The sequence below is a fragment of the Squalius cephalus genome, assembly GCF_949319135.1.
Source record: "Squalius cephalus genome assembly, chromosome: 10".
In the NCBI taxonomy this organism is placed as follows: domain Eukaryota; kingdom Metazoa; phylum Chordata; class Actinopteri; order Cypriniformes; family Leuciscidae; genus Squalius; species Squalius cephalus.
The window spans coordinates 22,802,542-23,379,257 of NC_137131.1; the positions used below are offsets into that span (position 1 = coordinate 22,802,542).

The 576,716-nt window shown below is 38.7% G+C and overlaps 1 protein-coding gene and 2 long non-coding RNA genes across 5 annotated transcripts; 2 read left to right on the top strand and 1 right to left on the bottom strand.

Moving 5' to 3' along the window:
- The first annotated feature begins 68,636 nt into the window (after positions 1 to 68,636).
- On the top strand, positions 68,637 to 70,699 carry LOC307165943. The gene is made up of 5 exons (XR_013822563.1): positions 68,637 to 68,688; positions 69,101 to 69,207; positions 69,940 to 69,983; positions 70,077 to 70,127; positions 70,382 to 70,699. It is a non-coding gene; the product is annotated as an uncharacterized lncRNA (long non-coding RNA).
- Positions 70,700 to 113,055: 42,356 nt separating this feature from the next.
- Positions 113,056 to 114,702, bottom strand: LOC307166258. The gene is made up of 3 exons (XR_013822610.1): positions 114,651 to 114,702; positions 114,490 to 114,575; positions 113,056 to 113,452 (listed from the first exon to the last, which is right to left on the bottom strand). It is a non-coding gene; the product is annotated as an uncharacterized lncRNA (long non-coding RNA).
- Positions 114,703 to 170,371: 55,669 nt separating this feature from the next.
- LOC307165543 (SEC14-like protein 1) lies at positions 170,372 to 462,098 on the top strand. Of its 3 annotated transcripts, XM_079883248.1 has the most exons (17): positions 170,372 to 170,709; positions 171,853 to 171,942; positions 273,138 to 273,287; positions 273,419 to 273,550; positions 303,917 to 304,045; positions 304,324 to 304,570; positions 304,822 to 304,931; positions 316,111 to 316,300; positions 392,964 to 393,052; positions 393,987 to 394,057; positions 394,481 to 394,652; positions 394,933 to 395,067; positions 396,404 to 396,538; positions 396,750 to 397,001; positions 397,295 to 397,473; positions 407,358 to 407,384; positions 459,777 to 462,098. In XM_079883248.1, exons 2-17 carry the CDS (start codon positions 171,880 to 171,882, stop codon positions 459,880 to 459,882), a joined length of 2,187 nt encoding a protein of 728 aa, XP_079739374.1. In that variant the 5' UTR covers positions 170,372 to 170,709; positions 171,853 to 171,879; the 3' UTR covers positions 459,883 to 462,098. The 3 variants fall into 3 exon arrangements, with proteins under 3 accessions (XP_079739374.1, XP_079739375.1, XP_079739376.1); XM_079883249.1 differs by lacking the exon at positions 407,358 to 407,384 and having other exon boundaries at positions 170,396 to 170,709; XM_079883250.1 differs by lacking the exons at positions 397,295 to 397,473; positions 407,358 to 407,384 and having other exon boundaries at positions 170,396 to 170,709.
- The last annotated feature ends 114,618 nt before the right edge of the window (positions 462,099 to 576,716 follow it).

Genomic DNA, 576,716 nt, shown 5'->3' on the forward strand with positions numbered 1-576,716 from the left:
CAAAATGTTATCTCTTTAATAAGTATTTGAAGGTGTTAGTTCTGGTGTGCAATGCAATGCAATGCAAAAAGTGCATAAATGTTATTCAGTGCACAGCGTTAAATCGTTTGTGCAAAGCAATGCAATGTTGCATAACATATGTTATCTTTTTAATGAACATGGGAAGGAGTTAGTTCGGCTGTACATGCAACACAATCCATGCATTTAGCTATGTCAACTATGTCATTCTTCAATGCACAACGTTAGATCTTTGGTGCAATGCAATGCAACATGTGATCTCTTTAATAAACATTTGAAGGAGTTAGTTCTTGTGTGCAATGCAATGCAAAGCAATGCAAAAAATGCATGGCCTATGTTACTCTTCAATGCACAACGTTAGATCGTTTGTGCAATGCAATGCAAAATGTTATCTCTTTAATAAACATGGGAAGTAGTTAGTTCTGGAGTGCAATGCAATGCAATGCAAAAAGTGCATAGCCTATATTTTATTCTTCAGTGCACAGCGTTAGATTGTTTGTGCAATGCAATGCAACATGTTATCCCTTTAATGAACATGGGAAGGAGTTAGTTCTGGTGTGCAATGCAATGCAAAGCAAAAAGTGAATAGCCTATGTTACTCTTCAATGCACAACGTTAGATCGTTTGTGAAAAACAATGAAATGTTGCATAACATATGTTATCTCTTCAATGAACATGGGAACGAGTTAGTTCAGGTGTGCAATGCAATACAATGCATGCATTTAGCCTATATGTTATTCTTCAATGCACAACGTTAGATCGTTTGTGCAATGCAATGCAAAATGTTATCTCTTTAATAAACATTTGAAGGAGTTAGTTCTGGTGTGCAATGCAATGCAAAAAATGCATAAATGTTATTCTTTAGTGCACAGTGTTAGATCCTTTGTGCAAAGCAATATAATGTTGCATAACATATGTTATCGTTTGTGCAATGCAATGCAACATCATTGCACCTTATTTCTTTAAAGAAAATGGGAATGATTTAGTTCTGGTGTGCAATGCAATGCAAGAATTGCATAGCCTATATTTTATTCTTCAGTGCACAACGTTAGATCGTTTGTGCAATGCAATGCAAAATGTTATCTCTTTAATAAACATTTGAAGGAGTTAGTTCTGGTGTGCAATGCAATACAATGCAAAAAGTGCATAAATATTATTCAGTGCACAACGTTAGATTGTTTCTGCAAAACAATGAAATGTTGCATAACATATGTTATCTCTTTTATGAACATGGGAAGGAGTTAGTTCGGGTGTGCAATGCAATGCAATGCAAAAAGTGCATAGCCTATATGTTATTCTTCAGTGCACAGCGTTAGATCGTTTGTGCAGTACAATGCAATGCAACATGTTATCCCTTTAATGAACATGGGAAGGAGTTAGTTCTGGTGTGCAATGCATAAAGTGCATAGCCTGCATAGCCTGTATGTTATTCTTCAATGCACAACGTAAGATCGTTTGTGCAATGCAATGCAACAACACTTGTTATCTCTTTAATGAACATGGGAATGAATTAGATCTACTGTGCAATGCAATGCAATCCAAGAAGTGCATAGCCTATATGTTATTGTTCAGTGGACAACGTTAGATCCTTTGTGCAATGCATAAATGTTATATCTTTAATGAACATGGGAAGGAGTTAGTTCTGGTGTGCAATGCAATGCGAAAAGTGCTTGATCTATTATGTTTATTCTTCAGTGCATTCTAACGTTGCCCAACGATAAAGCACTTTTCGCATTGCATTGCACACCAGAACTAACTCCTATAATTGTGTCCATTGTAAAGCAACAGCTAGTGCAATGATTTTCCTTCACTGCACATTAACCTACTTATACATTCAGTCAACTGATGTTAACTTTCTATAAATACTCTTCGACTCCTGATGTACGTAAGTACATGTTTGACCAAAGTAACTTATTTCTGGCCAAACAGTCCTCGATTTCTATACATACTCGTTGACTCCTGATGCTTCATAAGCCAATATAGATATCCATACAGATATGGCTTATGGCTTACCTTTTGAAATTATTTCTGCTCAAAGGGTCCTCAAAATGTTTCAAACTATATAAAGTTATAGAATTCTTTTGATGATAAATCAGCTATTCAGAGGTCCCCTTTTGACCTCCTGAACATATTTCTGGCCAAAGAGTCCTCGATCTAGGGCTTTCTATATATACTCATAGACTCCCTCTGATGCTTCAAAAGCCATATAGATGTCCATATCTGACCTCCTGAACTTATTTGTGGTCAAAGTGTCCTCAAAATTTTTCAAACTATATAAAGTTATAGAATTCTTTTGATGATAAATCAGCTATTCAGAGGTACCCTTTTGACCTCCAGAACATATTTCTCGCCAAAGAGTCCTCGATCTTGGGCTTTCTATATATACTCATAGACTCCCTCTGATGCTTCAAAAGCCATATAGATGTCTTGGGCTTTCTATACATACTCATAGACTCCTTCTGATGCTTCATAAGCCATATAGATGTCCATATCTGACCTTTTGAACTTATTTGTGGTCAAAGTGTCCTCAAAATTTTTCAAACTATATAAAGTTATAGACTCCTTTTGCTATTCAGAGGTCCCCTTTTGACTTCCTGAACATATTTCTGGCCAAAGAGTCCTCGATATTGGGCTTTCTATACATACTCATAGACTCCTTCTGATGCTTCATAAGCCATATAGATTTCCATATCTGACCTTTTGAACTTATTTGTGGTCAAAGTGTCCTCAAAATTTTTCAAACTATATAAAGTTATAGAATTCTTTTGATGATAAATCAGCTATTCAGAGGTCCCCTTTTGACCTACTGAACATATTTCTCGCCAAAGAGTCCTCGATCTTGGGCTTCCTATATATACTCATAGACTCCCTATGATGCTTCAAAAGCCATATAGATGTCTTGGGCTTTCTATACATACTCATAGACTCCCTCTGATGCATCATATGCCATATAGATGTCCATATCTGATCTTTTGAACTTATTTGTGGTCAAAGTCTGCTCAAAATTTTTCAAACTATATAAAGTTATAGAATCCTTTTGATGATAAATCAGCTATTCAGAGGTCCACTTTTGACCTCCTGAACATATTTCTGGCCAAAGAGTCCTCGATCTTGGGCTTTCTATACATACTCATAGACTCCTTCTGATGCTTCATAAGCCATATAGATGTCCATATCTGACCTTTTGAACTTATTTGTGGTCAAAGTGTCCTCAAAATTTTTCAAACTATGTAAAGTTATAGACTCCTTTTGCTATTCAGAGGTCCTCTTTTGACCTCCTCGATTTAGAGTCCTCGATCTTGGGCTTTCTATACATACTCATAGTCTCCTTCTGATGTTTCATAAGCCATATATAGATGTCCATATCTGACCTTTTGAACTTATTTGTGGTCAAAGTGTCCTCAACATTTTTCAAACTATATAAAGTTATAGACTCCTTTTGCTATTCAGAAGTCCCCTTTTGACCTCCTGAACATATTTCTGGCCAAAGAGTCGTCGATCTTGGGCTTTCTATACATACTCATAGACTCCTTCTGATGCTTCATAAGCCATATAGATGTCCATATCTGACCTTTTGAACTTATTTGTGGTCAAAATGTCCTCAAAATTTTTCAAACTATATAAAGTTATAGACTCCTTTCGCTATTCAGAGGTCCCCTTTTGACCTCCTCGATTTAGAGTCCTCGATCTTGGGCTTTCTTTACATACTCATAGACTCCTTCTGATGTTTCATAAGCCATATAGATGTCCATATCTGACCTTTTGAACTTATTTGTGGTCAAAGTGTCCTCAAAATTTTTCAAACTATATAAAGTTATAGACTCCTTTTGCTATTCAGAGGTCCCCTTTTGACCTCCTCGATGTAGAGTCCTCGATCTTGGGCTTTCTATACATACTCATAGACTCCTTCTGATGTTTCATAAGCCATATAGATGTCCATATCTGACCTTTTGAACTTATTTGTGCTCAAAGTGTCCTCAAAATTTTTCAAACTATATAAAGTTATAGAATTCTTTTGATGATAAATCAGCTATTCAGAGGTCCCCTTTTGACCTCCTGAACATATTTCTTGCCAAAGAGTCCTCGATCTTGGGCTTTCTATATATACTCATATACTCCCTCTGATGCTTCAAAAGCCATATAGATGTCTTGGGCTTTCTATACATACTCAGAGACTCCTTCTGATGCTTCATAAGCCATATATATATGTCCATATCTGACCTTTTGAACTTATTTGTGGTCAAAGTCTGCTCAAAATTTTTCAAACTATATAAAGTTATAGAATCCTTTTGATGATAAATCAGCTATTCAGAGGTCCCCTTTTGACCTCCTGAACATATTTCTGGCCAAAGAGTCCTCGATCTTGGGCTTTCTATACATACTCATAGACTCGTTCTGATGCTTCATAAGCCATATAGATGTCCATATCTGACCTTTTGAACTTATTTGTGGTCAAAGTGTCCTCAAAATTTTTCAAACTATATAAAGTTATAGACTCCTTTTGCTATTCAGAGGTCCTCTTTTGACCTCCTCGATTTAGAGTCCTCGATCTTGGGCTTTCTATACATACTCATAGTCTCCTTCTGATGTTTCATAAGCCATATAGATGTCCATATCTGACCTTTTGAACTTATTTGTGGTCAAAGTGTCCTCAAAATTTTTCAAACTATATAAAGTTATAGAATTCTTTTGATGATAAATCAGCTATTCAGAGGTCCCCTTTTGACCTCCTGAACATATTTCTCGCCAAAGAGTCCTCGATCTTGGGCTTCCTATATATACTCATAGACTCCCTCTGATGCTTCAAAAGCCATATAGATGTCTTGGGCTTTCTATACATACTCATAGACTCCTTCTGATGCTTCATAAGCCATATATATATATATGTCCATATCTGACCTTTTGAACTTATTTGTGGTCAAAGTGTCCTCAAAATTTTTCAAACTATATAAAGTTATAAAATTCTTTTGATGATAAATCAGCTATTCAGAGGTCCCCTTTTGACCTCCTGAACATATTTCTTGCCAAAGAGTCCTCGATCTTGGGCTTTCTATACATACTCATAGACTCCTTCTGATGCTTCATAAGCCATATAGATGTCCATATCTGACCTTTTGAACTTATTTGTGGTCAAAGTGTCCTCAAAATTTTTCAAACTATATAAGTTATAGACTCCTTTTGCTCTTCAGAGGTCCCCTTTTGACCTCCTCGATTTAGAGTCCTCGATCTTGGGCTTTCTATACATACTCATAGTCTCCTTCTGATGTTTCATAAGCCATATAGATGTCCATATCTGACCTTTTGAACTTATTTGTGGTCAAAGTGTCCTCAACATTTTTCAAACTATATAAAGTTATAGACTTCTTTTGCTATTCAGAGGTCCCCTTTTGACCTCCTGAACATATTTCTGGCCAAAGAGTCGTCGATCTTGGGCTTTCTATACATACTCATAGACTCCTTCTGATGTTTCATAAGCCATATAGATGTCCATATCTGACCTTTTGAACTTATTTGTGGTCAAAGTGTCCTCAAAATTTTTCAAACTATATAAAGTTATAGACTCCTTTTGCTATTCAGAGGTCCCCTTTTGACCTCCTGAACATATTTCTGGCCAAAGAGTCCTCGATATTGGGCTTTCTATACATACTCATAGACTCCTTCTGTTGCTTCATAAGCCATATAGATTTCCATATCTGACCTTTTGAACTTATTTGTGGTCAAAGTGTCCTCAAAATTTTTCAAACTATATAAAGTTATAGAATTCTTTTGATGATAAATCAGCTATTCAGAGGTCCCCTTTTGACCTCCTGAACATATTTCTCGCCATAGAGTCCTCGATCTTGGGCTTCCTATATATACTCATAGACTCCCTCTGATGCTTCAAAAGCCATATAGATGTCTTGGGCTTTCTATACATACTCATAGACTCCTTCTGATGCTTCATAAGCCATATAGATTTCCATATCTGACCTTTTGAACTTATTTGAGGTCAAAGTGTACTCAAAATTTTTCAATCTATGTAAAGTTCTGGAATTCTTTTCATGATAAAGCAGCTATTCAGAGGTCCCCTTTTGACCTCCTGAACATATTTCTGGCCAAAGAGTCCTCGATCTTGGGCTTTCTATACATACTCATAGACTCCTTCTGATGCTTCATAAGCCATATAAGATGTCCATATCTGACCATTTGAACTTATTTGTGGTCAAAGTGTCCTCAAAATTTTTCAAACTATATAAAGTTATATACTCCTTTTGCTATTCAGAGGTCCCCTTTCGACCTCCTGAACACATTTCTGGCGAAAGAGTCCTCGATCTTGGGCTTTCTAGACACACTCATAGACTCCCTGTGATGCTTCAAAAGCCATATAGATGTCTTGGGCTTTCTATACATACTCATAGACTCCTTCTGATGCTTCATAAGCCATATATATATGTCCATATCTGACCTTTTGAACTTATTTGAGGTCAAAGTGTCCTCAAAATTTTTCAAACTATATAAAGTTATAGAATTCTTTTGATAATAAATCAGCTATTCAGAGGTCCCCTTTTGACCTCCTGAACATATTTCTGGCCAAAGAGTCCTCGATCTTGGGCTTTCTATACATACTCATAGACTCCTTCTGATGCTTCATAAGCCATATAGATCTCCATATCTGACCTTTTGAACTTATTTGTGGTCAAAGTGTCCTCAAAAGTTTTCAAACTATATAAAGTTATTGAATTCTTTTGATGATAAATCAGCTAATCAGAGGTCCCCTTTTGACCTCCTGAACATATGTCTCGCCAAAGAGTCGAGAAATATATAGATGTCCATATCTGACCTTTTGAACTTATTTGTGGTCAAAGTGTCCTCAAAAATTTTCAAACTATATAAAGTCATAGACTCCTTTTGATGATAAATCAGTATTTCATGGGGCCCCTTTTGACCTCCTGAACATATTTCTGGCCAAAGAGTCCTCGATCTAGGGCTTTCTATACATACTCATAGACTCCGTCTGATGCTTCATAAGCCATATAGATGTCCATATCTGATCTTTTGAACTTATTTGTGGTCAAAGTGTCCTCAAAATTTTTCAAACTGTATAACGTTGTAGAATTCTTTTGATGATAAATCAGCTATTCAGAGGTCCCCTTTTGACCTCCTGAACATATTTCTCGCCAAAGAGTCCTCGATCTTGGGCTTCCTATATATAGACTCCCTCTGATGCTTCAAAAGCCATATAGATGTCTTGGGCTTTCTATACATACTCATAGACTCCTTCTGATGCTTCATAAGCCATATAGATGTCCATATCTGACCTTTTGAACTTATTTGTGGTCAAAATGTCCTCAAAATTTTTCAAACTATATAAAGTTATAGACTCCTTTCGCTATTTAGAGGTCCCCTTTTGACCTCCTCGATTTAGAGTCCTCGATCTTGGGCTTTCTTTACATACTCATAGACTCCTTCTGATGTTTCATAAGCCATATAGATGTCCATATCTGACCTTTTGAACTTATTTGTGGTCAAAGTGTCCTCAAAATTTTTCAAACTATATAAAGTTATAGACTCCTTTTGCTATTCAGAGGTCCCCTTTTGACCTCCTGAACATATTTCTGGCCAAAGAGTCCTCGATATTGGGCTTTCTATACATACTCATAGACTCCTTCTGATGCTTCATAAGCCATATAGATTTCCATATCTGACCTTTTGAACTTATTTGTGGTCAAAGTGTCCTCAAAATTTTTCTAACTATATAAAGTTATAGAATTCTTTTGATGATAAATCAGCTATTCAGAGGTCCCCTTTTGACCTCCTGAACATATTTCTCGCCATAGAGTCCTCGATCTTGGGCTTCCTATATATACTCATAGACTCCCTCTGATGCTTCAAAAGCCATATAGATGTCTTGGGCTTTCTATACATACTCATAGACTCCTTCTGATGCTTCATAAGCCATATAGATTTCCATATCTGACCTTTTGAACTTATTTGAGGTCAAAGTGTACTCAAAATTTTTCAATCTATGTAAAGTTCTGGAATTCTTTTCATGATAAAGCAGCTATTCAGAGGTCCCCTTTTGACCTCCTGAACATATTTCTGGCCAAAGAGTCCTCGATCTTGGGCTTTCTATACATACTCATAGACTCCTTCTGATGCTTCATAAGCCATATAAGATGTCCATATCTGACCATTTGAACTTATTTGTGGTCAAAGTGTCCTCAAAATTTTTCAAACTATATAAAGTTATATACTCCTTTTGCTATTCAGAGGTCCCCTTTCGACCTCCTGAACACATTTCTGGCGAAAGAGTCCTCGATCTTGGGCTTTCTAGACACACTCATAGACTCCCTGTGATGCTTCAAAAGCCATATAGATGTCTTGGGCTTTCTATACATACTCATAGACTCCTTCTGATGCTTCATAAGCCATATATATATGTCCATATCTGACCTTTTGAACTTATTTGAGGTCAAAGTGTCCTCAAAATTTTTCAAACTATATAAAGTTATAGAATTCTTTTGATAATAAATCAGCTATTCAGAGGTCCCCTTTTGACCTCCTGAACATATTTCTGGCCAAAGAGTCCTCGATCTTGGGCTTTCTATACATACTCATAGACTCCTTCTGATGCTTCATAAGCCATATAGATCTCCATATCTGACCTTTTGAACTTATTTGTGGTCAAAGTGTCCTCAAAAGTTTTCAAACTATATAAAGTTATTGAATTCTTTTGATGATAAATCAGCTAATCAGAGGTCCCCTTTTGACCTCCTGAACATATGTCTCGCCAAAGAGTAGAGAAATATATAGATGTCCATATCTGACCTTTTGAACTTATTTGTGGTCAAAGTGTCCTCAAAAATTTTCAAACTATATAAAGTCATAGACTCCTTTTGATGATAAATCAGTATTTCATGGGGCCCCTTTTGACCTCCTGAACATATTTCTGGCCAAAGAGTCCTCGATCTAGGGCTTTCTATACATACTCATAGACTCCGTCTGATGCTTCATAAGCCATATAGATGTCCATATCTGATCTTTTGAACTTATTTGTGGTCAAAGTGTCCTCAAAATTTTTCAAACTATATAACGTTGTAGAATTCTTTTGATGATAAATCAGCTATTCAGAGGTCCCCTTTTGACCTCCTGAACATATTTCTCGCCAAAGAGTCCTCGATCTTGGGCTTCCTATATATAGACTCCCTCTGATGCTTCAAAAGCCATATAGATGTCTTGGGCTTTCTATACATACTTCTGATGCTTCATAAGCCATATATATATATATATGTCCATATCTGACCTTTTGAACTTATTTGATGATAAATCAGCTATTCAGAGGTCCCCTTTTGACCTTCTGAACATATTTCTGGCCAAAGAGTCCTCGATCTTGGGCTAATCTATACATACTCATAGACTCCTTCTGATGCTTCATAAGCCATATAGATGTCCATATCTGACCTTTTGAACTTATTTGTGGTCAAAGTGTCCTCAAAATTTTTCAAACTATATAAAGTTATAGACTCCTTTTGCTATTCAGAGGTCCCGTTTTGACCTCCTCGATTTAGAGTCCTCGATTTTGGGCTTTCTATACATACTCATAGACTCCTTCTGATGTTTCATAAGCCATATAGATGTCCATATCTGACCTTTTGAACTTATTTGTGGTCAAAGTGTCCTCAAAATTTTTCAAACTATATAAAGTTATAGACTCCTTTTGCTATTCAGAGGTCCCCTTTTGACCTCCTGAACATATTTCTGGCCAAAGAGTCCTCGATCTTGGGCTTTCTATACATACTCATAGACTCCTTCTGGTGCTTCATAAGCCATATAGATGTCCATATCTGACATTTTGAACTTATTTGTGGTCAAAGTGTCCTCAAAATTGTTCAAACTATATAAAGTTATTGAATTCTTTTGATGATAAATCAGCTATTCAGAGTTCCCCTTTTGACCTCCTGAACATATTTCTCGCCAAAGTGTCGAGAAATATATAGATGTCCATATCTGACCTTTTGAACTTATTTGTGGTCAAAGTGTCCTCAAAAATTTTCAACCTATTTAAAGTTATAGACTCCTTTTTATGATATTTCAGTATTTCATGGGGCCCCTTTTGACCTCCTGAACATATTTCTGGCCAAAGAGTCCTCGATCTTGGGCTTTCTATATATACTCATAGACTCCCTCTGATGCTTCAAAATCCATATAGATGTCCATATCTGACCTTTTGAACTTATTTCTGGTCAAAGGGTCCTCAAAATTTTTCAAACTATATAAAGTTATAGAATTCTTTTTGTGATAAATCAGCTATTCAGAGGTCCCCTTTTGACCTCCTGAACATATTTCTGGCCAAAGAGTCCTCGATCTTGGGCTTTCTATACATACTCATAGACTCCTTCTGATGCTTCATAAGCCATATAGATGTCCATATCTGACCTTTTGAACTTATTTGTGGTCAAAGTGTCCTCAAAATTTTTCAAACTATATAAAGTTATAGAATTCTTTTGATGATAAATCAGCTATTCAGAGGTCCCCTTTTGACATCCTGAACATATTTCTCGCCAAAGAGTCCTCGATCTTGGGCTTTCTATATATACTCATATACTCCCTCTGATGCTTCAAAAGCCATTTAGATGTCTTGGGCTTTCTATACATACTCATAGACTCCTTCTGATGCTTCATAAGCCATATAGATGTCCATATCTGACCTTTTGAACTTATTTGTGGTCAAAGTGTCCTCAAAATTTTTCAAACTATATAAAGTTATAGAATTCTTTTGATGATAAATCAGCTATTCAGAGGTCCCCTTTTGACATCCTGAACATATTTCTCGCCAAAGAGTCCTCGATCTTGGGCTTTCTATATATACTCATATATTCCCTCTGATGCTTCAAAAGCCATTTAGATGTCTTGGGCTTTCTATACATACTCATAGACTCCTTCTGATGCTTCATAAGCCATATATATATATGTCCACATCTGACCTTTTGAACTTATTTGTGGTCAAAGTGTCCTCAAAATTTTTCAAACTATATAAAGTTATAGAATTCTTTTGATGATAAATCAGCTATTTAGAGGTCCCCTTTTGACCTCCTGAACATATTTCTGGCCAAAGAGTCCTCGATCTTGGGCTTTCTATACATACTCATATACTCCTTCTGATGCTTCATAAGCCATATAGATGTCCATATCTGACCTTTTGAACTTATTTGTGGTCAAAGTGTCCTCAAAGTTTTTCAAACTATATAAAGTTATAGACTCCTTTTGCTATTCAGAGGTCCCCTTTTGACCTCCTCGATTTAGAGTCCTCGATCTTGGGCTTTCTATACATACTCATAGACTCCTTCTGATGCTTCATAAGCCATATAGATGTCCATATCTGACCTTTTGAACTTATTTGTGGTCAAAGTGTCCTCAAAATTTTTCAAACTATATAAAGTTATATACTCCTTTTGCTATTCAGAGGTCCCCTTTTGACCTCCTGAACATATTTCTGGCGAAAGAGTCCTCGATCTTGCGCTTTCTATACACACTCATAGACTCCTTCTGATGCTTCATAAGCCATATAGATGTCCATATCTGACCTTTTGAACTTATTTGTGGTCAAAGTGTCCTCAAAATTTTTCAAACTATATAAAGTTATTGAATTCTTTTGATGATAAATCAGCTATTCAGAGGTCCCCTTTTGACCTCCTGAACATATTTCTCGCCAAAGTGTCGAGAAATATATAGATGTCCATATTTGACCTTTTGAACTTATTTGTGGTCAAAGTGTCCTCAAAAATTTTCAAACTATATAAAGTTATAGACTCCTTTTGATGATAAATCAGTATTTCATGGGGCCCCTTTTGACCTCCTGAACATATTTCTGGCCAAAGATTCCTCGATCTTGGGCTTTCTATACATACTCATAGACTCCCTCTGATGCTTCAAAATCCATATAGATGTCCATATCTGACCTTTTGAACTTATTTCTGGTCAAAGGGTTCTCAAAATTTTTCAAACGATATAAAGTTATAGAATTCTTTTTATGATAAATCAGCTATTCAGAGGTCCCCTTTTGACATCCTGAACATATTTCTGGCCAAAGAGTCCTCGATCTTGGGCTTTCTATGCATACTCATAGACTCCTTCTGATGCTTAATAAGCCATATAGATGTCCATATCTGACCTTTTGCACTTATTTGTGGTCAAAGTGTCCTCAAAATTTTTCAAACTATAAAAAGTTATAGACTCCTTTTGCTATTCAGAGGTCCCCTTTTGACCTCCTCGATTTAGAGTCCTCGATCTTGGGCTTTCTATACATACTCATAGACTCCCTCTGATGCTTCAAAATCCATATAGATGTCCATATCTGACCTTTTGCACTTATTTGTGGTCAAAGTGTCCTCAAAATTTTTCAAACTATATAAAGTTATAGACTCATTTTGCTATTCAGAGGTCCCCTTTTGACCTCCTGAACATATTTCTGGCCAAAGAGTCCTCGATCTTGGGCTTTCTATACATACTCATAGACTTCTTCTGATGCTTCATAAGCCATATAGATTTCCATATCTGACCTTTTGAACTTATTTGTGGTCAAAGTGTCCTCAAAATTTTTCAAACTATATAAAGTTATAGAATTCTTTTGATGATAAATCAGCTATTTAGAGGTCCCCTTTTGACCTCCTGAACATATTTCTGGCCAAAGAGTCCTCGATCTTGGGCTTTCTATACATACTCATAGACTCCTTCTGATGCTTCATAAGCCATATAGATGTCCATATCTGACCTTTTGAACTTATTTGTGGTCAAAGTGTCCTCAAAATTTTTCAAACTATATAAAGTTATAGACTCTTTCTGATGATAAATCAGCTATTCAGAGGTCCACTTTTGACCTACTGAACATATTTCTGGCCAAAGAGTCCTAAAAGATTAATACAATACATTCAGACTGATATCTTCGGATGTTATATCCTCCTGACAAAAGTCCATATTTGACAAACTGAATTTTTTTCTGGCCAAGCAGTATTCGAAACTAGGGCTTTCTATACATACTCCTTCTGATGCTTCATAAGCCATATATATGTCCATATCTGACCTTTTGAACTTATTTGTGGTCAAAGGGTCCTCAAAATGTTTTAAACTATATAAAGTTATAGAATTCTTATTGAAAAATTTTGACGACACTTTGACCACAAATAAGTTCAAAAGGTCAGATATGGACATCTATATGGCTTATGAAGCATCAGAAGGAGTCTATGAGTATGTATAGAAAGACCAAGTTTCGAATACTCCTTGGGGACCTCTGAATAGCTGATTTATCATCAGAAAGAGTCTATAACTTTATATAGTTTGAAAAATTTTGAGGACACTTTGACCACAAATAAGTTCAAAAGGTCAGATATGGACATCTATATGGCTTGTGATGCATCAGAAGGAGTCTATGAGTATGTATAGAAAGCCCAAGATCGAGGACTCTTTGGCCAGAAATATGTTCAGGACGTCAAAAGGGGACGTCTGAATAGCTGATTTATCATCAAAAGGATTCTATAACTTTATATAGTGTGAAAAATTTTGAGGACACTTTGACCACAAATAAGTTCAAAAGGTCAGATATGGACATCTATATGGCTTGTGATGCATCAGAAGGAGTCTATGAGTATGTATAGAAAGCCCAATATCGAGGACTCTTTGGCCAGAAATATGTTCAGGGGGTCAAAAAGGGACCTCTGAATAGCTGATTTATCATCGAAAGAATCTATAACTTTATATAGTTTGAAAAATTTTGAGGACACTTTGACCACAAATAAGTTCAAAAGGTCAGATATGGACATCTATATGGCTTGATGCATCAGAAGGAGTATATGAGTATGTATAGAAAGCCCAAGATCGAGGACTCTTTGGCCAGAAATATGTTCAGGAGATCAAAACCTCTGAATAGCTGATTTATCATCAAAAGAATTCTATAACTTTATATAGTTTGAAAAATTTTGAGGATACATTGACCACAAATAAGTTCAAAAGGTCAGATATGGACATCTATATGGCTTATGATGCATCAGAAGGAGTCTATGAGTATGTATAGAAAGCCCAAGATCGAGGACTCTTTTGCCAGAAATATGTTCAGGAGGTCAAAACCTCTGAATAGCTGATTTATCATCAAAAGGATTCTATAACTTTATATAGTTTGAAAAATTTTGAGGACATTTTGACCACAAATAAGTTCAAAAGGTCAGATATGGACATATATATGGCTTATGAAGCATCAGAAGGAGTATGTATAGAAAGCCCAAGTTTCGAATACTCCTTAGCCAGAAAAAAATTCAGTATATCAAATATGGACTTTTGTCAGGAGGATATAACATCCGAAGATATGAGTCTGAATGTATTGTATTAATCTTTTAGGACTGTTTGGCCAGAAATATGTTCAGTAGGTCAAAAGGGGACCTCTGAATAGCTGGTTTATCATCAGAAAGAGTCTCTAACTTTATATAGTTTGAAAAATTTTGAGGACCTTTGACCAGAAATAAGTTCAAATGATCAGATATGGACATCTACATGGGTTTTGAAGCATCAGAGGGAGTCTATGAGTATATATAGAAAGCCCAAGATCGAGGACTCTTTGGCCAGAAATATGTTTAGGAGGTCAAACGGGGACGTCTGAATAGCTGATTTATCATAAAAAGAATTCTATAACTTTACATAGTTTGAACATTTTTGAGGACACTTTGACCACAAATAATTTCAAAAGGTCAGATATGGACATCTATATGGCTTATGATGCATCAGAAGTAGTCTATGAGTGTGTATAGAAAGCCAAAGATAGAGGACTCTTTGGCCAGAAATATGTTCAGGAGGTCACAACCTCTGAATAGCTGATTTATCATCAAAATAATTCTATAACTTTATATAGTTTGAAAAATTTTGAGCAGACTTTGACCACAAATAAGTTCAAAAGGTTAGATATGGACATCTATATGGCTTATGAAGCATCAGAACTATAACTTTATATAGTTTGAAAAATTTTGCGGACACTTTGACCACAAATAAGTTCAAAAGGTCAGATATGGACATCTATATGGCTTATGAAGCATCAGAAGGAGTCTATGAGTATGTATAGAAAGCCCAAGATCGAGGACTCTTTGGCCAGAAATATGTTCAGGAGGTCAAAAGGGGACCTCTGAATAGCTGATTTATCATAAAAAGCATTCTATAACTTTATATAGTTTGAAAAATTTTGAGGACACTTTGACCACAAATAAGTTCAAAAGGTCAGATATGGACATCTATATGGCTTATGAAGCATCAGAAGGAGTCTATGAGTATGTGTAGAAAGCCCAAGATCGAGGACTCTTTGTCCAGAAATATGTTCAGGAGGTCAAAACCTCTGAATTTGCTGATCATCAAAAGGATTCTATAACTTTATATAGTTTGAAAAATTTTGAGGACACTTTGACCACAAATAAGTTCGAAAGGTCAGATATGGACATCTATATGGCTTATGATGCATCAGAAGGAGTCTATGAGTATGTATAGAAAGCCTAAGATCGAGGACTATTTGGCCAGAAATATGTTCAGGAGGTCAAAACCTCTGAATAGCTGATTTATCATCAAAAGGATTCTATAACTTTATATAGTTTGAAAAATGTTGAGGACACTTTGACCACAAATAAGTTCAAAAGGTCAGATATGGACATCTATATGGCTTGTGATGCATCAGAAGGAGTCTATTAGTATGTATAGAAAGCCCAAGATCGAGGACTCTTTGGCCAGAAATATGTTCAGGAGGTCAAAAGGGGACCTCTGAATAGCTGATTTATCATAAAAAGCATTCTATAACTTTATATAGTTTGAAAAATTTTGAGGACACTTTGACCACAAATAAGTTCAAAAGGTCAGATATGGACATCTATATGGCTTATGAAGCATCAGAAGGCCATATGATGCTTATGAAAGCCATATAGATGTCTTTTGAAGCATCAGAGGGAGTCTATGAGTATATATAGAAAGCCCAAGATCGAGGACTCTTTGGCCAAAAATATGTTCAGGAGGTCAAAACCTCTGAATAGCTGATTTATCATCAAAAGAATTCTATAACTTTATATAGTTTGAAAAATTTTGAGGAGACATTGACCACAAATAAGTTCAAAAGGTCAGATATGGACGTCTATATGGCTTATGATGCATCAGAAGGAGTCTATGAGTATGTATAGAAAGCCCAAGATCGAGGACTCTTTGGCCAGAAATATGTTCAGGAGGTCAAAACCTCTGAATAGCTGATTTATCATCAAAAGGATTCGATAACTTTATATAGTTTGAAAAATTTTGAAGACACTTTGACCTCAAATAAGTTCAAAAGGTCAGATATGGACATATATATATGGCTTATGAAGCATCAGAAGGAGTCTATGAGTATGTATAGAAAGACCAAGACATCTATATGGCTTTTGAAGCATCAGAGGGAGTCTATGAGTATATATAGGCAGCCCAAGATCGAAGACTCTTTGGCGAGAAATATGTTCAGGAGGTCAAAAGGGGACCTCTGAATAGCTGATTTATCATCAAAAGGATTCTATAACTTTATATAGTTTGAAAAATTTTGAGGACACTTTGACCACAAATAAGTTCAAAAGATCAGATATGGACATCTATATGGCATTTGATGCATCAGAGGGAGTCTATGAGCATGTATAGAAAGCCCAAGATCGAGGACTCTTTGGCCAGAAATATGTTCAAGAGGTCAAAACCTCTAAAAAGCTGATTTATCATCAAAAGGATTCTATAACTTTATATAGTTTGAAAAATTTTGAGGACACTTTGAGCACAAATAAGTTCAAAAGGTCAGATATGGACATCTATATGGCTTATGAAGCATCAGAAGGAGTCTATGAGTATGTATAGAAAGCCCAAGATCGAGGACTCTTTGGCCAGAAATATATTCAGGAGGTCAAAAGGGGACCTCTGAATAGCTGATTTATCATAAAAAGAATTCTATAACTTTATATAGTTTGAAAAATGTTGAGGACACTTTGACTACAAATAAGTTCAAAAGGTCAGATATGGACATATATATGGCTTATGAAGCAACAGAAGGAGTCTATGAGTATATATAGAAAGCCCAAGACATCTATATGGCTTTTGAAGCATCAGAGGGAGTCTATGAGTATATATAGAAAGCCCAAGATTGAGGACTCTTTGGCCAGAAATATGTTCAGGAGGTCAAAACCTCTGAATAGCTGATTTGTCATCAAAAGGATTCTATAACTTTATATAGTTTGAAAAATTTTGAGGACACTTTGACCAGAAATAAGTTCAAAAGGTCAGATATGGACATATATAATGCTTATGAAGCATCAGAAGGAGTATGTATAGAAAGACCAAGTTTCGAATACTCCTTGGGGACCTCTGAATAGCTGATTTATCATCAGAAAGAGTCTATAACTTTATACATTTTGAAAAATTTTGAGGACCCTTGACCAGAAATAAGTTCAAATGGACATCTATATGGCTTATGAAGCATCAGAAGGAGTCTATGAGTATGTATAGAAAGCCCAAGATCGAGGACTCTTTGGCCAGAAATATGTTCAGGAGGTCAAAACCTCTGAATAGCTGATTTATCATCAAAAGGATTCTATAACTTCATATAGTTTGAAAAATTTTGAGGACACTTTGACTACAAATAAGTTCAAAAGGTCAGATATGGACATCTATATGGCTTATGAAGCATCAGAAGGAGTCTATGAGTATGTATAGAAAGCCCAAGATCGAGGACTCTTTGGCCAGAAATATGTTTAGGAGGTCAAACGGGGACGTCTGAATAGCTGATTTATCATAAAAAGAATTCTATAACTTTACATAGTTTGAACATTTTTGAGGACACTTTGACCACAAATAATTTCAAAAGGTCAGATATGGACATCTATATGGCTTATGATGCATCAGAAGTAGTCTATGAGTGTGTATAGAAAGCCAAAGATAGAGGACTCTTTGGCCAGAAATATGTTCAGGAGGTCACAACCTCTGAATAGCTGATTTATCATCAAAATAATTCTATAACTTTATATAGTTTGAAAAATTTTGAGCAGACTTTGACCACAAATAAGTTCAAAAGGTTAGATATGGACATCTATATGGCTTATGAAGCATCAGAACTATAACTTTATATAGTTTGAAAAATTTTGCGGACACTTTGACCACAAATAAGTTCAAAAGGTCAGATATGGACATCTATATGGCTTATGAAGCATCAGAAGGAGTCTATGAGTATGTATAGAAAGCCCAAGATCGAGGACTCTTTGGCCTGAAATATGTTCAGGAGGTCAAAAGGGGACCTCTGAATAGCTGATTTATCATCAAAAGGATTCTATAACTTTATATAGTTTGAAAAATTTTGAGGACACTTTGACCACAAATAAGTTCGAAAGGTCAGATATGGACATCTATATGGCTTATGATGCATCAGAAGGAGTCTATGAGTATGTATAGAAAGCCTAAGATCGAGGACTATTTGGCCAGAAATATGTTCAGGAGGTCAAAACCTCTGAATAGCTGATTTATCATCAAAAGGATTCTATAACTTTATATAGTTTGAAAAATGTTGAGGACACTTTGACCACAAATAAGTTCAAAAGGTCAGATATGGACATCTATATGGCTTGTGATGCATCAGAAGGAGTCTATTAGTATGTATAGAAAGCCCAAGATCGAGGACTCTTTGGCCAGAAATATGTTCAGGAGGTCAAAAGGGGACCTCTGAATAGCTGATTTATCATAAAAAGCATTCTATAACTTTATATAGTTTGAAAAATTTTGAGGACACTTTGACCACAAATAAGTTCAAAAGGTCAGATATGGACATCTATATGGCTTATGAAGCATCAGAAGGCCATATGATGCTTATGAAAGCCATATAGATGTCTTTTGAAGCATCAGAGGGAGTCTATGAGTATATATAGAAAGCCCAAGATCGAGGACTCTTTGGCCAAAAATATGTTCAGGAGGTCAAAACCTCTGAATAGCTGATTTATCATCAAAAGAATTCTATAACTTTATATAGTTTGAAAAATTTTGAGGAGACATTGACCACAAATAAGTTCAAAAGGTCAGATATGGACATCTATATGGCTTATGATGCATCAGAAGGAGTCTATGAGTATGTATAGAAAGCCCAAGATCGAGGACTCTTTGGCCAGAAATATGTTCAGGAGGTCAAAACCTCTGAATAGCTGATTTATCATCAAAAGGATTCGATAACTTTATATAGTTTGAAAAATTTTGAAGACACTTTGACCTCAAATAAGTTCAAATGGTCAGATATGGACATATATATATGGCTTATGAAGCATCAGAAGGAGTCTATGAGTATGTATAGAAAGACCAAGACATCTATATGGCTTTTGAAGCATCAGAGGGAGTCTATGAGTATATATAGGCAGCCCAAGATCGAAGACTCTTTGGCGAGAAATATGTTCAGGAGGTCAAAAGGGGACCTCTGAATAGCTGATTTATCATCAAAAGGATTCTATAACTTTATATAGTTTGAAAAATTTTGAGGACACTTTGACCACAAATAAGTTCAAAAGATCAGATATGGACATCTATATGGCATTTGATGCATCAGAGGGAGTCTATGAGCATGTATAGAAAGCCCAAGATCGAGGACTCTTTGGCCAGAAATATGTTCAAGAGGTCAAAACCTCTAAAAAGCTGATTTATCATCAAAAGGATTCTATAACTTTATATAGTTTGAAAAATTTTGAGGACACTTTGAGCACAAATAAGTTCAAAAGGTCAGATATGGACATCTATATGGCTTATGAAGCATCAGAAGTCTATGAGTATGTATAGAAAGCCCAAGATCGAGGACTCTTTGTCCAGAAATATGTTCAGGAGGTCAAAAGGGGACCTCTGAATAGCTGATTTATCATCAAAAGGATTCAATAACTTTATATAGTTTGAAAAATTTTGAGGACACTTTGACCACAAATAAGTTCAAAAGGTCAGATATGGATATCTATATGGCTTATGAAGCATCAGAAGGAGTCTATGAGTATGTATAGAAAGCCCAAGATCGAGGACTCTTTGGCCAGAAATATATTCAGGAGGTCAAAAGGGGACCTCTGAATAGCTGATTTATCATAAAAAGAATTCTATAACTTTATATAGTTTGAAAAATGTTGAGGACACTTTGACTACAAATAAGTTCAAAAGGTCAGATATGGACATATATATGGCTTATGAAGCAACAGAAGGAGTCTATGAGTATATATAGAAAGCCCAAGACATCTATATGGCTTTTGAAGCATCAGAGGGAGTCTATGAGTATATATAGAAAGCCCAAGATCGAGGACTCTTTGGCCAGAAATATGTTCAGGAGGTCAAAACCTCTGAATAGCTGATTTGTCATCAAAAGGATTCTATAACTTTATATAGTTTGAAAAATTTTGAGGACACTTTGACCAGAAATAAGTTCAAAAGGTCAGATATGGACATATATAATGCTTATGAAGCATCAGAAGGAGTATGTATAGAATGACCAAGTTTCGAATACTCCTTGGGGACCTCTGAATAGCTGATTTATCATCAGAAAGAGTCTATAACTTTATATAGTTTGAAAAATTTTGAGGACCCTTGACCAGAAATAAGTTCAAATGGACATCTATATGGCTTATGAAGCATCAGAAGGAGTCTATGAGTATGTATAGAAAGCCCAAGATCGAGGACTCTTTGGCCAGAAATATGTTCAGGAGGTCAAAACCTCTGAATAGCTGATTTATCATCAAAAGGATTCTATAACTTCATATAGTTTGAAAAATTTTGAGGACACTTTGACTACAAATAAGTTCAAAAGGTCAGATATGGACATCTATATGGCTTATGAAGCATCAGAAGGAGTCTATGAGTATGTATAGAAAGCCCAAGATCGAGGACTCTTTGTCCAGAAATATATTCCTTGGGTCAACAATGGACTTCTGTATGGTTGATGTAACATCAGAAAGAGTCAACGAGTATATATGGAAAGGTCAAGTTTCGTGTACTCCTTGACCAGAAAAATATTCAGTATGTCAAATATGGACTTTTGTCAGGATGATATAACATCCGAAGATATCAGTCTGAATGTATTGTATTAATCTTTTAGGACTCTTTGGAAAAAAATATGTTCAGGAGGTCAAAAGGGGACCTCTGAATAGCTGATTTATCATCAAAAGGATTCTATAACTTTATATAGTTTGAAAAATTTTGAGGACACTTTGACCACAAATAAGTTCAAAAGGTCAGATATGGACATCTATATGGCTTATGAAGTATCAAAAGTATTCTATGAGTAGAAAGCCCAAGATCGACTCTTTGTCCAGAAATATTTTCAGGTGGTCAATTATGGACTTCTGTAAGGCTGATTTAACATCAGAAGTTTATAATAGTAAAAAACATTTTGAGGATTCTTTGGCCAAAAATATGTTCAATTGGTCTTATATTGACTACAGTCTGGCTGATATAACATCATGAGAAGTCTGTATAGTAGGAGAAATATGTATAGTAAGGTAAATGTTCAAGGTCTCTGGAGAGAAATATGTTCAGAATGTTAAATATGGACTTCTGTATGGCTGATTTAACATCAGAAGGAGTCTGTATTCGTTTATTGTAGACAACATCCTTTTGAGAACTCTTTTGTCAATGATTTATTATCAGAAGGAGACTATAACTTTATATAGTTTGAAAAATGTTGAGAACACTTTGACCAGAAATAAGTTCAAAAGGTAAGCCATACGCCATATAGATATCCATATCTGTATGGATATCTAGATGGCTTTTGAAGCATCAGGAGTCAATGATGTATGTATAGAAATCGAGGACTCTTTGGCCAGAAATATGTTACTTTGGTCAAATATGGATTTCTGTATGGCTGGATCAGGAGTCGAAGAGTATGTATAGAAAGATAACATCAGCTGACTGAATGTATAAGTAGATTAATTAATGTGCAGTAAAGGAAAATCATTGCACTGGCTTTTGCTTTACAATGGACACAATTAACTAATTCCGTTGGACAACGATAGAATGCACTGAAGAATAAACATATAGATAATGCACTTTTCGCATTGCATTGCACACCAGAACTAACTCCTTCCCATGTTCATTAAAGAGATAACATTTATGTTGTTGCATGTTCATTAAAGAGATAACATCTGTTGTTGCACAAACGATCTAACGTTGTGCAATGAAGAGTAACATAGGCCATGCATTTTTTGCATTGCATTGCATTGCACACCAGATCAAACTCCTTCCCATGTTCAGTAAAGAGATAATATGTTGCATTGCATTGCACAAACGATCTAACGTTGTGCATTGAGGAATAACATACAGGCTAAATGCATGCATTGTATTGCATTGCACACCCGAACTAACTCCTTCACATGTTCATTAAAGAGATAACATATGTTATGCAACATTGCATTGCTTTGCACAAACGATCTAACGATGTGCACTGAAGAATAACATTTATGCACTTTTTGCATTGCATTGCACACCAGAACTAACTCCTTCCCATGTTCATTAAAGAGATAATATTTTGCATTGCATTGCACAAAACGATCGTTTGTCTCAACGATCAATGTTGTGCATTAAAGAATAACATATAGGCTAAATGCATGCATTGTATTGCATTGCACACCAGAACTAACTCCTTCCCATGTTCATTAAAGAGATAACACATGTTGCATTGCATTGCATTGCATGATCTAACGTTGTGCACTGAAGAATAACATTTAGGGTATGCACTATTGGCATTGCATTGCATTGCACACCAGATCTTACTCCTTCAAATGTTTTATTAAAGAGATAACATAGGCCATGCACTTTTTGAATTGCATTGCACATTAGAACTAACTCCTTCAAATGTTCATTGAAGAGATAACATTTTGCATTGCATTGCATTGCATGATCTAACGTTGTGCATTGAAGAGAAACATAGACGATGCACTTTTTGCATTGCATTGAATTACACACCAGAACTAACTCTTTCCCATGTTCACTAAAGAGATAACATGTTGCATTGCACTGCATTGCATTGCAGAAACGATCTAATGTTGTGCACTGAATAATAACATTTATGCACTTTTTGCATTGCATTGCATTTGCACACCAGAACTCACTCCTTCAAATGTTAGTTATGGTGTGCAATGCAATGCAAAAAGTGAATAGCCAATGTTACTCTTCAATGCAAAATCGTACTGAATACATACTGAATCGTTTGTGCATAACATATGTTATCTCTTTAATGAACATGGGAAGGAGTTAGTTCGGGTGTGCAATGCAATACAATGCATGCATTTAGCCTATATGTTATTCTTTAATGCACAACGTTATGCAATGCACAATGCAATGCAAAATGTTATCTCTTTAATAAGCATTTGAAGGTGTTAGTTCTGGTGTGCAATGCAATGCAATGCAAAAAGTGCATAAATGTTATTCAGTGCACAGCGTTAAATCGTTTGTGCAAAGCAATGCAATGTTGCATAACATATGTTATCTTTTTAATGAACATGGGAAGGAGTTAGTTCGGGTGTGCAATGCAATACAATGCATGCATTTAGCCTATATGTTATTCTTCAATGCACAACGTTATGCAATGCACAATGCAATGCAAAATGTTATCTCTTTAATAAGCATTTGACGGTGTTAGTTCTGGTGTGCAATGCAATGCAATGCAAAAAGTGCATAAATGTTATTCAGTGCACAGCGTTAAATCGTTTGTGCAAAGCAATGCAATGTTGCATAACATATGTTATCTTTTTAATGAACATGGGAAGGAGTTAGTTCGGCTGTACATGCAACACAATCCATGCATTTAGCTAAGTCAACTATGTCATTCTTCAATGCACAACGTTAGATCGTTTGTGCAATGCAATACAACATGTTATCTCTTTAATAAACATTTGAAGGAGTTAGTTCTTGTGTGCAATGCAATGCAAAGCAATGCAAAAAATGCATGGCCTATGTTACTCTTCAATGCCCAACGTTAGATCGTTTGTGCAATGCAATGCAAAATATTATCTCTTTAATAAACATGGGAAGTAGTTAGTTCTGGAGTGCAATGCAATGCAATGCAAAAAGTGCATAGCCTATATTTTATTCTTCAGTGCACAGCGTTAGATCGTTTGTGCAATGCAATGCAACATGTTATCCCTTTAATGAACATGGGAAGGAGTTAGTTCTGGTGTGCAATGCAATGCAAAGCAAAAAGTGAATAGCCTATGTTACTCTTCACTGCACAACGTTAGATCGTTTGTGCAAAACAATGAAATGTTGCATAACATATGTTATCTCTTCAATGAACATGGGAACGAGTTAGTTCAGGTGTGCAATGCAATACAATGCATGCATTTAGCCTATATGTTATTCTTCAATGCACAACGTTAGATCGTTTGTGCAATGCAATGCAAAAAATGCATAAATGTTATTCTTTAGTGCACAGTGTTAGATCCTTTGTGCAAAGCAATATAATGTTGCATAACATATGTTATCGTTTGTGCAATGCAATACAACATCATTGCACCTTATTTCTTTAAAGAAAATGGGAATGATTTAGTTCTGGTGTGCAATGCAATGCAAGAATTGCATAGCCTATATTATTCTTCAATGCACAACGTTAGATCGTTTGTGCAATGCAATGCAAAATGTTATCTCTTTAATAAACATTTAAAGGAGTTAGTTCTGGTGTGCAATGCAATACAATGCAAAAACTGCATAAATATTCTTCAGTGCACAACGTTAGATCGTTTCTGCAAAACAATGAAATGTTGCATAACATATGTTATCTCTTTTATGAACATGGGAAGGAGTTAGTTCGGGTGTGCAATGCAATGCAATGCAAAAAGTGCATGGCCTATATGTTATTCTTCAGTGCACAACGTTAGATCGTTTGTGCAATGCAATGCAAAATGTTATCTCTTTAGTAAACATTTGAAGGAGTTAGTTCTGGTGTGCAATTCAATGCAATGCAAAAAGTGCATGGCCTATATGTTATTCTTCAGTGCACAACGTTAGATCGTTTGTGCAATGCAATGCAAAATGTTATCTCTTTAGTAAACATTTGAAGGAGTTAGTTCTGGTGTGCAATTCAATGCAATGCAAAAAGTGCATAGCCTATATGTTATTCTTCAGTGCACAGCGTTAGATCGTTTGTGCAGTACAATGCAATGCAACATGTTATCCCTTTAATGAACATGGGAAGGAGTTATGCAAAAAGTGCATGGCCTATGTTACTCTTCATTGCACAACGTTAGATCGTTTGTGCAACAACAGATGTTATCTCTTTAATGAACATGGGATAACATATGTTATGCAACATTGCATTGCTTTGCACAAACGATCTAACGATGTGCACTGAAGAATAACATTTATGCAGTTTTTGCATTGCATTGCACACCAGAACTAACTCCTTCCCATGTTCATTAAAGAGATAATATTTTGCATTGCATTGCACAAAACGATCGTTTGTCTCAACGATCAATGTTGTGCATTAAAGAATAACATATAGGCTAAATGCATGCATTGTATTGCATTGCACACCAGAACTAACTCCTTCCCATGTTCATTAAAGAGATAACACATGTTGCATTGCATTGCCATTGCAGAAATGATCTAATATTTAAGCACTTTTTGCATTGCATTGCACACTGAAACTAACTCCTTCCCATGTTCAGTAAAGATATAACATGTTGCATTGCATTGAATTGCATTGCATTGCAGAAACGATCTAACTGAAGCACTGAAGAATAACATTTAGGTTATGCACTTTTGGCATTGCATTGCATTGCACACCAGATCTTACTCCTTCAAATGTTTATTAAAGAGATAACATAGGCCATGCACTTTTTGAATTGCATTGCACATTAGAACTAACTCCTTCAAATGTTCATTGAAGAGATAACATTTTGCATTGCATTGCGCAAACGATCTAACGTTGTGCATTGAAGAGAAACATAGACCATGCACTTTTTGCATTGCATTGAATTACACACCAGAACTAACTCTTTCCCATGTTCACTAAGGAGATAACATGTTGCATTGCACTGCATTGCATTGCAGAAACGATCTAATGTTGTGCACTGAATAATAACATTTATGCACTTTTTGCATTGCATTGCATTTGCACACAAGAACTCACTCCTTCAAATGTTAGTTATGGTGTGCAATGCAATGCAAAAAGTGAATAGCCAATGTTACTCTTCAATGCAAAATCGTACTGAATACATACTGAATCGTTTGTGCATAACATATGTTATCTCTTTAATGAACATGGGAAGGAGTTAGTTCGGGTGTGCAATGCAATACAATGCATGCATTTAGCCTATATGTTATTCTTCAATGCACAACGTTATGCAATGCACAATGCAATGCAAAATGTTATCTCTTTAATAAGCATTTGAAGGTGTTAGTTCTGGTGTGCAATGCAATGCAATGCAAAAAGTGCATAAATGTTATTCAGTGCACAGCGTTAAATTGTTTGTGCAAAGCAATGCAATGTTGCATAACATATGTTATCTTTTTAATGAACATGGGAAGGAGTTAGTTCGGCTGTACATGCAACACAATCCATGCATTTAGCTATGTCAACTATGTCATTCTTCAATGCACAACGTTAGATCGTTTGTGCAATGCAACATGTTATCTCTTTAATAAACATTTGAAGGAGTTATTTCTTGTGTGCAATGCAATGCAAAGCAATGCAAAAAATGCATGGCCTATGTTACTCTTCAATGCCCAACGTTAGATCGTTTGTGCAATGCAATGCAAAATGTTATCTCTTTAATAAACATGGGAAGTAGTTAGTTCTGGAGTGCAATGCAATGCAATGCAAAAAGTGCATAGCCTATATTTTATTCTTCAGTGCACAGCGTTAGATCGTTTGTGCAATGCAATGCAACATGTTATCCCTTTAATGAACATGGGAAGGAGTTAGTTCTGGTGTGCAATGCAATGCAAAGCAAAAAGTGAATAGCCTATGTTACTCTTCAATGCACAACGTTAGATCGTTTGTGCAAAACAATGAAATGTTGCATAACATATGTTATCTCTTCAATGAACATGGGAACGAGTTAGTTCAGGTGTGCAATGCAATACAATGCATGCATTTAGCCTATATGTTATTCTTCAATGCACAACGTTAGATCGTTTGTGCAATGCAATGCAAAATGTTATCTCTTTAATAAACATTTGAAGGAGTTAGTTCTGGTGTGCAATGCAATGCAAAAAATGCATAAATGTTATTCTTTAGTGCACAGTGTTATATCCTTTGTGCAAAGCAATATAATGTTGCGTAACATATGTTATCGTTTGTGCAATGCAATACAACATCATTGCACCTTATTTCTTTAAAGAAAATGGGAATGATTTAGTTCTGTTGTGCAATGCAATGCAAGAATTGCATAGCCTATATTATTCTTCAATGCACAACGTTAGATCGTTTGTGCAATGCAATGCAAAATGTTATCTCTTTAATAAACATTTGAAGGAGTTAGTTCTGGTGTGCAATGCAATACAATGCAAAAAGTGCATAAATATTCTTCAGTGCACAACGTTAGATCGTTTCTGCAAAACAATGAAATGTTGCATAACATATGTTATATCTTTTATGAACATGGGAAGGAGTTAGTTCGGGTGTGCAATGCAATGTAATGCAAAAAGTGCATGGCCTATATGTTATTCTTCAGTTGCACAACGTTAGATCGTTTGTGCAATGCAATGCAAAATGTTATCTCTTTAGTAAACATTTGAAGGAGTTAGTTCTGGTGTGCAATTCAATGCAATGCAAAAAGTGCATAGCCTATATGTTATTCTTCAGTGCACAGCGTTAGATCGTTTGTGCAGTACAATGCAATGCAAAATGTTATCCCTTTAATGAACATGGGAAGGAGTTAGTTCTGGTGTGCAATGCATAAAGTGCATAGCCTGCACAGCCTGTATGTTATTCTTCAATGCACAACGTAAGATCGTTTGTGCAATGCAATGCAACAACACTTGTTATCTCTTTAATGAACATGGGAATGAATTAGATCTACTGTGCAATGCAATGCAATCCAAGAAGTGCATAGCCTATATGTTATTGTTCAGTGGACAACGTTAGATCCTTTGTGCAATGCATAAATGTTATATCTTTAATGAACATGGGAAGGAGTTAGTTCTGGTGTGCAATGCAATGCGAAAAGTGCTTGATCTATTATGTTTATTCTTCAGTGCATTATAACGTTGCCCAACGATAAAGCACTTTTCGCATTGCATTGCACACCAGAACTAACTCCTATAATTGTGTCCATTGTAAAGCAACAGCTAGTGCAATGATTTTCCTTCACTGCACATTAACCTACTTATACATTCAGTCAACTGATGTTAACTTTCTATAAATACTCTTCGACTCCTGATGTACGTAAGTACATGTTTGACCAAAGTAACTTATTTCTGGCCAAACAGTCCTCGATTTCTATACATACTCGTTGACTCCTGATGCTTCATAAGCCAATATAGATATCCATATAGATATGGCTTATGGCTTACCTTTTGAAATTATTTCTGCTCAAAGGGTCCTCAAAATGTTTCTATATATACTCATAGACTCCCTCTGATGCTTCAAAAGCCATATAGATGTCCAAATCTGACCTCCTGAACTTATTTGTGGTCAAAGTGTCCTCAAAACTTTTCAAACTATATAAAGTTATAGAATTCTTTTGATGATAAATCAGCTATTCAGAGGTACCCTTTTGACCTCCTGAACATATTTCTCGCCAAAGAGTCCTCGTTCTTGGGCTTTATATATACTCATAGACTCACTCTGATGCTTCAAAAGCCATATAGATGTCTTGGGCTTTCTATACATACTCATAGACTCCTTCTGATGCATCTTAAGCCATATAGATGTCCATATCTGACCTTTTGAACTTATTTGTGGTCAGTGTCCTCAAAAATTTTCAAACTATATAAAGTTATAGACTCCTTTTGCTATTCAGAGGTCCCCTTTTGACCTCCTCGATTTAGAGTCCTCGATCTTGGGCTTTCTATACATACTCATAGACTCCTTCTGATGTTTCATAAGCCATATAGATGTCCATATCTGACCTTTTGAACTTATTTGTGCTCAAAGTGTCCTCAAAATTTTTCAAACTATATAAAGTTATAGACTCCTTTTGCTATTCAGAGGTCCCCTTTTGACCTCCTCGATTTAGAGTCCTCGATCTTGGGCTTTCTTTACATACTCATAGACTCCTTCTGATGTTTCATAAGCCATATAGATGTCCATATCTGACCTTTTGAACTTATTTGTGGTCAAAGTGTCCTCAAAATTTTTCAAACTATATAAAGTTATAGACTCCTTTTGCTATTCAGAGGTCCCCTTTTGACCTCCTCGATGTAGAGTCCTCGATTTTGGGCTTTCTATACATACTCATAGACTCCTTCTGATGCTTCATAAGCCATATAGATGTCCATATCTGACCTTTTGAACTTATTTGTGATCAAAGTGTCCTCAAAATTTTTCAAACTATATAAAGTTGTAGAATTCTTTTGATGATAAATCAGCTATTCAGAGGTCCCCTTTTGACCTCCTGAACATATTTCTCGCCAAAGAGTCCTCGATCTTGGGCTTTCTATATATACATATATACTCATAGACTCCCTCTGATGCTTCAAAAGCCATATAGATGTCTTGGGCTTTCTATACATACTCATAGACTCCTTCTGATGCTTCATAAGCCATATTATATATATGTCCATATCTGACCTTTTGAACTTATTTGTGGTCAAAGTGTCCTCAAAATTTTTCAAACTATATAAAGTTATAAAATTCTTTTGATGATAAATCAGCTATTCAGAGGTCCCCTTTTGACCTCCTGAACATATTTCTGGCCAAAGAGTCCTCGATCTTGGGCTTTCTATACATACTCATAGACTCCTTCTGATGCTTCATAAGCCATATAGATGTCCATATCTGACCTTTTGAACTTATTTGTGGTCAAAGTGTCCTCAAAATTTTTCAAACTATATAAAGTTATTGAATTCTTTTGATGATAAATCAGCTAATCAGAGGTCCCCTTTTGACCTCCTGAACATATGTCTCGCCAAAGAGTCGAGAAATATATAGATGTCCATATCTGACCTTTTGAACTTATTTGTGGTCAAAGTGTTCTCAAAAATTTTCAAACTATATAAAGTCATAGACTCCTTTTGATGATAAATCAGTATTTCATGGGGCCCCTTTTGACCTCCTGAACATTTTTCTGGCCAAAGAGTCCTCGATCTTGGGCTTTCTATACATACTCATAGACTACGTCTGATGCTTCATAAGCCATATAGATGTCCATATCTGACCTTTTGAACTTATTTGTGGTCAAAGTGTCCTCAAAATTTTTCAAACTATATAAAGTTGTAGAATTCTTTTGATGATAAATCAGCTATTCAGAGGTCCCCTTTTGACCTCCTGAACATATTTCTCGCCAAAGAGTCCTCGATCTTGGGCTTTCTATACATACTCATAGACTCCTTCTGATGCATCATAAGCCATATAGATGTCCATATCTGACCTTTTGAACTTATTTGTGGTCAATGTCTCCTCAAAATTTTTCAAACTATATAAAGTTATAGAATTCTTTTGATGATAAATCAGCTATTCAGAGGTCCTCTTTTGACCTCCTCGATTTAGAGTCCTCGATCTTGGGCTTTCTATACATACTCATAGTCTCCTTCTGATGTTTCATAAGCCATATAGATGTCCATATCTGACCTTTTGAACTTATTTGTGGTCAAAGTGTCCTCAAAATTTTTCAAACTATATAAAGTTATAGAATTCTTTTGATAATAAATCAGCTATTCAGATGTCCCCTTTTGACCTCCTGAACATATTTCTGGCCAAAGAGTCCTCGATCTTGGGCTTTCTATACATACTCATAGACTCCTTCTGATGCTTCATAAGCCATATAGATCTCCATATCTGACCTTTTGAACTTATTTGTGGTCAAAGTGTCCTCAAAAGTTTTCAAACTATATAAAGTTATTGAATTCTTTTGATGATAAATCAGCTAATCAGAGGTCCCCTTTTGACCTCCTGAACATATGTCTCGCCAAAGAGTCGAGAAATATATAGATGTCCATATCTGACCTTTTGAACTTATTTGTGGTCAAAGTGTCCTCAAAAATTTTCAAACTATATAAAGTCATAGACTCCTTTTGATGATAAATCAGTATTTCATGGGGCCCCTTTTGACCTCCTGAACATATTTCTGGCCAAAGAGTCCTCGATCTAGGGCTTTCTATACATACTCATAGACTCCGTCTGATGCTTCATAAGCCATATAGATGTCCATATCTGACCTTTTGAACTTATTTGTGGTCAAAGTGTCCTCAAAATTTTTCAAACTATATAAAGTTGTAGAATTCTTTTGATGATAAATCAGCTATTCAGAGGTCCCCTTTTGACCTCCTGAACATATTTCTCGCCAAAGAGTCCTCGATCTTGGGCTTTCTATATATACTCATAGACTCCCTCTGATGCTTCAAAAGCCATATAGATGTCTTGAGCTTTCTATACATACTCATAGACTCCTTCTGATGCTTCATAAGCCATATTATATATATGTCCATATCTGACCTTTTGAACTTATTTGTGGTCAAAGTGTCCTCAAAATTTTTCAAACTATATAAAGTTATAAAATTCTTTTGATGATAAATCAGCTATTCAGAGGTCCCCTTTTGACCTCCTGAACATATTTCTGGCCAAAGAGTCCTCGATCTTGGGCTTTCTATACATACTCATAGACTCCTTCTGATGCTTCATAAGCCATATAGATGTCCATATCTGACCTTTTGAACTTATTTGTGGTCAAAGTGTCCTCAAAATTTTTCAAACTATATAAAGTTATAGACTCCTTTTGCTATTCAGAGGTCCCCTTTTGACCTCCTCGATGTAGAGTCCTCGATCTTGGGCTTTCTATACATACTCATAGACTCCTTCTGATGTTTCATAAGCCATATAGATGTCCATATCTGACCTTTTGAACTTATTTGTGCTCAAAGTGTCCTCAAAATTTTTCAAACTATATAAAGTTATAGAATTCTTTTGATGATAAATCAGCTATTCAGAGGTCCCCTTTTGACCTCCTGAACATATTTCTGGCCAAAGAGTCCTCGATCTTGGGCTTTCTATACATACTCATAGATTCCTTCTGATGCTTCATAAGCCATATAGATGTCCATATCTGACCTTTTGAACTTATTTGTGGTCAAAGTGTACTCAAAATTTTTCAAACTATATAAAGTTATAGAATTCTTTTGATGATAAATCAGCTATTCAGAGGTCCCCTTTTGACCTCCTGAACATATTTCTTGCCAAAGAGTCCTCGATCTTGGGCTTTCTATATATACTCATATACTCCCTCTGATGCTTCAAAAGCCATATAGATGTCTTGGGCTTTCTATACATACTCATAGACTCCTTCTGATGCTTCATAAGCCATATAGATGTCCATATCTGACCTTTTGAACTTATTTGTGGTCAAAGTGTCCTCAAAATTTTTCAAACTATATAAAGTTATAAAATTCTTTTGATGATAAATCAGCTATTCAGAGGTCCCCTTTTGACCTCCTGAACATATTTCTGGCCAAAGAGTCCTCGATCTTGGGCTTTCTATACATACTCATAGACTCCTTCTGATGCTTCATAAGCCATATAGATGTCCATATCTGACCTTTTGAACTTATTTGTGGTCAAAGTGTCCTCAAAATTTTTCAAACTATATAAGTTATAGACTCCTTTTGCTCTTCAGAGGTCCCCTTTTGACCTCCTCGATTTAGAGTCCTCGATCTTGGGCTTTCTATACATACTCATAGTCTCCTTCTGATGTTTCATAAGCCATATAGATGTCCATATCTGACCTTTTGAACTTATTTGTGGTCAAAGTGTCCTCAACATTTTTCAAACTATATAAAGTTATAGACTTCTTTTGCTATTCAGAGGTCCCCTTTTGACCTCCTGAACATATTTCTGGCCAAAGAGTCGTCGATCTTGGGCTTTCTATACATACTCATAGACTCCTTCTGATGCTTCATAAGCCATATAGATGTCCATATCTGACCTTTTGAACTTATTTGTGGTCAAAGTGTCCTCAAAATTTTTCAAACTATATAAAGTTATAGACTCCTTTCGCTATTCAGAGGTCCCCTTTTGACCTCCTCGATTTAGAGTCCGCGATCTTGGGCTTTCTACACATACTCATAGTCTCCTTCTGATGTTTCATAAGCCATATAGATGTCCATATCTGACCTTTTGAACTTATTTGTGGTCAAAGTCTCCTCAAAATTTTTCAAACTATATAAAGTTATAGACTCCTTTTGCTATTCAGAGGTCCCCTTTTGACCTCCTGAACATATTTCTTTCCAAAGAGTCCTCGATATTGGGCTTTCTATACATACTCATAGACTCCTTCTGATGCTTCATAAGCCATATATATATATGTCCATATCTGACCTTTTGAACTTATTTGAGGTCAAAGTGTACTCAAAATTTTTCAATCTATATAAAGTTCTGGAATTCTTTTCATGATAAAGCAGCTATTCAGAGGTCCCCTTTTGACCTCCTGAACATATTTCTGGCCAAAGAGTCCTCGATCTTGGGCTTTCTATACATACTCATAGACTCCTTCTGATGCTTCATAAGCCATATAAGATGTCCATATCTGACCATTTGAACTTATTTGTGGTCAAAGTGTCCTCAAAATTTTTCAAACTATATAAAGTTATATACTCCTTTTGCTATTCAGAGGTCCCCTTTCGACCTCCTGAACACATTTCTGGCGAAAGAGTCCTCGATCTTGGGCTTTCTATACACACTCATAGACTCCCTGTGATGCTTCAAAAGCCATATAGATGTCTTGGGCTTTCTATACATACTCATAGACTCCTTCTGATGCTTCATAAGCCATATATATATGTCCATATCTGACCTTTTGAACTTATTTGAGGTCAAAGTGTCCTCAAAATTTTTCAAACTATATAAAGTTATAGAATTCTTTTGATAATAAATCAGCTATTCAGAGGTCCCCTTTTGACCTCCTGAACATATTTCTGGCCAAAGAGTCCTCGATCTTGGGCTTTCTATACATACTCATAGACTCCTTCTGATGCTTCATAAGCCATATAGATCTCCATATCTGACCTTTTGAACTTATTTGTGGTCAAAGTGTCCTCAAAAGTTTTCAAACTATATAAAGTTATTGAATTCTTTTGATGATAAATCAGCTAATCAGAGGTCCCCTTTTGACTTCCTGAACATATGTCTCGCCAAAGAGTCGAGAAATATATAGATGTCCATATCTGACCTTTTGAACTTATTTGTGGTCAAAGTGTCCTCAAAAATTTTCAAACTATATTAAGTCATAGACTCCTTTTGATGATAAATCAGTATTTCATGGGGCCCCTTTTGACCTCCTGAACATATTTCTGGCCAAAGAGTCCTCGATCTAGGGCTTTCTATACATACTCATAGACTCCGTCTGATGCTTCATAAGCCATATAGATGTCCATATCTGACCTTTTGAACTTATTTGTGGTCAAAGTGTCCTCAAAATTTTTCAAACTATATAAAGTTGTAGAATTCTTTTGATGATAAATCAGCTATTCAGAGGTCCCCTTTTGACCTCCTGAACATATTTCTCGCCAAAGAGTCCTCGATCTTGGGCTTCCTATATATAGACTCCCTCTGATGCTTCAAAAGCCATATAGATGTCTTGGGCTTTCTATACATACTCATAGACTCCTTCTGATGCTTCATAAGCCATATATATATATATATATGTCCATATCTGACCTTTTGAACTTATTTGATGATAAATCAGCTATTCAGAGGTCCCCTTTTGACCTTCTGAACATATTTCTGGCCAAAGAGTCCTCGATCTTGGGCTAATCTATACATACTCATAGACTCCTTCTGATGCTTCATAAGCCATATAGATGTCCATATCTGACCTTTTGAACTTATTTGTGGTCAAAGTGTCCTCAAAATTTTTCAAACTATATAAAGTTATAGACTCCTTTTGCTATTCAGAGGTCCCGTTTTGACCTCCTCGATTTAGAGTCCTCGATCTTGGGCTTTCTATACATACTCATAGACTCCTTCTGATGTTTCATAAGCCATATAGATGTCCATATCTGACCTTTTGAACTTATTTGTGGTCAAAGTGTCCTCAAAATTTTTCAAACTATATAAAGTTATAGACTCCTTTTGCTATTCAGAGGTCCCCTTTTGACCTCCTGAACATATTTCTGGCCAAAGAGTCCTCGATCTTGGGCTTTCTATACATACTCATAGACTCCTTCTGGTGCTTCATAAGCCATATAGATGTCCATATCTGACATTTTGAACTTATTTGTGGTCAAAGTGTCCTCAAAATTGTTCAAACTATATAAAGTTATTGAATTCTTTTGATGATAAATCAGCTATTCAGAGTTCCCCTTTTGACCTCCTGAACATATTTCTCGCCAAAGTGTCGAGAAATATATAGATGTCCATATCTGACCTTTTGAACTTATTTGTGGTCAAAGTGTCCTCAAAAATTTTCAACCTATATAAAGTTATAGACTCCTTTTGATGATATTTCAGTATTTCATGGGGCCCCTTTTGACCTCCTGAACATATTTCTGGCCAAAGAGTCCTCGATCTTGGGCTTTCTATATATACTCATAGACTCCCTCTGATGCTTCAAAATCCATATAGATGTCCATATCTGACCTTTTGAACTTATTTCTGTTCAAAGGGTCCTCAAAATTTTTCAAACTATATAAAGTTATAGAATTCTTTTTGTGATAAATCAGCTATTCAGAGGTCCCCTTTTGACCTCCTGAATATATTTCTGGCCAAAGAGTCCTCGATCTTGGGCTTTCTATACATACTCATAGACTCCTTCTGATGCTTCATAAGCCATATAGATGTCCATATCTGACCTTTTGAACTTATTTGTGGTCAAAGTGTCCTCAAAATTTTTCAAACTATATAAAGTTATAGAATTCTTTTGATGATAAATCAGCTATTCAGAGGTCCCCTTTTGACATCCTGAATATATTTCTCGCCAAAGAGTCCTCGATCTTGGGCTTTCTATATATACTCATATACTCCCTCTGATGCTTCAAAAGCCATTTAGATGTCTTGGGCTTTCTATACATACTCATAGACTCCTTCTGATGCTTCATAAGCCATATATATATATGTCCACATCTGACCTTTTGAACTTATTTGTGGTCAAAGTGTCCTCAAAATTTTTCAAACTATATAAAGTTATAGAATTCCTTTGATGATAAATCAGCTATTTAGAGGTCCCCTTTTGACCTCCTGAACATATTTCTGGCCAAAGAGTCCTCGATCTTGGGCTTTCTATACATACTCATAGACTCCTTCTGATGCTTCATAAGCCATATAGATGTCCATATCTGACCTTTTGAACTTATTTGTGGTCAAAGTGTCCTCAAAATTTTTCAAACTATATTAAGGTATTGAATTCTTTTGATGATAAATCAGCTATTCAGAGGTCCCCTTTTGACCTCCTGAACATATTTCTCGCCAAAGTGTCGAGAAATATATAGATGTCCATATTTGACCCTTTGAACTTATTTTTGGTCAAAGTGTCCTCAAAAATTTTCAAACTATATAAAGTTATAGACTCCTTTTTATGATAAATCAGTATTTCATGGGGCCCCTTTTGACCTCCTGAACATATTTCTGGCCAAAGAGTCCTCGATCTTGGGCTTTCTATACATACTCATAGACTCCCTCTGATGCTTCAAAATCCATATAGATGTCCATATCTGACCTTTTGAACTTATTTGAGGTCAAAGTGTCCTCAAAATTTTTCAAACTATGTAAAGTTATAGAATTCTTTTGATGATAAATCAGCTATTTAGAGGTCCCCTTTTGACCTCCTGAACATATTTCTGGCCAAAGAGTCCTCGATCTTGGGCTTTCTATACATACTCATAGACTACTTCTGATGCTTCATAAGCCATATAGATGTCCATATCTGACCTTTTGAACTTATTTGTGGTCAAAGTGTCCTCAAAATTTTTCAAACTATAAAAAGTTATAGACTCCTTTTGCTATTCAGAGGTCCCCTTTTGACCTCCTCGATTTAGAGTCCTCGATCTTGGGCTTTCTATACATACTCATAGACTCCTTCTGATGCTTCATAAGCCATATAGATGTCCATATCTGACCTTTTGAACTTATTTGTGGTCAAAGTGTCCTCAAAATTTTTCAAACTATATAAAGTTATAGAATTCTTTTGATGATAAATCAGCTATTCAGAGGTCCCCTTTTGACCTCCTGAACACATTTCTCGCCAAAGAGTCCTCGATCTTGGGCTTTCTATATATACTCATAGACTCCCTCTGATGCTTCAAAAGCCATATAGATGTCTTGGGCTTTCTATACATACTCATAGACTCCTTCTGATGCTTCATAAGCCATATAGATGTCCATATCTGACCTTTTGAACTTATTTGTGGTCAAAGTGTCCTCAAAATTTTTCAAACTATTTAAAGTTATAGACTCTTTCTGATGATAAATCAGCTATTCAGAGGTCCACTTTTGACCTACTGAACATATTTCTGGCCAAAGAGTCCTAAAAGATTAATACAATACATTCAGACTGATATCTTCGGATGTTATATCCTCCTGACAAAAGTCCATATTTGACACACTGAATTTTTTTCTGGCCAAGCAGTATTCGAAACTAGGGCTTTCTATACATACTCCTTCTGATGCTTCATAAGCCATATATATGTCCATATCTGACCTTTTGAACTTATTTGTGGTCAAAGGGTCCTCAAAATGTTTTAAACTATATAAAGTTATAGAATTCTTTTTGAAAAATTTTGACGACAATTTGACCACAAATAAGTTCAAAAGGTCAGATATGGACATCTATATGGCTTATGAAGCATCAGAAGGAGTCTATGAGTATGTATAGAAAGACCAAGATCGAGGACTCTTTGGCCAGAAATATGTTCAGGACGTCAAAAGGGGACGTCTGAATAGCTGATTTATCATCAAAAGGATTCTATAACTTTATATAGTGTGAAAAATTTTGAGGACACTTTGACCACAAATAAGTTCAAAAGGTCAGATATGGACATCTATATGGCTTGTGATGCATCAGAAGGAGTCTATGAGTATGTATAGAAAGCCCAATATCGATGACTCTTTGGCCAGAAATATGTTCAGGGGGTCAAAAAGGGACCTCTGAATAGCTGATTTATCATCGAAAGAATCTATAACTTTATATAGTTTGAAAAATTTTGAGGACACTTTGACCACAAATAAGTTCAAAAGGTCAGATATGGACATCTATATGGCTTATGATGCATCAGGAGTCTATGAGTATGTATAGAAAGCCCAAGATCGAGGACTCTTTTGCCAGAAATATGTTCAGGAGGTCAAAACCTCTGAATAGCTGATTTATCATCAAAAGGATTCTATAACTTTATATAGTTTGAAAAATTTTGAGGACATTTTGACCACAAATAAGTTCAAAGGTCAGATATGGACATATATATGGCTTATGAAGCATCAGAAGGAGTATGTATAGAAAGCCCAAGTTTCGAATACTCCTTAGCCAGAAAAAAATTCAGTATATCAAATATGGACTTTTGTCAGGAGGATATAACATCCGAAGATATGAGTCTGAATGTATTGTATTAATCTTTTAGGACTGTTTGGCCAGAAATATGTTCAGTAGGTCAAAAGGGGACCTCTGAATAGCTGATTTATCATCAGAAAGAGTCTCTAACTTTATATAGTTTGAAAAATTTTTTGGACCCTTGACCAGAAATAAGTTCAAATGATCAGATATGGACATCTACATGGGTTTTGAAGCATCAGAGGGAGTCTATGAGTATATATAGAAAGCCCAAGATCGAGGACTCTTTGGCCAGAAATATGTTCAGAAGTTCAAAAGGGGACCCATGTATATCTGATTTATCATCAAAAGGAGTCTAGAACTTTATATAGTTTGAAAAATTTTGAGGACCCTTGACCAGATATAAGTTCAAATGGTCAGATATGGACAGCTATTTGGCTAGTGATGCATCAGAAGGAGTCTATGAGTTTGTATAGAAAGCCCAAGATCGAGGACTCTTTGGCCAGAAATATGTTTAGGAGGTCAAACGGGGACGTCTGAATAGCTGATTTATCATCAAAAGAATTCTATAACTTTACATAGTTTGAACATTTTTGAGGACACTTTGACCACAAATAATTTCAAAAGGTCAGATATGGACATCTATATGGCTTATGATGCATCAGAAGTAGTCTATGAGTGTGTATAGAAAGCCAAAGATAGAGGACTCTTTGGCCAGAAATATGTTCAGGAGGTCACAACCTCTGAATAGCTGATTTATCATCAAAATAATTCTATAACTTTATATAGTTTGAAAAATTTTGAGCAGACTTTGACCACAAATTAGTTCAAAAGGTCAGATATGGACATCTATGTGGCTTATGATGCATCAAAAGGAGTCTATGAGTATGTATAGAAAGCCCAAGATCGAGGACTCTTTGGCCAGAAATATGTTCAGGAGGTCAAAACCTCTGAATAGCTGATTTATCATCAAAAGGAATCTATAACTTTATATAGTTTGAAAAATTTTGAGGACACTTTGACCACAAATAAGTTCAAAAGGTCAGATATGGACATCTATATGGCTTATGAAGCATCAGAAGGAGTCTATGAGTATGTATAGAAAGCCCAAGATTGAGGACTCTTTGGCCAGAAATATGTTCAGGAGGTCAAAAGGGGACCTCTGAATAGCTGATTTATCATAAAAAGCATTCTATAACTTTATATAGTTTGAAAAATTTTGAGGACACTTTGACCACAAATAAGTTCAAAAGGTCAGATATGGACATCTATATGGCTTATGAAGCATCAGAACTATAACTTTATATAGTTTGAAAAAGTTTGAGGACACTTTCACCACAAATAAGTTCAAAAGGTCAGATATGGACATCTATATGGCTTATGAAGCATCAGAAGGAGTCTATGAGTATGTATAGAAAGCCCAAGATCGAGGACTCTTTGGCCAGAAATATGTTCAGGAGGTCAAAAGGGGACCTCTGAATAGCTGATTTATCATAAAAAGCATTCTATAACTTTATATAGTTTGAAAAATTTTGAGGACACTTTGACCACAAATAAGTTCAAAAGGTCAGATATGGACATCTATATGGCTTATGAAGCATCAGAAGGAGTCTATGAGTATGTGTAGAAAGCCCAAGATCGAGGACTCTTTGTCCAGAAATATGTTCAGGAGGTCAAAACCTCTGAATTTGCTGATCATCAAAAGGATTCTATAACTTTATATAGTTTGAAAAATTTTGAGGACACTTTGACCACAAATAAGTTCGAAAGGTCAGATATGGACATCTATATGGCTTATGATGCATCAGAAGGAGTCTATGAGTATGTATATAAAGCCCAAGATCGAGGACTCTTTGGCCAGAAATATGTTCAGGAGGTCAAAACCTCTGAATAGCTGATTTATCATCAAAAGGATTCTATAACTTTATATAGTTTGAAAAATTTTGAGGACACTTTGACCACAAATTAGTTCAAAAGGTCAGATATGGACATCTATATGGCTTGTGATGCATCAGAAGGAGTCTATGAGTATGTATAGAAAGCCCAAGATCGAGGACTCTTTGGCCAGAAATATGTTCAGGAGGTCAAAAGGGGACCTCTGAATAGCTGATTCATCATAAAAAGCATTCTATAACTTTATATAGTTTGAAAAATTTTGAGGACACTTTGACCACAAATAAGTTCAAAAGGTCAGATATGGACATCTATATGGCTTATGAAGCATCAGAACTATAACTTTATATAGTTTTAAAAATTTTGAGGACACTTTGACCACAAATAAGTTCAAAAGGTCAGATATGGACATCTATATGGCTTATGAAGCATCAGAAGGAGTCTATGAGTATGTATAGAAAGCCCAAGACATCTATATGGCTTATGATGCATCAGAAGGAGTCTATGAGTATGTATAGAAAGCCCAAGATCGAGGACTCTTTGGCCAGAAATATGTTCAGGAGGTCAAAACCTCTGAATAGCTGATTTATCATCAAAAGGATTCTATAACTTTATATAGTTTGAAAAAATTTGAGGACACTTTGACCACAAATAAGTTCAAAAGGTCAGATATGGACATATATAATGCTTATGAAGCATCAGAAGGAGTATGTATAGAAAGACCAAGTTTCGAATACTCCTTGGGGACCTCTGAATAGCTGATTTATCATCAGAAAGAGTCTATAACTTTATATAGTTTGAAAAATTTTGAGGAGACATTGACCACAAATAAGTTCAAAAGGTCAGATATGGACATCTATATGGCTTATGAAGCATCAGAAGGAGTCTATGAGTATGTATAGAAAGCCCAAGACATCTATATGGCTTTTGAAGCATCAGAGGGAGTCTATGAGTATATATAGGAAGCCCAAGATCGAGGACTCTTTGGCGAGAAATATGTTCAGGAGGTCAAAAGGGGACCTCTGAATAGCTGATTTATCATCAAAAGGATTCTATAACTTTATATAGTTTGAAAAATTTTGAGGACACTTTGACCACAAATAAGTTCAAAAGATCAGATATGGACATCTATATGGCATTTGATGCTTCAGAGTGAGTCTATGAGCATGTATAGAAAGCCCAAGATCGAGGACTCTTTGGCCAGAAATATGTTCAAGAGGTCAAAACCTTTAAAAAGCTGATTTATCATCAAAAGGATTCTATAACTTTATATAGTTTGAAAAATTTTGAGGACACTTTGAGCACAAATAAGTTCAAAAGGTCAGATATGGACATCTATATGGCTTATGAAGCATCAGAAGAAGTCTATGAGTATGTGTAGAAAGCCCAAGATCGAGGACTCTTTGTCCAGAAATATGTTCAGGAGGTCAAAAGGGGACCTCTGAATAGCTGATTTATCATCAAAAGGATTCTATAACTTTATATAGTTTGAAAAATTTTGAGGACACTTTGACCACAAATAAGTTCAAAAGGTCAGATATGGATATCTATATGGCTTATGAAGCATCAGAAGGAGTCTATGAGTATGTATAGAAAGCCCAAGACATCTATATGGCTTTTGAAGCATCAGAGGGAGTCTATGAGTATATATAGGAAGCCCAAGATCGAGGACTCTTTGGCGAGAAATATGTTCAGGAGGTCAAAAGGGGACCTCTGAATAGCTGATTTATCATCAAAAGGATTCTATAACTTTATATAGTTTGAAAAATTTTGAGGACACTTTGACCACAAATAAGTTCAAAAGATCAGATATGGACATCTATATGGCATTTGATGCTTCAGAGTGAGTCTATGAGCATGTATAGAAAGCCCAAGATCGAGGACTCTTTGGCCAGAAATATGTTCAAGAGGTCAAAACCTTTAAAAAGCTGATTTATCATCAAAAGGATTCTATAACTTTATATAGTTTGAAAAATTTTGAGGACACTTTGAGCACAAATAAGTTCAAAAGGTCAGATATGGACATCTATATGGCTTATGAAGCATCAGAAGAAGTCTATGAGTATGTATAGAAAGCCCAAGATCGAGGACTCTTTGTCCAGAAATATGTTCAGGAGGTCAAAAGGGGACCTCTGAATAGCTGATTTATCATCAAAAGGATTCTATAACTTTATATAGTTTGAAAAATTTTGAGGACACTTTGACCACAAATAAGTTCAAAAGGTCAGATTTGGATATCTATATGGCTTATGAAGCATCAGAAGGAGTCTATGAGTATGTATAGAAAACCCAAGATCGAGGACTCTTTGGCCAGAAATATATTCAGGAGGTCAAAAGGGGACCTCTGAATAGCTGATTTATCATAAAAAGAATTCTATAACTTTATATAGTTTGAAAAATGTTGAGGACACTTTGACTACAAATAAGTTCAAAAGGTCAGATATGGACATATATATGGCTTATGAAGCAACAGAAGGAGTCTATGAGTATGTATAGAAAGCCCAAGACATCTATATGGCTTTTGAAGCATCAGAGGGAGTCTATGAGTATATATAAAAAGCCCAAGATCGAGGACTCTTTGGCCAGAAATATGTTCAGGAGGTCAAAACCTCTGAATAGCTGATTTGTCATCAAAAGGATTCTATAACTTTATATAGTTTGAAAAATTTTGAGGACACTTTGACCACAAATAATTTCAAAAGGTCAGATATGGACATATATAATGCTTATGAAGCATCAGAAGGAGTATGTATAGAAAGACCAAGTTTCGAATACTCCTTGGGGACCTCTGAATAGCTGATTTATCATCAGAAAGAGTCTATAACTTTATATAGTTTGAAAAATTTTGAGGAGACATTGACCACAAATAAGTTCAAAAGGTCAGATATGGACATCTATATGGCTTATGAAGTATCAAAAGTATTCTATGAGTAGAAAGCCCAAGATCGACTCTTTGTCCAGAAATATTTTCAGGTGGTCAATTATGGACTTCTGTAAGGCTGATTTAACATCAGAAGTTTATAATAGTAAAAAACATTTTGAGGATTCTTTGGCCAAAAATATGTTCAATTGGTCTTATATTGACTACAGTCTGGCTGATATAACATCATGAGAAGTCTGTATAGTAGGAGAAATATGTATAGTAAGGTAAATGTTCAAGGTCTCTGGAGAGAAATATGTTCAGAATGTTAAATATGGACTTCTGTATGGCTGATTTAACATCAGAAGGAGTCTGTATTCGTTTATTGTAGACAACATCCTTTTGAGAACTCTTTTGTCAATGATTTATTATCAGAAGGAGACTATAACTTTATATAGTTTGAAAAATTTTGAGAACACTTTGACCAGAAATAAGTTCAAAAGGTAAGCCATACGCCATATAGATATCCATATCTGTATGGATATCTAGATGGCTTTTGAAGCATCAGAAGTCAATGATGTATGTATAGAAATCGAGGACTCTTTGGCCAGAAATATGTTACTTTGGTCAAATATGGATTTCTGTATGGCTGGATCAGGAGTCGAAGAGTATGTATAGAAAGATAACATCAGCTGACTGAATGTATAAGTAGATTAATTAATGTGCAGTAAAGGAAAATCATTGCACTGGCTTTTGCTTTACAATGGACACAATTAACTCATTCCGTTGGACAACGATAGAATGCACTGAAGAATAAACATATAGATAATGCACTTTTCGCATTGCATTGCACACCAGAACTAACTCCTTCCCATGTTCATTAAAGAGATAACATTTATGTTGTTGCATTGCATTGCACAAACGATCTAACGTTGTCCACTGAACAATAACATATAGGCTATGCACTTCTTGGCTTGCATTGCATTGCACACTACAACTAATTCATTCCCATGTTCATTAAAGAGATAACATCTGTTGTTGCATTAACGATCTAACGTTGTGCAATGAAGAGTAACATAGGCCATGCACTTTTTGCATTGCTTTGCATTGCACACCAGATCAAACTCCTTCCCATGTTCAGTAAAGAGATAATATGTTGCATTGCATTGCACAAACGATCTAACGTTGTGCATTGAGGAATAACATACAGGCTAAATGCATGCATTGTATTGCATTGCACACCCGAACTAACTCCTTCACATGTTCATTAAAGAGATAACATATGTTATGCAACATTGCATTGCTTTGCACAAACGATCTAACGATGTGCACTGAAGAATAACATTTATGCACTTTTTGCATTGCATTGCACACCAGAACTAACTCCTTCCCATGTTCATTAAAGAGATAATATTTTGCATTGCATTGCACAAAACGATCGTTTGTCTCAACGATCAATGTTGTGCATTAAAGAATAACATATAGGCTAAATGCATGCATTGTATTGCATTGCACACTGAAACTAACTCCTTCCCATGTTCATTAAAGAGATAACACATGTTGCATTGCATTGCATTGCATGATCTAACGTTGTGCACTGAAGAATAACATTTAGGGTATGCACTTTTGGCATTGCATTGCATTGCTCACCAGATCTTACTCCTTCAAATGTTTATTAAAGAGATAACATAGGCCATGCACTTTTTGAATTGCATTGCACATTAGAACTAACTCCTTCAAATGTTCATTGAAGAGATAACATTTTGCATTGCATTGCGCAAACGATCTAACGTTGTGCATTGAAGAGAAACATAGACCATGCACTTTTTGCATTGCATTGAATTACACACCAGAACTAACTCTTTCCCATGTTCACTAAAGAGATAACATGTTGCACTGCACTGCATTGCATTGCAGAAACGATCTAATGTTGTGCACTGAATAATAACATTTATGCACTTTTTGCATTGCATTGCATTTGCACACCAGAACTCACTCCTTCAAATGTTAGTTATGGTGTGCAATGCAATGCAAAAAGTGAATAGCCAATGTTACTCTTCAATGCAAAATCGTACTGAATACATACTGAATCGTTTGTGCATAACATATGTTATCTTTTTAATGAACATGGGAAGGAGTTAGTTCGGGTGTGCAATGCAATACAATGCATGCATTTAGCCTATATGTTATTCTTCAATGCACAACGTTATGCAATGCACAATGCAATGCAAAATGTTATCTCTTTAATAAGCATTTGAAGGTGTTAGTTCTGGTGTGCAATGCAATGCAATGCAAAAAGTGCATAAATGTTATTCAGTGCACAGCGTTAAATCGTTTGTGCAAAGCAATGCAATGTTGCATAACATATGTTATCTTTTTAATGAACATGGGAAGGAGTTAGTTCGGCTGTACATGCAACACAATCCATGCATTTAGCTATGTCAACTATGTCATTCTTCAATGCACAACGTTAGATCGTTTGTGCAATGCAATGCAAAATGTTATCTCTTTAATAAACATGGGAAGTAGTTAGTTCTGGAGTGCAATGCAATGCAATGCAAAAAGTGCATAGCCTATATTTTATTCTTCAGTGCACAGCGTTAGATCGTTTGTGCAATGCAATGCAACATGTTATCCCTTTAATGAACATGGGAAGGAGTTAGTTCTGGTGTGCAATGCAATGCAAAGCAAAAAGTGAATAGCCTATGTTACTCTTCAATGCACAACGTTAGATCGTTTGTGAAAAACAATGAAATGTTGCATAACATATGTTATCTCTTCAATGAACATGGGAACGAGTTAGTTCAGGTGTGCAATGCAATACAATGCATGCATTTAGCCTATATGTTATTCTTCAATGCACAACGTTAGATCGTTTGTGCAATGCAATGCAAAATGTTATCTCTTTAATAAACATTTGAAGGAGTTAGTTCTGGTGTGCAATGCAATGCAAAAAATGCATAAATGTTATTCTTTAGTGCACAGTGTTAGATCCTTTGTGCAAAGCAATATAATGTTGCATAACATATGTTATCGTTTGTGCAATGCAATGCAACATCATTGCACCTTATTTCTTTAAAGAAAATGGGAATGATTTAGTTCTGGTGTGCAATGCAATGCAAGAATTGCATAGCCTATATTTTATTCTTCAGTGCACAACGTTAGATCGTTTGTGCAATGCAATGCAAAATGTTATCTCTTTAATAAACATTTGAAGGAGTTAGTTCTGGTGTGCAATGCAATACAATGCAAAAAGTGCATAAATATTCTTCAGTGCACAACGTTAGATTGTTTCTGCAAAACAATGAAATGTTGCATAACATATGTTATCTCTTTTATGAACATGGGAAGGAGTTAGTTCGGGTGTGCAATGCAATGCAATGCAAAAAGTGCATAGCCTATATGTTATTCTTCAGTGCACAGCGTTAGATCGTTTGTGCAGTACAATGCAATGCAACATGTTATCCCTTTAATGAACATGGGAAGGAGTTAGTTCTGGTGTGCAATGCATAAAGTGCATAGCCTGCATAGCCTGTATGTTATTCTTCAATGCACAACGTAAGATCGTTTGTGCAATGCAATGCAACAACACTTGTTATCTCTTTAATGAACATGGGAATGAATTAGATCTACTGTGCAATGCAATGCAATCCAAGAAGTGCATAGCCTATATGTTATTGTTCAGTGGACAACGTTAGATCCTTTGTGCAATGCATAAATGTTATATCTTTAATGAACATGGGAAGGAGTTAGTTCTGGTGTGCAATGCAATGCGAAAAGTGCTTGATCTATTATGTTTATTCTTCAGTGCATTCTAACGTTGCCCAACGATAAAGCACTTTTCGCATTGCATTGCACACCAGAACTAACTCCTATAATTGTGTCCATTGTAAAGCAACAGCTAGTGCAATGATTTTCCTTCACTGCACATTAACCTACTTATACATTCAGTCAACTGATGTTAACTTTCTATAAATACTCTTCGACTCCTGATGTACGTAAGTACATGTTTGACCAAAGTAACTTATTTCTGGCCAAACAGTCCTCGATTTCTATACATACTCGTTGACTCCTGATGCTTCATAAGCCAATATAGATATCCATACAGATATGGCTTATGGCTTACCATTTGAAATTATTTCTGCTCAAAGGGTCCTCAAAATGTTTCAAACTATATAAAGTTATAGAATTCTTTTGATGATAAATCAGCTATTCAGAGGTCCCCTTTTGACCTCCTGAACATATTTCTGGCCAAAGAGTCCTCGATCTAGGGCTTTCTATACATACTCATAGACTCCTTCTGATGCTTCATAAACCATATAGATGTCCATATCTGACCTTTTGAACTTATTTGTGGTCAAAGTGTCCTCAAAATTTTTCAAACTATATAAAGTTATAGACTCCTTTCGCTATTCAGAGGTCCCCTTTTGACCTCCTCGATTTAGAGTCCTCGATCTTGGGCTTTCTATACATACTCATAGTCTCCTTCTGATGTTTCATAAGCCATATAGATGTCCATATCTGACCTTTTGAACTTATTTGTGGTCAAAGTGTCCTCAAAATTTTTCAAACTATATAAAGTTATAGACTCCTTTTGCTATTCAGAGGTCCCCTTTTGACCTCCTGAACATATTTCTGGCCAAAGAGTCCTCGATCTTGGGCTTTCTATACATACTCATAGACTCCTTCTGATGCTTCATAAGCCATATAGATGTCCATATCTGACCTTTTGAACTTATTTGTGGTCAAAGTGTCCTCAAAGTTTTTCAAACTATATAAAGTTATAGACTCCTTTTGCTATTCAGAGGTCCCCTTTTGACCTCCTCGATTTAGAGTCCTCGATCTTGGGCTTTCTATACATACTCATAGACTCCTTCTGATGTTTCATAAGCCATATAGATGTCCATATCTGACCTTTTGAACTTATTTGTGGTCAAAGTATCCTCAAAATTTTTCAAACTATATAAAGTTATAGACTCCTTTTGCTATTCAGAGGTCCCCTTTTGACCTCCTGAACATATATATATATATACTCATATACTCCCTCTGATGCTTCAAAAGCCATATAGATGTCTTGGGCTTTCTATACATAGTCATAGACTCCTTCTGATGCTTCATAAGCCATATATATATGTCCATATCTGACCTTTTGAACTTATTTGTGGTCAAAGTGTCCTCAAAATTTTTCAAACTATATAAAGTTATAGAATTCTTTTGATGATAAATCAGCTATTCAGAGGTCCCCTTTTGACCTCCTGAACATATTTCTCGCCAAAGAGTCCTCGATCTTGGGCTTTCTATATATACTCATAGACTCCCTCTGATGCTTCAAAAGCCATATAGATGTCTTGGGCTTTCTATACATAATCATAGACTCCTTCTGATGCTTCATAAGCCATATAGATGTCCATATCTGACCTTTTGAACTTATTTGTGGTCAAAGTGTCCTCAAAATTTTTCAAACTATGTAAAGTTATAGACTCCTTTTGCTATTCAGAGGTCCCCTTTTGACTTCCTGAACATATTTCTGGCCAAAGAGTCCTCGATATTGGGCTTTCTATACATACTCATAGACTCCTTCTGATGCTTCATAAGCGATATAGATTTCCATATCTGACCTTTTGAACGTATTTGTGGTCAAAGTGTACTCAAAATTTTTCAAACTATATAAAGTTATAGAATTCTTTTGATGATAAATCAGCTATTCAGAGGTCCCCTTTTGACCTCCTGAACATATTTCTCGCCAAAGAGTCCTCGATCTTGGGCTTCCTATATATACTCATAGACTCCCTCTGATGCTTCAAAAGCCATATAGATGTCTTGGGCTTTCTATACATACTCATAGACTCCCTCTGATGCATCATATGCCATATAGATGTCCATATCTGATCTTTTGAACTTATTTGTGGTCAAAGTCTGCTCAAAATTTTTCAAACTATATAAAGTTATAGAATTCTTTTGATGATAAATCAGCTATTCAGAGGTCCCCTTTTGACCTCCTGAACATATTTCTCGCCAAAGAGTCCTCGATCTTGGGCTTCCTATATATACTCATAGACTCCCTCTGATGCTTCAAAAGCCATATAGATGTCTTGGGCTTTCTATACATACTCATAGACTCCTGATGCTTCATAAACCATATATATATATGTCCATATCTGACCTTTTGAACTTATTTGTGGTCAAAGTGTCCTCAAAATTTTTCAAACTATATAAAGTTATAAAATTCTTTTGATGATAAATCAGCTATTCAGAGGTCCCCTTTTGACCTCCTGAACATATTTCTGGCCAAAGAGTCCTCGATCTTGGGCTTTCTATACATACTCATAGACTCCTTCTGATGCTTCATAAGCCATATAGATGTCCATATCTGACCTTTTGAACTTATTTGTGGTCAAAGTGTCCTCAAAATTTTTCAAACTATATAAGTTATAGACTCCTTTTGCTCTTCAGAGGTCCCCTTTTGACCTCCTCGATTTAGAGTCCTCGATCTTGGGCTTTCTATACATACTCATAGTCTCCTTCTGATGTTTCATAAGCCATATAGATGTCCATATCTGACCTTTTGAACTTATTTGTGGTCAAAGTGTCCTCAAAATTTTTCAAACTATATTAAGGTATTGAATTCTTTTGATGATAAATCAGCTATTCAGAGGTCCCCTTTTGACCTCCTGAACATATTTCTCGCCAAAGTGTCGAGAAATATATAGATGTCCATATTTGACCCTTTGAACTTATTTTTGGTCAAAGTGTCCTCAAAAATTTTCAAACTATATAAAGTTATAGACTCCTTTTTATGATAAATCAGTATTTAATGGGGCCCCTTTTGACCTCCTGAACATATTTCTGGCCAAAGAGTCCTCGATCTTGGGCTTTCTATACATACTCATAGACTCCCTCTGATGCTTCAAAATCCATATAGATGTCCATATCTGACCTTTTGAACTTATTTCTGGTCAAAGGGTCCTCAAAATTTTTCAAACGATATAAAGTTATAGAATTCTTTTTATGATAAATCAGCTATTCAGAGGTCCCCTTTTGACCTCCTGAACATATTTCTGGCCAAAGAGTCCTCGATCTAGGGCTTTCTATACATACTCATAGACTTCTTCTGATGCTTCATAAGCCATATAGATGTCCATATCTGACCTTTTGAACTTATTTGTGGTCAAAGTGTCCTCAAAATTTTTCAAACTATATAAAGTTATAGAATTCTTTTGATGATAAATCAGCTATTTAGAGGTCCCCTTTTGACCTCCTAAACATATTTCTGGCCAAAGAGTCCTCGATCTTGGGCTTTCTATACATACTCATAGACTACTTCTGATGCTTCATAAGCCATATAGATGTCCATATCTGACCTTTTGAACTTATTTGTGGTCAAAGTGTCCTCAAAATTTTTCAAACTATAAAAAGTTATAGACTACTTTTGCTATTCAGAGGTCCCCTTTTGACCTCCTCGATTTAGAGTCCTCGATCTTGGGCTTTCTATACATACTCATAGACTCCTTCTGATGTTTCATAAGCCATATAGATGTCCATATCTGACCTTTTGAACTTATTTGTGGTCAAAGTGTCCTCAAAATTTTTCAAACTATATAAAGTTATAGACTCCTTTTGCTATTCAGAGGTCCCCTTTTGACCTCCTGAACATATTTCTGGCCAAAGAGTCCTCGATATTGGGCTTTCTATACATACTCATAGACTCCTTCTGATGCTTCATAAGCCATATAGATTTCCATATCTGACCTTTTGAACTTATTTGTGGTCAAAGTGTCCTCAAAATTTTTCAAACTATACAAAGTTATAGACTCCTTTTGCTATTCAGAGGTCCCCTTTTGACCTCCTGAACATATTTCTGGCCAAAGAGTCCTCGATATTGGGCTTTCTATACATACTCACAGACTCCTTCTGATGCTTCATAAGCCATATAGATTTCCATATCTGACCTTTTGAACTTATTTGTGGTCAAAGTGTCCTCAAAATATTTCAAACTATATAAAGTTATAGAATTCTTTTGATGATAAATCAGCTATTCAGAGGTCCCCTTTTGACCTCCTGAACATATTTCTGGCCAAAGAGTCCTCGATCTTGGGCTTTCTATACATACTCATAGACTCCTTGTGATGCTTCATAAGCCATATAAGATGTCCATATCTGACTATTTTAACTTATTTGTGGTCAAAGTGTCCTCAAAATTTTTCAAACTATATAAAGTTATATACTCCTTTTGCTATTCAGAGGTCCCCTTTCGACCTCCTGAACATATTTCTGGCGAAAGAGTCCTCGATCTTGGGCTTTCTATACACACTCATAGACTCCCTCTGATGCTTCAAAAGCCATATAGATGTCTTGGGCTTTCTATACATACTCATAGACTCCTTTTGATGCTTCATAAGCCATATATATATGTCCATATCTGACCTTTTGAACTTATTTGAGGTCAAAGTGTCCTCAAAATTTTTCAAACTATATAAAGTTATAGACTCCTTTTGCTATTCAAAAGTCCCCTTTTGACCTCCTGAACATATTTCTGGCCAAAGAGTCGTCGATCTTGGGCTTTCTATACATACTCATAGACTCCTTCTGATGCTTCATAAGCCATATAGATGTCCATATCTGACCTTTTGAACTTATTTGTGGTCAAAGTGTCCTCAAAATTTTTCAAACTATATAAAGTTATAGACTCCTTTCGCTATTCAGAGGTCCCCTTTTGACCTCCTCGATTTAGAGTCCTCGATCTTGGGCTTTCTATACATACTCATAGTCCTTACATTTCTATACATACTCATAGTCCATACTCCTTCTGATGTTTCATAAGCCATATAGATGTCCATATCTGACCTTTTGAACTTATTTGTGGTCAAAGTGTCCTCAAAATTTTTCAAACTATATAAAGTTATAGACTCCTTTTGCTATTCAGAGGTCCCCTTTTGACCTCCTGAACATATTTCTGGCCAAAGAGTCCTCGATCTTGGGCTTTCTATACATACTCATAGACTCCTTCTGATGCTTCATAAGCCATATAGATGTCCATATCTGACCTTTTGAACTTATTTGTGGTCAAAGTGTCCTCAAAGTTTTTCAAACTATATAAAGTTATAGACTCCTTTTGCTATTCAGAGGTCCCCTTTTGACCTCCTCGATTTAGAGTCCTCGATCTTGGGCTTTCTATACATACTCATAGACTCCTTCTGATGTTTCATAAGCCATATAGATGTCCATATCTGACCTTTTGAACTTATTTGTGGTCAAAGTGTCCTCAACATTTTTCAAACTATATAAAGTTATAGAATCCTTTTGATGATAAATCAGCTATTCAGAGGTTTTCACCTCCTGAACATATTTCTGGCCAAAGAGTCCTCGATCTTGGGCTTTCTATACATACTCATAGACTCCTTCTGATGCATCATAAGCCATATAGATGTCCATATCTGACCTTTCGAACTTATTTGTGGTCAAAGTGTCCTCAAAATTTTTCAAACTATATAAAGTTATAGAATCCTTTTGATGATCAGCAAATTCAGAGGTTTTGACCTCCTGAACATATTTCTGGACAAAGAGGCCTCGATCTTGGTCTTTCTACACATACTCATTGACTCCTTCTGATGCTTCATAAGCCATATAGATGTCCATATCTGACCTTTTGAACTTATTTGTGGTCAAAGTGTCCTCAAAATTTTTCAAACTATATAAAGTTATAGTTCTGATGCTTCATAAGCCATATAGATGTCCATATCTGACCTTTTGAACTTATTTGTGGTCAAAGTGTCCTCAAAAATTTTCAAACTATATAAAGTTATAGATTCCTTTTGATGATAAATCAGCTATTCAGAGGTTTTGACCTCCTGAACATATTTCTGGCCAAAGAGTCCTCGATCTTGGGCTGTCTATACATACTCATAGACTCCTTCTGATGCTTCATAAGCCATATAGATGTCCATATCTGACGTTTTGAACTTATTTGTGGTCAAAGTCTGCTCCAAATTTTTCAAACTATATAAAGTTATAGAATTATTTTGATGATAAATCAGCTATTCAGAGGTTGTGACCTCCTGAACATATTTCTGGCCAAAGAGTCCTCTATCTTTGGCTTTCTATACACACTCATAGACTACTTCTGATGCATTATAAGCCATATAGATGTCCATATCTGACCTTTTGAAATTATTTGTGGTCAAAGTGTCCTCAAAAATGTTCAAACTATGTAAAGTTATAGAATTCTTTTGATGATAAATCAGCTATTCAGACGTCCCCTTTTGACCTCCTAAACATATTTCTGGTCAAAGAGTCCTCGATCTTGGGCTTTCTATACAAACTCATAGACTCCTTCTGATGCATCACAAGCCATATAGATGTCCATATCTGACCTTTTGAACTTATTTGTGGTCAAAGTGTCCTCAAAATTTTTCAAACTATATAAAGTTATAGACTCCTTTTGATGATAAATCAGATATACATGGGTCCCCTTTTGAACTTCTGAACATATTTCTGGCCAAAGAGTCCTCGATCTTGGGCTTTCTATATATACTCATAGACTCCCTCTGATGCTTCAAAACCCATGTAGATGTCCATATCTGATCATTTGAACTTATTTCTGGTCAAGGGTCCTCAAAATTTTTCAAACTATATAAAGTTAGAGACTCTTTCTGATGATAAATCAGCTATTCAGAGGTCCCCTTTTGACCTACTGAACATATTTCTGGCCAAACAGTCCTAAAAGATTAATACAATACATTCAGACTCATATCTTCGGATGTTATATCCTCCTGACAAAAGTCTATATTTGATATACTGAATTTTTTTCTGGCTAAGGAGTATTCGAAACTTGGGCTTTCTATACATACTCCTTCTGTTGCTTCATAAGCCATATATATGTCCATATCTGACCTTTTGAACTTATTTGTGGTCAAAATGTCCTCAAAATTTTTCAAACTATATAAAGTTATAGAATCCTTTTGATGATAAATCAGCTATTCAGAGGTTTTGACCTCCTGAACATATTTCTGGCGAAAGAGTCCTCGATCTTGGGCTTTCTATTCATACTCATAGACTCCTTCTGATGCATCATAAGCCATATAGATGTCCATATATGACCTTTTGAACTTATTTGTGGTCAATGTATCCTCAAAATTTTTCAAACTATATAAAGTTATAGAATTCTTTTGATGATAAATCAGCTATTCAGAGGTCCCCAAGGAGTATTCGAAACTTGGTCTTTCTATACATACTCCTTCTGATGCTTCATAAGCCATATAGATGTCCATATCTGACCTTTTGAACTTATTTGTGCTCAAAGTGTCGTCAAAATTTTTCAAAAAGAATTCTATAACTTTATATAGTTTGAAACATTTTGAGGACCCTTTGACCACAAATAAGTTCAAAAGGTCAGATATGGACATATATATGGCTTATGAAGCATCAGAAGGAGTAGGTATAGAAAGCCCTAGTTTCGAATACTGCTTGGCCAGAAAAAAATTCAGTGTGTCAAATATGGACTTTTGTCAGGAGGATATAACATCCGAAGATATCAATCTGAATGTATTGTATTAATCTTTTAGGACTCTTTGGCCAGAAATATGTTCAGTAGGTCAAAAGTGGACCTCTGAATAGCTGATTTATCATCAGAAAGAGTCTATAACTTTATATAGTTTGAAAAATTTTGAGGACACTTTGACCACAAATAAGGTCAAAAGGTCAGATATGGACATCTATATGGCTTATGAAGCATCAGAAGTAGTCTAAGAGTATGTATAGAAAGCCCAAGATCGAGGACTCTTTGGCCAGAAATATGTTCAGGAGGTCAAAAGGGGACCTCTAAATAGCTGATTTATCATCAAAAGAATTCTATAACTTTATATAGTTTGAAAAATTTTGAGGACACTTTGACCACAAATAAGTTCAAAAGGTCAGATATGGACATCTATATGGCTTATGAAGCATCAGAAGAAGTCTATGAGTATGTATAGAAAGCCCAAGATCGAGGACTCTTTGGCCAGAAATATGTTCAGGAGGTCAAAAGGGGACCTCTGAATAGCAAAAGGATAACTTTATATAGTTTGAAAAATTTTGAGGACACTTTGACCACAAATAAGTGCAAAAGGTCAGATATGGACATCTATATGGCTTATGAAGCATCAGAAGGAGTCTATGAGTATGTATAGAAAGCCCAAGATCGAGGACTCTAAATCGAGGAGGTCAAAAGGGGACCTCTGAATAGCAAAAGGAGTCTATAACTTTTTATAGTTTGAAAAATTTTGAGGACACTTTGACCACAAATAAGTTCAAAAGGTCAGATATGGACATCTATATGGCTTATGAAGCATCAGAAGGAGTCTATGAGTATGTATAGAAAGCCCAAGACATCTATATGGCTTTTGAAGCATCAGAGGGAGTCTATGAGTATGTATAGAAAGCCCAAGATCGAGGACTCTTTGGCCAGAAATATGTTCAGGAGGTCAAAAGGGGCCCCATGAAATACTGATTTATCATCAAAAGGAGTCTATAACTTTATATAGTTTGAAAATTTTTGAGGACACTTTGACCACAAATAAGTTCAAAAGGTCAAATATGGACATCTATATATTTCTCGACACTTTGGCGAGAAATATGTTCAGGAGGTCAAAAGGGGACCTCTGAATAGCTGATTTATCATCAAAAGAATTCAATAACTTTATATAGTTTGAAAAATTTTGAGGACACTTTGACCACAAATAAGTTCAAAAGGTCAGATATGGACATCTATATGGCTTATGAAGCATCAGAAGGAGTCTATGAGTGTGTATAGAAAGCCCAAGATCGAGGACTCTTTCGCCAGAAATATGTTCAGGAGGTCAAAAGGGGACCTCTGAATATCAAAAGAATTCAATAACTTTATATAGTTTGAAAAATTTTGAGGACACTTTGACCACAAATAAGTTCAAAAGGTCAGATATGGACATCTATATGGCTTATGAAGCATCAGAAGGAGTCTATGAGTATGTATAGAAAGCCCAAGACATCTATATGGCTTTTGAAGCATCAGAGGGAGTCTATGAGTATATATAAAAAGCCCAAGATCGAGGACTCTTTGGCCAGAAATATGTTCAGGAGGTCAAAACCTCTGAATAGCTGATTTGTCATCAAAAGGATTCTATAACTTTATATAGTTTGAAAAATTTTGAGGACACTTTGACCACAAATAAGTTCAAAAGGTCAGATATGGACATATATAATGCTTATGAAGCATCAGAAGGAGTATGTATAGAAAGACCAAGTTTCGAATACTCCTTGGGGACCTCTGAATAGCTGATTTATCATCAGAAAGAGTCTATAACTTTATATAGTTTGAAAAATTTTGAGGACCCTTGACCAGAAATAAGTTCAAATGATCAGATATGGAAATCTATATGGGTTTTTGAAGCATCAGAGGGAGTCTATGAGTATATATAGAAAGCCCAAGATCGAGGACTCTTTGGCCAGAAATATGTTCAGGAGTTCAAAAGGGGAACCATGTATAGCTGATTTATCATCAAAAGGAGTCTATAACTTTATATAGTTTGAAACATTTTGAGGACACTTTGACCACAAATAAGTTTAAAAGGTCAGATATGGACATCTATATGGCTTATGAAGCATCAGAAGGCCATATGATGCTTATGGAAGCCATATAGATGTCTTTTGAAGCATCAGAGGGAGTCTATGAGTATATATAGAAAGCCCAAGATCGAGGACTCTTTGGCCAAAAATATGTTCAGGAGGTCAAAAGGGGACCTCTGAATAGCAAAAGGAGTCTATAACTTTATATAGTTTGAAAAATTTTGACGACACTTTGACCACAAATAAGTTCAAAAGGTCAGATATGGACACATATATATGGCTTATGAAGCATCAGAAGGAGTCTATGAGTATGTATAGAAAGCCCAAGACATCCATATGGCTTTTGAAGCATCAGAGGGAGTCTATGAGTATATATAGGAAGCCCAAGATCGAGGACTCTTTGGCCATAAATATGTTCAGGAGGTCAAAAGGGGACCTCTGAATAGCTAATTATCATCAAAAGAATTCTATAACTTTATATAGTTTGAACAATTTTGAGGACAATTTTACCACAATTAAGTTCAAAAGGTCAGATAGGGACATCTCTATGGCTTATGATGCATCAGAAGGAGTCTATGAGTATGTATAGAAAGCCCAATATCGAGGACTCTTTGGCTAGAAATATGTTCAGGAGGTCAAAAGGGGACCTCTGAATAGCAAAAGGAGTCTATAACTTTATATAGTATGAAAGATTTTTAGGACACTTTGACCACAAATAAGTTCAAAAGGTCAGATATGGACATCTATATGGCTTATGAAGCATCAGAAGGAGTCTATGAGTATGTATAGAAAGCCCAAGATCGAGGACTCTTTGGCCAGAAATATATTCCTTGGGTCAAAAATGGACTTCTGTCTGGTTGACCTAACATCAGAAAGAGTCAACGAGTATGTATAGAAAGCCCAAGTTTCGAATACTCCTTGGCCAGAAAAAAATTCAGTATGTCAAATGGACTTTTGTCAGGAGGATATAACATCCGAAGATATCAGTCTGAATGTATTGTATTAATCTTTTAGGACTCTTTGGCCAGAAATATGTCCAGTAGGTCAAAAGGGGACCTCTGAATAGCTGATTTATCATCAGAAAGAGTCTATAACTTTATATAGTTTGAAAAATTTTGAGGACCCTTGAACCAGAAATAAGTTCAAATGATCAGATATGGACATCTATATGGGTTTTGAAGCATCAGAGGGTGTCTATGAATATGTATAGAAAGCCCAAGATCGAGGACTCTTTGGCCAGAAATATGTTCAGCAGTTCAATAGGGGACCCATGTATAGCTGATTTATCATCAAAAGGAGTCTATAACTTTATATAGTTTGAAAAATTTTGAGGACACTTTGACCACAAATAAGTTCAAAAGGTCATATGGACATATATATGGCTTATGAAGCATCAGAAGGATTATGTATAGAAAGCCCAAGTTTCGAATACTCCTTGGCCAGAAAAAAAATCAGTATGTCAAATATGGACTTATGTCAGGAGGATATAGAATCCGAAGATATCAGTCTGAAGATATCAGTATTAATCTTTTAGGACTCTCTGGCCAGAAATATGTTCAGTAGGTCACAAGGGGACCTCTGAATAGCTGATTTATCATCAGAAAGAATCAATAACTTTATATAGTTTGAAAACTTTTGAGGACCCTTTGACCAGAAATAAGTTCAAAAGGTCAGATATGGACATCTATATGGCTTTTGAAGCATCAGAGGGAGTCTACGAGTATATATAGAAAGCCCAAGATCGAGGACTCTTTGGCCAGAAATATGTTCAGGAGGTCAAAAGGGGACCTCTGAATAGCAAAAGGAGTCTGTAACTTTATATAGTTTGAAAAATTTTGAGGACACTTTGAGCACAAATAAGTTCAAAAAGTCAGATATGGACATCTATATGGCTTATGAAACATCAGAAGGAGTCTATGAGTATGTATAGAAAGCCCAAGATCGAGGACTCTTTGGCCAGAAATATGTTCAGGAGGTCAAAAGGGGACCTCTGAATAGCTGATTTATCATCAAAAGAATTTTATAACTTTATATAGTTTGAAAAATTTTCAGGACACTTTGACCACAAATAAGTTCAAAAGGTCAGATATGGACATATATATATGGCTTATGAAGCATCAGAAGGAGTCTATGAGTATGTATAGAAAGCCCAAGACATCTATATGGCTTTTGAAGCATCAGAGGGAGTATATGAGTATATATAGAAAGCCCAAGATCGAGGACTCTTTGGCGAGAAATATGTTCAGGAGGTCAAAAGGGGACCTCTGAATAGCTGATTTATCATCAAAAGAATTCTATAACTTTATATAGTTTGAAAAATTTTGAGGACACTTTGACCACAAATAAGTTCAAAAGGTCAGTTATGGACATATATATATATGGCTTATGAAGCATCAGAAGGAGTCTATGAGTATGTATAGAAAGCCCAAGACATCTATATGGCTTATGAAGCATCAGAAGGAGTCTATGAGTATGTATAGAAAGCCCAATATCGAGGACTCTTTGGCCAGAAATATGTTCAGGAGGTCAAAAGGGGACCTCTGAATAGCTGATTTATCATCAAAAGAATTCTATAACTTTATATAGTTTGAAACATTTTGAGGACCCTTTGAGCAGAAATAATTTCAAAAGGTAAGCCATAAGCCATATCTGTATGGATATCTATATTGGCTTATGAAGCATCAGGAGTCAACGAGTATGTATAGAAATCGAGGACTGTTTGGCCAGAAATATGTTACTTTGGTCAAACATGTACTTACGTACATCAGGAGTCGAAGAGTATTTATAGAAAGTTAACATCAGTTGACTGAATGTATAAGTAGGTTAATGTGCAGTGAAGGAAAATCATTGCACTAGCTGTTGCTTTACAATGGACACAATTATAGGAGTTAGTTCTGGTGTGCAATGCAATGCGAAAAGTGCTTTATCTATATGTTTATTCTTCAGTGCATTCTATCGTTGGGCAACGTTAGAATGCACTGAAGAATAAACATAATAGATCAAGCACTTTTCGCATTGCATTGCACACCAGAACTAACTCATTCCCATGTTCATTAAAGATATAACATTTATGCATTGCACAAAGGATCTAACGTTGTCCACTGAACAATAACATATAGGCTATGCACTTCTTGGATTGCATTGCATTGCACAGTAGATCTAATTCATTCCCATGTTCATTAAAGAGATAACAAGTGTTGTTGCATTGCATTGCACAAACGATCTTACGTTGTGCATTGAAGAATAACATACAGGCTATGCACTTTATGCATTGCACACCAGAACTAACTCCTTCCCATGTTCATTAAAGGGATAACATTGTTGCATTGCATTGTACTGCACAAACGATCTAACGCTGTGCACTGAAGAATAACATATAGGCTATGCACTTTTTGCATTGCATTGAATTGCACACCAGAACTAACTCCTTCAAATGTTTACTAAAGAGATGACATTTTGCATTGCAATGCACAAACAATCTAACGTTGTGCACTGAAGAATAACATATAGGCCATGCACTTTTTGCATTGCATTGCATTGCACACCAGAACTAACTCCTTCAAATGTTTATTAAAGCGATAACATTTTGCATTGCATTGCAACAAACGATCTAAAGTTGTGCATTGAAGAATAATATAGGCTATGCAATTCTTGCATTGCATTGCACACAAGAACTAACTCATTCCCATTTTCTTTAAAGAGATAAGTTGCAATGTTGTTGCATTGCATTGCACAAACGATCTAACGTTGTGCATTGAATAGTAACATAGCCATGCACTTTTTGCATTGCATTGCACACCAGATCTAACTCCTTCCCATGTTCAGTAAAGAGATAACATGTTATGCAACATTGCATAGTTTTGAACAAACGACCTAACACTGCACTTTTTGCATTGCATTTTCCTTACGATAACATATATTATGCACAACAGATAACATATGTTATGCACAAACGATTCAGTATGTATTCAGTACGATTTTGCATTGAAGAGTAACATTGGCTATTCACTTTTTGCATTGCATTGCACACCATAACTAACATTTGAAGGAGTGAGTTCTGGTGTGCAAATGCAATGCAATGCAAAAAGTGCATAAATGTTATTATTCAGTGCACAACATTAGATCGTTTCTGCAATGCAATGCAGTGCAATGCAACATGTTATCTCTTTAGTGAACATGGGAAAGAGTTAGTTCTGGTGTGTAATTCAATGCAATGCAAAAAGTGCATGGTCTATGTTTCTCTTCAATGCACAACGTTAGATCGTTTGCGCAATGCAATGCAAAATGTTATCTCTTCAATGAACATTTGAAGGAGTAAGATCTGGTGTGCAATGCAATTCAAAAAGTGCATGGCCTATGTTATCTCTTTAATAAACATTTGAAGGAGTAAGATCTGGTGTGCAATGCAATACAATGCCAAAAGTGCATACCCTAAATGTTATTCTTCATTGCACAACGTTAGATCATTTCTGCAATGCAATGCAATTCAATGCAATGCAACATGTTATATCTTTACTGAACATGGGAAGGAGTTAGTTTCAGTGTGCAATGCAATGCAAAAAGTGCATAAATGTTAGATCGTTTCTGCAATGGCAATGCAATGCAATGCAACATGTGTTATCTCTTTAATGAACATGGGAAGGAGTTAGTTCTGGTGTGCAATGCAATACAATGCATGCATTTAGCCTATATGTTATTCTTTAATGCACAACATTGATCGTTGAGACAAACGATCGTTTGTGCAATGCAATGCAAAATATTATCTCTTTAATGAACATGGGAAGGAGTTAGTTCTGGTGTGCAATGCAATGCAAAAAGTGCATAAATGTTATTCTTCAGTGCACATCGTTAGATCGTTTGTGCAAAGCAATGCAATGTTGCATAACATATGTTATCCCATGTTCATTAAAGAGATAACATCTGTTGTTGCACAAACGATCTAACGTTGTGCAATGAAGAGTAACATAGGCCATGCACTTTTTGCATAACTCCTTCCCATGTTTATTAAAGGGATAACATGTTGCATTGCATTGTACTGCACAAACGATCTAACGCTGTGCACTGAAGAATAACATATAGGCTATGCACTTTTTGCATTGCATTGAATTGCACACCAGAACTAACTCCTTCAAATGTTTACTAAAGAGATAACATTTTGCATATGTTATGCAACATTTCATTGTTTTGCAGAAACGATCTAACGTTGTGCACTGAAGAATATTTATGCACTTTTTGCATTGTATTGCATTGCACACCAGAACTAACTCCTTCAAATGTTTATTAAAGAGATAACATTTTGCATTGCATTGCACAAACGATCTAACGTTGTGCATTGAAGAATAATATAGGCTATGCAATTATTGCATTGCATTGCACACCAGAACTAAATCATTCCCATTTTCTTTAAAGAAATAAGGTGCAATGATGTTGTATTGCATTGCACAAACGATAACATATGTTATGCAACATTATATTGCTTTGCACAAAGGATCTAACACTGTGCACTAAAGAATAACATTTATGCATTTTTTGCATTGCATTGCACACCAGAACTAACTCCTTCAAATGTTTATTAAAGAGATAACATTTTGCATTACATTGCACAAACGATCTAACGTTGTGCATTGAAGAATAACATATAGGCTAAATGCATGCATTGTATTGCATTGCACACCTGAACTAACTCGTTTCCGTGTTCATTGAAGAGATAACATATGTTATGCAACATTTCATTGTTTTGCACAAACGATCTAACGTTGTGCATTGAAGATTAACATAGGCTATTCACTTTTTGCTTTGCATTGTATTGCACACCAGAACTAACTCCTTCCCATGTTCATTAAAGGGATAACATGTTGCATTGCATTGCATTGCACAAACGATCTAACGCTGTGCACTGAAGAATAAAATATAGGCTATGCACTTTTTGCATTGCATTGCATTGCACTCCAGAACTAACTACTTCCCATGTTTATTAAAGAGATAACATGTTGCATTGCATTGCACAAACGATCTAACGTTGTGCATTGAAGAATGACATAGTTGACATAGCTAAATGCATGGATTGTGTTGCATGTACAGCCGAACTAACTCCTTCCCATGTTCATTAAAAAGATAACATATGTTATGCAACATTGCATTGCTTTGCACAAACGATTTAACGCTGTGCACTGAATAACATTTATGCACTTTTTGCATTGCATTGCATTACACACCAGAACTAACCTTCAAATCCTTATTAAAGAGATAACATTTTGCATTGCATTGTGCATTGCATAACGTTGTGCATTGAAGAATAACATATAGGCTAAATGCATGCATTGTATTGCATTGCACACCCGAACTAACTCCTTCCCATGTTCATTAAAGAGATAACATATGTTATGCACAAACGATTCAGTATGTATTCAGTACGATTTTGCATTGAAGAGTAACATTGGCTATTCACTTTTTGCATTGCATTGCACACCATAACTAACATTTGAAGGAGTGAGTTCTGGTGTGCAAATGCAATGCAATGCAAAAAGTGCATAAATGTTATTATTCAGTGCACAACATTAGATCGTTTCTGCAATGCAATGCAGTGCAGTGCAACATGTTATCTCTTTAGTGAACATGGGAAAGAGTTAGTTCTGGTGTGTAATTCAATGCAATGCAAAAAGTGCATGGTCTATGTTTCTCTTCAATGCACAACGTTAGATCGTTTGCGCAATGCAATGCAAAATGTTATCTCTTCAATTAACATTTGAAGGAGTTAGTTCTAATGTGCAATGCAATTCAAAAAGTGCATGGCCTATGTTATCTCTTTAATAAACATTTGAAGGAGTAAGATCTGGTGTGCAATGCAATGCAATGCCAAAAGCGCATACCCTAAATGTTATTCTTCAGTGCACAACGTTAGATCATGCAATGCAATGCAATGCAACATGTGTTATCTCTTTAATGAACATGGGAAGGAGTTAGTTCTGGTGTGCAATGCAATACAATGCATGCATTTAGCCTATATGCTATTCTTTAATGCACAACATTGATCGTTGAGACAAACGATCGTTTTGTGCAATGCAATGCAAAATATTATCTCTTTAATGAACATGGGAAGGAGTTAGTTCTGGTGTGCAATGCAATGCAAAAAGTGCATAAATGTTATTCTTCAGTGCACATCGTTAGATCGTTTGTGCAAAGCAATGCAATGTTGCATAACATATGTTATCTCTTTAATGAACATGTGAAGGAGTTAGTTCGGGTGTGCAATGCAATACAATGCATGCATTTAGCCTGTATGTTATTCCTCAATGCACAACGTTAGATCGTTTGTGCAACAACAGATGTTATCTCTTTAATGAACATGGGAAGGAGTTAGTTCTGGTGTGCAATGCAGGGATAAAAGTTCATATGTTTTTCTTCAATGATGCACAACGATAGATCGTTTGTGCAATGCAACAACATATGTTATCTCTTTAATGAACATGGGAATGAATTAGTTGTAGTGTGCAATGCAATGCAAGCCAAGAAGTGCATAGCCTATATGTTATTGTTCAGTGGACAACGTTAGATCGTTTGTGTAATGCAATGCAACAACATAAATGTTATCTCTTTAATGAACATGGGAAGGAGTTAGTTCTGGTGTGCAATGCAATGCGAAAAGTGCATTATCTATATGTTTATTCTTCAGTGCATTCTATCGTTGTCCAACGGAATTAGTTAATTGTGTCCATTGTAAAGCAAAAGCCAGTGCAATGATTTTCCTTTACTGCACATTAATTAATCTACTTATACATTCAGTCAGCTGATGTTATCTTTCTATACATACTCTTCGACTCCTGATCCAGCCATACAGAAATCCATATTTGACCAAAGTAACATATTTCTGGCCAAAGAGTCCTCGATTTCTATACATACATCATTGACTCCTGATGCTTCATAAGCCATCTAGATATCCATACAGATATGGATATCTATATGGCGTATGGCTTACCTTTTGAACTTATTTCTGGTCAGTGTTCTCAAAATTTTTCAAACTATATAAAGTTATAGTCTCCTTCTGATAATAAATCATTGACAAAAGAGTTCTCAAAAGGATGTTGTCTACAATAAACGAATACAGACTCCTTCTGATGTTAAATCAGCCATACAGAAGTCCATATTTAACATTTTGAACATATTTCTGGCCAGAGACCTTGAACATTTACCTTACTATACATATTTCTCCTACTATACAGACTTCTCATGATGTTATATCAGCCAGACTGTAGTCCATATAAGACCAATTGAACATATTTTTGGCCAAAGAATCCTCAAAATGTTTTTTACTATTATAAACTTCTGATGTTAAATCAGCCTTACAGAAGTCCATAATTGACCACCTGAAAATATTTCTGGACAAAGAGTCGATCTTGGGCTTTCTATAAATACTCAAAGAATACTTTTGATACTTCATAAGCCATATAGATGTCCATATCTGACCTTTTGAACTTATTTGTGGTCAAAGTGTCCTGAAAATTTTTCAAACTATATAAAGTTATAGACTGCTTTTGATGATAATCAGCTATACAGAGGTCCCCTATTGACTTCCTAAACATATTTCTGGCCAAAGAGTCCTCGATCTTGGGCTGTCTATACATACTCATAGACTCCTTCTGATGCTTTATAAGCCATATAGATGTCCATATCTGACCTTTTGAACTTATTTTTTAGTCAAAGTGTCCTCAAAAATTTTCAAACTATATAAAGTTATAGAATCCTTTTGATGATAAATCAGCTATTCAGAGGTCCCCTTTTGACCTTCTGAACATATTGACATACTCCTAGACTCCTTCTGATGCTTCATAAGCCATATAGATGTCCATATCTGACCTTTTGAACTTATTTGTGGTCAAAGTGTCCTCAAAATTTTTCAAACTATATAAAGTTATAGACTCCTTTTGCTATTCAGAGGTCCCCTTTTGAACTCCTGAACATATTTCTGGCCAAAGAGTCCTCGATATTGGGCTTTCTATACATACTCATAGACTCCTTCTGATGCTTCATAAGCCATATAGATGTCCATATCTGACCTTTTGAACTTATTTGTGGTCAAAGTGTCCTCAAAATGTTTCAAACTATATAAAGTTATAGAATTCTTTTGATGATAAATCAGCTATTCAGAGGTCCCCTTTTGACCTCCTGAACATATTTCTGGCCAAAGAGTCCTCGATCTTGGGCTTTCTATATATACTCGTAGACTCCCTCTGATGCTTCAAAAGCCATATAGATGTCCATATCTTACCTTTTGAACTTATTTGTGGTCAAAGTGTCCTCAAAAGTTTTCAAACTATATAAAGTTATTGATTCTTTCTGATGATAAATCAGCTATTCAGAGGTCCCCTTGTGACGTACTGAACATATTTCTGGCCAAAGAGTCCTAAAAGATTAATACTGATATCTTCAGACTGATATCTTCGGATTCTATATCCTCCTGACAAAAGTCCATATTTGACATACTGATTTTTTTTCTGGCCAAGGAGTATTCGAAACTTGGGCTTTCTATACATAATCCTTCTGATGCTTCATAAGCCATATAGATGTCCATATCTGACCTTTTGAACTTGTTTGTGGTCAAAGTGTCCTCAATAATTTTTAAACTATATAAAGTTATAGAATCCTTTTGATGATAAATCAGCTAATCAGAGGTCCCCTTTTGACCTTCTGAACATATTGACATACTCCTAGACTCCTTCTGATGCTTCATAAGCCATATAGATCTCCATATCTGACCTTTTCAACTTATTTGTGGTCAAAGTGTCCTCAAAATTTTTCAAACTATATAAAGTTATAGACTCCTTTTGCTATTCAGAGGTCCCCTTTTGACCTCCTGAACATATTTCTGGCAGAAGAGTCCTCGATATTGGGCTTTCTATACATACTCATAGACTCCTTCTGATGCTTCATAAGCCATATAGATGTCCATACCTCACCTTTTGAACTTATTTGTGGTCAAAGTGTCCTCAAAATTTTTCAAACTATATAAAGTTATAGAATTCTTTTGATGATAAATCAGCTATTCAGAGGTCCCCTTTTGACCTCCTGAACATATTTCTGGCCAAAGAGTCCTCGATCTTGGGCTTTCTATACTCGTAGACTCCCTCTGATGCTTCAAAAGCCATATAGATGTCCTTATCTGACCTTTTGAACTTATTTCTGGTCAAAGGGTCCTCAAAAGTTTTCAAACTATATAAAGTTATTGATTCTTTCTGATGATAAATCAGCTATTCAGAGGTCCCCTTGTGACCTACTGAACATATTTCTGGCCAAAGAGTCCTAAAAAATTAATACTGATATCTTCAGACTGATATCTTCGGATTCTATATCCTCCTGACAAATGTCCATATTTGACATACTGATTTTTTTTTTGGCCAAGGAGTATTCGAAACTTGGGCTTTCTATACATAATCCTTCTGATGCTTCATAAGCCATATATATGTCCATATCTGACCTTTTGAACTTATTTGTGGTCAAAGTGTTCTCAAAATTTTTCAAACTATATAAAGTTATAGACTCCTTTTGATGATAAATCAGCTATACATGGGTCCCCTATTGAACTGCTGAACATGTTTCTGGCCAAAGAGTCCTCGATCTTGGGCTTTCTATATATACTCATAGACACCCTCTGATGTATCAAAACCCATATAGATGTCCATATCTGATCATTTTAACTTATTTCTGGTCAAGGGTCCTCAAAATTTTTCAAACTATATAAAGTTATAGACTCTTTCTGATGATAAATCAGCTATTCAGAGGTCCCCTTTTGACCTACTGGACATATTTCTGGCCAAAGAGTCCTAAAAGATTAATACAATACATTCAGACTGATATCTTCGGATGTTATATCCTCCTGACAAAAGTCCATTTGACATACTGAATTTTTTTCTGGCCAAGGAGTATTCGAAACTTGGGCTTTCTATACATACTCGTTGACTCTTTCTGATGTTGGGTCAACCAGACAGAAGTCCATTTTTGACCCAAGGAATATATTTCTGGCCAAAGAGTCCTCGATATTGGGCTTTCTATACATACTCATAGACTCCTTCTGATGCTTCATAAGCCATATAGATGTCCATATCTGACCTTTTGAACTTATTTGTGGTCAAAGTGTCCTCAACAGAAATATCTTCAGGAGGTCAAAAGGGGACCTCTGTATAGCTGATTTATCATCAAAAGGAGTCTATGACTTTATATAGTTTGAAAAATTTGAGGACACTTTGACCACAAATAAGTTCAAAAGGTAAGATATGGACATCTATATGGCTTATGAAGCATCAGAAGGAGTCTACGAGTATGTATAGAAAGCCCAAGATCGAGGACTCTTTGGCCAGAAATACATTCTGGGTCAAAAATGGACTTCTGTATGGTTGACGTAACATCAGAAAGAGTCAACGAGTCAAGTCATGGAAAGGTCAAGTTTCGAGTACTCCTTGGCCTGAAAAAAATCAGGAGAGGGGGTTCAGCGAAAAATCGGCAGCTGGCAGCAGGAAGTAGCTGCCACTGGCAGCAGGAAGTAGCTGCCGTTGACAGCCGGAAGCCCTGCCATATTAGGAGGGACCTGCCATTTCGTGGCAGCCAATCAGTATCGTCCAACGTAGTAGCAACCAATCACATTTACCTGGAAGTCAAGCGACAGCAGCCAATGGTGGCGCCGGTGAATCTTCAGTAATGGCGGTGGTATTTGGCTCGGTAAGTTCGTATATTATCAGATTAATAAATAATTGTTGCTCTGTACGTTGGAGTTTAACTTTTATGTTAGAGACAGTGTATCTGTGACTACTTTAGTTGAATTGGTTAATTTAATCATTTGTAGAAACGCAGCTTGTGCACCGTGTGCTCCTGGTTTGTGAGGGGCTATCATTAATTTCAAATACTAACTTACGTTACCAATATCATTAAATATTAGCGTTTGTTAACATGTTAACTTAATCTATTGATTAGAATAAAGCTCATGCTGATTTATTGGAATTGACAAGCTCAGCCTTTATGATACACGTGCAACGCTAACAAAACATATCCCAAATGATCTAACTTATGTTTTAATACAAAACACCATTTTAATCAACATTACTTCACCATATTCTAAACTTCTGTTTTTTAGTTTCACCAAGTTCACCACAGCCTGTCACAGATTGCTGGGGATGGACAAACATATGTGCCATGAAGGAAACCCCAGATTTCCAGTTGCAAAACCAACCAAACGCACTGGTATGTTTTCACACATTTCACGTATTATATCCTGTCTTGATCAAAGCAGGCAAAAGGCATTCTGTTTTTTATCTTTTTATTTTTTTTATACAAATTCTAGATTGTATCGAAAATTTGACATTTCAGTGTCTGTTTATTTTCTTAGTTTGATCATGTTTTGGATGGGACCCAATCACCAGATGAGACCAGTGTATATATATATATATATATATATATAAATATAAAATATAATAATTATTTTATATATATCTATTCAAAATATACTGGAACTGTTCACTTTTTCCATATAACTTTCACCCCCAGTTTCACAGACAAGGCTCAAACTAGTCCCAGACTAAAATGCATGTTTAACTGAAAGCAAATTACACTTGTGTATCTTAAAATATCAGTGCCATTGTTTCTTTTAAGATTCACAACAGTAATGTTTTTTCTAAGGCATATTTATAAAAGTCCTAATTGCACTAAGGCCTAATCCTGGCATAATCTAAACCCTATCTGTGAAACCGGGCTTCAAAGTTTTACATATTAGTCCAGTGGTTCAGTTCAACACTTTGTTCTCTGGCTTTAGATAGGCATAGACAGTGGCATTTAAAAAATAAATTACACCTGCTCCCTAGTTCAGGTATGCTACTGTCTACTGCTGCAACATGGCTAAGTGGTTCAACACGGAGTTCATCTCTCTCTTTCTCTCGTGTGTGTAAAATAACTAACTTTTTCCCCCTTCTTTTTAAGCTCAGTTGCAATAAAGATGGATCCGGAAGCTTGTTAAAAATAAGGTATTGATTTCATGTTACAACAATTTTGATTTCTTTGCTATCTTTAGTGTATAAATAAAATGTTAGTTTTTCCATTTAGATTTTTTTTCCCAGGATGTTCCAGCTCAGTTGGGATCTGTGGACTGCAGTGAATTCATGCTAATGGTAAGTTATTACGGTGATTTTGTTTCCCCATAACATATCTATCTTATCTACTTATACCTAACTTATCTATCTTTTTCTAACATCTGTCTTTCTTACTAATCTTAAGGTTACAGGGGTTAAACACTATGTGATCTGATTCACAGAATTGTACTTTTATGTGTATTTCTTTAAAGTGAACATTATCTGTACTACTTTTGGAGGAACTGCGATTCCATTGTGTGTGTGTGTGTGTGTGTGTTGAATGTTCTGTGCAGGTCTTGTGATATGCAGCAGCTGACCCCAAGACGCCTTTCTACGACCTCCGAGGTCATCACCGGACCATCTTGGACTCGGATGACAATGTCGACTTACCCTCCTATCTATCCATAAGTGTAGAATTGTTTTAACTTTGTTCTTTTGCCAATGAGAAGTAGCCAACCTGTATTTACTGATGTCAATCATGCCCTTGGAAATGGTATAACTGGTGTGAGATTTTGTGTACAGTAGAGTCTCTGGCTTGCGACCCCGTGAGACTTTAACGCCTGGCTCTACCGATGAAACTATTCTTCATTAAATTTTTACTTATTTGATTGAACCTCACGACTCCTGGTCTTCTTTCATCATATCTGGTCCTGGGTCTTTAAGCTGTTATTCCCTAACACTAGAAACATTGTAAATCATGTTAAACCATGCTAGAACATTGTAAAACGTTTTCAAACTTTCTTTTTCAAGCCAACTTAGTTTTTTATGAACTTTAACATCTAGTTCAGAATTGTTGTTCATTCCGATTTCAGAACAACAAATATCAAGCCTGTTTTCAAAGATACAGCTGTTTTATAAAACAAAGACAAGAATGTATTGAAATACTACAAATGTAAAACTGAACTTAAATGATAGCAAAATATGATTTTTAAATAAAGGTCATTGAGAAAATGTTTTTTTTTTCTTCTTTTAGACATGACATTCATTATTTGTTTAATGAATGTTTATGTACGTTTAATAAATATACAATATTATTATATAGGCATTAATTTATGTATATATTTCATTTTTTGACAAACATGTACACAAATTATATTTATACACGTACAAATTCATAATTTCAAGTGTAGTTTAATGTTTGTTTTTTGTACTATGTCTATGATCTTCGTTACTTAATTTATATTTGATAAACCTTTTTAAACCAATTACAAAATAATTACAAATTTAAGTAATTTATTTAAATAAGTACTAAAATTATATATATACATTGATATAATAATTTATTTGCCTTGCTAAAAGCGGCATCCACCTCCGACTTCCAGTTATTAGCGGCAGCTGACGTCAGCTGCCAGTGGCAGCTACTTCCTGCTGCCAGCTGCCGATTTTTCGCTGAACCCCTACTGGAAATCAGTGTGTCAAATATGGACTTTTGTCAGGATGATATAACATCCGAAGATATCAGTCTGAATGTATTGTATTAATCTTTTAGGACTCTTTGGCCAGAAATATGTTCAGGAGGTCAAAAGGGGACTATGCACTTCTTGCATTGCACACCAGAATTAACTCATTCCCATGTTCAGTAAAGAGATAATATGTTGCATTGCATTGCATTGCATTGCAGAAACGATCTAACGTTGTGCACTGACGAATAACATTTAGGGTATGCACTTTTTGCACTGCATTACATTGCACACCATAAACTAACTCCTACGTTTATTAAAGAAATAGCATTTTACGATAGAAATAGCACAAACGATCTAATGTTTTGCTCTGAAGAATAACATAGGCCATGCACTTTTGCATTGCATTGCACACCAGGACTAACTCCTTCAAATGTTTATTATAGAGATAGCATTTTGCATTGAATTGCATTGCATTGCAGAAACGATCTAACGTTGTGCACTGAAGAATAACATTTAGGCTATGCACTTTTTGCTTTGCATTGCATTGCACAACAGAACTAACTCCTTCCCATGTTCATTAAAGAGATAACATGTTGCATTGCATTGCATTGCATTGCAGAAAAGATCTAACGTTGTGCACTGAAGAATAACATTTAGGGTATGCACTTTTTGCATTGCATTACATTGCACACCAGAACTAATTCCTTTACATTTTTATTAAAGAGATAATATATGTTATGCAATATTGTTTTGCATTGCACACCCGAACTAACTCCTTCCCATGTGTAGAAAGCCAAGAGATAACATTCTGGTGTGCAATGCAATGCAATGCAAAAAAGTGCATAAATGTTCAATTCTTCACAACGTTAGATCGTTTCTACAATGCAATGCAATTCAATGCAATGCAACATGTTATCTCTTTACTGAACATGGGAAGGAGTTAGTTCTGGTGTGCAATGCAATGCAATGCAAAACGTGCATAGCCTATGTTACTCTTCAATGCACAACGTTAGATCGTTTGTGCAATGCAATGCAAAATGTTATCTCTTTAATGAACATTTGAAGGAGTTAGTTTCAGAGTGCAATGCAATGCAATGCAAAACGTGCATAGCCTATGTTACTCTTCAATGCACAACGTTAGATCGTTTGTGCAATGCAATGTAAAATGTTGTCTCTTTTATAAACATTTGGAGTTAGTCCTGGTGTGCAATGCAATGCAAAGCAAAAAGTGCATAGCCTTTATGTTATTCTTCAATGCACAACGTTAGACTGTTTGTGCAATGCAATGCAACATATTATCTCTTTACTGAACATTGGAAGGAGTTAGTTCTGGTGTGCAATGCAATGCAAAAAGTGCATAGCCTAAATGTTATTCTTCAGTGCACAACGTTAGATCGTTTCTACAATGCAATGCAATTCAATGCAATGCAACATGTTATATCTTTACTGAACATGGGAAGGAGTTAGTTTCAGTGTGCAATGCAATGCAATACAAAACGTGCAATAGCCTATGTTACTCTGCACAACGTTAGATCATTTCTGCAAGGCAATGCAAAAAGGTCATAGCCTATATGTTTTTCTTCAATGCACAACTTTAGATCGTTTCTGCAAGGCAATGCAAAATGCTATCTCTTTAATGAACATTTGAAGGAGTTAGTTCTGGTGTGCAATGTAATGCAGTGCTAAAAGTGCATACCCCTAAATGTTATTTCTTCAATGCACAACATTAGGTCGTTTGTGCAATGCAATGCAAAAAGTGCATACCCTAAATGTTATTCTTGCACAATGTTATATATGTTATAAATGCACAACGTTAGATCGTTTCTGCAATGCAATGCAACATGTTATCTCTTTAATGAACATGGGAAGGAGTTAGATCTAGTGTGCAATGCAATGCAATGCAAAAAGTGCATAGCCTATGTTACTCTTCAATGCACAACGTTAGATCGTTTGTGCAATGCAATGCAAAATGTTCTCTCTTTATAAACATTTCAAGGAGCTAGATCTGGTGTGCAATGCAATGCAAAAAGTGCATGGTCTATGTTATTCTTCAGAGCACAACGTTAGATCGTTTCTGCAATGCAATGCAATGCAACGTTATCTCTTTAATGAACATGGGAAGGAGTTAGATCTGGTGTGCAATGCAATGCAAAAAGTGCATAAATCTTATTCTTCAGTGCACAACGTTAGATCGTTTGTGCAATGCAATGCAAAATGTTCTCTTTTTAATAAACATTTGAAGGAGCTAGATCTGGTGTGCAATGCAAAAAGTGCATAAATGTTATTCTTCAGTGCACAACGTTAAATCGTTTGTGCAATGCAATGCAATGCAACTTCTTATCCCTTTAATGAAAATGGGAAGGAGTTAGTTCTGGTGTTTGCAATGCATAGCTTATATTATTCTTCAATGCACAGCGTTAGATCGTTTGTGCAAAGCAATGCAATGTTGCATAACATATGTTATCTCTTTAATGAACATGTGAAGGAGTTCTGGTGTGCAATGCAATGCAATGCAAAAAGTGCATAGCCTATATGTTATTCTTCAATGCACAACGTTAGATCGTTTGTGCAATGCAATGCAAAATGTTCTCTCTTTAATAAACATTTGAAGAAGCTAGATCTGGTGTGCAATGCAATGCAAAAAGTGCATGGTCTATGTTATTCAGAGCACAACGTTAGATCGTTTCTGCAATGCAATGCAATGCAATGCAATGCAATATGTTATCTCTTTAATGAACATGGGAAGGAGTTAGATCTGGTGTGCAATGCAATGCAATGCAATGCAAAAAGTGCATAAATGTTATTCTTCAGTGCACAACGTTAGATCGTTTGTGCAATGCAATATAACTTCTTATCCCTTTAATGAACATGGGAAGGAGTTAGTTCTGGTGTTGCAATTGCATAGCCTATATTATTCTTCAATGCACAGCGTTAGATCGTTTGTGCAAAGCAATGCAATGTTGCATAACATATGTTATCTCTTTAATGAACATTGGAAGTAGTTAGATCTGGTGTGCAATGCAATGCAATGCAAAAAGTGCATTGCCTATGTTACTCTTCAATGCACAACGTTAGATCGTTTGTGCAATGCAATGCAAAATGCTATCACACCAGAACTAATTCTGCACGAAGCATTGCATTGCACAAACGATCTAACGTTGTGCAGTGGAGAATAACATATAGGCTATGCACTTGCATTGCATTGCATTGCACACCCAAAGTAACTCATTCCCATGTTCTTTAAAGAGATAATGTGTGTTGTTGCATTGCATTGCACAAACAATCTAACATTGTGCATTGAAGAATAACATATAGGCTATGCACGCATTGCATTGCACACCAGAACTAACTCATTCCCATGTTCAATAAAGAGATGACATATGTGTTGTTGCATTGCATTGCATTGCACAAACGATCTAACGTTGTGCAGTGAAGAATAATCAACACTCACATTTCGCATTGCATTGCATTGAAAACCAGAACTAAGTCATTCCCATGTTCATTAAAGAGATGACATATGTGTTGTTGGCATTGCATTGCATTGCACAAACGATCTAACGTTGTGCACTGAAGAATAACATAGGCTATGCACTTCTTGTATTGCATTGCAATAAGGAATAACTCTGTAATGATCAATCCGCATTTTTAAGCCAGCTAACAGTAGGCTCATATTCAGAATGTCATTCTCGTAAAACGCCAACGACCTCACAAATGGGCTTCCTTTGTGAAATATAGGAGATTTTTAAATAACAAGTTTAAAAAAGGTGGTGTGTTATAGTCAGACAGACAGACAGACAGACAGACAGACAGACAGACAGATCTAAATTAAGGAACATAACAAGCATTACAAACTACAATAGCCTAAACAAAACTGGAAGCTTTGTAAGATATGCGCTCGTCTTCACAAAAACTACATGCAGGGTTTTTAAACATCTCGTGTCGAGAAAATATAGTTTATTCTGGGCAGTGTGGCAAGCCTGCAAAAAGCAAGATAACTTGTAGTCTATAGCCTACTTGAAAGGAAAACAAATTTGCCGAGTAAAAACAGAGTTTGTGTTGTTGAATCATATTTTTTTCTAGTACATCTTAAATATAGAGCTCATGCCAAATAAAAGTTCCAGATGGACAAACATTAAATGCAAAAACCAGTGGAATAACAATATCTTAAAAGAAACGACAGAGTGGCAAACTTTGAAGTAGGGTTAAAGTCATTAGTTGTAAAGCTTGAAGTGTAAATCTTGTTCTCATACACAGATATGGCCTATTTATGAATGAAATTCATGCATTTATTTGTCATTTAAACTGATGCAAACAGGGAAAGAGAGTAGAAAACACTAATTATCCTGTCGCCCCCTCTAGTGGACAGCATTAAGTATTACGGCCTTCATTGCTCAGAGAACGCAAATCAATGGATTTTTTGGGAAAGTAAGTCTGACCAGTTAGAAAAGATATAAGCGAGTCAGACCAGTCTGAAGGTCTGAGCTGAGTTTGGTGAAGCATTAAAGTTCTAGGCGGAGTCGATTTCTCATAATAATAATAAATAATAATAATGTTTAAATATATGCTGGCTTTCTCAAGCCAACATAATAAAGAAAACTCAGAGGAACATCGACCAATTCAGTATGTAGTACAACTGTATTAGTTTGATAATAAATAGTTATAATTAGTTTTTTAATAACAAATTTATGCCGTGCTCTTCAACCGACATGATTTTAATTAATCCCAAACCTGGTAATTTTGTCAGTATTAATGTACGTTCACTGATTCTAGCTTCTCTCTTTTCTGTCTCTTTATTTTCATGTGAACTGAGTAGGCTACACATTCATTAATATAAACTTTATTTCTGTTCAATTTTCAAAATGATTTATACGTCTCACACGTCTACCTGCCTTTTGGTGTAAATAAAAGACGAGAGTGGAAAATGTTACGAACATATTATCATGGTACAGTTCAGCCAATTATTTATTTTTATTTCCACTTCCCTTTTATCCAAAGAAACGGAACTATTTGCACTGTATTTATCAATGGGAAATCATGCTAAAATAATCTGTCATATACTGTGGCTCACATTATTGGGGTCGCTTGCAAGTCTCAGCAGCACGAATTACGTGACCAGAGATACATATGTGACCAGATTAAGTGTTTTAGTTGGGAAGTAGACACCTATGTAGGCTATCTACACTTACTCCAGTCCTACAGAGGGAGTCGGTTGCAGGCTAACTTCCGGTATTTAGTTTTCCACTAGGAAGTAGATAAAAGCAGTGTGCAGGGTGGATGAATTGTTTCGTGGTTGGCCCGGTCAGCGTGCGTTAAGTGCGAGCGAAAAGTGATTTATAGCAGAAGTTTATTTTCGCGTCAGGCGCAGCTTGTTAAAAGTGGGATGAGTAACTGGTCGCTGCATCGCCTTTGTTCTCAATCAAAAGCAGGGACGCGGCGAGCTGGAGCAACGAGAGCTTTTCATGCATACGGGCGAATTGCTGTTGTAGTTGTAAACAGGAACGGTAAGCAGCTGTTTCTTGATTGTCGCGTGCAACTCAGAGAGCTCGGTAAACGAGATCGTCCTTTAATAGAGCTGTCTTCCTTACTCTTAGCTTTTAGGGATTAAGCCGGATGCCGAGGAGTCGAGTGGAGCACCAGTAATTAATACAACTAGGAGCGGGATCCTAAGTGCAAGGTAGTGATTCACTGATGTAATTTGGTAATGATTTAATCTATTAATGTGGGATGTACTATGCCAATTGTTTGTCCCTTCCTTGCTTAAATGTGTTGCACTATTGCTGTGAGTAGAAATAGATTTTATATTTATTTTGTGTGGTATGTTGTAAGTGAGATCTTATACTGTGTGAAACACTATTGTGTAAACCAGGGAAGGAGAATACAGTTAGGAGGAAATTGTTGCAGTTGGTTTTATGCTATGTGTGCTTATGGTATATTTGTGATTTATTGCAGAAACTGAGTGTTTCGGGGTGCAATTGCCGCTTTCCCCTATTATAAATGTGAGAATTGTATTGTACCTCCAAGGTGTATTGTACATTTTGTTTGTTTTGTTTGTTGTTTTCTTTGCTTTCTTGAAGGGGTGGGTTTTGATGAATGGTCTGGTAAACCGTATTCTAACATTGTGCAGCACTTATCCAAAGCTAACCTCTAGCGTAGAATTGAGGTGGTTTCTCATGTATTATTCAGTTTGAGCTTGTCGTGTACTGGGTGTCCATATTGCAGGTGTTGTGTTAACTAAGATTGCGGTATTTGATACACTGTGTGATAGTGAGGTTTTGCTGTTGGCCATTTGTGTGCCTATGGACAGTATTATTTGCCAACCTTCAATATTTTAATGATACCATTTGTGATAATAAAGCAAGATATTATTTTTTGTGTATACCAGCCTTTGTCTTCCTTTGAATCCTTTAAGATACCTGTTAAAGGGAACTAGGTAACACTGATAAAGAAAAGTTCCATAATGTTACACATATTTTACATATTTATTTACATATTTCTGCTTCAAATATTGTGCGTAGTTAACAGTGAGTGGTGGTTTCAGACATTATTTTATTACAGTGCATTTGTCAGTGCCGCACTCGTACTGACTCTTATTCTGCCTGACAGAAAGAAAAGCTCGTAGCTTACTGAAGGAGGAGCGTTTCGACCAATCAGATGAAAGGGGCGTTTCAGCGCCGCCCACGTGTGCAAATGAATCAGGGTATCTTCCGTCCATTCCAAATCCGTTTTCAGTTAAAAAAACAGAAAACGAAAAAACTAATCGTTTTTTAATTTATCAGTTTATTGCCTTTGATTAATATTTACTTAAAGTTATATTTTTTATTATTCTGCCTTTTGATAGTTTGTTTTCCAATTTGAAATGAAATAAGCAGAAATGAGAAAATGGCCCCTTTATTCGATTTTTCGTTTTTTCAAAAAAAACGACAAAACGAGATTTCGGCTTGATTTTTTGCTTTTTAGTTCACAGGCAAAAAACAAATAAATGACTTCAAAATTCGTTTTCCACATGTGGGCGGCCTGACACGCCCCCTTCCGCCGATTGGTCAAGCAAATCTGAGCATGTGACATCATAAGTTGTTGCTCAGGTCTGTTCAACAAAATAATAGTCCTCTACTATGGCTACAGATTCTTAAACTGTACAGGGCAAGGTCCTATTGGACTTTCTTCTGTGCAACTTTACATGTTTCACAGAAATCTTTACATCAGAAATATTAATTATTAGTCTGCCACCAGCCTGTTTTATTTAGCTGTGCGGAGTTAAATCTGTGTGGTGAAGCTGCGCTTGACAGCGCCGAGCGGGAGAGGCTCACTGACCAATGTTCAGGCAGCAGTCAGAACTTTTCTTTTAGACGCTCCGTTTTGACACGGGATGGTGATTGCAAATACTGTAACGCCAATCGGCTGAGGGTGGGTACCGATGATGGTGAAATACATTTTTACTGAAACTGTAATCATATCCGCGACCCGTGAGAATGAGACAGATGATTGACAGGACGATAGCGGAGGCAATTAAAGGCGCAAGATAACTTCTGTTAACAAAAAAAAAAAACATAAATAAAAAAGTGTTTAATATAAGTGACTTTGTCTTTGTTTTATTGTTTTTGTTGTTTTTAATCAAATAATTGTGAACCACAAACTGAGCCTTCGTTTTAAAGGGCAATTCCAAATATATATATATATTTTTTTTTTTTGTTATAATATGGGCATTTTATAATACAGCATAAATAAAAACAAACACACGTAATATGTATGCCTATAGGCAAAACACCACAGTTTTTTTGGTTTTGTTTGTGTGAACTTTTATCCCCAACCATATTTCTTCATGGGCTCCACGCCAGAGGTCACGCTCAGCACCCCTATTTCCCATGGTACTAACTGTAATTAACAGTATGCTGACCCAGTTTATATGTAAAATCTTTGGTATATGTAATCTATATGTAATATCTTAAAACACTTTACAGTGTGATGGAAATAAACTTTTCTTAAAGCGTGTTGTATATCACCACAGATTTATTGACACCCTTCTATCTGTGTTGTATACTGTAATAGACAATTGTCCTGCAGAATGATGAGGTTTTTTGTAAGAAAAACATTGCAAGCAAATGTCGAATTGTTGTTTGAAATATAAATCAACAACGTAAGAGGCTTTAGGCTGTCTGATTAACTCTGTATGAACAAACACCCAGCTTTGCAGTATACGTGGCACAGAAGCAGCATCTGACCGTGCATTTAGATGTACATTACACACTGTCTAATGCAGCTCAAAGGAGGCACTGTGAATTTGCATAGCAAAAAAATAAATAAATAAATAAATAATAATAATAAAAAAAAAATATATATATATACAGTACCAGTCAAAAGTTTGGAAACATTACTATTTTTAATGTTTTTGAAAGAAGTCTCTTATGCTCATCAAGCCTGCAGTTAAAAAAAAAAACAAACAAAGAAAAACAGTAATATTATGAAATATTATTACAATTTAAAATAATGGTTCTCTTTTTTAATATACTTTAAAATGTAATTTATTTTTGTGATGCAAAGCTGAATTTTCATCAGCAAGTACTCCAGTCTTTGGTGTCTTATGATCCTTCAGAAATCATTCTAATATGCTGATTTATGATCAATGTTGGAAACAGTTGTGCTGCTTAATATTTTTTTTATAACCTGAGATACTTTTTTCAGGATTATTTGATGAATAAAAAGTTAAAAAGAACTGTATTTATTTAGAATAGAAATCTTTTGTAACAATATATACCGTTCAAAAGTTTGGGAACAATAACTATTTTTTTTTAAAGAAATTAGTACTTTAATTCAACAAGGATGCATTAAATTGATAAAAGGTGATGGTAACGATTTATATTGTTAGAAATGTTTTTATTTTGAATAAATGCTGTTTTTATGAATAAATGCTGTTAACGTTTTACTCATCAATGAATCCTGAAAAAAGTATTCCAAAAAAATATATTAAACAGCACAACTGTTTCCATCATTGATAATAACTGAGTATCAAATCATCATATTAGAATGATTTCTGAAGGGTCATAAGACACCAAAGACTGGAGTACTTGCTGATGAAAATTCAGCTTTGCATCACAAAAATAAATTACATTTTAAAATATATTAAAAAAGAGAACCATTATTTTAAATTGTAATAATATTTCATAATATTACTGTTTTTTTTTGTTGTTTTTTTGTTTTTTAACTGCAGGCTTGATGAGCATAAGAGACTTCTTTCAAAAACATTAAAAATAGTAATGTTTCCAAACTTTTGACTGGTACTGTATATATATATATATATATATACACACTCACCTAAATGATTATTAGGAACACCATACTAATACTGTGTTTGACCCCCTATCGCCTTCAGAACTGCATTAATTCTACGTGGCATTGATTCAACAAGGTGCTGAAAGCATTCTTTAGGAATGTTGGCCCATATTGATAGGATAGCATCTTGCAGTTGATGGAGATTTGTGGGATGAACATCCAGGGCACGAAGCTCCCGTTCCACCACATCCCAAAGATGCTCTATTGGGTTGAGATCTGGTGACTGTGGGGGCCATTTTAGTACATTGAACTCATTGTCATGTTCAAGAAACCAATTTGAAATGATTCAAGCTTTGTGACATGGTACATTATCCTGCTGGAAGTAGCCATCAGAGGATGGGTACATGGTGGTCATAAAGGGATGGACATGGTCAGAAACAATGCTCAGGTAGGCCGTGGCATTTAAACGATGCCCAATTGGCACTAAGGGGCCTAAAGTGTGCCAAGAAAACATCCCCCACACCATTACACCACCACCACCAGCCTGCACAGTGGTAACAAGGCATGATGGATCCATGTTCTCATTCTGTTTACGCCAAATTCTGACTCTACCATCTGAATGTCTCAACAGAAATCGAGACTCATCAGACCAGGCAACATTTTTCCAGTCTTCAACTGTCCAATTTTGGTGAGCTCGTGCAAATTGTAGCCTCTTTTTCCTATTTGTAGTGGAGATGAGTGGTACCCGGTGGGGTCTTCTGCTGTTGTAGCCCATCCGCCTCAAGGTTGTGCGTGTTGTGGCTTCACAAATGCTTTGCTGCATACCTCGGTTGTAACGAGTGGTTATTTCAGTCAAAGTTGCTCTTCTATCAGCTTGAATCAGTCGGCCCATTCTCCTCTGACCTCTAGCATCAACAAGGCATTTTCACCCACAGGACTGCCGCATACTGGATGTTTTTCCCTTTTCACACCATTCTTTGTAAACCCTAGAAATGGTTGTGCGTGAAAATCCCAGTAACTGAGCAGATTGTGAAATACTCAGACCGGCCCGTCTGGCACCAACAACCATGCCACGCTCAAAATTGCTTAAATCACCTTTCTTTCCCATTCTGACATTCAGTTTGGAGTTCAGGAGATTGTCTTGACCAGGACCACACCCCTAAATGCATTGAAGCAACTGCCATGTGATTGGTTGATTAGATAATTGCATTAAGGAGAAATTGAACAGGTGTTCCTAATAATCCTTTAGGTGAGTGTATATATATATATATATATATGAAGAGTTCAGATGCAAAAGCCTCTAAGTGCCATCTGAAATTTTCTTCTAGAATGATCATTTTTATAAATCTTGTATATTTAAGTTCAGTAATTTCACTTAAATGACAATTAATAGGTAATTTTCATTGCCATTTAAGTGAAATTACTGAACATACACATACGAGCTTGATAAAAATGATCATTCTAGAAGAAAATTTCAGATGGCACTTAGAGGCTTTTGCATCTGAACTCTTCATATATATATATATATATATCTCTATCCTATATGTGTAAAGGCAGGATCACCTACTGGTGGAACCCAAACGGAAGTCCAGTCCTGGCTGTATAATCAAACAATAAAAACGAGAAACAATGCATCAAGAACATTTATTGATTCCACAGGAACTTGATCCAGTTTCCCCCATTTTTACTATTAACTACTTTGTGTTAATTCAGAGGACAGTAAGGCAAACTATTAAACATGAACTTCTTGGTGGAAATTGACAGCACGTTCAAAAAGAGATGAAATGTCAGGACACTGCATAGAAAACTGCCTCTCAGCATCCTGGTCCTCTGATGACTGAAATGGATTCTCCCCAAAAGTTGAAACTCATTGAAACACTGAATTGAAAATTAAACAATATTTTTAATTGCGTCCAGGCCAGGGCACTGGAGAGACCCGCAGCCTCAGTGATGTTGTACTTTTCGGAGTGGCATTTAGGGCACTGTGTAGATGTTGCCTCCCATTGGTTGACGCACAGCTTGCACCCCATAATGCTACTGCAGCATGATGCATCATCTCTTTTTGAACGTGCTGTCAATTTCCACCAAGAAGAGTTTCAAAATGCTTTGAATATCTTAATTGATCCTGTTCGAGTTCATGCTTAATAGTTTGCCTTACTGTCCTCTGGCATGGCATGCATTGTTTCTCGTTTTTATTGTTTGATTATACAGCCAGGACTGGACTTCCGTTTGGGTTCCAACAGTAGGTGATCCTGCCTTTACACATATAGGCTATATATATATATATATATATTGTCACGGGTGAGAAATCACACAACAAGGTCGCTCGGTGAAAAGTAGCCCCGGAGGGTGGATTTATTGAAAAATACTTCAACAGTGGGGTGAAAACGGTGAGATGAGGTGAACGCTGTCTTCGTGGCTGGTGCTCTTGTGAAGTCCTCGTGCTCGTGAAGGTGGGTGTCCAGGCGTGCTCGGTCGGGCTGTCGGTCACTCGCTGCCTTCTGTTTAGACGAGAAACAAGGGATTAGTATCAGCACGTTCAGCATGAGACGGGTTGTCTGTCGAAGTGAGAGAAGTGGCGGCTTTTACAGCCGCTTAATGACGGGCTGCAGCTGTGACCGATCAGCCCATGATGAGGACGTGCAGGTGTTGTGCGTTGGTTGCCAGGGCGACGCTGATATGCCCAGAGAGACTCGTCACAATATATATATATATATATATATATATATATATATATATATATATATATATATATATATATATATATATATATATATATATATATATATATATATATATATAAATTTTTGCTATGCAAATTCATAGTACATCTAAATGCAGGGTCAGATGCTGCTTCTGTGCCACGTATACTGCAAAGCTGGGTGTTTGTTCATACAGAGTTAATCAGACAGCCTAAAGCCTCTTACGTTGTTGATTTATATTTCAAACAACAATTCGACATTTGCTTGCAATGTTTTTCTTACAAAAAACCTCATCATTCTGCAGGACAATTGTCTATTACAGTATACAACACAGATAGAAGGGTGCCAATAAATCTGTGGTGATATACAACACGCTTTAAGAAAAGTTTATTTCCATCACACTGTAAAGTGTTTTAAGATATTACATATAGATTACATATACCAAAGATTTTACATATAAACTGGGTCAGCATACTGTTAATTACAGTTAGTACCATGGGAAATAGGGGTGCTGAGCGTGACCCCTGGCGTGGAGCCCATGAAGAAATATGGTTGGGGATAAAAGTTCACACAAACAAAACCAAAAAACTGTGGTGTTTTGACTATAGGCATACATACCCAAGTGAAAAAAAAGTATACTTTATTGTATTTGTAATATATTCCCTGTTTTAATAGTACATTGCAAATATACTAATAAAAAATGTACTATTTTTAAATATACAAAAAGTATATTAGCAGCATACTTTTGACTATTTTCACAATACAATTTTTAACACACTTTAAAATAATTGTAATTTAGTATATTTTCTAAAAAATATATTTTACAAAAATATACGTGAAGTGAAAGTTCTGTTTATTTTTTATAAGTATATTTATTTGCACTTTTCTTAAATATATTTTATGAATATTTTTTAACTATGCGCTGAAAATGATCATTGTAACAATGCATTGAATACTTTCAAAGTAGCCTACATTATTAAATAACCTGAAGTTGTAGTATACTTTGTTAAATTATGGAATTTTTTTAAGTGTATTTCTTCATGCTTGCAATTCACTTAATTGCTACTTTCAGAAAGTAATAAAACATATGATAAATGCGTTGAAAGGCCACACACAACTCCGTCGGAAGTGCGAGCGGCCATCCAGCCTGGTCTCATTGTTAGGTATTAATCATAGACTGTAAAAAATACGACAGACACGTACAATCACAATCATTTATTTATTGAGAAAATGCCAAAACCGGTACCAAAAGCCGTTCACATGACGATGTGTCGCAGTCCTCTCTGGCAGTATATAATAGTTTTGTATGAGGTAACGTTACAGAGCAGAATTTAATCCATGAAAATGTTAATCCGGTTTCGGTTCGTTGTTCGCTCTGTGAAGGCGCGCGCGCTTCTCCATTTCAAATCTAGTACACACGGCATGTCGCAATCTGTGACGAAGCATGCGAGAGCCAATGAGCGTTTGATATCACTGACGTAAAACATGTCGTAACGCATGTTCGGGCGCAATTTTTGAATTTGAATTCACCACGAGCGCGGGATTGACGTTTACGGTCTCTGCTGAGAAGTGGAGATGAAGATCACTGGATAAAGGGCTGAATTTGGATCTGTTTCTTGCAAACAACGTATGGATTCTAAAGATTTGGATTACATCAAGCTAATAAAATTGACGTATTTTGTGAATTTATGTTGTGTTTTAGTGTATTAATGGGTCTATAGGAGAAAACGTACTCGGTTACTAATGTAACCTCGGTTCTCTCTAGAAGAGGGAACGAGTATTGCGTAAGGTTAGCTTACGCATCGGGAAAGTCTTCTTTCTTCGAGATCTGAAGCCAAAAAATTATCCTTAATTTTGTATACATTGTCAACGCAGTGCAGCAGCCGACAGACCTAGGCAGGCTGTATAAGCGTGCTTATTGGCTGCTCGGCGGCAACTGCTTAAGCCTATCGGTGAGCGCTCTGAACGCGGCAACCGCTTCGCGCCCTCCACACCCTTCTAACCGTCAGAATGGGTGTGGCCAGCGTGTATATATTCAGCGCTCATAGGCTAAAATTCTGGTTTTCGCAGTCTGAAGCGCAAAAGCTCGTGGCGCGACACGGCAGGTTACGCAATACTCGTTCCCTCTTCTAGAGAGAACCGAGGTTACATTAGTAACCGAGTACGTTCTCTTACGAGAGGTCTCTCGTATTGCGTAAGGTTAGCTTACGCATCGGGAACCCTTTGTCAACGCCGTGTGCGCCGAGCATCCAGCCCATGAATCCCAGGGAAACCGGGGAAAACACTCTGCTGGGAAATGTGGCCGGTCGGAGAGACGGGCCAGCGCAGTACAGGCACTTCATGCAGCATATGAAATAGAGCGGTGCGGCCGGTCTATAAACATATAACAGTACAAATAGTAGGGCCGGCAGAGCGAGCCCATACAGTACATAAGCACTCATAAGGGTAGGAGAAAAACGACATAGTCGGTCTCACATGAAGGAAAAAATTCCCGCGCGACAGAGAATAATACGGGCGGCCAGCAGCGCGGGCCAGCACCGACAACAGCGCGTAACGGGAAATAGGAAACAGAGCGGATCAGCCGGTCTGAGTCAAACACTTCACCCTGAGTATAGTACCAGAATAGCGCCAGCATATGAACGTAGTCTGCACACGAGAAATGGGCAGAGCATACATGTCACTTATGCTGACAGTATTTTTGCCTGTAGGGCAGGAACTTCCAGGTTATAAAACCTCACGAATGTTGATGGGGAGGCCCAGCCCGCCGCCATACAAATACCGTGATTAGAAATTCCGCTGGACCAGGCCCACGACGAGGCCATGCCTCTAGTGGAGTGGGCTCTGATGCCCAGAGGGCACTGCAGGTGTCTGGAGGCATAAGCTGCTGCTATCGCGTCCACTATCCACCTGGACAAGCTCTGTTTCGAGGCGGCAAGACCCTTGGTGCGTCCGCCGAAGGAAACAAAGAGCTGCTCTGAACGCCTGAAAGCGGCGGAGCGCGTGATGTAAACTCTCAGCGCCCGGACAGGGCATAGGAGGTTATCACTGTCCCCACTGTCGGATGCTGGCAGAGCCGAGAGGGACATAACTTGTGCCCTAAACGGGGTTCCAATCGCTTTGGGGATGTAACCGTGTCTCGGTCTGAGAATGACTTTCGAGTCATTCGGCCCGAACTCAAGACATGCAGGGCTAACAGATAGCGCGTGCAAATCACCCACTCGTTTGACTGAAGACAGAGCTATCAGAAAAACGGTTTTAAGCGACAGATACTTTAGATCCGCGGATTCAAGCGGTTCAAAGGGAAAAGCCTCTAGGGCCTGCTAGGACCAAGGACAGATCCCACGAGGGAACCGAGGGGGGCCGCGGGGGATTCATCCGTCTAGCTCCTCTGAGGAAGCGGATAATGAGCTCATTCCTTCCCATTGCCCGGCCGCGCGTCGTCTCAGCGAACGCTGCAATAGCGGCCACATATACTTTGAGCGTGGAAGGGGATCTGCCCTTTTCCAACAGCTCTTGTAAGAAGGAGAGCACCCGCGGGACCCCGCATGCGCGCGGATCCAAGTTTTTAGTAGCGCACCATTTAGAAAACACCGACCATTTAGACGCGTAGAGCCGTCTCGTGGAGGGGGCTCTCGACTGTGTGATCGTGTTCACGACCCCTTCTGACAGGTCAACGGGTATCCGTTGATCACCCATGCATGCAGAGACCAGCGCTCTGGATGGGGATGCCAGATCGATCCACCGGCTTGGGAGAGGAGATCCTTTCTCACCGGGATCGGCCATGGGGGTGAGTGCGACAGCCTCACTAGCTCTGGGTACCAAGTTTGGTTTTCCCATCGCGGGGCTATAAGCAGCACTGAGTGGTGCGTTTCTCTGATCCTCGAAATGACCTGTGGCAACAGGGAGATCGGAGGAAAAGCATACAGCGGGAGGCTGGGCCATGTCTGGGACAGCGCGTCCTCGCTCTTCGAATAAAACTTCGGGCATTGAGCATCGTCTTTCGACGCAAAGAGGTCGATTTCCGCTCTGCCGAATAGGCGCCAGAGAAACTGGACTGTCTGGGGGTGCAGAGACCATTCTCCCGGGGGAATGTTGTCCCTGGACAGTCTGTCTGGACCGACATTCAGGTGGCCCGGCACGTGCGCGGCTCTCAGTGAGCGCAGCGAGCGGTAAGCCCACACGAGAAGGCGTTCTGTCAGCCTGCACAGATTCCTGGATCTGACACCGCCCTGTCGGTTCACATAGGATACCACGGACGTGTTGTCCGAGCGGACTAGCACATGGTGATCCCGTATGAATGGGAGGAAGCGCCTGAGCGCGTTCTCGACCGCTATCATCTCCAAACAGTTTATGTGGAGGCATTTTTCCCGGTCTGACCACAGGCCAAAAGCTGGTTTGCCCTCGAACAGAGCGCCCCAGCCTGAGGTGGAAGCGTCCGTCGAGATAACTTTGCGGTGTGAGATAGCTCCCATTGTCACTCCCCGCTGGTACCAGTCGGCCGCTAACCAGGGCTTCAGAGCTGAAACGCAGCTCTGAGTCACTCTGATGCGGATACCGCCGGAAGCCCATGCTCTGTGAGGCACTCGGGCATTCAGCCAGCGTTGTAGCGGGCGCATTCGTAAAAGACCCAGCCGAAGCACTGCTGCGGCTGAGGCCATACAACCTAGTAACCTCTGAAATGTTTTGAGAGGTACGGTGCTGCCCGGCCGGAGGGACGCGGCCAGGCGTCGAATGCAGCGCGCGCGCTGTGTCGACAGGCGGGCCGTGTACTGATATACCTGACCGTCGAAGGCGAATCTCAAGAATGGCCTGTGACGGGGTATTATCAGGATCTGAAAAGCACGCGTCTTTTAGATCGAGAGATATAAACCAGTCCCTCGGGCGAATTTGCGCGAGAATTTGTCTGGTTGTGAGCATTTTGAACGGTCTTCTCATAAGAGCCTCGTTCAAACGTCTCAGATCCAAAATTGGTCTGAGAGCTCCGTCCTTCTTGGGAACGAGGAAATAACGGCTGTAAAAGCCCGACTCGCTCATGGAAGGGGAAACCGGTTCTATAGCCCTTTTGCACAGAAGTGTAGCTATTTCTGCTCGAAGTAGATGTGCTACTTCCCCATTCACTCTGGTCTCGATACGCGCTTGAAAGCGCGGAGGGCGGCGAGCGAACTGCAGAGTATAGCCCTGTTTTACTGTGCTTAGCACCCGTTCTGATGCGCCTGGAATAGTTTCCCACGCTTTTGCGTGTGCAGCCAGGGGCAGAATGGCCTCCGGGCTCCGATCGCCGCGCATCGCGGGCTCGAGAGCTCGAAACGGAGGGGCGGGCGCGGCGCGCGCGCTCTTGGTGCTTAGATACGGCGGATCGCACGCAGCGATAGCTGGCCGTTTTACACACAGTGTCCCGGTGGCTTTAGACGGGGAACATAAAGTGTGAGGCGCGACGCGCGATGGCGGCGTCGGGGGCGAAAATGTTCGTTAGTATGTGTGAGCGCTCGAGGGCGGGCACAGGACTTACATTCAGGGGCGGGCGCGGGCGCGGCGCGCGCGCTCTTGGTGGTTAGATACGGCGGATCGCACGTAGCGATAGCTGGCCGTTTTACACACAGTGTCCCGGTGGCTTTGGACGGGGAACATATAGTGTGAGGCACGACGCGCGATGTCGGCGTCGGGGCGAAAATGTAGTTAGTAAGTGTGAGCGCTCGAGGGCGGGCACAGGACTTACATTTAAAACATGACCGGTCGTGCGAGGCCGTGTGACAGAGCGGGCAGTGAGTAGGTGTGGGCACGGAGAAGTGGACACGTGACCTACTTTTAACACTAAAGCGGCTTTTGCCTGCTTCATGAGAGTGGGCTCTGTGAGAGACACGGGATGTATAGTGCTTGTGTACAGGGGTGAGCACAGAACGTGGGCACATTCACTGTACTAGAAACACATACGGCGTCAGCCGTGCAACCAGACATTATGCTCTTTTGAAATTTTTCTGGGTTGCCGTGAGAACGGCGGATGCGCACAGGCGAGCAGGTAGATACCGGCTCGTTGACTGCGGGGTAAACAGCTGCAGTAGCCGTGGCAACGGGGACTGACAGAGCGTTAAGCTTCGACGGTGGTCCAGCCGCAGGGCTGCGGGATTTAACCGTCTTTTCTTCTCTCGTGTTTAGACGCTCAAAAATACTCGAGCACCCTGAGAAGGTGTGGTGCGAGAGGCGGGTTCGCTTTCTGTAAGTAAGAAAGACTGGCTGCGAGCTCGGAGAAGCAAGCAGCATAAATTTTTATTTTCCACGAGAGCTGGGATCGAACGCGGATCTCTCGCATGAAAGCGTATGATTCTGCCACTGAGCCACAGGGGAAAACAGTTCAGTTAGCGCAAGCATATAAAAAGCGACCTCATGTGTCGCGTCGGCGTTTGTTTGCAGGCGTGCGCGTGTTTAAAACAGGCTCGTTTACTGCAATAGTAATATTTCCAGTCGCCTGAACTTAAGAGGGGACTGAGAAATGTGTGAGGATTGGCGGTTGTCCAGCCGTAGCGAGACTAACACACTCTCTTCTCTTTTCGCCGGTGAGTGAGGCGCGCACGCTGAACGCTGCTCGTGACCGTCCGCTTTGTCATCTCTTGAACGGCGCAATCTGCGCGGCCCAACGAGGGAGAGAGCGGGCTTGTTTTCTGTATGTAAGAAAAACTGGCCGCGAGCTCGGAGAAGCGAACAGCATAAACTTTAACTGCCGCGAGAGCGGGGACTGAACCCCGGTCTCTAGCTTGACAGTCTAGGATTCCGCCACTGAGCCACAGGGAAGAATACATTAATATCATGTCTTGTGGCGGTGTTTGCTTGCAGGCGAGCGTGTATTTATAACAGGCTCGTATACTGCAATAGTAACAATTCCAGTCGCCTGAACTTAAGAGGGGACTGAGAAATGTGTGAGAATGGAGGTTATAGTCCAGGCCACGGCGGGACGAAAACACTCTGTTTCCCTTTCACCGGTGAGTGACGCGCGAGGACGGAGTAGCTTTCTTGTAACGTAAAGAGAGCTCCAAGACCGTCCGCTCCTGCCATCCCTTGTGAGCGGCGCAGTTTGCGCGGCTCGAACAGAGGGAGAGGAAACTCGCTCCGAGACCGTCCGCTCCTGCCATCCCTCGTGAGCGGCTCAGTTTGCGCGGCTCGAACAGAGGGAGAGGAAACTCGCTCCGAGACCGTCCGCTTCTGCCATCCCTTGTGAGCGGCGTAGTTGCACGGCTCGAACAGAGGGAGAGTACGGGTATATATCACATTCGCCTCATCTCCTGACGCGGCGGCGGCGCGGGCAGAGCCGGCGGTGGAGCGGCCGGGAGGGAGAGGGCGAGAGAGAGCTCGAGGGAGAGGTTCCGGCGAGCTCCTCAGTCACAACAGTCTCCGGTGGTCGCTGCGAGCGGCGCTTCTTATTGCGCGGCCCGGCAGGGACAGGCGGAGCGACAGCTTGGTCGAAAGCTTCAAGTCGAGCCCGCAGGGTCGACATTGAAAGCTCTTCGCACTCGGAGAGTGCGGTGGCGGCGTGCCCGCGGCCCAGGCGGAGAGCGCAGAGAGGTGGCGGTCTCCGTTGCTGAGCGGGGCGCGGCACGAGCCGCAAAAACGAGCCGTTTTTACAAAAACGCCTCGTGCTCTTTTAGAGTACACACAGAAACAGTAATAATGTAAAGGATATGTCGCCGGATAGCGTAGCAGGCACGGATGGCTGAAGGCGGCGAAGACGGCCGGCTTCCTCAGGCGCTGTCCTAAGCTTGCTGGTCGCTGGTTTCAACGGCGGCGGCTCTCAAGATCCAGCGATGCGAAGAGCGTCGCTGAAGACAAGAAAATCAGAATTTTAGCCTATGAGCGCTGAATATATACACGCTGGCCACACCCATTCTGACGGTTAGAAGGGTGTGGAGGGCGCGAAGCGCCCTCATTGGTTGCCGCGTTCAGAGCGCTCACCGATAGGCTTAAGCAGTTGCCGCCGAGCAGCCAATGAGCACGCTTATACAGCCTGCCTAGGTCTGTCGGCTGCTGCACTGCGTTGACAATGTATACAAAATTAAGGATAATTTTTTGGCTTCAGATCTCGAAGAAAGAAGACTTTCCCGATGCGTAAGCTAACCTTACGCAATACGAGAGACCTCTCGTAAGAGAACGCCTTTTGTGTCTTACGGTAAATAAACCAAGTATTACATGGTGCATTTTGTTCTGTTTTTCAATGCTAAAACTTTGTGAGGATTTAATAAACACTGTTTGAGTTCATTATGTGTATCTGTGTGGTATTGAAGTTACATGTTATTTATTGTAATGACCCTGACAAGTGCATTCAGCTTTGGGGAAGAAAGTATATTTTTACTCAAAAATAATATATGGTATATTTCTTGTTTGTTTGGAAGACACTCTTAATTAATTTGTAATGTACTTGTAATACAAAAAAGTATGCTTTAATATAATCAAGCATGAAAATACGCATGTACTAAGTATACTTGAAATTGTCTCAATTTAGCATCAAAATGTACACTAAATACACTTAAAGTTATACTTTAGTATAATTTAATTATAACTAAAATACACTTAGTACAAAAAAAATTATCCAAAATAGCACACTTCAAGTTAACTAATCATTAACACACTTGAAGTATACTGACAATTAGTCTGGCTGCAAGTATACTTAGCATATTATATTAGCTATTTTATATATAGCTGTATTATAAAATGCCCATATTATAAAAAAAAAAATATATATATATATATATATATATATATATTTGGAATTGCCCTTTAAAACGAAGGCTCAGTTTGTGGTTCACACTTATTTGATTAAAAACAACAAAAACAATAAAACAAAGACAAAGTCACTTATATTAAACACTTTTTTATTTATGTTTTTTTTGTTAACAGAAGTTATCTTGCGCCTTTAATTGCCTCCGCTATCGTCCTGTCAATCATCTGTCTCATTCTCACAGGTCGCGGATATGATTACAGTTTCAATGTATAAAATGTATTTCACCATCATGGGTACCCACCCTCAGCCGATTGGCATTACAGTATTTTCAATCACCATCCCGTGGCAAAACGGAGCGTCTAAAAGAAAAGTTCTGACTGCTGACTGAACACTGGTCAGTGAGCCTCTCCCGCTCGGCGCTCTCAAGCGCAGCTTCACCACACACAGCTAAATAAAACAGGCTGGTGGCAGACTAATAATTCATATTTCTGATGTAAAGATTTCTGTGAAACGTGTAAAGTTGCACAGAAGAAAGCCCAATAGGACCTGCCCTGTACAGTTTAAGAATCTGTAGTCATAGTAGAGGACTATTATTTTGTTGAACAGACCTGACCTGAGCGACAACTGATGACGTCACATGCTCAGATTTGCTTGACCAATCGGCGGAAGGGGGCGTGTCAGGCCGCCCACATGTGGAAAACGAATTTTGAAGTCATTTATTCGTTTTTTGCATGGGAACTAAAAAACGAAAAATCAAGCCGAAATCTCGTTTTTTCGTTTTTTTGAAAAAACGAAAAAAAGAATAAAGGGGCCGTTTTCGGTCCGTGTAACGCTTTGCAGTTCTTTGTTCAATTTGAAATTTAATAATCAGAAATGAGAAAACGGCCCCTTTATTCGTTTTTTCGTTTTTTCAAAAAAACGAAAAAACGAGATTTCGGCTTGATTTTTCGTTTTTTGGTTCACAGGCAAAAAAACTAATAAATGACTTCATAATTCGTTTTCCACATCTGGGCGGCCTGACACGCCCCCTTCCGCCGATTGGTCAAGCAAATCTGAGCATGTGACGTCATCAGTTGTCGCTCAGGTCAGGTCTGTTCAACAAAATAATAGTCCTCTACTATGGCTACAGATTCTTAAACTGTACAGGGCAGGTCCTATTGGGCTTTCTTCTGTGCAACTTTACACGTTTCACAGAAATCATTACATCAGAAATATTAATTATTAGTCTGCCACCAGCCTGTTTTATTTAGCTGTGTGTGGTGAAGCTGCGCTTCACAGCGCCGAGCGGGAGAGGCTCACTGACCAATGTCCAGTCAGCAGTCAGAACTTTTCTTTTAGACGCTCCGTTTTGCCACGGGATGGTGATTGCAAATACTGTAATGCCAATCGGCTGAGGGTGGTATACCGATGATGGTGAAATACAGTTTTACTGAAACTGTAGGCTAATCATATCCGCGACCCGTGAGAATGAGACAGATGATTGACAGGACGATAGCGGAGGCAATTAAAGGCGCAAGATAACTTGTTAACAAAAACATAAATAAAAAAAGTGTTTAATATAAGTGACTTTGTCTTTGTTTTATTGTTTTTGTTGTTTTTAATCAAATAATTGTGAACCACAAACTGAGCCTTCGTTTTAAAGGGCAATTTTCAAATATATTTTATTTATTTGTTATAATATGGGTATTTTATAATACAGCATAAATAAAAACAAACACGTAATATAGGCAAAACACCACAGTTTTTTGTTTTTGTTTGTGTGAACTTTCATCCCCAACCATATTTCTTCATGCTCCACGCTCAGCACCCCTACTTCCCATGGTAGGCCTACTAACTGTAATTAGGGCCCGAGCACCGATGGTGTGAGGACCCTCTTGGAATTGCTCTGTTTATTATTATTATTATTATTATTATTATTAGGGCCCGAGCACCGATGGTGAGAGGACCCTATTGTTTTTGCTCCGTTTATTATTATTATTATTATTCTTCTCCAAAGTGAATCGCTTTTTAGAGGGCCTAAACATGCTCGAAAACTCATGAAACTTTGCACACGCTTCAGAAGTGGTGAAAATTTACGTGTGATATGGTTTTCAAAATTGGGTGGGGCAAATTCGGTAAATTATTGCCCCCACATTTTGCCCCGGCTCCTGGTTTCACTTACAGGTATGAAATTTGGTACATACATGTAATGACCCAATACCTACAAAAAAGTCTCTTGGAGCATAGCCCTAAACACAACAGGAAGTGAGCTATTTTGAACTTCCTCCTAGATTTTGGGCATTTTTCGTAATTTCCTGATGTTGTACTTTAACGAACTCCTCCTACAGTTTTGATCTGATCCTCTTCAAATTTGGTGAGTGTAATCTGAAGGCCTTTGCGACGTTAAATTGCGAAGATCTTGAGTTTTCGTCGAAGAGTGTGCCCTCGGCGGCCTGACAAACGTTCACCCAATTTCGGCCTTTTGGTGATATATGCATGATCAGATAAGTTCAATATTAATATTGCTTGCAGTTCCGATGTTGCTAGGCAACCACAGACAGCCTGCAGTAACTCAGCCATACATTTTTCAATCTGCCCCAAACTTCACATGTTTGATAAGAGTCCTGTCCTGAACACATGACCATGCTCATTATGGTTATAGCAATACCGCCACCTGCTGGTAGCAGGAAGTGTGGCAAATACAAAACGTGCTCGAAAAATCATGAAACTTTGCACATGCTTCAGATGTGGTGAAAATTTACGTGTGATGTGGTTTTCAAAATTGGGTGGGGCAAAATGGCTTACTTATTGCCCCTATATTTTGCCCCGTCTCCTGGTTTCACGTACAGGTATGAAATTTAGTACATACATGTAAAGACCCAATACCTACAAAAAAGTCTCTTGGCGCGTAGCCCTAAACACAACAGGAAGTCAGCTATTTTGAACTTCCTCTCAGATTTTGGGCAGTTTTTGCCATTTCCTGATGTTGTACTTTAACAAACTCCTCCTACAGTTTTGATCTGATCCTCTTCAAATTTGGTGAGTGTAATCTTAAGGCATTTCCTAAAGGTGCCGGGTGGCGGTGGCAGGGGTGCGAGGGCCCTTTCATCGCTGCTTGCAGCTTTAATTAGGGCCCGAGCACCGATGGTGAGAGGACCCTATTGTTTTTGCTCCGTTTATTATTATTATTCTTCTCCAAAGTGAATCGCTTTTTAGAGGGCCTAAACATGCTCGAAAACTCATGAAACTTTGCACACGCTTCAGAAGTGGTGAAAATTTACGTGTGATATGGTTTTCAAAATTGGGTGGGGCAAATTCGGTAAATTATTGCCCCCACATTTTGCCCCGGCTCCTGGTTTCACTTACAGGTATGAAATTTGGTACATACATGTAATGACCCAATACCTACAAAAAAGTCTCTTGGAGCATAGCCCTAAACACAACAGGAAGTGAGCTATTTTGAACTTCCTCCTAGATTTTGGGCATTTTTCGTAATTTCCTGATGTTGTACTTTAACGAACTCCTCCTACAGTTTTGATCTGATCCTCTTCAAATTTGGTGAGTGTAATCTGAAGGCCTTTGCGACGTTAAATTGCGAAGATCTTGAGTTTTCGTCGAAGAGTGTGCCCTCGGCGGCCTGACAAACGTTCACCCAATTTCGGCCTTTTGGTGATATATGCATGATCAGATAAGTTCAATAATAATGTTGCTTGCAGTTCCGATGTTGCTAGGCAACCACAGACAGCCTGCAGTAACTCAGCCATACATTTTTCAATCTGCCCCAAACTTCACATGTTTGATAAGAGTCCTGTCCTGAACACATGACCATGCTCATTATGGTTATAGCAATAGCGCCACCTGCTGGTAGCAGGAAGTGTGGCAAATACAAAACGTGCTTGAAAAATCATGAAACTTTGCACATGCTTCAGATGTGGTGAAAATTTACGTGTGATGTGGTTTTCAAAATTGGGTGGGGCAAAATGGCTTACTTATTGCCCCTATATTTTGCCCCGGCTCCTGGTTTCACGTACAGGTATGAAATTTGGTACATACATGTAAAGACCCAATACCTACAAAAAAGTCTCTTGGCGCGTAGCCCTAAACACAACAGGAAGTCAGCTATTTTGAACTTCCTCTCAGATTTTGGGCAGTTTTTGCCATTTCCTGATGTTGTACTTTAACAAACTCTTCCTACAGTTTTGATCTGATCCTCTTCAAATTTGGTGAGTGTAATCTTAAGGCATTTCCTAAAGGCGCCTGGTGGCGGTGGCAGGGGTGCGAGGGCCCTTTCATCGCTGCTTGCAGCTTTAATTAGGGCCCGAGCACCGATGGTGTGAGGACCCTCTTGGAATTGCTCTGTTTATTATTATTATTATTATTCTTCTCCGCATTGAATTGCATTTTTGAGGGCGTAAACATGCGCGAAAACTCACGAAACTTTGCACACGCGTCAGAACTGGCGAAAATTTACATCTGATATAGGTTTCAGAATTGGACGGGGCAAAATGGCTCGATAGCGCCACCTATAAAAGTTCAACGGAGTGCGCCTCCTGCAACGTTCCACGTACGTGCACGAAATTCGGTACATACGTGTAATGACCTAATACCTACAAAAAAGTCTCTTGGAGCATAGCCCTAAACACAACAGGAAGTCAGCCATTTTGAACTTCCTCTCAGATTTTTGTGCAGTTTTTGCCATTTTCAGGCCTCGTACTTTAACGAACTCCTCCTACAGTTTTAATCTGATCATCTTCAAATTTGGTGAGTGTAATCTTAAGGCCTTTGCGACGTTAAATTGCGAAGATCTTGAGTTTTCGTCGAAGGGCGGGTCCTCGGCGGCCTTACAAATTTCGATGTTTCGCCATGAAACAGGAAGTTGCTGTAACTCAGGCATGGAATGTCCAATCTCCCCCAAACTTCACACGTTTGATAAGAGTTCTGTCCTGAACACATGGCCATGCTCATATTCAGTTATAGTCATAGCGCCACCTGCTGGCAACAGGAAGTGACATGTTTAACACTGTTATGGACTCCTAATAACATATAAAAAAGTGCCAGCAAGTGCGAAACATGCTAACAACATACTAGAAGCATGCTAAAACATGCTAGCAAACTCTTAGCTAAGTGCTAAAGCATGCTATTATTGCAATTAAATAGGAATTTGCTGTAACTCAGGCATGGAATGTCCAATCTGCCCCAAACTTCACACTTTTGATAAGCGTTCTGTCCTGAACACATCTACATGATAATATTCAGTTATAGTAATAGCGCCACCTACTGGCAACAGGAAGTGTCATGTTTAACACGTTGATGCCATTCTAGCAACATGTTAAAAATGCCATTGAGGTCTAAACATGCTAGAAACATGTTAAAACATGCTAGCAATACTTAGCTAAGTGCTAAAGCATGCTAATTCAATGAAACAGGATGTTGTTGTTACTCAAGAAGGCAATGTCCAATATGCGCCAAACTTCACACTTTTAATAAACGTTCTGTCCTGAACACATGACCATGCTCATATTCAGTTACAGTCATAGTGCCACCTGCTGGCAACAGGAAGTGACATGTTAAACACTGTTGTGGACATATAAAAACATATAAAAAAAGTGCCAGCAAGTGCTAAACATGCTAACAACATACTAGAAACATGCTAAAACATGCTAGCAAACACTTAGCTAAGTGCTAAAGCATGCTATTGCTGCAATTAAATAGGAATTTGCTGTAACACAGGCATGGAATGTCCAATCTGCCCCAAACTTCACACGTTTGATAAGAGTCATGGCCTGAACACATCTACATGAGAATATTCAGTTATAGTAATAGCGCCACCTGCTGTCAACAGGAAGTGACATGTTTAACACTGTTGTGGTCTCCTAATAACATATATAAAAGAGCCAGCAAGTGCTAAACAGGTTAGCAACATACTAGAAACATGCTAGCAAACACTTAGCTAAGTGATAAAGCATGCTATTACTGCAATTAAATAGGAATTTGCTGTAACTCAGGCATGGAACGTCCAATCTGCCCCAAACTTCACATGTTTGATAAGAATCATGGCCTGAACGCATGCCTATGCTCAAATTCAGTTATAGTAATAGCGCCACCTACTGGCAACAGGAAGTGACATGTTTAACACGTTGATGCCGTTCTAGCAACATGTTAAAAATGCCATTGAGTTCTAAACATGCTAGAAACATATTAAAACATGCTAGCAATACTTAGCTAAGTGCTAAAGCATGCTAATTCAATGAAACAGGACTTTGTTGTTACTCAAGAAGGCAATGTACAATCTACCCCAAACGTCACACGTTTGATAAGAGTTATCTCTTGAACACATGTCCATGCTCATATTTAGTTATAGTCATAGCGCCACCTGCTGGCAACAGGAAGTGACGTTTAACACTGTTCTTGACTCCTAATAACATATAAAAAAATGCCAGTAGGTGCTAAACATCCTACCAACATACTAGAGACATGCTAAAACATAATAGCAAACACTTAGCTAAGTGCTAAAGAATGATATTACTGCAATTAAATATGAATTTGCTGTAACTCAGGCATGGAATGTCCAATCTGCCCCAAACTTCACACTTTTGATAAGCGTTCTGTCCTGAACACATGACCATGCTTATATTCAGTTACAGTCATAGCGCCACCTGCTGGCAACAGGAAGTGACATGTTTAACACTGTTGTGGACTCCTAATAACATATAAAAAAGTGCCAGCAAGTGTTAAACATGCTAACAACATACTAGAAACATGCTAAAACATGCTAGCAAACTCTTAGCCAAGTGCTAAAGCATGCTATTATTGCAATTAAATAGGAATTTGCTGTAACTCAGGCATGGAATGTCCAATCTGCCCCAAACTTCACACTTTTGATAAGAGTCATGGCCTGAACACATCTACATGAGAATGTTCAGTTATAGTAATAGCGCCACCAACTGGCAACAGGAAGTGACATGTTTAACACGTTGATGCCGTTCTAGCAACATGTTAAAACATGCTAACAATGCTTAGCTAAGTTCTAAAGAATGCTAATTCAATGAAACATGACTTTGTTGTTACTCAAGAAGGCAATGTCCAATTTGCACCAAACTTCACATGTTTGATAAGAGTTCTGTCCTGAACACACATCCATGCTCATATTCAGTTATAGTCATAACGCCACCTACTGGCAACAGAAACTGACATGGTTAACACAGTAATGCAGTACTAACCACATAATTATTGTGTACTAAGCATGCTAGAAACAGACTGAACATGCTAGCAACACTTAGCTGAGTCATGAAGCATGCTATTATCACCATTATACAAAACATTTTGTAACTGACTTTGACATACTCTTACTATATATACCTCCTTAAATGTACATTTCCCAACCATGCTCTGCCTTCCTAAAGCCACCGAGTGTTGATGGCACGGGTGCGAGGGCCCTTTCATCGCTGCTTGCAGCTTTAATTATTATTATTATTATTATTCTCCGCGTTGAATTGCATTTTTGAGGGCCTAAACATGCGCGAAAACTCACGAAACTTTGCACACGCGTCAGAACTGGCGAAAATTTACATCTGATATAGGTTTCAGAATTGGACGGGGCAAAATGGCTCGATAGCGCCACCTATAAAAGTTCAACGGAGTGCGCCTCCCGCAACGTTCAACGTACGTGCACGAAATTCGGTACATACGTGTAATGACCTAATACCTACAAAAAAGTCTCTTGGAGCATAGCCCTAAACACAACAGGAAGTCAGCCATTTTGAACTTCCTCTCAGATTTTTGTGCAGTTTTTGCCATTTTCAGGCCTCGTACTTTAACGAACTCCTCCTACAGTTTTAATCTGATCATCTTCAAATTTGGTGAGTGTAATCTTAAGGCCTTTGCGACGTTAAATTGCGAAGATCTTGAGTTTTCGTCGAAGGGCGGGTCCTCGGCGGCCTTACAAATTTAGATGTTTCGCCATGAAACAGGAAGTTGCTGTAACTCAGGCATGGAATGTCCAATCTGCCCCAAACTTCACACGTTTGATAAGAGTTCTGTCCTGAACACATGGCCATGCTCATATTCAGTTATAGTCATAGCGCCACCTGCTGGCAACAGGAAGTGACATGTTTAACACTGTTATGGACTCCTAATAACATATAAAAAAGTGCCAGCAAGTGCTAAACATGCTAACAACATACTAGAAGCATGCTAAAACATGCTAGCAAACTCTTAGCTAAGTGCTAAAGCATGCTATTATTGCAATTAAATAGGAATTTGCTGTAACTCAGGCATGGAATGTCCAATCTGCCCCAAACTTCACACTTTTGATAAGCGTTCTGTCCTGAACACATCTACATGATAATATTCAGTTATAGTAATAGCGCCACCTACTGGCAACAGGAAGTGTCATGTTTAACACGTTGATGCCATTCTAGCAACATGTTAAAAATGCCATTGAGGTCTAAACATGCTAGAAACATGTTAAAACATGCTAGCTAATGTTAAAACATGCTAGCAATACTTAGCTAAGTGGTAAAGCATGCTAATTCAATGAAACAGGATGTTGTTGTTACTCAAGAAGGCAATGTCCAATATGCGCCAAACTTCACACTTTTAATAAACGTTCTGCCCTGAACACATGACCATGCTCATATTCAGTTACAGTCATAGTGCCACCTGCTGGCAACAGGAAGTGACATGTTAAACACTGTTGTGGACATATAAAAACATATAAAAAAAGTGCCAGCAAGTGCTAAACATGCTAACAACATACTAGAAACATGCTAAAACATGCTAGCAAACACTTAGCTAAGTGCTAAAGCATGCTATTGCTGCAATTAAATAGGAATTTGCTGTAACACAGGCATGGAATGTCCAATCTGCCCCAAATTTCACACGTTTGATAAGAGTCATGGCCTGAACACATCTACATGAGAATATTCAGTTATAGTAATAGCGCCACCTGCTGTCAACAGGAAGTGACATGTTTAACACTGTTGTGGTCTCCTAATAACATATATAAAAGAGCCAGCAAGTGCTAAACAGGTTAGCAACATACTAGAAACATGCTAGCAAACACTTAGCTAAGTGATAAAGCATGCTATTACTTCAATTAAATAGGAATTTGCTGTAACTCAGGCATGGAACGTCCAATCTGCCCCAAACTTCACATGTTTGATAAGAATCATGGCCTGAACGCATGCCTATGCTCAAATTCAGTTATAGTAATAGCGCCACCTACTGGCAACAGGAAGTGACATGTTTAACACGTTGATGCCGTTCTAGCAACATGTTAAAAATGCCATTGAGTTCTAAACATGCTAGAAACATATTAAAACATGCTAGCAATACTTAGCTAAGTGCTAAAGCATGCTAATTCAATGAAACAGGACTTTGTTGTTACTCAAGAAGGCAATGTACAATCTACCCCAAACGTCACACGTTTGATAAGAGTTATCTCTTGAACACATGTCCATGCTCATATTTAGTTATAGTCATAGCGCCACCTGCTGGCAACAGGAAGTGACGTTTAACACTGTTCTTGACTCCTAATAACATATAAAAAAATGCCAGTAGGTGCTAAACATCCTACCAACATACTAGAGACATGCTAAAACATAATAGCAAACACTTAGCTAAGTGCTAAAGAATGATATTACTGCAATTAAATATGAATTTGCTGTAACTCAGGCATGGAATGTCCAATCTGCCCCAAACTTCACACTTTTGATAAGCGTTCTGTCCTGAACACATGACCATGCTTATATTCAGTTACAGTCATAGCGCCACCTGCTGGCAACAGGAAGTGACATGTTTAACACTGTTGTGGACTCCTAATAACATATAAAAAAGTGCCAGCAAGTGTTAAACATGCTAACAACATACTAGAAACATGCTAAAACATGCTAGCAAACTCTTAGCCAAGTGCTAAAGCATGCTATTATTGCAATTAAATAGGAATTTGCTGTAACTCAGGCATGGAATGTCCAATCTGCCCCAAACTTCACACTTTTGATAAGAGTCATGGCCTGAACACATCTACATGAGAATGTTCAGTTATAGTAATAGCGCCACCAACTGGCAACAGGAAGTGACATGTTTAACACGTTGATGCCGTTCTAGCAACATGTTAAAACATGCTAACAATGCTTAGCTAAGTTCTAAAGAATGCTAATTCAATGAAACATGACTTTGTTGTTACTCAAGAAGGCAATGTCCAATTTGCACCAAACTTCACACGTTTGATAAGAGTTCTGTCCTGAACACACATCCATGCTCATATTCAGTTATAGTCATAACGCCACCTACTGGCAACAGAAACTGACATGGTTAACACAGTAATGCAGTACTAACCACATAATTATTGTGTACTAAGCATGCTAGAAACAGACTGAACATGCTAGCAACACTTAGCTGAGTCATGAAGCATGCTATTATCACCATTATACAAAACATTTTGTAACTGACTTTGACATACTCTTACTATATATACCTCCTTAAATGTACATTTCCCAACCATGCTCTGCCTTCCTAAAGCCACCGAGTGTTGATGGCACGGGTGCGAGGGCCCTTTCATCGCTGCTTGCAGCTTTAATTAACATGTAAAATCTTTGGTATATCTATATGTAATATTTAAAAACACTTTACAGTGTGATGGAAATAAACTTTTCTTAAAGCGTGTTGTATAGCCTACTGTAATAGACAATTGTCCTGCAGAATGATGAGGTTTTTTGGAAGAAAAACATTGCGAGCAAATGTCAAATTGTTGTTTAAAATATAAATCAACAACGTAAGAGGCTTTAGGCTGTCTGATGAACTCTGTATGAACAAACACACAGCTTTGCAGTATAGGTGGCACAGAAGCAGCATCTGACCCTGCATTTTTAGATGTACATTACACACTGTCTAATGCAGCTCAAAGGAGGCACTGTGAATTTGCATAGCAATTTCATTCTAAGCGGCCATTAAATGTGAAGTGACAACATGAAACACTACTTTCAATATATAAAAAAGCAAGTCAGCCTGATAATGATTGAATACCAATTTACTCATTTAGGCTCACAATAAGCAGATTACATAATTATACCATGAAAAAAATTATATAGGCTATATATGTGTGTGTGTGTGTGTGTGTGTGTGTGTGTGTGTGTGTGTGTGTGTGTGTGTGTGTGTGTGTGTGTGTAAAGGTATGTCACTTACTGGTGGAACCCAAACAGAAGTCCAGTTCTGGCTGTATAATCAAACAATAAAAACGAGAAACAATGCATGCCATCAAGAACATTTATTGATTTCACAGGAACTTGATCCAGTTTCCCCCATTTTTACTAATAACTACTTTGTGTTAATTCAGAGGACAGTAAGGCAAACTATTAAGCATGAACTCGATGAACAGGATCAATTAACATTTTCAAAGCATTTTGGAACTCTTCTTGGTGGAAATTGACAGCACGTTCAAAAAGAGATGAAATGTCAGGATACTGCATAGAAAACGTGTGGAGTTCAATTGCCTTTGCAATATTTTGCATTTATATATTTTTGTATATATTTTATAGTTTTCAGATGATTTGATATAATTTAATTGATTAGTTTGTTAAATACACATAATTTATCTGTTAGATTATTGTATTATATTTAATACAATATCTCTTCAGTTTAAACCATAAACGCATGCTCTCCATTCAAGTGGACATCTGAAAATCTCTTTGAAAAATTTGTAAAATGAAAAATAAAAAATAAAATCTTGTTTTCCATGCCCTAAGAGCAATAAAAACACATAGGAAAAAAAATCCTGACTGAGGTTATCATAATTCATGCATGAAATGTCTAAACACTTTTTTTATTTATGTTTTTGTTAACTTAAGTCATCTTGCGCCTTTAATTGCCTCCGCTATCGTCCTGTCAATCATCTGTCTCATTCTCACGGGTCGCGGATATGATTAGCCTACAGTTTCAGTAAAACTGTATTTCACCATCATCGGTATACCACCCTCAGCCGATTGGCATTACAGTATTTGCAATAACCATCCCGTGGCAAAACGGAGCGTCTAAAAGAAAAGTTCTGACTGCTGACTGGACATTGGTCAGTGAGCCTCTCCCGCTCGGCGCTGTCAAGCGCAGCTTCACCACACACAGCTAAATAAAACAGGCTGGTGGCAGACTAATAATTAATATTTCTGATGTAATGATTTCTGTGAAACGTGTAAAGTTGCACAGAAGAAAGCCCAATAGGACCTGCCCTGTACAGTTTAAGAATCTGTAGCCATAGTAGAGGACTATTATTTTGTTGAACAGACCTGACCTGAGCGACAACTGATGACGTCAAATGCTCAGATTTGCTTGACCAATCGGCGGAAGGGGGCGTGTCAGGCCGCCCAGATGTGGAAAACGAATTTTGAAGTCATTTATTCGTTTTTTGCCTGTGAACCAAAAAACGAAAAATCAAGCCGAAATCTCGTTTTTTCGTTTTTTTGAAAAAACGAAAAAACGAATAAAGGGGCCGTTTTCTCATTTCTGATTATTAAATTTCAAATTGAACAAAGAACTGCAAAGCGTTACACGGACCCAAATAGTTCCGTATCTTTGGATAAAAGGGAAGTGGAAATAAAAATCAATAATAGGCTGAACTGTACCATGATACAGTAACTGTACTGTCCGTAACATTTAGGCTACCACTCTCGCCTTTTATTTACACCAAAAGGCAGGTAGGCGTGTGTGACATATTATGTAGGCTATAAATCATTTTGAAAATTGAATAAATTTTAATACATTTTGTAAAAGAAATAGACAGAAAAGAGAGAAGCTGGAATCAGTGAACGTACATTAATACTGACAAAATTACCAGGTTTGGGATTAATTAAAATCATGTCGTTGAAGAGCACGGCATACCTTTAAAATGTTATTAGTTTTAATATAAAATGAATAAAATTTTATTACATACTGAATTGGTCGATGTTTCTCTGAGTTTCTTTATTATGTTGGCTTAAAGGAGAAGTTCACTTTTAAAATGAAAATTCTGTCATCATATACTCACCCTCATGTTGTTTCAAAGCTGTATGAATTTCTTTCTTATGCTGAACAGAAAGGAAGATATTTAGAAGATTATCAGTAACCAGACAGTTTTTGGGTCCCAATGACTTCCATAGTAGGAAAAAAATATACTATGGAAGTCATTGGGACCCAAAAACTGTCTGGTTACTGATATTCTCCTAAATATCTTCCTTTCTGTTCAGCAGAAGAAAGAAATTCATACAGCTTTGAAACAACATGAGGGTGAGTATATGATGACAGAATTTTCATTTTAAAAGTGAACTTCTCCTTTAAGAAAGCCAGCATATATTTAAACATTATTATTATTATTTATTATTATTATTATGAGAAATTGACTAGAACTTTAATGCTTAACCAAATTCAGCTCAGACCTTCAGACTGGTCTGACTCGCTTATATCTTTTCTAACTGGTCAGACTTACTTTCCCCAAAAATCCATTGATTTGCGTTATCTGAGCAATGAAGGCCGTACTATTTAATGCTGTCCACTAGAGGGGGCGACAGGATAATAAGTGTTTTCTACGCTTTCCCTGTTTGCATCAGTTTAAATGACAAATAAATAAATTCCATTCATAAATAGGCCATATCTGTGTATCCACTCTTCTAGTTTATTTTAAGATATTGTTTTTTCACACTGGTTTTTGCAGTTAATGTTTTTCCATCTGGAACTTTTATTTTTCATGAGCTCAATATTTTAAGATGTAGCCTACTAGAAAAAATATATGATTCAACAACACAAACTCTGTTTTTACTCGGCAAATTTGTTTTCCTTTCACTTCTTGCATTGCATTGCACACCAGAACTAATTAATTACCATGTTCATTAAAAAAATAACATATGTGTTGTTGCAGTGCATTGCATAAACGATCTAACGTTGTGCATTGAAGAATAACATATAGGCTATGCACTTCTGCATTGCACACCAGAACTAATTAATTACCATGTTCATTAAAAAAATAACATATGTGTTGTTGCAGTGCATTGCATAAACGATCTAACGTTGTGCATTGAAGAATAACATATAGGCTATGCACTTCTGCATTGCACACCAGAACTAAGTCATTCCCATGTTCATTAAAGAGACAACATATGTGTTTTTGCATTGCATTGCACAAACGATCTAACGTTGTGCATTGAAGAATAGCATAGGCTATGCACTTCTTGCATTGCATTGCACACGAGAACTAACTCCTTCCCATGTTCGTTAAAGAGATAACATGTATTGTTGCATTGCATTGCATTGCTCAAACGATCTAACGTTGAACATTGAAGAATAACATAGGCTATGCATTGCACACCAGATCTAATTCATTCCCATGTTCATTAAAGAATCATCTCAAATCCAACAGGCTATATGAGAAATTTCAATCTGGTTTTCGTCCCTCCCACAGCACAGAAACAGCTCTTATCAGAGTCACCAGCGATTTGCTGATGGCTTCTGATTCCGGTTCCACATCCCTCGTCATTTTTCTCGACCTCTCTGCTGCGTTTGACACTGTAGACCATCACATTCTCCTGCACCGACTTCAGCACTACACAGGTCTCTCTGGTACTGCCCTGAAATGGTTTCACTCCTACCTCACTGATAGAACCGAGTATGTAGCTCTGGGGGATGTAAAATCCAGACCCCACACTGTCACCTGTGGGGTCCCCCAGGGCTCCGTACTCGGTCCAACCCTCTTCACCATTTACATGCTCCCCTTGGGTCGTGTCATCAGCAGGCATGGAGTTAATTTCCATTGCTATGCTGACAACACACAACTCTACCTTCAAGTCACTCCCTTTAGCTCCCCCTCTGCCACGGCTGCCCGCCTTAGCTCCTGCCTGGAGGAGATAAAGGCGTGGATGAGTCAAAACTTCCTGCAGCTAAATGGCTCCAAAACAGAGGCCATTCAAACTGGAACCGTTCATCAACTCCGCTCCTCTCCAATCACCACCGTTTCACTCTTTGGACACACCACTCCCCTCTCTCCCTCTGTTACTAACCTAGGGGTAAAATTTGACCCCCACCTTTCCTTCGACAGTCATGTCACCTCCATTTGCAAAACTGCATTCTTTCGCCTCCGCAATATTTCCAAACTGCGCCCCTCCCTCTCCCTTTCTGCTGCAGAGAAGCTCGTCCATGCTTTTGTCTCCTCCAGGCTGGACAACTGTAATGCACTCCTCATCGGGATTCCGGGCAGGAGCCTTCAAAAGCTCCAGTATGTTCAGAACAGCGCTGCCAGGGTCCTGATGAGGGTGCGAAAACATGAGCACATCACCCCCATCCTCCGTTCACTGCACTGGCTCCCCATTCAGTCCCGCATAGAATATAAGGTTCTCCTTCACACCCATCACTGTCTACACGGTGCGGCCCCCACTTACCTCACTGAGTTGCTCACACCAAATTCATCAACCAGAACCCGGTCAGGCCAACAGCACCGTCTGGTCATGCCCAGGACACGGCTCAAAACAATGGGCGACAGGGCCTTTCAAGTCGCTGCTCCCTGCCTGTGGAACGCCCTCCCAGACCACCTCAGGTCCCCGCAGACAGTGGACACATTCAAAAAAGGACTAAAAACCCACCTTTTTACACAGGCTTATTTTAACAGCTAATGCTTGTTTTTAGTCCCGTCTTTTAACATGTTGTGTTTTTATTGTATACTGTATTGTTTTTAATTATGTTGTACTGTAGCACTTTGAGATTTGGTGTCAAATGTAAAGTGCTTTATAAATAAAATGTATTATTATTATTATTATTAAAGAAATAATATATATGATGTTGCATTGCTTTGCACAACGATCTAACGTTATGCATTGAAGAATAACATATCCCAGCAAACATTTGGACGTTTAATGACCGTTGAAAAGACGTCCGACAGAGACGTCCCGTCATGGTTGAAAAATAGTTCCAAAATGAAAGTTGAACCGACGTCTTTGACGTCGTCTGGCCGTGAATTCCACGTCTCTTCTGCGCGTCCCTGGACGTGTAAAAGCGTCGTCATATGTGTTTTAATGTGTTGCTGCATAATTTAAGTGTATATATAAGCCTGCATATAAAATAATCACACACCTATTGTGTAACATCGTGAAAGGCAATCAAGGTTTACACATCTTGACAAAGGTTCTAAAAAGGTCCAAAATTGGTCCAGTCAGACCTGAACGTCAATAAAACGTTTTAATCACGTGTACATCAAAAACAATAACACATTATTTGTGGACATAAGCAAAAAAGAAGCATGTTCTGATTAAGCACAACATTTTATTGATCTTGAACAGCCAAAATTACTCTTTATTTTTTTCAACGTTTAACATTTCGTGAGCTTGGAATTATAAGGTTCTATCTCCACTTTTGGTCGAAATTGAGTTTTTGACAATCTGATCCATTAGGTGTTTATTAATGCCTGTGTGGTGTTATTTTTGTAAAAAAAATATTTTGTTAGTAGTTATTAATAAAATAAAAAGGTTACATCTCACAAAACATAAACCGAGTTGAAAAACTTTGATCCTCAATAAACGGAGATAGAACCTTATAATTCTAAGCTCTCGATTTGTTAACCAAACTAAAATACCAATTGCAAAATACTGAATTATTATATAAAGATAGTTCACCCAAAAATGAAAATTATGTAATTTACTCACCAAATTCCAAACCTGTATGAGTTTCTTTCTTCTGCTGAACACAAAAGAAGATATTTTGAAGAATGTTTGTAACCAAGCAAATAGAGCATCCATTGACTACCATTATTGGAGAAAAAATGATTATGGTAGTTAATGGGAAGCGACATCTGCTTGGTTACAAACATTCTTCCAAACATCTTTGTGTTTAGCATAACATAGATAGGTATACAGGTTTGAAACATGAGGTTGAGTAAATGATGACAATTTTCATTTTTGGGTGAACTATCCCTTAAACACATTGTTTGGCTCATTTTTTGTATCCACCACCCCCAGCTCTTCCTGGAGCGTGTTTCAGGTGTTCTGCCATTGCTGCATCAATTTCAGTGTCTGTAGCATGTGGGCTCCACCTCTTCACAGCATCTAAGGGAAGAGAATATATTTCTTTTTAAAATAAATGAAAATTAAAAATTTGAGGTAAAAGACATGCACTTATTTTCAAAATATTTGTATGGTCTTCAGCTAAATTTAAAAAAAACATGGAACAAGATGAATGAATCATGAATGAAACATTAGAAAAAAGTAATCAACATGCATTACATTGTATTTTATTGTATAAAAGATGTTCTGCTTTAAATTGGTGTTAGATCAGTTGGGGGGGCGGGGGGAACAGCATTTGTCCCCTGCCTCTTCAATACCACTGTGGTGCCCTTGAGAAAGACCCTTAACTAGGTGTGTAACAGTGAGAAAGTGAACAGGACATTTCTGATAAAGACAGGTGGGCTGTGATGTCCCCTGAATAGACATGTTTAGCAATTCTAAAATAACAAAATATTTTTAAAGCAGTTACTGAAAACATACATGTTCAAATCCAGCTAAACATTTCATTCTACTTCAGATAATTTACTTTCTGAAAGAAACTCTCAAAAGGCTACATTAATAATTTACAGTAATAACTTTGACTGTATCATTAAACATACTTTATACTATGGTATACCGTTGTATAAGTTAAAATTAACTTTTAGCCTACAAGCTAATTTTAGCCAAACTCAGTTAGCCAATTTCAGTTGACAATGTGGGCATCATTTCTTTCGGTTCATTCATGTCAAACAAGTAAAACTCTAGCACGTGAATCTAATAATACAAAAATGTACGTACCCAACAGTAGATTTCTAATAATATGGGCCTCAATTCCTCCTCTCTTCGTGGTTGTTCAAACTTCAGTGTTCCGGAGTGAAGTCTATGGGGAAAACGCGTTAACATTTCGTGAGATAATCTAACCTATCGCGGGATTTGGTAATGTCGGGAGATCTTTTGTTACATCTTGGCAGCACAGTTTTGGCAATTACATCCAACTCAGACATAAATGGTGACCAGATATATTTCTGTTTTACATGTATATGCACATTCCATAAAAAAATAAAAACATCAGGTAGGCTACAGGTTGAAATAATGACTAAATGCAGAGGCTTTGCATTCACTTAACCACACTGGGAACTGTGTGATTATAATTTATTTAAACAAGATAAAGTAAATATATTTACTTTGTATACAATTCGTGTATTTCATAAAGATAATTCCTGTTTTTTTTCTGTCTTGCTTGACGTGTAAAAAGACATCAGTGGACGTCTGTTCACAGCCTTGACGTGCAAAGGACGTCAGTGGACGTCTTCACAACCTCTTAAAAACTACTTGGGCAATTAAATTAATTTTTGCAGTATTAACCATGCAAGGATTAAGCACAGCTTTTGCATATTTCACAAGGATTTCATGATGGAGGGTCATGATGGACTATAAATGCACGTGTAAAAGACGTCGCCAGGTGACGTCCTCTCACCCGATACACTATAGCCTATATTGAACTACACGTAGCTAAAAGTCAAAATAACAATTATACATGCAACCCCAGAGAACTGTAGACATGTACAAATGTATCTGAATGCATTTTTAGGAAATGTTCTGTGTTACATATTTTTACAGATTTATGCCGTCATACCGCGACTATTTTTGGCCAGGGACACGACGTTGCCGTCGGACCAATGTTTTCTGGGGAGTAACATAGGCTATTGCACGTTTTGTATTGCATTGCATTGCACACTGAAACTAACTCCTTCCCATGTTCAGTAAAGATATAACATGTTGCATTGCATTGAATTGCATTGCATTGTAGAAACGATCTAACGTTGTGCACTGAAGAATAACATTTAGGCTATGCACTTTTTCCATTGCATTGCACACCAGAACTAACTCCTTCCAATGTTCAGTAAAGAGATAATATGTTGCATTGCATTGCACAAACAGTCTAACGTTGTGCATTGAAGAATAACATAAAGGCTATGCACTTTTTGCTTTGCATTGCATTGCACACCAGGACTAACTCCAAATGTTTATTAAAGAGACAACATTTTACATTGCATTGCACAAACGATCTAACGTTGTGCATTGAAGAGTAACATAGGCTATGCACGTTTTGCATTGCATTGCATTGCACACCAGAACTAACTCCTTCCCATGTTCAGTAAAGAGATAACATGTTGCATTGCATTGAATTGCATTGCATTGTAGAAACGATCTAACGTTGTGAAGAATTGAACATTTATGCACTTTTTTGCATTGCATTGCATTGCACACCAGAATGCAGTAGCAGTTTTAACATTAAGTGACATGGCATCTGACGCACAGAAGCCAATGGCACATGTCACTATGCGCATTGGCACATCCGGTGGCACATCCGGTCTTCATTGGCATGTGCCAGTGGATCAACCCGGTATCACGACAAGACGTGAAATAATCACGTTGGTCCCCTTTGGAAAACGTGTAGATGTCACAGTTTAACGCCCTCAAACGTGAATCTTACACGTACCCTCAAACGTGAATCATACACGTACCCTCAAACGTGAATCTTACACGTACCATTATCCCGGGACGTTTGCTAATCCTACCCCAATCTAATCATAACCATTTCTTAAAACTAAGTTACGTAGGCTACAATTTTAAAGAAAAACAACAGACAGACAATCACAATAATTTATTTAATGAGAAAATGTCAAAATCGGTACCAAAAGTTGTTCAAGTGACGATGTGTGGCAGTCCTCTCTGGCAGTGGTTTTGTATGAGGTAACAGAGCAGAATTTAAGTTATTAATTCAAATCCATGAAAATGTTAATCCGTCTTCGGTTCGGTTCGCTGAGGGCTGCGCGGCACAGTGCGCGCTTCATTTCAAATTGTGAATGTGCATGACGCAATCTGTGACGAAGCAGGCGAAGGGAGAGCCAATGAGCGTTTGATATTGCCGTAACCATAGTAACCTGTCGTAACGCTTCGGGCGCAATTTTTGAATTTGAATTCATAACAAACGGGGTTTGACGTTTACGGTCAAGATGACGATTACTGGATAAAGGGCTGAGTTTGGATCTTTTTCTTGCAAATAATATATGGATTCTGAAGGTTTGGATTACGTCAAGCTAATAAAATTTATGTATTTTGTGAATCGATGTTGCGTTGTAAGGTTAGTATATTATGATTCTATTAGGAACCATAAATAAATTATTGTGATTCGTCTGTCTGTTGTTTTTATTTATAATTGTTTTCTAGGTAGTTTTAAGAAATGGTTATGGTTAGGTTTAGGGGTAGGATTCGTGGCTCAAACTATCTTTTAATGCCATATTGTTCATAAAAATGCAATTTTCATACACATATCTGTCCATACGTTTTATCATTTTAATATTGTCCATAAAATGGGTATGTTTAGGTGTCGGAGTAGAGTTAAGGGATCTTACATTTATAATCTATAAAACGGTATAGGAAATTGTACAGATATCTTCAATATATGGCAAACGTGTATGATTCACGTTTGAGGGTACGTGTAAGATTCACGTTTGAGGGCGTTAAACTGTGACATCTACACGTTTTCCAAAGGGGACCAACGTGATTATTTCACGTCTTGTCGTGATACCGGGTTGGTGTCTCTCACGGTGAATGCGTGAGTTGGCAGCTCTGTCTGGCTGTCCGCGATGTTAATGTTGCATGTCTTGCAAAGCGCTGTTCGTCTTTTGCCATCTTGTGAATAATTCTTGAAGCCGAAAGCGATGACCCTCGGAGTCAGTACCGCTCCGGCTGACATGTTGATGTGATATCTGATCTAAGTGGGCGTAGTGTGCAAGGTACGAGAGGGCGCGCGCGACTGATGATAGTGTCGTGATCCAGTCATGACAACGCTATTCTCAGCCTGCGCTCCAGCTGGGTAATCAACTTTATTTTTAAAAATAATTTATATATTTTATATTCAAACTGAAAACATGATGTGATTAACACTCAAGTCATTCAAGTCATCGTGTCTCAAGTCAAGTCAAGTCCCGAGTCTTTAACTTCCAAGTCCGAGTCAAGTCTCAAGTATTTTATTTTTTGTCAAGTCAAGTCACAAGTCATAAAAATAGCGACTCGAGTCGACTCGAGTCCAAGTCACCAAGTCACAAGTCCCCATGTCTGTATCTCTCTAATGAAAATGGGATTGAGTTAGTTCTGGTGTAGCTGCAAACAGTTACAGTACTGTTACAACTCAAACCATCTTCATCCTTCAAGTGAATTGGAGTGATTGGTCTTTGAGTTTGCCTCGTTGCATTTCCTTCGAATCAGTGCTCGCACCTCAGACGTGTTGGAAATTGTTTGATCACAGTGTCTGTGAAAGGGGAAAAAGAGGAGTTTATTTTTATATTAAAGCAAAATTAACCTCTGTTAAAAAAGTAACTGTTCCCTTTCAAAAGGGAACTTGCACTGCTTCGATGATGCTATTGGGGAACGATGTTCTCTAGGCGCCTCTTTAATACTTCTGAGTTTAATACTTCTGAGTATTATTCTGAGTCGTGTCATAGGCTGTCGCCAGTCAAATTCTATTGCCGTGATTTTACAGCTTTTCAAACACCGGTTCACATGGTGGGTGTTCCCCAGAGCGCCATCGATTCAGTGTCTCATTCCCTGTTCTCAGGGAACAGAGGTCGTAACCTAGACGTTTTTTATTACAACACAGTATGATGTTTTGACATTTCCCTCTGTTGTACATACAAGGTGAAAAAGACGTACTGTTAAATGTATTATAAATGCATTAAAGTATATTTGTTTTGTACTAAAAACATACTTAAGTACATATTTATTTAATAGTAAGTCTTTTCACCTGGTAAAAATGGAATTCTTTAACATGGCATGTAATGCTTAGTTCATATATTTTAACAGTAGACATTTAATATAAAATGTTAATGTAATTCAGAAAAGGAGTTAATAAAATATCTCTTGAACAACTGTGAAGTCTACATGGTATGTCACTGTATCACAGCAAAAAAGGGCAATTTAGGCTAACTGTTTAACTGAAAAAGTATACCCAGCCAACAAGAATAATAATTATAATGTACAACAAATGCTAATCTTGTTTTAGTCAGCCCCCTTTGACTTTGAGAGCAATAAAAAAAAGTAAAAAAAAAAGTTACGTACAGAAACACATACACTCTTCACAGAGTTAAGGAAATTAGAAGTAGTGCAAAATATTGTAAGCCAGGACAAGTGACTTGCAGCTGTCCCAAAAAAACAATTAAGTAAACAGATTTTTACATGAATGAACACAAATTAGGCTAGACTAGGAAACTAGGAAAAAATGTTAGAAAAAACTAGGACAAAAACTAAACAGTGAGCTATTTATTTATGCAAACAGCAACTAAAACTTACCAGTAACTTCTGATAGCAGTATCTTCATCTCTTCTAATTCGACTTAAAAAACTTGGCTCTGATTGGTCAAATTGAATGTAGCTGAACTGAAAAAGACGTGCTGTTACACAGAGTCAAAAATATGACTGGCAAAGTAAACGTAAATGTATTACAAATCTTACCTAGAATCACAACATAATGAGGTTCCAAATGTCACACGTCATGCAAACTTGAAGATGGAGGAAAATAAAAACAACACTAACAGTTACGTTTTCTATTAACGTTAGAAAAAAAATCTAAATACTGTCATGATCACTCATTAAGTAGTTGCAAAACATTTAAGAATTCCGTTAATCCTAGAAAGAAAAACTGAGATATCGTAGGCTAATGAAACCTGAGAGATTTAACTTATCCCTCTGATGAACGATTTACCTGTTCACGTTTGAAAAAGTGAATCGCAAAAAACGTCACCTAATCCATATTAATCACGTGGTTTCCTCCAAGTCCTCTAAAGAAACACGATCGCTCCAGTTTAAATTTAGACTTAATCTAAATTATTAGAAATATAATCACATTCAATGAACACACAGCAAGCTCTGAGTGCGTGAGGTGTGAGCTCATAAATCATAATTATCACAAGAACCAATCACAGACGTTCAACGGCTCTGGAACCAATCAGGATTAGTCAGGTGTGTTATTCTTGTTTTTCAAATTTAAACAAGTACAACATATTTTTGAACAACATTTAAACATCTTTGGAAAATGTATCTATGATGCATTTAAAATAATATGATGTTGATATCATTGTGGGAATTTCAGTAGTAAAAACATATAATGTAATGGACAACAGCCCTTTACAAGTAGCCTACAAACAAGTAAAAGCAGTAGCGCGGGAAGGGGGGTGCTGCGGGGGCTGCAGCCCCCTCGTCATAGCATCAGCACCCCCAAGTGGGGGGCTGTGAACTAACATAATATTGTACTTTAAAAACGTGAAATAAAAATAAATAAATGGACAGCGTTAACCAACTCTCTTATGCCTAATGAAGTGAGTGTTCAAGCTACGGAGAAAATGAAATAAAGTTTTAATTTGTCATGCTTTGTTACGTTCAGAGCACGTGAGCGGAGAGCGCATTTCTGAATATTCCGCTCGCTCGCTCATTCCGCTCAGGGTCGCTCGCCTCCGACTAAAGTTTTTTTTCTAGTCGACTAGTAGTTGTTCATTTAAGCCATTAGTGTACAAATCGCCCCTTTATATTAATTTTATTACTTAAATAGTCTATATACACAGGATAATGAGCGTGTAGCCTGTACATAATATAGCCGCACTCAAGCGCACGGCCACACGCATAAAGATTGCCACAAAGAACCGGCAAAATTATGAATGTGTCAAAAATAGCAAGGAGACATTTAATTGTTTATTAATAAACTGGTGTTTTCTGTGATGCTGCAAAGATGGAGTTGGCGATGCAGACTCGCCATGAACGCCAGAGAGAAATGCATGTGAAATACACATTCCATATGGATTATATAATCAGAGAATAGCCTATTTCTTTTCGTTTTGAATATTTTCGTTTAAAAGTAGACTTTTCAAGCTTTCTATAATAGATAGCCTATATTTCTAAAATCTGTGATGCACAAGCTGAGTTTCGGCGCCCTCCAGTTCACGTGCAATGCAAGTGATCGTGTCGGCGCCTTATTACATTGTCTGCTATATATTTGCGTCTTATTTATTAAATAGCCTACAGGCAATTGGTTGATAAAACATTGATCAAAATTAAGATACAATTTATACAAAACGAAAATCTTTTAAAAATAGTCTTTCTACAAAACAAAACTCAATGAAGTGGTAAAAATCATGTCTTACCCACTCCATGTCTCCAGATATATTGCACATCTCATGATGTATCTTTATCTTTCTCATGCTGCATATGCTCACTTTCATAATCAACATTGATTAAATAAAAAAATAACATTAGCCTTTTATATTTAAAGGTCCCGTTCTATGCCCCTTTTCACAAGATGTAAAATAAGTCTCTGATGTCCCCAGTGTGTGTATGTGAAGTTTGAGCTCAAAATACCCAACAGATCATTTTTTACAGCATGTTTAAAGTGACATTTTTTGGTTTCAGTGTGTCCCCTTTAAATGCAAATGAGGTGCTGCTGGACGACACAGGGGGCGGAGCTTCATGAGCTCGTGCTCAGTCTGTCAGGAAAAATTCATCTCACGGAATGATGAAAACTCTCAGTAACGGCGTTCATTTCGAGTCGGACAATAATGCCTACAGAGTCAGAGTGCTGTATAGAGATGAAACAGGAATAGTTTAGTAGTTTAATTACGGTTATTATAACGTATTTGTCATCTGCTTGTAGGCTATGTATCCATTATTTATTAATAGCCTACAAGTCTGCTGTCTTAATGATGATCAAACATGTACTGATGAGTTTAATAAAGTTTATTGTACATCACACAAAAGATGAAGCGTCAGTTTTACTTCAGAAAATCACCGTAAGAGCTGAGTAAACACAGTAGGCTAAGTTATAAGAAGTGCGCAAGTAGCCAGTAGAGTTGAGGGAGCATTCCTGTGGGCGGAGGTTAATCAAGAAACGGTTCTGGTGATGTCACTAATGCAGGATGTAGAGGTGTGTAGTCCAATCGAGCCGTTTTTTGTAGTCAACTTCTGTTAAATAAAATATCTCGCTTGGCATTGAACTTTGAGCTTTATAATTTTACAGATATTATTTATGCTCTAACAGCAACATTACACACTAACTAAAGTTTGAAACATGGAATCGCATGCAACGGGACCTTTAAACATAAATATGAAACTAAATGTTTTCTTTAATGGCTACAACACATATACAGTACAGAGAAATTTCATGTCTTGTCGTTGGCCACAACATAATGACGTCACATATTTTCCAACCCAGCCCCCAGCCCCCCCTCCATGAAACAGCTTCCAGCGCGCCTGAGTAAAAGTGAACAACATTAATTTTAAGTGCTTATTGCAATGCTTAATAATAGTTGACAAATGTTTATAATACATTAGAAGTTGGTACATTATACAAAAAATCTAAAATATTAAAATGGTAAAATCATAAATATTACAAATATATTGCAGTAGGCCTAAGTGTTTAAAGTACTTTAAACACACTAAAAGCTTAATCATTTAGCTATGTTCTTACACAAGTTACACAAATGTACTTTAATTAAGAGCAACATAAGTATGTTTTCTTTAAATACACTAAAACTTCACACAAACGGTATATTGTGTTTAGCATATTTCTTAAACTAAGCATATTTATTACCAATCTACTTGTGCACTTTTTTAGAAATATATTAAAAGTATGCTTGTGTTTAGCATATTTCTTAAAAGTATAATTAAGCATATATTTATTACCAATGTACTTGTAGTACATTTGTTAGAAATATATTAAAATGATGCTTGTGTTTATCATATTTATTTAAAGTATAATTAAGCATATATTTATTACCAGTGTATTTCTAGTATACTTTTTAGAAATATATTAAAATACAATTCAATGTATTTTTTATGCACTTCAAATTATGGCGTCATTTTTTAGTCAAATGTCATGAGCGTGTAAGACATGCTCACGAGCACATTATGTTATTTCACGCGCGCAAAAATGAACCTTCAGCTGGCATGATAAAAGTACTCGCGCAAAAATTCAACAACCGAGAGGTGTACAGGTAGCTGCGAGCGAGCGCCTGGCATACTCTCATAGGTTAACTCTGCTTGTACAGTGGAATCCTGCTCGCGCGCAGTGGATTTCTGCTCGCGGAGTGCTGTTTTGCTCGCGCAGTGGATTTCTGCTCGCTCAGCTGATTTCTGCTCGCTCGAGTCTACATGACTTTTGACAATTTGGGGGCGGAAACCAAGGAGGGCACTGACCCTCTTATGATTGGTCACTTTCATCATGGAAAATCTTGGGAAATCCTAACCCCGCCCACCTTCAGACGCAGCGCGAGTCACTCAGCTCGCTCTGCTACTCCGGCTATCTCTGTGTATTTTAGACAACGAAATATGTGATAAAACACCTTACTAACTATTTTCGTTTTCATTTAAAGAAATCTTAAACATGATAGCCACACAAATGTGGTTCATGCAACGCGTATTGATTATATTCACTGCACATAATGTTTGCCTATTAAAAACAAAACAAAATATAAAACACAAACCTGCCTCTTTTCGTTTTAAATATAATATAAAAACATTAAACATTTTAATATGGTCCAGGCAATATGTGCATTTGTACTAAACAACAGATTTTGCAGTAAACAACATTACAGTTTTTAAATTTTTAAATACAATTATTACAATTTAAAATGACAAAACTCAACCCAGTCTCTTTTTGTTAAATTTCAGTTTTATCAATATTAGCCATTATAAAAGTATAAGTAAAAGGTATAAGAAGCTATACAAATAAAGCAAACAATTCAGTCAAACACACAAAGTCAGCGCTCTAGTAAAACCATACAACGGTAATAGCTTATAAAGTTATGAAACTTCCCCTCAGCCAAAACGATTGGCCACAATGGCCAGGGAATAAATTATAGATTCACGAGACCAAAAATCGCCCGTTAGATATACACAAGACGAATTATATCTCATGTTTAACCACTACAGAGACCCCAGCGAAAGCGGCGAACGTCAGAAAGACTATAACCGAGGAAAGGCTGTTCCAGGCGGGGTACATGAGTGCCGAGCGCCCGGTCATCGTTGTATGGTTAGACAAGAGCGCTGACTTTGTATGTTTGACTGAATTGTTTGCTTTATTTGTAGCTTATAGCTTCTTATACCTTTTACTTATACTTTTATTATGGCTAATATTGATCAAACTGAAATTTAACAAAAAGAGACTGGGTTGAGTTTTGTCATTTTAAATTGTAATAATTGTATTTAAAAATTTAAAAACTGTAATGTTGTTTACTGCAAAATCTGTTGTTTAGTACAAATGCACATATTGCCTGGACCATATTAAAATGTTTAATGTTTTTATATTATATTTAAAACGAAAAGAGGCAGGTTTGTGTTTTATATTTAGTTTTTTTTTTAATAGGCAAACGTTATGTGCAGTGAATATAATCAATACGCGTTGCATGAACCACATTTGTGTGGCTATCATGTTTAAGATTTCTTTAAATGAAAACGAAAAGAGTTAGTATGGTGTTTTATCACATATTTCGTTGTCTAAAATATACAGAGATAGCCGGAGTAGCAGAGCGAGCTGAGTGACGCGCGCTGCGTCAGACGGTGGGCGGGGTTAGGATTTCCCAAGATTTTCCATAATGAAAGTGACCAATCATAAGAGGGTCAGTGCCCTCCTTGGTTTCCGCCCCCAAATTGTCAAAAGTCATGTAGACTCGAGCGAGCAGAAATCAGCTGAGCGAGCAGAAATCCACTGCGCGAGCAAAACAGCACTCCGCGAGCAGAAATCCACTGCGCGCGAGCAGGATTCCACTGTACAAGCAGAGTTAACCTATGAGAGTATGCCAGGCGCTCGCTCGCCAACCCGGTATCACGACAAGACGTGAAATAATCACGTTGGTCCCCTTTGGAAAACGTGTAGATGTCACAGTTTAACGCCCTCAAACGTGAATCTTACACGTACCCTCAAACGTGAATCATACACGTACCCTCAAACGTGAATCTTACACGTACCATTATCCCGGGACGTTTGCTAATCCTACCCCAATCTAATCATAACCATTTCTTAAAACTAAGTTACGTAGGCTACAATTTTAAAGAAAAACAACAGACAGACAATCACAATAATTTATTTAATGAGAAAATGTCAAAATCGGTACCAAAAGTTGTTCAAGTGACGATGTGTGGCAGTCCTCTCTGGCAGTGGTTTTGTATGAGGTAACAGAGCAGAATTTAAGTTATTAATTCAAATCCATGAAAATGTTAATCCGTCTTCGGTTCGGTTCGCTGAGGGCTGCGCGGCACAGTGCGCGCTTCATTTCAAATTGTGAATGTGCATGACGCAATCTGTGACGAAGCAGGCGAAGGGAGAGCCAATGAGCGTTTGATATTGCCGTAACCATAGTAACCTGTCGTAACGCTTCGGGCGCAATTTTTGAATTTGAATTCATAACAAACGGGGTTTGACGTTTACGGTCAAGATGACGATTACTGGATAAAGGGCTGAGTTTGGATCTTTTTCTTGCAAATAATATATGGATTCTGAAGGTTTGGATTACGTCAAGCTAATAAAATTTATGTATTTTGTGAATCGATGTTGCGTTGTAAGGTTAGTATATTATGATTCTATTAGGAACCATAAATAAATTATTGTGATTCGTCTGTCTGTTGTTTTTATTTATAATTGTTTTCTAGGTAGTTTTAAGAAATGGTTATGGTTAGGTTTAGGGGTAGGATTCGTGGCTCAAACTATCTTTTAATGCCATATTGTTCATAAAAATGCAATTTTCATACACATATCTGTCCATACGTTTTATCATTTTAATATTGTCCATAAAATGGGTATGTTTAGGTGTCGGAGTAGAGTTAAGGGATCTTACATTTATAATCTATAAAACGGTATAGGAAATTGTACAGATATCTTCAATATATGGCAAACGTGTATGATTCACGTTTGAGGGTACGTGTAAGATTCACGTTTGAGGGCGTTAAACTGTGACATCTACACGTTTTCCAAAGGGGACCAACGTGATTATTTCACGTCTTGTCGTGATACCGGGTTGGAGACACGCGACACTTTTCACATGCTCTCACGTCACACATTCATTTTCTCACGCACAGAAAAATCGCGACGCAAGAGCAGGTTACTTATGATATAAAAAAAAATCTCAGCTCTCAGATTCTGTCACTTTTATTACGAAATTCAAACAATAAATACCGTTTTGGCGCTTGTAAATGTGACGCGACAGATCCCTATAGCGGCAGGTGAACCGATCATCTCTAGCTAGTAAATAAACACGAATGAACAATGTTGAAAGATACAGTACAACTTACCGAAATGTATATTCCTCATACCAAATATCGACCAATCAATCAAACAAATGGGTCAATAAAACAGCTGGAGAACAATTATGTCACATAACATTTACCCCAGGAAAGCCATTTGATGACCATAATATGGCTATAGCACTATATGTGTACTATATTTATTATATTTTTACATATATCATTAAATAAAGTTGTTATTATAATAAAAAAAACGCATTATATATCTATCTGTATGTTTACAGCATTAGGTGAGTTGTTTTTTTCTTGAGAAAAATGAATGGCTATCTTGTGTAGCCTACCTAATATTTATCCAAATGAGTCAATATTAAATCAGATCACAATAATTGAATTGAATTCAAATAATAAAAAAGCATAGCTTACCAGAAATTGTACTATGTAAACATTGTAACATGTTGTCACTAAACCGAATACAATTCGGTTTAGTTACTAAAATGTTTTGACAATCACAATACACTTATTGTAAACACAGTTTACTTACAACATTAAACTTCGATACATTTTAAACACTGTTGGCAGAAGTGAAAAATAAATAATTTTATGAAGTTACAATTTTGTTTGATTCCATGATGTATTTTACTGAACATGAGTATTTACAATGCAAATCCAAATTGTTGTAATTTATTGACAGTTACTTATATCTGGTCTTTTCACTTTATTTAGATCAGATTCTGCGGGTAAAATTACAATAATAAGGTGACTTGACTTGGACTTGACTTGACCTACTACAGGACTTGACTTGACTTGACTTGACATAGCCTGTGACTTGACTTGACTTGCCCAAGAAAAAAATACTTGGGACTTACTTGAGACTTGAAGGTTAAGACTTGAGACTTACTTGAGACTTGCACATGTGTGACTTGGTCCCATCTCTGGAGAGATAACACATGTCGCATTGCATTGCACAAACGATCTAACGATTTGCATTGAAGAATAATATAGGCTATGCACTTCTTGCATTGCTTTGCACACCAGAACTAATTCATTCCCATGAAGAGATAACATATGTTTTGTTGCATTGCACAAACGATCTAACGTTGTGCATTGAAGAATAACATATAGGCTATGCACTTCTTGCAATGCATTGCACTAAACACCAGAACTATCTAATACCCGTTCATTAAAGAGATAACATATGTGTTGCTGCATTGCATTGCACAAACGATCTAACGTTGTGCATTGAAGAATAATATAGGCTATGCATTTCTGGCATTGCATTGCACATCAGAACTAATTCATTCCCATGTTCATTAAAAGAGATAACATATGTGTTGTTGCATTGCATTGCACAAACGATCTAACGTTGTGCATTGAAGAATAACATATAGACTATGCACTTCTTGCATTGCATTGCACACCAGAAATAACTCAATCCCATGTTCATTAAAGAGATAACATAGGTGTTGTTGCATTGCATTGCATAAACGATCTAACGTATTGCACTGAAGAATAACATATAGGCTATGCACTTCTTGCCATGCATTGCACACCAGAACTAACTCAATCCCATGTTCATTGCATTGCACAAACGATCTAATGTTGTGCATTGTGTGTGCAATGCAATGCAAAATCAAAAATGTTAGCAGTTGTAGTATTTAATGCAATGCAAAATGCAAGGTTATCTCTCCAATACACAAATATCTCTAATAAAAATAGTATAAAATGCAATAAAAGCACACGTTATTTGTTTTCTTTTCATTGCACAGAGGATCAATTTATAAATTTTATGCAATGCTGTGCAAATGCACAAATGTTATCTCTCCAATGCATATCGAAATGAGTTAGTAATGGTATGCATTGAATCAATATAAATGAGTTAGTTATGGTATGCATTGAATCAACAAGAGAATAGGCTTGTATGTTATTCTTCAATACACATCGTTATATCGTGTGTGTGCAATGTAATGCAAAAGCAAAAATGTTACATCTTCATAAACTACGGAATTAATTAGTTCTGGTATGCATCGCAATGCAACAAGTGCATGGTTTGCTATTCTTCAACGCTTAATGCAATGATTTCATCTTTTCATTGCACAGAGGAACAAGTTAGATATTTTAAAAATATCTAGCTCGAAATTAGTTAGTTCTGCTATGCATTGAAATGCAACAACATAATAAGTTATTGTTGTCATGCTGATAGAACAAGGAAGCAATAGCAGGTGCAATAAACTCTTTATTGGAAACACAGATGAAACATATAAGGCAACAAACACTGGCGGGTGACGCAGGGACCTCGATGGCCAAACACGGGTGAGTCTGGGCTGGTGCAGAGTGAAGTGATGGTGATGGTGATCTCCGGCGTGAACAACGAACTGAACAGCGAACAGGAATCCAGGAACAAACATCACACAACGGGAACAGGAACACAGGATCAGGACTCCAGACAGCACAAGACTTCAAACAACGATCTGACAATGGAGAGGAGAAAACTGAGTATTTAAGGAAGTGATGATGAGTCGCAGCTGGCGCCGATAATGATTGCAGATTGATGAATGAGCATGATTGCTCCGGCCACACCCAAAGATCCACGCGACACACACACATACACAAATAACAAGCGCACGAGACAAAAAGGAAGCAATGCATTCGTAAACCGTGACAATTGTATGCATTGTAATGGAACTGCTGGAACTGCAAAATGCTTCTGCTATGCATTGCAATGCAACAAGTGCATAGCCTTGTATGTTATTCTTCAATGCACAACTGTCATATCGTGTGTGTGCAATGCAAAAACAAAAATATTAGCTTTTCAATGCACATCGGAATGAGTTAGTTCGGTATTGCATTGCAATGCAACAAGTGAATAGTTTATGTTATTCTTTACTGGGTTATTATGAGTTAGGAATGAGAATGTTAGCACACGTTATATTTTCGTTGGACAACGTAATAATGACTTCTATGCAGTGTAATGCAAAAGCTCATGCAGTTTCTCCTTTCATTACAGAAATAAGTTAGTTGTGGTATGCAATGCAATGCGAAAGCACATATGTTTATATGTTATCTTTTCAATGCAAAAAGGAATGTTACATAATTTATGCAATGCAATTACCACAACGGGATAAGTTAGATATTGTATGCATTGATATACTTTTTTTTTTACAATGTTAGATCGTGTATGCAATGCAACAGCACATATTGTTATCTCTTCGATTCACAACGGAATGAGTTAGTTTTTATATGCATTGTAATGGAACTGCTAATGCAATTCCATACACAAAATAGTAGTTAGTTGAAGTATTCAATGCAATGCGAAAGCACGTATGTTATGTGTTTTCCTTTCATTGCACAGAGGAATGTTAAATATTTTATGCTTTGTAATGCAAAAGGCACGTGCATATGTAATAGGGTTAAAAAATAACATTTAATTTAAAGAGTTTTGATGTGTGAATTCCATAAAATAAGGCATTTGGTTGTATTCATTGGTGTTCGAAGGCTCCCCTCCTGTGGCTATTTATGGTACTGCAGATTTAGTATTTTGTCCCTCTTCTCTTCCCATACCGTAGCGGAGTCAATGTTGCTGCTGTGGATATCTATGTGGATATGTACAAAGACTATAGAGGAAGACGGTTCACTCCTTTATTTATTTATTTATTTATTGCAGAATGTACGCTACAAGACAGGGAACAATCAACAATGTAAGACACTTCCATTGAGACCAACACAGAGTTTGAATTTGAGATGGAAAAAAAAAGAAAAAAGTGCAGATGTGCAGACAAACAGGTGGCAGATGTAGACATCAAAGAAAATGACTACTAAACTACTAAAATAGTAAATATTTTGACGGAGAGAAACACAGAGTTTCAGACTTTCTATTATGTTTTTTTGAATCTCTGATATTTTAACAAACTAACATATAAGGAGGGCTTACATTTTTTCCATTTACAGTACAAGTATGGATATGACAACCAGCTATGTATTTCAAACCAAAATTTTAAGTAAAATTTTAAGTAAGAAATAACCTCACAGGTAAAATAATAGGTGATCAAGTGTTTCAGGAAAAGAACAAAAGCCATGAGGATCCAGCTCAAAATGTAATAGTACAGAAATATAAAATCATTAACTGGGTAAATCTTTTTTTTTTTTGTAATGAGTCTCCTTGACCTTTGGAGCAACTAGGTGCTATATAACTGTTAAAAGCTTTAACCCGTACTAAGGTTTCAAGGTTTTGAATAGAGATTTCATATAAATAACTACAGCCCTATTATTCAAAAGAGTGGAGCTGTGAGAGGAGAATTAATGGGTATATAATATAAATTTCCAAAAAAGCAGTACTTGTTTATTAAAATTAGATAACTTCAAAGGAATTTTACAAATATCAAGATCACATCTTAACATAAATTCAAGGCCGCCAATATTTGTAAAAATGAGATTGGAATATGGTATCAAATTGAGTGTGACTTTGTTAAACACTCTTTCAGCCATTTAATTCAGAGAAGAGATTCAAAAACAATGGCTCTCAAGCCTCCATGTTCATACTCTTTAACCATATGGAATTTATGTAAATAATGTTAGTTATTTTTTCATATAAATTTAAATAAAATTGAATTAACTGATTTAACTACTTTTGGGGTGGTAATAATTTTAGATAGATATTACATCAAACTATATTTGATAGTTCAGATATTACATATAGGTCTCGAGATAACCAATGATCTAAATGTTTTTTCATTCTTTCTATTTTAGAGTTAAAATTTGAATGTTCTCTATTAACAACATTTTTGGTAATCCTAACCCCAAACACTGTAAAAAATTGCTGTAAGAAAGGGCCAAATCTTGACAGTAACATGCTGTTTTCCATTAAAACGATTATAATTAAAATTATATTTGTCATTTTCGAGAAAGTAGCTTACAGCAATATACATGAATACATGAATTAACACTGCTCAAAGTTGACACTCAGAGGCTGTGTTCCAAATCACACCCTATACCCTCAGTTACTATTCCCTACATTAGTTCACCAATATAGTCCACTTGACTGAGTGAGTTGAGACAAGTGAGTTAATTCAGACACTAATGAACACCTGGTGTTAACAAGCAGAATCACTAAAGGAAAGAGGAACAAGAAGAACAGAAAAAAGATGAAATCAACTGAAGATAAAAGCGATCAACTGATGACTTTTGAACATTCGTTTTTCTTTTATTTCTGTAGCTGTGTCTTTAAAATACATTTGCTATGGCAAAAAAAAAAAAAAAGCTGAAAGAAAATGGGATCGGATGACAATGGCTGTTTGTTAATGGTCACAATCATCATCTAGTGGCCTGATTCACTGATCTCATTTATTGTCTAATGTCTAATGATATGGGTGATGTTTTTGTATTTTCAATAATGGCATCACTGTGATTTTAAAGAATGAGATCTATCTCTGTTTTGACAACCAGAAAATATGAAGGATTTTGAAAGCAGTTTATGCTTGAAAAGTTGTGAACTTCTGTATCAGCCAGACACACACAGACATCAATAATCTGCGTATGAATCTCAACAATGGTGACAATCCAAAATGTTATGCTGCAATGCTTGATGGGTATACCAGCATAGTACAAAATCGTCCATGACTCCCAGCATGCATTGCGGCATGAATACATTTTGCAACTGAATTTTCTGGTTATTTTCTTTAATTTTTACTATTTGCTTTTATTTTTCCAGTTGGTTTTGTGTTGACTTTTAGTAGCGAGTTTTGTGATGTTCAGATTTAATGTTATATCTTTTTTGTTGATTGTCACCATTCATTCACTGATTCTTGATGTCTGTGTGTCTAAATAATGCTGAAGTTCAAAGCTTTTTTGTGATTGAAGAGTTACATTTTTTTCATAAATTATTGCACAGCACTGCTTGATCATTTGCTGTAGTTTCACAGAGGTGAAATTATAATCTTTACTACTTATAGGCTACTGTTCTTAGTCTCTATTTTTTTTTAACACAGTTAAATGATGTGTTAAAAAATTCTGAAATTATTCATATATTCAAGCTAATTAACAAAAGCACAAGTACACCTGCATGTACTAAAATATTTAATCAAGAGACTATGACTGTGCTGAAAAGTGCACAACCATTACTTTTAAAATATAAAACAACGTTCTTTTAAGTAGACTCGAAAATTATGTTGGCATTAGTGGAATTGCATTAACATGGTTTAAATCATACTTATCGGACCGTTATCAGTTTGTAGCAGTAAATGAAGAGATGTCTTATCGATCACAAGTTCAGTATGGCGTACCACAAGGCTCAGTACTAGGACCATTGGTTTTCACTCTGTACATGCTACCCTTGGGAGATATCAGGAAGCATGAAATTAGTTTTCACTGTTATGCCGATGATACTCAGCTCTATATTTCTTCACGCCCTGACAAAACTTACTGATTCACTAAATTAACGAAATGTATAGGTGATATAAAAAAACTGGATGACTAGTAATTTCCTACTGCTTAATTCTGAAAAACAGAGATTCTAATTATTGGACAAAAAACTTCCTCACGTAATAATCTAGAACTAACTGACTAACACTTGATGGCTGCTCTGTTAAGTCTTCGTCGTTGGTTAGGAACCTGGGTGTGCTCTTTGATACCAATCTTTCATTTGAAAGTCACGTGTCTAGTATCTGTAAAACGCATTTTTCCATCTTAAAAATATATCTAAATTACGTCATATGCTCTCTTTGACAAATGCAGAACAATTAGTCCATGCGTTCATGACATCAAGGCTAGATTATTGTAATGCTATTATGGGTGGTTGCCCTGCACGCTTAATAAACAAATTACAGCTGGTCCAAAACGCAGCAGCTACAGTTCTTACCAGAACCAGGAAGTATGACCATATTAGCCCAGTTCTGTCAACACTGCACTGGCTCCCTATTAAACATCATATACATTTTTAAATATTGCTGATTACTTACAAAGCACTAAATGGTTTAGCTCCGCAGTACTTGAGCGAGCTCTTAACGCATTATAGTCCTTCATGTCTATTGCGATCTCAAAATTCCGGCCAGTTGATAATACCTAGAATATCAAAATCAACTGCTGGCGGTAGATCCTTTTCCTATTTAGCACCAAAACTTTGGAACAGTCTTCCTAACTATCCTGGAAGCAGACACACTCTGTCAGTTCAAAGCTAGACTAAAAACACATCAATTTGACCTAGCATACACATAACACATTATAGACTTTTATAATTCAATGTTAGGCTGCATAGATTAGGTCAGCCGGAACCAGGAACACTTCCCATAAATCCTGATGTACTCGTTACATCATAAGAAGAATGCCGTCTACGCTAATATTAGTCTCTCTGTTTATCCCGAGGTTTACCACAGTCCGCCGGATCCAGGCTGTATCCAGATCTGATGAAGGACCTGCGCTTGGAGGTGACGACAGTGCAGTCCTGAAATGTCAACTAGGCTCTTCCCTGTGAAGGCCTCCCTCCCCTCCCTTTATCTCTCTACAGATAAAGCGTTGTCGGGATAATTCCGGTTCGCGTGGCTATGTGGAAGCAATAAAATTCTGTGTTATTAATTTTAAGGCCAGACAAGTAGTATGTTGAGGGTTGATTTGTAAAACACTTTACTTTAATTTCCTATTATCAATGTAAAGCTGCTTTGGAACAATCTACATTGTTAAAAGCGCTATATAAATGAAGATGACTTGACTTGACTTAAAAATTATAGACCAATTGATCTTTGGCCAATAAGCAACAGAACCACAGGCTCTGCTCTTCAGCACAAGGGTAACCCCAAAAACTCACACATAGCCTACCAGAAAACCTTTTAAATTCCAAAATAATAGAACATTAAACTATAACAGATCTCCCCCTATATGAATATAGAGCTAAACACAAAGACACGAAATAAATCTATCATGGGTCACTACATTTACTTACTGTAAACCTTTATTTTTGCGTGATGCTGCATGGACACACGCCAGAAGGTGTGGCTTTAATATTTCAAGTCCTTCAAAAAAGTGTAAAAAAAAAAATACATTATTAAAAACAATTTGTTAGGCTATGTATCTGAAAACGATTACATACCGAGCTACTAGCAATCTTCTTTATTTATACAAGTGCAAAAAAGTGCTCAGTGCATTTTAAAAATTCAACAAACGTTTCGGTCATGCAGGACCTTCCTCAGTACCTTTAATATTTCAAAAATAATTTTAAGGAATTATTCAATACATAAAATCCATTTTTGTTGTACAAATTAACTATGTGCATATGTTACATAATCTACATTATACTCAGGCAGACAGCTGCAGGTGTCACTACTGGAGGTGCCACAACATAAAGAGACAAGTCAGTTTTAGTGTGGATATTGGCATGTGTCACTAAAACGTGTGATGTGCCAATGGATTGCGTCATGTGCCACTTGCATAACAATTTGCTTTAGGCTGTCAAACATATGATTTATTACATCGCTGAGTTAATGTGTACAATATTATTATACATAATTAGATAAAATTATTTTTTAAATATTATAGCCACAGATGAGAATCTTGCGCTGGCCAGTGTTACACTCACTTTATACTGACACAATCTATCATTGGTCACTACGAATAACGTATTAACAGTCGTGTCCATTACTGTAAACCTTTATTTTTGCGTGATGCTGCATGGACGCACACCATGCAGCATCACGCAAAAATAAAGGTTTACAGTAATGGACACGACTGTTAATACGTTATTCGTAGTGACCAATGATAGATTGTTTCCGTGTCTTTCCTAGAATGGTCAGTTTGTGACTTTGCGAGATAAACAACATAAAGTAGCACTGGTATTACAAAACATTCAGTGGCACATACCAATCAAATAAAGACGTGACATATGACACAAATAGCACATTTGAAAAAATATTACTGACTTTAATGTGTTTAATTGATATTTAAAAATTTCACAAAATTAGGCTATTTATTTAGGATTTTGTGTCACATTTAAGTCAGTATAGGTGCTCGATTAATCTGTCAGTCACTACTGGAGGTGTCACAACAAACGGTGACATGTTCGACTCGGTGTCAATCAGGTGTCATGTCAGGCCCTGTCCCAAATGGCACACTTCATATGCACTTTTGGTCTTGTGGACTTACAATGGCTGCCATGTGCGCGTGCCCGTTAAGTCCGTGAGACCGTAGGGTGTCCCATTTGTCATTTTAGGTCTCAGAAGGGTGCTCGCGAGCACCCTATGCAGTCGATTTGCGCCCTCGATGCGCACTTTTGCCGAGCCCGCACTAATGCGAGCTCCGCGGCAGACTTCTTCCCGACAGTCAAAGCTGCGTTACATCACGAAAGTGCGGAATCAGAGGAAGACCGCGAGTGCTTAGGGTGCCATTTGGGACAGGGCCTCAGTGTCAGTGTGTGGCGATAATGTCAGTGACACATGCCACTATCCACTGGCACATGCCAATGAAGACCGGATGTGCCACCAGATGTGCCAATACGCATAGTGACATTCTGTGCGTCAGATGCCATGTCACTTAATGTTAATACCGCCTCTCCATGAAATAAGCCTGCTCCCGAGCAGGGTTAAGCTTACAGACCTGTTGCTATGACAGCAAGTCCAGGGGCCTATACCATGAAGCCGGTTTAGGTGGCTAGCCAGCTATGTTTCAGTTTAGTTTCCGCCAACCCTGGGTTTTAGGTACTATGAAAGTAGCTTGGCTTTAATCGGTGTTCGTTGCCATGGTATCTTACGCTGCACGGCTAACATGCTCCGGGGCAGGTTATGTTCTGGATTCAAGATCTCAGACTGAAATTTGACCAATCAGCTGAGAGCAAAGAAACATATAGGTGAGGTAACTTATTCCCAGTGTCTGTTACAATGACTTCACCTTTTCTTCCAAATCCGGTGGACATCTCAACGCAAATTGTTTGATGAGCACTTTGTAGAGAAAGAGTTTTTAGCCAGACAAAATCCCCTTGCCTTTCCTGATAGTTACTTGTATGAAAGATACAAATTTTCCGTGGAAGGAATGTCTTATCTTTGCGAACTTCTTGAGCCGCACATAAAGAATTTAACACGTCGAATTCATGCACTTACTGTACCGCAAATGGTATTGCGTTGCGTTTTTTTGCAAGTGGTACATACTTGCACGGTGGGTGCACAGAAGCTCGGGGAAAACACGGTTTGTCGAACCATTCGCAAGGTGGTACTCGCTCTGCAGGAGTACATGAATAGTTTCATTAATAGTGTTCCCCGAACATTTATTGACCATGTCCATAAAAGAGGGCTTTGATAAAATTGCCGGTAAGATATATTGATAGGGTAACATCACATGAACACAATTTTTAATTTTTTTCAAAAAGCAAATTTCACAAATGTAATATACAATATATTACATGTTAAGAATGATTTAAAATCTTTATTATTATTCTGTTAATCTTATGATAGGATTCCCTAGAGTCATTGCAACATGTATGCAGTCTATTGCTCCAATCTCCACTGCTCTAGGGGAATATGAGGCAGATTATGTTAATAGGAAGTCCTATCACAGCCTTAATGTTCAGGTAGAGATGATGTGAATATGTGAGATGATTATTTTCTGTGAGATGAATCTTTAAATTAATAGTAACATTAACAGATATAACAATGATCTACTAAACATTTCATCTGCAGACGACTTGTGGTCATGAACGTATGATCACAAGTTTGGATGCCAAATGGCCTGGCTCCATTGCTTGTCTCACAAATTTTCCGTGAGTCTGTGTTGTGTCAGCACAAAACACTGTTAATTTGAACTGAGATAGAAAAACCTACACAATAACCCCCTATCATGACCCTCAGACAGGGCCACAGCACCACTTCAGTGTGGCCCTCAGTAAAACCAGAGTGAAGATAGAGATGACCTTTGGCATCTTAAAGGCACATTTCAACTGTTTTCGGCGCTTAAGAGTTACCAGAGTGGGCATCACAGATAGTGGCTGCATGTGCCATTCTGCACAATATAGCCACCAGTAGAAATGAGCGAGAAACACCACAAAACCAGCTTCTCCCCGATGAAACTGACCCGATCACACTTGACCTGGTGCATCAGCTGGTGCAGATGTAGATGCAATCACCATACAATATTACACTTAATAAAAGCACATTGAAACTGCAGATAGGTCTCAAACTGTTTTATTGGTTTTGTGGGATGGGAGGGAGAAAGAGAGTAAGAGAAAGTTGCATTAATAAATATTCATACTAAAGTGTTACTTGGTTAAATAAGTTCACATACTGAGATCAGTTTTATCCAGCTGTTTGATCTCCAATTTTTTTTTCTGGAACCTCCTCAGCTCACAGTCCACCAGCTCCTTTAGTGAACAGTCTAGTTCAAGTCTCCTTTAGTGTGCAGTCTAGTTCAAGTCTCCTTTAGTGTGCAGTCTAGTTCAAGTCTCCTTTAGTACAGGGCCCTGACTGAGTCTGTTTCCACCTGAAACATAATTCCACCACAAATATGATCATTACAAGTTTTCTGGAGGCTCATCAAATCACAAAAAGTTCCTTGACTTCCTACAAACACAGGACTGACTGTAATTTATGTCAAGGGTTTTAAATCCTTACCTTGTTCACATTTCTTCTGAAGCCTATTGAGGTAGAGGCCTCAGTTTCTGGGGCAGGTTGTGAAAAATCCTACAATAAAAGAGACGTGTAAGGGCCAGTCCCTTTTTTATGCCACACATTCAAATGTTTGCCATAATAAAAAGCCCAGTGCATTCACATCAGCAACTGTCTGAGAACACACAGACAGAGTGTCTTCATTTCCTCCACCCTAATAAATAAAAATAGGCCAATGTAAAGCATAACTGTTGTAAAGCAGGTTATGTTTGGTGTTCTGTCTGCTGCATACTGTGTGGGAGACTGTGTATGTGTGCTGGCTTCAACAGGGACACTGTATTTCCCTCTACTGCAGAACATACAGTCAGCCATATTTAAAACTTAAAAAAAGTAGTAATGTATTGCACACGTACCCAGTGTTACTTGCTTAGAGGAGCCAGCACCAGGGTCAGATTGTACAGCACCTGTAATCCCATCCATAATCGCCCGTCCCTTATTGCCTACTCAGAGCCAACTCCTCCGCCAGTGTATTCTGGTTTTCTGAATTTAACTCTTTATTTCTGTTTGCTGCAAACAAGTGTTTGTGATAAAATGTTCACAAAAGTAATAAAAGGTTGTGGTAAATACTCACCACTTTGAATTATATTTTTATATTTTGTCTTTATCTGCTGCCAAGAATATTTGGAGTTGGGGTTGCATCTAAAAATCAATGAATATTAATCTTTCTTAGTACATACATGCACATTTTTATATATTATAAAAATAGGCTATAGGCTATATTACACATATAGGCTACACATACATATATACATACATAATTTTACATAAATATAGAACGTATTTGTTTAACTTACACATTAACAATCAGCAATCTTTCTCCAACAGTCTTCTCTTGCTTTGGCAGCAGAGACCGTATTGTTTCGAGCTTGAAATACATATTTAAATTCATCGTAATTCTGAATGATTATAGGCTTGTTCGACTTCATGCAGCTCTGCGCAGACCGATCGGCGGCTGACTTGAAGCAGTGCATGCCAGTTAGAAATTTTGTCCGACTTGATGCAGCGCCGACGCCACGTGACTGTGACGTGTGCCATCAAAGTACCGCGAGAGCGATTTGAGAGTAGCCGGAGAACTCAGCCAGCGCAGCTTCTCAAGAGCGGCTGCACGAGGGCTGATGACGACACAGCTGTTCCATGATTGGCCGGATTCACCACATGACAACGATCACGTGTGTTTCGTGTTTATTCGAACACCTTTAGTTCCTCTAAAGCTCACAAATCAGTTTTTTATAACAGTAAACACTCTTTTCATGTAGTTGCGATGTTATATTGTGTCATGTTTATCAAATTAAAACTGATTAAAAAACGTATACTCCACTTCATTGAAAGTAGCTTATGTTGACCTTTATTCTTGTTCAAACAGACGCTGTATGAAGCAGTACATAAAGTATTGAATGAAAATGTCTCTGAAACATCTGTGCATTATTAGGCAAATATTGCATTTATTTCACTTCAGCTGTGGTAAAGTATGCAAACACCACGTGAGCGGTCACTACGGGAACCAGAAAGTGTCCGACTTTCGACATGCCGATGTTCGACATCGGCTGCGGCTGGATGTAACCGATCGGCGAGAGTAGCCGCGTGCAGGCGGGGAGGAGCTGCAAACGGAGACGTGAAGTCGGACACTTTCTGGTGACGGCTCAAGTGGTGTTTGCTTACCACAGCTGAAGTGAAATTAATGCAATATTTGCCTAATAATGCACAGATGTTTCAGAGACATTTTCATTCAATACTTTATGTAGCCTACTGCTTCATACAGCGTCTTTTTGAACAAGAATAAAGTTCAGCATAAGCTACGTTCAATGTTCTCCGGCTACTCTCAAATCGCTCTCGCGGTACTTTGATGGCACACGTCACAGTCACGTGGCGTCGGCGCTGCATCAAGTCGGACAAAATTTCTAACCGGCATTCACTGCTTCAAGTCAGCCGCCTATCGGTCTGCGCAGAGCTGCATGAAGTCGAACAAGGCTATTGGTTCACTCCTGTAGTGAACCACCTGACTGCTTTGATAGCCCAATCCAGTGTTGACAGGTTTGAAACCTAGCGGCTGTATTTCTTATAAAAGTGAAGCCAAACCATGGCAACACAGTGGGTTGTAGTAGTCGGTGTCTCTAAAGCTGGTGAAATTGTTTAAAAAAAAATAAACATAACATTTTTCAAGAACAATTTTTGAAGGGGACACCAATAATACAGGCAAAATTGTACTTGCAAAGAAATGTGTACAGAGAGAACAGCCTTACTACTATTCTTAGTGTAGCATGGAGACCATTCCATTATCCCAAAGTTTATTTCTGGTTCAATGGAAAAGCTGACTAAATTGACCAAAAAAATCTTCAAAATCATAAAAAAATTTATTGCAATGTTTTTTAAGTTGTTTGCACAGTCAACCCACCAAAATACAATGAAATTTGAACTTAACTTCAACATGTATTTATTTATATAGCACATTTAATAGCAACATTGTTGCTTTACAGTTATAATTAAAACATACAAAAACACTTACCATACCTATTGCCTAGCAAATAAAGGCATGACTACACTCTTTTAGAAATACACTCTCACACAACTGTATAGTGAGATCAGTATAGACAAAAAAGAGAGGGGAAAAATAAAATAAAAATAAGTTATTACTTCAAGTTTTCAACTTAACTTTAAAAGTAATGAAAAACGTCAATATTGTGAAAGTGTCCCTATATTAAACAAATCAAATTATTTTGTAACAAATAAAATTATTAGGTTATAGACACTGCTCTATATGTAGTAATAAAACATAGCTGTAATTTAAATCAAACTTGCATGACAGGACAGGCACTAAACAAAAGTACCAAATGTATTTTTCCTGGTATCATTGGGCCCACAAACTCTTGGCATATCTTGTTTATGTTAAGGCTGTCCAGCCTGTCTTTGTACACATTGCACACTAAAAGACTGTTGAGTCTGTCTTGGCCCATTGTAGCCCTTTGCCACGTCTTCAGTCTCCGCAATGCACTGAAGCTCCTCTCAGCTTCACATGAGGACACTGGCACCACCAACAAAATTCTGACCAGGACCTCAACTTGGTCAAACAACCCCCGAACCTCCACTGGCATTCCCCTTAGGACCTCTGCTGCCTCTCCACTGCTGCTACAGGGGTATTTCTGCCGAAAGAGGGGCAACTGTACTGAGAGAGAACCTCTATGCAACTCAGGGTACTCCACTATTGAATCAGTTAACACCCCGGTCAAAAGGACACTCTCTAACCCAGCTGGCATTCGACTGACCTTAAACGTTTAAATGTGGTTGAAATAATGTCAGTTTATGGAAAAACATTAATTCAACGTCAAAACAATGTTGAACACCAAATGGTTGAAATGGTGTTGTTAACTCACTGTGGATTCAACATAGAAATATAAATAAAATTTGAGTTGTACGTCAAATCAACATTATTTTTACAACCATGACTTTTAAACATTTTGTTGAAATATATCAGTAGAAAAATAATGTTGTTCCAACATCCAAACAATGCTGATCAATTAACTGTTGAAAAAGTGTTGATGCATGAATAATGATACAACGTTGAAAGATCAACTCTGAATTAAACGTTTGTTAAGTAACATTAATTCAACGTCAAAACAACGTTGAACACTAAATGGTTGAAGTGGTGTTGTTAACTCACTACGGATTCAACATAGAAATAAAAATACATTTTTTAGTTGTACGTCAAATCAACATTATTTTTTTACAACCATGACTTTTAAACATTTTGTTGAAATATATCAGTAGAAAAATAACGTTCCAACATCCAAACAATGCTGATCAATTAACTGTTGAAAAAGTGTTGATACATGAATAATGATACAACGTTGAAAGATCAACTCTGAATTAAACGTTTGTTAAGTAACATTAATTCAACGTCAAAACAACGTTGAACACTAAATGGTTGAAGTGGTGTTGTTAACTCACTACGGATTCAACATAGAAATAAAAATTATTTTTTTAGTTGTACGTCAAATCAACATTATTTTTTTACAACCATGACTTTTAAACATTTTGTTGAAATATAGGCTATCAGTAGAAAAATAACGTTCCAACATCCAAACAATGCTGATCAATTAACTGTTGAAAAAGTGTTGATAAAGTGTTGATACATGAATAATGATACAACGTTGAAAGATCAACTCTGAATTAAACGTTTGTTGAGTCGTGATAAAAGCGCTTTCTAACGTTACATCTTTTTTTTATTTTATTTTTTTTATTGCATAACACATTTGTTACAATTTGCCGAAAAAAGAAATTGATCTTGTAATACATCATTTAGATACAATTTATGTTTTCATAAGGAATAAAAAATAAAAATAAATACACATCAGCCAAAAGAGACGATAGACAAGACACAGGTGCTTTCTACATCTCCTGGCATACTTTGAGAGCAACTCCAGTCTGATTGATCATTTTGGAATATCGTTCAACACAAGAGCTTGATTGGAGGACGGCGGTTGTCCATCACACAACTGTGATTCTAAGCAAAGTTTTTGAAGTCACATTTTATAACTAGAAAATTCCTAAATAAATGTTGTGTGTGCCTGACTCTGTCACATATATTAATATGGGCGTCGTGACGTCATACTTGGCGTGGCGGCCATGTTGATGGCCTCGCGAATGTAAACATACAGCAAGTCGAACGAGGAGAAACAGAGTAGGGAGAAGAAAAGAAAGAAAAAAGATGCTAGAATCCCGAAAAGGATGTGGAATTTACCGGGATACGTTAAATGGGGAAACCAGGGACCAGTATGTGGACAAATTTTCCTGTAAAATATCCCGTATTTTAATACCTTACTCTCATAACATTAATGTTAGCCCTTCCATCGGACCTGTCAGTCTCTGCACTGTTGTCCTGTTTCTACCCCCCTTGCCCTTTCAGCGAAACAGATGTTTTCAAAGCATCGTTTTGCTTACTTGAAGTCAACCTTAGCGTGATATTGGCCTTTTTAAGATAACAGCGTGGTTGTTGTGAGAGCACGATTTCATGCCAATCTGTAAGCAAAGTCACGTTAGACCTAGCTTCACAACTCGCATAGTTAATGCTGCAGTTTTGTAGTACGAATTTTTGCTGTCAGCAGAGGGATAGCAACAGAAAGATGAATGTTGAAATTTTCATTTTTCGGGATATTTTATAGGAAAATACTATACGGGAAGACAGCGGGAAAAGAGCTCTGCTGGAACAAGTTATGAAGTGAAGCCGGCAAACACTGAAGAAGAGCTTGAAGCTTTAGAGAATCGCTTGGAGGACAAGAATGAGGGAGTATAACTGGTAAGTTTTAAATAATTAATCTTGTAAAGTGCTGGCAAAGTTTCATTATGACAATTGGCTTGTTCACTTTGGTGACCACTACAAACTCCTCGTCCTCATCATGTGCCTGCTTTGTGGAGGTCTGACTCTGACCACATTTTCTGGTTATAATTTTAATTTCTTGTTTCTTGTTCTTTTCCGAGTAAACATCTGAAGATGTTGGGAGGCGTTGATGCTGCAGACCATGTGAAGAAGTCAATGGCTGCGTAAGTAACTTTATGTTCCTTTTTTGCATTAGTTTACAGTGATGTTCCCTGTCATATACTGTCATGCACTCCCCCCACACACCCACTTACTCACTCTCTGCTACATTTTCATAATGAACTTGATTGCAATATAATATTCTAATATAAATCTGTTTAACCATGGCAGAACTATGACAAATAAAATGATGGCCATAATGAGCCTCAGAGGAAGAAGTGGGAAGGTTGCCTTCATGAAGACCCGTCTCTACAAGATAATCTGTGGTGAGTTTGCTTTAACATAGTAGTTTTGTAACAGTGTTTTAAATAATTGAATATAGTAAGCAGAATAATAATTCATAAGAAATGAAGAAATCATTTTAGTTGGAGGACTCTACAGAGCATGCTCAAATATTATATACAGTACTCCATTCTGGGCTCTAGACTAACTTCTCTACCGGCAGCACTGGTTACTACCAACTGCCTTTTGTTGCTTGCCCAAGCACATGATTATCAATGACCTTGCACATTGATCAATACTAATTTATATACTTGAAACATTGGCAATTCCACAAAAGTTGATATTTGCAAAATATTTTAATTTGAGAGGTTAACGTTTGCTAATACTGATCTGTTTCCCCCCCCCCTCATCAGACGCTGTCTTGAGCTCATTTGATACAACTACAACAAAAGCAGACGAATACATGGCCAAATACTTGAAATATGCACCAGAGAGGATAGGTGGCGGTGGCAGAAAGAAGTAACAAGAAGGGAAGATCTAACCAGCCGTGTTCAATGTTGCCCAATGTTTGGGCCGTTTTTCTAAAGGTTAAAGTTCGACACGTGTAAAATGATGTTGTGTGAAATGTTGGCACACTTGCAGCCATGCAATAAAGCATGTTTCTTACGTCAGTGAAATGTCTTTATTAATCTTCTTCCTGGTCTTGCTTTGACCAGTTGGCTTCTTCCTAGCTGACTGTTCAACGTTGATTAGATTGACGTTGTAATGACATTGCTATTTCAACGTTGATTAGATTTGCAAAATCTAAACTAAAATCAATATTGATTCAACGTTGGCGAATTCACCTATGTTGAGAAACGTGACGTTGTAATGACGTTGCTATTTCAACGTTGATTAGATTTGCAAAATCTAAACTAAAATCAATATTGATTCAACGTTGGCGAATTCACCTATGTTGAGAAACATGACGTTGGAATGACATTGCTATTTCAACGTTGATTAGATTGATGTTGGAATGACGTTGCTATTTCAACGTTGATTAGATTGACGTTGGAATGACGTTGCTATTTCAACGTTGATTAGATTGACGTTGGAATGACGTTTCTATTTCAACGTTGATTAGATTGACGTTGGAATGACGTTTCTATTTCAACGTTGATTAGATTGACGTTGGAATGACGTTGCTATTTCAACGTTGATTAGATTGACGTTGGAATGACGTTGCTATTTCAACGTTGATTAGATTGACGTTGGAATGACGTTGCTATTTCAACGTTGATTAGATTGACGTTGGAATGACGTTTCTATTTCAACGTTGATTAGATTGACGTTGGAATGACGTTGCTATTTCAACGTTGATTAGATTTGCAAAATCTAAACAAAATCCAACGGTTATCCAACACTGACACCTGACGTTGATTCAACGCTGACTCTACGTTAAAATGCCAGCTGGGAAGTTTTGCAGAGTCTTTAGACTGTCTTGATTGAAACGGTCACCAAACTGAACCTCCACACAATCCAATACTTTAAAGAACTCTGCCCTGTAATGATCCACTGCTTTGCCAGCAAAGCGCCTTGAATTTGCGGTCTCAATAGAGTCAACTGATTCAGTGGAGTCAACCAATGCTGTAGCTTTCTCATACAGTTCAAGATAGTTCTTGTCATTTCTCTTTCCCTGAAGAGAGGATCGGACACAATCTATTGCAGCCTGCATACCAGAGACAGTCTGGGTCTTCTTCTGCAGTGAAATGTTTAGGCACTCAAGCTCTCCAACAACAGCAGAAGCAAGTGTGAGGCCCAACACAGTCTTACCTTTGCTAAAGTGCTCAAATAAACCACTGGCAGTTGAAGCTGTCCTAGATGTACTTTTTGCCATCTCCTCTAGGCTGCCAAGTACCCGCTCATACTGCCCTAGCACAGCTAATATAGCAGAATTGCGCACAGTCCACCTGGTTGGACAAAGGGGTTTCAGTGTGGTGATGGGTACATTTTCAGAGGTAACTATGTTTTCAAACATTCTCTTAAATTTTCCTGACTGACTAAAAAGGATGCCTAACTGGTGGACCCAAGAAAGGCAGTCCCGAATCATTGGGGAGGCTGAGCAGCCAGCCTGTGTGATTAGACTGACACAGTGGGCACCGCAATGCACATAGAGGGCTAATGGCTGCTGTTCCTTCACTATTGCCTGTGCACAGCTGTACTTTCCTGCCATGTTTGAGGCGCCATCGTAACTCTGCCCACGTAAAGCAGACATGGGCAGATTGAGCCTCAACAGCACATCAGTTACCATCTTGGCAATGCCCTGGCCTGTTGTCTCTGATAAACTGTATAATCCAATAAATTCCTCATGTGGAACAAGGTCATGGTCCACATAGCGCAGACAGACACTTTCCTGCTCAACACCAGAAATATCCTGGGTACCATCAACTACTACAGAAAACTGAACAAGGGCTGGAGACCTAATCTCACTTGCAATGCCTCGGATTATTTTATTGGCCATAATTTTCAGGATTTCATTCTGTGATTTAGGGCTTGTGTATGCAATGGTGCGATCTGTTAACCATTTCAATAAAATGGGATCATCCTCTTCTGCCCTAAGTTTCAGGAGCTGATACAGATTCCCACTTTCATCAGTATGGCCTCTTAAAGATTGTCCCTGCCTTGCCACATGCCGTACAGAGCTAACAATTCTCTTCAAGCAATGTCTTGCCACCTCCTGCTGTTTACCCCATGCACTGGATAACTGGGCACTGATTGGGTTTGACTAATGTGCACTCACAGTCACATAATGTCGGTGGGCTTGGGAGGTCTGGTGTGCTGTACATTTTTCAATGGCTTTTTTCCAATTTCTAAAGCCTGTACTAATGAAAGCCGCATCAGCTCTATGACCTAAAGGGTACTGATTAGAAACACCTTTGCTGCAGTAAAAACACAAGACCCCTCTTACTGATGGACTGTAATGTAGCCATGGAAAGTCTTGGTACCATTTCTCTTGAAATGCCAATGACTTGTTCGGAAGTATTTGTTTCTCGATACACTGGGGGTGTGGTTGGTACGGCTTTGTGCAGTCACTGAGATCTGAAATAAAGACTGTGTTCCTGTCCCCTGTGCTGGTGCTGGCAATATTGTCTCCTTGTGCTGCTTTCTCTGGCTCTCTCCCTGGTTCTGACCCTTCCTCTACTCTCACTGTCTCAGGAAAGTCTGACTCCTGGAACAGAAGATGTGTTGCATACTCCTAATAACTACCTCATCCAACCCAATAGCAAGACTTCTAAATAAAGACTCTTTTTTTTTTCATAACACTTGTTAAATTGGCTGATCATACTATAAATTGTTGAGCCAGTGGTGCTCATCTGCTAAACAGACACACCTCCAAAAAACATTAACAAAAGCTCAACACACTTACCTGAGATTCTAAACCTGATTGTCCCTGGTCTCCCTGTCCCTCAGTACTTTCTGTATCCTTTGCCTGTGACACCGTGACGTTAGTATTTCCATAAGCACCCATTTTTATAATGATGTATTGCCTTAATTTTGTATTTACTTGGCGTTTTGGTGCACTGAAAAATGATCTTATGTCCGTTTTTCTTTTCTCTGTCATTTTCTCTGGCTAACAACACAAAGCAATTGTTGTTTGAATATGTGTTTAAATATGTAAGGTTCATAGGTTCACCACACGGTAATATAATAATTATTAAATTATCTTGCGTCCTTCACATTGTATTTTAGGTTTCATCTGGTACAGACCTTTTACCTTTTATACATTCATTTTTAAACCTAATTATGCATGCATCATCTTTTGTGTAAATTTCATAAATGTAATCAAATTAAATTATAATAAGACAAAAGGACTGTATCAACAAAATATTTGCAATGTAGAGGAAACACAGAAGCTGCATTTGAAGTGGCATTTAGATGCTTTTACACAAACATAAATAATATTTTGTTGTTTTAAAAATATTTTTTTAATATTTATATTTGAAATGATTTAAAACATGAAAATATACTTTTGATGTGATTTAAAACCGCCAGTAGGAGGCAGCAAGTCACTGTTAATGAGTGAGTCATTGAGATTCAACTGATTCATTCAGTAGGAAACACCTTTGTGTGTTTCTCAGAGACGCAATTACAGTGCTCTGCCTTAGTTTTCAACTATTTTCGTTGGTGAAAGAGCTAAACACAGGCAAAGAGTTCTCTAAAATGTACATGACTTAATATTAACTTCTTGTTTATTAAACTTATAAAATCAAAATCACATTTGTTATCATGCTAATATCTGGAGAAAAACTGCACTGAAGAAAGAAAAAGGAAGAAAAATGAAGAAATGAGAAATGAAGAAAATCTTCATGTGATATTATATTAGATTAACTATATTAAATTATAGTAGTCGAGTAACCGACTAAATCACAGTGAAAGTGTGAAAATCTAAATCCGCACCCGCTCTAGTCTAATCTACAAGACTAACGTTACGTTAACTGTTAACACGTAGTGTATGCGTACACTCTATGGGGGTGTGTGAGAGATATACCGGTATTAAACAAGCTAGCAGCTAGACTGTAATTCTATTGTGTTGTTCTCCACATGTCTTGTAAGATTTGACTTGTCTAGTTGTATGTTTGAGTTTGTGTTCTTTTTCCTTTGTGGTGGGTTTGTATTTTTGGTTTAGAAAATGTAATTTTTCTTCTTTATGATTCCATTGTTTGGACTGTCTACTACCCAGAGACTCGTACAAAATTTTGTGTACTACACAGTAAAATGTGAATCTTGAAGTAAAGTTTTTTCTGTTATTTTTGTAATTCAAATATTTAATTCACTTAGAAACTTTATACTCTGGAAAAATGTAAACACTCTGGACAAATGTGTCAACAGGTTTTGGTACTTATAAATCCTGTTACTTTGAAATCCAGACCTGTAGCTGTAAGAAATTAATTGCTTACATTTTATGATAATATTATATTCATATAAATATAAATAGAAACAGGGCAGCACAGCGGCTCAGTGAGTAGCACTATCACCTCGCAGCAAGAAGGTCCCCGGTTCGAGTCCCGGCTGAGCCAGGAGTTAGCAGGTTCTCTGTGATATCCTTCAGGTAAGCTACAACAGTTTCAACCACAGTTCAAACCCATGCAGCATAGGTTAATTAGCAATACTCAAGTGTCTGTGAGTAAGCCTGGTGATGGATGGGCCAACCACATCAGGGTGATGTGAACATCCCCAAAACATTCAGAAATAACGTTTTAATAACATTTTCAAAATGAGTGAATGGAATGTTACTTTAACGTTCACATTAACCAAGAAAAAACGTTCTTAATACATTAAAAAAACTGGACGTTTCCAACGTTTAAAAAACATTCAGAAATAACGTTTTAATAACATTTTCAAAATGAGTGAATGGAATGTTACTTTAACGTTCACATTAACCAAGAAAAAACGTTCTTAATACATTAAAAAAACTGGACGTTTTCAATGTTTAAAAAACATTCCGAAATAACGTTTTCCTACCCTAATGGGAATGTTAGCAAAACGTTCTGACAACTTATTTTTGTTAGCTGGGTTATAACACCGTTCATGGAACGTCCTTGTGATGTTATTTGTACTTGACTGATGTTCTCATACTATTGAGAGAAAAGATTCATAGAACAACATTCTCAGATACAAAAATATGTTCTTAGAATGTTTTTCTAACATTCCCATTAAGTTTCTGAATGTTTTCTGAACATTCCAAAACAACCGTTTTTTTTTTTTTAAGTATTAAAGTTTTCTCATTTTGGAAATGTTATGAAAACATAATTTTTTTAATGTTTTCTAAACGTTCAAAACATTCAGTTATTTTTTTTAAATGTTTTAAGAACGTTTTGTCTAAACATTTATACATAACTTTTAAAGAATGTTAGTGAATGTTATGGGAACGCTCTCTTTTGGTTATAAAAAACTATAACATGCAGGGAACGTTCTGGAAAGCTCTCTTTAAAATATACTGTAAAATAAAACCTAAAAATAACCTGCAGGGAGCGTTCTGGGAAGGTTTTCCTTGGGTTATAAAATAAAACCTAAAAATAACCTGCAGGGAACGTTCTCAATTAAAAAAAACTGGACATTTTCAATGTTTAAAAAACATTCAGAAATAACTTTTTCCTAACTTAATGGGAATGTTAGCAAAACGTTCTGACAACTTATTTTTGTTAGCTGGATTAATGGTTAATGGTTGCCTGGAGACGCTGGATGTTTGGTGTAAAGATGGCATGGAATGGAGCGCATGCACAGAGTTGTGAGTGATAGAAAGACAATGAGAGAATTTAGTTCAGAATCAGATGAAATGCTGTTACCGAATGGAAATTCAAAGTTCTGACTGATTAGTGTAATGCATAAGAACCCAACAAACACAGAACTTCCCCCCTAATGTTCCCATATGGTTTCCATTTGGTTATTGTTTTGGGAACCAAATAAGAACGTTCTAGGAACGTTCTCTGTAGGTTCTTTTTTTAAAACCTAAAGAGAACTTTCAAGATCTCTCCTAGCAGGTTATTTTTAGGTTTTATTTTACAGTATATTTTAAAGAGCTTTCCAGAACGATCCCTGCAAGTTAGTTTTTTTATAACCTTAAGAGAGCGTTCCCATAACATTCACTAACGTTCTTTAAAAGTTATGTATAAATGTTAAGACAAAACGTTCTTAAAACATTTTTAAAAAACTGGATGTTTTGATTTCCAAAATGATAAAACGTTCTTAATACTTAAAAAAAAAAGGATGTTTGGAACGTTAAGAAAAAATTCAGAAATAACGCTTTCATAAAATTTCCAAAATTATAGAATGGAATGTTCTTCTAACGTTCACATAAACAAAGAAAAAAACGTTCTTTAATACTTAAAAAAACCTGGATGTTTGGAACATTAAGAAAACATTCAGAAATAACATTTTCATAACTTAATGGGAATGTTAGAAAAACATTCTAAGAACATATTTTTGTATCTGAGAATGTTGTTCTAAGAACGTTCTCAAGAGTATGTTTTCAATAGTATCAAAAGTTCTAAGAACTCTTAATAGTATGAGAACATCAGTCAAGTACAAATAACATCACAAGGACGTTGTTATAAGAACGTTTTCACTCAACAGTATGAGAACATCAGTCAAGAACAAATAACATCACAAGGACATTCTAAAAACTTCGTTCTAAGAACGTTTTCATTTAACATTATTAGAACATCACAAGGACGTTCCATGAACGTTGTTTTAAGAACATTTTTACTTAACATTATGAGAACATCACAAGGACGTTCCATGATCGTTGTTATAAGAACGTTTTCACTCAACATTATGAGAACATCACAAGGACGTTCTAAAAACTTTGTTCTAAGAACGTTTTCTATCAACGTTATGAGAACGTTCAGCAATCACAAATAACGTCAAAAAGACGTTCCAAGAACCTTGTTCTAAGAATGTTTTCTATCAACGTTATGAGAACGTTCATCAATCACAAATAACGTCATAAAGACGTTCCAAGAAACTTGTTCTAAGAACGTTTTCTATCAACGTTATGAGAACGTTCATCCATCACAAATAACGTCAAAAAGACGTTCCAAGAACCTTGTTCTAAGAACGTTTTCTATCAACGTTATGAGAACGTTCATGAATCACAAATAACGTCAAAAAGACGTTCAAAGAACCTTGTTCTAAGAACGTTTTCTATCAATGTTATGAGAACGTTCATCAATCACAAATAACGTCATAAAGACGTTCCAAGAAACTTGTTCTAAGAACGTTTTCTATCAACGTTATGAGAACGTTCATCCATCACAAATAACGTCATAAAGACGTTCCAAGAACCTTGTTCTAAGAACGTTTTCTATCAACGTTATGATGAGAAAGTTCTTCAATCACAAATAACGTCATAAAGATGTTCCAAGAACCTTGTTCTAAGAACGTTTTCTATCAACGTTATGAGAACTTTCATCAATCACAAATAACATCATAAAGATGTTCCAAGAACCTTGTTCTAAGAACGTTTTCTATCAACGTTATGATGAGAAAATTCATCAATCACAAATAACGTCATAAAGACGTTCCAAGAAACTTGTTCTAAGAACGTTTTCTATCAACGTTATGAGAACTTTCATCAATCATTAATAACGTCATAAAGACGTTCCAAGAACGTTGTTCTAAGAACGTTTTTTTCTCAACGTTACAAGAACGTTAATAATGTTATATGAATGTTCCGAAAACATTATTTTAATAACGTTTTGTACTAACATTTACACAACTTTTAAAGAACGTTAGTGAAAGTTCTGGGAACGTTCCCTGTTAGCTGGGAAGAACGTTTTCACTCAACATTATGAGAACATCACAAGGACGTTCCATGATCGTTGTTCTAAGAACGTTTTCACTCAACATTATGAGAACATCCGTCAAGAACAAATAACATCACAAGGACATTCTAAAAACTTTGTTCTAAGAACGTTTTCTATCAACGTTATGAGAACGTTCATCAATCACAAATAACGTCATAAAGACGTTCCAAGAAACTTGTTCTAAGAACGTTTTCTATCAACGTTATAATGAGAAAGTTCATCAATCACAAATAACGTCATAAAGACGTTCCAAGAACCTTGTTCTAAGAACGTTTTCTATCAACGTTATGAGAACGTTCAGCAATCACAAATAACGTCAAAAAGACGTTCCAAGAACCTTGTTCTAAGAATGTTTTCTATCAACGTTATGAGAACGTTCATCAATCACAAATAACGTCATAAAGACGTTCCAAGAACCTTGTTCTAAGAATGTTTTCTATCAACGTTATGAGAACGTTCATCAATCACAAATAACGTCATAAAGACGTTCCAAGAAACTTGTTCTAAGAACGTTTTCTATCAACGTTATGAGAACGTTCATCCATCACAAATAACGTCAAAAAGACGTTCTAGGAACCTTGTTCTAAGAACGTTTTCTATCAACGTTATGAGAACGTTCATGAATCACAAATAACGTCAAAAAGACGTTCAAAGAACCTTGTTCTAAGAACGTTTTCTATCAATGTTATGAGAACGTTCATCAATCACAAATAACGTCATAAAGACGTTCCAAGAAACTTGTTCTAAGAACGTTTTCTATCAACGTTATGAGAACGTTCATCCATCACAAATAACGTCATAAAGACGTTCCAAGAACCTTGTTCTAAGAACGTTTTCTATCAACGTTATGATGAGAAAGTTCTTCAATCACAAATAACGACATAAAGATGTTCCAAGAACTTTGTTCTAAGAACGTTTTCTATCAACGTTATGAGAACTTTCATCAATCACAAATAACATCATAAAGATGTTCCAAGAACCTTGTTCTAAGAACGTTTTCTATCAACGTTATGATGAGAAAATTCATCAATCACAAATAACGTCATAAAGACGTTCCAAGAAACTTGTTCTAAGAACGTTTTCTATCAACGTTATGAGAACTTTCATCAATCATTAATAACGTCATAAAGACGTTCCAAGAACGTTGTTCTAAGAACGTTTTTTTCTCAACGTTACAAGAACGTTAATAATGTTATATGAACGTTCCGAAAACATTATTTTAATAACGTTTTGTACTAACATTTACACAACTTTTAAAGAACGTTAGTGAAAGTTCTGGGAACGTTCCCTGTTAGCTGGGAAGAACATTTTCACTCAACATTATGAGAACATCACAAGGACGTTCCATGATCGTTGTTCTAAGAACATTTTCACTCAACATTATGAGAACATCCGTCAAGAACAAATAACATCACAAGAACATTCTAAAAACTTTGTTCTAAGAACGTTTTCTATCAACGTTATGAGAACGTTCATCAATCACAAATAACGTCATAAAGACGTTCCAAGAAACTTGTTCTAAGAACGTTTTCTATCAACGTTATAATGAGAAAGTTCATCAATCACAAATAACGTCATAAAGACGTTCCAAGAACCTTGTTCTAAGAACGTTTTCTATCAACGTTATGAGAACGTTCATCAATCATAAATAACGTCATAAAGACGTTCCAAGAACCTTGTTCTAAGAACGTTTTCTATCAACATTATGATGAGAAAATTCATCAATCACAAATAACGTCATAAAGACGTTCCAAGAACCTTGTTCTAAGAACGTTTTCTATCAACGTTATGATGAGAAAATTCATCAATCACAAATAACGTCATAAAGATGTTCCAAGAACCTTGTTCTAAGAACGTTTTCTATCAACGTTATGATGAGAAAATTCATCAATCACAAATAACGTCATAAAGACGTTCCAAGAACCTTGTTCTAAGAACGTTTTCTATCAACGTTATGAGAACTTTCATCAATCACAAATAACGTCAAAAAGACGTTCCAAGAACCTTGTTCTAAGAACGTTTTATATCAACGTTATGAGAACTTTCATCAATCACAAATAACGTCAAAAAGACGTTCCAAGAACCTTGTTCTAAGAACGTTTTATATCAACGTTATGAGAACTTTCATCAATCACAAATAACGTCATAAAGACGTTCCAAGAACCTTGTTCTAAGAACGTTTTATATCAACGTTATGAGAACTTTCATCAATCACAAATAACGTCAAAAAGACGTTCCAAGAACCTTGTTCTAAGAACATTTTATATCAACGTTATGAGAACTTTCATCAATCACAAATAACGTCATAAAGACGTTCCAAGAACGTTGTTCTAAGAACGTTTTTTTCTCAACGTTACAAGAACGTTAATAATGTTATATGAACGTTCCGAAAACATTATTTTAATAACGTTTTGTACTAACATTTATACAACTTTTAAAGAACGTTAGTGAAAGTTCTGGGAACGTTCCCTGTTAGCTGGGAACGTTATAAAACGGGTAAACGCTATTACGTTTATCGCTAACATGGCAGACTACATCGGTGACAAAAGTACATACACAAGTACACAATCATAATTTTTGTTTAGATGATTTATTAATGACTCAGCATCATCTATATTAAATAGGGATGGCTGACGCGAAACAGTCGTTCCGAAGCTTTGCGAGATCCCGAAGCGCAGATGTTTCGAAACACTGATCCGAAGCGTGATTCAAAACACCCATGTCACGTGACTTTGGCCAAACGAAGCCTCGAAGTGTTTCACTAAGTGTTTCATCAGGTGTGGTCCGCCGAATCAGCGTTTGATTGACACGGTCGGGAACAGACCACACAATTGCACATGTGAATAAGTGAACGCATATTGACCTCATGGGTTTTTGTGAGAGGAATTTGATTTTGAGATAGCGGATTTTTGATGATATAGTGACATAGTGTGATTTGATTAGTTATAGGCTATTTAGGCTTACATTTAAATTTACACAACACATTGACTGATAGGCTAGAAAGACAGAGTATATAGTGACACATTAATAGATACATAGATTTAAATAAATAAATAAATAAATATATATATATATATAGCCTATATATATATATATATATATATATATAGACAGCTAGATTAATAGATAGATACATATATAGATAGATATAGATACATAGATAGATTATATCTAGATACATATCTAGATACATTTATAAATTATGTAGATACATAGATAGATTATATCTAGATACATATCTAGATAAATTTATAAATTATGTAGATACATAGATAGATTATATCTAGATACATATAGATACATACAGTATCTAGACACATAGATAGATTATAGATACATATCTAGATACATAGATAGATAGATTTATATAGATAGATAAAATGGAGGCTCCCCAGAAGAGATGCCGTAAATCTGTGTTGTGGGAGCATTTCCATTTAGAAACCCCAAATAAAGTGAGATGTGTGCATTGTGATCGGCAGCTAGCCTACTGCAACAATACATGGTGCTCCATTTGAGGAGCACTCATCCTGCCATTTTGCAGGGTGCAGAGGATGGCATTCCCCCTGCTAGGCCTGCTACTGACACTGCTGGGCCATCTAAGCAAGGTATGCATTGTTTGAAATATAATTATAATTGAAATATAATTACAAACTGTTGGAACACTTTTTAGAAAGTCCATAGGCCTGTGTCAACCTAAGCCCTACAACCTAACGTCCCAATCACAGCTGCCAATCATGTTAAAAACAGCTTCATTGTGAATATAATATAATATGATTTATACTTTATATATGCAGTCAGTTTAGGATTTGTTACTAACTGCTGTTTTCATTTTCATTCCAAGCCACAAATATCAACATCAGGCCCATCATCATCATCATCAACATCAATACAGGGCAGTTTATGGGAACTTTTTGATAATCGTATCCGTGAAACCCAGATGATACACAATGCTACAGCTGATGCAGTGGAAGCGAAAAAATTCCTCAACGATACGTTTTTGCCCAGAACTCATAATCCCCTAACTTACTGGAAAGAGAGAGCAGTAATCTTTCCTCATTTGTATGTCCTTGCTAAAAAATATCTTTGCATGCCAGCAACAAGTGTCCCTTGTGAGAGGATTTTTTTCAAAGGCTGGAGATATTATCTGTAAAAAAAAAAAGTAGTAGGCTAAGTCCTTCCACAGCAGAGAAATTAATATTTTTGAATAAAAATCTATAAAAAAGTGAGACATTGTGGCTTGATTTCTTTTATTAATATTCATTTTTCATGACCAAAATAACATGCACAGTGAGGAGCCTACAGGTTACAAGCTTCACATATAAAAAAAAAATACAATAATAAAAAACAACACATTTTTAATGGCTCGTTGTCAAGGTTGTTTCAGATCAACACCTGCAAGTGACCACTAAGTGTCACCGTTGAGACGGGTGTCAGATTGTTTTGAAGCCTCGACACAATATGGCACATTTGCTTCAACTGTTTCATTGTTTCATGAAGCCTCGATCTGCCCATCACTAATATTAAAGAGAAAATAATCACTTCATCCATTGTTTAAAGTGAATAAAATAACATTGACTTACTGGAGTTCCACAACTATTCAAAAACTTTGTTCTCTCCCACCGGACTGTGTGTGTGTCTGTGGTGAGGTAAAAGTGGCGCTGGCAGTGGACCAAAGCACTGTGAGGCAAGGAAGGGGGGAATCTAAATGTTTAAAACGTTTTTTGTTGTTGCTCCGTTTGCATTTGTATTGTTTTACTTCTTACACAACTATTTTAAGTATAAATCATTAAATTATTTTCAATACACATATTTTAATGATATTTTAGGGGGGGACAACCCTCAGATGGGGGGGTCCTGACCTCCCCGACCCCCCCGCGATTTCCACCTATGCCCACAGCTAAACAAGATAAAGCTTTCACACATGATACTGCCCTGCTAAAAAAAAACTATAGAAACCATTACAGAAATTATATTGGATTTAATGGTTTTCATGGGAATTTTATTGGTTGTAATGGGAATTATAGTGGTCTCTGTGGATCTCTACTGATATGTGTTGGGTTGTATTGGTGGGGGCATTAAATCCTAATGGAATATGTCCCAAACACACTACAAAAAAGAATTCTGTAGTGGTTTAAATGGTAAAAGCCAATGGTTCCTATAGGTATTTTAATAGAAATCATTAGAATTTCTGTGATGGTTTCCAACTTTTTTTAAGCTGGTCTGATCTTCTGTCCTTGTCTAAAGAAATAATTACACACACATCATGCTTAATGTTTTATTATCAAGGTGAACACATGAAATTCATCAGTAAAATTCACCTACATAAATGAGTTTCACAGCACTAACACTGTTTCAGCTTTGATCGCCTCGGTAAACACGTAATAAACGGGGCGTTAACATATAAGCCTACTTGAATTTTATGGTTGTCAGCTTTGTTGCATTACATTTATTTCACCAGGAGATGGTGCTGCAATTTCTATCTGAATGAAGCTTCGAGTAATGAACCATTTTCGACACAATTGCCCTTTCGCCGGCCCCTCCCCCAAAACGGCCATTGTCCAATCACACATCATAGCAACCGTTACTATGTGAGCAGGTCCGACAAACATTAGCAAGATGGTGAAGCGTGCGCCCATGGCGTTTGTAAATCGGACACTACATACCCCGAGAGATTGTCTGGAGGAGTTGTGTTCTTTCCATTCCCAAAGCCGAAAACACAAACAGTGTGGACGGCCCCACTCCCAGTTAAATGTGTCGAACATTACGAAGCATAAATACGTCTGCTGGCTGTGGTATCGATGGCTACTTAAAGTTTTTTTTGTTTTGTTTTTCTGATCTGAAAAACTATCCTATCTGTAACTCAAAAAACATAATATTGTCTGAACCGCGAGTTTTATGATCCGTTGCCTCACTAATAAATATTATGGTCTCAACCGCGATTCTTGTGATCCGTTGCCCCCCTAATACATATTATGGTAAGTGCATTATGAAAGACAATCAAGGAAAGTTATTTAGATGCAAATTAAGGCTATATGTCTGGTTAAACAGTTATTGTGTGATTTCGTTTATTGTGCTTTGTCAACTTGAAGCATGAATTTGAGAAAGAAAATCATTTTTGGAAGAAAATGCACCACATACTTTTGTCAATGATATAAGTTATAGCTAAAAGATTGTAAAAGCTTTCAGTTCACCCTGCAAGTCAAATTAAGCTTGATTAATGATATAGTGACTGATCAAATAAACTACAGCATCGGGAATATACGTTAACTCCCATGTGTTTTGCAGCATTTAAAATGTTAGTCATTGTGTTATGCGAAAAAAAACACACATAAGAAATTATTGCTGACAGCACTTTTATTTTCAGAGAGTTTTTTCTTTCACACAAAAACACAACAGTAAGTGTCTTACAATGCTTTTAAACACTTGATTCCTCGTTCTTTGTCATATCACAAATGCTGTGTATGAACACCGGTAAGCATTAGCCTCGATAGAGACGTAGATAGTAGTCGTGTCTCCTTCATTGCGTATTTTTATATTTTGAATATATCCCTCCACTGCATACTGTAACCCCTTTTGTCTCGATCTGGAGGATATCGCGGAGGTATTGCTCCAAAAATGGTCACTGACACGCACAGGTATACCTCTTTCCGTCATGGCAATCTGTCGCGCTGGTCGTGTTTGACCATTTGTTTGTCGGACGTAGCAACAGTAACTAAGGGGGGCGGGGCTCGGCGAAAGGTCGACCAACGCTACTTTTGCGTCATCGAAGGGTAACGCCCCTTTTTGGGGGAAAACAAACGGATTCCCCTAAGAACAGAACTCGCTCGCTCTAGACCTGCAAAGTTTCTTGATAGCAAAAATCGCACAAACATACACTCTCTTTGGACTATTCAGACATCTATCACTATCTCGTGGAATCACCAAGTAAGTAGCCTATTTTTTTTTTTTTTTTTGTCATTAACACACTCACAGTATGACAAACTAGACGATGAGGCCATGTCAAGAGGAGTCGGTGGTTTACTTGGATCATATTTCACTTGATTTAAGCTATTGACATAGTTTTGTTTCTGGTCTATTGTATCATAAAGCAATAATGCTTCGAAACCTTTCATTTGGCCATCACTACCTGTAACCCCGAGTTTGTTCAGCTACCTTCATGGTACAGGCCCCAGGATGAGCATCGAAGAACCAAACAATCAAAGATCATGCCAAATCGTCAACAATCAAATCCAGCAAACTGAGTTAGTGACGTACGAAGAACGGACCCCAATTATTACATCCGAGATCAAATGACACATCCAAGATGATATCATCGGGCTAATCATGATCTGGCTAATTAGGTTCTTCGAACACACCTGGGGTCCATTCTTCGTACGTCGCAAACTCACTTAGCTGGATTTGATTGTTGGCGATTTGGCATGATCTTGGATTGTTTGGTTCTTCGACGCTCATCCTGGACTTGCTGTCATGACTTGCTGCTCATCCTGGACAGGCTTATTTCATGTTAACAGGATTAGATCGCGGCTTGATAAGCGGAGGTGATACGGGAAGTCTTTCGCAGCCATGTCTTCTCCGCTTTTACGACAGGAACCTGTTGCTGAAGGTGCAAGAATAATTTGCAGAGCTTTTCGAATTAATCGCGTAATTTGTGAGATAGACAGGATCCTTTAGCGCAGCGCGATATTCTACTTATTGAGAGATATCGTTTTTCTTGTGAGGGTGTCATATACATCATTAATTTGTTGGAACCACGTGTTAAATGTTCGAGTCGTCGGAGTCGGGCTTTAACAACAGCACTGTTTGTATTGCATTGAGATTCTTTGCGAGTGGCTCTTTCCTTTACACTATTGGAGATGCGGCAAACTTGGGGAAAAGTGCTGTCTGTCGTGGCATTCGCAAAGTTTACCTGGCACTCAAGCGGTTTTTAGGGGGTTTTGTGGTATTCCCATGCCACTTAAGACCCCAGGTTGTGAATTTTTTTGCTTTTGCAGGTACATTATAATTGTTAATGAAGATCATGCAACCATGAACATGCCAAAAAGTAGGACTTACAGTATTTGTTCCTCAGGCTTCCCTAACGTGATTGGTGCCATAGACTGCACACATGTCCCCATCAAGGCCCCACCAGGCCCCAATGAAGGGGATTTTGTGAACCGAAAGGGATTTCACAGTGTAGACGTGCAGATAAATTACTATTACGATTCTTAATATTTTAAGAAATATTCTGACATCTTAATCAAATAATAAAAAAAAAGAATGTAATCAAAAAGTATGCAGTTGACTGACTAAAAATATCTTAGATGGTGTGTGACTCCATGTCCTATATTACAAATGTGGAAGCAAAATGGCCTGGATCTGTGCATGACTCCAGAATTTTCAGAGATTCACATTTATGCACATTATTTGAATGTGGTAAGGGGAAATTTTTAGTATCAAGCTCACTGTATTACATAAATTTATTCTGAGCCTAACAAAACTGCATTTTTCCATTATACAGGTACTTACGATGGGATCCTGCTTGGTGACAGGGGCGATGCCTGCAGGCAGTATTTCATGATGCCATTCCCTGACCCAAACCCCGGACCACAAACCCGTTTCAATGCAGCTCTAGCCAGGACAAGGGCACGCACTGAAATGACCTTTGGGCAACTAAAGGGAAGATTTCAGTGTCTGAAAAGTCTGAGGGTTGCACCTGACAGGGCCTGAGACGTTGCATGTGCCATACTCCACAACATTACCACCATCAGAAAGGAGAGGACCCCTGTGGTGGAGGTGCAGCCTGATGATGACCTCCAGCCAGTGCACTTGGACCAACCTAGTGGCAGAGCTGCACGGGACAGAATTGTGGAACACCATTTTTGAATTTTACAAAAACACAAACCAAAACCTTCATTAAATTAATAATCAAAGACAAGACAATATACTTAGTTCCTTAATTATTATTTGTCAAGAAAAGCCAGTGATAGTCATCTTTTCCCTGCAATAAGAGATATTGTTATGCAAGGTCAGCAATAGTACTCTGTGTGAAATAGTGTATTAGCAGTTACTCTGAAGTTCCTTTTGAAGCAAATCAATCTATAGTGCCAGTTTTTTTCTTCTTTAAAGTGTCAAGTTCTATTTCTCCCCTTAATTTGTTTTTTTCAGGTCAAAATACTAAATTTTCTGTTGTAGACTCAGTTTATATAGGTTGACAAAAATAATAATAATAATCCTACCGAAAACAATAGGGCCTTCGCCCTTTCAGGGCTTGGGCCTTAATAATAAAAATAATCCTAACGAAAATGTCACTGCTAGGGCCGAGGACAACCACCACTCTGGAGGAGCTACACCAAGACACACCAAAAGCCAGACAACGACGTGATATAAAAACTTGATTCTTTTTATTGAATATAAAAACACTGTCACTGTCAAGGAATGTCACTGCCCCAGAACTCTTCATAAGGGCCACTCATCGGAACGGGGCTTCAGTGGAGGAAGGCTCAGGTCAGCCGCCAGTTGATCACCTCCTTGCACGGATTGGTACAGGGGGAAGGGGAAGGGACAAGGGATGGATGCCTTCGGTTAAGCAACAGCAGGGACTGGGAAACTCTGCTCACAGGACCACAATAGAAGGGGGAAGGGGAAAAAAGGACGAGGGACAGATTGGTCCAAAGGCCAGGACCTTCAGATGGCAGACAGCAGGCCAACGTAAGTAATGAGTAGGACACCGGAGGCTACAGGTAAGGATCGACAGACGGTGGGTTTTCTCTTCTCACAGGACAGCATCAGATAACTGAGTGTCACCTCCAGGGCCTGAAATTAACACCCGACCACACGCCAAATGCGGGTGAATTCTTCAATTGGCGGGTAACACTGTCAATCTACCTGCCACATTGGCAGGCAGCCAATGAGAATCGACCCTTCGCGGGGAGTTTGATTGACAGACGATCTGACCAATCATAATCCGCCGAATCCGCCTTTTTTTTGTCCGACAAAGCAGTCAGGAGAGTTCAACGTTGGAGGATTTGAACTAAAAAAAAACGGTGTAAGTTACTGAGTAAGCCTACTGACATCTTTCCGCAGTTAAAACTACATTCCTTCTTATGTTCATTCATGTTTATTTGATGATATAAATTAACTAGAAGGAAGAGATGATCGGTTCACGAGCAGCTTTAACTTGAGGCACCACAGCGATCTGTCAAGATACATTACAGAGCCACAAAACGGTATTGTCTAAATTTCTTTAAAAATGACCAAATTTTAACGTTGAGACTTTGTTTAATATCAAAAGTAACCTGGACTGTCTTGTCTGTCAGCGTGTTGTCAGTGTCCTCTCTGCTGCGCGATGTGTTTTTCATTGCGTGAGATCATGGTTTGGCGTGAGCTCGGTGTAGCTTGTCGGACATAGCAACAGTAACTATAAAGGGGCGATTGTTTTTTTTTTTGTTTTTTTTGAAACTGTTCTTTGACATTCAAACGAAGTTGTATGTTTCGTTGGATTTTAGCAAAAAATTCACCTTTTATGAGGCAAAAAAAAAAAAAAAAAAATTGGCTGGTAAAAAGTCACTGTGGCGGGTGGATTTTTAAATCCACCTGCCACAGTGGCTGGTGGTCAAAAAAGTTAACTTCAGGCCCTGGTCACCTCTTTCACAGGACGACAGGGATTGGACGGAGGACCAGGACCTTTTTGGTGGGGAGCAACGAGCAGTATATGGTAGGCAGAAGGCAATAACCGTCCGATCAAATGCAGTAGTCAGCAGTAGGTGACGGGCAGGGTACAAGGGACTACAGGTGGGTGGCAACAGACAGTGGGCTTTCTCTTTTCACAGGACAGCGTCAGCTAACTGGGTCTCACCTTCCTTTCACAGGCCAGCGGCAGTTGGAGTGCAGCGACGGATAATAGGATCCCTCACAGGGCAGCGATGGCAGAATGCGGTGGCGGATAGCAGTTTCTCTATGTTCACAGAACAACAGTGGTGAGTACAGAATCCAGCAGTCAACAACTGAGTCTTCTTACCACAGGACAGCAATGGCAGCATGCAGTGACGGATAACAGGTTCTCTATGTTCACAGAACAACAGTGGTGAGTACAGAATCCAGCAGTTAACAACTGAGTCTTCTTACCACAGGACAGCGATGGCAGCATGCAGTGACAGATAACAGGTTCTCTATGTTCACAGAACAGCAGTGGTGAGTACAGAATCCCGCAGTTAACAACTGAGTCTTCTTACCACAGGACAGCGATGGCAGCATGCGATGGCGGATAGCAGTTTCTCTATGTTCACAGAACAGCAGTGGTGAGTACAGAATCCAGCAGTTAACAACTGAGTCTTCTTACCACAGGACAGCGATGACAGCATGCAGTGACGGATAACAGGTTCTCTATGTTCACAGAACAGCAGTGGTGAGTACAGAATCCAGCAGTTAACAACTGAGTCTTCTTACCACAGGACAGCGATGGCAGCATGTAGCGGCGGATAGCAGTTTCTCTATGTTCACAGAACAGCAGTGGTGAGTACAGAATCCAGCAGTTAACAACTGAGTCTTCTTACCACAGGACAGCGATGGCAGCATGCGATGGTGGATAGCAGTTTCTCACAGGACAGCGATGGCAGCATGCGATGGCGGATAGCAGTTTCTCTATGTTCACAGAACAGCAGTAGTGAGTACAGAATCCAGCAGTTAACAACTGAGTCTTCTTACCACAGGACAGCGATGGCAGCATGCAGTGACGGATAACAGGTTCTCTATGTTCACTGAACAACAGTGGTGAGTACAGAATCCAGTAGTTAACAACTGAGTCTTCTTACCACAGCACAGCGATGGCAGCATGCGGTGGCGGATATCAGGTCCTCTGTTCACATTAATTCTTGGTACTCCACCAGACTAGATGGTCTCCGACTAAGTTTTCAAAGTGCTGGTAACATCAAACGTTCAAACACTCGTGCATGTATCAAACCACTTTAAATATTCAACGTCAGAATATTCATATAAATACTCAATCGTCAGACACTGCAATGACACACCGCTTAACAGTGAAAAGTGTACCTTCACTTCAGCTCGTCGGGGCCGGCCGATCCACCATGAGGATACTTTCAAAAGGGAGACACTGAGTTCGACCAACAATCTGCAATTCAGACCCCACTCATTTCCCTCGCCACGCCAACTGTCTTTACTTCCGCTGCCGTCCTGCCACCTCTGCCTCTCGTCTTCTCGTAACCTCGACTTTGATCACAACCGCTCTGCTTGCCTGCGCACTCCTCCCTTCAACCTGCCGCTTCTCTCTCTTCAAACCGCCACGCACACTCACTCGTTCCCAACACACGCTCAAATAGCCACTTCATTATCCACCTCAGCTGTTGCTCATCAATATGGGCGGCCATGACAGGCCGCCAGAACCGGCCTGGTGTTACACCGGAACTGTCTCCCCAAGGGAACTCGTTCCGTTCATCGTAGTTCCTATTCGTCACCTGGTGACAAAAACAATAGGGCCTTCGCCCTTTCAGGGCTTGGGCCCTAATAAGTGATAGAACCATAACATGGTGAGCACTTACGCATTTAATTTGTCTGCTACTTTTTGCCAACCCCCTCTCCTGGCTTTTGCACACTTTGAGGTGTTCCCTGGCTTTTTAATTAAGCTTTCAAATTCAGCATAACCTTCAAGCAATAACTCTTGCTCTGCTGCAGAGAAAAACTGAGCGCGCTCTTTGGCCATGGTGAGCAGCCAATAGCAGCGTTGCTGATCAATGTTTCTACTATCGATACATATCCCCTTTTAAACCAGCGCATGAACGCGCAATTATCTCAGATAACTCAATCCAGCTATACTATATACTATATATTTTTTTATGTAATTTCATAATTACTTTGTTCATTGTAATGCCAGAGCCACCACACTAGAACATTGGAACAAGTAAAAGTGAAGTAAAATAATATTCTAGAAAATAGTAATCTTTACTAGGCTACTTACACTGTACTTAGTCTCTTTTAAAAAGGCACTGTTAAATTATGTGTAATGTTTCCTGTCTTGTGTTTCCCTCGTCTTGTGTGGACTTTAGTTATTTCCTGTTCTGTGTCATGTTTTGTAGTCCTTTGTAGTTTTTCTTGCTTATTAGTTCTCCCAGGTGTTTCTAATTAGCCACACCCCCTTGTTATCTTGTTTAGCTTGTTTGCCTGTGTATTTAAACCTCTGTGCTTCAGTTGTTGGTTGTCGGTCGTTGTTTAATGTAGCTGTTACCTGTTCTTGTCCTGAGTTCCGTGTTCCGCCTGGATTACCTGTTTGTTTTATTAAATGTATGCTTGCATTAGTGATGGCCAGATCGAGGCCTCGTGAAGCAATGAAACAGTTGAACCAAATGTGCCATATTGTTTCGAGGCTTCGAATCAATCCGACACCCGTCTCAACGGTGACACCTAGTGGTCACTTGCAGGTGTTGATCTGAAACAACCTTGACGAGCCATTTAAAAAAATGTGTTGTTTTTTTATTATAATTTTCTAATATGTGAAGCTTGTAACCTATAGGCTCCTCACTGTGCATAATGTTATTTTGGTCCTGCAAAATGAATATTAATAAAAGAAATCAAGCCACAATGTCTCACTTTTTTAGAGATTTTTATTCAAAAATATTAATTTCTCTGCTGTGGAAAGACTTAGACTACTTCTTTTTTTACAGATAATTTCTCCAGCCTTTGAAAAAATCCTCTCACAAGGGACACTTGTTGCTGGCATGCAAAGATATATATATATATTTTAATATATTGTTTTTGGTGATTTTCCTTTTATTGTGACAGGACAGAGAGATGACAAAAAACGAGGCGGGAAAGGTCCACGAGCCGGGACTCGAACTCGGGACGCCCGAGTGCAAAGGCGCTACGTGTCGGCGCACTGACCACGAGGCCATTGGCGCCAACTGCAAAGACATTTTTTAGCTAGGACATACAAATGAGGAAAGATTACTGCTATCTCTTTCCAGTTTCATTTAAATTCCAGTTAAATTTAAATGTAAGCCTAAATAGCCTATAACTAATCAAATCGCACTATGTCACTATATCACCAAAAATCCGCTATCTCAAAATCAAACTCTTCTCACAAAAACCCACGAGGTCAATATGCGTTGATTTCACTTTTATACAGATGTGCCACTGTGTGGTCTGTTCCCGACCGTGTCAATCAAACGCTGATTCGGCGGACCACACCTGATGAAACACTTCGAGGCTTCGTTTGGCCATAGTCACGTGACATGGGTGTTTTGAATCACGCTTCGGATCAGTGTTTCGAAACATCTGCGCTTCGGGATCTCGCAAAGCTTCGGAACGACTGTTTCGCGTCAGCCATCCTTAGCTTGCATATGGATTCTCTCTCTGCTTCATCCTTGCCTCAACGATGAATCCAGCAGCAAAGCCTGAGTCTCTTCGCGTCATGCCTGCAAAGCCTGAGTCTCTTCGCGTCATGCCTGCAAAGCCTGAGTCTCTTCGCGTCATGCCTGATTTTCACAGCCTGACCCGGGAGTTTGCTGGACAGACCGCGGCCTTGGCCCTGGATAGCCTCGATCTGTTCCAGTACACCTGGGGATTTGTTCCTCTCGCTGCCTCTTGCTCTCTGGGTGACGAGGCAATTAAGGTGTGTTACCGGCGGGGGGCTAGGGAGGTTGACCCGAGGGAGCTCCCCGATCTCTCCGGTCTGGATTGGAGAGAGGCACTCTCCAGATGTCTAGAGAGCTTCCTCCCGTGGCACGCAAGGTCAACACCTGATCTTCACGTCCCGTCCAGTTCTGCCGAACCTTCACCGCTGGTTCCGCCCAGCTCAAAGCCCTCTTCATCGCTGGTCCTGTCCAGTTCAGAACCCTCTTCACCGCTGGTTCCATCCAGTTCAGAGCCTGTTCCGGTGGCCCCGAAACGGAGGAGGAGAAGGAAGACTTCCTCCATAACAGTTCCGGTGGTCCCAGTTCCGGTGGTCCCAGTTCCGGTGGTCCCGAGTCCGGTGATCCCGAGTCCGGTGGCTCCTAACACGGAGACCATCCCGGAGGTGACTGCCGTCCCTGACGCGCCACCCAGGCGTCTTGCTCTGCCCGCGCCGCCCAGGCGTCTTGCTCTGCCCGCGCCGCCAAGGCGTCCTGCTCTGCCGGCCCCACCCGAGCTGCTCGCACTGCCTGAGTCACCCCAGCGATCCATCACGTCTGCCGGGCCTGTGTCTTCGAACAAGATGGCCGCCACAGAGACTGTTCACGTCACGTCTGCCGGGCCTGTGTCTTCGGACAAGATGGCCGCCACAGAGACTGTTCACGTCGCTTCTGCCGATCCAGAGACTGTTCACGTCGCTTCTGCTGATCCAGAGACTGTTCACGTCACTTCTGCTGATCCAGAGACTGTTCACGTCGCTTCTGCTGATCCAGAGACTGTTCACGTCACTTCTAGTGATCCAGAGACTGTTCACGTCACTTCTGCTGATCCAGAGACTGTTCACGTCACTTCTGCCGATCCAGAGCTTCAAGCCAGTCCAGCCGAGCCTGCAATTCACGCCAGCTCAGAGTCTCCTTCACCGCTGGTCCCGCCCAGCTCAGAGTCTCCTTCACCGCTGGTCCCGCCCAGCTCAGAGTCTCCTTCGCCGCTGGTCCCGTCCAGCTCAGAGTCTCCTTCGCCGCTGGTCCCGCCCAGCTCAGAGTCTCCTTCACCGCTGGTCCCGCCCAGCTCAGAGTCTCCTTCACCGCTGGTCCCGCCCAGCTCAGAGTCTCCTTCGCCGCTGGTCCCGCCCAGTTCAGAGTCTCCTTCGCCACTGGTCCCATCCAGCTCAGAGTCTCCTTCGCCGCTGGTCCCATCCAGCTCAGAGCCTTCATCGCTGCCCAGCTCAAAGCCTTCTTTACCGCTGGTTCTGCCCAGCTCAAAGCCATCTTTGCTTCTGGTCCTGCCCAGCTCAAAGCCCTCTTCGCCGCTGGTCCTGCCCAGCTCAAGACCCTCTTCATCGCTGGTCCAGGTCTCTTTACCGGGGAGCCTCCCCAAGAAAATTTTTGGGGGGGCAATACACGTCCGGACCAGCCCGACCCGCCAGGACAGCCAGAGGGGTGGTCTCCGGTTCCGCCCTGGATGTCCGAGGGTCCATCATCTCCGCCTTGGACGCCCGAGGGTTCTTCAGCTCCGCCCTGGCCGCCCGAGGGGTCGTCTCCGCCCTAGCCGCCCGAGGGGTCGTCTCCGCCCTGGCCGCCCGAGGGGTCGTCTCCGCCCTGGCCGCCCGAAGGGTCGTCTCCGCCCTGGCCGCCCGAAGGGTCGTCTCCGCCCTGGCCGCCTGAAGGTTCGTCTCCGCCCTGGCCGCCTGAAGGGTCGTCTCCGACCTGGCCGCCTGAAGGTTCGTCTCCGCCCTGGCCGCCCGAAGGTTCGTCTCCGCCCTGGCCGCCCGAAGGTTCGTCTCCGCCCTGGCCGCCCGAAGGGTCGTCTCCGGTTCGTCTCCGCCCTGGCTGCCTGAAGGGTCGTCTCCGCCCTGGCCGCCTGAAGGTTCGTCTCCGCCCTGGCCGCCTGAAGGTTCGTCTCCGCCCTGGCCGCCCGAAGGTTCGTCTCCGCCCTGGCCGCCCGAAGGGTCGTCTCCGCCCTGGCCGCCCGAAGGGTCGTCTCCGCTGTGGCCGCCCGAAGGGTCGTCTCCGCCGTGGCCGCCCGAAGGGTCGTCTCCGCCCTGGCCGCCCGAAGGGTCGTCTCCGCCCTGGCCACCTGAAGGTTCGTCTCCGCCCTGGCCGCCTGAAGGTTCGTCTCCGCCCTGGCCGCCTGAAGGGTCGTCTCCGCCCTGGCCTCTCGTCCTGTCACAGTCTCCAGGCCCTCTGCCGTTCCATGGGCCTGGCCCTCCATCCCGCCCCCGGATCCGCCTCCGACTCACCACCCTCCTGGACTTTTGTTTTCTGAGGAGTGTCTGGAATCCACTCCTTAAGTGGGGGGCTATGTAATGTTTCCTGTCTTGTGTTTCCCTCGTCTTGTGTGGACTTTAGTTATTTCCTGTTCTGTGTCATGTTTTGTAGTCCTTTGTAGTTTTTCTTGCTTATTAGTTCTCCCAGGTGTTTCTAATTAGCCACACCCCCTTGTTATCTTGTTTAGCTTGTTTGCCTGTGTATTTAAACCTCTGTGCTTCAGTTGTTGGTTGTCGGTCGTTGTTTAATGTAGCTGTTACCTGTTCTTGTCCTGAGTTCCGTGTTCCGCCTGGATTACCTGTTTGTCTTATTAAATGTATGCTTGCATATGGATTCTCTCTCTGCTTCATCCTTGCCTCAGCGTGACATTATGTGCATGTCTGTTTATAACATCAACCAATAAAAAGGCTATAAAATTTTTTAAATGAGATAAACAGGTGGTGGTCCTGCACCCCCACGTTACACCAAGGCAGAAGGACTGGCCCTTGGGATGAGTATAACTGACCCATTGTGGAGGGGATCCCTGAGTTCAGCTCTTCCTTAGACCCACAGCCAGGGACCAGTAGCAGCAACACCTTCATTACTGGTAAATGAGCTTTAAATTCTCTAAGTACACTGTACAATTATTTGTTGCTGCATTAAATTAAGTAGGCCTATAATCCAAATGTTTGGTCCAGTCATATCAACTGAGTAGTAAACCTTGAGTAGTGATGAATTGCTTTGACTTGTGAAACTGAAGACTGCATGTAGGCTATAATGTAAAAATATGTTGCCATGAGTTATTGATCACATTTTTCTCCAGTGTACTTCGTTGTAATGACACTACTTCGTAGTGTTTTCCTCTTTTGTGCAGTTTTGCACAATACACCAACCATTTTACCTGTTTCCAAGCAAGTGGTGGCTGAAGCATGTGCAGTAAGTGTACTTTTTCTAACTTTACATCAAAAGGGAAGAAAGTGCAACACTTTGTAATACGCATTTGTTTCTTATGCACTGGACAGTGAAGAAACCCTCTCAGATGAATGTCCTTTGGAGAAAGTATTTGTAAGTGCATAATAACTTCACTTGATTTACACTTGTGTACCTATTATTTCTGACTGCAATATGAGTTGCTGGAGTCCACATCTACAGAAAGGCCTACAGAAGAGTCTGCACATTAAAGTGATAAAGAGGTTGGCAGTGTTGTACTTTTCCTTTTTATTTTTGTTGCATGAGGCATGCGTTGACATGTTTTTTCCCCCTTTTTTCCACAAATGACACAGGGTGATATCCGTTCCCTATATAATAGGAGTCTTCAACAGACAAGAGTATTTTGAAAAAAACAGGGAGAACTAGAACTTAAATAGAGACTACTGTAAGAAAAAATTATGTGGAGTAATCTCAAAAATGAAGTTTATTACAACTTAGCAGTGGCAAGGTACACAAAGCACCTTGGGTTCACCAGCGTCAGAATGAACCCAGAACATCCAAATCTTAAAGACACCCCATGAGACACCCCATTGTATGAGAAGGTTCTCTGTGTCCCACACCCAGTCCCATTCTACAATTGATTACCATTTGCTCAGGATGTGATCAACCCAAATGGTCAAGAAACAATATAACTTGACTGCCTTAATCTCTATGACAATTAAGCCATTTTGGGGATGAGCTCATTCTAAAATATATTTAGGAGTGGAATCTGGGTCGAGGCAGACTACAATTTCTTACACTACTTAAAGAAAAAAACTGGCACTAGAGATAGAGTTGCTTCAAAGGAAATTCAGAGTAAGCTAATACATTATTTCACACAGAGTACTATTGCTGACCTTGCATAATATCTCTTATTGCAGGCAAAAGATGACTTGATCACTGGCTTTTCTTTACAAAGAATAATTGAAAAAAAAAGGAACTAAGCATATTTGTCTTGTCTTTTATTAAACATTTAATGAATTAAAAAAAATGGTGTTACACAATTCTGTCCCCTGCAGCTCTGCCACTAGGTTGGTCCAATTGCACTGACTGGAGGTCATCATCAGATCCAGATCCACTGCCCAGTTAGATGTCAACAACAATGATTCATGTAGTTTTCACACAAATGAATTAGGTTGATTGAACACAATTAAATTAAGTTGTGACAATATTAAACAATCGTGTTACTTTTGCTTATTTTAATTAATTTTTTTAACAAGAGGCCAAAATTATTTTTTTGAGTGACATCCGGTTAAGACGAACGAAAAATATTCATGTTGACTCAATTAAAAAAAATTTGGTAAACCAAATTTTAAAAAATTACATTGATTACATTTAATGAAATTAAGCTGGAATCATTTCTATGAAGGGTTGTGTCGTATATGCTCATTTTAATTAATGAAATTGAACAAAGAGCTAAAATCATTTTTTTGACATAATATGATAGATTCTGAATCAGGATTAAGCAAGGGATTTCTAATTATTTCTTTAGTAAAGGAAAATCCAATTTTGAATCATTAAAGGTAAAATATGGGCTTAATCAAAATGATTTTTATAGATACCTTCAAGTAAGACATTATATTGATTGTAACATCAAACCAGTATTAGAAATCATAGAGACAGGAATATTAAATGTGTTCTTAGCACTTAGCAGTAAGTAAGGCTGAATCATGAAGTAAAATTATTTCAATATTGAAGGATTTCTCCAAGCAATGCCTGATAATACAATATATGTTAAAGACAAATGGAGGAGGGAGGGAGATCTAAATATCTCACATGACGATAGGGGAACAATTTGTAAGATACAATGGAAATCTACAAGCTCAGCCATGTGGAGAGAATTTTGTTGGAAGAATGTTATTAGTTTTTTTATTACGCCAACACAGAAAAGATACAAAGGGAAGGGTGCTAGCTGTTGGAGATTTTGTGGGGATAGGGAAGCTAACCATTATCATATTTTTTGGGAGTGTAAGAAATTAACCCAGTTTTAGCTAGGGATTAAAAGAGATTTGGAGGCAATTTTTGAGGTGACGATTCCTTTTAATTGTGAATCTATATATCTGGCTATGAGGGGTGGAATAACAAAGATAAGAAGCTGATGTTAATGCTTCTGGCGGCCAGTAAAAAAGTAATTACAAGGAAATGGCTAAAACCAGAGCCACCTACACTTGATGAATGGATTGACATATTACACAATATATATGTGATGGAAAAGCTTTCCTTTTCCTTAAGAACCCAGATTGAAGATTTTTGTTCAATATGGAGAAAATGGACTGATTATATAAAACCAATTCGCCCAGACTTTTCTTAAAATATAAATGGTATGTAAGATAATTTTTCCCCTCGTTCTTAGTTACATAGTTGCTGTCAAAATGAGGAAAAAATAATACTATTAATATATAACTATTATATATTAATACTATAATTAATATTTAATTTCCACGACCATTGGCAGACATGATGGGTTGTAATGCTGTCTTTGTATTGACATGTAAGTTTTTTGTTTTATTGTAAAGAAGCATTTCTGCCTTGATAAATGTATGTATTTTCCCTCTGAAAAAAATAATAATAATAAAACGCAAAGAAGCAACTGTGTCTAAAGTGCTGGAAAAGAGAGATTCAATGGTTTCTTTTGCAATATCAAGTTCTTCTAAGCTATCTGAGATTCTGAGGAGATGAAACTGATCAGGAAGATTATTTATAAAGCAATCTTTAGTGGCAGAAGTGATAGGTCTACCGAGTCAGCTTGCCAGCTTTGCAGCCTTGGCTAAATGTACACACAAGACTAGATAATGATCTGAGATGTCATCGCTCTGCTGCAGAATTTCGACAGCATCCACATTGATTCCATGTGACAATATTAGATCTAAAGTATGATTACGACAATGAGTGGGTCTTGACACGTGTTGCTTAACTCTTTAGAATGTCTCTAAATGCCATACGTTTCTTTCATTGTCTACATGGATATTAAAATCACTGACAATTAGGACTTTATCTGCAGCCAATACTAACTCTGATAGAAAATCATCAAATTCTTTGATAAAGTCTGTATGGTGCCCTGGTGGCCTGTATACTGTAGCCAGCACAAATGTCAAACAGGATTTATCATTTACACTAGATTTAGTGTTACATTAAGCACCAACACTTCAAAAGAATTATATTTGAAACTAGACTTCTCGGTAATACTGAAGATATTACAATAAATTACAGCGACACCTCCCCCTTTGCCTTTCAGACGAGGCTCATGTTTATTACAATAATCTTGGGGGGTGGACTCATTTAAAGTAATGTAATTGTCTGGTTTTAGCCAGGTTTCTGTCAAACACAGCACATCTAGGTTATGATCTGTAATCATATAATTAAAACTAAGTGCTTTTGAAGAAAGGGGTCGAATATTCAGCAACCCAAGCTTTATCATTCAATTTTTACCCTAAATATGGCTTTGGGAGTTTCCTACAAAAAAATTAATTATACAAAGTGAAAAATAAATATAATAAAATGAATGAATGAATGAGGCATTTATATAGCACTTTCATATGTACTAATGTACACCCAAAGTGCTTTACAATCATATCAGGGAATCTCTCCTCAACCACCACCAGTGTGCAGCATCCACTTGGATGATGCAAAGGCAACCACAGTACAACGGCGCCAGTACGCTCACCACACACCAGCTACAGGTGGAGTGGAGAAAGAGTGATAGAGCCAATTCAGTGGATGGGGATTATGGGCCAATGGGTGGAATGTGGCCAGGCCACCGGGGTTACACCCCTACTCTTTCACGAGTTCACATACACTTACAAATAAGTCAGATAGAATAAATGCGTATTTGGCGTGCTGTCCGAGGAGAGGGCTCCGGGCTCGGTATTCGGCCCGAACCCAGAGTACTCCCCCCATATTCCTGGCTGTGAAAGAACAAGCCAAGAGGAGTCAGGATGGTGGAGGGATGCTGAAAACTGTCAAAGAATGTTAGATGAGTTGACAGAGTGAATATATATATGCTTCCTCTCATGCTGATAGGGTAGACATGGTAATTGTTTGATGACAAGTTGATTGGATTGATTATTTGAACATGCTCCTCCCGAACTTTGTTTATGAAACATAATTTTACGAGAAGTGCCATGGGTGCCATGGGACCCCCTGCTGGCCTCACTTACACCTCTTCCAGCAGCAACCTGGTTTTCTCAGGTGGTCTCCCATCCAGGTACTAACCAGGCTCAGCTCTGCCTAGCTTCAGTGGGCAACCAGTCTTGGGTGATATGGCTGCTGACCATATCTGAAATACATTTATTTTATGGTACGTATACTACCAATACATTTACATATTTATGTACTAAATACCCTGCAATTGTACTGTTGGTATACTAAATTATAGGTATACAGAGAACAACGACAAAAATCGGTGTTGCCTACACCGAGTTATTCTATTTTTAAATTTTGCACCCTGTTGACTTCAATGGGGCAAGTACTAAACCTGCTTTTAGCCTCTTAACATCCTTGATGTGTCATTACAAGTGCACAGAAAATGTGAGTGATTCCTTCAGAGTGAACACGAGTGAGTCTGACTGCAGTAGATGTGAAAGATATGTATAAAAATTATGTTATTTAGGCCAGCGCAAATACCTGTGTTTACATCCTGTTTTTTGGTTGAAGTCCAAAGTAGTCGATTGCCGAGTTCACGCGCATAGGTTTAGTTATCTATGATCACGCGCGTGAACTCGGCAATCGACTACTTGGACTTCAACCGAAAAACAGGATGTAAACACAGGTATTTGCGCTGGCTTAAATAACATAATTTTATACATATCTTTCACATCTACTGCAGTCAGACTCACTCGTGTTCACTCTGAAGGAATCATTTACATTTTCTGTGCACTTGTAATGACACATCAAGGATGTTAAGAGGCTAAAAGCAGGTTTAGTACTTGCCCCATTGAAGTCAACAGGGTGCAAATTTTAAAAATAGAATAACTCGGTGTAGGCAACACCGATTTTTGTCGTTGTTCTCTGTATTGACAGCACTCCAAATGTACAAAAAAATTAGCTCAATGTTAAAATTGACCGGAGTTCTCCTTTAAGCAATATAAACGGCAAGAAAAACAGAAAATAGAGCAAGGTAGCCTGTGCAGTGCAACAGTGAAAACGGGCCTTCCTGAAAAACACACGGAGAACATACACATCAACATATTTATCTGAACAAGTAGGCAATTACAGACATGGAAAAATATATAGTAGGGCCTACAAAGCAATTTTTGACACAAGTGGAACCTCATACACCCCTGCACAATTGTTTTACCCCATCATTCCTCTTTTTACTCAAAAATCAAATTTAAAATGTCCTCAATAATTGATATTTCTTTCAATGAATGTGGAAGGGTGAGCGCATAAATGTACATTTTAAAAGGTTTTCAGGGGTGAATATTGTTGTGGTGTTAGTCGCATGGTGGCGATGAAAACAACAGCATACATACTGTTCGGAAAAATACTGAGATAAGGAGGAGGCGCAGACTGTTCTTCTGTCCTCTGCAGTTTGTGATGGAGAAGATTCGGCAGCAGCGGAGCTGTGAGTCCGGACCGCGTTTGATCGGGGTTACTGTTCGGCATTGATTCAGAGAGATCATATCATATCATGGAAATCCAGAACCAACCAATTCCAGCATTTAGAACCTGAAGAACAACCTTTACAGTCTTAACTATACTGCTTTATCTGCTGCTACGAATCTGGTTTCAGTTATTCAGTTTGTTTTAGTAAGTACATTTACAAAACACACTTACTAAAATGCGCTACAAAATGTGTCTGAAATTAGAATTAGATAATGATCGAACAATGTTAACAACGTCATTTTGTCATTAGCGCTAACCTCGCTAATACTGTTTGCTAACACTGTAACGTTAAGTTACGTCGGCCGTCTCCTATAATAACCGTTTATACATGTACATTCTTTGTTTTGGTAATAATATATTAAATTATAGAGTCATTTGGATTAAAGGAGTATTATGTTTTAGTTTAATGTGATGGTATTGGCGTGTTTTAGTTTAATGTGAGTCGTTAATGGTTGTGCTAACATGCTAATTACGTTAGCTGCAGAGATCAGACACGTCATTCGTAGGCTAATACAAAACATTTAAATGCGAAGAAATAAGCAAACGTTACATTTATTCAGGGACACTATTTTAATACCCGATAAGCAAGTGTTTTGGATAGTTTGTTTATAGATGTTTCTCGCCTCTGGGTTAGAGAAGGCACGTTTTAATTATGATTTAATGTAATTGTCATTTTTTTTTGTGTTGTGTAACTTATTATACACAACACACCCATTAACATGCTGTAATGTCAGTGCATATCACAGGAATGGGTTTTATTTATTACAGAATGATACGTGTTGGTAATGTATTCGGCAGGTAAGATTGATAACATTACCTTGCATGGTTTGTTATTTAATGGGACAGACGTAAAAAATAAAACAGTTTAAAACTTGAACAGCATTTACTTGTAAATTAGTAAAGGACACGTTAGAGGATACTTTGCATTATCTGTGTCTAAATACATTGGGAAACAACAACCCCCTAAAGATGTTTTCAACATTTTCTTATTCTTAATGTTTGTGTATTCAGGCTGTGGAATCAACATAAAATTGACTGCATGACCTGGACATGCCTGGAATTCCTACCCACATGCCTCTACACTATTCTTTACATATTGAAGTTTAAGGCTTTTGTAATGTGTAGTCAGATTTGTTCATAGAAAGTGATGCGTGTCTGTCCACTTTGTGCTGATTTGCATGTGTGATGTAATATTACTAATTTTGAGAAATCTGCCAAAATCTGTTGGGTTCATTACATAAGATGGAATGTTTGACTGCTTTCCTGGCTTTGTCTTTTGTTTTTTAGATTGTCAGCACCGCCGTAGTCATCGCCATGGTGCAGAAGTATCAGTCCCCTGTGAGGGTGTACAAACATCCTTTTGAACTGGTCATGGCAGTAAGTGTAAAACACAGTCTTAACACTCAACAGTTAATTTTATTGTTGAAAAACTGTTTTATCTAGTTTTATTGTGGCCACAACAATGATAATTATATATTTTATAGCTACCAAGCTACAGGCAAAACATCAATCTGTTTTCCTTGAATTTAAAGTTTCCCTAAAGCTGGATCACTAGCTGCATTTACATGGACCCTAATAATCTGTTTGTAATCAGACTAGTAGCACAGTCTGAATAAAAAAAAAAGTCACATGTAACCATGTCAATCGTAATGATTTGGCCAAATCCGATTGAAATCTCATTCGGATTGTAAGGGCTGGTTTAAACCTTTTCTAATCCATTCGATAGTTCTTGTAAACACTTGATTGGACTGAAAACGGAAATGGCTTAATGACGTATGACACACGGAACAAGCTGTTGTTGTTGAATACAGTGTAATAAATGTCGTTTCATTCTAAAATTCTCATTCCACTCATCGTCTGTGGAGTGCTGCAGGACAGTGTCTTCCTAGCAGTCCTCTGCTTTGGACTCTCATCCACAGATGCCTTGTTTTGAGTGAGGGAAGGGTGTTTTTACTGCTTGATAAATATAAGCAGCATGGCACAAAGCTTAATTTGCTTGTCGTCTCATAATCAGGACCCGAAGTAGATAAATATTAAGTCTGCTTTTTAAAACAAAGAAAAGAAGCGATGACAGGATGATGGTTAGTATGTGCCAACAGCAGGAAAGTCTATATTCGTGCTTTCCCTTTATGTCAAAATCCGATTATGAAGCTTGTCTCATATAAATGCGTACATCAACCCGATCACTTTATTTAGCGTTCATGTAAAGGGTATGTTCCAATTGAAACAAAAAGTGTCCATATAAATGTAGCTTCTGTCTTGTTTTGGCAGTCTATGCACATGAATGTGAAGTGTGGAAGAAGAAGGTGCTCTGTTTTGCAGAGGTTACTATGCAGTAGGGTTGGGTATCGTTTCGATTTTAATGATTCCGATTCCGCTTATCGAATCCGGTTCTTAATGATTCTTGGTTCCGATTCCAATATTTTTTGGACAGAAAAAAAAAAGAGCAAATAGTTGTAAAAATTCTACCTTTTATTCTTGTCACATTTAGGCTATTACCAGTAAAACTGTGACAATGCATCTTAATTTACAAAAAATATATATCACTTTAAGGAATTATCAATAAAAACAATTACAAAACTATTTAATTTTAACACAAAAAATAGAACACAACAAAATATGTAACAGACATGCAAAGTCAGCAATCTTTTGAAGAAAAATCAGCATGTCTGCTATGGGCAAGTATGCGTGATCTGTCTTGGCTAATTGTATCCCCAGCAGTAGAAAAAACCCTTTCACTGGGTAGAGGAGGCCTGTACACAAAGGTGGGCTAGGTCAGGAAAGGATATGTGTCTCTCCTGTTCCACCACCAGAGTGCAGGGTCTTCAGAGGTCATTAGAGGCAGCATGTCCCTATACATCTCCAGTTCTTTGGAAGTTTTTTCCTGGATGGACAAGGTGCTCTGAATTAGGTTCTCCTTAAGGTCATCATCTTCAGGAAAAAGCTCCTCCAAGGGAGTCATCTTGGTCTTCTTGCACTTTTGAATCTACAATGAACAAAATAATTTTTTTAAAAAACTTTAGCCATTTGCATAGTCTCCTCTTCATCCTGCTGGACTGTCCCCATGTCCCTCTCTCCATCGCCATGCTCTGTCAGCTGAAAGTGTAATAAGCAATTTGAAGAAACAAAGGACTAACATACATAGGACATGATGCAGGAAATTAGTATTTGATAACTTAAGGTCTAAATTAATTTCACACTACATTCATGTTCATAATGAATACCTGCTCTGTTTCCATAGGATTTGCTGCTGCCAGTACTTTGTCCTTTATTCGGTGCCAGACTGTCTCATTCTCCACTTTATGCTTAAACCGAGGATCCAATGCAGTTGCCTCTTCAAGGAAGGCTCTGACATTGACACTCTATGATATGTAGATATATAATTAGAATAACAAAACATAACACAATTCTTGTTATAAGTGATATTCATTTTAATTATTCTTTTACCTGATAACGCTGGGACAGATCAGACCAGACTGTTGTCTTAAGAGTGGACACAAACACTGTATCTCCTTCATGCACAGTGAAATGTTCTCTTAACTTTTGTAGTATGGGCTAGGATCTGGCTGCAGTTTGGACTCTTTTCAGTTGAGACACAGAGTGTGGATGTGTACATAACTCGCATGAGTTGGACAAAGTCCTCTGCTTTTCTTAAGTCCTCATCTGTTACTCTTGCAAGTCTGTTTAGGACAAAATAAGTTCAGAAAATTATGAATTATTCTTCAATCAGCATTCCAAAAGCTGTCATATACCTGTCCCCCTCCATTGTTTTTCTTTAGCCGTAGATCCACAGAGGCTGCCTGAATTGCTGGATACTGCTCAAGGAACCTTTCAAATATGAGGTAAAGAGAGTTCCAGTGAGTTCTGACATCGAGAAGGAGAGAGTGCTGGGGCAGATCTACAACAAAAACAGTTCTTATAACTCTATCTTACTAACACATACACAATACTATCTAATATTAATTAACTAAATTATGATGATGAGTAATGATTCTTACTCAGAATGTGTTGCTTCTCCTGGAGCACAGTTTTGGCCATGGTTGACCTCTTCATCCACACAATCACGTCCCGAACCTTTGCTGTACATTTTGCCACTGAGGTAATTTTGTACACACTTTGGGCCCCAAGATTAAGTGTGTGTGCAAAGCAGCCTATTTTAATGAGGTGAAGCTTTTGTACTGCCAAATTCATGTTGGATGCATTATTCACTGTGATAGCTGCAACTCTGCTCCTTATCCCAAACTCATCTAAAATATCCCCAATTTCTTCTGCTACCACTTCCCCTGTTTGTGCTTTGTACACAGCTTTTGTTTTAAGGACTTTGATTCATCTTTCCCTCAGTGATATAATGTGATGTAACCGTAATGTAATGGTCCTGGCAAATGCTTGTCCAGCAATCACTGGTAACTGCGATTCTGCTGACCTTTTCCAGATCTGATTTAATTTTTTGTTTTTCTATGTTGTACCAGGCTGGTATCAAATGATTGGACAGAGTATCCCTGGAGGACGGGTTGTATTTGTGATTTAGGGCCTTTTTCATCTCCCTGCAGAGAAAATGTACACTTACAATTCTTCACTTACCTAATCATAGTTTACTGTAGAATATAATGTTCTGTTAGCTCTGTTTCTGATGTGCTTTGAGACATGGGAGAATATCAAAGAAGGCTCAAATCCATTGATATTGCTGTGAAAAACTGAGAACCTAATCAAGAAAGTATTTTGCATACCTAAATGAAGGCGTCTCAACCATAGCAAAAGGATGTAACCCCTTCACCACAAATCTTGTCACCGCCCTGTGACATTCATCCACTTCCTCCTTGCTCATCTTCCCCTTCATGGCTAAATTGAATGGAGTCTCTTCAAATAAAGATTGTGTTGATTACATTACACCAGTAGGTGGCAGCAAGTGAGTGTTAAATGTATTTTTTTCATTGAATCATTCATTCAAAAGATTTGTTCAGAAATGGTGAATCATCCATTAAAGGTAGGGTAGGTAGGAATTTTATAAAAAACGTTTTTCCAAATTTGTTTAAACTTTCTATATATATCAATACATAATTAAAATGTAAGTACTCAGTATAAAAATCGAGTGACTCTAGACCGTTTAATCTGCATTAAACACAGCTCATTATTTCCATTCGGGACGAAACAAAGGATTGGCTTAGGCGACTGTCACTCTCTCGCAACCATGGCAACCACCCTTTTGCCACAGGATCTGCCCACTTGCGCGAACCCGTTTGATTTGAGGAATTCAAGAGGCACGGAACCTAGGAATAGCAAAACAATGGCAGAGAAAGAGCAATCAAAATTCACATTACCGGCATATGCAGTTAGCGAAGGCAAACAAGGCAAAAAAAGGAAGACAGTACTAGAAAAGGTAATGGAAAAAAAAGTCTTTGGATAAACAAAGAAATACAACGCGTGTCAATATCCTCGGACCCTAGTTGCACGGCCTCTTGCACGACCTCCTCTGCTTCGCCCTCGACCCCGGACCTGTCCTCGAGCTGACGATGCGGTACTTGTCTCTGGAGTGTAGTCCTCATCAGAGTCAACAATGCTTTCATCATGGAAACTCTTACATGCAGAACACCATATATGTTATGAATCTTACACGAAATTCATTTTCATCACAGTGTAACTGATGGTAATGGAAAAACGTGTATCAATACAACCTGTTTTTAGCTTTGCCTTATAGATATAACTAGCTCGTTAGCGAATCAAAAAAAATATATTTTAAACTTTACCAATATCAATATGCTAGCTTGATAATGAGTACTAAAATACATCTTATTTGTTTATATTCATAATGATAAAGTTAGATTTTTTTATTACATGTGATTCTGACATGATGTCACTACATGCACTGTGCTCCTTCCTCTCCGCTCGTCTCAGGTAAATAATGCGTCTTCCAGCTCAGCGGTCGGAGTCGCGCGTTCATGTGTTTTGGGGGCGTGGCTTTGGAAGGAGCCCAGAAGGGAGGGGGTGGAGTGAATGGAAATAATGAGCTGTCTTTAAAACAGTCGTGAGAGGTCTACAGACACTCGATTTTTATACTTTCTTTTTCAGAGTACTTACATTTTAATTATGTATTGATATATAAATAAAGTTTAAACAAATTTGGAAAAGAAGTTTTTTAGACAATTCCTACCTACCCTACCTTTAACTAAGTATTTATGGAGACTCTGAATAAATACATTTTGAATGAATGATTCAAATGAATATATTTTTTAATAGACTTTAACATGTTATATGTTATTCTGAGTAGTTGCCTGATGTATTTAATCATGATCTCTATTTTAAACAAAACAAATCAACAGTTTTAAACAAAATTGGTTCTCAATTTATCCAGAATTATGCGTCTCTCATTCCAAGACGATTGTCCGCTCATCTGTGTTTTGTACTTGAGTGTGAGAGACTGCTATTGCTGCTAATAGCTGTATGGTGTTGTTGCTGCTGAGAGATTGCACCGAATCAAATGCGGTGCATTACTTCAAATTAACCCCGTGTTGAAGCAAATGTTTCATCATATTGGAGGTGCTTCCTCCCTTGCACGAAATTTCTTTGTTGCATATGATGCAATTTGCTGTATTGTCTTCTTTTTTTGAAAAGCTTAACCAAACTTTCGAACGTTTGCTGCGCTCCGCCATGGTAAATGTAACGTACAGCGCACGTGCGGCAGCCAGGTCCCGGCAGATCAATACAAAAGCGCTCATTGCCATTCACCGCACGAGCATCACTGAAAAAGTCAGGAATCGATAAGCGGAATTGAAATGCGCACGTCTTATCGAATCCCCGGTTTTTGGCATTTTGGAACCGGTTCTAAAATGGAATCGGTTCTCGATACCCAACCCTACTATGCAGTGCAATCACATTTTCAGAAAATTCGTGCTGTGCGAACTGAACCGGACTGGAGAACTAGATGTCTGTCATGTCATACAGTGCCAAGGGGTATATTTGTGGTTTTACTTTCGGTAACTTACAGCGAGGGAGCATCTTTTCATTTAACAATTTATTGAATTTCTATTAAACCATGTAGCATTTTCTACAGCACATATTGGACCAAATGTATACAAACATATTATGGCTGTGTTATACAGATATTAATCAATATGAAAGAGACCCACCCAACCATCCCAGTTTGTCCCTTTAAAACCAGATCTTCCCAAGAATGATTTTCCATTGAAGTGCTTGTCCAACTAAGGACAACTAAGGAGCATATACAACATAGCACAACGTTACAAAATAAGTGATTACCAGTACAGTAAAGGAAAGAGTGGAAGAAATAAGAGGGGAATAAAATAATAATAATAATAATAATCAAAATAAGAGGACGCCGCCATCTTTGATATTACTTTGGTCACTGTCACTATAGTTACTGGTATGAGAATATGGACTTGACAATAAATGTAAATGACTCTCATTGCACGTTCATACACAGAGTATTTGAGAAACTGCTGAAACAAACAGAAACACTGCAACTCCTAAATGAACAAAATTTGTAATCTGATAAGTTTTTTTCAGGAATATTATTCAGCAAGTGCTGAGTATTTGTCTCCGTCCTTCCTATGTCCTACTTGAGTAGCTAAGGCAGTATTCTCTTTATAAATTCTAGCTTTTCTGCATTTGGGGGAGATAGTCTATTGCTGAACAAAACATATGCTGCTGTACTGATTAGTCGCTCATCATCAACACTCGATTGCTAAACATCAAGCACTAGAAATACAATATAAATTGAATAAAGTAATACAATTTACAAAACAATGCATAATCTTTACTAATGTGATTTTGTTAAGAGCAATGACAGACTGTTTGATTAACATGAATGGCAAGGAGGGCAGCAGCTTCATTAGCCTGCTTTCACTTTAACACCAAATGCACTGTTTATTTGCTGACTACGCTCAGGACCCGTCTATCAGACAGAGCACGCACATATCGAGTGAGCACTGTTTCGCTGCTTATTGTGCGTGAGCGGTTTCAAATCACTTATTGTTAAATCGTAAGTCTTAAAACGCATTGTTTCTTGAGGCCGTGTAATAACACTGGTGATGGCGACTGTGGCGCTAAAATCTGACGTCATCAATTTGCGATCGGTTGGTGAGATCGGCCTATTTTAGTGACTCCCGTTCAAGTCATAGAATGTGATTATCGGCCGATACCGCTCTGCGAACCGAGCGATCGAAACATCCCTAGCTGCAGATAAACACAACTGTATTTGGTGACATCTGTGTTTTATTTTTTTATGTTTATATATTTCTGAAATTAGTCTTGCACTTACTTCCCCTGAATCCTGTTCTTCTGCTCTCCGGAATGGAAGCTCTCTATTGTACAGGCATGAACTTAGGTTTTCTTCAGTTTATTCATTTTGATTTTGGTGTGAAAATGTTAATTATGCCACCTAAGCTGCTTAATTTTAACAAAATTTTAAGGCTGCATTCCATGTGTCCTCAGAGTTTTTGTTTTTAAAGCCTAGATGAGACCAGTGATTCAATTAATGAAACAAACAAACTAACATCCCTAAAAATATGGGTTTATATTTCACATCTTTCATCTGAAGACCATGAGATGACACAGATGCAGCTGTGTGCTTTCTGGCCATGCCTATGACTGTAGTCTAAAATAGCATTAGGTGCTTGATGGGTTTGTGAAAGAGATGATCTTGCTCATGGAAAATTCTGTGGTGGGCTCTGATAAGCTCCAAAGAAATAGCCGATGAACTAAGACACAATCCCTCGTAGAGCTGCACTAAAATATCGCAATCTCGATTCCAACACCCATGTGATCAATACGTCATAGATGACTAAAATGACAATGATTAACTTGAGTAACTTGACGCTTCAAATAAAGATTGTATCAATTAGTTACAACATTACATCAGTAGGTGGCGACAAGTGATTGTTAAAATGTTTATTAAATCCTTCATTTAAGAGATTTGTTTAAAAATGCTGATTCATCCAGTAATGAAACAAGTGAAGTCTTTATGAGAGTCATTAAATTGTTCATTCAAACTGATATTTAAAAAATTCATTCAGATTAATTAAATACATTTTAATTGGACTGCTGCATTTAAGATTTATCAGGACCTCTGGTAAATTACATGTTATTTTGTTTAGTTGTCTATTCAGAGACAAAAAGATTGTGATTATTAGTATATCTAAAATCGTGCTGCTCTATTTCCCAGGTTTTGTTTAAGTCAAGTCAAGTCAAGTCAAGGCATCTTCATTTATATAGCGCTTTTAACAATGTAGATTGTTTCAAAGCAGCTTTACAGAGATAAGCGTATCATTTAAGGTAACAGATTGTATAATTTAAGGTAACAGATTGTTTTGGCTTTATAGCGGTTCTTTAATAAAGTTGTTTTCCAGCTAAAGTTAGTTTTGATTGATTCGCTTCCGTCGCAACGATCATTTGTTATTAAATTAGGGACCGCTAAGGCGACACCATTCTCTCTACACAGACTTTAAACGCGAACCTGTGATAAACGCTGATGGCGTTCACATGCGCATTAAGAGTTGGTTCTATAGTTATGTGCGTTTGAATATATGTGCGCAGGTTTGTAATTCCGTACAAACCAAGCCTAAACAAAGTACTGGTCTTTCCTTATAAATTTTGATACAGAATTTTATTTTGCCACTTTGGGGTAGGTACGCGAAACGAATTTTCCCGACAACTTTTTATCTAGAGTGGTAAAGGGATCCTCCATAGGGAGAGACTAGTTGGCACTTCAGCACTGCGTTGTCATCGGGTCCAGGCGAAGGTCCTTCGTCAGATCTGGATACGGCCTGGATCCGGCAGGCTGCGGGAAAACCTTGGGATAAACAAAGACACTAAAATTAGCGTAGATGCCATTCTTCTTATGATGCAACGAGTACATCAGGTTTTATGGAAAGTGTTCCCGGTTCCGGCTGACCTAATCTATGCAGCCTAACATTGAATTATAGAAGTCTATAATGTATTATGTGAATGCTAGGTCAAAGAGATGTGTCTTTAATCTAGCTTTGAACTGACAGAGTGTGTCTGCTTCCCGGACAATGGTAGGAAGACTGTTCCAAAGTTTTGGTGCTAAATAGGAAAAGGATCTACCGCCAGCAGACGATTTTGATATTCTAGGTATTATCAACTGGCCGGAATTTTGAGATCGCAATAGACGTGAAGGACTATAATGCGCTAAGAGCTCGCTCAAGTACTGCGGAGCTAAACCATTTAGTGCTTTGTAAGTAATCAGCAATATTTTAAAATGTATGCGATGTTTAATAGGGAGCCAGTGCAGTGTTGACAGAACCGGGCTAATATGGTCATACTTCCTGGTTCTGGTAAGAACTCGAGCTGCTGCGTTTTGAAGTAGCTGTAGTTTGTTTATTAAGCGTGCAGGGCAACCACCCAGTAGAGCATTACAATAATCTAGCCTTGATGTCATGAATGCATGAACTAATTGTTCCGCATTTGTCAATGAGAGCATATGGCGTAATTTAGATATATTTTTAAGATGGAAAAATGCGGTTTTACAGATACTAGACACGTGATTTTCAAATGAAAGATTGGTATCAAAGAGCACACCCAGGTTCCTAACCGACGACGAAGACTTAACAGAGCAGCCATCAAGACAGTATTCTAGGTTATTACGTGAGGAAGTTTTTTGTCCAATAATTAGAATCTCTGTTTTTTCAGAATTTAGAAGTAGGAAATTACTAGTCATCCAATTTTTTATATCAGCTATGCATTCCGTTCATTTTGTGAATTGGTAAGTTTCGTTAGGTTTTGAAGAAATATACAGCTGAGTATCGTCAGCATAACAGTGGAAGCTAATTCCATGTTTCCTAATGATATCTCCTAAGGGTAGCATGTACAGAGTGAACAGCAACGGTCCTAGTATTGAGCCTTGTGGTACACCATACTGAACTTGTGATCGATAAGACATCTCTTCATTTACTGCTACAAACTGATAACGTATGATTTAAACCATGTATGATTTAAACCATGCTAATGCAATTCCACTAATGCCAACATAATGTTCGAGTCTATTTAAAAGAATGTTGTGGTCAATGGTGCCAAATGCAGCTCTAAGATCAAGTAACACTAATAGAGAGATACAACTACGATCGGATGATAAGAGAAAATCATTTGTGACTCTAACGAGAGCTGTCTCGGTACTATGGTACGGTCTAAATCAGGACTGAAAATCCTTGCAGATATCATTTCTTTCAAGAAAGGAACACAACTGTTTAAGAATGGGCCATAATGCAATTAATCGCGATTAATCGCATCCAAAATAAAAGTTTGTGTTTACATAATATATGTGTGTGTACTGTGTATAATTATTTTGTATATATAAATACACACACATGCATGTATATATTTAAGAAATATTTGCATACATAAACTATATAAATATATATACAGTATATATTATATATAAATATAATTTTTTTTATATATAAATAACACATTTTTCTTAAATATATACATGCATGTGTGTGTATTTATATATACAAATTTAATTATACACAATACACACATATATTATTAAAAACAAACTTTTATTTTGGATGCGATTAATCGCGATAAATCTTTTGACAGCCCTAAAATATATATATATATATATATATATATATATATATATATATATATATATATATATATGTATATATGTGTATGTGAAATGACTTCAGTACCACTCTGAAATACAATTTATACTTTGGTGGATTGATGGAATGAATTATTCAGAATGATATCTACCGATACCAATAGTTTGTTTTTTTCTTAAGGAAAAAAGTCTTTCTCAAATAATGCTGCAAACTATACAGAGAACCCTCTCATTTGGTACACTATAATATTGTTTGCAATTAACAACAAGAGGTATTATATACAAGTCGGGTATTGTATACAACTCAGTTGCACATATAAGGTGGTTTTCATAAGCACTTGTTTTCATGGCAAATTTATTCAAACATGCATATATAATAAACAGTAAATAAGCTCCTCTCTAGTGTTTTTTTATAGCTAACTAACAAACTGAACATCGGATAAATTTCCTGAGGTAAATGCAACATTAAGGGACATTGTTTACAAGCTGTTTTATTGACATCTTTCCGTGGTTGAAACACTGATTGAGTGATTATATCAATAATAAGAATAATTTGTTTTAATAATTCAATAATAATTATAATTTAAAGCGCTTTACATATGGAAGGGGGAAATCTCCTCAACCACCACCAATGTGCAGCATCCACCTGGATGATGCTACGACAGCCATATTGTGCCAGATCGCCCACCACACACACCAGCTTATTGGTGGAGAGAGGACAGAGTAATGAAGCCAATCAGTATATATATATATATATATATATATATATATATATATATATATATATATATATATATATATATATATATATATATATATATATATATATATATGGGGATGATTAGGAGGCCATGATGGACAAAGGCCAATTGGCAAATTTGACCAGGATGCAGGGGATAAACCCCTACTCTTTTTTTGAAGGACATCCTGGGATTTTTTAATGACCACAGAGAGTCAGGACCTCGGTTTAACGTCTCATCTAAAGGATGATGCTTTTTGACAGTATAGTGTCCAAATCACCACACTGGGGTCTCAGCTCGAGGTTCAGGCTTTTTTTTGTTCATTAATGAAGTCATCAGCAACTAGTTGATGTCGATTCGGCTTTCATCACATAAATGTAGAACAAATCTGAAGTTGTTCAACCCCTATGTTCTACCATTGGTTCGTGGCGATTACAAATTAGGTAGATGTGCATGGAAGCTCCGCCTTCTATCACATGGAAATGTTTTTCCAGTTAATTTCTCCTGTTCAGTATGTTGAGGTCAGACGTGACTCGCGAATGAAAGCTTGAACACACTGTAGAGCTGCTGTAAGCCCATCTAAATCGGTCCAATGGCGGTTTCTGATAGAACGGGTGAAGGTCTCTGCGCGTTACTGTCTTTCCGTGTGGCAAAGTAATTTAATTCCATTTAAGCTTTTATCTGACTCCATTTTATAAAGACCTCGAATTTAGGTTAGATTGCCAATTGGTTATTGGTCAATTATATAATAGTTTAGCAATACATTTGATTGTTCTATTTAACTCTTTACTTTATATTTTACTCGTTCATTAGGAAGCTATGTCGCTCAGAGTCTCATGCTGGGCGTTTACGCGGATCTCACAAACACAAACTCGCCAGTCTGATAGATAACCAGAGGTTATGGCTAAAGCAGTTCAACAATGCTGCATACACGCTTGCTATTGTTAAAAAGTACCCATGCAGCCCCCTACAGTTGCCTATATAACAACTTAGTTAAAGCCCGAACAATAACCAGAGGTTATGAATAGTACATTAAAGGAACATGGCAACTTTTTGGGACTTTAGCTTATTCACCGTATCCCCCAGAGTTAGATAAGTCCATACATACCCTTTTCATCTCCGTGCGTGCCGTAACTCTGTCTGACACACCCACCGCTAGCCTAGCTTAGCACAAAGACTGGAGGTAAACGGCTCCAGCTAGCATACTGCTCCCAATAAGTGACAAAATAACGGCAACATTTTCCTATTTACATGTTGTGATTTGTATAGTCACAGCGTGTACAAATAACAAGGTCACATGAGACACAGCCATCTTCTAACCGTATACATACTGGGAACTATATTCTCAGAAGGCGAAGCACTGCTACTTGGGCAAAGCATTGCTGACAAAGACCGTTTACGTCCAGTCTTTGTGCTAAGCTAGGCAAGTGGTGGGTGCGTCAAACAGAGATACGGCACGCACGGAGATGAAAAGGGTATATATGGACTTATCTAACTCTGGGGGGGGATACGGTGAATAAGCTAAAGTCCCAAAAAGTCGGCGTGTTCCTTTAAGATAATTCTGCTTTAAAGCTTGCCATTACCTTAATAGTATTTTTATCTATCCCCCTATTTGCGACTGTATAACAACTTTGTTAAAATCACGCAGTTAGTCAGGAATCTAGAATCCCACCAGATGTGCCTCACGCTCCATCTAAACTGGGATCTAGTATGTACTTAACCCTGGATGCAGATTTGCGGAAACATAAGACTTCACTTAATCTACTTGAGAAAATAATTCAGAGTAATTCAGAATAAAATCAAATGTAACAATTTATTTTGTCAGGTAAATGTATCATAATCAGTTCAAAGATAATCAATACAATAACATCAAATGCTCAGAGATAATGAGTAAAAGATGTACCTGACTCAAGAAATACATGAGTCTTTCAGACACTCAGCATAATGGGCCGATCTCATTACAAATCGCCCTGTGCCTCTTGTTGCATTTCTTTATATAGACAGAAACTTCTTTTACATGGACATTTGCTAACAATGGGAATTTGCATTTCCACATTTGTATGTGAAGTTTTAGCTCAAAATTCCCCACAGATATATATTTTACAGCATGTTAAAATTGCCGCTGTTGGCAGGTGAGCAAAAACCTATTGTTTTTGTGTGTCCCTTTAACCTGTTAAGCTGCAACTCCACTTTTGAAAAATCCCCAGAAATTACATACCCAAACTGAAACAGATACAGTTCATGAACCCTTGGTACTAAAAGCACAAGTATGATCTCATTTGAAAGCTGACACCCGGCAGTTTACTGTAAATGTAGAATTAATTATTGTCATAATGAAAAAAATTGTTATAAATAGCTTCAAAGTTTTGTAAAGTTATTAGAAATTAATTTTTATGAAACATCTTCATGAAAATAAAATTGAAGTTGGCACTGTATCAATCTAGAAATGCACTGCAGCTAAAGCCACATGTCTGACCATGTTATATTTAAAATCTGAAGATAAGTCTAAAACTCTGTATTTAGTTAAATGTTTTTCAAGATCATGTCATATGACTTTATTTTGATTAGACTCTAAAATGCTACTGATGTTTAGTCATCATCTAAGCATCCATTCAGTATATTGTCTCTATTGTTTTGTGGTGCAAACGAGCCCCATTCAGAGTCAGTCTCTCCTGCACACACACATTCACACCTCTCCAGCCTGGTTATGGCTCTAAATAGGCATTTCTTTTGTCTGCATTATAATTACTAACGACTGGCTATTCATAGGCTATTCATAGGGTTTCAATCCCTAATTTCTTTTATCAAAGTTCTCACTTCACATTTGAAACTGTATCAAATGCCCTTCTTGAATAAAGAAACATTTCAGTAAGCATTCCTATTTAGAAAAAAATCATAAAAGAATAACTGCTAGGTGGCAGGTGCACCTAGGGCTAGCTAGCATGTTAGCTTAGCACACCATCAATACACAACAATTTATGAGATTAAAACCATGTTTGTGCTCCAAACTTACTTTATAATGCAAGTCGAGTGTTTTAAATAATCTTCTGTGATCTAATTTGGCTTCAGATAAAAAAAAATCAGACAGAAAATATACTATTTTATAGCGTTTGGTTAGGCGTTTTGGTTCCTTTTCACACCACACTGATCGCTCTGGTCCGGATCAGTTTATGAGTTGATAAAACGAACCAAAATGCAGTCACGTGACAACATCCACATCACTCGGAACGCATTTCCATAACTGCACTTCGTTTGGTCAGAATTAACGTGCAGGAAAGTTCCAACAGAACTCCCGTAAGTAAACAAAAAATCTGTGGAAAATCCGGCAGACAACACGCCGCTGTTTACTATGGAGAGATGACTGCGTGGGCTGATTGTATCCTTGGTCATATTTTATTATATAGTTTGTCTACACCACTTTAGACAAAAAAATAATATTTGAGAATGAACCGAGGATGCGGCTCAAAAATAATGTTAATAATAATTTCTATCAGGCAAGAGCTCTGCAAACTGTCAACAAACATTTCTCCTCATCCTATAACGTTAATGCACAGCGCAGCTGACTACGGCAACTGGCTTAGTCCAAAAATGCGCAGTTCTTTGGCAGTTGGTTCTGTTCGAGGTCGGATCACGTTCTCACCACAAACGAACCGCTCCAGAGTTCGTTTCAAAGCGTACCGAGACCACCTCTTCCAGGAGGTCTCGGTACGCTTGTTTGGTCCGCTTTTGGTGCGCACCCAAGTGCGATTGCCGCATTCACACCTGCCCAAACGAAGCGCACCAACGGGGAAAACGAACTCTAGTGCGATTCAACCGAACTAAATGAGGCAGGTGTGAAAGCACCCTTAGCTTTGTATGTATCAGGGACTACCTATAATGTCACATGATTATGGCTCTTCTTCATGTTCCATATATGGACTATTATTGTGCATAGGGCGCCCTCAGGCTGCTGGTAAGGATTGAAAACAGTACATCAGAGTATCTAGCGCTCATAATGATTACATCGACGCATTTGGGTATAAATTCAATAAATATTATTCCTGTCTATAGAAATCTGATGTAAACCTATGAGAATCTATCAATATTTCTCCAAATCTGCACATTTTTGAGCTAAAAGCCCTGAGGGACGTTGTTTTGTCAAGCGCTGTCATGACGACAACACAGGAGTTTTTTTCTGAATGGGAGCGGTTGACGGTCATAATTCATATTAAAGGTATCGACTCATTTTTTCATTTCATAACTCCTGACACAAATTAAGGTATAACTGTCACTAAGTTTCTCAGAATACAATAGTGGTCAAATACTGAAACTTGAGTCTTATATCTTTTTAATGATGTATAGTTTGTCAAGGTATAACATTAAATCTGATCTGAACTGTGCGCCGGCGCACTGGCAAAGGTTAACAGGTTAAATGCAAATGAACTGGTGCCTCTGGCCCACTTTCAAGAAGAGGGTGGAGCTTCAAGGGCTCACGCTGTCAGGACAATCTCATCTCATGGAATGAAAATATCAGAACAGAAACTCTCAGTAGCGGTGTTCAGTTCGAACCGGAGTCGAACAATGATGCCTAAAGAGCCAGTGAATATATGCTGGAGATAGAACAGGTGTAGTTTAGTTTAATTACAGTTATAACTTATTTGTTATACAAACACAACAGTTGGTACAGATCCATCCTCGAGTAACAACTTTTTAGCAAAGGCTCCTTTGTACTGATACTCGTTCACAAAGCAGTCTGGTGTAAAATGATTTGCATAAACATAAACGCATTTAGGTAGATTGGGGGGCACATTCCCTTCAAAAACAAAAGTAATCCACCGCATCTTCAGCAGCTGAGATGTCAGGAGTAAATGATGAATGCTATGTTCATTCTCACATCCAACAACAAAACACCTCAATCACTTAGGAGACATTCTTGTCTACAGCTGCTCCGGCATCAAAACAATGGCGGACTGTGTACAGCTCACTCAGGGCGGGTCTATGTTAAAACGGCAGTGTCAGTCAACAGTCGTGGGAGGGGCTTTTGCAAAAGGACGCCACATTGCCCAGAATCTGAAAACGGCTTATTCTGAGACACTGCTAATGATTTATGGGGATTTAAAAAATAGCCCTGGGTGGATTATCATTATACGGTGGTTGTGTACACATACTGCCAACACACATTTATGTTCAAACACCATGTAAAAGTGAATTTTGCATAATAGGTGCCCTTTATGTGTTGCTTATTTTGTGTAACGCACTTTGAGAATCTGCTTTTAAAGGCGCTTTATAAAATAAAGATTATTATTATTAATTGAATTGAAACTCATTTTTGTTTTGTAACAAAACCCAATTTGCTCTGTGTCAATCTTCTCACCTGTGTGAATTTAGATCACAACTGTATTTTGAGCATGGCTTTTAATTGGAATCCCTGCATCTTGTGGATCATGGTGTCCAGATACAGGCCCCTATCCTGTGTTTCTCATCATCCCACAATCCCAAGCATTACCTCCCTAAGCCTTCCTCACCCACCCATATGAGACTGCACTAATCTTCAGAGAGACTACACCATTGGCTCCAAAATTAATACCCTTAGTACAGCATGTGCACCAGGAAAAACCTGATCTGTGCCATTTTTTTTTTGTCAAATCCCCCAGTGCAGACAGAGCCCCACTAGCAGCAATGGCAATAGCAGCACAATTAAAGATTGTTTCCAAACCAAAGGAAGGTAGAGGACATACGACGCTAGAGGACATACAATAAATTGTGAACCTCTGCAATCAAGTCAATAAAATAATGTTTGGCTTATTTGGTTTTCTGTATAGTTGTAAAAGATTATTATTTTTTTTATCGCATTTGATACTGCTAGCAACACATAAAGAATACATTGAACCTTTAATGTTAATGTTTTGTTATTATGTATGTATAGTATGTGTAGTTCTTATGCATATTAGAAAGGGCTGTCGGTCAACTATTTTTTTAAACTGTGATCAATTGTAAAATTGTTCAATGAACAAATTAATTTCAGACATTTTAATGAAAAAAATTAAATAAACAGCCTGCCTGTGTAATAGTTAGTTTCATGGGCTATTATGCATTTATTTATGAATAATATTGAAACTAAATTCATCCCATATTAGTTCATCCCATTTCATTGTTTAATGAATATTTCAATGAATTCTTTCATAAATTCTTTCACAGTACCCATTTCAAATACATGCATTTTGACACTTTTTTTTTTTTAAATGCTGTTTGCTTTTAAGAAGGAATGGAATGGCCAAATGGTGTCAGATTTCGTCCGTTTTTTTTTTTTTCTGTTGTGGAATGGTTTGTGTGAGATTGTCCTCAGATTGAGCCAGAGATGTCCAGCATGTGTTGAAGCCCATATAAGGCTGAAACAATGGTCATTATTGTTAAAGGAGAACTCCGGTCAATTTTAACATTGAGCTCATTTTTTTGTCAATTTGGAGTGCTGTCAATACAGAGAACAACGACAAAAATCGGTGTTGCCTACACCGTGTTACCCTCTTTTTAAAATTTGCACCCTGTTGACTTCAATGGGGCAATATTTAAACCTGCTTTTAGCCTCTTAACATCCTTGATGTGTCATTACAAGTGCACAGGTCATGTGAGTGATTCCTTCAGAGTGAACACGAGTGAATCTGACTGCAGTAGATGTGAAAGAAATGGATAAAAATGTTATTTAAGCCAGCGCAAATACCTGTATTTACATCCTGTTTTCGGTCGAAGGCCATAGTAATCGATTGTCGAGTTCACGCGCATAGGTTTAGTTACCTATGATCACGCGCGTGAACTCTGCAATCGACTACTTTGGACTTCAACCGAAAACAGGATGTAAATACAGGTATTTGCGCTGGCTTAAATAACATCATTTTTATCCATTTCTTTCACATCTACTGCAGTCAGATTCACTCGTGTTCACTCTGAAGGAATCACTCACATGACCTGTGCACTTGTAATGACACATCAAGGATGTTAAGAGGCTAAAAGCAGGTTTAAATATTGCCCCATTGAAGTCAACAGGGTGCAAATTTTAAAAAGAGGATAACACGGTGTAGGCAACACCGATTTTTGTCGTTGTTCTCTGTACTGACAGCACTCCAAATTTACAAAAAAATGAGCTCAATGTTAAAATTGACCGGAGTTCTCCTTTAACCTGATATAAACAGCCCTATTTTTTACAGTGAGAATGCTGTCTGATGTGTACAGTCCATTCAGATTTCTCTTCCTGAATCCTCTCTCTGTCTCAGCAAAAACATAAACTTGTTTTTGTGGATGCCTATATGTCGAATTGTGGATGTTGATTAAGTTAAAGCTACAATATGTAATTTGTTTCACCGCTATGGGTTGCTAACCTCTTACAATAAAAAAGGCGTAGGTTGATGACGCATAAGCGGAATTATGGAACTTGTTGTCATGCTGATGGATCTAATAATTTTTATGGATGAGTGAATACATTGATGTTTTTAACATGACTGTGGTATGAAGCATGGCACGATTGCTAATGAGTGACAGATATCAGCGCCACACGCAAGTCCCTATAAAGGAATTCCTATAAAGGAATTTTCCTATAGAGCGATTTCTATAAAGGAATGAGGACATTTCATTCTTCTGAACTACCCGTAAGTGCAGAATTACTACTCACACAGGTCAGTTTATTTGACGAATTAAACTTGAGATAATGCAGTGCTGTTTCACTTGGTCTACACTATCACACTAAACTGCATTTGAGTGTGTTGAAAGTTATAATGTTTTTCTGTGTGTTAGTTTAAGCTGTTAGCTGTATGAGACTAGCAGTAAGCTAGATCAACATTAGAATAACATGCTGATCATATTCTAACATTTAATCATGTTGAGCTATTTAACATTGATTAGTTTTATGTACATTTGCTCACCTGTCTAATAAAGTACATGCAAGAGCAGCATCTGTCAAGTCGAAGTTAGTTTCGGCAACTCGAAAACGCCACGCCAATATTGATCCTCGTTTTAGTTCTCCTTTTGTCCCAAAGTCTGCTTGCCATGGTCCATAATGTTTGAATGAAGCAACAACAGCGTGAGTGTGCCGCTAGACGTAACGCAGTTGTCCACATCTGTCGCCATGGTTACTTTGGAAGTACGAGCAGAAACCAGGGGTAACGTGGATATTACGTCATTGACAGGCGACAATGACCAGGGACGAACCATTATTTAAAATAGGAATTTCTCTGAAATTAAAAATGCAATGATGCAATGATTGATGCATCCATGGCCAGGATATAATTATAAAATATGACATGATTTTAAAAGTGACCTATAACATCGACTATGCTAATAAAATTATTAAGCCTATTTGGAGAGAGAGATGTTTATAATGTGACAACATGTCAGTCATTGTGTGATCACGAAAATATGACTCGGCCTAGACTACTTGTTCTGAGCAGGTGTTGTCAGTGAACAGGCTGTAAACTGTTGGCTAAGTTACAGACACTCTTGAAGAACTGATGCTAATTATCTGGGACACATTCTCTAACAGCAGTCAAGTTGTCACTGTTTGTGTCAAACAAGTTGTGAATTTGTTGTAACATTAAAACAGGAGATCATGACTTACTCTGTGCTCAAAGTGATGCTTGGAGCTCGGAGTGGTTTCCTCTGTGAACGAAACTTTCGGAAGACTGTAGCAGAATCACGTGAACAATTCCAGGATATGCTTTTTTTTTTCATTGGTTGTTGCGTTAAATCTTACCCAGTAGGGCTGAACGATTTTGGAAAATAATCTAATTGCGATTAGTTTTACCAATATTGCGATTGCGATTTAATATGCGATTATTTTTTTAAGATCTTTATCTTTTCTATTATTTCAACAAAAACAAGCAATACATCATTTTAAAATAGGATGGGAATCTTTAGGCACCTCATGAGCCAATCAAAAAATTTTTCTTATTAATTAATCTTATTAATAAAACTTAAAATATTTATAATTATAAGTACTTTTAAAAAGAAATACACATTAAAAACTAAATAATACAACTATATGTTAAGAATTTTAACTAATATAGCTTCAAAACATAAAAGCAAATAAAATAAAAACATTAAAAACATTACAAACAATAAACAAAGAGTGCTTTCAGTATTTAAGGGTATGCTGTCTGAACGTTTTCATCTCTTTTGAAATATAAGATGTGGTTTGTCCTGTCTGTTAAAATAACTGACTGCGTTTACATTAATTTCGCGTCATAAAAGCATTTTGAGATGCAAGTACATTTAACCACGTAGATGGAGTCGCTCACAGCCGCATGCTCAAGCGCTCTTCGCAAAGCGCGCGTGAGTATTTGAAACTGAAAGCAGCTTCTGTCGGTGATTTTCATATTTTTAATATATAAGCCAACTGCATTCCAAAAGACATGATGCCTTCGTAGAGCATTTGTAAGGAAAATACCGGCGGGCCAGACTGAGTAACATCAAGCAAAGCACGCGTGACGCGTAAGTTATTATAGCGCATTTTGTGCAATACAGCCTGCGAATGTCCTTGTACCGGTAATTCGCTTCAACTTCTCCGAACTTTATGAAAGATTATTTTTCGGAAGGTTCGAGTGGTGCGTGTGTGCGTGTGTGTGAGACAGAGGAAGCAAGCAGAATACGGTTGTTTATAAAGCACACGCAGCGTCATATCTGTGTTTAAAACTAAGCTCAGACTCTATTCTGAAATTATCTGAATAGATACAAAATCGTTGGAGAGAATCTATAACACAATATCACATAAATTAAACACAAACTGTTCTTTCCTGTAGCCTATGCCAGGTCTATATGCGTAGCGTGCCAAGTCGATGCTTCCCGTAGTGCAGACTGCTTTACTCTCGCGTGTCACGTGACGTGACCAAAGTTTAATCGCAGCTTTTGCGGATAGAAAATCGCGTTTCATCATATCGCGATATTATCGCAAATGCAATTAATCGTTCAGCCCTATTACCCAGATACAATAGTGCTATTTTCTGATTGGCTATTGTGTAGCCCCTTTCTTTTTTTTGATAGGCTGATAAGTGGCAGAGTCGACTAAGAATTCCAGGGGAGACGTGCTTTGATTCCTGCCGATAGTGATAGATTCCTGATTCCATAGTGAGAGTGGTGCGGCCAGAGAAATTTTGGGCGCTGTGGCATATTAAATATGTTATAAATAGTTTTTCCGCGTGAGAAATACAATGTGTGGTGGGAGTGCATTACAAAAGACCGAAATGAGTGACTGTCACGCTCAATGCGTGACACTTGAGAGCCCTGAAGATATTTTGAAGAATGTAGGTAACCAGACAGTTGATGGACCCCATTGACTTGCATAGTAAGAAAAAAAAATACTATGGAAGTCAATGTACAACATCAACTGTTACTGAAAATATTCTTCAAAATATCTTCTTTTGTGTTCAGCAGAAGAAATTCATTCATACAGGTTTGAAACAAATATGAACTATTCCTTTAATGTTACATTTTAAAATGTAAATATTATTTTAAAAAGGTATCTGGAGCGGAAAACAAAATAATTTCACCTTACCTCAGATTTTGCATGCGTTCGTTGTCTCTGTGGCACTTGCGGCTATAGATATATATGATTATATGCTTATGCCTGCAGTTTTAACACACAAATGTTTGTTTTATTATTCATACCACAACTATAAATGTCTTTATAGAAATTTTATATTAAAATAAAAAAAGGAAAAGTAAAAAAAGAGAATTGTCTCTTCATTTTAAATGAATAGCATTATATTTGTGTCTGGAAACTTGAAAAATGTGTTTTATTGGTGTCTAAGAAAAGTAAAAATATTATGTATTTATCCGACCGAACTACAAACTTTCCACTGTCTATGAAAAAGGGATGCGCTCGACAAGCTCGCACGTCTGTGTCGCTGCGCGATCAATCCACTGCGCGTTTTTCGCTTATCAGCTCACGCAGCACCGTTATATAGGTGTTACTATATTTTGTTCAATATTTCACTTATTAGATACATTTACTTCATAGGCAATCTTCTCTTTTATCCCCATTATACTCTTTGTTGTCAGTGTTTCTTTGTCTGGACACAAACACTACACACTCTGCGTGGTATCGGAGCATTTTTAATGAGTACGAGTACATGCGCGCAGTATCGGGCATGATACCGATACTGGTATGCGTCTATCTAACGGGCGATCTCATAAATCTAAAATCAAAAATACGATTAATGTGGTTTGGAATTGGTAAAATGTGCCTGGAAAAAAAATATGATCAGAAAATGAACGTGCCTAATAATTCTGCACGCACTGTACATAGACATAACTGGAGAAGCCAGAGCGAGTTGAATGACGCTTTCAAAAATGATGTTGTTCCATTTGCAGAATTACCGGACTTGCATTATTCCGTCCTCGGGAGTTTGTTCTCCTGAGTCAAACTTGTCAAGTCCAAACTACCAAGGACGCAACCGAACTTTACGTACTTTGTATTGAGAAACGCCCCAGAGGTAGGGGCTCTGATGGCATTGTAGGGGGTGTAATTTGTAGGGGCATGGTTTGTAGTATTGTCGGACGCAGTCGGACAAACTTGTAAATAGTCTGTGTGGTGCGGTTCAAATGAGTATATAACTGAATTCGTGCTACCTTTTTCATCTTTGGATGATAACTCAAGGTTAGTTTCACTTTCGCTTTTATTTCGTCACTGCATCCACTAATTTTTTCCTCCTCGTGTTTGAGTTCTCTTTGCCAGTAGTTTACAATGTGCAGTAGGAAATTACATACTTTGAAGTGCAAGCTAAAAGCTACACACTGACTGGCTGTTGTCGCGCTTACAGTGCATGCATAATTATTATGCAAGTAGATATTCTGATCATATTTTTTTTTTCCAAGTACATTTTACCCATTCCAAACCACATTAATCTTGATAACTACTATTAATTTTGTATTTAATCATTTATAAGTGATATGTAATTGTTACTGAAGGCCGGAAGTGAAAAACGCTTTATATTCAGGTGTGCATAATTATTAAGCAGGTTTTTTTTTACAGTTAAAATGGGCCAAAAGAGAGATTTATCTCGCTTTAACTTATCTTTAACTTTAACTTATTTAACTTATTTATTCTGTTTCCTGTACAGGAATGTAGTCTTCTGGTCCGAGTCATTTGTTTGTCACATGACAGATGCTTAGGCTATGTACAGGAAATAGAAATTATTAGTTTACCTCTCAAGTCCCTACTTTAATTTGTTGTGACAGCTGTACACTATAATGGAGACACTAGACTAGATACTAAATACATAACAATGAATTAATGAATAAATGTGCTTTTATTGCCGAGTGTGCTTGCACACAAGGAAGAATTCTTGATGGCAGAAGTTTGCACACAAGGAAGAATTCTTGATGGCAGAAGTTGGTAGCACTTTATTTTAAAGTCCTGTTCCACATGTTCACATTATGTACTTTTTATAGTGATAACAATAACTGTGTAATAACTAGGTACTAACCCTGAACCCACCCTTAAACCTAACCTTAACCCATGTAGTTGCCTTGTATTACCCAGTACTTTCGTAGGTAAGAACGCTGTAAATTCATGTAAGTGCACGTGCTGTAAAATAAAAGGACAAACCAGCAGCTTTCAACGCACAGTAAAATAATATATTTTACAATAGTTACAGTACAATATTTATTATTATTATTATTATTATTATTATTTATTTATTATTTATTTTAATGTTACTCTATAAAACAATATTGCACAACAAGGTGGATTTTCAAATTATAAAGTCAAATTAAATAGGCTTATAACACACCCTGGACTATGGCATTTTAGGTCCCGCTAAGGCCTTGAGGAAAACAAGCTCCAAGACTCGGGAGGTCAACTATAATCATTTAATTTTCTTTATACTACTGTCACATGCCAAAATAGTGTTCGATTATTACACGTCTAAAGGACTCAAGCGGGAATGAGATTTTACTTGTAAATAACAATAAACGAAGACTATTTTAATGATGAGTAAATAGTGACTTTTTTTTTGTGTGGACAGTTCTTTTAGTCAAGAACTTAACCTGTTAGCCAGCACCCCCACTTTTGAAAAATCCCCAGAAATGGCATACCCAAACTAAAACAGATAGAGTTCATGAACCCTTTGCACTAAAAGGACAAATAAGATCTCATTTGAAAGCTGAAACTTGGCAGTTTATTGTAAATTTAGAATTAATTATTGTCATAATGAAAAAAATAGTTATAAATAGCTTCAAAGTTTGGTAAAGTTATTAGAAATTTATTTTTTTGAAATATCTTCATGAAAATAAAATTGAAATTGGCACTGTATCAATCTAGAATAATCCTAGATAGAATATACTGGATTTTTTGGTTGATATTCTGTTTCTATCCATTAAAACAAACCTACCATGAAACTACAAACTTACAAAATCAGCAGGAGATCAAATAATTATTTTCTCCATTGTATAAATGTAAGGAAACGCAATTCCTGGCTGCATGTCAATATCCACAGATCACTGGATCTTTGGTAAGTTGTAAGGAACACTATTTCGAGTCCAACCTTTAGTTTAAACTGATCATTTTTGTTTTACTTGCGTTTTCGCAGTCTCCCCTATTAAATCCAGTCATACAGCAGCTCTTGTAGCAAATTAGCTAAAAATAAATATTAATAATTAATCATAACTTGCAATAATTGATTATGAATATTTGGATCAGTTAATATAATTAATTTAATGTAGTAAAATAAATATTACAATCAATCAACCCGTTCGTCCCATGGAAACTCAGTGTTAATTGTTAATTATTTCTAAGAAATGTTCATTTCTGGGGGAGGGAAATGTCTTTCTTACTGTACAGTACTACTAAGAGCCTGTAGTCAAAATCTAAATCGTAAAATAAACTTTGTTGCAAGCAGAGAATCAGAACCAAATACGTATTGTGCACAAGTTTTAACAACTAAATCACAAACATGACTAATCTAAACACACAACTTGCATACAATCATACATACATTGGTAAAATGATAAGTGACAGAATGAAATCGGGAGCAGGAAATGGAACTATGGGAAAGATCCATTTAACAATGAAAAGAACCATCAGCTTATTATTTTCAGATCACCTTATTAAATGTATACTTGCATAGCCTTTACAGTGAAAGCATTTCGTGAAGTTCCTGAAGAAGGATTTTGATGATTCCATGAGTCGCAATCGATTTCTTCTGCATTGAATGAAGAAATAGTGATGAACTTGCATGGTTTGTTTGACTCTGTTCACATGGCTGGAGTGCAGATTGTTGCCTGCCGGCCCTGGGCTGGAGAGGCCACGCAGAGCAACCAGGAGAAGGGAGGAAGTCGGAAGAGTTGATGGTTGTCCATTCAGTGATAGTAAAGTTGCAGTTTTCTTCTGAGTTGAGATGAAGTCTGACTCTGTTGGGAGAGTGAAGGCATAGCAGGCTGTGGTCAAGGCCTGCCGGCGCTCATGGGCCCCGGTGGGGGACCCACAGACATCAACCCAAGGAAGCAGCAGTAGAAGCCAGAAGAAGAAGAGAGGGGGTCACTGTGAATTTGGCTCACATAAAGACTGAGAAAAGTCCCACCTCTCCGGGTTTGCTTGACTAATGAGAAAGGTGGAATTTCCAAGCGGGAAAATTCCTTTGTTGGCGATTTATGGATCTTTGTTTCAAGCGTGCTCATTTGCATGTGCAGCTGGATTGGTTGCTGATGAAGAAACTATGAAAGATTCTTGTAATACTAATATGTTGTGCAGCTATCTACATAACAAATATACGCAATCATTTTGATCTTCAAAGTACCAATTTATTGAGACCAAATGTGGTATAGGTGAGGTTACATTGACCATTGGTTCTATCGTAAAATACACCGTATGAAAAATACTAATAGTATTAAAAGACACTACACAAGACAGTAAATCATTCACACAATCTTCTGGGATGCATGTTAATTTATAGATCAGTTTGTCTATAAATGAATGCAGGAAAGTCTTTCTTATGCCCTCTGTCTTATCCCATGACCACATTTTTCAGAGCAATAAAACCATCTTAGGCTATCTGATGGTCGCCCTTGCCCTTTTCTGCTCTCTTGCCTCTTTTGGGGGTATATTTCATTCCTAAGAGTGGGCTTTAAAGCTTATTTATTAAATGTAAAAAATAGTTGTGTGTCTGATTGTCTCAGTCGTTACACTCCTCTGCCACTCAGTCCGTCTGGGGGAGTGTTCCGGTGGGAAAGTGACGTCAATTCATTCCCTCTATAGTGAGTGTGTTTGTGTATATATGTGTGTGTATAATATATATATATATATATATATATATATATATATATATATATATATATATATATATATATATATATATATATATATACTAGTTTGACGCTTGAATATTTTGAATCCATTCGTGCGTCCAGAGCGAAATTGACGTGCATAAAAAGCAAACGTTTGAAGCGAAATTGACACTCGTCTGAGGCGAAATCCGCTTGTCTGTTTGCAAGATGGCTGATGTTGATCGAGCATTCATCGAGAGAGTTACCGCATCGGAGCGAGGATCACCCTTCAGATAGTGTGTGTGTAAGATGTTTACATTTGCACTTTTCTTATATTTCAAGAGTCAAGTATTTGACATTTTGGGAATATATTAAATATTGACATGACAATCAATTTGAAACCCTTACAGTTGCATATTTGTTTTCAGAATGGGATTTTTCCTGTAAACAGGATTTCCTTTTTTTCTGACTTTCTTTTCTGACCTTATACTTACCTCAAGTTGTCTTTTGGGACATACATACATACATACGTACATATACTTGCCTGTTGAGAGGAGTTTATTTCAGCATCATATAAAATAAACAATAATGATAATAATAATATTAAAGCAAACACAGCTCTGGTATCGGAATAGTATCGGTATCGGCTGATATCCAAATTCAGGTATCGGGATCGGATCGGAAGTGAAAAAATGTGGATCGGTGCATCCCTAGTTGGCGGTCATCAGTGGAGAGTCGTTTTCGCCCTCTGCCGGTCTGTAGCTTTGTTGTCCTCAATGTCTGCTGCTTGACCTTGTTCTTATGAACCGCTGTCTTTGAAATTTTAAGGATGGAAGCAACCTGACGCGCACTCTATCCCTCTGCCAGTAAAGCCAGAATTGATCCCTTCTTTTCTTCTCAAAACTTTCCTTTTCAACTCTTTTGGCATGGTCAATAGTTATTTTTTGATTCCAATTACTTTTGAGGTACTACTAGCACTGTTTTTGCCATCCAGCTGGTCCTATTGCAAGAGGATAGTGATGACCACAGCAGTGGTTTTTATACTTTTCCTCATTAAATAAGATTTGGTTCAGGTGATCACCTAATCATTCAGTAGAATGAGGTGTGCCTGTGTTGGAATTCAACAGACACTGGAATGGAATGGCTGCCATACATGTAGAGATGCTGATTGGAAGCGACTGGATTCGTGAGACCACATGATTTGCCTGTCCAACATTGTTTTTCTTGTTTTTTTCTTCTCTCATCTAAGTGGTTCCACCATGGTTAAGTTGACTTAATGGTTATGTTTTATCTGGTTTAATTGTTTATTTTTGTGTTTATTATGTCCTACTTTGTTGTGCTTGTGCTGTAGCCAAAAGTTAATTAGCAAAGTTAATACACTTATAAGTCCAGTTAGACAAGGATAAAAGATTTGTACTAGCTGGGCAGATACGTGTTTGCAAAGGATGCATAACGTCTCGGTTATGCATGTAACCCTCGTTCCCTGAAGGGGGGAACGGAGACGTAGTCAGCGTGTCGACTGATTGGGATCACGCTAGGGAGCCTGTCATCTTCGAGTATTGTAAAAACAAGATTTGCATCTCACACTCCACCCCGCAGCTCGGGTATAAATACGGAAGCGGATGCACGCACCACTTGTTTTTCGCTGAGGAGCTGAGCGGAACCCGGTCAGCGGTGGTACAGCAATAGTGGCTAGGGGACTACGTCTCCGTTCCCTCCTTCAGGGAACGAGGGTTACATGCGTAACCGAGACGTTCCCTTTCAGTCAGGCACGTTCTACGTAGTCGACATGTCGACTGATTGGGATCCTACTAAGTCGCCACTATTGCTGCCACCTTCCAGTGCCTAGAAATAAACACCTAATCCTTCCGCAGCTTTTTGGGGTGTAAAGGACAGGGCATTAGACCAAGAAATCACTGCCGTTCCAAAAAACCCATTCAGTAGACTTGGATAACACTGGGAAAGCGTGCCCTATTGAAGGAAGGAAGGACGCTACAGAACCCACTACCAGCCCAAGAAGGGGGGGGGGGAGTGGAGAATACACATATGGACTGAGCGAATTATCGGGCAGTATAACATATGGAATGTCACTGAGGTGGCTCCAGCCATAACAGGGGGGAGACCGAACCATCAGGAAATGGCAGGGCAAACACTGCTGAGGGACAGACACGGGCTCGAATTTTAGGGAGCCGTACCGTGGAAACACACATATGGATCCCCGTAGCGATACAACATATGGACCCAGCCTAGCACAAGTTCCACTAGCTTACAAGTGATAGGCCTAGCATCGGACGCTCCGCCACGTCTAATGCTGAAGGGGTTTTGGAGGAACTCAAAGGTTTCTAATAACAATTCAACTGGAGCAAGAATGGCGCACGTATCCGGTCCAAGGAGGGGAATGGCGCAGCGACACATCGAGCGTGCTTACGGTGTTAACTGGCTTCTATGCGAAGAGAGCACACGGGAAGCAATTGGTTCGACACGTAGGCTATAGAATCTAGCGAACATGTTAGGCATACCTGCAAACTTGTCGCTTTTCGGCGACAATCGCCGTTTTCTTGGTCAATTGGGTCATTTACGTGAATAGCGTAGAACCGGAGAGTTTTTGTTTTGGGGGGGGGGGTATTTTGAAATTTCTTTTTTTCAAATGCAGGCGCGTTGCGCGTGGTGGGCGCGCTCATAATCCGCCGGCGCGACCACAACATTGTCCAACATCAAATGGCAAACGTAATGCAAGCGGAACGAAACTGCTCGTGGTTGACGGACCATTTATCAGTTTGGACCAAAGCAGCGCGAGCCGATCTTGATCAAGCGACACTGTTACTACACAGCGCTGATAAGAGATCCATTAAAGAAAGCGTTTGAATTCGCAACAGAAGTAATAACATCGCTGCGAGATCTAGTGAGAAACATTCAGATTTCTCCGTTATTAACGGATCAAACAGCGCTGACGTGGAAACCAGGAATAAACATTGTGGCATGAATGAACTATCCAGCGTCCACAGATCAGCAACATTCACCATGGATTTACCGTAGTAACACTCACTGCAACCAAGTTTGGCAGGAATAGTAGGCTACAATGCCTTCAAGTAACATTACGTCGGTTTTATTTTGACAATGTTAAGAATACAATGCCCTCAAATGTTAATCATTCTGAACTAAAATAAACCTTTGTTTATAACTACTACAATATTTTTTCCAAGGAGCTGTTTTGTTTTATATGCTCCTAAGAAGAGTCAATTATAGCTCCAGAATTGCTCAAAGTAAAAAAATGTCATACTTTATGATGTTAGTTTTAATTTAAAAAAAAGATAAAAAAAATAAATAAATCCAGGAAATTTCTCTGGTATTTCTTTCTTTTTGCTGTATCAAAAAATGTACCAAACAGAACCGTGACACAAGTGTATCATATCGAACCGTGAATTTTGTGAACAGTTACACCCCTACTGTTTACACAACAGCTGATGCGAGAGTAAGTGTAACATAAAGCAATTTGGCAAACGTGTTAATCTCTTGTTGCATGGGATTAAACATGACATTTCTGTTTAATAAAGCACTCAGAAATGTGTCATTTGCATTTGTATGTGTCCCCCCCCCCCCGTCATTTGCATTTGTATGTGTCTCCCCCCCCCCCCCACCGCTCGCGCGACACTGTCACCTTTTTTACTCTGAGGAGTTTGCAGGTCTGGTTAGGTGTCGCCCAGCCCGCAGCTCTACATACATCTGTCAGCTGGGTAGGTTACTGATACGCTCGACCATCGAACGCGAAACGCAGGAATGACTTGTGTCGCGGCAGGATGGAGACATGAAAGTACGCGTCCTTCAGGTCGATCGCTGCAAACCAATCTCCAGGACGAATGCATTCAAAAATGCATTTCTGCCTTAGCATCTTGAACGAAATCTTTTAAAGGCCCCGATTCAAGACACGCAGGTCCAAGATTGGTCTTAACCCACCACCTTTCTTGGGTACAATGATGTAGGCGCTGTAGAAGCCGTACCTCATTTCAGCTAGTTGAACCGGCTCTATTGCATCTTTAGCCAGTAGGACTGCAATTTCCGCATGCATGACAGGGGTTCTTTCAATCGACACCGAAGTGAAACAAATGCCTCTGAACACGGGCGGACGCCGGCCGAGCTGAATCGTGTAGCCGAGTCTGATGGTGCAAAGAATCCAGCTGGACGGATTGGAAAGCACTTTCCAGGCTTCCAAAAACCGCTCCAGGGTAACCAGTGGCATCACAGACGGGGTGGGGCAGCGAAGTGGAGAGCAGGGACTGGCCTCGGAGGGCCTGGGGGTGGTCCAGAGCGGGGTCTGAGTGCGCAATGCAGCACTGACCTGTTTCCACTCTGGGGAGCCCGTGGTGGAACAGAAACTATCTGAAGAACTCTTCCCCCCCATACCTGGGTGGCCTGTATCAGGAACGCTTAGTCTTGCTCTTGCCACCTGGTTTGGCAGCGTCTGATACAAGCTGGGCGGTCTGCCTGTGGCTAGCTCTCCGCTGAGGCCTAAGTGAAGGCTGCTGTGGTGGCCCAGCGGGAGCTTGAGTGGCGGCAGGGGGGCGCCCTCAGCGACGAGCAGGTGGAGGAACTACCACTTGCACAGTGGGGTGATGGCAGCAGCAGGCCGCTGGGGCAGGATGTGTCGGACCTCCTCCATCTGCTCCTGAGCAGCAGAGAACTCCGCTGCGTCGCAGAACAACCCAACCTGGGAAAAGTCCAGGAACCGAACCTTGTCCGCATCCGCCATATCAACCAGGCTGAGCCAACTATGATGCTTCTGAACCACCAGGGTGGCCATCGCTAGACAGATCGTGCAGGCCGCAATGCTTGCCAAGTCAGTTGCAGTGCAGAGCTCACTAATGAGCATAGTCTAGACTACCCTAGTTGCATATCCATGAGTGTTTTGGCCTGGTAGACCTGTAACAACGGCATGGCATGCAGAGAGGAAGCAGCTTGCCCGCAAGTTCTGTAAGCTCAGTCCGTAAGAACAGACGAAAACTCACAGGCCTGCGAGGGGAAACGAGGCTCCCCTGAGCCAGATGCAGCGGCCGCCGGACACAGGTGTGCTGCGACAGACCGCTCTACTGGAGGGACAGCCATGTAACTTCTCACTGCTCCTCCTTCAAGGGTAGTGAGGAGGGAGAAACTATCCAGATCTTTCCAGCAGTAAAAGGTGCCATCCATGATCTAGTCAGCTCTCCATGCACCTCGGGAAAGAAAGGCACTAGGGCGGCGGGCTGAGAACCAGCACGACCCACCCAGAGAAACAAATCATCCAAACGCGACTGAGCGGGACACGGTGGAGGGTTCCACTCGAGCCCGACAGCCACGGCGGCCCATTTCAGCATAGCTGATAACTGTGGATCCGGCTCAGGCAACGTTGTACTCGTCAACTCAGCTGAGTCTTCATCTCCAGAGCCCAGCTCACCCTCCGATGTTGCAATCGGCATCCTATCCTCCTGGGGTACCTCCAATGGAACCTCTGGCCCATCCATTACAGACAGGCCAGTGCGCTCAACAAAGGAATCCATTGGTATCGGTGTGATGGAATCGTGAGGAGTCCACGGGGAATGGTTACCGGGCAGAACCTCCATCACTATCCTACGTTCAGCCAAATCAACACGGCACACGAGGGTGGAGTGTAGAAGTGGGGACTCCACCTTCGCGGACGAAGGCCAGTCTAGATCTCAACACAGAGACAGTCATGTTCCCGCAATGAGAACATGAACTATCCACAAAAGTTGCTTCAGCATGCTGTGAGCCCAAACACGTGATGCAACAATTGTGACCATCTCAAGGGGACAGGGAACGACCGTATCCAGAAATGCACGGGCAGAATGACATCTTGAAAAAGACGTAAACGCATCCGTGGTTGCTCTTTCAGGAAATAAACGCTCCCACCAGTGCCGGAGCACACAGGGGAATAATCGCGGCAACACTGACTGGGATGGTGCAGCCTCTACCAGTGAAGCACTCACTCTATTCACCCTCAACCGGCTGTCAGACAGAGATTTGCTTTGCTGTTAAAACAGCAGTTGAGAGCTTAGAAAGCTCGCAATCATCCCTGTCATGCCCTGTAAACACCAGCACCGGGAAAGACTTCCTGAAGAAGCACCAACACACTCGCTCGTTGTAATACAACACACTCTTCAGATACATCGACATGAAGACCGATCGGCTCCGAAGCGAAAGACAAGTGGCGTGTACATCCACTTCTGTATTTATACCCGCACTGCGGAGCGTGAGATGCAAATCTCGCACGCCAATGTGCATTGGCTCATTTTTACAATGCTCGAAGTTGACAGGCTCCCTAGTGTGATCCCAATCAGTCGACACATCGACTACGTCGAACATGCCTGATTGAAAGGGAACTCAAGCCACGTACAAGATTATCCTGAAAGAAAAATTGCTTCCTTCTGCTCTGACAGTGTTCCCCAAATCGAAGATTTGGGTAGTTTTGTGCAGGGCAATGCTCCAATCCACAAAGCCTGCCAATCAAGGTGTGGATGGAGAACCACCAGATTAAGACCCTGTCATGGCCATCACAATCTCCTGACCTAAACCCCACTGAAAACCTCTGTAATGTAAGCAAGAGGGTCACCGGCCAATAAATAAAGCCAAGCTGCTTGAATTTTTTCACCAGGAGTGGCATAAAGTCGCCCAACAGCAATGTGACTGACTGATAGGAAGCATGGCAAGACATATGAAAGGTGTGAAAACATTAGTGTGTTGTTTAACATGAATATAAACTTGTTATCTTTGCCTGAAAACATGGCATCTTTTTTCGTTATTTTGACCCCCTGTCATTTTTGGCAAATAAATGCTCTAAATTACTATTTTTTTTATTTGAAATTTAGAAGAAATGTTGTTAATAGTTTGTAGAATAAAAAAAAAAAAAAAAAAACTGCTAGTTTTGTAGTGGTCTAATTTTTTTCCATGACTAAATGCTGTTTCTTCAACTGATGCCATAATGTTGACAAACACTAATGCTCTTTAAAGAAAATAAAAAAATTCCTTTGAATAGCCCTCTGAAATATATCAATCTTCACAGGCCAGAATTATAATCTGTTTTAAACAATCCGTTCATTTTAAACTTGTCATTTTCTTGGAAAGGTTTAGGTTAAGACTGGTTAATCCTCTCACATTCCGTCAGTGCGAAGGAAGTAGATGGCGTGTTCAGATGATGCAGCAGTTTTTGCATTCATTCAGACAGCCTTAGTTTTATAACTGACCTACTTTGCTCACAAATAGAGCTGAAATAAAATGTTTTCTCCACGATGTATCCCACTTCCCCCAGAGATTTTGATTTGACCTAGTCCCTCCTCTCTGCCATCTGCTCTTCTAATCGCGTTGTGTAACACCACATATGGATGAGTAATGTGTTTATGAATGAACACGGCCTTAGTTTAACACCTTCATTGCTGTCCTCTTTTTTTTTCTCTGCATTGTGGCTGAATTGATTTTTTTTTTTTTTACACTTTTAATTTTAATTTTTGATTTACAGGATGAACAATTACAGTAAAAACAATATTAACAGAAGGGAGGAAAAGGAATTATGCATTAATACATCGCAGATACACTCACCTAGAGGATTATTAGGAACACCTGTTCAATTTCTCATTAATGCAATTATCTAATCAACCAATCACATGGCAGTTGCTTCAATGCATTTAGGGGTGTGGTCCTGGTCAAGACAATCTCCTGAACTCCAAACTGAATGTCAGAATGGGAATGGTTGTTGGTGCCAGACGGGCCGGTCTGAGTATTTCACAATCTGCTCAGTTACTGGGATTTTCACGCACAACCATTTCTAGGGTTTACAAAGAATGGTGTGAAAAGGGAAAAACATCCAGTATGCGGCAGTCCTGTGGGCGAAAATGCCTCGTTGATGCTAGAGGTCAGAGGAGAATGGGCCGACTGATTCAAGCTGATAGAAGAGCAACTTTGACTGAAATAACCACTCGTTACAACCGAGGTATGCAGCAAAGCATTTGTGAAGCCACAACACGCACAACCTTAAGGCGGATGGGCTACAACAGCAGAAGACCCCACAGGGTACCACTCATCTCCACTACAAATAGGAAAAAGAGGCTACAATTTGCACGAGCTCACCAAAATTGGACAGTTGAAGACTGGAAAAATGTTGCCTGGTCTGATGAGTCTCGATTTCTGTTGAGACATTCAGATGGTAGAGTCAGAATTTGGCGTAAACAGAATGAGAACATGGATCCATCATGCCTTGTTACCACTGTGCAGGCTGGTGGTGGTGGTGTAATGGTGTGGGGGATGTATTCTTGGCACACTTTAGGCCCCTTAGTGCCAATTGGGCATCGTTTAAATGCCACGGCCTACCTGAGCATTGTTTCTGACCATGTCCATCCCTTTATGACCACCATGTACCCATCCTCTGATGGCTACTTCCAGCAGGATAATGCACCATGTCACAAAGCTCGAATCATTTCAAATTGGTTTCTTGAACATGACAATGAGTTCACTGTACAAAAATGGCCCCCACAGTCAACAGATCTCAACCCAATAGAGCATCTTTGGGATGTGGTGGAACGGGAGCTTCGTGCCCTGGATGTGCATCCCACAAATCTCCATCAACTGCAAGATGCTATCCTATTAATATGGGCCAACATTTCTAAAGAATGCTTTCAGCACCTTGTTGAATCAATGCCACGTAGAATTAAGGCAGTTCTGAAGGCGAAAGGGGGTCAAACACAGTATTAGTATGGTGTTCCTAATAATCCTTTAGGTGAGTGTATATGCTACATAGCATAGACAGCTTTATACCTATACATTTCCACGTATATTCTTAAATATCAATCATCATATACCTACATATCTACAATTATATGTATGCACTAACCCCCCTATAAAAAATAAATAAATAAATTAATAAATAAAGAGACACTGAACAACAAAGCCAAACTGGTGAGGTTAACCATTCTAATAACCACTACTGTTTACTTAGTTGAGGATGTCTTTACATTCTTTATATATCAACCACTTTTCCCAGTCCCTTTTAAAAGCACCTTTTTTCGTCTTTTGGATATATGCAAGTTCTTCCATAACCATGATTTCTTCAATAATTCCAAACCATTGTTTACACTTCAAAGTAGTATCTTTAAGCCAGTTCCTAGTTATAATTTTTTTGCAAGCCGCAAGAAGGATCTTACATAAATATTGATCACTTTTAGGAACTATGCCTTTAATATTTCCCATAAGTAGAAACATAGAGGTTCTAGGTATTTTAAATCCAAACACTTCCGACATAACTACCTGCACATCGTCCCAAAAAGACTGAATTCTCTCACAGCTCCAAAAAATATGTGTGTGATCCGCTTCTAACTGTCCACACTGCCTCCAGCAAGCTTGTTGTCCGGAGACTTGTTTGTTTCTGATCTTAGGTGTTATAAAGAAGCGGATAAGGCACTTCCAGCAAAACTCCCTCCATATTTGTGAACTGGTAGTAGTTTGGTGTATTGACCACAAGTCATACCAATCCGTTTCTGGTATTTCAATCTTTAGTTCTTTATCCCATTTCAATTTTATATATAATGTAGAGGAGGGGCCGCTACACATCAACACTTCATACAAAAAATAAATTATTCTGGGTAGTGTATGCTCATATGCGTCCATCATCATTTTAGTAAGGGGATGGATATCATTTACTCTAACTTTCCTTTTTTTGTTGTAGAAATCCCTTAACTGGAATTATCTAAATAAGTCCTGATTTCGTATTCCGAAGTTTTCCTTTAAATCCTGGAAACTTCTAATTTCACCCTCTGCAATTACACAGCACAATGCTGTTACTCCCCTATCCCTCCACTGTTGAAATATTGGGTCATCTCTTCCTGACTTAAATTCCTCATCATGAGTAATCCACCTAAGTATTCCAATTTCGTTCTCCAATTTGAATTGTTTTAGGGAAAAATTTGAGGTTTTAAAGGGAAAGGGAAGGTTTTTTTATTTTTATTTTCATTTTTTGTATTTTTTATGAGGTTAAGTGCTCACGGAAGAGATGGGTTTTCAGCTGTCTTTTGAATGTTGTCAGGGATTCTGCGTTCCGGATGAGGGTGGGGAAGAGCGTTCCACCAGCATGGAACTGTGAATGAGAATGTTCTGGAAAGTGATTTTGTGGCTCTCTGTGATGGAACCACGAGCAGTCGCTCGTTGACTGATCGTAGGCTTCTGGTAGGGATGTAGACTCGTAGGAGTGAGTGAAAGTAGGAGGGAGCTGAGCCTGTGATAGATCTGTAAGCGAGCGTCAATGCCTTGAACTAGTGGTCGACCGATATGGGATTTTTAATGGCCGATGCCGATGCCAATATTGAGAAAGCAATCTGGCCGATATGAGGCCGATACAATACATGTGAATACAGTAAATGAGAGACATAAAGAATATTGGTGAAACTAAATGAACATTTATTGTACATACTATTTATGCAAAATTCTTTTTGCAATAAAAAAATATTTACTAAGAAATTAAAATGTAAACAAAAAGGTAAGGTAACACTTCAATAAATAAAGTTTTAGTGCAACTTCTTGTCTGCTTTAATATTTACAGTCATTTTTTCAGTCACAAATAATTACTGCTGCTTACTGCAGGTTACAAATGACATTTATCATTAATGAACCAATCTAAACAATATACATAAATTAATGACAAAATAGTATGTGAAATTACATACATTTTATGTACAACATAGTTAAATATAAATCTCACATAGTTTATTTACACTATTTAATTTAAAATAGTTTAAATAGTTAAAAAAAGATTGAAGGTTGTTTTACTTCAAGTATATTTAAATAATAATGATTTATGTGTTTAGTTTTGCTTGTTTGTTTCTTTAAAACGTTGCAAGCCGTCACATGTATTTGCATGACATACATGAACATATGAAAATGTATACTACACACGATATTACGCCAATCATGGATAAATACAGTAGATAGTAAATAACATTTTCAAGGATTTATTTTCAAACGTAATATTATATAATTATATAATATTACATAGTGTTCTCCTCTCATCCACCTCACGCGACCACTGATCTGTAATGCACGCGACCCAGCTTTTCCGTGCACGCGAGTCCGTTGGAAAACAGCGTCTAGTTTAAATGTAACCCGAGAACAACGCGCGTGTCTGAGGAACAGCCAGTCACAGGATTTTTGACTGTTTGTGAGGTAAAATGTTTTCAGTTTTGTTTGAATTCGTTTATATCACATCTGTGACCCCCACTGGAGCTACCGCTGGGCTGCGGATCTGGCATATCACGGTACTGTTTGAATAGACTTTGCTGCACGCCGGAGTGTTTTTGTGTGTAACACAATGTAGCGTCAGGTTAGAAAGCGAATGCGAATGGTCATTTACTGTGTCTGTCAGATGTCTGCTTCACTTCTGAGTGGCTTGTTTTACGGTGCTGGGTGGAGCAGAGCGAGTGTATTCAGTTCATTCACGCTCGCTCTGTTCGCGTCAGTGTAAAAAAGCGCTAATGCACAGTCACAAACTGTTTTGAAATATATCGGCCAAACGGAAAGATTTATCGGCCGATGCCGATATCTAAAAAATTCCAAATATCGGCCGATATATCGGCCTCGGCGATATATCGGTCGACCACTACCTTGAACTTGATGCGAGCAGCGAGAGGTAGCCAGTGCAGAGAGATGAACAGAGGAGTGACGTGGGCCCTCTTGGGCTCGTTGAAGACAAGACGAGCTGAAGCATTCTGAATCATTTGTAGAGGTTTAGTTGCACATGATGGAAGTCCGGCCAGAAGAGCATTGCAGTAGTCAAGCCTAGAAATGACCAGGGCCTGGACGAGAAGTTGTGTTGCATGCTCAGTAAGGAAAGGCCTGATCTTCCTGATGTTGTGCAGTGCAAACCTGCATGATCGAGTTGTCTTTGAAATGGGATCTGTGAAGGTCAGCTGGTCATCAAACGTTACTCCAAGATTTCTGACAGACCTTGATGGGGTGATTGATGCTGAATCTAGCTGGATAGTGAAGTCGTGCTGTAGAGACGGATTGGCAGGGAGGACGAGAAGCTCAGTCTTTGCCAGGTTGAGCTGCAGGTGATGTTCCTTCATCCATGTCGAGATGTCCGCCAGACAGCTTGAGATCCGTGCAGCTACTGTGGGATCATCTGGTTGAAATGAGAGGAAGAGCTGTGTGTCATCAGGTAGGAGAAACCGTGTGCCTGTATGATGTGTCCCAGTGATGTGGTGTAGATGGAGAAGAGGAGGGGACCAAGAACTGAACCCTGAGGAACCCCCGTGGTCAGTTGATGTGCTCTGGATACCTCGCCTCTCCATGCGACCCTGAAGGACCTACCTGTGAGATAGGACTCGAACCAGTGGAGTGAAGTTCCTGTGATGCCCAGTGATGAGAGGCTGGACACAAGGATCTGATGATTCACAGTGTCGAAGGCAGCAGACAGATCCAGGAGAATGAGGACTGAAGATTTGGAAGCAGCTTTTGTGATCCGTAGGGCTTCTGTGACCGACAGTAATGCAGTTGAATGCCCTTTCTTGAAGCCAGATTGGTTGACATCCAGCTGGTTGTTCAGAGACAAGAAGGATGTTACTTGGTTGAAAACAGCTCTTTCAAGTGTTTTCGCAATGAATGGTAGGAGAGAGATAGGTCTGTAATTCTCTACAAATGATGTGTTTAGTGTAGGTTTTTTAAGCAGTGGAGTAATGCGAGCCTGCTTGAATGCTGTAGGGAAAGTGCAAGTATATAGGGATGAGTTGTTGATGTGTGTGAGTGCTGGTAGAAGTGTGGGAGAGATGGCTTGTAGAAGGTGTGAGGGGATGGGGTCTAGAGGGCAGGTGGTAGGATGACTGGAGAAGAGAAGTGTAGATACTTCTTCCTCGGTTAGCGGAGAAAAGGAGGACAGAGGGATATTGGCTGTGGAAGGGGTCAGACTGGGTTCCTGTGTGTGTGGAGCTGAGAACTGACTGCTGATAGTTGTTTTGTTGGTGAAGAAGTTTGCAAAATCGTCAGCAGTTAAAGAGGAGGCGGGTGGTGGTGGAGGTGGACAGATGGAGAGAGTTGAATGTCTTGAAAAGTGATCGTGTGTTGGAGGAGCTGTTGATCTTGTTGTGGAAGTAGGAAGATTTTGCAGCATGAACATCAACAGAAAAGGAAGAGAGGAGAGATTTATACATACTTAGGTCAGATGTGTCTTTTGATTTGCGCCATTTCCTCTCCGCTGCCCTGAGTTCGGTCCGGTGTTCACGAAGAACCTCAGATAACCAGGGGTTGGAGGGAGTAGCGCGTGCTGGCCTGGAGGAGAGAGGGAAGATATTGTCTAGAGAAGAAGTTAGTGTGGAGCAAAAGGTATCCGTTGCGGTATTTACATCCAGAGATGAGAATTGTGAGGGTGGGGGAAGAGAAGATGACACGGTAGAGGAAAGATGGGAGGGAGAAAGTGAGCGCAGGTTTCGCCTGAAAGTGACTGTTGGTGGGGTTGGTGGTGCAGGGGTAGAGAGTTGTAGACTGAAAGTAATGAGGAAATGATCTGAAACATGGAGAGGTCTCACCAAAATGTTGTCTGTGATGCAGTTGCGCGTGTAAACCAGGTCCAGTTGGTTGCCTGATTTGTGAGTTCCTGTGGTGATGAGTCGTTTGAGATCGAAAGAGGCTAGGAGAGAGATGAAGTCTGTTGCATGCGGCTTTTCGAGATGAATGTTGAAGTCACCAAAGACTAGAAGTGGGGTGCCGTCCTCAGGGAAAGAGGACAGCAGCACATCCAGCTCCTCTACGAAGTTACCCAGCTGACCTGGGGGGCGATAAATGACTACAATATGGATCTTATTGGGAGTTGTAAGTGTACTAGCATGATATTCAAATGAGTTGTTGTTGCATAGAGAAGAGAGTGCTGAGTATTTCCAATTGTTAGAAATGAGAAGCCCTGTACCCCCACCCCTCCCAGACTGACGAGGGGAGTGAGAGAAGGAGAAATTGCTAGAGAGAGCAGTGGGGGTTGCTGAGTCTTCTGGACGAATCCAGGTCTCAGTCAAGCCCAGGATACTAAGAGTAGAATGAGATGCAAAGGCTGGAATAAAGTCAGCTTTATTGACTGCTGACTGACAATTCCATAGACCCACGGAAAGAGAGAGAGGTGTGTGTGAGGATGAGAGAATGGGACGCAGATTAGCAGTATTGCGCTGCCGTTTGCGCGTGATGAAAGGGCAGTGCCGAGAGATAACAGGAATGTATTGAAAGCACATGTTGATTAAGGTGAAGAAATACGATAAAAAGTGGGAAAGGGAGAAGGAGATACTTAAGTGCCTTTCTGGTGTCCTTGCTCGGTGGAGTCGCGCAGGTAGAGTCGCTGGTCTTTACCCGAGTCGGTCTTCACACGAGGAGGCTGAACACGAGAGCTGAACGCTTCCGCTGACGCTTCCGCGACAGCGCGCAAATTACATAGATATAGATATGCTTTCACTGCTTGAGTGAGGACAGCTGTTTCGTCCAGCAATTAACCCTCTGGGATCTAAGGTGTTTTTGGGGTCCTTGAGATGTTCTGACATGCCCTGACATTTGTGCTTTTTTCAGTTGCTTATAAACATATTAATGGCAAAAAAAAATTACACACTATTTAGCACAAACAGGGCTACCATAATATGTGAGCAACAAGAATGTACATGTCTGCATTTTTGAGAGAATAATGTTTATGCGTGGTTATTGAAAAAACTAAAAACTAAAGTTTCTGAAATAAGGCCACAAAACACATACTAAATATGTGCCAATAAGACTTTTGTCTAATGGATGTCATCGCCTAGTGTTTTTTCTTCAAAATGATGTGAAAATCACCCTGCCTAATCATTCACATAACACAATACATTGATTTGAATTTTGCAAAGCACTTTCTGTTTGGAAAGGCAATATGCGGAGTGGTCGTCAACGATCATGCATATTTAGTGGTTCACACCTGAGGAGACAATGGGGCCCGCATACTTAATTAGCCATTCATTCAGGTGAGTCACTGAGCCACAAGAAAGCAAGAGCAACAGTTGGAAGCATCTCAATTCTTTTTTATTTTTCCACATATTGTGCTTGCAATTTGGCCTATAATATCCAAGGAAAACATGTCTAGTAATTGTGCAGTTAATTCTCATACTGTATTTTCAGTTTTGGAATATTTATCCTCTCCCCAAATTTGTCACTAATAAAACACAATAAAAATTATTTAAAGAAAAGGCTTATATTTACCTTTTAATAGTTTGTTTACATCTACCTTGTAAATATATTTTTTTATTAAAAAGGTTACAATTACAACAACAATTCAAGTGTAATCTTTCTTTGTAAAAACTAAAGTATACATTTTATCATACATATTTCAAAGTTAAGGATTTGATTGATTATTTGATTACTTTATTTTTGACAAAACATACTATATTTAACATGAGCAAAAATTGGCAAACAAAAGCTTATTTGAGGTGGCAGATATTTTACAGTAAAAATGTATAATCTATCCAAAACTAATCAACGAAATGTTGTCTTTCATATGTCTGTAACATAGGTCTTTCATTTTTATTATAAGAAATATAAATGTTAATTTGCAGTTTAATACGTTGCTTATACAAATACATTTTATTTCAACATATTTCAGTCGATTTTTACTCAGTATAGCAATACAGTTTGCTAAAACCGAAACATTCATTCACAAACAGAAACGCCTGACTGTAACGTTGTTTTTATGAAATATTAGGGCATATAAATGTTAATTTTCAGTTTAATACGTTGCTTATACAAATAGCCTACATTTTATTTCAACATATTTCTGTCGATTTTTACTCAACTCAGTATAGCAATACAGTTTGCTAAAACATCATCATTCATTCACACAGAGACACAATTTAAATTTAAACTCTCTTTTTGCGAGCTGTGGTAAACAGCGCGCATCTCTGCGGCTGCCGTTCATTCATTCACAGAAACGCGATTAATTTGAGAAGGAAAAAAAACTTACTACAGTATTCGGATCCTCTCTCCTCGCAATACCCGCACTCTGAGGTAGATTTTCCATTATTATTATTCCTCACAGCGCTGCCAGATGGTGTAAACACGTAGGCTACAATGATATGATTAAACTTGTGTTTTCTCGAGCTGATATGGGGGGCGTTCACAGGTTTGCTTGGATTGCCTCAGTAATTTGCGTTTGAATAGCACGCGCTCTCCGTGGGCGGGTTCACATTACATTTGAATGAGCTCTAATTAGCTCGACTGGAATCGCTCTCTTTTAATACAGATTTCACAAGATGAGAATATTTGTTTTTTATATAAATTACCTCATTTAAAAGAAGAGAATTCAAGCTTCATGCCTGTGTGTCTGTATGCCTGTTTGACTGAGTATTCGCTGAGTTACAGTTCATTTTCGGACGCGTTTCAGAATGAACTTAACTGACAGAGAGAAGGCAGAACTCGCATCACGCTTATTTTTCTTTATTTGGCAAAAAGCACAACACTTTGTTTTTATTGTGAGTATACACAAAAATAATACACATTTAACAGAATCGACTGATGTATGAAACTTGCTTGTAATATCAAAGTTGTAGCCACATTGGCTATGAATCATGGCTCATTGAATCAGAACATAAACGCACATTCCTTCTTGCTGTCCCACTCTGAACCCCCGAAGGTAAATCAGTTGTGTTGGCTCCAGCTAGTCGGCAACAAATTGACTTTTACGACATAAATTGCACCTTGGAGGATAATAAAAAGTCAACACATTCTCTTTACTTTGCAAAGTTCTGCATTCCAAACCCCCTTCCCCTCTCTGGACCACAGAAAGATAACAAAACTTTCGGTGTGACACACACACACATACATACACACACACACACACACACAAACATCCGTTGTGTTTACCTTAATATCCTTTTAGTGTATGTAACTCAGACTTGGATCTGAACTTCCTGTATGTATGTGTGATTAATGTTGTTGTGATCGTATAGTTATGATCTTCGAGTGTTGGCTCTGAAATGTATTTTTCTCTGAAGAATGTTCTCCCAGTAGAATCGCATCCTGTAACCCGATCTCATTGATAACGGGGGCGCAACATTCCAACGCACACACATCCCAAAACTCACAGATACACGCAGACACGCACACTACCATATATGGACTTCCACTAGTAAAATCTCATTTTACCAACTATTACAACTGTGTAAAGAGTGTTCTGGGTGATTTGCATGTTCCCCAGAATGATATTAGAGTAGTTGTGTTTTTGAATTACAGTAATGTAATCTTAAAGTGCCTTTGTGTCCACAAATAATGTATCTCTATGTTGCTATCCTTGTCAATAGTCGTTCTTAGTGTTATTTTGATCCCCTGTGCACAACGAAGGAGATTTTTGATAAGAGACTGTGATAAACGTTATGGTTCCATGCGTTTTAATTCCCCGAGCATAATATCACATTTTGCCCCTCGTGATTCCACACGAGGGTCGGGCGGCATTAACACACCAGGACAATCTTCCTGCTCTAAACTGATTCGTCATCCAGGAAAAAGGAGGCGTACACGGGACACTGATAAAAGCCAAAACCTTCAGTCTTCTCTCTCTCCTTCCTCCTCCAAAACCCAAGTCCGGACCGGCTTCGGCCTGCTTCTCTTTTCTTCTCTTTTATTTCTTTTATGTTTTTCTATAGTCTAGTTTCGTTTTCCTATTCGCCTCTGTTCATTCACGAGCTGAATGAACTTAGCCTGAATCATTCCCGGCAACTTCACCTCAAAGAAAGAGACTCTTTGAAGCTCCCGTGCTCGCACGCGCGCCGGAAAACACAGCACGCGCACGCCTCCCCTCAGACGACTCGCGCTGCTTTTAAAGACACGCAGAACCCTGCCTTCCTCCCTCATACAAAGAGAACCATATGCCATGCAAGTATCGATTATTGAATTGAACTTACAATGTGATTTCTTTGTTGTCTCTTAAGGGTTACTGTCTGTGATTTTTGCCATAGCCAACTGCGATCTCTGATCGCAGATTGTTGCTTTCACTTCCGATCTCGTCTCCCATCCTTCTCTCTCTCTCTCATCCACTCTCTCTTAATCCTTTTCTGGCATTCTATCTTTTTCTAACTCTGATCATTTTATTCTCTCTCACTGTTATTCGTTATCTTGTATTGTTTAACTGTATTTTATGTACATAGACATATAATCCGTGTGTATTGTGTAGTTTGATATATTCCTTAGTTCGATGTATTGGTCCAATTATTAAATTCCATATGCCCTTGACTGACTCTGATTTAATTGCCCATGTTACTTAGTCCCTGAAATGTTCGATCTTAGCTATATGCTTTATCTTGGTAGGCTACGATTTAAGTAACCTAATTTTAGTCTACAAACACCGAGAGTGTCTTTTCAAGGCCTGGAAAAGATACTCTTTCTCGTGTTTGTAAGAAGGATAATTTTCCTTGAGAGTTAAGTTAATCTTACGTTCAATGTTTGCTGGACAAACAGATTGTTTGATAACTAAATTAATTCCATTAAAGTTATCCCATAACTTCGAGCTGAAATAAGAACAATTGATGTATTAATGACGAACCATAACCCGTTATGGTAATCGTTCATATATCAATCTAGTTCAGCTGCGATAAATTAATGTAACTGTAACATACAAAATATTAATCATATTCATGATTAATTATTAAAATTCCCTATAGATCATTTGAGCTAATATTAATATTAATGTACAACCCATTGTTGCTACAAAGTCAACAGAGCAAAATTAATTTCTTTTGAACTGAACTGAAAAAAAGCGAGCTGGTATCGCCGGCGATACCACCGACCCCAGGGGGTTAAGTCAATAAAGCGAAAATGGTCCAAATCGAAACTGCTAGGAGCCAATACTTAAGTGCAATTAAATAAATGCAATAATACTTTTCACACGCGGCTGTTTATTAATGTAGCAACGCGTCTAAATAAAATACAGAATTATGTGAAGTTAAAAATTAAAAATAAGCAGAGAATCGAAAATAGGCTTACCTTGAGTCAAATACAACACTGAAATAACAGGAGAACTGAGTATTCTGAAAAACCACTTGCGCGCTCTTGCCGTGCGTCCTCTATGCTGACCGCTGGTCCTGAAGAAATAACCTGAAACTCCTCTATTTTTATCTATTCTTACAGTTGCTGTTTCGTCCGGCAATTAAGTCAATAAAGCGAAAATGGTCCAAATCGAAACTGCTAGGAGCCAATACTTAAGTGCAATTAAATAAATGCAATAATACTTTTCACACACGGCTGTTTATTAATGTAGCAAAGCGTCTAAATAAAATACAGAATTATGTGAAGTTAAAAATTAAAAATAAGCAGAGAATCGAAGATAGGCTTACCTTGAGTCAAATACAACACTAAAATAACAGGAGAACTGAGTATTCTGAAAAACCACTTGCGCGCTCTTGCCGTGCGTCCTCTATGCTGACCGCTGGTCCTATCACTATCCTATCACTGAAGCTCATGGGATACGTGGACCACCTCTCAATGTCACTCTTTATATTATTAGTAATTAGATTGTAATTGGCCCTATACAATTTTGTTAAGTCTTTAGTTATATTTATACCTAGATATTTTATGCATTTTGCATCCCAATTAATGTCATAGTTTTGTTTGAGTTGCGTGTTTGGTTTACAATTAAGCATAAGAATTTGGGTTTTTGTTACATTTAATTTATATCCAGCATATTCATTAAATTGTTCTAATACTTGCATAAGGTTTGTGAAATGTTTTTTGGGTTCAGCTAAATAAATCATAACATCATCTGCAAAAAGACAAATTTTATGTTCCATGCCGTTAATTTCAACCCCTGGAATCAACAAGTGCTGTCTGATTATTTGAGCCAGTGGTTCTATATAGATGGCAAATAGAGAGGGACTGAGACGGCAACCCTGTCTAGTTCCTCTTTCCAGGAGGAATCTCTCTGATAGAGACCCATTTACTCTTACTCTAGCTGTTGGGTTTTGATATAATGACTTGATACACTGGACAGATTTGTCATTAAAACCCAACTTTTCTAATGTTAAGTAAAGAAATTCCCAGTTGACCCTGTCGAAGGCCTTCTCGGCATCAAGGCTGATAAGACCTACAGGTAATTTATTTCGATGGGCCCTATCTATTATATGGAGAGTTCTTCTTATATTGTCATATGTTTGTCGACCTTTAACAAAACCTGTTTGGTCTTCATCTATCAAGTCTGATAAGAACAATTGTATTCTGGATGCCAAAATAGAACTATAAATTTTATAGTCTGTATTAAGAAGTGATATGGGTCTATAGTTTTGACAATGTTCCCTGTCTTTTTTCTCCTTGGGGATAACAGAAATGATAGCCTCTTTCCATGATGGAGGAGTTTTCCCTTCTTTTATGACCCAATTGAACGTGTCCCTTAGTAACGGCATCAGTTCTTTGTAGTAAGTTCTATACCACTCTGAAGGGAATCCATCGCTCCCTGGTGATTTGCCTGATTTTAATTTGCCCATGACCTGTTGTAATTCCTCAGTGGTTATTTCTGCAGTTAGACTTTTATTTTGTACTTCACCAATGGAGGGCATATCTAATGTATTAAGGAACTCTTGTGCTTTTGTTCTGTTCATACCAGAGGTCTGTTTGTATAATTCTTCATAGTACTTTTTAAATATATTTCTAATATCTGTTGGTTCGCATTTAATTCGATTCGTTTTAGGGTCTCGTACTTTGGAGATTAAATTATCAGTTTGTTGCTTTCGCATTCGTCTTGCCAATAATTTAAGTGCTCTTGGTCCTGATTCATAGCAAGTTTGTTTCAAGAATCTAGCCTTTTTCTCCACTTCTGACTGCAACAAGCTGTTAATTTCCTTTCTCAATTCTCCCATTTGAGCCACCACCTCTTTATTTGCATTATGTTTATGTTTAAGCTCCAATTGTTTTAATTCTGAAATAAGTTTCTCATAATGAGCTATCCTTTCTTTTTTTAAAAGTGCTTGTAATAGCTATTAATTTTCCTCGAATCACTGCTTTAAGTGCATCCACCTCTCCATTGGTCCACCTCTCCATTGTTATTTTCCTCTAGGTATCTTTTTATTTCTATTCGAATTTGCTCAACTACTGATTTATTATTTAATATTCCTAGATTTAATCTCCACAGCATGTTCCTTTTTTCCTCTCCCAGAGAGATCTTCACATAAATAGCACTATGGTCCGATACGTCAGCTACCCCAATACGACAATTCTGTATCCGGTGTCTGTTTTCTTCTTGTAAGAGAAAGTAATCTATTCTAGAATACACAGAATGCGTGGCAGAGTAGTGACTACAATCCTTCTCTAATGAGTGTAATTCCCTCCAGACATCTATTAGGCCCATTTCTGTACATATGTGATTCATGAATTTTGTTATATGTTTTTTGTTTCTTTTATGGCTTGTAGTATCCAGGTCATGGTTAAGCACTATGTTTAGGTCCCCTCCACATATACCAACCCCCTCCATCTCCTCTGCCACGTTATCAAATAATACTTTGAAATATTGTTTATTACTTTCCGGTGGGGCATAAACATTTATCAAGGTTACCATATTATTATTATTATTATTATTATTAATTGTTCCTTTAACAATAACATATCTCCCTTCTTTATCCTTTACTTCTTTGTGACACTCAAAATTAACACCTTTTGGAATTAAGATAATGACCCCCCTCTTACGATGGTTTGGACATGAACTAAAAAATATATTTTTAAAACCAAATTTTTTCAGTTTTTCATGTTCCTCATTCTATAAATGTGTTTCTTGCAGAAAATAAATATGCTTCTTTTCCTTTTTCAATTTAGCTATAACTTTAGCTCTTTTGGCTGGGTTCCCTAGTCCATTAACATTCAAAGACATTATCTCAATAGCCGCGTTTCCACTGTCGGGCCAGGGCCGGGCCGTGCTAGTGCGTGCCAGGGCCAGTCGCGTTTCCACTGTCACTTCCGGGGCTGGATCGGGGCTTACTCGAGGCCAACGGCCAGGATTTCTGGCCCGTCGAATACCTTGGGCCAAAGCGGGCCAGCTCGGGCTAGAGGAGTGGTTACCAACTGAAGAGGAGTTTACCAGCGCCGGATGATTCTGTCAGCATTAAAGACTTAAAAATAAAATAATTTAACTCGCGTTCATGTTTGAATGCCTTCTGTTTGTGATGCAAAAGACTATGCGCGCTAACCGTTACCATAGTAAACATAGTAAACGCTTGAAGATACGCATATAAAAAAAAACATAGCGAACGCTTGAAGAAATCAGACCAATCTTAAAGGCTATGACAGTCATGTTTTTATTTTATCTGTCATAGCCTACGTCTCGTCTCTTTAAACCGGACTATCATAAAATAAAGTAATTTTTTTTTCGGGAGCTTCCTCTGTTTCTCTGACTGAAATATCTGTATGGGAGTCGAGAGATTGCTAAAGCTCCTCAGGTCGTGGCATAAAGTTGTAGAAATTATCATTTTTTTCTAAATGTGATGTAAATATGATAAAGAAACAGACGCGACTGAAAAAGTAAGTGTGTCCTCTTTCTTTTGTGAAATAGACCTAACGGTAATTTATTTCTGAGTGACTAATGTGCAATTTTGACATAAATTAATTCATTATTATCAATGTATCACTTTTTATTGTAAATCTGTGGTAAAACATCGATGCTTGGGTTTTTAATATTCAAGTAAACAAATAAAAAAAAAATGCTAGCAAACTGCCGCTTTTATCGTGTTTGTTTTCAACGCTGTTTCCAGTGATTTCTGATTAGTTTTCTGATAAAACTTCCATTTGTTGGTGAAAGGATGGGTTAGTGTGACGTTGTTCCAGAGAGGCGTGTTACGGGCGTGTTTTAGTGAAGCGCTGTGGAGCTTCTGGCCCGACAGTGGAAACGCAGGCCCGGTGCTTTTGGCCCGAGGCTATTAGCCCGGCACGGCCCGTTTAAAGCCCTGGCCCGGCCCTGGCCCGACAGTGGAAACGCGGCTAATGTCTCTCTCCTGCATTCAACTATCTCTACAACAATCATTGTATAATGATAACCCCACTGGCAAACATTTGAACAAGTACAAACTACTAAACAACTTTTACATAAACCAAAACATATTAGATTAACTGAAAGGATATCAACTGACCTCCAGATGGGAATGTTTACCCAGAACTTAGGGTTTTGACTAGGGATGTCCCGATCCGATCACGTGATCGGAAATCGGGCCCGATCACGTGGTTTCAGACTCGATCGGAATCGGACGTTACCTCCCGATCAGGACTCGGATATATATGTATATATATTCTCATTATTTTTTAACACATCTATAGTTATGAGGTGGCACAGAGTTACGCCGGTTTCACACTGCACGCGTTAGTAGAGCGTAAGCAGCGCAAGAGCAGTGCGTATGGTGAGCAGGAGCAGGACACGCGCGTTTTGCTTTCACACTGGCAGCGTTTGTCACGCGCGGCTGAACCGCGGGTTGTGTACAGGCAGAGTACTCTATAATGGATAAGTTGGCATTGCTTTATTTAGTTTTCAAATACATTTAAGAGAAAAGACTTGTCAAGAAGTTTATTTTATTAATAATTTCATTTATATAACTTTTGGTTCATCTTTGTTTTTATTGTTCTGGCAACAAGTTTGTTTTTAGACATTTGTTTTCTTTTTAAATTGCTGTTGGTCATTTGATCGACTGTTTAAAACACAATAGATATCATCAATGCACTTTTTGGTGTATTTTGGCCATGATCAATGCATTGTCACTTTAATTCTGCGTAAGCGGCGCAGCAAAAATAGACTCGGCGCCGAAACGATCGCGGCACTGCTCCTGCTCTGCTCCTGCTACGCGCTGCCGCGCCGCCTCTGCGTGCGGTGTGAATGCTCTAATCTGTTAACATGGGCGCCGAAAAAAAATACGCGCTCTGCTAACGCGTGCAGTGTGAAGTGCAGAGTGCAGTTCCTAAAAGCACATTACTGGCTTTGCAAACACTGTGGCACTTTTATTTTTTTATTTGTTTACATGCCTGCTGTGTATTTTAAGTTGAGGTGCTATTTGTTTATATATTAGACTTTTTTTTATATTTACTGTTGCTGAGTAACAGACCCCTTCTCTGTCTCTTCTGGCACTCCGAAAATCCGCAGGTTATTTCTTCTGGACCGCGACTCGAGGTCCGTCAATTTTTCCGTCATCTTTTTGTGTTCTTGTATAAAATCGTGTAGTAGACCATCAGTCTTGGTGCTCCAGCACTCCATTTCTTCAAAAACCATTTGTCTGATTTTTAAAGAATTTATTTGCAAATTATGGTGGAAAATAAGTATTTGGTCCATAACAAAAGTTCATCTCAATACTTTGTTATATACTCTTTGTTGGCAATGACAGAGGTCAAACGTTTTCTGTAAGTCTTCACAAGGTTTTCACACACTGTTGCTGGTATTTTGGCCCATTCCTCCATGCAGATCTCCTCTAGAGCAGTGATGTTTTGGGGCTGTCGCTGGGCAACACTCCCTCCAAAGATTTTCTATGGGGTTGAGATCTGGAGACTGGCTAGGCCACTCCAGGACCTTGAAATGCTTCTTACGAAGCCACTCCTTCGTTGCCCGGGAGGTGTGTTTGTGATCATTGTCATGCTGAAAGTGTAAGTTGCAGGTTAACCACCACAGTCAATTAATGTGTAAATTAAAGTGCTCTATATGTATTTAATTATTTCTGTCTTAAAATGCGTTAAAATAACATTTATTGGGGTTTCTTCAAAGGTAGCGTGTTTTTTCAGTTACTGGGTGATGACGTCATAAGAGGAACTCGCAACCCATACTCTGCTAGATTCTTACTGTATTATGGCTATTTGGAGAATGACTGAGGATGCGGGAAACCATCAAATTCTTTATGGACCACAGCCCTACAATGTTTAACTGGTCAGGCGTGAGAGAGGGGAGCCATGGCACTCAAAGAGTTATTAATGCTTGGTGTGAGGAGAATTAGTGGAGGGTTGGCCAGGTGAGTAACGTTAGCTACGTTAGAGCCTGGTGCAAACTTAACCCGGATAATATAACGGAACAAGCGAGTCTTTTCAAAATATTGCCGTCATGTAGAATAGCAAGGAGGGACAACGACTGAAGACATTATTTACTTACAGTAAGTCAGTCCAAATCAGAGCTGCAAGCCTGCAACGTTAGAGATGCACACACTGCACAGGCATCTAGTCTCATCGACGCCTCAAACGTCATGTAATACCCTTCCTCAGTCCACGCGTTATCAATTTCTCACGATTTAATTAGCGATGTTTATTGTCAGAAAAGAAAAAGAGAGATCGATGTCCCCATCACTGTGTTTGTGTGGGCTATCAGCAGTGGAAAGTGTGTGCTGCCGTGAGGTGAACGCGGTTTGGAGTTTAGTGGAACAGCTCGACCTGCGACCGGCTGATCTGACGTGCCTGAACCCGTTTTTTTTGCGAATAGCTTATTCTCATTTCAGGCAGGATCACGGTCCCCTTGAAGTCAGCACACACGAGTATGTTTACAATGGAGTTATTTTATCCATAATTTTTTTATCAAATAAAACATACAACCAACTTTTCTGAAGTTATGTAAGGCGAATATAGCTGCTAGCGTCCGGTAACTCTACTAGTGAGTTCCTCTTATGACGTCACGCCCCATCTAGTGGAAGGGAGCGGGAGCGGTTAAAACCACTGTTAAAAGTGCCAACTTTACTTATTATATCAGCATTTTGGTATAAAAAACAATGGTGGGCGGTTCTTATCTTTATGTTTAATAAACACATTGCATTACTTCGTGAAAAATTTAACCTGCAACTTACACTTAGACCCAGCCACATTTCATCTTCAATGCCCTTGCTGATGGAAGGAGGTTTTCACTCAAAATCTCACGATACATGGCCCCATTCATTCTTTCCTTTACACGGATCAGTCGTCCTGGTCCCTTTGCAGAAAAACAGCCCCAAAGCATTGATGTTTCCACCCCCATGCTTCACAGTAGGTATGGTGTTCTTTCTCCTCCAAACACGACGAGTTGAGTTTTTGCCAAAAAGTTCTATTTTGGTTTCATCTGACCATATGACATTCTCCCAATCCTCTTCTGGATCATCCAAATGCTCTCTAGCAAACTTCAGACGGGCCTGGACATGTACTGGCTTAAGCAGGGGGACACGTCTGGCACTGCAGGATTTGAGTCCCTGGCGGCGTAGTTGTGTTACTGATGGTAGCCTTTGTTACTTTGGTCCCAGCTCTCTGCAGGTCATTCACTAGGTCCCCCCGTGTGGTTCTGGGATTTTTGCTCACCGTTCTTGTGATCATTTTGACCCCACGGGGTGAGATCTTGCGTGGAGCCCCAGATCGAGGGAGATTATCAGTGGTCTTGTATGTCTTCCATTTTCTAATAATTGCTCCCACAGTTGATTTCTTCACACCAAGCTGCTTACCTATTGCAGATTCAGTCTTCCCAGCCTGGTGCAGGTCTACAATTTTGTTTCTGGTGTCCTTTGACAGCTCTTTGGTCTTGGCCATAGTGGAGTTTGGAGTGTGACTGTTTGAGGTTGTGGACAGGTGTCTTTTATACTGATAACGAGTTCAAACAGGTGCCATTAATACAGGTTACGAGTGGAGGACAGAGGAGCCTCTTAAAGAAGAAGTTACAGGTCTGTGAGAGCCAGAAATCTTGCTTGTTTGTTGGTGACTAAATAATTATTTTACAGAGGAATTTACCAATTAATTAAAAAAAAATCCTACAATGTGATTTTCTGGATTTTTTTTCTCATTTTGTCTCTCATAGTTGAAGTGTACCTATGATGAAAATTACAGGCCTCTCTCATCTTTTTAAGTGGGAGAACTTGCACAATTGGTGGCTGACTAAATACTTTTTTGCCCCACTGTATATCGAGTTTAGCGGAGTTTTGAAACTGACTTAAGGGAGCTCACAGCTTAACCTGCCATCGTGCTTCACTGTCCAACCGAAAGTCGGCTGAATTGATTTTAATGAACAAATTTGCAAAAATTTGTTCTGTGTTAGTCACACCAGTTGAAGGTAGAGACAAATTTTTCAGTCCCGCTCCCGCGGGATTCTGTCTTGCTCCCGCAAAAATATTACCTTCTCCCGACCGCAACATTCATGTTTTGTCCTGCTCCTGCCCGCAAAAGCCTGCATAAATGTATAAATAATTTATTTTCTGTATGTCCATACTTTCAAGTTAGTCTATGTCGCCCTAGCCACAACCTACACATCAGCATAAATGCTCCCGATAAATTTGTTATTAAAGCATCAACATTCAAAAACCACTGTTAATTTTACATAAAGCAAACAGGCTACTGTGTGCATGGTTTGGCATAACAGGATGAGCGCAAAGTACGCTCCCTTAATAATTCTTAAAAAGCTGACATCTCAGTTCATTGCAATCTGACAAAGCTGTTATCAATAAAGCTCCAGCATGCAGAATTCAGCACTGAACAAAAACTCCCATTTTGTGTGCTGAGTGGATTCTATCTTAAATACATCTGATTGTCCATTGCGTTCAAGAATTCAACACATATGTCTGTGATTGGTTACATTGCACTACGCTGTAAAAACATATTGTAAATAGAAACTCTGTAAATCGTTTTTATTTTGTTTTAGACAAGTCACATTTATCTATATAGCGCTTTTTACAATACAGATTGTTTCAAAGCAGCTTTACAGAGATAACAGGAAATAATGCAAAAAAGTTTGTTTCCAGAAGAAAATAGTATCACAGTCCATCTTAAGTAAGTTCAGTGATGTTTAATTTTTGTTTTAAAAAAGTTAATTTAGTTAATTTATATATGTATAGCCGCTCTGGAGTAAACCGTGATGTCATCGTCCAGCTCAGTTCAGTTCTTGTATAATAGTGTCAATGCAGGCAGATCAATATTATTATTGAATGTTAAATTAAAAATGTTAAATTTAATGTCCCCAACTAAGCAAGCCAAGCCATTGGCAGCAAAGATGGAAAAAGGCGACAGTGGCAAGGAACGAAAACTCCATCAGATGCCAGAATGGAGAAAAAATACCTTGGGAGAACCCAGGCTCAGTCGGGGGGCCAGTTCTCCTCTGGTCAATGAATGAACAGTGTGTGATTATGATTCAGGCAGCATTATAGGTCAGAAGTCAGATTGATTTGGACCAATCAGAATATTATCCAGTTCCATCTGGTTGAAGATCGGAGTCACGCCGGCATGGGACGAGTTTGTTGAGGATCAGTGCCGATGGCTGTCGTGTCGATGAGGCCTTCACAGGAGAGTCTAGTTGACACAACCTCTGCTGACACTTCAGGGATGCGTTGTGGTCGTGTCTAGGAGCAGGTCCACCATTTAATCTGAATATGGCCTGGATCCAGCTGATTACAGTGAACCTCGGACATTAGCGTAGATGCCATTCTTCTTATGATGTAATGGATACATCGGGTGTTATAGGAAATGTTCCCGGTTTCGGCTGACCTAATTTATGCAGCCTAATAATCATTTAACTGATTTGAATAATAGGAATGTATAATTTTCTATCTGTATGTCAGATTAAAGAGATGTGTTTATAATCTAGATTTAAACTGACAGAGTGTGTCTGCTTCCCGGACAATGTTAGGAAGACTGTTCCAGAGTTTTGGGGCTAAATAGGAAAAGAATCTACCGCCAGCAGTCAATTTTGATATTCTAGGTATTATCAACTGGCCAGAGTTTTGAGATTGTAATAGACGTGAAGGACTATAATGCGTTAAGAGCTCGCTCAAGTACTGGGAAGCTAAACCATTTAGTGCTTAAAGGGGGGGTGAAATGCTCATTTTCACTCAATCTCCTGTTAATCTTGAGTACCTATAGAGTAATATTGCATCCTTCATATCTCCAAAAAGTATTTTGTTTTATTAAATTTTTAACATAAAGATAGGCTGTACCGAGTCTTTCCGGAAAAAACCGAGCGGCTGGGGGCGGGCCGTGTGGGCGAAGCTTAGCTGTGCTAACGCGCCAAGCTAGTGACAACACACAGAGACATTTGTTCAACAAACAGTTTTACTCACCGTCCGGTTCCAACGCACGACCGCGAATTTTTATCATTGTGACTGCTCGATCCTTAAGCATTAGACGATCTGCAAATCCGTAGATCTGGGCTTTGTTTATAAAACAATCATCGTCGAAATGCAGGGAACAACAGTCTTTACACAACTCCGTTTATGCTCAGGAAAACAAACTCCATCCACGGGTTCCTTAACGCTGGGTTCTTTGGGAATCTGTGCAGGGTTGTCTTGCCCTGGCAACCAAAAACACACTTCTTTGGTGACATTGACTTCCCAAAAGCCGGGCAGGGCGCTTTGATGGCGAACTGCTTTCACTCTCTTGCTCTGGTCTACGAGTGCGCGCGCGGCCGCGATCTTACCGGAGAAGTGCCCTTAGGACCCATATAAGGAAATTCCGGCCTATCTTACGTAAGACAGAGCCATACTCGAAAAAAACTTTCCGAAACTTGTGACAAACCGGAAGGAGTATTTTTGGAACAAAAATACTCCTTCAAACGTACAACTTAGTTTTTGAAACTTTGTCCATGTTTAGCATGGGAATCCAACTCTTTACCAGTGTAAAAAACTCAGTATGCATGAAATAGCATTTCACCCCCCCTTTAAGTAATCAGACAAATTTTAAAATTTATACGATGTTTAATTGGGAGCCAATGCAGTGTTGACAGAACCGGCCTGATATGGTCATTCTTCCTGGTTGTAGTAAGAACTCTAGCTGCTGCATTTTGGCCCAGCTGTAGTTTGTTTATTATGCGTGCAGGGCAACCACCCATTAGCATTACAATAGGCGCGTTTTCACTGTCGGGCCAAAAGCGGGCCTGCTAGTGCGTGCCAGGGCCAGTCGCGTTTCCACTGTCACTTCCGGGACTTGATCGGGCCTCGGCAGGGCTTCCTTGGGGCCAATGGCCAGGGTTCTATACCAGCTAACATCAGGATTAAAGACTTTTAAAATAATTGACCTCAAAACTCACTTTCGTGTTTGAATGCCTTCTGTTTGTGATCCGATGTGGATTCTGTTCACCGTATAAGGTAGAAATATTTATACCCGATGCAAAAGACTATGCACGCTAACCATTACCATAGTAAACATGGTAAATATGCTTGAAGAAGATCAAGCATATTTGAAGAAATCAGACAAATCATAAAGGCTATCACAATCATGTTTTTATTTTATCTGTCAGTTGCCTATACTGTAAAAAAAAAATCTGTCGTTTTTACAGAAAGAATTTGCCAGCTGGGTTGCCAGAATAATTTTGTAATAATTAGTCACTGTAAAAAAAAAAAATCCTGTATCCGGGAATTACTGTAAGAAATACAGACATTTTAAGTGTATTTATACAAAAAAATCCTGTTGTTTTTTACAAAAATAATTTGGCAGCTGTAGTTGCCAGAATAATTTAGTAAAAATTAGAGTCACTGTAAACAACTTTATAATTAAAAGTTGAATTCAACTTAAACTGCTTTAAATTTCTTAATTTAAACTGAATTAAACTGCTGAATTAAAAATAAACCCAATAAAAACTTGCCTTTTGAAGAATTTATTAATATTAAAGCAGCACAACTAGGGATGCTCCTTTCGATTAATTTTCCCGACCGACAACCGCCGCTCGTTAATCGATTATTAACCGTTAACTGATAAGATTATAATATTGAATTGGCATTAAATACAAATAAAATTGACGCGTATCTGTGACCCTTTAAAAAATACAAACAATTATCAAAGGGTTCATTTTAACGTGCAAAGTGCAAACAGCAGCATACAGAACAGATCAACAACAGAACCTGGATTCAGTTTAAATTTTCACGCACCTGCAGCATTTCTGACAGTGAGAGAAAGACAGAATAAAATAATACAAATAAAAAACAAAATAGGCCTACACTAAATATATTTTTTAAACTTAAATAATTAACAAATTAAGATGACAAAAAGAAAACACTGAATCCGTTTGAACAAAGCTTTCAAAAACCGGCAATTTTTTTTTCCGTTAGACTAAGATTTTTCATTAAATAAAAATAGCAGCCCTACCTCAGTTTAAATTTTCACGCACCTGCAGCATTTCTGACAGCGAGAGAAAAACAGAATAAAATGGTACTGCATCGTACTTGTACTACTGCTGTATTTTAATACGGCGCCGCATAATTTACAGGTAACTTCGTCACCCTTTCTGTTAAAATGATCCCACACAGTGCTTCTTTTCGCTCGCTTCATTTTGCTTGCCTTGCTCGGAAAAAAATGTCTGCAGGCACGTGTCACGTGTGTGGTTGCGCGTGTCGACCTATTTTTTACAGTCTATGGTGTCGACGCGCTCCGTGAGTTAATAAATATAAGCTATATAGTATTTTATTTTTAAACCATGCAGCAAACTAAAAAAAAAAGAACCTTAAAAAAAAACGTCTTAAACCGTTTAACTGATAGTATTAATCGGTCAAATTTTTTACTTTCGGTTAACGGTTAAACGGTCAATATGAGCATCCCTAAGCACAACATACACATTTATAATACAGTGAGGAAAATAAGTATTTGAACACCCTGCTATTTTGCAAGTTCTCCCTCTTGGAAATCATGGAGGGGTCTGAAATTGTCATCGTAGGTGCATGTCCACTGTGAGAGACATAATCTAAAAAAAAAAATCCAGAAATCACAATATATGATTTTTTAACTATTTATTTGTATGATACAGCTGCAAATAAGTATTTGAACACCTGTCTATCAGCTAGAATTTTGACCCTCAAAGACCTGTTAGTCTGCCTTTAAAATGTCCACCTCCACTCCATTTATTATCCTAAATTAGATGCACCTGTTTGAGGTCGTTAGCAGCATAAAGACACCTGTCCACCCCATACAATCAGTAAGAATCCAACTACTAACATGGCCAAGACCAAAGAGCTGTCCAAAGACACTAGAGACAAAATTGTACACCTCCACAAGGCTGGAAAGGGCTACGGGGAAATTGCCAAGCAGCTTGGTGAAAAAAGGTCCACTGTTGGAGCAATCATTAGAAAATGGAAGAAGCTAAACATGACTGTCAATCTCCCTCGGACTGGGGCTCCATGCAAGATCTCACCTCGTGGGGTCTCAATGATCCTAAGAAAGGTGAGAAATCAGCCCACAACTACACGGGAGGAGCTGGTCAATGACCTGAAAAGAGCTGGGACCACCGTTTCCAAGGTTACTGTTGGTAATACACTAAGACGTCATGGTTTGAAATCATGCATGGCACGGAAGGTTCCCCTGCTTAAACCAGCACATGTCAAGGCCCGTCTTAAGTTTGCCAATGACCATTTGGATGATCCAGACTTCCAGAGGAGTCATGGGAGAAAGTCATGTGGTCAGATGAGACCAAAATAGAACTTTTTGGTCATAATTCCACTAAACGTGTTTGGAGGAAGAAGAATGATGAGTACCATCCCAAGAACACCATCCCTACTGTGAAGCATGGGGGTGGTAGCATCATGCTTTGGGGGTGTTTTTCTGCACATGGGACAGGGCGACTGCACTGTATTAAGGAGAGGATGACCGGGGCCATGTATTGCGAGATTTTGGGGAACAACCTCCTTCCCTCAGTTAGAGCATTGAAGATGGGTCGAGGCTGGGTCTTCCAACATGACAATGACCCAAAGCACACAGCCAGGATAACCAAGGAGTGGCTCTGTAAGAAGCATATCAAGGTTCTGGCGTGGCCTAGCCAGTCTCCAGACCTAAACCCAATAGAGAATCTTTGGAGGGAGCTCAAACTCCGTGTTTCTCAGCGACAGCCCAGAAACCTGACTGATCTAGAGAAGATCTGTGTGGAGGAGTGGGCCAAAATCCCTCCTGCAGTGTGTGCAAACCTGGTGAAAAACTACAGGAAACGTTTGACCTCTGTAATTGCAAACAAAGGCTACTGTACCAAATATTAACATTGATTTTCTCAGGTGTTCAAATACTTATTTGCAGCTGTATCATACAAATAAATAGTTAAAAAATCATACATTGTGATTTCTGGATTTTTTTTTTTTAGATTATGTCTCTCAGTGGACATGCACCTACGATGACAATTTCAGACCCCTCCATGATTTCTAAGTGGGAGAACTTGCAAAATAGCAGGGTGTTCAAATACTTATTTTCCTCACTGTATGTAGTGTACAGATTAGTATCTTATTGGAAAGATGGAGGGAAAGAGATGGAAGGAAACAAAGATGAGTAAAAGAGTAAAAATGAAAAATAGAGAAAGAGAGGGCAAGAAAGAGAATACTTTTTAAACAATTAAGCTCTGCAAACGGATGTACAGGAATCAATATCACAAAATATAAGAGCAATAAAACTAGCAGTTGTATACAAACTCGCCTGGAAAAATAGGAGCTGAAACAAACCTTATTCAGAGAAAAGTCCAAACAAATGTCCATATTCAGAGTTTCAGACATCATGCCATTCATGATCTGAAAGTTCCTGAATATAAGTAAGGACTCTTGGGTTCACTTTGAGACGTGAAGTTTGTGTCTTCTCCACTTTGGTGCCCTTCTCTGGGTTGATGGAGAAAAAAACACATTGGGAAAGAAGAAAAACAGGCAACTGTATCAATTGTTAAATAGCTTTATTAACAGAAACAATAACTTCACAATTTTCTTTATTCAAGCTATAAATAATAAAATATTTTAAGTATTAAAGGGTTAGTTCACCCAAAAATTTAAATTCTGTCATTGATTACTCACCCTCATGTCGTTCCAAACCTGTAAGACTTTTGTTCATCTTTGAAACATAAATTATGATATTTTAATGAAATCTGAGAATCTGTCCCTACATTGTCCGCTACGCAACTGAAACTTTGCTTCAAAAAGTTGATAAAGAGATCGAAAATACTAATCTGAATTGAGCGGTCTAGTCAAATTTTGCAGAGACACAATCGTTTACATGAGGAACAAAGTTAATTTAGTCTTTTATTCACATAAACATTCGTCAACTCACACATCAGTTGTGGTAAACAGAAGCTCAAGCATGTTCGCTTGACATGCGAGAACCACGCAGCCTGTTTGAGCTTTCTCAAGAACCAATGAGGTTTGTTCTCGTGCGTCAAGCAGGCTTGAGCTTGTTTGTGTTCGCTGACCAATGTTTATATGTGAATAAAAACCTAAATAAATATGTTCACCAAATAACGTGATGTGAAAATTTGGTCTCTTCATGAACTTTTTGATGCGTCAAAGTGGTAGTTGTGTAGCTGTTAATGGAGGGACAGAAATCTCTCAGATTTTATTAAAAAGATCTTCAATTGCGTTTCAAAGATGAACGAACGTCTTTGGGTTTGGAGCAACATTAGGGTAAGGAACTCTTGGGTGAACTAACCCTTTAATAATAGCTGGAGCTGTCAATCAGACAGCTGCAGTTTATCAGTAACTCCCGTTATAATCAATGAAAAAATAAAAGGCGATTTCCTACCCGGTTTAGCCCTCTGATTTAAACGCTCTGTTGGAAGGGGCATGTCAGCTGTGAGACCGTAAACGCCAACTGCTATGATTGGCCAACATCTTTGTTCACTAACAGTGCAAACACTATGTAAATAAGATATTCTATTTACATCGTGTTTGCACTGTTAGTTATGATGGAAGCAATCGTGAGAGTGCAGAAATCGAGTTCCAATGACGGGATGACTGCATTCATGCGCTCAACAGACATATGTCATCGGCTAACAATGCTCATTCCTGCAACCTTTCATGTGGTGGAAGTAGAACTAAATATAATGCTATAATCAACACTTCATAATTAGTTAAACGGTTAGTTCACCCAAAAATGTAAATTCTGTCATTAATTACTGTCATTAAGTCGTTCCAAACTCGTAAGACCTTCGTTCATCTTCTGAACACGAATTAAGATATTTTTGATGAAATCCAAGAGCTCTCAGGCCCCTCCATCCCAAGATCTGGGAAGCATCTTCACATGCAATGGCAGTAGATGACTGAGAAATAGTTTCCCTGTAAATGTCACTTATGCTGTCAACCGAACATGCTCCATGCTTCCTGGACATATGAGCAGTAAATGATGATTTCACAGTGAATGTATTTTTACAACCTGTTACTGGACATGCCACTATATGCTCTTTTAAGTGGCACGCAAGTTCTTTAACTGTGTAAAATTGTCGATCACACAGCGAAATGGCACATTTAAAATCTGTAACAAATGCCCCAGCAGTAACAGAGGGTGCAGACTCATTGTGAACCCGATAAAATTTAGCTTTAAAAGCTGCACAAGTACAAAATGTCCATTTGCAGTCAGTGACAGCACATTTGAAAAGACAACGGGGATCCTATGAACTCTACAATGCAGCACATAAACCCTCAATGTCTGTAGTGTTTTGCTGCAAAAACGACAGTTAATATTTTTTTTAAGTCAAGTCAAGTCATCTTCATTTATATAGCGCTTTTAACAATGTAGATTGCTTCAAAGCAGCTTTACAGAGATAAGCGTATAATTTAAGGTAACAGAGATTGTTTTGGCTTTATAGCAGAGTTAAGTTATTTCCATCTAAAGTTAGTTTTGATTGATTTGCTTCCGTCGCAACGATCATTTGTTATTAAATTAGGGGCCGCTAAGACGACACCATTCCCTCTACACAGACTTTAAACGCGAACCTGTGAGAAACGCTGATGGCGTTCACATGCGCATTTAGAATGGGTTCTATAGTTATGTGCGTTTGAATATACGCAGGTTTGGAATTCCCTACAAGCCAAGCCTAAACAAAGTACTTGTCTTTCCTTATAAATTTTGATAAAGAATTTTATTTTATTTTGTTGCTTTGGGGTAGGAACGCGAAACGAATTTTCCCGACAACGCCTTATCTGTATAGTGGTAGTGGGATCCTCCATAGGGAGAGACTAGTTGGCACTTCAGCACTGCGTTGTCATCGGTCCAGGCGAAGGTCCTTCGTCAGATCTGGATACGGCCTGGATCCGGCAGGCTGCAGGAAAACCTCGGGATAAACACAGACACTAAAATTAGCGTAGATGCCATTCTTCTCATGATGTAACGAGTACATCAGGATTTTTTGGGAAGTGTTCCCGGTTCCGGCTGACCTAATATATGCAGCCTAACATTAAATTATAGAAGTCTATAATGTATTATGTGAAAGCTAGGTCAAAGAGATGTGTCTTTAATCTGGCTTTGAACTGACAGAGTGTGTCTGCTTCCCGGACAATGGTAGGAAGACTGTTCCAGAGTTTTGGTGCTAAATAGGAAAAGGATCTACCGCCAGCAGTCGATTTTGATATTCTAGGTATTAGTAACTGGGCGGAATTTTGAGATCGCAATAGACGTGACGGACTATAATGCGTTAAGAGCTCGCTCAAGTACTGCGGAGCTAAACCATTTAGTGCTTTGTAAGTGATCAGCAATATTTTAAAATTTATGCGATGTTTAATAGGGAGCCAATGCAGTTTTGACAGAACTGGGCTAATATGGTCATACTTCCTGGTTCTGGTAAGAACTCGAGCTGCTGCGTTTTGGACCAGCTGTAGTTTGTTTATTAAGCGTGCAGGGCAACCACCCAGTAGAGCATTACAATAATCTAGCCTTGAGGTCATGAACGCATGAACTAATTGTTCCGCATTTGTCAATGAGAGCATATGGCGTAATTTAGATATATTTTTAAGATGGAAAAATGCAGTTTTACAGATACTAGACACGTGACTTTCAAATGAAAGATTGGTATCAAAGAGCACACCCAGGTTCCTAACCGACGACGAAGACTTAACAGAGCAGCCATCAAGTGTTAGACAGTGTTCTAGGTTATTACGTGAGGAAGTTTTTTGTCCAATAATTAGAAACTCTGTTTTTTCAGAATTTAGAAGTAGGAAATTACGAGTCATCCAATTTTTTATATCCGCTATGCATTCCGTTAATTTTGTGAATTGATAAGTTTCGTTAGGTTTTGAAGAAATATAGAGCTGAGTATCATCGGCATAACAGTGAAAGCTAATGCCATGTTTCCTAATGATATCTCCTAATGGTAGCATGTACAGAGTGAACAGCAGCGGTCCTAGTACTGAGCCTTGTGGTACGCCATACTGAACTTGTGATCGATGAGACATCTCTTCATTTACTGCTACAAACTGATAACGGTCAGATAAGTATGATTTAAACCATGCTAGTGCATTTCCCGTAATGCCAACATAATGTTCTAATCTATTTAAAAGAACGTTGTGGTCAATGGTGTCAAATGCAGCACTAAGATCGAGTAACACTAATAGCGAGACACAACCACGATCGGATGATAAGAGCAAATCATTTGTGACTCTAACGAGAGCTGTCTCGGTACTATGGTACGGTCTAAATCCGGACTGGAAATCCTCGCAGATATCATTTCTTTCAAGAAAGGAACACAGTTGTGAGGATACTGCCTTTTCTAATATCTTTGACAGAAAAGGTAGATTCGAGATCGGCCTGTAATTGACTAATTCTGTAGGATCAAGTTGCGTTTTTTTAACAAGCGGTTTAATCATAGCCAGCTTAAAGTTTTTTGGTACGTATCCTAGAGACAAAGACGAATTAATGATATTAAGAAGAGGATCTATGACCTCTGGAAGTATTTCTTTCAGTAGCTTAGTCGGTATAGGGTCTAACATACATGTTGTAGATTTAGATGATTTAATGAGTTTAGTAAATTCTTCCTCTCCTATAGCAACGAATGAATCAAATTTTTCCTCAGGGAGACTACAATGCACTGCCTGATGCGATACTGTAGTAGACGGTTGCATAGTTATAATTTTGTCCCTGATATTATCAATCTTATAAGTGAAGAAGTTCATAAAATCATTACTGCTGTGTTGCTTGGAAACTTCAGTGCTTGAAGCTTTATTTTTCGTTAGTTTAGCCACCGTTTCAAATAAATACCTAGGATTATGTTTATTTTCTTCTAATAGGGTTGAAAAATAAGCAGATCTAGCAGCTTTTAAAGCCTCTCTGTAAGTAATTGAGCTCTCCTTCCATGAAATGCGAAATACCTCTAGTTTTGTTTTCTTCCAGTTGCGCTCCATTTTTCTGGCTGCTCTCTTAAGGGCCCGAGTGTGCTCGTTGTACCACGGCGTTGGACTATTTTCTTTAATCTTCTTTAAGCGCAACGGAGCAACTGTGTCTAAAGTGCTGGAAAAGAGAGAGTTAAACGTTTCTGTTGTAATATCTAGTTCCCTTTCGAAAGCTACAATCGATGCTGCGCTGCTCAGCGCATTGGGAACATATTTTATCGTGACCAGCTGTGAATATTGTGTATAACACGTCAATGAAATTGACCCGGAGGTAATATAGCCTCGGTCGGTGACGTCATCGGCGCGCCCCCGCGACACGAGGCTATAAGTAGATGAGCCACAGGTGCATCGTCAGGTCTTTTGTCTTCAGACCATTACTGTGCATGTGTGAACGTCAAAACTCTCTCTCTACCTTTTATCTGCTACAGATCTTTGCTAGGAGTTAGTTTATTCAGGCAGTGTGCAGAAAATGTCTCATTTCTCAAGCCTTTTTCTCTCTCGTACATCAAAGAGTTTAAAAAGTAAAAAAAGAGGAGAAATGAGCCAACAAAACAATAGTGTTGTGTTCTTCCATACTCCCATCCCATGTCAGAACTGGATACACACACTTACTGCTTTGTTTGTTTGGGGAAAGAACATGCTGCCCTTGCATTTGAGCATGGTGATTGCGAGCACTGTGGAATGTTCACAGTTAAAGTGCTTCGCGTTCGCTTTGCTTATTTCAAAGGGGGTAGCGCCCATAATGATTGTGGGGCTCGCGTGCGATCTGGCTGAGAAGCGAGAGACGGTGCTTCCCTATCGCTCGCTCTCTCTCCAGATCGCGATGTCCTTTTGCCTGACTACCGAAGCGTGCCTCGGCGCTTCTTCGGCTCGGGCAGAGAACATTAAGAGTTAAACATTAAGAGTTTGCCGCCTCCGAGCGTTTCTCCCGTGATGATAAAAGGAGATCGCTCGTGCAGTGGCCAGATTGATCTGATCACAACAAAAAGAGTCCCATAAAACACAGTCTATAAATAAATAAAGATTGTAAATATTTATGTCTTGTGTCCTCGACATCGAGCCATTCTACTATCGCGGGTGCGAGGGCACGCGATTATATGATATTGCCTCAGTTTGGAGAGACGCTCGCGGGCTATCTCTCCCCTGGGATCACATTATCAGATGCATTTTCAGCGGTTAGGCTGGTACTGCGTTGTACACCATGGCCGTGTTAAAGGCATACCAGGTTGATCTTATCAAAGATTTAAACACAGCCTATCATCCAGACTGTGTTTGCTTGTCTGATTGGGATGTGTTTATTGCTGAGGAACTGATATTTATATTTATATATATATAATATTTATATAATATAATTATATATATATATATGTATGTATTATATAATATTGTCTGGCTGTTCTCTGGCCACATTTAATTCTGAGGAATTAAAGCTGCCTCCGAACACATCTCTCGTTATGTTAAAACGTTTGAGAGGTTCTCGAGGTGGTGACTTGTGTGATGGTCGGATTACAGCTAGACTGCCCTCCTTGAGGATCTCCATAAAATCTTATTCTTCGTGCATCTTTGTGCCCTTGACGTATTAAGACTGTCATGGGTGCGGGGGTGTGTGGTTATACAATGATGGGCCAGTCTGAAGAGACATTTTCTTCTCTTCTTTTTGCTCATCATCATTTTAGGAGGGTTCAGAAGCAGAGTGTAACGAGTTGCGCTCCCCCTCGTGAAAACTGGGGACCGGCTCGTTGTACTCAGCAGCTGTATAATAGACCTAAGACAAAATCCTAAGGGTTGTTTTGTCCCAGGTCTGTGGGAGTGTGCCCCTACGGGACGAGACATGTAAATCAAATAGCTCCTACCTGACACCCTCACGAAACCACTGTACTTCCTCGCCACCTCTGGTGATTCGGGGAGCAGCGGTTTCCAGCGAAATGTTAGATGTTCTGTTGCTTTTCTGCTGTCATCCAGGACGCGGAACATCTAACATCCCCTCAAAAGGAAGTGTTAAGTTGATACCACTCTCAGAGAGTCTGGCAGCGTGGAAACTTCTGCCAGGTTTTTCTATTTGGGTATTAAGTACAGTACAAATAGGATAGAATCCAATTTATTAATCGTCCTCCGTGTTTCAACGGCGTGGTATTCACTTCCGTGAGACCGGAACTGGCGCATGTACTGTCACAAGAGCTACAATCTCTGCTGAGCAAAGAGGCCATAGAACATGTTCCTCTTCCAGAGAGAGAGTCAGGCTATTACAGCAGATACTTCCTGGTCCCCAAAAAGGATGGGGGGGTTGCGTCCAATCTTCGATCTTCAAGGCTTATACTGTACAGTTAACCCTCTGGGGACCAAGGTGTTTTTGGGGCCCTTGAGATGTTCTGACATGCCTTGACATTTGTGGTTTTTTCAGTTATTTATAAACATGTTAATGGCTAAGGTGTAAATTCACTCTATATAGCACAAACAGGGCTACCATAATATGCGAGCAACGTGTATGTAGATGTTTGTATTTTTAAGAGAATAATGTTTATGCGTGGTTATTGGAAAAAATAAAAATGAAAGTTGCTGAATTAAGACCACAAAACACATATTAAATATGTGTCCACAAGACTTTTGACTAATGGATGTTGTCCCTTTGAGTTCTAGCTTCAAAATTATGTGAAAATAGTCTTGCTTTATCGTTCACAAAAAAAAATACATTGATTTAAATGGTGTAAAACAGGTTTTGCTTGGAAAGCCATTATGCGAGGGGGGCATGGAGGAGGAGTAGTTTGTCCCACCCACTCTGCATAATGACTCTGCCTAATGCCCATTCATTCAGGTGTGACACTGACTGAGCCACAATGCAAGGACAAAAGATGTATTTAGAAGAAGACTTATATTGACCATTTAAGATTTCGCTTACATCTCTCTTGTAAATATGTTTTGCTATTTTATTAAAAATGTTACAATTACAACAATAATTAAAGCTGCAAGCAGCATTTATCGGGGTTCAAGCATTTAAGGCCTTTAACCTCTTAAGTGTCACCGGCCCACCGGTGGGCCCAAAATCATTACATATTTAAAACAGTAATATCCTATAATAAACATAAACTAATCTTGACAAACTATATATCATTTGAAAGCTTACAAACTCTAGTTTTCATATTTGGTGAATGATTTCCAAAATAAATTAGAGAGGAGCTGTAATTTATCAATTTGCAACAAGAATATTTTCATATTTATAAGGCGTGTTCAGACCTTTATTTTGAAATAGCAATGAACATGAAAAATCATGAAAGAATGGATGAAACCTCAGTTTGTTTTCATGCCAAGAGTTCAAAAGATATCATCCATTCAATTATTTTAGAAAAAAATATATTAATATGTTTTTAATAACACATATGGAAATGAAGGCGCCCTTATATGGGCAGTAATGGAGTCTGGTTGTCACCTAGTGAAAATGTTTGGTACTGCGCCCAAACAAAATCTCACTGAAAGCTCATTTTTTGAGATATCAACCTAAAATTTGAAACACAACTTATTCAGATTTTTGGCTTTGATTTTCTAGCAGTTTTAGAGTCGGCCAGGTTTTAAAAATATATATTTTATATAAAATATGAATAATTATTTTTTTTAAATTGTACATTTTCATAAACACAAACTTATATAACTTTTTTTTTGTTTCACTTTCTTAATTTATTTCACTTCAACAAAAATCTGCCAAATGTCTTCTTTAAAACAAGACCAATTTTACGTCTATACTCCAAAGCATTCTTTAATTACAACCATTTAAAGTCGAAATGTGCATTTTCATGTATATTTAAAAAAAGGGGGGTGACACTTAAAGGGTTAAGCACATAAGCATTTAAGACATTAAGTTTTATTTAGAAAGCTTTTAACCACTGAAATAATAGATGGAAAAGTCCATTTACATTTCACAAAGTCTTTGCAAGCTATTAATCAGATGATTCAGAATTTATTCAGAAACCTAAGACTACACACACACATTATGTTGTAGATACAGACATTTGAACTGTATGATGTGATCAAACTGTCAATACTAATACTTTAACAGATGGATTTTGACTAAATGTAATTGTAAATGTTAAAATAGTGATTTTATAAAGTCTAAATATAAATTATAGAACAATATGACAAAATGACTATTTTGAACAGCAGGGGGCAGTAAAATACCACTTATTGGCTTAACATGCCATTATAATCATATCATTTTCACCTTTTCAACTGTTATAGAGGCAAATTTTGTCAGATCTGTCTGAAAATTTTCATGCATGTTCAGAGTGATATTTCACATGTTCTGACTTGTTTTTATGAAGGTTTGAACATTCATTAAAGAGATATAGGCTTTCGGGGACACTTGGTAAAGGCTACATTTTGAAGTGAACCTATTATAGCTATCCAAATGAAGTAGTTCAACTTTTTCTGACAATTATTGATCTAGTGAGTCCAGAGAATTCTATTGCACTAGTTTTGAACATTATGATATGAAAATTATATGATCAGAGATGGAAAAGACCATTTACAGCCAATACAGGCAGTTTACCATAGGAAATATATGGTTTTAAAGCCTTTTAACTGTTATAGCGCCACCTTTGGTCCAATCTCCATAAAATTGTGCATGCTTGTTTGTGATGTTATGTCACATATGCTCACCAATTTTCGTGAAGTTCTGAGTTTTCGTTTAGGATTTATAAGCTTTTGAGTGCATTTTGCCACGCCCATTTTCTTTATGACCCAATTATAGCCATACGAAAAATTCAAAAGTTCAACTTTTTTTCGATAATTATTGATCAGGAGAGTCCAGAGAATTGTCCTAGACTGATCTGTTTCCGATCGGGCGAAAAACCAGGGACTAGTTCGCAAAAGTAGGTTTTTAACATATTCGCGAATAATTAATGAACGATTTGATTGACAGCAATGGTTCTTGAGGCAATGTTGTTCAGCATGAGCAGATCTATCAAATGATATGCATTTTGTGACAATAAGTGTAACACCACGTGATTACAGAGCCGTAAAACTCGTTAGCGCCAACTAGTGGCCGATTTCTTTCAAAATTCTTACAGACCTCTAGGGCTATGAGTTGAACATGCCCATCGAGTTTCGTTCCGATCGGCCTCCGTTAACCTTGTCTAATAGGTGCTCAAACTTCATTGGCCGATGGCGGCCATGTTTTTTGAGATACACCAATGTCCTCATAGACATACATGACACCTTGGGCCAAGACACTGCATACCAATTTTCAAGTCAATCGGACTAACGGTCAGGTGGTTAAAGCCTGTTTTATGTTTTTTTCATGTTATAGCGCCACCATGTGGCCAATCGCCGCGATTTTTTTACTGTGACCTCAGATTGACCTCTTACACATGTGTACCGAGTTTGGTGAAGATACCTCATTTACTTCTGGAGTTATAGCCATTTTAGTAAAATAGGCCCCTCCCACAACGTACGTTTTGGCGCCCCTTAGCGTCCGTGAATCGAAATTTCAACTTTTTTTCGATAATTATTGATATTCAGACTCCAGAGAACATTTCTGTACTGGTTTGGTTCCGATCGGGCGAAAAACCTAGGACTAGTTCGCAAAAGTAGGTTTTTGGCAAAATTCAAAATGGCGGAAAATCTATCATGGCGGAAATGAAATCGGAGATATACGTTTTGTTCGTCAGGCATCCAGCTTTCCAATGATATAAGACACTTGAGTCTACGACATACGGTCTAGGGGTTCTGAGCAGTTTCGCGCTTTTGGTCGCTGTAGCGCCACCTATGGGCCGATTTGGCTAAGTCCGTGTATCTGAGTAGCGAGCAATACTACTACCATTTGACCAAGTATCACGTCTCTAGGCCTTACGGTTTTGGCTGCACGATGCGTTTTAGGGAAGAATAATAATAATAATAAAAATCAGGGCAATTACAATAGGGTTTCAGCACTTCGTGCTTGAACCCCTAATTACAATTTCAACAATATTTCAAGTGTACTCTTTCTTTGTAAAAAAAAAAAAAAAAAAAAGATTATAGGCCTACATTTTATCATATGTATTCATTAGTTTGAATATAGCCAACATTGGAACATCTAACATCTTAGTCTATGACTTTATTTTTGACAAAAATAGTAATATATATATATATATATATTATATTATATTATATTATATATTATATATATATAACGTTAGATATGAGCAGAAATTGCTAAACAAAAGCTTTTTTGATGTGGCGGTATATTCTACAGTAGCCTAAAAACTGTACCCTAGTCTAGTCAACAAAATGTTGTCTTTCATACTTCGCCTGACTGTAATGTTGTTTTTATGAAATATTAGGGCATATAAATGCTAATTTGCAGTTTAATACGTTGCTTATACAAATACATTTTATTTCAACATATTCCAGTCGATTTTTCTCATCTCAGTAGGCTATAGCAAAGCAGTTTATTATTTTACACACAGACGCGCGATTCATATTTAGGCTAAACAGTCTTTACAAATATGTCCCCTTCATTCATCTCACAGAAAGGCGAGTCATATTATAGAAATGGGATTCATCTTTTTGCGGTTTACATAGGCCTACACTAACGTTATTCCATAACATTATTCCACACGTGAGAAAAGAAAACAGCCTACCTCACTCCTCAGCGGAATCTGCTCCTCATTTCAGGAGATATTGCTCCTCATCAGCACTGTTCTGAGGAATCGTTTCTCCATAAGGTAGGCTATAATGTCTCACTCGCGAGGAGTCGCGACCCGCTTTGTTTACAGCTGATGTGGGCGTTTCACAGCTCTGAAATGGTTCTCAGAATTTGCGTTTGAATAGCACGCGCTCTCCGGGGAGTGGTCACATTACTGTGAATCATCTCGTAATGAGGTCGACTGGAGTCGCTCTCTTTTTATACAGATTACAGAAGCTGAGAATATTTGTTTTTTATATAAATGACTTCATTTAAAAGATGCGATCTCAAGCTTTATGCCCGTGGGTCTGTTTGCCTGTTTGACTGAATTTTCGCGGAGTTATAGATCATTTTCGAACGCGTTTCAAATGGGAGTTTACTGACAGAGAGAAGGCAGAAATCGCATCATGTTAATTTTTCTTTATTTGTCAAAAAGCAAAACACTTTATTTTTATTGTGAGTATACAGAAAAAAAATAGACACTGAACAGGATCGATTGATGTATTACACGAAAATGAAAGATCAAAATTAACAGAGCATTTAGTGTTTATTTTCATTGCTAAAAAAAAAAAACGAGCAAAACGCGCGGGCGCGTTTTTGGTCCCCAGAGGGTTAAAGCACTTAAGTTCAAGATGTTAACTGTAAAGACGATCGTGTCGTAAATTCAACATCACGTTTGATTTGTCATGATCGATCTGAAGGATGTATATTTTCATACAGAATATTGCCACAACACAGGAGGTTCCCAAGTTTGCTTTTGGGGGCAAAGCTTACCAATTTTGGGTCCTTCCATTTGACTTAGCCATGTTATCTCTAGAGGGCTGAGGTCAACGCCAAGGGCGTTCTCTCTCCCACCCTGAGGGTAACATGTTTGGGGTTAAATGAGACTCTGTCACCATCGGGCATAATTGTCTCCCGCTTGTGTCAGGACCAATTTTAACACCCTAAGCAACATCTAGCTAGGTCAGGACATTACATAGGTCTCATGGCAGCTGCGTCCACAATGATTCCTCTGGGCCTTTTGCGCATGAGACCATGTCAGTTGTGGCTCAAAACGGGGGATTTCAATCCCTAGGGGCAAATAAAGGCAAGAACACTCGCTGATAGGGCTGGGTATTGGCAAGGGCCTCACGATACGATACATATCACGATACATGGGTCACGATACGATATATCACGATACGATACAATACAATACATATTGCGATATATTGCAATATTTTTTTTTTTAAATCAAAAATGTAATAAAAAAGAAAGAAATAGAGCTGAATATACAACTTTTTATGTACCACCTGGGGTATTCTGGTATGTGTATCACATTATATTGATAACTCAGCAGACAAAAACTTAAATTCCAGTTTATTCGCAAAGGTATTTGCATTGTGTCGAGTGTGTCTGCGTGCGCGAGCGACAGTGCGCGAGAGACGGAGTGTGTCTGCGCGCGAGAGAGACCGAGTGTGCCCCAGCATTAGTAGCCTAATTGGTACATAATATTATATACTATAAGAGGCATGGAAGTTCGATTAATGGACAGCAATAATCAGTACTACAAACGTCTTGTTTTGAACTATTGTTTATAATAATTTAATTGTTGTTTTTATTTATATTGTTGTCCATTAATCGAACGTCCATGCCTCTTATATAATATTTATATATTATTACTACATACATTCAATCTTATTTAATCCTCCATATGGAAGTTTATGTGCTCGAATTATTTATATTTATTAAACAATAGTTCAAAACAAGACGTTTGCACTGATTATTGTTGTCCATTAATCGAACTTCCATGCCTCTTATATAGTAATTATATTACTATGTATGTACCAGTCCAATACTAATGCTCGGACTCGGTCTCTCTCGCACGCAGACACACTCGGTTTCTCTCGCGCGCGGATACACTCGGTTTCTCTCGCGCGCGGATACACTCGGTCTCTCGACTCTGTTGCTCACTCTGTTGCTCGCTCGCGCAGTTCGCTTCGCTTTTGTCCAGTCCGGCGCCTCATACAACTGGACAGTTGAGTGACAGTTGACAACTGTCGTGAGTCAGCGACAACTACAGCAGCGGCGGAGGAGGTCGTTTGACGCAGACAGAGGGATTTGATGAAATTTTTTTTTTATTTTTTTATTTTTATAAATATCGATACTAGAGGTTGAAATATCGATACACTATCGTGAAAAAAAATATCGCGATAGTTAGCTGTATCGATATTTTTGCACAGCCCTACTCGCTGAGTGCTTTGTGTCCTTTCTAAAATCCATGTTTATGGTGAGTCACGCGCTGAACGCTTCGTGCACTTTCTAAAATCCATGTTTATGGTAAGGGTTACGCGCTGCGGCTTCGTTCCCTTTCTATGTGGTTCAGACCCCGGTTCCTTGCTTTGGGTCCCACTTTAGGTGTGTCTTGCTATCGCAGAATGCTAACGGCAGACGCCTCCCTGATGGGCTGGGGAGCGGTCTTAAATGGTCATCCAGCTCAAGGGGAATGAGGGGCATCAACTGCTTCAAGCTGATGACTGTATTTCTGGCCCTGAAATACTCTCTCCCTCAGTTGAGAGACTGTCATGTCCTAGTGCGGCACAGCGGCAGTCTCTCACATAATCACCAGGGAAGTTTGTGCTCACGCAATCTGAACAGAATAGCGGGGCACATCTTTCTCTGGGCCCAGGAAAAGTTCCTGTCACTCAGGGCAGTGTACATCTCAGGGCACCTGAATGTGGGAGCGGATTTACTGTCCAGACAGAAACTACTGAGAGGGGAATGGAAACTCCACCCAGAAGTAGTCAAACAGATTTGGATACGAAGCGGAGGTGGACCTCTTCGCCTCTTATCAGAAAGCGCAATGTTCCCTCTACTTATCTCTGAATCACCCAGCCCCTGGGTCTGGATGCGATGGCGCACACATGGCCTAGAATGTGCATGTATGCGTTTTCCTCCAGTTTCTCTGCTCCCAGGAGTTCTAGCCAGAGTTTGGTTCTCCAAGATAATATCTCTCCTCAACGGCTCGCCTTGGACGATTCCGGAGAGGAGGGACCTTGTGTCTCAGACGGAGCGCACGATATTCCATCCCAGACCCAACCTCTGGAACCTTCATGTTTGGCTCCTGATGGGTACCAACTGAGGGGCACTGGGCTTTCCGCCTGTTGTTGTTGAGACCATTCTCAGTGCTAGTGCTTCCTCCACTAGGAAGAGTTATGTCAACAAATGGAGTGTCTTTGAAAGGGTGTGTCAATGCAGATCCGGTCAACTGCCAGATTGCTTCAGTTCTGGAATTCCTGCAGGAAATATTATCATCAGGCACATGCCCCGCCACTCTCAAGGTTTATGTGGCCGCTCTTTCGGCTTGCCATGCCTTGGTTGACGGGGTGCCACTCGGGAGACATCCTCTGTTCGTTCAGGTCATTCATGGCGACTGAGGCCTCTCATAAAACCAAGATCCTATCATGGGACTTAGCTTTAGTCCTAGAGGGTCTGGTTGAGACTCCTTTTGAACCTCTAGAATCAGCGTCTGACAAACTTCTGACTCTAAGATGTTTTTTTCTTATGGCAATAACTTCTTTGAAAGAATTGGGGATATGCAGGCTCTGTCGATTTCGCCACCCTGTTTAAACTTTGCCCCAGGAATGGTGAAAGTGATTTTGCATCCTCATCCTGATTACCTGCCTAAGGTGCCTTTTTCGACTGTACATCCTGTCACGCTTGAGGCCTTCTGCTCTCCGCCGTTCACGACGGCCTACGTCCACCGCACTAGCCAGTGGTGTAAGTCAGAGCGACTTTTCACCTGTTATGGGGGCCACAACCGATGGCTGCTGCCACTAAGCAGACCATGTCACATTGGGTCAGGGATGCTATTGCTCTTGCCTATGAGGCGCGCGGCCAAGTTTCGCCAACGGGTCTAAGGGCTCACTCCACAAGAGGGGTCGCCTCCTCTAGTGCTTTGGCAAGAGGTGCCCCTTGCAGTTTGTTTGTGATGCGGCAGGTTGGTCCTCTCCGCACACGTTCATAAGATTTTATAGTTTGGATGTTCATGCCACTCCGGGCTCTCATGTCATTGAGTCGACATCACAAGCTAATGTCTAGGCCTTCTTGCGTTCTTGTGGAACACACCTGCACAACCGTGGGGGTCCAGACATTTTCAAGCACGGCGGCGTGGGTATTCTCGTTCCCAATGCGCTGAGCAGCGCAGCATCGATTGTAGCTTTCGAAAGGGAGCGCTACTTTGCCGTGCTGAAGATGTCCCAGGACTGCTCTTCCGACAAAATATCCTGACGATGCACCTGTGGCTCATCTACTTATAGCCTCGTGTCGCGGGGGCGCGCCGATGACGTCACCGACCGAGGCTATATTACCTCCGGGTCAATTTCATTGACGTGTTATACACAATATTCACAGCTGGTCACGATAAAATATGTTCCCAATGCGCTGAGCAGCGCAGCATCTCGTTCCGCTTTCTCAGGAAACAAGGTTACAGTTAAGTAACCGGAGACGTTCTTCTAAGCTATCTGGGATGCTGAGATGATGAAACTGATCAGGAAGATTATTAATAAAGCAATCTTTAGTAGCAGAAGTGATAGGTCTCACATATTTGAAACACGGAGTCGGCTTTGCAGCCTTGGCTAAATGCAAGTTACACGAGACTAGGTAATGATCTGAGATGTCATCGCTCTGCTGCAGAATTTCAACGGCATCAACATCTATTCCGTGTGATAATATTAGATCTAGAGTATGATTACGACGATGAGTAGGTCCTGACACGTGTTGTCTAACTCCAATTGAATTTACAATGTCTTTAAATGCCAATCCCAATGCATCTTTTTCATTATCGATGTGTATATTAAAATCACCAACAATTAGTACTTTATCTGCAGTCAATATTAATTCTGATAGAAAGTCCGCAAATTCTTTGATAAAGTCTGTATGGTGCCCTGGTGGCCTGTATACAGTAGCCAGCACAAATCTCAAACGTGATTTATCGTTTACACTATATATTTTTACATTAAGCACCAATGCTTCAAAAGAATTATATTTAAAACTTGATTTCTTAGTGGTTTTGAAACTATTACTATAAATTATAGCAACACCACCCCCTTTGCGTTTCAGACGAGGCTCATGTTTATAACAGTAATCTTGCGGGGTTGATTAATTTAAAGTAATGTAATCGTTTGGTTTGGTTTTAACAAACTAACAAAATTTATTTTCTTATCCTAATGTTACTTACACAGCATGAAAGAAACTGAAAGACTTATTAACCCCCAATTCATCAGCATCATTATTATGATGGCAAAATAGCCTTAATCACAAACATATACTTGAAGAAAACGAATTTTACATGTCATGCTTAACTCCACAAGCTCGCTGACAGAATTGGCGGGCACTCTCCCTCGTGAAGTTCATCAAAATGGCTGATCCTGTGATAATCCGAAATCTGTTTTGCTACCAAAAAAAGACAGTTAATCGTTTAAGCAAACTAACCAAATCACTGTTTTTTTGTCCTAGTTACTCAGCAGCATGAAAGAAACAAACTGAAAGAGTTGAGCGTTGAACATGAAACCCACAGTCTCTACAGCCTAATTAACCAACAGTTCGTCAGCATCATTATTATAATGGCAAAATAGCCTCAGTCAAAACATATGCTTGTACAGTTACTATTTTTTTAAAGAAAACAAACTGTTTGTTCACTTACCAGTGCAAGAGATCGCAATTTTACATGTCATGCACAACTCCACTAGCTCGCTGACAGAATTGGCGGGTGCTCTCATTCGGGGCTTTAACATTTCAAAGTGGCGATGTACAGAAAATCACACAAAGATATAGAAGAAAATGTATAAAAACATTTTGGATCAATAAAACTAAGAAATAACATAAATAACTCCAGAAAGGCCACACTGCAGATAGGATCTGCATTTCACATGCAAATCAAATTAAATCGGCTAAATTACCTGTGCGAGCAGGCTCTAAGTACAGCACAACATCGATGCACCGAAAAAATAAACAATTAATTTACAAAATTGAATTAGAACAGAATGTACCTTTCTAATAAATAAAAATACAAAACGAAATAAATCAGAATCAAGTCACAAGATGAGGAGCAAATGTGTGCAAAATGCCTAAAGTGCAGGGGAACATATATTCAAAACACAAGCCACAAATAGTTAGATTAGATAACCCTGACAAATCAATAAATAAAATAATAATAAAGAAATTATTAAAATATCGATAGTAGCCAGAATTTTCAACTTTATAAATGCTATACTCAAGAAATGCTAAACTGGAGTGGCAGTCTATTTAGCTAAAAATGTTCACAGCATCCAAAAATCAAATTAGAACTGGCTGAAAAGTTTTGAAATCACTTGTACCCTACCTGATCGAGAGAACAAATCCAGTCTTTCACTCTGTGTCCGTTGGAGTCTTTTCAAATTGTGCACGCGGATAAAATACATTCTAAAACGTGAAAAGCGTTTATGGCTTAATCTCCTAAAATGTATCTCCTTAAAATATCAAATTATCTAGGCCTAAAGAAAACGCTTTACTATAGGAGGAACGCATTGCATTCATATTCTGGGTTCATCTGCTTATCTGCACATAGTATGGTTTCTTAATAAAGTGTGTACTGTGTACATACATTAAGCCACGTTAAAGTGCCTTTTAAGCGTTTTAAAAGCTTTTTTCACGTTAAGCATTTTAGAATGTCCCGTGGAAAACCAACTTGTTAACGTTGGCCGGCAGAAGTGCGATCAGATTTTCCTGATGCTAAATCCAGCCTTGGAGAATATCCTTTCTGATGGTGTACATTCACACTTTAGATTTTCTTATCCCAGACATTGTTAAAGATTTAAATCCTTGCCGCCAAGACGCTCCTCTGTCGGTCACGGATTGAAAGTGAAACTTATCTGTCACGGGGTGTTTGGATTTATTCACGAACATTAAAAAATATTTATTAAAAGCTTCTTTCTTTGCACATTTTTATATACAGCATTATCATAATAGGCTGAATATTAACGTATTGGCAGAAAACCGGTATTTCTATGTGAAATCAGACATTGAGCGCCCTCATATAGCCAAAGTGGTATGATCCTCGTTTCATAATACCTCTGCGAAGATTCGACCGTGAGATCGGAAGTCGAATCAGGCTCCTCCAATCGAAGCATCGAATCTTCGACTATTCGGGGTCACCCCTATCGTTTTTAAGCAAAATAACAAAATCGCTCCTTTTTTATCCTAGTTACTCAGTATGGAAGAAACAAACTGAAAGAGTTGAGCGTTGAACATGAAACGGTCTACGGAAAAATAGCCTCAGTCAAAACATATTCTTGTCTAGTAATGTTTTTCAAGTTTGTAGAAAACAAACTGTTAACTTACCAGTGCAACAGATCCCGATTTTACATGTCATGCACAAATCCACTCGCTCGCTGGCAGAATTGGTGCGCGCTCACTGGTTAAGTTCATCAAAATGGCTGATCCCGATAATCAGAAATCTACTGCTCATGACATTCAAACGCAGATGTTCATTTACATGGGAATGTAAATTTTACATAGACAAAATATAAATATTACTAAATGACATTATTCTGTAAATGAATATTATTCTTTGGTTTTAATAATAGATTTTAAATATTCAAGTAAACAACAAAAATGCCAGCAAACGGTCGCTTTTATCATGCTTGTTTTGCGATAACGCTAGTTTCCAGTGATTTCTTTCTGATTACTTTTATTTTTAATTTTTTTTATACAACTTCCATTTGTTGGTGAAATGATGGGTTAGTGTGACGACGTTCCAGACGTATAACATAATTCTCTGTTATAAACCACAGATATCAGATCAAACATCTCGGAAGTGGAAACCAGTTTTTCAATCCAGATCACCAACATTCTCCATGGATTTAATGTAGCAATGCTAACTGTAACCATGGTATTATGAGTGAAATTCAAGCACTTTTCAATGACTTTCAAGTACTTCACACTTTTTCCAGCACTTTTAAAGCTCTAAATATTATCCAAATTTAATGTTATTTTTAATGTGATGATTTGTAAAACTAAAAGTTCAAAGACGTAGGAAAACTAAAACTTTGTGGCAAACAAACATTTTTATTTTTAAAAAGACATGAAATTATCTCTATAACCAGTGGATGGTGGCAGAGGAGCACTTATTTCCATTCGCATTCCCTAATATATGGAAAAAGACAATATATGGAAAATTCACAGTCTCATGAAAAGTCTCATGAAAAACAAAACTTTCCTTCGAATTGTGACTGAATTACTCCTTTTATAATCACTGAAGCTGTCAGTCAGTTCAGAATGATATAGGGCTGTAACAATACACAAAACTGACGGTTTGGTACATACCACGGTTTTGAAGTCACGGTTCGGTATTTTTTTCAGTGGTTTACTGAACAAATTGTGTCTCTGTCTTTAAATGAATTCCATTATAATTGAACGACCGTTGATCGTTTTTGCTGTTTCTATTTCTCCCCAAAATCCCTTCTTGCAGAACTTTCTTGTCTCTCTTTAAGAGCTTCAGAGTTACAGGCACCTAGGCACCTCATGATTCGATTTGATTACGATTCAGAGGGCTGTGATGCTAAAACGATTATCGATGCATCTTTTTTGTGTGTATTTGGTACTTTTAAGGCAAAGTATTTATAATGACCCATAAAGAATTTACTTGCAATATCTTTTATTAATAAAACAAATGGAAGTGATTTGGCAAGTCAACTGTAAGGTTACATTTGCCAGCATATGTCCCAACATAGCAAAGAACCAACAGGAAAAGAAATGCGTGCCTGTACTAGCAGACTTACAAACTTCAGCATATTCTGAATCTCTAACATAAAATAATAGACTTCTAACCAACATCCTTCTGTCCAACATATAATCCTTCAGACAAAAAAAAATACAAAAAAATAATAGAATCACAAGAATAAAATCACAAACAGCTTTCATACAAAAATATAGAATTATGTACCATCAGCTCTCATACAAAAATAATGCTTGTGGACTTACGCATATTCTGAATAATTAGTGACATACAAAGCTACCCAATAAATAATGAGTCTAAGACTTATGACTTGAAATTGTTGCTGTATACCACAAACAGCTTATACAACATATATATACAGGTGCTGGTCATAAAATTAGAATATCATCAAAAAGTTGATTTATTTCAGTAATTCCGTTAAAAAAGTGAAACTTGTATATTATATAGCCTAGACTCATTACATGCAAAGTGAGATATCTCAAGCCTTTATTTGTTATAATTTTGATGATTATGGCTTACAGCTTATGAAAACCACAAAATCAAAATCTCAGAAAATTTGAATATTACATGAAATCACACAGTAATTACACAGTAATCCCATGGTCATTGAACCAGGTTTTGGTTCCTTTGGCAGTGTGGGCCGGTGCAAATCCTGCTGGAAAATGAAGGAAGCATGAAGTGCTCTGGACATGTCCTGGTAGACGGCTGCGTTGACTCTGGATTTAATAAAGCACAGTGGACCAAAGTCCTCTTTTCTGATGAGAGCAAATTTTGCATCTCATTTGGAAACCAAGGTCTCAGAGTCTGGAGGAAGAATGGAGAGGCACACAATCCAAGATGCTTGAAGTCCAGTGTGAAGTTTCCACAGTCTGTGTTGGTTTGGGGAGCCATGTCATCGGCTGGTGTTGGTCCACTGTGCTGTCTACTCAACGCAGCCGTCTACCAGGACATTTCCAGAGCACTTCATGCTTCCTTCAGCAGACAAGCTTTATGGAGATGCTGACTTCATTTTCCAGCAGGATTTGCACCAGCCCACACTGCCAAAATAACCAAAACCTGGTTCAATGACCATGGGATTACTGTGTAATTACTGTGTGATTTCATGTAATATTCTAATTTTCTGAGATTTAGATTTTGTGGTTTTCATAAGCTGTAAGCCATAATCATCAAAATTATAACAAATAAAGGCTTGAGATATCTCACTTTGCATGTAATGAGTCTATATAATATACAAGTTTCACTTTTTTAACGGACTTACTGAAATAAATCAACTTTTTGATGATATTCTAATTTTATGACCAGCACCTGTATATATATCAAATACAATATATACAAAAAAAGTACGATCATCTGTAGAGAGCACAGTCAAAATGTAACTTTTTGTGCCTGGCATTGCAATGATACACACTGTGACTGTGGAGGGGAGTACAGTAAACCTACGTATAACGTACGTATAAAGATATTTTTACAGCATATTGATATGAAAACTAAACAATAAAGATAGCAGCTCTCATACAAAAATACAAAATGGGCCACAATGAAATTATGCCAATTTTCCATACGTTAGCTTTTAACCCTCTGGGGTCTGAGGTGTTTTCTGGGCCCTGGAGGTGTTCTGACATGCTCTGACATTTGTGCTTATTTCTGTTACTTGTGACATTTTCATGGCTAAAGTCTGATTACACTGTATTACACTGATTACACTGTATTCAGCACAAACTCTGCTACAATAATATGTCAGCAGCATGTATGTAAAAGTTTGTAGTTTTGAGATAATGACGTTTATGCATGGTTTGTGAAAAAAAAAAAAAAAATTGTCACTGAAATAAGGTCATGAAACCCATACTGATTATTTCTTCACAAGTCTTTTGAAAATTGTGTCACGTAGCCTAGAATATTTGCTCCAAAACTATGTGAAAATCATCCTGACAACTCATTCAGATAAAACAATTTATCGATTTTAAATTTGTAAGACATGTTTTGTGTAAGAAAGCTTTATGAAGCTTTATGAACACATCATGAATATTAATGTCTTTCACACCTGAGAAAGACAAAGACCCTCCCATAATGGCCCCATCAGGTGCTATCAGGCCCTATCATTATGAGGAACCTTGTACAAAGAATGAGGAGATTTAAAAAAGAATGGCTTTTTGATTGTTTGGATTTATTTACAACATAACTACATAATAATCCAAAGATACACAACAAAGGACATAAAAACACATTATTTAACACTGTGTCTGATCTAAAGACAGAGACTTGAACAGTCACACACCTTTGTGCCATTCATGAAACGTAGTACATACCTGTCATTTCCAAGGTGTTTGATTTTTCATTTACCATGTTCATGTACTCATGTGAATGTTGAAGTCAGCAGGACTCATCAGTGGGGCATCTGGTCCCTGTATAAAAAATAAAAATAAACACGTGAACATGCTGATATCAAGAGAAACTATAGGCCTGCACGATTTTGGGAATACATTTTAGATTTTACTGGTTAAAATTGCGTTTCAAAATTAGGGTTGGGAATCGTAAGACATTTTCCGGTTCCGGTTCCGCCAAACGATTCCGGTTTCGGTTCCGGTTCCGGTTCCCATTCAATACAAATTATTAAAACAATTAATAAAAAATAGTAGTAAGGGGAAAATGCACTATACTTTTTGTGTTTATTTCTTATACTTGTCAAATGAGTTTAACAGACTGGTAACAAATTCAACATATTATTTAGCAATTTTTGCAAAAATAATGAATTTTTCTGAAGGAAAATAAATATTTCTGCATTCTCTAGGATAATTTGGAACCTCTTCTATAGCTTATTGTTTCTCCAGCAGTGGAAAATACCCTCTCAGAAGGGGTAGAATATGCTTGAACACACATGTAAGATCCAGACAGGTGTAACATAATATTTTGATTTGAATGATTGATTCATAAAGACTTCTTCATTACTGGATGAATCAGCGCTCTAGCAGTTAAATAAACAGGGCCCGGTTTCCCAAAGCGTTCTTATCTCTAAGTAGTTCTTAACCTATTCCTTAACCTCTCTCTTAACCTTATGGCACGATTCCCGAAACGTTCGTTCGCTAAGTATATCTTCTGTAAGTCACACTTTCGTAAGGTTGGTCTGGACCACTCTTAGCTTTACCTTATCACTGTTGCAGGTCTATATGAATATAATTCTGAAGTTTTAATACACCCAGACAGTATTAAATTAGGCTAATTCAAGTGTTTTCATGCAAAGAATATAATTGTCATTACACTGATTGTTGTTAGATTTTTAATTATATTATTATACAATATTATTAATTTAATTAAAACGCTCTTTTAAAGGCCAGTGAAAGCATAGGCTACTGTCCTATTCGGACGCTAATATTGTTTCTCATGGGCTCGTCCGGTATTTTAAACATTTACAGGGGTAAGTCGGTGATTTTAGTGCCGTCCGAATCCATAATATCAGTGTTTTTCTCACCCAACCCGCGTAAAAATCCCTGGCCAAATTAGTACCTTCTGTTTTTTGACAAACAGGTCGTGTGGTAATTTAATTGCCGTCTGAATCCACATCTCTTGAGTTTACAAGAGATTCAAAATTCACGGTTTAAATCCTTTTTGATCACTGCCGAGCACCGTACGCAAGATGTAAACTTTTATTACTGAAATGCTGGAAAGTATTTACAAGAACAATATTTCATTGCAGCTCCACCTCAGCGAACAAAAATGGGAAAGTGAAGAAGGCACGTCAATTTTTGAAAAGGTTATTGTGGCAGCAATATATGTTACAATTTTAAAATATGTAGGCTAGGCTATTATAGGCTATTATAGTTTGGATTATTTTTTATAATATCCAATAATCATAATAAATTGCAATTTCAACTATTTCTGAAGTGCTTCATTTATAAAGATCACCGCTTTCTCACATAAACAGCCCCTGCACGAGAGAATAATTGATTCTCGAGCCATCGATATCAAACAATTCAGCACCATCGCCACGGACAGCGCCGGGTAACGTCGCACGTAAGAAGGTATATCTTAAGCAGCTTCCTAAGGTATGGTTCGGGGAACACACTTAGGAACATAAACAACTTTGGTAAGATATATCTTTCGAGCTTTCTTAGCGCGCTAAGAGTGAGCGTTATCGGGAAACCGGGCCCAGAACTGCATGTGTCTTGCGGAAGAACATTGTAGCCGGAGCTAGTTCTCTAGTTTATTTATGACGCGGGTGAGTCACTCAGGCACTGTGCTACTCCGCAGCGGTGCCGGTGTAAAGTAGTCCGAGTATAAACGCTTATTACAGGCTTACCATAGTGATTCAGGATAAGACAAAAACACGGTTTGAAAAAAGGCATTCATGATGTACTCGCTCATTATATACATTTAGTAAATTCTGAAGCGAATTTTCGTTATTTGAAGCGACTTTCAAAAGGTGATTTACTCTGTTTTGGTTGCTACCGTAGACATCAGTGTTTATTCTCGAACTATAAACTTTTATTTCAGTACTTCTGTGATCATTTGAATATTTGTAACACCGAAATACCGATACTGTGTTGTTGAAAAGATTGTGAAAGTAAAGCTGTTTCATATTGACAACTGCTCTCTCAGCGACAGCGCAAACAGATTTAAATGTTCCAGTGTGAAGTTTTTATCATTTAGGAATAAGATTGCGTGGGTGTTTGAATCGAGATCGTCTCTCTCTCTCTCTCTCTCTCTCTCTCTCTCTCTCTCTCTCTCTCTCTCTCTCTCTCTCTCTCTCTCTCTCTCTCAGCGCGAGTGCTTTCATTACTATTTTAATATTCATGAGGTGAGTGTGAGACGTCGCTATTAAAGGATAAGCTCCCAGCACTTCGCCCACACATTTGCCCAGAACCGTTTTTGGAACCGAAACGTAGGAATTTCGCACGGTTCCGGTATTTTTAAAAAAACACTACCGGTTCTGGACAAGAACCGGTTTTCGGTTCCCAACCCTATTCAAAATGTATGTTGAACATTTAGCTTTGAAAGGTTGCCTCTAGTTCACATTTCATCATGTTTCTGTCCATATAGAGATAGCCTACGTATACATGTACGACATAGCACATAGGCTTCTTGTTTTTACTCCAATCTCATTTCATAACGTACATTTTAGTCTGGCACCAGTTTAATTAGTAGCTACAATGTAAAGTATGTATATGTCTTGCCTTAAAAATCTTCTCACCTTCAAATCGCGTTCTTCTAATTCTTCTGAGGTAAATCCAAGGAAAACAACACTGCACAAACACAGTCTCAACGAAAAGCAGAGAAGTACGTTACTGTAGTCTCTGATTCTTTGTTTTGAGGTAATGAGGGCATTTACAGGCCTGCGTGGACTATTTGCATGTCAATCGCTCGTGCGTGCGTGGGCGTGGTCACATTAGAGTTAATTAGCTCGGACTGGAGAAACTGTACATGTCGTTGCTTTCATACGGATTACTTAAACATAGGGCTGGGCGGTATGACGGTATATATCGTTACCGCGGTAGAAAATGTCAACCGTAACAGATTTTTTCATTCCGTGATACCGCGACATGTAAATAAGTGGGCGTGGTTAACGCACATGCAGCGTGCGAGAGACTGAGACACTGCGATTTGTCAAAGAAACATGGAGAAAGTAGATCAAGAGGATCCACAAGGGAATTACGTTTTCCCTTGCAGTCAAGGCGCAGCAGTCAACTAGAGCAGTGCAGGACCCGTAGGCTACAGTTTAGAGGAGTGCACGATCGCAACGGGGAAAGCATGAAGCTTACTTGACAATTTAACAGTTCGTATATCAATATCGTAACGAATAGAAATAACATTAAATAATGTATAGTTAACTGCATGACATCTTTCTGTCTCTTATGTATAGTTACTTTTTAAACACGAAACTCGCATTCAGCATGACGCCCGAGCGGTTGCCGTGGTGATGAACAACCTGCTTGTTAAAGCGAATGTATCATCCTGTATCTGAGGCAAAATTACTAAATATGCAGCGCGAGTTATATATTTCTAACTCCAAACAATTGGCCACTGAAACAGCTGATAAAATCTTCCTTTGATTAAATGCGTGATTAGAACTTGTCACTCAAATTAACCGATCGCATTTTACTGATGCAAAAGACGCGCGCGTGCACACGCACTGAGAGGGAGCGCGATGTGTCGGTGTTCACGCCATGGGCTATGTAAAATAATGACGCAGTTACAAGGTGTGTATAATTTACACACTACTTAGTCAACACTAGTAACAGTAGCTGGCTAGCTGCTGTTTGGTTTTTATACTGCTGTTCTCCAGTCACTTATGAACTTGTTGAACTTGACACTTCTGAACCTCGGGTTGCCAGATATCACAAAAAGAACAAAACAAGCCCTTTAAAAGCAGACATGACAAAAATGTACCGGGAAAACATTTAAACATAACTAGTATCTACTAATATCCTACCAAATTAAAAGGAAGTAACTAATTTATTATGAATAGAATAGTTCAATATAAAATATTCAGATATTATAAACTGATTGATGAAGTAAAGCAATAACATGAGATTAAAAAATAATTCAGCAACACTTTATTTAAAGTTGAATTGCACCTATGTTGTATTTAATATCAATCAGTTGGGGGCAGTTCATCTAAAAGTTGATGAGAGTGTTTAGCTATTAAAAATAGTTTACCAAAGAAATAATTTACCAAATAAAAGAAAAAGAAAATTTTTATTTTCAAGTACTTTTCATTTCTAAAGTATTTGGGTTTATTTATTATACAAAGCCCTTTTTGACGATTTTTCGAGAATAACTACATAAATAAATAACTATATTGTGAAATATATCGTTACCCTGAAATAAAATTAGTCATACCGTGAAACAGAATTTTGGTCATACCGCCCACCCCTAGGTCGGAGCTAATGACTGTAAATTAGAAAGTTGTCCGGCTCGATGAGACCAATATACGTACTGATTTTTGTAACTGTGGGTAAAAGTAACCCCCCCCCCACTTTTGTCAAAAGCATTTTGAAAGTGACACACTTCCTGCTACCAGTTGGTGGCGCTATAACTTTGACTCACAATAGTTACATCCATATGATCGGCCTCTTACCACGAACACTCTGCTGAAGTTTCATCAAGATCAGTTAATGTGTGCAGAAGTTATAACACTTTGTGTTTCTCTTTTCTCGCCATAAATTCGTGTCCTCGCCACGGCCAAACCGTTCAAGATATCAAAAATCCGTCCGCAATTTAGCATCCTCAATGTCTTGACATCATGCTGACCGAGATTGGAGGCGATTGGATGAATTCTCTAGGATGAGTACATCAAATTCCACTGCATGCGTTTTTCAAACAACCCATAATAGCCGACTTCCTGTTGGGCGGAGCTAATAACTTAGAGTGCGGAAGTTGTTCGGCCCGATGAGATCTATATGTGTACAGAGTTTCATATTAATTCATGCAAGCGTGTTTTTTTTGTTTGTTTGTTTGTTTGGATATTTTTATTGAAAAATATGGCACATTGAAAAATACATAACAATGAGGTAGAGATGACACAACAATAAAGCCATACTTAGCTGTTTTCCCTTTTTTTTAAACGTACAAAATGTAATAAAAAAAAAAAAAAAAAAAAACGAGTACGCAAAGCAAACGAAGTGCAAAGTTCAAAACACAGGCATTCACAAATTCACAAAAGCAGAAATAAATAAATAAATAAAATAAAACCAATAACTGATAAACAACAATAAGGGAGGGGGAGGGGGAGGGGGAGGGGGAGGGGGGTGTTCCATCAATCAGGGGGAAAAGAGGGAAGAGATTTAAAGAAAGTTAAAAAGGGCTGCCATTTACTGTAAAACTTGTTGGAATCACCTCTCAGAGAATATTTAATCTTTTCTAATTTCAGAAAAAACATAACATCCCTTAGCCATTGAGCGCTGGAAGGGGCTTTTGTAGATTTCCAGTGGAGAAGGAGATGTCGTCTCGCCAGTAAAGATGTGAAAGCAAAGATGTCTAATTGCTTTGATGTAAATCTATTATAATCCTCTGGGCATCCGAATATGGCAATATGGGGAGAGATAGTTAAATTCGTCACAAGTATTTCAGAGATAATATCAAAGTACCTCTGCCAGAAAGAAAAAACTAACGGGCAAGAATAAAACATATGCGTTAGATTGCAGGGAGAGGTATGGCATTTGTCACAGCTGTCGGTGACAGTGGGAAAAATTTGTGACAGGCGTGCTTTGGAGAAATGGATCCTGTACAATACTTTGAATTGTATCAAAGTTAGACGGGCACAGGTTGAGCTAGAGTGGATTTTGTTGAGGGCAACGTCCCACCAAGTGTCATGCAACTCCAACCCAAGTTCAACCTCCCAGGCAGCCTTAACTTTGGTGATGGATGAGGTATCATGATTCAGGAGTTTGTTATAGATTTCTGAAATGAAAGACTTCTGAGGGGGGTCTGGAGAGAGAAATTCTTCCCACAATTGGAGAGGGGGTGATGAGGGAAAGGCCGGGAACAAGGATTTGGCACAGTGCCTGATTTGGAAATAGCGGAAAAGGTGAGATGGCGGGAGTTGAAATTCACTAGACAAATCTGCAAAGCTACGGAAAGTACCATCTCTATAGAAATCTTTAAAAGTTTTCAGGCCTTTGTCATACCATGTAGAAAACGTGGGATCAGATAGGGCAGGTTGAAACAAATGATTTTTTAGCAAAGGAGCTGAAATAGATGGAGAAGTAGATTTAAGATACCTTCTAAGTTGGAACCAGATTTTTAGAGTGGAAATTACCACTGGGTTATCTGTAAAGCCAGAGAAGTTGGTAGGGATAGAGGAGGTGAGCAAAGCCGGCAAAGAGGATGAGCTGCATGAATGTATCTCTAACTTGCACCATGGGGGATGCGTGGATTTGGACCAAAATGAGATCTTATGAATATGTGTTGCCCAGTAGTATAATTGGATATTTGGGAGAGAGAGTCCGGCATTAAGTTTACATCTCTGAAGAATTGATTTACTTATTCTGGATGCCTTTCCACACCATAAAAAGCTAGATATATCCTGATCAATAGTTTTAAAAAAGCGCTTAGATAGGAATAGAGGGAGACATTGGAATAGAAACAAGAACTTGGGTAAAATGTTCATTTTAACTGTGTTGATCCTACCTATAAGCGATAATGGCAAGCCCCTCCATCTTTGAAAGTCAGACTTAATTTTAGACATTAAAGGGGAGAAATTGGCAGAAAAAAGGGAGGTTAGCTTTCTGGTTACATTAACTCCTAAATACTTAAAACCTAAGGGGCTCAATTTGAAGGGGATATCAGACTGACTCAGTTGACAGGCTAGAGCGTTAACAGGATAACATTCGCTTTTGGAGATATTAACTTTGTAACCTGAAAAAGAACCAAATTTCTGAATAAAGGACAAAATTACTGGTATAGAGCGGCCGGGGTCGGAGACATATAACAACAAGTCGTCCGCGTAAAGAGAAAGTTTAAATTCCATTCCAAAACGTGATATACCAGAAAAAATGGAGGAGGATCTCAAATAGATAGACAAAGGCTCTATGGCCAGCGCAAAGAGTAAAGGAGATAATGGACAACCCTGTCGGGTGCCTCGAGATAAAGGAAAATAAGCAGATTGAACGCCATTGGTGGAGATACTAGCTTGTGGAGATGTATAGAGAAGGCGTACCCATGAAATGAATATATCACCCAACCCAAATTTATTTAGTACGGCAAGCAGGAAGTTCCATTCGACCCTGTCGAATGCCTTCTCAGCGTCAACTGAAATGACCACTTCAGGGGTTATAGTAGAATTTTTCGAGTATATTATATTTAAAAGGGTGCGGACGTTGTAAAATAACTGACGGCCCTTTATAAAGCCAGTTTGCTCTTCTGAAATCATGGCCGGAAGAAATCTTTCCAAGCGGCTGGCCAGAGCCTTAGCAAGGATTTTTGCATCCACGTTTAGTAAAGACAAGGGCCTGTAAGAACCACAGAGGTCGGGATCCTTGTCTTTCTTTAACAGCAGACTTATGGAGGCTTGTCTTAAAGTAAGAGGGAGAGAGCCAACCTGCAGAGATTCCTTATATACAGAAAGCAATATCGGGGCCAATTTAGATTGAAATCTTTTTAAAAATTCCACTGGGAATCCATCCGGGCCAGGAACTTTAGAATTCTGCATGTTGTTTATAGCAGTGTTGATTTCATCAACTGATAGCGGCAGATCAAGATCTTTGGTAACATGTGGGCTAATAGTAGGAAAGTCGAGGCTATCTAAAAAAGCACCCATGTCAGAAGCGTCAGATGAGGACTCGGACTTATACAGAGAAGAATAGAATGAGCAGAATACAGAGTTAATGGAATTAGGGTCAGTATGCAGTGTGTCTGAGGGATCCTTGATTTGAAGAATCATACGTGAGGCAGCCTGGCGACGCAACTGATGGGCCAGGAGCCGGCTTGCCTTATCGCCATGCTCATAATATGTGGAACGCGAGCGCAAAAGAAGGCGCTCTGCCTCAGTAGTCGTAACGAGGTCAAATTCAGTTTGTAAATCAACACGGTCTTTGAGCAGGTTAGGGGAGGGGCAAGTAGCTAGTTGTTGATCTAATTTGTCCAATCTAGTTGAAAGCTCTTGAAGTTTGGCTATTCGAGTTTTATTTAAATGTGCAGAGTAGGAAATTATTTGACCTCGCAAGTATGCTTTGAGTGATTCCCATAGCAGTGAACAAGAAATAGGATCAGCCTTGTTCTGATTGATCATGATAAAATCATCAATTGAAGATACAATAAAAGAGTTAAATTTATCATCTGATAAGAGCAGAGTATTTAACCTCCATGGTGAGGAGTATCGGGATTGCGGAGAGAGCTGAATATCTAAAGAGAGCGGGGCATGGTCAGAGATAACAATAGGATGATATTTAATCGTTGACACCTTGGAGATAAGTTTAGCATCAATGAAAAAATAATCAATCCGAGAGAAGGATTTATGCATATGTGAAAAAAAAGAATACTCCTTGATGGTAGGGTTGTAGAATCTCCAGGGATCAATGCAACCATTCTTGGCCATGAAGTCAGAGAGCGGCCTGGACATTAATGATGGGGTCAAACTTTTGGGAGAGGAGCGATCTAACCTAGGATCAATAACACAATTCATGTCCCCTCCAAAGATGAGGAGGTTATCATGCAGAGAAGGGAGACGTTCAAATACCTTATTCATAAAATCTGGGTTATCAAAATTTGGAGCATAGATATTGACTAGTAATACAGGAACGTGTGACAGCGTGCCTGAAATGATTAAATATCTGCCATTTTCATCAGAAATCAATTTAGAAGTAGAGAATTGAACTGATTTACCAATTAAAATAGCAACTCCTCTGGCTTTAGAGTTAAAGTTGGAGTGAAACACCTCAGAGACCCATGGGCATTTTAGCCTGACCTGGTCTGTGGTGCGCATGTGGGTTTCTTGTAGAAACACTATGTCCGCATTAAGCCTTTTCAAGTGAGTAAATACCCTAGATCTTTTAATGGGGCTTCCCAAACCCTTGATGTTCCAACTCACAAACCTAATATGTGAACCTCTAATAGTGGGTCCTGAATTTCCAGTGTTAGTAGACATTTATGGATTATTAACTAAGAGCCGTAGATGAATGCAGAACACCACCCCAGAAAGAAAGAGAGAAGAGAAAGAGAAAGAAAAAAAAAAAAAAAAAAAAAGGGGGGGGGGGGGGGGGGGGGTTAACGACAAACATACGCACAGATACACACACATAAACTGGATGGCCAAACAGGCTGAACATTAGCCAAACCCCTCCCACCCTCACCAAAGCACTTACATCGACCCCATCCCCAAACGATGGAGAACCCAGTGCTAACTCCACTAGGAGTAAATTCCCTATGGACAAGGCTACCGGCATTTGCCTAATGGAAAGCTTAAGCTTGAGACGGGCTCCCGCAACTTACAACAATAAAGAACAAGGCACCCTTGATGAACATCAGCTGTAACAAAGCACTTAGTGTGTTAAGTAAAAAGATCGTAATTGTCCATACCACTTCCACGATGGTAAAACTGCTTGAAAAGATACCAGATTTCTTACTTGGTTAATGTCTTAATGTATGCTCTGGCGTCCTCCGGTGATTCGAACTCTCTCTCGGTACCGTCATATGTAACACGGAGGCGCGCCGGGTAAAGAAGGCCATACCGTAACCCAGGCAACGTTATCTCACGGAGCTGGCGGCGGATGTCATTGAAGGCAGCACGGGCACGGGCAGTCTTCGAGGTATGGTCAGGGAAGATATGTATAGCCATATCACCGATCTTTATTCTTTGTTGGGCTCTAGCTCGCTGCAGAATGTCCACACAGTCTGTATGATAGTGCAGTCGGGCGATTATGGGACGTGGCCGTTCCCCGGGTTTGGGCTTGGCCTGCAGGGTGTGGTGAGCGCGGTCCAAAATGGGCTCTTTATCCAGCTGAAAGGCCTCTTTGAGCAGAGTGGAGACAGCCGACATCATGGAAGAGCTGGTTGAGTCTTCGGGCACACCTATGATCCTGATATTATTGCGACGCGATCTGGCCTCGAGATCCTCACATTTATTGTCTACTCTTAGCAGCCCGGCAGACAGATGTTCCACTTTAGACTGTAGCGAAGCAATGTCATCACTGCAGGCAGGGCTTAAAGTATTCCGGCACCGTGCCGGATCTCCGGCGTGCGGCCGTGAGGAAGAAAAAAATAAATAAATAAATTTGAAACTTGCATGCGGTTCAATATTTTCGAGTCAATTGATTTCACCTACCAATCATATGAAAGGAACGCAGCTCTTACTAACGTTACAAGCCTATCAGAAGCAGAGCAGGGCGGGGCCTGGCAACACAGTGTGATTGAGATTTATATGTCACGTTAGCGTTGTCGGGGAAAGGAGCGCTAGTTCATGAAGCTTGGAGATGATGTCCTACCCACGGGCGTAATTTCCTATGGGGACACTTTCCTAAATCCCGTTGTCCCCCCCACCCCCACTTAAATTCGTTTTGTTATGATGTTTATGCCGTCATTGCCACGGAGGAGCAGGACCGAGCCTGTGTAAAGTAGCTCACTGAATGTTCTAATGAGCAAGTAGCGGTTGCGGCACAGACAGTGATGAAACGCCAGAAACAATAACAGGTGACTTTAATGTCATCGTGGATGAAAAGAAAGAAAGGAGATGTGAGTTGGTTCAGTAAATTAGTTCAGGTCAGGATAATCATATTTTCTGTCTACACCTGTTGATAACTGAGCTAACATTAACATACACTGCTGCTTGGTAACTTCAGACTTGGCTAAATATTTAATTGTAATATTTAATTAAATATTCTGTGTAGCTTACAAAAAAAAAAAAAAAAAAAGAAAACATTCTGTGTAGGCCTACCATGAAAACGAGTCCACTTTAAACCGCAGCATTTTCTGTCAGCAATGTATGACAAGTAGCCTAACGTTAGTGCTGTCAACGTAAACGCATGCGATTCATTTGTCCAGCTTTAACGTGTTAAAATATTTATCGCAGCGTCCGTTCTTTCTGTCATCCTTTGGATTATATGATCATGCTCCATCACGCAAATGGTTAAACTATCAATGCGCGAGAAGACAAAAGAGAACGCGCTGTCAGTGAATGAATGTCCTCCTGAAACACACACACACACACACACACACACAGAAAGACGCGCGCGCCAGTATCGCAGTCGACAGTGCGCCATTGAGTTCTCTTTCGCGCTTGTACGAACCATAACACAACACATTTATGCCAAAATGACAGTTTTGTCGAGTATCTTCACAAGAACAGTCAAATGAGTTAAATACAATCTTAAATAGTTCGTAAAGAGTAGAGAATGAGATGCGTGAGATCCTGTCAGCTGCGGCGGGTATTAAAGTGACAGCAATTCTCTCTGTTAGTAAAGTTGCTAACCAAAGAACAATGGGAAAATGACTAACTGCTCAACGCTGTGTGTGTGTGTGTGTGTGTGTGTGAGTGAGTGTGTGTGACAGTGAGTGTGTGTGAGGATTAATCTATTTTTCATTATATATATATACATATATAATTTATGCAGTGCGGACTGTTTTATAAACGTATTCAATTTCTATATAATTCACATCGGTTAGACAGGTAAGGTACAGGTAAATATGACATTTATTATGGGTTTAAGTGATGATTGTTTTAAGTTTAGTTGATTTAAAAGTTATATTTTTTTAAGCCTAATAAATTTCAAATTTTGGAAAAATAAATTTCCATTGAGACATAAGTAGCTATATCAGTGATACTGGGCTTCATTCATAAAAATATGCCATTAACATGCTTGAAAATAAATGGTGCCAATGAAGCCCAAGCCATACCCCCCCCCCCCCCCCCCCCCCCAAAAAAAATTTGAGGCTCAGGATTTTTTTTCACTTTAACCCCTGCTGCAGGTGGAGAGTGAAGTTTCCATTTCAACTACCGTGCTCTCCAAGACGCTCACTTTAGCCTGCATGTTTGTAATAGTACCAGTCAATTCGGATTTAACTGCCTGCAACTCCGTCTTGATAGACGTAAAATGTTCGCTTAGGGCAGCCTGGAGCTCGGTTTTGAAAATAGCCGCCATCTCTTTACGAAGTGATGCGAGCAGCTCCTCCTTGAAATCGGGTGGGGCAGCGGACATTACAGCACTGTCGCAAGGGGAGGAGGAATCACTAACAGGCGGGGATGAAGCGTGTGCAGCAGGCCGCTGAAGCGCAGCAGATGGAGCATTGCCAGATTTGGGTTTAGCAGGCATTTTACTCAGCAATAGTAAAAGAAGAAGTGTTAGATAAAACACACACCAAGAAAAATAACGCGAAAATGTGCCAATGAACGTAATTTAACGCTAACTGCAGGAGCTCCGAAAGTTGCGTCCTACTCCATAGATCGTTAAGCCGGAAGTCCCCATGCAAGCGTGTTTGATATATGGACCAAGTTTTCAGACCGTGTTCAAGGGGGCGCTGTTGAGCCCCCCTGCCACGCCCGGGTACCAGTTTCAGCCCGGCTCTGATGGCCGCAGGTTCTGACGTGTGTGCAAAATTTCAAGAGTTTTTGAGCATGTTAAGGGCCCCAAAAGTGGCAAAAAGGCAAAAAAAAAAATAAAAAAAAATTCCTTCCGGAAACAATAGGGCCTTCGCCCTTTCAGGGCTTGGGCCCTAATAATCCTACCGAAAACAATAGGGCCTTCGCCCTTTCAGGGCTTGGGCCCTAATAAATAATCCTACCGAAAACAATAGGGCCTTCGCCCTTTCAGGGCTTGGGCCCTAATAATAATAATAATAAATAATCCTACCGAAAACAATAGGGCCTTCGCCCTTTCAGGGCTTGGGCCCTAATAATAATCCTTAGGAAAACAATAGGGCCTTCGCCCTATCAGGGCTTGGGCCCTAATAATAAATAATCCTTACAAAAACAATAGGGCCTTCGCCCCTTTCAGGGCTTGGGCCCTAATAATAATAATCCTAACGAAAACAATAGGGCCTTCGCCCTTTCAGGGCTTGGGCCCTAATAATCCTAATGAAAACAGTAGGGCCTTCGCCCTTTCAGGGCTTGGGCCCTAATAATAATAGAAAAAAATAATCCTACCGAAAACAATAGGGCCTTCGACCTTTCAGGGCTTGGGCCCTAATAATCCTTAGGAAAACAATAGGGCCTTCGCCCTTTCAGGGCTTGGGCCCTAATAATAATAATAATAAATATATATATATATATATATATATATATATATATATATATATATATATATATATATGCCAGTTGGTGGCGCTATAACTTTGACTCACAATAGTTACATCCATCTGATCGTCGGCCTCTTACCACGAACACACTGCTGAAGTTTCATCAAGATCAGTTAACGTATGCAGAAGTTATATTACTTCGTGTTTCTCTTTTCTCGCCATTGTTTCCTCGCCACGGCCAAACCGTTCGATATCAAAAATCCGTCTGGAATTTATCATCCTCAATGTCTTGACTTCATGCTGACCGAGTTTGGAGGCGATTGGATGAATTCTCTAGGATGAGTACATTAAATTCCACAGCATGCGTTTTTCAAACAACCCATAATAGCCGACTTCCTGTTGGGCGGAGCTAATAACTTAGAGTGCGGAAGTTGTTCTGCCCGATGAGATCTATATGTGTACCGAGTTTCATATTAATTCATGCAAGCGTGTTTGATATATGGACCAAGTTTTCAGACCGTGTCCAAGGGGGCGCTGTTGAGCCCCCCTGCCACGCCCGGGTACCAGCTTCAGCCCGGCTCTGATGACCGTGGGTTCTGACCTGTGTGAAAAGTTTCAAGAGTTTTTGAGCACGTTAAGGGCCCCACGTTGGGGCAGTCATGGCCTAGTGGTTAGGGAGTTGAACTGGTAACCCAAAGGTTGCTGGTTCGATTCCAGAACCGGTGGGAAATGACTGAGGTGCCCTTGAGCAAGGCACCTAACCCCGAATCGCTCCCCGGGCGCCACACAAAGGCTGCCCGCTGCTCTGGGTGTGTGTATCCACGTTTGCAGTGTGTGTGTTAACTACTCACTACTCTGCTCCTAATGTGTGTGCATTAACTTGGATGGGTTAAATGCAGAGGTCAAATTCCAAGTATGGGTTACCATACTTGGCCGTCACGTGTCACTTTCACTTTCACTTTCACTTTCACTTCACAAAAGCCCCTGAAACCTTGAAAAACAAAGATTAAATGGAATAGACAAATCCCCCCCCCACACACACACAGACACTCAGAGAGAGAGAGAAAATTCTCCAGAAAATCCACATTCAAACCAAAATATCTGACTTCCTGTGGGTCTGAGGTTATGACTGTAAATTAGAAAGGTGTCCTGCTTGATGAGAACAATACACCTACCAAGTTTTGTGATTCTAGGAAAAACTAAGCCCCCATTTTTGACTAAAGGTGGCGCTACTGAGCCATTCCACCACGCCCGTTTCTGAAACTTTGCACATGTCTACTGTATAATAAATGTGATGTGTCTGTCGAGTTTCATGCATTTTCAAGCATGTGAAGAGTCTCAAAAGCATCCGAAAAGAATATTAAAGTTTGATGCGTTGCCACGGCAACAGTATCTAAGATATCAATAATCCTTTCACAGGTCTACATCTGCCATGTGTCTACATTATACACATAAAGTTTTAAGCAAATCGGGTAAAAATAAGAAAGTGATTTCAAAGCATTTTGAAAGTGACACACTTCCTGTTGCCAGTTGGTGGCGCTATAACTTTGACTCACAAAGGTCACATCCATGTGATCGGCCTCTTACAACGAATACACTGCTGAAGTTTCAGCAAGATCAGATAATGTATGCAGAAGTTATAACACACTTCCTGTGTCCCATTATTCGCCATAAATTCGTTTCCTCGCCACGGCCAAACCGTTCGAAAATCTGTTCGCAAGAATTCATCCTCAATGTCTTGACTTCATTCACACCGAGTTTGGCGGCGATCGGATGAATTCCCTAGGAGGAGTATTTCACATTCCATTGTGCATTTTCCAAACAACGTATAATAACCGACTTCCTGTTGGGCTTTTGTAAAACTTAGAGCACGAAAGTTGTGCGGCCCGATGAGATCTATATGTGTACTGAGTTTCATATTATTACATGCAAGCGTGTTTGATATATGGACCAAGATTTCGGACCCCATTCCAGGGGGCGCTGTCGAGCCCCCCTGCCACGCCCGGGTACCAGCTTCAGTCCGGCCCTGATGGCCGCGGGTTCTGACCTGTGTGCAAAGTTTCAAGAGTTTTTGAGCATGTTAAGGGCCCCAAAAGTGGCAAAAAGGCAAAAAAAAAAAAAAAAAGAATAAAAAAAAATATAAAAATAAATAAATAATCCTTACGAAAACAATAGGGCCTCCGCCCTTTCAGGGCTTGGGCCCTAATAATAATCCTTAGGAAAACAATAGGGCCTTCGCCCTTTCAGGGCTTGGGCCCTAATAATAATCCCACCGAAAACAATAGGGCCTTCGCATCTAGAAATGCGCTAATTAGCATTAGCCACAGGGCTATTATCATACTGGGCCAGGTGTGTTTATTTTACAATCGTTTCGTTGTATTTACTGTATTCTTGCACTTTGCATTGAGTATGTTGATATTTATGTAAGACACAGACCTGATCGTCTAATCTGTGTGTATTGTGCATATATTACTGATATTATTACTATTGCAAATCATGTTATTGTATCTCATATCTTAATAGAATATTATTTGTAATTTTAATGCTTGATTTCTTAATTGTTTTTTTTATCATTAATACAGATATCACCACCACAAATATCCACTACTATTAGTAGAGAGACGCTGCACATACAGTGCAATCACACTCTCACTAATGCATTCAAATATATTTAATCTTACTGTGCTATTTTATCGGTACATGATTAGAACATGCAGAAATCTAAGAATATTTTTTTCTTCTTTTGTAAAAGCCATTTCAGACTACAAGTAGCATGAGTATTTTGTTACCAATCATTTATTTAAAATAATTATAAAAAAATGGAAATCAGACCTTAGGTGGCACTATAACTGTTAAAAACCTTTAATAAACATATTTCCAATGGTAAATTGCCTGTATTGGCTGTAAATGGTCTTTTCCATCTATTATGTCAATGGTTAAATGCTTGCTAAATAAAACATAATATATTTAATGCTTATCTGCCTAAAGGCCTTAAATGCTTGAACCCCAATAAATGCTGCATGCAGCTTTAATTTAAAATAGGAATTTCTCTGAAATTAAAAATCTTTGGGAACTTTTGGGATATTGTAAGTACACAACTGCAGGAAAGATATCACACTGTGCAAGTGATTTTTGGAGATTTTATTACAAAAATCGTACATATTGTACCTTTAATGGAGTACAATATCTAGCACAAACGAACTGCGCCAGTAACTATTTAGACCACATGCGGTGACGTAACTGTTTAAAATAAATATTTAAGAATAATGTATTTTAGTTACAGCTAGATATTCTTTGAACCATCACAAATCTTGCACAAATGAACTGCACCGATTTGGAGTAATTTGGATGGCATAGGGTGGAGACTGCCCCGAATTAGCCATTTGTTTTTTTATAAGAAGGGGGGATGCAATGTTCATTTGAATGGCACAAATCAAACACAAACAAATGGCTCCGGTTTGGAATGTATTAGATGACATGGAGTGGAGAGTGAGGTTTTTCATTATATTTAAGAAAGGGGTCATAGTTACAGGGTTTTTTTAACAGCACAAACCAAGCAGCAATTTGGATGGCCACAGTATTGACTGTGACGTTACTGCCCCAAAATATATTTGTTAATTTTAACAGCACAAATGAACGTCACTGTTTGACGTCAATGCTTTAGTTTAAACTAACGTTTTGCTTTATACTTTAAACTTAAAGGGATAGTTCACCCAAAAATTATTGTCATTCAATTCAGTCATCTTATACTCACAACTGGAGCAGGGTGAGTAAATGATGACATAATTTAAATTTTTGCATGAACTATCCTTTTAAAACTACTTCAAACCCTCAAGCTGCACAGGACAGCCTAGAGCTTTTCATAATTCATGTACAGCAGAGAGGAGTGATTTTTCCAGAGGACACAATGTGTTGGGCAAAAACTTCTCAGCAGTTCTGCTTACAAGATTGTGAGTGTTTGTGTTGGCTTGAGACAAGGCCTCACACTTAGAAAATATATGGCTGATCTATGTCTTTTAACTAAAACGGCTTCAAACTTCAGTCTTTTTAACCCCCTGGGGTCGACAATCACGCCGGCGTGATTTGCTCGCTTTTTTTCTTATCAGTTCAAAGGAGACTCCAAATACTCTGTTGACTTTGATCTTACAAACCAGTTTACCAATACATCAATCGATCTTGTTAAGTGTGTATTATTTTTGTGTATACTCACAATAAAAACAAAGTGTTGTGCTTTTTGCCAAATAAAGAAAAATAAACATGATGCGAGTTCTGCTTTCTCTCTGTCAGTGAAGTAAATTCTGAAACGCGTCCGAAAATGAACAATAACTCAGCGAATACTCAGTCAAACAGGCATACAGACCCACAGGCATGAAGCTTGAATTCTCTTCTTTTAAATGAAGCAATTTCTATAAAAAAACAAATTTTCTCAGTTTATGTAATCTGTATGAAAAGAGAGAGATGTCAGTCGTTCTCATCTCAGCTCATTAAGTTTTAATGTGACCCCGCCCACGGCTGCGTTGAGTGGACAGCACAGTGGACCAACACCAGCCGATGACATGGCTCCCCAAACCAACACAGACTGTGGAAACTTCACACTGGACTTCAAGCATCTTGGATTGTGTGCCTCTCCATTCTTCCTCCAGACTCTGGGACCTTGGTTTCCAAATGAGATGCAAAATTTGCTCTCATCAGAAAAGAGGACTTTGGTCCACTGTGCTTTATAAAATCCAGATTGACCGCAGCCGTCTACCAGGACATTTTCAGAGCACTTCATGCTTCCTTCATTTTCCAGCAGGATTTGCACCTGCCCACACTGCCAAAAGAACCAAAACCTGGTTCAGTGACCATGGTATCACTGTGTAATTACTGTGTGATTTCATGTAATATTCTAATTTTCTGAGATTTTGATTTCGTGGGTTTCATAAGCTGTAAGCCATAATCATCAAAATTATAACAAATAAAGGCTTGAAATATCTCACCTTGCATGTAATGAGTCTATATAATATATTAGTTTCACCTGTTAAGTTGAATTCTTGAAATAAATCAACTTTTTGATGATATTCTAATTTTATGACCAGCACCTGTATGTATGTATGTATATATATATATATATATATATATATATATATATATATATATATATATATTGCTCTTGCATTCTTTCTTGTGGCTCAGTGACACACCTGAATGAATGGCTCATTAAGTATGCGGGCCCCATTGTCTCCTCAGGTGCGAACCACTAAATATGCATGATGGTGTTGGACTCACTCGCATATTGCCTTTCCAAACAGAAAGTGTCTTGCAAAATTTAAATCAATGTATTGTTTTATGTGAATGATTAGGCAGGATGATTTTCAGATCATTTTGAAGAAAGAAAACTCTAGGCGACAACATCCATTAGTCAAAAGTCTTGTGGACACATATTTAGTATGTGTTTTGTGGCCTTATTTCAGAAACTTTAGTTTTTAGTTTTTTCAATAACCATGCATAAACATTATTCTCTCAAAAATACAAACATGTACATACATGTTGCTCACATATTATGGTAGCCCTGTTTGTGCTAAATAGAGTGTAATTATACCTTTGCCATTAATATGTTTATAAGCAACTGAAAAAAGCACAAATGTCAGGGCATGTCAGAACATCTCAAGGACCCCAAAAACACCTTAGACCCCAGAGGGTTAAACTACTTAAAAATGTAGGCTCTCTCAAGTCTGACTTGATGAACTTTTTCATGTAGTTCTAGAGTTATAATTTGGAAAGAATGTGTAATTTCAAATTTAATCTCCATTTATTGTAAATATCATGCCATTGTGCACACTAGCGATACCACATATCTGATGAATATGTCTTTCTCCACAACATGTGGCCCTCAGTGACTCACTCATACACATATACTGTATCTATTTTCTTCAATGCAGAAAATCTAGTGGGTTTTCATCAACTCTTCTTCTTGTCTCTTCTTCAGGCATATGAGAGGAGGTTTCCCACCTGTCATCTGATTCCCATGTTTGTGGACAGTGATGTGATCAGTGAGGAAAACAGTGAGGATGGATCCATTCATAAGATTGAAAGAAGGTGTAAACTGGATGTGGATGCACCACGACTCCTAAAACGGGTAAAATGAAAACCCCGGAAAAAAAAAAAAGGAAAAAAAAAAAATCCTGGATCCTGGACTTTGCTTTGTCTGTAAAGGTTATGAACTCAGGTAATGAACTGATAAATCTCTCTCTCTCTCTCTCTCTGTAGATTGCAGGTGTGGACTATGTCTACTTCATTCAGAAGAACTCCCTGAACCACAGAGAAAGAACTCTTCATATTGAATCCCACAATGAAACCTTCTCCAGCAGAGTCATAATCCATGAACTTTGCTGTTACTCGGTGAGAAAAATCACCCTCACATCTCAGATGTGCTGTTAAGCATGCCATTAGCAACTTTAATTTGGTTGTATAATATAATTGGACACCCACACTTGGTACCTTGGTATCACTAAATTTATATTTATATATATATTCCTTTGGCCACAAATTAAAGTGCAAAGAATAAAAAAATGTTTGCGACCTTTCAAACTGTGACAGCTTCAGCCCCACAATTTTTTTTATTATAATTAATAATTTTTTTATTATTATTTTTATTATTTATTTCTTATTGGATGAGCTTGAGTCTATATTATATATATATTAGGGCTATTAGGGCTGTGAAAAGATTAATCGCGATTAATCGCATTCAAAATAAAAGTTTGTGTTTAAATAATATATGTGTATGTACTGTGTATAATTAAATTTGTATATATAAATACACACACATGCATGTATATATTTAAGAAAAACTGTGTTATTTGTATATAAAAAAATTATACTTTTATATAATATAAATTATATATAAATATATACAGTATATGTATGCAAATATTTCTTAAATATATACATGCATGTGTGTGTATTTATATATACAAAATAATTATACCAAGTACAAACACATATATTATGTAAACACAAACTTTTATTTTGGATGCGATTAATCGTGATTAATCTTTTCACAGCCCTAGTATGTATGTATGTATGTATGTATGTATGTATGTATGTATGTATGTATGTATGTATGTATGTATGTATGTATGTATGTATGAATATGTACAGACCCTTTCCAAAAAATTAGAATATCATGGAAAAGTTTATTTATTTCCATAATTCCATTCAAAACGTTAAACTTCCATAGATTATAGATTCAGGGCCCACAACTTAAACGATTTCAAGTATTTAGTTGTTTATTTGTACATAATTTGGGCTTACAGCTCATAAAACCCACGAAAACAGGATTTTAAAAAATTAGAATATTACATGAAATCACACAGTAATTACACAGTGATACCATGGTCATTGAACCAGGTTTTGGTTCTTTTGGCAGTGTGGGCAGGTGCAAATCCTGCTGGAAAATGAAGTTTGTGCAAGGTAGGAAGCAAATTCTGATACTGACATAATGACATACAATAAATGTGGAAAATTGAACTACACGATTCAGGGAGCAGGCTACACAGTGAACTCCGAGAAAACGCTACTTAAAACGGCGCGCTTTCTTCTACCCTCTCTGTCTCTGGTCCTGGGCTGTGCTCACTCAGTGTGCAGTGTGAGAGGGGGAGTGGCCAGCGGCTAGATCAGCAAAAGCCAGTGTGTGCTTCTTTTACCGATATATATTTAACGATATCTTTTGCATTTCTAATCCAAACAACGTCAAACTTGGCACTGCACTTACTCATGCCCGTAGCAAGACACCTGCCAAGTTTGAAATCCATCAGACTAACGGTTCGAGAGATATTCGAATAATACACACACACACACACACAGAGATAGAAAGACGTGCCCGTAATTTATAGATAGATATAATATACAGAAGTAAACAGCGTAGGTGACTTACAGATTCAGTTAACATCCACAAATGAATAAGCGCAACGATTCAGGGAGCAGTTAAACACGTTAAACGCCATTTTGCAAAAATTTTAGTTCCCACAAAAATCAGTATTTTATAGGGCTGTCAAAATTGCTCAAAAATGACGTTCGAATATTCCCTCTTAAAAAAACACATATATTCGAACTATTCGAACATCTGGTTGCGCATTTTGTCAATGACGCGTATTACGTCAATAACAAGACAAATTAATACAGAGAGACATAACTACTTGTATAGGTAGTATATTTAAGTTTAAACATATGTAACCGCATTAGGTATTGAACATTAGCTCAAATGATCTATAGGGAATTTTAATAATCAATCAGGAATATGATTAATATATATCGCATATTACAGTTACATTAAATTATCGAAGCTGAAAATAGATCGATCGTATATATGAATGATTACCACAACGGGTTATGGTTCGTCATTAATATATCAATAGTCTTTTTACAGATCGATTGTATGAGATAACCTTTAATGGAATTAATTTAGTTATCGAACAATCTGTTTGTCCAGCAAACGGCCGTAAGATTAACTTATCAACTTCTCAATAAAGTTATCACTTCTTATAATTTCAGGAAAAATAGTTTCTGGCCATGGAAACTATTCTCCTGTCCTTATAAAATTTAGGTTACTGAAAAGTAACAAATCGTAAAGCTTTGTAGCTTGGATTAAACATTTCATTGACTTCGTAATGTGAGCAGACAGACAGAATCAATCGAGGATATATTGGATTTTAATAATTGAACTAATAATACATCGAACTACGATTCACACAGAGTAAATATGCGTATAACAATACAAACAGTAAAAACAATACAAGACAATACGGATAACAGATGAGAGAGAGAGGATGAAAGGGTGAGTGAGAGAAAGTGAAAGAGGAATAGGGAGAGATCACAGAATGATCGCACAGTATGGCAAAATCACAGACAGTAACCTTTTGAAAGACAACAAGGAATCAAATCACCTTGAAAAAGGGAATAGACAACCTTAAGCAGCATTTAAATCTCTATAGAAAATAATACTTGCATGTGGTTCTCTTTGTGACTGCGAAAGACGAGCGTGCGTGTGTCGTTCTTTCGGAGCTGGGCGTGTTCTCTCGTGTCTTCCGGGGCGAGCAGACTCGCGCAAAGTTTTAAAGGGTCACCGAACGTGAAGTTACCAAAGAAATGATTCCGAGTTCATCTCCCTCGTGGAGGGAGAGGCGAATATGAAAATAAAACTTAGTAAAGAAAAGAAAAGAAAGGTCGGGAGGTGCGCGTCCGAAGACGGTGGCCGAAGCCTTTCCGAAGTTGGTGTTTTCCTGAAGTTTGACTGAAGAGAGTGAGAAACGGGTAAGTTCCGTCTTTTGAGGGAATCCCGTCCACGCCCCTTTTTGCGGGGAGGGCAAATCATCTCCCGAGATTTTCGAGCGGGAAGAAGTTCCTTTGTCCTGTCTCTGCATAGTTTATGACGGTGTTTAGAATTCGTCATTTCTAACCAGACAGATGGTACACATAGAAAAATACATTTTACTGTAATCTCCTGTATGTGGTTGGTTCAGTCAGAGCGAGATGGTTAAACAGATACCAAGAATGAAATATAAACAGTTAAGGATACAAAGTTACAATCAAATGCACGAACAGAAGCATTTACAAGTTCGTTCCTTCAAATAAACGTCATAAACAAAGTGAATATAAAATGGGAAACACACAGGAGTATATGAAATATGACATGCTTATATTCTAAGTTTAATGTTCAAAGTTCGTGTATGTGTGTGCGTTAATGTGTGTTGGAATGTCGGTCGCGTTGCGCTCCCCATTATCTCTCTTGCAGAGGAACTGGATGATGTAACGACTGCGAGGATGAACCAAACACAAACTAATCTTCTTCCAGAAGATTAATTCAACCTTTCCGCTTCTCGCCGAATGAGGGGGGAAGATTGGTTCAGAACGTCTCATGATCATCATCAATCTTGCCATCGGGTCAAACGCCACCAGTCTGGCTATTTAAAAGAGCCCCCCCCAGCACTAACGAAATAACTGGTCAATGCTAGCTTTGTTGCCGAACACTGATTGATTAAGAGAATGACAGAGACCAAGGTCCCACGAGAGAGATACAAAACAGACCATCTTCTTCTTAACCCCCTGAGGTCGGCGGTATCGCCGGCGATACCAGCTCGCTTTTTTTTTTATCAGTGTAAAAGAAACTCATAAATACTCTGTTGACTTTGATTTTCCATAGTTTCATACATCAATCGATTCTGTTAAATGTGTATTATTTTTGTGTATACTCACAATAAAAACAAAGTGTTGTGCTTTTTGCCAAATAAAGAAAAATAAACGTGATGTGAGTTCTGCCTTCTCTCTGTCAGTGTAGTCCATTCTGAAACGCGTCCGAAAATGAACAATAACTCAGCGAATACTCAGTCAAACAGGCATACAGACACACAGGCATGAAGCTTGAATTCTCTTCTTTCAAATTAAGTAATTTATATACAAAAACAAATATTCTCATCTTGTGAAATCTGTATTAAAAGAGAGCGATTCCAGTCGAGCTCATTACAGCTGATTCAAATGTAATGTGACTCCGCCCACGGAGAGCGCACGCTATTCAAACGCAAATGGCTGAGGCAATCCGCGCAATCCTGTGAACGCCCCATATCAGCTCGAGAAACACAAGTTTATTCAGATCATTACTTGTTTACACCGTCTCGCAGCGCTGTGAGGAATAATAATAATGGAAAATGTACCTCAGAAGTGCGGGTATATCGAGGAGCGAGCTGAGGAATACAGTAGTAAGTTTTTTTCCTTCTCACGTGAATCGGGTTTCTGTTTATGAATGAATGAACGGCAGAGATGCGCGCTGTTTACCACAGCTCGCAAAAGACAGTTTAAATTTAAATTGCGTGTGTGAATGAATGATGATGTTTTAGCAAACTGTATTGCTATACTGAGATGAGTAAAAATCGACTGAAATAGGTTTAAATAAAATGTAGGCTATTTGTATAAGCAACGTATTAAACTGCAAATTAACATTTATATGCCCTAATATTTCATAAAGACAACGTTACAGTCAGGCGAAATATGAAAGACAACATTTTGTTGACTAGATTTGGGTACAGTGGTAGAATATACTGTAAGATTACACTTGAATTGTTGTTGTAATTGTAACCTTTTTAATAAAAAAATATATTTACAAGGTAGATGTAAACAAACTATTAAAAGGTAAATATAATTTTTTTCTTTAAATAATTTGTATTGTGTTTTATTAGTAACAAATTTGGGGAGAGGATAAATATTCCAAAACTGAAAATACAGTATGAGAATTAACTGCACAATTACTAGACATGTTTACCTTGGATATTATACAATTTGCAAGCACAATGTGTGAAAAAAAAAAAAAAAAAAAATGTATATAAAATATTTGTGTATAAATATATACACACATATATATATATATATATAAATATATATATATATATATATATATATATATATATATATATATATATATATATATGTGTATGTGTGTGTGTGTGTGTATATATATATATATATATATATATATATATATATATGTATATATGTATATATATATATATATATATATATATATATATATATACACAGACACACACACATATATATATGCATACACATATATATATATGTATGTATGTGTGTGTGTGTGTGTGTGTATGAAGAGTTCAGATGCAAAAGCCTCTAAATGCCATCTGAAATTTTCTTCTAGAATGATCATTTTTATGAAGCTTGTATATTTAAGTTAGCTATAGGTGACACACCTGAATGAATGGCTCATTAAGTATGCAGGGGCATTGTCTTGTAGCAACAATGACATCTGCTTTTCACATTAAGTGAATCATGTGATGTCGAACACATCGTCTTTGTCCTTAGGACAACAGCGCTGGTTAATAATTCCCCACGCGGCAATTTACCAGCGCCCGTGTGGCTGGTACCCCCATGACCTTCCCCCCGACTTTACAACCTCGTGACATTCCACACACACACACACACACACACACACACACACACACACACACACACACACACACACACACACACGCATACACACTCGTGGACTTTCAACCAGAAACCCACCACGAGATGCAACTGAGGCACATTGCCATATATGGACTTCCACATAGTAAAATTTCATTTTACCATTCATTACAAAGTTATAATAGAGGTGTGGTTTGCTAGAGTAAAATCTTTAATTCTGAAGGTTCATTGAAAGAAAATCACTCCATAGTGTCTTGTAACTCGACCTGGTCATAAACTTTTATGGCTCCAAAGCTGCAGCCCATCCAGTTCCTCTGCAAGCCCACATTCCATACACTTCCACACAGGCGATCCAAGAACCATGTTTTTGATATGTATGTTTATGTGTGTATAATTTCCATGGCAGATTGAGATTTTCTATGTTCTATCATAGAAATCAATTGACTCTTAAAATGCTCAGAATTCTACATTAGAAATGCATACCTGTATTCCCATATTCCGTACACCATGTCTGGTATCATTCTAATCGTAGTGATCTCACGGAAATACATATATGTATGAGATTACAGTAAAATGTATTATTCTGTGTGTACAATCTTAAGAGGAAATATGAATCCTTTCCCTCATAAGACAAATGGTCAACGGAGGCATGTTTTTCTTTACACAAAGGAAATGTTCCCGCTTCAGATAAGAAAATCTGATTTGCTGGGCCTCAAAAAGAGGGCGTAAACAGATGTCTGTTAAAAGGCAGAAACCCCCTCATCTCGCTCTTCTCCGGCCTCTCTCACCCTGATCTCTCACCCTTCCTCCTCTTCTCCCCGGCGCAACGCTTCTCCAAGGAACATCTGAAGAAGGCCCTGGCCTTCTCTATCGAACGAACACATGTTCGAGTCGTAGCTGCCGTCCTTTGCAACCAAGATTTGCAACCTCTCCCTTCCCGGGAGATGAATCTGAACTTTCTCGGTAACGTTACATTCAGTGAGCCTTTTTAAGCTTCCCGCGACACCGGAAGACGCAGCAGAAACAGGACACCATCCTCGCTTCCTGCCTCAGCCTCAGCCTCACCTGAAAGAGCACAGAATCTTGCAAGTAGGCTATATTGATTCCTATAAAAGCTGTTCCAGGGGTCTCGTGAACTTAGGTTTCTGTATGTAATAATTACTAGCTTTTCCCTTCTCTCTATTTCTTTCTTTCTTTCATGTATTCTGACCACGTTATTGTTTTATGTTCTTGTTCGGTTAAATGTTTGTTTGTTTATTGTTTGCATTTTTACGTACGTTTATATTCGTAGCCCATATAATCTCTAGTCTTACTTATATTATTAAAATTCATTAATACTTTTCACTGTCTCTGTGTTTGAAAACCCACTTTATAAGTCAATGAAACTAAAAGATCCAATTATAAGCTACAAAGCTCGATATATATATAGACTACATTGAGTAGTTCTTAATTCATAAACCCAGAAAGTTTGATGTTCGTGGCCAGAAGATAAAACTTTCTTGGAGTTTGTAAATACCCCTTCTTAACTGTGATGATCTTACATTTATTCGCTGGATGAATAACTGATGATCAGACCAGTTACAGAACAAGGTAATCTCGATAATTATAAAATAAATGTACATGCGACTTATGAATTATGACCATGAGTTATGATTATTAATATTTCCAAAATTCCCTATATGCTTGAGCTAATTCGCATTTACCCCAGAGTCATTTATGCTACAGTCTCATCAGGTGTGAACTACTAAATATGCATGATCGTTTACGCCCCATCCGCATATTGCCTTTCCAAACTAAAAGTGTTTTGCAAAACTTAAATCAATGTATCGTTTTATGTGAATGATTAGGCAGGATGATTTTCACATCATTTTGAAGAAAAAACTCTAGGCGACGACATCCATTAGTCAAAAGTCTTGTGGACACATATTTAGTATGTGTTTTGTGGCCTTATTTCAGAAAATTTCATTTTTAGTTTTTTCAATAACCATGCATAAACATTATTCTCTCAAAAATGAAAACATGTACATACATGTGGCTCACATATCATGGTAGTCCTGTTTGTGCTAAATGGAGTGTAATTTTTTTTTGCCATTGATATGTTTATAAGCAACTGAAAAAAGCACAAATGTCAGGGCGTGTCAGAACATCTCAAGGACCCCAAAAACACCCCAGACCCCAGAGGGTTAAGGACCTCTGAATGACCTCAGGGTGTAAAATCTTTTCAAACCACAGAACTGAGATTTTACCTATAACTATACATAAAATCATTCAAGAACAATTTTCAATGGACTTATAATCAAACATCATGCAACTACATCATTCTATGTTGTTTCTACAATATATGTGTGCATCTAATATACTTAGATGCCATATAATTCATGTAATTGTTATAACTATTAGGTGTGTGAATGAAAGTGTGTCGTGCTTCCTGTCAGCATGATCGTATGTTCTTAATTCAAAAGATGGCTGGAATTAAATCTGTGTAAAATGTTTTGTATTCTGATAATTAGAAATCATGTCTAAACTGTTGCATCTGGTCTCCGCTTAAAACTAGAGAACCGACACCCCCAGGGAACACATGACTTTGAAAACAAAGCAGCAGTCAGAACTCCTTGTGTAGGAGGAACAAACCTCTTTTTGTTTTAAAAAACCTTTAAAAACCAGCGCAGAGCGTTAGTTAAGGGTTCGAAGGGTGGAGCAGAACAAAAATGCAGCGGGAGATGAAGATCTAAATCAGACAAGTAACCATGTAGACGCGCATAGACAAGGAACCCAAATTAAGATCAGAAGAACAGGTTCAACAGCTTTATTCAAGCCATCTTACTAGCCTACTCTCTTCTCAATTTTCTTTTTTTTTCTGAGTTTTCCTTTCTTTTCCGTTGTGAGTCTCGGTTCTAAGTTAAGTTTTGCGGCAAGATTTCGGTCCACGTTTCTTCTGCAAAGCCAGCTTCAACAAAGACTTTCCATCAATCCGCCATCCACACCACGTGAGTGGCCGCCACAGACATCTATACAAGCACGGGGACACCAGCCAACGAACGAACTCGGGAAACCCCCTCTGACGCCGACCAAAGGAATTCTCAAAAGGAACGCAAAACGAGCAAGTAACCTCCAGACTCTTAAACTGAACTGGTGTATTTGATACAGATTTAGTAACCCACCTAAGAAACAAAGGGTGAAATTAATTATTGATGGTTCGTTCAGGTTATGTCTTATAAGTGCATAGAACCTTGAGATTTCATCATCTCACTCTTAAACTCATTCTCTCCAACCTCTCTCTTTCTTTCTTTCTTTCTTTCAGCAACTTGTATGAATGTGTGCGTGTGCGTGTGTTTGTGTTAGATATTAGTTTTATGTGTTAGTATATAATCAATAAAGTATTGTTACTTTAAAACAATACTTTAAAAAGAGAAGTATTACTTGTGTTATGTGCTTACGAATTTATTGTCTTGATCTGCGATCTAAGTTACCTATGCTTTTACCCTTGATTTATTTCTTTACTGTTAGCTGGGGATTATTCTTTCTCGGCCAGGAAGATATTATATTTCCTAGAGTTAATAATTGTTTATGCTTTCTGTTCATTGGATGAACTGATAAAATGATCATACTATTGATTCTGCTACAGTAAATTCTGAATATAATTAAATTATTAATTATTGATCATAATCCGTTATGAATAAGAATTCATTATATTTATACGGGCGTATAAACGTTACATTATTTTGGTGGAGAATGCGGGCAGTTTAACCTAAATTTTAAGCATATTACCAAGTAATTTATCTGTTCATATTGTGCGGATGAAAGATCCGAACCTCTGAGAGTCTGTGTGTGACGTATGGAGAGCGCCCTGTTTGAATACTGCCTGCTGCTCGAGCTGTCTACTCTAGTCTAGTCTGCCTCCCTCCCTATTTTATTTTATTTTAACTGCAGTAAATCAAGTTAAGATATAAAATCTCACACAACAATAAGGTAAGAAATGAGCGCGTCCCTCATTTTCTGAGATACCCATTATAGCTTAAGACGTCTGCGTGTTCCAGAGTCTTTCAAATAGCTATAACGTTATGTGTGTTTGTATCAGTCAGAGAGCTGAATGAAATTAAAACGGCAGTAATTAAAATAACCCTGTAAAGGACGAATGAGCGTGTTCCTCATAAAGTCCTTTATGATTGCCAGTGCGAGTTCCACTGCAAGGACGAATATTCCCCTCATATAGTCTTTATTTTATCAGGATTGTCAGTGCGTGTCCCACTGCAACCCCCGTGATAAACTATAAGCTTATCTGTTTGTGTCTGTTCAATGAATTCTCGTGTAAACACTGCGTGTGTCCGAGTGTAATTGAATAGGATTTATTTAAGACATTGAAACTTAACCAACAGTTAGAAACCCTGTTGTTTTTGTGTGCTCAGATAAAATTGCACAGAGACGATCCGCCGAGATCGCTATTGTTCCATCTATTACAGCGCAAAGCTGTCTTTTAAAGTTAATCACTCTGAAAAAAAAAAAAAACTGAGTGAAGCCCCACATCGTGGAACAGCTACGAGTGGTGTCATTTGTTTGTAGTTTTGGAATGCGCCGACATTTCACGTGGTGTGATCGACTGTGCGTGCTAGGGATCGACCGATATGAATTTTTTAGTGCCGATACCGATTTATTTTTCATCAGCCTTAGCCGCTGACCGATACGGGCTGCCGATTTTCTTGGGCCGATATTTGGAGCCGATACTGCTTTACTGCTGAGACTGAATTAATTAGTTTTAAACGTGTTTGAATTAATGATTCAAATTAGTTTTTTTTTTAATAAATAGACTGGAACATGTTATTCTGTGTAGTTGTCTGATATATGTAATCGTGATCTCCATTTTAAACAAAACAAAAACGATTTTAAACCAAAAAGATTCTCAGTTTATTATGAATTAGGGACTGTTCACGTATAGCGTCTAAAAAAAACGTGTGGAAAGCACGGCCGCGCAGCTTTCTCCTTTCTCCCGTGCCGTTGCTATGCAACCATGAACTGCGATCTCCATGATGACGAGGAAGTAAGGATTAATTTATTTCTAGCCCTTTACGACTACATATATTTATGGAGATGAGAAATAAAAACCCGCCCTGTCCAGCTATGATCAGCTGTTCGGCCGAGCTTTCGATGTTGTCATGGAAAGGTCAGTTGTTTTTTCTCACATGACCTGCGTGCGCTTGCGGCATTCTGAAAAGTTTAAATGTTTTCATCTCACCACGGCATAGGAGTGCCTGGACAAAGGAGTGCCTGGACAAACGAGCGCGCTGCATCACATGCGTGCATAGACAAAGCATGCGTGTCGCAACCGCCTCGCTTCTTTTATGAGCACACGTCCAAATCTCAGCCAGGTGGTCACTGAATAAAACTCCCACAAATATCACGGAACAACGTCGGCATTATTTAATCCTCTGACCAGTGTTCGTAACAGCTGTCGTTTGCATATGGATAGCCTCAAACTTAGCTATTTGCAGCTCCCTAAATACAATGACAAGCAGTTTTATATATAGGCATTTGGCATTTGCGTTTTCCATTTGGACCCACAAACTTGTTTAGCTATAGTTGCACGCACATATAGAGCAATGTGTTTCCACTTTCAAAGTGTATGGCAATATTTCAGTTAAGTCAAACAGTTAAAAGATGCTTTGAAAGTTTAAAACTTGCCGTTGTCTTGAAGAGGCTTCCAGCACTCTGCTAGTGTGGGAGGGGCAGTGCATGGGCTGCATGTGAACTGCAGCGTCTCCAGCAACACAGAGCTGTCCGCGCGCGGACGCCTGTCTGTAAATAATGACGGGAAAAAACTATCGGCGAACGCAGCAGCCGCGTATCGGTCGATCACTAGTGCGTGCATATTCTTTAAACAGTGTTGAAATGTGCCGACATTTCATGTAACATGCATAACTGTTTACAAACTGCAATTCACATGTTTGCCCACTAGCGTTTGTTTTGTCGCCATAGTTACAATCGTGACACGGAAGTCTTAACCAACGCTTCCGGGGGAACTCTGACCCCTTGCATGATCAGAGCCACATCAAAGCTCGTCTGGCCACAGTGTAAACAAACCCTTTTGGTGGCTAAGCTAGCTAACCCTTGGCTAAGCTAACCTAGGCAGTTGTTTACAGTGAGGCCTATATTCTAAAGCCCTAAGCATTATTTACGGTTATCAGTATTATTAACATCAGTGGTTAAATACAGTGTCTGTTTGAACAACGTTAAAGTGATTTAACCATTTAAACACCTTGACTTTTACACCTGTTGGTCTTTTCTTCTTTCTTCTTTTACCTTTCTTTACCCATATTTTCCGTGAAAAGGAAAATATCGGTTTTGGAATTATCAATTACTTTACCTACATTTTACGTGAAAAGGAAAATACTGGTTTACAATTATTAATTGTCAAATTCGAATTTGATTTAAAACAAGGAAATTTAATATTGAAATTTTATTTTCCTAAACATAATTTCTAATGATTTTTAGATTTATTTTTAATAATTCTAATTTCATAATTTTCATAATTTCTAAATTTCTCTTTTAGATTTAATCACTTCAGGTGAATAAGTCTTAAACTTTGAAAGTTAAGTAAACTTATTCAACCAACATTTCCCTATTACAAATATTGTTAGACTCATGCTTGCTCATTTATTGTTATTGCGTTGTATCCTCCTTTTCTCCTTTCTATAAGTTGTGGTTATAAACTTAACCATTCTATTTTACTTATTTACCTCTTTATTTCATTTCCCTTTTCTTATTTTGTCCATTATCATTATTACTTTTTCGTTTTATCCTAGCCTGGGAGGACACACCTGAGCCTCAATGGGCTATGTGCACAAGCGTCGCGACGAACTTCCGCTATTGTCAGAAGTTGGCATATCAGTTTCCGGTTTACGACTGTCTTCATCGGCATCCGCTATAAACAAACAAGATGAGTGCTGCTGTTGTACGAAATAAAGAGATATAATGTGCGTGACACATCTAAGTTTCTAAGAGCTGTAGGTGGATCTAACGGCCGTTTCACACATACTCCGTGTGCCGTGTGTGTGTGTGTGTGTGTGTGTGTGTGCGGTGCAGTGAATAACTGATTCACGGCAGTACCACAAACACTTACTATTTTTATTTAAAATCCAGAAGTTACGCTGCAACTTTTATGTAAAAAAAGTTTTGTCAGCATTGCGATTCTCTTTGTACACATATACACTCTTTAATGGACGCATGCACGTTTAAGCACAATTTAAACAACGTGGGGCTATTATTCCATGCATTACTTATTAAGTTGCTCAAGCAAGTGGCCAAATATTTAACTGTAAATTGACAAAAACAGCCGACTCTCATGCCTTTTCTTTTCCATTTAATTTTAATAAAATAAATCTTGCATGTCACAAAGAACTTGTTTTTCCATCTCCACGAACGAGACGAGTGTTGTTCATTATGTCGCCTTGTTGAAGTAAATTGTCGTATGTCATAATTTCGGCTTTTAATGTCATAGCTATGACTTAATGTCATGATTTCTGCTTAGTATGTCAATTTCAACTGCATTATTATGAATATGCAAGTCAAAGTTTTGACTTTTCATCTCATAATTATGGATTAGTATATCATATATCGTCTTTTTATGTCATATTTTTATTGATTTTTTTTATGTGGTGAAAATGGGCTTTCATACTATTTTAAAAATCTATATATTTCAATTAGGGCTGTGCAGCAGTTAATCGCATCCAGAATAAAAGTTTGTGTTTACATAATATATGTGTGTGTACTGTGTATAATTATTTTGTATATAAATACACACATGCATGTTTGCATGCGTTCCCCTGAGAACTTTGCATGCGTTCGCTCGTAATAGAATGCAAAGGTTTTGTGAGCGAAATTGAAGCTCAAATGGCTGTTAGCGACTTGAAGCAGAGTGGCACACAGCAGTGCTCCACCCATGCTAACAGGTTAGAGCTTTCACACTGCACGCGGTTGCAGTCCGTCGATCCGTTCCAGGTGCGGCAAATATACAGCATACAGAAGTGCAGAGATCGTTTCCGCACAGAGTCTATTTTTGCTGTGCTGCAAACGCTGAATTAAAGTGACAGCGCATGTTTCGTGGTCAAAATGAACAAAGATTGACCTGAAAATGTAGTAATTTCACCATGAATGGGTTTAATTAAATAAAATGTAGTAATCTCACCATAAATGCATTTAATTATATAGGCCTACTATTATTTTTCAGTCATCTTTTTACTTTTAGAGGACCGGGGTAAAGCAAGGTAAACTACAATTTACTTCAACAAGGCGACATAATGAACAACATTCGTCTCGTTCGTGGAGATGGAAAAACAAGTTCTTTGTGACATGCAAGATTTATTTTATTAAAATTTAAATGGAAAAGAAAAGGCATGAGAGTCGGCTGTTTTTGTCAATTTACAGTTAAATATTTGGCCACTTGCTTGAGCAACTTAATAAGTAATGCATGGAATAATAGCCCCACGTTGTTTAAATTGTGCTTAAACGTGCATGCGTCCATTAAAGAGTGTATATGTGTACAAAGAGAATCGCAATGCTGACAAAACTTTTTTTACATAAAAGTTGCGGCGTAACTTCTGGATTTTAAATAAAAATAGTAAGTGTTTGTGGTACTGCCGTGAATCAGTTATTCACTGCACCGCACACACACACACACACACACACGCACACGGAGTATGTGTGAAACGGCCGTTAGATCCACCTACAGTTCTTAGAAACTTAGATGTGTCACGCACATTATATCTCTTTATTTCGTACAACAGCAGCACTCATCTTGTTTGTTTATAGCGGATGCCGATGAAGACAGTCGTAAACCGGAAACTGATATGCCAACTTCTGACAATAGCGGAAGTTCGTCGCGACGCTTGTGCACATAGCCTATAGGAGACATTGGTATCTCACTACAAGTTTCAAATAAATCAGAGATAACCCTCTCTTACAAAGTTTTATTTTTTGAATGTTTAGTTGTTTGGCAACTATCAATTCTATACTCGTAGTTCGACAAAGGCTCCAGAGCCATTTGTGGATCCAGTCTCCTTCCCTCCTTTCCTTCTTACATCTTTCCTGTTCTGTTCTGCTTTATCCCATCTCATTCTTCACATTTGTAGGGAACAAACCTGGAAGAACCATCAATCGAGTCTAAAGGAAGAGAAAGATAATCTTTCCAAAGAAAACAATCATTAGGTATTTGATTTGTAATCAAACCATCTCTTGTTCTCCATACTCTCCCTGCATTTGTAAACGCAATTTACAATTTGACATCTTATCCAAGATCAATTAACAGAGACAAGTGTTGAGCAACCGTCGCCTTCAAAGCATCCCAGCTGTAAGCTGTCCAACTGACGGTGTGTGTGGTGTCAATCCTGTCAAAACTCAGAAAAGAGGTATCAGCATTATTATTGTATTATATTTCCTTGTAAACATAAACAATAATATTGTTTACCTTTCTGGAAACAGATTCTCACCGATAGGAAGCATTTACGAGACAAATAATATTTCTCCTAGTTAAGAATTTTCTTTCTTTTTTTATTGAAATTGGTTTTTAACCTCTCTCTCTTTTTCCCTTACTCAGTTGAGTGACCTCACATCACGAGTTGAAACCAGCTTTTCATTGATAGAAAATATTTCTGAAAAAAAAATTTCTCCCATTGAAAAAAAAAACTTTTCCTTTCAATTGAGATTTGTTTTAACCTTTTTCTCTCTCTTTCCCTCACATTAGTTGAGTGACGAAGTGTCCACATCACTAGCCTACCTGTCTACACTGAGACCAACACTTAGACATTACAACACTTCACTATTGGTGTACAGTCACTGAAACGACACTTAGCTGTTCAACCACATATAGGCTTATACCCCACACAGATCTGTGTCAGTCTCTTTACCCCAGCGTGCCAACATGTCGTGGACAACAAACCCCACTGACGTGGATGCCTGGCTCAGAGGCATTACAGACTGCCTCACACCAAAGACAATTGAACTGTTATTATTTTTAATAATAATCATAATTCTGAGAAGATTCCTGACACATGATTCAAGCCAGAACCACAACCAAGTGGAACTAACCAAGATCACCTGTTCCCTAAGCAATGCCTTCACAGCCCAGCTGAAACTAAGCGACAAGCACATCACCCACCTTCAGGAGGAGCTGACTCGTGCCCAGAGCCGCATAGACAAGCTGGAAGTGAAAGTACAGGATGACTTCAAGCATCAGACCACTGAGTTCCTGAGAGAGCTGATGCACACTCAACTCTGCACAGACCAGCTCAAAGTGAAAGCTCAAGACAAACTCGAAGTGCCCGACAAATTGAACCAAGAAACCAAGAAACAAGTTGACAAGTTCCAAGAAGCCCTTGCAGTCACTGAACGTGACAAACAAGAATTAAAGACTGTCCAGAAGCACCTGGTAAACCAACTCCAGTCTGCTGAACATCAGCTAGAGAAAGCTAAAGCTGACATTAAAGATAAGAACTCTGAAATTAATGCTCTGAAAGACCACCTGGAAAGGTGCAGTGCTGACATTGACCATCTGACCCAACAGCGAGATGATGTCAACGGCGAGCTCTACGCGGTCAGAGATGAACTCCAGCACATTTTCCAACAGAAACCAGAGCCAAGAAGGGAGAGACCTCCCTCAGCATCACCCCTGCTGAGCAGAACAGAGTCCTCCATCCAAGAACTGGCATACAGTGAAAGAAGTGAATGGCCACAACCCGAAATGTCACCAGCCTTCACCACAGAACTGTTCACTGCCAACAAACAAAGAGAGCTCATCCAGGCAGACTCCAAAGCTGCACAGTGGATGACCTTTAAAGATCTCAACCAGCTGGTTAAGAATATCACTCAGTTCAACCCGAACTCCACGGAGGGCCCCCGACATCCAGGCCTACATCCGAGATATCAACTTCCACCTAGAGGTGAGACCTCATGTGACTGACAGAGACAGGTTATACCTCCTTAGATCCACATCCAGTCCAGAGGTACGTAAGTTTCCTAGACCGACAACCTGCTCATGTAAAGTCAAACTACCAGCTACTATGTGAGACACTGATTAAGGAATTCACAGGCCCAGAGTCGGAACATGGTGTGTTAATCGCCTTGGAAACCAAACAAGGTCGACAAGAGACTCCCCAAGCCTACTACCACCGTTTTCGAAAAGCCTACTTTGGTGCACATAACAAACCTGAACATGAAGAGGATGTGAACTTCAAAACCCTCTTCCTGAGAAACCTGCATCCCGGATTGAGTTATCATCCTTATGTCATGGCCTGCCCAGAAACAATGACAATTCAACAGCTACGTGACCTGACACGCAAGGCCTACATCAAACAAAAGATGTCCTCAAAGAAAGGTTTGAAAACATCCACAGTTTCAAACTCCTTCAGCCAAGACACAAGCCTTGCACTGGAAGACAACCAGTGGCATCACAACACCACAGTTCTTCGTAAGAAGCACAGAGAACGAGACTCCCATGCCGATGACAGATACCACACCAACCGCATGGAAAAGTCATGGGACCAGCCACACTTCTCAAGTAACCCACAAGAAGGAAACCACTGGAAACCTAACTGGACATCCAAAGGCCATCAACCAATGCATCCAAAAGCACTCCATGTGGGTACTCAACAACGAAACCCACCTTGGCACCACTCAGTTAAGCACAGCACTGAGTATGCCCAAGAACCAGGCAGTTTACCCTCAGAAGACATGGAGCAAGTAATGAGGGAACTGAAAGTTTTCATCGGAAATGAGGTAAACATGGATGACGAACAGGATGGCGATGGAACGAAAGACCACCGATTCATCTGATACACCTTCATAATGAAGATGACAACCACTTGTTCTACAACAACACAGAACAAAGTGGCCTCTCACAGTCAACCACTGACAAACATCCAGAGGTACCAGAAAACACCATCCTGGCTACCCATCACTCATAAAGAAACCACCAAACGAGCTCCAAACTCAAGAACCATGTGTGTGCTACAGCAACAACAGTAAGCACAGAAGGTCAGAAAGTCTGTCACAACCAGAAGGCATCATCGGAGGAATGCAACAACGGAGACCAAGTTTCGCACTACAGCTTCACGCATCCATGCCAAACTACCTCCCAATGTCTGCCAGAGAACTTCCTGCCTTACTGGATTGACCCCCAGCAGATCACAGAAGATCCCTTTTCCAAGGCAAAGAGGCAACAAGCTCATCAAAGCTAAGCCATCAAGCAAAGGGGGGAGCAAAACAGACTGAAACAGATCTGACCATACATACATACATACCAGAGCATGTGAGCGGAGCGGGGAGCGGAGCGGTAATACTTCCTCCTGAGCGGAGAGCGCCTATCTGAAGATTCCGCTCCGCTCGCTCCGTCCGCTCAGCGCCGCTCGCTCAACCCAGAATGCCCTGTTGTGATTTGCTAGTTCGAGAATCTGTGTGTGTGAATTAGCTGAAGCAATAGTGGGTTGGTTATGGAGTTCAAATATTGTTTTAAGGAAGTTGCGAGCCTTATGCATAAATGCACAGTGAAAATAACAGCTAAGAACGAGCAGGGAGAAGAAATTGAAAGGCAGTGTGGAGAGACTGTGAGAGTTAGCAAAGATTCATATTGGAATCTTAAGCGTCACATTGCCAGAAAGCACGAGGATGTGCTACGCAAACATGGTAGTGCAGCAAAAGGTGAGCTATAGCCATACCACTCGAGAATAAATTAATAGATAAATGGGTAAGGCTGTTGTACTGAGCCCCTCTCATGACATACAGACTAAAATATATTGTAATAACATTTCGTTCCCAACCATGAATTAAGAATTCGTTCTCTCATTTAGGGTGGCCACGAATTAAATTCGTTTCCACAAATTCTTAAATCGTTCCCTGGTTTAGTAAATCGTGGCCATGTTGAACAAATTCGTAGGCTACTCTCGTTTTATTAAAACAAGAAAACAAATTATTACAACGTGGTCACGATTTACTAAACCATGGATCGAAATAGTATATTGTTAATTTTGTACGATTTAAATAAAATGAGGAAATTAATTATTAAAACATGCTGACGTCAAGTTGGAACGAATTGTTAATTCGTTATGCAATCATCATATCAGTGCAACTAAAAATAACCTATAGCCAACACACAATATTAATTAGCCTACATAATTGTAGTTGATGTAGCCTATTTTTAGGTTGAAATTAGACAAGTTATTGAACCACTTGTTAAATTTAAAAAATTTTAAAAAAAAACTCACCCGAATAAATAGGAAAAAATGAAGGAATAAAGGATAGGGAAATAGGAATAAATAGAAAAAAAATACTGTACGCTATTATAATGTATGCAAATTTGTTTTTACAGAAAAAACTACCAATCAAAGGGAGATAAAGAATTTTTTCCCTCTCCTGCGTCCCCAGACTCCCCAGGTCTCTGTGTCTAATGCACGCAAGAAAGAATTAGATGACGCATTTTTTAAGATGATCTATGTGGATTATGAACCTCTCACAAAAGGTGAACGTGAGGGTATGCGTAATTTTGTCAGCGTTGCCCAGCCCGGCTATACCACACCGTGCTACAGTACAGTACGTGACACTCTGATGCCGAATGCTCTTAGCGAGATGGAAGGCAGACTTAGAGAGTTGTTGCAGTTAGTAGATGGCTTTGCGCTGACTTTAGACATTTGGACAAATAGAAGAGGACACAGCTTTCTGGGTGTTGTGGCGAGTTTCATTGATGAAATGTTTACCGGTCACACTGTGCTGCTGTCCTGTGAACATCTTAAAGGACACCACACCGCTGAGAATATTTTTCATAAATATGAAAGCATCTTGCAACACTGGAATTTACAACGGCGAGTTGTCAGGGTGGTGACTGACAGCGCAAGTAACATGGTAAAGGCTTTCGACCTCCCAGGGTTTGATGAAAGTTCAACTGAAGAGGAGGGCGAGGAAGAGGTCCTTGAGGAAGATGGCAGTGGCACAGAGGAAGGTCCACTTTCACCATTCCAGCCAGATTTTGCGCAGATCATAGAAAACATGAGCGCCACATACATCACTGAATCTAATCTGCATATGCGATGCCCCATCCATTTACTGCAACTCGCCATAAAGGATGCAATAAACGGTCATGCTGATGTAGACAAAATGATCACACGAACGGCAAAACTTGTAAAGAGTATTAGAAAAAGCACCTTAAACACTGAGGAGGCTGATAAACTAGGTGTGCGTCCCACCCCAGCATGTGTCACCAGGTGGAGCAGTCAGCTGCGCATGATCGAATCAGTACTGAAAATGTTCGAAAGGGACCCGCAATTCCAAAACAAGCTGAAAATTCCCGAGCACAGTAAGCTGACCATGAATGACGTACTTCATCTCCGAGCCCTGACTGAGGTGCTATTGCCTCTGGCAGAGCTTACAACTGCTATGCAAAAAGAGCTCGGAAACCTTGGGATGATTCTTCCAGCTGTAATGGAAATCAAACAGCTTTTGTCCAGTGTCCCTGACAAGCGCTCCGTCAACATTCGTGCATTTGTGGAGACACTGTCAGATAATGTCTCTACTCGTTTTAACAGATTTTACTCTGACAAGCACCTTGTGTTGGCGGCTGTGTTGGATCCACGTTTTAAAACTGAATGGATCATTAGAGATGGTACAGTGAGCAATCAACTCGTAGAGATTCGTGAAATGTTGGTAAAAGAGGCAGAATGCAGTGGTGTGGAGACTGCGGTGGACACAGTGACTGAGGCTAGAAGCGCTCCCAAGAAGGCCCGCATTTTCGGCTCATATGAGAGCAACTCGAGTGTAGCTGACAGTGCCAGAGGTGAGATGGAGGAGTACCTGGGCTCAATGAGAAAAGGTCCAAATGAAGACGTCCTAGGATTTTGGAAAACCAATGCTGGATCACTCCCTCGACTAGCCAGGGTCGCCCGCAAAATCTTCAGCATCCCCAGTGGTTCTGCCAGTGCTGAGCGCGTGTTTTCCGCCGCTGGATTACTGTCCCGGGCACACCGCATGAGCCTGAAACCTAATACTTTGTCCAAGCTAATGTTTCTAAAAGTAAATTCTAAAGTGATGTAAAGATTGAGACGTTTTTAAATAGACCGCAGTTACCCGAAGTTTTGGTCTATTTAAACTTTAGAACGCGCGTTTCTTTTACTAATGCCAGTAAATCATCCAGGTGTGCTTTGATAAGATGTTGTTAAGTGCATTTCACCTGTGTGTGCTTTTATGAGCATGATAGTCCAGATGTGTTTTGTGAAGTTCTACATGCATTTCATCTTGTTTGTGTGTGTGTGTGTTTGTGCACGCGCGCGCGCGTTTTAATATGCCTGTTTTGCAACTGCATATATGTTCACGGAAATAAAATAATGAAAATCAAATCTACCTTTTCAGTTTTTGCTTGTAATAGGCAAGTTTGCCAAAGGGCTAGACATGTTTTTTTAATTAAGTTAATTTAATGCATTTAAATGAATAAAAAGAACAGACTTTTATTCAGAATCACCCCGAAATAACTTCTATTTACAATCCTAGCTACTGTAATTTATACATTTATTCCAGATATTCATTACAAAGTACAAACAGAAAGCAAGTAGCCTACAGAGACATTTTATGTCTGAGCGGGATCTGAGCGGGATTTGTTTTACCGGTGAGCGTGAGCGATCCAGCAGTGGAGCGTTCGCTTGGGACGCGAGCGACTGAGTGGAGCGCACGCGCATAGAGCGGAATATTGAGCTGAGCGTCACACCGCTCCGCTTCGCTCACATGCTCTGATACATACATACATACATGCATACATGCACTACACAACACCCCTAACATACTCACTAACATATAGAAGTGAACCACCTCTACCGTGCAAAACATGCAACAAACATGTTTTCCCCCACAGGTAGAAACTAACTTCAGAAACTAGCTTAACAACGTAGCTACACTTACCATAGGAAACATGGTAACTATCCATCCAACAAGTACACCTGAGAACACCTCTCATTACAGCGTGATACCTGACACCTTAGCTGCGCAACAGTAGTTATAAGTCATATCAGGAACACTCAACTGCTTTGTTTTGTTTTACCTCTTCCTTCCTTTCCTTCTTTTATTAGGTAAAATGCCTGTCCACCCCATAAGGGTCAAGGTCACAATAATAGGATTGACACACCACGCCTAATATTTGTAAGTCACCTTAAAACGAATGTGAGCCAGAGAACTCCCTGCATCATTCATATCACAAATTAAAAGGTAAATTGGTCTAAACCTAAAACAATTTAGAAGAGAATAAAACAAACAAATCAAATTTAGTCACAAAGTTGACCGATCACCGTCCCAAAACAAACTATGATAACGGTCCTAAAATTGAACTAAACTTTATTCAACGTGATTAACTATATTGAGAGTGAACCTGTTTATGCCTAGATAATCTAATGCCCTGCACCAGTAAAGTGACCAGTCATGGAGGTGTTGTCTTGTTGTTTGCTGTGTGTGTTTGCTTCCTCTACCCGTTTCTCCAGCGTTCACCGATGTCTTCTTCTCAACACATCGTCGAACGAAAGGGGGATATGTAACAACTGCGAGGATGAACCAAACACAAACTAATCTTCTTCCAGAAGATTAATTCAACCTTTCCGCTTCTCGCCGAATGAGGGGGGAAGATTGGTTCAGAACGTCTCATGATCATCATCAATCTTGCCATCGGGTCAAACGCCACCAGTCTGGCTATTTAAAAGAGCCCTAACGCCCTATTTAAAAGAGCACTAACGAAATCGGTCAATGCTAGCTTTGTTGCCGAACACTGATTGGTTAAGAGAATGACAGAGACCAAGGTCCCACGAGAGAGATACAAAACAGACCATCTTCTTCTTAAGGACCTCTGAATGACCTCAGGGTGTAAAATCTTTTCAAACCACAGAACTGAGATTTTACCTATAACTATACATAAAATCATTCAAGAACAATTTTCAATGGACTTATAATCAAACATCATGCAACTACATCATTCTATGTTGTTTCTACAATATATGTGTGCATCTAATATACTTAGATGCCATATAATTAATGTAATTGTTATAACTATTAGGTGTGTGAATGAAAGCGTGTCGTGCTTCCTGTCAGCATGATCGTATGTTCTTAATTCAAAAGATGGCTGGAATTAAATCTGTGTAAAATGTTTCGTATTCTGATAATTAGAAATCATGTCTAAACTGTTGCATCTGGTCTCCGCTTAAAACTAGAGAACCGACACCCCCAGGGAACACATGACTTTGAAAACAAAGCAGCAGTCAGAACTCCCCTTGTGTAGGAGGAACAAACCTCTTTTTGTTTTAAAAAACCTTTAAAAACCAGCGCAGAGCATTAGTTAAGGGTTCGAAGGGTGGAGCAGAACAAAAATGCTGCGGGAGATGAAGATCTAAATCAGACCAGTAACCATGTAGACGCGCATAGACAAGGAACCCAAATTAAGATCAGAAGAACGGGTTCAACAGCTTTATTCAAGCCATCTTACTAGCCTACTCTCTTCTCAATTTTCTTTTTTTTTTTCAAAGTTTTCCTTTCTTTTCCGTTGTGAGTCTCGGTTCTAAGTTAAGTTTTGCGGCAAGATTTCGGTCCACGTTTCTTCTGCAAAGCCAGCTTCAACAAAGACTTTCCATCAATCCGCCATCCACACCACGTGAGTGGCCGCCACAGACATCCGCAAGCACGGGGACACCAGCCAACGAACGAACTCGGGAAACCCCCTCTGACGCCGACCAAAGGAATGCTCAAAAGGAACGCAAAACGAGCAAGTAACCTCCAGACTCTTAAACTGAACTGGTGTATTTGATACAGATTTAGTAACCCACCTAAGAAACAAAGGGTGAAATTAATTATTGATGGTTCGTTCAGGTTATGTCTTATAAGTGCATAGAATCTTGAGATTTCATCATCTCACTCTTAAACTCATTCTTTCCAACCTCTTTCTTTCTTTCTTTCTTTCAGCAACTTGTATGAATGTGTGTGTATGCGTGTGCGTGTGTTTGTGTTAGATATTAGTTTTATGTGTTAGTATATAATCAAAGTATTGTTTGTGTTTGAAAAGAGAAGTATTACTTGTGTTATGTGCTTACGAATTTATTGTCTTGAACTGCGATCTAAGTTACCTATGCTTTTACCCTTGATTTATTACTGTTAGCTGGGGATTATTCTTTCTCGGCCAGGAAGATATTATATTTCCTAGAGTTAATAATTGTTTATGCTTTCTGTTCATTGGATGAACTGATAAAATGATCATACTATTGATTCTGCTACAGTAAATTTTGAAAATAATTAAATAATTAATTATTGATCATAATCCGTTATGAATAATAATTAATTATATTTATACGGGCGTATAAACGCTACAATGAGCTGCTGAAGCTTGGTGGTCATAAACTTTATGACCTGGCATGAGATTTACGGGTTACGGGATGCGATTCCACTGGGAGAAACATTCTTCAAAAATACATTTCAGAGCCAAACACTAGAAGATCATAACTATATGATCAAAACAAAACTAATCAAACATGCATGCATACAGGAAGGTCAGATACAAGTCTGAGTTACATACAAAGGACATTTGTGTGTGTGTGTGTGTGTGGTGACTTATCAGTCTCCTGGGGGTTGTAAAGTGTTATCCTATAGCAAAGGGGGTCAGGTTACAAGACCATGATTCTATTTGAGAACATTAATTAGGAGAAACACTTCCAAGTTACAAATCAGAAAATCATAACTATCGCATAAAAGGGCTAACCAAACATGCAGGCCTTAATACATCATCTTAGAATCTGAATCACTTGTATCCTGAATTAAATGCAAGGTAAGTTTTTGTGTGTGTTTGGAATGTCTATGTGTGATTGGAATGTTACATAGAAAATCCATTATCTCTCTGGCTGAGAGATAGAGCAGGGGGGGGTTGCATTGCAAAGTCGTTTGTAGCTTGCGAAGCTGAGAAGATGCGGTGTCGTGGTGTTCTGGCAATCCTCCAAGGTGCAATAAAGTGTCGCGAAAGACCATTTGTTGCAGACTAGCTGGAGCCTAAGCATGATTTGTATTTGGGAGTTCAGAGGCCAGAGCTTGGATTTTAAGAATGAATGTGCATTTGTGTTTAGATTCAACGAGCCATGATTCATTAATTCAGAACCAATGAATGAATGATCTGCTCATATGCTACACATATTTGACAATGTATTACCTACACAAAAACAAGTAAATTAACTAATGGCCAAGACCACAGACCTCACTCTCGCTCGCTCGCACTCACAGGCACTCTTTCTCTCTCTCGCCCTCACCCATGCTGTGTTCACACCAAACGCGAATAGAGCGTCTGGCACGAGTGACTTCAATGTTAAGTCAATGTAAAGACGCGTTTACGCCAGTGATGCGCGGGTTGATCCGAAATGAGCGGGTGCCTGCGGTCACCCGCGGTTACCCGCGGTTACGAGTCATCCAAAAATATATTTAATGATATTCGGGTCGCGGTCGGTCGGGTCGTTTGAAATAAAGATGGCAATTAAACCTTTGTAATTTATATAGTACTAGAGAGCATATGAGCGGAGTGGAGCGGTGAGAATCTCCGCTCATCATTGCTCACGGAAATGTTCGCTCCCCCGCTCAAAGCTACATCAGGCTGCCGCTCATCATCGCTCAGCGCTCAACGCAGTTTGCTCCGCGCTCCACTCAAATAAAGGAAAAAAAAAAATCTACATGTATATCACTTTTAGCTTAGACCACAGCCTTACCTCCTAAAGAACTAATGAGCAACAACAACAACATTTTTCAAATAGAAATGTTTTATTTCAGATTACAAATTAGACCTAGGCTATGTAAGAAGGAATATAGCCTACTTACACAAAGTCCTGTAAAATTAAACGAATAAATGGGCCTAATAATATAAATAACAATTATATAAACAAAAAATATAGCCTAGCCTACATAAAAATTTTAAAAGTAAAATTACTATTAGGCCAGAATTTTGATAAGTGAACTTTTGCGCAACGCGCACGATTAAAATGTAAATGGGCGTATATCCATTGTACACACAAACTGCTGTAAAATAAAACGAATAAATGGGCCTAATAATATAAATAAAATTTATATAAACAAAAATATGAAAAAATATACATTAACGTTTTAAAAGTAGGCTAAATTAGCCTAACTATTAGGCCAACATTCTTATAACTGAACTTTTGCGCAGCGCGCAGGATTAAAATTGAAATGGACTTGTATCAATTGTTTGAATATTACGCTATATTTAATTTACACTTTGTTACAGGTTACCGTATTCAATTTGCTAACCTTTTGCCTTCTTCCCAGCGTGTTCACATCACACTGCATGTTTACGAGAGATGTGTCTTTTTAGATTCCAAAATGAATCTTTACTGACTGGAATGATGTCTCCACATTCGTTTTCTTCTACCACATTATAGTTAGTTTTATATTATAGTAGCCTACACCTGTGACTTCTTATTTTCCTTTTTGAAGTAGCCTACTTTTTGAACTCCATTATTGAGCCGAGTTTTGACTGAAAATAGAATCCATCTTGTAGTCATCAACAGTAGACTGAGTCAGGCTTGACTGAGCATGCTTCAGAATCGTGGTGTGCGCGGAGCGAAATTGGAGCAGGAAATAGGGCGACGCTCCGTCTTTTTAAAAATGCCGCTCTGCGCTCTGTCCAAAAATGCGGGTCAGGAAGCGGGTCGGGTACAATATTTTCTACTTTTTTTTTTGCGGTCCGAGTTGCGGGCGGGTTAGTTGAAACCGTCGGTCGGGTGCGGGTTGTTTATACATTGACCCGCGCATCACTGGTTTACGCGCGTCTGGAGGTTTTGCGGCGCGAATGAGGCGTCACGCTCTCTGCGGTTCATAACGGTTTAAATTAACAACAAATATAAGCAAATGTTGAGTGCTGATCAAGAGTTTTGTGCAAGCAATTTAAGGTCGCGACTCTTGTCCCAAATATAGTAGGCTTAATTCAGTGATTGAAACAAATGTTATTAACATTAATTTAAGTTTTACAGTATATAGAACCGACATTGAACGCTCCGAGCGAGCTGTGCTGTGGTAAACATGGAACTTTTCCTTGACATGAAACGGCAAATAATCAAACCAGTGGAAGCCTGCAGACAGTGCATAAAAATGCTGTATCTAACCTACCTTATTCATGCAATATCTATTCAGTCAGTACAGTAGCCTACACTTTAGTAATGTTTCTGTTTAACGTTAAATAAAATGACCTGTCCCTGATCCTCAGGCAGCGCGCCCACACGCAAAGCAGACAGTCTGTGTTACCGTGGGCGTGTTTTTCCACATTAGAATATTAATTTTCACCTTCGATATTCTGTTTTTTAAAACTATTCGAATATATATTCGAATTTAGAATATTCGTTGACAGCCCTAGTATTGTATAGGGTCGGTATTGAAAAGTCCATTTTTAATTTTACTTAAAATGCGATATCCGCCGTGTTATTCTTTCCAAACCGCGCGACAAACACGGAATTTTACTCAAATTAATCAAAATGGATTCATCGCGTTTTGGAACCAAACTCTTCAAATATAATATTCAGAAGTAAACCGTGTAGCTGACAGAGTGTTTATGTCAGAATGTTTATTTTTAAACCACAACCTTCTTGGGGATTCTTTGACCGATACAACCCTCTAATGTCAGAATGTTTATTTTTAAACCACAACCTTCTAAGTGCTTCTTTTAAGTCAAGTCAAGTCATCTTCATTTATATAGCGCTTTTAACAATGTAGATTGTTTCAAAGCAGCTTTACAGAGATAAACGCATCATTTAAGGCAGGGTTCCCCAATCTCGGTCCTGGAGGGCCGCTGTCCTGCAGAGTTTAGCTCCAACCAGCTCCAACACACCTGTTTGAAAGTTTCTAGTATGCCTAGTGAGACCCTGATTAGCTGGTTCAGGTGTGTTTAATTGGGGTTGGAGCTAAACTCTGCAGGACACCGGCCCTCCAGGACCGAGATTGGTGAACCCTGATTTAAGGTAACAGAGATTGTTTTGGCTTTATAGCGATTCTTTAATAAAGTTATTTTCCAGCTAAAATTAGTTTTGATTGATTCGCTTCCGTCGCAACTATCATTTGTTATTAAATCAGGGGCCGCTAAGACGACACCATTCTCTCTACACAGACTTTAAACGCGAACCTGTGATAAACGCTGATGGCGTTCACATGCGCATTAAGAATTGGTTCTATAGTTATGTGCGTTTGAGTTAGTGCTGCACGATTAATCATATCGCAGCATCTGTTAATTTTTGGCATCATTTGGCTAGTGTTACATGATCCCGCTCTTATTCATGCAAATGCTTTTAAACCATTCATGCGCGATAAGACAAAAAAGAGCGCGCTGCCTGTGAATGTCCTGACTGTGACACACAGAAAGACTCGTGCTAATATCGTGCGTGCGCACAAAACAGCATGCCAGAATACAGTTCTGTTTCGAGCTTGAACGAACAATAACACACACAATTATGCCAAAATGTCTTTTTGTCGAGTATCTTCATAACATAAGAGTAGTCTTATGATGAACGTGAAGAGTTGTGACTCGTGAGAGAATGAGGCACGTGTGAGATCCGCATCTCTGACAGCAGCGGCTGGTCTTAAAGGGACAGTACACAGTAGCCACTAATTATATCTGTCGCTAAAGTTAATCAAAGAACAAAGGGAACAGAGAAAAACACTCATTGCTCTTGACTAAAGAACTTTTTTCTTTAAGCAGATTATCACTAATCTGTGTGTGCATTTATTTTCCTTGAGAACCAAGCAAGTTGACTCATGAAACCATTTGTTTATTATATCGCATATCGCAATCACAATATTGACCTCAATTATCGCAATATGACATTTTGCCAAAATCGTGCAGCCCTAGTTTGAGTATATGTGCGCAGGTTTGTAATTCCCTACAAACCAAGCCTAAACCAAGTACTGGTCTTTCCTTATAAAATTTTGATACAGAATTTTATTTTTTTGTCACTTCGAGGTAGGTACGCGAAACGAATTTTCTCGACAACGCTTTATCTGTAGAGTGGTAAAGGGATCCTCCATAGGAAGAGACTAGTTGGCACTTCAGCACTGCGTTGTCATCGGGTCCGGGCGAAGGTCCTTCATCAGATCTGGATACGGCCTGGATCCGGCAGGCTGCGGGAAAACCTCGGGATAAATCATACAAATCATCATAAGAAGATGCCATTCTTCTTATGATGTAACGAGTACATCAGGATTTATGGGAAGTGTTCCCGGTTTCCGGCTGACCTAATCTGTGCAGCCTAACATTGAATTATAGAAATCTATAATGTATTATGTGAATGCTAGGTCAAAGAGATAAGTCTTTAATCTAGCTTTGAACTGACAGAGTGTGTCTGCTTCCTGGACAATGGTAGGAAGACTGTTCCAAAGTTTTGGTGCTAAATAGGAAAAGGATCTACCGCCAGCAGTCGATTTTGATATTCTAGGTATTATTAACTGGCCGGAATTTTGAGATCGCAATAGACATGAAGGACTATAATGCGTTAAGAGCTCGCTCAAGTACTGCAGAGCTAAACCATTCAGTGCTTTATAAGTTAATCAGCAATATTTTAAAATTCATGCGATGTTTAATAGGGAGCCAATGCAGTGTTGACAGAACGGGGCTAATATGGTCATACTTCCTGGTTCTGGTAACCGATATATTTTACCGATATATTTACCGATATCTTTTGCATTTCTTATCCAAACAATGTCAAACTTGGCACTGCACTTACTCGTGCCCGTAGCGAGACACCTGTTAAGTTTGAAATCCATCGGACTATACACACACACACACACACACACACACACACACACACACACAGCACGATTTGTCAGTATGAGAGATTTTTTGGGGGTTGTCGGTCATGCTAGTTTTTCATTCTGCTAAACCAATAAGACATCTTAAGTGAGGTTGGGAATCGAAAATCAATTCCAACTCTGGAATTGGATACTTTAAGGTCAGGAGTCAAATACTTTTAATAGAATTTTGTTCTTTTTTTTCTTTTTCTTCGATTCCGCTTATTGATTCCTGTTTGAACATTTTAATGTGATTTCAAACCATTTTGAAGAGGCGTACTGTTTTCTTTCTGCACACATCCAAAGCGCACGCAAAGAGACCCGCCTCTTATATAGAGTGTGATACTGAATTGAGTTCTCCTACTTGTCTTGCGCTTGAATGCACAAATACACACAAAATTGTCAAAATATCCTCGTAAACAGTCGTTTTTGTCTTAAGTGAACGCAAACAGTTGAGAAAGGAAAAAGCATGTGTAACAGTTTATTGGCTCCTTCATGAGGTCTTAAAGTGACAGCACACTAATAAATCTACTGTAGTCTATGTACTAAACATTAATCAAAGAACAAAATAAAAGGAAAATCACTCGCTGATCTTGACTGAACAAGTAACTAACTTTAAGGTTCATTCTATATTTTCTTTAGAAAAATAAATCTATGCGGTTATTTTACATTTGATTACAATGTCTGTCCCTGAACTTTGTTCAGTTGTATTTATTTGTGCTATTACTTGTTTATTTGTTCTTATTTTAGAACAAAAGTGAGTGAAAATTAACTATAGACAGTTTTATGTTGTTGATATCACATACATGTATCCTATATCTGAACAAAATCTACTTGTGTATTTTGGAATTCAAACTGCAAAAAATGAAATGCTGCCTGTATGAACAGGCCATAGTTTGTAGCATTTTTTAAATATTTCATTGTGTATTGTGGCAATTTAACAAACTTGGCATGTCTGTTGTCCAATGTTAGGTTCACCCAGAAAATGAAGAATGGACGTGTTTTGAACAATCTGCCAGTCTGGACATCAAATCTTTCTTTGGTTTTGAGAGTACAGTAGAGAAGATTGCCATGAAACAGTATGCCAGCAGCATCAAAAAGGTGTAAAGTCACGCCCACCACTGCCTTCTTCAAAATTACATACACATGTTGGTTTTATTTTTTAGTTAGTTTATCGATTTATGAGCATTTCACATGAAGACAACTTCAGAAGTTCTCACAAATCAGTTTTTAGTGACAAATTAGTGAGGACATTTTCAAAAAGTTCATTGCAATATTATGTTTGTCGTAGGTTCATTCAAAGAAGAAAATGTAGCCTTCTATAAAAATCAGTAGTTGCCTTTCTCAAATGTGAACGACATGTTCTTATCTCTCTATAGGGTAAAGAGATTATTGAATACTATCTGAGGGAGCTTGAGGAAGAAGGTGTTACCTATTTACCTCAGTGGAGCCCTTGCCTAACATCACCCACAAAGCCTATGGTGTCAGTTGTTCACCCTGTGTTGCCTATCACTCCCACAATCACCATTGAAGCCCCTCCTGAGAGCATGAATGAGACTCAACTGTGTAAAGAGGGCAGCAGTCCTCCTGGCAGCCTAAACGACACCTTGGTAACCAGTCAGGATGGTTAGTATTTACACTGTTGCCACTCTGGGGACCTTTTGTACTTGATACTAGAACATTGTATTCTTGGCTTCTCTTTTGTACTTTGTCTCTAACAATTCACAAATAAAACACATCTATACAACAAAGGAAACAAGCTTCTGTTTATAAAAAAAAGTGAACATACTTTGCTTAACTCTTTCTTAACTTTTCATATTAGCAAAGTTTTTTTTTAAGGTATAGTGGATGTAAATGGTTTCAATTTGTATTTTTAGATAAACTGGATGCAGACTACATCAAACGTTACCTGGGTGACCTCACACCCCTCCAGGAGAGCTGTCTCATTCGCCTACGCCACTGGTTACAGGAGACACACAAGGGCAAGGTGAAATATATACATATTCAAGTTTTCTGAATTTACAACTAGTAGTAGATTAAAGGGTATCTATAATGCAAAATTCACTTTTACATGGTGTTTGAACATAAATGTGTCGGCTGTGTGTGTACACAATAGGGGTGCACAATAGTCGACATTTATGTGATAAGTCAAGTCGACGTCGATTAGTCACTGATGACTTCATTAATGAACAAATAAGCCTGCACCTCGAGCTGAGATTGAACGCGGGTTGCCTTATGCACAGCAATGGCATATGACACAGCGCTCTCCACAAGGCTTTTGGGCAATTCCACGCAAAAGTCATCATTACCATGAAAAAAATAAAGTTTTTACCAAAAGTTAAAAACCCTTTTTAAGTTGCCCATTTAGGTCTGCAATATACTGTATTAATGTGCTGTATCAGATATTAAGAAAATTGCCTTGTTTTTTCTACCACATATGAGGTGAGCAACAATGCTAAAATAAAAATTTCAACCAACCATATTTCATGCTTTCAAAAGAGGGATCATAGACACCCCTTTTTAAACTTTATTTTAACATAAAGCATTTTGCAGAAAGATGGAGGTATGCCTGAGAAATAAATATACTCATTTTGTCATAACAGCACTGTCTGTTGAATTTATAAGTGCTATAATTAAGAGGTCATGACGCTTCAGTGCTCTGTCACGTCCGTAACGTTTTAAAGATTAAGTTTATATAAAATAACAATTAGGGATGCACCGAAAGGAAAATTCTGGGCCGAAACCGAAAATTCTGGATGCATTTGCCCGAAAACCGAAACCGAAAATGACTTTTTTAAATAAGTATTAATGTCTTATTTTAAATAATTTTTTGTATGATAGTTTTTGTATGATATTGTTATTGGACTTTTAAATTAAATGCAATAATTTGACTGAATCTGAATAAAAAAAAAAAAAACTACAAGCCAATACAATAAAATAACCACACTTTTTAAATGTGATAATAATTAAAATAATAATTAAGTAAATAATAATAATAATAATTATTATTATTATAATTATTGTTATTATTATTAAAGTAACACACAAAATTGGACAGAAAATAGCCTATATTAAAATAATATTAAATACCAAAAATGTTTTGGTCATTCTGGCCATTTTAAGGACGCTTATATCCTTATAGCATGCATATGACTATTACTGTGATCCGTTTCAGGCATACCATATATTAGTGCATATCAAATTAATACAATTATTTTTTTATGTTCTGTGGAGAGCCATCCCTTCTTTATTCCATGGATAATATTACTTTTGGTTTGCGCAGTGTAATTCACAGAATTCCTAAAAAAATATGTTGCCATTTAAAACAGAGTTTTTTTTTTTGTCACGTCCGTAACGCAACGTTTGGTGCGAAATGAAAATTCAATTATATAATTTACATTTGCCATTTTATACACTAGTTTTAATATGTAAATTGAATCCATATTTTAACGCTTTATAAGTTGCAAAATTAAAATGAAAATGTATTACAGAAATGATTAGATATGTTTAACATGTTCAAGCAAACTGTAGCAAAATGATCATTTAAATGTTATTTTTCTTAATTGCATTTACGACACTTACGACACTTGCGATTGTATTTCCATTAAGTGTCCTGCAATGAATGTAGCAAAATTCAATGTGCAATTTGAAAATGCATTCTGAGCCAATCACGTGCCCGTCCCACACTGTCAATCACTGCGTGCAATTGCCCCACCCCCCACCCAATGCAAAACGTCGGCAAAATAGGCTTAATCATTTTTACTTCGTTTGTGCTCTATTTTTTGTTTGTGCTGATATATATATATATATATATATATATATATATATATATATATATATATATATATATATAGATAGATATATAGATATATAGAGATATATAGATATTTAGATATATATATATATATATATATATATATATATATATATATATATATATAGAGATAGATAGATAGATGGATAGATAGATATATTTTGCAATCTATTGGAAAATCAAAATTTAAATACAGAATATTGCATTGTCATTTTGCATATTACATTTCAAATTGAATATTGCTACCCATATGCTTCCATACGTTATATTTCTCACAGATTTATGCTCGTTCTAAATCAGATATAGCACAGTACAGCACAGTAGCACAGGAAAGATTACATTTATGAATGCATTAGTGAGAGAGCTATTGCGTGTGAATTAATTCTAGCTGGTTATTGCGTGTGAATTAATTCTAATTCTAGCGTCTCTCTACTAATAGTGAAGCTGTGGGTGTTAGTTACTAAGAAATATATGCTAGAACTTATCAATTTCTGAGCTATTTTATTGATAAATCACAGAACAGTGTCGACAATACATTTCTGCGCTACTGAATGTTTATGTGAGTGCGCGATCTTCATGTGATATGCAAGTGACTTTCTGTGTGTGCGTAATGCAGCAACAGTTTGGAATGGCGATAAACTTTACTGTACAGTAAGCTGTGTAAAACATGAATTCGTGTGGTCAATTTTGAGCATCCAGAGGGTATAATCAAACACATCTTGTTGAGCGCTTTGAGTATGCATTTATTTGTCATTTTAACTGAAACAAAAAGTGGACTTTTCTTATCCTGTGGCGCTGAAGCGTGCCGCACAAGTCCTGAAAAGTGAAGCCAAAGCGTCTCGATCGCCCCCCGGTGGTTGTTCTCAGTATAGGTCATAAACCCTGCCTCCCCATGAAGTCTAATGGACCCGATGGAAACTAAACAATCAAATTACACTTGAAATAATTTTTTATTTTTATTTTATTTTAAAGGGTCTTTGGTTTCCATGACTACGATCAGATAAGTTGGTTTTATTGCTGTTAAAAATGTGGTCACGTGGTCAAGACAGAGAAGACAGAAACAGACTTTAAAGCAGACTTTGCTGCATTAATCATAGATGAACTGATCTATAAATGAACATGCATCCCAGAAAATTGTGTGAATGATTTACTGTCTTGTGTAGTGTTTTTAATTCTATTATTTTTTTGATACTGTGTATTTTATGATAGAACCAACGGTCAATGTAGCCTCACCCATACCATGTTTGGTCTCTATAAATTGGTACTTTGAAGATTGAAATGATTGTGTACATGATATGCCGATAGCTGCGCAACATATTAGTATTACAAGAATCTTTCTTAGTTTCTTCATCAGAAACCAATCCAGCTGCACATGCAAATGAGCATGCTTAAGTAGTGATGCGCGGGTTGTCTCATTTGGGAATATCAATCTAATCATATTTTAGTAGGTTCTTTGATAAGGCCGTAGCAATGCAACTTGCGTGATTTCCCCAAACCTTTGGCGTCACGTGACACAGCTCGCGCAAAGCAGCTCGCGCCAAGCAGCTCCCGCCGCCAGCCACAACAACAAAGACGGAGAAATAAAAGTGAAGTTGGAAGGTGAGGTGCGGGAGAAATTGAGGTCGGGATTTTACATAATTAAAAGAAAAAAAGGTGAATGATGAATTAGATGAATACAAACGCTGCTTTGTAAATATTGAAAATGTTTAAATCATTATCTTATTAATATGACCTGATTTATGGTTCATATTCAGAATCGTCTGTTATTGCCAGTTTACATGGCGATGTTTCCAAGCACTTTCAGGCTGAAATAAAGGCTGTTTTCATTTACATTACAATGCCTAGTATGTCTATTTAATGGTCGCGGGTGCGGGGCGGGGCGGGTTGTAAAAATAGATACAGTGGTGCGGGGCGGGCTGGGGCGGGCCAAATAATTTCATAAAAGCGGGACCCGCGGGTTGGAAAAAAAGCCGACCCGCGCATCACTAGTCTGTGGGGATGGGCCCATGGCAGGCTGTGACTATTAAACCATGTAGCATTTTATACAGCACATGTTGGACCAAATGTATACAAACATATTATGGCTGGCTGTGCTATACAGATATTAATCAGTATGAAAGATACCCCCACCCCAACCCACCCAACCATCCCAGTTTGTCCCTTTAAATCCAGATCTTCCCAAGAATGATTGTCCATTGAAGTGCTTGTCCAACTAAGGATTGCAGAAGAAGCATATACGATATAGCTAACGTTACAAAATAAGTGATTACCAGTAGGGCTGGACGATTTTGGAAAATAATCTAAGTGCGATTTTTTTTACCAATATTGCGATTGCGATTTAATATGCTATTATTTTTTAAGCTCTTTATCTTTTCTATTATTCAACAAAAACAAGCAATAAATCATTGTAAAATAGGGAAGGGAATCTTTAGGCACCTCATGAGCCGATACATTTTTTTTCTTTAATTGATCTTATTAATAAAACTTAAAATATTTAATTACATAATTATAAGTAGGCCTACTTAGAATAATTACACATTAAAAAACAAAATTAATACAATTACATGTTAATAATTTTAACAAATATAGCTTCAAAACAAATAACAAAGAGGGAAAAAAATATTACAAGCAATAAACAAAGAGTGCTTTCAGTATTTAAGAGTAGGCTGTCTGAACGTGTTCATCTCTTTTGAAATTATAAGATGTGGTTTGTCCTGTTTGTTTAATAACTGACTGTGTCACATTACCGGTAATTTCGCGTCATAAAAGCATTTTGAGATGCAAACGTACATTTAACCACGTAGACTCGCTCACAGCCGCATGCTCAAATGCTCTTCGCAAAACGCACGTGAGTATTTGAAATTGAAAGCAGCTTCTGTCGGTGATTTTCATATTTTTAATATATAAGCCAACTGTATTCCAAGACATAGGCCTAATGATGCCCTCGTAGAACATTTGTAAGTAAAATACCGGCGGGCGAGACCGCGCACTACTGAAGTAACATCACGCAGACCGCGCGTATCTCATATCTTGCGCAATGAAGCCCGCGAATGTCCTTGTAACTCGCTTCAACTTTTCCGAACTTTATTAAAGATTATTTCTCGTAAGGTTCGAGTGGTGTCTTGTGTGTGTGTGTGTGTGTGTGTGTGAGAGAGAGACAGAGGAATTAGAAGCAAGCAGAATACGGTTGTTTATAAAGCACGCGCGTCGTACACGTCTGTGTTTAAAACTAAGCTCAGACATATACAATACAGAATCGTTGGAGAGAATCTATAACACAATATCACATAAATTAAACATAAACTGTTATTTCCTGTAGCCAGGTCTATATGTGTCGCGTGCCAAGTTGATGCTTCATCTGCAAAACAGACTGGTTTACTCTCGCGTGTCACATGACCAGACTATAATCGCAGCTTTGCGGTTTAAAAAATCGCATTTCATCATATCGCGATATTATCGCAAATGCAATTAATCGTTCAGCCCTAATTACCAGTACAGTAAAGGAATGAGTGGTAGAAATAAGAGGGGAATAAAATAATAATAATAGTCAAAATAAGAAATTCAAATAAGTCAGTCCAGTCAAATATGTAAAAAAAAAAAAGCTGCCGCTTCACTCTGATGATAACACCTTAGTCATCCATATTTAACCCTCTGAGGTCTGAGCTGTTTTCTGGGCCTGGAGGTGTTCTGACATGCTCTGGCATTTGTGCTTATTTCTGTTACTTGTGACATTTTCATGGCTAAAGTCTGATTACACTGTATTCAGCACAAACTCTGCTACAATAATATATCAGCAGCATGTATATAAAAGTTTGTAGTTTTGAGATAATAACATTTATGCGTGGTTTGTGAAAAAACAAAAAAAAATTGTCACTGAAATAAGCTCATGAAACCCATACTGATTATTTCTTCATAAGACTTTTGAAAATTGTATCACGTAGCCCAGAATATTTGCTTCAAAACTATGTGAAAATCATCCTGACTGCTCATTCAGAGAAGACAATATATTGATTTAAAATTTTTACGACGTGTTTTGTGTGAGAAAGCTCTATGCAAGAGGCGTGGACATCTCATTATTATGTAAGCTTTTCTCACCTGAGAAAGACAAAAGACACTCCCTAATGGCCCTATTAGGAGCTATCAGGCCCTGCCATTCTGAGCAACCTTGCACAAAGAATGAGGAGATTTAAAAAAGAATGGCTTTTTGATTGTTTTTAATGTATTTACAACACAACATAATGACAAAAAAAAAACACATTATTTAACACACTGAACTAAAGACAGAGACTTGAACTGTCACACACCTTTGTGCCATTCCTGAAACATAGTAGGCTACATACCTTTCATTTTCATGGTGTTTGATTTTTCACTTTAGCATGTTCATGTATGGAGACTTATGTGAATGTTGAAGTCAGCAGGACTTATTCAGTGGCATCTTGTTCCTCTAAAAACAACAACAACAACAAAACAGCTGTGAACATGCTGATATCAAGAGAAATGCTGCACAATTTGGGGAATATATTTTAGATTTTTCAGGTTAAAATAGCTTTTTAAAATGTACAGAATACACACACACACATATATATATTAGCCTACTTTTACCATGCTGTGTTTTATTAGAATATAAAAACATCCTCGTGTTGAACACGTAGGCTATACAAGCACTGAAAGGTTGCCTATCATTCTAGTTCACATTTCACATTTCATGTTTCTGTCTACATGTACATATATGACATTAGGCTTAGTTCATGTTTTTACTCCAAACTCATTTCATAACATACATTTTAATCTGGCACGACCAGTTTAACATGTCTTACCTTAAAAATCTTCTCATCTTCAAATCGCGTTCTTCTGAGGTAAATCCGAGGTAAATTCAAGGTAAACAGCACAGCACAGCTTACAGTTGTCCAAACCCGATGAAAGCAGAGAAGAGTAAGTTACGAAGTCTCTGCTTCTTTGTTTTGAGGTGATGAGGGCGTTTACAGGTCTGCGTTTCTCCGCATGGATCATTTGCATGTCAATCGCTCGTGCGCGCGTGGGTGTGGTCACATTATAGTTAATGAGGACGCGTTTGAGAAACTGTACATGCCGCTGCTTTCGTATGGATTACTTAAAAATAGAATATTTGTTTTTTATATAATTTACATACTTTAAAAATAGAGATTCCAAGCGTTGTATAGACATGCGTTTCAAGTCTGTGTGACAAACATTCGCTGAGTTACAGGTCATTTTCTGTCGCGTTTCAGAATGAGTTTCACATTGAGACAGACGGCAGAACGCGCATCATGTTTATTTTCTTTGTTTTACGAAAAACACAACATTTTGTTTTTATTATGAGTGTACACAAATAAAAGAAGACATTTAACAGTTTTGAATGATGTACAATACAAGTATGTAAAATCAAAATCAACAGAGTAATTTGCACTGATATAAAAAAAAAACGAGCAGATCACGCCGGCGTGATTGCCGACCTCAGGGGGTTAATGGTGTTTGCAAGCTCTCATAGTACTCTAAAAAGGGGGCCCAGACCTTCCTGAATGTTTGTAAGGAGCCTTTAAGGGTATAACTGATCTTTTCAAGCTTCAGGAAATGCATTACATCTCTAATCCACCTTGTGAATCTGGGGGGTGCCTGCTCCTTCCATGAGAGCAGGATGAGACGCCTGGCAATAAGGGACGTGAATGCTATAAGGGGGCGATTTTCAGGGGTAAATCCAAATAGGGCACTTACAGGGATGGGGGTAATGTTTTTTTGAAGCATCTTAGTGTAGGCTTCAAAGATGTTGGCCCAGAACGTATTAAGTTTAGGGCAGGACCAGAACATATGTATATAATCCGCTGGTTGGCCTTTGCAGCGAGGGCATGCAGGGTCCACATTAGGGAAGATTTTCACCAGCCTTGTCTTGGTCAAGTGTGATCTTAGAACTATTTTAAGTTGTATCACGCTGTGTCTGGCACAAGGAGACGATGTATGAACTGAGTCAAGCACAGCCTTCCAGTGATCATCTGTAAATTCCTCCCCGAGATCATTCTCCCAAAGTCTCCTGACATCCTGCAAAGAATGTGAGGAGACATTGCATATGCTGTTATAGAGAATCGAGATTAGACGTTTATGTGAAGGGGATAATAAAAGGATATGGTCGACTGTGTAGCTCGTTGGAAAATCTGGAAAGGAGGCTATACTTTTCTGGACAAAGTGCTTAATTTGGAGAAATCTAAAGAAGTGAGACATAGGTAAATCGAATAATTGAGAGAGTTGGGCAAATGATCCGAACTTGCCGTCTACATAAAGATTGGAAATAGACTCGATGCCCTTTGAGGACCAAGTTCCGAAGGTAGAGTCTGAGAGAGAAGGTGGGAAATTATAATGATTCTTTATGGGAGAATGCACCGACGTTGTCTGCAACTTAAAATGTCTTCTAAATTGAGACCAAATTCTAATAGAGTGATAGACCACTGGGTTAGCGCAGAATTGGCTTTGAGGGGGAGGAGATGGGGAACAAAGTATGGAGCCTAGATCAAATGAGCTAGAGGCAAACTCCATTTGCGTCCATGCCTCGTGCCCATCGGAACCCCTTCTTCCCAACCAGTGTAACATTGTGTTTATATTACATGCCCAATAATAGTAAATAAAATTAGGTAGAGCTAGGCCAGCTAGCTTTTTAGGTCTTTGGAGGGTGCTTCTTTTGATTCTGGATGGTTTACCATTCCAGATAAAAGATGATATACTACTCTCCAATGAGCTAAAGAATGATTTTTTAATCAGGATGGGGATATTTTGAAAGAGGTAAAGAAATTTTGGTAACATGACCATTTAACCATGACCATAAGATTAATTCGGCCTGCAAGGGACAGCGGGAGATTCATCCATCTAGCCATGTCTTTTTTACATTTTTCAAACAAGATGTTAAAATTCTTAGTGAAGAGGGACAAAAAAGCAGGAGTAATCTCTACCCCAAAATATTTAAAGCCCTTGTTGACAATTCTAAATGGGAAATGTGATGCAGGGATTGAGGTGGCTGCCTGATTAAGAGGAAACATCTTGCTTTTTTTTAACTCAAAACACCAGCACCTGCTATTTTTAAAACAGCTATATGTAAACACACAGATTATAGCCTATATATTTACTCCAGAAACTAGATACAAACACGGAAACCCGTCAAACGGTTTTGGGACCAAGTCAAACATGATTATGTTTTTCTGCTCAGCTAGCAACACTGGACATCAAACACAGGGCATAGGCTAATAACTTTTTTTTTCATATACTGTGTACTTTCTATAACAATTCTATCTAATAACATATTAAACAGTACTGTTAGACAGATCGCTGACTAATGAACACAGAGAATGCGAGCATTGTTTGCTCTGGCGTTCTCAGCGCCGTCAAAATAAAGGTCCGTCGCTCCGTCAAAATAAAAGTCACCGTGCTTGCGTCACTCCCTTACCCCTCCTACCAGTTCCTATGGCCACTTGGCCAGTGCGAACGCAAACAGCAAAACCGTGTTTGGGGGAAAGTAGTTCATAGAACTGTTTAGAAGTGGACAGTTCCTATAACTAAGTTCCTGTAACTACTTGGTTGGAAAGCGGCTTATGTTTTACTGTTCTGCTTCCGTTGTTTAGTGAATGTAAACAGTGGAAACAGAGCTCTGCACACACGTCCTGACTCCTGCTGTCACACAGCAATGCAAATGAAGAAATAATGCTCTTATTATTTTGAGTGCTGTCATCTCTAAAGTACCGGTACTAATAAAATTATATATCGTATCGCTTTTAATAGCAGGGTATCGCGATACATTTGTAGTACCGGTATATCGTGCAACATTAGCAGATTGTAGCTTTTGTGACATCACAAATGCTTAGGCCCTGCCCACGACTGCTGACGGACTCTGCCCTATTAGAATGGACTCTGCCCTATTAGAATATACACCGCCCTGAGTGAGCTGTACACAGTCCGCCATGTTTAGCTTCTCGCCAGAGCATTTAACAGCAGTATTCAAATAAGAAATGTATTCTTATTAAAGCTACTAAGTTATTCAAGAGCAGTGAGTGATTTTTCTTTTGTTGTTTGATTAATACTAACAGCATATATAGCAGTAGGTACTGTATATTGCTCTGCTTTTACTTTAATACACAGATCTAACATGCACATGCAATTTCTTTACTTGCTGTTTACATTCACTGACATAACCGACTGTGTTTGTGAACTTTATGCGTTTTTTGTCATAACCTTGTCTGTATTTGAAAGTTTAAGCGCAAAAAGACGTGAAAGATAACTTATTTGAATATTTACGGGATGCGCAGTCTAACGTCCAGCTCTCTGTGCACGTGCTTCGGATGTGTGCGCTCAGAAAACCATATATCAGAAGTTTAGACTAATATAGCTTTAAAACGTATGCAGATAATAAACTTTCATGATCATGAAGAACAGCAGTGTTACATGAATGTGACCGCTATTGAGATGATAATCAAAACCAAACAGATGTTTTGTTAGTTTTTGGCTGAGTACCAGAGGCAGGAGCTGTAGGCTCCGCCCTCTTCTGGAAAGAGGGGTGGGGAGTAGCAGCTCATTTGCATTTAAAGATACATGCACAAAAACAGCATGTTTTTCCTTCCACTCTGTGGGGTATTGTGAGCTGAAACTTCAGACACATTCTGGGGATACCGAAAACTTATTTTACATCTTGTAAAAAAAAAAAAAATCCAGGAAATGTGTCAACATCTTATTTGGTATATAAATTATTAGGACCATCAGTTTGTCACATTCATTTAGTTAATTGTGTAAACAAAAGTGCATTTAATCTTTTTCCCTGCCCTGCATGTAATGTCGGTTATAGGGGCATACATTCCGAAGCACATCAACATGTATTCCAACAGTGAAATGATCAGTTTTAACATCTGGTCACCTTTGGGGTGTTCACACTTGTAGTTCGGTTCTTTTGCTTCTCTTGCCTCACACTAAAAAGAAAATAGTAGTCACACTCTAAATTAACACGATGTCGATATTTCATACTTTGAATATCACGATTATCGTCAATACCGATATATTGCGACAATCCCTACACCCAACCTAAAGATAAAAAATGAAAAAAAATGGTTTTAAGATGCATGTTTTGCGATGGAGCAAAACTGAACATCCAAAACAATGCAGTGTGCTGGGCTAAATTCTTGTTTGGTGTGCACCAGGGTTCAGTTGGCAGCGTTCACATATATTCAAATGAACTGTACTAACAGAGAAATTGCACTAGAGTTAATTTTAATCGAACCAAACCTGCCAAGTGTGAACACACCCTTAGTCAGTGGCAGTCTACAAACCCACCTGTCTAGCTTAGTTGTTGGTCCTCCTTTTCTCTCAGATCCCAAAAGATGAGCATATTCTACGGTTCCTGCGTGCACGGGACTTCAACATAGATAAGGCACGGGAGATCCTTTGTCAGAGTCTGACATGGAGGAAGCAGCATCAGGTGGACTACCTGCTGGACACATGGAGCTCTCCTCAGGTGTTGCACGATTTTTACACCGGCGGCTGGCACCACCACGACAAGGGTGAGTGAGCACAGTAATGCCCTGTCAGCTAAATGTATTTGTCATTAACCCTCTGGGGTCTAAGGTGTTTTTGGGGTCCTTGAGATGTTCTGACATGCCCTGACATTTGTGCTTTTTTCAGTTGCTTATAAACATATTAATGGCAAAGGTATAATTACACTCTATTTAGCACAAACAGGGCTACCATAATATGTGAGCAACATGTATGTACATGTTTGTAATTTTGAGAAAATAATGTTTATGAATGGTTATTGAAAAAACTTAAAATTAAAGTTTCTGAAATAAGGCCACAAAACGCATACTAAATATGTGTCCACAAGACTTTTGAATAATGCATTTTGTCGCCTAGAGTTTTTTCTTCAAAATGATGTGAAAATCATCCTGCCTAATCATTCACATAAAACAATACATTGATTTAAATTTTGTAAGACACTTTTTGTTTGGAAAGGCAATATGCGAGTGGGTGTGATTCACACCTGAGAAGACAACGACCCGCATAATGAGGCTGCATACATAATGAGCCTTTCATTCAGGTGTGTCACTGAGCCACAAGAAAGAATGCAAGGACATATATATATATATGTATATATATATATATATATATATATATATATATATCGTCGCTGCCCGATGAAACGTATGGTTCACGTATGTCCAAAACGGTTACTTTTCAGGAAGTGAAAAAAACACCGTAATTTCAAACGCAGTTGAACGTAGCGTTGTCATACTTGGTACAGCATCTTAAAATGTAACCATATTGTTGCCAGTGTAATGATATAATCCACATTTGACCAAAATCGAGTTTAAATGGACATACGTGCATATTTTACAGTAACGGTGGTCGATACGCGTTCTTCCGATCATTAATTAGAATGGCCAAGTCGCGTTTCATATTGACAGATGAATAGGCTACGCTCAGTTTATTAAATAGCCTACTTCTCAGTTTATTAAATACGCTCAGTTTATTAAATGTTTCTTGCAAACTGTGAAGGGACAACGAATCAATACACTCATTGCTGACCCCAGGGCCGGAGCGTCCATATAAGCGAACTAGGTAATTGCCTAGAGCGGCACTTTTGTAAGGGCAGCAAAATGTGTGCCAACCGGGAATGAACAATTCACAAAATAGGCTATGATCATATAATCATACATAATCAGAGAGTAGCCTTTTTCTTTTTGAATTATTTCGTTTAAAGACTTTTCAAGCTTTGTGTATTTGATGTCTTTCTCATGTCTGTGTGAGGCATAGCCTACAAGTTTCGTTAAGTTAGGATGAAATGGGCTCCAGTTAACGTGCAACGCAAGTGACCGCGCGGGCGCCTCCATGATTATATTGTCTGCTATATATTTGCTTTTTATTATTAAATCCACTCCAGGCAATTGGTTGATGAAAAATTGATTAAAATTAAGATACAATTTATACAAAACGAAATTCACTTTAAAGAAAGGCTTTCAACAAAACTTAATGAAGTGGTCAAAATCATGTCTGACCCGTCTCAAATTGTGCATTTAGGCTATTAGCCTTTTTACCCGTTATCAATCTAAATTAATCTTGTTTTTAATTTAACTTAATTTCGTTTTTCTTTATTTAAATTTCGGGTTTTTCTTTATTTAATTTTCGTTTTTTCTTTATTTAAATGTCATTTTTCTTTATTTAAATTCCGTTTTTTCTTTATTTAAATTTCATTTTTTTCTTTTTTTAAATTTAGTTTTTTTCTTTATTTAAATTTTGTTTTTCTTTATTTAAAATTCGTTATTCTTTATTTAAATCTACCCTTTACTGTGTCAGTAATTTATTAGTCAGAAAAATATTAGACTACCTTAAAGGTATTGCTTAAGTTACCAGACCCGTGCGTTAACATCTCCACAATAAACAGTGACGATTACTTCGTCTAGACCATTTACGGGTAAATAACAGTTGTGAATATATTGCGAATATATAATAAATTTGAACAGTTGTCAAAAACAAACGTTTGCTGATACTTTACCTCACAGAGTTATTCGGTTATCCAATGCATGAGCTTCCAGAGACGCTAGACCGCGAGATGCCTCGTACAGGGCGGGAGATACGCGGCGTGATTGACAGCTTTGACACCAAATGGATATACGTGAAAATCAGATGACATGATTTCACAACGTTTCATTGGTCATTTAGATATGTGAAGCATACTGTATACGGAAATGAACCTGGACATTCTATCCGTCGAAAAATCTCAAAATCGCCAAAATGGACATACGCGGTTTTCATCGGACAGCGACGATATATATATATATACAGTACCAGTCAAAAGTTTGGAAACATTACTATTTTTAATGTTTTTGAAAGAAGTCTCTTATGCTCATCAAGCCTGCAGTTAAAAAAAAACAAAAACAAAAAAAAACAGTAATATTATGAAATATTATTACAATTTAACCTGTTAAGCTGCAACCCCACTTTTGAAAAATCCCCAGAAATGACATGCCCAAACTGAAACTGAAATTTGGCTTCAGATAAAAAAATCAGACAGAAAATATACTATTGGTATAGTATTCTGCACAATTATAGTCTATATAGATTAGCATTACATTATAAATATAATCTATTATTATGGAAATACCTGGCATGGCTTGAAAAACACAGGTAACTCAAATATCATTGCAAACATGTTTATTGTCTTCAAAACGTCTGTATCTGCATGTTACAGCGCGATCTCTGTAGCTTTGTGTGTATCAGTGACGTCCTAGAATGTCACATGATCATGGCTCTTCTTCATGTTCCATATATGGACTATTATTGTGCATATAGCGCCCTCAGGCTATTGGTATGAATTGAAAACAGTATCAGAGGATCCAAGCGCTCATAATGATTACATCGACGCATTTGGGTATAAATTCAATAAATATTATTCCTGTCTATAGAAATCTGATGTAAACCTATGAGAATATATCAATATTTCTCCAAATCTGCACATTTTTTAGCTAAAGCCCTGAGGCACGTTGTTTTGTCAAGCGCTGTCATGACGAAATGCATTTGATACAGTTTAAAATGTGAGGTGAACTTTGAGAAAAGAAATTAGGGACTGAAACCCAATGAATAGCCTGTGAATAGCCAGTCGTTAGTAGCTATAATGCAGACAAAAGAAATGCATATTTAGAGCCATAACCAGGCTGGAGAGGTGTGAATGTGTGCAGGGGGAGACTGAGACTGAATGGGGATCGTTTGCACCACAAAACAATAGAGACAATATACTGGATAGATGCAATAAACATCAGTAGCATTTTAGCGTCAAATCAAAATAAAGTCACATGACATGGTCTTGAAAAACATTTAACTAAATACAGAGTTTTGGACTTATTATCTTCAGATTTTAAACATAAAATGTTTAGACATGTGGCTTTAGCTGTAGTGCATTTCTAGATTGCTCCAGTGCCAACTTCAATTTTATTTTCATGAGGATGTTTCATAAAAAATAATTTCTAATAACTTTACAAAACTTTGAAGCTATTTATAACAATTTTTGTCATTACGACAATAATTAATTCTACATTTACAATAAACTGCCAGGTGTCAGCTTTCAAACGAGATCATACTTGTACTTTTAGTACCAAGGGTTCATGAACTGTATCTGTTTCAGTTTGGGTATGTCATTTCTGGGGATTTTTCAAAAGTGGGGTTGCAGCTTAACAGGTTAAGAAATAACTGTCGCTATAAGTTTCTCAGAATACAATAGTGGTCAAATACTGAAACTTGAGTCTTATATCTTTTTAATGATGTATAGTTTGTCAAGGTATAACATTAAATCTGATAGTAACTTTGAACTATATATAAAAAAAAACGCTTCAGTGCTCCCGCGCACTGGCAACGGTTAACAGGTTAAAGTATATTAAAAAAGAGAACCATTATTTTAAATTGTAATAATATTTCATAATATTACTGTTTTTTTTTGTTTTTTGTTTTTTTTTAACTGCAGGCTTGATGAGCATAAGAGACTTCTTTCAAAAACATTAAAAATAGTAATGTTTCCAAACTTTTGACTGGTACTGTATATATATATATATATATATATATATATATATATATATATATATATATATATATATATATTAGGGCTGTCAAAAGATTAATCGCGATTAATCGCATCCAAAATAAAAGTTTGTGTTTACATAATATATGTGTGTGTACTGTGTATAATTGTTTTGTATATATAAATACACACCCATGCATGTATATATTTAAGAAATACTTGCATACATATACTGTATATATATATTTATATAGTTTATATTATATATAAATATAATTTTCTTTATATATAAATAACACATTTTTCTTAAATATATACATGCATGTGTGTGTATTTATATATACAAATTTAATTATACACAGCACACACACATATATTATTAAAAACAAACTTTTATTTTGGATGCGATTAATCGCGATTAATCTTTTGACAGCCCTAATATATATATATATATATATATATATATATATATATATATATATATGTGTATATATATATATATATATATATTAGTGGTGGGCCGTTATCGGCGTTAACGCAGCGAGACTCTTATCGCGCGATAAAAAAAATATCGCCGTTAATCTATTCCCCAAATTGGGTTGGGAGATGATGACGCAATCTACCCGCGGCCGCGAGGTAAACCCGGCTGCAACGCATATTCGTCGTCATCTTAAGTAAACACGGCTGAAAGTGAAAGCTGCAACATCCATTATTTGGACTTGGTTCGGATTTAAGCCGTCCGACAAACAGCAGCAAACTATAGACAGAGTGTGTGGGGTAACGGTTCGGTAAGTTAACACACGACTAATCCGTTCTACCACCTCAAATTCAAAACGAAACATGATATCACTGAATACCAGCGCGCGCGTATTATTCTCATTCCAATATATCTTAGTGGTGTAACGTTAACACATAATCTCTGTCTATGCCCGATTTTAAGATTCGTTGTTGTGTTTCTTTTTAACTGAAAAGACATCAGTTAGACAATATTATCACTTTAAATTTGGGGTTTCATAAGCTCAAAGCTATAATAAACATTAGACCTACTTAAGTCTCTGCAGCTAGTGTACTTAAATTTTATTTATCTGCAAAATTATGTTGTATACTTACAGTTTTGCACAATATATGTTCTCAAAACTACATATACCCTTTAAAAAAAATACATTTAGCAGTTGTTTAGCAGGGTCTGTGTAACCTGTTCTGAAATGGTTTTATTATAATACTGTATATCGTTATCGCAAGAGGCTGCAATGTATATCACAGTATAGATTTTAGGCCATATCGCCCATCCCTAATTGATAGCCTATAGTAGTTGATAATAACATAGGCCTACCTAATGTTGCCTATGGACGGTAACAGTACAGTAGTAACCTTTACAGTCTATGAGTAGAACAGCTTTCTCAAGCAGTCTGTGATGCATTTTGGAAACAGGAGATGAGCCCCTGGTCTAATGCGCCACCTGGCTTGAGAAACCCGTTCACAAAGACTTACTTTTATAGTCATTATTTGGGTAGCACACATATTCTGAATGCCTTCGGCAGAATTCAAATGAGCCATTTTAATCTAGATTAATCTAGATTAATTTCAAAATTAATCTAGATTAATCTAGATTAAAAAAATTAATCTATGCCCACCTCTAATATATATATATATATATATATATATATATATATATATATATATATATATATATATATATATATATATATATATATATATATAGCCTATAATTGGTTCACAGTTGGAAACACAGTTGTTGTTTTTTTTCCACAAATTGTGCTTGCAAATTGTATAATATCCAAGGTAAACATTTCTAGTAATTGTGCAGTTAATTGTTCTCATACTGTATTTTCAGATTTGGAATATATTCTCTACCCAAATGTGTCACTAATAAAACACTAAAAATTATTTAAAGAGAAGGCTTATATTGACCTTTTAAGATTTTGTTTACATCTATCCTTGTGTATATATATATATATATATATATATATATATATATATATATATATATATATTTTGCTATTTTATTAAAAAGGTTATACAATTACAACAACAATTACAATTGTAACAATATTTCCAGTGTAATCTTTCTTTGTAAAAACTAAAGTATACATTTTATCATACGTATTTCAAAGTTAAGGATTCATTAGTTTGAATATAGCCTACATTGGAACAAACACTATAATAACATCTTAGTTGATGACTTTATTTTTGACAAAACACAGTATATATATATTTAACATATGAGCAGAAATTGGCAACATTATAAGCTTATTTGATGTGGCAGTATTTTACAGTAAAAACTTTATAATCTATCCGATTTTTGTAGTCGATTTTACCCATCTCAGTATAGCAATAGAGTTTGGTAAAAGCTGTTCATTCATTCACACACAGAAACGCGATTCATATTTAAACAGTCTTTTTGCGTGTACAGAGACTATTGCGATTAGAACAAAGCAAATATAGAACTGACCTATTCCTCAGCCGGATCCGTTGCTCCTCGAAATGAAACTTCCAGCACTTCTGAGGTAAATTTTCCAGGATTATTATTAAGATAGTATTATTCCTCACAGCGTCGTAAAGTACATGACTCTGAAAGTGAACTCGCGGTGTGTGTTATCCAGCTGATGTGGCCGTTTCACAGGTTTGCATGGATCGCCTCAGATCATTTGCATTTGAATAGCGCGTGCTCTCCGTGGGCGGGGTCACATTAAAACATAATGAGCTGAGATGAGAACGACTGACATCTCTATCTTTTCATACATATTACATAAACTGTGAATATTTGTTTTTTATAAAAATTACTTAATTTAAAAGAAGAGAATTCAAGCTTCATGCCTGTGTGTCTGTATGCCTGATTGACTGAGTATTCGCTGAGTTAGTTCATTTTCGGATGCGTTTCAGAATGGAATTCACTGACAGAGAGAAAGCAGAACTCGCATCATGTTTATTTTTCTTTATTTGGCAAAAAGCACATCACTTTGTTTTTATTGTGAGTATACACAAAAAAATACACACTTAACAGGATCGATTGATGTATGAAACTTGTATGCAAGATCAAAGTCAACAGAGTATTTTGCACTGATAAGAAAAAAAGCGAGCCTATTGCGCCGGCGCGATTGTCGACCCCAGGGGGTTAATGCATAGCCAATACATACCGGCTTAATGATGGGAACCATTTATTCATGACAGTTCATAAAATGTCAGAACTTTCGCATGACTCAGACTCAGAATCAGAATCAGAAAGAGCTTTATTGCCAAGTGTGCTTGCACACACAAGGAATTTTTCTTGGTTGTTTCTTGATTTTTCAATACAAAAATATACAAATACAAATACAAGAAGAAACATAGTAATACAAATTCTAGGAATAAAAATATAAATATAAAAATATGAAAAAAGTATGTCACAGTTGGGTTTAGTCAGAACAAACATTTACCGATTATGAACATATTTACAGTATTTTGAATAGTATGAATACATATAAATATCACCAGATATTGCACTAAACAATGGGAGAATTGCACTTTCAGGCATATGCCTTGGGAGGTATGTTAACTGTTCAGAATGGAAATGGCCTGTGGGAAGAAACTGTTCCTGTGCCTAGATGTTCTTGTGGCCAGTGATCTGAGTCGCTGTCTTGATGGTAATCAGGGTACCCGCGGGGTCTTAAAAGCATTGAAAAAGTCTTAAATTTGGTATACAAAGTCTTGGATTTCGTTACAAAGGTCTTAATTTTTTTTTGCCTTTTCTATGATTAAATTCATACCGTAACAAAATTAACTGTTACTAATGTAGACTAATTAAAAATTAGTCGCGTAACGTTGAGTGCACCTCGCGCTTCACGTCATAGAAGAACGCGCGAAAGCGTGCGCACCCGTTACGATGGTTACTAATCAGAGCTTTTCTGTTAAAAGAACATGTTTTCTACCCGGTCTTTTCAGTAGTATCTGGCCACAGCCATCCACGCGCGCTCTCTCTACATTGTTGAAGAAGCGCGGATGATCTGAAAACACAGACAAGCTGGAGTTCAGCGATATTCATTTGAGAAGATCTGTCATGAGCCGCTTGCGCTGTTTGTGCGACTAAATCTGCGATCAAAATGCAGGCTGATATACAGCAGTGTTTTTAATTTTGATCATTATGCGAGCAAGAATGCAATGTTTCCCGACTATCCACACGATTTCAAATGTGACATTGATTTTATACAACAGTAAAAAAAAAAAAAGAAAAAAAAAGGGTAACATTAAGTGATGTACTACATTTTAAACAGTATTGTCAGGCTTATTGCTCTATTTTGCAACAAAATCTGTGGCTTTGACAAAGACAATGAGTTACCGCCACCTACTGGCGATTTTAATATCATATTTTTATTAATATTAAACGTTTTTTAACATTGAATATTTATTGAACATTGTTTTATTTAAAGCATTATTTATTTTTTAAAGGTATTATATAGGTGAAAAATTAAATGGAAAAATCGATTAAATGGGGCAAATATTGTCCCTTAATGGAAAGATGTGACTGCAGTCGTGGAAGAGAGGGGGTACGGCACTCTAAAAAAATTTGAGAACTAAGGAAAAGGGATATGTAGAATTGCACAAGTGCTACTGCTAAAGAGTGCAATGTCAATACAGCCTGTTAGCTTAATTTTAATTTCTCAATTTTAAAAGCTTAATCGAATTGGCCTAGAGAGAATAATTATGACATTTTCTGTCTAAAGACTACATATAAAATAGCTACCAAAATTAAAGTAACTGCAGTTTGACTAAAAGTTGACAAAAAATGCAAACACATTTCGTCAACTAAAACTATGAAAGGCAGAATGACTCAAATGTGACTAAGACCAATAAGCATTTTCGTCTGAAGATGAAGAGTAAGACTAAATCAAAAATGGCTGCCAAAATTAACATTGGCCTACACACGTGCACGCTACAACGCTGCTGCGTATGTATTTTATATGACTGATAATTTACAAAAAATGTATTATTTAATTCAAGTAGTCTACTTGTACATAATTATTTTTTAGGGTTTAAAATGTATACAGATTTGACATTTTCCCCTCATACTTCTGTCGGAATTGGTACGAAGTTGGCATTGAATTTCATTTGAAATGGTATTAAAAAGGTCTTAAAAAGCCTTGAATTTAAGTTGGAGGATCCTGGGGGTACCCTGGTAACAGTTCAAACAGGTGGTGTCCAGGGTGAGTGGAGTCTGTGATGATTTTACCTGCTCTCTTCCTCACTCTGGAAGAGTACAGGTCCTGGAGGGTTGGCAGGGGGGCACCAATAATCCTCTCCGCAGTCCTGACTGTCCGTTGTAGTCTCCTGATGTCTGATTTGGTAGCTGAACCAAACCAGACAGTGATGGAAGTGCATAAAAAAGACTCAATGACGGCTGAGTATAACTGAATAAGCAGCTCCTGTGGCAGGTTGAACTTCAGCTGGCGAAGGAAGTACAGTCTCTGCTGGGCCTTTTTCACAATGGAGTCAATGTGATTGTCCCACTTCAGGTCCTGAGAGATGGTAGTGCCCAGGAACCTGAATGACTCCACTGCTTCCACAGTGCTGTTCATGAGTGGGGGGAGGGCTGGGCTGTTACTCCTGAAGTCCACTATCATTTCCACTGTTCTGAGCGTGTTCAGCTCAAGGTTGTTATAACTGCACCAGACAGCCAGCTGTTCAACTGTAAGCAGACTCATCACCGTTTTGGATGAGAACAATGACAGTGGTGTCGTCAGCAAATTTCAGGAGCTTGACAGAGGGGTCTTTAGAAGTGCAGTTATTAGTGTACAGGGAGAAGAGCAGTGGGGAGAGAACGCACCCTTGGGGGGCGCCAGTGCTGATTGTGAGAGTCCTGGATGTGAGTTTCCCCAGTCTCACTAGCTGCTGCCGATCCATCAGGAAGCTGGATATCCACTGACAGATTGAGGATGGCATGGGGAGCTGGGTCAGTTTGGCTGTGAGAAGATCAGGCATGATGGTATTGAAGGCCGAACTGAAGTCCACAAATAAGATCCTTGCTTAAGTCCCAGGTCTGTCGAGATGTTGCAGGATATAATGCAGTCCCATGCTGACTGCATCATCCACAGACCTGTTTGATCTGTAAGCAAACTGAAAGGGATCCAGCAGGGGTCCAGTGATGTCCTTCAGGTGGGCCAACACCAGTCTTTCTAACAACTTCATGACCACAGACGTGAGAGCAACAGGTCTGTAGTCATTAAGTCCAGTGATTTTGGACCAGTGCGTTTGAAGCAGCAGGGAACTTTTCATTGCGAAGACACTTGAAAGAGCTGTTTTCAACCAAGTAACATCCTTCTTGTCTCTAAACAACCAGCTAGATGTCAACCAATCTGGCTTCAAGAAAGGGCATTCAACTGAGACTGCATTACTGTCAGTCACAGAAGCCCTACGGATCGCAAAAGCTGCTTCCAAATCTTCAGTCCTCATTCTCCTGGATCTGTCTGCTGCCTTCGACACTGTGAATCATCAGATCCTTATGTCCAGCCTCTCAGCACTGGGCATCACAGGAACTCCTCTCCACTGGTTTGAGTCCTATCTCACAGTTAGGTCCTTCAAGGTCGCATGGAGAGGTGAGGTATCCAGAGCACATCAACTGACCACAGGGGTTCCCCAGGGTTCAGTTCTTGGTCCCCTCCTCTTCTCCATCTACACCACATCACTGGGACACATCATACAGGCACACGGCTTCTCCTACCACTGCTATGCTGATGACACACAGCTCTTCCTCTCATTTCAACCAGATGATCCCACAGTAGCTGCACGGGTCTCAAGCTGTCTGGCGGACATCTCCACATGGATGAAGGAACATCACCTGCAGCTCAACCTGGCAAAGACTGAGCTTCTCGTCCTCCCTGCCAATCCATCACTACAGCACGACTTCACCATCCAGCTAGATTCATCATCAATCACCCCATCAAGGTCGGTCAGAAACCTTGGAGTAACGTTTGATGACCAGCTGACCTTCACAGATCACATTTCAAAGACAGCTCGATCATGCAGGTTTGCACTGCACAACATCAGGAAGATCAGGTCTTTCCTAACTGAGCATGCAACACAACTTCTCGTCCAGGCCCTGGTCTTCTCTAGGCTTGACTACTGCAATGCTCTTCTGGCTGGACTTCCAGCATGTGCAACCAAACCCCTACAGTTGATCCAGAATGCTGCAGCTCGCCTTGTCTTCAACGAGCCCAAGAGGGCACACGTCACTCCACTGTTCATCTCTCTGCACTGGCTACCTCTCGCTGCTCGCATCAAGTTCAAGGCATTGACGCTTGCTTACAGATCTGTCACAGGCTCAGCTCCCTCCTACTTTCACTCACTCCTACGAGTCTACATCCCTACCAGACGCCTACGATCGGTCAACGAGCGACGCCTCGTGGTTCCATCACAGAAAGCCACAAAATCACTTTCCAGAACATTCTCATTCACAGTTCCGTGCTGGTGGAACGCACTCCCCTCCCTCATCCAGAATGCAGAATCCCTGACAACATTCAAAAGACAGCTGAAAACCAATCTATTCCGTGAGCACTTAACCTCTTAAAAAAAAAAAAAAAAAAAAAAAAAAAATTCCTTTCCCTTTGAAACATCACTTATCAGGCTTATGCTACTCTGAATAATGCCTGAACTTCGTATTTTGAGCACTCCTTGCGTTGTTGTTGTTTTTACCTCTTCATGATGACTCGCTTAATTTAGTCCTAATTTGTAAGTCGCTTTGGATAAAAGCGTCTGCTAAATGACTAAATGTAAAATGTAAATGTAAAATGTAAACTTCACACTGCTCCAATGATGTGTTGAAGATCTGCGTGAAGACTGGGGTCAGTTGGTCAGCGCAGGCTTTTAAACAAGCAGATGAGATGCCGTCTGGGGCTGAAGCTTTCCTAGTCTTCTGTTTTTTGAAGACTCGGCTCACGTCCTCCACACAAACCTTAAGCTCAGGTTGGATGGCAGGAGGGGGGAGGAGAGGGGCGCAGGAGGTGATGGTGAATGTGTGAAGTGCAGATCAGAGCGGGTGTGAGACTGGGCTTTTCAAACCTGCAGTAGAATGAATTTAAATCATCAGCAAGTTGTTGATTCTCCACAGACCAGGGGTATGGTGACTTGTAGTTGATGTTCCTCAGGCCTCTCCAGACTGATGCCAGGTCGTTGGCTGAAAACTGTTTTTTTCAGCTTTTCAGAGTAGCTTCTTTTAGCAAATCTGATCACCTTTGTCAGTCTGTTTCTGGCCTGGTTATACAAAATTTTATCCCCACTTCTGTAAGCATCCTCTTTGGCATGACGAAGCTGTTTGAGTTTCCCAGTAAATCATGGTTTATCATTAGTGAATGATAAGAATGTCCTGGTAGGAATGCATGTATCCTCACAAAAACTGATATGATGTTACAGTATCTGTGAGCTCATCCAGATTGTTGGTAGCAGCTTCAAAAACTGTCCAATCAGTGGAATCGAAGCAGGCCTTGTAGATCCTGCTCTGCTTCATTAGTCCATCTTTTTACAGTCCTTATTACAAGTTTAGCTGATTTCAGTTTCTGCCTGTAGGTCGGTATAAGATGAACCAAACAGTGATCAGAGAGCCACAAAGCTGCCCGTGGGACGGAGTGATACGCATTCTTTATGTGGTGTAACAGTGGTCCAGTATATTACTGTCTCTGGTGGGACATGTAACGTGCTGTCTGTATTTTGGAAGTTCATGGGAGAGATTTGCTTTGTTAAAATCCCCCAGAATGATTAAAAGAGAGTCTGGGTACTTTTGTTCCGTTTCAGCTATTTGTTCAGCCAGCTGTTGTAGCGCCGCGCTCACACACGCATCTGGAGGGATGTACACATTCACGAGAATGAAATAGGAAAACTCCCGCGGCGAGTAGAAAGGTTTACAGTTTATGAAATGGGCCTCTAAATTAGGAGAGCACATCTTCTTCAGCGTTGTTACATCTGAACACCAACTTTCGTAATGTAGAAACACAAACCAACACCTCTTGTTTTCCCTGTTAGCTCTGGGATGCAATCCGCTCAGAACAGCTGGAAGCCCGGCAGATGTAGTGCATTGTCCGGTATGGCTTCACTCAGCCAGGTTTCAGTGAAGCACAGAGCAGTAGAGCAGTAGAAAAATCCTTGTTAGTGCGGGTGAGGAAAAGAAGTTTGTCCGTTTTGTTAGGAAGGGATCGGAGATTCTCAAGATGAATACTGGGGAGTGCAGTGTGGAGGCCGCGCTCGCGGAGTTTAACCAGCGCGCCGGCTCGCTTCTCTCGTTTGCGCCTGACCGTGCATTTGAACAACACCGCTGCCCCTCTGACGAGAATGTCCAGCAAAACGTCCGAATAATCAAAAACTGTAAAAAAGTTGTCTGGTGTGTTTCCTAATGTCCAGTAGTTCGTCTTTGGTGAAACTGATAGGAAAAGAATGACTAAACGCAGAGCAAACAAACAAAACCAACACAATAACTGGAGAGCTCCACACCGAGGCGGCCATCCGCGGCACCATCTTGGATGACAGAAAATACTCTGTTTATTTGTGTACACTCACAATAAAAACAAAAATTTGTGCTTTTCGGAAAATAAAGGAAAAAAAAAAAAAACGGATGCACATTCTACTCTCTCTCAGTGAAGTCTATTCTGATACATATCAGAAAGTGAACTGTAACTTACCAAATACTTGCCACACCAAATACTTGCCACACATACATGAGAGATGCGATTTAGAAAGCTTGAAGTGTTTACTTTTAAATGAAGTAATTCATCTTGAAGTGATTTTACTTTCGTCCATGATGGAACTCACGTCACCGCTGACATTGTGATTTTTGGATTACTCATCTGTTAAGGTGTGGTTATGAGTAGACCAGATGTTTTTCATGAAACTTTTACCTTGGCAGTATGAGAACACCCCCAACAGGAGTCTCTTCAATCATTTAGACTTAATGTAAAGTGGAGGGAGTTGGTCAGCTGATTTATCTGAAAGACTGGTGAGATTGCTAACTTGTAAACTCATCTGTATTATCAGCACAAGGAAGACACAATTATAATAAAATACATTTTATTAACAAAAATTAATCAAGTGATTGGAGTGTGGCTATGGAAGAGTTACGTTATGTTATGGAAAGATAAACTATTGTTTATCTTCTATGAAACTAATAAGGTGAAGACCTTATCATGCATCTAACAAATAAACAAAAGATTATTTGTTATTAACCCTCTGAGGTCTGAGCTGTTTTCTGGGCCCTGGAGGTGTTCTGACATGCTCTGACATTTCTGTTTATTTCTGTTACTTGTGACATTTTCATGGCTAAAGTCTAATTACACTGTATTCAGCACAAACTCTGCTACAATAATATATCAGCAGCATGTATGTAAAAGTTTGTAGTTTTGAGATAATGACATTTATGCGTGGTTTGTGAAAATACAAAAAAAAAATTCTCACTGAAATAAGGCCATGAAACCCATACTGATTATTTCTTCACAAGACTTTTGAAAATTGTATGACGTAGCCTAGAATATTTGCTGCAAAACTGTGAAAATCACCCTGACTGCTCATTCAGATAAGACAATATATTGATTTAAAATTTTTACGACGTGTTTTGTGTGAAAAAGCTTTATGCGGAAGCTCATTAATATGTAAGCTTTTCACACCTGAGAAAGACAAAGGAGCTATCAGGCCCTGTCATTCTGAGCAACCTTGCACAATACTGTAAATGAGGAGATTTAAAAAGAATGGCTTTTAAATTGTTTGGATTTATTTACAACACAACATAATCCAAAGATACACAACAAATGCCAAAAAAGCACTTCAAAGACAGAGACCTTTGTGCCATTCCTAAAAACATTGTACATACCTTTCATTTCCAAGATTTTCACTTTACCATGTTCACGTACAGAGACTCATGTGAATGTTGAAGTCCTCAGTGGCATCTGGGCCCTGAAAAAAAAAAAGTGAACATACTGATATCAAGAGAAAGGCCTGCACGATTTTGGAAATAAATATTAGATTTTTCTGGTTAAAATTGCTTTTTAAAATTCCTTTTTAAAATTCACAGAATACACACACACACACACACACACACACACAAATGTTTCCAACAATATATAATATAATGAACACCAGGTTTGTTGTGCCTTGTAGGCATAAGGTATATGCGCAGTGCCGGATAAAATAATAACAACAATAAATAACCTATAGCAGTATAAATCTTCCAAAAGATTTCAGTAACAACTAAGCTAGAGAAAAATATATTGATTATCATGTTACTTCAAATGTTTCCATCCGTTATGATGATATGAAATGAGATAATAATAAAAACATGAAGCCGTTTGGTGCGTTTTGCTTTCATCCAAAATATGATACAGTACATTCAAACGCGATCGCGCTGCAAAATATGATACATTCAAACGCGATCGCGCTGCAAAATATGATACATTCAAACGCGATCGCTATCCAAAATATGATACATTCAAACGCGATCGCGCTGCAAAATATGATACATTCAAACGCGATCGCTATCCAAATCTAAAACATTATGGTTACCATATACATATCTACGTTTGAGCAGATATCCACAAACACAGTAACAGTAAACACGGGTCTAAATATTATAATATTCCCCATATATCTAGCAACAGTTCAACTGCAACGTGACATTTATGCAACAATAACAAACTAATATGTAAGAATTTCTTACCTTACATCTTTCTTGTCTTCAAATCGCGTTCTTCTTCTGAGGTAGCCTAAATCCAATGTAAGCTCAGGCACGTCTTTCAAACTGGACGAAAAGTGAAGTGAAGTGTTTTGTTGTTGAGGTAATGAGCGAGTTCGCGTTCCATGTGGAGATTTGCATGTGAATATCTTTTGCGCGAGTGGGCGTGGCCAAATTAACTGTAATGAGCAAGCGTTTGAGAAGCTGGACATCTTGTTGGTTTTATACAAATTACTTAAACAGAGAATATTTGTTTTCGTTTTGAATCCGATCATTTAAAAGTACACACTTAAATGTTTATAAAGGTATATGGCTCATAAATGTGTGACAAGTATTCGCTGAGTTTTGTTTCAGTTTATAGACGTGCTCAAGAAAAAAAAGTTCACCGCGATGGAGAGGCAGAACGCACACCCTGTTTATTTTCTTTATTTTACAAAAGCACAATGTTTTGATTTGATTGTAAGTGGACACATACAAAAGGAGAAATATCACAGATTCTTTTTTTATATTTCTTTTTTCTGTATGACCATAAATGACGGAGTAATTTAAGTTTATAGTGCTACAATGTGGAGAAAATCCAGCAAAACGCGCCCGCGCGTTTGTCGACCTCAGAGGGTTAACGAGCATCAGCTATATTACCTCTAATGTAAATTAGAAAATGATATACTGATACTATACAACAGTGACAAGGTCTCTGGAAAGAGGTTTGGTAAAGTGATCTTGGATCAGTCCGATGGCGGTGACGTCTTCCACATTGTTGTGCTGGGTGACACTGCTGTGGGGAAAGGAGCTGGGATCCGTTTCAATAGCCTTGAACACAACGCTCTGTGGGATGCTGATCTAATGGAGCACCAAAGGGTCCTAAAATCTGGAACACGCAGATGAGACCCTGAAGTAGGTGCAGAAGGTCCTTAATCTGGAACACGCTGACAATGGTACCTTGAAGTGAAGGTTTACTCTCCTTAGCTTAACCTTATTGCAAATGTCTTTGTGTGTCTTCTGCCTCTCTGGGCCAGACACTCAGAACTTGGTCAATCCACTTTTGTCTCTTTGGCATGGAGACTCAGGACGTGCTGTAGTCATTGTTACCGTCTCGCTGGACGAAAACTCTGAACGTAGTGTTTATTAATGTTTCGTTCCTCACAGACAGGAGGCTCAGAACGTGGTTGAATATGTAGATACAGAGCTGTAGACTCATTTTGTTGTCTCTCTCTGGACAAACCAAAGTCTCAAAGCAGTGTATCTGTTACGTCTCACATTCGCATTCCTGAGACTCAGAACTTGTATCTGTTGCTGCCTTCCCTGTGACAGACCGCAGGCTCAGAACGTAGTTGATCTGTGACAGTCTCTCCCTTGCTGGCCAGGACTCAGAACGTTGTTGATCTGTTTCTGTCTATCCCCTTACAGGACAGGCTCAGAACGGTATATCTGTTGTAGCGGATGGACAATCTCATGATGATTTCTCATCTTTAAAATTGACCTTTGTGAGTCAAAGTTATAGCGCCACCAACTGGCAACAGGAAATGTGTCACTTTCAAAATGCTTTGAAATCACCCTCTTATTTTTACCCGATTTGCTTAAAACTTTATGTGTTTAATGTAGACACACGGCAGATGTAGACCTGTGAAAGGATTATTTATATCTTAGATACTGTTGCCGTGGCAATGCATCAAACTTTAATATTCTTTTCGGATGCTTTTGAGACTCTTCACATGCTTGAAAATGCATGAAACTCGACAGACACATCACATTTATTATCCAGTAGACATGTGCAAAGTTTCAGAAACAGGCGTGGTGGAATGGCTCAGTAGCGCCACCTTTAGTCAAAAATGGGGCCTTAGTTTTTCCTAGAATCACAAAACTTGGTACGTATATTGTTCTCATCAAGCCGGACAACTTTCTAATTTACAGTTATTACCTCAGACCAACAGGAAGTCAGATATTTTGGTTTGAATGTGGATTTTCTGGACAATTTTCTCTCTCTCTCTCTGTGTCTGTGTGTGTGTGTGTGTGTGGGGGGGGGGGGATTTGTCTATTCCATTTAATCTTTGTTTTTCAAGGTTTCAGGGGCTTTTGGGGCCCTTAATACGCTCAAACTCTTGAAACTTTTCACACAGGTCAGAACCCACGGTCATCAGGGCCGGGCTGAAGCTGGTACCCGGGCGTGGCACGGGGGCTCAACAGCGCCCCCTTGAATGGGGTCCGAAAACTTGGTCCATAGATCAAACTAGCTTGCATGAATTAATATGAAACTCGGTACACATATAGATCTCATCGGGCCGAACAACTTTTGCACTCTTAAGTTATACGTCAGCCCAACAGGAAGTCAGCTATTATGGTTTGTTTGGAGAACGCTTGCTGTGGAATTTGAAACACTCCTCCTAGAGAATTAATTAAATCCCTATCAAACTCGGTGTGCATGGTGCATGAAGTCAAGACATTGAACATGCTAAATTGCGGACGGATTTTTGATATCGCGAACGGTTTGGTCGTGGCGAGGAAACAAATCTATGGCGAGAAAAGAGAAACACGAAGTGTTATAACTTCTGCATACCTTAACTGATCTCAGCAGTGTGTTCGTGGTAAGAGGCCAATCAGATGGATGTAACTATTGTGAGTTAAAGTTATAGCGCCACCAACTGGCTGCAGGAAGTGTGTCACTTTCAAAATGCTTTTGACAAAAGTGGGGGGGTTAGTTTTACCAACAGTTACAAAAATCAATACATATATTGGTCTCATCGAGCCGGACAACTTTCTAATTTACAGTCATTAGCTCTGACCAACAGAAAGTCAGATATTTCGGTTTGAATGTGGATTTCTTTGCAAAATCAGCCTCTGAATTTTTACCCACTCCTCTTAAGTGGTTTATTTTATTCCCACCAAACTTTTTCAACATGATGAAAATACAGTAAAGATGCTAAATTGTGAACGGATAATACATATCTCAAACGGTTTTGCTATGGCGAGGGATTAAAGTAATGTCAAAAATGGAAACACTAAAAGCCTCATATCTTCTAAAAATTTAATTATACACCATTTATTTCTATATAAAATGATACAAATATCAGAACTAAACCCATTTTATTCTTTTTTTATTTTTTATTTAATAATTGTTTAAGTTTAAAAACAGCCAGAATATTTTTTTTGTCCAAAAAATAAATAAATCATGTCATTCATAGTGCTATACTGCCCTCTTGTGTTCAAAATCAGGTAGGCCTATTGTATCTATATAAAAATATACTAGGTATGTGATGGTGAGAATATTTTACCACCGGTTATTCAACGGGGTTAATCAACATTAATCAATGTTGTGGAATATTTTGAGTGTATCATAAAATAAGAATAAGGTAAGACAAGTAATATTTTCTGTTTTATATATATATATATATATATATATATATATATATATATATATATATATATATATAGCTGCGAGCAGCGATGAAAGGCCAAAGCCGGCGGCACCGCCACCCCGGTGACTTTAGGTAACTAAAGGCACCGGGGTTGCGGTGCCACCGGCTTGGCCCCGTAATCGCTGCTCGCAGCTATATTATTATTATTATTATTATTTTGTCAACCTTTCGGGCACTTTTGGGGCCCTTAACATGCTCGAAAATTCTTGAAACTTTGCACACGGGTCAGAACCCGCGGCCATCAGGGCCGGGCTGAAGCTGGTACCCGGGCGTGGCAGGGGGGCTCGACAGCGCCCCCTGGAACGGGATCCGAACACGTGTTTGATTTGAAACTCGGTACACATATAGATCTCATCGGGCCGAACAACTTTCATGCTCTAAGTTTTACGCCAGCCCAACAGGAAGTCGGCTATTTAGGGTTGTTTGGAAACGCATGCTGTGGAATTTAATGTACTCCTCCTAGGGAATTCCACCATTCGCCACCAAACTCGGTCAGCGTGAAGTCAAGACATTGAGGATGCTAAATTGCGGATGGATTTTTGATATCTCGAACGGTTTGGCCGTGGCGAGGAAACAAATTTATGGCGCAAAAATGAAACAGGAAGTGTGTTATAACTTCTGCATACATTAACTAATCTTGATGAAACTTCAGCAGTGTGTTCGTTGTAAGAGGCCGATCACATGGATGTGACTATTGTGAGTAAAAGTTATAGCGCCACCAACTGGCAGCAGGAATGTGTCACTTTCAAAATGCTTTGAAATCACCCTCTTATTTTTACCCGATTTGCTTCAAACTTTATGTGTACAATGTAGACACACGGCAGATGTAGACCTGTGAAAGGATTATTGATATCTTAGATACTGTTGCCGTGGCAACGCATCAAACTTTAAAAAAAAAAATTTATGCTTTTGAGACTCTTAACATACTTGAAATTGCATGAAACTCGACAGACACATCACACTTATTAGCCAGTAGCCATGTGCAAAGTTTCAGAAACGGGCATGGGGAGGGGCTCAGTAGCGCCACCTTTAGTCAAAAATGGGGGCTTAGTTTTACATAGAGTCACAAAACTCGGTTCGTATATTGTTCTCATCAAGCCGGACAACTTTCTAATTTACATTCATTAGCTCCAACCAAAAGGAAGTCAGATATTTTAGTTTGAATGTGATTATTTGGAGAATTTTCTCTCTCTCTGTCTGTCTCTGTGTGTGTGAGGGGTGGAAGGGATTTGTCTATTGAGTTTAACCCTCTGGGGTCTGAGCTGTTTTCTGGGCCTGGAGGTGTTCTGACATGCTCTGACATTTGTGCTTATTTCTGTTACTTGTGACATTTTCATGGCTAAAGTCTGATTACACTGTATTCAGCACAAACTCTGCTACAATAATATGTCAGCAGCATGTGTGTAAAAGTTTGTAGTTTTGAGATAATGACGTTTATGCGTGGTTTGTGAAAATACAAAAAACAATTCTCACTGAAACAAGGCCATGAAACCCCTACTGATTATTTATTCACAAGACTTTTGAAAATTGTATCACGTAGCCTAGAATATTTGCTCTAAAACTATGTGAAAATCATCCTTACTGCTCATTCAGAGAAGACAATATATTGATTTAAAAACTGTAATACGTGTTTTGTGTGATAAAGCTTTATGCGAAGGGGCGGATCACCTCATTAATATGTAAGGATTTTCACACCTGAGAAAGACAAAGACACTCCCTAATGGCCCTATTAGGAGCTATCAGGCCCTATCATTCTGAGCAACCTTGCACAAAGAATGAGGAGATTAAAAAAAATAATGGCTTTTTGATTGTTTGTATTTATGTACAACACAACATAATCCAAAGATACAAAACAAATGACAAAAAAGCACTTATTGAAAACAATGATCCAAAGACAGAGACCTTTGTGCCATTCCTAAAAACATTGTACATACCTTTCATTTCCAAGGTGTTTGATTTTCACTTTACCATGTTCATGTACAGATACTCATGTGAATGTTGAAGTCAGCAGGACTCAGTGGCATCTGGTCCCTGAAAGAAAAAAAAGTGAACATACTGATATCAAGAGAAACTATAGGGAATATAGTTCTAAAATTTATTGGGAATAAATTTGAGATTTTTCTGGTTAAAATTGCTTTTTAAAATTCACAGAATACACACACACACACACACACACACACACACACACACACACACACGTTTCCAACAATATATAATATAATGAACACCAGGTTTGTTGTGCCTTGTAAGCATAGGCTATGCACAGTGCTGCATAAAATAATAATAACAATAACCTATAGCAGCATATACATCTTCCAAAAGATTTCAGTAACAACTACGCTAGAGAAAAATATATTGATTATCATATGTTACTTCAAATGTTTCCATTCGTTATGATGATATGAAATGAGATAATAGTAAAAACATGAAGCCTTTGTTTGGTGCGTTTTGCTTTTCAAAGGCGATCGTTTCAAACGCGATCGCGATACATTCAAAACCAGAGCTCGCTCCAAAATATGAAACATTATGGTTACCATATTATACATATCTACGTTTGAGCAGATATCCACAAACACAGTAACAGTAAACACGGGTCTAAATCACACGCAATGAATGGATCGTTCGCGAACAACACACATCACTACATTTCAAACATTTACACCTGTATTCACAAACATCTATGCATAAGGCAGTATTGAAGCGTGTCATAGGCTAACCAAAACCGAACATTTATATAAAAATATAATGTAGACAGTAGCCTATCACATATTTTACCGGAGGCTGAAATATATTTGCACTAAATCACATTATATTTGTCTTGATATTCGCAAACAAGCTACATTACGCATAAGGAAGTATTTTAGCATTATAAGCTAATCAAAACTGAGTGCAATATATTAAGTATTTACATTTAGCACTGAAAGGTTGCCTACCAGTCTAGTTCACATTTCAACATGTTTCTGTCTATTTATAGATACATACATGTACGATATTAGGCTTAGTTCATGTTTTTACTCCAAACTCATTTCATAACATACATTTTAAACTGGTCGTTTAACATGTCTTACCTTAAAAATCTTCTCATCTTCAAATCGCGTTCTTCTGAGGTAAATCCGAGTGAAACAGCACACCACAGCACAAACATGCAGTCTTCCAAACTCGATGAAAAGCAGAGAGGAGTAAGTTCCCGAAGTCTCTGAATCTTTGTTTTGAGGTAATGCAAGGGCGTTTACAGGGTCTGCATTTCTCCACATGGATCATTTGCATGTCAATCGCTCGTGTGCGCGTGGGCGTAGTCACATTAAAGTTAATTAGGACGCGTTTGAGAAACTGTACATGCCGCTGCTTTCATACGGATTACTTAAAAATAGAATATTTGTTTTTTATATAATATACATACTTTAAAAATAGAGACTCCAAGCGTTGTATAGACATGTGTTTCAATTCTGTGTGACAAACATTCGCTGAGTTACAGGTCATTTTCTGTCGCGTTTCAGAATGAGTTTCTCATTGAGAGAGACGGCAGAACGCGCATCATGTTTATTTTCTTTATTTTACGAAAAAACACAACATTTTGTTTTTATTATGAGTGTACACAAATAAAAGAAGACATTTAACAGTTTTAAATTATGTACAACACTTGCCTGTATGACAAAAATCAACGGAGTTATTTGAGTCAATAAGAACAGAAGTGAGCTGGTATCGCCGGCGATACCGCCGACCCCACGGGGTTAATGTTTGTTCTCAAGGGTTCAGGGGCTTTTGGGACCCTTAACGTGCTCGAAAACTCTTGAAACTTTGCACACAGGTCAGAACCCACGGCCATCAGGGCCGGGCTGAAGCTGGTACCCGTGCGTGGCTGGGGGGCTCAACAGCGCCCCCTTGAACGGGGTCTGAAAACTTGGTCCATATATCAAACACGCTTGCATGAATTAATATGAAACTCGGTACACATATAGATCTCATCGGGCCGAACAACTTTCCCTCTGTCAAGTTTCACACCAGCCCAAAAGGGAGTCGGCTATTATGGGTTGTTTGGAAAACGCTTGCTGTGGAATGTGAACTACTCCTCCTAGAGAATTCATCCCATCCCCACCAAACTCGGAGTGCATGAAGTCAAGACACTGAGGATGCTAAATTGCGGACGGATTTTTTATATCTTGAATGGTTTGGCCGTGGCGAGGAAACTAATTTATGGCGAGAAAAGAGAGACATGAAGTGTTATAACTTCTGCTACATTAACTGATCTTGATGAAACTTCAGCAGTGTGTTCGTGGTAAGAGGCCGATCAGATGGATGTAACTATTGTGAGTCAAAGTTATAGCGCCACCAACTGGCAGCAGGAAGTGTGTCACTTTCAACATGCTTTTGACAAAAGTGGGGGGGGTTAGTTTTACCAACAGTTACAAAAATCTGTATATATATTGGTCTCACTGAGCTGGACAACTTTCTAATTTACAGTCATTAGCTCCGAGCAAAAGGAAGTCAGATATTTTGGTTTGAATGTGGATTTTTTGGATATTTCAGACTCTGAGTTTTTAGCTACTCTTCCTAACTGGTTTATTTTATTCACACCAAACTTTTTCAAAATTATGAAAATACATTAAAGATGCTAAATTGTGAACGGATATTAACCCTCTGGGGTCTGAGCTGTTTTCTGGGCCCTGGAGGTGTTCTGACATGCTCTGACATTTGTGCTTATTTCTGTTACTTGTGACATTTTCATGGCTAAAGTCTAATTACACTGTATTCAGCACAAACTCTGCTACAATAATATATCAGCAGCATGTGTGTAAAAGTTTGTAGTTTTGAGATAATGACATTTATGCGTGGTTTGTGAAAATACAAAAAAACATTCTCACTGAAATAAGGTCATGAAACCCATACTGATTATTTCTTCACAAGACTTTTGAAAATTGTATGACGTAGCCTAGAATATTTGCTCTAAAACTATGTGAAAATCACTCTGACTGCTCATTAAGATAAGACAATATATTGATTTAAAATTTTTACGACGTGTTTTGTGTGAGAAAGCTTTATGGGGGAGCTCATTAATATGTAAGCTTTTCACACCTGAGAAAGACAAAGACCCTCCCCTAACGGCCCTATTAGGAGCTATCAGGCCCTATCATTCTGAGCAACCTTGCACAAAGAATGAGGAGATTTAAAAAAGAATGGCTTTTAGATTGTTTGATTTATTTACAACACAACATAATCCAAAGATACACAACAAATGACAAAAAAGCACTCATTGAAACCAATGATCCAAAGACAGAGACCTTTGTGCCATTCCTAAAAACATTGTACATACCTTTCATTTCCAAGGTGTTTGATTTTCACTTTACCAGGTTCATGTACAGAGACTCATGTGAATGTTGAAGTCAGCAGGAGTGGCATCTGGGCCCTGAAAAAAAAAAAAGTGAACATACTGATATCAAGAGAAAGGCCTGCACGATTTTGGGAATACATTTTAGATTTTTCTGGTTAAAATTGCTTTTTAAAATTCACAGAATACACACACACACACACACACACACACACACACACACACACAAATGTTTCCAACAATATATAATATAATGAACACCAGGTTTGTTGTGCCTTGTAGGCATAGGCTATGCGCAGTGCTGCATAAAATAATAATAACAATAACCATAGCAGCCTATAAATCTTCCAAAATATTTCAGTAACAACTAAGCTAGAGAAAAATATATTGATTATCATGTTACTTCAAATGTTTCCATTCGTTATGATGATATGAAATGAGATAATAGTAAAAACATGAAGCCGTTTGGTGCGTTTTGCTTTTCGAATGTATCAAATATGATACATTCAAACGCGATCGCGCTCAAATATAAAACATTATGGTTACCATATGCATATCTACGTTTGAGCAGATATCCACAAACACAGTAACAGTAAACACGGGTCTAAATATTATAATATTCACCATATATCTAGCAACAGTTCAACTGCAATGTGAAATTTATGCAACAATAACAAACTAATATGTAAGAATGTCTTACCTTACATCTTTCTTGTCTTCAAATTGCATTCTTCTTCTTCTGAGGTAGCCTAAATCCAATGTAAGCTCACGGCGCGTCTTTCAAACTCGACGAAAAGCAGAGACTTGTGAAGTGTTTTGCTGCTTTGTTTTTGAGGTAACGAGCGCGTTCGCGTTCCATGTGGAGATTTGCATGTGAATATCTTTTGCGTGAGTGGGCGTGTTCAAATTAAAAATAATTAGGAAGCGTTTGAGAAGCTGGACATCTTGTTGGTTTTATACAAATTACTTAAACAGAGAATATTTGTTTTCAGTTTGAATCCGATCATTTAAAAGTACACACTTAAATGTTTATAAAGGTATATGGCTCATAAATGTGTGACAAGTATTCGCTGAGTTTTGTTTGTTTATAGACGTGCTCAAAAAAAAAAGTTCACCGCGACGGAGAGGCAGAACGGACACCCTGTTTATTTTCTTTATTTTACAAAAGCACAATGTTTTGATTTGATTGTAAGTGGACACATACAAAAGTAAAAATATCACAGATTCTTTTTTTATATTTCTTTTTTTCTGTATGACCATAAATGACGGAGTTTATAGTGCTACAATGTGAAGAAAATCCAGCAAAACGCGCCCGCGCGTTTGCCGACCTCAGAGGGTTAAACATCTCAAACGGTTTTGCTATAGTGAGGGACTAAAGTAATGTACAAAAAGGAAACACTAAAAGCCTCATCTTCTAAAAATGTAATTAAACACCATTTATTTCTATATAAAAGTATACAAATATCACAACTAAACTCATTTTATTCTTTTTTTTTTTCAATTCAATAATTATTTGTAAGTTTAAAAAAATAGTAATTGTACTATTTAGTCCCATAAAAGTCAAGTCATACATAGGGCTATACTGCCCTCTTGTGTTCAAAATCAGGTAGGCCTATTGTATCTACATAAAAATATACTAGGTATGTGACGGTGAGAATATTTTACCACCGGTTAATCGACGTGTGACACCGCTGGGGGCTTTTGAATCGCCAACTTAAAAACGAAAGTAAAATATGTTCGTCCACACTGACATTGATAGTGGTTGAGCGAGCGTTTCAAATGAATTCCTATGGAAGTAGGAATTAACTGAAAAACGTTCACTCTGTTCTGCTCGTTCCTCGCCGTGGATACGCACCGTTATGAATGCCCGTGCAGCCATGAGCATTTTAGTTTAATTTTAAAATTAGCGCCTTTCGGGGGGTGGATTGCTTGAAATTATTTTACAAAAGCACAATGTTGTGTTTTATTGCGACTGTACACAAATATAAGTTAACACTTTGCAGTTTGAATGTCGTCCTGTATAATGACGGAGTATGTTTTTATGTGTCCACTGTTCAATCACGCCCACGCCCACACACACACACACACACACACACACACACACACACACACACACACACACACACACACACACACACACACACACACACACACATTCCAGCATTGCAATCTTGACATCGCAGCCTGTTCATTATAGCCTTAATAAAATATAATAATAAAATAGTCAACCAAACATATAAAAATTACACTGCTCTAAATAGTCAGTAGTACAATTCGTACATTCACAGTAAGCACCGCTCCACTGTGATGCTTCCAAGCACATTTTTGCGCGTGTGAAGAGGATGATTTTTTCCATCGATATTGGAACACGAGTGAAGAACAAAGCCTATAATAAAGAATAGTTTAGCATCCAAATACAAAGCAAATGTTGAAACATTTTGATTCTAATGAGAGGGTTACGTGAGCCCAACACTGCTTACTTTCATTTTTATTTTTACATTAAATTTAAAGGATTTGTTGTGGAATATTTTGAGTGTATCATAAAATCATAATAAGGTAAGTCAAGTAATATTTTCTGTCTTTTATTTATATATATATATATATATATATATATATATATATATATATACAGTGCTATGCATAAGTGAATACACCCATGCTAAAGTTGACTAAAAAGAGGAATAAAAAATCATATTTTGGAAATTGAACTTAATGCCTTCATTTAAAAAATTAGGAAAAATCCAACCTTTAAGGACACCAATTTTCTTTGTGAATGAATAATGTATCGTAAATAAATAAATGTTCTTCCTTAAAATACATGGTGCATAAGTGAGTACACCCCTATGTTAAATTCCCATAGAGGCAGGCAGATTTTTATTTTTAAGTATTTTTTTTTAGGATACTATGCATCCTGATAAAGTTCCCTTGGCCTTTGGAATTAAAATAGCCCCACATCATCACATAGCCTTCACCATACCTAGAGATTGGCATGGTTTTATTTCAGTTAGCCTAAAAGCTAGTTTGATTTGCATTGAGAGATGATCTTATGGAAAGTACCCCATGCCAATCTCTAGGTATGGTGAAGGCTATGTGATGATGTGGGGCTATTTTAATTCCAAAGGCCAAGGGAACTTTATCAGGATGCATAGTATCCTAAATTTTTTTTTTTTTAAATACTTAAAAATAAAAATCTGCCTGCCTCTATGGGAATTTAACATAGGGGTGTACTCACTTATGCACCATGTATTTTAAGGAAGAAAATTTATTTATTTACGATACATTATTCATTCACAAAGAAAATTGGTGTCCTTAAAGGTTGGATTTTTCCTAATTTTTTTTAATTAAGGCATTAAGTTCAATTTCCAAAATATGATTTTTTATTCCTCTTTTTAGTCAACTTTAGCATGGGTGTATTCACTTATGCATTGCACTGTGTATATATATATATATATATATATATATATATATATATATATATATATATATATATGTATGTATGTATATATGTATATGTGTATGTATATATATATATATATATATATATATATATATATATATATATATATATATATATATATATAATATAGCTGCGAGCAGCGATGAAGGGCCAAAGCCGGCGGTACCGCCACCCCGGTGCCTTTAGGTAACTAAAGGCACCGGGGTTGCGGTGCCACCGGCTTGGGCCCGTAATCGCTGCTCGCAGCTATATTTTTCTATTAGTTTGCAGAGGTGCTCAGCCCTGGCCGCTTTTAGGGCCTTTTTATAACGTGACATACTGTCTTTCCACGCGATTCTAAAGACCTCTAAATTAGTTTGTTTCCATTTACACTCTAAATTACGGGTTTCTCTCTTTAGAACATGCGTAGTATTGTTGTACCATGGTGCTTTAATTTTCTCTCTGACCTTTTTTAATTTAATGGGTGCAACAATATCCAGTGTTCTAGAGAGAATGGTGCTCATAGTGCTAGTTAGTTTCTCTAGTTCATCTGTTTGTTTGGGTTCAGGCAGCAGCTGAGACAGATCAGATAAGCAATTTGAGAAATTATCTATGGTGGATGGAAGGATTGTTCTGCCTGGTCGATAACGCGGCGCCGCATGACATATTACAGCAGTATGTAATATGCAAGTTACCATGTAATGGTCAGTGACATCATCACTTTGTGGAATGATATCTATATCGGTTGGATCGGTTCCATATGATATAATTAAATCGAGTGTATGATTTAGACGATGAGTGGGACCAGTGACGTTTTGCTTGACCCCAAAGGAATTTAATAATTCTGTAAACGCAGCCCCTAACGCATCATTTTAATTATCTACATGTATGTTAAAATCTCCAACAATTAATGCTTTATCGACGTTGACCAATAGATCTGAGAGAAAATCTGCAAACTCTTTTAGGAAATCAGCATAAGGTCCTGGCGGTCTATATACGGTAGCCAAAGCTAGAGATAATAGGGATTTTTTTTCTTACATCTGAGAGCGTAACATTTAGTACAAGTACTTCAAACGAATTAAACTTGTCACCTGTTTTCTGGGTAACATTAAGAATATCTCTATAGATTGTTGCGACACCGCCACCACGACCAATCAGACGGGGCTCATGCTTATAACAGTAACCTGATGGAGTAGACTCATTTAGACCAAAATAATCATTTGGTTTAAGCCAGGTTTCAGTAAGGCAAAGTACATCGATGCTATTATCTGTGACTATTTCATTTACAATAACTGCCTTAGGTGTGAGTGACCTAATGTTTAGAAGACCTAGCTTTAGAAATAGTTTTTGTTCACTAATAGTGAGATTTTCTGTTTTAATAACAATTATATTTTTTCTAGATACTGCAGTAGATTTATTATTTGATCTCACTAAACGAGGAATAGACACAGTTTCTATGCAATGTTCTACACTAATATTTATATCAATTAAGTTGGTGCAGCAGAGACTGTGATTTGGACTTTTGGTTACTAGTCAAACGGTATTTAACGTCTTGGAGATGTTATCAGACAGAAGATCTGCTCCGATTGAAGATCTGCTTCAAACACAATTCATTAGTTGTTTGAAGTTGAGATAAATTATTTTAATGGGTTTGCTGAGTCATTATACATTTTTTTTTTATTATTAATCAGATCTTTAGCTTTAGCTACAAGTTTACTAAAATTTAACATTTTAATTTTACTTTGAGATGGACGAGTAAGAATTAAATCACTGAGTATGTGAAATTTGTGCGGGTTCTCCTGCAAAGTGCATGTAAGCAACTGTTCCACCTTAAAAAGAATAGCAATGTACAGTGAGACATTTAAGATTATTTACAAGTCATTACTTTCACAAATAATTTGAATGGAATTTAAAACATACTTCTATTAGTCTGCATTTAGCCTACATTGTGCTTATCTATATTTTGACAGACCATATTTTTGTCCTGTGCTAGGATCACTGTCAGTTGCAATTTCGAGACTGAATCACACAAGATACACAGATACACATGGGAGCGTTTGAAAGCAGGTGTCTATCAGCGGATCCGTCTATCAGTGGATATATTAGGGATCCGCTGATAGATGCCTGCTTTCAAATGCTCCCGTGTGTATCTGTGTAAGCGCTCTGTGAAGACATGTTTTTAAGCGTTGATCATTGTAGTTAATCACAGACATTTATGTTGATAAATGTAAACACAATGTCCAATCAGAGACATACAGACCCTTTCCAAAAAATTAGAATATCATTGAAAAGTTGATTTATTTCCATAATTCCATTTAAAACGTTAAACTTCCATAAATTATAGATTCAGGGCCCACATTCAGTGAAAATGTCCTGGTAGACGGCTGCATTGACTCTGGATTTAATAAAGCACAGTGGATCAAAGTCCTCTTTTCTGATGAGAGCAAATTTTGCATCTCATTTGGAAACCAAGGTCCCAGAGTCTGGAGGAAGAATGGAGAGGCACACAATCCAAGATGCTTGAAGTCCAGTGTGAAGTTTCCACAGTCTTTGTTGGTTTGGGGAGCCATGTCATCGGCTGGTGTTGGTCCACTGTGCTGTCCACTCAACGCAGCCGTCTACCAGGACATTTTCAGAGCACTTCATGCTTCCTTCAGCAGACAAGCTTTATAGAGATGCTGACTTCATTTTCCAGCAGGATTTGCACCTGCCCACACTGCCAAAAGAACCAAAACCTGGTTCAATGACGATGGTATCACTGTGTAATTACTGTGTGATTTCATGTAATATTCTAATTTTTTTAAATCCTGTTTTCGTGGGTTTTATGAGCTGGAAGCCCAAATTATGTACAAATAAACAACTAAATACTTGAAATCGTTTAAGTTGTGGGCCCTGAATCTACAATCTATGGAAGTTCAACGTTTTGAATGGAATTATGGAAATAAATAAACTTTTCCATGATATTCAAATTTTTTGGAAAGGGTCTGTGTAACGGTCACCAGCTGGAGTGCCCTTGAGAGCCACCAGAGGGCACTCCACACCAGACTCTCATGTTCACTCACAGACTACATCTCCCATCATTCTCTGCCTGGACTCATCAGTACTCATTACATTCACCTGTATCTCATCTTCTTGTTTAGTTCACCCCATATAAGCCTGGTTCACCCCATCACTCACTTCAAAGTTTTGTATGTTGTTGCACTGCATTTCCGAGCGTTTTCCCTGGTTTCATGTCTCTTGGTTTTTGGATTTCTTGCCTGTTCCCTGGATTACTCTTTTGCCTCTGACCCCTGCCTGTTTTGATTGTTTGTTTATTTTTTTTTGTTTGAACTGCCTTCCTGTGTTTGACCCCTGCTTGTGCTGATTACGATTCTGGATTACGCTTCAAATAAAGCTGCAACTGGATCTCAACCTTTGTGTCTCGGAGCAGTTCGTGACAGAAAACTTCGCCACACCGTGATCCAGCAGCCATGCCAACCATGTGTCCAGACGTCCAAATCATGCGTCTCCGTCAGGAGAATCGGTCCTTCGAAGACTACGTCGCAGATTTTATTGAACTGGCACATCTCACGCTAATGAGCACCGAGTGCTTAATGATCTTTTTCCGCGGACGATTATCTGAACCGCTCCGGTCATTGATGCCCGACCATGATCCTCACGGAACATTAGAACAATATATAGACCTGGCCCTGTTGTTGAGCGGTTCATCGTTTACTGTGGGCGGGGAGGAGAAGGAGCTCCGTGAACCCGCAGTATCCCCTCAGCCTGATCTTCACGTCACGCCAGCCCAGCCTGAGAATCTTCACGTCATGCCACCCATAAAGCCTGCCACCGGATCGGTCTATGGGCGTCCAGGACTTATTTCCTATTTGACAGATCCACCGCTGATGTCAGCACGTACTGCCAAGAGGGCCACCGTCCCAGGGTCTCGTCTTGCCGTGATCACCGTTCCAGGGCCATATCCTAAGATGGCCACCGTTCCTGAATCTCTTCACGTCAGCCCTGCCGAGCCTGAGCTTCTTCACGTCAGCCCTGCCGAGCCTGCGCTCCATGTCAGCCCTGCCGAGCCTGAGCTGCTTCACGGCAGCCCTGCCGAGCCTGCGCTCCACGTCAGCCCTGCCGAGCCTGCGCTCCACGTCAGCCCTCCACGTCAGCCCTGCCGAGCCTGCGCTCCACGTCAGCCCTGCCGAGCCAGAGCTCCACGTCAGTCCTGCCGAGCTAGAGCTTCACGTCAGTCCTGCCGAGCCAGAGCTTCACATCACGTCTGCCGATCCAGAGACTGTTCACGTCACGTCTGCCGATCCAGAGAGTGTTCACGTCACTTCTGCCGATCCAGAGACTGTTCACGTCACTTCTGCCGATCCAGAGACTGTTCGCGTCACTTCTGCCGAGCCAGTGTCTCCAGACAAGATGGCCGCCGCTGAGCCAGTGTCTCCAGACAAGATGGCTGCCGCCGAGCCAGTGTCTCAGGACAAGATGGTCTCCGCCGAGCCAGTGTCTCAGGACAAGATGGTCTCCGCCGCCGAGCCAGTGTCTCAGGACAAGATGGTCGCCTGCACAGCCTGATCCGCCCTGGTCGCCTGCACAGCCTGATCCGCCCTGGCCTCCTGTCTTGCCGCAGTCTCCAGGTCCTCTTCCACTTCACGGGCCTGGCCCTCCATCCCGCCCCCGGGTCCTCCTCTGCTCCACCACCCTCCTGGACTGTTTTTCTGAGCGTCTGGAATCCGCTCCTTAAAGGGGGGGCTATGTAACTGTCACCAGCTGGAGTGCTCTTGAGAGCCACCAGAGGGCACTCCACCCCAGACTCTCATGTTCACTCACAGACTACATCTCCCATCATTCTCTGCCTGGACTCGTCAGCACTCATTATCACATTCACCTGTATCTCATCTTCTTGTTTAGTTCGTGACAGTCTGTATATGCTCTTGTTTTCGTTTCAGAATTCTTATATTAAAATTTGACTTTGTGATGTTTCTTACCCATGGTCTAATTTCTTTAACAAAAAATGATCTGTGATCAAACATTACTTGGCGGACCCCCGGTTGAAGACCCTTGCCATAGACTGTTAAAAATTTTTTTATATATATTTTATTATATTATTTGGTTTATACCAATGCAACTAGAATCGACTTTGTATCATTTTCCATTGCAACGACTATTTACTCCAGTGTTTCTGTCAGGTTTCTGTATGGCTGCTGCCGAACTTCTGGTAGAAACAAGAGCATTTTAGCATAAAAACTATATGCTTTTTTCTTGTTCTTGTTTTCCGTTGGAAAAATTAATATGAACGCTTCTTATTTGTTGATTGGGTTAGGGTTAGGGTTAGGCACAGGAATTGTTGGCAGCATCAGTTATTACATACTTGCCTGCCAGAGTGTCAGAACTGCTCATTCTTGTAGTCCCCTGTGGTTAAAAGACACTACACTGTGATCATGTGCGTTAGTCAAAGTACAGGGCCATCTGCACTCAAACAGAATAAATTTTTTGCCGCTGCGATTGCCATTGCGGTTGTGCCGGCAAATGCATTTCTGCTCTTGACCACTAAGTGGAGCTATAATAGCTATACATTTTCACAAGTTATGGGGTGGACATATCGCAGCTCGTTTTCGTAAGTATCAGTCAACCACGCTAATGGAGTACAATAAAAAAAAAAACAATCATTAAGATTTTAAAAAATCACCCGTGAGATTTTTACTAGATTTGGGTACATTTTGTTATCAAAAGCATATGTAAGCATTTGTTTAGAACAAACTCAAACTAAACCGAATATAACGAAATAAATGTCAAAATTGTGTTCTGTGCTTACTTTTTTCCATGGACTGTGCTTTATAATACTAATACACCGTATTTCATTAAATCTATTTATATATATTTTCTACTTGCAATAAAACTTTATTTAAATAGGCTGCACATGTATTAGTAGGCATTGTCAATATTGTGTAGAGATCAACCGATATTGATTTTTATAACTGATACCAATACCAATTATTTGCATGTTTATGTGCCCGATAACCGATATACAGAACTAGGCCTGTCACGATAACAAATTTTGCTGGACGATAAATTGTCCAAGAAATTATCGCGATAAACGATAATATTGTCGTTCTGAGACCATTTTCATTTAATATAATTATAATGGCATAATAATGCAGGTACACCTTTTCAACATTCAACATTGAAAACGGAAAACATTTTAAATATCCCAAAAAATGAACAAAACAACCAAAAACAATAAAAGCAATGGACTCTTAGTGTCTGTTAACAAAATAAATGTCTGTTAATAAATAAAATGGATGTAAACAAAATTGCACTTCAAAAAATATTAAACATTAGGCTTTAGACATTAGGCATAAATAGTGATACATTCCATAACAGGCAAAACTGCCGGTTAGGACCTTTGTAAACAAATAAAAAAAAGCCTCAACAAGCCATATCACACCATTCTGCACTGTCCTCCTGTTACTTTGTCAAGTGATTGTGTACTGTCGGGAAGACGGAGACGCACTTTATTGCGTGTATGCTACGCACTGAAAATACTTGGTTAGGATTAGGGGTGAGGAGTGCGTGCGTATTACACGCCATAAAGAGCGTATCATATGCACGCAAAAACTATTTTTGGCGTATAAATGGCACGAGAAATAACATTCGTGGTATAGATACGCATTTTCATGTGATCGGGCTCGCTGTCGCAACTCACAACTAGCGTCTTCTCTCTCTCCCGGCAGTAGCCGCAAACAGTCCTGCCGGCGCTTTCCCATACGTGACTGACAAGCGCCGCGCGCCGCCTCCCCACACAAAGACCATGGAACTGACAAGAGACGAAGAGAGTTCACTCCTCCTATACGCTAAAGAACCGAGAGTGGTCATCCAGTCTCTTTGGTAGAGAGAGAGAGACGAGGAAAACAAACAAGCATGCAAATGGAATTATCGCGGCCGGAAAAATTATCGAGCTCATTTTTTTTTATCGTGCGATTAATTGACTTATCGACTATCGCGACAGGCCTATACAGAACCGACATTTATTTGTTTTATTTCTGTTTTTGACAATTATAGCAGCACTGAACTGAACAAACTGTTTAACGCTTTTTTAAATACTGTAATTTCACTCTTCACGATGACTCGCTTTATTTAGTCCTCATTTGTAAGTCGCTAAATGCGTCGGACAAAGGTGTCTGCTAAATGACAATGTAAATGAAGTAAATGTATCTTATTAGTGGAATATTAAACAAAATATAGTAACGCCTATATAGCTGTGGTGCGCGAGCTAAGAGAAAATAAGAGAAAAACGTGCAGTCGATTGAGCGTGCGGTGGCACAGACTTGCGAGCTGATCGAGCGCATCCCTTTTTCACAGACGTCAGTGGAAACTTTGTAGTTCAGTCGGATGTCAATGGCAAAAAGTAAAACGAGGTATGTAGCTTATTATTAACGTTAACTAACGAGAGAGAGAGCGCACTCAGTTTGGTCGCTGCGGTTCTCACGGTTCGGTTGTCATGCTGGCTTTCTCACCCTCTCCAGTCCAAGGCTTGATGTAGTTGTTTTTTGCATCTTTATATTTTACTTTTTGTTTGATGTAGTTATGTCTGTTTTCTTGATTAAATACTTGTTGTTTCAAATTTGCTTACGTGTTTGGCCTCCCCATTCATGTTGCTACTTCTTGAGCCAAGGGGTCGTAACAGCGAGTATCCTAGTAAACAAAGTGGGTTATATCTCAAGTGAATGTGGACAGTATATTTAAATGGGGTCTGTGCGTTCGGTCTTAAAGGGGCAGCAGCCTAATAAACCTGCTGCTGTGTTTTAATGTTAATCTAACAAAGACATGACAAATCAATTACTCACTCCTCTTGACTAAATAAGCTACCTTTTGTAACTTTACAAAAAGATCCATCTATATTTAATTTTTACAGCCTATGCAGTGTTTTTTCACATTTGATTAATTTATTTAAAGGAGCTGTATGTAAGATTGTGGCCAAAACTGGTACTGCAATCACTTTCAAATTACTGTAGAGCAGTGTATCCGCTCCCCCTCCCCCCTGACTCGAGGTTGCCAGATATGCTGCAGGATCCAGCAGGAACGTAGGCTGCTACAAGGAGCTGCAGCTGTGGTAAGAGCAGCAGAGCTGGCAACCCGGATGCCGAAACACTTCTGACTTCGTGATTGGTAGATAGGTGGAGGGTGGGGCTTCAGGCCAAAACACAAGATGACAACATCAACATCAGTTGAGGGCTGCAAGTTCACTTTTTAAATGACAATATCCTGGCCGTACTACTGTTGTCAGCGATATAAGTATTTGAAATGAACATGATTTCTTAATGTCTAGTGACATATCAGGGCCATTTTATGATTAATTGAAATACATTTCTTACATACAGCTCCTTTAAATTTCTGTACAGTTAGATCTACCTGAAAAACTCTGTTTGTATTTGTAGCCTTTCTTTCTTCTATTGTATTTATTGGTTTCTCTACCAATACATTTAAAAATTACAAATGCAGTGAAAATACAGGTATCGGTATCAGCGAGTACCAAAAAATGTAAGTATCGAGATCGGACTCGTTCTGGAAAAAGTGGTATTGGCGCATCCCAATGAAAAATCACATTCACATTACCAAATATAATTAAATATGATTTTTAAAAAATCACATTCACATAACCAAATGTAATCAAAAGCCAATGTAAGCATTTGCTGTATAGAACGAATTCAAACAGAACAGTAAATGTCAAAATTGTTTTTACTTTTTTCATGGAATGTTCTTTATAATGCAGTGTTAGATTTTGGTGTATTTGGCCGAGCAGTGATTTGGGTGGCTCGCCAATGTATTAGATTTCTCCAATACATAAAATAAGTAAGCTTGACCAGAGTTCTTGTGGGGAGAAGAATTTATTGAAGGTTTGTAGTGTAGCAGTCCTTCAGCAGCGATGTTTGCATGTCGCCCTTCAACAATCTTAACCCAAAGTTCTGTGTCTTGAGACAGAACTTTATACATGAAGACATAGCCTATGGGCTACAAACAATAGAAACCTGTTAGGACCTCCCACAGGAGATCGATCTAACTTGCTAATCCACTCAGAGCAATGCTGATTCTTTTTATTCATTCACACCCAGTTTTTATGGGCCATACATCTGAATGGGTCATTCATCTGTATGGGCCATTTGGCACACACCTTTGCAGACACAGACAGAGTGCATTACATCTGGTACACAGTCACAATGTAAATGAATCTGATGACTGAAAATACAAAATCTTTCAACCCCTCCTCTGATCATATTTGATCACATAAAGAAATTTAAAATAAAACAAATAGATATCATGTACACATGCTGTATACAGGTTCCTTCTTAAAATTACAGTATAAGAGTTCATGGTGAAACTTTGCATCCTCTTGAATGCTTGAATCCTCTGGAAGCTTTTATTTTGGAGTTGTGATCCTTTGGAAATGGCAGATAGTGTTGTGTTCTGTGTATATTCATGAGTTTTCACCTAGGTGGCCAGTGCAGTCTAAAGGTTGGATGTCTTTGCTCATCATCTGGAACGCTGGAACACCTGTAATCACACAAAAGAGAAACGGGGAACGTATCTTTGCCAAGGAAAATATTTTAAACACATAGTTCATAACTGCCTGAAAAACTGTCCCTATTTAATATTGGCAGGACACTACTGTGTTTATCAGTGGCTGTAGGTTTATGTCTTCGTCCTCAGGCGACAAGCTAGGGCCTAAAAACCCTAGTCCCGCCATATCTGGACTCTGATAAACACTACTGCCGTCTATCCCTCGTCTCTAGGCAGATGTTTCAAATCCCAATGGCTCACGTCGGTCCACTCATCTTTTCTCTGCACCTTAAAGGGCACCTATTATGCAAAATTCACTTTTACATGGTGTTTGAACATAAATGTGTGTTGGCAGTGTGTGAGCAAAACCACCCTAGAATGATAAAAATCCACCCAGTAGTTTTTTTACTATCTCAATAAATCATAAGCACTGTCTCAGAACACCCTGTTCTAGATTTTCCTCATTGTGACGTAGAAATGAGCTAAGCCCCACCGACGTGATTTGATTGACATCTGGTTTTGGCATAGACCCCGCCCTCGGTGATCTGCATCCTCCATTGTTTCAACGACAGCCGGTAATGTCTCCTAAGAAGTGTAGGTCTTCCGTTGTGGGATGTAAGAATGGACATACTAGTCTTCACTGACATCAGAGCCACTGAAAACGCAGCGGATGGATTTTATTTATGAAGAAAAGGCGCCACTTAAACTTCCTAAATACGAGAATCATGTTCTGACTGACTGTTTAGTGAACGAGGGTCAAAGTTAATCCTCAAGTGTGCATGTGTATGGTTTTTGCTCATACTGTTCGCGATCCAACGTCACCTCCAGAAGAAGTAAGTGTATTTTATTATTTTTGAGCAAATAGTCATTTCAATCGATGTCAGCCAGTTCAACAACAAATGCGTCTAAAGCTATTTATTGTCGTCGTCATAGGATGTCTCACCAAACAACGTCAGACTGTTTTATGTCACGTACATTATTTTTTACAGCAATAACAAATGTAAAATGAATACCTCTCATAAACGTCTATCTCCCTACAGCATTTGTTTTCTGGTTCTGTAACGTTAGCCATCTTCTCATATTTGCCACATAAGCGTGTTTGTAAGTTAGTTTAAAAAAAATGCGCGAAAGTTTTTGTGTGTGTGTGTTGCACATCCATAATTGCAAAGGGGACGCGATTAAAACTTTGTAAGTACATAAATGTATCAAACAACCATTCCGAGACGTTTAGTCTATTCTCATTCGTGTTTATTCTGTGCCGGAGTCTCTTCATCATCTAGGTCCAGCAGCAGGGCGGGGATATGCAGCTCATTTACATTTAAAGTGGTATAGACCAAAACAGCTCTTTTTAAAACAGGCCCCAAAAATGACATTTTCAAATGGTTATAATAAATTAACTGTGGGGAATTTTGTGCTGAAACTTCACAAATACATTCTGGGGACACCCAAGACCAATATTACATCTTGTAAAAAGGGGCATAATAGGTGCCCTTTAACTGCTTCATCAGTTACCATAACATCATGAAGGCTTTCCCTCCTGGATTCTAATGGTGAAAAATGATTCTTGGCATTGTGTCCTACCAGGCTGAGTCTTTCATCAGTTTGGCAAGGGCTATCAGATGTTAGGTTTTCATTGGACATGGTCCGGCCTGTGACATGTTCAAAAGGGCATAGTCCAATTTCCTTGTGGTCATCCTTACTGCATTGCTTGTCATTATGCAGTTTTGTTTTAGCTTCCGTTACTGATTGCATTTGTTTTCTGGATGCTTCATTTTGAATCAGTTTACATGGCAAAACTTGCTGAAGTTGTCTTAATGCCACTGTATGTGCACCTCTCTCCTTTACGGCTTGTATAACAGCACCTTCTACTAGGACATCATCTTTGGCTTCAGTTGTTGAGACTTCTGTGTATGCTTTTACCTTTGGGGTGGTGTTTTCATTTGTCATTTTTGCATACACATGGATTCCATCAGTTGTCTGATGAGATGTCACTAGTTGGTGCTGCGGAGAGAGGCTCTTCAGTTTCCCTGCGGCTCAACAGCATTTAGCAGAATCTGTTTTTGTTTGGCTGTCAACTGCTGAAACCTCCTCAACAGGTTGTCCTTGTCATTGCTTTGATGTTTTAAACTCAGCTTGCAATCACGAACCCAATGTCCTTCTTCGTTGCAATACCTGCATCTTCTTTGAGTTTTTGACTGTCTATTATCTTCATTTTCTTTATGCTCATTCCACATTGTCCTGTTGTTGTATGACATTGTCTTCGATCGCAATGCTCTGAGTTTGACTTCATGTGTTCTTTCAATCTTTGCAGACCACTCAACAATCTGATTAAAAGATTTTCCAACACTGTCCCAGTCATCATATTGGATTTTGAGGGCTTTTGAAACTTCAGGTTTCAGTCCATTAACAAAAGCAGTTTTCAGAGGCATGTTAGTGTTCTTGTCAAGATCCTCGCTGTCATTTAAACCAGCATGTTCCAGCCAAATTTGTGTGAAGCGTTCTTCAAACTCTGCAACACTTTCTCCAGTCTTCTGCATGCATGAGGTAATTCTAGCCCAATTAACCTCTGCTGGTTTCAGTTCAAACAAGAATGTTCGTAGAGCTTCCCATCCAGCCTCAATGTTTTCTTGAGACTCGCCTACCCTGTTTTCAACACTTTCAGTTAGCCTCTTTTGGTCATTGTCCCTTAAGTTCACATTAACAATCATCACACCATCTACTGGATGTAAATTGTAGATTTTCTGTAAGCGTTGAAGAAATTGCCAAGCTTTCCTTGGTTGCTTGTACACATCTGGCAATTCTTTTGACCATTTGTCAACTTGCTCTGGAGAAGCTGGTTGGTATGTTCTATGTGGAACATATTTCTTAATTGTTCTTTTTACGATGCGGGTTCGTCTTTCGCCTTCCTCCTCATACTCCTCCTCATTGTCAACTTCAATTTCAGTCCTTCTGTTCTTGACAATTACAGGAGCGAGTCTAACCTTTTTGTTTTTCTTGGTGACATGAGCATATGTCCCAGATTCAACATCACTGTCATCAGTCAGCCCCAGTCGAGCTGCTGTCACTTTCTTCTAGCAGATAATGACGTTGTTGATCCTCAATCTTCTTGAGGTCTTTAAATGGGTAGAGTGACTCTTGCTCTATCTTGCTGCTAGATTTCATGGGATTTTTTCGTCCAGAACCGTCTTTTGATCCCAGTTGTGTGGATAGCAACTTTAACAGCTTGTCATTATCATTTAAGATTCTTTCTTTGTCCTTCTTCTCATTCTGCAATTGTTCAGCCAGTGCTCGAACCTTTGCTTTCTCTGCATTGTACTCACGCTGTGATTTGTCAATCTCACACTTCTGTCGATGCTGTAGAATTTGTTTTACCAAAATCACAGACAAGCCATCTCTGTTGGTGTTTGTCCTTAAGCGCTGCATCTTTCCATAAGCCCTTTTAATGTCCGGCAAGGCCCATAGTCAACTCTCTGAGTGCTTTATGCCGTACTTCTGGCACATGTCATCATGGCACTTCCTTAGTCCCAGCCTTTTGCCCAAATATGCATTCAGATTGTCCATCATCTGATCAATGGTAACATTTGGAGGTTCTGTTCCATGTCTTTCTGTTGTTTGCCTCAGTGCAGGGCCATTACCATTTTTTAGTGCAGACTCAGCCATGGCAAGTACAGGAGAAGTGCCCTCAGAGGTGTGGAAACAAAACAAAAGGTGTTAGAGCCGTTAAAGGTGCTTATTCGGATTTAAATTCTCAGCAGTCTGAGAACTGACCATTTCAGTTACACAGACAAATCGTTAATTTACTAACTCAGCTTAGTTTTCAATCCTACATTCAAAACAAAACATTCACTTTCAGACTAAGTTTCTTTGTTTCATTTCTAGAAAAGAAAACTCCTGATTGATAAGACTTGTTCAGTTCTTTCTGAGTCCTAACCTGAATTGGTTTAAATTTGTCGCTTAGACATTAGACTTTCAATCTTTCTGCATCTTTCATCAGAAGGCAAATAAACTTCTAGTTTCTAACACAATTAGAATGTTTAATTCAAAACTAAAATATTGGTTACTGAATTAGCACCCAGTCAAGAATTACCAATTCTTGCAGCAACATCAGCCCCAAACCTTATACAGTTTCTACAATTTCTGGACGAACGGACTAAATTGTTTCTTTAACAATTCCTACAGACTCCAGAGAAAGGACCAAACTTATACTTTATTTCAATGGCTCCAACAGTCTCATGAGAACGGACCAAACCTCTTTCTTAAATGATTCTTAGAGACTCAAGACAACAGGTCCAAGCAATAAAACGTATTTCTATAGCTCCTACAGTTTCAGGAGAATTAACTAAATCATTTAAAAGGTTCCTACAGACTCATGAAAAAGGCCCAAAGAAAAGACCAAACCCTATAGAGTTTCTGCAATCTCTGGACGAATGGACTAAATTGTTTCTTTAACAATTCCTACAGACTCCAGAGAAAGGACCAAACTTATACTTTATTTCAATAGCTCCTACAATCCCATGAGAACGGACCAAACCTCTTTCTTAAATGATTCTTAGAGACTCAAGAGAACAAGTCCAAGCTATAAAACTTATTTCTATAGCTCCTACAGTTTCAAGAGAATTAACTAAATCATTTAAAAGGTTCCTACAGACTCATGAAAAAGGCCCAAGCCTAAAATTTCTGCAATCTCTGGACGAACGGACTAAATTGTTTCTTTAACAATTCCTACAGACTCCAGAGAAAGGACCAAACTTATACTTTATTTCAATAGCTCCTACAATCCCATGAGAACGGACCAAACCTCTTTCTTAAATGATTCTTAGAGACTCAAGAGAACAGGGCCAAGCTATAAAACTTATTTCTATAGCTCCTACAGTTTCAGGAGAATTAACTAAATCATTTAAAAGGTTCCTACAGACTCATGAAAAAGGCCCAAGCCTAAAATTCTCAACAATACACAGTATGTGTGACTACACTACAAATCTTTACTGGTCTACTATTATTCTTTTCAAAAGATGTTCTTTTAGAGAGCTGGTAAGTTTCACTCACCAAATTAGGATATTTGAGACCGGATCCAGTTGATTCAAATAAATTGTGTCCACAGATGCAGTCTTTTGAAACTCGAAAACTATTCCGTTTACTTCTTGTTGCAGCTGCTGAGTTCTTGGTTTACTCCTTGTTGCAGTTGGTGAGTTCTCTTCTTGTCAATCTCTCCTGGCTGGCTCGCCAAATTGTTAGATTTTGGTGTATTTGGCCGAGCAGTGATTTGGGTGGCTCGCCAATGTATTAGATTTCTCCAATACATAAAATAAGTAAGCTTGACCAGAGTTCTTGTGGGGAGAAGAATTTATTGAAGGTTTGTAGTGTAGCAGTCCTTCAGCAGCGATGTTAGCATGTCGCCCTTCAACAATCTTAACCCAAAGTTCTGTGTCTTGAGACAGAACTTTATACATGAAGACATAGCCTATGGGCTACAAACAATAGAAACCTGTTAGGACCTCCCACAGGAGATCAATCTAACTTGCTAATCCACTCTGAGCAATGCTGATTCTTTTTATTCATTCACACCCAGTTTCCATGGGCCATACATCTGAATGGGTCATTCATCTGTATGGACCATTTGGCACACACCTTTGCAGACACAGACAGAGTGCATTACATCTGGTACACAGTCACAATGTAAATGAATCTGATGACTCAAAATACAAAATCTTTCAGCAGTTACTAATACCCTGTAAAATAATTCTTGATATGTATTATTTTCTCCTTGTAATAAAACAAATAAAAAATAAACTATAGAAATTATAGTTATATAGATATTGAAATTATATAGGCTACACATTTGCATGGGAGTATTAAGAGTGATAGCATAGTTTTCTAATAGGCTACATGAATTAGGCTTTGCATGAGAGTATTAGGAGTGATTAGGGCTGGGCGATATATCGCATGACATTGTTAAGCGCATCTCGTCAGTAAAGCCGGTTCCTTGAATAGTAGTAAATCGCCATCACCTGCTTTCAGATGGAGCGGCATTTACAACACAGAACCGTAGTTAACTGACAAGCTGAGCCATATCGCATTAATTATCGCAGGCGATACGTCCTAATCAAGGTATTAATGCGATTTACTACTAATCAAGGAACCGGCTTTACTGACGAGATGCGCCTAACAATGTCATGCGATATATCGCCCAGCCCTAGGAGTGATTAAACAATAGCCTTGTGGGCAGTGCTACTACTCTTTAAGTTAAAACACTCTTCATTAGGCAGGTTATCCAACACTCTCCGTATGAAAGAGCGGCGATTTACAGTTTTGCGACTGTGAATCAACTAACTGTCCCTCCAAACCCCTCAAATTAAGCACACTTAATGCCCTGCCGTTACTGTAATATTTCACTGTAACAGGAGTCAAATAGCTAGAACATTAAGCATTTATAGGATAAATAATTAGCTGAGATTAAATGTTATAATGCTGTATTATTATTATTATTAGGGGCCAAGCACCGAAGGTGCGTAGGCACCTATTGTAATCATTGGTGTTCTTCTTATTCTTCCGTTTCTTCTTCTTCTGCTATGGAAGTCTATGGCAGCCCATAGAACAGCTTGCGGAAAAGATATGAAATTTGGCAAACAGATAGAGGACAGTCTGAACTGTCACCATAGCAAATTTAGAGTCTCTAACTCAATCCCTCTAGCGCTACCAACTGTCCTAAATTGCACTCACTTTTATGCTAATAACTTTTGAACTGTTAGGGCTAGAAACAATTATTTTTTCATCTGATTTCTTGGCTCATGGCAATTCGATTCTTATATCGACCCTATAAAACATAATTTTCAGTCATGAACATTTTCAGAAAAACCTACTTTTTCAAACTCCTCCTAGGCCGTTGCTCCAATTTTCACAAAAATGTAACCTGATCATCTTCAAACTGTACAGACAAAAATATATGGGATTCAAGTCGATTCGTCAAACCGTTCTCGAATATTGCATGAACAAATTCATAGAATTCCCCGACAAGTGAAGTCACCTTTATTTATATAGAGCTTTTTACAATACAGATTGTTTCAAATCAGCTTTAAAGTGATATCAGGAAAATAATGCAACAAAAAGTGTGTTTCTGCTCTAAAGCAGAAAAGAAAATAGTGTCATAGTCCAGCTTAAGTTCAGTGATGGTTCAAAGTGAGAAAGTGAGGCTATATGTCCGCAACGCTTTAGCATATTCTGACCAAACTTGGTGTGTGTAATGACAACCGTGAACTGAGGCTACCTGCACAGTTTCAGCACAGTGCCACCTAGTGGTCAGGAGATATGAAAAACGGAAAATGCAATATTTTACAAACATATTGTTGTATCGTTATGAAACTCGGTATGTGTCTTCAGGACCATGCACTGATGGTACTCAAACAGTTTTGGGGCAGTCAAGTCAGCTTAATTTATATAGCGCTTTTAACAATATAGATTGTTTCAAAGCAGCTTTACAGTTATAATAGGAGATTAAAGTAACCGAGATTGTTTTGGCTTTACAGCAGCTCTAGAATAAAGTTATTGTCCAGCTAAAGTTAGTTTTTGATTGATTCACTTCCGTTGCAAAGATCATTAGTTATTAACCCTCTGAGGTCTGAGCTGTTTTCTGGGCCCTGGAGGTGTTCTGACATGCTCTGACATTTGTGGTTATTTCTGTTACTTGTGACATTTTCATGGCTAAAGTCTAATTACACTGTATTCAGCACAAACTCTGCTACAATAATATATCAGCAGCATGTATGTAAAAGTTTGTAGTTTTGAGATAATGACATTTATGCGTGGTTTGTGAAAATACAAAAATAAATTCTCACTGAAATAAGGTCATGAAACCCATACTGATTATTTCTTCACAAGACTTTTGAAAATTGTATCACGTAGCCTAGAATATTTGCTCTAAAACTATGTGAGAATCACCCTGACTGCTCATTCAGAGAAGACAATATATTGATTTAAAAATTTTACGACGTGTTTTGTGTTAGAAAGCAATATGCGAAGGGGCGGATCACCTCATTAACCCCCTGAGGTCGGCTATCGCGCCGGCGCGATAGGGTCGTTTTTTTTCGTATGAGTGCAAAAATAAAATAAAAAAAAAATATTAATTTTTATCTTATATGCTTGTGTTATACATCAATCGATCCTGTTTAGTGTGTATTTTTTTTGTGTATGCTCATAATAAAAACAAAGTGTTGTGCTTTTCGCCAAATAAAGAAAAATAAACATGATGCGAGTTCTGCCTACTCTCCCTCAGTGAAGTCAATTCTGAAACGCGTCCGAAAATGAACTGTAACTCAGCGAATACTCAGTCAAACAGGCATACAGTCACACAGGCATGAAGCTTGAATTATCTTCTTTCAAATGAAGTAATTTTTATAAAAAACAAATATTCACAGTTTATATAATATGTATGTAAAGAGAGAGATGTCAGTCGTTCTCATCTCAGCTAATTAAGTTTTAATGTGACTCCGCCTACGGAGACCGCGCTATTCAAACGCAAATGTGAGGCGATCCATACAAACCTGTGAAACGCCCACATCCGCTGGATAAGGCCGGTGAAACACTGGATGCGTGGCGTAAGCGTCTCAGCTGCGTGGCGTGTCCGTTTTTATTTCGGCTCCCATCCATGTTAACAGTTTAGAGTTTGCATACTGCCTGTGTGAGACGCGCGTCTCAGGCGCGGCACGAGCCGCGTGGAAAACGCGTGCATTCTAGAAATAGAACCGACGCCTATTTTTCACGCGACACGCAAGCGTCTTGGAAGCGTTTCCATGCAAAATTGAATAGGAAAATCTGTTTATTTGTCATTTTGACACGAATACATATTAATAAATGTCCTTTTGATGTTTAAAAGTGTCTAGGTTTTGACATAAATGCAAATATAAATGTAATTTTACAAAATATGATCGATTTTCAAATACTGCTGTATTGAATGAACAGCTTCTAGCAAACTCTATTGCTATACTGAGATGAGGAATAGGCTATATACCGGGGGTACTCAATAGGCGGACCGCGGTCCGGATCCGGACCCAGACGCAATACAATTTGGACCGAAGCCAAAATCAACATTATAATTTAGTCATGATCCAAGCGAGTTTTCATTGCGTGATTTCACGCCTATATTGTTTTCCTACTAACGTTAGATGTGGTTTATCTATCTTCTGTGTCCAATCCAAAGACACAATCAGGACTCAGCGCTGTAACTGAAATCACCATGACAACTCACTCAACGCTGGCCGCAGCGTCTGTGGATCACGCAGGTTTTTTTTATTTTTTATTATTGAACAATATTAACAACCATAATTGGCCTGGTACAACAAATGAAACGTCTTCACAGACAACAGACAAGCACCTTACATAGGATAGAAAATACAAATAAGGTAAAAAAAAAAAAAAAAAAAACACTCGGGGTTTTGGATCACGCAGGTTGTGTGTGTCATTCACAACAACGCAAGCGCTAATCCATCTGCTAACGGTAGCCTGTTAACCTGTTTTATTGCTAGTGAAAATCATGGCGTGCTCAAAACCTGACAAGAAGAGAAAAGTCGATTCTGAAAATCGCGAATTTAAGACAGAGTGGACTGACAGTTATGCATTTGTGCTGCCGGTGGGGAGCACAAAACCAATGTGTTTAATTTGCAACGAGACGGTCGCCGTTGTCAAGAGTGGTAACGTGAAACGTCATTATGACTCAAAGCATGGACACTTTGACCACAATTACCCCCAAAAATCTGAGGTAAGGGCCAGAAAAATCAAACAACTGCAATCATCATACCAAGCAACATGCAGTGTAATAGTTAGATCAGCAACCCAACAAGAGCGTGTAACTGAAGCCTCATTAAAGGACAAGTTCGGTATTTTACACTTAAAGCCCTGTTTACAGATCGTTTCTGATGAAATAGAATGGTTGAGATAAAAATGTGGACACATGCTGCTGTCCCGAGAATTTTAGGTTTATTTCGCTTCTCCCCCCCACCTACAGAATGGCAGCCTATGGGCACTGGAACAATCCTTCCTAAAACGCATTAAACTTTCGATTACAAAGACGTGAAACTCACCGAGTGGTCAGGGGTGTTCACTGATATGCTCACACAAAAATCGCTGCAAAAGATGCTTTCCAACAGGTTTTATCGTAGTTTTTGTCCAACTCCATTGACTTGAATTGGATGGGCTGTGTGCAGTACGGTATTACTCCGCCGCTTCTTCTTCTGCTTCTTCTGTGTATTCAATTAAATGCCAGTGGTTTGCTTGCAATTGGCAAAGGTGCATTATCGCCACCAACTGGGCTGGAGTGTTTATTATTCAAGCTCTCAACGGAAGAATCTACGGGTGTGAGACGTTTGGAAAAATAGGTCCACAGTTTTACAACGAATGGTAAAACACCTGTTGGAAAGCATCTTTTGCAGCGATTTTTGTGTGAGCATATCAGTGGACACCCCTGACCACTCGGTGAGTTTCATGTCTTTGTAAACGAAAGTTTCATGCGTTTTATGAAGGATTGTTCCAGTGCCCATAGGCTGCCATTCTGTAGGTGGGGGGGAAAGCGAAATAAACCTAAAATTCTCGGGACAGCAGCATGTGACCAAATTTTAATCTTAACCGTTCTATTTCATCAGAAACGATCTGTAAACAGGGCTTTAAGTGTAAAATACCGAACTTGTCCTTTAAGAGTGGCATGGGTCTTAGGAAAGCACAAGAAACCATTCTCTGACTCGGAGATTGTGAAGGAATGCATGAATGAAATAGCAATTGCCCTGTTTGAGGGAACTCAAAAAGATGAAATAATACAAAAAATAAACCAAATATCTTTGTCTGACTCCACTGCTGTAAAGCGAACTGAAGTCCTTGCTGATGATTTGCTTGACCAAATGAAGTCTGCAATAAAAAAGGCTAAATGCATTTCAGTGGCTTTGGATGAATCCACAGACAACACAGATAACGCACAACTTCTGGTGTTTGTCAGATTTTTTGATGAAGAGAAGGGAGAATTCTGTGAAGATGTGTTAGGCCTCACAGCCCTCCATGGACATACAAGAGGGGATGATATTTATGAAGCACTGATGCAGATGTTGAGGGACAGAGAGATAGATCTGAAGCAAATTATTTCCATTGCTACTGATGGAGCTCCATGTATGACTGGAAGAGAGAGGGGATTAGTGGCACGTTTGAGAGCTCATCACCCTGACCTCATTGCATATCATTGCATAATCCATCAGATGGTTTTGTGTGCCAGTCTTGGAGAAAAGTATGCAGAGGTCATGACAACAGTAATGAGACTTGTGAACTTTTTGAGAGCATCATCTGCTCTGCAGCATCGCTTGTTGCGCTCATTCCTAACAGAGGTGAATGCCGAATTTTATGATTTGCTCCTCCACAACAATGTCCGGTGGCTTAGTAAAGGCAAGGTACTGGAGCGCTTTTGGACATTACGGAAAGATTTGGAAATCTTTCTGTTGGATCAGAAGAGTGCAAAAGCAAAACAATTTGTGGAATTCATGCAGAATGAAGAAAAAATGGAAATTGTTGCATTTCTATCTGACATCACCTCCCATCTCAATGATCTGAACATGAAGCTCCAGGGCAAAAATAACACAGTGTGTAACCTCACATCAGCTGTGTGTGCCTTTCAGAAGAAACTGGAGCTGTTCAAGTGGGACTTACAGCAGGACCTGCTTCACTTCCCAAAGCTTCTGAATCAAACAGCAGGAAAACATCATCATCACAATCATGCTGAATTCCTGGACAAGCTGATTGAAAATTTCCAAACTCGCTTTGGAGATTTCCCTGTGGGAAAACAAGTCTTACTATGCATGGAAAATCCATTCCTTGTTAAAAACATTGCAGAATTTTCAACTGAAGCCCTGAAAATCTGCCCATGGGCTAGTGCTGCTTCTCTTCAATCAGAGCTAATTGAGCTTCAGGAAAACCTTGCACTGCAGGAGTCTCTCTGTGACCCTACCACCTTCTGGACTAAGATGGTCGCTGCAGCAGGTGTTCCTTCCTTGCAGAAGATGGCCCTTCAAATTCTCACCATGTTTCCCTCAACATACTGTTGTGAGTCTGCCTTTTCAACCATGAATATGGTGAAAAACAAATACAGAAGCACCCTCAGTAATGAACACTTACATCAGTGCCTCCGCTTGGCCCTCACACCTTTTATGCCCAAGTTTAAAGAACTGGTGGCACAAAAAAGGTGTCACTTTTCACACTAATAAGGCCAGACCACATCACCTTTTGTACATAGTTTGAACGTTTTGGGGGATTTACCACCTTTTTTGTTGGAGTTCTGTTTTTGGATTTTGAACCATCACTGTTCCGGACCCTGGACGTAAGGAAAATTTGGTAAGTGGACCTTTTAGGTTTCTAATTGAGTACCCCTGCTATATACTGTATGTGTTTTGTCAAAAATAAAGTCATCAACTAACTAATGAATCCTTTACTTTGAAATACGTATGATAAAATGTATACTTTAGTTTTGAAAGACGTTGACTAGTTTTGAAAAGATTATAAAGTATGTATGTGCATGCATATATATATGTGTGTGTGTATATATGAAGAGTTCAGATGCAAAAGCCTCTAAATGCCATCTGAAATTTTCTCCTAGAATGATCATTTTTATGAAGCTTGTATATTTAAGTTAGCTATAGGTGACACGTCACCTGAATGAATGGCTCATTAAGTATGCAGGGACGTAGTCTCACCAGGTGTGAACTACTACATATGCATGATGCTGTTGGAGCGTTTACGCCCCATCCGCATATTGGCTTTCCAAACTAAAAGTGTTTCACAAAACTAAAATCAATGTATCGTTTTTTTGTGGATGATTAGGCAGGATGATTTTCATATCATTTTGAAGAAAAAACACTAGGCGATGAAATCCATTAGTCAAAAGTCTTATTGCCACATATTTAGTATGTGTTTTGTGGCCTTATTTCAGAAACTTTAGTTTTTAGTTTTTTCAATAACCACGCATAAACATTATTCTCTCAAAAATGCAGACATGTACATTCTTGTTGCTCACATATTATGGTAGCCCTGTTTGTGCTAAATAGTGTGTAATATTTTTTTGCCATTAATATGTTTATAAGCAACTGAAAAAAGCACAAATGTCAGGGCATGTCAGAACATCTCAAGGACCCCAAAAACACCCCAGACCCCAGAGGGTTAATATGAAAGCTTTCCACACCTGAGAAAGACAAAGAACCTCCCTAATGGCCCTATTAGGAGCTTATCAGGGCCCATCTTTCTGACCAACCTTGCACAAAGAATGAGGAGATTTAAAAAAGAATGGCTTTTAAAATTGTTTGGATTTATTTACAACACAACATAATCCAAAGATACACAACAAAAAAGCACTTATTGAAGAAAGAGACCTTTGTGCCATTCCTAAAAACATTGTACATACCTTTCATTTTCTAAGGTGTTTGATTTTCACTTTACCATGTTCATGTACAGAGACATGTACTGTGAATGTTGAAGTCAGCAGGACTCAGTGGCATCCGGGCCCTGAAAAAAAAAAAAAAAGTGAACATACTGATATCAAGAGAAAGGCCTGCACGATTTTGGGAATACATTTTAGATTTTTCTTGTTAAAATTGCTTTTTAAAATTCACAGAATACACACACACACTCACACAAATGTTTCCAACAATATATAATGAACACCAGGTTTGTTGTGCCTTGTAGGTATAGGCTATGCGCAGTGCTGCATAAAATAATAACAATATAGCAGCCTATATCTATTTTCAAAAAGATTTCAGTAACAACTAAGCTAGAGAAAAATATATTGATTATCATGTTACTTCAAATGTTTCCATTCGTTATGATGATATGAAATGAGATAGCCTAATAGTAAAAACATGAAGCCGTTTGGAGCGTTTTGCTTTTCCAAAATATGATACATTCAAACGCGATCGCGATCAAAAATATGATACATTAAAACGCGATCGCGATCAAATATAAAACATTATGGTTAGGCCTACCATATACATATCTACGTTTGAGCAGATATCCACAAACACAGTAACAGTAAACACGGGTCTAAATATTATAATATTCACCATATATCTAGCAACAGTTCAACTGCAATGTGAAATTTATGCAACAATAGCAAACTAATATGTAAGAATTTCTTACCTTATCTTTCTTGTCTTCAAATATCGTTCTTCTTCTTCTGATGTAAATCCAATGTAAGCTCAGGCACGTCTTTCAAACTCGACGAAAAGTGAAGTGAAGTGTTTTGTTGTTGAAGTAATGAGGGAGATCGCGTTCCATGTGGAGATTTGCATGTGAATATCTTTTGCGCGAGTGGGCGTGGCCGAATTAAAAATAATTAGGAAGCGTTTGAGAAGCTGGAAATCTTGTTGGTTTTATACAAATTACTTAAACAGAGAATATTTGTTTTCGTTTTGAATCCGATCATTTAAAAGTACACACTTAAATGTTTATAAAGGTGTATGGCTCATAAATGTGTGACAAGTATTCGCTGAGTTTTGTTTCAGTTTATAGACGTGCTCAAGAAAAAAAAGTTCACCGCGACGGAGAGGCAGAACGCACACACTGTTTATTTTCTTTATTTTACAAAAGCACAATGTTTTGATTTGATTGGAAGTGGACACATACAAAAGTAGAAATACCACAGATTCTTTTTTTATATTTCTTTTTTCTGTATGACCATAAATGACGGAGAAATTTAAGTTTATAGTGCTACAATGTGGAGAAAATCCAGCAAAACGCGCCAGCGCGTTTGTCGACCTCAGAGGGTTAACTTAAGGGCCGCTAGCACTACACTGTTTTAACTGAAAACAGAAAACTTTTAATGTGTTCTAGCCGCTCAATTGCACAATACAGTTTTTGGTGTCTCGAGAACACAAAGGTTCAAGGTGGAAGTTTTAAAAATTTTTGAAAAATGTTATCTCCGTCTAAACTTCAAAAACAGTTGCGATATCCAACCATCTCCATTGACGTTGTATTGCATGAAGCTGCCTCCTTGTCATTTCTGACTTATAACAAAAAACAAAACAATGTCTAAAAGCTGCTATGTGACAAGGGTGTACGTCAAACAAACTATATAAACCCAGAACTAAGTTTTACGTTTTTCAGAACTAATCGTCTGTATCCACTTTTGTGTCCTTAAACGTTTTTTTGGGGTCGACTGCTTATAAAAACTTAGTTCTGGGTTTTTAATGTCAATGTCAAAGCAGCTTTACAGAAAGTGCATTTCAGAAATGTACATAGAAAAATAAAGTTAGTTAATCATGTATTAATTTAGGGCATAATATCACTGGCGTTGAGTCATCTCTTCACGGACGTCGAGTCGTCTCTTCACAGGCGTCGAGTCGTCTCTTCACGGGTGTTGGGGCATCTGAAGTCTCCATGAGAGGCTGGATACAAACTGGAGCTGACTAACTCTATTTACTGACAACAGAAAAGCAGATGGGAAATAATTAGCATAGCTGCTGTTCATAATATTAATGCATTTGATCCGATTTAACTGTAGTATAAAAGGTAAGTATTATGTGAATGCTTGGCTAAAGAGATGCGTCTTTAATCTAGTTTTAAACTGGGACAGCGAGTCTGAGTCTCGAACAATATCAGGAAGACTATTCCAGAGTTTAGGAGCCAAATGTGAAAACGCTCTCCCTCCTTTAGTGGACTTAGATATCCTAGGAATGACCAGAAGCCTCGAATTTAGTGATCTTAAAGAGCGCGATGGATTGTAGGGCGATAGAAGATCCGTTAAATACACTGGAGCTAAACCATTTAGGGCTTTATAGGTCAGTAGCAATACTTTGTAATTGATACGGAACTTAATAGGTAACCAGTGTAGAGATGATAGAATTGGTGTTATATGATCATATTTTCTTGACCTAGTAAGAACTCTAGCAGCTGCAATTTGGACTAACTGTAGCTTGTTTATTGAGGATGCAGGACAACCAGCTAATAAAGCATTACAGTAATCTAGTCTCGAGGTCATGAATGCATGAACTAACTTTTCTGCATCAGAAACAGATAGCATGTTACGTAGCTTAGCAATGTTTCTAAGGTGGAAAAAGGCTGTTCTTGTAACATATGAAATATGATTTTCGAAAGACAAGTTGCGGTCTAGTATAACACCCAGGTCTTTTACTGTAGTGGATAAAGTAACAGGACATCCTTCTAAATTAAAGTTGTATTGCAAGAGGTTTTGTGGGCAGTTTTTTGGACCAATAAGTAATACCTCCGTTTTATCTGAATTTAATAGCAGAAAATTACACGTCATCCAGTATTTTATATCTTTAACACACTCTGTCAATTTAGATAATTTAGTGTTTTCATCTGGTCGTGATGAAATATATAACTGAGTGTCATCAGCATAACAGTGCAAACTAATTCCATGTTTTCTTATAATATTACCAAGTGGCAGCATATATATTGAGAATAGCAGAGGGCCTAACACAGATCCTTGCGGCACTCCATAGTTTACTGACGTTATCTTCGATTTTTCCCCATTTAAACAGACAAAATGGTAGCGGTCTGATAGGTACGATCTAAACCAGTTTAATGTCTGTCCCTGAACACCAGTGTAATTTTGTAGTCGATCTAAGAGTATTTTGTGATCTATAGTGTTGAACGTAGCGCTAAGATCGAGTAAAACTAGTATTGAGATACAGCCTTGGTCAGAAGCTAGAAGTAAATCATTTGTAATTTTAACGAGCGCAGTTTCTGTGCTATGATGCGGCCTGAATCCTGACTGAAATTTTTCATAGATATCATTTTCTTGCAAGAAAGAGCACAATTGAGCGGACACAACTTTTTCTAGTATTTTAGACATAAATGGAAGATTTGAAATGGGTCTATAATTTGCTAGGTTATTATGATCTAATTGTGGTTTCTTAATGAGAGGTTTTATAACTGCCAACTTGAATATTCTTGGAACATGACCTAAAGTTAAGGACGAGTTAATAATATTGAGAAGAGGCTCTTCCACTACAGGTAAAACTTCTTTCAGAAGTTTAGTGGGTATTGGATCTAATAAACATGTTGTTGGTTTAGATGCAATGATAAGTTTATTTAGCTCTTCCTGTCCTATAGTTGTAAAGCACTGTAGTTGTTCTTGAGGGGCGTTAATTGAGGCTGAATCATAAGACACCATTAAAGATTGTACATTTACAATTGTGTTTCTGATGCTTTCTATTTTCTCAATGAAGAAATTCATAAAATCATTACTACTAAACTGTAACGGAATATTTTGCTCAGGTGATGTCTGTATATTTGTTAGTCTAGCCACAGTGTTAAATAAAAACCTTGGATTATTTTGGTTATTTCCTATTAGTTTGCGGAGATGCTCAGCCCTGGCTGCTTTTAGGGCCTTTTTATAATGTGACATACTGTCTTTCCACGCGATTCTAAAGACCTCTAAATTAGTTTGTTTCTATTTACGCTCTAAATTACGGGTTTCTCTCTTGATAACATGCGTAGCACTGTTGTACCATGGTGCTTTAGTTTTCTCTCTAACTTTTTTTAATCTAATTGGTGCAACAATGTCTAATGTACTAGAGAAAATGGTGCTCATAGTGCTAGTCATTTCCTCTAGTTCATCTGTTTGTTCGGGTTCACTGAGCAGCTGAGATAGATCAGGTAAGCTATTTGAGAATCTATCTATAGTGGTTGGAAGGATTGTTCTGCCTGGTCGATAGCGTGGCGCATCATGACAAATTTCAGCAGTACGTAGTATGCAAGTTACCATGTAATAGTCAGTGACATCATCACTTTGCGGTATAATATCTATATCGGTTGGATTGGTTCCATGTGATATAATTAAATCTAGTTGTTATGACCGCGGCCATAACACAAGAGAGGACATAGACAACTCAGCTCGTACAATAGGGGTTTATTAACAAAATTATATAGACATAACGATAGGAAAATGAACCGGGGTAAGACACAACAAGAGAGCACACAGAACCACCGCCGAACACCCCGTCCGCCACGCAGGTTTGGCCGCTTAGACTTCTTATGCCAAACACACAGGATCCACAGGTGCCGGCAATCAGTCCCTAATAAAACAAAGACACACATACTCGCCCCCTAGAGGACAAACCGAACATAACATGGAACAAATGAATCACAAATACATGAATATGTAACACCTTCACCCCCCAAAAGTGAACCTTCACCCTTTTTCATTACCTTTCTAGTTTACGCCCCTAACCCACCCGGGACAGGGCATCAGCCACCAGATTATACTTACCTCGAACGTGTTTGATATCGAGGTCATATGGGTGTAACGTCAGACTCCAACGCATAAGACGCTGATTAGTGTTGCGCATTGAATTCAAAAACAGAAGAGGATTGTGATCACAATACACAACAATAGTATGAGAGCAAGTCAAATAGACCTCAAAATGACAGATGGCGAGGACTAAAGCCAAAGCCTCCTTCTCAATAGTAGAATAATTCCTTTGGGCAGCAACGAACTTCTTTGAAAAGTAACAGACAGGGTGTTCTACCTCATCAGAACCCCTCTGCTGGAGAGCAGCTCCCGCACCCACGTCACTCGCATCCACTGCGAGGCTAAAAGGTCTTAAGTGATCCGGTGCCATCAAAACAGGCGCTGAAATCAACAAGGACTTAACATTCTCAAAAGCACTCTGACACGAGTCTGACCAGTGAAATAACGGCTTAGGACTTAGCAAATCGGTAAGGGGTGAAACCACAGTTGCAAAATTTTTACAGAACGCTCGATAATAACCGACCATCCCTAGAAAGCGTCGCAGTTGTTTTCGATCGACAGGTGATGGAAACTCACAAATTGCGGTAACCTTTGCCGCAACTGGACGAACCTGTCCCCCACCAATCACTTTACCTAAATAAATTAGGTTAGCTTTACCGAATTCACATTTACTTAAATTGACAGTCAGATTTGCATCTGCCAAACGGGAAAAAACCTGCCTAAGCAAGTTCAAATGCTCATCCCAGGAAGAACTGTATAAAACTAGGTCGTCCAAATAGGCTTCACAACCAGAAACGCCGGCCAGAACAGTGTTCACGAGTCTCTGGAACGTGCTAGGAGCATTTCACATTCCGAAAGCCATTACCCTATAATTAAGGAACGCATCAGGAGTTACGAACGCTGAAATCTCCTTAGCACGATCCGTTAAAGGTACCTGCCAGTATCCTTTTAACAAGTCCAGTTTTGAGACGTATGTAGCGGAACCTACACAATCTACACAGTCATCTACTCTCGGCAACGGACAACAATCAGCCTTGGTTACAGCATTTACTCGGCGATAGTCAGTGCAGAATCGATAACTACCGTCAGACTTCTCCACCAGCAAACACGGTGAACTCCAGGGACTAATACTAGGCTCTGCGATTTGATTCTCTAGCATATACTGAACTTCCTTATCCAAAAGAGATCTTTTAATTGGATTAACACGATATGGATGTTGCTTAATAGGTCGAGTGTTAAGTCCCACATCTATATCGTGCTCTATAACAGACGTTTGAGTAGGAATATCACCAAACAATATCGAGAAGTTCTTCACCAATTCCAAAACGTCAGTTTGTTGCACAGCAGACAAATGTGATAGTTGACTAGACAATGTTAGTAACACTTCAGAATTTCTCAACCGACCCTCAACTACACATCTAGAAGGTCCCACCTCTTCATACAACGGTTCCTGTACAGCCAAGCATACAGCAGCAGTCAGGTCAACTGGTTTTATGCTGGGAGGAACACATTTCAGAGACGTCTCCATACTCGACTCCCTCTCATGATAGATCTTTATCATATTAATATGGAAAACTTTGGAACTTTTACGGCGATCTGGGAGATGAATAACATAATCACGGTCGGAAAGTTTCTTTTCCACTACATAGGGACCACTATACTGGGCTTGCAGCGACCCTCCCAGCACAGGTAACAAAACCAGCACTTTGTCACCCGGTCTGAAACTTCGTTCTCTAGCTTTCTTATCATACCAGACCTTTTTTACCTTGTGCTTTCTCAAGATTTTGTTTAGCTAATTCACGGACTCTATGAAGACGGGTACGAAAATCAGTAACGTACTCAGGAAGAGACTTGATCGGATAGCCAACTTTCTTTCAGGACTGTCAAAGGTCCACACGGAATATGGCCGAAGACCAAATCAGCGGGACTAAACCCGAGTGATTCCTGCACTACCTCGCGTGAAGCAAAAAGTAGCCATGGAATTCCCTCCTCCCAATCTCGTTCTAGCTCGAAACTGTAAGAGCGAAGCATAGATTTCAAGGTCTGGTGAAACCTTTCTAATGCGCCCTGGCTTTCAGGATGAAACACAGATGAAAAATTATGTTTAATGTGGAGACGTTTAAGCACTTGCGAAAACATACGAGATGTAAAATTAGTACCTTGATCGCTCTGGACTACTTTCGGTAAACCGAACAGTGTAAAGAACTTAACAAGTGCTTTAGATATCGTTCTAGCCGTTATAGTACGTAACGGTACTGCCTCAGGAAAACGTGTAGTCGCACACATTATGGTCAGCAAGTATTTACAACCATACTTTGAACGAGGAAGAGGCCCAACACAATCAATGATTATGTGCTCAAAAGGTTCAGTCACCACAGGAACCGGAAACAACGGAGCAGAAGGAATAGTTTGATTAGGCTTCCCAACCATTTGACAAGTATGGCAAGTCTGACAATAGCGGGACACATCTTTCTTCAAACCAGGCCAGTAAAAGTTACGCAAAATTCTATGGTATGTTTTTCTTACACCCAAATGACCAGCCGTACCATCATGAGCCACACTTAATATCATGTCTCGATAACCCACCGGAATCACAATTTGATCAACAACATTCCAGATATCAGACGAGTTAGAAGGCACCCACTTTCTCATCAATATCCCATCTCTGAGAAAGTAACCCTGGGGTGGATTCCCAAACGTCTGCTCTGTATGAGCGACTTCAAATAATGACGCAAGCGTAGGATCTGACCTTTGAGTGGCAATTAGTTTATCAGAAGACAGAGACGAATCACCAAGATGTTCAAAAACTTTTTCAGCACTCAGAGGATGCGGATCTAATTCCCCCTGTGGAGCAACAGAAGACAAATTGGTTAAATCAGGATTTTCAAACCACGTACCACTTAACTCCACCTCCTCTGAGATATGAACATCAGGTTTAGCCATAGAACGTGTAACCGCACATGCTGAAAACACATCAGGGTGCTTTACAGCACACTCATCAGCAGTAGCATCGAGAGGTGACGATACAACTTCAGGTGGCACATTTGAACAACTCCACACACTGCCTCCAGTTAAATCGTTTCCCAAGATGAAAGTTACGTCAGGAATGGGCAAAGACGAACGAACACCTACTATCACATTCCATGACACCAATTCAGAGTTCAAGTGAACACGGTGTAACGGAACTTCTATAACTCCCATTTCGAAACCTCGAACTAGAGCAAAAGTACCAGTAGCGGTCTTCTCAGACAATGGTAATACTCCCTCCAAAATGAATGACAAAGCAGCCCCAGTATCTCGGAGGATGCTAACTGGCACACACTCATTAGAACTAGACACGGACACAGTTCCACTATTCAGGAATGGTCCATATCCAGCCTTCTCGGGCTGAATCATGGAGTCAGATTTCGAAAGAAAATCACCTGAAATCAAACCAACAGACTTTGGGCTGGACTTCTTTTTAAGAATGGGACAGTTTGCAATTAAATGTCCAAAAGCTTTACAATAAAAGCAAGCCCTGTCATCATAAGGAACGACTGTTTTATTGCCAGATGATCTTTTCGAACTTAAAACTGATGAAGAAACAGGAGTTCGGTCCCACGACTTCTCTTTAAATGCTACCTTATGCGTCAGCACAAAGTCATCAGCTAACATAGCAGCGTTGTGAAGCGTCTCAGCTTTCTGTTCATTTAAATACGTAGAAAGAACAGCAGGCAAACCATTTTTAAAATCTTCCACCAACATCAGTTGTCGCAACTGTTCTCTGCTTTCAGCTTTTTTGGACGCGCACCATCGATCAAACAATATCTCTTTCTCATGCGCAAACTCCACATATGTCTGATCAGAAAGTTTTACATAATGTCTGAAACGCTGTCTATACGCCTCCGGAACTAATTCATAGGCTTTTAGAATTGCTGATTTCACGGTTTCATAATCTGCTGCTTCGTCTATAGTCAAGGCAGAGTAAGCTTCTTGTGCCTTACCAGTAATTACGCATTGCAGTAATAAACACCAAAAATCTGCAGGCCACTTTAAAGTAATCGCAACTCTCTCAAAATGACTAAAGTATTTTTCAACATCCCTTTCGCAAAAAGGAGGAACCATCCTCCGATTTCGTCCCACATCAAATTCAGAGACAGCAGCACCCTTCTTAGTGGCCATTTCTAATTCCATTCGTTTTAATGCAAACTCATGATCCAATTCACGTTTTCGTAATTTTAACTTTGCATTTTCAAATTCCAACTCTTTTTCTTTCAAAGCTAATTCTCTCAAACGAATGGCATGATCTCCCATAGAAGGACCAGCCGTTTCCTCTGCTAAGGGCCTTTCTGGAATACCCAATTCAACAAGATTACTTTTCAGTATGCTCCGCAAAGTTTCCTTTAAATTCCTGTCCTTAGAAGTTATTTCTATTTTATAAAACTCTGCTATCTGCAACAACTGCTCCTTTGTATACAATGAAAGCAATTCTTCAGAAGGAGATTCCTGAAAAATATCCACCACCGAAGCCATTTCAATCTTTTATCCGCACTCGAATAAACGAATGAATATCAAACATACATGCACGTATGCAAACAACTTGCTCTCACTAATTAACGATCGTTTACGCAACCAAACAAACGCGGCTAATAAACAAATTGTAACTAACAGCGATCCCACAGAACAATGTATTTACCCTATAACAATTTTATTTTTACCATCTAGTCTTCAGTGGCGTTAGGGGCTCGGGGCGACTTTAAACGCTAAACTCATGCCCACCTGCGCACCGATCCCATTAACAAGATCAGCCACACGTGAACTGAAACGTACCCCCACTCAGAATAACCACTAAAAATAAAAAAGGCAAAATAACAAAGTGGCAGGTCCAACCTACCCGGCGACTACAAAAATATAGGGCAAATACTTACGGGGGACCACAGCAGTTACACCAAACACTTTCCAGGATGGGCAAAATACGTCACACATTTTTCCCCACACGTGGAAAAACAAAACAAAAACGTAATAGTTTCGGACGAGCCCCCAATTATGTTATGACCGCGGCCATAACACAAGAGAGGACATAGACAACTCAGCTCGTACAATAGGGGTTTATTAACAAAATTATATAGACATAACGATAGGAAAATGAACCGGGGTAAGACACAACAAGAGAGCACACAGAACCACCGCCGAACACCCCGCCCGCCACGCAGGTTTGGCCGCTTAGACTTCTTATGCCAAACACACAGGATCCACAGGTGCCGGCAATCAGTCCCTAATAAAACAAAGACACACATACTCGCCCCCTAGAGGACAAACCGAACATAACATGGAACAAATGAATCACAAATACATGAATATGTAACACTAGTGTATGATTAAGACGATGAGTGGGACCAGTGACGTTTTGCTTGACCCCAAAGGAGTTTAATAAATCTGTAAACGCAGCCCCTAACGCATCATTTGTGTTATCTACGTGTATGTTAAAATCTCCAACAATTAATGCTTTATCGACATTGACCAATAGATCTGAGAGAAAGTCTGCAAACTCTTTTAGGAAATCAGCATAGGGCCCTGGAGGTCTATATACAGTAGCCAAAGCTAGAGATAATAGGGATTTATTTCTTACATCTAAGAGCATAATATTTAGCACAAGTACTTCAAACGAATTAAACCTGTGACCTGTTTTCTGAGTAACATTAAGAATATCTCTATAGATTGTTGCAACACCGCCGCCACGACCCAGAATCAGACGGGGCTCATGCTTATAACAGTATCCTGGTGGAGTAGAATCATTAAGACCGAAATAATCATTTGGTTTAAGCCAGGTTTCAGTAAGGCAAAGTACATCTAAACTATTATCTGTGACCATTTCATTTACAATAACCGCCTTAGGTGTGAGCGATCTAATGTTTAGAAGACCTAGCTTTAGAAATTGTTTTTGTTCACTAATATTGAGATTTTCTGGTTTAATCACAATTAGATTTTTCCTATATCCTACAGTAGATTTAATGTTTGACCTCACTAAACGAGGAATAGACACAGTTTCTATATAATGTTCTACATTGGTACTTATATCAATTAAGTTGGGACAGCAAAGACTGTGATTTGGACTTTGACTTACTAGTCATATGGTGTGTAACGTCTTGGAGATGTCGTCTCAGAAGAGCCGCTCCGATTCTGCTGGGGTGAAGGCCATCAGCACGGAAGAGCCTAGGTCGCTCCCAGAACAGATTCCAATTATTTACAAAGAGCAGTTTCTGTTCATTACACCATGACATTAGCCATTCATTTAGAGCAAATAATCTACTGAACCTTTCATGTCCTAGTCGGTACGTGGGAAGCGGTCCAAACACGATGATCGTTGTTTCAGGCGATGTGCTGCGTACCGTCTCGATCAGGCTCCTGTAGTCCTTCTTCAGAACCTCCGTCTGCCGCAGCCTGATGTCGTTTGTTCCCGCGTGCAACACGACAGCTCCGACGCGCTCGTCACCGTTTAGGATCCCGGGAACCTGCGCAGCGACATCGAGAACACGAGCACCAGGAAAGCAGTGAGTGCGCACCTTACCTTTACCTGAGGTAGCGTGGACATGCCGGATGATGGAACTGCCGATGATCACAGCGTCGCGTTCCATCTCGCGTAGAGGGGAGAAGCGGTTCCGGGTGGAGATCTCGAAGACCGGGAGGGGCGGAGAGGTCCTAGCTCTGGTCCTGGTTCTGGTCCTGGTTCACGTCTTCCGCTGTGGAATCACCCAGGGTCCATGGTGTTGTGTCGGTGCCGGAGTGAATGAAACCAGGGATGATCATGTCCTGGGTGCTCGGGTCCTGTGCAGAGAAACACACGGAGTAGACGAGGTCGGAGTCAAAAGGTTACTAACCACTGACTTGTGAGCATCGGCACGTGATGTTTCAAGCGCTGATCGCCGATCTCTCAGCTCGGCTTGTCTCTCTAGTAGGTCGCGGATCTGCTTTTCCACCGACTCCAACTCTAACTGCACAGAATGCAGCACGAACGTGTCCTCACCTGCACTCAAAGGTAACGTTAGACACACATCATATATATTATAATTATAGCTTTCAGTGATACGGGTGTAAATAAGACGATCGATAGGCGAGACCACGCGTGCAATTCTAGCGGGCTAAGGCTAGTAGCGGAAGTTCGGAAAGTTGGATATAAGTAGCGATATCAAAGCAATCCGATTGTTTTTTTATAGAGAATAGTATTGGAGATATGTTCACATGCTGTAAAAAATAGAAAATGTTAATTTGTAAATGAGTGTAAAGAAGAAAATCAAGGATTATGAATCAATTCGACGGAGCTCCAAACAAAAACAGCGCGCTCAGTCGCGACGCATGATACGCGACGCCAATGTCAATGTCAATTTTATTTATATAGCACCATTAATCCCAACCGAGGTTGTCCAATGTGCTGCACGTACTGTAGTAAACACAATAAGACAATACAATAGAATTAAAACAAAATAAAATAACAAACCTTGTTATAAAAAACTTACAATACAACTTCCTCATTGAATATAAGCCAATTCAAAAAAATGCGTTTTTAGCTTAGATTTAAAAACAGACAAAGATGATGCAGAGCGAATACACAAAGGTAAAGCATTCCACAGTCTGGGGGCAGCTACTGAAAAAGCCCGGTCACCCCTGCACCTCAGCTTCGACTTTGAGATACATAACAATCTCTGGTTAGAAGACCTGAGAGAAATACCTGGACGATATTCAGTTAGTATTTCCAAGAGGTAAGGAGGGGCCAGACCGTTTAATGATTTAAACACCAAAAGAAGAATTTTAAAATTCACTCGATAACACACGGGCAACCAGTTCAGAGAACGTAAAACCGGCGTAATGTGGTCCCGTTTTTTAGTCCTGGTTAAAAGTCTTGCAGCTGCATTTTGAACTATCTGAAACCGGGATAAAGCTGACTGGCTAATCCTAAGATATAGTGAGTTACAATAGTCCAATCTAGAAGAAATAAAAGCATGAATTAATTGTTCAAAATTTTTTCTTGACAGAATAGGTTTTACTTTAGCTAGGAGTCGAAGCTGAAAGAAACATGATTTGACAACTGTATTCATGTGTTGGTCAAATTTCAGCCCATCATCAAAGACAACCCCTAGACCCAAGGCTTCACAGACGAGGATAACTCACCAAAATTAACTTTTGGTGTACTAACATAGTCTGAAGGACCAAACACTATTATCTCAGTTTTACTCTCATTAAAATTAAGAACATTTAGAGACAGCCAGGCCTTCACATCAGCCAAAGCTTGTACTTTGCACTTTTAAGCTTCTTTGCTGTATACCCTGTCACATAGCAGCTTTTAAACATTGTTTTGTTTTTTGTATAAGTCAGAAATGACAAGTAGGCAGCTTCACACAATACAAAGTCGATGGATCGATCGATGGATGAACCTTTCAGTCAGGTATGTGACTTAAAGGGAACTACAAGAAAGAATGTGAGGACAAACGATATTGCTCATGTCTGTGTGACAAGTATTCACTGAGTTTTGTTTGTTTAAAGACGTGCTCCAGAAAAAAAAGTTCACAGAGAGGCAGAGAGTTTGTTTTCTTTATTTTACAAAAGCACAATGTTTTGTTTTAATTGTAAGTGGACACATACAAAAGTAGACCTTTTTCATTTTCAGATGATGTATTTCTTTAGTCTGTATGACCATAAATTGAGTATTTTAAGTCTAATTTGCTACTATGTGAAGAAAATCCAGCGAAATGTGGTGGCGCGTTTGTTGACCCCTAAGGGTTAATTGCTTATTGTTGCAGTTGGTCTGATGCTTCCAGCCATGATGGCCTGATTTATCGTGCCTTCTTTGTGCTTGCCGCCTTAAAGGGTTAGTTCGGCCAAAAATTATATTTAACCCTCTGGGGTCTGAGCTGTTTTCTGGGCCCTGGAGGTGTTCTGACATGCTCTGACATTTGTGCTTATTTCTGTTACTTGTGACATTTTCATGGCTAAAGTCTAATTACACTGTATTCAGCACAAACTCTGCTACAATAATATATCAGCAGCATGTATGTAAAAGTTTGTAGTTTTGAGATAATGACATTTATGCGTGGTTTGTGAAAATACAAAAAAAAATTCTCACTGAAATAAGGCCATGAAACCCATACTGATTATTTCTTCACAAGACTTTTGAAAATTGTATGACGTAGCCTAGAATATTTGCTCTAAAACTATGTGAAAATCACCCTGACTGCTCATTCAGAGAAGACAATATATTGATTTAAAATTTTTACGACGTGTTTTGTGTGAGAAAGCTTTATGCGGAGGTCATTAATATGTAAGGATTTTCACACCTGAGAAAGACAAAGACCCTCCCCTAACGGCCCTATTAGGAGCTATCAGGCTCTGTCATTCTGAGCAACCTTTCACAAAGAATGAGGAGATTTAAAAAAGAATGGCTTTTAGATTGTTTGGATTTATTTACAACATAATCCAAAGATACACAACAAATGACAAAAAAGCACTTATTGAAAACAATGATCCAAAGACAGAGACCTTTCTGCCATTCCTAAAAAACAATGTACATACCTTTCATTTCCAAGGTGTTTGATTTTCACTTTACCATGTTCATGTACAGAGACTCATGTGAATGTTGAAGTCAGCAGGACTCAGTGGCATCTGGGCCCTGAAAGAAAAAAAAAAGTGAACATACTGATATCAAGAGAAAGGCCTGCACGATTTTTGGGAATAAATTTGAGATTTTTCTGGTTAAAATTGCTTTTTAAAATTCACAGAATACACACACACACACACAAATGTTTCCAACAATATATAATATAATGAACACCAGGTTTGTTGTGCCTTGTAGGCATAGGCTATGCGCAGTGCTGCATAAAATAATAACAATAACCTATAGCAGCCTATAAATCTTCCAAAAGATTTCAGTAACAACTAAGCTAGAGAAAAATATATTGATTATCATGTTACTTCAAATGTTTCCATTCGTTATGATGATATGAAATTAGATAATAGTAAAAACATGAAGCCGTTTGGTGCGTATTGCTTTTCAAACGCGATCGCGATCCAAAATATGATACATTCAAACGCGATCGCGCTCAAATATAAAACATTATGGTTACCATATAGCCTACATATCTACGTTTGAGCAGATATCCACAAACACAGTAACAGTAAACACGGGTCTAAATATTATAATATTCACCATATATCTAGCAACAGTTCAACTGTAATGTGAAATTTATGCAACAATAACAAACTAATATGTAAGAATTTCTTACCTTACATCTTTCTTGTCTTCAAATCGCGTTCTTCTTCTGATGTAGCCTAAATCCAACGTAAGCTCACGGCGCGTCTTTCAAACTCGACGAAAAGCAGAGACTTGTGAAGTGTTTTGTTTTTGAGGTAATGAGCGCGTTCGCGTTCCATGTGGAAATTTGCATGTGAATCTCTTTTGCGCGAGTGGGCGTGGTCAAATTAAAAATAATTAGGAAGCGTTTGAGAAGCTGGACATCTTGTTGGTTTTATACAAATTACTTAAACAGAGAATATTTGTTTTCAGTTTGAATCCGATCATTTAAAAGTACACACTTAAATGTTTATAAAGGTATATGGCTCATTGTTACGACCACTAGGGGTCAGCCGTAACAGGAAAAGGAATGAGTCTCACCACCAGAGAGATATCAAAAATAACAAGTGTTTATTTCTAAAAGGGTTTAAGCATCAGGGGCAGACAAGGCCAAAATAACAAACAAAAACAATCTTTTGGGTAACCTCTACAATTCCTAAAACAAAAGAAAACAAAATACAATTTAAACTTACCTACCTCCCTAAACCAAAAACAATGTGAAAAGATATACAAAACAAAATGGCGTCAAACCCCCTACCTCCCTTAATTTGGCAAAAATATATATACAATTATCTACAGGAGATTAATGTAAAGTCCGTAGCAAACAATGCAAAACATAATCCAAAATCGTAGTCAAACAGGCGTGGGTCAGTTAACAAGGATAAACAGAGGTTCAAAATCACAGTCACAATCTCCAAATAAACACTCACCGCACAATCTCAAATAAACACTCACAAACTCTCAGATACGACACACTAGCATAGACGATGATACAAACAATAGCAAAGTGGTAACAATCAACAATGGCACAATAGTCGGCCATCTTGAGTGTTTGGGGCGGTCCCAGGGCTTGACATTAACTTTTTGAGGCACTTGTCCTTCGGACAAGTAAATTTATGTTTTACTTGTCCATGCACAAAAATCACTTGTCCGGGTAAAGATTTATAATTTTATCTTTTTTTTTTTGTGTGTGTGTTTTGCTAATGCAGAATTCGAACAAACCATTGAAAGCATCCAAACACTATCAATATTAATAAAATTCAGTTGAAACAGTAGAAAGGAATGTGTCCCAAGAACAGAGTTCCCCTTCAACAAGAAATAAGGGTCTCCAGACTCCATAATACAAAGTAATACTTTGCACGCTGGTGTGCAGTGTATCACCAGAGGAAGTGGGGACTCTTGTAGGTATCCTCAGTATTTGCAAAATAGCTAGACTTACTGTATACTATATCTAAAATAATTTTGTAGACATAGAGATGCACCGATTACAATTTTCTAGGCCGATTCCGGTTTTTCATTGAGTTTGACCTGCCGATTCAGATTATTTTTTTTTTCTAACCACTTTACAGCACACACAAATATTTGTTTTTGATCTTTTCTTTAACCCTTTCACGTGTAAGTTTAAAATATTCTAACTGACACCCCCACCCCCAGAGTGAGTTTTTTCAAGGCGAACGTTCCCTTTAATGTTTCCATGGCGACGCGTCACGCGATACACCGCAGCCACAATAATACTGTATGACAGATGTGTTGCTTTTATTTTGCTTTTCCTTTTTTATTCAAAATATTCACAAACTTGCTTACCATGTCATCAATCAACCTATCTGATATTCCGATTCTCAAATACGTGTGAGTGAGTGTGTTTGGTCGTTTAAAAACCTTTATAAATAATCTTGATCTATAACATGAGATGGGCGCCACAATGTTGTCCTGTCAGTCGGATTTACAGCACGTGAATTCATCAGTTTCTCCCGAAATAAATGCAAGAACGTGGCCGGTGAACTGAGAAGAATAGAGTAAACTTTATAGTTACTTACACTATGTTTGTCTGATATGAATAACACATGTCGGCAAATTATATTTGAATAGATTGTTATTGCTGCTTCCACAGACATCAGTGTGTATTTTACAAACTCCAAATGTATTGTTTTACTCGTGCTTATGTGATTTAAATATCTGAAACCTAAAATAAACATTATGAGGTTGAAAACACTGCTTAGTTGTGATATATGACAGCGCTGAATGCGTCCGACTCTGGCTCAGCGCCAGCCAACGCGCGAAAGCACAGTTTGAATCTGGCAGTGATGCGAGTCTGCGACGTCTCAAATCGGTAAAATTAAATCTGTAAAATTATAGACGTAATGAGTGGCACATAACGTGAAGTAACATGCCATTTTATTTTGTTTGAAATTTAACTTGTCCAGTGGGACAACTAATTTTCTCTTCCACTTGTCCTACAAAAAAATCCACTTGTCCCGGACAAGCGGACAAGCCTTAATGTCGAGCCCTGGGTCCTTATATCTGGATCAGGTGTGGAGGAGAACCAATCGCAGCGTCCAACTAATTATCACCAGATACCGCCCACCTGCAACACAAACAAGCACATGCACCTACGCAAACAATACACAGGACAGAATGGAATCAATGAGTAAATGACAAATAACTCCGGCTCATAACACCCCCACCCACAAAATAAAACGCATACTGTTTTACTGATTGACACGGGACAGTGAATCAGCAATGACATTGTCGGTACCCTTTTTATGACATATCTTCAAGTTGTAACTTTGGCAGATTAGTGACCATCTCATAAGACGATGATTAGCATTTGACATGCGTTGAAGAAATATAAGAGGGTTATGGTCAGTGTAAACAGTAACAGGCTGTGAACTCGAACCAATGTAGACTTCAAAATGTTGGACAGCAAGAATTAAGGCAAGAGCTTCTTTTTCGATGGTACTGTAGTTAAGCTGATGCTTGTGGAATTTTTTTTAAAAGAAACTAATTGGGTGATTTAAACCAGCAGCATCTGTCTGAAGTAGGACGGCACCCGCACCGGTACCACTAGCATCAACTTCTAAGAGGAAAGGCTGTTCAAAACAGGGGGCAGCAAGAACAGGGGCACTACAAAGCAAAGTTTTCAAAGCTTCAAAAGCGAATTGACATTCCGAAGACCACTTAAATGGGACTGCCTTACGTAATAGTCCGGTGAGAGGACAAGCAACGTCAGAAAAATTCTTGCAAAAACAGCGGTAATATCCAGTCATTCCAAGGAATCGACGGAGCTCTTTTCTAGTCTTAGGAACTGGGAAATCAAGGATAGCTTGTATTTTTGAGTTAAGTGGACAAACCTGACCATTACCAACCTCCTTTCCTAGGTACGTAACAGTGGCACAACCAAACTCGCATTTTGACAAGTTCAGTGTGAGATTAGCATCTCTCAGATGTTTGAAGACATCGTCCAAGGTTCTGAGGTGGTCTTCCCACGTATCTGAATAGCACACAACATCATCAAGATAAGCTTCACAATTAGACACATCAGACAACACTATGGACATTAAACGCTGAAAGGTAGCTCCAGCATTGCGAAGTCCAAAAGGCATTACTCTGTACTGTAGAAACACATCAGGGGTGGCAAAAGCAGAGATTTCAGATGCTCGCTCTGTTAGTGGCACCTGCCAATACCCTTTAAGCAGATCAAGTTTAGTCATAAATTTAGCGTTACCTACACGATCAACACAATCTTCCATGCGAGGAAGCGGAAAAGAATCAGCTTTGGTTAAAGCATTAACTCTCCTATAGTCAGTACAAAACCTTGAGGTACCATCTGATTTAGGGACGAGTAGACATGGTGAACACCATGGACTGGCACTAGGAACTGCTAAATTATGTTCTAGCAAGTACTGAGTTTCTTGCTTCATTAGTTCTTTTTTAACTGGGTTGACACGATAAGCATTCTGTTTAACTGGGACGTGCAGACCAACATCTATATCATGGTTTATCACATGGGTAGTTGAAGGAAAATCATTAAACAAGGTCGGATACCTACTAATAAGTAGGGTGACCACCTGCTAATAAGCCCAAGGGGGGACAAGGGGTATGTTTCTGAGGGACAATGTGGGACACTGCCTGGCGCAGCGGTGCCCCACTGGCAGACTCACTGATAGTGGTTTACTCATTTCTAGCACCCACCTTACATGGTATATTAATAATGCCCTATTCTCCTAAACGTGTAATTGCTGATGTATGCTCATGAATAGGCCAGCCAATGTGTATTTTTTTTCTAAATAAAGACTCATAATATTTTGAACATTCAATGAATTGACAGATGTACTTCCACTTAAGATTTACTATTTAAAAAAAGAAAGTAAAAAAAAAAAAAAAAATTACTATTTAATTTTATTTATTTTTCATTACAATTTATTTGCTTTAAATACATTATAATAAAAAAGTTATAGGATTAACAGGAATTGTAGTTGCTCAACACCACAGGAACAGTAAAAAAAATAAAAAAATAAAATAAAATACGATTGACATCGTTTTGCAAAGGTCACATAAAGCCCTCTCGGTATCCCCCTCAACACCTTTCAGCCACAAATATTAATTTCCCCATTCTTTCTTGTACCCACACCTTCTCTTTTTAATTGATGATGGCGTTGCCTCTCAGACTCAGTCTCTTTCTCGAATTTTTCGAATTGGAAAGCGCGCATCTAAAAGTTCCTTCCTTCCCAGTGTGTCTGGTATGCGCGTGCGTGCGCTGTCATGACAACAACGAAAAAGTTGACAACAACCTAGTCAGCAGTTCAACTGAGGGGTTTGTGTGGCAACAATAGCGTGCTGAACTGTCAAGTAATGTTCGTTTGTCTGCTTGGGGCTCGAGGATATAGAACGACCAAATTTTTTTTGAGCAAGCATAGATTATGCGTGACACGGTCTCAATTTGCGGGACGCGTGAATTGGGCTTCAAACGCTGTGCGCGCACGCGCTACGCGGGACGGGTGGTCACCCTACTAATAAGATTGGTAATATCAGCCTGGGCAGATAGAGATAAGTGTGACAATTTTTTTGATAAGTTTGCCAAAGTTTCAGAGTTTGGTAAACGAGCAGACAAGAACGAGGCACTATTCATTCTCAAATCATCACTTTCAGGTGAATATTCTGACAATGGCACAGTAACTGGTACAACCGTAGCAACAGGTATATTAACCTCCTTAGAATCGGAACGTGACACGTATGCCTTAAGCATATTAACATGACAAACTCGTGACTTCCTTTTACGGTCAGGGGTATTAACAACATAGTCAGTATCTCCTAGCTTCTCCTTAACCTCATAAGGGCCAGAAAATTTAGCTTGGAGTGCTGAACCTGGCACTGGAAGTAGAATGAGAACTTTGTCTCCAGTCTTCAATGAACGCTGTACAGCCTTCTGATCATAGCGAGTTTTCATTTGGGTTTGGACTGAACCGAGTGAGCGTTTTGCCAACTCCCACACAGTGTGTAGTCGCTCGCGGAATGCACTGACATAATCTAGGACACTGGTAGTTTGAGACGGATGTCTAGAAGAAAGAATTTGCTCTTGCAAAATTTTCAGTGGACCACGAACAGTGTGTCCAAAGATTAACTCAGAGGGACTGAACCCGAGTGACGCTTGGGTAGTATTACGAACTGCGAATAACAAGAGCGGGATCTCCTCATCCCATTCTTTTTCACGGTCAACACAGAAGGTTCGAAGCATTGATTTTAATGTTTGATGAAAGCGTTCGATAGCGCCTTGTGACTGAGGGTGGTATGCACTGGATACCTGATGTTTGATATTTAACTGTTTCATTACCTTTGCGAACACTCTGGACATAAAATTGGTGCCTCGATCAGACTGAATGCATTTTAGCATTCCAAACATAGTGCAGAACTTAATTGCTTTGACAATCGTAGGAGCTTTGAGAGAACGTAGCGGTATTGCCTCGGGAAATCTGGTCGACGCACACATTAACGTTAAAAGATAAGCGTTTCCAGACTTCGTTCTGGGCAATGGACCAACACAGTCAATCAGAATTCGCTCAAATGGTTCACCCAGCACTGGTATTGGCTTCAGTGGGGCTGGCTAATCACTTGATTTGGTTTTCCCGCCATTTGACAAGCGTGGCAGGACTTACAAAATTTGGCTACATCTGACTTCATCAAAGGCCAAAAGAAATGCTTCAATAAATAATCGTATGTTTTTCGAAGACCAACATGACCAGAAAGTTCATGATCATGTGCAACACTCATTACCTGTTCTCTGTAAGGTTTCAGGACAACAACTTGAAAGACAGTGCTCCAGTCATTATCTGCGTGACTTGGAGTCCACTTACGCATCAGTACACCATCTTCAAGGTAGTACGCCACAGGATGCTCTGACAGCACAGACGGGTCAACAGTAACTGCAATACAGTGATTCAAAGTTTGATCAACACGTTGCGCTTCAATTAACTGTGGCTTACCAAAGGATAGATCAACATTAGGAAGTGCACACGCATCTATCTCAACTGCCTCAGCTTCCTTCTCTGTCTGGGCAAAATCCTCAGCACACATAAAGGAATTAGAAAGATCTACAGTTTCCTTAAATTTACGAGCTTGAGCTCGTGTCACCACACACGTACCAAACACATCAGGAAATTCATCCTTCAACACATCTCCCTGGTTCACATTAGGAACATCTATTACCTCTGGAAGACAGAAAACTTATTTACCTGCCAAATCGTTCCCCAGAATGAGCGATACACCCTTCACAGGTAGTTCAGCTCGGACTGCCAGCTTAACGTTTCCTGAAATGATTCCAGATCGCAAGAACACATTGTGCAAAGGAACTTTAACTACTGCAAGATCAATCCCTTGCACTAGCACATCGGAATCACAACTTGATTGATTAGAGAATGATAACACACTTTCTAAAATAAATTATTGCGCAGCGCCGGTATCCCTTAGGATGCGGATATGCTTTGTTTCAGACTCATCTTCGCTCAGTGATACAACTCCATTACAAATAAACGGTTCAAAAGTAGACTCAATCACTGTATTCAAAGATACATGCTCGGGTGACAAAATCTGTCGTTCAACTAATGAAACACTTTTCGAAGGATTTGCTTTCCTAATAACTTTGCGTTTCAAAGCAGGACAAGTAGCAATGAGGTGACCGACTTCATGGCAATAAAAACATTCACGGCTTTCACTATCGACTACAGTAGATACGTTCTTAGGCACCGCTGCGGTATCCTTTGGACTGCGAGTCCGATCAGGGAAATTACGCTTTGAGAATGAAAACACTACTCTATGAGTAAGCACAAACTCATCAGAAAAAACAGCAGCCTCAGAAAGAGAGGAAACTTTCTGCTCATTTAAGTACACCACAATTTTCTCTGGTGAACAGTTCTTAAACTCCTTCAACAGTATTAGCTCTTTAAGCTGCTCAAACGTTACCACCTTGTTAGCAGCGCACCATTTTTCAAACAAATTTGCTTTGTCTCTTGCGAATTCGACAAACGTTTGACTAGAGGTTTTTACATGACTACGGAATTTTTGCCGGTACGCTTCGGGGACTAACTCATAAGCGCGCAAAACAGCATTTTTCATCACATCATAGTCCAAACTCTGTTCAAGCGTTAGCGCTGAACAGACTTCTTGAGCTTTACCGACGAGTTTGCATTGCAATAACAGGGGCCAAACATTCCGCGGCCATTTTAATGTGGCGGCGATTCGCTCAAACACCGTGAAATAAGTGTCAACCTCGCTCTCTCGAAACAATGGAACTAGTGCAATTTGTCAACTAATGTCAAATTCAGGTTGACTTACTTGTGGGTTGCGTCGAGGTGCAGGCATAGGACTCGGAGTGGAAGCAATGATAGGTGACGGCACAGTCACGCTCACACCAGGCGCATCAACAGCTGAGGGGTGAACAGGTGATTTAGTTTTGAGCTCAAGCTCCAGCTCCTTGAGCTTGATATCTCGATTGGCTTCAAGCTCAACTGTGCGTACATGCAACAGTTGACTTTCGTAACGCTGTCTGCCCAGCTCCACCTCTAACTCTTTCAATTTGATCGCCAGTAAAGGATCTCGCGGAGAAGGTAGATCGACGGGATCTATGCTGACCAGCTCCTCAGATTTGGGTTTCTCACCCTCACCTGCGAAAACCGGCAACCGAAATGCAACACCCGCCGACTCGCTCTCCTCTGGCAAAACACCGAGCTCCACCAAGTGTTTATAAATCACCTCCTTAATCTCCCGTTTCACTGCACCACGAGGAACTGTGATTTGATATAAATCCGCAATCGAAAAAAGATCATCTTTGCGGCAGATGTCCAATTGTTGCGACGTTGGTTGAATTGCAAACTTCTCTAGTTCAAATTTCGAGGACATTCCGAATTCCCTTCCCCTTAAAGTGAAAACCACTAGCCAAACAACAACAAACAAAGCAAATTTCATGAGTTCTTTCTAACGTGATGACGAAACTCCAATTAGGTTTTGGAAAATTTCTTTTGAGACGAGCCCCCAATTTCTGTTACGACCACTAGGGGTCAGCCGTAACAGGAAAAGGAATGAGTCTCACCACCAGAGAGATATCAAAAATAACAAGTGTTTATTTCTAAAAGGGTTTAAGCATCAGGGGCAGACAAGGCCAAAATAACAAACAAAAACAATCTTTTGGGTAACCTCTACAATTCCTAAAACAAAAGAAAACAAAATGCAATTTAAACTTACCTACCTCCCTAAACCAAAAACAATGTGAAAAGATATACAAAACAAAATGGCGTCAAACCCCCTACCTCCCTTAATTTGGCAAAAATATATATACAATTATCTACAGGAGATTAATGTAAAGTCCGTAGCAAACAATGCAAAACATAATCCAAAATCGTAGTCAAACAGGCGTGGGTCAGTTAACAAGGATAAACAGAGGTTCAAAATCACAGTCACAATCTCCAAATAAACACTCACAGCACAATCTCAAATAAACACTCACAAACTCTCAGATACGACACACTAGCATAGACGATGATACAAACAATAGCAAAGTGGTAACAATCAACAATGGCACAATAGTCGGCCATCTTGAGTGTTTGGGGCAGTCCTTATATCTGGATCAGGTGTGGAGGAGAACCAATCGCAGCGTCCAACTAATTATCACCAGATACCGCCCACCTGCAACACAAACAAGCACATGCACCTACGCAAACAATACACAGGACAGAATGGAATCAATGAGTAAATGACAAATAACTCCGGCTCATAACACTCATAAATGTGTGACAAGTATTCGCTGAGTTTTGTTTCAGTTTATAGACGTGCTCAAGAAAAAAAAGTTCACCGCGACGGAGAGGCAGAATGCACACCCTGTTTATTTTCTTTATTTTACAAAAGCACAATGTTTTGATTTGATTGTAAGTGGACACATACAAAAGTAGAAATATCACAGATTCTTTTTTTATATTTCTTTTTTCTGTATGACCATAAATGACGGAGAAATGTAAGTTTATAGTGCTACAATGTGAAGAAAATCCAGCAAAACGTGCGGGCGCGTTTGCCGACCTCAGAGGGTTAACCCATGATTTACTCACCCTCAAGCCGTTCGAGATGTATATGTCAAACTTTTTTCAGACGAACACATTTTCAGTTATTTTAGAAAATGTCTTAGATCTTTCAGTGGTTATAATGTGAAGCTATGGGGTCCACCTCCTTCAAGTCCCAAAATGTGCATGCATCCTTCACAAAAGTAATCCATCCGGCTCCAGGGGGATAAACGAAGGCCTTCTGAGGGTAATCCGTGCGGTTTTGTCATAAAAATATACATATTTAAAATTTTATAAATGAAAATAACTGGCTTCCGTTAGCGGTCGATGCGCGTTCACGGAGATGGATGCTGGCGTATGACGTAGGACGTAGCGTAGGAAGCGTCGTGACGTAGAACGAACGTAGAGTTTTGTTTTGCTCTGCTCTCTGGCTGCGCTGTCACGTTCGTTCTACGTCACGACGCTTCCTACGCTACGTCCTACGTCATACGCCAGCATCCATCTCCGTGAACGCGCGTCGATAGCTACCGGAAGCCAGTTATTTTAGTTTATAAAGTTTTAAATATGTATATTTTTACGACAAAAGTGCACGGATTACCCTCAGAAGGCCTTCGTTTATCCCCCTGGAGCCGGATGGATTACTTTTGTGAAGGATGCATGCACATTTTGGGACTTGAAGGAGGTGGACCCCATAGCTTCACATTATAACCACTGAAAGATCTAAGATATTTTCTAAAATAACTGAAAATGTGTTCGTCTGAAAAAAGATTGACATATGCATCTCGAACGGCTTGAGGGCGAGTAAATCATGGGTTAAATATCATTTTTGGCCGAACTATCCCTTTAATTGCTGCTTGCAGCTATATTTGTTATTAAAATTACCAGTAATTATTTTTTTTATTTTATCTTCATTCACAAGTGAAAATGTCACAATTGAAGCCTTACTGAGCAATGTTTCAAACCCTCCCTTTTGTGCCACCTGCTGGTGATTTGGTGAACGAGTGTCACATGTAACTGGGTTGTATTTAATAGTCATTTTGGTTAATTAACTACTGTATATAATTTCATGTTCAGCAATAAATTAACATCCAGTAATAAACACAGTGAAACACTGCAATTAAATCGATTAACAGAAAGAACTTTTTCTCAAATGGTCTTTTTACAAGATAGCTCCACTAACAGAGAATGCATTTACCTGTGAGAAGTGCAAGACAGAACTTGTTTGCACTTGTTTATACATTTTTACAGTTAAATTTTTCAGCAGAACATGTAATGGTGTTGTGGTTTGGCACTATATGATGGTGATGTAGTAGGGTGTATTGTATTTCCACATTCTTAAACACTTGTGTTTCTTTCTATAGATGGCCGGCCTCTGTACATTCTACGCCTAGGACATATGGACACTAAAGGACTGGTTCGAGCACTTGGAGAAGAATCCCTCCTTAGACATGTTAGAGATTCAATAACCAACATTTTTCTTTACTACATTCAAAAGCATAATATTGTATTTTTTAACTCCACTACATTTCATTAAAAAACATGTAGTTCCTCATTATTTTGAACTGAAGAAATCTTTACCTGCCCTGAGACGAGATAGCGCTGCCCGATTGGTAAATTAGCTGATTCTTCAAATAACCTGTTAAATTGGTTTGCAAATCCTACTGAATGATTCATTTGAGAATTGGGCTGATCCGTTTGCATTTGTTCTCAAGTCAACAACTCACTGATTCAAATTATCCGGTCAGAGCAAATCTCTAGTTAACAATTCAGTGAATTCACAAATCTTCCCCGCTGCTGTAGCAGTTTCAAATTATATTAAACTAGTATGTTTGCATAGCGTTCTTTTTAAAATTTGAACATGTTTTGCCCTATGTGACGTCTGTTTTTATATTATGTTTATATTTGTCAACACATTTTGTTTTTCCTAATTTTTATATACTATGTTATATTTTGTTATTCTTACTTACACGCATGAGTTATTAGTAATTATTAGTATTAATTATCAGTGTATGACAAGTTTTGGTAGTAAAATAAAGTTTTCTTACTTTCAGATCAGTACTGAACTGTATCCTATTTAAGTTCTATCTGTGTGTCAAGAACATTATATCCCCACCTCAACCTCAGCAGTAGAATGGAGTATATAAAATTGCAAATAAATAAATATACATCAATCAGTACTTTTTAATTTTAATTCTCAAGCACATTAAAAATCAAGTACTTTTGTGCTTTTACTTAAGTCAAATTAAAAAGGAGTTCTTAATGCTGGAGTAATATTTCATTAGGGTATCTGTACTTTTACTCATGTACTTGATTTGTGTACTTCGTCCACCACTAATTCAATTCATATGGATCTAAACAAAATAACAACATGTGTGTATGTTTAGGTGCTGTCTATCAATGAAGAGGGTCTGCGACGCTGCGAGGAGAACACTAAAGTCTTTGGTCGGCCAATTAGGTACGACAGTACTGACACATTTGCCCTCTGTAACCATAAAGTTACTATTAAAATAATTGATATTTATACCATGCGGCTAAGGTCCTTACAGCTTACATTACAATAGCAAATTAACCAAAACCCACAAATACACTGACCAAGCAAACAAATGACAAACAATTGGATAAAAATTATGAACAATTTATATGCCTTTCCTACCAAATTACCATTTATTATCTATTGAAAGCACTTTATCCCTCTCTCTCTCTCTCTCTGCATGCACACACACACTGTACAGACAGACAAACACTTGCTGACCGAAACATAAATGTACAAAAATTTGTTGTCAGCGGTGCCCTGCAGTTGTCTTTTTAGTTCACAACTGAAAAGCTAAGTGACATTTTTCAGTGGCGAGGTGGTAATTCACATTTTCTCATTCTGTAGTTGCTGGACATGTTTGGTTGATCTTGAGGGGCTCAATATGAGGCATCTGTGGCGCCCTGGAGTCAAAGCTCTGCTGAGGATTATTGAGGTAGTGGAGGCCAATTACCCTGAGACTCTAGGCCGTCTGCTCATCCTCAGAGCTCCCAGAGTTTTTCCTGTCTTGTGGACGCTGGTGAGGGACACCACTGTTTGCTTTTGCCTCTTCTCTCCTCAACTAGAGATGGGGGATGGTCTTTTAACATGACATGAATGCCAAATTTATTTGTTCATGTTAAGCACTGTGCCTTATCAACCCCCCCCCCCCCCCCCCCCCAAAAAAATTTGCTTGAAGTAATAGCCTCTCATTTAGAAAGTAAATGAGTCACCTGATTATTCGTAGCATGAGTTAACCCAAAAGGAAGCATATTATGTATCTATTAACTGTGCTTTCCTCCTCCCATCTGTGTTTACAGGTGAGCCCTTTCATTGATGAGAATACACGAAAGAAGTTTCTGATCTATGCGGGAAATGACTACCAGGGCCCTGGTGGTCTTGTAGACTACATTGATAAAGAGATCATCCCTGACTTCCTTGGAGGAGAGTGTATGGTATGTAGTTTTTTTTTTCCTTAAAGGGATAGTTCGGCCAAAAATGATATTTAACCCATGATTTACTCACCCTCAAGCCGTTCGAGATCCATATGTCAATCTTTTTTCAGACGAACACATTTTCAGTTATTTTAGAAAATGTCTAGCGTTTGTGTAGCGGTCGACGCGCGTTCACGGAGATGGATGCTGGCGTATGACGTAGGATGTAGCGTAGGAAGCGTTGTGACGTAGAACGAACGTGACAGCGCAGCCAGAGAGCAGAGCAAAACAAAACTCTACGTTCGTTCTACGTCACGACGCTTCCTACGCTACGTCCTACGTCATACGCCAGCATCCATCTCCATGAACGCGCGTCGACCGCTACCGGAAGCCAGTTATTTTCGTTTATAAAGTTTTAAATATGTATATTTTTACGACAAAACAGCACGGATTACCCTCGGAAGGCCTTCGTTTATCCCCCTGGAGCCGGACAGGATTACTTTTGTGAAGGATGCATGCACATTTTGGGACTTGGAGGTGGACCCCATAGCTTCACATTATAACCACTGAAAGATCTAAGACATTTTCTAAAATAAATGAAAATGTGTTCGTCTGAAAAAAGATTGACATATACATCTCGAACGGCTTGAGGGTGAGTAAATCATGGGTTAAATATCATTTTTGGCCGAACTATCCCTTTAAGCTTTACGAGTGAATGTACCATTCTATTCAGTCCTGTTTGCTCCCACTAAGGGTGTCTTCACACTTGTAGTTCGGTTCGCTTGGTTTGTTTGGTCTGGACGAAAAAAAAAAAAACTTTAGTCCTGGTCCGCTTAACGTTCACATTAGCATTTTTCACACCGAACCTAAAGGGATAGGTACATGTTCACAACCTGATTGGCCGACTTTTATTACGTATTTTTCGTGATGGAACTTACTGAACATCCAGAACAATGCTGTGTGCTGGGCATATGATGGTATTTTGACCAGCTGAGAACTCGTGAAGAGATGTGTAAGAACAAATGTGTAAAGGACTCAAAAAAGCAGCAGGAGTCCCTCCGTCACACACAAACGACGATCTGCTGTGTACTGAACTGTGATGGGCATCATCGTGACTATGACGAGAGAAAAAAGGTATGCTTGAGCATTCTGTCCTTTTTAGGGTCAAATGAACCGCACTAACAAAGCAATCGCACCAGAGTTTCTTTTAATCAAACCAAACATGCCAAGTGTTAACACACCCTAAGATCTGTATGCATGCATTCATTCAAACTGAGGTATTATCTGTGTTGACTTACCTTAGTATGGTTTTAGTAGCTTATTGAACTAAAGTAGTGACACTGTGAAATATGTGCAGTGTGAAGTGCCAGAGGGTGGCATGGTGCCCAAGTCCCTGTACAGAACTGCAGAGGAACTGGAGAATGATGAAATCAGGCTGTGGACGGAGACTATTTACCAGAGTGCCAGCATCTTTAAAGGAGCGCCACATGAGGTGAGGCTCTATTAAAAACTATTTGATTTGGGTTGTGTTTGGTGCATTTGCAAAATATGATCACCTCATCTAAGATTTTTTACAAAACTGGATTTCAGTCTGAGAAAACACAACATTGGTCACATTTTGAATGAGTGCCACCTACTGAACAGTATTAAAGCTACACATTTAGTTAAAGAGCACAATTTCCTTTTTATATCTCTTCCTTAAGATATTGATTGAGATCATCGATGCCTCCTCAGTCATCACTTGGGACTTTGATGTATGTAAAGGTGATGTGATCTTCAATATCTACCACTCTAAACGAGCTCCACAGCCACCACGGAAAGATCCGCTGGCTACCCATGGCATTACCTCTCCTGCAGGCAACAATATGCAGCTTATCGATAAATCCTGGCTGCTGGGGCAGGACTACAGCATGGTGGAGTCACCACTTACCTGCAAAGAGGGAGAAAGTGTGCAGGTATGTCACATACAATCAGCATCCAGTTTGATGCTGATTCCATCAGTTTCCACTTCGTTTCTGTACCTTTAAGACTTCTATGTAAATTCTATGTCAAGCATAATTACATTTCTCATAATATATTCTCAAAAAATTATATGACCTTTAAAAATGTTAAATAATTTCAAACAATTTCATTGTTAAATGTTCTGTCTCAGGTGGTGGATGATTGTTATTAAAGACAGTTGTCTTGTCATCTTGTTTTTTCTTCCCTTGTTTCAATCTTTCTGCCAACATGTGTACACACCCTTTAGGGTTCACATGTGACTCGATGGCCAGGCTTCTATATTTTGCAATGGAAGTTCCACTCTATGCCAGCATGTGCCACCACAAACCTACCTAGGGTGGACGATGTTCTGGCTACTCTGCAGGTGTCCTCTCACAAGTGTAAAGTCATGTACTACACTGAGGTTCTAGGCTCAGAAGATTTCAGGTAAACTTTCTGAAGAGCTTTGAATTGTGTGATATCTGTTGTAATTAGGGATGCACCTATATGAAAATGTTGGCAGATATGATAATTATTTATATTTGGAAAGGCCGATAACCGATATGTTGGCGATAAATTTAAATCCAAATTTGGATATAATTGTTTAGAGCCTGATTATAAAAAACCTTGTCCCAAGGACTTGAACATAAATCAGACATATACAGTACAGTAGCCTAGTTTGAACCAGTGTCAGTTTTAAAATTAATTGTACACTCCTATGGCGTATAAACTTTCTTTATCAAAAAATAAATAAAAAATAATAATTACCTTACAAATAAATAAAATAATACCTAAATAATGCCTACAAGTCATTGGACTTCATTACTTGTGTATAAAGAATCAAAATGCATGTACCATGAAAAAAAAAAAATGTAATAGCCTCCACACGGACAATAATGAAATGATTTTAACTAAACCATATTGCTGATGAAAATAATATGAGAAAAATAAAATTGCTAGTTATAATTAATACATCAATGTTTAAAAAAAAAAAAACACCTTTAATTTATATTACTGTTTCAAATAACAGCATTGCTGTTTGAGCTGCTTATGCTGAAGCTGAAGAGCTGAATGACCACCCGGTAAACTGAAGTGCTATGTTATGCGGGTTAATTAATTCTTACGAAAATTAACCATAGTTTTATTATAGTAAAAGTGTAGTAACCATGTTTTTTGGAGAGTTGATTACTATTTGTATAACCACTGTTTTACTACAAATACCATGATTAAACTATAGTGTAGATAAAACGTCTAGGTTACGACTGTATCCTCTGTTCCCTGAGAACAGGGAACGAGACTCTGCGTCGATGACGCTATTGGGGAACACCCTCCACGTGAACCGGTGTCTGAAAAAGATATCAAATCACGGCAATCAAATTTGACCGGCGACAGCCTATGACGTCACTACTAGTGCAACCTGGAAGTATAAAAGGGGCGCCTAGAGAACATGTCATCCACTTTCGTCTGAAGGGACTGTTCAGCAGGCATCCCCGAGGCATGGCTAACGATGCAGTGTCTCATTCCCTGTTCTCAGGGAACAGAGGTTACAGTCGTAACCTAGACGTTCCATTTCGAAAGGGAACTCGCACTGCGTCGATGACGCTATTGGGGAACGAAGTACAATCTGAGGGGAGTGCATGCCAATTATGGCTCATGACAAAACATCAGAACTGGCAGTTTCAACCTGAAACGCCAAGAAAACACTCCACCTTCGGGTCACATACAGGCTGTCAGTGACATTATTCCCTGCTGTCACTGCCCAAGCTATAAGCCTTAAAGAGGCCTCCGAACAATGGAAGGCCTACTAAGGCCGCTTAAAGGCTTGGAACCAACAGCTTCCAAGGAAGGGGTTCCTTTAAGGGAATATGGCCAGGGGGTCCGAAAGGAGTCCTGTCCAGTCACTTTCTGAGGGGGACATGCCACCAGGGAGGCTGACCTGATAAAATCTACTGACCTAGTCTTGCCAACAACCTGTCTGTTTTCCCAAACAGAGTCTCTCACAAAACCAATAGTGAAACCGGAACATAGAGACAGGCATCCTGAAGAGTAGAACTCAGCATAGCGCTTTATAACCCTTGCAAACGAGGGGAGTAACTCTACTCAATCCTGGATCTACACAGTGCTTTAAAACATTGTGGAGGCTGGGCACTCTAAAGGGACCCTAGATAAGGGGAGCGCCTCCAGCTCTAGGGCTGATCTAAGAGGGAGGCCTCATGAGAGTCCTTCAACCTTCTAACCAGACTTTGGGTAGCTAGGAAAATAATATACTGTATATATTTGACCAGGCTCTGGGCTAGAATTAGGGAGGCTCAAAGGGAGCCTACAACTTGATCTTATTTATTGCTAAAAACCCACAAGATAGTGGAACCAAATTCAAGGAGGCCTGTGAAGACCTACTACTTGATAGCGATACTTGTTAGCAGAACTAGCCTCAGATATCATAGGTGTACTCATAGAAATACCATGGGCCCGGTTTTTCCTACTTTACATTGCCAATGGACAGTGTACTCAGCTAGAGCGCTATCGACCCTTTAAACAAGGGAAGTACAATCTTGCGCTACCTGACTATCGAGGAGGCCTATAGAAAGGCCTACAATTTCAATTATCAAAAGCGTCAGCCCATGGCATGCCTAGGCTCTAAGGGAGTGTACTCAAACTCGTCCCAATGGGAGGGAGTACTAAAAAGAGCCCCAGTGGTGCAGGGTGAATAGACTAGAGCTGTGGGTAGCCAAAAAAACACTAAGTTCAAGGGAAATGGAGGCCTCAACTATGAGGCCAATGACATTTTCACCTTCTGACAACGCCCAGAATATATCTGCATGGGAGGCTTAGGAATAGCCTGCTACCTATGCTATTTATTCTACCCTTAACATCCACTAGCATAATCGCCTAATGCAGAGGTGGGCCTAGGCTATACGACTCTTGTAGAAAGAGGAGGCCAGTACCAGGAAAAGAGATAAGCTGTAGATTATCTAAATATAAAGAGCCTACGCTCAGATACTGAGGGGCTCGTGACGAAAAAGCTTCTAGCAGATAGTCCTATCCTATGCATATCCTATGTCTGAATTTCAATGCTACAGTCTCAACAACCCTCAGAAGTGAGAGGAGACCTGCTTTACAAATACAAGGTGGCCCTGATGAGCTTATACAAAGCGGTGGCCTCACTAGAGATTTCTCTATGAGATGAAGCCAACCTGTACATTTCACTGGGTGACCAAGATTGGCACCACCTACTACATACACCTAACGACTCTATCACAAGAGGAGGCCTATGATAAGGTATGCAAGCCTACCTATAAAAACGGGAACTTCAGGGCCCTAAATTCCTATTTTATTACCTATCAAACATACCCCTTAATACTTTCTAAACAGATAACCGAGGTCTAAAGTTAAACAACTTTATAATAAAGACCAACCAAGATCTTCAGCCTCGCTGAAGTGCGCTCCATAACACCCAACAGCTCATCATACGCTTGGCAGGGAGGCTGTGAGGGTTCAGGTTGTACCTCTTCTTCACCCTCATGAAGCACTTGCTGCTGGATCAAAGGATGTAAGAGATAACACATCCTCGTCCAGCAGCTCACCCTCGCAAGCTTCTTACGGGCGTGAGAGAGAACCTCCTCTCTCAAACTCATCAGTGAGCTCCATCTGGGAATCCCATGATCCGAGTCTCCGCAGTGCCTCAGCACGAGTGGGACCCGAACCACTGGGCCCAGATGCCTGTCCCTCTTCCGTCGAGAAGAGGGCCAGACGAGAGCAGAGTTTTCTAAGAGGAAAACTCTCACATTCTGCACAGTCTCTCAAGAGCTGATCGTGCGTGCTCTTCGCCCCAAACAATAAACGCATAAGTTGTGTGCGTCATCTGGTGTCAGAAACCTGAGACACGGATCCACCCACTTCTTGAAACGCTTGTCACTTGCCAATTGTTCTTACCTTTTTCAGGTGATTGCAAATCAGACAAAACAGTCCCTGATGACGAAAAGAGGATGACATGTTCTCTAGGCGTCCCTTTTATACTTCTGGGTCGCACTAGTAGTGACGTCATAGGCTGTGGCCGATCAAATTCGATTGCCGTGATTGGATAGCTTTTCAGACACCAGTTCATGTGGAGGGCGTTCCCCAATAGCGTCATCAACACAGTGCAAGTTCCCTTTCGAAAGGGAGCCATGGTTAATTTGTGGTTACCAAGGTTTTTTGGTTTTATTTGTAGTAAAACCATGGTTAATTTTTGTAAGGGAATTAATTAAATCAATTAAATCAACTCAAACGAATTAATCAGATATTTATTCAACATAAACATAATATTACAACTAATATCTGCACAAAATGACACAAATGCACAAGTGAACTTGAACTAAGTTACGTGCTAGTCAGAAAGTGTAACTCCTGTTGTGAATGCGCTCTTCCTGTAACAACGCGCTGAAACACAACTACTAAACCAAAAGATTTTAAGTTATGTGCATTGAAAATCATAGAAGACTATGTTACCATCAGTTAGTTTTAATTTGTAGGAGAAAACAGGATGTGGCTTTTTCTTGTACTATAGTACATTGGTGACTCATCTGTGTTTCATAATCATTCATCATGAGACTGCATGTCCTTATCCTATGAGAAGACGCCTCGCTTAATTATTCACAACAGCACGCGTTGATCTCCTATGACAGATGCTTCAAAGAGTGAGATTGCATGCAGTAAGTGAGAGATGCATTAATGGATCAAAAATGAGTGTTTGTTTTTGCTCTGTAAGAGTTTCTGCGTCGCTTAAGTTCTCTTCAAAAGATCCTAAGTCTTTGACACAAAGGTGATTCATCCACACTGTGAGTGTAACCGGTCTTAACAGCCCTTTAACATCAAACGGCTTATAAAAACGGCAAAATAAGCCTCAAAATGTCTTAAAGATGCAACAGCATGTTCATATATATTTTCGATGGAGAGAACAAATGCGAACAGGTGTGTATTTATTTGTGCATTAAATTATAGCTGTCACAGGATATGTATGTACTTGTGTAATTTACAGTGAGCTTACAAAACAATGTTTATATTGTGTTGCTTGTAATGGTAATTTGCAGCGTGCATTTGTGGGAAGCTTTGCTTCCCGCAATGAAGAGCTAAATAAAACTGAGATTTAATGAGAGCTAAATAATGAGAGCTAAATAAAACTGTATGAGAGCTAAATAAAACTGTCTGAATCAGAATCCGTTGCTGTGTTGTCGTTCTCCTATGGGATCAATATCCCTTCCAAAGTTTTGCGGCCACGGATCAAAAAATAATAAGCGTGAAACAAAAATTGAAAAACACATGTAAAAATGTATTGCACAAACTGAAAAAAATTATGCAAAATTACCAGAATAGCAAACAACGTGGTCACGGATCAAAATATAATAAGAGTGAATCAAAAAATAACAAGCATGAATAAAAACTTTAAACACATTAAAAATGATTTTGCACAAAACTTAAACTTATGTTCATGCTTTCTTAAAAATTATGTTTTCATTTGGTTTTATTACCTTGTACTTTGTGCCCTCTTACATTTTCTGCTCATGTTTTACTCTTTTGTACGCTTGTGCTGTTTTTCTCTTCGCTCTTCTTTCCATGTTCTTTTTCTTTTCCAAATGTTGCAGTTCAAGTTTCATGTAAATTAGAGCGGGCTTAAGCGTCACCATTGGTCCACTAGTTCAACTAGATTGACAGCTCCTCCTCTAGTCAATCAATCGAAGAGGGGAGTTGACGTCGCACCAATGCTGCTCATGTTAACTAATGCTCACTCATACAGGGGAAGACAATTTAATTTAAACTTTACAAGTACTTTTAAGCAGTAAAGCTATCTGAACTCTGGACATATACAAATAATTAAATTCCTAATTTTTGAAATTTTTTAAATGAGAATTTTAATGTGCACACTGGTAATTGGTGTTAATATTACTTGGCTCATGATGCAAAGGCTGCTGTAAGTGAAACACCCTGCAGTGTTGAAACACTACATTTCTTCGCAAAATTTAAGTTAAAAACAGCAATTGTATCCTGAAGACTTTAAGACTTTGACCTGTCACCGCTACGCACAGCCTACCTTTTTTTAATTTTTTAATTTAGTTCCATTACAGACAAGGTATACAGTGCAAAAAGTAAGAGACAAATACAAGGCATTTGTGGTACAGTTCAGAGTATGTAAAACAAAGAATAACAACAACGACTAAAATTTTAAATGAACTTGTAAATTAGCCTATGTAACAAAAAAAAAAACAAAAAAAACCCCCCACAACCTACCTGCCGATCCGTTTCCGTTAAATGTGTCATCCTCAAATATTTTCTTAACTGTTGTTGTTAAACGATCATATAGGTAACCTTGTAAATTAATTCTAAGACTAAATGTACCATTTCTGCATTGACTATGCCAGATTAGACAAAAGATTAATGAAAATTATAGTGTTACAGAGGAGATAATTACAGAAACCAGGTGGATTTATTACATACTTATTGTGTTTATTTACATAGGTACATAATTGCATATTACTTTAGGATTATTGTAATTTTGAGTACAGCAACATGAAAATTATTTAAAAGATCAGGGATAGGTAACGTCGTTTCTGGAGTGTCGCTGTCCTGAGGAGTATAGTGTCAACTCCAATAAAAACCTCACCTGTCTGTAGTATTAATAATCCTAAAGATGATGATTAGCTTGTTCAGGTATGTTTGATTAGGGTTGGAGGAGCTAAACTCTGCACCCAGGACCGACATTGCCCATCCTTGTTATAGATTAAATATGAAAGTAATCGGTGCCAGGTCCAGAAGTAAGGGCATTAAAGGTTAATATGATGGATCGTCAGGCAGGCACAACTGTGACAGGTCATCGTTAGGATGACTAATTTAGCGACAACAGATCGCCAGGTAGACGTATACCGGGGACAGGTTGAGTTGCAGGCACACATACAGTTTAATGGTATCCTGCCACGGAAAGATTTTTGCCAGTTGAGTTGATTGTTATCTTCACCTGTATGAGTGAAAACCAGTAGCATAAGTCGCTTTGGTGTGACGTCAACTTCCCTCTTCGATTGATTGTCTAAAGGAGGAGCTGTCAATCTAGAACTAGTGGACCAATGGTGATGCTTAAACCCACCCTAATTTACATTAAACTCGAACTGCAACATTTGGAAAAGCAAGCGCAGAACATGGAAAGAAGAGCGAAGAGAAAAAAAGCACAAGCATACAAAAAAATTAAATATGAGCAGAAAATTCAAGAGAGCACAAAGTACAGAGTAATTAAACCATGGAAAACATCATTTTAAAGAAAACATGAACATAGGTTTAAGTTTTGTGCAAAATAATTTTTAATGTGTTTAAAGTTTTTATTCATGCTTTTTATTTTTTGATTCACGCTTATTATATTTTGATCCATGACCACGTTGTTTGCTATTCTGATCATTTTGCATATTTTTAAATAAAAAAAAAGTTTTTAAATGTAGTCTGTAGCTCAAACAGTTTGAGCTTTCCTGCAGCTGTTAGCAGGTGTTCAATGAAAGCAATTTAATGAAAAGGTTTCAATGAAACACATCCTATATGAGACATTTCTACAACAAACATGCTATGCACAAGTGAATGCACAAATGCACAAGTGAACTTCAATCAAGTTACGTGCTAGTCAGAATGTGTAACTCCTGTTGTGGATATGCTCTTCCTATAACAACACACTGAAACACAGTAATTCAAAATGAATTCACAACGTTTTATTACAATAGTGTTCTCATTATAATGTTATGTAATGTGACAGTCCAAATCATATTTATTAATGTCATGCATTGCTGTTGATCACCGGTAAACTGAAGCGCTTATTTACCATGTTAATTAACTTAACCAAACGCATCCTCTATGAGATGTATGTATGTATCACAAGCAAGTCTCAAGTCTTAACCTTCAAGTCTCAAGCAAGTCCAAGTCAATTTTGTGAAAAGCAAGTCAAGTCAAGTCACTGCTTTATGTCAAGTCAAGTCGTAGCTTGGGTCACAAGTCACTGGCAAGTCATACAAACGTTTGATGGTTTTATTTGCAGCATTTTTTTAAATATGCATTTCACAGCTGAGTGGTTACTACAGTAAAAATCTAAAAAATAAAAAATAAATACAATTTCAAACTACATAGCCTAAAATGTAAATGTAACTGAAATTAGGCCAACAATAAAGCATGAAAAAATAAATATGCCTCAAACATTGCAGAAGACCATTAAAAGGTATTAAACAATTCACATTTCAAGTATAATGGTTCCTATGCCACCAAATGGCATTCTTCAAACTGGCATCCCCTTTATATTAGTTGTATAGGCTATTTTTAATTATGAAGTTAAAACCGCCAATAGGTGCCGCCAAATCACCGTCTTAATGTACGAGTCATAGAAGCATTCATTCAACTGATTTGTTCAAAACGGCAGATTCGTTCTGGAACTAAGCAACTAGATCACTGAATCACAAATACGCATAACTCTTTCTGTGGCTTGTTTGGAACTATTGTCATTGGAGAAATAGAGCAAAAACAGAGAATATTTGGAATATTATGTCTAAAATGTCACATCACAATATTCACTCTTTGTTTACTGAACTGTTTTATAAAATCATTATCACATTTGCAATCGCGCCAATATTCTGGAAATATTTTTTAATATCATATGTTATAATTATAAAAATAACTCATACTAGGGCAATTTTTCCACCACATTTTGAATTTTGGGTGCATATTAATTCTGCTGGCATTTTGCCCCCAACCCCCTGATAACATCTAACCCTGCTTTAAGAGAAACATAAAACACGACAAAACATTAACAGTTTTCTATGTTGTTTTTTGTCATTGGAAAGAACGACATATTTGGCTTTAAAGTATGATTGGAATGAAATGTGGCAAATGTTATACAAAACATATGCCATCATTAATTATCATTTGAATATTGACAACATTAAGCTACATTTGAAAACATAATTGTGTATAAAGAGGCATGCTCTTTTGACCAATATTCTCTCTAGATTTAAAAATAGTCAAATTAACTATAACAAACAGGTTAAACAAGCCTTACTTTTAGACGTGGTGAATGAAGTTCGACTGTTCGAGCTTGTGATGGTCGTCCGATATCCCTTGCCAGTTATTATGCATGCAGCAAATCTTCTTGTATGAATATGGTCAGTTTTAGTGTTTATATCCAAAAAGAAACGATGCTGGGAGATGTTTTTGTATTTAGCGCGCTCACCGCGATGTATGTTTTTCCTGTGCTTGTGCAGCGTCACGCAATCGTGCAGAATCTGATGACTGGCGTCAATGGTTCCGTTGCTTTCATTTTGTTCATCAATTGATGTTGCGATGATTTATATAAAAATGTATATCAAGTCATTCTCGAGTCATACAGTTCAAGTCAAGTCAAGTCTCGAGTCATTGGATCTCAAGTCAAAGTCAAGTCGAGTCATTTTCTTTATTTAGTCAAGCAAGTCTCAAGTCCTTAAATTTGCGACTCGAGTCTGACTCGAGTCAAGTCATGTGACTCGAGTCCCCCATCTCTGGTATGTATGTATGCATGTATATATATGCATACATGCATACATACATACAAACAAACAAACAAACAAACAAATAAACACACACACACACAAAATAAACTTAATATTACAACTTTGCACACGCAAACCTAATTTTGCTAGTCATGAAGCTGTAACTCCATTGTTGATGCGCTTATCCCGTAACAGCGCTCTAAAACACGGTTGTACAAAGAATTCACAACATTCTTTTACAGTTGTGTTCTTATTTTAATTTGATGTAGACTATATTATAAACTTGCGCTGCACATGTAGCACTTAATAACTCTAATCATATTTCAAGCTATTCAAAACCATAATAGCGAACAGTGCGCATCTGAAGTGTCTCAGCTGAAGTAAATAATCCATTATTTATCGATCAAATTTTTCTTATCGGGCTGATAACGATAACATTAAAAATGAACATATATCAGCCAAAACCGACATGGTGACCGATATAGCATATTGTGCATCCCTAGTCCCTAATCATTTCATAACTGCCTAGTCATTGTCATTTTTAAATTTTATTTGAATTAAAATAACACTAATGTTACCTTTTTATAGATCTGGTCATAATGTCAGCCTCTTTATTTAAACAGGCTGTTACTTTTTTGTTATGTCTATCTATTTTACCAGTATTATTGCCATATTAAGGTAAAATGTTTGCCATATTAAGGTAAAAATAGAGCGAAAAAGTAATGAACAGTGTCCAAGCTTGCTGCTTCTTTTTTTTCTCTTTCTCCCTTCTGCACACGACCACCTTCCTTTCTGTTTCTCCCTGTAAAGAACGGCTTGCTGCGATGTGCAGAGTTTGTAAGTGAACTTGTTTGCCGTTAGCTTAGCGACTGTGCTGTGCTAACGGATTGTGATTGTTAGCATTATCATGATGCTAACAAAGCTCTGTTAAAGGGTCACGACACCCCCCTCTTTCAGCTCAAGTCTCGCTCACAATCTTTTTGAAAAATGCAACTTAATTGGGCGTGGTGGCTGTGAGAAGAAGGGAGGGGAGTGGGTGTGGTGTGGCACGGGAGGGGTAGAGGGGGGCTGTCATCGCCAGTGGCCCATGCATGCATATCGACTGTCACTAAAAATCAGTGGTAACACGTGAGGAAATGCTAGATTTTTTAATAGCTGGCAAAGTTATAGTCTAATGAAATACACTGATACCTTATAATTGTATTTAAAACATATAAATGCACATGTATATGTATAATTATGTCATTAGAAAATATATATTTGTTTATATAAACACTATAAATGCATATATTTGAAAATAAAAAAAAAATCGCTTAAAAAAAACCGTTCCATACATAGCCTAGATCTACGCGCCCCCTGAACCCACATAATAAAGATGGACAGTGACATAGAAATTTGCACAAATTAAGCATATGTTCCATACAATTGAGGTATTATCGAAATATCTAAATTACATTTTAGACACACACACACACCTCTGAAGCGATAGAAAAGTCCTCGGGACCGCATCACTAACAAGACGAAACTTGTATTGGTGTACAAGGCCGAAGTCCACCATTCTCCCGTTGAATGGTTGCTACACACACATAGTTTTGATGGCCAACCAACCGCCCGCAGTCAGAGTCTAGCCCTGGCAGCATCGCGAGGAAAGATGCACTGGAACTTTTGCACCACGAAAACAAACGCGCGTCCCATCATTGCCTCTCTCATCTACTACGCGATATCAGTTTGACATGTCTGTCATTGGAAAGATCCACGTGGTGTCATGAATAATTAATAGAAAGTGTCTTCTCATTGGATAAAAAACTCAGTCTCATTAATAATTATGAGACACCGATGAGTCATCAGAGTACTATAGTGCTCTGCTACGTCACAACCTGTGACGTGGACACGATGAAGATTTTAAACCAGGAAGACGAAAATAGCGTATAAAAACTAAAATTTAACCATTTTCCCCCTACTATTAAATCTAACAGATGCTAACTTTGTCTTCAATGGTGTTCAACACACATACCTCTGTTAAAATCTCAGAAATTTTGGTTTAGGGTGTCGTGACCCTTTAATTCTGTCTGCTCAAACACGCTTGGCTTGAGTTTCACCCTCTATCTCCATTCAGTGTACGTGCATGCTGCTGTAACACAGCCGACGAGAGGTTATAATAAGCCTACATGAAGATTTTATGTGAAACTTCAGCATGTTCTTGGCTATTTAGTTCAGTATTTAGTCAAATTATCTGCATTGTCCATTATTATGGTAAAAAATCATTGTATGTCACTGATTCTTGAGATAAGGGACAAAACATGTCCTACACACAACATGAAAAAATAATAATAATCTAAATAAAAGTAATTAAGTTACATCTGTAGGAAATCTATATACTCAGGGCATTCATTGCTTATATTTTAAAATAATTTATTTAGTATTATTTTAAAGGCATGCTCCATACTCGGAAGATGCATGCAATGTTACACATTGTGTTACATGTCACAATGTATAACTGCCAAACAAAGTATTTAAACATGCAACAAATTAAAAAAATATACACTTAAATTGAAGGGCAGAGATATGTAAGATATCAAACAATACAAAAAGTAAAACTTGAATTAAATTTTCCTTTCATTTTTGTCAATAGTTGTGAATTAAATCTTAGCATTTTTGTTGTTTATTAAGGCAGCTAAAACTGAGGGGGAAAATACTTCACTGTACAACACATGGTTGAGATGGTAAAAATATTCAATCTTGTCAACTCCGTCAGATGTCAACTCCGTCAGGCTTTATGTCTGAAGAGTTGACTTGTAAACTGATAGAGCTGACAAGAGCTCACAACAACTATTTATAAAGTGATATAATATACAGTACTGGTGAAAAGTTTGGAAACATTATTTCTAATGTTTTTGAAAGTAGTCTCTCATGCTCACCAAACCTGCAATAATATGATCAAAAATACAGAAAAAAAACAGTAATATTGTGAAATATTATTATTATTATTGTTTCCAACATAGATAATAACTGAGTATTAAATCTGCATATTAGAATGATTTACCTCTGTACAGATAAAACTTTGCCAATTTATCTGTACAGAGTCACCACGTGGCTACGCGGACGCAATAAATAATTCTGTATTATACATTTTTAAGGCCAGACAAGTAGTTTGTTGAGGGTTGATTTGTAAAGAAGGACTACACGTCTGCGCACATATATATTCAAACGCGCATACCTATGGACTGATGTGCGCATGTGCGTGACGTCGGTGTTTGCGCAGAAGTTTGTACAGAGATAACTGATAATCGTTTGCACCTTGCAACCTATTTCCGGGAGTGCGTTCTCGAACCACCGGGCACTGTTTTGTGCGAATGGGCGGCCGGAGCGTGTTGATGGTTTTCTGTTAGAATGGTGTCATGTTAGCGGCCCCTAAGTTAACAACTAATGATCTTCGCAATGGAAGTGAATCAATCAATCAAAACTAACTTTAGCTGGACAATAACTTTATCCTATAGCTGCTGTAAAGCCAAAACCAATTATCACTGTAAAGCTGCTTTGAAACAATTCATAGTAGCCGGGTTTCCACTGTCGGGCCAGGGCCGGGCCGTGCTAGTGCGTGCCAGGGCCAGTCGCGTTTCCACTGTCAGAATTAAAGCTGCAAGCAGCATTTACCGGGGTTCAAGCATTTAAGGCCTTTAAGCACATAAGCATTTAAGACATTAAGTTTTATTTAGAAAGCTTTTAACCACTGAAATAATAGATGGAAAAGTCCATTTACAGCAAATACAAGCAATTTACTATAGGAAATATATGGTTTTCAAAGTTTTTTAACAGTTATAGCGCCACCTATGGTCCGATCTACATGAAATTTTGCATGCTTGTTTAGAATATTATGGCACATATGTTCACCAATTTTCGTGAAGTTCTGAGTTTTCGTTTAGGATTTATAGGCTTTTGAGTGCATTTTGCCACACTCATTTTCTTTATGACCCAATTATACCCATGCGAAAAATGCAAAAGTTCAACTTTTTTTTGATAATTATTGATCTAGAGAGTCCAGAGAATTGTCCTAGACTCGTTTGGTTCCGATCGGGTGAAAAACCTAGGACTAGTTCGCAAAAGTAGGTTTTTACCATATTCGCGAATAATTAATGAACGGTTTGATTGACAGCAATGGTTCTTGAGGCAAAGTTGTTCTCCATGAGGAGGTCTATCAAATGATATGCATATTGTGGGGATATTTGTAACACCACGTGATTACGGAGCTGTAAAACTCGTTAGCGCCAACTAGTGGCTGATTTCTTAAATTCTTACAGGCCTCTAGGGCCATGAGTCGAACATGCCCATCGAGTTTCGTTCCGATCGGCCTCCGTTAACCTTGTCTAATAATTGCTCAAATTTATTGGGCAATGGCGGCCATGTTTTTTGAGATACGCCAATGTCCTCATAGACAAACATGGCACCTTGGACCAAGACACTGCATACCAATTTTCAAGTCAATCGGACTAACGGTCAGGTGGTTATAGGCCTTTTCATGTTTTTTTAATGTTATAGCGCCACCTAGTGTTCAATCATCGCGATTGTTTTACTCTGACCCCAAATTGAACTTATACAAATGTGTACCAAGTTTGGTGAAGATATCTCATTGACTTCTCGAGTTATAGCCATTTTAGTAAAATAGGCTCCTCCCACAACATTCGTTTTGCGCCCCCTAGCGACCATGAATCGAAATTTCAACTTTTTTTCGATAATTATTTATATTCAGACTCCAGAGAACATTTCTGCACTGGTTTGGTTCCGATCAGACGAAAAACCTAGGACTACTTTGCAAAAGTAGGTTTTCGACAAAATTCAAAATGGCGGAAAAATTTGCATACCAGAAATGAAATCGGAGATATACGTTTTGTTCTTCAGGGTTCCAGATTTCCAATGATATAAGACACTTGAGTCTATGACATACGGTCTAGGAGTTATGAGCAGTTTCACGCTTTTGGTCGCTATAGTGCCACCTATGGGCCAATCGGGGTCATACTCTCTGAACCTCTCCTCGATTTTTGTACTACCATTTGGCGAAGTTTCAAGTCTCCAGCACTTACGGTTTAGGCTGCACGATGCGTTTTACGGCAGAAGAAAAATAATAATAATTAAAGCTGCAAGCAGCATTTATCGGGGTTCAAGCAGTTAAGGCCTTTAAGGCATTTAAGCACAAAAGCATCAAAAGTTATTAAGATTTATTTAATAAGCATGTAACCACTGACATAATAGATGGAAAAGACCATTTACAGCCAATACAGGCAATTTACCATGTGATATATATGGTTTTAAAGCTTTTTAACAGTTATAGCGCCACCTATGGTCCGATCTCCATAGAATTGTTTACTGTGACCTCAAATTGAACCCATACACATGTGTACTGAGTTTGGTGAAGATATCTCATTTACTTCTTGAGTTATAGCCATTTTAGTAAAATAGGCTCCTCCCACAACAATTTAGCATATTCTAGTATTATTTACTATGATTCTAGCATAATTTGCCATATTCTAGCATAATTTACCATGATATACTACATTCTAGTATGATTTACCATTGTTTACTGTGATTCTAGCATGGATTACCATAGTTTATCATGATTTATCATAGTTTACCATGATTTATCATAGTTTACCATGATTTACCCTGTTCTAGCATAGTTTACCATGATTTACCATGTTCTAGCATGATTTACCATGATATACCACATTCTAACATGATTTACCATAGTTTATTATGATTTATCATGGCTTACCATGATTTACCCTGTTCTAGCATAGTTTACCATGATTTACCATGTTCTAGCATGATGTACCATGATATACCATGTTCTAGAATGATGTACCAGGATTGTAGTATGATTTACCTTGATACACCACATTCTAGTATTATTTATTATGATTTACCATGTTTTTAGTGTGATTTACCATGATTTACCACATTGCTAGCAATTATGTGAAGTATCAGTAAAAATGAAGTGATAAACTCTGACAAAATATGATTGTGCTACAATAGTAATTGTTATATAAGTGATTTTTTAGTGTTTTATTGTTATATAAGTGATTTTTAGTGTCTAATGAATGCAAAAGCATATGTGAGTAGACTTCATTAATAAGTAGAATGGCCAGCAGAGGGCAGTAGAAGACCACTTATTGGCTCACTTTCACTTTAAACTTCTTGATTTTCACCATTTTTCTGCACTAAAGCAAACCAGTTTTTCCATTTTAACTCCATAATGCATGTTTACACACACACACACACACACACACACACACACACACACACACACACACACACACACACACACACACACACACACACACAAAGACAAATGTTGTTGTTGTTTTTTCAATGCTATTGGGATATGTCATTATAAAAATATATTTGAATGGTCTATAAACATTTCACAAAGTCTTTGCAAGCTATTAATCAGATGATTCAGAATTTATTCAGAAACCTAAGACTACACACACACATTATGTTGTAGATGCAGACATTTGAAATGTATGATGTGATCAAACTGTCAATACTAATACTTTAACAGATGGATTTTGACTAAATGTAATTGTAAATGTTAAAATAGTGATTTTATAAAGTCTAAATATAAATTATAGAACAATATGACAAAATGACTATTTTGAACAGCAGGGGGCAGTAAAAAACCACTTATTGGCTTAATATGCCATTATAATCATATCATTTTCACCTTTTTAACTGTTATAGAGGCAAATTTTGTCAGATCTGTCTGAAAATTTTCATGCATGTTCAGAGTGATATTTCACATGTTCTGACTTGTTTTTAAGAAGGTCTGAGTCATTCATTAAAGAGATATAGGCTTTCGGGGACACTTGGTAAAGGCTACATTTTGAAGTGAACCTATTATAGCTATCCAAATGAAGTAGTTCAACTTTTTCTGACAATTATTGATCTAGTGAGTCCAGAGAATTGTATTGCACTAGTTTTGAACATTATGATATGAAAATTATATGATCAGAGATGGAAAAGACCATTTACAGCCAATACAGGCAGTTTACCATAGGAAATATATAGTTTTAAAGCCTTTTAACAGTTATAGCGCCAACTATGGTCCGATCTCCATGAAATTTTGCATGCTTGTTAATGATGTTATGTCACATAAGTTCACCAATTTTTGTGAAGTTCTGGGTTTTTATTTAGGATTTATAGGCTTTTAAATGTATTTTGCCACGCCCATTTTATAAATGATCCTATTACAGCCATCCAAATGCAAAAGTTCAACTTTTTTTTGATAATTATTGATCTAGAGAGTCCAGAGAATTGTCCTAGACTGGTCTGGTTCCGATCGGGCGAAAAACCTAGGACTAGTTCGCAAAAGTAGGTTTTTAACATAATTACGAATATTTACTGAATGGTTTGATTTACATTAGTGGTTCTAGAGGCAAAGTTGTTCAGCATGAGCAGATCTATCAAATGATATGCATTTGATATGTGTAACACCACGTGATTACAGAGCCATAAAACTCGTTAGCGCCAACTAGTGGCCGATTTCTTTTAAAATTCTTACAGACCTCCAGGGCCATGAGTCGAACATGCCCATCGAGTTTCGTTCCGATCGGCCTCCGTTAACCTTGTCTAATAGGTGCTCAACTTTATTGGCCAATGGCGGCCATGTTTTTTGAGATACACCAATGTCCTCATAGACATACATGGCACCTTGGACCAAGACACTGCATACCAATTTTCAAGTCAATCGGACTAACGGTCAGGTGGTTATAGCCTGTTTTATGTTTTTTTCATGTTATAGCGCCACCATGTGGCCGATCGCTGCGATTTTTTTACTGTGACCTCAGATTGACCTCCTACACATGTGTACCAAGTTTGGTGAAGTTTACTGAATTACTTCTTGAGTTATAACCATTTTAGTAAAATAGGCTCCTCCCACAACGTTTATTTTGCGCCCCCTAGCGACCATGAATCGAAATTTTAACTTTTTTTCGATAATTATTGATCTTCAGACTCCAGAGAACATTTCTGCACTGGTTTGGTTCCGATCGGACAAAAAACCACGGACTAGTTCGCAAAAGTAGATTTTTGACAAAATTCAAAATGGCGGAAAATCTATCATGACGGAAATAAAATCGGAGATATACGTTTTGTTCGTCAGGCGTCCAGCTTTCCAATGATATAAGACACTTGAGTCTGCGACATACGGTCTAGGAGTTATCAGCAGTTTCGCGCTTTTGGTCGCTATAGCGCCACCTATGGGCCAATCGGGGTCATAATCTCTGAACCTCTCCTCGATTTTTGTACTACCATCTGGCAAAGTTTCAATGCTCTAGCCCTTACGGTTTGGGCTGCACGATGCGTTTTACGGCAGAAGAATAATAATAATAATAATAATTAAAGCTGCAAGCAGCATTTATCGGGGTTCAAGCATTTAAGGCCTTTAAGCACATAAGCATTTAAGACATTAAAGGGATACTCCACTTTTTTCGGAAATAAGCTCATTTTACATCTCCCCCAGAGTTAAACAGTTGAGTTTTACCGTTTTAGAATCCATTCAGCCGAACTCCGGGTCTGACGGTACCACTTTTAGCATAGCTTAGCACAGATCATTGATTCTGATGAGTCCAGTAGCATTTCTTTCAAAATGACCAAAGAGTTTCAATATTTTTCCTATTTAAAACTTGACTCTTCTGTAGTTAAACCGTGTACTAAGATCGACGGAAAATGAAAAGTTGCGATTTTCTAAGCCTATATGGCTAGGAACTACTCTCATTCCAGCGTAATAATCAAGGAACTGTGTGGCCGTAACATGGGTGCAGCAGGCGTAATGATATGACGCAGCGCCTGAAAATAGTCCCCAGCTCGGTAACTTCTTCCAACGTGACCGGGACTAAGTTTGTCTAACCTATTAGACCTATTTTCAGGCGCTGCGTCATATCACTACGCCTGCTGCACTCATGGTACAGCCGCACAGTTCCTTGATTATTACGCCGGAATGAGAGTAGTTCCTAGTCATATAGGCTTAGAAAATCGCAACTTTTCATTTTCCGTCGATCTTAGTACACGGTTTAACTACAGAAGAGTCAAGTTTTAAATAGGAAAAATATTGAAACTCTTTGGTCATTTTGAAAGAAATGCTACTGGACTCATCAGAATCAATGATCTGTGCTAAGCTATGCTAAAAGTGGTACTGTCAGACCCGGAGTTCGGCTGAATGGATTCTAAAACGGTAAAACTCAACTGTTTAACTCTGGGGGAGATGTAAAATGAGCATATTTCCGAAAAAAGTGGAGTATCCCTTTAAGTTTTATTTGTAAAGCTTTTAACCACTGAAATAATAGATGGAAAAGACCATTTACAGCCAAAACAGGCAATTTACCATAGGAAATATATGGTTTTCAAAGCTTTTTAACAGTTATAGCGCCACCTATCGTACGATCTTCATGAAATTTTACATGCTTGTTTAGACTGTTATGGTACATATGCTCACCAATTTTTGTGAAGTTCTGAGTTTTCGTTTAGGATTTATAGGCTTTTAAATGCATTTTGCCACGCCCATTTTCATTATGACCCAATATACCCATGCGAAAAATGCTAAAGTTGAACTTTTTTTTGATAATTATTGATCTAGAGAGTCCAGAGAATTACCCTAGACTGGTCTTGTTCCGATCGGGCAAAAAACCTAGGACTAGTTCGCAAAAGTAGGTTTTTAACATAATTGCGAATATTTAATGAACGGTTTGATTGACAGCAATGGTTCTTGAGGCAAAGTTGTTCAGCATGAGCAGATCTATCAAATGATATGCATTTTGTGACAATAAGTGTAACACCACGTGATTACAGAGCCATAAAACTCGTTAGCGCCAACTAGTGGCCGATTTCTTTCAAAATTCTTACAGACCTCTAGGGCCATGAGTTGAACATGCCCATCGAGTTTCGTTCCGATCGGCCTCCGTTAACCTTGTCTAATAGGTGCTCAAATTTCATTGGTCGATGGCGGCCATGTTTTTCGAGATACGCCAATGTCCTCATAGACATACATGGCACCTTGGACCAAGACACTGCATACCAATTTTCAAGTCAATCGGACAAACGGTCACGTGGTCATAGCCCTTTTCATGTTTTTTTCATGTTATAGCGCCACCTAGTGATCAATCGTCGCAATTTTTTTACTATGACCCCAGATTGAACTCATACACATGTGTACCAAGTTTGGTGAAGATATCTCATTTTCTTTTCGAGTTATAGCCATTTTAGTAAAATAGGCTCCTCCCACAACATTAATTTATCACCCCCTAGCGACCAGGAATCGAAATTTCGACTTTTTTTCGATAATTATTTATCTTCAGACTCCAAAGAACATTTCTGCACTGGTTTGGTTCCGATCGGGCGAAAAACCAGGGACTAGTTCGCAAAAGTAGGTTTTCGACAAAATTCAAAATGGCGGAAAATCTATCATGGCGGAAATAAAATCGGAGATATACGTTTTGTTCGTCAGGCGTCCAGCTTTCCAATGATATAAGACACTTGAGTCTATGACTTACGGTCTAGGAGTTATGAGCAGTTTCACGCTTTTGGTTGCTATAGCGCCACCTATGGGCCAATCGGTGTCATAATTTGATAACCTCTCCTCGATTTTTGTACTACCATCTGGCAAAGTTTCAAAGCTCCAGCTCTTACGGTTTGGGCTGCACGATGCGTTTTACGGCAGAAGAAAAATAATAATAATAATAATAATTAAAGCTGCAAGCAGCATTTATCGGGGTTCAAGCATTTAAGGCCTTTAAGCACATAAGCATTTAAGACATTACGTTTTATTTAACAAGCTTTTAACCACTGAAATTATAGATGGAAAAATCCATTTACAGCCAATATAGGCAATTTACCATAGGAAATATGTAGTTTTCAAACCTTTTTGCCAGTTATAGCGCCACCTATGGTCCGATCTACATGAAATTTTGCATGCTTGTTTAGAATGTTATGGCACATATGCTCACCCATTTTCGTGAAGTTCTGAGTTTTCGTTTAGGATTTATAGGCTTCTGAGTGCATTTTGCCACGCCCATTTTCTTTATGACCCAATTATACCCATGCGAAAAATGCAAAAGTTCAACTTTTTTTCGATAATTATTGATCTAGAGAGTCCAGAGAATTGTCCTAGACTGGTCTGGTTCTGATCGGGCGAAAAACCAGGGACTAGTTCGCAAAAGTAGGTTTTTAACATATTCATGAATATTTAATGAACAGTTTGATTGACAGTGATGGTTCTTGAGGCAAAGTTGTTCAGCATGAGCAGATCTATCAGATGATATGCATTTTGTGATGATAAGTGTAACACCACGTGATTACAGAGCCTTAAAACTCGTTAGCGCCAACTAGTGGCCGATTTCTTTCAAAATTCTTACAGACCTCTAGGGGCTTGAGCCGAACATGCCCATCGAGTTTCGCTCCGATCGGACTTCGTTAACGGTGCTCAAACCTCATTGGCCAATGGCGGCCATGTTTTTCGAGATACGCCAATATCCTTTTAGACATACATGGCCCCTTGGGCCAAGACACTGCATACCAAATTTCAAGTCATTCGGAAAAACGGTCAGTTGTCTATATGTTTTTATTTGTTTTATAGCGCCACCATGTGGCCAATCGACGCAATTTTTTTACTGTGACCTCAGATTGACCTCTTACACATGTGTACCAAGTTTGGTGAAGTTTACTTAATTACTTCTTGAGTTATAGCCATTTTAGTAAAATAGGCTCCTCCCACAACGTTAATTTTGCACCCCCTAGCGACCGTTAATCGAAATTTCAACTTTTTTTCGATAATTATTGATCTTCAGACTCCAGAGAACAATTCCGCACTGGTTTGGTTGCGATCGGGCGAAAAACCAGGGACTAGTTCGCAAAAGTAGGTTTTTGACAAAATTCAAAATGGCGAAAAATCTATCATGGCGGAAATGAAATCGGAGATATACGTTTTTTTCTTCAGGAGCTCTGGATTTCAATGATATAAGACACTTGAAGCTACGCCTTACGGTCTGGGAGTTCTGAGCAGTTTTGCGCTTTTGATTGCTATAGCGCCACCTATGGGCCGATTGGGCTGAGTCCGTGTATCTGAGTAGCGAGCAATAGTACTACCATCTGGCAAAGTTTCAAGTCTCTAGGTCTTACGGTTTGGGCTGCACGATGCGTTTTATGGCGGAAAAATAATAATAATAAAAATCAGGACGATTACAATAGGGTTTCAGCACTTCGTGCTTGAACCCCTAAAAATCAGCACAATTACAATAGGGTTTCAGCATTTCATGCTTGAACCCCTAATTAAAGCTGCAAGCAGCATTTATCGGGGTTCAAGCAGTTAAGGCCTTTAAGGCCTTTAAGCACAAAAGCATCAAAAGTTATTAAGATTTATTTAGCAAGCATGTAACCACTGACATAATAGATGAAAAAGACCATTTCAGCCAATACAGGCAATGTACCATAGGAAATATATGGTTTTAAAGCTTTTTAACAGTTATTGCGCCATCTATGGTCCGATCTCCATAGAATTGTTTTCTGTGACCTCAAATTGAACCCATACACATGTGTACTGAGTTTGGTGAAGATATCTCATTTACTTCTTGAGTTATAGCCATTATAGTAAAATAGGCTCCTCCCACAACAATTTACCACATTCTAGTATTATTTACTATGATTCTAGCATGATTTACCATACTTTATCATGATTTACCATGATATACTACATTCTAGTATGATTTACCATTGTTTACTGTGATTCTAGCGTGGTTTACCATAGTTTATCATGATTTATCATAGTTTACCATGATTCATCATAGTTTACCATGATTTACCCTGTTCTAGCATAGTTTACCATGATTTACCATGTTCTAGCATGATTTACAATGATATACCATATTCTAACATGATTTACCATAGTTTATCATGATTTATCATGGCTTACCATGATTTACCCTGTTCTAGCATAGTTTACCATGATTTACCATGTTCTAGCATGATGTATCATGATATACCACGTTCTAGAATGATGTATCAGGATTCTAGTATAATTTACCTTGATACACCACATTCTAGTATTATTTACTATGATTTACCATGTTTTAGCGTGATTTACCATGATTTACCACATTGCTAGCAATTATGTGAAGTATCAATACAAATGAAGTGATAAACTCTGACAAAATATGATTGTCCTTCAATAGTAATTGTTATATTCTTATCATGTTCACCTTTTTAACTGTTATAGAGGCCAATTTTGTCCGATCTGTCTGAAAATGTTCATGCATGTTCAGAGTGATATTTCACATGTTCTGACTTGTTTTTAAGAAGGTCTGAGCATCTTAAAATATATAAGCTTTCGGGGACACTTGGTCAAGGCCACATTTTGAAGTGACCCTATTATAGCCATCCAAATGAAGTAGTTCAACTTTGTCTGATAATTACTGATCTAGAAAGTCCAGAGAATTGTACTGCACTAGTTTTGAACATTATTATATGAAAATTATATGATCATAGATGGAAAAGACCATTTACAGCCAATACAGGCAATGTACCAAAGGAAATATATGGTTTTAAAGCTTTTTAACAATTATAGCGCCACCTATGGTCTGATCTCCATAAAATTTTGCATGCTTGTTAATGATGTTATGTCAGATATGTTCACCAATTTTTGTGAAGTTCTGAGTTTTTATTTAGGATTTATAGGCTTTTTAATGTATTTTGCCACACCTATTTTATAAATGACCCTATTACAGCCATCCAAATGCAAAAGTTCTACTTTTTTCCGATAATTATTGATCTAGAGAGTCCAGAGAATTGTCCTAGACTGGTTTGGTTCCGATCGGGCAAAAAACCAGGGACTAGTTCGCAAAAGTAGGTTTTGAACATATTCGCGAATAATTAATGAACGGTTTGATTGACAGCAATAGTTCTTGAGGCAAAATTGTTCATCATGTGCAGATCTATCAAATGATATGCATTTTGTGACGATAAGTGTAACACCACGTGATAACAGAGCCATAAAACTCGTTAGCGCCAACTAGTGGCCGATTTCTTTCAAAATTCTTACAGACCTCTAGGGCCATGACTCGAACATGCCCATCGAGTTTCGTTCCGATCGGCCTCCGTTAACCTTGTCTAATAGGTGCTCAAACTTCATTGGCCGATGGCGGCCATGTTTTTTGAGATACACCAATGTCCTCATAGACATACATGACACCTTGGGCCAAGACACTGCATACCAATTTTCAAGTCAATTGGACTAACGGTCAGGTGGTTATAGCCTGTTTTATGTTTCTTTCATGTTATAGCGCCACCATGTGGCCAATCAGCGCGATTTATTTACTGTGACCTCAGATCGACCTCTTACACATGTGTACCAAGTTTGGTAAAGATACCTCATTTACTTCTGGAGTTATAGCCATTTTAGTAAAATAGGCCCCTCCCACAACATACATTTTGGCGCCCCTTAGCGTCCGTGAATCGAAATTTCAACTTTTTTTTGATATTTATTGATAGGCAGACTCTAGAGAACATTTCTGCACTAGTTTGGTTCCAATCGGGTGAAAAACCACGGACTAGTTCACAAAAGTAGGTTTCTGACAAAATTCAAAATGGCGGTAAATCTATCATGACGGAAATGAAATCGGAGATATACATTTTGTTCGTCAGGCGTCCAGCTTTCCAATGATATAAGACACTTGAGTCTACGACATACGGTCTAGGAGTTATGAGCAGTTTCACGCTTTTGGTCGCTATAGCGCCACCTATGGGCCAATCGGGGTCATACTTTGATAAGTTCTCCCCAAATTGAGGCCTACCATCTGGCCAGGTTTCAAGACTGTAGGACTTAGAGAATTGTCCTAGACTGGTTTGGTTCCGATCGGGCGAAAAACCAGGGACTAGTTCGCAAAAGTAGGTTTTGGACAAAATTCGACATAGCAGAAAATTTTCCCTGCCTACATCAAAATCGGAGATAGCCATTTTGTCCGCCTTGAGCCAAGGATTCCAACGATGTAAGACACTTGAGCCTGGGACAAAGGGTCTAAGAGTTATGAGCAATTTTGAACTTTTGGTTGCTGTAGCGCCACCTATGGGCCAATCGGGGTCATACTCTGATAGGTTGTCCCCAAATTGAGGCCTACCATCTGGCCAGGTTTCAAGACTCTAGGCCTTGCGGTTTGGCCTGCACGATGCGTTTTACGAATCCTTACAATTACAATAGGGTTTCAGCATTTCATGCTTGAACCCCTAATAAGAATGGAAGCTTTTTGCCATTTATAGCGTCACCTAGGGTCCGATCTGCATGAAACTCGGCATGCTTCCTCATCATGTTATGACACATATGCTCATCAATTTTTGTGAAGTTCTGAGTTTTCATTTGGGATTTATAGGCTTTTTAGTGTATTTTGCCCCGCCCCTTTTCTAAATGACCCTGTTACAGCCGCCCAAATGCCAAAGTTCAACTTTTTTTCGATAATTATTGATCTAGAGAGTCCAGAGAATTGTCCTAGACTGGTTTGGTTCCGATCGGGCGAAAAACCAGGGACTAGTTCGCAAAAGTAGGTTTTGGACAAAATTCGACATAGCAGAAAATTTCCCCTGCCTACATCAAAATCGGAGATAGCCATTTTGTCCGCCTTGAGCCAAGGATTCCAACGATGTAAGACACTTGAGCCTGGGACAAAGGGTCTAAGAGTTATGAGCAATTTTGAACTTTTGGTTGCTGTAGCGCCACCTATGGGCCAATCGGGGTCATACTCTGATAGGTTGTCCCCAAATTGAGGCCTACCATCTGGCCAGGTTTCAAGACTCTAGGCCTTACGGTTTGGCCTGCATGATGCGTTTTACGAATCCTTACAATTACAATAGGGTTTCAGCATTTCATGCTTGAACCCCTAATAAGAATGGAAGCTTTTTGCCATTTATAGCGTCACCTAGGGTCCGATCTGCATGAAACTCGGCATGCTTCCTCATAATTTTATGACGCATATGCTCATCAATTTTTGTGAAGTTCTGAGTTTTCATTTGGGATTTATAGGCTTTTTAGTGTATTTTGCCCCGCCCGTTTTCTAAATGACCCTGTTACAGCCACCCAAATGCCAAAGTTCAACTTTTTTTCGATAATTATTGATCTAGAGAGTCCATAGAATTGTCCTAGACTGGTTTGGTTCCGATCGGGCGAAAAACCAGGGACTAGTTCGCAAAAGTAGGTTTTGGACAAAATTCGACATAGCAGAATATTTCCCCTGCCTACATCAAAATCGGAGATAGCCATTTTGTCCGCCTTGAGCCAAGGATTCCAACGATGTAAGACACTTGAGCCTGGGACAAAGGGTCTAAGAGTTATGAGCAATTTTGAACTTTTGGTTGCTGTAGCGCCACCTATGGGCCAATCGGGGTCATACTCTGATAGGTTGTCCCCAAATTGAGGCCTACCATCTGGCCAGGTTTCAAGACTCTAGGCCTTACGGTTTGGCCTGCACGATGCGTTTTACGAATCCTTACAATTACAATAGGGTTTCAGCATTTCATGCTTGAACCCCTAATAAGAATGGAAGCTTTTTGCCATTTATAGCGTCACCTAGGGTCCGATCTGCATGAAACTCGGCATGCTTCCTCATCATGTTATGACACATATGCTCATCAATTTTTGTGAAGTTCTGAGTTTTCCTTTGGGATTTATAGGCTTTTGAGTGTATTTTGCCACGCCCCTTTTCTAAATGACCCTGTTACAGCCACCCAAATGCCAAAGTTCAACTTTTTTTTTGATAATTATTGATCTAGAGAGTCCAGAGAGTTGTCCTAGACTGGTTTGGTTCCGACCGGGCGAAAAACCAGGGACTAGTTCGCAAAAGTAGGTTTTGGACATAATTCAACATAGCAGAAAATGTTCCCTGCCTACATCCAAATCGGAGATAGCCATTTTGTCCGCCTTGAGCCAAGGATTCCAACGATATAAGACACTTGATCCTGGGACAAACGGTCTAAGAGTTATGAGCGATTTTGAACTTTTGGTTGCTGTAGCGCCACCTATGGGCCAATCGGGGTCATACTCTGATAGGTTGTCCCCAAATTGAGGCCTACCATCTGGCCAGGTTTCAAGTTTCTAGGCCTTACGGTTTGTCCTGCGCGATGCGTTTTACGAATCCTTACAATTACAATAGGGTTTCAGCATTTCATGCTTGAACCCCTAATCAGTACAATTACAATAGGGTTTCAGCATTTCATGCTTGAACCCCTAAATATCAGTACAATTACAATAGGGTTTCAGCACTTCGTGCTTGAACCCCTAATAATAAAAATCAGTACAATTACAATAGGGTTTCAGCACTTCGTGCTTGAACCCCTAATAATAAAAATCAGCACAATTACAATAGGGTTTCAGCACTTCGTGCTTGAACCCCTAATTAAAGCTGCAAGCAGCATTTATCGGGGTTCAAGCAATTAAGGCCTTTAAGCACATAAGCATTTAAGACATTAAGATTTATTTAGAAAGCTTTTAACCACTGAAATAATAGATGGAAAGTCTGCTCACCAATTTTCGTGAAGTTCTGAGTTTTCGTTTAGGATTTATAGGCTTTTGAGTGCATTTTGCCACGCCCCTTTTCTTTATGACCCAATATACCCATGCGAAAAATGCAAAAGTTCAACTTTTTTTTGATAATTATTGATCTAGAGAGTCCATAGAATTGTCCTAGACTCGTTTGGTTCCGATCGGGCAAAAAACCTAGGACTAGTTCGCAAAAGTAGGTTTTACACATATTCACGAATATTTAATGAACGGTTTGATTGACAGCAATGGTTCTTGAGGCAAAGTTGTTCAGCATGAGCAGGTCTATCAAATGATAAGCATATTGTGACAATAAGTGTAACACCACGTGATTACAGAGCCATAAAACTCGTTAGCGCCAACTAGTGGCCGATTTCCTTCAAAATTCTTACAGACCTCTAGGACCATTAGTCAAACATGTCCACTGAGTTTCGTTCCGATCGGCCTCCGTTAACCTTGTCTAATAGGTGCTCAAACTTCATTGGCCGATGGCAGCCATGTTTTTTCAGATACGCCAATGTCCTTATAGACATACATGGCACCTTGGACCAAGACACTGCATACCAATTTTCAAGTCAATCGGACTAACTGTCAGGTGGTTATAGCCTTTTTCATGTTTAATTTATGTTATAGCGCCACCTAGTGTTCAGTCGTCACGACTTTGTTACCGTGACCCCAAATTGAACTCATACACATATGTACCAAGTTTGGTGAAGATAGCTAATTTACTTCTCGAGTTATAGCCGTTTTAGTAAAATAGGCTCTTTCCACAACGATCAATTAGCGCCCCCTAGAAACCATGAATCGAAATTTCAATTTTTTTTTATATAATTATTGATAATCAGACTCCAGAGAACATTTCTGCACTGGTTTGGTTCCAATCGGACAAAAAACCAGGGACTAGTTCGCAAAAGTAGGTTTTTGACAAAATTCAAAATGGCGGATAATTTGCATATCGCAAATGAAATCGGAGATATACGTTTTGACCTTCAAGAGTCCCTGTTTCCAATGATATAAGACACTTGAGTCTACAACATACGGTCTAGGAGTTATGAGCAGTTTCTCGCTTTTGGACGCTATAGCGCCACCTATGGGCCAATAGGGGTCATACTTTGATAACCTCTCCTCTATTTTTGTACTACCATCTGGCAAAGTTTCAAGGTTCCAGGCCTTACGGTTTGGCCTGCACGATGCGTTTTACGAATCCTTACAATTACAATAGGGTTTCAGCATTTCATGCTTGAACCCCTAATAAGAATGAAGGCTTTTTGCCAGTTATAGCGCCACCTATGGTCCGATCTCCATGAAACTCTGCATGCTTCCTCACCATGTTCTGACACATATGCTCATCAATTTTTGTGAAGTTCTGAGTTTTCCTTTGGGATTTATAGGCTTTTGAGTGTATTTTGCCACGCCCCTTTTCTAAATGACCCTGTTACAGCCACCCAAATGCCAAAGTTCAACTTTTTTTGATAATTATTGATCTAGAGAGTCCAGAGAATTGTCCTAGACTGGTTTGGTTCCGATCGGGCGAAAAACCAGGGACTAGTTCGCAAAAGTAGGTTTTGGACAAAATTCGACATAGCAGAACATTTTCCCTGCCTAAATCAAAATCGGAGATAGCCATTTTGTCCGCCTTGAGCCAAGGATTCCAAGGATGTGAGACACTTGATCCTGGGACAAACGGTCTAAGAGTTATGAGCGATTTTGAACTTTTGGTTGCTGTAGCGCCACCTATGGGCCATTCGGGGTCATACTCTGATAGGTTGTCCCCAAATTGAGGCCTACCATCTGGCCAGGTTTCAAGTCTCTAGGCCTTACGGTTTGGCCTGCACGATGCGTTTTACGAATCCTTACAATTACAATAGGGTTTCAGCATTTCATGCTTGAACCCCTAATAAGAATGAAGGCTTTTTGCCAGTTATAGCGCTACCTATGGTCCGATCTCCATGAAACTCTGCATGCTTCCTCACCATGTTCTGACACATATGCTCATCAATTTTTGTGAAGTTCTGAGTTTTCCTTTGGGATTTATAGGCTTTTGAGTGTATTTAGCCACGCCCCTTTTCTAAATGACCCTGTTACAGCCACCCAAATGCCAAAGTTCAACTTTTTTTTGATAATTATTGATCTAGAGAGTCCAGAGAATTGTCCTAGACTGGTTTGGTTCCGATCGGGCGAAAAACCAGGGATTAGTTCGCAAAAGTAGGTTTTGGACAAAATTCGACATAGCAGAAAATTTTCCCTGCCTAAATCAAAATCGGAGATAGCCATTTTGTCCGCCTTGAGCCAAGGATTCCAAGGATGTGAGACACTTGATCCTGGGACAAACGGTCTAAGAGTTATGAGCAATTTTGAACTTTTGGTTGCTGTAGCGCCACCTATGGGCCATTCGGGGTCATACTCTGATAGGTTGTCCCCAAATTGAGGCCTACCATCTGGCCAGGTTTCAAGTGTCTAGGCCTTACGGTTTGGCCTGCACGATGCGTTTTACGAATCCTTACAATTACAATAGGGTTTCAGCATTTCATGCTTGAACCCCTACTAAGAATGAAGGCTTTTTGCCAGTTATAGCGCCACCTATGGTCCGATCTCCATGAAACTCTGCATGCTTCCTCACCATGTTCTGACACATATGCTCATCAATTTTTGTGAAGTTCTGAGTTTTCCTTTGGGATTTATAGGCTTTTGAGTGTATTTAGCCACGCCCCTTTTCTAAATGACCCTGTTACAGCCACCCAAATGCCAAAGTTCAACTTTTTTTTGATAATTATTGATCTAGAGAGTCCAGAGAATTGTCCTAGACTGGTTTGGTTCCGATCGGGCGAAAAACCAGGGACTAGTTCGCAAAAGTAGGTTTTGGACAAAATTCGACATAGCAGAAAATTTTCCCTGCCTAAATCAAAATCAGAGATAGCCATTTTGTCCGCCTTGAGCCAAGGATTCCAAGGATGTGAGACACTTGATCCTGGGACAAACGGTCTAAGAGTTATGAGCGATTTTGAACTTTTGGTTGCTGTAGCGCCACCTATGGGCCATTCGGGGTCATACTCTGATAGGTTGTCCCCAAATTGAGGCCTACCATCTGGCCAGGTTTCAAGTCTCTAGGCCTTACGGTTTGGCCTGCACGATGCGTTTTACGAATCCTTACAATTACAATAGGGTTTCAGCATTTCATGCTTGAACCCCTAATAAGAATGAAGGCTTTTTGCCAGTTATAGCGCCACCTATGGTCCGATCTCCATGAAACTCTGCATGCTTCCTCACCATGTTCTGACACATATGCTCATCAATTTTTGTGAAGTTCTGAGTTTTCCTTTGGGATTTATAGGCTTTTGAGTGTATTTAGCCACGCCCCTTTTCTAAATGACCCTGTTACAGCCACCCAAATGCCAAAGTTAAACTTTTTTTGATAATTATTGATCTAGAGAGTCCAGAGAATTGTCCTAGACTGGTTTGGTTCCGATCGGGCGAAAAACCAGGGACTAGTTCGCAAAAGTAGGTTTTGGACAAAATTCGACATAGCAGAACATTTTCCCTGCCTAAATCAAAATCGGAGATAGCCATTTTGTCCGCCTTGAGCCAAGGATTCCAAGGATGTGAGACACTTGATCCTGGGACAAACGGTCTAAGAGTTATGAGCGATTTTGAACTTTTGGTTGCTGTAGCGCCACCTATGGGCCATTCGGGGTCATACTCTGATAGGTTGTCCCCAAATTGAGGCCTACCATCTGGCCAGGTTTCAAGTCTCTAGGCCTTACGGTTTGGCCTGCACGATGCGTTTTACGAATCCTTACAATTACAATAGGGTTTCAGCATTTCATGCTTGAACCCCTAATAAGAATGAAGGCTTTTTGCCAGTTATAGCGCCACCTATGGTCCGATCTCCATGAAACTCTGCATGCTTCCTCACCATGTTCTGACACATATGCTCATCAATTTTTGTGAAGTTCTGAGTTTTCCTTTGGGATTTATAGGCTTTTGAGTGTATTTAGCCACGCCCCTTTTCTAAATGACCCTGTTACAGCCACCCAAATGCCAAAGTTCAACTTTTTTTTGATAATTATTGATCTAGAGAGTCCAGAGAATTGTCCTAGACTGGTTTGGTTCCGATCGGGCGAAAAACCAGGGATTAGTTCGCAAAAGTAGGTTTTGGACAAAATTCGACATAGCAGAAAATTTTCCCTGCCTAAATCAAAATCGGAGATAGCCATTTTGTCCGCCTTGAGCCAAGGATTCCAAGGATGTGAGACACTTGATCCTGGGACAAACGGTCTAAGAGTTATGAGCAATTTTGAACTTTTGGTTGCTGTAGCGCCATCTATGGGCCATTCGGGGTCATACTCTGATAGGTTGTCCCCAAATTGAGGCCTACCATCTGCCCAGGTTTCAAGTCTCTAGGCCTTACGGTTTGGCCTGCACGATGCGTTTTACGAATCCTTACAATTACAATAGGGTTTCAGCATTTCATGCTTGAACCCCTAATAAGAATGAAGGCTTTTTGCCAGTTATAGCGCCACCTATGGTCCGATCTCCATGAAACTCTGCATGCTTCCTCACCATGTTCTGACACATATGCTCATCAATTTTTGTGAAGTTCTGAGTTTTCCTTTGGGATTTATAGGCTTTTGAGTGTATTTAGCCACGCCCCTTTTCTAAATGACCCTGTTACAGCCACCCAAATGCCAAAGTTCAACTTTTTTTTGATAATTATTGATCTAGAGAGTCCAGAGAATTGTCCTAGACTGGTTTGGTTCCGATCGGGCGAAAAACCAGGGACTAGTTCGCAAAAGTAGGTTTTGGACAAAATTCGACATAGCAGAAAATTTTCCCTGCCTAAATCAAAATCAGAGATAGCCATTTTGTCCGCCTTGAGCCAAGGATTCCAAGGATGTGAGACACTTGATCCTGGGACAAACGGTCTAAGAGTTATGAGCGATTTTGAACTTTTGGTTGCTGTAGCGCCACCTATGGGCCATTCGGGGTCATACTCTGATAGGTTGTCCCCAAATTGAGGCCTACCATCTGGCCAGGTTTCAAGTCTCTAGGCCTTACGGTTTGGCCTGCACGATGCGTTTTACGAATCCTTACAATTACAATAGGGTTTCAGCATTTCATGCTTGAACCCCTAATAAGAATGAAGGCTTTTTGCCAGTTATAGCGCCACCTATGGTCCGATCTCCATGAAACTCTGCATGCTTCCTCACCATGTTCTGACACATATGCTCATCAATTTTTGTGAAGTTCTGAGTTTTCCTTTGGGATTTATAGGCTTTTGAGTGTATTTAGCCACGCCCCTTTTCTAAATGACCCTGTTACAGCCACCCAAATGCCAAAGTTAAACTTTTTTTTGATAATTATTGATCTAGAGAGTCCAGAGAATTGTCCTAGACTGGTTTGGTTCCGATCGGGCGAAAAACCAGGGACTAGTTCGCAAAAGTAGGTTTTGGACAAAATTCGACATAGCAGAAAATTTTCCCTGCCTAAATCAAAATCGGAGATAGCCATTTTGTCCGCCTTGAGCCAAGGATTCCAAGGATGTGAGACACTTGATCCTGGGACAAACGGTCTAAGAGTTATGAGCGATTTTGAACTTTTGGTTGCTGTAGCGCCACCTATGGGCCATTCGGGGTCATACTCTGATAGGTTGTCCCCAAATTGAGGCCTACCATCTGGCCAGGTTTCAAGTGTCTACGCCTTACGGTTTGGCCTGCACGATGCGTTTTACGAATCCTTACAATTACAATAGGGTTTCAGCATTTCATGCTTGAACCCCTAATAAGAATGAAGGCTTTTTGCCAGTTATAGCGCCACCTATGGTCCGATCTCCATGAAACTCTGCATGCTTCCTCACCATGTTCTGACACATATGCTCATCAATTTTTGTGAAGTTCTGAGTTTTCCTTTGGGATTTATAGGCTTTTGAGTGTATTTAGCCACGCCCCTTTTCTAAATGACCCTGTTACAGCCACCCAAATGCCAAAGTTCAACTTTTTTTTGATAATTATTGATCTAGAGAGTCCAGAGAATTGTCCTAGACTGGTTTGGTTCCGATCGGGCGAAAAACCAGGGACTAGTTCGCAAAAGTAGGTTTTGGACAAAATTCGACATAGCAGAAAATTTTCCCTGCCTAAATCAAAATCAGAGATAGCCATTTTGTCCGCCTTGAGCCAAGGATTCCAAGGATGTGAGACACTTGATCCTGGGACAAACGGTCTAAGAGTTATGAGCGATTTTGAACTTTTGGTTGCTGTAGCGCCACCTATGGGCCATTCGGGGTCATACTCTGATAGGTTGTCCCCAAATTGAGGCCTACCATCTGGCCAGGTTTCAAGTCTCTAGGCCTTACGGTTTGGCCTGCACGATGCGTTTTACGAATCCTTACAATTACAATAGGGTTTCAGCATTTCATGCTTGAACCCCTAATAAGAATGAAGGCTTTTTGCCAGTTATAGCGCCACCTATGGTCCGATCTCCATGAAACTCTGCATGCTTCCTCACCATGTTCTGACACATATGCTCATCAATTTTTGTGAAGTTCTGAGTTTTCCTTTGGGATTTATAGGCTTTTGAGTGTATTTAGCCACGCCCCTTTTCTAAATGACCCTGTTACAGCCACCCAAATGCCAAAGTTAAACTTTTTTTTGATAATTATTGATCTAGAGAGTCCAGAGAATTGTCCTAGACTGGTTTGGTTCCGATCGGGCGAAAAACCAGGGACTAGTTCGCAAAAGTAGGTTTTGGACAAAATTCAACATAGCAGAAAATTTTCCCTGCCTAAATCAAAATCGGAGATAGCCATTTTGTCCGCCTTGAGCCAAGGATTCCAAGGATGTGAGACACTTGATCCTGGGACAAACGGTCTAAGAGTTATGAGCGATTTTGAACTTTTGGTTGCTGTAGCGCCACCTATGGGCCATTCGGGGTCATACTCTGATAGGTTGTCCCCAAATTGAGGCCTACCATCTGGCCAGGTTTCAAGTCTCTAGGCCTTACGGTTTGGCCTGCACGATGCGTTTTACGAATCCTTACAATTACAATAGGGTTTCAGCATTTCATGTTTGAACCCCTAATAAGAATGAAGGCTTTTTGCCAGTTATAGCGCCACCTATGGTCCGATCTCCATGAAAGTCTGCATGCTTCCTCACCATGTTCTGACACATATGCTCATCAATTTTTGTGAAGTTCTGAGTTTTCCTTTGGGATTTATAGGCTTTTGAGTGTATTTAGCCACGCCCCTTTTCTAAATGACCCTGTTACAGCCACCCAAATGCCAAAGTTCAACTTTTTTTTTGATAATTATTGATCTAGAGAGTCCAGAGAATTGTCCTAGACTGGTTTGGTTCCGATCGGGCGAAAAACCAGGGACTAGTTTGCAAAAGTAGGTTTTGGACAAAATTCGACATAGCAGAAAATTTTCCCTGCCTAAATCAAAATCGGAGATAGCCATTTTGTCCGCCTTGAGCCAAGGATTCCAAGGATGTGAGACACTTGATCCTGGGACAAACGGTCTAAAGAGTTATGAGCGATTTTGAACTTTTGGTTGCTGTAGCGCCACCTATGGGCCATTCGGGGTCATACTCTGATAGGTTGTCCCCAAATAGGGTATATGTCGAACGCCGCATTACGAAACCGGAAAACAGAACGCATCGCTTCCGGTTCAGGTCTTTTGTATGTGCTTCATGCATTTTTTTACTGTTTTACTCAAGATAACTTAAAAGGAGCGAGCAAAGATGATCATAACCAATGTCCCTCGCATGTGAAGATCGATATTTAAAAGTAAAAAAAAAAAAAAAAAAAAAAATCTTCACACTAACGTTTAGATATTTAAATAGAATAAAAAGCCAATAACAAAGTGAGATAGGTAGGTTAGCTGATTACCTTAAAATTCCATAGATATCGGCATCAGTTCATACGGCTGTTAACACTTTCTATGACAAGCGGATGCGATGAGACCAGGTTTCCGGTTTCGTCACGCGACGTTCGACATATACCCTATTGAGGCCTACCATCTGGCCAGGTTTCAAGTCTCTAGGCCTTACGGTTTGGCCTGCACGATGCGTTTTACGAATCCTTACAATTACAATAGGGTTTCAGCATTTCATGCTTGAACCCCTAATAAGAATGAAGGCTTTTTGCCAGTTATAGCGCCACCTATGGTCCGATCTCCATGAAACTCTGCATGCTTCCTCACCATGTTCTGACACATATGCTCATCAATTTTTGTGAAGTTCTGAGTTTTCCTTTGGGATTTATAGGCTTTTGAGTGTATTTAGCCACGCCCCTTTTCTAAATGACCCTGTTACAGCCACCCAAATGCCAAAGTTCAACTTTTTTTTTGATAATTATTGATCTAGAGAGTCCAGAGAATTGTCCTAGACTGGTTTGGTTCCGATCGGGCGAAAAACCAGGGACTAGTTTGCAAAAGTAGGTTTTGGACAAAATTCGACATAGCAGAAAATTTTCCCTGCCTAAATCAAAATCAGAGATAGCCATTTTGTCCGCCTTGAGCCAAGGATTCCAAGGATGTGAGACACTTGATCCTGGGACAAACGGTCTAAGAGTTATGAGCGATTTTGAACTTTTGGTTGCTGTAGCGCCACCTATGGGCCATTCGGGGTCATACTCTGATAGGTTGTCCCCAAATTGAGGCCTACCATCTGGCCAGGTTTCAAGTCTCTAGGCCTTACGGTTTGGCCTGCACGATGCGTTTTACGAATCCTTACAATTACAATAGGGTTTCAGCATTTCATGCTTGAACCCCTAATAAGAATGAAGGCTTTTTGCCAGTTATAGCGCCACCTATGGTCCGATCTCCATGAAACTCTGCATGCTTCCTCACCATGTTCTGACACATATGCTCATCAATTTTTGTGAAGTTCTGAGTTTTCCTTTGGGATTTATAGGCTTTTGAGTGTATTTAGCCACGCCCCTTTTCTAAATGACCCTGTTACAGCCACCCAAATGCCAAAGTTCAACTTTTTTTTGATAATTATTGATCTAGAGAGTCCAGAGAATTGTCCTAGATTGGTTTGGTTCCGATCAGGCGAAAAACCAGGGACTAGTTCGCAAAAGTAGGTTTTGGACAAAATTCGACATAGCAGAAAATTTTCCCTGCCTAAATCAAAATTGGAGATATCCATTTTGTCCGCCTTGAGCCAAGGATTCCAAGGATGTGAGACACTTGATCCTGGGACAAACGGTCTAAGAGTTATGAGCGATTTTGAACTTTTGGTTGCTGTAGCGCCACCTATGGGCCATTCGGGGTCATACTCTGATAGGTTGTCCCCAAATTGAGGCCTACCATCTGGCCAGGTTTCAAGTCTCTAGGCCTTACGGTTTGGCCTGCACGATGCGTTTTACGAATCCTTACAATTACAATAGGGTTTCAGCATTTCATGCTTGAACCCCTAATAATAATAATTAAAGCTGCAAGCAGCATTTATCGGGGTTCAAGCAGTTAAGGCCTTTAAGGCCTTTAAGCACACAAGCATCAAAAGACATTACGTTTTATTTAGCAAGCATTTAACAACTGCCATCATAGATGAAAAAGTCAATTTACAGCCAATACAGGCAGTTTACCATATAGTAGAGGTCCTGGGTAAGATTTGTATGCACTTCATTTAGCGGAGAATATCTCAACTGTTATAGACTAATATGACCCCATAGAACAACGTGGGATGTGTGCCAAAATCTCTACCCGGGACGAAAGTCCTGAAAATGACCACAACCTGTGACACTATTATCACACTACAGGTGAATGGGACTTTTTTTTTTCCTTAATAGATATCCTCATACATTTCTACCAGTTTAATCTTCATATTAAGAGAAATAATTTTTGTATTACACTTTGTCTTAAAAATAAAATAAAATATGCAAATTAGGCAATATCTCATTAAAAATGCGTAACATTACATATAAACTTTTGAAGCTACAGATTTTCTGAGGTGATCACAATGACCATAATTATAAGGTCATAGAAGAGTGTAAGCATTCTGGTTTGATATAAAGCAAATGGCTAAAAAACTGTCAACCTATTACAAACAACTAGCAACATACAGGAATTGCCAGTTATGTATTAACTAGGGCTGTCAAAGTTAGCGCGTTAATAACGCGTTAACGCAAAATCATATTAACGGCACTAATTTTTTTTAATGCGCGATTAACGCAGCGTTTTTTTTCCCTTCAACAAAGCGCCCAAACCTTATTTAGTTTCTGAGAATCTACCGCTCTCCCAGCGCGCGCGCGCACCTCTCGCTCGCTCTCGCTCTCGCTCTCTCTCTCTCTCTCTCTCTCTCTCTCTCTCTCTCTCTCTCTCTCTCTGCTCTCGCGCGGAGGAGCAGCGCTTTAATTCAGTTAACCACAGATATTATGTTGTTTCTCTAATTTTAAAGTATAGCCGAAATCAGAGCACAGATATTGTCTTTATCTTGAATTGTGTGAATCTGATTTCACCAGACGACGGCTCGATTATCAGAATTTTTGTGCAGATTAACTTAACATCTTGGAAGGGAGAGCTGGTTATGTCTTAATGGGTCGCGTTTCAGTCACCATTTCAAATTCAATCCGTTGTTTGACAACAGAAACAGTAAAATATACCAATGAAAACAGTTTTATTGAAAATTTTGCTTCATCAAAATGGGCACAGAGAGAGATAAACTACAATGTAATAGGCTAATAAATAATAAATGTACATTTAGCATTTTCAGAAGAGCTGCCCTGTCATGCAAAAATCTAAACATGTTTGTGTTAGTAAATTAAGTAAAGAAAGAGAAGTAATGGTAACCTGGCATTTTTTTGTTCTTTCTACGTGTCTAATAGACATGAACAAGTTCTTTGAAAAACATCTGTGACCTTTGAAACATGTCTCATCCTTATGCTCTATATTGACTATGGTTTCAATAATAAACATACATTTGCATAAAGCATCTATATTTATCCATGCCAACGTTGATTAGAGATTACAAACTTGAAAAGTATTAATTTAAGGTACATTTAGAACAAATAAAAAAAATTGCGATTAAATGCGATTAATCGCGAGTTAACGCATGGCAATATGCGATTAATCGCGATTAAAAAAATTAATCGTTTGACAGCCCTAGTATTAACCTAAACTTTAAAAGCTTACATTTCCTACCTGTTCTAAATATTGCTGTCATCACCTCCAACTTTTTTTTTTTCAACAAGTTTACTTGGCAGCCATAGTGACCTGAGGTCACATTTGTTTTGTCACAGGTGTTTTTGTGTTTTGTTGTTGTTGTTGTTGTTTTTTTGCAAAATGGGGAAAATGCCATCACAAGTACATCACAACTTGTGCTCACATAGTCTCAGACAAGTTGATGAAGTTACAGTGTCTTCATGTCATGAAGTCATTCCTCACAAAGAACAGATAAGTTGGTACATACCAATTACTCATATTTGAAACCTTATTTTACAAAATTCCAAAAGATCTGGAGAGAGTGAGAGAACAACTTATCCATCCAGTGTCACATACAGTGGGGAGAACAAGTATTTGATACACTGCTGATTTTGCAGGTTTTCCCACTTACAAAGCATGTAGAAGTCTGTCATTTTTATCATACTGTAGGTACTCTTCAACTGTGAGTGACGGAATCTAAAACAAAAATCCAGAAAATCACTTTGCATGATTTTTAAGTAATTAATTTGCATTTTATTGCATGACATAAGTATTATATACGTCAGAAAAGCAGAACTTAATATTTGGTACAGAAACCTTTGTTTGCGATTACAGAGATCATACGTTTCCTGTAGTTTTTGACCAGGTTTGCACACACTGCAGGGATTCTGGCCCACTCCTCCATACAGACCTTCTCCAGATCCTTCAGGTTTCGGGGCTGTTGCTGGGCAATACGGACTTTCAGCTCCCTCCAAAGATGTTCTATTGGGTTCAGGTCTGGAGACTGGCTAGGCCACTCCAGGACCTTGAGATGCTTCTAACAGAGCCACTCCTTAGTTGCCCTGGCTGTGTGTTTCGGGTTGTTGTCATGCTGGAAGACCCAGCCACGACCCATCTTCAATGCTCTAACTGAGGGAAGGAGGTTGTTGGCCAAGATCTCGCGATACATGGCCCCATCCATCCTCCCCTCAATAGGGTGCAGTCGTCCTGTCCCCTTTGCAGAAAAGCATCCCCAAAGAATGATGTTTCCACCTCCATGCTTCATGGTTGGGATGGTGTTCTTGGGGTTGTACTACTCCTCCTTCCTCCAAACACGGCGAGTGGAGTTTAGACCAAAAAGCTCTATTTTTGTCTCATCAGACCAGATGACCTTCTCCCATTCCTCCTCGGGATCATCCAGATGGTCATTGGCAAACTTCAGACGGGCCTGGACATGCGCTGGCTTGAGCAGGGGGACCTTGCGTGCGCTGCAGGATTTTAATCCATGATGGCGTAGTGTGTTAATGGTTTTCTTTGAGACTGTGGTCCCAGCTCTCTTCATGTCATTGACCAGGTCCTGCTGTGTAGTTCTGGGCTGATCCCTCACCTTCCTCATGATCATTGATGCCCCACGAGGTGAGATCTTGCATGGTGCCCCAGACCGAGGGAGATTGACCGTCATCTTGAACTTCTTCCATTTTCTAATAATTGATTGAAGATTCTCACCAAGCTGCTTGCCTATTGTCTTATAGCCCATCCCAGCCTTGTGCAGGTCTACAATTTTATCCCTGATGTCCTTACACAGCTCTCTGGTTTTGGCCATTGTGGAGAGGTTGGAGACTGTTTGATTGAGTGTGTGGACAGGTGTCTTTTATACAGGTAACGAGTTCAAACAGGTGCAGTTAATACAGGTAATGAGTGGAGAACAGGAGGGCTTCTTAAAGAAAAACTAGCAGGTCTGTGAGAGCCGGAATAATTACTGGTTGGTAGGTGATCAAATACTTATGTCATGCAATAAAATGCAAATTATTTATTTAAAAATCATACAATGCTATTTTCTGGATTTTTGTTTTAGATTCCGTCTCTCACAATTGAAGAGTACCTATGATAAAAATTACAGACCTCTACATGCTTTGTAAGTAAGAAAACCTGCAAAATCGGCAGTGTATCAAATACTTGTTCTCCCCACTGTAGATAATACTTCATTGGACTGGGCTACAGCGGGAAACATGGTGAGATAAGATTTAATTAAATAATTTCAATTTTTCTGTGGATTATGGGGGTTAAAAAATAGAAAAGTGACATGCCATCCTTAAGGCAACTTTTGTTTGCAACTTTTGTCTCTGTCTAACAGAGAGTGCAATACAAATGGCAGAAACATTCTTGTCAAATATCTCAAACCATCAACGGACATGGAGACATTTGACGACCTGCGCATTGCTGCGTTCGATAGTAATGCCTTTAAGATGGACTTTGAGAGGACCGCTTACACCTCAACTAATGCAAGAAAACATATACAAAGAGCCTATTATCAACAGCAGCTTTGGGTCCAAGCACCATTTACAGACACCACCTCGATCTTAATTGCAGATTTTTATGGTTTTGTAAGAAAGGGCAGTTTATTAGTCCCTGAGATTGTAATCTCAAAACCTGAAGGTTTGCCAGATCCCTGCTCCTGTGGCAAGTGTGCACACAAGAATGGGTGTCCCTGTCGGGTAGCTGGTATCCGTTGTTGCAAGTACTGCTATTGCAAGGGAGGCAATAGTTGTAAAAATCCTATCACTCTCTGGATCCTATCACTATCAGCCTGGACTCTCTGGTGAAAGTTTTACCTAGCAACACAGGGAATAAACCTGTTATTTTGTATTTCTCACTTTAAGTTAACGTTCCAATGATAATAGCAAGGTTGTATATAAAATGTCTGTATATTAATCAAATGCTTGTTTTCTTTCTTTTAAAAAAGTCCCTTGTTTGTATACAATTTATAATTTTCCATTCAATACAGCACAAAACAGGACATCGCCCCCCGCCCCCCCCCCCCCCCCCCCCCCCGACATCCACACTGAACATCTACAGAAACACAATTAAAAATATCAAACCAGAATTCTTACACTACACGGTCATTGTAAACATTGTGATCACCTCAGAAAATATGTAGCTTCAAAAGTTTATATGTAACGTTACGCATATTTAATGAGATATTGCCTAATTTGCATATTTTATTTTATTTTTAAGACAAAGTGTAATACAAAAAATATTTCTCTTAATAAGAAGATTAAACTGGTAGAAATGTATGAGGATATCTATTAAGGGAAAAAAAAGTCCCATTCACCTGTAGTGTGATAATAGTGTCACAGGTTGTGGTCATTTTCAGGACTTTCGTCCCGGGTAGAGATTTTGGCACACATCCCACGTTGTTCTATGGGGTCATATTAGTCTATAACAGTTGAGATATTCTCCGCTAAATGAATCGCACACAAATCTTACCCAGGACCTAGACTAATAGGAAATATATGGTTTTAAAGCGTTTTTACAGTTATAGCACCTTTTTGCCTGAGTCTTCTTACAGTCTTGCCTGATCTCCACCACTTTTATTAGTAGTACTCAAAGTGTGCCCATATATATGTGTCAAATTTGTTGTAAATATGTCATTTTGATAAGGAGTTTAGACAATTATATTCAGTGGCGTAACGAGCCAACACCGGGCCCTTAAGTAGGATTATCAAGGCGGGCCCCTTGATGACGCAATTGATGACATTGATGACGCAATGTCCGCGAGTAGGCTACTATGAATAGGGCAGGATATGATCATACACAGCATATAAGAGATGAGATGACTAACAAAATCAGGAGGAGCCTACGGTCACCAAAAACAAAACAAAAAAAACACTGGTGACAGCGCACCATAACACATTGTTAGGCCTAGGTCCAAATACATAAAAAAGATGCTCTCTTACATTATAGCGGGATTTTCCGGGCTTTCCTATGTGCAACTGCAAAGTTGTCGATTAGATCAGGATTGTGCGCACGGGCATTCTCAATTGACCCTTCGCAGGGAGTTTGATTGACAGGCGATCTGACTAATCATAATACGCCATTTTGTCCCACAAAGCAGTCAGGAGAGTTAGTAGATTAATATTGGAGGATTTAAATTTGAAAAACAAAGTGTGCTGACATCTTAGCACTTTAAAACAACATTCCTTTTATGTTCATTCATGTTTATTTTAATGCTATAAATTAACTAGAAGGAAGAGATGATTGGTTCACAAGCAGCTTTAACTGAGCCTCGAGTCTACAGCGATCTGTCAGACACATTAAAGAGTCACAAAACGGTATTTATTGTTTAAAGGAGAACTCCGGTCAATTTTAACATTGAGCTCATTTTTTTGTACATTTGGAGTGCTGTCAATACAGAGAACAACGACAAAAATCGGTGTTGCCTACACCGAGTTATTCTATTTTTAAAATTTGCACCCTGTTGACTTCAATGGGGCAATATTTAAACCTGCTTTTAGCCTCTTAACATCCTTGATGTGTCATTACAAGTGCACAGAAAATGTGAGTGATTCCTTCAGAGTGAACACGAGTGAGTCTGACTGCAGTAGATGTGAAAGATATGGATAAAAATGATGTTATTTAAGCCAGTGCAAATACCTTTGTTTACATCCTGTTTTTCGGTTGAAGTCCAAAGTAGTCGATTGCAGAGTTCACACGCATAGGTTTAATACCTATGATCACGCGCGTGAACTCGACAATCGACTACTTTGGACTTCAACCGAAAAACAGGATGTAAACAAAGGTATTTGCGCTGGCTTAAATAACATCATTTTTATACACATCTTTCACATCTACTGCAGTCAGACTCACTCGTGTTCACTCAGAAGGAATCACTCACATTTTCTGTGCACTTGTAATGACACATCAAGGATGTTAAGAGGCTAAAAGCAGGTTTAGTACTTGCCCCATTGAAGTCAACAGGGTGCAAATTTTAAAAATAGAATAACTCGGTGAAGGCAACACCGATTTTTGTCGTTGTTCTCTGTATTGACAGCACTCCAAATGTACAAAAAAAATGAGCTCAATGTTAAAATTGACCGGAGTTCTCCTTTAAATGTCTCTAAAAAATTACTACATTTGAAAGGTGAAACTTTTGGCGCTTTTCCATTACCAGCTCAACTCAACTCGACTCGACTCGGCTCGGCCCGCTTTTCGCTCCATTTTCCATTGCAGATAGTACCTCCACAATAGTACCTGGTCGTAATAGCGACGCCGCAGGAAACTGCCGTGACATAATCTTCTACACGAGATACATCCGCTGCCACACACACAGGACAATGGAGGAAATTGAGTGTATGCTGTTTTTGGATTTTTTTGTTTTTGCTGTTTTTTATTCAGGATACTCCGTCTGGCGCGTGCAATGATGATGCAGTGAATAGTGACGATTCTCTCTGACCAATCAGCAGTCTGCCGTGTTTTCACGTCACATTTTAGTATCGCCTCGCTTAGAACTTTGCCGGAGGTGGTACGAAAAAAAGTACCTGGAAGCAGGTACAGGTACAACTTTTACACAGTGGAAAACCAAACAAAGCCGAGTCGAGTCGAGCCGAGCCGAGGCGAGCTGGTACTGTGTAGTGGAAAAGCACCATTTGTTTCATATCAAAAGTACTTGTCTGTTAGCGCGCAGTCTCCTCTCTGATCCGCAATGTATTTTTCACTGCGTGAGAACTTGGTGTGGTGTGAGAGTGGCGTCGCTTGTCAGACATAGCAACAGTAACTAAAGTGGGCGGGTCTTTGCGAATGGTCATTGACAGTATGGACGGGGATTCGCCAGTCCCAATTCAAAACAAATTTCATCACAATCCATCATAGCATCAAAATGATCCATGGGTGAAATTGATTGGATTTAATTCATTTTTTTGTCAGTTCCTATCATAATTTTAAAGGGGTGGTATAATGCCCTTTTCACAAGATGTAAAATAAGTCTCTGATGTCCCCAGAGTGTGTATGTTAAGTTTCAGCTCAAAATACCCCACAGATATTTTTATATAGCATGTTAAAATTGTCACTTTTTGAGGGTGAGCAAAAACGCACCGTTTTTGTGTGTGTCCCTTTAAATGCAAATTAGCTGCTGCTCTCAGCACAGGGGGTGGAGCTTCAAGAGCTCCTGTCCTTTTACCTCACACAGACATGCACTGGAAATGTCAATGTTTATGTTCAAACTGGAGTCAGACAATGATGGAGAGACTCCAGTGAAGAAGTGACAACATGTAGAATGCAACAGGACGTTTCTGAATGGTTAGTTGATGAATTTATGTAGCTTATGTGTAGTTATCTTCTAGTCATTGATTAGCATATTCTGTCATGATAATCTATAAATCTTGTTCCCGGGGGTGGGGTTTATGTAAATTATAGGGTTAGTGATGTCACTAACCCGAGAGGAAGCTTGTGTAGTCCCTACCAACCGTTTGCTGTAGTCCTTAAAAAACGATTTCTTTAAAAGCAAATATCTCCCTTTGCTTTGAACTTTGAGCGTTGTAACTTTGCAGATGTTGTTTATGCTCAAACCGCAACATTACACACTAACTAAAGTTAGAAAAGTGAAATCATAATCAACCACCCCTTTGGCATTATTGTTTAGCTATGTACCTATGTTTTCAAATTTCCTTTGTTTTTTTTTTGTTGCCTCGATCGGACTAACGGCTTTGAAGATAAACACAATTTTTTAAAGCTCTAAATGACACTTACAAAAACCATAAGGCGAAACCTGGCATGTTTGGTATTGTTGGACTTGGCAAGAATACAGGAGTCTTAGGAGGTCACTCCTGTGAAAAAACACTGGCTTGAAACTTCTAAGGCTCCTTCAAGGCATTGTGCCAATGACGTATACTGAGTTTTTTGAGATACACCAATGTTCTCATAGACTATCATGGCACCCTGGAGAAAGACACTGCATGCCAATTTTCAGTAGACTAACAGTTGGGTGCGCTTATAGCTATTTTCATGATTTTTTTCACTGTTATAGCGCCACCAAGTGGCCAATTGTCACGATTTTTTTCATGTTTTTTATTTTATTTTATTTATTTTATTATTTATTTCATTCATTTAAAAACAAATGCAACAACAGCATTTAACATGAATGAAAAGGAGCAGAAAGAAGTAAATACTTATAATGTCTGCCCCCTATCAACACAAAATTAATTCCAGTTCATTTGAGCTGTCTCATGCAGCAGTCTCCTTTTTTTTAAGACATCAAAAACACAAAAATACATCAGTAAAGTTGATCTGCTACTCCGCAGTATTATATTTCAGCAACATTGATAATTTAACATACTTCTTAAACACATAAATGGACTTAGAAGTTTTAATTTTACAATCAAGACTGTTCCACAAACTGACTCCTTTGATTGTGACACATTTTTCCTTTACAGCCGATTGGAACCTGGGTTTTGTAAAAACCTCAGTACCTTTTAATTCATATCTACTTTTCCTCTTAGTGAATCTGTTTTGCAAATTGTTTGGTAAACTTTCTAAATGAGCTTTATACATGGTTTTTAGAAGGTTATATTCTACTAATTCATTAAATTTCAGAGTTTTTAGTTGTATGAATAAAGGATTAGTTGAATCTCTGTATCCACTTCCACTAATAACTCTAATCGCTCTTTTCTGTAAAAATAAAATTGGATTAATATATGTTTTACAGGCACTTCCCCACACTTCAATGCAATATGTCAGATATGGCACAATCAATGAGTTATACAACAAAAGCAATGCATTCTTATTTAAATAATCTTTAACTTTATGCAGCACACCTATTATTTGGGATACCTTTACTTTGATATTATCAATATGTGATTTCCATGTCAAATGTTCGTCAATCATAATACCTAGAAACTTAATCACATGTGCCCTTTCAATTTCTAATCCATTAATAAACAATGATGTTTCGACATATTTCTTTTTACTACAAAATATCATAAATTTAGTTTTACTAATATTTAGGGACAATCTATTAGCATTGAACCACTTCATGATTTTCTGAAATTCATTCTCTACGATTTGTAGGACATCTTTTATATTTTTTCCTGAATAAAATAAAGTGGTGTCATCCGCAAACAGAATGCACCTAAGTAACTGAGACACAGACACAATGTCATTTACATATAAAAGAAAAAGTATAGGTCCTAGGACAGATCCTTGTGGTACCCCACAAGTTATGCTGCAATTTTTAGACTTTATATTATCAATTTCAACAAACTGACTTCTGTTTTTTAAATAGCTGGTAACCCATTGGTGCGCCACACCTCTGATACCATATTTATATAATTTATGCAACAATATCTTGTGGTCTAGCGTATCAAACGCTTTTTGAAGATCCACAAAGATACTTACTAAATAGTGCTTTTTGTCTATAGCATTGGTGATTTCTTCAGTTAGCTCCATAATTGCTGTAGCAGTTGAGTGATTAGGACGAAACCCATATTGGCTGTTACTTACAATCTTAAATTCATTAAAAAAATTATTCAGTCTAATCGCAAATAACTTCTCCAGAATTTTAGAGAACTGTGGAAGTAATGATATTGGTCTATAATTAGAAAATTCAGATTTATTTCCTTTTTTAAACAGTGGAATTACTTTGGCTATTTTCATGCAGTCTGGAAATATCCCTGAAATAAATGACAAATTACAGATATAGGTAAAAGGCTCAATAATTACATCTATAATTTGCTTTATCAATACCATATTCATATCAGTGTAATCATTTGATGTTTTATTGGCACACATTGTCAACTCAGATTGAGCTTATGAACATGTGTCCCAAGTTTAGGGAAAATATCTCTTTCCGCTCACAAGTTATAACCATTTTATAGTGCCACCAAGTGGCCAATTGTCATGATTTTTTTTTCACGTGACCTCAGAATGAGCTCATGAACATGTGTCCCAAGTTTTGCGAAAATATCTCTTTCCGTTCACAAGTTATAACCGTTTTATAGTGCCACCAAGTGGCCAATTGTTGCGATTTTTTTCAAGTGATCTCAGATTGAGCTCAGGAAGATGTATCCCAAGTTTAGCAAAAAAATCTCTTTCCGTTCACAATTTATAACCGTTTTAGTAAAAGTGGCCCTGGTGCCATCAAAAATTTTGGTTCCCCTTATCGACCGCTAATTGAAATTGTGAATTTTTTGGATGATTATTGATTGTCAGACTCCAGAGAATATTCTTGCAGTGGTTTGGTTCCGATCGGGCCAAAAACCTAAGAGAAGTTTGCAAAAATAGTTTTTTCAAAAAAATGCAATTTACTCGAAATTGGCGCCTGAAGGGCGAGCAAATCGGAGATAGCCATTGAGCCTTGAGTCCGCCTTGAGCCAAGGATTCCAACGATATAAGACACTTGATCCTGGGACAAACAGTCTAAGAGTTATGAGCGATTTTGAACTTTTGGTTGCTGTAGCGCCACCTATGGGCCAATCGGGGTCATACTCTGATAGGTTGTCCCCAAATTGAGGCCTACCATCTGGCCAGGTTTCAAGTCTCTAGGCCTTACGGTTTGTCCTGCACGATGCGTTTTACAAATCCTTACAATTACAATAGGGTTTCAGCATTTCATGCTTGAACCCCTAATAAGAATGAAGGCTTTTTGACAGTTATAGCGCCACCTATGGTCCGATCTCCATGAAACTCTGCATGCTTCCTCACCATGTTCTGACACATATGCTCATCAATTTTTGTGAAGTTCTGAGTTTTCCTTTGGGATCTATAGGCTTTTGAGTGTATTTTGCCAAGCCCCTTTTCTAAATGACCCTGTTACAGCCACCCACATGCCAAAGTTCAACTTTTTTTCGATAATTATTGATCTAGAGAGTCCAGAGAATTGTCCTAGACTGGTTTGGTTCCGATCGGGCGAAAAACCAGGGACTAGTTCGCAAAAGTAGGTTTTGGACAAAATTCGACATAGCAGAAAATTTTCCCTGCCTACATCCAAATCGGAGATAGCCATTTTGTCCGCCTTGAGCCAAGGATTCCAACGATATAAGACACTTGATCCTGGGACAAACGGTCTAAGAGTTATGAGCGATTTTGAACTTTTGGTTGCTGTAGCGCCACCTATGGGCCAATCGGGGTCATACTCTGATAGGTTGTCCCCAAATTGAGGCCTACCATCTGGCCAGGTTTCAAGTCTCTAGGCCTTACGGTTTGTCCTGCACGATGCGTTTTACAAATCCTTACAATTACAATAGGGTTTCAGCATTTCATGCTTGAACCCCTAATAAGAATGAAGGCTTTTTGCCAGTTATAGCGCCACCTATGGTCCGATCTCCATGAAACTCTGCATGCTTCCTCACCATGTTCTGACACATATGCTCATCAATTTTTGTGAAGTTCTGAGTTTTCCTTTGGGATCTATAGGCTTTTGAGTGTATTTTGCCACGCCCCTTTTCTAAATGACCCTGTTACAGCCACCCACATGCCAAAGTTCAACTTTTTTTCGATAATTATTGATCTAGAGAGTCCAGAGAATTGTCCTAGACTGGTTTGGTTCCGATCGGGCGAAAAACCAGGGACTAGTTCGCAAAAGTAGGTTTTGGACAAAATTCGACATAGCAGAAAATTTTCCCTGCCTACATCCAAATCGGAGATAGCCATTTTGTCCACCTTGAGCCAAGGATTCCAACGATTTAAGACACTTGATCCTGGGACAAACGGTCTAAGAGTTATGAGCGATTTTGAACTTTTGGTTGCTGTAGCGCCACCTATGGGCCAATTGGGGTCATATTCTGATAGGTTGTCCCCAAATTGAGGCCTACCATCTGGCCAGGTTTCAAGTCTCTAGGCCTTACGGTTTGTCCTGCACGATGCGTTTTACAAATCCTTACAATTACAATAGGGTTTCAGCATTTCATGCTTGAACCCCTAATAAAAATCAGTACAATTACAATAGGGTTTCAGCATTTCATGCTTGAACCCCTAAAAATCAGTACAATTACAATAGGGTTTCAGCACTTCGTGCTTGAACCCCTAATAATAAAAATCAGTACAATTACAATAGGGTTTCAGCACTTCGTGCTTGAACCCCTAAAAATCAGCACAATTACAATAGGGTTTCAGCACTTCGTGCTTGAACCCCTAATTATATTAATAAAGACCCTGAGCCTTCCGAGCTTTATAATGGCACTGGATTGCAACCATTGCAACCATCAGATTAAAGCTCAATAAAGTGCATCCATCCATTATAAAAGAACTCCACACGGCTCTGAGGGTTAATAAAGGCCTTCTGAAGCAAAACAATGTGTTTGTGTAAGAAAAATATTCATATTTAATACGTTACAAAGTAAAATTCTAGCTTTGGGCCAAACAGCCATAAGCAGTCTACTTGCGTATAAAGTGCAACTTATGACATTGAAATTAGCGTTGTCACGGGCCCACCGGTGGGCCCAAATCCATTACATATTTAAAACAGTAATATCCTATACTAAACCTAAACTAATCTTGACAAACTATATATCATTTGAAAGCTTACAATCTCTAGTTTTCATATTTGGTGACTGATTTTCAAAATAAATGACAGAGGAGCCGTAATTTATCAATTTGCAACAAGAATATTTTCATATTCCTAAGGCGTGTTCAGACCTTTATTTTGAAATAGCAATGAACATGAAAAATCATGAAAGAATGGTAGAAACCTCAGTTTGGTTTCATGCCAAGAGTTCATTATTTTAGAAAAAAGGGTCTGAAAATGTTTTAAATATAAAAAAAAATAAAAAAAAATAGATTCACCATTTGTGATGTGGCAGCGAGCTATAGCGCACATACGTGTTCTTTTTATGTGTTTCTTAGAGGTTGAATTCATATCAAAATCTGCCAAACTTCCCATATTACTTCTGAATAGAATGTCTACTTCATAAATTGTATGAAAATTGTGGAAATAATTGTTCAAATCACTCAAACCACATATGGAATCTGTATGTTTGTTTGGCCGGAAGCTAGTTATTTTACTTTATAAAGTTTTAAATATTAATATTTTTCTTACACAAATTCATCGTTTTGATACAGAAGCCCTTTATTAACCCCCCGGAGCCGCGTGGAGTTCGTTTATGATGGATGGATGCACTTTTTTGAGCTTCAATCTAATGGTTGCAATCCATCAGATTGATATAATTATATCATAAATTATTATGATATCGCCATTATAATGCTCGGAAGCGTCAGGGTGTTTATTAATATAACTTCGCTTTTTAGAAGAAAGTCATATACACCTAGGATGGCTTGGGGGTGAGTAAATCATGGGGTAATTTTCATTTTAAAGTGAACTACTCCTTTAAGACTGAAGTAATGGCTGATGAAAATTCAGCTTTGCATCACAGAAATGAATTATATTTTTAAGTATATTAAAAAAGATAACCATTATTTTAATTTGTATTAGTATTTTACAATATTACTGTTTCTGTATTTTTGATCAAATAAATCCAGGTTTGATGAGCATAAGAGACTTCTTTTCAAATAGCAGTTTCCAAACTTTTGACTGGTACTGTATATATTTAGCATATGGGGAATTATTCTCATGTTTTTTCATGATTTTATTTACATATATATTTGGACTGTTTTACATGCCTTATATACATCTACTACAGACATGCGAACACACACACCTGTTTGTAAGGACATTTATTGATATCCAATCCCTAGCCCATTACCCTAACCTTAACCATCACAACTAAGTGCCTAACCCTTACCCCAACCTAAAAATCAGCCCTTTAAAGTCAACATGAAATCTTAATTGATGATTCTTTTTTTTAATGGAATATTGCAGTTTTTATTATAAATTATTTATTCATGCTCATCATTTTTTTTTTAACAACCTGTCACCAGTGGCGGATACAGAATGTCATTAATAGGTGGGCCTGGTGAATAACAGAGGGGCCTCGGTTTTTTAAGCTTATATACAACTTTGCTAAATCAGATATATGTACAATAACATTACGATGTCCAGCAATCGATTTAAATAGTAAGCTACATGGGGTTTAATTTGTCGTTTAATGAGATCTAGCCTAATGTTGTCAGCGCCGAGAATTTTCGTGTGACTAAATGCATAGATTCGCCAATTTGAACAACGTATACCTTAATGGTCCAGTGGTAGAACTTTCGCCAACTGTGTCAGAGGTTCTGGGTTCTAATTCGCATTCGTATAGTTTTTTTTTCTCATCAAACCGATTATGTTCATCAGTGGTTGTATATCAGGCTGGGACACGTTTGTGTGCATTATGTTTTGTGATTTCACCAGAACGAATAGAGTATCCGCACGGATTGAAGCGCGCGTCCGAGTGAAGACAGTGCGGCGTGTGCGCGAGCCACACGAGAAAACACTGTATCCGCGCCACTGATCGCAGCGGCAACGAGCACTTTTATCACTTGATTTAAAAAACATTTCAGCGCTAGATTGTCTCTTATTTAAAAAACGAATGAAATGAATGCTCTGCCAGTTAACTGGAGATGTTTTATTTATTTGTAGAATTGGTACATTCGTGCCGCGAGATGTTTTAAAAAGTGGTGGGGACAATATCGACCCTGGCAAAAAGTGGTGGGGACATGTCCCACCCGTCCCACCCGCAAATTACGCCTATAACACGCCTGATAAATATGTCAACTATAGCAGATCGGTACTTAGATAGTGAATTTAAATAGGCCTATGCCTTGTACTCATGTCAGTCAGCCCTCCCGCCTGCTTTAAACCTGAAGGTCATCTGTCTGTCATGCGACTCGCATGTAGACTATCACAACATTAAGTCAGTGCGCGCACGGAGAGCGGTGTTGCGTGATAGCATCACTGGACTGACACGTGATATGCCGACATATTTTTCTTTTGTAGCTATTTTTCGTAGCTACTGTACATAAATGTCCTCAGGAAACTATTAAAATGAAATTATTTAATTCATTCATTATTATTATTATTATTAATAAAATATATATTTTTTAATTGTTTTTATTAATCTGATTGGGTGGGCCACCGGTCAATCTGGGTGGGCACGTGCCACACCCAGGCCCACCCAGGCCCACCCATAAATCCGCACCTGCCTGTCACTCACATGAGATCACAGCAATAGCAAACCGTGATGTAATGAATTTCCTCAAAGAGAGCAAATATGTCCGATGCCAGTTTTGTCACTGCCACTGCTTAGGTCATGCAGGTCAGGCACAAATAACATTTACATAATTGATGCGGTTTAAATGCTACATATAATTTGGATTCACATTGAGAACATTTTGCCACTACAGGGTGGCACATAATAATGCTTACCATTACAGTAAACCTAACATAAGCTTTTTGTATTTAACCAGTGAGCTGCTGGAGACCCAGAATGAGACATACATGAGACATACTGTACTGCTAAAAGTGAAAAGCAAACCACTTCTTAATTTGGGTCTTGTCAAGTGCTAGTAATCTGTTGTAACCTCAGTTGGAATTTCATCAACACTATCAGTATTTGTCAACTCAGTTGGTTTTCAACACTGTCAGATGAAGGTTAATTTGATTGTTTATTCTGAAAGAAATATTTTATAAAACTTTAAATTTATTAAAATGCCTCCACAATCTGCTTTTTGAAGAAATATTGTAGTATCGTGCTACAGTGCATTCTATCAGTTGCAGTTCTGGTGCCTCCGTCTCAACAATGCGACGTGCATTCACAATCACATGTAAAGGCAGAGGTAGAGTTACACTCACGGGACACTTCAATTCACAAAAGTTCATTATTTGCATGTGCTTTAAAGCCTTGCCGGTTAAACATTTCATTCACGTGCTGATGCGCTGTTGTTACATGCGCTTCTCTTAGCGCATACACCCGAAGCTCACGGGCTCTAAAAGCTGGTCAAACAGCACCTGGTTACTGGACTAAGTTATCTTTCGAGTCTTATTGCGCTAATACTTTCAAATACACACAAGGTTTACATAAACACAGTTGGTTATGTCTAAAGTGAAAGCAAACATTTGAGAGAAAATCGAGTGCGTGTCATATGCGTGTATGTTAGATGTGTTCACACCACAATCTTGTGCTTTGCGTCAGCGTTAACTACATTTTCACTACAGCTGCAGACGCGTGAGAGTATTTACACTGGAAGCGTTTGTACAGCGTCACAGCAGCGGCTCCAATGCTACATATAAGTGAGCATTTCTTTACAAAGACAGCTATAAATTTGTTTTTAGAAGTTGGTCATTTATAAAATTGATAGTCTTAAAAGTTTAAGATGGGGAAGTGTAGACCTACAACATTTGCATGTAAATGGTAAACAACAAAAACAACCAAGCAAACAGCTCCGATCTTGTCTTTTCAGTCATAGTTTCGATATGTTTACAAGACAGCAAACTCAGTGGATAAAAGAAAAACGCACACTCAGGTTTGATTTGGGTAGTGCTAACTAACCTATGTGCCTGTCTGTGTATTACATAAACTAAAAGAAAGTTTATATATCATATTTTCTGGCTAGTCTACTTTAATTTTTTATAATACACCATACTTTCACCCAAACTAAACAATTAAAAACAAGTTTAAATGGGTAAATCTTCTATAAATATACATATCAATAAATGAGTCTTCATTTTCTTCATTGTTTTTGTTGTTGTTGTTGCCTACTCCAGTTCTTTTTAAAACTCACTAGACATGCTTATTCTGTGCATTTTGAGCACTTTTTTGTGAAATCATATTTATTTTGTCCATCAAAAGTGTGCTTTCACTTTAATTGAGCGTGAGCAGCTGTGAAGCGGGGGTTTCGGCTGCGCTCCTGATTTTGCAATGCTCCTGCTTGACGCTAAAGTGCTGCTCCTGCTCCCGGTGTGAATGCACTAATTGGTTAACATGCACACCGGAAAAAATATACGCTGCTCACGCTTGCAGTGTGAAACAGCCGTTAAAGTGACCGTACCCTAACGGTGCGTGTCCACTACAGCGGTAAAACTCCACTCAGTGATGCTGGCAGTAGACAAGCTTTGTTTCCAAATGCCACAAGCAAAGATATATCCTGTTAATTCTATAAACTTTTGTAAACCCAGCCAGTATAATCACAATGAACACATCCAAACTAAAATATTTAACATTTATATCACAACTGCAAAGCGTCTAATTTGTAAATAAAGTTATTTACACACTAAATCCAGCATAAACTCTGGCACAATCTGCATATTTTTAAACTCTCAAGACAGACGTCACAACCCGAACCTCACAGCGATTGGCTGCCGACCGTGTTTTTCGTTTGATATTTGCATAAAGTAGAGAACTGCCCAACCCTTTGACGCTCTCGGACGATCTCAGCGCTTTTTCCGGTCCGCTGTCATTCCCACAATGCACTGCGCGAGCGTGAAACTCGACTTCCATAGAAATGAATTGAAAACGCTCGATCTGCTGCTCCACTCACTCCACGCCAGTGGACAATCACCGTAATAGTAAACATACTGCCGCTTGTCCTTAAGGGGATAGTTAAGTTCACCCAAAATGAAAATTCTGTCCTTATTTACTCACTCTAATGTTGTTTCAACCCTTTATTCATTTCTTTCTTGTGCTGAACACAAAAGAATATATTTTAAAGAACGTGTCTATCCAAACAGTTGCTGGTCCCCATTGACTTCCATAGTAGTAAAAAATATACTATGGAAGTCAATGAGGACCAGCAACTGTTTTGTTACCCACATTCTTCAAAATAATTTTTATTTTCAACTGAGGAAAGAAACTTATTCAGGTTTAAAACAACTTGAGAGAATAAATTATGACAATTTTCATTTTTGGAGGAACGATCCCTTAATGTTAATAAAACAACAAAGAGAAAATCACTCACTGCTCTTAACTGAGAACTTTAATAGTAGCGTTTATAAGAATCAGTGTATAATTTATACAGTGAAGTCTATACGTGCTTTATTTTTATATTTGTTCATTTAATTTTTTTTCTTGAATGCTACTGTTAAAAACACCTACTGTAGCTGAAAAAATAAAACAGTTTATTTCGTTTGTATATTATGTTGTGTATATATAATGTGTATCTTTGTTCTTATTTTTTAATAAAGAAAATAATGACAAAGGTTTTTATCTTTGCCACAGTGGCCTAAATGTCTGCCATTCTTTTTTATTTTATATTTTGTTACATTGTAAGTCTTTGTTTTTAAGATAGGGACATTAGTTTGGCTGTGATGCTCAGTCACTTGCAAAATAGATTTTCCTGAAAAAAATCATGATGATATATAATCATGTCTTATTTACCTAAGAACATTGGTTATATAAGCTAAATATTAAAAAGGAGGGAAGAGAATTAAGGAATTTATTAACTGGATTGTTCATAATAGTGAATCCTGAACACCATTATTGTATAATTGATGGATAAAATTAAAATAGCATGCTTTTTAGTGCATCTGACGGAGTAGTTGTCTGACGGACACGAATTAAGTTATGAAGTGAATAAATGCACATTTTTATAAAAACATTTTTATAAAAACCTGTTCCATTACATGGTCAATTTTCGGAGACTTTTGTTTTGTCCCTTATCGCAAGAATCGGTGACTTGATTTTTATAGAACGTCAGGCCCTGTTCACACCAAGTCATATATATACTTTTACATGGCACTGTATAATGAAAAACTGGCAGCAAATAATCAGAGAAAAGATGTGATATAGCAAGGAATTGTATTATACTTGTCTTATATCATGTCTGCTGCATATGAATATTAATAGTAGTATTAACTTGGACTACTTATTACCAAAATACCTTGGTATTCCTGTATTACAGTACTATTAAGTCCAGAGCCGGACAGTAACTGAGTACATTTACTTGAGTACAGTACTTAAGTACAGTTTTGAGGGATCTGTACTTTACTCGAGTATCATTTTTGGGGAGTACTCATGACTTTACTCAAGTACATTTGAGAGGCAAATATTGTACTCTTTACTCCACTACATTTCTATCCATAACTATGAGTACCCGTTACTTCTTCTAAAAAAAAAAAAAAAAAAAAAAAAGGAAAAAAGAAACATCTCGGAAACCCTCTCAAATGTGATTGGATTGTGCAGGCGCCACTGATTGGGACAGCCTATCAGCAATCACCTTCAGCTTTCCGCCAAAGTCAACTCCATGGTCAGATTTAGATAAGAGAAGACACCATGGACGAAACAATGGATGAAGACGCAGCAGGTCCATCCCGGGAGCGATATTTTTTTTCCCAGGATGGTAGGGGAAGACTCATGAATATTCATTAGGGAAGTCATCCCTAATTGGTCTTAACCCCAGTGACGGGTAGGTTTAGGGGCGGGGTTATGGAGGGCTGGGGTTAGGGGTAGGTCATCAGACCAATCAGGGATGACTTCCCTAATGCAATATTTAGAAAATGTACTCTTGTACTCTTGATACTCAAGTACTTTTAAAAACAAGTACTTTAGTACTTTTACTTAAGTAGACATCTGACTGTAGTACATTTACTTGTACTTGAGTAAAATTTAGCAAGGGGTATCTGTACTTTTACTCAAGTAATGTAGCTGTGTACTCTGTCCGCCTCTGATTAAGTCACACAATTTTTATTATTTCCATAGTTCCGTTCCAGAAGATTGACAACATTTCAGTTGTTGTGGTGGGTTGTATTTTGCACTGAAGCATGTGAATAACGGGAGTGCATTTTGATTTAATTTAGGCATGCAAATTTATTTATTTGTTTTTTCAGAAAATTGTTAAGATTTACATTGTCTATATAGTTTTTGCGCAAGTTTGTTTGCAAACTTTTGTCAAGTCAAGTCAAGTCAAGTTTATTTATATAGCGCTTTTCACAACATAGGTTGTATCAAAGCAGCTTCACAGTAATAAAACAATACATCAATGTTTGTTTCTAGTGGAACGTCCACGTTTGGTAATGCTGATCAATAGTATCGTTGATTGATTAATTAAATTAAATATTCCCAAATATCCCCAACTGAGCAAGCCAAAGGCAACAGTGGCAAGGAACCGAAAAACTCCATCAGGTGACCTAATGGAGAAAAAAAAACCTTGGGAGAACCAGGGCTCAGTCGGGGGCCAGTTCTCCTCTGGCGTTTATGAACTAGAGGTCGGATTTAACTGTAAGATTAAAAGTATTATATGAATGCCTGGCTGAAGAGATGCGTCTTTAATCTAGTTTTAAACTGGGAGAGCGAGTCTGAGCAACGAACAGTATCAGGAAGGCTATTCCAGAGTTTTGGAGCTAAATGTGAAAATGCTCTCCCTCCTTTGGTGGATCTGGATATCCTAGGTATGACCAAAAGCCTCGAATTTACTGACCTTAAAGAGCGCAATGGATTATAGGGCGATAGAAGATCGGTTAAATAGACTGGAGCTAAGCCGTTTAGGGCTTTATAAGTCAGTAGCAATACCTTGTAATTAATACGGAACTTTATAGGTAGCCAATGTAGTGATGATAAAATTGGTGTTATATGATCATATTTTCTTGATCTAGTTAGAACTCTAGCGGCGGCATTTTGGACTAACTGTAGCTTGTTTATTAAGGATGCAGGACAACCAGCCAATAAAGCATTACAGTAATCTAGTCTCGAGGTCATGAATGCATGAACTAACTTTTCTGCATCAGAAACAGATAGCATATTACGTAGCTTAGCAATGTTTCTAAGGTGGAAAAAGGCTGTTCTTGTAACATATGAAATATGATTTTCAAAAGACAGGTTGCAGTCTAATATAACACCCAGGTCTTTTACTGTAGAGGATGAAGTAACAGGACATCCTACGATGTTAAAGTTGTATTGTAAGAGGTTTTGTGGGTGGTTTTTTGAACCGATGATTAGTACCTCTGTCTTGTCTGGATTTAATAAAAGAAAATTGCGCGTCATCCAATCTTTTATATCTTTAACACACTCTGTCAATTTGGATAATTTAGCGTTTTCATCTGGCCGTGATGAAATATAGATTTGAGTGTCATCAGCATAACAATGGAAACTAATTCCATGTTTCCTTATAATATTTCCAAGTGGCAGCATATATATTGAGAATAATAGAGGGCCTAACACAGATCCCTGCGGCACTCCATAGTTTACTGGAGTTATGATCGATTTTTCTCCATTTAAATAAACAAAATGGTAGCGGTCAGATAAATACGATCTAAACCAGCTTAGTGCTTGTCCTTGAACACCAGTATAATTTTGTAGTCGATCTAAGAGTATTGTATGATCTATAGTATCGAACGCAGCACTAAGATCAAGTAAAACTAGTATTGAGATACAGCCTAGGTCAGAAGATAAAAGTAAATCATTTGTAATTTTAACAAGCGCAGTTTCAGTGCTATGATGCGGCCTGAATCCAGACTGAAACTTTTCATAGATGTCATTTTCTTGCAAGAAAGAGCCCAGTTGAGCGGACACAGCTTTTTCTAGTATTTTAGACATAAAAGGTAGATTTGAAATGGGTCTATAATTTGCTAGATTATGTGGATCTAATTGTGGTTTCTTAATGAGAGGTTTTATAACTGCCAGTTTAAATGTTCTTGGAACATAACCTAAAGATAAAGATGAGTTAATAATATTGAGGAGAGGCTCCTCCACTATAGGTAACACTTCTTTCAAAAGTTTAGTTGGTATAGGATCTAGTAAACATGTTGTTGTTTTAGATGAAGTGATAAGTTTATTTAACTCTTTTTGTTCTATAGTTGTAAAGCATTGTAATTGTTCTTGCGGGGTGATAATTGAGGCTGAATTATAAGACGCAATTGAGGATTGAACGTTTACAATTGTGGTTCTGATGTTTTCTATTTTCTCAGTGAAGAACTTCATGAAATCATTACTACTTAACTGGAACGGAATATTTTGTTCAGGAGACATCTGTTTATTTGTTAGTCTAGCCACAGTGTTAAATAAGAACCTAGGATTGTTTTGGTTGTTTTCTATTAGTTTGCGGAGATGCTCAGCCCTGGCCTCTTTTAGGGCCTTTTTGTAACGTGACATACTGTCTTTCCATGCGATTCTAAAGACCTCTAAGTTAGTTTTTCTCCATTTACGCTCTAAATTACGGGTTTCTCTCTTTAGAACATGCGTAGTATTGTTGTACCATGGTGCTTTACTTTTCTCTCTAACCTTTCTTAATCTAATGGGTGCAACAATATCCAATGATCCAGAGAGAATGGTGCTCATAGTGCTAGTTAATTCCTCAAGTTCATCTGTTTGTTTAGGTTCACTGAGCAGCTGAGACAGATCAGATAAGCTATTTGAAAAATTATCTATGGTAGATGGAAGGATTGTTCTGCCTAATCGATAACGCGGCGCAGCATGACATATTACAGGAGTACGTAATATGCAAGTTACCATGTAATGGTCAGTGACATCGTCACTTTGTGGAATGATATCTATATCGGTTGGATCGGTTCCATGTGATATAATTAAATCGAGTGTATGATTAAAACGATGAGTTGGTCCGGTAACGTTTTGCTTGACCCCAAAGGAGTTTAATAAATCTGTAAACGCAGCCCCTAGCGCATCATTTGAATTATCTACGTGGATATTAAAGTCTCCAACAATTAATGCTTTATCGAAATTAACTAATAGGTCTGAGAGAAAATCTGCAAACTCTTTTAGGAAATCAGCGTAAGGCCCAGGCGGTCTATATACGGTAGCCAAGGCTAGAGATAATAGGGATGTTTTTCTAGCATCTAAGAGCGTAACATTTAGTACAAGTACTTCAAACGAAATAAACTTATAGCCCGTTTTCTGAGTAACATTGAGAATATCTCTATAGATTGTTGCAACACCGCCGCCACGACCAATCAGACGGGGCTCGTGCTTATAGGAGTATCCTGATGGAGTAGACTCATTTAGACCGAAATAATCATTTGGTTTAAGCCAGGTTTCAGTAAGGCAAAGTACATCGAAGCTATTATCTGTGACTATTTCATTTACAATAACTGCCTTAGGTGTGAGTGATCTAATGTTTAGAAGACCTAGCTTTAGAAATTGTTTTTGATTACTAATAGCAACATTTTCTGGTTTAATAACAATTAGATTTTTTCTAGATCCTGCAGTAGATTTATTATTTAATCTCACTAAACGAGGAATAGACACAGTTTCTATGCAATGTTCTACACTATTTATATCAGTTAAATTGGTGCAGCAGAGACTATGATTTGGACTTTTGGTTACTAGTCAAAAGGTATTTAACATTTTGGAGATGTTATCTGACAGAAGATCCGATCCGAATCTGCTTGGGTGTAAGCCATCAGCACGGTAAAGCCTAGGACGCTCCCAAAACAGATTCCAATTATTTACAAAGAGTAGTTTCTGCTCATTGCACCATGACATTAACCATTCGTTTAGCGCGAATAATCTACTAAACTTTTCATGACCTAGACGGTACGTGGGAAGCGGTCCTGACACAATGATCGTTATATCAGGCGATGTGCTGCGTACCGTATCGATCAGATTCCTGAAGTCTTTCTTCAGAACTTCCGTCTGGCGCAGCCTGATGTCGTTCACTCCCGCGTGCAAGACCACAGTTCCGACGCGCTCGTTATCGTTCAGAATCTCGGGAACGCGAGCGGCGATTTCAGAAACACGAGCACCAGGAAAGCAGTGACTATGCACCTTACTTTTATTTAACGTAGCGTGTACGTGTCGAACGATGGAATCGCCAATGATCACAGCATCGCGTTCTGTTTCGCGAAGAGGGGAGAAGCGGTTTTGTGTGGATATCTCGAAAACCGGGAGGGTCGGAGAGAGTTTTCTTGGTCTAGGCCTGACTCGCGTCTTCCGCTGCGGAAATATTCAGGCTTCGTGGTGGCATGTTGGAGCCGGAGTGAACGAGACCATGGCTGATCGCGACCTCGACGCTCGCCGATGTTGAGAAACGCACGGAGTAGACGAGGTCGGAGTTAGCGGGTTAGTAACCCGCTAGTTTTGTGTCAATTATTGCAACACACTTGGTGTGAACAAGCCTTTAAGGGTTAGTTCACACAAAAATTACAATTCTGTCATCATTTACTCATGTTGTTCCAAACCTGTAAGACTTTTGTTCATCTTCCGAACACAAATGCAGATCAGATTTGATTTAGATCTGTCCCTCCATTGACATTCTACGCAACTAACACTTTGACGCTTTATAAAGAGATTGTAAAACTAATCCATATGAATTGAGTGGTTTAGTCCAAATTTTCTGAAAATACACAATCGCATTATATGATGAAAAGACAGAATTTTGGCTTTAATTCACATATAAACATTTATCAACACACATATCAGTAATGGGAAACATCTCTGTTACTGTTGTAACTCTCGTTCCCTGATGGAGGGAATGGAGACGTTGTGTCAAATTACCAACACTAAGGATCGCTCTTGGGAGACCCAGACACCTCTGACGTTTTGAGAATTTTTTTAATGTAACGATAAATTACTGGCAGCACAGACTCCAGAAATCTACTGTAATTCGAGAGTATTCATACTGTGAAATTGCATTACAGCGTATTACTGTAAAAACGAAATACTTTTTTTCTGTATTTTTCAATTTACAGTAAAACACTGGCAGCAGAGGTGCCAGCAATAAACTGTAATTCTATGGTATTAATACTGTGAAATTAATTTACAGCCGTTTACTGTAAAAATAAAAATACATGCAATACATTTCTGTGATCATATCCATTTAGACTCTTAAAAACAACCCATTAGGTAATATTGGCAACTCTGCTCTGGGTCAAAAAGGAATCCAAAATAGGTTGGAAATAAAAAAACACAGGCAACAGTAATAGGCTAATAAAAAGGTTCCTCGCTGCAGTCAGTTTCAAAGTTCTCTCTCCTCACCTTTTCGATTTAGTTTTCTTCTATTTTCCAAACATATTCCTGTCATGAGCACTGTGAACATGGACAGGCGAAGACTTACTTGTACTCACTCCTATATTCACTGTGAAACACTCGTTGAGTGCCATTGTGCTTTTGCTTAAAATGGACCAGCCCACAATGCATTGCATTCTACAGTAAAAAAACCTTAATGCATCAAAACAGTAGATTAGTGTTGAAAATGGGCTGTAAATTAACAGCAATTGCTTACAGTGGAAAATGTTGTCTAGAATGCATTGTTTTCTGTGGGACATTACTGTTTTAATGGAAAACAGTGTTACTGTCAGATTTTGACAATTTTTTACTGTGTATGCATCAAATCCGAGCGGCGTTTCAGCGGCTGAAGATGCCAAATGCCCCAGGAGCCTCTGAAAGTATTTGAGAGGGACCACTGTCTTGTACTTGAACGTATTCACGGATGGTCTTCAGAGAGATATGTTGTCATTGCAACAGAGTCAAATTCCACACCGAGAAAAGAAATGCTCTGCACAGGGTAGAGCTTGCTCTTCTCCCAGTTGACCTGAAGCCCCAGTCTGGCTAGGTGCTTGAGGACCAGGTCCCTGTGCACACTATGCTTCCCTCAAGAGGGCAAAGGCAGCGTCTGCGACTTTGGTAAAAATGCAAGTAGACAGGGACAACCCGAAGGGGAGGACCTTGTACTGATATGCCTGCCCTTTGAAGGCGAAATGTAGAAATGCTCTGTGCCGAGGAAGGATTGAGACATGATATTCATTTTATACTCTGCCTGTAAGAGTTGTTTGACTACTTTCCTAACTGCATGTCCTGCTTAAGCTCTGGGTGTTTGACTGGACATGAACAGATAAAACCGATTAAAAATTTGATTAATCAAATGAACATTTCCTTTGAAACCTTTTTTTAATTTATTTTTTATTTACAGTCTTTAGGCTTATTCATTTCTCACATTCTACTTTACTCTGTTCTAATCACAGGGGCTCAATGACCAGCCTGGAATCTAGCCACAGTGGTTTCTCTCAGCTCAGCGCCGCCACCACATCCTCCAGCCAATCACAGTCCAGCTCCATGATCTCCAGGTAGAATGGAAAGATGTTTAGGCTATATAATGTTATATAAGTGCAGGACTCAATTCTCAATCAACCCCATTACTACTCTTCCTCTGTCATCTATCCCAACACTGTATCACATATGTCAAGGATCTAAAGCATGCTTCCATAATTAAAAAGAGTATAAAAGATATCCGTCTCAAAGGATTCTGGTGACTGTAGTTGTTTTTAAAGGGCTTGAATCTGCTTTGCCATAGCGCTCTGCTGGGCTGCAGGTCAGTTTATAGTCTGATTGTGCTTTCTTTGTGTCCAAAAGAGGTCACTCATTATCATGCATTTCTACATTTCCCATGGACAACATGCTGAACTAAGCAATATATGTTCTCAAATTGGAAAGAGCCTGAAATTAAGTAACTGAATGTCTGCATATGCCCCCCACACACATCTCAAATACTGCACATACCTACATAAATGCACTTAGTTCTGCCATATCACTTGGAGCTCACCCTCTTGGTGAATTGTTTTTAGGTCAGTGGGTGAGCTTCTGCAATAACTTAGAACAATTTGTACTATTTGAATTTGTATTTATCGTAAAATGTTTTTGGATACTGTATTAAGTCGTCTTAGGTGCTACAAGCTTGTTTCCTCATTGTTAGTGTGTGGCTAGACTTACAGTTTGAACACAGCAAAATGTTTCGTGAAATAGTCACAGTACTGCTTTTGTGCTCATTACTACTAGTGTTGGCTTCAATTTTGACTTGGTGAAATTACCTTGATATCGAACCTCAGACTCGCTGCTGATCAGTTCCTATGCAGTCAGCCAATCAGTGCTTGGAATGGTCATTCATATTAATAGGTCAATTTATTTATTTTTTTTCTTTTTTTTTTGAATGACAGCTTTCTTAGAAGAGAGGCAGTGTACATTTTGTAGTGGACAAAATGTAGTGGATAAAAACATTTTATCATTGCTTCAACAGAATGTCTTGTTACATACACAAGGGTCTTGAATCCAAGTTTTTTTTAATGGTTTATTACAGAAGGTAAAGGAAATTCGTTGTTTTCTTTTTGTTTGTATTTTGCCTCTTTAGCTTGAGAGTTTATATTAGTAAAGACAAGGAGTGAAGCATGTTCTGTAAAGGCTTAAATAACTTGCTTTTTTGTTCAGGTTAAAATATAAATAAGAATTTTAAACAAAATGTAACCGTATTTTAGCAGAGAACATGTCCATTAATCCAGGTGACTTTTTAACAGATTGGACACCATGCACAACAAACTGATTTCTCCTGCTTACTTTCCTGAGAGAATATGTGTGCACATTGTGAGGTTTACCTGAGGACAGTGGATGTACACGCTCACATTTAACTTGCCCTAATTGCTTGAATGATGCCATAGCCCAATAGTCTGAAGATACTCCCTGTCCTCCATTTCTCAGACTTATCAGTTCTGGTCTCATGGATAGAACACTTTAGGGAAAAGGAGATTGTTACACTGAACAACAGCTAGTTTTTACATGTTGCTCCTAGAATATTGATCATAATATAGTATATTTACAATTACAATGTGTTAGTGTTGTGGAAATCTTCTCTAAAAATAACACATAGTAAGAGTAAGAACGAGGAGGAACAAGTAATAGTTTTTGTTTGATGGTTAAAAAATGACAATGTCAACAACAAAAAAAAGGTATTTTCCAACTGTTGACTTCCATTGAGCTACCACCCCTTGAAACTTCTAAACACCCCATGAAGCACATATTCTGAACCATGTGTAATAAAGTCCCTTTATTTGTCTACAAGCTGCCAGTCAGGTAGGAGTTTCAGGGCTTACCGTTCAGAATTTAATGGTGTTTTAACCATGCACAGGTTAGTACACTTGTTTTATGCTTTAGTATTTAGGGGAAAAAAGTGAGAGATTCTATTTACAGTACAGTTTTTAAAATTGATGCTTTAATAATACAAAAATTGACATAAGACCCTTGTATCAAGTGTAACTATGTAATACTTTACTGTGAAGAGAGTTCTATGTGATTTGTATGAACATGTGGTTGTTTTGAAACAGTTGAAACAAACTGTTTCAGCAGTATGTCAGTGCTAATTTGTATGCCATTTTAAATTGTGTGTCTGACTGTTAGCTAGATGAGACCCCTAATATTGTGATATGCAAGCATCTGCACAATAAATATATAAGGGCCACTGGTGTCCAAAAAAAAAAAAAATCTTACACACACACACACACACACACACACACACACACACACACACACACACACACTTACTGGCTGACTTCCTTATCCACCTGCCTTCAACTAAACAGAGCAGTGTGTGTGTGAGAAGTAAATTCACACCCACCCAACGTTCCGCAAACAAACATCGACATTCTCATTGTGTAAATTGAGCTTTGAATATTTAGAAAAATAATCAACCAGCTTAACTAAATGAATGTGTGTTTGTGTTTGGATCTTCTTAGATTTACATGATCTTACAGAATCTCAGCTTTTCTATGTAGTGATAATGCTTAGCATAAAAACACCAACATGCATTATGTTTGAATATCTCTTTATGGGGTCTCATCTGTGTTTGAGGGCTATTAACTATTTGTTTCTGTCTGTTTTCTCCCTCTGTGTGTATTCTCCTTTATTGTAAAATGTTACATATCTATTTTTTTCTCTGACAAATTCTGTATTTGAACAAATTTGATTAATATAGAAATATAGCCTTTACATTTTTTGAAGTTATTAAACTTGAATTAAAGAGATGCTTATGCTGGTCCTCCTTTGTGTGTGTGTGTGTGTGTGTGTGTGTGTGTGTGTGTGTGTGTGTGTGTGTGTGTGTGTGTGTGTGTGTGTGTGTGTGTGTGTGTGTGTGTGTGTGTGTGTGTGTGTGTGTGTGTGTGTGTGTGTGTGTGTGTGTGTGTGTGTGTGTGTGTGTGTGTGTGTGTGTGTGTGTGTGTGTGTATTAACTATCTTTGTGAGGACTGGTTTGAGTTTAGGGATAAGGTTATAATTAAGTTAAGGATGGGTTTAGGGTAGGGGTTTGGGTTAGGCAGTGTATGAATGTACAAGAGTTTGTGTGCAGTATGTGAGAATACATACATTAACCAATAAATTGGTAAGGAATGACAAAAATGTATGTTTACCTGGGAGGTCACAGTTCATCCAGATCCTAACTAAAAGTACTGAATAACTGTTTCAATTCAAACAAGGAAATCAACATTTTAATCTGAGTTCAGGAACAATCACAGGCATAAGCAAAATCACTTTGCAACTTTTACATAACCTTACATAATGAAGTATCTTTCAGAATATAGTTTCTAATCTGTAAATAACGGAAAAGGTCCTGCTTTAAGGAGAGACACCCTAGATGAATAGGGTAAAAAAAAATAAAAATAATAAATATCACCATACTTCACCAGTTGATTGATTACATTAATAAAAGCAAACATTTTTTGTATTACAAGTTTTCTGAAATGTTATGTTTAAATATGCAAATGAGGCACTGTCTAATTAAATATGCAATAATTTGCATAAATTTCTAGAACAAAAGTCTGAACATTGGATGAAGGTTTAAAATTGTTTCGTTTACTTGATATATTAGAGCCAAAGGTTTTTACAGAGGGGGTATTGGATATCTCTATGTACTGTATCACTCCACAAATCAGAAAATACTGTCTACAGCCAAAAAATAATTAAATTTTCGCCATTTTTTTTAGGAATGAAATGTTGTATAAAATCAGGAAAATTATATATGAACAAACCCCTTTGTAAAAACCTTCATAATATAGATAAGAATAAAACAAAGTTTGGTGTATTTCTGGCTCGATGTCGGAGGAAAAACTAATTTTGAGAAAACTGCCTCTAAGATATATACTGTAATTGAAATCTATAGATGCAAATAGATAAAGTACTCTAAAAGATACAGTTAAAAGTGTGTTTTGGATGTTTTCTGTCCACTAGTATGAAAAAACACTTTATGAAAACCGAAAAGCCCAAAATCTCAAAATTGACAGATGCATGAAAAAACGCTGTTTTTGCCTGTAGTGTCTCTCCTTAATAATCGAAGCAACTGCATCAACTCCTCAAAAGACATCAAACAAGTCTATAAGCCGAATAATGCTTTACCCAAATTTTAAACCTCCCATCAGATCTGCCTGGAGGAAAGTCGGATTGTTCACAATTAGTGTGACAGCAGAGGTTAACTTAGTTCTTCCCTCGAAACGACAAACAGCCCTCCATTCCTTAGTCAAGTCAAGTCAAGTCATCTTCATTTATATAGCGCTTTTAACAATGTAGATTGTTTCAAAGCAGCTTTACAGAGATAAGCGTATAATTTAAGGTAACAGAGATTGTTTCGGCTTTACAGCAGAGTTAAGTTATTTCCATCTAAAGTTAGTTTTGATTTATTTGCTTCCGTCGCAATGATCATTTGTTATTAAATTAGGGGCCGCTAAGACGACACCATTCCCTCTACACAGACTTTAAACGCGAACCTGTGAGAAACACTGATGGCGTTCACATGCGCATTTAGAATGGGTTCTATAGTTATGTGCGTTTGAATATATGCAGGTTTGGAATTCCCTACAAGCCAAGCCTAAACAAAGTACTTGTCTTTCCCTATAAATTTTGATAAAGAATTTTATTTTATTTTGTTGCTTTGGGGTAGGAACACGAAACGGATTTTCCCGACAACGCCTTATCTGTAGAGTGGTAGTGGGATCCTCCATAGGGAGAGACTAGTTGGCACTTCAGCACTGCGTTGTCATCGGTCCAGGCGAAGGTCCTTCGTCAGATCTGGATACGGCCTGGATCCGGCAGGCTGCAGGAAAACCTCGGGATAAACACAGACACTAAAATTAGCGTAGATGCCATTCTTCTCATGATGTAACGAGTACATCAGGATTTTTGGGAAGTGTTCCCGGTTCTGGCTGACCTAATCTATGCAGCCTAACATTAAATTATAGAAGTCTATAATGTATTATGTGAAAGCTAGGTCAAAGAGATGTGTCTTTAATCTTGCTTTGAACTGACAGAGTGTGTCTGCTTCCCGGACAATGGTAGGAAGACTGTTCCAGAGTTTTGGTGCTAAATAGGAAAAGGATCTACCGCCAGCAGTCGATTTTGATATTCTAGGTATTATCAACTGGCCGGAATTTTGAGATCGCAATAGACGTGACGGACTATAATGCGTTAAGAGCTCGCTCAAGTACTGCGGAGCTAAACCATTTAGTGCTTTGTAAGTGATCAGCAATATTTTAAAATTGATGCGATGTTTAATAGGGAGCCAATGCAGTTTTGACAGAACTGGGCTAATATGGTCATACTTCCTGGTTCTGGTAAGAACTCGAGCTGCTGCGTTTTGAACCAGCTGTAGTTTGTTTATTAAGCGTGCAGGGCAACCACCCAGTAGAGCATTACAATAATCTAGCCTTGAGGTCATGAACGCATGAACTAATTGTTCCGCATTTGTCAATGAGAGCATATGGCGTAATTTAGATATATTTTTAAGATGGAAAAATGCAGTTTTACAGATACTAGACACGTGACTTTCAAATGAAAGATTGGTATCAAAGAGCACACCCAGGTTCCTAACCGACGACGAAGACTTAACAGAGCAGCCATCGAGTGTTAGACAGTATTCTAGATTATTACGTGAGGAAGTTTTTTGTCCAATAATTAGAAACTCTGTTTTTTCAGAATTTAGAAGTAGGAAATTACAAGTCATCCAATTTTTTATATCCGCTATGCATTCCGTTAATTTTGTGAATTGATAAGTTTCGTTAGGTTTTGAAGAAATATAGAGCTGAGTATCATCGGCATAACAGTGAAAGCTAATGCCATGTTTCCTAATGATATCTCCTAAGGGTAGCATGTACAGAGTGAACAGCAACGGTCCTAGTACTGAGCCTTGTGGTACGCCATACTGAACTTGTGATCGATGAGACATCTCATCATTTACTGCTACAAACTGATAACGGTCAGATAAGTATGATTTAAACCATGCTAGTGCAATTCCACTAATGCCAACATAATGTTCTAATCTATTTAAAAGAACGTTGTGGTCAATGGTGTCAAATGCAGCACTAAGATCGAGTAACACTAATAGAGAGATACAACCACGATCGGATGATAAGAGCAAATCATTTGTGACTCTAACGAGAGCTGTCTCGGTACTATGGTACGGTCTAAATCCTGACTGGAAATCCTCGCAGATATCATTTCTTTCAAGAAAGGAACACAGTTGTGAGGATACTGCCTTTTCTAATATCTTTGACAGAAAAGGTAGATTCGAGATCGGCCTGTAATTGACTAATTCTGTAGGATCAAGTTGCGTTTTTTTAACAAGCGGTTTAATCATAGCCAGCTTAAAGTTTTTTGGTACGTATCCTAGAGACAAAGACGAATTAATGATATTAAGAAGAGGATCTATGACCTCTGGAAGTATTTCTTTCAGTAGCTTAGTCGGTATAGGGTCTAACATACATGTTGTAGATTTAGATGATTTAATGAGTTTAGTAAATTCTTCCTCTCCTATAGCAACGAATGAATCAAATTTTTCCTCAGGGAGACTACAATGCACTGCCTGATGCGATACTGTAGTAGACGGTTGCATAGTTATAATTTTGTCCCTGATATTATCAATCTTATAATTGAAGAAGTTCATAAAGTCATTACTGCTGTGTTGCTTGGAAACTTCTGGGCTTGAAGCTTTATTTTTCGTTAGTTTAGCCACCGTTTCAAATAAATACCTAGGATTATGTTTATTTTCTTCTAATAGGGTTGAAAAATAAGCAGATCTAGCAGCTTTTAAAGCCTCCCTGTAAGCAATAGAGCTCTCCTTCCATGAAATGCGAAATACCTCTAGTTTTGTTTTCTTCCAGTTGCGCTCCATTTTTCTAGCTGCACCCTTAAGGGCCCGAGTGTGCTCATTGTACCACGGCGTTGGACTATTTTCTTTAATCTTCTTTAAGCGCAACGGAGCAACTGTGTCTAAAGTGCTGGAAAAGAGAGAGTTAAACGTTTCTGTTGTAATATCAAGTTCTTCTAAGCTATCTGAGATGCTGAGATGATGAAACTGATTAGGAAGATTATTAATAAAGCAATCTTTAGTAGCAGAAGTGATAGGTCTAACATATTTGTAACACGGAGTCGGCTTTGCAGCTTTGGCTAAATGAAGTTTACACGAGACTAGATAATGATCTGAGATGTCATCGCTCTGCTGCAGAATTTCAACGGCATCAACATCTATTCCGTGTGATAATATTAGATCTAGAGTATGATTACGACGATGAGTAGGTCCTGACACGTGTTGTCTAACTCCAATTGAATTTACAATGTCTTTAAATGCCAATCCCAATGCATCTTTTTCATTATCGATGTGTATATTAAAATCACCAACAATTAGTACTTTATCTGCAGTCAATATTAATTCTGATAGAAAGTCCGCAAATTCTTTGATAAAGTCATTATGGTGCCCTGGTGGCCTGTATACAGTAGCCAACACAAATCTCAAACGTGATTTATCGTTTACACTATATATTTTTACATTAAGCACCAATGCTTCAAAAGAATTATATTTAAAACTTGATTTCTTAGTGGTTTTGAAACTATTACTATAAATTACAGCAACACCACCCCCTTTGCGTTTCAGACGAGGCTCATGCTTATAACAGTAATCGTGCGGGGTTGATTCATTTAAAGTAATGTAATCGTTTGGTTTTAGCCAGGTTTCTGTCAAACACAGCACATCTAGGTTATTATCTGAAATCATATCGTTAACAACGAGTGCTTTTGAAGTAAGCGATCGAATATTCAGCAACCCAAGCTTTAGCATTTGCTCATCTGTAATATAGCTGTTTTTTATTTGTTGAACATCAATTAAATTTTTAACCTTAGATGGGTTTAAACGTTTTTTGGATTTCCAAATTCGGGGAACAGACACAGTCTCTATATGATGATAGCTAGGTGAAAGAGGCTCTATGTGATAGGATTTATCTGACCTTGGTGACGCGAGGCCGCTAGCAGACGGTCGGTTTAGCCAGTCTGTCTGCTTCCTGACCTGAGCCCCAGATTGTCATGTTTGAGCTCTAAGACTATGAGCCATATTACTAGAGAGAAGAGCAGCACCATCCCAGGAGGGATGAATACCATCTCTTTTCAACAGGTCAGGTTTGCCCCAAAAACTTTTCCAATTGTCTATGAATTCTATATTATTAAGCGGACACCACCTAGACAGCCAACCGTTAAGCGAACACAATCTACTAACTATCTCATCACTCCTGCGAACAGGAAGGGGGCCAGAGCAAATTACAGTCCTTGACATCGTACTTGCAAGTTCACACACCTCTTTAATATTAATTTTGGTGATCTCCGACTGGCGGAGTCGAACATCATTAGTGCCGACATGAATAATGATCTTAGAGAATTTACGATTAGCATTAGCCAGCACTTTTAAATTTGCTTTGATGTCAGGCGCTCTGGCTCCCGGCAAACATGTGACTATGGTGGTTGGTGTCTCTATTTTCACGTTCCGTGTGATCAATCGCCAATAACTAGGGCACAATCATTCTCAGTGGGTGTTTCACTGAGCGGGGCAAATCGATTTGTTATGGTAATCGGAACGGAAGAGTGGTTTTTAGATCCGCGACTAGAGCGATCCCTCACTGTCACCCATTTGCCCGGCTGCACGGGCTCTACTTCAGCCGGAACCACGCCATGTAAAGTGTTCACTATTCTATGCGCATCCAAAACATCTAAAGCACTAGCACTCTTACTATCCTCAATTAAAGTTTGGATGCGTGTTTCTAATTCTGAAATCTTCTCTGTCAACCTAACTGTCTCCTTACATTTATCACATATAAATCCTATATTGTCGACAGAGAAGGCTATACTAAACATGTGACATGAAGTGCAAGTGACAATAACAGGACAAGACATTACTCACCGTGTTTGTTGACTGATTCTTACTCACCTGAGCTTTTATGAACTCAAAGGCGCGGACGCGCGAGAGAAAAATAAATAAATAAAAATAGCTGAGCGCACGGGTGGCGCGTTAACAGGCTAGCAAATTACTAGCGTTTTGTGCTAGTAGTACTAATAACAAAAGCTAGCGATGTCAGGTTAATCTGAGATGTTGGGTAAAATGTAGTAGTATAAACAACTAGAAATGGTAGTAAAATGATGGTTCAAAACAAAGAAATATAAGGCTAAGACGGAGCTTACAGCACCGAAGCACACAAACACACTCACAGCAGGCAGCGAGGCAGACAGGAGCAATCGATCGGCAGACAGGAGCAATCGATCGGCAGACCAAGCAATCAGGTGTATTTATAGTTAAAGGGTTGTCACAGACCATCATTTAGACCATGATTGTTCAAGATCTAACCAAGAGTTATCAAGAGCAACCCAATCAGAAACGTATCTTAGATGTGCAGACCACTGGTATAGCTTAATATTAAGAAAGTCCAGTACTCCCATTGACCCTGCTAGTTGTGGCGCAGAGAATTGCAGCCTTGGTTTGCGCTTGCTCCAGTTTGTGCTTGATCAGACGCAAGTATGAAATTACATTCATAATCGGCCTTACTGTCGTTAAGTGTGTCCTTGGCTTAAGCAAAGGGGTAAAGTTGTCTTTGTATACATTTTTGAATACAGGGCTTACAAAGATGCCCAAGTATATAAAACCTCCAGGGGACCACTTAAATGGAAATTAACTAACATTTGGCATTGTTTTCATGGTACCAGCAGGCATAGCCTCAGACTTTAGATTAATTTTAAAAGAGTACAGAAAGTATTAATAATATCAAGAAGAGATGGTACTGAAGATGCAGGATTTGAAATGAAAATGAACAAAATCATCTGCATAAAGGGCTATTTTATGATGCCTCTCATCAGTTTGCAAACCTTGAAGTAATGTCACGCATTTTTTAGGCCAAAACATTTTTTGTCACATACAGCAAATATCTTCTCACTATCCGCTAGCTGCCTGTCACCTGAACACACGGTAAAAAGTGGTCCCTGTAGACAGCCCAGGCTCCACAAACGGCAAGAAAAATAAACTGGCCCAGCCTGGACCACGAAACATAACAAACAAGTGTTCCAGCCAATAACCGACGAGAATGATTTGGGGGTGGGGGGACGGGATGAGGAGGAGGGAGGGTCGAGCTAGCTTTGTTTGACAATACTTTGAACGTCAACAAGAAGTGACGTCACCCAACATCGCTTAGAGCACATTTAAATTGAAGGATCTTTTCTGATTGTGTTGGAAAGCACAAAAAGCACCTGTGACAGTGGGCACCCCTGCCTAGTCCCTCTATGTAAAGAGAATCTTGCTGATCTGGAACTATTTGTAAGAACAAAAGCTTTGGGTTCTTCATAACACCCTAACACATCTGATAAAACAATCACCTAAATTAAATTCCTCCAAAACAAAAAATAAATATGACCACTCCACTAATTATTCTCTAATATAATTGAAGTTCTAGAATCTCTCCAAACATGGGTACTGTACATCCATCTGCATGATTTTATGATCAGTCTAAACCATTATTAGGTATGATATCAGGTGCTTTAGGGAGTTGTGACCAGGTTTATCTTGGATAGTCCACCTTCATGATTCAGTATGAGAGACTTTGCCTCTTGGCTGTTTCAAATAATAATCAGTGGCATGCGGTCCATATAAGCTGCATGCTCTGCATACCCAAGCCATTTGTGGACTTGCTAATTAACATTAACACTATAAATTACTATAAATTCCCTTGTTTGAGGTGTACCATAAAGCTTACACGATAAAATGTTGGAAATTATACGTACAGTGAGGAAAATAAGTATTTGAACACCCTGCTATTTTGCAAGTTCTCCCACTTAGAAATCATGGAGGGGTCTGAAATTGTCATCGTAGGTGCATGTCCACTGTGAGAGACATAATCTAAAAAAAAAATCTAGAAATCACAATGTATGATTTTTTAACTATTTATTTGTATGATACAGCTGCAAATAAGTATTTGAACACCTGAGAAAATCAATGTTAATATTTGGTACAGTAGCCTTTGTTTGCAATTACAGAGGTCAAACGTTTCCTGTAGTTTTTCACCAGGTTTGCACACACTGCAGGAGGGATTTTGGCCCACTCCTCCACACAGATCTTCTCTAGATCAGTCAGGTTTCTGGGCTGTCGCTGAGAAACACGGAGTTTGAGCTCCCTCCAAAGATTCTCTATTGGGTTTAGGTCTGGAGACTGGCTAGGCCACGCCAGAACCTTGATATGCTTCTTACAGAGCCACTCCTTGGTTATCCTGGCTGTGTGCTTCGGGTCATTGTCATGTTGGAAGACCCAGCCTCGACCCATCTTCAATGCTCTAACTGAGGGAAGGAGGTTGTTCCCCAAAATCTCGCAATACATGGCCCCGGTCATCCTCTCCTTAATACAGTGCAGTCGCCCTGTCCCATGTGCAGAAAAACACCCCCAAAGCATGATGCTACCACCCCCATGCTTCACAGTAGGGATGGTGTTCTTGGGATGGTACTCATCATTCTTCTTCCTCCAAACACGTTTAGTGGAATTATGACCAAAAAGTTCTATTTTGGTCTCATCTGACCACATGACTTTCTCCCATGACTCCTCTGGATTATCCAAATGGTCAATGGCAAACTTAAGACGGGCCTTGACATGTGCTGGTTTAAGCAGGGGAACCTTCCGTGCCATGCATGATTTCAAACCATGACGTCTTAGTGTATTACCAACAGTAACCTTGGAAACGGTGGTCCCAGCTCTTTTCAGGTCATTGACCAGCTCCTCCCGTGTAGTTGTGGGCTGATTTCTCACCTTTCTTAGGATCATTGAGACCCCACGAGGTGAGATCTTGCATGGAGCCCCAGTCCGAGGGAGATTGACAGTCATGTTTAGTTTCTTCCATTTTCTAATGATTGCTCCAACAGTGTACCTTTTTTCACCAAGCTGCTTGGCAATTTCCCCGTAGCCCTTTCCAGCCTTGTGGAGGTGTACAATTTTGTCTCTAGTGTCTTTGGACAGCTCTTTGGTCTTGGCCATGTTAGTAGTTGGATTCTTACTGATTGTATGGGGTGGACAGGTGTCTTTATGCAGCTAACGACCTCAAACAGGTGCATCTAATTTAGGATAATAAATGGAGTGGAGGTGGACATTTTAAAGGCAGACTAACAGGTCTTTGAGGGTCAGAATTTTAGCTGATAGACAGGTGTTCAAATACTTATTTGCAGCTGTATCATACAAATAAATAGTTAAAAAATCATATATTGTGATTTCTGGATTTTTTTTTTTTTAGATTATGTCTCACAGTGGACATGCACCTACGATGATAATTTCAGACCCCTCCATGATTTCCAAGTGGGAGAACTTGCAAAATAGCAGGGTGTTCAAATACTTATTTTCCTCACTGTATGTAACTCTCCGTCATTTATTTATGTGCCAAACGACGGTAATTTTCTTCAAATCTGCCACTCACTGATAGTTCCGGGTATGCGGATCCACAGCAGCTTTGCCGCGTACACTCTGTTGTTATGTATCGTCATCACTGTCCAGCGTTCTCATTGGTTTGCTGGCATATGGGGAATTTAATGCGCAGGGTAAGCTGTCCACGAATCACTTGCCCAAGAGGGCAACGATAAAGTTCAGTCTTCTTTACTCTGTGTCTCTCAAAATTTTTTCAACAGAAGATAAGTTGTCCTTGTTAAACTTAGTTTTTCTTGGAGTGATTATAGACAATAACTTAAATTGGAAGCCCCATATATCTTATACTAAGAACAAGATTTCAGGGTCAATTGCAATATTATATAAAGTTAAATATTTCTTAAATGAAAAATCATTATATACTTTGTATTGTTCCCTTGTGCTTCCATACATTACTTATTGTGTGGAAGTATGGGGAAATACATATAAAACAAACACCAATTCAATATTTATGCTTCAAAAGAGAGCCATACGAATAGTAAAGAAAACCACCTACAGGGAGCCAACAAACTCCCTTTTTATTGAACTAAAGGCTCTAAAGTTTAAAGAATTAGTAGAACTAAAAACATTACAGATCATGTACAAAGTAAAAAAAACATCAATTGCCAGAAATTATCCAAGGGTTGTTCACAGAAAGAGAATGCCAACATGACTTAAAGGAGAACTCCGGTCAATTTTAACATTGAGCTCATTTTTTTGTACATTTGGAGTGCTGTCAATACAGAGAACAACGACAAAAATCGGTGTTGCCTACACCGAGTTATTCTATTTTTAAAATTTGCACCCTGTTGACTTCAATAGGGCAAGTAGTAAGCCTGCTTTTTAGCCTCTTAACATCCTTTAAGTGTCATTACAAGTGCACAGAAAATGTGAGTGATTCCTTCCGAGTGAACACGGGTGGATCTGACTGCAGTAGATGTTAGAGATATTAATAAAAACGAAGTTAATTCAGCCAGCGCTCATACCTTTGTTTACATCCTGTTTTCGGTGGAAGGCCATAGTAATCGATTGTCGAGTTCACGCGCATAGGTTTAGTTACCAATGATCACGCGCGTGAACTCGAAAATCGATTACTATGGCGTTCCACCGAAAACAGGATGTAAACAAAGGTATGAGCGCTGGCTGAATTAACTTCGTTTTTATTAATATCTCTAACATCTACTGCAGTCAGATCCACCCGTGTTCACTCGGAAGGAATCACTCACATTTTCTGTGCACTTGTAATGACACTTAAAGGATGTTAAGAGGCTAAAAAGCAGGCTTACTACTTGCCCTATTGAAGTCAACAGGGTGCAAATTTTAAAAATAGAATAACTCGGTGTAGGCAACACCGTTTTTTGTCGTTGTTCTCTGTATTGACAGCACTCCAAATGTACAAAAAAATGAGCTCAATGTTAAAATTGACCGGAGTTCTCCTTTAAGGGGAACTTGTATATTCAAAAAGAACCAAGTGAGAACCAATGCAAAATACCATTGTATTTCAGTTAAAGGTGTAATCTATGGAACAGCTGTCATGAGGAACTAAAAATATGTGGGACACTTAATAAGTTAAAGAAACTAATTAAAAATAATGCACTGAAACCATATGAAACCATTTAAAGAATGAAATGAACAAGCTGCTTTAATTGTATTTGGATTGTGCAACGGTATTGCATAGGAAATACTAATGTTTTTGTATTCTGTTTATATTTGTTTGTCAACATTATAATGATGTAAGACAATAATTATTTTTATTTTTATTTAATTAAAATATGAGATGTTTCAAAAAGGGTAGGCATTATAAGCAAGAGCTTCAGCCTACACCTGTTTCAGACTTCTGTAAATATGTTGTTGTTTGTCAGTTCAAATGTGTTGAAATTAAGTTGTCTGTCTGAAATAAACTAATGTCAATAGTTTCTGTGCAAACAAAATAGTATTGTCCAGAGTCTTACCAGCCACTTCCACTAGGCTCCTCATTTTCACAATTTTAGCATTTGTCAAAACCTGTTTTAACCAAGGTGTTGTATCAAGTCAAGTCAAGTCAAGTCATCTTCATTTATATAGCGCTTTTAACAACGTAGATTGTTTCAAAGCAGCTTCACAGAGATAAGCGTATAATTTAAGGTAACAGAGATTGTTTTGGCTTTATAGCAGAGTTAAGTTATTTTCCATCTAAAGTTAGTTTTGATTGATTTGCTTCCGTCGCAACGATCATTTGTTATTAAATTAGGGGCCGCTAAGACGACACCATTCCCTCTACACAGACTTTAAACGCGAACCTGTGAGAAACGCTGATGGCGTTCACATGCGCATTTAGAGTGGGTTCTATAGTTATGTGCATTTGAAAATACGCAGGTTTGGAATTCCCTACAAGCCAAGCCTAAACAAAGTACTTGTCTTTCCTTATAAATTTTGATAAAGAATTTTATTTTATTTTGTTGCTTTGGGGTAGGAACACGAAACGAATTTCCCGACAATGCCTTATCTGTAGAGTGGTAGAGGGATCCTCCATAGGGAGAGACTAGTTGGCACTTCAGCACTGCGTTGTCATCAGGTCCAGGATGAAGGTCCTTCGTCAGATCTGGATACGGCCCGGATCCGGCAGGCTCCAGGAAAACCTCGGGATAAACACAGACACTAAAATTAGCGTAGATGCCATTCTTCTCATGATGTAACGAGTACATCAGGATTTATGGGAAGTGTTCCCGGTTCCGGCTGACCTAATCTATGCAGCCTAACATTAAATTATAGAAGTCTATAATGTATTATGTGAGTGCTAGGTCAAAGAGATGTGTCTTTAATCTGGCTTTGAACTGACAGAGTGTGTCTGCTTCCCGGACAATGGTAGGAAGACTGTTCCAGAGTTTTGGTGCTAAATAGGAGAAGGATCTACCGCCAGCAGTCGATTTTGATATTCTAGGTATTATCAACTGGCCGGAATTTTGAGATCGCAATAGACGTGAAGGACTATAATGCGTTAAGAGCTCGCTCAAGTACTGCGGAGCTAAACCATTTAGTGCTTTGTAAGTAATCAGCAATATTTTAAAATTTATGCGATGTTTAATAGGGAGCCAATGCAGTTTTGACAGAACCGGGCTAATATGGTCATACTTCCTGGTTCTGGTAAGAACTCGAGCTGCTGCGTTTTGAACCAGCTGTAGTTTGTTTATTAAACGTGCAGGGCAACCACCCAGTAGAGCATTACAATAATCTAGCCTTGAGGTCATGAACGCATGAACTAATTGTTCCGCATTTGTCAATGAGAGCATATGGCGTAATTTAGATATATTTTTAAGATGGAAAAATGCAGTTTTACAGATACTAGACACGTGACTTTCAAATGAAAGATTGGTATCAAAGAGCACACCCAGGTTCCTAACCGACGACGAAGACTTAACAGAGCAGCCATCAAGTGTTAGACAGTATTCTAGGTTATTACGTGAGGAAGTTTTTTGTCCAATAATTAGAAACTCTGTTTTTTCAGAATTTAGAAGTAGGAAATTACGAGTCATCCAATTTTTTATATCCGCTATGCATTCCGTTAATTTTGTGAACTGATAAGTTTCGTTAGGTTTTGAAGAAATATAGAGCTGAGTATCGTCAGCATAACAGTGAAAGCTAATTCCATGTTTCCTAATGATATCTCCTAATGGTAGCATGTACAGAGTGAACAGCAGCGGTCCTAGTACTGAGCCTTGTGGTACGCCATACTGAACTTGTGATCGATGAGACATCTCTTCATTTACTGCTACAAACTGATAACGGTCAGATAAGTATGATTTAAACCATGCTAGTGCATTTCCCGTAATGCCAACATAATGTTCTAATCTATTTAAAAGAACGTTGTGGTCAATGGTGTCAAATGCAGCACTAAGATCGAGTAACACTAATAGCGAGATACAACCACGATCGGATGATAAGAGCAAATCATTTGTGACTCTAACGAGAGCTGTCTCGGTACTATGGTACGGTCTAAATCCTGACTGGAAATCCTCGCAGATATCATTTCTTTCAAGAAAGGAACACAGTTGTGAGGATACTGCCTTTTCTAATATCTTTGACAGAAAAGGTAGATTCGAGATCGGCCTATAATTGACTAATTCTGTAGGATCAAGTTGCGTTTTTTTAACAAGCGGTTTAATCATAGCCAGCTTAAAATTTTTTGGTACGTATCCTAGAGACAAAGATGAATTAATGATATTAAGAAGAGGATCTAGGACCTCTGGAAGCATCTCTTTCAGTAGCTTAGTTGGTATAGGGTCTAACATACATGTTGTCGATTTAGATGATTTAATGAGTTTAGTAAATTCTTCCTCTCCTATAGCAACGAATGAATCAAATTTTTCCTCAGGGAGACTACAATGCACTGCCTGATGCGATACTGTAGTAGACGGTTGCATAGTTATAATTTTGTCCCTGATATTATCAATCTTATAAGTGAAGAAGTTCATAAAATCATTACTGCTGTGCTGCTTGGAAACTTCTGGGCTTGAAGCTTTATTTTTCGTTAGTTTAGCCACCGTTTCAAATAAATACCTAGGATTATGTTTATTTTCTTCTAATAGGGTTGAAAAATAAGCAGATCTAGCAGCTTTTAAAGCCTCTCTGTAAGTAATTGAGCTCTCCTTCCATGAAATGCGAAATACCTCTAGTTTTGTTTTCTTCCAGTTGCGCTCCATTTTTCTGGCTGCTCTCTTAAGGGCCTGAGTGTGCTCGTTGTACCACGGCGTTGGACTATTTTCTTTAATCTTCTTTAAGCGCAATGGAGCAACTGTGTCTAAAGTGCTGGAAAAGAGAGAGTTAAAAGTTTCTGTTGCAATATCGAGTTCTTCTAAGCTATCTGGGATGCTGAGATGATGAAACTGATCAGGAAGATTATTAATAAAGCAATCTTTAGTAGCAGAAGTGATAGATCTAACATATTTGAAACACGGAGTCGGCTTTGCAGCCTTGGCTAAGTGCAAATTACACGAGACTAGATAATGATCTGAGATGTCATCGCTCTGCTGCAGAATTTCAACGGCATCAACATCTATTCCATGTGATAATATTAGATCTAGAGTATGATTACGACGATGAGTAGGTCCTGACACGTGTTGTCTAACTCCAATTGAATTTACAATGTCTTTAAATGCCAATCCCAATGCATCTTTTTCATTATCGATGTGTATATTAAAATCACCAACAATTAGTACTTTATCTGCAGTCAATATTAATTCTGATAGAAAGTCCGCAAATTCTTTGATAAAGTCTGTATGGTGCCCTGGTGGCCTGTATACAGTAGCCAGCACAAATCTCAAACGTGATTTATTGTTTACACTATATATTTTTACATTAAGCACCAATGCTTCAAAAGAATTATATTTGAAACTTGATTTCTTAGTGGTTTTGAAACTATTACTATAAATTACAGCAACACCACCCCCTTTGCGTTTCAGACGAGGTTCATGTTTATAACAGTAATCTTGCGGGGTTGATTCATTTAAAGTAATGTAATCGTTTGGTTTTAGCCAGGTTTCTGTCAAACACAGCACATCTAGGTTATTATCTGAAATCATATCATTAACAACGAGTGCTTTTGAAGTAAGCGATCGAATATTCAGCAACCCAAGCTTTAGCATTTGCTCATCTGTATTATAGCTGTTTTTTATTTGTTGAACATCAATTAAATTTTTAACCTTAGATGGGTTAAAACGTTTTTTGGATTTCCAAATTCGGGGAACAGACACAGTCTCTATATGATGATAGCTAGGTGAAAGAGGCTCTATGTGATGGGATTTATCTGACCTTGGTGACGCGAGGCCGCTAGCAGACGGTCGGTTTAGCCAGTCTGTCTGCTTCCTGACCTGAGCCTCAGATTGTCATGTTTGAGCTCTAAGACTATGAGCCATATTACTAGAGAGAAGAGCAGCACCATCCCAGGAGGGATGAATACCATCTCTTTTCAACAGGTCAGGTTTGCCCCAAAAACTTTTCCAATTGTCTATGAATTCTATATTATGTTGCGGACACCACCGAGACAGCCAACCGTTAAGCGAACACAATCTACTAACTATCTCATCACTCCTGCGAACAGGAAGGGGGCCAGAGCAAATTACAGTCCTTGACATCGTACTTGCAAGTTCACACACCTCTTTAATATTAATTTTGGTGATCTCCGACTGGCGGAGTCGAACATCATTAGTGCCGACATGAATAATGATCTTAGAGAATTTACGATTAGCATTAGCCAGCACTTTTAAATTTGCTTTGATGTCAGGCGCTCTGGCTCCCGGCAAACATGTGACTATGGTGGTTGGTGTCTCTATTTTCACGTTCCGTGTAATAGAATCGCCAATAACTAGGGCACAATCATTCTCAGTGGGTGTTTCACTGAGCGGGGCAAATCGATTTGTTATGGTAATCGGAACGGAAGAGTGGTTTTTAGATCCGCGACTAGAGCGATCCCTCACTGTCACCCATTTGCCCGGCTGCTCAGGCACTACTTCAGCCAGAACCGACTCATGTAAAGTGTTCACTATACTATGCGCATCCAAAACATCTGAAGCTCTAGCACTCTTACTATCCTCAATTAAAGTTTGGATGCGTGTTTCTAATTCTGAAATCTTCTCTGTCAACCTAACTGTCTCCTTACATTTATCATATATAAATCCTATATTGTCGACAGAGAAGGCTATGCTAAACATGTGACATGAAGTGCAGGTTACAATAACAGGACAAGACATTACTCACCGTGTTTGTTGACTGATTCTTACTCACCTGAGCTTTTATGAACTCAAAGGCGCGGACGCGCGAGAGAAAAATAAATAAATAAAAATAGCTGAGCGCACGGGTGGCGCGTTAACAGGCTAGCCAATTACTAGCGTTTTGTGCTAGTAGTACTAATAACAGAAGCTAGCGATGTCAGTTTAATCTGAGATGTTGGGTAAAATGTAGTAGTATAAACAACTAGAAATGGTAGTAAATGATGGTTCAAAACAAAGAAATACAAGGCTAAGACGGAGCTTACAGCACCGAAGCTAACAAACACACTCACAGCAGGCAGCGAGGCAGACAGGAGCAATCGATCAGCGATGAGCAATCGATCAGATATATCATAACATATATCCAAACGTGCACTGTTAGTCAGAGGTTCTTCTAAAAACCACTATAAAGACTTGTAGGGCAAGGATCTTCTGATTTGTACCACACACCAAGCTTTTCTCACACTTTCATAAAAGGGAGAAAGAGTTTGCCGCCTGGCAAAAACATGTTTTCCTCCTTCCATTCTCCAACTAAGTATGCTGCACTTTTGACCCAATTCACTTTTGCAGAAGAAAATGTTCCATAACTATTAACAGTATCAACTAGCTTATTAATATCATTCTGCCCACTAATCAAAACCATTATATCATCAGCATATGCTGACAGTTTTATTGCTGGAAAAGATTTTCACATTTAAAACCATCTAACTCTACTCTGATTTTATTTAACATTGGTTCTAAAGCAATTGAATACAGCATGGCTCAAGAGTATGCCATAAAAACTGATGCTCCATCCGGTCAAAAGCCTTTTCTTGGTCCAGAGAAATCAGACCAACCTTTTGATCAAAGAGTCTAGAGACTTCCAAAACATCTCTAATTAACGCAATAAGACTGATCTATATGGATGACCTGCCCAAATACCTCCCTCAGTCTGTTGGCCAAAGTTTTCGACAGGATCTTGTAGTCGGTGCATAACAAAGACACTGGTCTCCAGGTTCTTGACCTCTTTGAGGTCAACTTTCTTTGGAAGCAGAGTTAAAACTGCAGTGAGTTAAAGCAGAGCTCAAAAAAAATGGCTGTGAGGGCAGACGTGCGTGTGTAGCAGCGCAGCCCTTGTCTGCTTTAAACTTTATAATATAAGCTTCTTTTGACTCTTGCGTGCAGATATGGCACAATAAAAGAGCGGCCACTGCATAAAGCTAATAACTGGTGCATTTATTGTGGATTACTAAGACAAAATCAAGTAAGTTTGGTGACCTAATTAATCAAGACTAAAGTGCGCGCACCTGTTACGGCAAAGCACTGCAATAATGGCCGGGGAAAATCCGATCACAATGGAAACGTTGTGGGAAAGACTCAATCTAAACCAAAATGAACTTCTGCAGAGATTCACAGCAATGGAGAAACAGATGATGCAAATGAATGGTTCGATGAATGCACTAAATGAACAGATCGCTGAAGTGCAAATGCGTGTGAGCGCTGCTGAGGATAACCTGGAAAGCACTGGCAGTAAAGTGCACGTTTTGGTCAAACGAATGGAAGTGCTGGAAGCAAAGGCTGAATATATGGAGAACAAAAGCCGACAGAACAACGTGGTTATCTTTGGAATAATGGAGGGTGAAGAGAAGAGCGACCCTGTGGCGTTTGTTCAACAGTTTCTGATGGAGACGTTGAATCTGCCGGGACACCCTGCCAGGCCCGTCGCGACAAGGCAAGCAAACCAAGCAATTGCTTGGGGCCCCGAGCTGGCCTGGGGCCCCAAGACAACGACTGGTTAAGAATAAAATGCAACGACAAACTGTGTGAGCGCCCCTTTGATAGTCAATGCAGTAAAGTGCAATGACACTGTTATCGGGATCCCCCTCAAGGGGGCCCCTCTCAGTAGTCGCTGACAGCAGCCAGCCAACCACGTGATCTCTGCTGCCGGCAAAATACAAAAACTCCTCGGCAGTCATCATGAAGCGGAATTATGCTTCAGGAAGCCAGAAAAGAATGAAGAGAAAGGAAAAAACAAGATAGTGGTAAGTAGGGGTGTAACGATACACGTATTCGTATTGAACCGTTAGGTACGAGGCTTTCGGTTCGGTTTTCGGTACGCATTTTCAAACCGAACGGTTCGTTGGACCATTTTTCCTGCCGACCTAAATTTCGTCATTTCAAATGTAGGCGCGTTGCACGTGGCAAGCGCGCTCATAATGTAGAGACGCCGGCGCGACCACAACATTGCCCAACATCAAATGGCAAACGTAATGCAAGCGGAACGAAACTGCTCGTTATTGTGTGGTTGACGGACCGTTTATCAGTTTGGACCAAAGCAGCGCGAGCCGATCTTGATCAAGCGACACTGTTACACAGCGCTAATAAGAGATCCAGTAAAGAAAGCATTTGAATTCGCCACAGAAGTAATAACATCGCTGCGAGATCTAGTGAAAAACATTCACATAGTTTGGCAGGAAATGCCTTCAAGTAACATTACGTCGGTTTTATTTTGACATTATGAATACAATGCCCTCAAATGTTAATCTGAACTAAAATAAAAATTTGTTTATAACTACTACAATATTACATTTCATTTTTTCCAAGGAGCTGTTTTGTTTTATATGCTCCTAAGAAGAGTCAATTATAGCTCCAGAATTGCTCAAAGTAAAAAAAAAATCATATTTTATGATGTTAGTTTTAATTAAAAAAAGAAGAAAAATAAATAAATCAAGGAAATTTCTCTGGCATTTCTTTCTTTTTGTTGTATCAAAAACGTACCAAACCGTAACACAAGTGTATCGTATTGAACCGAACCGTGAATTTTGTTACACCCCTAGTGGTAAGTGATAAATTACACTGGATAAAATAGCTCCACTTGTCTTGTATAAAGTGTAATTTTGCAGCAGGTAGGCTAGAAAAAATATGTTTATGTTAGTTACCTGCCTGACGGCAAATGCTGCTTGTAACAAACAGTTAGTGCAACTTTTTTTCCGAACGGACGGAATATGGTTACATATTATAATTTGTTTTTTTTGGGGGGGCCTCCATGTCCATTTTGCTTGGGGCCCCCAAATTCCTTCAAACGGCCCTGCACCCTGCACATCGAGAGAGCGCATCGCATCCCCACCCACGCGTCTGCTGCTACTGCTGCTACTGCTGCTGATAAAAGACCAAGGCCGATTATTGCCAAGTTCGGGAATTATCAGCACAAGGCAAAGGTGATGAAGCTTGCCTGGGAGAAGGGGACACTACTCTACAAAGCCACCAGAGCGTTCATCTATCAAGATTTCAGCGCTGCGGTGCAGAAGAAGCGTCAACTGTTTGTTCCGGTGAAAAGGAAATTATACGCTGCTGGAATAAGGTATGCAATGATGTTTCCCGCTATACTTTCTGTCGACTTTATGGGAGTACGAAAGCGCTTCGAGACTCCATCAGACGCGCAGAAATTTCTCGATGACTTGTATAAATCTAGCGCCTCCTCCATGACTTCATACTGTAACTCTGTCATGTATTGCGTCTCTAAAGGTCGCTCAAATGGGCCTAGCAGCCTTCTGTAGATCTCTATTTTTTTCATACTGTGCCCAATGACTGTGAATGAATTGAAAGTATAGGAGCGACTTTTATTTATTTTTTCATTAAAGCAGACAAGACCACTCAGGTTAAGGTTCAAATGTGGCTAATATCAGCCTTGTGTGGTCTGGTATTTTGGCCCATATTTTGGGGTTATTTTTTTCTTTTTTTATTCTTTTGTTTTTTTTTGTTAAATACCAAAGGGGATCCATAATTATTGTTATGTACAATACCTTGCATATTGGGGAAATTACTAGATATTTTATGCCTATAATGCAATGACTTTACCAGTAAATTTTTGTTCATTTAATATCAAAGGGTGTAAAAATCCAGTCAAGCGGAATAGGATAATTACATTTCTGAGAAAGGAGAATGTTTCAGTTGCAATGTTGTTGCAGGAGACACATTTGACTGAAAATGAACATAAAAAACTTAGAAAAGACTGGGTTGGACATGTGTACTCTTCCTCATTTAATAGTAAAAGCAGAGGGGTGGCGATACTGCTGCATAAAAAATTGCCTATTAATATTAATCATGTTGAAATTGATGAAAGAGGTTGCTATGTTTTGTTGCATGGGGTTTTATATGGAGACAGAGTTACTATCCTAAATGTATATGCTGCCCCTGACCTTAATTCTACATTCTTTACTAAACTGACTGATTTATTGTTCAAGTATCACTGTCCATATATGATTGTTGGTGGAGATTGGAATTGTGTAATGAATAATATTTTAGATAAAAGGCCCACCATCACTAGTGCAAAACAAACTCCTAGACAGTGAGCTTTGCAACAAATGGTTGATGAGGTTGATTTAGTTGACGTGTGGAGACATATGCACCCTGGAGAGAAGGACTATACTTTTTTTTCAAATCCTCATAAAACATATACAAGAATTGATTTTATTCTGGTTACTAAAATAATATTGGAATTAATAAAACAAAGTAGCATTGGAAATATACATTTGTCGGATCATGCCCCAATTAAAATTGAGGTTGCATTTACTTGTTTATATAAGAATAAAAATGTTTGGCAGTGTAATAGATCAATATTATCTGATCTTAATTTTTGTAACAAAACTAAAGCAAATTTTATGCATTTTCTAGAAATTAACGATAATGATGATACTGATCCGGCAAATGTATGGGAAACAACAAAAGCTTATCTTCGAGGCTTGATGATTTCAGACTGTGTTGCTAGGAAAAGGAAAATTATTTATGAACAAAAAAGACTAGAGTCAAAATTACAAGAGCCTGAGACTAAACATAAGCACAGTCTTTCCGCTGAAAGCTGGGATCAGGTTATGGTTGCTAAAACAGCACTCAATTCATTGGAAATCCAAAAAACAGAAAGATAATTATTTTTACAAAAGTATAAACAGTATGATAGTCATAGATCTGCAAAATATTTAGCAAGCTTAATTAATATTAAAAAACGCAGGTCCGCAATATCAAAAATAAGAGATAAAAGCGGTAAATTGGTTTATACATCAGGTGAAATAACAAATGTGTTTAAAGGATTCTTTGGTGATTTATACAAATCTGAGGATACAGATAGTGAAAGGGATTTTTTCAGAAGCTTAAGTTACCTAAACTTGACTTGCAGGATAATCTGTCACTTGGTGCTAAAATTACAGTCGATGACGTGAAAAAGTCAATAAATTCTTTAAAGAATGGAAAAGCATGTGGTCCAGACGGTTTTCCAGCAGAGGCAGGGCTCCAGACTAACTTTTTTTATTAGGAGCGCTGTAGCCCCTGACTTAAAATTTTAGGAGCGCAAGCAGAAAATTTAGGGGCACACCTTAAATCAACTTACAATGCAATTATTCACATTTTCCCCCAAAATAACTGTATTACTGACAAATGCTTTGATAATAAATAGACTTAACGTACAGAAATTACAATGTGCAGTTTTATTTTAAGTTCACAGGGCTCCAGACTAACATTTGAAGGCAGCAGCTGTTACGAAACTGCTCCGAGACACAAAGATTGAGGATCCAAATGCAGCTTTATTAAGGGGTAATCCAAATACGAAATCCAATAAACAGGCAATGGGTCAAAACACAAGTAGACAGTCCAAACAAACAAACAAACAAACAAACAAAACAGGCAGGGGTCAGAGACAAGAGAGTAATCCACGGAACAGGCAAGACATCCAAAAACCAAGAGACAAGAAAACCAGGGAAAGACGCTCAGAAGTGCAGTGCAACAACATACAAAACTTCGCAGTGAGTGATGGGGTGAACCAGGCTTATATGGGGTGAACTAAACAAGAAGATGAGATACAGGTGAATGTGATAATGAGTGCTGATGAGTCCAGGCAGAGAAAGATGGGAGATGTAGTCTGTGAGTGAACATGAGAGTCAGGTGTGGAGTGCCCTCTGGTGGCTCTCAAGGGCACTCCAGCTGGTGACCGTTACATAGCCCCCCCTCAAAGGAGCGGCTTCCAAACGCTCTGAAATTTTCCAGGAGGGAGGTGGAGCGGAGGCGGACCCGGGGGCGGGATGGAGGGCCAGGCCCGTGGAGCGGAAGACGACCTGGAGACTGCGGCAAGACGGGAGGCCAGGGCGGATCAGGCTGTGCAGGCGACCATGGCGGATCAGGCTGTGCAGGCGACTAGGGCGGATCAGGCTGTGCAGGCGACCAGGGCGGATCAGGCTGTGAAGGCGACCAGGGCGGAGCAGGCAGTGCAGGTGACCAGGGAGGAGACGACCCTTCAGGCGGCCAGGGAGGAGACGACCCTTCAGGCGGCCAGGGAGGAGACGACCCTGCAGGCGACCATGGCACAGGAACAGACGCTGGCTCAGGCACAGGAACAGACGCCAGCTCAGGAACAGGAACAGACGCCGGCTCAGGAACAGACACCGGCTCAGGTTCAGGCGTGTCGGCGGCCATCTCTGCTGAGGGCTCAGGTTCAGGTGTGTCGGCGGCAATCTCTGCTGAGGGCTCAGGTTCAGGCGTGTCGGCGGCCATCTCTGCTGAGGGCTCAGGCGACGTGGCGGCGGCCATCTCGTCCGGAGACACTGGCTCGGCGGCGGCCATCTTGTCCGAAGACACTGGCTCAGCGGAGACCATCTTGTCCTGAGACACTGGCTCGGCGGCAACCATCTTGTCCTGAGACACTGGCTCAGCGGAGACCATCTTGTCCGGAGACACTGGCTCGGCGGAGACCATCTTGTCCGGAGACACTGGCTCGGCGGAGACCATCTTGTCCTGAGACACTGGCTCGGCGGAGACCATCTTGTCCTGAGACACTGGTTCGGCGGCGGCGGTGGCCATCTTGTTCGGAGACACTGGCTCTGCGGAGACCATCTTGTCCTGAGACACTGGTTCGGCGGCGGCCGCAACCATCTTGTCCGGAGACACTGGCTCGGGGTGCGTGACGTGAACAGTCTCTGGCTCGGCAGACGTGACTTGAACAGTCTCTGGCTCGGCAGACGTGACGTGAACAGTCTCTGGCTCGGCAGACGTGACGTGAACAGTCTCTGGCTCAGCAGACGTGACGTGAACAGTCTCTGGCTCGGCAGACGTGACGTGAACAGTCTCTGGCTCGGCAGACGTGACGTGAACAGTCTCTGGCTCGGCAGACGTGACGTGAACAGTCTCTGGCTCGGCAGACGTGACGTGAACAGTCTCTGGATCGGCAGACGTGACGTGAAGCTCTGGCTCGGCAGGTCTGACGTGAAGCTCTGGCTCGGCAGGACTGACGTGAAGCTCTGGCTCGGCAGGACTGACGTGTAGCGCAGGCTCGGCAGGACTGACGTGGAGCGCAGGCTCGGCAGGGCTGACGTGGAGCGCAGGCTCGGCAGGGCTGACGTGGACGGACTCAGACTTGTCAGGTACTGTGGGGTTGCAGGGCTCCTTGTCCGCCAAACCCACAGTAAAAGCTGAATCGCTCAATTGCAGGGCCAAGTTCATATACTGTCCAAGAGTCCAATGAGGATTGTGCAGAGGCATGCTTGAACCAAGTGGCTCAGATAATCCTCCCCGAAAAAATATCATTAAGCATACCTCTTCCATGCAGGTCAGGTGAGCCAGCTCCAAAAAGTCAATTACATAATCCTCCATTGATCGATCTCCTTGACGGAGATGCATAAGTCTCACTGCTGGATCCATGTTGGCGAAGTTTTCTGTTACGAAACTGCTCCGAGACACGAAGGTTGAGGATCCAAATGCAGCTTTATTAAGGGGTAATCCAAATACGAAATCCAATAAACAGGCAATGGGTCAAAACACAAGTAGACAGTCCAAACAAACAAACAAACAAACAAACAAACAAAACAGGCAGGGGTCAGAGGCAAGAGAGTAATCCACAGAACAGGCAAGACATCCAAAAACCAGGGAAAGACGCTCAGAAGTGCAGTGCAACAACATACAAAACTTTGCAGTAAGTGATGGGGTGAACCAGGCTTATATGGGGTGAACTAAACAAGAAGATGAGATACAGGTGAATGTGATAATGAGTGCTGATGAGTCCAGGCAGAGAATGATGGGAGATGTAGTCTGTGAGTGAACATGAGAGTCAGGTGTGGAGTGCCCTCTGGTGGCTCTCAAGGGCACTCCAGCTGGTGACCGTTACAGCAGCACTAAGTTCTACAGAAAGTATTTGGTAGCACTGTGGGATGACAAAGCACTGAGCTTAATTTGAGGTGTATAGATAAAGTTAACTTTAATTATTATCATTCATAATGTCTTAATATTAATTAAAAAGCAAAATGAGTGACAAAATAGATAATAGGGAGTGAAAATAGCCAATAAGCGTCCTCTGCAGCTATGTTTACAATGATAATTTAATTTTTATTTATTTTTTTTATTTTTTTTTATAAGTGTGAGTTTTCCTACTTCTTGAAACTTTGTTTTATAAATAGGGACAATCTTTAAAGGATGAACAAAAAATGTTTTGGTCAACACATTAAAAATAACATTTAAATATGATATTATAGCTTTGAAGTGCTGGAAAAAGATGTGTAGGCTACTGTTATAACCACAGTATACCATAGTTACAGTTAGTATTACTACATTAAATCCAAGGTGAATGTTGCTGATCTGTGGACCTAAAGCCTTCTATAACTTGTTCGTTCATGGCACGATGTTTCTCCTGGTTTCCACGTCAGCGCTGTTTGATCTGATATGGTTTATAACAGAGAATTCTGCGTCAAATCTGAATGTTTCTAACTGGATCTCGCAGCAATGTTATTAATTCAGTCGCGAACGCAATGGATTTCTTCACTGGATCTCCACGATGTAACTGTTTCGTGTGATCGAGATCGGCCCGCGACTGGCGAGAGGAGCTCTGCGCTGTCTATTATTGGTTCGAACTATTAAACGGTCTGTGAAGCAGAATGAGTAGCGCAGGTTTTTTTCCACTTTCATTTTTTTATTTTTTTTTATTAACATGTCACGGCATACTCTATACTTGAGGCTGAGATGTGTCTAACTAGCGTATTGTGTTTAAACTGCGAAGTGCCTGCACTGTCAGCAAACTTCGTTTTCCCCTCAGTTCTGGGGTAGCGACTGCAACATTCGCAGCTCATGGAGTTCGTCACTTTACAGTACCTCAACCAGCTGAATTCTCGTAGCCAGTCTTCCCGAAAATGGTGGGTTCAGGCCTTTATCACCTAATAAAACCTCTGACTCTGAATCATCATCCGACTGTGTCTGTCTGTGACATTGATATTTGTCTCCGTCTCCTTCCCATGGACGTTTACGCACGCTCGATTATATCTAGGACCCCTCCCCTTCCACACATTAGCCAGTTACAGTGGCCATTCCCTATTCTTCTCACACTCATTGGCCTGCCACACATTCCGGATTCATTGACGCGCCCCTTCCACGTTTAACGTGAAAAAAAAAAACACTGGTCGCACATGTGCGACTGGATGTAAAATTCAGTCGCACACTCTTAAATTTTGGTCGCAAAATGTGACCATTTGGTCGCAGTCTGGAGCCCTGAGAGGTCTACAAAACCTTTGTGGGCATTTTAGCTCCTTTACTTACAAGAATGTTTCAGTATGCTTATGATGAGAAGAAATTGCCAAAGACAATGCAGCAATCTATTATTTCATTAATACCAAAAGATCAAGTCAAGTCATCTTCATTTATATAGCGCTTTTAACAATGTAGATTGTTTCAAAGCAGCTTTACAGAAATAAACTTATAATTTAAGGTAACAGAGAATGTTTTGACTTTATAGCGGTTCTTTAATAAAGTTATTTTCCAGCTAAAGTTAGTTTTGATTGATTCGCTTCTGTCGCAACGATCATTTGTTATTAAATTAGGGGCCGCCAAGAAGACACCATTCTCTTTACACAAACTTTAAACGCGATCCTGTAAGAAACGCTGATGGCGTTCACATGCGCATTAAGAATTGGTTCTATAGTTATGTGCGTTTGAATATATGTGTGCAGGTTTGTTATTCCCTACAAACCAAGCCTAAACAAATTACTGGTGTTTCCTTATAGTTTTGATTCAGAATTTTATATTATTTTATCAATTCGGGGTAGATACGCAAATTGAGTTTTCCCGACGACACTTTATCTGTAGAGTGGTAAAGGGATCCTCCATAGGGAGAGACTAGTTGGCACTTCAGCACTGCGTTGTCATCGGGTCCAGGCGAAGGGCCTTCGTCAGATCTGGATACGGCCTGGATCCGGCAGGCTGCGGGAAGACCTCGGGATAAACAAAGACACTAAAATTAGCGTAGATGCCATTCTTCTCATGATGTAACAAGTACATCAGGATTTATGGGAAGTGTTCCCGGTTCCAGCTGACCTAATCTATGCAGCCTAACACTGAATTATAGAAGTCTATAATCATGGCCTGCTCATGTGAATCATGAGAATCATGTGAATGCTATGTCAAAGAGATGTGTCTTTAATCTGGCTTTGAACTGACAGAGTGTGTCTGCTTCCCGGACAATGTTAGGAAGATTGTTCCAAAGTTTTGGTGCTAAATAGGAAAAGGATCTACCGCCAGCAGTCGATTTTGATATTCTAGGTATTATCAACTGGCCGGAATTTTGAGATCGCAATAGACGTGAAGGACTATAATGCGTTAAGAGCTCGCTCAAGTACTGCGGAGCTAAACCATTTAGTGCTTTGTAAGTCATCAGCAATATTTTAAAATTGATGCGATGTTTAATAGGGAGCCAGTGCAGTTTTGACAGAACTGGGCTAATATGGTCATACTTCCTGGTTCTGGTAAGAACTCGAGCTGCTGCTTTTTGAACCAGCTGTAGTTTGTTTATTAAAGGGGCATTCCACCCATTTGAACATTGTTTTTTATTTAAAGTGGGTCATATATGTAGTCGAAATGTAAAATAAATTTTGAATTTGGTGCCTTCGTGACCGAGGAAAGACAAAAAATAACTTCAGGACGCATTTGTATGAAAGACAACAACTCCCACAATGCACCACATTGCACAGCTCCGCAAGCCACTCCCACTAATCCAGAAAGCGCATATCAGCGCCTATAAGAGAAATCACTCTTCCGTCTACAAGGCTAGCTACCACCAGAGCTTGAAATTCATTTCACATTCACACAAAATGTCTAGTTAGTTGGCGAACTCATTAGTGCATTACTCCTCGTTTGTATTTCTTTCGAAAAGGTGAATTATTGCATGGTACCTGGATGTTCAGTCAGAACATATGCGGTGCTAAACTAGGATAGTTCTCAACACAAACGTCCGTGTCCTCGTCTGATTCAGAGATTTCGTCCAGGAGAAATTGTCATCGTTGAAATTCTTTGCCGCAGACGGACTCTATCTCTGTGTTCGTAGTTGGATAGTGAGATCACCGGCGCCACCAGTCCGCCCTAACTCGAGCCAGTCCGGGCTCCTCGTCCGCGGCAGGCAGGTCTTCTGCCTCGGCTGCTCTTCGCTATAATGCGGCTTGTAAAGGTAGCCACAAACACCTGATTCAAGCATCAGACTTCCGAAATCCTCTTCTTCTATATCATATTGAGCACTCTCCTCCGCTATTGTCATAACTTTACATCTGTCTTCACAGCGCCTGTTAGCTTAGCTTCAAACAAGATGGAGGATATTGCTTTCAGTTTCAGAGAGTAAAGTCCCACCAACTGATCTGTAATAGGTCTGTAGTGTGAGCGGGTCCCGCCCCCTGGGAAAGATGAGGAACTAGTGCTTGTAGTCTCAACAGAAATCCCCCCCTCTTACACTTCCTCCTACAATGACGCAAAATGACGATTTTTGCGTCATTGTAGGAGGAAGTGTAAAAGGTAAATAACGGATTTCTCCCGTCTCAGGGGAAAATGAGAGAGTGTTGCATGACCATTCAATAGTATGACTGGGTTTCTAACAATGCAAAGCTTAATGCAAATGGGTGGAGTGTCCCTTTAAGCGTGCAGGGCAACCACCCAGTAGAGCATTACAATAATCTAGCCTTGATGTCATGACAGCATGAACTAATTGTTCCGCATTTGTCAATGAGAGCATATGACGTAATTTAGATGTATTTTTAAGATGGAAAAATGCGGTTTTACAGATACTAGACACGTGACTTTCAAATGAAAGATTGGTATCAAAGAGCACACCCAGGTTCCTAACCGACGACGAAGACTTAACAGAGCAGCCATCAAGTGTTAGACAGTATTCTAGGTTATTACGTGAGGAAGTTTTTTGTCCAATAATTAGAATCTCTGTTTTTTCAGAATTTATAAGTAGGAAATTACGAGTCATCCAATTTTTTATATCAGCTATGCATTCTGTTAATTTAGTGAATTGGTAAGTTTCGTTAGGTTTTGAAGAAATATAGAGCTGAGTATCGTCAGCATAACAGTGGAAGCTAATTCCATGTTTCCTAATGATATCTCCTAATGATAGCATGTACAGAGTGAACAGCAACGGTCCTAGTACTGAGCCTTGTGGTACGCCATACTGAACTTGTGATCGATGAGACATCTCTTCATTTACTGCTACAAACTGATAACGGTCAGATAAGTATGATTTAAACCATGCTAGTGCAATTCCACTAATGCCAGCATAGTTTTCTAGTCTATTTAAAAGAATGTTATGGTCAATGGTGTCAAACGCAGCACTAAGATCGAGTAACACTAATAGAGAGATACAACCACGAGCAAATCATTTGTGACTCTAACGAGAGCAGTCTCAGTACTATGGTACGGTCTAAATCCTGACTGAAAATCCTCACAGATATCATTTCTTTCTAAAAAGGAACACAGTTGTGAAGATACTGCCTTTTCTAGTATCTTTGACAGAAAAGGTAGATTCGAGATCGGCCTGTAATTGACTAATTCTGTAGGATCAAGTTGCGTTTTTTTAACAAGCGGTTTAATCATAGCCAGCTTAAAGTTTTTTGGTACGTATCCTAGAGACAAAGACGAATTAATGATATTAAGAAGAGGATCTATGACCTCTGGAAGCATCTCTTTCAGTAGCTTAGTCGGTATAGGGTCTAACATACATGTTGTCGATTTAGATGATTTAACGAGTTTAGTAAATTCTTCCTCTCCTATAGCAACGAATGAATCAAATTTTTCCTCAGGGAGACTACAATGCACTGCCTGATGCGATACTGTAGTAGACGGTTGCATAGTTATAATTTTGTCCCTGATATTATCAATCTTATAAGTGAAGAAGTTCATAAAATCATTACTGCTGTGCTGCTTGGAAACATCTGTGTTTGAAGCTTTCTTTTTCGTTAGTTTAGCCACTGTTTCAAATAAAAACCTAGGATTATGTTTATTTTCTTCTAATAGGGTTGAAAAATAAGCAGATCTAGCAGCTTTTAAAGCCTCTCTGTATGCAATCGAGCTCTCTTTCCATGAAATGCGAAATACCTCTAGTTTTGTTTTCTTCCAGTTGCGTTCCATTTTTCTGGCTGCTCTCTTAAGGGTCTGAGTGTGCTCGTTGTACCACGGCGTTGGATTATTTTCTTTAATCTTCTTTAAGCGCAAAGGAGCAACTGTGTCTAAAGTGCTGGAAAAGAGAGAGTTAAAAGTTTCTGTTGCAATATCAAGTTCTTCTAAGCTATCTGGGATGCTGAGATGATGAAACTGATCAGGAAGATTATTAATAAAGCAATCTTTAGTGGCAGAAGTGATAGGTCTAACATATTTGAAACACGTCGGCTTTGCAGCCTTGGCTAAATGTAATTTACACGAGACTAGATAATGATCTGAGATGTCATCGCTCTGCTGCAGAATTTCAACGGCATCAACATCTATTCCATGTGATAATATTAGATCTAGAGTATGATTACGACGATGAGTAGGTCCTGACACGTGTTGTCTAACTCCAATTGAGTTTACAATGTCTTTAAATGCCAAACCCAGTGCATCTTTTTCATTATCGATGTGTATATTAAAATCACCAACAATTAGTACTTTATCTGCAGCCAATACTAACTCTGATAGAAAGTACGCAAATTCTTTGATAAAGTCTGTATGGTGCCCTGGTGGCCTGTATACAGTAGCCAGCACAAATCTCAAACGTGATTTATCATTTATACTATATATTTTTACATTAAGCACTAACACTTCAAAAGAATTATATTTAAAACTTGATTTCTTAGTGGTTTTGAAAATATTACTATAAATTACAGCAACACCACCCCCTTTGCGTTTCAGACGAGGCTCATGTTTATAAGAGTAATCTTGCGGGGTGGACTCATTTAAAGTAATGTAATCGTTTGGTTTTAGCCAGGTTTCTGTCAAACACAGCACATCTAGGTTATTATCTGAAATCATATCATTAAAGGTCCCATGACATGAAATTTTCACTTTCTGAGGTTTTTTAACATTAATATGAGTTCCCCTAGCCTGTATATGGTCCCCAAGTTTCTAGAAATTTCAATCGGTGTAAATCGAGCTTTTGCTATCTTTCTCTGCCTTTGAGAAAATGGAAGCTCAATCGCGCTGATCTTGAATCTCCTCCTTGTGACGTTACAAGGAGGAATGTTACCTCCCCTGTCTCTGCTTTGCCCGCCCAAAAAATATTTTCCGCCCATGAGAAAATGAGCTAGGAAGTAGGAACGCGCACGCGCGATTTTAGTTAGTCCACGAGAGATATCATGGCTTTTGAGCGAGCGAAGCATAACAATTGCTCAATAATTGGATGTACAAATGAACACCGAAGGGTTAATACAGAGCTGGGCTTGCTGAACGTCTGAAACTAAAGTCTGGATCACTCTCTTTGGCTCAGCTACACACCTCGGACAAGTAAGTCAACTAATGATATATAAGTGTGTTGCTTTACTGTTTATGGTTGCCTAGACTGTTACACGTAGAATGTGGCTGTCACATTAGCTATGCAGCTATGCAGTTTATGTGTGTGAATACACACACTGTAACGCGAGTGTTGTACACTTCTTTGTTATTTGGATAATCGTTTTCCTGTTGGTTATATGGCGCGCGCGATATCCGCATTTCAAGATCGCAGAGCTTGATGATGTAATTGTAATAAGATAAATTACAGATGTTACAGATCTCTCATGAAAAGGCAACAGTAGGTTAGCGTTAGCTACATGATAATAACTGTAAACCATCCGAATAAAGTACCGTATCCAGACATAATATTTTAAACTAACCATTCGGAAACGTCCTGCTGGAACCGCTGAGTTGTTGCTTCTCCATCCGGATCAGATTCTGGGTCAAACTGAAATGCTTGAACGACTGCGTGTCTTCGTGCCATTGTTATATCCAACGTAAACATGCACGGACCGGTACCGTTGCGCAAGATGGTCAAGGCCACACCCACCCTCCACCTTGCGCCGCCTTTCTCCTCCTCATTAGCATTTAAAGCTACAGACACCGAAACGGCCTGTCTGAAGGAAGCTCATTCTGGGACTGGCTTGTAGTGGCTATAATTCTGCACCGAGGCTGAATTTTTGAAAAGAGATTTCAGATACAGTACTAGGGACCACTAAGGCCTATATTAAAGCCTACAAAAAGTAGCATGTCATGGGACCTTTAACAATGAGTGCTTTTGAAGTAAGCGATCGAATATTCAGCAACCCAAGCTTTAGCATTTGCTCATCTGTATTATAGCTGTCACAAGGATCCATCACAAGGATCCAGAAAACCCTGCATCATACAGACCATTATCAATTCAAAATACAGATTCAAAGATTTTAGCAAGTGTTTTGGCAATGTGATTAAACAATGTGATACATAAATTAGTCTCTAGCGATCAAACAGGCTTCATTAAGACGCGACAGTCTAGCGCCAATGTAAGGCGACTGCTTGAGATATTACAGTATGTAGCATATAAAAAAGAAAAGGCAGTGGTCATTGCATTGGACGCAGAAAAAGCTTTTGATTGCGTTGAATGGAAGTATTTATTTAGAGTTTTAAAAGAATTTTCATTTAATGAAAGTTTCATCAACTGGATTAAGTTATTGTATACAAATCCTCAGGCAGCTCTTTTGATTAATGGAACTACATCTGAAGCATTCTTGCTGGAGAGAGGAACAAAACAAGAATGCCCTTTGTCCCCTCTCTTATTTAATTTAGTTATTGAGCCATTGGCGGTATCAATAAGAACGTGCGAGGAGATAGAGGGCATTGAAACAGAGAGCAGTTCCCACAAGATATCGCTTTATGCCGATGACGTACTTTTATTTTTGAAGAATCCTACCAAATCTATCCCTTTACTAACAAAAACGATTGAAAACTTTAGTAAGTTTTCAGGATACAAAATAAACTACGAAAAATCCTTAGCTTTTCCGCTTGGCGATAGAATAAGCTCATTAAGCTACCACCCTTTTAAAGTGACCACAAAAGGATTTAAATATCTTGGTAGATATTTTAGTGCAGATCTTTCAAAATTGATAAAACATAATCTTTTACCTGTAATAGCAAAAATAAAAACTGACCTTCTAAGATGGACTAATCTTTCACTATCTCTATTGGACCGAATAGCCATAATCAAAATGAATGTTCTCCCTCGCCTGTAGTATGTTATCCAAATGCTACCTATTTATATTCCATCCAAAATGTTTACAAAAATACACAGTGCGGTAGGAGTATTTGTGTGGAATAACAAAAGGCCAAGGATGGAACTTCAAAAGCTTCAACTACCAATCAAAAAAGGAGGACTTGGCATCCCAAATTTTAAGTTTTATCATTGGATCACTGCACAACTAAAATTCATGGCAGAGTGGATTAAAAAAAGCCATTTCTGCTTTCCAGATTTAGAAGGTATAGGTCTGGATAGGGTTCAATTAGAACACCTTCCGTTTATATGTTTCACAAAAATATATACCAAGATTAAGAAAAAATATATATTGAAAAATATCTGTAGATCTCTCAGTGCTGTTCGTAAATATTTTGGGCTTGACAAATATTAATTGTTGGCTCCCATTGCTAATAATCCATATTTTAGACATACCTGTACCGATGCTGGTTTTAATAAGTGGAGAGAAGCTGGTATCATAAGAATATTAGATGTTTATGCAGACAATGTTCTTAAGTCTTTCCAACAATTACAGTATGAGTTTAATATTTCTCAAGCCCACTTCTTTCGATATTTACAAATGAGAAGTTACCTTAGTTCTATTGAATACTATAAACAAGGTGGGAAAACAAATGTGCTTGATAGCATTTTATTAAAGGCAGCTGCATTGAAAAGTAAAACATGACATATATTTATGACCAAGTTACAGCAAATAATAAAGGTTGAATAAATATTAAACAAAGTTGGGAACTTGACTTTGGTGTTACACTAGAAGACCAGATATGGAGGAAAGTATTAGATCATGCAAGACAAATTACTAAATCAAACAAATCATATGAAGTACAATATAAAATCATTAACAAGCTGCATGTGACTCCTTTAATTCAAAGTAAATATGATACATGTACAAAATTTTGTCTGAAGTGTAAAAAGGATACAGGAACTTATTTCCACTTAATATGGACCTGTCCTCTAATTGCATCATTCTGGTCTTCGGTTGTTCAGGAAATTGAAAAATCTTTTGGGATTAAAGTGCCACTGGATCCCAGATTGTGTATCCTTGGTGTAAACAATTGTGTGCCGGAAACAAAAACAATATCCATAATGTTGTATGCTGCTCGCCTTTCCATACTTCATGTTTGGATTAAAGAACACTCTCCTACTTTAACTCTTTGGCGTGAAAAACTCTTGTCACTGTTACCATACGAAAGACAAGGCATAATGTACTGGATGGAACTCTGGATACTTTTGTAAATGACTGGTCTCCCCTTAAAGACTATTTTGGACGTGAATGGCAAGCAATAATATGTATTAATATGGATTGAAAACTAGAAGTGTACATTTTGTAGCGACAATGCCTGACATGCGGTCACATGCTGTTCCAATTAGTAATTCCTTGTCTCCAAACACGTCCTTCGTTGTCTTTTTAGACAACGGGTCTGTCCATGGCGTCGCTAAGTCTACTTGGACATGTCAAAATTGCAATCTGGTTAATAATCTCCCCAGAGGGACATTTGAGCCATAAAGAGGACCCTGTTTTTAAGAACCCCTTTGTAAAACCCCCCAGTTCAGCATGGATTTCCTGTGACTTTACAGCCTCAAATACATTCCAACAGACGCACACACACACACACTCGTGGACTTTCAACCAGAAACCCACCACGAGATGCAACTGAAGCACATTGCCATATATGGACTTCCACATAGTAAAATTTCATTTTACCATTCATTACAAATTTATAATAGAGGTGTGGCTTGCTAGAGTAAAATCTTTAATTCTGAAGGTTCATTGAAAGAAAATCACTCCATAGTGTCTTGTAACTCGACCTGGTTCGATCTGGTAATTTGCTCATAAAATTTTATGGCCCCAAAGCTGCAGCTCATCCAGTTCCTTGGCAAACCAACATTCCAACACATTTACTTTTCATGGAACTCTTCAGAGAAAACATATTCCTTTGTTTCCCAGGTGCCTTCACTTGCCATAACGGAAACGCTGACAATTTTATTGTGTGTTTAATCAAACTTTATGTGTGTGTAATTATGCATATAGATGTAACATCATGTTTCCCCGACCTTTATCTGTCATAATTAGTATCTGTCTGACCGTCCTGTTTTAATTCAACCCGTCACACATAGTAAATTACAGTAAGATGTATTGTTCCGGGTGTACAATCTTAAGAAGAAATATGAATTCTTTCTCTCATAAGACATATGGTGAAAGTAGGCGTTTTCTTCTTCACACAAAGAGAATTTTCCCGCTTCAGAAAAGACAATCTGATTCGCTGTCGTTCCAAGAGAAGGCGTAAACAGATGTTTGTTAAAAGGCAGAAACCCCCTCATCACACTTCCTCTTCCTTCTTCGCTCACCGCTCTTCTCTCATCGATCCCGCTGACCTCCTCCTCCTTCTCCACGTGCAGTGCTGCTCCAGATGAACGGGCCTTGCCTTGGCCTCTGGGACACATGGCCCGCACCATGAAAAAGCCTGCCGTCTCTGCAACCAAGATCTGAAACCTCTCCCATCCCGGGAGACGAACCTAACTTTCGCGGTAACTTAAATTCAAGTAAGCCTTTACATCGTCTTGCGAAACGACCCAGAAGACGAAGCCAGACGCAAACCAGCCGGACACGCGTGCCTCTTTTACAGCCTCACCAGAAAGAGCACAGAATTCTGCAAGTATATTGAGTTTGATAAAAGCTGTTTTCCGGGTGTCTATCTCTTAGGTCTGTGAATTAAGTTACCCTTCTTCCTCTTCTCTTCTCTTTCTTTCTTTCTTTCTTTCATTTCATTCTGATCACTTATGTTATTGTTTGGTTATCTGTTTGTTTGTTTATTGTTTGCATTTTTACGTACATTTATATTCGTAGCTCATATAATCTATAGTTTTGCATTTATTAAAATTCATAAATACTTTTCACTGTCTCCGTGTTTGAAAACCCACCATTCTAAAGTCAATGAAACAAAAGATCTTAAGCTACAAGCTCGATATTAGACTACATTCAGTAGTTTCAATTAATAAACTCAATAAAGTTTAATGTTCGTGGCCAGGACATAAACTTCCTTGAAGTTTGTGAATACCTCTGACTGTAATGATTTTACATTTGTTTCGCTGGACGAATTAAATGTTGGTCAGACCAGTTACAGAACAAGGTAATCTCGATAATTGATAAAATAAATGTACATGCGACTTATGAATTATGACCAGTGTTGTATAAAGTACTAGAAAGTAATACTTGAGTAAAAGTACAAGTATCGTACTAGAAAAAGACTTTGGTAGAAGTGAAAGTTACCTTTTAGAATATTACTTAAGTAAAAGTCTTAAAGTATCTGATATATACTGTACTTAAGTATCAAAAGTAATTTTCTGATATTTAATGTACTTAAGTAATTGAAGTAAAAGTAAAATTTTTTTTTTTTTTTTTTTTTTTTTTTTTGATTATGCGTTGAATTCAGCGATCACGGAAACGCGAAAAACTGGAGGGACTGTTGCCTGTACTGTAGGCTACTTGTGTTATCGTTTATTTCCCACTGCATACCTTTAGCTGTAAAAAAAAAAATTGCATCACAATAAGTGTATTGTGATTGTCACTAACATTTTTTGTAATTAAACTGAATTTTATTAGGTTTAGTGACATGTTGCAATGTTAACATGGTACAATTTCTGGGAAGCTACGCTTTTTTATTATTTCAATTCAATTGTGATTTGATTTAATATTATAAATATTAGGTAGGCTACACAAGATAGGCGTTAATTTTTCAAAAAAAAAAAAAACAACTCACCTAAAGCTGTAAACATACAGAGAGCCCTATCAGCTGGTAGTAGGCTATTATTTAAGGTTAAAAATAATTAAATATAATGCGTTTTTTATTATTATAATAAAAACTTTAAGTTTAAGTAAAAATATAATAAATATGTAATATAGAACACATATTTAGCAAAATACTCTCTATAGCAATTTTTTTTCTTGCCAACTGTGCTATAGGCTAGCTATGTTTATTAAACTAGTGCAAAAAATGCCCGTGCAAAATCAGTTTTTGTGTGTGTTTTTAGTAATTGTTGGTTTGGTGAGTGCTCATTGTTACAATTACACAGCAAAAGTTCAGTGACATTTTTATTTGTGCATGGTAAAAAGCACACAGAAAACGCTATGCTTGAGCAAACAGTTTGTGAATAGGCAACTACAAATGATGCCCGTGAAAGAGACTGTGAACGCATTGAATAGGATATGTTTAGTTGGTGAATAGCATAGGCTACTATTACACAGTAGCGATAGCGTTAAGCGCACCAGAATGAAATATAATATTCAGAAGTAAAGAGCATAGCTGACTTACAGATTCAGTTAACATCCACAAATGAATAAGCACCTCGATTCAGGGAGCAGTGCAAAGTGCCCGTGCAAAATCAGTTTTTGTGAGCTGATCGCCGTCAAAAAAGTTCAGGAGATATTTCTTGCGATGGCAATATGATCAAAAATAACTTTATATTGATTCAATGGATTAATTGCATTTTGAAAAGAAAAAAAAAAGTCATGAATTTATTGCATTTTTGGGAAAAAATAATCCGTTTTTATAATAAATCTTAAAAAATTCAAATCCAGATTTAGATTTTCAATGTTGTTATAACCTAAAGATGCTATGTGAAAGTTTGAAACAGAAAATAGTGGTTTTCACACATTTAGTGGTTATCTCACATTCGAGAGATATGCGAATAGGCTAACACACAGACAGACAGACGGACGTTTCTGTAATTTATAGATAGATGGATTTATCACGTTCGGGAACCAAACTATAATATTCAGAAGTAAACAGTGTAGCTGACTGAGTGTTTATGTCAGAATGTTTATTTTTAAACCACAACCTTCTTGGGGCTTCTTTGACCGATACAACTCTCTAATGTCAGAATGTTTATTTTTAAACCACAACCTTTTAAAAATGACATATTTAACGATATCTTTTGCATTTCTCATCCAAACAATGTCAAACTTGGCACTGCACTTACTCGTGCCCGTGGCGAGACACCTGTCGAGTTTGAAATCAATCGGACTAACGGTTCGAGAGATATGCGAGGAACAGACATACACACACACACACACACACACACAGACAGACAGACAGACAGACGTTTCTGTAATTTATAGATAGATGTCTTTCCTGAGGTAAATGTGACATAATTGTCCTTCAGCTATGTTATTGACCTCTTCACGCTGATGAAAAACACTTATTGATCGATATTATGTATGAGGAATATACATTTCGGTAAGTTGTCATAAAGTAACCTGCTTTGTCTAGTCTGTCGGTCTCCGTGTCCTCTTTGCTTCGCGATTTTTCTGCGCGTGAGAAAATGCATGTGTGGCGTAAGAGCGTGTGAAAAATGTCAATTGCGTGTGTCTCACGGTGAATGCGTGAGAGTTGGCAGCTCGGGTTAAACGTGCTCCAGGTCCTCCAGCAGGTGCTCGTGCTTCCCATAGGTGCTTCCATGGCGGTTTCAGTTGTGCTTCCTCCTCCTTTGGCATGGCAACAAACAAGCATTACGCTGAAATAGAGCGCGCGCCGTGCGGAGCGTGCGTACTGCAACCTAGAAGCAGTGATTCGCCAAACCTCCCTTATTGTAGTCGCACACATTTCTTCTGATTTTATTTTGTAGTAACGAGTAACGAAGATGCTTAGTGGAAATATAGCGGAGTAAAAGTATACATTTTATCTAGGAAATGTAGTGGAGTAAAAGTGAAAGTTGACATAAATTTAAATAACGAAGTAAAGTACAGATACGTGAAATTTCTACTTAAGTACAGTAACGAAGTATTTGTACTCCGTTACATTACAACACTGATTATGACCATGAGTCATAAATATTAATATTCCCAGAATTCCCCATATTCTTGAGCTAATTCACATTTACCCAGAGTCGTATTCGTTACAATTTATTGGCATTTATTGACACTGCTAACTAACTAAATAACTATTTATTTGTTATTATTTGCGGTTTAAGAAGAAAACTGCTCTCCTGCAACTTATTGGCAGTCGCCCTTCAGACAGACTGCTGCTTAACACTGCAAACAATTCTTCTCTCAGGAAGTGCCAGTATGCCTTATAAAATTCCACAGGCAGCCCGTCTAAACCTGGTGCTTTGACATTTTTCATGCTTTGCAGTGCCTTCAAAAGTGAATCTGTTGTCAAAAGAAGCACCAGACCAGCACATGACTCCTCAGTCATCTGTGGAAGATCTGAAAGGAAGCGATTTGTTGACTGGTCTGCTCCACATTCACAGGCATACAGCTCTTTGTAGAAGCTAACAGCCCTTTTCCGAATGTCAGAGTCCCTAGTCAGATCTTTCCCATCCACAGACCGTAAACATTGAATACTTTTTTTTTTTTTTTTTTTTTGGCCATTTTTCTTTTCCAGATTAAAGAAGAATCAGGACGGGGCATCCATTTCAGAAATACTTTGAAATCTAAACCTAACTAATGCCCCTTGAGCTCTAGTGTCCAACAGATCAGCTAGTGCAACTTTTTTATCCTTAAGAGTCTGAATTTGGCCTGGATCTCCATGAGCTCCACACAGGCCCTGGAGCACCACAATATCCAACTCTAAAATACTAATATTTTTAAGAGTGTCCCCAGTGACATTAGAAGTATACTGATTACATAGTTTTTGTATATTTAACTTTCCAATATCCCACCATTGCTTTATTGAAGTGAAATTAGGCTTTTGACTTCTCCATCCCATCCAAAAAATAAGAATTTTATTTATTATTTTATAATAAAATAAAACATTGCCCAAAAGCAGCATCCTCAAGTAAAGCATTGTTAAAATGCCAATATGCACTCTTTTGTTTAACAGATTCAATGAACACACAAGTAAAAACATATCTATATTTTTAAGTCTTTTTAAGTCATAGAGTTCATTTTGATCAAGTCATAGAGCTGCATCCGTTTTTTAGCATCCCTCATCCCATTAACATTTAGGGAGGCGATTGTAAAAGTGTTCATTATGAGGGAAGAGAGCAGCAATATAAGCAAACAACAAAATATTGCATTATTCTTGTGACTCATTCTGCATTGTCTGGGTGCATGCTTTTTGCACAATTTTCTTTAATCTATACACCTCTGGATTCGACAAACACTCATCACCCTTTTGTTTCATTAGACTTTTTGCTGTGTCTGTTTATTGAAGGGCACCTCAACATTTCTCATTCCTTTTATACTTTGTAAGAAATTCTTAATCCGTTCTAAACCGTAGCCACTGCGATCTTGGCTCCCATTATCTTCCACAGAACCCTCTTGCTCACTTCCTGAATCAGATACATCAGACATTTGCTTATTTTTCTCATCCTGCATCTTTTTCTTAGATTTATCAGCTGCTTCACAAGAATTTGATTTTCTTTTTACTGCTGGCACTTTAAAAATGTTCTCCTCTTTATTAGAGATTTCATTCTCTACCTCATCAAGCTCAATATCCATTATCTCATCACTTCTCAGGTCTCCCTTTTTACACCCCTTACTTACAATGTCCTCTTTCTCCACATGTACTACATTCGTTTCTGTCCTTTCATCAGCTTGCCTTTCCTTTTCCACATTTCACATCTAAATTTAGAATTTTGACTTTGAGGTCCATTCTTATCTGCTGCGTTTACCAAACAGCCTTTTTCAGGGCAAGCACGTGCTAAATGCCCTTCTTTTCCACATCCAAAACACTTAACGTTTTCCGTTGTAGCAAAAAAAAAGCCATCAACTTTGAACTTGAAAGCAACATTTATATCCTCAATATCCATTCTCAATATCATGTAAACAAACCGACGGAAAGAAACCACATGTTTTAACAGGGGGAGACTTGCAACCCATCAGATTTTTTTATTTATTGCTGACACGAACTGTCCGTATCTAGACAGTTCACGTTGCAATACTTCATCACTAATGAACGGGGGTACATTAGATAACAAGACTTTCCTTGCTGGATTAACAAGTGGAACACTCTTAACGAAACGATCATTGAGAACTATACCACTTTCTACAATGTCATTAACTTTTTCATTAACATTTTGTCCAAGAACAAAACAACCGCTCCGTTCATCCTAGAGGCTGATCGGATACTATCGTGACCCACTATCTCTCCAACCGCTAGAAAAGCCTCCTCGACCGAGCACTCGGCGGCACGGGCTGAATGTCCCGGTTGAGCTGCGCAAAATTGGCCTTCTCCGCCATCGTCGTAGCAGCAGCTAAAAGCTGTCCGACACGACCCACTAAACCACAAGTCCTACTTTCAGTGCTTTGTAACAGTACACAGAGAAAGATTATGTAAAATCCATGAGAGAAAAACACATTTGAAACTGACAGATCTTCAGATGATAGGAAAAACCGCAACCACTCTACGAGTCAGTCACACTCCACTCACTCGACAAACGCTCACGCATGCACAGAGAGAGAGAGAGAGAAGCCTAATAGTGAAGCTTGTTGGTTTAACCCCCTGAGGTCGGCGGTATCGCCGGCGATACCAGCTCGCTTTTTTTTTATCAGTGTAAAAGAAACTCATAAATACTCTGTTGACTTTGATTTTCCATAGGAGTTTCATACATCAATCGATTCTGTTAAATGTGTATTATTTTTGTGTATACTCACAATAAAAACAAAGTGTTGTGCTTTTTGCCAAATAAAGAAAAATAAACGTGATGCGAGTTCTACCTTCTCTCTGTCAGTGTAGTCCATTCTGAAACGCGTCCGAAAATGAACAATAACTCAGCGAATACTCAGTCAAACAGGCATACAGACACACAGGCATGAAGCTTGAATTCTCTTCTTTTAAATAAAGTAATTTATATAAAAAACAAATATTCTCATCTTGTGAAATCTGTATTAAAAGAGAGCGATTCCAGTCGAGCTCATTACAGCTGATTCAAATGTAATGTGACTCCGCCCACGGAGAGCGCACGCTATTCAAACGCAAATGGCTGAGGCAATCCGCGCAATCCTGTGAACGCCCCCATATCAGCTCGAGAAACACAAGTTTATTCAGATCATTACTTGTTTACACCGTCTCGCAGCGCTGTGAGGAATAATAATAATGGAAAATGTACCTCAGAAGTGCGGGTATATCGAGGAGCGAGCTGAGGAATACAGTAGTAAGTTTTTTTCCTTCTCACGTGAATCGGGTTTCTGTTTATGAATGAATGAACGGCAGAGATGCGCGCTGTTTACCACAGCTCGCAAAAGACAGTTTAAATTTAAATCGCGTGTGTGAATGAATGATGATGTTTTAGCAAACTGTATTGCTATACTGAGATGAGTAAAAATCGACTGAAATATGTTGAAATAAAATGTAGGCTATTTGTATAAGCAACGTATTAAACTGCAAATTAACATTTATATGCCCTAATATTTCATAAAGACAACGTTACAGTCAGGTGAAATATGAAAGACAACATTTTGATTAGATTACACTTGAATTGTTGTTGTAATTGTAACCTTTTTAATAAAAAAATATATTTACAAGGTAGATGTAAACAAACTATTAAAAGGTAAATATAATTTTTTTCTTTAAATAATTTGTATTGTGTTTTATTAGTAACAAATTTGGGGAGAGGATAAATATTCCAAAACTGCACAATTACTAGACATGTTTACCTTGGATATTATACAATTTGCAAGCACAATGTGTGAAAAAAAACAAACAAACAAAAAAAAATGTATATAAAATATTTGTGTATAAATATATACACACACATATATATATATATATATATATATATATATATGTGTGTGTGTGTGTATGCATATATATATATATATATATATATATATATATATATATATATATGTGTATGCATATATATATATGTGTGTGTGTGTGTGTGTATGTATATATATATATATATATGTGTGTGTGTGTGTGTGTGTATGAAGAGTTCAGATGCAAAAGCCTCTAAATGCCATCTGAAATTTTCTTCTAGAATGATTGTATATTTAAGTTAGCTATAGGTGACACACCTGAATGAATGGCTCATTAAGTATGCAGGGGCATTGTCTCATCAGGTGTGAACTACTAAATATGCATGATCGTTTACGCCCCATCCGCATATTGCCTTTCCAAACTAAAAGTGTTTTGCAAAACTTAAATCAATGTATCGTTTTATGTGGCAGGATGAGGGATTAGGCAGGATGATTTTTACATCATTTTGAAGAAAAAAACTCTAGGCGACGACATCCATTAGTCAAAAGTCTTATTGACATATATCAGAAACTTTCATTTTTAGTTTTTTCAATAACCATGCATAAACATTATTCTCTCAAAAATGAAAACATGTACATACATGTGGCTCACATATCATGGTAGTCCTGTTTGTGCTAAATAGAGTGTAATTTTTTTTTGCCATTGATATGTTTATAAGCAACTGAAAAAAGCACAAATGTCAGGGCATGTCAGAAAATCTCAAGGACCCCAAAAACACCCCAGACCCCAGAGGGTTAATTATAGCGAAGTTATCACCTTTTGCTGAAAAATACACAGTAATGTGAATACAGTAGTGAAGCTGTTTTATTTATAAAACTCCTGGGCAGAGGTTGAAATCTAGCTCTTGACTGTTTTTGTGTGCATGCAATTTCTTTATTTTATAAATGTAACTGAGCAATGTCAAAAGGTCACACTTAATTCCTGACTACGCCACCGGGGACTTTTGCCTATGGAACAAATTTTAACCCCTTGTAGAAACACAAGTTCAACAGCCAGTAATGAGAGAACAGAGACAGACTTTTTTTATTAATTACCAATCCATAATAAATCCAAATACATTGAACAATCCGATTTCAATTTAATTTTAAAATCTCAATGAACAAAATCTAGGTCATATGCCAAACACTAAAAAGTTACAACCCACCCCTTAAAATGAATGCAGGATAAACCAAGCCTGTGGTAAGGAAAAGAAGTAAAGGGCCTCTAGACCGCAGACCCACAAGCGTAAACAAACCACACGTGCACTGATATCTAAATCACAAACAAATAATTTTAGCGTGGTGAAGTCACTCTACGCCCTCATCTTGATATCCATGCAATGAAGAAAGGAAGAAGACCCAGGTGACCCCAAAGGACAGACACTGCACACAGAATGGCTCCAAAAACAGAAAAAGGAATCAAAAACTCCCCTTTAAATGATCACCAAAAAAAACCCTCAGCAGTTGTCATAACTTTACCTTTTAAAACATACACTTAACCTGATTACAAAATACACTATTTCAATACAAAACCAACAAAATTAATAGAAAAATAAACTAAATAAAAAAATATACAATAAGCAAAACAGCAGAGCCTAGACATCAGAGGTCCATACTGAACCTCCACATGGAAACATAATGAAGCAGACTCTTGTCACTTTGCATGTTGACATCAACACATCACAGGCGTCGTAAGCATTTAAAATACCCAGTCATCCCGTAATCCAAAGGCGGAATGTAAACAATTCGGTGTGCTACTCTGCTATAAGGCAGAACACGGCATCCTCCGAAATTAGTCATGTTAACCGCTCACGCACACTCTTACACCAAGGAATTACGTCCCTACTCGATAACTGTGTCTCAATTCAGGGGCTGTATCCTTCAAAGGCATATTTTTAGTGTTTCTATTATATACTGTTCGTATTTTTTTTAATAACAATATCTAACATCATTTGTAAAAAGTACATTTTTCATAAAAAGTACAATATTTGCCTCTGAGATGAAGTGAAGTTGAATAAAAATCTAAAGTACTTTGAATTTATACTTTAATACAGAGTAAATGTATTCCACCACAGGTTGTTTGGAGAATAAAATGTCTAGGGTTACATCGGTGACCCTTGTTCCCTGAGAAGGGAATGAGACAATGCGTCGATGATGACACTTTGGGGAACGAGTACCCACTATGCCACAACGAGCCCTGCCTGTCCCAGTGTGAAGCTGCGCACAGGCACACTTAGGATGAGAGCACTAGAGTGCCTGGCGTAGTCGGGATGTCCAGACTATAAAATCTCATAAAAGTGTGAGGGGTGGCCCATCCAGGTGCATCACACATTTCTTGGATCGAGGCCCCTGAAAGGATGGCTCTAGAGGATGACATGCCTCTGGTTGAATGAGCCATCACTGCACCTGATAGGCCATAGAGATAGCCTGAACGATCCAGTTGCTGATGGTCTGTTTGGATGCTGGAAGCGCCTTCTTGGGTGACCCGAAACACACCAGCAACTGGTCTGACTTCCGCCATGAAGAAGACCTCTGAACATAAATCTTGAGAGCTCTGACAGGGCAGAGCAAATGAAGTATTTCTTCATCTGCCGTCACATGAGGTGGAGGATGAAAAGCCTGCAGAACCGTAGGCCGTGCCACATTAGATGGCACCTTAGGCACATAGCCCGGCCTGGGATGCAAGATAGTCTTAATATCGCCTGGAGCAAACTCCAGGCACCCGTGAGATATAGAAAGGGCCTGAAGATCTCCTACTCTCCTCAGAGAAGTAGTGGCTAATAAAAAAGCTACCTTGAGGGAAATGTTCTTGGCCTCAGCCGACTCCAGAGGTTCGAAGGGGGCCTCGATAACCACTGCCAGGTCCCATGTGGGAACTCTGGCACGAGCCGCAGGTCTCATCCTCCAAGCCCCATGGAGGAAACGTACGACTAGCTGATGTCTCCCCAGGGGCCCATCACCCATAGGAACGTGGAAAGCCGCAATGGCAGCCCACGTACACCTGTGGACAGGTTAAAGGCACAATATGTAACTTTTTTGCTTTAAAAATATCAAAAATCACTATATCTATGTTATATATTTTTTTTAGTTGTGTACTTACATTATCCCGACTGTTTCCAACAACTTTCAAACCAGGAGAAATTTGTAATTTAATTCGAAGACACGTCCCGTTCCTTTATTTCCGTTTTGTTGCTGTCAATGGCGTCATATCCGCGTTATCCCTGGTTTCCGCTCGTACTGCCATAGCAACCAGAGCTATGAACCAGAGCCCTCTGATAGTAACCAAAGCGACAGACGCAGACAACTGTGTAGTTCGCAATGTCTATCTGCACGCTGTTGTTGTTTCGTTCAAACATTATGGACCATGGCAAGCAGACTTTGGATAAAAAATGAGAACTAAAACGAGAATAAATATCAGTGCGGTGTTTTCGAGATGCCTAGAGTTCCCATAGACAGTATATAAACGAGAGCTCCACGTCCGAGACTTCGACCGATTCTACATGTACTTTATTAAACAGGTGAGCACATTTACATAAAATTAATCAATGTTATATACACTCACCTAAAGGATTATTAGGAACACCTGTTGAATTTCTCATTAATGCAATTATCTAATCAACCAATCACATGGCAGTTGCTTCAATGCATTTAGGGGTGTGGTCCTGGTCAAGACAATCTCCTGAACTCCAAACTGAATCTCAGAATGGGAAAGAAAGGTGATTTAAGCAATTTTGAGCGTGGCATGGTTGTTGGTGCCAGACGGGCCGGTCTGAGTATTTCACAATCTGCTCAGTTACTGGGATTTTCACGCACAACCATTTCTAGGGTTTACAAAGAATGGTGTGAAAAGGGAAAAACATCCAGTATGCGGCAGTCCTGTGGGCGAAAATGCCTCGTTGATGCTAGAGGTCAGAGGAGAATGGGCCGACTGATTCAAGCTGATAGAAGAGCAACTTTGACTGAAATAACCACTTGTTACAACCGAGGTATGCAGCAAAGCATTTGTTAAGCCACAACATGCACAACCTTGAGGCGGATGGGCTACAACAGCAGAAGACCCCACCGGGTACCACTCATCTCCACTACAAATAGGAAAAAGAGGCTACAATTTGCACGAGCTCACCAAAATTGGACAGTTGAAGACTGGAAAAATGTTGCCTGGTCTGATGAGTCTCGATTTCTGTTGAGACATTCAGATGGTAGAGTCAGAATTTGGCGTAAACAGAATGAGAACATGGATCCATCATGCCTTGTTACCACTGTGCAGGGTGGTGGTGGTGGTGTAATGGTGTGGGGGATGTTTTCTTGGCACACTTTAGGCCCCTTAGTGCCAATTGGGCATCGTTTGGGGTCTGAGGGGTTTTCTGGGCCCTGGAGGTGTTCTGACATGCTCTGACATTTGTGCTTTTTTCAGTTATTTATAAACATGTTAATGGCAAAGGTGTAAATTCACTCTATATAGCACAAACAGGGCTACCATAATATGCGAGCAACATGCATGTATATGTTTGAATTTTTAAGAGAATAATGTTTATGCGTGGTTATTGAAAAAAATAAAAATGAAAGTTGCTGAAATAAGACCCCAAAACACATACTAAATATGTGTCAACAAGACTTTTGACTAATGAATGTTGTCGCTTCGAGTTGTCGCTTCAAAATGATGTGAAAATCATCCTGCCTAATCGTTCACACACAATTTAAATCAATGTATTGTTTTATAAGACCGGTTTTGCTTGGAAAGCCAATATGCGAGGGGGGCGTGAACGAGGAGTGGTTTACACCTGAGAATACAATGTCCCACCCAGTATGCGTAATGACTCTGTATAATGAGCCATTCATTCAGGTGTGACACTTCAGCCACAAGAATGAATGCAAGGACAAAAGATATATTTAGAAGAAGACTTATATTGACCATTTAAGATTTTGCTTACATCTATCTTGTAAATATGTTTTGCTATTTTATTAAAAAGGTTACAATTACAACAATAATTACAATTTCAACAATATTTCAAGTGTACTCTTTCTTTGTAAAAAAATGATTATAGGCCTACATTTTATCATTAGTTTGAATATAGCCAACCCTGGAACAGCTAACATCTTAGTTGATGACTTTATTTTTGACAAAAATAGTATGTTATATATATATATATATATATATATATATATATATATATATATATATATATATATATATATATAGGCCTATATATATATATATATATATATATATATATATATATATACACACATGTACACACACACACACACATATATATATATATATATAACATATGAGCAGAAATTGCTAAACAAAAGCTTATTTGATGTGGCAGTATATTCTACAGTAAAAACTGTACCCAAATCTAGTCAACAAAATGTTGTCTTTCATATTTCGTCTGACTGTAACGTTGTTTTTATGAAATATTAGGGCATATAAATGTTAATTTGCAGTTTAATACGTTGCTTGTACAAATAGCCTACATTTTATTTCAACATATTTCAGTCGATTTTTACTCGTCTCAGTATAGCAATACAGTTTGCTAAAACATCATCATTCATTCACACACAGAAACGTCTTTTTGCGAGCTGTGGTAAACAGCGCGCATCTCTGCTGCTGCGGTTCATTCATTCACACAGAAACGCGATTCACTTGAGAAGGAAAAAAAACTTACTACAGTATTCCTCAGCTCAGTCGGATCCTTGCTCCTCGAAATACCCGCACTTCTGAGGTACATTTTCCATTATTATTATTATTCCTCACAGCGCTGTGTTGTATTACATATTTATTAAATGTTTAATTTAGTTTTTCCACTGCAATAGTATATAAACTGATAAAGTTTATAGACTGATTTATTGAGTCTCCAGCAAGAGTCTTCTTTTCTGCCAGACCTGTTTTCTCTATTGTGTTTTAAATGAGTCAGATCACTTGATTCTCACCTTTTGGAGCCCAGACGTTGAATCGTTAGGTTGATTGATTTTCACCTTTTGTCTTTAATGGCTCTGGGATGGCTCTTGGAATTGGAGTTCCTGGCCAGTATCAGCATGTGAATAGTTATGCTGATTCAATTGGACTCAGAGTAGGGTGTGTTCCTACTTCATTTGCATGCTTTGTTCAGAGTCTCCACCTCTATGTAATCCCTCCCCCTTGGAATGTATATAACTACAATGCATACTGTATTAGAGTTAGATTATGTTGAATTCCTGCAGCCACGTACAGCGGAGTTCTCAATAAAGAATAACTTCTGTTGAACGTGATCCCAACTGTCTCCTGGTCTCTGCTTCGATGAAAGAAAACTTTACAACAGATGGTGCCGTGACCCGGATGGAGAAGGAAACTCAAAGAATTTTAAGCTCAAAGAACTGAATCTTGAAACTTCAAGCTCAACAAAAGATCTGACAAAGATTGCCAGACTGAATCTTTCCAGCTTCCTCCAGATTGAAAACTTCAAGCTCCAAAAAGATCTCAATGCCCTGACTGAGTTCCAGACTGAATCTTGAAACTTCAAGCTCAAAGATCTCAACAAAGCTGACTGAGTTCCAGACGAAATTTTTCTGTACAACCAACGATTCGGTGAGTTTCACTCCATTCAAAGAACCAATGCAGACCAGTACAAATGTGTTTTTTCCTCTGCGCCGTTCAGAGAAGAAGTTAACAAACAGCTGTAGAGTTTGGTTAACTGAAGATAAGCCTCTAAAAAAGTTTTTCTTTTAGAGATGAAATTTATCCTCTGTTGTTGGCAGGGAAGATTAACAGTTACATGTTAATATTGTGTGCATGCTCTTGATCTGTAAGCTAGAGAAAGTTAGCATCAAGTGCTAATAGTTGGTATCCTTTGCTTTAGGCAGAGAAGAATTAGCTTTACATGCTAGTTATTTCTGTTGATCCTCTGTTCTTGTCAGCAGGGAAGTTAAGTGTGGTAATTTGCAAAGTTAACAATAGTTAAGCTGTGTTAACAAGTGCACCCTCTATTGTAGACAGTAGTTTTAATGTTTTTTTTTTGTGGTAACAGAAATTCACAAAATGTTTAGGAAAAGTACTAGACTGATTACACCTTTTTGGACAGATAGGGAATTCAAGTCTTTGTTATCAGAGCACATGGACTCCATCGTGACTGAGAAAGTCAGATTGAATTTAACAAAGAAATTTGACATTGATGCAGACAAAGTGTGGTCAATTGAAGATTGTAAGAAGGTACTAGGAGAAAGTATTCGCAAGAACAATGTGAAAGCCATTATCTGTTGTCACAGAGAATTTGGTTTAACCCTAGCTACAGAACAGTCTAAGCGCAACTCAGAGCTAGAGAAACAGATCAAAGAGCTCCGTGCTAGATTATCTTCTGTGACTAAGAAAGTAAACCGCAACAAAGATGCAGAAAAAACTGATGTGGTAGAAGTTAGTCAGCCTGATAACAATTATCCTGACTTAAAAGCTTTCTTTGAAACAGATGTAGCCATCCAATCAGTAACTGATGAGCCTGTAGATTCAGTGCAGGTTTGTGGGGCTAGGAGAAGATCTCAGGGAACTGAAAGTGTTACTCACAACTCTTCTGTTGTCCAAATACAAACTGTTGTCAAAACATCGTTAGGTCCTAAAGATATTGAGAGAATTGCTGAAAGTTTGCCATCAGTGCAAAGACATGTTTCTGAGTTTAGGAGAGCATTGTTCAGTAAAATGCATCTTTACGACATGTCGTTGCCGGAAGTTACACAGCTGATGTCACAAATTCTAACTGAATCTGAATTCAACAATTTTGAGTCTGCTGTTACTTCCGAACTGCAACATGTCAGTAAAGGCGATTTGAGAGAAGGTGTTTTGAAAATTTTAAAGAACATTGTTGGACCGAACGTGGACTGGTCAAAAATTACCAATTGTGTACAGAAGAAGGGTGAAACTGTTTGTGAGTACACAGAACGATTCTGTCAGACCGCTGCCGTTTACAGCGGAATTGCCGACACTCCAGAGAAGGTGTTAGGTCATAATGGTCCTCTAGTTCGCGCATGGTCCGATGGTCTTTTGTCAGAACATAGAAATGCATTGCCTTTCTTAGATCTTACATGGTCAAATAGAACCCTGCAAAACAACTTGGACAGGTTAGCTACTTGGGAAAGAGACTCTGATGTCAAGGCAAGAGTAAAAATTGCAGCAGCATCCTTTAAGGTCAATTCAGAGAAACAGAAACGCAAAAGTCCTAGAGAAGCCAGTTGTTCTTACTGTGGCAAGCACGGACATTTTGGAAAAGAATGTAGGAAAAACAAAAATAACTTTAAAGAAGTTAACAAGGTTAATCAGCTTCTGCTTAGCCTGCTTGATATCCTGAAGCAGCCCCTCCCCTCCTCGTTAAACTCGTGGGGCAACTTGATACAGTGTTAACCATTTAGGCTGTGAGTGCTTAATTTCCCCAGTAACTCACAACAAAGAGGAAAGACTTATTGACGGTCACAGCCTTTGTTTGGGGGACATTCAGTATACTCACAGCCTTAAATGTTATACCACAGAAACATTACAATCAGACACCATCCTCTGTTATGATGTTTATTAGGACTGATGTTTCACTGGAGAATAGAAATGTGCCAATTTTCTCACACACTGTACAGTGTGTACACAACACAGGGACAGAATAGGACACACGGACAAGTGAGGTGCCCTGGGAAGAACTGAACGCAACAGGCTTCGGGGGTGAACCCAGGGTGAAGACACTACCTCATAGGCCTTTCCCCATTTAGTCCATCCTTACCTCACTGGTCCATAGGTGTCAAATAAATTAAGAAATAGGGAAAGAATGAAACAACAACAGCAGACTCTAAAAAACTATACAACTCTAGTGTTTGAAGAAATACTGCTCTGTTTTGTTTTCTTTCTTCCTCTGTGCAGATAAACACTTGATGGCTGTTCCAAAAAAAATCCATATGCAACGACGTCTCATCTGCATATGAAGCCACAACCTCAAGAAGACGACTACACCCACTGCTGAACGAGCCAATCACAAAAGAAAAAGAAAAAAAATACACAACGCAGAGATACAAAGCCTTCAGTCATCCATCGATATGATCAAGACTACAAGCCTGCACCATTATCTGAGTGCTGCACCTGGTTAATATGACTGAAGATAACTTTTCATGGTTCAGAAACCTGTTAGTATCAAGTGTGTCAACCAACAAATGACTCACGTCCAGCACAAGGAAATAACAGTTTTCAACCAGAAAAGACTATTACTCGTAAGGACTTCACGAATCCTAGTTGCATGTTATGTTTCTGTGTCAGCATGCAATTACAGATGAACAACACAGATCATGCTTGTGCCTGTAACTTTTTCAAGTTACAAGAATGAACTTTTAAGTGTACTTTGATAAACGTTAGACTTAAAACCACTATACGATCAAATGACTTATGGAAGGATGAAGTCTATGCATGAATATTGCTGTTCTGCTGTTTCTTTGTTTTCTTGTGTTACTCGTATGTGTTGATGTCTTCGCAAGCAGAAACCTGGTGTAAAGCATCACCTCAGATTTCCATGAACAAGCCTCATGAGGGAAAAGTCATCAGAGCGACTCTACGTGCGAAATGGACTCTACAGGAAACAGACTTCACAGCAATTCAGGCGCCATGGACTTTCAAGACTTCCACTCTTATGCTACATGGTTTTCTGTGTAATCATGTAGTTTATACGACATTTCACACCCTGCGTCGTATGTGTCAACAGTTATGGTTTTGAGAAGAACTATGACACTCCTGTAAATCAAGGACACAACACAGAATAAGTTATACGTGCCTGTAACTTACACAAGTTACAAGAATGAACTTGCTATGTGCCTGTAACTTACACCAGTTACAAGAATTAACTTTTAAGTGTCTAAATTTGTATTTTTGTGAGAGTTATTAGAACTCTCAAAGGGGGGAAGTATTGTTGTAATGTTGTATTACATATTTATTAAATGTTTAATTTAGTTTTTCCACTGCAATAGTATATAAACTGATAAAGTTTATAGACTGATTTATTGAGTCTCCAGCAAGAGTCTCCTTTTCTGCCAGACCTGTTTTCTCTGTTGTGTTTTAAATGAGTCAGATCACTTGATTCTCACCTTTCGGAGCCCAGACGTTGAATCGTTAGGTTGATTGACTTTCACCTTTTGTCTTTAATGGCTCTGGGATGGCTCTTGGAATTGGAGTTCCTGGCCAGTATCAGCATGTGAATAGTTATGCTGATTCAATTGGACTCAGAGTAGGGTGTGTTCCTACTTCATTTGCATGCTTTGTTCAGAGTCTCCACCTCTATGTAATCCCTCCCCCCTTGGAATGTATATAACTACAATGCATACTGTATTAGAGTTAGATTATGTTGGATTCCTGCAGCCACGTACAGCGGAGTTCTCAATAAAGAATAACTTCTGTTGAACGTGATCCCAACTGTCTCCTGGTCTCTGCTCCAATGAAAGAAAACTTTACAACAGCTGTGAGACGGTGTAAACAAGTAGGCTACAATGATCTGATTAAACTTGTGTTTTCTCGAGCTGATATGGAGGCGTTCACAAGTTTGCAGGATTGCCTCAGTCATTTGCGTTTGAATAGCGCGCTCTCCGTGGGCGGGGTTACATTAAAAATAATTAGATGAGATGAGAACGACTGACATCTCGCTCTTTTCTTACAGATTACATGAACTGAGAATATTTGTTTTTTATATAAATTACTTAATTTAAAAGAAGAGAATTCAAGCTTCATGCCTGTGTGTCTGTATGTCTGTTTGACTGAGTATTCGCTGAGTTATTGTTTATTTTCGGACGCGTTTCAGAATGGACTACACTGACAGAGAGAAGGCAGAACTCGCTTCGTGTTTATTTTTCTTTATTTGGCAAAAAGCACAACACTTTGTTTTTATTGTGAGTATACACAAAAATAATACACATTTAACAGAATAGATTGATGTATGAAACTCCTATGGAAAATCAAAGTCAACAGAGTATTTATGAGTCTCTTTTACACTGATAAAAAAAAGCGAGCTGGTATCGCCGGCGATACCGCCGACCCCAGGGGGTTAAATGCCACGGCCTACCTGAGCATTGTTTCTGACCATGTCCATCCCTTTATGACCACCATGTACCCATCCTCTGATGGCTACTTCCAGCAGGATAATGCACCATGTCACAAAGCTCGAATCATTTCAAATTGGTTTCTTGAACATGACAATGAGTTTACTGTACTAAAATGGCCCCCACAGTCACCAGATCTCAACCCAATAGAGCATCTTTGGGATGTGGTGGAACGGGAGCTTCGTGCCCTGGATGTGCATCCCACAAATCTCCATCAACTGCAAGATGCTATCCTATCAATATGGGCCAACATTTCTAAAGAATGCTTTCAGCACCTTGTTGAATCAATGCCACGTAGAATTAAGGCAGTTCTGAAGGCGAAAGGGGGTCAAACACAGTATTAGTATGGTGTTCCTAATAATCCTTTAGGTGAGTGTAGTTCAACAATGATAAAATGTTAGAATATGATATGTATGTTATTCTAATGTTGATCTAGCTTACTGCTAGTCTCATACAGACAAACCACATAAATTTCAACACATTGAAATGCAGTTTAGTGTGCTAGTGTAATGTTAGACCAAGTGAAACAGCGCTGCGTTACCTCACAAGTTTAATTTGTCTAATAAACTGACCTGTGAGTTGTAATTCTGCACGTGTAGTTCGGTAGAATGAAATGTCCATATTCCTTTTATATCCACGGGACTCACGTCGCGTGTGGAGCTGGTAGCTGTCTCTTAGCAATCCCGAACTGCTTCATATCACAGTCATGATAAAAGCATCAATGTATTCAGTCATCCATAAACATTATTAGATCGGTCGGCTTGACGTTTTTGTAAAGCTTTGGCTTTGTTATTGTAAAGAGGTTAGCGACCCCTACTGGCGAAAAATTCCATACTGTCCGTTTAAGACTAGCCGAGAAGGAACTCCAGCACTGAAGCCACTGGGCAGTTAACAGGGTCCACCTCACGCTCTCTACACCAAATGGCGAAAATATTCTATTTCAGGCTGTAAAGTTTCCTCATGGAGGGAGCTCTAGAGCTAAGTATGCTAGGAGCTAGGAACAATTTTATGTCAGAGAACCATACTCGGGCCGGCCACAACAGTAGTAGACTGACTCCGTCGCGGCAAACCTGCTCCAGAATTCCCGGGAGCAGAGCAATCGGGGGAAATGCGTACAGACGCAGCCTCGGCCACGTCTGCACCATGGCATTCAACCCCAGCAGGGCTGGATGTGTGAGGGAGAACCACAGTGGACAGTGTGACGTCTTTCGAGACGTGAACAGATCCACGTCCACTGGGCCGAACCTCTCGTATATCAATTTCACCACCTAGGGGTGTCTCCATTTCCCGGGCCTCAGCCCCTGCCTCGACAGGATGTCTGCTCCCAGAATCTGGTCCCCTGGGATGAATGTTGCTCTGAGAGACAATAGTCTCCCCTTGGACCACAGGAGGATCTGATGCGCCAGTCTGCATAGAGGGCGGGATCTCAGACTCCCCTGATGATTTATATAGGCCACCACTGACATATTGTCTGACCTCATAAGGATGTGGTTACCTTTGAGGAGTAGCGACAATGAGTATGAACCAAACACAGACTAATCTTCGTCCAGAAGATTAATTCAAACTCTCTGCTTCTCGCCGAATGAAAGAGGGGAAGATTTGTTCAGAACGTCTCATGATCATCATCAGTCTGGCGCCACCGGTCTGGCTATTTAAAAGAGCCCCCCAGCACTAACGAAATAACTGGTCAATGCTAGCTTTGTTGCTGAACACTGATGGGTTAAGAGAATGACAGAGACCAAGGTCCCACGAGAGAGATACAAAACAGACCCCATCTTTCTTAAAGACCCCTGAATGACACAGAGTAGCATCTCTTCAAACCACGAGAACTGAGATTTTACCCATAACATTAAATAAAATCATTCCAGAACAATTTTCAATGGACTTATAATCAAACATCATGCAACTACATCATTCTGTGTGTTTCTACAATATATGTGTGTATCAGTGGCGATTTGTTTAAGACTGCAAGGGAAGCTCGGCTTCCCCTATAATGTCAAAAAATGAATGGTCAAATATGTACTATTGTATTAACATTTTATTGACTAAAATGCGTTAGAAAACGTTCGTCTCAAAGACGAGCTCGTTCAGAATCAGTTACATACAGCAGGTCGGCTGACTCGATTTCCTTCTCATACATTCCCGTAGCGTCACAGTGCATTTCCCTGTTGAAGCCCAGCTTCCATTGACTTCAATGGGGCTGCTTCGAACAGTTTTTTTCAGCGCTTCGAAACTAGACGGTCATTGGATAAATGCTGCGATTATGTCCCGCCCATGGAAGCTCAGCTTCTCTGGGGGTGAACGGGGAGTGGGCTGGCCTGGACTCCAGGCTTCCGCGTGATGATTGGAGGGTCTGTCGAAAGGCTGTGTCTCCTTTTGATTGACAGCGATTTCATACAATAAAAAGTCGCTGATGTTGAAGCTGTTCGAGCTCAGTCCCATCGCGGATTTTTCAAAGACAAACTGCTGCAACCTATTTCTTGGTATTTGCTTGTCGAAATTGCTAGCCAATTTTTATAATACATTTCACACAATTATACATTTATACCTTTATTATATGTAACCCCGCCTGTGAAACCCCGGCTAAAGTCGCAGAATCGAATTATGAGTTAACGAGCGTCAAAGTAGTCATAGCCAAAAAAAAAAACGGACGTGGGCTTCCTAAACATTGATTTCAGTCGTCTCTGGGTTTATTTCGCGCAACAACACTGCTGATTCGTATATCAATCGGTTCAGGAACTTCTTTTCTGTGTATTTTCTATTAGAAAGAGTAAAAACAGACTTTAATATCAATCCGCGAGCGCCGGTAATCAGGTCAACACAATGAAAAAAAAAGAGAGAGATGTCAGCCGCGTTTAGATGTCTGTGGTGATTTTTTCTTGTCATAGCCAATATTTTAAGAACTGCTTATTTGTTTTGTAGCTTAGTATTCTGCCAATAATATTAAACTTATTTTAAGGACATTTTTGGCCTGCTACGTGTTATTTGCTGGATGATGGTAACGTAATGCGTTGTTTTGACATCTGACATGGCCATGGCTTCGCCGGCGACACCAAAGTATGAGCAGGAACGGAAAATAACTGCTTGCTTAAACAGCTAGCTTGATATTAATCTCGGTGGAATTGAACCCAAATTATGATTTAACCGGTTTTATTGCGGATTATTTTCTGGAGGATGATTGTGATGATGAACAGGACACTTCTTTGACGAAACTGACGAGGAATTTGACGGTAAGTTTTTGTTATTATTGTTTTATGCTAAATATGTAAATGTATACTGTCAGTGTCCAGCCAATGTAATGCTAACACATATCTGTGATGCAAAAATAGTGGATTTAAATGTTTATTACATTTGTTGATTGGGATTTAGTCAGTTTAAATTAATTACGTTTATGGCATGATGTTTATTTGTTTCATTACACTCTGAATTGAAGTCTGCTTACCACCTATAGGCTGTTTCTTACTATGCCCTCCCCTCAATTAATCAGATCCGGTCTGACTAAACTGAAAAAAATATTTTCTGATATTTTCATATAAAATGCTTCATTATCCATTTTAAATGTGAAATTAAACCCACTTCCCATTCTTGCATGTTACACAATCATGTTTTTAGGTATCTTGCTTTGAATTGAAAAAAAAAAATGATCTTTGCTTTTTCAGGCAGTGACCAACATGATGAGGAGGACAAGCCAGTTTTGGTGATTGAACCCCAAGCTATTTGTCTGGCGAACATGAAGAGGGAACACCAGCAAGAAGAATTTGTGCTGGAAGTCCAGATGTGAAACTGAAAATCAGTTTCTCTTGCAACTGCAAGTATTTCAATGGGGAAAAGTGTTCTTTATTTTTCAAGGAGGGAGAGTTGCTGTCACTCAGGATTTTATTTTGCATCTAGACAATTTTAGAATGTGTACAAAGTTTGAGACTGACCTGTTAAAGGGATAGTTCACCCAAAAATGATTTACTCATACTCATACTCACCCTCATGTTATTCCAATCCTGTATAAGTTTATTGCTTCTGTTTAACAAAAAATAAGATATTTTAAAGAATGTTGGTAACCAGACAGTTGGCGGCACCTATGGAAGTCAATGGGTGCTGTCAACTGTCTGGTTACAAACATTCTTTAAAATATCTTATTTTTTGCTCAGCAGAAGAAAGAAACTCATACAGGTTTGGAACAACATCAGGGTGAGTAAATTATGACAGAATTGTAGTTTTTGGGTGAACTATCCCTTGAAATTTTATTTGTTTATTTATTTTTTACTCCAGATTTACTCAATGTTACACCGTGGGCCAGTAAGAGAATGATCATTTCAGAGAATGAGAAATGGTATGTTATTTAATTGATATATTATTGACATTTCACTGATATTTCATTTTACTAATAAAGTTATACAAATCATTCCACTGAATTGACATGGTAATTGTTGCTACGATAAAGCTCTTGTGGTACCCCCATTCGTTTTCAATGTTTTTATGCTTTTAGCTTTTTGGACATGTACATCATAATAAATAGATCTGTTTTACAAAACTTTAAGAATTTTTCCACTGATGTGTCATATATCACTAAAAAGGGGAGAATATCAGCTTTAATGTGTTATAAGTCACATATGCAGGATAACTATGGATCAAATGTGTTGCAGTTTTAAAAAATAACTTATCTTTAAATTGGAATTTCTCAAAAATATGATTTTCTGAGGCCGAAATTGAAGGTTATATTTTCACAGAATGTTTTTTACATTTTGTAGGATGATTTTATGTAAAAAACACTGAATCACAAAAAAATGACTTTAGCTGGGTTTTCACAGGCAGGGTCACATATTATTACTTATTATATTTTTTATAATATTATTTTTAGTAATAATTCAAAAATAATTATTAAAATAATAAAAAAAATATCTTGTTATTATTAGAATTATTATTATACTTTATTATATTATTATTTATACCTTTATTATATTATTACATTCATTTTTCACAGAGCATTTTCTTGAAAAGGAACGTAGAATTTACTTATAAATAAATGAATAATTTTTATGATGTAGGCCGAAAATGAGCTTCCCCTCTTTGAAAGACCAGCAGCCGCCACTGGTGTGTATCTAATATAGGCTTAGATGCCATATAATTAATGTAATTGTTATAACTATTAGGTGTGTGAATGAAAGTGTGTCGTGCTTCCTGTCAGCATGATCGTATGTTCTTAATTCAGAAGATGGCTGGAATTAGATCTGTGTAAAATGTTTCGTATTCTGATAATTAGAAATCATGCCTAAACTGTTGCATCGATCTCCAGTTAAAGCTAGAGAACCGACACCCCCAGGGAAGACATGATTTACGACTTTGAAAACAAAGCAGCAGTCAGAACTCCCATTTGTAGGAGTAACAAACCCTCTTTTGTTTTAAAAACCCTTTAAAAACCCAGGGCAGAACAACGAGTTTGAAGTGGGGGCAGAACAAAAATGCAGCGGGAGATGAAGATCTAAATCAGAACAAGTAACCATGTAGACCATGCAGACAAAGGAACCCAAATTAAGATCAGAAGAACGGGTTCAACAGCTTTATTCAAGCCATCTTACTAGCCTACTCTCTTCTCAATTTTCTTTCTTTTCTGAGTTTTTCCTTTCTTTTCCGTTGTGAGTCTCGATTTTAAGTTAAGTTTTGCTGCAAAGTTTCGGTCCACGATTCACGGCTGCAACGCACGCTTTCAACTCCAAAGACTTTCCATCAGTCCGCCAGCACACCACGTGACTGGTTCTCGCCGAACTCTATCCAAGCACGAGGAGATCAACCAACGGACCCCGAAAAACACCCTTGTACCCGACAGAAGGGAATCCCCAAAAGCAAAGACGCAAGTACCTCCAGACTCTTAAACTGAACTGGTGCATTGATATAAATTGAATAACCTGCCTAAAACAATAGAAGGGTTGAATTAATGCTTGATGGTTCGTCCAGGTTATGAGTGCATAGAATCTTGAGATTTCATCATCTCACTCTTAAACTCATTCTTTCCAAACTCTTTGTTTCTTTCTTTCTTTCAGCAACTTGTATGAATGTGTGTGTATGCGTGTGCGTGTGTTTGTGTTAGATATTAGTTTATGTGTTAGTATATAATCAATAAAGTATTGTTTGTGTTTGAAAAGAGAAGTATTACTTGTGTGAAATATTTGCCCTCTGGTTCTCCGAAACGGACGCAAGCATCATCACCGCATGTGATCGTATGTGATCGCAAGTTAACCCTTTGTCAAGTACGATCGTTCACACCAGTGTGATTAGTATGGCGCGCACCCCGTGCCTAAATTAAACATCCGACCGACCAATCGAACGAACGTCAACCCGAACGTCTATCCGAACGTCTTGTACTTTTGAGCGTCTTACTGAACGGGTGACCCACGTGATGACCTGACGTGACGTCAATGTCTTGAAATTAGCTATTTTTTAACCATGCAAGTATCCAAGCTGATGTGTAAAGGCTATAAATGGACATTGTCACTGAGTCATCAGTAACACCTGCCACATCATCAGCGTCCAATCACCCGACTCCGCCCATCCGCTCGTTATCACCAGAGAACTGACTCACCACACCTGCACCCGCTCACCACTTGTGCCCTGGACCAACCTGCTGCGCACCCTCTGCCTCCCGCACCATCTATGACCCTTCCAGCACCTGAGCCTATGCAGCTTGACTCATACCATCTCTCCATAGCAGAGCGTCAACGACGTATTCACAACGGCCTCTGCATCTACTGCGGTTCAGAAGGACATCTCATTCCGCAATGCCCAGTGCGACCACCACGCCCAGTGGTGAGTACAATCCAGATCCCTCCTATGATCTCTCCATTATCACATACTCCAGTTATGATCGTGACCCGTTCCCACTATGTTCCAGTGTATGCCCTCGTTGACACTGGCTCCTCGGGGAACTTCATCTCCCACCAACTCCTCAAGAAGCTCTGTCTCCCGAGGAGAAGGATCATGAAGAAGTTAGAGATCCACACCATTTTGGGTAAGCTGCTGGGCCGTGGTCAAGTCTGTCACCAGTCCCCCATAGTCACACTTCGCATTGGATGTCTTCATCAAGAGGAGATTTAATTTCTGGTGCTGGAAGGGTCCACAGCGGACATCATCCTGGGTCGCCCGTGGATGTCCGTACACTCACCGCAAGTCAACTGGACCACTGGGAAGATTACGCAATGAGGTGAATCCTGCTTCTCACCTTGTCTGTTACCGTTTACCAAGATCTGTCGTCAGAAATCTCCTCCCGATGATTTCCACTCTTCCTCTAATCTCCACATCAACTCCACGCCGATCGAAAGTCCAGAATCCAGCCTTAAAACGAAGATTCCCCTTGAGTATCGGGCGTTCCAGGATGTGTTCAGCAAACAACGAGCGACACAGATACCACCTCGTTGGCCATGGGACTGCGCCATTGACCTGCTGCCTGGAGCCACACCACCCAAGGGCCGAGTCTTTCCACTGTCTATCCCGGAGCAGAAGGCCATGCATCCAACTTCTTCTTCGTGGGTAAAAAGGACGGAGGCTTGCGGCCGTGCATTGACTACCGTGCACTCAACAAACAAACAGTCAAATTCCGCTATCCCCTTCCTCTGGTCCCAGCTGCTCTGGAACAGTTACATGGAGCTCAAATCTTCAGAAAATTGGATTTCGAAAGTGCCTACAATCTCGTACACATCCGAAGGGGCGACGAGTGGAAAACTGCTTTCCACTCTCGTTATGCCTTATGGGCTGTCCAATTCTCCATCAGTCTTCCAAGCCTTCATGAATGAAGTGTTCCGTGAGTTTCTGCAGCAGTTTGTAATCGTTTATATTGATGACATCTTAATCTTCTCCAAGAGCTTGGCCGAACACCGTCACCACGTCCGACAAGTCCTACAAAAACTCAGAGATCATCAGTTGTTCCTAAAGTTGGAAAAGTGTGAGTTCCACCGTACCACTGTTCACTTCCTCGGCTACGTCATCAGCCCACAAGGGATCCAAATGGACCAGAGGAAGGTGGACACCATCAGGAACTGGTCACAACCCACCACCATCAAGGATCTTCAGCGATTCTTAGGATTCGCAAATTTCTATCGTTGTTTCAGTCATCAATACAGTCTTATCAGTTCACCACTTACCTCTCTCCTCAAAGGCCGGCCCAAGTCTCTGTTCTGGAACCCAGCCGCTACTCAGTCCTTCCAACAGCTGAAGAAAGCCTTCTGTTCCGCTCCCATCCTGATCCATCCCAATCCGAACCTCCCCTTCTTGGTCGAAGTGGACGCCTCATCGACCAGGGTGGGAGCCATTCTATCACAGCAGCAGGGGAAGCCTCTAGTACTCCATCCATGTGCCTTCTATTCCAAGAAACTGTCCCCGGCGGAGTGAAATTACTACATCGGTAATCGTGAACTGTTGGCTATCAAGATGGCTTTCGAGGAATGGAGACACTGGCTGGAGGGAGCACACCATCAAGTCAAGGTTGTAACGGATCATCGTAACCTCGAATATCTTCAAGAGGCCAAATGTCTAAATCCTCACCAAGCCCGATGGGCACTCTTCTTCACCCGTTTCAACTTCCGAGTGACGTATCGCCCAAGAGACAAGAACTTGAAAGCTGACGCACTCTCCCGTCTTCATGCGCCTGAACCCGAAGTGTCACCTCCTGAAACAATACTCCCTCCAGTCATTATTGTCAGCCCCATTGAATGGTCCCTCGATGATTGCATCCGGGAAGCCACCCGTTCCGAGCCAGCTCCGCCGGGAGGTCCTGAGGGACGGGTATATGTTCCATCTTCTCTGCGCCTGTCCCTCATGGACTCAGTTCACATGTCTCCGGGCTCTGGACATCCAGGCAGCCAGCGTATCCTCTCGCTCCTTCGTAACCGGTTCTGGTGGCCCACCATCGCGCAGGATGTCTCCCGATACGTTCGTGGATGCTCAGTCTGTGCCACCACCAATACTCCACGACGACTCCCTGAAGGAAAGCTGAAGCCACTGCCCATACCACGTCATTCATTGTCCCATCTGGGCATAGACTTTATGACCGACCTCCCACCTTCAGACTCACATACCTGCATCCTGGTCGTGGTCGACCGTTTCTCCAAGGCATGCAAACTCATCCTGTTGAAAGGTCTTCCCACTGCCTTTGTAGCAGCCAACCATCTATTCCAACATGTATTCTGTCACTTTGGTCTGCCAGAAGACATTGTATCCGATAGAGGTTCCCAATTCATCTCCCGAGTCTGGCATGCTTTCTTCAGATTACTCGGAATCTCAGTCAGCTTATCCTCGGGGTACCATCCTCAATCCAACGGCCAGACTGAGCGCAAGATTCAGGAGATCGGGAGATACCTGCGAACCTACTGCCACCAGAACCAAGACAGCTGGAGACGCTTCCTCCCGTGGGCCGAGTATGCACAGAACTCACTACGTCAGGACACCACCGACCGGTATGACACCGTTTCAATGCATACTCGGGTACCAACCTCCTCTCTTCACCTGGTCAGGAGAGCCGTCAGAGGTCCCAGCTGTCAACACCTGGTTCGAAGCGAGTGAGAGGGTATGGGACTCAGCGCACGTCCATCTCCAGAGAGCAGTGCGAAGACACCAGAGCCAGGCCGACACTAGGAGAGGAGCTACACCCTAGTACCAACCAGGTCAAAAGGTCTGGCTCTCCACCAAAGACATCCGTCTTCGCCTGCCCTGTCGAAAGCTGAGTCCCCGTTATATAGGTCCCTTCACCATCGAGAGGCAGGTCAACGAGGTCACCTACCGTCTTCACCTTCCCTCACACTACTGGATCACACCATCATTTCATGTCTCACTATTAAAGCCCTTCACTGATCCTGTTGTCTCTTCTTCCCCAGGACCTGATGGTGTTGACATACCTCCTCCTCCTGAAGTCACAGAGGAAGAGACGATTTACCATGTACAGGACATCCTGGATTCCCGTCGACGGGGCCGCCTCCTAGAGTATCTTGTAGACTGGGAGGGATACGATCCCGAAGAATGCTCTTGGGTCCCTAGGGATGACATCCTGGACCCATCCCTCCTCACCCAGTTCCACGACTCTCATCCCAACCGCCCTGCCACTAGAGGTCGAGGCCGGCCCCGTCGACGGGCAACGCGGGCGTCAGGAGCCGCCCGTGGAGGGGGGGGGGTACTGTCACGGAGTCATCAGTAACACCTGCCACACCATCAGCGTCCAATCACCCGACTCCGCCCATCCGCTCGTTATCACCAGAGTACTGACTCACCACACCTGCACCCGCTCATCACCACCACCACATAAAAACCCACACATCCCTTCACTCATTGTCTGGTCTCGTCAGAGATACACCCGACTCTCTTTGCTCTTATATACTTTGTCTCATCTGAATACCCGAACTATGATCGTCTCTCTTCAGCCTACTACCATCTGTCATCCGTGACCTGTCTGTTCCTCCTGAGTCCTCTCATCTTCAGTACAGCAAGTATCCCAGAAATACCATCTTTACATACCTCTCAGAACAGCCATTTCTCTGCAAGCTTGTGCTCATCCATCTCCTGTCTTCTGTTTGCAAATAAATATCAACTGACCCTTTTATCCCGTTGTCTCTCTCTTCTGTCCGTGACACATTAAAGGCAATATATATATATTATACATAACTGCATCCTGCTGTACTCTAGCCTACTTGAATAAGCCTTTTACAGTTTTTCTGAATTGTTAAAACACTAAACTCCATTCTCTGAACCAAATTACCAATAGCCTAAACCAATTTGTCGAATAAATCACAATTTTGTGAGGCAAAACTTCACACACAATGATTCAAAATTATTCACACTGATTTCTAATGATGTGATCAAACCAACTGTATAATATGAGCCAGTTCAGAGTGTACAGGTGACACAGGCGCACTGACGATATGAACAATATGGAAACAATCTGAGAGGGAGAGGAGGAAGAGTACATGTAAGAGGAGGAAGAGAATGAGGATGAGAAAGAGCAAGGTGTTGTCAGTGTTTTCAAGGCTGAATGTGTCAGACTAGAAGGTTTTTCCCTTTGTCTGGCAGGAGACAACATTGTCTGTGATGTGGACAAAGTCCTCAGGCCAGAGACAGCAGGATTCAGACATGATGTTGAAGCAGAATAAATCTCTCATTGACCTTGATTTTGCAGTTACACAACTTACAGTATTGCTTTTCATTTAGAGTTTTATTTGAACTTTTTGGCTTTTGCAGTTGAACTGCGGTATTTTTACAGTATGCAAGTAATAATAATAACAATAACCTTTATTTTCTATAGCGCCTTTAACTGTACATCTCAAAGCACTTTACAGAAACAAATAAAACAACAAAAATACACCATATAAAATAATCCACAATATAAAATTTAAATTAAGCTTTTTAAACCGGACTCGAAGTGAACTCCACAGCTCAAAGTCACAGGCAATCGATCGTGGAATTTTTCGCAGATTACACAAGTCTACAAGGTCTTTGTGAAAACGAAAATGTTACAAATTAGCTTTAAGAAAAAAAAAAAAAAAATCATTGAAGATAAAAAACCATATAAAATAAATGAAATAAGATGTTAAAATTAAGTATAAGTATTTTAATCTAATACACCACGAAATACTGCCTTACATAAAGCATATAAAATAGTGAATAATAGGTCATATGATATGAAATAAGAATACAATTAAGTATAAGTATTTTTTTTTTGTACTTTATTTTTTTTACTTTTTTCGAAACAAATACAAAACCACAACAATATTTACAGTGCATGTGCACATCTTAATCTTTACATACTCTTGTGTACACCAGTACAAACAAAAATGTATATTCCGAGCACATACCCACATACATAGACATACATTGGTCACCAGGGATAACTTCTATTACATTCATGATCATATGATTCAATCAACTTCTGCCATACAGTTTTGTTAAGGGTTACATATCCAACACCATCCATTGGTTCGAAGTCAAAAATGGTTCACAAGTTTTGTTATTTATTTATTGTTATTATTATTATTTATTTTTTTATCGTACCTTCTTCCTCATATGTGCATGTCATGAGGGACCTTAGATTACAGATGTAGTATTTTCATCTCTTTTCAACCATTTCCGCCAGTATGAAGCGATACTTTTAGTTTGTTTTCTTAATGAAAAAGTCAGAGATTCCATATTATACATATCAGTTACAATCTCTTGCCATTCGTCTATCGATGGGGGATCTTCTTTGAGCCATTTCCTTGTAATGGCCTTCTTACTTGCTGCTAGCAGTATATTAGAAAGATAAGTGTCCTCCTTTGTCATTTCTGAAAGAATGATACCCAAGTACATTGTTTTAAAGTCACATTCCAGATTCAACCCCATTATTGCATTCATCTCTCTAGTCAGATCCTCCCAATAGGTATGAATTAGGTTACAGCCCCAGAAAATGTGAAAATGGTCAGCCAGTATATTTCCGCATTTTCTCCAGCATTCACCAGTTTTTGGATTCCCAGTTTGTAGATACTTTACTTTGGGGGTTATGAAAAACCTTATTGTATTTTTCCAGACAAATTCCCTCCATGAATCTGAACTACTTGTACTCATCTGTGTTTTACACATAGTTAGCCATTCTTCTCCTGTTATACTTATATTGGCTTCCTTTTTCCACTTTTGTTTCACATAAGTTGTCGAGTAATTTTTTGCTGACATTAAACAGGTATAAATTCTTGATACTACTTTCTTATTCAACTTCTTTTTATATGCATCTATAAATATTTGCACTATTGTGGAACCAGCTTCTTCCACATCCTTTATATTCTTGTTGAAGTAATCTCTAACTTGAAGATATCTGAAGAAATCTTGTTTATCTAAGTAGTATTTCTGGGAAAGTTGTTGGAAGCTCTCTATTCCACTCTCAGAAGAGATTAAGCAAAAAGATGTTATACCTTGTGAGCTCCATTGTTTAAATCTCAGATCCAGTTTTGCTGGTCTAAATTGTAAGTCATGTTCCACCCATCTTAATATTCTTCCCTGTCTTTCAGTTTTAGGATTTTTTAGTTCCTTATACCATACTTCCAAGGGAATCTTTGTCCAGCAGTTCAAATTATGAAATTGTGTCTGCTGAAAATGTCTATCTCCCAATAACGATTGAAGGGGTAATTCAAGTTGTGACTGTTCAAATTCTTTCCACCTTGCACAATATTCATCATTACACCAGCAAACCAAATGTCTTAGCTGTGCTGCTTTATAATAATCGTCTAACGATGGCAGACCTCTGCCACCCTGATCTCTAGGAAGTTGTAGAGTGTTAAATCTCACTCTAGGCCGCCTACTTTTCCAAATGAAGCGCGATATTATTTTTTTCCATTCATCAAATTGCCTTTTTGGTATGTCCACTGGTAAGGCTTGAAAAAGAAAAAGTAATCGTGGCAAAATATTCATTTTTATAATCTCTATTCGGTTATATAGATCTAAAGGTAGGAGAGCCCATCTATTCAAGTCTGTTTTTATGATTTCTGTAATAGGGCAGTAATTCAATTTATAAATGGTTGATAAATCAGCTGGAATTTGAACTCCAAGATATTTAATGATGGATGTATTCCATTTAAATCTGTATTCATTACGTATTTTATTACTCGGATTATAATTACATGAAAGAGTTTGGGCTTTATGTATATTTAGTTTGTATCCTGAGTATGATCCAAATTTTTCAAGGGAATACATTACTTTGGGAAGGCTGAGTTCAGGGAATGTGAGAAACAGCAACACATCATCAGCGTATAAACATATATTGTGTTCTATATCCTTTACTATCACTCCTCTTATTTCTGTGTCCTCTCTGATTAGCTGTGCCAATGGCTCAATAAACAAAGCAAACAGGGCAGGGCTTAATGGACACCCTTGTCGGCATCCCCTTTCTAAAGTAAAATAATCTGAAACATCACCATTAATTTTAATTCTTGCTGTAGGGGTTGAATATAAGGATTTAATAATTTTAATAGAGTCATTTTCAAACCCAAACCGTTGCAAAACTAAGTATAAGAATTCCCAACTCACTGAATCGAATGCTTTTTCCGCATCTAAACTAATTATGAGGGCAGTTGTTTTATTCTGACAAATATTATCAATTATATGTAAGGTTCGCCATATATTATCATATGTCTGTCTTTGTTTTACAAAACCTGTTTGGTCCGTGTCTATTAATTCTGGAAGAATGTGTTCTAATCGTTTAGCCATTATGGATGCATAAAGTCTGTAATCAATATTTAGAACTGAAATGGGTCTATACGAGCTACACTCCATCCGATCTTTTCCTTCCTTTGGGATTACAGATATTACGGCCTCCCTCCAGGAATCTAGGGGGATCACCTTCCTGTAAGGTGTAGTTAAAACATCCATGAATCATTGGCATCAACTGTTCCCTAAATGTTCATACCACTCCACAGAAAAACCATCCATTCCTGGTACTTTATTTGTTTTAAGTTTTGATATAGCCTTGTTTATTTCCTCTGTAGTTATATTTTGAGTTAATACTTTGTTTTGTATTGATCCAATTGATGGTAAATCTAATGTGTACAGAAGTCTTTGTATGCTTTCGGTCTGGATATAATTTTTTTGAGTGTATAATTCCTTATAGTATCTTTTAAAAGCTTGTTGTATTTCTTCCAGATTCTGACAGACCTTTTTTGACTTGGGATCTCTCATTTTAGATATGTTTCTCTCTGCCTGCTGTTTCTTAATTCTCTAAGCCATAAGCTTTTTTGCTTTTGGACCGTTTTCGTAAAATCTCTGCCTTATAAATTTCAGTTTTAATTGTTCTTGCTCATCGTAAATCTTATTAAGTTCTGATTTCATCTCTTTTATCTTTTTCAAAATAGTTGGGTCACTTCTTCTACCATGTTTAATCTCTAACTCTTTAAGTTGCGTAATCAAATATTTTAAATATTTCTGTTTTTCCCTTTTTTTCTGTGATGCCCACATTATAAGTTTGCCTCTCATAACCGCTTTAGCGGCATCCCATAGGGTACAGGGTGACACCTCTCCATTATCGTTATGTGTTAAATAATCAGATAGTTCTTTCTGAATATATTCTTTACATGCCAGATCATTTAAATGGTTTGTATTGAGCCGCCAGAATGTCTTTTTAGGTCTACTGTCCATGAGGAGTGTTAGGTACACTCCCGAATGATCTGAGATGTCCCTTGTCCCTATTTCGCAGTCCTTAACTCTATGTCTTTCTGAACCAAACATAAAAAAATAATCAATTCTAGAGTGAGACCTATGAGCAGAGGAGAAAAAAGTAAACTGTTTTTCTGAAGGGTTTAAATCTCTCCACACATCTATTAAACCTAATTCTTGCATAATATTTCTCATTTGTTTAGCTTCCTGACTAATTTGCTTGATGGAATAAGATGAGTCAAGTTTAGGTTGAAGTTGCAAATTCCAATCTCCCCCGCAGATTAGTGTCCCAGATGCCTCCACTGCTATAATATTAAATACTTTTTTGAGAAATAATTTGTCTTCTCCAGGTGGTCTATATACATTGACTAATGTAACTTCATTTTGGTCAATAGTCCCTTTTACAATGATATATCGCCCTTCTTTATCCGTAATTTCAGAAAGCAACTGAAAATTAACCTTATTTGAAATTAATGTTGCTACTCCCCATCTACGGCCATTATTGTATGAGGAGAAATATACTCTTAATCCCATTTTCCCCAATTTTCTATGTTCTGTGTCAGAAAGATGGGTCTCCTGCCAGAAGATTATTTGTTGTTTTTCTCTTTTCATTTTAATAATAAGTTTACTTCTTTTAATTGGACTTAGTAACCCATTAACATTCAAGGTAATTACCTTATATTCCTGTCTCAGCATGTAATCTAAGCAAAAAAAGTTGTAGGAATTGAGGTGACCAAAACATATAATTCAGAACCGTGAACATATTGAACCACACAAATAACAAAAAAGAACTGACCTCCAAACTTGAAGTTTTGCGTAACTTCCAAATGTGAGGGGTAGGCCTTCTTTCTCTAAAGTGCCCCTCTCTGTTGTGCAGATTGCACAATATGTGTTATCTATTCAGCACCCATAATGACTGGTCTTATATTCTTGTATTTTCGGCTAGGATTACAAGTTAAGCCCTTATTTTCTTCTTTTATAGGCCTACTAACCACTTTGCTTAAGAAAATTATAGCCTTATTAATTATGTTAATACAACTTAACTCTAAACAACTTAACTTAACTCTGTCCGCTGTTCATCACGTATTTTGAGTCTTGTGAAGTCTTTATCAATTTAATCTATTCATTCAGATGGAGCTTGCGTTGTCTCTCTGAAACCCGCGTAGTTTCTCCAGGATCTTTGCTCGATGTGTTTCGTTATTTTTCTTTGATGTCGCGCCCACCTTTTCCCAGGGTCTCTGCTTTGCTTTTCCAGGAGGGCCCATTCCAGCTGCCTCTTCGATATTTATCAGTCCCTTTTCTTTCAAGTCTTTCAATGCATCCATCATCGTATTATATGTAACCGGGCCGTTTTCCAGAAAGACTTTCAGCTTTGCAGGTGGTGGCGTTTGGAATTTGATTCCTTTCTCTTTGAGAATTTTCCTGATCGGTGCGAATGCCCTTCTTTTCTGTTGGATCTCTGGTGGATAATCTTGGTCAAAGAAAATCCTTTTCCCGTTGCAGTTCACTTCTTTCTTCCTCCATGCGGAGCGGAGAACCAACTCCTTGGTCTTATATTCCAGAAAGAATACCACTACCGATCTCGGGTACGCATCCGTGGGAGGTTTGGGTCCGAGCGCTCTGTGACACCGTTGGATTTTGAGGTCCAGGTCGCCAAGTGATAGCTCCGTTTTAATGATAGATTCCACAAATTCTTGGGCATTATTCCCTTCGCATCCTTCCGGAATTCCGAAAATCCGGATATTATTTCTGCGCGAGCGTGCTTCAAGATCTAACAGTCTCTCCTGTAGATTCTCTTGGATTTGGATGCTTTGACCGAGGACCTCTTTCAACTCTGCTGTGTTTTCCTCTAAATCTGCCACTCGCTGTTCTGCCTCATCGATCCTCTCTGCTGTGGCGTTTAGGTCCGTGACTAGCCCATTTAACTTTTGGTTGACTTCTTGCTTAAGGTTGCACAATTCTTCTTTCATGTCTTTCGCAAGTGAATCTCGGAAAGCCGCCAGTTCAGTTTTAATATCCACACGAAAGGCTTTAATGTCAGCGTGTATCGCCGCAATGCTAGCTGACAGGTTATCCGCTGGGCCGTCAGACATCTCTTCCGCCATTTTTTCAGCCTTTTCAGGTTTTAATTGTGATTTAATCCTAGTCTTTTTTGCTTTATCCCCTCCATGTTGTTTAATTAAATTTTTGGTTGATACGAAGTATATAATGGGGGATTAACACCAGACCGTCTGGGAGCACTTACATTAGACTGCCACACGTATCGGCGCCATTCCCGAAGTCCAAGTATAAGTATTTAAAAGTTATTTTTTGTGAGTCGAAGTCGCAGCTCGGTCGGTGATGCGTGTTCCCGCACTGATCCGGGAACACAAAGTCTTTCTGACTTCGGTTTGAACATAAAAGGCTAAAAGTTTTTGAAATTCCCAGTGCATGTCTGTGTGAGGTCTGTAAAAGGACACAAGCTCTTGAAGCTCCACCCTCTGTGCTGGGAGCAACAGCTCATTTGCATTTAAAGGAAAAGACACAAAAACTAAAAAAAACCTAAAAAAAGTGACAAATTTAACATGCTATATAAAAATATCTGTGGTATTTTGAGCTAAAACTTCACATACACACTCTGGGGACATCAAAGACTTATTTTACATCTTATGAAAAGGTCATTATACCACCCCTTTAATGATGTAATGATGCTGCTGTCTTCACAAGCATCCACTGCACTCTCATACCCATCTCACATAAAACACCTCCCTTCAGGAGATGCCTAGTGACGGCGGTAACCCCCTGCCTTAGGTTGCCCTCTGTTTGGCCAAAGAGGATCTTACCCGTCATTGAGAAATCACCTTGTGCACATTGGTAACCGCTCTTTCCCATTACAGAATCTTTGACAGTTTTCTTCAACAGAATCAGGTGTTTTCTCAAGCTTAGGGGGAAAGGCACATTCAAGAGCGACCAGAACCGTCAGGTAGCATTATAATGTTAACACAAGGAGACAGGTTAATGACAGCAGTATTTAATCCATTAAACATCTTAAAAGCAGCAACCTAGCACTGCTGAGATTATACTCAGTGAATTTAGTTATCACAATGTCCATTAGTGTACTGCTACATATTAGCTGGAGTCATCAGCCCTGTATCATGGCTACCTGACGGTTCTGGTGGCTCTTGAATGTGCCTTTCCCCCTAAGCCATTAAATGATTATTATATCACAACTTTAGCACAAGTTTAACTTTAGTCACCCTTGTCCAGGGAAATGATCCCCAACCCAGAATTTCCTTTACTTGCTTTTTGTTTAAGCACAGGTATTCATAAATAGTTCAATAAATTCTCTCTCTCTCTCTCTCTCTCTCTCTCTCTCTCTCTATATATATATATATATATATATATATATATATATATATATATATATATAAAACTATATCTACTATATTTCTTCTCATCTATCAAATAGTAAGTCAGCAGATACAAGAAGTTCTATCATTATTGTCTCAGTCCCACTTATCTCTACTGTTTTGCAGAAACCAAAATATTATTTTACTCATATCTCAATCCCCTAGTCGCAAAGACAGCCTTATTGCTGCTTACTCCTTCAATTCTTATCATATAAATTTAAGTTCTCTAGACATCTAATGTCATGCATCCATTTACTGGATGAAAAAATAAAACCTCTTTTATTTATTTATTTCTCCTACTTCCCTCTACAACAGAGTCTTTCACTACTGTCAGCCTAGTGACACTTTAAAGCTCCTTCTCTAGGGAAATCATGGTATTTAATTAATCCTTCAATACCTCTCAAACATTTGAACCCATACACTCTCCTCATCAGACAAAACACTGATTTATTATATTGATCCTTTTTATTCTGGGACTTCCCCATGATGGCCAGTTACTCTCTGTGGTCGTTTTCGGCACGCCTATATAACTTTATACGTCTCTAGAGAGATCCAATTTTCACCAAAATTGGGAAGGAGAGCTCTAGCTCGGTTTTGGTCACCTGGACCCTCAGGGTCTCTTCCCCATTACGTTCTGTAGTCCTCGACTACCGTGGATTAACTGAACCCACTCGACTATTTTTTCCCGTACTAGTCACCACAGTGTTTCATCAACCATCATGAGTCACTCCCTCTCAGTTACCTTTTAGAATTTTAATTTAGTCTCTTACCAGTCTGAGCCACTTCAGTTCTACCAGAAAGACTCGGGAGAATAAATACTGTAACAATTACACATTTATTAACAGCCCAGCAAGCAATATTATGATATAAAGTTCTTTGGCGTAGGCCCCGTCCGTAGCTCGCAATCTGAGGGTCCAGACTCTGCATTTCCTGCCTGAAGACGAAGGCAGGGGCGCAGCCGACCCCCTGTGAGGTATGGGAAGGAACCATCTTGGTGGTGGTGGGGTGAATGAAGCGTCAGCATCTGTGAACTCAGACATAAGTACAGATCTTTTGTACAACAAGTATTAGAACATGATTAGATAGATGAGAAGGTAATAAGTGACATAACAATTGAGTCTTCCTGGCAGAACTTATGCTAAAACTTTCATTTCTACCAGAAAGACTCGGAAGAATACATACTGTAACAATTATACATTTATTAACAGCCCAGCAAGCAATATTATGATATAAAGTTCTTTGGCGTAGGCCCCGTCCATAGCTCGCAATCCGAGGGTCCGGACTCTGCATTTCCTGCTTGAAGACGAAGGCAGGGGCGCAGCCGACCCCCAAAAATAGGTGGAAGAATAATGCCACCGGGACGGAGCCTACCCCCAAAGAGCGGTAAAGAAAGTATACCCACCAGCCGTGTGTCCTGTAGTTCTTAAAACATAAAAAGAAAAAAAGAGTTAACATAATAGGCATGAAACATGGAACGTGGAATGCCTCATAGGCCGATAGCTAATTAGTAAGAGGCCACTATCATCATAGTGAGAAACAGTGAACTGGTAATACGCATGTGCACGCCATCAGCGTTCTAACAGGTTTTGCTTTTAAACTCTGTGTAGTTTCCTGTTAAAACGGTGTCGTGTTAGCGGCCCCTAAGTTAATAACTAATGATCGTTGCAACGGAAGTGAATCAATCAAATTAACTTTAGCTGGAAAATAACTTTATTCTAGAGTTTTATACCAAAACATTTTACTTTAATTTCCTATTATCAATGTAAAGCTGCTTTGGAACAATCTACATTGTTAAAAGCGCTATATAAATGAAGATGACTTGACTTGACTTGACTTAATTAGGCACTGAGTGAGCCGGCATTAACAGACGAGAGATAAATGCCCTGCTATGAAGAAAAATGCTCACAGTGAAATAAAGGTGACCGAGCAGAGAAACATGTGCCGCTTAAATACAATTATTATTATATTATTATTATTATATTAATTCTTAGTACAATACTTACCTGAAGTAAGGTGACGGCATCCGGACAAGATACTACCTCAATTACACTTTGATGTTCTGTAGTTGACTTTTGAGCATAGAACTATTTCTCAGCTGCGCAGCATATACCTGATATTACTCTCAAGTTGCTCTTTGTAGGAACAAAGTTTTATTCACGGCCGGGAGATTGCTGGCCACAACAACCAAGTGAGTCCCTTGAACAGAAAGATGCATTAACATTTAAATCATACAGATAAGTAAATATAATGTCACTCGAGTCTTCTTGACTGTGATTTGTTGATTGATTTGATTGATTTGAATGAGATAAACTAACATATGACTGTTAGTTCTACTGTATATGCACTTTTTGGCCAAGTATATGACCTTGACCTGAGCATCCTTAGTCTGCCTTCTCTACATAATATTCAAATACCTATTACATAAATATTTGTATCACACAAATCGGTGGATTAAAGAAGTCGCCAGAAAAAGTTGTGTGTTAAACAATTGTACCATATTTCTTATATTGAAGAACTTTAGATTTTAAGTATTAAAAGATCTTGATGATATGATAAAATATATACAGTGTAGAACAGTTTATAGAGAATTTTCAGCACTTCCTTTGTATTATATACTCCTGCTACATATATACCCATATAAGCCCTACATATATAGCCTTCATAAACATATCTACTACGGCATATGCATAACGTCCAATGACCAACTTGCTCTCTTTAAGCTCAGCTTCTTCCTTTTAAGATATGGTCATAATATATTTACATGTATAATTTCACATTTTTACGAACCCCCCCCCCCCTTTTTTTTTGTTTTTTAACTTATAATTTTAACGGTGGCTGTCATTTTATGTTTGAATAATAGATAGTTATATTTACAGAAAACGATATGAAATATACATAAAATAATGTGCCCCCTTTGTTTGGTTGAAGTCTGCAATCATCTAGGTACAAGATGAGATCTTTCTCGGGAAGTGATTGGCAAAAACATCTCCATAAATGCAGAAGCAATAACGAATTCAGAGAAGGGCATAAAACAAGTTGAATAGTACTGCTCCTTTAAGATGGAAGGCACTCTCTCTCAATGGTGAGTGAGCAGATGAGGAGTGCGAGCTGTGAATATGGCATATAAAGCCGATTTAATACTATTAATTTTATTAATAGTTTTAATTCTATTCAGCAACGCAATTGTTCGTTTTTTGCAAACTGCCCATGTGTGCATGGGATCGATGATGCTGAAAATAAATTACCACTGCACTGTGGAATATCAGTTACGTGAATCTCTGCTTACAGTTTGCTACAACCATTCAGCGAGCTATATATCTCTTACCACAGCTATGCAGATGACACACAGCTCTACTTAGCCCTATCGCCCAACGATTATAGCCCCATTGACTCCCTGTGCCAATGCATTGATGAAGTAAACAGTTGGATGTGTCAAAACTTTCTTCAATTAAACAAAGACAAAACTGAAGTCATTGCATTTGGAAACAAAGATGAAGTTCTCAAGGTGAACGCATACCTTCACTCTAGGGGTCAAACAACTAAAAATCAAGTCAGAAATCTTGGTGTGACACTAGAGTCAGACCTTAGTTTCAGTAGTCATGTCAAAGCAATAACTAAATCAGCATACTATCATCTGAAAAACATTGCAAGAATTAGATGCTTTGTTTCCAGACAAGACTTAGAGAAACTTGTGCACGCTTTCATCACCAGCAGGGTGGATTATTGTAAGACTAATATTGACTATTATTGTGACTCCTCACTGGACTTCCCAAAAAGACCATAAGACAGTTGCAGCTCATACAGAACGCTGCCGCCAGGATTCTGAGCAAAACCAGAAAATATGAACATATCACACCAGTCCTCAGGTCTTTATACTGGCTCTCAGTTAGATTTAGGATTGATTTTAAAGTATTATTACTGGTATATAAATCATTCAATGGCCTAGGACCTCAATACATTGCAGATATGCTCACTGAATATAAGCCCAACAGATCACTCAGATCATTAGGATCATATCAGCTAGAAATACCAAGGGCTCACTCTAAGCATGGCGAATCTGCTTTTAGCTATTATGCCAGTCGCAGCTGGAACCAGCTTCCAGAAGAGATCAGATGTGCTCCTACTGTAATCACATTCAAATCCAGACTCAAAACACATCTGTTTAGCTATGCATTTACTGAATGAGCACTATGCCACTGTTCGTCCGACTGTTTTTACTGTACTGTATTTCATTTTATTTTTTTATTTTTTTAAACTGTTTTAAATTTTTTATTACTTTAATTTCTTCTATGTAAAGCACTTTGAATTGCCTACTGTATGTGTATGAAATGTGCTATATAAATAAACTTGCCTTGCCTTGCCTTGCCTTGCCTATCCGGCCCTACTGTTTACAGTATGTTGCGTTGCAGACTGCAGTTTGTATCAGCAGTTTTTTAAGAAAACGTACTCGGTTACTTTCGTAACCTCGGTTCCCTGAGAGTTAGGGAACGAGTATTGCGTAGCTATACGCAGTGGGGAAACTCCTTTTGCTCAAAACCCTGAGTGGAAATGGGTTTTGACCAGGTCTCCTCACCCTTGTTACAGCCCACCCCCCACCTTTCAATTCATATCCACTATATGAATAAATAAAGGTTGATCTAATCTAATCTATCTAATCTATCTAATCTGAGTGCTATAGCACAGGGAGACTAGTTCTAATCGCCCCTTTTGCTAACAGATTTTGTAGTTCGGAACGAAGCACGTGACGCACTTTACTTCTCACCGAAGTCTCGATGACCGCCTGAAACTTTGGGGGTCTACGAGTGAATTGGAGCGAGTAGCCTTGCTTTATTGTGTTTATAACCCAACTCGACACACTGGGGATGGCTTGCCAGGCCAGGGCTTGTGTGGTTAGGGTTTGACGCATGTTTTGGGACGGGCCGCCTAACACAGGGGGACCTGATACCCTTATATTGTGATTTGTGCACATACTGAGTGTTGGGCTGACTGTAAAGGCTTTTGCCTGGGGCAAAGTCAGTGAAACAACTGGGAGGAGGCCACCTAGTGAAGGGGGACCGTGAACCCGTGTGTTGTGTGTTTGAAACACTCTTTTTGTGCTTTAATTGGGTCGTTGTGAAAACGGCGTTTGTTTGTAGAGGCGCGCACAGTGCAGCGGGCCTGTTTACAATAATAAAATCCCCAGCCGCCTGAGCTGAACAGGGAGCTGCGAGAAGTTTAATGGGCCTTTTTGAGGGTGGTCCAGCTAGCGCGAGACACGAGCCCTCTCTTTTCACTCCCGATGCTAGGAAGTCTTCGGAGGCCTGGCGTCTGATGTGGTGCTGGGACGGGGGCCCTGGCGCTGGGGCAGCGAGTAGCGCTTAGCTGGTCGCGAGTGGCGGCAGGTATCAGCCGCAGGACGGGGCTGAGAGGCCCGCTTTGCCGGTTTCGCTGGCTGAGGAGAAGGCGGCATGGTCTTGGGCCTGCTCGACACAGAGCTGGCGCGCTTGGGCAGGAAGTGTCACATACCTTGGGACGACTTCTGCGCTTTGGTGTACCTCTCAGAGAAACCCTTCACCACTGGGCCGAAGAGGCCGGAGCTGGAGACAGGGGCGTCGAGGAACATAGTTCTGTCCGTGTGCTTGATCTCAGTGAGTGTCAGCCAGAGGTGGCGCTCGAGCACGACTAAGTTAGCCATGCTCCTCCCGATAGCCTGTACTGTAGCCTTGGTAGCACGCAAAGCTAGGTCCGTGGCGCGTCGCAGATCCCGGAAGGCCTCAGGGTCCGGGCCAGCCTCGTCCATTGATTGGACGGTAGACCTGCAACACTGCCATCGTGTGCAGGGCCGAAGCAGCTTGACCGGAGGCAGAGAAAGCACGTCCAGCGAGAGCTGAGGTGTTCCGGCACGGCTTAATCGGGTGCGCCGCTCTAGTTCTCCAACTAGCAGCTGTGTTTGGGCAGAGGTGAGCAGCCATAGCCTCTTCGAGGGGCGGCAAAGACTCGTAGCCCTTTTCCGCCGCGCCGTCCACGGAGAAGAGCGTTGCGGAAACAGAAGAGCCTGTGCGTGCAGAGTAGGGAGCACACCACGTTTTCGACAGTTCTTCGTGTACCTCAGGGAAGAAGGGTGCGGGCGTGTGACGAGGGGCCTGCTGGCGCCCTGGTAAAAACCAACCGTCCAGCCGACTTCGAGGAGGCTCCTCGGCCGAGGCCCTCTCGAGCCCGAGGTCCGAGACGGCCTTAGTGAGGATCTGCAGCATCTCCGCATCAGAGTTCGTCCTGGTGGCTGAGGCGCTGGCGCCAGGCTGGGAAGCGATGGTGGGATCGACAGAGCCCGACCAATCCTCCTCAGATGCAGCGATGGAGAGGCTGTAGTCACGGTCGTCGACTGATCCGCCGAAAGAGACAAGGCCCGCCGCGTGTGTGTGGGGGGGGGCACTGGTCTCCCTCGAACAGGACCGGAGGCGGTGTCTGAGCAGGAGAAAGCGATCCACGAGGGGACGTGGCCGGCGTGGGCTCGCTAACATCCATGCTCTCGGGCTGCCGTTGGCTGCGGCGCTGCTTTTTCCACAGCAGAAGTAGGGTGGGAAAAGGAAGAGCAGGAGAAGCAGCGTCGCCATCTTGTGAGAGAGCTGGCCACCGGCAGAAAGTGCAGCTTGAGCATGGGCGGGTCCCAGGCATGAGATGCACTTCGTGTGCCCGTCGGCCTGGTGCAGATGGGATCCGCACGTGGCGCAAGAAGAGCGAGGCATTTGGAACAACGCTCGCGCTCCTTAAGCTGTGTGAACGCGGGGGCGAACACACAGTAACAAACAAAGCAATAATAATGCAAAGTATATATGCGTTGGTCACCGGATAGCGACAGCAGAGCGGTGACAGGGGAAAGACGACTTCGGTTGGTAAAGGCGTAGTCCGCTGTAGAACTGCACGATCTAACCGTGTGATGCTTGTTTCGACGGCGAAGGCTTTGCAGAGGACTCAGAGAAGTGAAGTGTGTCGCTGAAGGAGATGAATCTGCTCAAATTTCGGCCACGCCCCCTCGGCCCACGCCATTGGATGTGCAGTTGCCACAGCACAGCCAATGAGTGAGCCAGACACTCACTGTGCTAGCTGTGCAGCTGCAAATGCATTTTACATTTTAGGCTTCAGAAATTTTCGAGGAAAAGGAGTTTCTCCACTGCATATAGCTACCCAATACGAAGTGACCGTTCTCGAAAGGGAACTGCCATGTCACCACAGTCACCACTTTTTGAACTTTACCTCAGATGAAGGGAGCAGGAGAGTAGCCAAGTTAATATACTTACATGAATGAAGTTTAATCATAGTAAAGGGGACATGTTAACAGTGGCTGCTGGAAGCGCCTACCAAACTTGGAAACCGACGTGAAAGCCTTGAAAGTGGAACTTCAACTTGAACTTGAAAAAACCATGTGAGGAGATCGTCTCTCATGAGATTTAAAGCCGCAATGCGCTGGTTTCCTACACACGTGTCTCGCACTCGCGCACCGCCAGAGTTAGTAAGATCAACTATATGACTTGTGTTGTTATGATTGGAACCGAAACGTGAGTGAGTTAACGCCAGCATCAGTTTCTGAGAACTGAATGAAGCGTCAGCATCTGCGAACTCAGACATGAGTAAGTACAGATCTTTTATACTACAAGTATTAGAATATGATTGGATAGATGAGAAGGTAATAAGTGTCTTCCCGGCAGAACTTATGCTAAAGCTTTCATAATTTCTTTTTATGATTCCAGTGGTGTTTCTCTTGGACCCTGGCGGTCAGCCCCTCGTCTCTCAAATTTACGAGGTAGGGCTGGAACTGCTCAGTCCAGGTGGCCAAACACCGTTCGCTCTCGGGTCCAAGAGGCACATCCAAGGAATCCTGCCGACTATGCCAAATTGTGATGGCAAACAAAATTCTATCACTGAATAAGAGACAAACATTTCCAATTGTCTTTGAGGTTTTGTTGTGTTGACATAACCATTGCATGAGACAGAAATTAAATGCCAAGTAGTAACGCATTAGCAATGTAACTCAGACAATAGATATAATAAAATATCAGCTCAAATATTTGAGTTCTTTTCCAAATATATTAAAAAATAATGACTCTTAAATGTAATGTTTGCGGTACATTTCTATTCTCTTGGTGGACACTGCTATACATCACAGGGCTGCCAACTCTCACGCATTGAGCGTGAGACTCACGCAATTGACACTTTTCACACGCTCTCACGCCACACATCCATTTTCTCACGCACAGAAAAATTGCGGAGCAAAGAGGTACTTTTAATATTAAACTAATTCTCAGCTCTTAGATTCTGTCAATTTTATTACGAAATTCAGACAAAAATACGTTTGGCGCTTGTAAATGTGACGTGACAGATCGCTGAGCGCCTCAGTTCAAGTGCACGTGAACCGATCATCTGTTACTTTTTTATTTAAAGATGCAGTACAACTTACCGAAAGTATACATAATATCGACCAATTGGTGTTTTTCAACCACGGAAAGAGGTCAATATAACAGCAGGAGAACAATTATGTCACATAACGTTACATTTACCTCATGAAAGCCATTTAATGACCATAGCACGTTAACTGAATAGAAAAAATAGCTAGAGAGGAGATTTTGCTGAGCACTATATTACATATTTATTATATTTTTACTTATGTCATTAAATAATTGTTATTATAACAAAAACTGCATTATATTTAATTTAATTTGTTATTTTTAATAGAAATAATTAAATAAAATTTAAAATAAACATGTAGCCTATCCAAATTAGTCAATATTGAATCAAAATCGGAATCAAATCACAAGAATGGAATTGAAATCTTCAAATTTTTGTCAAGCAATAATAAAAACTGTATCCTACCAGTCATTGTACAATGTAAACATTGTAACATGTCACTAAACTTCATCAAATTCTATTTAGTTACCAAATGTTTTGACAATCACAATTACACTTATTGTGATGCAATATTTGTTTTTTATTGCATCCCTCCCCCCCCAAAAAAAAATCTCACTCCAAGCTAAACTCAAAAGTTGGCAGCCCTGCATCATCTGCTTAAGCACTATCACTAAAATCTGGGAACTCTGGGTTCCAGAGCAGGGATGGGCATTCACGTTTAAATATTAACCTTTGCTTAATCTACGAAACATCAAACAATGCCTTATTTGTTTAATACTCTGGGGTCTGAGGTGTTTTCTGGGCCCTGAAGGTGTTCTGATATGCTCTGACATTTGTCCTGATTTCTGTTACTTGTGACATTTTCATGGCTAAAGTCTGATTACACTGTATTCAGCACAAACTCTGCTACAAAAATATGTAAGCAGCATGTATGTAAAAGTTTGTAGTTTTGAGATAATGATGTTTATGCGTGGTTTGTGAAAAAACAGTGAAATAAGGTCATGAAACCCATACTGATTATTTCTTCACAAGACTTTGGAAAATTCAGACTCATTCATACTCATTCAGATAAAACAATATATTGATTTAAAATTTGTAAGACATGTTTTGTGTAAGAAAGCTTTATGTGAGGAGGCGTGAATCATCATGAATATTGATGTTTCACACATGAGAGAGACAAAGACCCTCCCATAATGGCCCTATCAGGTGGGGACTGTGAGAGAACCAGAACAAAGAATGAGTAGCGATTTAAAAAAGAATGGCTTTTTGATTGTTTGGATTTATTTACAACACAACATAATCCAAAGATATCAACAAAGGACAAAAAGCATATTATTGAACACACTGATCTAAAGACAGAGACTTGAACTATCACATAACTTTGTGGCATTCCTGAAACATACATACCTGTCATTTCCATGGTGTTTGATTTTTCATTCTACCATGTTCATGTACAGAGTCTCATGTGAATGTTTAAGTCAGCAGGACTCATCAGTGGCATCTGGTTCCTGTAAAAAAAAAAAAAAAAAAAAAAAACAACAACTGTGAACATGCTGATATCAAGAGAAACTATAGGGCTGCACGATTTTGGGAATACATTTTAGATTTTTCTGGTTAAAATTTCAATTAAAAAATGACTATCTATCTCTCTCTCTCTCTCTCTCTCTATATATATATATATATATATATATACATATATTAGGGCTGGGGGAATTAACGCGTTAATCTTTGCGATTAATTTGAGATGTTTAAAAATAACGCAATTAATGCAGCACTTTTTGTTTTGCCTCGTTTTAATGATTTTCTGTTGCGGCTGCTATTGAAAAGGCCGAAAATATGCTGTCCCGCCCCTCCATGTTCGGCTATCAGGTTTCATTCTCGCGCAGCTTTCATGAGCGGTTCTTTTCCGCTCCGTGTGTGCGCTGCGCTCTCCGTTCCGTGTGTGTGTGTCGGCGCGCTGCTGCACTCTCTGCTCAATGTTCTGCTCCATGTTTGCGCTGCGCGTTCTGCTCTGTCGTTAACGGCCCAAACGCTCCAATCATGTACCGATCACGCACTGGAAAAGCAAAGTCCGCTCAAATAACGTGAAATTTCTCATAGTCAAATAGTCTAATAGTCATGCTGGGCAACAATGGTAAAATGACCTGCTCTGGTAATAATAGCTTTGTAGGACTATATTTTATTTTGATAATTAGTAAAAATCTGTTAAATTTATTTATTATATTATTATAAATTTAAAAAATAATAATATATTGATATATTGATGTTTAATATTATTTTAATATAGGGCTATTTTCTGTTCCTTTTTTCCCTGTGTTGTTTAATTTAATTAGGTGATTCTAAGTTTAAATATTGATGATTACAAGCTTGGGGGAAATGCAATTAATTGCAATTAAATTGTGCAATTAATTAGGTAATTTTTTAATCGATTCCCAGCCCAAATAAATAAATAAATAAATAAATAAATAAATAAATAATTTATTATTTATATATATATAATACGAACACCAGATTTGTTCTACCTGTAGGGCTGCATAAAATAATAGTAACAATAGCCTATAGCATGCGGCCTATAAATCGTTAAAAAGGAACACTTCAGTACACTACACTAGAGAAAAATATATGGATTATCATTATATTACTTCAAATGTTTCCATTCGTTATGACGTTATGAAATGAGATTGGAGTAAAAACATGAAGCCTAATGTTTGGCGCGTTTTGCTTTTCAAACGCACAGCGTGAGTGACTCAAACTCACAGCGCATGCAGAGAACATTTACTGAAGCGATCGAGGTGGACTAGGTCCAAACTATGAAACATTATTTTTACCACATTATACATATCTACGTTTGAGCAGATATCCACAAACACAGTATTTAACAGTAAACACGGTTCTAAACTTTATAATATTCACCATATTAGAGTAAACACTCATACTAGCCTACTTTTATATATTTTATATACTTTTATAACATAAAAACATCCTCGTGTCGTACATGCATATAAATTTTGCATTGAAAGGTTGCCTGCCTGTCTATAGTTCATATTTCAACACGTTTCTGTCGATTTCATACATTTCTAGCTACAGTTCAACTACAATGTGAAGTTTATGCAACAATAACACTCTAAATTAAAGCTGCAAGCAGCATTTATCGGGGTTCAAGCAATTAAGGCCTTTAAGGCCTTAAAGCACAAAAGCATCAAAAGCTATTAAGTTTTATTTAGCAAGCATGTAACCACTGACATAATAGATGGAAAAGACCATTTACAGCCAATACAGGCAATGTACCATAGGAAATACATGGTTTTAAAGCTGTTTAACAGTTATAGCGCCAACTATCGTCCGATCTCCATAAAATTTTGCATGCTTGTTAATGATGTTATTTTACATATGCTCACCAATTTTCGTGAAGTTCTAAGTTTTCATTTAGGATTTATAGGCTTTTTAGTGTATTTTGCCACGCCCATTTTATAAATGACCCTATTACAGACATCCAAATGCAAAAGTTCAACTTTTTTTTGATAATTATTGATCTAGAGAGTACAGAGAATTGTCCTAGACTGGTCTGGTTCCGATCGGGCAAAAAACCTAGGACTAGTTCGCAAAAGTAGGTTTTTAATATATTCGCGAATATTTAATGAACGGTTTGATTGACAGCAGTGGTTCTTGAGGCAAAGTTGTTCAACATGAGGAGATCTATCAAATGATATGCATTTTCTGACAAAATTTGTTACACCACGTGATTACAGAGCCTTAAAACTCGTTAGCGCCAACTAGTGGCCGATTTCTTTCAAAATTCTTACAGACCTCTAGGGGCTTGAGCTGAACATGCCCACCGAGTTTCGTTCCGATCGGACTTCGTTAACCTTGTCTAATAGGTGCTCAACTTTATTGGCCAATGGCGGCCATGTTTTTTGAGATACACCAATGTCCTCATAGACATACATGACACCTTGGGCCAAGACACTGCATACCAATTTTCAAGTCAATCGGACTAATGGTCAGGTGGTTATAGCCTGTTTTATGTTTTTTTCATGTTATAGCGCCACCATGTGGCCAATCGCCACGATTTTTTTACTGTGACCTCAGAGTGACCTCTTACACATGTGTACCGAGTTTGGTGATTATAACTCATTTAGTTCTGGAGTTATAGCCGTTTTAGTAAAATAGGCTCCTCCCACAACAGACATTTTGGCGCCCCTTAGCGTCCGTGAATCGAAATTTAAACTTTTTTTCGATAATTATTGATATTTAGGCTCCAGAGAACATTTCTGCACTGGTTTGGTTCCGATCGGGTGAAAAACCTAGGACTAGTTCGCAAAAGTAGGTTTTTAACAAAATTCAAAATGGCGGAAAAATTTGCATACCGGAAATGAAATCGGAGATAAACATTTTGTTCTTCAGGTGTCCAGCTTTCCAATGATATAAGACACTTGAGTGTACGACATACGGTCTAGGAGTTATGAACAGTTTCGCGCTTTTGGTCGCTATAGCGCCACCTATGGGCCGATTTGGCTAAGTCCGTGTATCTGAGTAGCGAGCAATACTACTACCATTTGAAAAAGTATCACGTCTCTAGGCCTTACGGTTTTGGCTGCACGATGCGTTTTAGGGAAGAATAATAATAATAATTAAAGCTGCAAGCAGCATTTATCGGGGTTCAAGCAATTAAGGCCTTTAAGGCCTCAAAGCACACAAGCATAAAAAGTTATTAAGTTTTATTTAGCAAGCATTTAACCACTGACATCATAGATGGAAAAGATCATGTTCTAGCATAATTTACCATGATATACCACATTCTAAAATTATTTACCATAGTTCATCATGATTTATCATGGTTTACCATGATTTACCCTGTTCTAGCATAGTTTACCATGATTTACCATGTTCTAGCATGATAAACCACGTTCTAGAAAGATTTAACAGGATTCTTACTGATTTACCTTAATACACCACATTCTACTATTATTTACTATGACTTACCATGTTTCTAGCGTGATTTACCATGATTTACCACATTACTAGCAATTATGTGAAGTGTCAGTGCAAATGAAGTGATAAACACTGACAAAATATGATTGTGTTACAATAGTTATTGTTATACAAGTGATTTTTTTAGTGTCTACCCTAAATATGAATTAATCCAAAAGCACATGTGAAAAGACTTCATTAATAAGTAGAATGGCCAGCAGAAGCCAGTAGAAGACCACTTATTGGCTCACTTTCACTTTAAACTTAATGATTTGCACCAGTTTTCTGCACTAAATCAAACCAGTTTTTCCATGTCAACTCAATAATGCATGCTCACACACACACACACACACACACACGCACACGCACACACACGCACACGCACACACACACACGTTTTTTGGATATGCTATTGAGAAAATATATTTATATGTCTATAGGCATTTCTTTGTGATCTAATAATATAAAACTATGTTACCAGTATAGGGCTGTAACGATTCCTCAATTATAGTCAAGTACTCGATTTAAAAAAATCCTTGATTGCAATTTACCCCTAGAGTAATTGGCAAAATACCAAAAGTGGTGCATTCCACAGACGAGAATCAAACAACCGCAGAATTACAGTTTTCTAGGACAACGCGATATTTAAAACCATTTACAGTCATAGTATAGCATAGTGCCATTGTGAAATCACAAAGTCTGTGATTCAGTTAAATAAATATATCCTCTGTTTTTTGCTTGTTTTTTTTTTTTTTTTCACACAGAAGACACATGGGTGCAGATTAGCCTACATGTTAAAATTACCTCAGCTCCATCCACAGTAAACGCTGCTCCAAGCAAACTCAGTCTCTGCAGTGCTGTTTGTTTAGGTTTCCAATAACGTGCAAATATGGGAACGCAAGTCGGACGCAATTTGTGTTTCATAGTTGCACTATTATCATTTGTGGAGCACATCTGGGTTTCTCAAACTGCTGTCCATCGCGATTTCAAAATAAAAGTTTAAACTCTTGCTCTGAATTTGCATGTTTTGATGTGCACATGTTCTCGTTCAAGAAATTACAGTGACTGTAGCATTTCTATCGTACAGAAGTGGTCAAATATTAAAGTTTAAGTTGACATTTGAATTAGTTGTTTGGACAATATTAAACAAGGATTTGATAATGCCAGGCTTAGTGTAACAACAACCAGGCAGCTGGCGCCCTCTGCAGGCATTTGTTATTTATGTACATAAGTTATGTTTATATTAGTTTATATAATTTATTTTACATGGGTATATTTTAACAGTGTTCTTCAATAAAACCAATATAATTACTTACTTTGATACTTTACTTGAACCAATTATTGTTGCTTGTTATTATATATTTCTATTTTAAGTCATTTTAAAGGCTGTTGTTAACTTGAATCTATTTTTTACCACAATTTTTTTATCCGATTACTTGAATAGAATACTAAAATACTAAATACTAAAATACTAAAATAATCGATAGCTACAGCCCTATCATAATAAAAAAGATTGCTTTTTAAAGCATTTGTTTGTTTCCCAATACTGAAAGCTAATGAAAAGGTAATGTGCAATCCTGCTGCTCCCTCGAGTGGACAAAAGTGGTATTAAAGCTTGCATTTTACAATTGAAGTGATTTAATGAATTAATGAATGGGAATTTATATCTCGGGAACCAGAAGGCGAAAAAGCATAGTGCTTGAGGAGCCCTGTTAAATGAGACCATCAATGTGTTTTTGGGCGATTGATGCTGGAAGTTATGACTGTTCAAATGCAAATATTTGGGGGCTGTTATCTCTGGAATGCGCAGGACAAATTACACCACATTTGAATCGAAGCTAGCCAAGGATGGGCCCTTTCCAACGAGCTCTCACACAAGGTCCGGGGTGGTCTGGATCGGGAGTTACGGCCGTTCAAAATTGGGGGTCCCGCGGACTAGATCCGCGCGGGGGGCGCGCTCCCGAGGCCCGCGACGACACGTTTCGATCAAGAGCCTGGAGAAGACCTTACCATCAAAATTTGAGCGAGAAACGACTTCCCGTTTTCGAGTTATGAGTGAATTTGTATTTGGGGGCGTGGCTTAAATGCCCGTTTTACTTTCGTTTCATTTCATTAATTTACTTTAGTCCATTTCCATATCTCAGTGTGACACAATTGTCAAGTAATACTCCAATAGAGAATAGATACAAAATATGATTTAAAATGTTAAAATAATGATTTTATAAAGTCTAAATATGAATTATATGACAATATTAGGGAGCAGTATGATGAAATGGCAGCAGGGGGCAGTAAAATACCACTTATTGGCTTAATGACATGTTATATAATTTTTACCTTTTTAACTGTTATAGAGGCAAATTTTGTCTGATCTGTCTGAAATTTTTCATGCTTATTAAGAGTCATGAACATTATTATATGAGAATTATATGAACATAGATAGGAATAGGAATTTTTCCTAGGAAAAGACCATTCACAGCCAATACAGGCAATTTACCATAGGAAATATATGGTTTTAAAGCGTTTTAACAGTTATAGCGCCACCTTTGGTCCGATCTCCATACAAATTTCCAGGCTTCTTTAGCATGTTATGACAAATATGCGCATCAATTTTTGTGAAGTTCTGTGTTTTCGTTTAGGATTTATAGGCTTTTGAGTGCATTTTGCCACGCCCATTTTCTTTATGACCCAATATACCCATGCGAAAAATGCAAAAGTTCGACTTTTTTTTTGATAATTATTTATCTAGAGAGTCCATAGAATTGTCTTAGACTCGTTTGGTTCCGATCGGGCGAAAAACCAGGGACTAGTTCGCAAAAGTAGGTTTTTAACATAATTACGAATATTTAATGAACGGTTTGATTGACAGCAATGGTTCTTGAGGCAAAGTTGTTCTCCATGAGAAGGTCTATCAAATGATATGCATATTGTGTGGATATTTGTAACACCACGTGATTACGGAGCTGTAAAACTCGTTAGCGCCAACTAGTGGCCGATTTCTTTCAAAATTCTTACAGACCTCTAGGGCCATGAGTCAAACATGCCTACCGAGTTTTGTTCCGATCAGCCTCCGTTAACCTTGTCTAATAGGTGCTCAAATTTCATTGGCCGATGGCGGCCATGTTTTTTGAGATACGCCAATGTCCTCATAGACATACAAGGCACCTTGGACCAAGACACTGCATACCAATTTTCAAGTCAATCAGACTAACGGTCAGGTCGTCATAGCCCTTTTCATGTTTTTTTCATGTTATAGCGCCACCTAGAGATTAATCGTCGCGATTTTTTTACTGTGACCCAAGATTGAACTCCTACACATGTGGACCGAGTTTGGTGAAGATACCTCATTTACATCTTGAGTTATAGCCCTTTTAGTAAAATAGGCTCCTCCCACAACATTAGTTTTGCGCCCCCTAGCGACTGTGAATCGAAATTTCAACTTTTTTTCGATAATTATTGATATTCAGACTCCAGAGAACATTTCTGCACTGGTTTGGTTCCGATCGGACGAAAAACCTAGGACTAGTTCGCAAAAGTAGGTTTTTGACAAAATTCAAAATGGCGGAAAAATTTGCATACCGGAAATGAAATCGGAGATATACGTTTTGTTCTTCAGGGTTCCAGCTTTCCAATGACATAAGACACTTGAGTCTACGACATATGGTCTAGGAGTTATGAGCAGTTTCGCGCTTTTGGTCGCTATAGCGCCACCTATGGGCCAATCGGAGTCATACTCTCTGAACCTCTCCTCGATTTTTGTACTACCATTTGGCAAAGTTTCAAGTCTCCAGCACTTACGGTTTAGGCTGCACGATGCGTTTTACGGCAGAAGAAAAATAATAAAAATCAGCACAATTACAATAGGGTTTCAGCACTTCGTGCTTGAACCCCTAATTAAAGCTGCAAGCAGCATTTATCGGGGTTCAAGCAATTAAGGCCTTTAAGGCCTTTAAGCATAAAAGCATCAAAAGTTATTAAGATTTATTTAGCAAGCATGTAACTACTGACATAATAGATGAAAAAGACCATTTACCATAGGAAATATATGGTTTTAAAGCTTTTTAACAGTTATAGCGCCACCTATGGTCCGATCTCCATAAAATTTTGCATGCTTGTTAATGATGTTATGTCACATATTCCCACCAATTTTTGTGAAGTTCTGAGTTTTCATTTATGATTTATAGGCTTTTTAGTGCATTTTGCCACACCCATTTTCTTTATGACCCTATTATAGCCATGCGCAAAATGCAAAAGTTCAACTTTTTTTTGATAATTATTGATCTAGAGAGTCCATAGAATTATCCTAGACTGGTCTGGTTCCGATCGGGCGAAAAACCTAGGACTAGTTCGCAAAAGTAGGTTTTTAACATATTCGCGAATAATTAATGAACGGTTTGATTGACAGCAATAGTTCTTGAGGCAAAATTGTTCATCATGTGCAGATCTATCAAATGATATGCATTTTGTGACGATAAGTGTAACACCACGTGATTACAGAGCCATAAAACTCGTTAGCGCCAACTAGTGGCCGATTTCTTTCAAAATTCTTACAGACCTCTAGGGCCATGACTCGAACATGCCCATCGAGTTTCGTTCCGATCGGCCTCCGTTAACCTTGTCTAATAGGTGCTCAAACTTCATTGGCCGATGGCGGCCATGTTTTTTGAGATACACCAATGTCCTCATAGACATATATGACACCTTGGGCCAAGACACTGCATACCAATTTTCAAGTCAATCGGACTAATGGTCAGGTGGTTATAGCCTGTTTTATGTTTTATTCATGTTATAGCGCCACCATGTGGCCAATCGCCGCGATTTTTTTACTGTGACCCCAGAGTGACCTCTTACACATGTGTACCGAGTTTGGTGATTATACCTCATTTAGTTCTGGAGTTATAGCCGTTTTAGTAAAATAGGCTCCTCCCACAACATACATTTTGGCGCCCCTTAGCGACCGTGATTCGAAATTTCAACTTTTTTTCGATAATTATTGATCTTCAGTCTCCAGAGAACATTTCTGCACTGGTTTGGTTCCGATCGGGCAAAAAACCTAGGACTAGTTCGCAAAAGTAGGTTTTTAACAAAATTCAAAATGGCGGAAAAATTTGCATACCGGAAATGAAATCGGAGATATACATTTTGTTCTTCAGGTATCCAGCTTTCCAATGATATGATACACTTGAGTCTACGACATACGGTCTAGGAGTTCTGAGCAGTTTCGCGCTTTTGGTTGCTATAGCGCCACCTATGGGCCAATCGGGGTCATACTCTCTGAACCTCTCCTCGATTTTTGTACTACCATCTGGCAAAGTTTCAAGGTTCCAGCTCTTACGGTTTGGGCTGCACGATGCGTTTTAGCGGAGAAGAAAAATAATAATAATTAAAGCTGCAAGCAGCATTTATCGGGGTTCAAGCAGTTAAGGCCTTTAAGGCATTTAAGCACAAAAGCATCAAAAGTCATTAAGATTTATTTAGCAAGCATGTAACCACTGACATAATAGATGGAAAAGACCATTTACAGCCAATACAGGCAAATTGCCATGGGATATATATGGTTTTAAAGCTTTTTAACAGTTATAGCGCCACCTATGGTCCGATCTCCATAAAATTGTTTACTGTGACCTCAAATTGAACCCATACACATGTGTACTGAGTTTGGTGAAGATATCTCATTTACTTCTTGAGTTATAGCCATTTGAGTAAAATAGGCTCCTCCCACAACGATTTGCCACATTCTAGAATTATTTAATATGATTCTAGCATGATTTACTATCATATACCATGTTCCAGAATGATTTATTAGGATTCTAGCATGATTTACCTTGATACACCTCATTTCAGTATTATTTACTATGATTTACAATGTTTCTAGCATGATTAACCACATTACTAGCAATTATGTGAAGTGTCAGTGCAAATGAGGTGATGAACACTGACAAAATATTATTGTGTTATAATAGTTAGTTATATACGTGATTTTTAGTGTGTCCAAGTATGAATGCAAAAGCACATGTAAAATATTTCATTATTAAGTAGAATGGCCAGCAGAGGGCACTAGAAGACCACTTATTGGCTCACTTTCACTTTAAACCAGTTTTCTGCACTAAAGCAAACCAGTTTTTCCATGTTAACTCAATGCATGCTTACACACACACACACACACACACACACACACACACACACACACACACACACACACACAGCATAGTTAACCATGATTTACCATGATATACCACGTTCTAGTATTATTTACCAGGAGATAAACGACAATCTAGTATTATTTACTTTGATTTACCATGTTTCTAGCCTGATTTATCACATTACTAGCAATTATTTGAAGTGTCAGTGCAAATAAAGTGATTAACACTGACAAAATATGATTGTGTTATAATAGTTATTGCTATATAAGTGATTTTTTTAGTGTGTATTCAAGTATGAATGCAAGCACATGTTGAAATATTTCATTAATAAGTAGAATGGCCAGCAGAGGGCAGTAGAAGACCACTTATTGGCTCACTTTCACTTTAAACCAGTTTTCTGCACTAAAGCAAACCAGTTTATCCATGTTAACTCAATGCATGCTTACACACACACACACACACACACACACACACACACACACACACACACACACAGCATAGTTAACCATGATTTACCATGATATACCACGTTCTAGTATTATTTACCAGGAGATAAACGACAATCTAGTATTATTTACTTTGATTTACCATGTTTCTAGCCTGATTTATCACATTACTAGCAATTATTTGAAGTGTCAGTGCAAATAAAGTGATTAACACTGACAAAATATGATTGTGTTATAATAGTTATTGCTATATAAGTGATTTTTAGTGTGTATTCAAGTATAAATGCAAGCACATGTGGAAAAATTTAATTAATAAGTAGAATGGCCAGCAGAGGGCAGTAGAAGACCACTTATTGGCTCACTTTCACTTTAAACCTCATGATTTTGACCAGTTTTCTGCACTAAAGCAAACCAGTGTTTCCATGTTAACTCAATAATGCATACTTGCTACATATGCTACACACAATAATGCTACACACACACACACACACACACACACACACACACACACACACACACACACACACACAAATGTTTCAGTGATATTGGTGTCTCATTCACCTTCATCACATTCACCTTCTGTCTTCATCACATTCACCATCTGTCGTCATCACCTGCACCTGCTCCTCATCACCCTCCTCATCATCACCTGCTCCTCATCATCATAACCGTCACCTGTTGTCCTCGTCTTGATCTGTGTATTTAAGTTCCCCTCTCATCCATTATCATTGTCGGTTATTGTTTGTGCACTAGCACTCTGTTATGTTTGTTTTCATGTTGGAAAATAAAACCTTTGTTATATTTGTACCACACACACACACACACACACACACACACACACACACACACACCATCATTTATCATGATTTACCATGGCTGATACCAATACCAATATGAGACAATGACTATTTTAAACAGCAGGGGGCAGTAAAATACCACTTATTGGCTTAACATGCCATTAATTCATATCATTTTCACCTTTTTAACTGTTATAGAGGCAAATTTTGTCCGATCTGTCTGAAAATTTTCATGCTTGTTCAGGGTGATATTTCACACGTTCTGACTTGTTTTTAAGAAGGTCTGAGCATTGATTAAAGAGATATAGGCTTTCGGGGACACTTGGTAAAGGCCAGATTTTGAAGTGAACCTATTATAGCTATCCAAATGAAGTAGTTCAACTTTTTCTGACAATTATTGATCTAGTGAGTCCAGAGAATTGTATTGCACTAGTTTTGAACATTATGATGTGAAAATTATATGATCAGAGATGGAAAAGACCATTTACAGCCAATACAGGCAGTTTACCATAGGAAATATATGATTTTAAAGCTTTTTAACAGTTATAGCGCCACCTATCGTCCGATCTCCATAGAATTTTTCATGCTTGTTAATGATGTTATGTCACATATGCTGACCAATTTTTGTGAAGTTCTGAGTTTTTATTTAGGATTTATAGGCTTTTTAATGTATTTTGACACGCCCATTTTATAAATTACCCTATTACAGCCATCCAAATGCAAAAGTTCAACTTTTTTTTGATAATTATTGATCTAGAGAGTCCAGAGAATTGTCCTAGACTGGTCTGGTTCCAATCGGGCAAAAAACCTAGGACTAGTTCGCAAAAGTAGGTTTTTAACATATTAATGAATAATTAATGAACAGTTTGATTGACAGCAATGGTTCTTGAGGCAAAGTTGTTCAGGATGAGGAGATCTATCAAATGATATGCATATTGTGTGGATATTTGTAACACCACGTGATTACAGAGCCGTAAAACTCGTTAGCGCCAACTAGTGGCCGATTTCTTTCAAAATTCTTACAGACCTTTAGGGCCATGAGCCGAACATGCCCATTGAGTTTCGTTCCGATCGGCCTCCGTTAACCTTGTCTAATAGGTGCTCAAACTTCGTTGGCCGATGGCGGCCATGTTTTTTGAGATACGCCAATGTCCTCATACACATACATGGCACCTTGGACCAAGACACTGCATACCAATTTTCAAGTCAATCGGACTAACGGTCAGGTGGTTATAGCCTGTTTTATGTTTTTTTCATTTTATAGCGCCACCATGAGGCCAATCGTCGCGATTTTTTTACTGTGACCCCAGATTGAACTCATACACATGTGTACCAAGTTTGGTGAAGATACCTCATTTACATCGGGAGTTATAGCCATTTTAGTAGAATAGGCCCCTCCCACAACGTACGTTTTGGCGCCCCTTAGCGACCGTGAATCGAAATTTCCACTTTTTTTCGATAATTATTGATATTCAGACTCCAGAGAACATTTCTGCACTGGTTTGGTTCCAATCGGGCAAAAAACCAGGGACTAGTTCGCAAAAGTAGGTTTTTGACAAAATTCAAAATGGCGGAAAATCTATCATGGCGGAAATGAAATCGGAGATATACGTTTTGTTCGTCAGGCATCCAGCTTTCCAATGATATAAGACACTTGAGTCTACGACATACGGTCTAGGAGTTATGAACAGTTTCGCGCTTTTGGTTGCTATAGCGCCACCTATGGGCCAATCGGGGTCATAATCTCTGAACCTTTCCTCGATTTTTGTACTACCATCTGTCAAAGTTTCAAAGTTCCAGCTCTTACGGTTTGGGCTGCACGATGCGTTTTACGGCGGAATAATAATAATAATAATAATAAAAATCAGCACAATTACAATAGGGTTTCAGCACTTCGTGCTTGAACCCCTAATTAAAGCTGCAAGCAGCATTTATCGGGGTTCAAGCATTTAAGGCCTTTAAGCACATAAGCATTTAAGACATTAAGATTTATTTAGAAAGCTTTTAACCACTGAAATAATAGATGGAAAAGTCCATTTACAGCCAATACAGGCAATTTACCATAGGAAATATGTGTTTTTTAAAGCTTTTTAACAGTTATAGCGCCACCTATAGTCCGATCTCCATGAAATTTTGCATGCTTGTTAATGATGTTATGGCACATAAGCTCACCAATTTTCGTGAAGTTCTGAGTTTTCGTTTAGGATTTATAGGCTTTTGAGTGCATTTTGCCACGCCCATTTTCTTTATGACCCAATATACCCATGCGAAAAATGCAAAAGTTCAACTTTTTTTTGATAATTATTGATCTTGAGAGTCCATAGAATTGTCCTAGACTCGTTTGGTTCTGATCGGGCGAAAAACCTAGGACTAGTTCGCAAAAGTAGGTTTTTAACATAATTACGAATATTTAATGAACGGTTTGATTGACAGCAATGGTTCTTGAGGCAAAGTTGTTCAACAAGAGGAGATCTATCAAATGGTATGCATTTTGTGACAATAAGTGTAACACCACGTGATTACAGAGCCATAAAACTCGTTAGCGCCAACTAGTGGCCGATTTCTTTTAAAATTCTTACAGACCTCTAGGGCCATGAGTCGAACATGCCCACCGAGTTTCGTTCCGATAGGCCTCCGTTAACCTTGTCTAATAGGTGCTCAAACTTCATTGGCCGATGGCGGCCATGTTTTTTGAGATACGCCAATGTCCTCATAGACATACATGACACCTTTGCAAAAGACCGCTGAAAAATGAGTGAGTTTCGCCGAGTTTCGTTCTGATCGGCCTCCGTTAAGAGTAAACTAACAGCTTTGAATTAAAATGGTGAGGTATCCTGTTGTAAACATCAACCATGCCTGTTGACAGTTCTCTTTTGTGGGAAGGGAATGAAAAGTTCTCAAATCCGCAGCACAGCCTCAGACATAACATTTATATCCATGATCTGCCATTTTCACTATTGTCCTTGCTTGCTTCTTCACAATACCTGCAGATCTTCTGATGATTCGGCTGTGCAGGTCCACATTAACACTGCCTGGCCTAGAACATGGACTGGAAAATGCTAATTTGGGGGGTATAAATATTAATGATCCTGACTCCAACGTCACAGTCGGTGTTATGGTGGGATTCACTCATTTTTCAGCGGTCTTTTGCAAACAGGAGATTTACACATGAAGGAGGAAACAATGGTGTTTGAGGCTCACGGTATGTCAGTTCCATGTCCAGAACTCTTATCATTCAACTATGCCAAGATAAATACAGTTTTCAATTGTATGGCACCTTTAAAATAGATGATTAGTAATATAATGCTTACTTGGAGTCTGAAATGGCTTTAACAAAAGAAGAAAAATATTCTTAGATTTCTGTTCATTCTAATCATGTACAAATAAAGTAGCACAGTAAGATTACATTTATTTGAATGCATTAGTGAGTGTGTGATTGTGCTGTGTGTGCAGCGTGTCAATACTAAAAGTGAAGGTGTAGTTGATATCTTTGGTGATAATATCTGTAGTAATCATAAAAAAACAATTAAGAAATAAAGAATTAAAATTACAAATAATATTCTATTAAGATATGAGTTACAATAACATGATTTGCAATAGTAATAATATCAATAATATATGCACAATACACACAGATTAGACTATCAGGTCTGTGTTTTACAAAAACATTAGTATTGCAGCCAATGTGAGTCTGTGGGATTTATAAACAGACAAAATATGATTTGAAATGTTATTTTAATGATTTTATTAAGTTTAAACAATATTTCAAATGGAAAAAAAAAATGAAAAATAATATTTTAGTGAGCAGAATGAACCAATGAGTGTTCTTCTTCTGGTGGTTAAAATGTAAATGAAAACAATAATACTTAAACAATAATACTTAATACACTAACCATGCTTGAACACACACATGCACACACATTTTGTTGTAGATGTAGATATTTAAAATAAAAGATAGGTAACAAAATGATAATTGCAAATCTCCTCTGTATAACACCATTTTCAGATTTCAAATTAATTACTGAGAGGCAGAATTGTTCAAACTGAGAGCTCAGTAAAAATGAAGTGATAAACTTTGACAAAACATGACTGTGTTATAATAGGTGATTTTCATGCAAGTAATTTTATATAGTCCAAAAACTAATGCAAAAGCACAGATGAAAATATTTTATTAAGTAGAATGTCCTGCAGAGGGCAGTAGAAGACCACTAATTGACTCACTTTCATTTGAAAGACTTTTTTATCCACCAGTAAAACAAAGCAGTTTCTCCATGTTCTTTCCATTAAGCATGCTTACACACACAGACACACACACAAACACAAACACATCCACACACACACACACACACAAAGACAAATATGTTTTCAATGTTTTTAGGATGTGATATTGTGAAAATATCTTCATCTCCTCATCTTGAACAACTTTGCCTCAAGAATCACTAATGTCAATCAAACCGTTCATAATCATAATAAAAAAATAAAATATATACAAATATCATAATAAAAAAAAAAACATCATAATAAAAAAGATTGCTTCTTAAAGCATTTGTTTATTTCCCAATACTGAAAGCGAATTAAAAGATCATGCATAATCCTGCTGCTCCCTCTAGTGGACAACAGTGGTATTATAGTTTACATTTTACAGTTGAAGTGTTTGAATGAATGAATGGGAATTTGTTTTTTTACTTATATCTCAGGAACCAAAAGGCGAAAAATTCTGAAACTCAGAGCATAGATAGTGCTTGAGGAGCCCTGTTGAATGAGACCATCAAGGTGTTTTTGGGCGATTGGGGCTGGGAGTTATGACTGTTATAAGGCATATCTGTTCGGGCTATTATCTCTGGAATGCCCAGGGCAAATAACACCACATTTGAATCGAAGCTAGCCAAGGACGGGCCCCTTCCAACGAGCTCTCACACAATGTTCGGGGTGGTCTGGGTCGGGAGTAATGGCCGTTCAAAATCGGGGGTCCCGCGGGCTGGCGATGCGCGGGGGGCGCGCTCCCGAGGCCCGCGACGACACGTTTCGATCAAGAGCCCCGAGAGGTCCTCACCATCAAAATTTGAGCGCGCAACGACTTTCCGTTTTCGAGTTATGAATGAATTTGTATTCGGGGGCGTGGCTTAAATGCCGTTATACTTTCGTTTCATTTCATTCATTTACTTTCGTCCATTTCCATATCTCAGTGTAACACAATTGTCAATAGTAATACTCAATAGATGAGTTTTGACAAAATGTGATTGTAAATGTTAAAATAATGATTTTATAAAGTCTAAATATGAATTTTATAACAATATTAGGGAGTAGTATGATGAAATGACAGCAGGGGGCAGTAAAATACCACTTATTGGCTTAATATGTCATTATATTCATATAAAATCACCTTTTGAAGAAGTTAAACTTTTTTTCTGATAATTATTGATCTAGAGAGTTCAGAGAATTGTGCTGCACTGGTTTTGAACATTATGATATGAACATTATATGATGATAGAAGACACCATTTACAGCAAATACAGGCAATTTACCATAGGAAATATATGGTTTTAAAGCGTTTTAACAGTTATAGCGCCAACTATGGTCCGATCTTCATAAAATTTTCCATGCTTCTTTAGCAGGTTATGACACATATGCTCATCAATTTTTGTGAAGTTCTGAGTTTTCGTTTAGGATTTATAGGCTTTTGAGTGCATTTTACCACGCCCGTTTTCTAAATGACCCTGTTATAGCCATGCGAAAAATGCAAAAGTTCAACTTTTTTTTGATAATTATTGACCTAGAGAGTCCATAGAATTGTCCTAGACTGGTTTGGTTCCGATCGGGCGAAAAACCAGGGACTAGTTCGCAAAAGTAAGTTTTTAACATAATTACGAATATTTAATGAATGGTTTGATTGACAGCAATGGTTCTTGAGGCAAAGTTGTTCAACCAGAGGAGATCTATCAAATGGTATGCATTTTGTGACAATAAGTGTAACACCACGTGATTACAGAGCCATAAAACTCGTTAGCGCCAACTAGTGGCCGATTTCTTTTAAAATTCTTACAGACCTCTAGGGCCATGAGTAGAACATGCCCACCGAGTTTCGTTCCGATCGGCCTCCGTTAACCTTGTCTAATAGGTGCTCAAACTTCATTGGCCGATGGCGACCATGTTTTTTTAGATACGCCAATGTCCTCATACACATACATGACACCTTGGACCAAGACACTGCATACCAATTTTCAAGTCAATCGGACTAACGGTCAGGTGGTTAAAGCCTGTTTTATGTTTTTTATATATTATAGCGCCACCATGTGGCCAATCGCCGCGATTTTTTTACTGTTACCTCATATTGAGCTCATACATATGTGTACCGAGTTTGGTGAAGATACCTCATTTACTTCTGGAGTTATAGCCATTTTAGTAAAATAGGCCCCTCCCATAACATACGTTTTGGCGCCCCTTAGCGACCGTGAATCGAAATTTCAACTTTTTTTCAATAATTATTGATCGTCAGTTTCTAGAGAACATTTCTGCACTGGTTTGGTTCCGATCGGGCGAAAAACCAGGGACTAGTTCGCAAAAGTAGGTTTTTGACAAAATTCAAAATGGCGGAAAATCTATCATGGCGGAAATGAAATCGGAGATATACGTTTTGTTCGTCAGGCGTCCAGCTTTCCAATGATATAAGACACTTGAGTCTACGACATACGGTCTAGGAGTTATGAGCAGTTTCGCGCTTTTGGTCGCTATAGCGCCACCTATGGGCCAATCGAGGTCATACTTTGATACGTTCTCCCCAAATTGAGGACTACCATTTGGCCAACTTTCAAGGTTCCAGCTCTTACGGTTTGGTCTGCACGATGCGTTTTAGGGGAAAATAATAATAATAATTAAAGCTGCAAGCAGCATTTATCGGGGTTCAAGCAGTTAAGGCCTTTAAGGCATTTAAGCACAAAAGCATCAAAAGTTATTAAGATTTATTTAGCAAGCATGTAACCACTGACATAATAGATGGAAAAGACCATTTACAGCCAATACAGGCAGTTTACCATGGGATATATATGGTTTTAAAGCTTTTTAACAGTTATAGCGCCACCTATGGTCCGATCTCCATAAAATTGTTTACTGTGACCTCAAATTGAACCCATACACATGTGTACTGAGTTTGGTGAAGATATCTCATTTACTTCTTGAGTTATAGCCATTTGAGTAAAATAGGCTCCTCCCACAACGATTTGCCACATTCTAGAATTATTTAATATGATTCTAGCATGATTTACTATCATATACCATGTTCCAGAATGATTTATTAGGATTCTAGCATGATTTACCTTGATACACCTCATTTCAGTATTATTTACTATGATTTACAATGTTTCTAGCATGATTAACCACATTACTAGCAATTATGTCAAGTGTCAGTGCAAATGAGGTGATGAACACTGACAAAATATTATTGTGTTATAATAGTTAGTTATATACGTGATTTTTAGTGTGTGTCCAAGTATGAATGCAAAAGCACATGTAAAATATTTCATTATTAAGTAGAATGGCCAGCAGAGGGCACTAGAAGACCACTTATTGGCTCACTTTCACTTTAAACCAGTTTTCTGCACTAAAGCAAACCAGTTTTTCCATGTTAACTCAATGCATGCTTACACACACACACACACACACACACACACACACACACACACACACACACACATACACACACAGCATAGTTAACCATGGTTTACCATGATATACCACGTTCTAGTATTATTTACCAGGAGATAAACGACAATCTAGTATTATTTACTTTGATTTACCATGTTTCTAGCCTGATTTATCACATTACTAGCAATTATTTGAAGTGTCAGTGCAAATAAAGTGATTAACACTGACAAAATATGATTGTGTTATAATAGTTATTGCTATATAAGTGATTTGTTTAGTGTGTATTCAAGTATGAATGCAAGCACATGTTGAAATATTTCATTAATAAGTAGAATGGCCAGCAGAGGGCAGTAGAAGACCACTTATTGGCTCACTTTCACTTTAAACCAGTTTTCTGCACTAAAGCAAACCAGTTTATCCATGTTAACTCAATGCATGCTTACACACACACACACACACACACACACACACACACACACACACACACACACACACACACACATACACACACAGCATAGTTAACCATGATTTACCATGATATACCACGTTCTAGTATTATTTACCAGGAGATAAACGACAATCTAGTATTATTTACTTTGATTTACCATGTTTCTAGCCTGATTTATCACATTACTAGCAATTATTTGAAGTGTCAGTGCAAATAAAGTGATTAACACTGACAAAATATGATTGTGTTATAATAGTTATTGCTATATAAGTGATTTTTTTAGTGTGTATTCAAGTATGAATGCAAGCACATGTTGAAATATTTCATTAATAAGTAGAATGGCCAGCAGAGGGCAGTAGAAGACCACTTATTGGCTCACTTTCACTTTAAACCAGTTTTCTGCACTAAAGCAAACCAGTTTATCCATGTTAACTCAATGCATGCTTACACACACACACACACACACACACACACACACACACACACACACACACACACACACACACACACACACAGCATAGTTAACCATGATTTACCATGATTTACCACATTACTAGCAATTATTTGAAGTGTCAGTGCAAATAAAGTGATTAACACTGACAAAATATGATTGTGTTATAATAGTTATTGCTATATAAGTGATTTTTAGTGTGTATTCAAGTTTAAATGCAAGCACATGTGGAAAAATTTAATTAATAAGTAGAATGGCCAGCAGAGGGCAGTAGAAGACCACTTATTGGCTCACTTTCACTTTAAACCTCATGATTTTGACCAGTTTTCTGCACTAAAGCAAACCAGTGTTTCCATGTTAACTCAATAATGCATACTTGCTACATATGCTACACACAATAATGCTACACACACACACACACACACACACACACAAATGTTTCAGTGATATTGGTGTCACATTCACCTTCATCACATTCACCTTCTGTCTTCATCACATTCACCATCTGTCGTCATCACCTGCACCTGCTCCTCATCACCCTCCTCATCATCACCTGCTCCTCATCATCATAACCGTCACCTGTTGTCCTTGTCTTGATCTGTGTATTTAAGTTCCCCTCTCATCCATTATCATTGTCGGTTATTGTTTGTGCACTAGCACTCTGTTATGTTTGTTTTCATGTTGGAAAATAAAACCTTTGTTATATTTGTACCACACACACACACACACACACACACACACACACACACACACACACACCATCATTTATCATGATTTACCATGGCTGATACCAATACCAATATGAGAAAATGACTATTTTAAACAGCAGGGGGCAGTAAAATACCACTTATTGGCTTAACATGCCATTAATTCATATCATTTTCACCTTTTTAACTGTTATAGAGGCAAATTTTGTCCGATCTGTCTGAAAATTTTCATGCTTGTTCAGGGTGATATTTCACATGTTCTGACTTGTTTTTAAGAAGGTCTGAGCATTGATTAAAGAGATATAGGCTTTCGGGGACACTTGGTAAAGGCCAGATTTTGAAGTGAACCTATTATAGCTATCCAAATGAAGTAGTTCAACTTTTTCTGACAATTATTGATCTAGTGAGTCCAGAGAATTGTATTGCACTAGTTTTGAACATTATGATATGAAAATTATATGATCAGAGATGGAAAAGACCATTTACAGCCAATACAGGCAGTTTACCATAGGAAATATATGATTTTAAAGCTTTTTAACAGTTATAGCGCCACCTATCGTCCGATCTCCATAGAATTTTTCATGCTTGTTAATGATGTTATGTCACATATGCTGACCAATTTTTGTGAAGTTCTGAGTTTTTATTTAGGATTTATAGGCTTTTTAATGTATTTTGACACGCCCATTTTATAAATTACCCTATTACAGCCATCCAAATGCAAAAGTTCAACTTTTTTTTGATAATTATTGATCTAGAGAGTCCAGAGAATTGTCCTAGACTGGTCTGGTTCCGATCGGGCAAAAAACCTAGGACTAGTTCGCAAAAGTAGGTTTTTAACATATTAATGAATAATTAATGAACAGTTTGATTGACAGCAATGGTTCTTGAGGCAAAGTTGTTCAGGATGAGGAGATCTATCAAATGATATGCATATTGTGTGGATATTTGTAACACTACGTGATTACAGAGCCGTAAAACTCGTTAGCGCCAACTAGTGGCCGATTTCTTTCAAAATTCTTACAGACCTTTAGGGCCATGAGCCGAACATGCCCATTGAGTTTCGTTCCGATCGGCCTCCGTTAACCTTGTCTAATAGGTGCTCAAATTTCGTTGGCCGATGGCGGCCATGTTTTTTGAGATACGCCAATGTCCTCATACACATACATGGCACCTTGGACCAAGACACTGCATACCAATTTTCAAGTCAATCGGACTAACGGTCAGGTGGTTATAGCCTGTTTTATGTTTTTTTCATTTTATAGCGCCACCATGAGGCCAATCGTCGCGATTTTTTTACTGTGACCCCAGAGTAAGCTCATACACATGTGTACCAAGTTTGGTGAAGATACCTCATTTACATCGGGAGTTATAGCCATTTTAGTAAAATAGGCCCCTCCCACAACGTACGTTTTGGCGCCCCTTAGCGACCGTGAATCGAAATTTCCACTTTTTTTCGATAATTATTGATATTCAGTCTCCAGAGAACATTTCTGCACTGGTTTGGTTCCAATCGGGCAAAAAACCAGGGACTAGTTCGCAAAAGTAGATTTTTGACAAAATTCAAAATGGCGGAAAATCTATCATGGCGGAAATGAAATCGGAGATATACGTTTTGTTCGTCAGGCGTCCAGCTTTCCAATGATATAAGACACTTGAGTCTACGACATACGGTCTAGGAGTTATGAGCAGTTTCGCGCTTTTGGTTGTTATAGCGCCACCTATGGGCCAATCGGGGTCATAATCTCTGAACCTTTCCTCGATTTTTGTACTACCATCTGTCAAAGTTTCAAAGTTCCAGCTCTTACGGTTTGGGCTGCACGATGCGTTTTACGGCGGAATAATAATAATAATAATAATAATAATAATTAAAGCTGCAAGCAGCATTTATCGGGGTTCAAGCAGTTAAGGTCTTTAAGGCATTTAAGCACAAAAGCATCAAAAGTTATTAAGATTTATTTAATAAGCATGTAACCACTGACATAATAGATGGAAAAGACCATTTACAGCCAATACAGGCAATTTACCATGTGATATATATGGTTTTAAAGCTTTTTAACAGTTATAGCGCCACCTATGGTCCGATCTCCATAGAATTGTTTACTGTGACCTCAAATTGAACCCATACACATGTGTACTGAGTTTGGTGAAGATATCTCATTTACTTCTTGAGTTATAGCCATTTTAGTAAAATAGGCTCCTCCCACAACAATTTAGCATATTCTAGTATTATTTACTATGATTCTAGCATGATTTGCCATATTCTAGCATAATTTACCATGATATACTACATTCTAGTATGATTTACCATTGTTTACTGTGATTCTAGCATGGATTACCATAGTTTATCATGATTTATCATAGTTTACCATGATTTATCATAGTTTACCATGATTTACCCTGTTCTAGCATAGTTTACCATGATTTACCATGTTCTAGCATGATTTACCATGATATACCACATTCTAACATGATTTACCATAGTTTATTATGATTTATCATGGCTTACCATGATTTACCCTGTTCTAGCATGATGTACCATGATATACCATGTTCTAGAATGATGTACCAGGATTGTAGTATGATTTACCTTGATACACCACATTCTAGTATTATTTATTATGATTTACCATGTTTTTAGTGTGATTTACCATGATTTACCACATTGCTAGCAATTATGTGAAGTATCAGTAAAAATGAAGTGATAAACTCTGACAAAATATGATTGTGCTACAATAGTAATTGTTATATAAGTGATTTTTAGTGTTTTATTGTTATATAAGTGATTTTTAGTGTCTAATGAATGCAAAAGCATATATGAGTAGACTTCATTAATAAGTAGAATGGCCAGCAGAGGGCAGTAGAAGACCACTTATTGGCTCACTTTCACTTTAAACTTCTTGATTTTCACCATTTTTCTGCACTAAAGCAAACCAGTTTTTCCATTTTAACTCCATAATGCATGTTTACACACACACACACACACACACACACACACACACACAGACACACACACACACACACACACACACACACACACACACACACACACACACACACACACACACACACACACACACACACAAAGACAAATGTTGTTGTTGTTTTTTCAATGCTATTGGGATATGTCATTATGAAAATATATTTGAATGGTCTATAAACATTTCACAAAGTCTTTGCAAGCTATTAATCAGATGATTCAGAATTTATTCAGAAACCTAAGACTACACACACACATTATGTTGTAGATGCAGACATTTGAAATGTATGATGTGATCAAACTGTCAATACTAATACTTTAACAGATGGATTTTGACTAAATGTAATTGTAAATGTTAAAATAGTGATTTTATAAAGTCTAAATATAAATTATAGAACAATATGACAAAATGACTATTTTAAACAGCAGGGGGCAGTAAAATACCACTTATTGGCTTAACATGCCATTATAATCATATCATTTTCACCTTTTTAACTGTTATAGAGGCAAATTTTGTCTGATCTGTCTGAAAATTTTCATGCATGTTCAGAGTGATATTTCACATGTTCTGACTTGTTTTTAAGAAGGTCTGAGTCATTCATTAAAGAGATATAGGCTTTCGGGGACACTTGGTAAAGGCTACATTTTGAAGTGACCCTATTATAGCTATCCAAATGAAGTAGTTCAACTTTTTCTGACAATTATTGATCTAGTGAGTCCAGAGAATTGTATTGCACTAGTTTTGAACATTATGATATGAAAATTATATGATCAGAGATGGAAAAGACCATTTACAGCCAATACAGGCAACATACCATAGGAAATATATGGTTTTAAAGCTTTTTAACAGTTATAGCGCCACCTATCGTCCGATCTCCATAAAATTTTGCATGCTTGTTAATGATGTTATGACACATAGGCTGACCAATTTTTGTGAAGTTCTGAGTTTTCATTTAGAATTTATAGGCTTTTGAGTGTATTTTGCCACACCCATTTTATAAATGACCCTATTACAGCCATGCAAATGCAAAAGTTCAACTTTTTTTTGATAATTATTGATCTAGAGAGTCCAGAGAATTGTCCTAGACTGGTCTGGTTCCGATCGGGCGAAAAACCTAGGACTAGTTCGCAAAAGTAGGTTTTAGACATATTCGTGAATATTTAATGAACGGTTTGATTGACAGCAATGGTTCTTGAGGCAAAGTTGTTCAGCATGAGCAGATCTATCAAATGATATGCATATTGTGTGGATGAGTGTAACACCACGTGATTACAGAGCCATAAAACTCGTTAGCGCCAACTAGTGGCCGATTTCTTTCAAAATTCTTACAGACCTCTAGGGCCATGAGACGAACATGCCCATCGAGTTTCGTTCCGATCGGCCTCCGTTAACCTTGTCTAATCGGTGCTCAAACTTCATTGGCCGATGGCGGCCATGTTTTTTTAGATACGCCAATGTCCTCATAGACATACATGGCACCTTGGACCAAGACACTGCATACCAATTTTCAAGTCAATCGGACTAACGGTCAGGTGGTTATAGCCTGTTTTATGTTTTTTTCATGTTATAGCGCCACCATGTGGCCAATCGCCGCGATTTTTTTACCGTGACCTCAGATTGACCTATTACACATGTGTACCAAGTTTGGTTAAAATACCTCTTTTACTTCTGGAGTTATAGCCATTTTAGTAAAATAGGCTCCTCCCACAACGTTAATTTTGCACCCCCTAGCGACCGTGAATCGAAATTTCAACTTTTTTTCGATAATTATTGATCTTCAGACTCCAGAGAACAATTCTGCACTGGTTTGGTTCCGATCGGGCGAAAAACCAGGGACTAGTTCGCAAAAGTAGATTTTCGACAAAATTCAAAATGGCGGAAAATCTATCATGGCGGAAATAAAATCGGAGATATACGTTTTGTTCGTCAGGCGTCCAGCTTTCCAATGATATAAGACACTTGAGTCTAGGACTTACGGTCTAGGAGTTATGAGCAGTTTCGCGCTTTTGGTTGCTATAGCGCCACCTATGGGCCAATCGGGGTCATAATTTGATAACCTCTCCTCGATTTTTGTACTACCATATGGCAAAGTTTCAAAGCTCTAGCCCTTACGGTTTGGGCTGCACGATGCGTTTTACGGCGGAATAATAATAATAATAATAATAATTAAAGCTGCAAGCAGCATTTATCGGGGTTCAAGCAGTTAAGGCCTTTAAGGCATTTAAGCACAAAAGCATCAAAAGTTATTAAGATTTATTTAGCAAGCATGTAACCACTGACATAATAGATGGAAAAGACCATTTACAGCCAATACAGGCAGTTTACCATGGGATATATATGGTTTTAAAGCTTTTTAACAGTTATAGCGCCACCTATGGTCCGATCTCCATAAAATTGTTTACTGTGACCTCAAATTGAACCCATACACATGTGTACTGAGTTTGGTGAAGATATCTCATTTACTTCTTGAGTTATAGCCATTTGAGTAAAATAGGCTCCTCCCACAACGATTTGCCACATTCTAGAATTATTTAATATGATTCTAGCATGATTTACTATCATATACCATGTTCCAGAATGATTTATTAGGATTCTAGCATGATTTACCTTGATACACCTCATTTCAGTATTATTTACTATGATTTACAATGTTTCTAGCATGATTAACCACATTACTAGCAATTATGTCAAGTGTCAGTGCAAATGAGGTGATGAACACTGACAAAATATTATTGTGTTATAATAGTAAGTTATATACGTGATTTTTAGTGTGTGTCCAAGTATGAATGCAAAAGCACATGTAAAATATTTCATTATTAAGTAGAATGGCCAGCAGAGGGCACTAGAAGACCACTTATTGGCTCACTTTCACTTTAAACCAGTTTTCTGCACTAAAGCAAACCAGTTTTTCCATGTTAACTCAATGCATGCTTACACACACACACACACACACACACACACACACACACACACACACACACACACACACACACACACACACACACACACACACAGCATAGTTAACCATGGTTTACCATGATATACCACGTTCTAGTATTATTTACCAGGAGATAAACGACAATCTAGTATTATTTACTTTGATTTACCATGTTTCTAGCCTGATTTATCACATTACTAGCAATTATTTGAAGTGTCAGTGCAAATAAAGTGATTAACACTGACAAAATATGATTGTGTTATAATAGTTATTGCTATATAAGTGATTTGTTTAGTGTGTATTCAAGTATGAATGCAAGCACATGTTGAAATATTTCATTAATAAGTAGAATGGCCAGCAGAGGGCAGTAGAAGACCACTTATTGGCTCACTTTCACTTTAAACCAGTTTTCTGCACTAAAGCAAACCAGTTTATCCATGTTAACTCAATGCATGCTTACACACACACACACACACACACACACACACACACACACACACACACACACACACACACACACACACACACACACACAGCATAGTTAACCATGATTTACCATGATATACCACGTTCTAGTATTATTTACCAGGAGATAAACGACAATCTAGTATTATTTACTTTGATTTACCATGTTTCTAGCCTGATTTATCACATTACTAGCAATTATTTGAAGTGTCAGTGCAAATAAAGTGATTAACACTGACAAAATATGATTGTGTTATAATAGTTATTGCTATATAAGTGATTTTTTTTAGTGTGTATTCAAGTATGAATGCAAGCACATGTTGAAATATTTCATTAATAAGTAGAATGGCCAGCAGAGGGCAGTAGAAGACCACTTATTGGCTCACTTTCACTTTAAACCAGTTTTCTGCACTAAAGCAAACCAGTTTATCCATGTTAACTCAATGCATGCTTACACACACACACACACACACACACACACACACACACACACACACACACACACACACACACACACACACACACACACAGCATAGTTAACCATGATTTACCATGATTTACCACATTACTAGCAATTATTTGAAGTGTCAGTGCAAATAAAGTAATTAACACTGACAAAATATGATTGTGTTATAATAGTTATTGCTATATAAGTGATTTTTAGTGTGTATTCAAGTTTAAATGCAAGCACATGTGGAAAAATTTAATTAATAAGTAGAATGGCCAGCAGAGGGCAGTAGAAGACCACTTATTGGCTCACTTTCACTTTAAACCTCATGATTTTGACCAGTTTTCTGCACTAAAGCAAACCAGTGTTTCCATGTTAACTCAATAATGCATACTTGCTACATATGCTACACACAATAATGCTACACACACACACACACACACACACACAAATGTTTCAGTGATATTGGTGTCACATTCACCTTCATCACATTCACCTTCTGTCTTCATCACATTCACCATCTGTCGTCATCACCTGCACCTGCTCCTCATCACCCTCCTCATCATCACCTGCTCCTCATCATCATAACCGTCACCTGTTGTCCTTGTCTTGATCTGTGTATTTAAGTTCCCCTCTCATCCATTATCATTGTCGGTTATTGTTTGTGCACTAGCACTCTGTTATGTTTGTTTTCATGTTGGAAAATAAAACCTTTGTTATATTTGTACCACACACACACACACACACACACACACACACACACACACACACACACACACCATCATTTATCATGATTTACCATGGCTGATACCAATACCAATATGAGAAAATGACTCTTTTAAACAGCAGGGGGCAGTAAAATACCACTTATTGGCTTAACATGCCATTAATTCATATCATTTTCACCTTTTTAACTGTTATAGAGGCAAATTTTGTCCGATCTGTCTGAAAATTTTCATGCTTGTTCAGGGTGATATTTCACACGTTCTGACTTGTTTTTAAGAAGGTCTGAGCATTGATTAAAGAGATATAGGCTTTCGGGGACACTTGGTAAAGGCCAGATTTTGAAGTGAACCTATTATAGCTATCCAAATGAAGTAGTTCAACTTTTTCTGACAATTATTGATCTAGTGAGTCCAGAGAATTGTATTGCACTAGTTTTGAACATTATGATATGAAAATTATATGATCAGAGATGGAAAAGACCATTTACAGCCAATACAGGCAGTTTACCATAGGAAATATATGATTTTAAAGCTTTTTAACAGTTATAGCGCCACCTATCGTCCGATCTCCATAGAATTTTTCATGCTTGTTAATGATGTTATGTCACATATGCTGACCAATTTTTGTGAAGTTCTGAGTTTTTATTTAGGATTTATAGGCTTTTTAATGTATTTTGACACGCCCATTTTATAAATTACCCTATTACAGCCATCCAAATGCAAAAGTTCAACTTTTTTTTGATAATTATTGATCTAGAGAGTCCAGAGAATTGTCCTAGACTGGTCTGGTTCCGATCGGGCAAAAAACCTAGGACTAGTTCGCAAAAGTAGGTTTTTAACATATTAATGAATAATTAATGAACAGTTTGATTGACAGCAATGGTTCTTGAGGCAAAGTTGTTCAGGATGAGGAGATCTATCAAATGATATGCATATTGTGTGGATATTTGTAACACCACGTGATTACAGAGCCGTAAAACTCGTTAGCGCCAACTAGTGGCCGATTTCTTTCAAAATTCTTACAGACCTTTAGGGCCATGAGCCGAACATGCCCATTGAGTTTCGTTCCGATCGGCCTCCGTTAACCTTGTCTAATAGGTGCTCAAACTTCGTTGGCCGATGGCGGCCATGTTTTTTGAGATACGCCAATGTCCTCATACACATACATGGCACCTTGGACCAAGACACTGCATACCAATTTTCAAGACAATCGGACTAACGGTCAGGTGGTTATAACCTGTTTTATGTTTTTTTCATTTTATAGCGCCACCATGAGGCCAATCGTCGCGATTTTTTTACTGTGACCCCAGAGTAAGCTCATACACATGTGTACCAAGTTTGGTGAAGATACCTCATTTACATCGGGAGTTATAGCCATTTTAGTAAAATAGGCCCCTCCCACAACGTACGTTTTGGCGCCCCTTAGCGACCGTGAATCGAAATTTCCACTTTTTTTCGATAATTATTGATATTCAGTCTCCAGAGAACATTTCTGCACTAGTTTGGTTCCAATCGGGCAAAAAACCAGGGACTAGTTCGCAAAAGTAGATTTTTGACAAAATTCAAAATGGCGGAAAATCTATCATGGCGGAAATGAAATCGGAGATATACGTTTTGTTCGTCAGGCGCCCAGCTTTCCAATGATATAACACACTTGAGTCTACGACATACGGTCTAGGAGTTATGAGCAGTTTCGCGCTTTTGGTCGCTATAGCGCCACCTATGGGCCAATCGGGGTCATAATCTCTGAACCTCTCCTCGATTTTTGTACTACCATCTGTCAAAGTTTCAAAGTTCCAGCTCTTACGGTTTGGGCTGCACGATGCGTTTTACGGCGGAATAATAATAATAATAATAATAATTAAAGCTGCAAGCAGCATTTATCGGGGTTCAAGCAGTTAAGGCCTTTAAGGCATTTAAGCACAAAAGCATCAAAAGTTATTAAGATTTATTTAGCAAGCATGTAACCACTGACATAATAGATGGAAAAGACCATTTACAGCCAATACAGGCAGTTTACCATGGGATATATATGGTTTTAAAGCTTTTTAACAGTTATAGCGCCACCTATGGTCCGATCTCCATAAAATTGTTTACTGTGACCTCAAATTGAACCCATACACATGTGTACTGAGTTTGGTGAAGATATCTCATTTACTTCTTGAGTTATAGCCATTTGAGTAAAATAGGCTCCTCCCACAACGATTTGCCACATTCTAGAATTATTTAATATGATTCTAGCATGATTTACTATCATATACCATGTTCCAGAATGATTTATTAGGATTCTAGCATGATTTACCTTGATACACCTCATTTCAGTATTATTTACTATGATTTACAATGTTTCTAGCATGATTAACCACATTACTAGCAATTATGTGAAGTGTCAGTGCAAATGAGGTGATGAACACTGACAAAATATTATTGTGTTATAATAGTTAGTTATATACGTGATTTTTAGTGTGTGTCCAAGTATGAATGCAAAAGCACATGTAAAATATTTCATTATTAAGTAGAATGGCCAGCAGAGGGCACTAGAAGACCACTTATTGGCTCACTTTCACTTTAAACCAGTTTTCTGCACTAAAGCAAACCAGTTTTTCCATGTTAACTCAATGCATGCTTACACACACACACACACACACACACACACACAAACACACACACACACACACACACACACACACACACACACACACACACACACACACACACACACACACAGCATAGTTAACCATGATTTACCATGATATACCACGTTCTAGTATTATTTACCAGGAGATAAACGACAATCTAGTATTATTTACTTTGATTTACCATGTTTCTAGCCTGATTTATCACATTACTAGCAATTATTTGAAGTGTCAGTGCAAATAAAGTGATTAACACTGTCAAAATATGATTGTGTTATAATAGTTATTGCTATATAAGTGATTTTTTTAGTGTGTATTCAAGTATGAATGCAAGCACATGTTGAAATATTTCATTAATAAGTAGAATGGCCAGCAGAGGGCAGTAGAAGACCACTTATTGGCTCACTTTCACTTTAAACCAGTTTTCTGCACTAAAGCAAACCAGTTTATCCATGTTAACTCAATACATGCTTACACACACACACACACACACACACACACACACACACACACACACACACACACACAGCATAGTTAACCATGATTTACCATGATTTACCACATTACTAGCAATTATTTGAAGTGTCAGTGCAAATAAAGTGATTAACACTGACAAAATATGATTATGTTATAATAGTTATTGCTATATAAGTGATTTTTAGTGTGTATTCAAGTATAAATGCAAGCACATGTGGAAAAATTTAATTAATAAGTAGAATGGCCAACAGAGGGCAGTAGAAGACCACTTATTGGCTCACTTTCACTTTAAACCTCATGATTTTGACCAGTTTTCTGCACTAAAGCAAACCAGTGTTTCCATGTTAACTCAATAATGCATACTTGCTACATATGCTACACACAATAATGCTACACACACACACACACACACACACACACACACACACACACACACACACACACACACAAATGTTTCAGTGATATTGGTGTCACATTCACCTTCATCACATTCACCTTCTGTCTTCATCACATTCACCATCTGTCGTCATCACCTGCACCTGCTCCTCATCACCCTCCTCATCATCACCTGCTCCTCATCATCATAACCGTCACCTGTTGTCCTTGTCTTGATCTGTGTATTTAAGTTCCCCTCTCATCCATTATCATTGTCGGTTATTGTTTGTGCACTAGCACTCTGTTATGTTTGTTTTCATGTTGGAAAATAAAACCTTTGTTATATTTGTACCACACACACACACACACACACACACACACACACACACACACACACACACACACACACACACACACCATAATTTATCATGATTTACCATGGCTGATACCAATACCAATATGAGAAAATGACTATTTTAAACAGCAGGGGGCAGTAAAATACCACTTATTGGCTTAACATGCCATTAATTCATATCATTTTCACCTTTTTAACTGTTATAGAGGCAAATTTTGTCCGATCTGTCTGAAAATTTTCATGCTTGTTCAGGGTGATATTTCACACGTTCTGACTTGTTTTTAAGAAGGTCTGAGCATTGATTAAAGAGATATAGGCTTTCGGGGACACTTGGTAAAGGCCAGATTTTGAAGTGAACCTATTATAGCTATCCAAATGAAGTAGTTCAACTTTTTCTGACAATTATTGATCTAGTGAGTCCAGAGAATTGTATTGCACTAGTTTTGAACATTATGATATGAAAATTATATGATCAGAGATGGAAAAGACCATTTACAG

Excerpts from the sequence above, each read along its gene's own strand:
- LOC307165543 (XM_079883248.1), top strand. The coding sequence starts at position 171,880 with ATGGTGCAGAAGTATCAGTCCCCTGTGAGGGTGTACAAACATCCTTTT. Across the intron at positions 273,288-273,418 it reads CACCACGACTCCTAAAACGG|ATTGCAGGTGTGGACTATGT; the intron begins GTAAAATGAAAA and ends CTCTCTCTGTAG. Across the intron at positions 304,046-304,323 it reads ATGCCAGCAGCATCAAAAAG|GGTAAAGAGATTATTGAATA; the intron begins GTGTAAAGTCAC and ends ATCTCTCTATAG.